Raw genomic sequence first — 522,107 nt, forward strand, 5'->3', positions numbered from 1 at the left:
AGTACATGGAGGCAGATTTCCGCGGCAGGCGCATTAGCCCACTCAGCTACAGTCTCGTAGTAGCTGATCATCACCCTGCGGGATGCGAGATGCTGCTTGTCAGCAGGAAAGACGTCCCATTTCCAGAGGGATTTCAGCACCTGCCAGCTTCGCCCTCACTGTGGGAGTTTACCAGGAAGACCTCGGCTTATAAAGAGATCTACAAATGTCAACAGATGTCACCTGATTTCTCCAGGACGTGGAGGGCACAGGCACAGCACCCCCCACTCCCCCCAACAGAGCTATTCATCCCTTTAGCCACCAATGGCCCTCAAGAAGAGGTAGGGTGACCAGACATTCTGAGTTTGCTGGGATTGTCCTGGAAATCGGTCCTCTCTCCTGCAGGTTTTTTTTTTAATTTAAAAGCCCTGACCCGTTTTTGGGGAAAGAGAGGGTGGCCACTGGCACAAACCTTGCTGGACTGCAGGCTGAGATTAAGGTCCCTATTCAGGGAATGTTTTTGTGGGGTTCAAAGGGACTTTGCAGTTTGCGCTGGCGACACAAACCCTGATCCATAGAACTGTGCATATTGTATGTTTACAGTGCAGTCATTTTTGCAGCATAAAATCACTTTGCACGGACTTTGCAAAAATACACGTTGCATAGTTCCATGATTCAAGGTTTGTGTCGGAAGTGCACAGTGACTTTTCACCAGTGCAAAGTCACCGTGAACCGTGCAAAAAATTCCATGAATCTTTACAATCCGCAACAATTCAACTTAACATTTATAAACCCAATAAGCATGATAACATTTTAATAATTTGACACTCTTACTTATGCCAGCCGTGCCACAGCTGGGATGTGCTCAAACACCCAATCTTTCGGGGAACAGACCGGTGCGTTGACTGATGGTGCCACAGAGAGTGCTTGGATAGCAGGTACAAAGCACGGCCCATTATAACAAGCAAAGGCAGATTATAAGCAGGAGCAGGGCTGGAAATGGAAATGGTTTACTGTGGGATCCCAACAGCGAAAGGGGGGAGTAGGCCAGTCCTATCTTTATGTTTGTTTCCAGTGCGTTTTTTTGTTGTTGAAAATCTCTCACCCCAGATAAGGGGATGTAATGCTATATATTTCATCCAGACTCAGTTCACAAGATGAGAAAAGACCGCCTGTGGGCAGACAGGACACCCCGAGGGCCCAAGAGACCCCTGATAATAGGGGAGTAAGAGTGTGATTTGAATAGGATGTACTAAAACAAAGAAGTGTCATCATTCTACTAAAATATTGCAGAGAGACTGAAGGCACAGTTGCCAGCAAAAGTGTAAAGCCACCTTACATGAGGACCATGGCAGATTTATTGTATATTTTTGTAGAATTTCAGAAATAAGGGCAGGGGAAGGTCCTTAAGAAGTGGGGGGACTCAAAACAAACCCGCCGTTGTGTTCTAGCACCTTTGGGCGTTTTTCTTATGCACAGGATGGGATTACCATAATAAATGATCTGGGAGTCAAATAACCGGACACACTCGAAGAATGTGGAAAAATACTACTTTGCTATCGGTTTAATGAAGTTGGGAAACCCGGCGAACAACAAATCATAGTCCCCCACGCTCTCAACTACATTCTCTCATACCTCAATGTGCTTCAGCTATGACATCATCCTACATGGCAAATAATAAAACCCATCGGACAGAGGGATTGGTTCGGGGCACATATCTACTTATAGTCCCTATAAGTGTTAGTAACATGATTGGCTGCTCCACATCTAGTAGGCATGGCTTCCCTCTAACTACCTATAATACAGGTTATAGCAGCATAACAGTAGCAAATTGACCTCTGCAACAATGTATGCTCACCATTGCATAGGCCCTCTCATTGGTTGGCAGTCTCTCCTAACCTTGGACATTCGGCTCGTTAGCAGCACATAAGCCAAACAAAACCCAGGTGTAGAGAACAACATCAGACTACTACCCACTTGCCCAATTAGTCTACCATCTCTCATCAACCAAGCCTTCTGCCAAGGCTTCTCCTTTGTACTTCACCTTGCATTATGTTCTCTTCCCGGGAACTTTAAAGGGAGTTAAGGTACATTGTTATCTTCACCTGGGGCTCATGAATAGGCCCTGTTTTCTGGTTTTACACCACATGTGAAGAGATCATGATTTTGTTCATATCGCCTTTCCATTTAATGCCATTTGATTTAATTATGTTCAGTGTCATTACCCTTTTCGGCCTCTGGAGACTTGGTTGCTCCATTTTACAGATGCTTTAGGCATCTTTGATCGTCAATACTTGGCCTTCACAAATGTTCATACATTACTTAATCTAAGAGAAACATGTCCTGCGTACATTGCTCATCCTCGTTGACTCCCTTTGTACCTTTCAGTTGCTTCTGGCTGTGGTATCATTGATCTGTAGCCAACAGCTATTCCTTGTTCATGTAAGAATTTTGTATTTTCAGCGTCAGCTCTGCAAGCCCTCGTCTCCGTCCTTCAAGCCTTTCCCTTAGTATTATTCAAAGCCAACCTCCATCTTTTCAACATGGATTCAAAGAAATACAGGGCCCCCGTGCCCTCTTTTCGGAAATGCATGGGGTTCCCTGTTTTCCTTGGTGGCTTGGACACCCTAGGCCCAAATCTGTAGGGTCTACGCAACCGCAGAATTCCTGACATTATGCTGTGCTGAAAGACTTGGGGTTAGCCGTGTTTAGGCTTTCCCCTTTGCGCCCAGGTAGGTGCACCCATACATGTGAGGTACCGTTTTCGTTTGGACACCTGTAGGTATGCGGGACGGTAGGCCATGTGTTGTTGTTAGCATATTTCTTTGGGTGAGCAGAGTGAAATGTGAGGAAATTGTGTCCCCGCCCAAATTTGGACTTTGCCGGGGTTCTGGGTAATAAATTCTGGGCTGATTTGCCAAGTCAGACCTCTGAGGATTCCCACAGGTGTCCTCCTTTCAGAAATGCATGGGGCTCCCAGTTTTCCTTGGTGGCTTGGACAACCTAGGTCAAAATCTGTATGGTAGTTGGGGTTACCCGTGTTTTCGGCTTCATCCTTTGCGCACCGGTAGGTGCACCTACACATGTAAGGTACTGTTTTCATCAGGACACCTGTGGGAACACAGGACGGTAGGCCATGTGTTGTTGGCGACTTGTTTCGGTAGGTGACCAGAGTAAAATGTGTGGAAATTGTGTTTTTTTTCCACCAAATTTGGACTTTGCCAGGGGTTCTGGGTAATAAATTCTGGGGCGATTTAGCCACCCACCGAAACACGCCGCCAACAACACATGGCCTACCTTCCCGCATCCCCACATGTGTCCCGATGAAAACGGTACCTCACATGTGTGGGTGCACCTACCTGGGCACAAAGGGGAAAGCCTAAAACACGGCTAACCCCAAGTCTTGTCCGACAGCTAAATTTCAGGATTTTTTCTGAAGCGCACACCATACTGATATGGGCCTAGGGTGTCCAAGCGACCAAGGAAAACAGGGAACCCAATGCACTTTTGAAAAGAAGACACCCGTGGGAATCTAAAGATGTCTGACTTGAGAAAATCTCTCCAGAATGTATAACCCACAAGCCCCGCCAAAGACCCACATGGGAGAAGGGTGCCCAAGACCAGGGACATTACCGCCAACTTTGCTGGAGCTCTGGCTGCCCTGCGTTACAGCTTCTCCCCACCAGGGAGTCCCAGCAGTGTGCCAATACCTCCCCGAAGGGAAAAGCTGTAATGCAGCCCAGACGCAACTTCAGGACGGTTGGAGGTGATGTCCCCGGCCTTGGACATCCATGTACCATGTGGGTGTACCGTCCCCTAAGCACAGCGGCAGCTCCAGGGCGCCCCGGCAGGATCTCCATTCCTCCCGTAGGTGACATCTGTAACGTAGCACAGCCAGAGGTGCAACCTGGGCTTGCAGATGGACAACCCACATGGGAGACATCTGCTCCCAGGGAAACACCAATGTTCTGCTGGCATGGGGGACAATTTGTGGCTTGCCCCTGCCCAGCCCACCAAAATATCTGCCCAGATGGCCTATTCCCACCCACACCACCAACAATCCAGCCCCAGTCTCACCCACCCCACTGATAGTGGATCTAACCATAGAAAAATAAAAAACAGTGCTCACATAAAGTTGCAGCTGCTCGCGTAGAAAAAGCTGTAAACGAAACAAAAAACATGTGTTAACTATGGTCACCCCAGCAAAAACAAATCTACATTTATACTTTCCAATCATGCCCCCCCTTGCAAGCCATCCCTGGTGGTCTACTAAACCTCACCCCCCCAGTGAAAATACATTTGCCCCTTCCTACGGGCAGAAATCTGCCCCCAGGGAGGGCTGCATGAGGTGCCCCCCCACACTCCATCTGGGGCAGGGGGAGAAGTCCACCCCAAAACATCAGAGAGGCCCCCTAATGGATGGGGCAGTAGGGTCTGGGCACCCTGGGGGCAGATGGGCAAACCAATGTGCCCATCTGTGCCAAGGGAAGTTTGGTAAACAAATACATTGAAAATGGTAGGCTGCACTTTAAGGGGGGGCTGAGGGACACCCTACACCTAGAGAATTTTGTAATGTAAAGGGGGTGCACCTCCCCCCACCCCAAATGGAGGGGGGGCATCTCATGTAGCCCTCCCTGGGGGCAGATAAAGGGGGGCCTGTCATGCACTCCTCCCTCGTGTCAGGTGTCCCTCCCTGGGGGCAGATATTTGCCCCCAGGGAGGGCTGCATGACATGACCCCCACTCCATTGTGGGTGGGAGGAGGGGGCCACCACCCCTTCCCATTAGAAAATTCCCCGGCGGTTTGGGGTGCCCCACAGCCCCCCCTAAAATGCTGTCTACCATTTTCACTTTTTTCCTTTGTTTACCCAACTCCCCTTGGCGCTGATGAGCACATTGGTGTGCCATTCTGCCCCAAGGGTGCCCAAAACCTACTGCCTCACCCATTTGGGGGCCTGTCCAACATTTTGTGGTGGTCTTCTCCCCCCTCATCCCAAATGGGTGGGGGGGCACTTCATGCAGGCCTCCCTGCGCCTCCTACGAATGGCTGCGTGAGATACACCCTCCTCCATATGGGGTGGGGGGAAGAGGACCACCAAAAAATGTCGGACAGGCCCCCCAGTGGGTGGGGCAGTAAGGTTTGGGCACCCTGGGGGCAGAATAGCACACTATTGTGCTCATCTGTGCCAAGGGGAGTTGGGTAAACAAAAGAAACATTGAAAATGGAAGCTGCACTTTAGGGGGGGCTGAGGCGCACCCTAAACCGCCGGGGAATTTTGTAATGTAAAGGGGGGTGCAGCTCTCCACCCTCCCAAAATGGAGGGGTGGGGCATCTCATGTAGCCCTCTCTGGGGCAGATAAGGGGGGGCTGTCATACACTCCTCCCTGGGGTCAGGTGCCCCTTCCTAGGAGCAGATAAGGTGTTAAGGGTCCAAATTGGCACCCTATTTAAAACAACTGTTTTGAATGATTTTGGCAATCAACCACACATTTCCAGGTAACCTGAGTGTAAATACTGTTAAAATTAATTGGAAAGAAGGGAGGAGAAAGTCTGATATGATATATGATATGATATGATGTGACATTTGGGCGGTGATTACCACAGCCACTTTAAACACAGATGTTGATGGCTTGTGTTTGGGTGGTGTTGGTAGGACCCCATTCTCTGTTTCTTGGGAGAGATCCCGGATATTTTTCTCAGTGGCTGGATCCCCGTGGTTGTGGAAGATCCCAGCCCGCACTTCAGGCCGTCGCGTTCACGATCACGCTCCCATGCCGGCAACCATATCATATGGAGAAGACGATCTAACCAGACGCAGTAAATCACAGGTCCTGATGAAGATGACAAACGTCAGAACGTCATTGAAATCAGTCGACCACCTGGATGGACGATATCCTAGAAGAGATATGTGATACGGGATACAACTAACATTGCTGTAGTGGAGAACGGACTTTCTCCTCCCTTCTTTCCAATTCATTTTAACAGTATTTATATCTTCTTTATCTTCCCCAACATCTCTTTTAGTTTGGACGCTTTGTTCAGAAATTTTAGAAAAAATATCACTCGTACCTTTATCAGGGATGGAAAGAGAGGTTTCATTGTCAGATACTTCATTTGAATTGTAAGACAATAGCTCACAAAATGGGAAGAGCATAAGAAAATAGAGACAATCCATAAGGCAAAATGTAGTTGTAAGAAGTATTGCCATAGTATTCAGATGTGATATCATCTCTTTTGGAGTAGCTGGTCTTCTTGTTAACAGTGTGTTTTTTATATAATGGAAAATTCAAAAATTTTATTTAATTATTCAATTTCAATTGTTTTTCAGAATTGCACTTTGTTACAATAGAAACAGAATTATAATGGCTATGATAACTCTGCGAATGATAGGACTGTTTTTAGGATTTCCCAAAAATGCAACAGCATCCACGTTTCATCGTACTACAGGTTGTCACAGTTTATTACACGGTCACACCCAACTGGGGGAGCTCCTTCCCCCACAGTGAATGTGACGCACAATGAAGCCCTTTGATTTATTTCAGGTTCTCTTTGATAAAGCCTCCAACCTGTCTCGCACACAACCCCAACAAATACCTGGTGCCACATGGACTTCCAACCAGGTCGGGGTGCATTAAGAATATATTTATTAATTAATTTATCTAGCCAAATATCACAAATAAATTACACCAGCCACCAATGTTGCGGCAACACGAAAACAAAACAACTTCTGTAAAGCCAACACAGAGATATACTGTCACCATGAATTCCTTTTAAATCACCGACCAATACAAGAAAAGAACAATTCAACACACTCAGTGATAGCAGATTTGGTTAAGCTTTCGCCCAGCAACCCTCACCCTCCAAACATCAATTAGGCTTGATTCCCTTGAATGGAAGGCAGTGGCAGGGAGTGGGAACACAATGGGAAAATCGGATGTGTGGTCTGACTCACAGAAACAAACAATATGAAAGGAAGAAAAGCAATGCAAATTCGTTTTGCCACACCTAAAAAAACCAGGCAGGGCTTTGGGATTTTAGTCAGTACACCATGGGAAAATCAGATTTTGGAAGATTTGATCACAGAACCAATAGGGCAGACAGAAAGGCAATGGGAAAAATGTATTTTGTTACACCTAACAATAACACACAGGGCTTTGGGTTTTTTATCAGAACAAAATGGGAAAATCGGTTTTGGATTGGAATCACAGATGCAATGTAAGAAAGAAAATGCAAATGGGAAAATTTGTTTTTTAGAGCACAATGGGAAAATCGATTTTGCAAGGTTTAGCACAGTTGCAATGTGAGAAAGAAAATGCAAATAGGATATTTGTTTTACAGAACACAATGGGTACACAGGGGCAATTTTGTTTTTGCACCTTGTATATGTACAGGCACTACTAGGCTTCCCACTTTAGGTTTAACATGAGGGGGATCAATGGGAAATTTTGTTTTTACCCCATGTACCCACAAGTGGAAGCAAGGTTTGGTATTCATTTTTTTGGCAGTTTTTTATGTCTATACTGGTTCAAAAAACACTGGGAAAAGATTGTTGGTTTCAAATGCCCACAATACAGATTCCTTGAATTCAATATGGGAAATAATTGATTTACTTTGATAAATATACTAGGGATCTACACAGACAAACAGGATATTTTCAATTGGGAACTAACTAAAACAATGCTGGAAGAATATGGGGCCTGCACAATATTGGCTTTGGGGTAGTTCTGTAGAGGACGTCCCAGACATGGCCTACACCCCAACACCACAGAGTGAGGTACCAGGATCATACTCGTCAAAGTATGTGCCGTATGAGGAACACATGAGCCAACAGAGAGCAGCTCTAGGACTCTGCCCAGTGCACATCTGAAGAGCAATACCTGTTGAAAGTGCCTATAACCAGACATCCTTGGGCAGCCCGGTACCCACTGAGACAACCCTACCAGCAGTTAGAACGCAATGAAGACTACTTACAGACTGTCCCCGAAGAGACCCAAATGGAAGGCAAATGGTGACGACATAAGAACCTGGACAGTCGTACAGATGAACATAAACGACAAACGAAAATTGACACACAAGGGTGAAACGTTAGGAATAAAGTTGTAATGGACGTGTAAGAGAAAAGACGTTAATATAAAGAAACGTAACCAATAAGTGAAATAAACAAACGTAACTGACTAAAGTGCCTGTAAATAGGCTCAGAACGCAAGAAGCTAAGAGAACGATACTGCTTGCAATGCTTAGTAGAAGAATAGAGCGGCATGCGCCAACTATATATCTACCTCAATAAAGCACACTATACAAGTGCGACTCCATTTTGTAAAAGCAGAAATAAGCCCAGGCTGCAAAGGGCTAGCAAGGCCAAGATTCATATTTCAGCCAAAGCCAAAGGGAAGAGCGGAATCCAAACCTAGTGAGAAGTAGCTCATGCTTGGGAATTCGGGGTCAACCTAGGGACGGGAGGAGAGCGGCAGCTCTGGAGAATCGAGACTTCAGAGCATAGCAGCCAGCCAGTGAAGGTCGAGATAAAGAGGCCCCAGGCAGGTGGCGAGGCTACGGGAGAATCAAATACACGAATACAAGGAAAACGAAGCAGATTCACGGTGAACAGACATGTGACCAGCCAAGGGTGAAGAGGTACCAACGTCTGATGTCACCCAGAACCCGAGGATGCCATAACTTTCCCAGATAAGAAGCTACAGTTTCAAGGCCATCCTACGCCAACTAATTGACACATAGCCCTAAAGTACTGATTGATGGAAGGGAGGCAGGGTGAATCTTGGGGCACAAGGCACCTGGGTGTCTATTCTGCATGCTGCTAATTAAAGTAGAGATTTATGCCTAGGGGTGTAACCCACCCAATCACAATGGACCGAATAATCTAGGGTCCTATAGCGGTAGAACCAATTAGACGTCTTGCTTGTAGTGACGTATATCACGAGTGATGTAGAGGGATGGCCGTAGACGCCCACCCACTAAGAGTTATCCAATTCCTACGCTTTGTTACCATAAATAGATATAGCACCTATACTTAAGTTACCTTTTCCAACCAATAGAATTGCATGATAAACTTATGAGTGTTACACGTCAATGATGATGATTTTTGGGTAAAACTATTGCTGTCTGAATGAAGAATTTTGAAGTTGAAGCGAGACAGGCGATCGCATCACTGTTGATTACCATTTGTTCCCCATTTTTTATACTTGTCATTAAACGGACTTCCCTTTGCCAAACCGTTGATCTGTCCTCAATGATTGGTGATGGAGTAAGTGAATCCCGCACCCCATCCTCTTCATGGTGCGGCTATCTTGTTTAAAGGTGCCGGGGGCAAGCTCTGAATCTCATGGGCCCCGTTCAGAGATCGCTTTGTCCTCCAGTACATTTGGTAGCGACGAGGATGGTTAGACCATCAACTATTGATTAATTATTACTAAGACACCTATTGACCCATTGACACGAAGTAACTCTAGGTCTTCGGCAATATCACATGTCCTTCGCCATTCGGCTGAGTAGACTGAGAAGCTTCCCATGGACAATGAAAGTATAAGTCCATAAAATCTGCAGTGGGTCTGAAGGAACCTGTCTTACAGAGCATAACCCTTCTCATTCCTACGGGCAGCCGATCGGACAAAAAGACCAGAGAGGCGGTAACGACGGAGGGGCTGGTGATCCCGAAGATCCAGAGAGGAACCATGCGAGTGGTGAGTGAACAAGAAGACTCCATACTTTGGCAAAAGTTTTGTAGACATTAGAACAAGTAAGGGAAAAGGTAACGGAGGGTGGCGGAAAATAAAATAATCAGAAGTAGAGAAGACTGTGTGTATATATATATATATATATATATATATATATATATATATATATATAAGGGGATAATGACTCTAGTATAATAGAGGAAAACAGTGGTTACCGGGAGGACACCCGAGAGAAAAAGTAGGTTACTGGGATAGACACCCGAGAGAAAACAGTGGTTACCAGGAGGACACCTGAGAGAAAACAGTGGTTACCGGGAGGACACCAGAGAGAAAAAGTAGGTTACCGGGAGGGCACCCGAGAGAAAAAAGTAAGAGGATTCACCTTGTTCCTGCACTTTAATGTAGTGGTCAGAAGAAACGTGAACTCAGAGCCCATATAATAGGAGACGATTAGGCTACTGTGACGATTAAAGACGTCACAAAAGGTGTTCGTTTAAACTCCATTTCGGGGTATTGATTAGAAGGCAGAGATATATGTGTCCAGCTGGTGTCTGTCTGGTCTGTCAAATATCTATTGTACGTGTCCTGTTATATGTCACATGCAAGAATTGTGTATCAGTCATTGTTTGATACAAAGTTTGGGTTTTACGCGATTCTGTAACTAAGAGGGAATCGCCAATGGATTGATGTTTTGAATAAATTGATGATATAGTATTTTGGCAGAAGAAGATTGGATTGGAGCTCACATATTTGGTGCTCGCTCATTTTTGTTGGGAGTATTGAAAGTGCATAAAAATATTGTTGAAAACAGAATTCAAGCATGGAAGAGATAACCCCACTCGCCCACTTATGCAAGCAATTGCCTAAACATGTACCCAAGCTTAACAAGTATAGTGCGGAGTGGGTTTAGGGTACCACCCACAAGATGTTTATGCCGTGGCCACAGAACGGGTCTTTGTCTAAAGCCGTCTTACAGCACATGACGACTTATTTACATGCCACATATACAGGTAAAAAACTAGAGAAACGTCTTGATGTTCTTGAACTTTGGAAAATGTTCGAGGAGCCGAAGGAGGAAGAGCCACCCGTAGACTGGATATTACATGTATGCACAGAGGGGGGTGAGACGCCTACCGCGCCACCGGCCCCGCCTTAGCCAGAGATCAAAGGAAGTAAGTCAGAGGGTCTCTACCCACTAAGAGAGCTAAAGGCAGCTGCGGGATATAGTAACCCTGCGTATGAGTCACCTACGTACAGTAGTGACAAAATCAAGGAGAAGGAGCAGGAAATTAATCTTACCTCCATAGTTCCGAGGGACAGGGAGAGACGCGATGATGAAAGGAAGGACCAGGCACAGATTAGTGCACATCTCGATAAAGAGAGAGAGAGAAAGAAATGGAAAGGAAGTGAAGACGGAACTGATGAGATAGCATACGCAAAGGACGAATGGATGGGAGGACAGATATTATTGAAACTCGATGGTAAAGGAAGTGATGATGTGAGACCGAGAGAGAGGTCTGATGAGGTACAGAGAAGGGATAAGGAGAAAGAAAAGAAAGTAAGGGACGAAAGAATAAAAAGAAAAGATAGGCTGAGGCGAGAACAGCTATATTGCGAAGAGCAAGAAAAACAGCTCGTTCGCAAACAGAAGGCAGCCTATGACCAGTACAGACAGAATCAGGGAAGTTTAGAAGAAGAGCAAAGAGTATGTGAAAAGAGAATAGGGAATCAGGAAGGTGAGGGAGTTAGAAGGGCAAGCAATCGTAGAAATGAAAGGAGAAGAGAAGACAAGACTAGAGAAGAAGCAAGAAAGCGCAAAGAAGCTGACGATGATGTCGAACGTAAGCGTAGACAGAGGGCACGCGATCTTGAATATTTGGAGCGGGAAGTTAAAAAACCCAATCCTGTTGTAGAATGGGGAGATATTGAAGAATTCTTTCCTGCGTAAGACTGAAGATGGCTTTGACACCAGAAGCATCGGAGAAACGATCAATAAGATATATGATGAGATGGGGTTAGAGCGAAAATCTCAAGGAGAGGGGGAAGACGAGCACTTGGAAAGCACTCAGCTGTATGACACAGAGGATATCACTTGAAGTAGCAGGAGCAGGAGACTGTCTTTGGACAGACTAGAAATCAGCAAAACTGATGATGACGCAAGAAGTTGCGTGAACTGGGAACAATCAGCGTCCGACTCCAGTGAGGAGACAAGAGGACGAGGCACACGAAGAAGGGAGACGGCGCGAGAAGCGGCTCCCATGGGACAAAGGGTTACGATGGTCAGGCGCCAGTGAGTCCGCATCTAGGGCATCAGAGTCTGCCGCGCAGCCTGACCGACATGAAGGAACACCCCACGGTCAGAGGGGGTGTCAGCACCTGCCTATGTAAACAGATTGAGGACATTGCCAGGTAGACGTCGATGCAGGAATGCTACTCCAGCAATTGACAGGAGAGCCATGGGGAAAGAGAAGGAGGACTGCGCATTCCAATTCCCGCCACTAGAAAAGGGGGGACTAAGACCACAATATATTCCATGGTCACACATGGACAGAGAAAACCTGAAAAACAAGCTTCCAATGCTGACATCGGGAGCCGGGAAGTGGATACACGAGTTAGAAAAAATGACAGGGGGTGTCACGTTAGCTATAGGGGACATTAAAGGCCTCCTGATCGCCATACTTGGTGAGAGAGCAGACGATGTATGGAAATGAGCTGGGTACCCTGGTGTAACCATAATTAACACTACCCATGACGGAGCACCATTCAATAATTGTAGAGCAGCGGTGTGGAAAGCGCTACGAGTATTGTACCCAGACACTTCCAATATGGGAGCCATAATGACTCGAAAAATGAAAGAGTCAGAGGATCCGTTGATTAATATCCAGAATTGACAAGATGCATGGGTGCTCGAAACGCATGAATCTTGGACGAAATCTATCCCTGTATTCTACCATATACTGTGCCAAGGGTTGCCGGAACCGGTACAAAAACAGCTCAAGAAATTGGTGGGAGTAGAAGCTAAACCTTGGGCCGAAATACAGTTGACAATTGCACATTACTGTAGATTGCTGCAAGAAAAGAATCGGAAAAAGGAGGCAACTGTAAGGGTGAGGAAGCGAAGCTGTTGCAAAAGAAGCTCTCAAAGTATGCTCTTGAAGGAGCTATGCTGACCAGCCCAGCTGAATCGAACGTACAATACGCGACTAACCTATCGCAGAATCACCAGGTAACGGGCGATTTTACCCCAGGGGAAGGGGATTCATAAGAAGAGGATGGCAGAGTAATCAGGGAGGTTTCCAGAATAATCAAGGAGGCTTTCAAAACGTACAGATGGGCAATCCAGATATGCCACATGGACAGATAGCCCGACCACCGCCAGTATGTTGGCTATGTGGTATGACAGGGCATGTGGCATGCGCGTGCAGAAGCCGAGGCACGTGGCAAAATGGGCAAGGAATGGGAGCAGGCATGGTAAGTCCACCACACAGTGTCTCCACAACCATATTGTCAGCAACGGAAACATATTTGAATTAAAATAACACAATTTTGGATTGAGATATATCCAAAGCCACAGGCAACCAGAATCAAAAAATGGCCAAATCGTCAATTCAATGAGGGAGCAACATTGAGAATAAATGTCCTTAAGAAAGGCGGAAAGATGCTCACCATTCCTCCAAAAAGTCCTTTATGTTAGTGCATTTAGAGGTGACTGTGAGAACAGAGGGTTCAAATGGACGGTGAATACTGAAGTGGTTCAGCGTGAAGCGGATGTCCAATGGGCTGCAATAGATAATGTGAGTGATCTATTGTCAGTACAGTGTCACTGAGTGATAGCTCAGTTGGTCTAAATTAAGAGGACAAGATTTAAAATACAAGCACTCACCCTGGCGAGGTGAATGTCCGCCTACGGTCGTCTGAGTCTTGTAAAATGGGCGCCGTGGACGGCGTGTGATCATAAGTCGAGTGCTGGTTAGAGCACAGTGGCAGGACCTGTGGGGAACCCAATGGTGCTGCATGTTAGATTGTGAGCGAGCGCGTATATACAAAATAGTGAGTTGATCGTTAACACTGTAAGAGCAATGGAACTTACTATCAGTCCAGAAAAGTGCGATCTTCAAAGCATGCAACCTCTACCCGGCGTGCAGTTATCCCGTGTGTATCGCGCAGCTCGGTCGTGGGTGCGCGTTCGTTGGTGGAGATTGTTGCTAGGAGAGAGACGCTTCCCACGAAGCAGAAAGGACCCCCACACATGCATTAGGCAGTCCGTATAATGCGTGGCGCATCGAAATAGATGACGGATTTACGGTGGAGTTCATGTGAAGAACTTGTGCAACCCGGCACCACGTTTGAAAATATATCCCATACAGATAATAGGTAAAAGGTACAGGAGGAAATCTGAATTTGACAATATTCAATATAGATCAGATCACCTAATGAGAGAGATCCAAATATAGACCTTGGGTGCAGATCCCATGGTATCTCCCAGCAGAAATCTCACATGAGATGAACTCACCTACTTCCAGTTAGTGGTAATTTCAAATCCGTCACTCGTAGGGAGAGTCACCAGTGTCACAGACTTTATTCAAGATCCTGCCAAAAAAAAACCATATAATAATCTGTCAACTACTGACTGTCATCGCGGAAGCCTTCGCGGAATTACCCAAACACAGTGATAAGGACACAAATGCTTCCACCACAGGTAAACATTAATGAACTTACTTATACGCTTTTCTTTTGTATCATAGAGGAGTGCCCAGGACTGGTCAGGAGAACCACCGACACACTAACCTACATTAGAGACCCAAGAAACACTGAACATTTGAACCAACTGTGGACCAAGCTCAACTACGTAGTAGCAATCCACGCAGCAGGAAAGTGTAAAGACTGTTCACGTCAAAAGAAAGGCCTATGATCTCGAAACCAGCAAAGCAGGACAATGTCCCTGTCACCCGAGGACAGCAGGCTGGCCCACAATGTCCTATTCCGTCTAGTCACTGGCTATCCAGAAATGGTGGGGAGACCTGCCGAGGTTGACGTCATCACCTTCATCAGAGATCCAGCTAATGTTGCACACACAGGAACACTCCTTCATGGGATCATGCTCCAGGTGGAGCTGTCCAACTTTCAGCGAGAATATTTACGGAGATTGCAGTGAAACCTTCCACCGAGGGAGAGATCCAAGAAACAGAGACACAGTTCTTCATCATTCGCCGAGGGACAGACCGAGAAGAGCAGAGAAGAGAACTTCACCGTTGTGTTTTATTTTTTATTTTTTATTATTTTATTTTTTATTTTGTTTAATTTCGAGTGATGCCACCTTTACAATCTTTTCCGCATTGAACAGGTTCCAGCGTGTCCTCAGGACTAAAGCAGATTCGGGGAGTGTATTGGGAAGTTACCTATTTTGAATATGCATAATGAATGTGACTCACCAAAGGGGATAGTCTAATCTTTTTTCCACAGTCTAGCAAGGGAACTATATCCCGTAACCAGGGACAATCACCACCCTCGAGAGGGGGGACACTCATGAAGCACAAGGCACTTTATGTTGCAAACTTTCCGAGAGACAATAATGGAGTAAAGTGAAAGGAAGGAAACACTGACAGTGACATGATTGAGTTGGGGGCCCAGAACAGTAACCTGGTCCTCCCACAAACAGAGGGGCAACCCCACTTTCCTGGAAGAAAGTGCTGCCGAATTGTCATATCACACAGTTATTTGTATATGCATAGTGATTATTATTGTTTTTTCTGTCTCTAGCTATCAGAACTGCATTCCTTATTGGTGCACGAAGCATTCCAATTTCAGTGCACCCACCAGATAATGTATGCATGAAACCCACGAAATCACCCAGACCCTATATAGTCATTCGGGTTCCAAGAAAATCTGATGGTAAGGTAAACAAACTAAAATTGAATGTAATTAGCAGCGATTCATACACCCTTGAGGTAACGAATGAAGAGAAAAGCTGGAGACAGGGTCAGCACGGAATGAATGAAAATGTAGCACTGACCACTACACGCGCACATACACTGAATGCATATGAACAAGGGCAAGTGTCAATGGCTGCAGAACCTCGAACAATGGCAACAGAAATTACGAGACTGCCCACCAAACAACCAGTCCCTGAAAATAATAAGGGCGACCGAAAAGAAGAAAATGAAAGACCAACTAAAGAAGATATAAAAAAAACCTCGAGAAGACAGAAGCGGCTACGAGAGAATTCACTGCAGAGACACAAATGCTGACAGATCATTTATTCCCATTTATAGCTAAAGCAAAGAAACTACACGAGGAGCTGGAAAATAAAACTACAGAGACTAGAGTGACAAGTATGCCAGTTCCAACACAGGAAACAAGCACCAGGCCCAAGACGCAGTCATACGTCAGACAAATGATACACAGGTGGTTGAAGGAGACCCACGAAAGGACACAAGAGGAGAGGAAGAAAATTGCAAAACCGCCTCTTATCACAGCGATACAGCCAATGAAACCTGCTTCACCGACAAGCATGCCCAAGAGTCCTCCAGCAAGGAAAACCCACACCAACGCGTTTAGAGATGTAGTTATGGCAGACTACAGCAAGATACTAAGAATAAAGAGAAGCCCACATGAAGACAATAATGAATTGAACCATTACCTGGACAGCACAGCAAATCTAGGGAATAACCTTCGGTACCAACACATGAAAGAGGTCGGACGAAGAAAAGCTGAAGGAGAATGCTACGTCTGCGCACTCCGACCCTACAGCATGGGAAAAGCCAACATCTTCGTAGCTGTAGAAATTCATGTCCCGACAGCACACTGCTTGTCACACGTAGCAATGTACAACACCAGAGGACATTTCATGGGAAAAGATGCCTCACTGATATGGGCAACAGAAACAGCATATCCCGATGAAGATGACTATATCCAGGACATTAAGACAAGAAACAGAGCTCATACCAGGAATCACGTGATCAGGTATGCAAAGCCAGAAGCGAAAGGAGCAGGCACAAGATGGGAAATTAACCCGAGACAGAAACGTTCAAGGTAAAACTCCAGAAGAAGCCCGAAATTGGAAGAATAGCAGCCAAATGCAGATTTGGGGAACAGTGCTACCCTCAGATGGATGGGAAGCAGGAGTGGTGATATGCCGAGCGTGGATGGTCCTTGGAGCCTGCAAGGAAGCAACAGAGAACTCACAGAGATTATGCAAACCTCTATGGCCGAAATTGGTAAAGTTGTTGACATGGGTCGAAGACCGAGGAGGACCCTTGAAAATAGTACCACTGGAAAGCCCGAAATTGTGCTTCAGAAGCAATGGCACAAGGAAGATGGGAGAGAATCAAAACTGCGGACGAATCTTTGAAGCTCCCGTTATGACTCAGGAGACGACATTTATTATGGACCATTACTGGGCGTGCGGATCCAAAGCATACATAAGACTGTCAAGAGAATGGGGAGGCATATGCACACTAGTGAACGTCCACGTTCCTGCAATAGTGATCCCAAAAAGTGACCCGAGTATAGACAGTTTCCTGAAAGCAGATGCGCACCTAAGGAAAAGGAGGTCTTTGGAACTAATGTCCCAAATGAAGAGGGAAAATTACTTTTCTGCCAAATCAGAAGAAGCATTTTATGCAATCCCATATGAACACAGGCTGCTTAGCCTCACCTCAACAGTATTCACAACACTACTCTTGCCACACATCCAAGCAGGAGTAAATACGAAATGGTTGCAGATAATCGGATGGGAGTTATTGCAGACCATTAACACCACCATAAAAGGATTCAACGCAATCAAAGAAGAACTAAGAGCAATCCGACTGATGACCCTACAGAACAGATGTGTACTTGACATGATCACAGCGATGGATGGAGGTGTTTGCGCAAAAATCAGAGAATCATGCTGCACATTTATGCCTTCACATGATGAAGAAAATGGAACCTTAACAGAAGCCATAAGCATGCTAACAAACCTGCAGAACCAGATGACTGATGAAACTGATGGAGTAGATGACGACACCTGGTGGTTCAGAGCATTATTCTCTTGGGTCCCACAATGGATGGCGGACATACTCAAGCTTCTGGGAGCCCTGCTACTGATGATACGATTGGGATTTTGTGTTTTCAAAATAATCATCACAAAATGCCAGAAAACTGCCAAGGAAGCCATTGGGATGAAGGTCTTAGTCGATGTTGAACCAGGATGGAAGCCCAGAGACCTAACTGATGAAGAAATAAGAAACTTTGTGAAGGCCAGCGAATTTGCACCAGAAGGAACAAAGTTTGTGTATCCCAGAAAACAACAAAGGTACGAAGGAAAATGGATCTATTGCAGCCCAAATGGGCAATGTCAGTTTATGACCTGGAACAAAGACGAACATGTAAAAACAGCAGGAAGCCTAAAAGGAGTTATAAAGATATGGTCTCCAAAGATACACACGTTCACACCATCATGTACAAACCCAGATAACGATGATCAAGATACTGGAGAACCAAGTAAGACAAACCCAAAGGAGGTTGCAGAAGTGGTCGATGAACCGACCAGAGGGGCAGTGTAGAGGAGGTCCCAGACATGGCCTACACCCCAACCCACAGAGTGAGGTACCAGGATCATACTCGCCAAAGTATGTGACGTATGAGGAACAAATGAGCCAACAGAGAGCAGCTCTAGGACTCTGCCCAGTGCACATCATAAGAGCAATACCTGAAGTGCCTATAAAAAGACATCCTTGGGCAGCCCGGTACCCACTGAGACAACCGTACCAGCAGTTAACATGCAATGAAGACTACTTACAGACTGTCCCTGAAGAGACCCAAAGAGCCTTAATGGGAGGCAAATGGTGACAACATAAGAACCTGGACAGTCGTACAGATAAACATAAACGACGAATGAAAATTGACACACAAGGGTGAAACGTTAGGAATAAAGTTGTAATGGACGTGTAAGAGAAAAGACGTGAATATAAAGAAACGTAAACAATAAGTGAAATAAACACACGTAACTGACTAAAGTGCCTGTAAATAGGCTCAGAACGCAAGAAGCTAAGAGAACGATACTGCTTGCAATGCTTAGTAGAAGAATAGAGCGGCATGCACCAACTATATGTCTACCTCAATAAAGCACACTCCATTTTGTAAAAGCAGAATTAAGCCTAGGCTGCAAAGGGCTAGCAAGGCCAAGATTAATATTCCAGCAAAAGCCAAAGGGAAGAGCGGAATCGAAACTTAGTGAGAAGTAGCTCATGCTTGGGAATTCGGGGTCAACCTAAGGAAGGAAGGAGAGTGGCAGCTCCAGAGAATCGAGACTTCAGAGCATAGCAGCCAGCCAGTGAAGGTCGAGATAAAGAGGCCCCAGGCAGGTGGCGAGGCTACGGGAGACTCAAATACATGAATACAAGGAAAATGAAGCATATTCACGGTGAACAGACACGTGACCAGCCAGGGGCAAAGAGGTACCAATGTCTGATGTCACCCAGAACCCGAGGATGCCACAACTTTTCCAGATAAGAAGCTACAGTTTCGAGGCCATCCTCAGCCAACTAATTGACACATAGCCCTAAAGTACTGATTGATGGAAGGGAGGGAGGGTGAATCCTGCTGCACAAGGCACCTAGGTGTCTATTCTGCATGCTGCTAATTAAAGTAGAGATTTATGCCTAGGGGTGTAACCCACCCAATCACAATGGACCGAATAATCTAGGGTCCTATAGCTGTAGAACCAATTAGATGTCGTGCTTGTAGTGACGTCTATTTACGAGTGATGTAGAGGGATGGGCGTAATATACGTCACTACAAGCACGACGTCTAATTGGTTATGAGTGTTACACGTCAATGATGACGATTTTTGGGTATAACTATTGCTGTCTGAATGAAGAATTTGGAAGTTGAAGCGAGACAGGCGATCACATCCCTGTTGATTACCATTTGTTTTCCCGTTTTTTGTACTTGTCATTAAACAGACTTCCCTTTGCCAAACTGTTGATCTGTCCTCATTGATTGGTGATGGAGTAAGTGAATCCCGCACCCCATCCTCTTCATGGTGCGGCTATTTTGTTTAAAGGTGCCGGGGGGGCAAGCTCTGAATCTCATGGGCACGTTTAGAGATCACTTTGTCCCCCAGTATATTTCTATTTACAGGAGAGGTCTGGACTGGGCATCAGGGAGCATCAGAACACACTGCTGGGACAGCCAAGGGGTTCAGTCAAGGGTCTCCTCTCTCTACTCCAAGAGGCCCCAATCAGCTTCTTTGTCTTCTGGCTCCTGGCTCCACTGCAAGACTCAAGCCCCTCTGCTGGGATGTTTCTCCAGGCTACAGCAGAAGGTCACCTCTCGGAAGTATTGAAAGAAGTCGAGCTCTCATGCAAACTGGCTTAGTTATAGGACAAATGACATCACAAATGTGTCATGATTCTCGCGAAAGGGATTGGTTGATTACCACCACCCCCCCACCCACCTGTGTGCTGATGGGACAAGGGGATGGGGGAGTGTTTTGGGTTAGCAGTGGGAGAAGAGGGCTTCATCATCCCACTTTGACAGGTGGGCTCGGACTGCTATAAAACACAAAAATCTCACAACATGGCAAGTACCCTTAATTTTCAAATCTTTACATGTATGGACATATTTACCAAAAGTACATTTTAAAGCAAATCAGATGAGACTAGTCAGGAGTCTGCACATCCTTTCTGTGCAGAGATACAGTTTTTCTTCATTTACTCAGGAACCATATCAGTGAAAAATATGGCACTTTACGGGCGTCATATTAATTATTATTATCATGCTTCTATCAACTTTTTGCATCTCTGGGAATCACGGGAAGGCCCAAATCACATTTTCATTAATAACTTTAGTTGTGTTTGTCCCACCAAAATCATTTTAGCATGGTTAGAAGGGGTTGACGGTCACCTTTAATAAAAGCCTGGACTGACTGCTGTGCGATGTACGCTGTGATAAAATTAATTTCTCCCATTTAAATCAATGTGCAGTCTCAATCCTCATTTGCTGGACCCCCACCTTCACTTCTTCTCTTTAGGCACTTCTTCTCTTTAGGCACATGACGTCAGCAGAGAGATCTGTGTTTAGATTTTGTCTCCCCCTTCAAGGGCTAATGGCCACACTAATGCACTTTTTATGGGATTTGTGACCTGGAGGTCACACATGCTGCAGAACAGACCTGAGTTTATCTGGTCTTCACTGCATTTCTGATCTCAGAGGTATACCTGCTTGTATTGTTAAGGAAGGGCACTTGATGGCTGATGAAAACCAGGCCTGAATCTCCAGGACAACAGAGGGAGGGCCTGGAGTTTGGTTTCACATCTTAAGAAATGACCGTCCATGTCCCTTGCAGTAAACAGCCTGTAAACGCGTACATGAATGCATATTAAATGACCTCTCATAAGGTACACAGTTTCAAAGATCCATACGTGTTACTCTGAAATTGTCCATGTGGATGAGCTTGTGATCGGCAGAAACCATTTTCACATTTTGAAAGTCTGGCAAGCATTTTGCTGAGCATATTATTAATCTAGATGAGTGAAAAATGAAATGACATTCTGTTATTTATTTTACATGTAAACGGTTCTGTTTTACTGCAGCTGCTGGAAGTACATTCTGATATTTCATTTAAGATATGGTGCACTATGGTTTCTTGAATATCAGTGCAGCTCTCCATGGATTTGTCAACATAATTGCCACATGTCTTTCTTTCCCTTTCTGAAATGCATTGCGCACATTTTAGCATCTTGAAGTTGAGGCTCCCTTTCTTTCCTTTGTGATTTAGGTTCACTAGGCCTTATGTGGGGCATCATTTCTTCACTGGCATTTTATTTTGGGGCATGTACACCATTTACTCTTGGTTTCTGGCATCCAGGTGCTATTTCACCCCACAACTCCCCACTCTTGGCTCTTTGATTAACGAGACATAGAGAAGAGCAAGGAGAGAGTGGGATGTCCATTTCCTTGTGGCCTGGGTTCATTCCAGGGATCTCCTTTAGAGCATGTCTGCTCTTTTCCTGGTTCTAAGGGCGTGGCTCTCTGGTCTGCACACCACTCTTTTTGGATTTTGGGTTTTGGTCCTATTGACAACAAAATACACATGACTTTGCATAGCATCACATCCCGGATAATGACACTTACATTTAATAACTTCATAATCAGTATAAACTACTCCCTGTAAATGTGTGAGTTTCTCCATCCGGGTTCCCGTTCTTATCCTTTATTCTTTGTATAGTTCCTGGGCTCTACCCTCACTGGGTTCTTCAATCAGTTGCAAGTTCTGTCTGGTATGCCAGCGTTTCAACTCATTCATATGAACCCATTTCGCTTCCATCTGTTCTCCTTTGGGGAGTCGGATCTTATAGGTGACAGGTGAGATGTTATCTACAATTTCAAAGGCGCCGCGCCAGGAGGGGAGGAACCTCCGCTCTTTGGTCTGGTTCCTTTGGAAATTGTACAGGTAGACCCTGTCCCCTACTTGGTACTCTTTCTTGGTCGTCTTTAAGTCGTAGTGGGTTATCATCCCCTCTGCCGACTTTTCTAGATTTCGCTGAGCGTACGCAAACGCATGCTGAAGGTGTTTTCATAAATTCTCAATGTACTCCTGTGTCGTGGATGCGTTGATCAGGGTTCTGTAGAGCAGATGCTGAGAGCAAGAGACATCACTGCCAAAGTGACAAACAAAGATACAGTAGACATGAAGCAAATATGCACTCACCATGAAGAAACACAGACACTATGTCAAAAATGCACGTAGACATGAAGAATGTTACCTGCACCATATAGACAAGAGTAACATAACAATCATTGTGTACGCTGGAACACAAGAATGATATACATATCAAACACAACAGTAATGAATGGCCATTTTGAATAAAAGGGATGGCAAAGCCACGTTAGAATGAAAGTGAAGCCTCAAAGAAGCCTTGAAGCTGCAGGGAGATTCGACTTGCTGAAATTAGCTAAAATACAGACCTGTGCAGGCCAGACCATGGTTACACAGCCCTCTCCAAGGTTACTGCGAAAAGGGAGGTTTGGATGGCTGTGAAGTAGAAAAGAAGATAATAATTCCCAAGCATTAGGCATATGTCTCTTAGATTAAGTAGAAAACAAACAACCTTTGAAGGTCAGGTGCCCATTAATTAGAAGCTTAATACTGCACGAGGAATAGTTCGACCAGGTCTCCAGTGGTCAGAGAGAAAATTAGCACCAAAATTAATATGAGCTAAAAGCCTAATAAAAGTCACCTAGGAAATGAGGAATGGTGTCTTATTTAATTAAAAGAAGCAGCTCATTGATATCACTCCCCCTACCACTGTTTCAGCTCATGTGCTGATGACCTGCTAAGTGTCCATGGTTGGCAAGACCAAAGCCAACAGATCACAGTTCTCAAAATGATGCCACTATTTAATTGTTGCATTAGCCAATTTCCTGTTGATAAGATGATGCCTTTCTTACTTGTATCAATTTAGGGGTGGTCGGAGGTGGAGCCATCAGATACTTATATCAAATAAAAAGTCTAACACCTATGTATCCTATATGTAGATAATTCCCACAACCAATCCCTCCGAACCGTAGGTTTTTGTAACCAAGATTGAACTGTGACACCAGTTGTGACTTGTTTTTCTCTAATAATCCACTGTCTTGCATTGTAAGGAGAGAGAGCTGTGGAGACTTGAGTGCTTACTGCTGTCCCTCTTTTATGTGGATTGTTAATCAAACAGGCCTTTTCCATTTACTTTGACTATTTCCGCCATTGGGTGCAGGATTTCCCAAAATGTCTGTTCTGCTAGCGATCAGAGTTTCCATGGCTCTTGTACATATGGTAGCAGTAGGGATGGTTCAGTCCAGACCCTCGGATTGTCGATTACCCTCACTACAAGACTGAGGACAGCAGGGTGACCGGTGGAGAACAGTTAATTACGTGTGAACTGAGACGGTTGCCAGGAGACCCCTTGGAGAAGATCCTGCCTGGTCCCTAAGGGCATCCCGCAGGCCGAGGGAGAGTGGCCGATTGTGGGAGGATCGATACCGAAGACCTTGGCTGATCTACGGATGCAAGCATAAAGCTTCGAATTGGCAAACAAAGGAAGGAGGGATTGGCCTGTATAGATTGAGGAATTGTGAGATGATTTTTGAGAGCATATCCGTAACAAGGGTTATGGAAGGTGACGTCACACATTAAAGAGATACAAGGATACCTTGTCAAGAGGGCAGGGAGATGGATGTGGGTTTGGGGATGTGTTGTGTCATTTCTGAAGGTGCGCCTGTATATGTAGTGATTGAGTGCACCAGTGCTTGCCTAGACTCATGCCGCTTGGACTAGCGCCCCTAGTCACATCCGAGGTGAGAGCTTATTGAGACGCACTCTATCATAATGACATGTAAATGCTCGACACTTACTCCCTTTCAAAATCGACGTGTATGGGATTTCCTTCACTCCACCAAGGAGAGTAATGTAACTCGAACATTGTCATTAATCCAGAGACTAGATAACTGTGATTTGTCGCATCTTACCCTTGTGCACATACATTGAACGATCAAGCCGATTGTTTCCTATGTGTTATTTTCAAACGTGTTTGCAACTGTTGTTATTATCAAATTCTACGTACTGCCGAACGATGCCATGTCTAGCCTATTCAAACCAATGAGCACTAGTTAACACGTGTATCTCTCTATTAGAACCGTAGGCGCTCCGATCTCTCATTGCACGTGGTCGGAAACCCACGTGCTACGCAGCGCTAGCTATAATGTATCCCACATATCTTTGCACACAGCAGGGCTGTCAGAAGATGTGGTGAGGCCCGGGGCAAAACATTTGGTGAGGCCCCCTTACAATTTTTTGCACTCGGCCAGCGGCGGCATATCCGCACACAGGAGACTTGAGAAATCTACCCTTGAGTTTGTGTGCAGGATCCCAAATATGGTTTATTACTACTTTCTCTACTGAAGAAAGGTTCATGCCAGACTAACTTTTTTATTATATGAATAAATATATATAAGATGGCTTGAGCTCTCCACTGCGCCACCTCCAATTCTCTGAGGGTCAATCACTTTTCCAAGCAAAGAGTTGAGGGCAGATCTCTTTCTTCGGCTGGGGCCTCCCTCTGGAAACAGCTCCCTGCCTCGCTGAAACTTGAGGAGAACCATCTCAAGACTTGTCTCTTTGCTTCTGCCTTCCCTCTTCCTCTCCGTTGCTGATCACCTGCCTGATCCATGCACTGGTCACCTGGTCAAGCTCTGAATTCGGGCCCAGGTCCCTGCCTGTCCTGTTGCAATCCCGCACTGCCTCTTGGCTCCCCTGCACTTGTGGTCTGTATCTGTAACCCCTACAGTCCCTGCTATTGCTCTTATTCTCCACCCGTTGGCTGCAGTTATGAGTACTCACACTTGCCACCAGTTGGCTGCACTCTTGTTTCTCCTTTGTTCCTGCACTTCTGCATCCTACCCCACCCTCGGCACTTCTTCCCTCCCCCATTCCATGCTCTTGCACGATCTGAATGACACAAGGCCTAGTAAGATCTGTGTTTTGTCCTACTCTTTTGTTTCTCCCTCCTTGCCTTGTCGCGCCTAGAAACACTTGCGTACAGGCACGTTATAAATGCCATATCATATCATTAAGGAGCACATCATACACAGTGACAAATGATGTACAGTGGAGGCCGGTACATTTCTGAACTTAAGAGGCTTAAATGTTTGTTCCAATTAGCCAAGATCAACAGAGCACAGTGAGGGAGCCCAAACCAAACAAGGGTGGCTTGGGGGGGGGGGTTCTCACTCCCAAGAAAATGTTTGAAACATTGGGTTAAAAGTATGCATTTTACAGCACTTTCTTTGCAAAATTGGGTAGAAATCCACGCAGTTTGCAATTGGTTTTGTATGGAAGCACATGGAAATTCCCAATAGTTGCAAATCACAAATTGTGCATAGGAACATTTTCCAATACATTTCATGCCGCCTTTCCACGCGAGATATGCTAGTATAAACATATATTCATGCTGGCTGTTCTAATTATGTTGATGCAGGCTGCATCAATATTTGCCATTATTACCATATACGGATTCCCAACCAGTAAAAATGCCATGCCACAGAAAGTATATCCAGGCTGACTGTGTACCATAAGTGTTATTACTGGCTAGATTGGCCTACATTCAAAGTGGGCCAATTTAGCCAGGTAGTATGTTTGTTTTAACCTTGATGCATAGTCCTGTGCATCAAGGGTAAAGCAAAAAGAGCACTGGCAATGGTAACAGTTTGGGCATTCGTGTAGGCATGGGAAAGGCACTTCTGTATTGGTATTAGCTGGCCATTGATAGTGCCAGTGCAAAATGGTTTGAGTACCTGAGCAGCTAATAGCAGTGCCTCGTAAATGCCTAATACTTATACACAAGCCAAAACTGTTGGCATTGCCAATGCTTATTTTTAAAAGAATTTCAGCGAAAGACATGCAGGGTGTTTTTAAATTGAGTGGCTAAAGGCAGACCTGATTAAGACATTTTTATTACACCAGTTACGTGTTTACAACTCCAATGAAGTCAGGAACTCTCAGAGGACTCCTTTGAGGAACACTTGCAGGCACATTGAGGGCTAGGTTTGATGGCAAGGCATGTTTAAAACTAGCTGTGTTCCAGTGAGGAGGTGTTTTGGGTGGGGAGGGCAGGAACTGGGTGAGAATTGCCATAGGGATTAGCATGGCCATGAGAAGTCACTTCACTGTTAGCACCTGCATTCCTATCCATACATTTTTAGGTAATTGAAATCGTGATGTGGGGTTAGCACTTGCATGCTAGGGGAGTGATTAGAAGGGAAGTGGTGACATGAGACATCTCATTCTCACAGCAGTCCTTAAGTGTGATGTTTCAGAAATGAAGGCAAGAGGTAGCTGCTTGTAACATTGAAGCTTCACCAGAATAGTCTCATTTGAAAAGTGGAAAGATTTTAGGTGCCCCCACACAAGGAAGTTTGCCCCTTCCTCACAGCTACTGACTTTAGCACATCTCCCAACATTTGAAGTATTAGTCCCCTTTGCCCCCTGACATTTTAGCCTAGGTGCACCTCTGATGCCATGAACCCACCCCTTAATGAAGTGGACCCAGGGCGGCTACATTTAGGGGTGGTGCTGAACACACACTCACAAAAAACACTTTCACCCATGCATTCAACCACCAGTTACACAACTCCATACATGCATGTATACATAAAACCAAACACAGCATTGACACACACCTCAACATGCACGCATGCATTCATACATACACATATACATACTAATTTAATTTAAGTACACATATACACTTTTAATTTAAAATAGAAAACACTTACCTTACCTCCATGCACCCTTAAAAAGCATCCATGCAGCCGACACGTAGACATGCTGCCTGACAAGAGAGAACTCCTCTCCCATCAGTCAGCGTGGTCTCGCTGAGCAACGTGAACACACTGATTGACAAGCGAGGAGTCCTCTCTAATCAACATGAACACACTGAGTGACAGGAGAACTCCTCTCCTGTCAGTCAGCGTGGCCATGCTGATCAACGTGAACATACTGACTGACAAGAGAGAACTCCTCTCCAATCAGTCAGCATGATCATGCTAACATGAACACACTGACTGACAGGAGAGGAGTCCTCTCCCATCAGTCAGTGTGGTCACACTGACAACATGAACACACTGACCTACAAGAGAGAACTCCTCTCCCATCAGTCCGCGTGGTCACACTGACAACATGAACACACTGACTGACAAGAGAGAACTCCTCTCCTGTCAGTCAGCGTGGTCATGTTGAGCAACGTGAACACACTGACTGACAAGAGAGAACTCCTCTCCAATCCGTCAGCGTGGTCATGCTGAGCAACGTGAACACACTGACTGACAAGAGAGAACTCCTCTCCCATCAATCAGCGTGGTCACACTGACAACATGAACACACTGACTGACAGGAGAGGTTTCCTCTCCTGTCAGTCAGCGTGGTTATGCTGAGCAACGTGAACAGACTGACTGACAAGAGAGAACTCCTCTCCCATCAGTCAGAGTGGTCACACTGATAACATGAACACACTGACTGACAAGAGAGAACTCCTCTCCTGTCAGTCAGCATGGTCACACTGATAACATGAACACACTGACTGACGATAGAGAACTCCTAACTCATCAGTCAGTGTGGTCACACTGACAACATGAACACACTGACTGACAAGAGAGAACTCCTCTCCTGTCAGTCAGCATGATCACGCTGACATGACCACACTGACTGACAGGAGAGGAGTCCTCTCCCATCAGTCAGTGTGGTCACACTGACAACATGAACACACTGACTGACAAGAGAGAACTCCTCTCCCATCAGTCAGCATGATCACGCTGACATGACCACACTGACTGACAGGAGAGGAGTCCTCTCCCATCAGTCAGTGTGGTCACACTGACAACATGAACACACTGACTGACAAGAGAGAACTCCTCTCTCATCAGTCAGCGTGGTCACACTGACAACCTGAACACACTGACTGACAAGAGAGAACTCCTCTCCTGTCAGTCAGTGTGGTCACGCTGAGCAACGTGAACACACTGACTGACAGGAGAGGAGTCCTCTCTTGTCATTCAGCATGTCCACGTTTTCAGCTGAATGACGGGAGGCAGCAGAGCTCACTTCTGAGCCCTGATGTCTCCCATTATTTTGCTGTTTGTTGCGGAGCCAAACGGCTTCACAAGAAATAGCAAAATCATTGCAGGGGCAGCACAGTCCCCCGTGTGAATAAAGGACACGGGAAACTGTGCTGCCTTCCACTTAGGAGGGGGCCGCGAGGCCCCCAGCAAGCGCGAGGCCCGGGGCAGTTTGCCCCCCCTGAACCCCCCTCGTGACGGCCCTGGCACACAGCCTATAGCAAGCCCAAGGCCTATAGCAAGCCCACATATCCTTGCCTCACTCCTCAGTGTGCACCTCGGGGCCCTCCCAACACGGCCTATAGCAAGCCCACATATCCTTGCCTCACTCCTCAGTGTGCACCTCAGGGCCCTCCCAACACGGCCTATAGCAAGCCCACATATCCTTGCCTCACTCCTCAGTGTGCACCTCAGGGCCCTCCCAACACGGCCTATAGCAAGCCCACATATCCTTGCCTCACTCCTCAGTGTGCACCTCAGGGCCCTCCCAACACGGCCTATAGCAAGCCCAACGATCGTAAGCTAAACACTTGGTTAACTCGTGCTACCTATGAGATATCTATGCCTGACTGCAATGCATAGCCTGCTATAAACTGCATAGTCTACAGTGGCGGCCGCTTTAATAGGGCGGAGGGGCGCCGCCCCCCCACCCATAGCCCCCACAACACCAAGGAAGTGTGCAGAAGAAGAGAACAGTGTTCACACAAGTTCTCTGATCTTCGCCTTCTGCTCTGCATAATTTTTGCACAGCGTGGCAGCAAATTAAATGATTAAATAATGAATCTGCCAGCCGGTCTAATGTTGATGTGCTGTCTTCATGGCTGCTGGGCCTGCCACACTGACAGAGCAGGGGCGCGTCCCATTTTCCGCAGCTTTTTTCAATGTAAAATGCGTGGAGCTCGTAGCGCCACGTATTTTACGTAGCTTCATGGAATATAAGATGCTGGCGGGGCGCTAGAGAGGTGGCCCCGCCAGTATTGATCTGTGCGCAAACAGCGCACCACTGTCAGGATCTGACACCCACTGTAACTTGGCATAGCAACAAGGAATTTATTGGAATGTCATTGGCTGTTTGTCAGCCAATGACATTCATGTTTGTGGGTGGGATGATGGGCGCACGCTTGTATCCGGGGCCCCCTTCTCAGTTCCTGCCGAGTTGTTGTTGACTGTAGAAGTAGAAGACTTCTGAGCTGCACAGAGAACAGCAGAGGGCCCCCATCTCGTACACAGCCAGGCTGGTAAGCGTGTGTGTGTTAGTGAGAAGGACACTTCCGTACGGTGCTCCCAGGACTGTCCAAGCCATGCACTGGGAATGCAGGGCCTAGTTGTGATGTTAAGTGTGTCACCGATGCTGGTAAGGCCAGGTAGGCCCTGCATCAACGCTCGGCTCTCACTGCCAGCGCGACAGATGTGGCATACGGTTTGGCACAGTGTGCCCAGTCTGTACTGTAGTGCCTCTAATTTTTGGCAAAGTTTATACGCGCGCACTTTGAAAATGTGGCATTTTTAAAGTCAGCAAGTAAAAAGTATATTTATGAGCGCTCGCATTACGAGCACATTAATTTTTGGCAAAATTTGTGCTTAATGAGCAAGGCACCTCAGCTAGCATCATGTAGTTAGCATATACGCACGTATTTATTGAGGGGAAACAGTAAAGCACGCTTTTGTCTTTATTCCCCAAGCATTGAAGTCACATACCTAATTACATTCGCCTCCAATTTGTGGCACTTGTCAAAATCAATAATACACAGGCGGTATTTTTTATACAATCTGTTTATAAACAGTTGACGCGCATTTTTCAATGTTCCACTTTTCTTGAGACTGCTCACTTATTAATATTAGCAAATGGAGACATGTGAATTTGGAAAGGAAACGAATGATCAAAGATTCACTGCACTTAATTCAAATGTATGTTCTATTCAGGGATCTAACCCGGTTAATACTTTTGCAACAAACCGCGTTAAATCAGACAAGGGTAACATACAACACAGGTAAAACCATTTTTAAAAATTCTTTCATGTTGTATTGCAAAATTTGCAAAAATTGCATTGTTTATGGAAGGTCAAGCAGAGAGTTAGCAGGCTTCAAAAGGAGCATGTTTATAGCAACACTTAGCATGCCACACACTACGCATTGCACGCTAAGATCACTGCTCTGCTGCTGGTTTAAGGATATGATAATCCGCCTCACTGATGTATTTGCCCCTCATCTCATTTCTCACTTTTACTTCCCTTTTTTTGCACGCATGCTGTGTATGGCCATCTTATCACCTTTCAGGCCTCCTGCCACCAAGTCCCCTTTAATGGTCAGCCCACACCCAACTGCAGCTGCGCAGTGCCTCTTGCCACCCGCTGGATTCTGCCTTTATAAGTTATGGGTTAAGTTACGAAGGTGCAAAGCACAGCAATCCGTAAGGAATGGCAACTACTGTGCCTAGATACCACTTAATGAATGCCACAGATGAACCTGCTCTAGTAAGAGGGTAAAGAGGGTAAAGAGTTAACCCTGTATTTTGACCCTGACCTCTCTTCCTTCCATTATTATTGCATTTAAGAGTGGTAGTTGTCTGTATATTATTGGGTGATGGGGTTTTCTGCCTTTAAGGAGCTGTAATGCATCCCCTCCCACCAACGTATTGTGGTTAAACCACTGTAAAATAGCTATTGGGGGACTTTTGGTTCTGGTCACATGCAATGTATTTTAGACACTGATGGGGGCTGGGGGTGTTTTTATAGTATTTTTTAATTGTTAAGACGAGCTGCCCGCCCTTCAGAATTACCTCACGTTTTATTCTGTTACATAATTTATGCAACTTCTAATTTTTCCTCATTTAATGCACACTTCCAAACATGGCCAGACCTTTGGGGTTTTGCTAATTTACCACGGTTACTGGAGTGGAAATCCATTGAAAACACAATTTCACTCTCCCGGAATATGCTTCCCGTGCATGTATGCTCATTGAGGGTAAATCACTGACCCATTCTGGAGGGAACACTGGTCACCTGCTGGGTTTATCACAGCTGTGTTAAACCGAAGCAGCCAATTTCAAGTGTTAGACCCCCCGCCCCCACACGATAGCAGTAACAAGGGGACACACTGGTGCTTTGGATGAAGCCCAGTACCTCAAGGATGAATGACACCTCCTTGTCCCACTGGGGCCTAACATGTCGAGGACAGCAAGCCATGGGACCAGGCTGGTCATTGGTCATTAGTCAAGGTGAGAAAACCCTCCTACAAACAGGACAGACAACACCAGATGCTGAGAATATTCTGCAGCCCAGGCCTCCTTCCTGCATCCTGTAGTGCTTTAATTGGGCTGTTTTACCTAATTGCATTTCAACATCAAAGGCAGTTTTATTTTAAACCTCACCACTTTTGTCATTTGACACTGGGAGGCATGGTGGAACAGAACAGCCTTTGGTAACAGGGACTATGTTTTTTTTTTAATATATAAGGCAACACATTTCGGTGGGCAGGGGGCTAATACTTCAAATGTAGGGAGAGGAGGTAACTTCAGAGAGTTTGGGAGAAGGGCAAACTTACTTGTGTGGGAGCATCTAACTTCTTTATACACTCTAATGAGACTATTCTGGTGCACCTTCAATGTTACAAGCAGTTAACTCTCTCCTTCACGTCTGAAACCATACACTTAAGGACTGCTGTGAGAATTAACTGTCTCCTGTTCCCCAACATTTCAAGGTGGGGACACTAAAGCCCAATCTGCCCAATGGTCGCTACACCACTGTGTAGGGAGGGGGGGGGGGGGTTATCTGTGTCTTAGTATGGCCCTGATGAAAAATCTGTGTTCTCAATATAAGACATTAGAGAATTAAGTTTGGCCAGCACAGCAGATCTGGATGAAGGCATATGAATGCCAGTAAAAGCATGACAAAATTATATTTTTCCATCATTACTGGATATCTATATAATGAATGTCTTTATACATACACCATAGTACCAGGTATTCTCAATGCAAACTGCTGTAAAATACACCATCACACCTGCACACGAAAGAATAATGTACCACCATTAGTATATAAAACCTAATGATTTTATGTCATATTTCTGTGGGTTTGGATAGTAAATTGCACACTTTAGAAGCCAATTTACATTGATGTGGGTTGGCCTCGCTCGCTCACTTCAAAATTCTCCCGGAGAAATGTACGCCCCACCAGCTTTCAAAGTCACCAGCCGCCACTGATAGTCTATATTGATTGTAATTACTATGAAGCTGACTTGTCTAGGGGTTAAATGCCCGTGTTCTGCTGTATAAATGATACTGTGAAGTCATCTCATTTTGACTATTCCACATACAGTACAATGCATAATATATACACTATCATAATTGCTATTGCATCGGCACATGGCCTACAGCGACTACTAGCAGTTTTGCTGTTTTGACGGAGCCTGATGCAGACTGTAGATAGCCATTTTCATCAGCCTGTAGCGCACACACAATCTATTCAGTCCATTAGGGACCCAGTTTTACAAGCATCCCTACAGCGCATGGCAGAGTATCCAGCTGGGTCACAGGTTGCTGCTCTTCCAATGCATAGTTGCCCTTTTCCTCCTATACTATGCATGCCACCAACCACCGTACAGTTATACTTCTCTTCACTTTAGCAGCAACCTGCTACTGTGCCATAGAGGTTGACTCTTATCAGCCAAAGCTTAAACACTCAACAATGACTGACTTCCTCTACGCTACTGGGGATCAAACCCACTAAATTCCTCTCACATCTGAAGTATAGCCTCATACAAACATTAGACCGCTGCGTATAGGTGGGAATATGAGGGCCAACAGGTGTCACACTCAGACAGAACTACAAATGTTAGCATGGTAAAGGTCAGGTTACCCACTAACCAATATAAGCTCAAACTCTGCATACTTATCTCACTCAAAAAACTCACAACCATCTCTTGCACATTAAGCCGCACGCACTTCACAACACTGCAACAACACATAAGCCGGAACAACAGCACACGCGGACTGACTCCAATCCGATAGCCGCACCAAAGCTCAGCACCCGGTGTATATGGAGTTGAAGCTGCCAACAGAACACCACTCCTCTCACTATCCTACTCCCTTCTTCACTTTACTAACCCATCCCACCTTTATCGCTTACAGATCCGCCTAAGCGCCTGGGGACCAATTCCGTTGGTGACGGTGCGCGGTACAAATACCTTTAACATTTACATTCCTACCAAATTTAAATCTAGGTATTAAGCTCCACAATTTAAATCTAGCTAGCCCGACCGACTCAGCAGATACTATAACTCCTAGTCAATGGATTAACCTTTATGCCACGAAACCAACACCTAACCAGCCTTGCTCCATTGGAGTCAGAAACGGCAGGCTTGGCTCTAGACTTGCCAGATACATCTACTTACAGACTAAACCGTTAGCTAAACCTAGTCCTCTCCTAGTGCCAAACAACCACACACCTAACACTAACTATACTAAAAAAAACAAGAGGCAACCAAAGGAAGTACTGCCCTAACCCCTCTCTCATTACTAGCCCTCACCTCAAAGATGCCTTAATAGATGCCAGATCTATGGTTGCACATGCCATAGATATAGCCGACTTAATTAATACTGGAGAACTAAACTTCCTAGCCATCTCCGAGACATGGCTGCAAGCCGTGGCAGGACTGGCTCTGCTACTGGCCATACCTGACAAGTATACTATTGTGAGAGCAGACAGAGTTACCTCAAAAGGAGGCGGCATTGCTTTCATTGCGAAGTCGAGCCTAGGGCTCAGAGTATCCACCTCTCCCATCGTTAAGTCATATGAATTACTCACGGTCAAACTAACCACAACTGACTCAAGCACTCTCTATCCACCTAGTTTACAGACCTCCTGGTCCCATTGGATCCTTTGAAGAAGACATCACTACAATACTGTTAGCTAATATCAAACTTACCTCCCAAATATCACTGTTATGTGACTTCAACCTGGGTTTCCATGATCCTAACGACCAACACGCAAAGGCATTAAACTGGGTAGCAGATTTCAATTGCAAGACTATAATAACATCGGTCAAACCCCAGACGTGGACCGACCATCATTTAGTATCTTTCACCACAACCGCCAAGCGATTGATAAGTAAGACTAACCTGATTGCTCCGTCTCTACCCACCAGGAACAAACGGAACATCACAGCAGATAATCTTCTGCCCCTCCTGATTCCCACCTTGAACTCATCACCAGAGTCCTCGGACCCAGCCGCACTAGTAGACCTATATAACTCTACTATGACACAAGCTCTAGACACTATCGCCCCAGTCAAAATGTGTAAACATAAACCTAGAGCACACCTTAACTCATGGTTCACACCTCAGCTAAAAGACTTGCAGGCAGAGAAAAGAAAATTGGAAGTCCTGTGGAAAAATATCCCTTCCAAAGAAAAAAAACACAATTTGACCGAAATGTCTACCAAATACAAAGCGAAACCTACAACGCCAGGATCAACAAAGCCAGTTCCAGTACTAAGGAACTCTTTGTGATCTTGAGGGAATTGGAATCCCCTATCCCACCTGAGGATTTGTGCACTAAGGATAAAGTATCGTGTACTAACATACTAGGCCATATTGAAACCTGGCTGAAGGAACAGATGGTTCTTTCTGACATTCATTTTGGCTTCTGCCCGGGAGTAGGCACTATGGAGCAGAGCCTTAATTTGTATCTTCTGGTGGCAAACTCAGTCTTTTGTAGGGGAGAGGTGGTATATTTAGCCTTTATGGACCTGAGCACGGCATTTGACAAGATAGACAGGCCAAAGCTTTGGGCAGTGCTCAGGTCCATGGGCTGCCCTGGGGCCATGCTGAAGGTTTTGATGGAAATCCACAACAATAATGAGGCTTGTGTTTGCAGTGGTCTAGGGGATCACTGCACAGCGTGCTTTAGGGTCGGCTGTGGAGTGAGGCAGGGCTGTGTTCTAGCCCAAATCTGTTTTTGCCTCTATATTAATGACCTCTCGAAGGATTTGTTGACTATTTTGGCAGATTTTTTGGTATTGGGGGTGGTCGGGCATTTCCTGTGCTAGCTTACGCGGATGACACTGTATTGCTAGCCAGGCCCCCGAGAGCATTGCAGACCTTGATTAATGCGTATGCAGCATTTATGAGCAATTTGTGGTTAAAAATGAACTCTAAAAAATCAGCTGTGATGGCATGCGTGGGCAGAAAACGGCCAGCTGCAGTGCGACCCATGATTTGTGCTGGAGAAGTTATCCCCAAGGTGAAGGTCTTTGATTACCTGGGGATTAGATTCTTGGAAGCCATCACGGGGAATGCACACCTAACTAAGCAGTCCGCTAAAATGAGCCAACAAATAGGGTATAGTTTTCGCTTCATGTCCCGTTGTGAGGGTCAACCGTTAGATGCAGTATCTAAGATTTATGTCACACAAGCAAAGGCAGTTACATCATCTGGGGCTCAATTGTGGGGTTTCCAGAAGGCTGGTGAGTTACAAGTCAAGGAGATTATATTTTTGAGGAGGTTATTGGACTCCATAACTCTTCAGCATGCACTGCTATTCATAGAGAATTGGGCATGGAATTTTGGGAGGATCAGTGGGCATTGGCCCCTATACGGTTCGGCTATGGGCGAATGCTCATGCCTCTCTTTCACTTCCTCATTAGTTCTGTTTTGGAGAGGACAGGGTGGCAACAAATTCCTTGGCTGGACTATATAGCAAAAGCCTTAGGAGAGGCCAATTTAAGTTTTCTTTTTCCTCTAGCAGCTCTCCTATCCAAACCAATGGCGAATGGGTATTAACTTGTTCTGGGTGAAGCGTTTGCCAAGCAGAGAATACTTCTGGAGTATGACCATAATCCTGCCAAATTGCATGTAAAGATTAGCTGGCCCTTTGTGATTCAACTGTATTTAATCTTGGGTGTCCATAAAAAAGACCGTTGGTTAATCACTCAGGCAAGGTTCGACGGTCTCCTCTTACGAGGGAACACCGTGAACTGGAAAGGTTATCCAGATTCTGCTGCCTGCCCGGTGTGTGGGTATAGTACTGGGAATTTGCCACATCTGTTAATATTCTGCCAGTCTACCTATCTGAAAAGAGTGATGTATTTTAGAAAGGGGATACTAAGGATTCAGGGTGAGGAATGCCATTGATCCCTATGTTGAGTGGTTTTGAATAGGGCATATTGTTTTTATATATGTTCTAAAATGTATCAGTATTGGAAGTATATATTGTATTTTTTATGTTTTTATTTTTAACCTTGTGACTGTTTAATTTTTTTTTTTAATTTACAATGTGCTTCTTGTGGATGCTCTTAAAGGATGGGTTTTATCATTGTCTGTATTATGTTGGCTTTATGTGTTTTATGGATTTTTGGAATCCGAAATACACATTTTGGACTTTGACTAACATCCAAAATGCACTCTCCAATAAAATTGTTACCCTCCAAAATAAAATGTCTGCAAAAAGGCTTATCCTTACCAAATCAGAGACCCACTATAGACCCCAAGAACACCCTCCTAAACCCCTCCAGGGATTCAAATTCTCTGAAGTCACGATCTGGAGAGGTGGAAAAGATTATTGCCTCGCTTAAGCCAGCAAGATGCCAGGGTGATATCTGCCCAGCCCAAATAATCAAAGAAGCCGCCACAGACCTGGCTCCATTTATCACTAAACTAATAAACGCACCGTTTCACACCTGCAATGTCCCTACAAATCTAAAGGATGCGTGGGTTCTACCATTGCTAAAGAAATCATCATTGGACCCAACCATTCCAACTAACTATAGGCCCATCACAACTGTCCCCTCCATACTTAAAATACTAGACAAAGCTGCATATCTCCAGATTCTGCTGTATCTAGAGACTAACAACCTTCTAGGACTAAGACAATCGGGTTTCAGAACTCTTCATGGCACAGAAAACGCCTTGATAGATTTGACAATGCAAATTGACCAACTTAATGATAACAGGCAATGTGTCTACTCCTATTAGACTTATCAGCAGCTTTTGATTTGGTGGATCACAAAGTGCTTTGTAAACACTTGTCCAATGCTGCCAATTTCCCCCAAGAAGCCACAGACTGGATTCAATTAAACCTTTCTTAATAACAGGTCCATGAGAGTCTTTTCACCTTTGGTCACTGCCGATCCGTCTCCCATCACATGTGCTGTACCGCAAGGCTCTTGTGTTTCACCTACCATGTATAATATATTTACAAAGCCTTTATTTGATGACTTGGATCATCTGGGTGTCACCTACATGAAATATGCAGATGACACCCACTCTTACCCCTCTCTGGTGATTATGATACAGACTTGGCCCTAGTCAATGAAATATATCTAATCATTCAGGCATGGATGGCAGCCCATGGCCTGTGCCTGAATGATGACAAGACGGAGATTCTGATCCTAGGAGCCCCGGTCAACCTCAATAAACTTGGTAGCCAATAGTCATCTTTCAATATTGATGGTATTGTCATTAAAGACGCAGAGGAGACAAAAACTTTAGGTTTTTACCTGGATTTAGCCTTGAACCTGGGCAAACATGTTAATGCTACGGCCTCTGCAACAGTGTACATGTGCAAACTGATACATGCGTGTAAGCCTTTTTTATCTACTAAGAGCTGTATCACACTAGCGAGAGTTTTAATTCTTTCTAAACTCGATTACTGCAACGCCCTATGTGTAGGAGCTAGCAAACACATCACAAACAAACATCAAATATTACAAAATAATACACTTAGAACAGCATTAAGCATTCCAAGGAAGCAACACATCTCTGAGGCCAGGAGAATGCACAAATGGCTTTCTATCAAGGATAGGATGATACAGTTTAAAATTGTTTCCATCACCCATAAATGCCTAAATAATGCTGCTCCGCAGTACTTAAGAGAAAAAATAGTGAAAAATCCTCTTCACACCCCACAAGGACAGTAAACTCTTGCTGCATCGCAGTTCCTAGATTTAATGTGAAAAGGGATGTGGAGGCATTTGTTTCCCTGTTCAGGCTGACCAATACTGGAACTCCCTCCCCCTTCATCTGCGAACTGACCAGACCTTCAAAAGCTTTAGGAAAAACACTGAAAACTGGCTAGCTATGAATGACATTTCACCTCAATCAAGTCATACTACCGCTTGAACACTTACCTGCTTTATTGTAATGTACCTTCCTCTGTTTTGTAGAATATGTCACCTGCTCTATGTCTATATAATGTTTGGTAACTTCTTTGTATGTGCAACTGTAATCTGAAATTTCATGCTACACGCCCAGATACCTACGGGTTTGGTGCGCTATACAAATCAAGAAACAAACAAACAAACAGTGGAAGGGTGAAAAGTGGGTTGAACTTTGAAAAACAATGTTCTGCGGATGTTGGTTTACATCGTAGAGCACATGGAGCTGTGGTTTGTACCCAAAGGGCGTGGTTCTGAGAAAGCGTGGCATTTATGGTACGTGCCCAAATAGTTTCTATAGCCGAGAAGGTTGAGAAGAGATGTAGAAAGTGTTGGAAATAGAGGAAAGTATTATTGACAGGAGATTGTGAAGGAGGAACAGAAGAGGTAGAACGTTTGAAGGTTTGTTAAGGTCCAGTAAATATCTGCAGTTAAGAGTGTGACATGCCAACATGGAAGACACTCCCCTTATGCATTTATGCAAGTCACTGCCTAGATATAAGACCAAAATACACAAGTACTGAATGGGTTTGAGGCACAGCAGGCAAAATGTTTATGCCCTGGCCCCAGGAGGGGACGTTCTCGCAATCAGTGCTGCAACACTTGACAACATATTTGCACGTTGTGTATAAAGGATTGAAACTACAAAAACGATTAGCTATTCAAGAGCTATGGAAGATGTTTGGGGAATGAGACGAAGCAGAGGATTGACTCGTGAGAGAGTGGATGCTTAATCAGCACCAAGGGGAGGGAACAGCACCCTCAACTCCTCCTCCTCCTCCCCAGAGCATCAATCCATCCAATGAAGGGCAGGGATTCTACTCATTGAAAGAATTGAAAGCAACAGCAGGATACACTAAGCCTGCATATGCGCCCCCTGCTTACAGTAGTGAGGATGCTATTAATGGAGCTCAATTAAACAAACAAAAACCACTGTAAATGTGCGATGAGTATAACGATTGCTGCGAACTGTAGGCAGAGCTAACAGAGGCTTGAGCAAGAGATTCAAAGACAGAAAGGGAGACAGCGAAATAAGGAAGAAACAGAGACCACTCCGAATGAGTCAGTGAGAGGACAGATATTGCTTAAATTAGAGGGAAGGAACATGAACGATGCTAAAGAAAAAGGGAAGTTAAGGAGAGACAGGAAAGAGGCGAAGAAGAAGAGGAAAGAAAACAGGAAGAAACAGCATGGCAGAGAAGGAAGCAGGAGGAAGAAGAAAGAATTAGACAGAATAATTGATGAAGAAAAGGAAAGAGAAAAGAAACGTTAAGTTTAGAGAGAAAGAAAGGAAGCAAAAGGAAGAGGAGAAAGGGGAGCTAGAGGAAAGAGAAAATGAACAAGCTACAGAGAAGAAAGGGAAAGAGCGGGAACACTAAAGGAAGGAAGAGAAAGGCAAAGAGAAGTGGAGAAAGTGAGAGCGAGGAAGAAAAAGGGAGGCAGATAGAGCAAGAGATGGATCGAAGCCAAGAGAGACAGTGAAAAGAAGCTGAGAAGATTGTCAGGAAATGCATGTTTTGAGAAAAGGAGAAAAGCAAGGAACATGACCAGGAAAGAGAAAGGAGTTTAGAAAGATGCATTAGGGAGATGGATGTGATAATCAAAAATTGTATTCTCCCAGATGACGATGAGGGAGCAGCAATACGAAGGAGGAGTGGTCATTTGTACAGAAGCAGGAGGGACAGTGGAGTTGTCCGTAATATAAACAGGAGTGTAATAGGGTCTCCCACAAAGAGAAGAGAGCGTATTGGAAAAAGCAATGAAGGGATTGCACAGAATGAGCTCCTTAAAAAGATTAGATTTTGAGGACAAAGAAGATGAAGGAAGTTGGGGGTCAATGAGGAGAGATATGAAAGTGAAAATGAGGATGGAGAAGAGGCCACGCAAAGCCTCTCTACAGGCTTATGCCCAGGGAAAGTGATAGCATGGTCTGATCTGGAAGAACCAGAAGAGGAAAGGTCAGAACCTGTACCATACCCCAAACGTCCAAAAGGGTGATCGCATTGTTTGGGGGAGACAACCCCATAAGTAGATAGGTTGAGTACATTATCATCATCAAAAGGAAGGTTGTAGCTGGATGTGAACGAGGGGTGAGATGGACGCAATTTCCACTGTCAGAAAAAGGGGGACGACGCCCGGAATATATGCCATGGGTGCAACTGGATAACTATAATTTGAGGCACAAATGACCATCTCTGACATCGGGAGCAGGTAAATGGACAAGACTTGGCTTTGTTTTCATATAGAAATCAGGAGTGAAAACACACTTGTTAACCCCAAGGGTACTGGGTGTCCACGTCAATCTTTAACAGGATCTTCAGATGTACCTAGGGAAAATACACCTCAACAGTGAAGTGGTCCAGTACATAGATGACATTCTGGTGTGCAGCGAAACAGAAGAGTAGTGCAGAAAAGGCTCAATACAGATGATGACCATCTTGGCAGAGAAGGGGTACAAAGTAGAAAAGGAGAAATTACAATATTGCCAGGAAGAGGTCTTGTAATCAGGACAGTTGATATCTCAAGAGGGAAAAACATGACCCTTGAAAGAGCAGAAGCAATCATGAAAACTGCCAAACCATGAACAGTGAGGGGGATGCAACAATCTCTGGCCCTTTGTAATTACTGCAGGGATTGGTCTTTGATTACAGTACATGCATTAGACCTTATTCTAAAAGGACTCAAGGAAACTCAGAAAGATGGCAGTGACATAGCTTGGATAGGTGAGATGATAGATGATAGATGCATTCAATGAGTTAAAAAGGCAATATGTACAGCACCCATTCTAGGGATTCCTGATTACAATGCAGATTGTTCCTATTCTCTCATTCAAATTGACTGGCAATGTCCACCCTAGGACACAAACCACTAGCATATTTAAGTGGGATCTTAGATCCAGTGATAAGAGGTGTGAAGGCATCATGAACCAAGACACAGACAACAGATTCAAAGTTCAAACAAAGAATGTTTATGAACTCAAATGTCAGGATGGTATAAGGCCTAACTTGTCTTATGCTAAGGTAGGATTTCCTGACCTGATTGAAACTAAGGAAAATCTGATTCAAAGAGTTCAAGTCTGTCTGTGTCCAAAACCTATCCTTGCCCTCACAACTAAATCTAAACAATGTGCAGGAATGTCAATGATGAAAGAAATGGTGATCAACACAATGTTCCGACCTTCTTCCAGATCTCAGCTTACTCTTCAGCTCCACTTCCCCAAGTTCAAGAAAGTTCCACAAAGGTGACAAAAGTATCTTTTCCCAGTTCAAGGCAATACAGTTCCACATAATCCTCGGGTTCCCTTCTCAAGTTCAATACAACATAGTTCACACAAAAAAGGGGTTTTGAGGATCCATCCTCAAGACAGAATTTGCTGTTCATCAAATCTCAGGGTTCCCTTTCCCAAGATTTCAACGTAACAATTTGCATGGATTTAAATCTTTCAAAGTCCAACATACAACTAGGTCCACTTGACACTCCTTCTAGTTTGCTTTATCAGTTCACTCACAGTACTCGTTCTTGGTTTATTTCACAGTGGCTTTGACTTTCACCATTTAGGGCTCACTAGTCTAGGCGCAGTTGTCAGATCCCCTACTTGTTTCTCTTGGCCGGCCTCTTGGTTCTGTGTGAACTTTCACACCCTGTTGGTTTCTCCTGGTTAGCCTCTTGTCTTTGCCATGTGTTGCACACTTTGTGTCAGTCTTTGGCCTTGCCGCACTGTATTCATTCATAAAATGGTGGTCTTTCTCACGCCCAACCTTTCTATTGTATTTCTTGCAATTACTTGCACTCTTTTCAGTAATTTGCTTACAAATGGGCACTTTCCCTTTTGGTTGTCATCCAATGTTAGCTTTGCCCATAAGGTTTTATTCAGCTCTGTATGTATTAAGCTTACTTTAGCTCATTTTGAAGGTTTTCATTCAGTTTGATATTCAATATACGTGATTCATCTTTGTTTCAAAGTTTCACTCAGTTCGGCATTCAATAAACGTCAATACACATCATTCAGCTGTGTTTACAAAGTTTTGTTTAGTTCGGCATTCAATAACCATAATTTAGCCTTGGTTTAGTGTTTTGTTGAGTTCGATATTTAATAAATGCATGTGGCACTTGACAGCCTAGGTATAGCCCACTAGGAACGCCCCAATGCTGTGTGACCTGCCCCGACACTCACCGGTCTCGGCGTCCTCTACTCCTCTGGACGCAGAGGTTGCCACATGTGGCGGCTCAACAGCCCAACTTGCCCTTGCTTCCACAGGTCTCTGGGACATCGGCCGGCATCCTGTCTTCCTGTCAAGTCCCACCACGGCTACCTCCTCACAACACGGACCCCCTGTTGGTCTCTGCCACACAGGCTTCCCTGTTACTTTCTATGCTGCACTTTTTATTTCCCTTTATACATCTGCAAACCTTTGACAGGTTGCAGGTGTGGACTTTCAATTGGGCTTGCCTGACCATAATTAAAAGGACATGCCTGACCTTTAAAGTATTCTACAGACATGTTCTTCATCCCAGAACTAGAGTGGTGAAATGGTGAAATGAGGTGTTAGTGTTTATCACTCTTAGTCAGCCCTTCTTCATCCCAGTACTGTCAAAGATAAAAGGTGGGGAACAAAGGAGGGAGATTTTACAAAAGCCCATAAAGAGTGGAATAGGGCTAGGTTGGTCTCTGATAGGGAAAGTGGAATACCATGCCTCGTCTGTTACGCCTCTCTTCCTTATCCTCATTCTGGTACACTTAGAGTCGTAACACCGTGGGCCCGTGGGAAAGGAATAGCAATATCCCATAACTGCCTCTGGGACAGAGGATTCTTCCTGAAAGGGGAATGCAGAATACTGTATTTTGCCTGAGGTTGCCTCATTCCCAATCCCCAAAGAACCTCCTCCTAGATGATCCTCCCTCACTTCCACACCCCCAGGGTTGGGATCCAAGAGCGACGGCCTTTCCCTGGCCACCTGAGAAGAGGACCCAGGGAAGTATATGTGGGGCCGCCCTCAGGTTTCTCACAGAGGCCATTATCCCTGTGAACAGTCTGAAGAGGAAGTGCCAAGCAAGATTCGCACTCCAGCCACCCCTTTCGAAGTACCAGCAACGTTCACGCCGAAATGTGACGTATGATGAGCAAATAAACCAGCAGTGAGCCGCAGTTGGGCTCTGTCCAGTACCTATTAGAATAACAGCACCTATTGAAGTACCGACACCTAAGAAAATCTGGACAGTAAGGTACCCATTGAGGAAACCATATCGACAAGTGGGACAGAATGACGATTGTCAGAATGTAATCCCCGAAGAAGCTAAAAAGATACTGAAGGAAGATGAATGGTGATGTCATAAGAACCCAGACTGACTCACATATTGAAGATATAATGACCTGACAAAAATGACTAAAAGAGACTAAATAACATGGATAAGCGACGTCTTGAGCCTAAAGTGCAACAATTGATGTCAAGATGTCAGAAGCGTATGCCATATGCACGATGAAGATATTCAGTTAGTTTAAACGTGTACAGATGCAAGAAACTGTAAGAAGCCAAGAAATCGTGAGGCTTGCTTATGCTTAGTAGCAAAATAGATTGTGGCAAGTGCCACCTATACATATATCTACCTCAAAAAGCACTTTATATAAGTATAGTTCCACTATGCACAAGAGCAGAATCAACTATAGGTTACTAAAGGTCTCAAGTGGAGAGTTTCACAGCAAACAAATCGAGAATTAAAGACGGAAAGAAACTCAGCCAAAGGTAACCATGCCAAGAAGCCAAGGTCATAACAGCTTCAAAAAAGGCCAACAGTGGATACAATTAAAGAGAAAGAAGAACAGATTATCCTGTTCAGAAAGGTCAAGATAAGCCACAGATGGCAGACGACTGGCAGAATTAAATCAAATACACGAAATTGCATGATGGAAAGGCCGATTTCACGGTGTCGGAATCACGTGACCAGGCAAGCAGAACGGGATGAAACTTTCTCACCTATGCATGGACTTTTGCCATATCCAGACGCCTTAACTTTCCCAGACCAAGAAGCAGACTCGAGGCCAATTACAAAGAAATAATTGACACATGACCACTGAGGTGATGATTGATTGTAACAATAATTGGAGGGAAGCCAGGGTGCAGATGAACTCCCTGCACCTGGCTTGCTATTCTGCACACTGCTAAGCGCAAGTGGAAAAGTATGAGTGGGGTTGATGCCAACCCAATCATAGTGGACCATGTAATCTAGGGTCCTGCAGTTAGGAGAACCAATGAGAGGTAGTACTTTTAGTGACATTTACAGTGGCCATTGTGAAGGGAGGGCTTAGGTGCCCCCCCAGACATTGTGTATCCAATCCCCTCTCCCAGCTACCATATACAGACATAGTACCTATATTAAAGTTACCTTCCTAGAACCAATCAAGTTGCATGCTAAGTTTTAAGAGTTACACGTCCGTGGTGATGAGTTTTTGGTATAAATCTTATGTTTTTTCTGAAATTAATTGGAGTTGAAGCGAGAAGGCAGATCGAGCAATTGCTGATATTCATTGAACTCCCCGTTTTTTGTACTTGTCATTAAACGGACTCCCCTTGCCAAACTATTGAGTTGTCACTATTAATTTGGTGCAAGAGTACGAATCTGCATCCCAATGCATCTCAAGGGTGCAGCTGGTCATCTTAAAGTGCTGTTTGGAAACCCCCAGTCCTATCGGCCGGCTCAGGTCCATACTGCACACTCGGTAGCAGAGGATGGATCAATTAGAATCGATTAGATAAGACACCCATTGGCTGTCGACATAAGTAGCTCCAGTTCCTCGGCAATATCACAAGTCCTTTGCCATCGGGATGAGTAGAACGAGAAGCTCCCCGTAGATAGTGGTTAGCCTAAGTAAAAGCCTTGCAGGTTAGGTCTGAAGGAACCTTTGAATTCACCCAAGAATCCCTTCCCACTTCTATGAGCACCCGATCGGACGAGCAGCATGGAAAGGCGGGAGAGGAAATAAATGCGAACGGTGAGTGAAAAAGACTAAATGCTTTGGCAAAAAATGTTATGCCTTAAACAAGCAAGGGAAGGTAAAGGAGGGAGGAGGGATTACAATAACGACAGAGTAAGAGTATAATGTATGTATAAGGGGAAAATATTGACTCAAGGGTGGCCGAGCAATAGAGAGAGATACCGGGAGAATAACACGAGAGAGGAGTATACGCCCAGATACCTAGGTTTTAAAAGAGCGCTAGAAGAAGCCTTCATTTAAGGTCCTGGATGTATTGGACGATATAGGAGACCAGAATCTGTTAAAGACGTTGTGAAAGAAATGGGCTTATATTCCATGTTGGAATAACAAATAGGGGTAGAATGCATTTGAGGAAGCAGGTGGCATGAGATTTATGTAGCCGGCCGGAGTCTGTCTTGTCTGTTTTGTGTTCTTTTTCTTTTTAACGTCAAGAGGTAAGAACATTTTTGGGGGAAAATAGCATGAAAACTGTGCGATTGAATAGAAAAATGTTGTATGATATGGATTGATGGTTGTTGTTTGAGAAAATAAGAGTAACATATTTTTAAAAAAAGCGGGATTGGAGCTTGCGACGATTGGTGCTCGCTCATATTGTTGACTTTGTTTGTGAAACGTAAAACATAATAAAGTGTTTATATAAGGAGAGGATAAACAGGTTTAAGCATGGAAGAAGTTACCCCATTGGTACACTTGTGCAAACAGTTGTCAAACATGCACCTAAGCTGAAACAGTACAGTGCAGAGTGGGTTAAATGGACCGCAAGGAAAATGTTTATGACATTGCCCCAAGGTGGCTCGCAAGAGGAAAAGGATGAGGAGCCGCCGGTAAATTGGATACTTGCAGTGACAAAAGCCCAGAGAAAAACAGAGAAAGAGATATTGCCTCCAAAGTCCCAAAGGACAAGGAGAGACGTGATAAGGAGAAAGGAGATCAAGCACCGGCAAGTACATCTCTAGATACGGGTAGAGAAGAAAATAGATGGAAAGGAGATGAGGACAGGACTGATGAGGTGGCATTCACACAGAGCGAATGGATGGGAGGTCAGATTTTATTGAAACTCGATGGTAAAGGAATTGAGGACATGAGACAAAAGGGAGAGCCAGATGAATTAAAAAGGAAAGAGAAGGAAAAGGAAAACCGATTGAGAGACGAAGGAAATAAGAAAAAAGATAGACGGAAACAAGAGCAGTTATATTGTAAGGAGCAAGAAAGGAAACGTCATCATAAGTAGAGAACAGCTGATGGTCAGGACAGGCAGGAACAAAGGAGAATAGAAGAAGAAGAACAAAAAATACGGGAGAAGAGAGTAAAAAGACGAAGAGAGTAGGAAATACAAAGGGCAAATGAACAAAGAGATGCGAGTAAACAAGAAGAAGATGTGGTTAGAGAGGAAGCAAGGAAGCGCAGAGAGTTCGATGATGACATAGAATGCAAACGAAGACAGAGAGCAGGGGATCTTGAATATCTGGAAAGGGAGGTTAAAAAACCTGATCCAGTAGTAGACTCGGAAAACATAGAAGAATATTTTCCTGAGTATGATTCAGTACCAGGCACGTCTAGGGCAAATATGGAAGATGACTTCGACACCAGAAGTATCAGAGAAATGATCGATAGAATATATGATGAAATGGGGCTGGAACAGGTACCGAAGGGAAAGGAGAGGACGAGCGTCATGAGAGCACTCAGTTGTACTACACAGGATGTCTCCCGACGTAGCAGAAATAGAGAGCTGTCCCTAGATAGGTTGACACTAACCAGAAATGAGGAGGATGAGAGAAGTTGCACGAGTTGGGCACAGACAATATCGGACGCAGAAAGAGAAGAATATGAAGAAAGAGAAGACGAGAGAAGGTGCTAAAAACGCTTCTCTAGAGGAAAGGGAATAAGATGGTCAGATGCTAGTCAATCTGCACCAAAGACATCAGAGTCAGCCACACAATCAGACTGACACAAAGGAGTATCTTACGGTCAGAGGGGGGGGGGTGCCTCCACCACCCTATGTGAGCAGAATAAGGACATTGTCAGGTAGACGGCGATGCAGGAATATTACCCCTGCAGTGGATAGAAAGAGGATGAGAGAGGAAAAGGAGTGCCATGTGTCACAATTCCCGTTACTCAAAAAAGGAGGAACTAAGCCACAATATATACCTTGGCCATACATGGGTTGAGAAAATCTGAAAAATAAGCTTCCAATGTTGACATCGGGAGGGAACACGTTAGCTATCGGGGATGTTAAGGGTCTTTTAATCGCTTACTTAGTGATAGAGCTGACGATGTGTGAACACGTGCAGGTTACCCTGGAGTTATTACAGTTAATACTGCACATGACTGAGCGCCGTTTAACAATTGCAGAACCACAGTATGGAAAGCATTACGAGTGCTATACCCGGATATGTCAGACATGGCAGATATAATGACATGTAAAATGAAGGAGTCAGATGATTCTTTGCTTTACATTCAGAATTTTCAAGACGCCTGGGTGCTGGAAACTCATGAATCTTGGGGGAAATCTATACCCGTGTTTTACCATACATTATGCCAAGGGCTGCCAGAACAGATACAGAAGCTGCTCAAGAAATCGATAGGAATTGAGGCCAAACTGTGGTCTGAGATACAGTTGACCATAGCGCACTATTGCAGACTGCTGCAAGAGAAAAATCGCAAAAAAGATGCTGAACGAAAAGGTGAAGAGGCCAAACCAGTGCAGAAGAAATTGTCAAAATATACCATTGAGGGGGCAATGATCACTAACACAGACGGATCAAATATGCAGCAGATCAATAATCAAAGGCAGTTTGATCAAGGCAATAACGGGTTTTACCCAAGAGGAAGAGGCTTTCGAGGAAGAGGATTGCAGAGTAATCAGGGAGGTTTCCAAAATAATCAGGCAGGTTTCCAAAAAAAGGAAAACAGCAATCAGGATATGTCAAACGGGCAAATAATCAGACCACCGCCAATATGTTGGACGTGTGGGATGACAGGGCATACAGTACGCACATGCAGAAGTCAAGGCATGGTGAAAAACAACCAAAGAACAAGAATAGGGATGGTGAATCCACCTGCCTTTTCACAGCAGGGTGGAAATTGAGTTGCACAAAATCACATGGTGCAGCAGCAAGCGTCGGGAGCACAGCAAAGTTTGGAACCTCAGAATATGACAATTTTCAGCAAGGACAGTCTCAACAGTCGCCGATGCAACTGTTACAAACAACAAGTACAGGGCAGGAACTGAATTCTGGAATTAGAAATACACTGGTGATGGAGGAAGTCCATTCACTCAAAATGGGACAAAGTTATATATGGACTAGGACAGCTCACTGGGAAACCTGATGTGTTCTATCCTATCAGTGACACCGAACCCTCACGAGGAACCAATGGTAGATGTCATTATAGGGGATAAAGAGTATTCTTTCTTAGTTGACAGGGGTGCAACACGCTTGTGTATACGTGAAGGCAAGTTTTCTTTCTCTGGCTATGCCATAAATACTCAGGGCTTCACATGAGCAACAAGTTGTGTTCCTTATACAAAATAACTTCCAGTTTCCATAGGAGAATGTGACATGAATGTGCCACTGTTGTATTCAAGGCAAACCTCAGTAAATATGTTGGGACGAGACCTAATGACGAAGTTAAAAAAGACAATCTCGTTCATGGAGAAGGGCATAGTATGTTCAACTCCAGGAATGCATTATTTGAACGTATGCAAAATGATTAGAGCATACGCAGGACAAACGGCTATGAGAGCTGTTCCATTGGAACCAGAAATATTTGCGTATGGAGTGCGAATATTAATGTCATGGCTAGCAGGCCTTGCAGACAAACCAATGAGAACCCCAGATGAGTTTCTATTTAGGCCACGGATAACTATGCAAGAGGAAAAGGGACATTTGTTTCCCTTGGTAATACAAACAGCCATAGTGCAAGGAAAAATGGCGTTGATCGATTGTTGTGATGACAAAGGCAGACAATGGTGCACAGTAATCGCCATTGGGGAAGGATATAGATTGACTGACGTCACTGATGACGATCTGTTTGAAGAGCAAACAGGTGTAGATGAAATGAAAGTTGAGGTTAATCTCATTCATTTGTTGAAAATGATTAAAAGAGAAGTGCCCCAGAGAATGATGCTGGCACAAAAAAGTCCTGAATATTTTGCCGACGACATGGCAAAAGTGCCTGTCTCAGTGTGGACAGGCCCTTATGACGTAGGTTTTTTGAAAGGAGTCGGAGAATTGAAGATTAAATTGAAACCAGGAAACATTTTACCAAAAGCACGACAATATCCCATGTCTAGGGAAGCAGATGAATGGATTTTCAAAACAATTTCTGCCATGATGGAACAGGGCATTTTAGTGATGTCAGAGTCGTCATGCAACACTGCAGTTTACCGTATTTAAAAATCAAAGGGAGGGTCTTGGTGTTTAATCCAGGATTTAAGACCAATAAATTATATTGTAGAGACAGAGTTCCCTCTAGTCCCAAACCCGTCCACAATCCTATGTAATATACCCATTGAGGCAAGGTATTTCACAGTGATTGACTTGAAAAATGCATTTTTCTCAATCCAATTGCACAAAGACTCACAAGATTTGACATCATTCACGTTCAGACAAGTTTGTCTGGAAAGTACCAATTTTCAACAGAGTCCTACAGACGGACTTAAGCAATACTGCATTAGAGAGTCTTGTCTTGCAATCTCAATTTGCAGCACGACAGAGGAAACGTGCAGACACAATTCTATTAAGCCATTGACTATATTGTCTGAGAAAGGATATAAAGTTGACAAAGAGAAGTTACAGTATTGTCAACAAGAAGTGCTGTACATAAGCCAGCTAATCTAACATGAGGGGAAAAAGGTTACCCCTGAAAGGGCTGAATCCATCTTAAAAACAGCCAAGCCACAGACAATAAAACAAATGCAGAGTTTTCTAGGATTATGCAATTATGACAGGGCATGGGTCTTTGACTACAGTTCATATATCAAGACCAAGCCCTTGTTACAAGGCCTAAAGAAGGCACAGGTGATGAAAGAAAAAAATGTGTGAACTGAGATCACGGAAGAAGGGTTTGTTTAACTTAAAAAGGCCATTTGCACGGCACCAGTTTTAGGGATTCCCAATTATGCAGAGGAATTCTACCTGTTTTCACACACAAATGGCAATGTTTTGACAGCAGTACTCACACAAAGAACAACGCTGGGGTACAAGCACCTGTCATACTACAGTGGTAATTTAGATCCAGTGATAAGAGGTCACTTCCTGTGTGAACAAAGTTTAGCTGCCACAGCGTTTGCCATAGAGAAGGCTACAACCATTGTGATGGGATGCTCAATGACGTTGCTCGTCGAGCACGCATTATTTGCCATTTTAGAGAAACCAAAAGGCACATTGACAACTCGGAGAGGTTCGGCCTATGAAGTGATCATATCAAATCCATTGATTAAAAAAATTGGATGCAAAATAGTGAACCCAGCTATGTTTATAGCAGAGCCAGTCGCTGAAGGAGAGCCAATACATGTTTGCCCGTATTATGAAGAATTTTACGATTAGATTTCCAGAGTGAAGGAAAATGCATTGGCAGAAGGAGAAATCGTCTTCGTTGACGGTTCTTTGAGGATTGATCAAAATGATGGACAGGGATATAGAGGCACCGCTGTGATGAAGCACACGGCAAATGGAGAATTTCAAGTACTCATTAGTGCATGATTACCATCACATTATTCAGCACAAGCTGCAGAATTATTGGCGTTGATACTCGCACTCGAAAGTCTCGCAGACCAGGAAGTGACGGTGTACATTGACTCCACCTATGTGACATTGACAGTGCACGCAGGCCCAGCGCACATGAAAAGGAGGGGCTACCTCCGAGCGGTCAGCACGCCAATACAGCACGCAACCTTATTGGACAGGCTCATTGAGGCGCTCCAACTCCCAGTGGGCATAGCGGTCATGAAATGCGCCACCCACACGAAAGCGACAGATTTTATCTCAAGTAAAAATCAAGCAGCAGACAATGAAGCCAAGCGTGTGTCAACCAAAGACGAAATAATAATGAATGTGGAAACAACTGATGTGCATGAGAGAATGATTGTTGCATGAAGTGAACCTGAAGGTTATAGTAATATGGAGAAAACCCAGGTAATGGAGCTCCAAGGGGAGGCACCACAGGAAGAGAACCACCTCTGGAAGTGACAAGGGTGTTCTTTAAACCCCTCCGAGAGCTTGTGGTGACAAGACAGCACTGGTAAACCGGTGATGCCTATAGCCTTATTGAAAATAGCACTGGAACAGTTACACTATCCAGCACACATGACAAAGGAGAATCTAGCAGTGACAATTGGCGAAGACTGGTTTATACCGAACTTGGCAGAACACATTGCATTTTTTATGGTGAACTGTATAATTTGCCAACAGTTCATGATAATGGACCTGTTCAACACTTGCATATTGATTATGTCGATATGATTCAAGTATGTAACGGGTACAGGTATCTAATTGTTTAGGTGTGTCCATTCTCTAGGTGGATAGAAGCAGGTCCATGTACACACCCAGACTCTACCTGTGCAGCCAAATTTCTGGTGAGGGAGGTATTTCCCAGATGGGGAGTGTGTGAAGTTATGAGGTCAGATAATGGTCCTCATTTTGTTAACACAGTATTTGAACATATCAGCTTGTTGCTTGGTACAAAGCACAAGTTTTCATTGCGTATCATCTTCAAGGGACTCGGATATGCAAGAAGCTCAATGGCTTGTTAAAGGAAAGGATGGCCAAGTTGAAGCTTACTCTAAAGAAGGGATGGCTACACTGTCTTCCACTGGCACTGTATGCACTCAGAAACCAGCCTGGTTCTGACCACCATCTGACACAGCATGAAATCATGATGGGCAGAAGGATGCACAGGCCATTAACACTCCGAGATAGAGCTAGATGTGATGCTCAGCCAACTGGGGGAGGGTTAGGATCAGAAATGCAATATTACCAGAATTTTATGACATCTTGTCATACTGTAATTTCAGGACAGCTGCAGCGAGGACAAGAAGGGTGCAGGGCAGCACAGAACACAGAAGGAGATATCGAAACAAACCAAGTTCAGGGTTTATGTGTACCACAAATGTTCCCTGGGGACACGGTCCTGGTGAGAAATCACACAAGGAAAAAGTGGGACGAGCCAGGGTTCAACGGTCCCTTCAGAGTGGATGACGCCACTCCCTCTGCAGTCAAGTTACAGGGAAGAATCTTTTTGGGTGACATCAAGCCGTACATCGAAGACCCTCTGGCCTCACACGACCGTGAAGAGACTACAGACAACTGGGAAGAACCACAGCCCGTGCAGACGAGATCCATGATGAGGAAGAAGGACACATGACCAGCAAAGCAAAGGCAAAGAACCTTTGTGCAAAGTTGTGGCTTAATTTTGGACATTTCCTGTGAGCAAAATAAGGGGATAAGGACATAAAAACACAGACACTCTGTGCATCCTAGTTGCAGGGTGAAGAAGAAAATTGCACGTAGAAGCCACAACATAGCTTGTTGACTTTGAACTTTGGACTGAGGCACACTGAAGCCCTGATAAGAAAAGATGTCAAATTTTGATCGAGGATACATACATTGGAGGAGAATACAGTATCCTGACTCTTTTGACACAGAAGCCTTATTTGGACTCACTTATGGTGTCATGCACTAAGGACGTTTTGAGCTATTTCGAGTTAGTATTGAGCTCATACACATCATTAGTGGGAAGAATCACAAACATAACAGACTTTCTTCAAGATCCTGAAAACGAAAAGACAATAAGGAGGCTGCTCACAGTAATTACAGAGCAGTTCCTTTTGCTTCCAGAGTACAGAGAAGACGAGACAAATGTCCCTGTTACTAGAAGATAGCCAACTAGCAAGCAATGTGTTTTTTCGCCTAATTGAGGACTTTCCAGAGATTGTGGGGAGACCTGCCAGTGTTGATGTCTTCACTTTCATCAGAGACCCAGCAAACTCTACACAGATGAGCATGCTCCTGCATGGTATTATAACGCCGGTCGAACTTTCTAATCATCATCAGAAATACCGGAGAAGATTGCAAACTTTCCGTCGAGGGACAGATCGCGAAAGTATTGCCAGAGGACTTCCCTCCTGTTAATGCTGATAAGGAAACGACATGTCGTCTGGAGTGAAACAGATAAGAGGCATTGACTGGGAGCTTGTTTATTTTGAGCACGCAAATTAAAGACTTGCTGAACTTATTACCTTATTTGAAATTTTCATGTATGGAAAAGAGAACTGGTCCCAGAGACATGAGGCAAAGAGGATAATTGTTCCAGTATCTATGACCTGCAAGCAGAGACAGCAGAACCCGGATAGAACGACAATACCTAGAATGTATTAAAGAGTTAGTCTTATAAATAGTAATTTTGTCCTCCCTCAGGAGGAGAGACGCGCATATCGGCCCAGAAATAAGTGCTGTAAATTGACCTAGAGTGGAATTATTTACCTATGCATAGTGTTCATTATTGTACTACTGTCACTGACAATTCAAACTGGATTTTCTATTGGTGCACAAAGCGTTCAGATTCCAGTGCACCCACCTAATGATGTGCGCATGAAACCCCAAAAAGTGCCCAGACCTTAAATAGTCATTCCAGTCCCTAGAAGGTCTGATAGAGGAGTGAGTGAACTTGAAATGGATGTGATTTGCAATGACACACACACACTTGTGGTAACAAATGAATTGAACCACCGGAGACAGGGTTGGAAAAGTAAAAGTGAGAAGGGGTTAATGAAAGATACACATACACAAATGATGAGTGCACATACAACTGGTCTAGTGTCAATACCTGCAGAACCACATTCCAGAGAATGGGTGACGTTTGGACAACCAACAATGAGAATTTCTACACCAAGAGAAATTGAAAGACCAATGGAGAAAGTTGAACTGTTAAAGAAACAAAAGGAGTTAGAGAATAAATGAAAAGAGACAGCATTGACAAGCACTCCTAAACCAGCGATGAAAGGGTCGAGCACGAGTCCTGCAAAACTATCTTGTGCAGAGATGATAGTAGAATCAATATGGCCGTTCATAGCCAGAGACAGGAAGAGACAAAGAGATAAAGAAGGACTAACCAAGCTTTCTACTACTCGGGTAACCCGGATGGAAGTTCCTTTAAATCAACTAGCCAGAAGAAGCTATACAGATGTGTTTAAGGATGTGGTTATAGCAAACTACAGAAAAACCTTAAGAATCAGAAGAAGCACACAAGAAGACAATAACAAACTAAACGACTACCTGAACAGCACAGTACACTTGGGAAATAACATATGGTACCAACATATGAAGGAAGTTGGAAGACGAACGCCGGAGGTGCACTCTTACCATACAGAATGGGGATGTCGAAAACCTTTGTAGCTGTGGAAATAGAGGTCACGACAGCGCACTCTCTATCACACATAGCAAAGTGCAAGACCAAAGGCCAGTTCATGGGAAGTGATGCTTCACTCAAATGGGCAACTGATCTAAATGATGACGATTACGTCTAGGACATAAAGATGAGAAACAACGGAAAAACAAAGAACATTGTGATCAGATATGATATGCCTGGAGTTAAAGGAGCAGAGATCAGAAGGGAGACAAACAAAATACTGAACATCCAAGGGAAAATTACAGAAGAAGCTCGAAGATGGAAAGAGGCCAAATGAAAATTTGGGGGAACAGTGCTTTCTCCAGACAGATGGGAGAAAGGACTAGTGATTTGTAGAGCATGGATAATCATTGGCTCCTACAAAGAAACCATTGAAAATGCACAAAGGATATGCAAGCCATTATGGCAGAGACTTGCAAGACTACTAACACGGGTCGAAGACAGAGGAGGACCCTTACAGATAGTGCCATTGGAGAATTCCTAATTGTGCTTCAGAAACAATGGTACAAGAAAAATGGGAAAAATATCAGAACTGTGGACGCATCTTTGATGCTGTAAACAGCAGTAATCATGGATCATTATATGGCGTGTCGATCCAAAGCATGTATCAGACTACCGAAGAATTGGGGAGGTACATGTACATTAGTGGACGTCCATGTTCCAGCATTGGCGATTCCAAAAAGTTATCTAAATATTGACAGTTTCCCGAAAGCATATGCTCACCTGAGGAAGAAGAAATCTGTTGAACTGATGAGCCAAAAGAGAGAGAATTACTTTTCTGCCAAATCATAAGAAGCCTTTCATGCGATCCCATATGAACACAGGTTGTTCAGCCTAACCTCATCAGTGTTCACAACAATTCTGATGCCAAGGATTCAAATTGGAGCAAATACTAAATGGTTGCAGATAACCAGATGGGAGTTACTGCAGATCATCAACACGACCATAAAAGGATTCAATGCAATCATGAATGCAATCAAAGAAGAGTTAAGTGCGATTCGACTATTGACTCTCCAGAACAGATATGTCCTTGACATGATCACAGCTATGGATGGAGGAGTTTGTGCAAAAATTGGAGAATCATATTGCACATTTATTCCTTCTCACGATGACGAGAATGGAACTTTAACAGAAGCCATAGGTATGCTGACAAACCTACAGAATCAGATGATAGATGAAGTTGACGAAGTTGATGATGACAGTTGGTTTAGATCACTGTTCACATGGGTTCCACAATGGATGGCAGATGCATTCAAATTCCTAGCAGCCCTGCTAGTGATGATATTGCTTGGATTCTGTGTTATCAAGATAATAATATCTCCTGCCACAAAACTGCAAAAAGAGACCATAGGGATGACCATCATGACTGATGTCGAGTCAGGATGGAATCCCAAGGACCTGACTGATGAAGAAATAAGAGACTTTGTAAAAGTCAGAATTTATGTACCAGAAGGAACAAAGTTTTGGTATCCAAGGAAACACAGAGAATATGTGGGAAGATCGATCTATTGCAATCCAAGTGGAGAATGTCAATTAATGACAATAGAATAAAGATGAGCATGTTAGAAAAGCAGGATGCTTGAAGGGAGCCATAAAGATATGGACCCCAAAGAGACATTTCTTCAGACCTCTATGTCTGGATCCAGAGGACGAAATAAAGCTAGATACAAAGGAAGAAGTGAGAGTGGTCGATGAATCGTCCAGAGGGGGCAGTGAAGAGGAAGTGCCAAGCACGATTCACACTCTAGCCGCCCCTTTCGAAGTACCAGGAACGTTCACGAGGAAATATGTGACGTATGATGAGCAAATAAACCAGCAGAGAGCTGCAGTTGGGCTCTGTTCAGTGCCTATTCGAATAACAGCACCTATTGAAGTACCGACACCTAAGAAAATCTGGACAGTAAGGTACTCATTGAGTAAACCATATTGACAAGTGAGACAGAATGACGATTGTCAGATTGTAATACCTGAAGAAGCTAAAAAGATACTGAAGGAAGACAAATGGTGACTTCATAAGAACCCAGACTGACTCACATATAGAAGATATAATGACCTGAGAAGAATGACGAAAAGAGACGAAATACCACAGATAAGTGACATCCTGAGCCTAAAGTGAAACAATTGATGTCAAGATGTCAGAAATGTATGCCATATGCATGATGAAGATATTCAGTTAGTTTAAACATGTACAGAAGCAAGAAACCGCAAGAAGCCAAGAAATTGTGACTAAATAACATGGATAAGCGACATCCTGAGCCTAAAGTGCAACAATTGATGTCAAGATGTCAGAAGCGTATGCCGTATGCACGATGAAGATATTCAGTTAGTTTAAACGTGTACAGATGCAAGAAACTGCAAGAAGCCAAGAAATCGTGAGGCTTGCTTATGGTTAGTAGCTAAATAGATTGCGGCTAGCACCACCTATACATATATCTGCCTCAAAAAGCACTTGAGATAAGTATACCTCCGCTACGCACAAGAGCAGAATCAACTATAGGTTACTAAAGGTCTCAAGAGGAGAGTTTCGCAGCAAACAAATTGAGAATTAAAGACGGAAAGAAACTCAGCCGAAGGTAACCATGCCAAGAAGCCAGGGTTGTATCAGCTGAAATAGGCCAACAGTGGATACAATTAAAGAGAAAGAAGAACAGAGTATCCTGTTCAGAAAGGTCAAGATAAGCCACAGATGGCAGACGACTGGCAGAATTAAATCAAATACACCAAATTGCATGAAGGAAAGGCCAATTTCACAGTGTCAGAATCACGTGACCAGGCAAGCAGAAAGGGATGAAACTTTCACACCTACGCATGGACCTTTGCCATACCTAGACGTCTTAACTTTCCCAGAGCAAGAAGCAGACTCAAGGCCAACTACAAAGAAATAATTGACACATGACCACTAAGGTGATGATTGATTGTAACAATAATTGGAGAGAAGCTGGGGTGCAGACGACCTCCCTGCACCTGGCTGGCTATTCTGCATGCTGCTAAATGCAAGTGGAAAAGTGTGAGTGGGGGTGATGCCAACCCAATCATAGTGGACCATGTAATCTAGGGTCCTATAGTTAGTAGAACCAATGAGACGTCATACTTTTAGTGACGTTTAAAGTGGCCATTTTGAAGGGAAGGATTAGTTGCCCCACCTGACATTGTTTATCCAATCCCCTCTGCCCGTTACCATATACAGATATAGTACCTATATTAAAGTTACCTTCCTAGAACCAATCAAGTTGCACGCTAGGTTTTAAGAGTTACACGTCGGTGGTGATGAGTTTTTGGTATAAATGTTATGTTTGTTCTGAAATTAATTGGAGTTGAAGCGAGAAGGAAGATCGAGCGATTGCTGATATTCATTGAACTCCCCGTTTTTTGTACTCGTCATTAAACAGACTCCCTTTGCCAAACTATTGAGTTGTCATTATTAATTTAGTGCAAGAGTACGAATCTGCATCCCCATCTATCTCAAGGGTGCAGCTGCTCATCTTAAAGTGCTGTTTGGAAACCCCCAGTCCTATGAGCCGGCTGGGGTCCATCCTGCACAAGCCGATGGTGGCAGCACCCTGTGCACTTGAGAAGTCTGCCAGTATTACAATGGGCTGTTCCGTTACATTATATGTGGTGCATGCCCTGTTCATCATTCTTAAGAAACCCAAAAGCACACTGACCACACAAAGAGCAGATGGGTATGAGGTAATCATCTCAAACCCAGCAATAGAAGTTGTCAGATGCAGAATAGCGAATCAAGCAACATTCATAGCTAAGTCAGTGGAGGAAGGAGACAATGTGCATGATTGCACCAAGTACACTGAATATTAATAAATATACCCCATGTTAGAAAAAATGACCTAGGAGGGTGGGGGGAGAACTCATTGATGGTTCCTCATCGGTTGACCAGAGCACAGGGGAAAGGCACATGGACACAGCAGTGGTAAAAGTAAAAAAGACTTTGAGACAGTGGCAAGTGCAAGATTGCCTTTACATTTTTCAGCCCAAGTGGCAGAATTAATAGCTCTTATTGCGGCACTTGATGCACATGAGGATGAGGAAGTAAGTGTATTCTGACACTGCATATTTGACGTCAACAGTACACTCATGATTTTCACGTTTGAACAGGCAGGGCTTCCTACACACAAATGGCACACCAGTGCAGCATGCCCCATTATTGGACAGGCTAATAGACACACTACAACTACTATCAGCCATCACCTTGGTGAAGTGTGCAGCCCACATTAAAGGGGCAGATTTAATTTCCAGCAGCAACAAAGCTGCCGACAGAGGCCAAAAAAGCAGCATGCCTTCCTGAAATATCTGAATCTGACACAGCACATATACGCGAGCATGCCACATGGTAAGCAAAGAAGGCTTTAAGAGCTTGCCCAGACCCTAGATCACTGAATTACAGGGACACGCTCCATCAGAAGAACACGATTTATGGAAGTATAGGGTGTGCTCATTGTCCCCCCCACAGTGCAATGTGACAGCAGGACAGTACTGGCAAACCAATCATGCCCATTTGATTACTTGAAGTAGCATGAGACCAACTGCACTATCCAGCACACACAACATGGGAGAGTCTTACAGCCCTGATATCGGAAGTCTGGTTGGTGCCAACCTATTCTCTAGCGCTTTGAAGCATCTTCTTTGTGCTAGATGGGATTACTAATAATTATCACAGACCAAATAATCGGACAGAACCAGGGATGATGGTAAAATACTGCTTTAATCTCAATGAAAGAAAGCGGGGAGAAATACATCAAAATAGATGCTCGATATTCACACCAAAGTTTGCTTGCACAGAGTTTATATACTTTTATATATATTATTCATGACGTCATCCTACGTGGCATTTTATAAAAACCTAAAGCTGGGAGTGATTGGTTTAGGGGAACATATCTTCTTATAGAATAATATAGAAGTTAATATCTCATTGGCTGCCCGCCCATTCTCTGTAGGACACGCCCTGAGCTACTTCTATGCAAGTCACATGCTGATTATAGCAAGAAATATAGCAGCAGGTTAATAACTGCAACATTGTATATGAAAGTGCATGGCAGGCCTTTTGACTGGTTGGCAACCCTATCCAACCTTGGACCTCCGGCTCATTTAGCAGCATGTGAACAAAGTGAAACCTAGGTGTTCAAGCTGCGTCAACTTGTTCTTTGTTTTCCCGATTAGTCCATTGTATGTCATCGACCTGATTCTTAGCCAAGGTCAATCGTTTGTAGTTCACCTCATGGTCTACTCACTGTTCTGGGGCATTCGAGGGAATGTGAGCATACCACTATCTTAACTCGAAGCTTTAATGAACAGCCTTTGTTAGGAGTTCTTCATCGTGTGTCAGGAGACCACGATTTTGTCCATTTATGCCTTTCAATTTCTGCTATTTGATTTAATTAACCAGGGTGCCATTACCTTCTCTGGCCTTTAGAGACTTGCTCTCTCCATCTACATAGGCTGTTCAATACTTCATCAGCAAATATCATTGCCCTCCTAATCTTAGCAGCAATATGTCTCATGCACATAGTCTATTCATTTGACCCTCTCTGTGCCTTGCGCCCATCTCTTGAAGTAGCCTCCTTGACTTCATGCCAACGTACTCCCTTATTCTGCACATGAAAACAGGCTCTTCATCAATTCATCAAATTTGCAATCCTAGGCTTGTTTTTGAGGTAGCTGGGTTTATTCTTTAACACAAGCCGTTGTCTATTTTATTCCACTGGCCATCCTAAACGTTATATATACCTCTTTTTTAGCAAGCTTCTATTTGCTTCTTCTACCTTGCGTTACAGCGTATTTACAGTTATTGGTCAGCACGTTACTTCTTATTTTCACAATATCTTCATCTTTTGGGACATGTGTCTCTTAGTGCTTCTGTTATATCGTCAGGCTTAAGTATTTTCTTATTGTTTCGACTTAGGCTTATATGTCTTGTTTATGACATTGCTGTCATCAGGCTTTTGTTTATCATTCTTCCATGATTCTCAGAGCCACTTCCTGGAATTTAGGCAATTGACATCCTTCTTGGTAACTTCCCTCCATTGTCTCAACGTGATGATATCTTCTGAATGGCTGTTTGGATTCATATTATCTTTTGTACACTCAATGCAGTATGGACATGCCACATAGTGCATGAATCCCCAATGGTAGCCCTAAATATGCTACTCCTATAGGACGGTGGTGAAGGGGCTCGGACTAAACCAGAGGCCGACACATGCTCCTCTACATTCCCCCCTCTGGTTGAAAATTCGACCATGCTCTTCTTTTCCTCTCCTTCCACAATTCCTGCTTCATCTTCTTCCACCTCTCATCATATGTTCTCTCAGGGGGATGAGAACCAATCATCTCCTGTTGTCTCATCAGCTTTGCCTTCCATTTTTGTATGGAGGGTCGTTATCATTATTAATGCCTGTCAGGGATCCATTTTCTCCATCATGAGATGGTATAAATGTACAGCAAGAAGGCCCGACCTTGGCAAAAACGCCTCCTTCCATTGCTATTTTAATGTGTTGAATCCTTTTATTGTTACATTGATCGTCTGCAGCAATTCCCACCTAGTGATCTGCAACTACTTGGCATTTACTGCAGCTTGGCGTCCTGGTCTGAATATAGATGTAATTATCATGGTGGTCTTGCTGAATAGCTTATGTTCATCAGGAATGTCTTCATAAGCCTTTATTGATTTTGATGAGAAATAATTCTCCCTTTTCAGTCGGCGAAGATGAAATGATCTCTTCCTTCTGTTATAGTCATTAATTTTTGGGAACTCTTCGATATGGATGTCTCCTTTGGGGAATCACTAGTGCTGGGATGTGTACATTTATAAAGGAGCACACTCCTCTCCAATCTTTAGGCAACTGCATGTAGACTCTGGATCTAGACCTTGACATCAATCTTGAAGCAGGGTGTTGCATTCTTCAATTGTAGTATATGCACTGGTCGGTTACATGTCTTTATAACAAATTATTTTATAACAAATTATTGTATAACAAAAAGTGTATAATGAAAAACCATAATGATTTTTTTTGTGGGGCTCCCCCTAAAACCACCATTTTCTACAACTAAAAACATACCCCAACAATTTCCCCCACAAGATTTAACCCTTTACCCCACCCCACATAAATTTTCGTTATTTGTGTTGTTTTATTTTTAAAGTAATTTATTGGCATATTCTTCATTTACATTTGCACAATAGTCGGTTAGCAAACTTTTGTCGATAAGGGGAAGGGGAAGGGGGAGAATACAAACTCAAACAACAAACAAGTTAATTAAACAACTAGTCTTCTTGCCACGTCATTAAGAGTTCTCCAGGTGTCAGACTGGCAGTGGAGTACCAGGTTCAATGGTTCAGGGGGTGTTGTCATTGGACGTTTGGTTGTAAATGCAGTTCCAGGTTGTCTTGTTGGTCAGAGGGTAATTCAGGGGGGTTTGTCATCTGACGGGTGAAACATATCTTGTATTAGTGCTTTCCAGGCTTCGTAGGTTGGGCTAGCCTCTCCTCCCGCTCTGTCCATTCTCTCTCCCCATACCTTTGTTTCGGCCCCGTCCAATGTTCTAGCTTTCTGTACCATTACTCAAAGTGCGGGCCCTTGGGAGACTTCCATGTCATGGCTATGGCTCTTTTGGCCAGTACACATGTCATGTCCGTAAGTTTTTTGTTATTTTTGTTGTTATATAATTTTCGCTGTAAAGTCATTCTTTATTACATTTTCGTTGTAAAGACGGTATGCCGCACTGGTCCTGCTTTGTTGTCAACCCAGGTTAGTAGTTTTGCATACTTGGCCCATGATTCCAGGCATTCATCGTTAACCTTTTGCACTCTGTGGACTGAGTCTTTCTTCAAATGATGTTCAGGGCATGATAATAGTCCATCTTCCCATCCATTTCCGGTTGCTAAACGCCCATACACCACCAGCTGTGCACTCTCCCAGCATCATGGCTCTCCAGATTTTTCAGTCATGTCTGAGCAATTAATTCTCTTCCTATAAACATTTTGTATCTTCTCTCCAAATTGGGATGGATACATATGTTTTTTGTTTGTCCACACCAATTCACTCTCCATTCATTTGTCTTAAAATATGTATCTTCGTACGGAAAGGTCTGTCTTGATCACCATCTTAAAGTGGCCCATTTCCCTTCAAATTGTCATCTCATGGTGCATGCTGCAAGATGACTGAGACATTTTGCATCATGTGGGGACATATTTCTTGCATAAATGTTCTTGCTGCATTCGTGGCATACAGTATTAATGAGCACACCTAACAACTCTCTTCCGATGTTCTCTCTCCCACCTCTTTCATGTGCTGATACCATACATTATTTGCTAAATGAGCCGATTTATCTAAGTAGGTGTTTATACTTTCATTATCTTCCTCAGCATCTCTCTTTACTTGGGAAAAAGGTCTTTTAATATCAGAACACAATGGGGTTTTGGGGATTTTAATAACAGGAATAATATGAATAGTAGGGATGTCTTACTTTCTTGCTCCTCGCTGCTTATAGCATCTGTAAGTCCCAATGTCATAAGGAGAACAATTCAAATTTAAATACCACAGAAAGCTCCAATATTTATCCTTCAATTGGTACATCATTTCCGTGGACCTACAGTTCTTACCCCTTGGAATATCTCCATTTCTTTAATTATGTCTGACATACACCAAATGTATCAATGTATTGCTTATTAATAACTTTATAGCAAAAACTGTAAAACAATCGCCAATATAATTCTCAGAACTATCGTATTATGTTTAGGGTTTCAAAGAAATGTTACTATATCGGTATGCCTTCGTATTAATGCTGGGTAAGACTGTAATATGTACGAAAATACTGCAAGCAAGAATGCATGTACAATGTGTAGCATAAGAAAAATAAAATAATCTTTTCTTCTGAATTCTACTGCTTCTGTCCCATTGTCTCTTGTACCACGTTTAGCGGAAGTGTTCCAGGATCACTATAAATCCATTAGTTGTTAAGAAACCCTAATCTAAAAATGTGTTTTTCTTCCTTTGTCTCGTCTTGGTTTTGTGTTCGGGATCTGGTTTGTATTCAATGAGGTTCTTCACATGCTTCAGTAGGGGTAGCTGCAGGAGAGGTCAGGGTTTTTCCTTTAAGGTTTAACATCATGAAGGTGTATCTACGCTCGGCTGCCTTGTAATTTAACAGCGGTAGGGCTCACTTCATGCACTTCATCAGGGCTATAAATATGAGGGGTGCACCAGGTATGCACAAACTTACACACCAGCACCTGGTCCCCTGGGTACAAGCTTAGCAGTTTTGGCATCTCTTCCAAATCAATAGGCTGAATTTCTTTCTGGTTCTCCCTTGACCCATTCCATCGATTAAGGAGCTGTTGGGACATAAAAGAAACACTTTCAGTCATCGTTTTTGGATAATCATGCATTTCTTCGCCTAGAGACCTTGCTACACTGTGGACATCTGTATTTCCCCTTGTTGGGGGAGTGAAAGGAGTTCTCATGCAGCCTCCAGTCACCAATTCATGACGAGTCAGATGATGATCTGAGCGAGGCTGGTTCCGCAGCACATACAGCGCAAGGGGTAGGCAATGAAGCCATCCCTTCGTTAAAGTGGTTTTCATATTTGCTATTCTTTCTTTCAAAAGGCCATTGAGTTTCTCATAAAAATTCTGTTTGCTTGCAGATGATAAGCAAAAGCAGAAGGAAATGTTTGCCTAATGCCTAACAGCAGAACTATATTGAGCTAATTCACGAACTGTGGTCCATTATGAGATTGCGAAACTTCGCACACATCCCATCTTGGAAACACTTCACACGAAAGAAGCTTGGCGGCACATGCGTCAGCAGGGTGCATGCATGGACCCGCCACAATTCATCATGAAAAGGGACACACTACAACTAACATCTACCTATATCCATTGCAAGTCTGCAACATATCTACATAATATATGTGCAGATGCTGGAATGGTCTGCTTGGTCTGGGAATTACTCCTCTCACTGTTCACAGAGTATGACTAGTAGTACATTTCTGGGACACAATATAGTTTATAATGACCTGTGCCACATGTTCATATAGGTTTGGTATGATTCATTCAGCTATAGTAGCAGCTGGACTCTCTCGAGTCACATCCGCTGGGTAGTGAAGCTGTTCCAATGCTACCATCAATAGTGCTGGAAGCATTACTGGCTTTCCAGTGCTACCCTGTCTCCAAATTGCCTTAGTAGAAGACAGAAAACATCACTGTTTTTTTCATAACTTTCTCTTCTGGCGATGCTTGTCCTTGTATTTCAATTAACTGTCCAATGAATGTCATATTGAATACGTCCTTAACCAGCATGCATCTCCCTGTTGGCTGCCTTATATATTTTATCTCACTCCAATATATAGTTGGATAATAGGCTGCTTTTTTGGCATCTAAATCTGCAGCTTTGTTTCAGCAAGAGATTAAGTCTGTTCTCTTTGAGTGGGCTGTGCATTTCATGATCGCTATGGTCTCTGGGAAACTCCACGCTTCAATAAGCTTTTCTAATAATACTGCATGTTGCAACGGAGTGCCGTCTGCATGGAGGAAACCCCTCCTTTTCCAATGTGACAAGCCTGTCAGAGGAGTCAAAGCACACTGTCACTTCCTCATAGCTTTGCAGCACATCAATAAGCACAGTTGATTCTGCAGCCTGTTCTGAGTGATTTGGGGACAATCTTCTACTGATCATTACCTCAAATTTACCCTCTTGGTTCAGTTTTAACACTGCCGATCCAGTATGTATCATCCCACTCTTTTGGTCAATTCCCAATGACCTGTCGATGAAAACCACTTCCCCTCTCCCTACAGCATTCTCTCTAACATGGGGAATATCATGATAGCACTCGATATACGTTGTACAATCATGCATATCATCATCTCCCATTGGTTCAGCTATAAACATTGCTGGATTCACTACACTATACCTAACAATTTGAATAGTGGCGTTTGAGATAATTACCTTGTTAAGGATTTCAATCAGGTGACACACACTTGGGTCTTGGCCTAGTATTTAGCACACAACTAAAATTACTAAGAAAAGAAAAACACAAAAGTGAAGCCACCTGGAGGCTATCACCATCAGAGATGAACATAGCTAACCTCATTAGCATTTCAACTAAATACAAAGTTGAAATACGGTGAGCAAAAAAAGAAAGCTTTGATAACAGGATACTGCAAGCCAATTCAGGTACTAAGGAACTTTTCACAATACTAAAGGAGATAGAGAACCCCATCCCTGTTCATTATGACTGTGTTAAGAATAAAACCTGATGTTCTGATATATAAAAAGCACTCACGGATAACATCGCCACTCTTCAAGTGAAAATTGCCAAAAAAAGACTCAACGTACCAACAACAACCCACAAAGGTGGTAACCCACCCACACCAACTAAACCAGCATGTTGTTTCAACTTCACTAAAGTCTCTATATTAGAGGTCAAAAAAAAATAATACTCTCGATCAAACCCTCTAATTGTGGAGGAGATAAATGTCCAGCCCAAATTATAAAAGACGTGGCTAGAAAGCTATCCCTGTTTATCTACAAGCTCATCAATGCATCGTTCACGACAGGCACCATCCCAAAAAATCTCAAGGAATCATGGGTCCTCCCCCTATTGAATAAAGAAACGCTGGACCCTGCCATACCCACGAAATATAGGCCAATTACCATGGTGCCAGTCCTCTTAAAGATACTAGACAGGGTAGCATACCTTCAGATTCAGAATTTCTTGGAAAAAAACAACTCCTCAGCACCCGGCAATCAGGCTTTAGACCTCAGCACGGGACTGAAACAGCACTCATAGACCTTAAGGCCCTAATTGACAAGTGAGGGACCAGGGAAAATGTGCCTTACTACTCCTCCTCGACCTCTCAGCAACATTTGACCTGGTAGATCATAATATCCTCTGCAACCACCTAGAGTCAGCAGTGCACGTCTCGCAACAAGCTGTAGCTTGTTGCGAGTGAAAGATCCATGAGAGTCTTCCCTAAATCAGAAGCAGCTGATCCCATTCCCATCACACGTGGTTTCCCAGAGGGATCTTGCATCTCCCCCACTATGTATAACATATTCACCAAGCCCCTCTTTGACGATCTGGATTGTCTCTGTGTCAGCTACACTAACTATGCAGATGACACCCAGATTCTCATCCCACTTACGGAGGACTACAATCAGGATTTGGCCTTGGTGAATAGGATATACCTCATCATCCAGGCATGGATGGCACTCCACGGTTTACGCCTGAATGATGACAAAATAGAGCTCATCCTCCTGGGGACCACACCTAAAATGAACAAACTCAGCCACCTCTATACCTCATTTGATATAGATGGTAATACGAACAAGGTTGCTAAGGAGATAAAAACCCTAGGATTTTACCTTGATGCCAGCCTCTCTCTGACTAAACAGGTGAACACAATGGCAGCATCTGCTGCCTACACCTACAAATTGATCAGGTCTGCGAAAACCCTTCCTCTCAACAAGTAGCAGTACCACATTGGCTAGAGCACTCGTGCTGTCTAAGCTAGACTACTGCAATGCATTATATATCGGATCTAACAAACACATTACTAACAAAATTCAAATACTCCAAAATAACACCCTGAGAACAGCGCTAGGAATAACCAAAAGATACCACATATCCACAGTAAGGAGACAATCTAATTGGCTATCTGCTACTGATGGAATTAGACTCAAAACTGCCTCACTAACCTTCAAATGCTTCAATAACGCAGCACCCAGCTACCTAACACTGTCTAACAGTCCCCTTCTTCAAACGATTGACAATTGGCGGCAACAGCTTTCCTGTGAAAGCTGCCCAACTTTGGAACTCCCTACCACCCCTCCTTAGGGCAGACCAAACTTACCCACACTTTAGACGAAACATCATCAACTGGTTTAAAACCAACGATATCTAACTCCAAATGGGCTACATCTGATCTCAGCCTCTTCACTATGTAGCACCTACTGAGCAATGTGTCTCACCTATGAATATTTATGTAAAATCTTCTCTGCATAACTGTGTAACATGCCTGCAGAACTTTTTTGCAATCCTTGTAATTTATGTTATACTTCTATTTTCTGTACCTCATAACCATGTAAGCTGAAAATGTCCTTGTCCTCGCGCCCTGATACCCTGGGGTCTGGTGCGCGTTACAAATAAAGAAATGAAAACTGAGATGCTTTTCTCCTTATTTTATGCAGATTCAATTTGAGATGGTACACAACTCGATTTACACCGCCTTTTCAAATAACCCGGGTCACAATGGACCATGAACCAGGCTGGTTGGCAAAATGCAATATTTGTTTATTTATTTTAAAATTCAAAATAAATCAAACCATTTTTAATATGGGGCAGCAATCACCAATGTGGTGATGGTTAAAATCAAAATGTAAGCAACGCACTTGGTTTAACCTTCTAGTGGAACATATACAAAACAGGGAACAGGAGCACTTTTTGATTTGGGAAAGATAGCACCCAAGTTAGGAATTCCCCCTGCAATGTGCCCTCCACCCACAAACAATAGAATTCTGAATGGATAGAAAGAAGCAGCAGGTAATCAGGAGTAAGAGGAAAGAAACGGAACCAAAATCTGACGCTCCCTTACCAAATAAGAGAAAAACCCCTTGCAATGTTATGAAATGACACTCGGAAATGGACAAATAAATAATGAATGTGCGTTAAAAACCTTGAAATAAATGCAATTCCTCATTAAAGCAACAATGCAACAACACTAACAATCACAAGCAATGGATTACCAAGAGAACATAATTCGAAAATGAGTGGAAAGTTTAAAACGGATTGCAGCCAAATGACATGTGTAAAAGTTGCATTTCCTTTCAATTTCCGTGTAAATTTACCCAAACGGTTTCTTTAAAAAACGGGTGAAATATTGCAAATTGTGATGAGGTTTTTAGTCTGAGGGACAGAGGTACATCGCATGGATATTACAGAAGTGAAAGAATGGGGCTAGCTGCAGTTTTGAATTAGATTTTCAGGTTGAAATGGGGTTCAGTTTATGAAAAATAAAGCGGTCAAAATGAAAACCTCAGTTTAGAAAGAATGGCAAATGTTACTTGAAATGAATTATCTAGACTATATTGTTGAAGAGGAACACAGTAAGCACCAAGGTTGAATCACGAGGTCAACCTTACCACCGCAGTGGTCAACCCCAACAATAAAATATATGGAAAGTAGTTGGAATTCTCTAAATATAACTAAGGGCTTACAGTTTACACCAGACAAAAATGAAAAGAGAGATGGCGCTAGCACTAGAAATCAAAGGCAGGGTTGCACGGATAATTCTGACAGGTTTAACAAGTTACCAGGATAAGGATAGGCTGGCTTAGAGAGTGGGATAAGGACAAATGCAAGACAAGGTAGACTATGGATTTCTATGGGGTAGGGATTATACTTACAGTCTACTTTTAGTTTGGGATTTTTGGACCGTAAACAGATTCTGGTCACCACACGGCAGTGCGCCTGGCAAAGGACAATTGGGAAAAAGACAGCTGGGCAAGGTCGGGCACCGGATGGTAATTCTGGTCACTGGATGGCACAGGTACCTCTGGATGCAGTTAGTGGGCAGCAATTGGTGGGCTAGTCTCAGGATGCTTCCCAAAAAAATACCACAGCTTTCTCTCTTTGGTTATTTTGGATTTTAGAATTGAGGCCTTGCTGGAAGGGTCAGCAATGTTTAGGCCTTGTAGTTGGGATCTGGACTCAGCAGGATGAATGGAACAGGAACGCTTGCACAGGAAAATCATGAAGAGTGTGTGTCTGGAGTCTTGTCAGGGACTCTTATTTATAATGCATAGTGACATCATCAAAGTATATGGTGGGGCAGGCTTAACGAAGCACACCTCTAACTGATGGGATTGGTCAGGGGTGCTAGTCTCTGCCTCGCTATTAGCTGGTTGGATTTCAGGATGGCATGTCGGATTTATGATGTGAGTTTTACAATGTTCAAAAACCTCCCACAGTTACTTTAGCTAAAATCCGATTTTGCCACAAAAGGTACATTTATACTGTTGATGTCTCTTAGCAACTTGCATAAACAGGTTACATATGTTATGTAGAGCATAGCACTCCAACTCTGCAATCTCTGAGACGTTGTTTTGTTAGTTTAATACCTTTTAGTTATTTTGAGTATGACAGATTCGGCCTAAAATTCCATAACTTTATAACTATGCGTGGATCATCATAAGGTATGCAAGCATAAAAATGTGCATTTGAAGTTTGGATACTTTCCTCATAATCCCAAATTATTTATAATTTCTGTCCCCAAGGTGACAGTGAATTCTACCATGTCTTAAATGAAAGCCCATAAAATCACTTTTAAACTGCGAAATGTTTACATTTTTACAAAGTCCTGCTGCATATATGAAAGTCTTTGCATTTTTATTCATAAATAGTCTTTGGAAACAAATGGCAGACCTTTGTGCCCCATATTTGGGAATAGCTTCCAAGCTAGTCCCCTGAAGGGCAGAAGGGGTCATGGAGATCTCCTCTGAAGCCTCTACACACACGTCTGACTTTCCTTTCACATATCCTTGTCCTGGAAATTCCATTGTCAGTGGGTTCAGCCTAGACTAGATTCTGTCCAACCTAAGAATTATCACTGGGGTGTTGGTATCCACCGAGAGAGTTAATGGTAGTTCCCTTTCTTTGGGAGAAGCCTTAGCTCTGCCAGCTGGAATAACCTGTTTTTGAGAGCTTGCAAAATCCAGCCAAGGCGGTTTAAAACCGTTATTTTCTCATATTAGGTCCTGAATTAAAACAAGCCTGTTGCATAAAATAGCCCATGTGTGTATTTTCACCAGCAACACACCCCTTCATATTGCTAGATAATGGCAGTTTGATTCAACAGTTTACCTTTTAAAAGAGGCATTTTTATCCTTTAGTCTGCAAAGCCCATTTTTACATGTAAAATTGCATTTGTTAATAGTTTAAATCAGCACTGTTGCAGCCTGACACGTGTTTCAAGCATCCCGCTCTTCCACTGAGGCTTAGTCGTGGCTTCTCGTTAAGTTGGATTCCAAGACTTTTATGTAACTGAATTCAAAGGATGAAATATAGTCGTGGGCTCCACATTTACGTGCAGTTGCTGGACCAATTAGTTGTGTAAATTATTATTTGGACAGCGTGTACGCTGCTGTGTGTGAAACAGGAGCTGGCTACTGAGCCCACGACTATATTTCATCCTTTCAATTCAGTTACATTACATTTTTGGAATCCAGCTTAACGAGAAGCCACGACTAAGCCTCAGTGGATGAGCGGGATGCTCGAAACACCTGTCAGGCTGCAACAGTGCTGATTTAAACTATTAACAAATGCAATTTTGCTTGATAATTAGTTTGTGTGTGCAGTGTGAGAGCAAAACCCCATTCTCATTGTAGTCCATTTCCTTTGAGGGTAATCAGGCAGATTCCCACTACCGCTCTGACCCGCAGCACATTCAAACCCAGGAAAAGCTTTGTCCTTGCGTTGCATCTCACGGGGCCCTTTCTGCCACGTTCTCTTTAACCATTTTTACATGTGTGGTGAAAAGCTGGCATTTCTTTCTTTTTTTAATTCGGTTTTGCATCTCCATCAGATTCCCACACTGTTTTGCAGCCATAGTTATTCTCTAGAATGCACGAGTTTTGTTTGGAGGCACAATAGGATACACTGGGAATGGCAGGACCTTATTTATCACAGTGGTTTGAGGAAGAATAGATGAACTAGCGTCAGGGCAGCATTATTTTAAAGGTGAAAGAGTTTCCTTTTTAATGGGATTTTGGGCTTGCAGCAAGGCAACGCTGCTTTTCCACTCTATTCCATTTGTATGTATCAGAACACACTGGCACGCTCCCTCAGTGTGTCCTTGTTCTATCCTGCCCAACGTGTGCTTGGAAAGACGGTGCAGCCATCTTTTTGTTGCTGCAAAATGCAGTTTTAAGGCCATGGTGCTCACAGGAGCCAGCACAACAATTTTGCTGTTTCTGTGCAAATGCAGCTTGATGAAGTGGGGAAATACTGTTGAGTTGGTCAATATATCTCACATATCCTCCCGACTCTTCTGAGATTCCAAGTCGAGGGAGAATCGGGCAAGTGGGATTTGTTCCTGGGGCAAAGCAGGATCCATTAGGTATGAGTCCTTCTTCCATCAGGGAGCGGTACGCCACGATCCTCTTGCTATCTCTCGTTGGAACATGGAACGACACCCAAAGATTTCTCTCAGGCCTTCCTTTATGGTATTGAGCGACACCCCCGGATTTCCTTGGGTTTCTCCTTTCCAGGTCCCCGAGGAGGTCCTCCTTGGTAGTGAAGGTGCAACCATTACAAATCAATGAAAGAAAACACAAACCGGTTTCCACAATTTCCCACTAACTGCCCTCCAATTGGGTTGACAGCAGTGGGATATGCAGGCATTCAATGACAATTGATATATTCTCATGCTTCAGATGTCCCCTCTACTTGATTTTCTCTGGGGTCCTCAATTTGTTGCAAAGTATGCCCAGGGTGACAACTCTTCAACTGATTAATATGGACCCATTTTTCTTCTGCGATTCACCTTTGGGGATGCAGATTCTGTAGGTGACAGGTGAAATTTTATCTACAATTTCAAAAGGACCTCGCCAACTTGGTAAAAATGTACGCTCTTTGGTCTGGTTCCTTTGGAAATTATACAAGTAGACCCAGTCTCCTACTTGGTATTCCTTTTTGGTTGTGTTTTGATCATATTGAGTCTTTGTATCCTCTGCAGATCTTTCCATATTCCACTCAGCATACACAAAACCATGTTGAAGGTGTTTTCTTAGATTCTCAACATGCTCATGAGTTGAGGAGGCATTTATCAGTGTCTGCTCTTGTGTTCTATAGAGCAGATGATGAGGTATCACCATCCTTCACCCAGTCATCAGCTCAAATGGAGACATCTTAGTTGCAGAAGAAGGTGTAGATCTGATGGCCATCAGTACAAGCGGTAATCGGATGCCCCAACTTGGCCCACAATCTGCCACAAACTTTTTTAGAATGCTCACAATGGTTTTATTGTACGTCTCAACTCCACCACTAGAGGACTGGTGGTATGCCATGTGAAGTTTCCTTTTTACCCCAAGTATCTCCCACATCTTTGTCATCACTTCGCTGGTGAAGTGACTACCTCAGTCTGACTCTATCCTTTGGGATAGGCCAAAACGCGAGACGATGTGATTATCAGGGCAGCTCCTGTTTCTGCCTTGCAATTTGGGGTCGGGAAATATTCCACCCATTTGGGAAACAAGCATGTTACGGCTAACATGTACTTGTTTCCCCTAGAGGAGCGAATCACGGGCCTGATGAAATCTACTTATAAATCTGACCAAGGCAGTGTCATCCCCTCTTCTGGAGGGGAGCTCGGTGTGTGCGTTATGTTGGCTGAAATTGTGCACACACAAGACACCCCTTAAAGTATTGGTCGAGGTTCTGCCCCATGTGTGGCCAGTATGGAACCTCTCGCAAGATTTCTAAAGTAGTGTGAAACCCCTGATGACCGGCTGTGCCAGATCATGAGTGTGATTAAGCATCAGGTTTCGGAATGAGGTAGGGACCAACCACTGGTCACAGCCAGATATGGATCTCCTTAGCAACAAACCGTCTTGGATTCGGAACATTTTTGGACATTTCGTCAGCTCTGAGGTCCCCTTTCCCAATGTAATCGGTATCCGTCAGGGGAAAGTTCTCAGCATCCTCAATGTGTTGATAAAATTTACCAATGTTTGGATCCCCTTTTTGTGCCATGATTAAATCAGCATCTGGGGTCTCCTTACTCCACTGGGCAGTTGAGAGTTCATTGTGAGCATTTGTCTGGGACCCAGTGATAGCATTGACCTGGATTTTCCTCAACAGGGACTCAATCTCAAGGAGATCCCCCTGGGTGGCTTCAGTTTTGGCCAGTTGATGAGCTAGGTCGTTTCCAGTTTTGTCTGGTCCCTCTATTCTGGAATGACCCTTGATCTTCTTCCAATAGATGGTCATCCCACTAAAGGTGACCAGATCATCAATATTTTGGATGAGCTTGCCATGTTTAAGTGGTTTGTTGTTAGCACATAGCATGCCTCTGGTTTTCCAATTAACCAGGTGCTCCACGAACCCGTTCCGGACATAATCTGAATCAGTGATTATGACCAGTCCGTTGAGTTGGTGTTGGACGGCAGTGAGGATGGCTTTATGCGAGGGGACTCTTCTTGTTTTGGCCATATCTGACCTCCACAGGAAAGCCTTGCATTGACAGAATCCAGGAAGTAAGTCTGGAATTACTCACATTTCCGGCCCAGATTCTGTCACTTTGGAGGTATTGCAAAGGCTGGTGTGGAGTCTCCGCTATGATGTGTTCCCCCTGGATGAACTGGCAGTGATTCGTCAATGCCCACATCGTTGCAAGAAGTGCCTTCTCACAATCATTGAATTTTACCTCCACAGAGGATAAAGTCTTACTTGCATAGGAGATGACTTTATTGACCTTGTCATGCTTTTAATATAATACTGCTGTCAGGCATGTATTCAAGAACTATGTCTCCAAGAAGAACCTCTTTCTTTGACAGGGTAAGCTAGGCAAGGTGCTTGTGAGAGGCTTCTTTTGAGTTGCTTTACTGCTTTAGCTTGTTCTGGACCCCACTCCCACTTGATCCCCCCTTCAACAGATGGATCAGGGGTCTTGTGATCTCTGCGTAATCCTCAATGAACTTCCTACTGTAATTAGTCAGTCCAAGGAGGCTTCTTGGTTCGTGCAGAGTTGTGGGGTCTTTTAGTTTTAGCAGTGCTCTACTTTCTTTTCCTAGGGACAGAGACCGTCAGGAGTTATCTCATGCCCCAATAAGTTGACACAGGTTCTGCACCACTGTGCCTTTTGGAAGGATAGTTTTGCTCCGGCAACCTTCAACTGTGTCAGAACATAACGGATTTCCACCATGTGTTCCTCTACAGTTGAGTTTTTTATCAGGACATCATCCACATAGGCCAGGTTACCCCTTTAACCCAAGTCGGGCATGGCCTTATGTAGTAATATGTTGAATTTGTTGCCGGAGTTGATGTATCCAAAGGGAGTCTGGGTGCAGGTTTACTGCTGCCCCCTGAAGGTAAAGGCCAGCTTGTATTGGTCCTCCCTACTGACCGGCATGGTCCAGTACCCATTGATCAGGTCAATGGCATTCTATACCTTTGACCCCTGGATCTGGGCCAGCCCCTGGCCAATGTAGGGGAGAGGCCATCGGGACACTGTACCCATTTATTTAGCTCTCTAAGGTCAGCACAGAGTCTCCACTGGCCGTTCAGTTTTAAAATCCCTAGCACCGGATTATTAAAGGTGCTGCGGACTGGACAGATTATCCCACGGGACTGAAGGTTTTTGATTATTTCTGTCAGGGACTCCATGGATGCGAGAGGCAAGCGATATTGCTTCACAAACACTGGAGTCATTCCAGGGTCCGTGGGAATTGTTGTTTTATGGATTCCGGTGCGACCACAGTCATACGAGTCCACCGCAAAGAGATCTTGAAAATCTAAGAACACCTGCTTGAACTTTTGCTTTTGCTCCAGAGTCTCACAGGCATCAGCTAGGTTGACCTGCTCTTGAACCATTTTCCGGAAGCCTAGAAAGACTTCCGGTCTTGCCATCTCAGCGGCCTCCTCCAGCTGGGTGGAGAGTTCCCTGGTTAGAGTATTGACTTGGACAGAGGGTTTCATATAGGAGAGGCTGTCATTGTGGACCTGGAAGATCACCTCATCCTGCCTAATGTCACAGGACAAGGGCAGGAAGCGTACACCAGGATATTCCCCCCTTGCCGGGTGAAGATCCTGTCTAGTTGTGAGTCATTGTCACTATCACTGTCAAAACAGTCATTTGGGATTGGTCCTATCAGTTCATTACCTAGATCCATGGAATAATGTCAGTCATCAACCGCCATTCCAATAATGGTGCCTGCGCCCAGAGTGATACTCCTAAGGTCGCTGTTATCCATCAATATTGTAATGGGGTTGTGTTCTACATTGACTAATGGTGTTGGGTTTAACCCCAACCCTTGCTGTTGGAGATGGGCATTGAGGTGTACATACGCGTCAGGATTTTGCATTCTGTCCTCTTTTAATTTTTAATTCAAGTGGGAATAGTCATGTCTGTCCTAGGATGGTGACCTCCTCTCTAATTTGAACTTCAACTGCATACGGCAGCAATTGGGCTGACCAAAAATGCTTTTTTCTGAATCATCAAAGACCATGGGATTACCCCCTAGTCCGGACCAGGCTTTGTAATTTATCACGTCCACATTAATGGCAAAACGATTGAGAATGTCACTGCCTAAATAGAATGCAGCAGGGACATCTCGCACAACCATGCAATTGTGTTCTATGCTTTTGTTACCTATAGAAATTTTGAGCATACACCTGCTAGGCAGGTGATGTTTGGAATTGGGAGTTTCCAGGCTCATTTCCCACTTATCAATTTAAATGTGGGAATGGCTGGATATTTTGGGAGATTTCGGAACATGGCTTCGCTGATGAAGCTCTTACCGTTATTCACACACACCTGGGCGAGAACAGATTCCTTCCCCTCATTTAATGCAATAGGGATGAATAACTGTTCTCTAATTTTCTGAATATCAGCTAAACTTTGAGCTGGTTTCTCATCTCTTTTTGTTATAGAATTGAAATTTTCAGATTGTGAATTGATATAAAATGTCGAAGTATTTCCTTCCAGTGTGGAATGCCACTTGAAACTGGAAGCAAGGTTGATTTTCAGGAATAGAGAGGAGTTCCCATCACCAGTTTGTTGTCATACAGCAATTACTGCCAGGTCAGGTATTTGAATGTTCTGGAAATGAAACTCAATATGATCAGTTTTTTGTTCAACCATGTGATATGTGCCATTTAAACTAACATGGTTGACACTCTGTTTCAATTTTATTGGCTGCTTAGTCTGAGTCCAGAGGACCTTGTTCACACAGTCTATTAGGGGGGACAACCTATGCAGGATGTCATTCCCTAGTAAACAGGGTATGCCCTCTGGAGTCACAACTATTTCCGGGTGTTTCACTTTGTGTCGCCCAATTTTTATTTCCAAATCCGCAGTCCTCTCAACAGGAATTTTATTCCCATCGAAGTTCTGGAGTTGTCCAGGAAGAGGGGTGAGAGGGATTTGGTATCTCTCCCCCTTCATGAATTTAGCTGCTCAAAGGCCCTTTTTGACTGAAGAGTGGCTTGGGATCCAGTGTCCACCAGCGCCGGAAGTGTACATTGCCCTTGCACCTGGACCGGGGCATAACCTCTACCCTCCTTCTCCTCAAGTGGGCAAAGGTAATGTGCATTTTGGGCAAACTGGGTGGTCAATTTCTTTATTTTTGACTCTGACACATGGGTAGTTTGGGCATAATTCTGTGTTGGTGTTTGGGAATCTGAAAGAAAAAGTTCACATTCCGATATTTGGGGAGTTTCGGGCTCCTTCTTTTCTGATTCTGGATCGCTCCCCCCACCCCCTTTTGGAGGCAGTCACCAAAATCGGTTTGTGAGGTTTGGGATCCCTCTGTTAATATTGGGTTTCCTGGATGCTCATTCTGGGGTTCCAGGATGGGCGATTCTGAATCAGTCCCCACATCCACCCAGTCTTCATTTAGATCTCTTGGGACCCATTTTTCTTTGGGAGGAGTTCCCCTGTCCCTGAAGGAGAAGATCTTTTTCACAGAATCCTATAAGGATTCTTGCCCTTCAAACTGAAGGACATTAACTTCCTCTACAAAATGGGCCTTTTTGAGTTCTTTATTTCTCCTACCCCACCCTCTGTTCCCTGGGTTGCAGATTTTCTGGGGCATGAGATTTTGGTTCCGTTTCCAGGGGCTTTTCACGGGTGAGGAAGGAAGCTTCCTCTGGGGCTTTACACCTACCTTCCCCCGGTGCCTCTTCCCCCGGAATCTGTGAGTTGTCAGGGTTCTCTCCCTGTCATTGTCCTGGGGTACCAGACCCTTGGTTTGTGGGGTTCTGAGCCGCCATCTTTATTTGAGGGTTCTGTTGAGCCCTCAACATGCGACCCAGATCCTGGGTAAGGTTTTGGACCTGGCGCTCCAGTTGGGACACCCGTTCCGGCTGGTACGGGGGTCTCTGGTCAACTCTAGGTGGATCACGGGAAGGGTGACTATCCCTTCTCCCGTAGTACCCTGGATATTGTGAATATTGGTAACCCTCCACCCTTGGCCTCCCCTCTCCCGGATTGGGTTGTCTGGGCTCCTGAAAGCGGGGAATGAACGGAGGGTTGTCCTGCAGGTTGGGGTTTTGTGGGTGCCGGGGAAAGAAACTTAACCCAGCATTTGGGGAATTACCGCCCTCCTGGGGGAAGTTAGGAGGGGAGTTTCCTGGGGCGGTACTTACCAATTGGACTCCCCCCTGGAGCTGGGGGAGTCTATACATACCCCAAGATTGGTTGGTTGCCCTTGTATCTGGGACTGATATAATCAGGGGAGTTAGGGGTCCCATTGGTGGGATTACCTCCCTGACTGCCACCTGTTCATGATTGGCCTGAAGGCCTTCTAGGTCTCTGATTTTGCTGATTTTGTGTAGGTACATTTTTAGGCTCCCCCCATCTCTAGTTTTAAAATGGGGGCAACCTTCCCATCCGCCACCTTAGCAGAATCAGGGGTGTTGGTTGGTTTGGGGTTCTTGGCCAGAATTTTATTTTCTACAGGTTTTTGGACCTCATAAATGCGGGTCGCCTGCTCTATGACCCAGTCCAGAGATCTTTTGTCATGGAAATCCCTCACCAGCTGGGTCATGATATACTTGAGGAGTGCATGAAAGAAAGTGGTTATAAACTCTCTGCTATCTGTGCGCACCCTCCTAGTGATTTGTGCAAATGTGCGTTTGAGGCGCGTTTGAGCTCCTGCACAAATTCTCGTGGGTCCTGATCTTCCCCACACTGCAGAGTATAGGCCGCTTTGCAAGCCACTTGGGGGTTTCTGTGGGCGGAAAAGTGTTTCAAGATGGCCGCCCTGTAGGTAGACCATCATGAATGGTTCTGGTCCTCCAATCCAGCAAAGAAGCTAGAATACTCAGGGGAGAAGGTGCATTTTACACACTCTATGCAGTTCTGGTTGTCTTTCAGATGAAGTGTCCATCATCTGCTCATAGAGTTCCAAGTGTCCCAAACAGAATATTTTGCATTTTTATGGAATGGGGTTATGATACTCCTAATGGCCTTAATCTGCCTAATGGGGTCTTTTGTCATAACTCTCTTGAGTTTATTTGCCTCCTTTGGCTGAGTCACCCGAGTCCACTCGCCCTCAGACTCTGAGACGCTACTACTTGAGGTCCCCTCATGTTCATCTAGGCGCTCCTGATTCTGTGAGCTTGAGAGGGGCTTGCAGAATGGTGAGGCCTAGTTTCTCCACTCCTGTGGTGCTTGGAAGGTAGTATTTCTGTGGATCTAATTCCCTGACTCTCCCCTCATAGGAGACTTCCTTGTCAGAGACATCAGCCTTAATGTTTGGGTATCTATAGAGGGACGCCTGTACATCAATTTCTTGCAGGGGTGCTGACCTGTCAGTTTCATCATGCTTGGCCTATTAAATTCTGATGGCCTCATGATTTCCGATGAACCGGTAGCCATGAAGTCCGCAGTGCACAAAGTGTTAAATGGGTTTGAGTCCCTTAGTACAGAGGTCCTTATACTATGATCAGGGGTTACCCTGTCCCTCTCTACCTGTTCAGGGTCCCTCCAGTTAGTATTAAGTCTAGCACCCGCTTTCTCCAACCTCGCTAGTTTCTCCTTCTCAGCCCCTACTTTTTGATGATAAGCAGAGATCTGAGCCTTTTGCTCAGCTATCAAGGCTTTACTCGCCTCTTTGACCCGCTCTTGCGCTGCCACTTGTTTGTGGAGCCCATCATTTTTTTCACAGAGGGCCTAATTGTCTGTCTGTGCTTCCTGTATGGTTTGGGAATAATGAGAATTTCTGTTGCAAGAGACTCACCTCCTGAGTTTGTGCCTCTTTGGTTTGGGTGCTCTCTTCTAGAGCACCTTCTACCCATCTGGCGTTCTCCAGTAGATTCCCATACCTTGTTTTGAGTTAATTTAGTTTCTGGAGGGCTAACTCACTTCGCTGTAACTCTGTTTTTAACTTGCTTATTTCCTGGCCTATGGCGTCTTTCTCCTGACTTACGGTGCTCCTGTGTTCAGCCAGATCATCCCTTTATTTCTTGATGGATTTGATTTCTGGCACTCTTGATCAAATTCTGCTTGAGAGTGGAGGTCTCTCATAATTAATTTATTATTTTCCTCTTTCAATTTCTCTATCTGATCTTGTAGGGTAACTATCTGCTCTGCGCAGGCTCGATTAAAATGTATTTGTTGATTTAACTTCTGTTGACACTCTTGACGAGAGTGGTGTGCAGTCAAAATATTGAAAAAGAAATTTCGAAAGACAAAAAAGTAAAAAAAAAATTCAAAAAAAAACAAATCTGAATAATTTATTTTTTATTTATATTTATTTTTTGGCTCTCGTATGTAAAAAAAATAAAACAAAAGGGGGGGTTAAGGGGGAACCCCCGCATTTTGGATAAAAAACGTTATTAATAAAAAAGCGACTTTTTTAAAACCTTTTCTTTCGATATTTTGACTTTCGACCTTTTGTTTTTCGATGTTTTGACTATGAACCGACGAGAGTCAACCTTTTCCTTACACTCCTCTTTCAATGCCTTTAATTGGTTCTCTTCATCTGCATTATTCCACTGTTTGAGAGCCAAATCCTCTTTTAATGTTATGACATAATTTCCAGATTCTACCTCCAACTCTTGGCTCTTCTGTAATTTTTGTACTGCTAAATTTAAATCAGTCTGGATTTTATTTAATAGTTCAACTTGATTCTGCGCAAGAGTTGTGTTTTCCTCATGCCTTTCCTGCATCACTCCCATGTGGAGATACATGTAGGCAGCGATTCTAACAATTTTAATTTTCTCCTCTTTAATTTTTGGCATCATATATAGCTCACTCAAAGCTTGGTGTAATAGGCCACTGTCCTGCCATTTGTCTAGGTTCATGGCATTGACCTGTTGTGTTATTTCTTGTAGCCAGACTTTTTCATCCTGTTCTGGCCATTCACCTCTGAAAAATAGCTTGTACAGAAGGTGCTCCCTAGCCATATTGATTTCTACTGTGGTCATTTTGGACATGTTCTTTCTTTATTAATTTATTTATTTATATAGGGGTAACCTGTATTCTGTTGCTTCCTGTCTATTTTGGGGTTGATTTAGTTTTACTTTTAGACACAGGCCTGGTACTTAGAGGATTTGTTTTGGGGAGGCCCTTGTGCAGTGTAACCCAGTATTTGCACCACACAAAGTATCATTACCTTGCAGTTTAGTCTGCTGTGTTAGACTGTCATGGGTGGCAACCTAAACCCAAATCCTGGCGACAAGCCCCCACATTTGTTAAAGATTTCAATCAAGCGACACACACTTTGGTCTTGGCCTAGTATGTAGAGCACAACTGAGATGCTTTTCTCCTTATTTTATGCAGATTCAAGGTGAGATGGTACACAACTCATATCACACCCCCTTCGCAAATACCCCGGGTCACAATGGACCATAAACCAGGCTGGTTGGTAAAATGCAATATTTATTTATTTTAAAATTAAAAATAAATCATAATAATTTTAATATGGGGCAGCAATCACCAATGGGGTGATAGTTACAATGAGAATGTAAGCAATGCACTTGGTTTAACCTTCTAGTGGAACATATACAAAACACCAGGGAATAGGAGCACTTTTTGGTTAATGAAAGATAGCACCCAAATTAGGATTTCCCCCTGCAATGTTCCTTCCACCCACAAATAATTGAATTTTGAATGGATAGAAAGAAGCAGCAGGTAATCACGAGTAAGAGGCAAGAAACAGAACCAAAATCTGACCCTCCCTCACCAAATAAGAGAGAAAAACGGACTATAAACCCCTTACAATGTTATGAAATGACACTCGGAAATGGACAAATAAATAATTAATGTGTGTTAAAAACCTTGAAACAAATACAATTCCTCACTAAAGCAACAATGCAAAGGCACTAACAATCACAAGCAATGGATTACCAAGAGCAAATATTCAAAAATGAGTGGAAAGTTTAAAACGGATTCCAGCCAAATGACACATGTAAAAGTTGCATTTCCTTTCAATTTCCGTGTAAATTCACCCAAACGGCATCTTTGAAAAACAGGTGAAATATTGCAAATCATGATGAGGTTTTTAGTCTGAGTGACAGAGGTACATCACAGGGATATCACAGAAGTAAAAGAATGGGGGTAGATGCAGTTTTGAGTGAGATTTTCAGGTTGAAATGAAAGCTTCAGTTTAGAAAGAATGGCAAATGTTACTTGAAATGAATTATCTATACTATATTGTTGAAGAGGAACACAGTTAGCACCAAGGTTGATTCGCGAGGTCAACCTTACCACCCCAGTGGTCAACCCCAACAATAAAATATATGGAATTTGTTGGATTTCTCAAAATATAACTAAGGGCTTACAGTTTCCACCAGACACAAATGAAAAGAGAGATGGCGCTAGCACTAGAAATCAAGGGCAGGGTTGCATGGATAATTCTGGCAGTTTTAACAAGTTACCAGGATAAGGATAGGATTGCTTAGAGAGTGGGATATGGACAAATGCAAGACAAGGTAGACTATGGATTTCTATGGGGTAGGGATTATACTTACAGTCCACTTTTAGTTTGGGATTTTTGGACCGTCAACAGGTTGTGGTCGCCACACAGCAGCGCGCCTGGCAAAGGACAGCTGGGCAAAAGACAGCTGGGCAAGGTCGGGTCACCGGATGGTAATTTTGGTCACTGTATGGCACAGGTACCTCTGGATGCAGTTAGTGGGCAGCAGTTCGTGGGCAGCAATTGATGGGCAGCAATTGGTGGGCTGGTCTCAGGATGCTTCCCAAAAAAACACAGCTTTATCCATTTGGGTATTTTGGATTTTAGAATTGAGGCCTTGCTGGAAGGGTCAGCAATGCCTAGGCCTTGTAGTTGGGATCTGGACTCAGCAGGATGAATGGAACAGGAACGCTGGTGCAGGAAAATCAGGAAGAGTGTGTGTTTGGAGTCTTGTCAGGTACTCTTATTTATAATGCATAGTGACATCATCAAAGTATATGGTGGGGCAGGCTTAACTAAGCACACCTCTAACTGACAGGATTGGTCAGGGTTGCTAGTCTCCGCCTCGCTCTTAGCTGGTTGGATTTCAGGATAGCATGTCAGATTTATGATGTGAGTTTTACAATGTTCAAAAACCTCTCACCGTTACATTAGCTAAAATACAATTTTGCCACAAATGGTACATTTATACAGTTGACGTCTCTTAGCAACTTACATAAACAGCTTACATATTTGATGTAGAGCATAGCACTCCAACTCTGTAATCTGTGAGACATTGTTTTGTCTGTTTAATACTTTTTAGTAATTTTGAGTATGAAAGATTCTGCCTAAAATTCCCTAACTTTATACATATGTGTGGGTCATCATAAGGGATGCAAGTATAAACATTTGCATTGGCATTGTGGATTCTTTCCTTATAATCCCCAATTCTTTATCATTTCTGCCCCCAAGGTGTCAGTGAATTCTACCATGTCTTAAATGAAAGCCCATAAAATCACTTTTAAACTGCAAAGGTTTTACATTTTTACAAAGTCCTGCTGCAGAGATAAAAGCCTTTACATTTTGATTGATAAATGGTCTTTGCAAACAAATGGCAGACCTTTGTCCCCCATATTTGGAAATAGCTTCCAAGCTAGCCCCCTGAAGGGCAGAGGGGTCATGGCGATCTCCTCTGAAGCCTCCTGTAGAAATCACAAAGACGTGTGACTTTCCTTTCACATATCCTTTTCTTGGAAATTCCATTGTCAGTGGGTTCAGCCTAGACTAGATTCTGTCTAACCTAATAATTATCACTGGGGTGTTAGTATCCACTGATCGAGTTTATGGTGGTTCCCTTTCTTTGGGTGAAGCCTTTTCTATGCCAGCTGGAATAACCTGTTTTTGAGAGCTTGCAAAATCCAGCCAAGGTGGTTTAAAACCTTTATTTTCTCATATTAGTTCCTGAATTAAAACAAGCCTGCTGCATAAAATAGCCCATGTGTGTATTTTCACGAGCAACAAACCCCTTCATAATGCTAGGTAATGGCAGGCTTTGATTCAACAGTTTACTTTTTAAAACGGGCATTTTTCTCCTTTAGTCTGCAAAGCCCATTTTTACATGTGTGGGGAAAAGCTGGCATTTCTTTTTTCAAATTTGGTTTTGCATTTCCATCAGATTCGAACACTGTTTTGCAGTCATAGTTATTCTCTAGGATGCAGGCGTTTAGTTTGAAGCACAATGGGATATACTGGGCATGGCAGGGCCTTATTTATCACAGTGGTTTGAGGAAGAACAGATGAAATAGTATCAGAGCAGCATTATTTTAAAGGTGAAAATGTTTGCTTTTTAATGGAGATTCTGGGCTTGCAGCAAGGCAACGCTGCTTTTACACTCTATTCCATTTGTATATATCAGAACACACTGGCACACTCCCTCAGTGTGTCCCATTGTTCCATCCTGTCCAATGTGTGCTTGGCAAGACGGTGCAGCCATTTTTTTGTTGCTGCAAAATGCAGTTTTAAGGCCATGGTGCTCACAGGAGCCAGCGAAACGATTTTGCTGCTTCTGCGCAAATGCAGCTTGGTGAAGTAGGGAAATACTGTTAAGTGGGTCAACATATCCGACAACCTCATTTCCTGATGCTTTTTGTGTAGTCAATGTACTTTTAGATTTTTCCAAAATTACAAACTATGCATGTTATATGAACAACATTACTGCACATCCCATGGTCACACTTGAAGCCTTTTCAATTGCAAAGGCAGCTGTGCCAAAATTGCTCACACAGATAATGTCCTTTCATGGCTGGATCTCATATCCCGCTGTAATAAGCCAATGGTTTGTGACCATGTTATAATGATATTTTCTGCATGAGGGCTGCAGACATTACTTCTCCAATTGAATGAGAGAAAAAGTAAAATTCTTCACTATAATTTGGAATCCCTTGCTCAGGGGCTGTACTGATCACCTTTTTTAATTCCTTCATTCATATCTTCTGTCCATATCAGTTTATTTTTGTCCATCTGTGCTTCCTGGACTCCTTTTAAAAGCGGTCAAATATATGTACTGCAATCGAAAACCCAGGCCCTGCAATAGTTGCATAGGCCTAAGAATTGTTGCATTTGGCTCAATGTTCTTGGCTGCTCAATCCTTATAATGGCCTCTGCCCTTTCTGCCGTCACTTTTCTTCCTTCATGTGAAATCAACTGCCCTATACCTAGTACTTCTTCTTGGCAATATTGTTGTTTTTCCTTATCCACTTTGTACCCTTTCTATGTCAATGTAGCCATAGGTTTGACAGAGTCATCTCTGCACCCTTCTTCTCTCTCACTGCACACTAAAGCGTCATCAACATATTGAATTATGGTACTTTCAAGTTGAACATTTCCCAAGTCCATCTGAACTACTCTGTTAAAAATGGAGGGGTACTCACAGTACCCCTGAGGCAGACGAGTATGTTTCAGACAAATTGTTCTATATGAAAAGGAAGTTAGATTGTGTGAGTCTTCATGAAGTGGAATTCAGAAAAATGCATATTTTAAATCTACAACATTGAAATAGCTTGCTTTTGGTGGGATATTACACAATATTGTTGCAGGGTACGGAACTAAAGGACATTCTGCTTCAACTATATTATTTAGGGGTCTCAGTTCCTGTATGAATTGCTATGACCCCACCTTTGATTTTTTGACAGAGTACACAGACGTGTTACACAGAGAATCCGATGGTACCAAAATGCATCCGAAGATACCTTCAATCGCTTCTCTAGACATGGGATACTGCTCTGCACGTGGCAAAATTGCTCCTGGTTTGAGCTTAATTTTCACTGCTCCTACTCCTTTCAATAGACCCATGTCATATGGACTTGTAGTCCATAACATATTTGGCACCTTCCCCAAGTCTTCCAGAAAAAATGGCAGTTTCTTTTTCACCATTGCCATTCTCTGTGGTATTTCTAAATTCTCTACCTTAATCCAATAAGTAAGGTTTATAAAAATGACTGTCTTCTCACTTGAACTGTGATCCCTAAATAGTTCCTCGTCAGTCAAATCTGTCAACCTGCATCCTTCATTGAGGGCTATCACCGTTTCTCCATCCTCTTCCCTCATCATCTGTCCCATGAAACCTCACCCTTTCTTCCATCAATATTGCTGCTTTTGGTTCTAAAGGGAACACTTGCCCTTCCTCATCATTCATCAGGAATCTCATGCCTGAACAAAAATGATGTATCAGGTATTCTCAACATTTTGTCTATCAATCTATGCAATCATGATAAAGCTTTCTTTCCTGTAAATGCTAGTATGTACTCTCTCACATATACATAGTGTATTCCTGGAGTAGAACACACTACTCCTTCGTCAGTGAAAGATATCTTCATGTTCAGTTTCGTCAAAAAGTCACATCCTAGTATGTTTACCTGTGTTTGTTTAGAATATATCAATGGCATACAAATGTTGTGTTCACCTATAGAAATAAGTAATTTATCTGTAAATAAAACTACATGTGTTGCCCCAGAAAATCCCTGCTCACTCAGGACAACACCTGACATTAAATATTTTCCCTCATGGACAAAGGAGTCAGTTGCCCCAGTATCCACAAGAAATGAAAACGTCTTGCCTCCTATCATAACCTTGACCATTGGCTCCTCTCTGGGGTCTGGTGTTACAGATAGCACTGAACATATAAGGTCCTTCTGTGGGTTGTCCTATCGTGGATATAAATTCATACCCATTCCAGTGAAAGGGCTTCCTCCCACCGCAGTCATACTCCCCAATTTGGGTGTAGCCACTTGTGTGGCTCCCATATCCATGGTCCATTCTGATATACCTGTCTGTTGCATTGGAATACATTGCACAGGTACCTGTTGCATCTGCATAGGCACTTGATGTCGCTGCCCCTGTGGCATCTGCATCTGCACTGGAACTTGTTGCATTTGCTGGGCTTATGTCTGAATTTGGGTGTGATCATGGGCATATTACCTTTGTGAATCTGTATTATACTGTGGAGCATATCCCATCCCCCTCTCAGAGATTGCCAATTCTGTTGCTGGATGCCTACCCTACTTCTGCATACTCTAGCTAAATGCCCTAATTTATCGCAGCTCCAACATTGCGGTGGCTGTCAGCCATTAAATCCTCCACTTCTTTGAAGGTTTTGAAATCCACATCATCGTCCTCCCCGAGGCCCATTCCCTCTGCCTCTCGGCATAAAATTATACATGTTCTGATCCATTACATATGCCGCTTTATTCTGTTTTGGCAACTGCACTGATTGTGCCGTCGCTCCCTAATTATTTGTCAATAACACTCCTTCTATGGTGATTTTTTCTGCACCAACTTCCTGTTTTCTTCCCTCTGCTTTCTTTTTGTCTTTCTCCCTTAAGATTTTACAATAGGGTGCAATTGCCAATTGTATCTCTGGCTATGGCTTCACTTCCATTCCTACCCGTTTCTTTAGTTGGCGTTGCACCGGTTCTGGCAGCCCTTGACAGAAGATATGGTAAAATAATGCTACTGTCTTAACCCATGAGTCATGCATTTCCAATTTCCATCTGTCCTGAATCGCCTGAATAAAGGCAATGGGGTCTTCAGTCTCCCCTAGTTTCCTAGTTATTATTGCCCCAATATCTAATGTATCAGGGTATTGCACTCTAAGTGATCGCCATACATCCGCTCTGCAATTATTAAATGGTGCTCCATCGTTGCACCATGTTTTGTGCAGTGACTTTAGGGTACCCAGCTCTCTTCCACATGTCAGCTCTCTCCCCTAGCATGGCTGATAATAGGCCTTTAATATCACCTATAGCTAATGTCGCTCCTGGCGTTCTTTTCTCTAGTTCAGAAATCCATTTTCCCGGCCTGAAGTTAAACTTGGGAGCGTACACTTTAAATTCTATTTATCCATCTGGGGCCATGGTGTATATTGTGGTCAACCCCACCCACCCCCCGCCCTCTAATAGTGGTAATTGCGACAATCTTGGTTCATAACCATACCCAACCATGCTCCTTGTTTTCCAAGTAGCGTTGCCCTCGCCGGTTTGTCTCTGTCCTGGCAATGCCGTTAATCTGCTTATATAAGGTGGAGCTATATCCCCTGTACTACATGACCATGCATGTGGTCGTTCAACATATGAATGCTGATTCTGGTGTTTTTATAATGGGGTCTTTTAAATCTAACCATTTTACCCCTTTATCTATGCTTGATTCCCTTGGAAATCCACATGCACGCTCTTTATGCGCCCTCTCATTCTCCTCTCTTTCTTCATCTGACATCATTGTGCCCCAGCTCGTATGGCTGTTATCTTCATCTATATCGTCAAGATCTAACCTACTTAGTGACATTGTTCTATGGTCATCTGTTAGAGCGCCCCTTGATTTACCTTCAGTTCCCTTTTGTCGGGATTTTTGAATGTTCTCTTGAGTCTTATATCTTACTCTGTCCCTCATCTGCCTATATAATTTCCCAAACCTCTGCTCTATATCCTGCCCTGTATTCTGCCCACCAGCCCATGCTTATCACGGCATTCCTTGCAATTCCCTTCAGGGCTGTTGTGACCATCTTTCTTCTTCCAATTGTTCTTGTGCTTCTATGGTCGCTATACTTCTGTGGCAGAAATATTCTACTCAGTGATCTCTTAATCCCCTACTCATGTCCATTTCTTCCTTTCTTCTCCTTAATTCCCTTAACTTCTTTTCCTCTCGCCTTTGTTGCAACCTACATCCTTTCAATCTTTGGGCTTCTGCCTCTTTTTGTTTCTCCTCTTCTAATCTCTCCTTCTCTTTTCTTATCTCACACCGTTTTTTTTCCACCCATTGCTTACATTCTTTGTCCCCTTTTTCTTTGCACATTCTCTGTTCTTTCTCTTTTTCTCTTTTCTCTTGCTCCTCCCTTTCCCGTACTACGTCAATGCCCTTATTGTCTATTTTGAGCAATATTTGTCCGCCCATCCATTCATTCTGTACTATTGTCATGCCTATAGCTGTATCCTTTGTTCCCGTCTGTTTTTCTGCCTTTTCCTCCATCTGTGTTTGTCTTGCCTTTCTTTTCTCTCATCACACTGTTTATTTTCATCACCTGTTAATATACTTTGTTGTTCTCTATTCCCACTCTCTTCTGAGGTGTCTTCACTGTTTTAAGCAAAGGGCTCATATATTGGATTAACATACCCCACTTCTGCCTTTAATTCCTTCAAAGGATAAAATCCCTTTTCTTTAACTTTATCATCTTGCTTTTCAGGAGGTAAAATAGGAGCCAAAGGTATTACACCTTCTCATTTATTCTGATCAAGCATCCACTCTCTCTGAACTGTATCATCTTTCTCAGTCTGATACATTTTCCAGAGTTCTAAAAATGCCAACCTTTTGTCTAATTTATTTACTTTCTGAGTGGCATGTAAGTATGTCGTTGTGACGCAATATCGATTTCGATAATGAACTCTCATGAGGCCATGACATAAGTGCTTTGTTAGTTGTGCCCTTCATCCATTCAGAATGGTATTTTCTAATTTTGTCTGTCTGTCTCTGCAATGTTCTGCATAGGTGTGAAACTGGTGTGTCTTCCATGGTGACAAGTGAATTCAGACAGTCAATACTTACCCAGTCTATTATTCTCCTTCCTAGATTTACTAAATATGTTGTTTTAATCTTTTTGAGCAAGCAGCACCAATCGTCACTCATAATCCATGAATCAAAATATTTGGAAAACATTTTACACCACTACTTTTCTCGTTCCTTCGTTTATACTTTCTATCAATTATTTTTTATATCGTTCTTGGTCTTTTAATATCTCAGGGTTCTTTGCTTTATTTATATATTGCTTTCATCTAGTTTTGACATTCTGATTGATGTCAATCCTTTATTTAAAAAGTGTACAAAAAATCACTTATTTATTTTTGCTTTAATTTGACATTTATCAGTTTAAGTATGCAAACATTTTATAAAAACATATTATTCCTTACACATGTGCACTTTAATTCGTTCCCCTATGTATGTCTTCTTTTACTGTCCTTAGTAAATGTATCTAATCTTTTATTGACTATGTCTCAGAGCTTAATACACATCCTTCTTATTGGATTTACGCCTCAGGAATCCCTTTTTTATTTATTTGGCATTTATAAAGCATGCATAGCCCAGAGGCATCTAGACGCTAAAACATAAGAGATTGGTTACAAAGCAGTGGGGTTACGCTTCAACATACACGTTACATAATACAAATACATTCAGCAGAACAGATATACAATAAAGTCATTACATCTCTGTTGTGGCGTAATTAAACACAGTGAAGGTGCTATGGGTGCTATAGGTGCTAGTTGCTAGAGGTGGTGGACTTGGATAACTAGTTTCACTATAAAGGTTGGACGATAAGGAGTAGGCTATCTAGCCGAGATTTAGTATCTCATTGTTGGGAGTCTAGGCTGAATAGTCTAGTTTGAGAGCTTTTTCGGAATAACCACAGGGATGGTTCATTTCTTAATTGTAGTGGCAACGTGTTCCACAGTTTGGCGGCTACTACCGGGAAACTGGACCCACCTGCTTTCACTCTCTTAAATCTTGGTGGGGCGATGAGGTTAGTGTAAGAAGTTCGGGTGGGTCTGTTGGATTGAGTTCTGATAATTTGGTTACTCAGATAGGCTGGTGCATTGTTGGCAAGGCATTTGTAGGTAAGAGTGAGAATTTTAAATTTGATCTTGTCATGGACCGGAAACCAGTGGATGTGTTGTCTGGTCGATGAGATGTGCTCGTTCTTAGGTATATTCAGCACAGCTCTGATAGCGTTATTTTGTACTACCTGGAGTTTTTTTGTATTTCTGATACTGGTACCTGCAAATATTGAGTTGCAGTAATCTATCCTCGAGAGGATCAGTGCTCTTGCTAATGTGATGCTATTGTCTGTTGAGAAGAAGGCTCTGCTAGATCTAATAAGTATGGATGTGTAGGCTGCAGACGAGACATTGGCATTGACCTGTCTGGTAAGGGTGAGGGAGGAGTCGATGTAGACCCCTAGTGTTTCTATTTCTTTGGCAACATTGATTGTGTTGCCATCAATGTTGAAGGATTTGTATTGTTTTGGCAGATTATCTAACTTGGATTTGTTTCCTATTAGGATCAACTCTGTCTTGTCATCATTGAGGCATAATTCATTTTGGGCCATCCAAGCCTGGATGGCAAGGTAGATTTTGTTGAGGTTGTAGGTGTCAGTTTCATGACAGCCTTATATAGGTATTAGTATTTGCGTATCACCCGCATAATTGGTATATGTGATACCCATGTTGTCTAGTTTGTCGAATAAGAGCTTTGTGAAGGCGTTGTACCGTGTACTGGGACTGGGGAGGCGGCTGAAGAGAACGAAAAGACTCATTGTACACTTGTAAAGAAAAGATGGGATCCATTTGATAGCTTCAGGGGAGAAGTGGACTGCAGTTTTGAGGTGGTGGCATAAGATTTTATGGTTGACCAGATCAAAAGCTGCAGAGAGGTCTAGTAGGAGAAGGATGCAAAGGTTTCCTCTGTCCTTGAATTGGTCATTTGTATTTTTAAGTCCAGTAAAGCTGTCTCTGTTCCATGGCCGTGTCTGAACCCAAATTGGCTTAGTCCTAGAAGTTAGTTAGTTTCCAGGAATAGTTGGATCTGCAGGTAAGCTGCACGGTCGAAGATTTTTAATAAGAATGGGACTGTGGTAATAGGTATAAAATGAGTTGGGATATTAGGGTCCAAGGTCATTTTTTTTATAGCAACGGTAGTACCCAGGCTTCTTTTAGGTCATGGGTATGGAGCTGGAGGCGAATTAACTGTTGATAATAGTGGTGATGAGTGGAGCTAGTTCGTATGCACATTCTTTTATCAGTGTGGCAGGACAAATGTCACCTTTGCATCTTGACAGTTTTAGCCCTTAAATAATATTGATGGTTTCTGCTGTGGTTACTGCCCTAAGCGTACATTTGTTAGTCGCGGCTGGTTCTAGAGTCGAGGGTATAGTCTGGTAGGCAGGGCCAGGTTGAGTTTGGTGTTTTTAATTTCGATTTTGCTTTGCAGAAGGGTGATTTTGTCTGCTAGCGCTTTTTACACATTAGTGCACCATAGCTGGTCTTTGATGGAGTGGTCCGGGGCTGGAGCAGGTGATTCCAGCTCACAAAGTATGGCGAATAATTCCCTAGGGCTTGATTGAGCATTCTGGATTCTGATATTATATAGGTTACTTTTAGCTTTGGTGATGCTTCCTTATAGCCATTAGCTAGAGTCTGGAAGAGGGTTTTGTTTGTCAGTGTTGGTGAATCTCGCCGGCTGCATTCGGCAGACCTTTTGGTTCCTCCCAACGTTTGTAGGTCTGAGGTGAACCATGCATTGGCATGAACTTTAGGTTTTGCTTTTTTGGATTTCAGGGGAGCAACTTTATCCACGGCTGTTAGCATAGTTTTATTGTACAGATTGACTAGTAAGGATGGATCATCATCCAGGTAGGTGGAGTTTGCTAGGGGCGCTAGGAGGGGGTGCATGTTGTCGCGATTCATATTTTTTAAGCTTCTAGATGGTCACGTGGGTGTGAATGTGGGAAGTTTAGCAGGTTTGGTTATAATGGTGGTGGAGAAAATTATGGTGTTATGGTCGTACCATGGTGATGGTGTGTTAGAAACAAATAATTGACACAACAGGTAAAGGCTTTAATGCCATAAAGAAAGCGCTAGGAGAAAAAGGCCTCATGATTCTTCAAAATAGGTATGTCCTCGATTTAACAACAACCATGGAGGGTGGCGTATGGGTAAAAATAGTACTGTCTTACTGTACATACACACCTACCCAACATGAGGAAAATGGGACCCTCACAGAGGCCATAACATTGTTAACAGCTCTCCACACTAAGATGGTAGAGGGGGGTGGAAGAAGTACTGGATGACAAATAGTTCTCATATTTATTTCCTGGATCCCCTCCTGACTGGCTAATGCATTCAAAATACCAATAGCCATACTAGTGTTAGCGCTATTGGGATGCTGGATCCTGAGAATAGCCATAAACCAATGCAAGAAGACAGCTAAAAAGGCAGTAGGGATGAAAATAGTGATAAACTTGGATGCTCATGTCATGAATGCACACACACTACACTGATGAATGGACACAGGGGATCAGAGGGCACTGCAACTGCATAGCCCTATTGAGGACCCACACTTGTACACACCACATATTACTGGTAATTTTAGCATACCAGAATGTATGAGAGGGCAAGGGATATGTGCCACAGGCAATCAAAACAGAGGGGGTAGGATTGGGTACTACCACTAACCAACCCTACTAAAATAAACTCATGCTTCTGCATAAACCTCTAAAACTCTGAAATAAACACAACCATACCCCTACAGTATAAGAAACCGCATGCACTTCACTACAGCACAACAACAAAATAAAACCCACATGGTGGCTACCAACCGAAAAACACACCTAGGTTCAGTGAATGGTGTAAACCAAACTGAAGCTGCCAACAGCACATCAGAGCTCTCTTGCTCTTTTCCTCTACTCGGTCCTACTAACCTATCCCACCTCCTGCCCCCCTGCTTTGCAGAACAGCCACAGTGCCAAGAAACCATGCAGGTGGCAACAGTGTGTGATATAAGAACCTTTAACATAACACAGCATAACACCTACCTCTTTTGGATATAATACAAAGTCCTATCATCCCTCTAGGATCGAAATGTTGTCCCCGAGATCCTCGTAATCACGTAGCATGTTGGCTATTCTGCAAACCAGATTGGGAGTGCTGCTATATGAACTGGAGTGGGGATGAGCATATAAAATATTCAGCTGATACGAGATGGTGATATAAGATATAGGGCCTCATTACGAGTTGGGCGCAAAGGGATACCAGCCACCGTTATGGACACTGGTGCCGGTAATCCCTTTGTGGCCTTTTCCGAGTTCCCTTAGCGGGTCCCTTCCTTAACGCCTGGTTTTACCAGGCGTTAAGGACGGGACCCGTTAAGGGACTTTAGAGCTAATAACGGTACCGCAATTTGCGGTACCGTTATTAGCGCCTTCCCCTTCCCATTGAGCCCTATGGGGGCTCAAATGGGAATGGGGAATGGCTTTTTCAATGGGGACTTACCGGTCCCGCAAAGGTTGGAATAGACCGGTAAGTCCTCATTGAACGAGGGCGGACTCGGTACCAGTATTGGAGGTAGTCATGGCACTAATAGCGCCATGATTACCTCCAAACTCGGAATGAGAGCCCATAGACTCCCAAGGTATCTTACTGCGGGGAGGGCACAAGAAGAGATGTGGTCGAGGACTTGACCATAAGGGGGACTGTCAATAGGCAGATGAATACATCATTCTTCACATCTACCTCTCCCCTGCCTCCATATCGTAGAAATGAGAGGACTACTTCATTTATGGCATCAGCCTCTCCCCTACGTCTATACCACAAGTAAAGAGAAACGCTATTCACTAAGACAAACCTACCAACCTCATCCAGGAACAATATATGAAGAGATGAATCTGCAAAGTCAAGAAGAAATTAACATGCTGTAATTGAAGATCATGAGAGCAAGTGCCAAACTGACACACAAAGATACAGTGGACATTAAGCAAATATACATTCACCATGAAGAAGCAAAGACACGAGGTCAAACGTGCATTTAGACATGAAGAATGTTAACTGCAAAATATAGATATGAGTGAAATAACAATCAATATATACGCTGAAACGCAAGATGAACAATATACACATAAAACTTGCTAAACGTAGAAATGCAACAGTAACGAGTGGTCAGTTTGCATAAAATGGACGGTGAAGCCACGTTAGAGTGAATGGGGAGCCTTGAAGAAGCCTCGAAGCTGGAAGCTCCAGGGAGATTCGACTTGCTGAAATTAGCTAAACTACAGACCTTTGCAGGCCAGAACGTGGTTGCACAGCCCCCTCCAAGGTTACTACGAAAAGGGAGGTTTGGATGGTTCCGAAGAACAACAGAAGATAATAATTCCCAAGTGTTAGGCAGATCTCTAGAGAACAAACATTTGATGTCCAGGTGCCCATTAATTAGAATCTTAATACTGCATGAGGACTAGCTCGACCAAGTCTCAAGTGGTCAGAGAGAATACAAGTTAAAATCCTACTAAAAGTCAAGTAGACTATACGTGTCCTATAGTTGGAAGACAGTGGGCCTCATTACGAGTATGGAGGTAGCCATGCCTTAATGAGGACATGGCTGCCTCCATACCGGGTTCCAGGTCCTGGTCCGCGAAAGGGGACTTACCGGGCCATTCTGACCTTGGAGGGCCCGGTAAATCCCTTTTGCGGGACCCGGACCCGTTACTTCCCCATTCCCATTTCAGCCCCCATAGGGCTCAATGGGAATGGGGAGGGTGCTAACATCGGGCCCGTTGATAACGGCCCATTGTTAGTACGCTCTACAGCTAGCGGGTCCCGCTAAGGACGTCTGGTCAGACCAGACATCCTTAGCGGGTCCCGCTGCAGACCTCGGAATAGGGCAGCCCGTAATGAACGGTGCCGGTCCCGTACCAGCATCGTTCATTACGGGACCGCCAGGGTCCTAATGAGGCCCAGTGTCTATTCATTAACTCCAGACACTGATAGGCACCTGCCCTCAGTCCCCACAGATTCCCAGAACAATCGACGCTGGACAAGGCCAAGTACAAAGCTAGATGCCCTGGCTCGATGCCCTGGACATGAGGGATGGTGTCTTATTCAGTTGAAAGAAGCAGTTCTTTGATATCAGTCCCCCTACCATTATTTTTGCTAATGTACTGCTGACCTGCCAAGTGCCCAAGGTTGGCAAGACCAAAGCAAACCAATCACAGTTCTCAAAATGATGCTGCCATTTAATTGTTGGAGTAGCCAATTATCTGTTGTTAAGATGATATCTTCCTTACTTGTATCAATTTAGGGGTGGTCCAAGGTGGGGCCATCAGATAGTTATATTCAATCAAAAGTTGAAAGCGCATGTTTCCTATATGTAGTTCATTCTCCTACCAATCCCTCTGACCTGTAGGTTTTTGTAACCAAGGTTGAACAGTGACGCCAGTTGTGACTTATTTTTGTTTTATAATCCACTATTTTGCATTGTAAGGAGAGAGAGCTGTGGAGACTTGAGTGCTTACTGCTGTCCCCGTTTTATGTGGATTGTTAATCAAACAGGCCTTTGCCATTTACTTTTGACTATTTCCGTCATTGGGTGCATGATTTCTTGGCCCGTCTGTTCCACTAGCGCTGGGACTTTCCAGGGCTCTTGTACAATTTCACAATTATGTCAAGCTTACCCAACCCTGCCATTATCATGTTGTTAGCTACTGGAGCTCTGTCCAGAGATAACAATCAATTGTGTTTCTGTGAGGTCATTTTGAAGGTTAGCCCCAGGACTAGCAGCGTCTAAGAATCTGCCTTCCACTGTCATAAACATGCCACTCTTGGTACACTCCTTTATAGCCACATATTACTGCATAACATAAATTCACACCACAACCTCCCTCTGCTCTATCATCCCCTGTAGTACTTTATACCGCAAACCAAGACTGAAGCTGCCTGCTTTACTACCCTTCTTGCCCTCTCTCCAATTCACGCAATCACCTTCCTAAATTAATTAAGTGAAAAGCAGGACCAGGATTCAAACCTGCTCTGTGTTGTCCTGCTTTCAAGACAAACACATTGCCCTGAGCTATCCTTCCTTGCCTCTTACTCATCCTCCATAGCCTTTGGAGTAATGATTTGGCTATAAAGCTTCCAGTTTGTTTTTCCTCCACTCTAAGCACATGTTATAACTTTGTTTTTTGTTTTGTTATACTACATTTTAATCGCTATATATGGACAAATGTGTTTCGCAATTTACGACTTGGGTACAAGTTTCCAACTTTTATTGGAGGGGGAAGGGGGCAGTGGATCCCTCCCAAACCGTCCTTAGTTTGGTTGTTCTTGCTACGTTTTCTTGCACAGTATGACATGGGGCTACTTTGAGAAAGTGTTCTAGAGCCTTTTTGAATCTCAGACTGGGGTCAAGGGGGCAATCAGAGGTGACATGATGGGGCAGGGTAAAGAGAGATGCAAACCAAGTAGACATTTTCATTGGACAAAGAAAGCAATATATAGGTATATATTAATTACAGGACCTGTGGCAGCGGCCCTGTAGTTGTGGTTAAGTTGCTCAACTCATACTAAGAGCACTTTTTTGGTGGCTTATAACTTTGTTCCCCCTTGACAAATCCTTACCAAACTTTGCAAAAAAAGTATATGGCCCATCTGAATTTTGGTGAGGTTTCATCAAGGGGAGGGCAAAGTTATAGGCGGGGTCCCAAAATGTCTGTTTTTTCCATAGATGCAATGGGGAAAAAAAATGTTGCTCGTGTCTGCAGCCCAAACCGCTGGATGGATCGTCACCGGATTTGCGGCAGGAGCAGCGACTTGGTCCCAAAAGCGTGATTTTGTAAATCCATCCAGTGTTTTTTTTTTTAAACGGGCCAAAAGTAGATAAGAAAGAAGTTGTGATATCTGGGTTCGGTCCAGGGACTCACTTCCCTGTTCGGCCCGTGGACAGGAATTCGATTGGCCTAGAGGGCAACGTGATGTCCGTGGACATCGGACGCGCCCACTGATTGGATGGTAAAAAGCAAGAAGTGTGTCAGGTTTTTGGAAAAGCCCACCATGTTGGATTCACGGACAACCTCTCATGTCCACAGACATCGTGGTAAAAACATTAAAAAAACCCAACATTGCCCTTGTCACACTTCTCAAACAATCTCTTGGGAGGTGAGGGGCGATGAGGATGGGTTATGGCCGCAAGAAGCCAAAATACAGGTGTTTTCATCCCTGAAGTCCGCAAACAGTCCGCATGTTCAGGTACAGTCCTGTGGTGTTCGCAAACACTTCAGATGTTGAGGGACATCTCTGCCTATTTCTGCACTAAAGGGTTGGTGAAAAGCAGTTCTTGGATGGCTTATAACTTTGGCACCAATCAATGAAACTGCATGAACGTTTGGAGGTCATTCTACACCTGGTTATGAATGGTTTTGGAAAGTGTGGAGCTGTTTTGTCAATAGGGATCAAAATTAGATGGGGGGTCCCAAAATGTTGTGAAGGCTTATAAATGTGTTGCCATTTGCCGAATCTACACAAAGGTTTGCAAAAAGATTTGAGATCTAGGTATACATTTTTTGTAAAGTTTGGTGGGATTTTGCCAAGACAGGGCTAAATTATAGGGGGGGGGTCTCAATACTTTTAGATCGCTTATAACTTTGTTGCGGTTTGATGGATATGGACAAACGTTTTCAGAAGGATTATAGACCCAACCTTGAACGTTTGTGTAAAGTCTGAATGGACTTGTCAAGTGTGGGCCAGGGCGGATTTCCTGCAAACTCGTGTAACGACCAATAGCAAGGTCCTTAAAGCATGGTTTTACAAATGTGCCTCTGTTTTATTTTTTGACAAGTGTCATTCTTAAGTAGTAGTACATTCGTTAATAGATTAAGTAGTTTGTGCGAGCACTCCCGATCTCCCCTGACATCTTGAGACCAACGTTATAAACACAACCCCTTGTAGCGACTTCTCATCAAAATAATTTCACATGTGATGTCTGATGTCATCAATGATATTTGTGGTGTCATCTTTGATGCGCGCTTGCTGCTACCGAACATGCAGTTAAGCTAGTTTAGCGAGTTAAGTGCTCTTTCCAAGATCTCTGTGCAGCCTGCCCTCATAGCTTCGAATCGCTCCATTGGCCCGCCCATCCATACACTGAGTACCGTTGACTTGGGTGAAAACGACAGCTGTCATTCTAGTGCTTAAAAACGAGGACGCTTTAGCCCAAATCGTTTCAATTGACAGTGTCCGTTTTCCTATCCTTGCTTCTGCTTTTCCCTTCGCTATAGACCAAAGTTTGGTTACCCCGGACAGGGATGCAATATGCCATTTTCCAGACAAGCCCAGTGCCGCAAGACCACTATGGCGACGATAAGCACCGAATTAAAGCTTATTAACATAACATATGAAAGTTTATGGTACGGTCTGAAAATTAATTTAAGAAGCAGCCCGTAAGTCTCTCTATGCGGCCGCCTCGAGAGTCCAGTTGTGCTTTTGGGATCCTTCTGAAAACATCAATAAACTGACTGGAAGGATTGATGCGCCCCAATAACTCAGAAGTTCATTATTGCGAGGGAGGTCAGTGCTTGCAGTTTTGATTTTGATCTTTGTGCATGCCTGTGTAACTACAGTCCGAGAAGTAGGCAATCTGCGTTGAACATACATAGAGCAGGCTCAGATTATACAGTTCTTGACACCTGTCCCCATCTTAACCTACTTAGCAACCATCAGTTGCCATCACTGGAGGGCTTCAATTGCATAAGGGATATCAAATCAAAAATCACACCTGCGCTCAGCAAACGGTAAAAACCGAACTGAAGCTGGCAAGAGCACATCACAGCTCCCTTGCTCGTTTACCGCTGAACCCTACTAATCTGCCCCTCGCCCCCTTTGCATTACAGATCCACAAGAGCGCCAAGAGACCACGGAGGTGGCAACAGTGCCCAGTATAAGAACCTTTAACATATAAACTGTTACCCCCTTAAGATGAAGGGGGGCGAGGCAAAGCAAAACCACACGAGGAAGAAGTCTGATTGTCCTCACTCACTTACAATGGGGTTGCAGGAGTTGCACTCAAAGATCCCTGCACCCTCTCTGCATCGTGACGCATCTGTGTCCCACTCCTCTGCACCCAGAGGCAAGTGCAGGGGAGTTAAACAGCACCTTGGTGCTGCTGGTAGTGTGCTGCCACATTCATCAGGACCCTACTCCTTTCGGTTAGCAACTGTGTCACACGGAGCGGCACCCTCCTATATTCAGCAGCGCCATGGCATAATGAGCAGCACTGTTGGCAAATTAAGGAGAAGCTATGGCACAATTATCTTCTTGCCCGTCCTATTGATCAGCACCCTGCCACTTTAAGGAGCTTCCCTGGCATATTGAGCAGCACCCTGCCATTTTAAGGCGCTTCCCTGGCATATTGAGCAGCACCCTGCCACTTTAAGGAGCTTCCCAGGCATATTGAGCAGCACCCTGACACTTTGAGGAGCTTCCCTGGCATATTGAGAAGCACCCTACCACTTTAAGGAGCTTCCCTGGCATAGTGAGCAGCACCCTGGCAGGTTACTGTGTGCCCCAGGCATATTGGGCAGCACCCTGCCACTTTAAAGATTATCTGTGAGGACCTGCTTTCGAACCTTGATTCTAACATTCCTTGTGTTCTCATTTTGCTTGATCTCTCTTCTGCCTTTGATACTGTCAACCATACCATCCTGCTCAACCGTCTCCGTGATAACCTGGGTATCACTGGTCAGGCTCTGGCGTGGCTGACCTCTTTCCTCTCCAATCGACCCTCCCAGGTCCAACTTGGGTCTTTCCTTTCTGACATCTTTTTCTCTACCTGTGGTATCCCCCAGGGCTCTAACCTCTCCCCCTGGCTTTTCAACCAGTATCTGGCACTTCTCGCCCACCGCATCGCCGCTCTCTGCCCCTACTTTCAGTGCTATGCGGATGATACCCAGCTCATTTTCAGGCTACCCTCGGCCTCTTCTTCTCTTTCCCTCATCTCTGACTGTCTTTCTGCTATCCAGGACTGGTGCACCGCCAATGACCTCTGCCTTAATGCCAGTAAGACTGAGATTCTACTCATCGGCACACCCACTCCCTCCTTCCCTGCAGGTCTCTGGCCAGCCTCTCTTGGCCCTCTTCCTGCTCCTACCTGCAAGGCAAAAAACCTCGGGGTCATCTTCGACTCCACACTCTCCTTCTCTCCTCACATATCAGACGTCTCTAAGAAGTCACACTACCAGCTACACCTCCTCAGAGGTATCCTTCCTTTCCTCTCCTTCCCCCAGAAGCTCACTGTCTCTAGAGCCCTGGTTCTCTCGAAGCTTGACTACTGTAAAAGCCTCTATCAAAATCTGCCTGCCTCTACTCTCCTCCCTTTGCAACTCATCCAGAACAGGACTGCAAGACTTGTCCTTGGCCTCAAGCCCAGGGACCGTATCTCTCCAGGACTGAAATCACTACACTGGCTCCCAGTGACTGCAAGGATCAAGTTCAAAACCCTCTGCATTGTCCACAAGGCCTTTTGGGGCCTTGGGCCAAAATATCTTCAACTCTCTCTTCCTAAATATCTTCCTTCTCGAGCTCTTCGCTCATCCGCCTCCAACTCCCTCAGGGTCAGCCGCTTCTCCAAACAACGAGTTGGTGGCAGATCTCTCGCCGTTGCAGGGGCCTCCCTCTGGAACAGTCTTCCTGCCTCCCTGAAACTTGAGGAGAACCATCTCCGGTTCCGGAAGCACCTCAAAACCTTCCTTTTCGCCTCCTCTTTCTCTCCCCCTCTCCCCTGCTAAAGTTATTGAAACTGCACTGAATCTGCAACTGGGCCACTCGCCGTTCTCGGTCCTTGGCCCAGCCACTCTCCCCTGCACTGCCTCCCTGGCACCCCCTGCACTACGGGACTGTGTCTGTATCCCACAGCCCCCCCATCCCAGCACTTATCTGCACTTACTCGCACTGCCACTAGTTGGCCCTTGTTTTTTTTCTTCCTATATGCTATTAACCCTGTAATGCACTTCCCCTCTCCCTTCCCCCCACTGCACTTCTCCCTTTCCCCTCTACCCTTGCACTTGCACGATCTGAATGACACCTGGCCTAGTAGGATCGTTGTCTGTCTCCCCTTGTTTTCCCCCCTTGCCTCGTCGCGCCTTGAAACACTTGTGTATAGGCGCGTTACAAATGCCATATCATATCATATCATATCCCCTGGCATATTGAGCAGCACCCTGCCACATTAAGGAGCTCCCCAGGCATATTGAGCAGCACCCTGCCACTTTAAGGAGCTCCCCTGGCATATTGAGCAGCACTGGTACCAGCGCATTTACCAGCACTCCATCATATTGCAGTTCCTGGATCATACTGAGTAGCATCCAGGTGTATAAAGCAGAATGCTGGCATACCACGCAGTACAAGGGCATATTGGGCATCTGCAACACCATGGCAACATTAACAGGCAGCTGCTGTGGCTGGCATTATTTTGGCATCCCTAGAAAAACTCAGACATTTCTGCCCGTAACCAGCATTAGTGAGTAGACGTTGGCAGATGGAAGAGAATTCTGGCATATTGGGCAGCAACCATGTCAGATTGAACAGCACTGCGACCCACTGGTAAACAGCATGGCACATTGAGATGAAACATTTTCCTGGGAGCATCCTGATATGTGCAATACCCCCGGGAATATAGAAGGAGCTTATATTTATGGGTTTCCGTCTGGCATTAACATGGCAGCAACTATGTGGGTATTTTGAGTTCTGGCACTGGAAATAGGAGAGCACTATATTCCCTGGCACAGTCAATGAAACAAGTGAAATCTTTCCTGGCACAGGATGGATGATGGCCATTTGTCTGTGGGGCAGATTACACTAAGCTTTGTTTCTTTCTGGGAGGGTCCCAGGTCTGCGGGGCATCGAATCTGTCAACTGGTGCCAGAATTTACAAATGGATATATATTTATATATATATATATATATATTCAAGGAACACACTTTAGTTTTAGGGAAGTTAAGGTGAGAACCTAATGCAAAAACAAACCTGGAAATTCAGCTAAAGCCACCTTAACTTCGCGCCCTGTTGCGCAAACTATGTACACGGTATACAATGATGACATCACAGATCACATCGCTGATGACATCACTCATTATATGTTGTATGGGAACACTGATTATTTTACAAATCACATCACTGATTGCATTGTATATAACTGATTACATCAATAATGGAGTTAGGCATAAAACCATTTATAAGTTAGCTCATGAAATCTTTGATTACCATAATAACAATTTAGGCCGTGGACTTGGCCATGACAAAGGCTGGGGTCACTGGCCAGCACCAAAGGCCATAGCTAGTGGTCAGTTAGTGTTAAAAAATCCCAATGTGCATGGTTGAAAGCCATGCCTAGTAGCCAGTCACTGTTTTAAAATATACAGTGGGCAACGTTGAAAGCTGTAGTCAGTGGTCATGGCTAAAGGCCATAGCTAGTGCCCATCAATATGTCTGAATATACAGTCGGCACAGCCAAAGGCTGTGGCCACTGGCTAGTATTGTGTTGAAAACCATGGCTAGCGGCCGATTAGTGTATATAATATACAGTAGGCATGGTGGAAGGGCATAGCTAGTGGCTGGTTAGTGTTGTATAATACACAGTGGGCATGGCCGAAGCCCATCGCTTATTGCATTTTATTATTTTAAAATGTACAGTGGACATGGCCAAAAGATGTACAAACTGAACAAGGTCAAAGGCCATGGGCAATGGCCCATTTATTTGTTAGAATATATAGTGGGCACAGTCAAAGATTGTGGCCACTGGCCAGTATTGTGCTAAAATCCATGACTAGTGCCTGTTCAGTGTATATAATATACAGTGGACACTGTTGAAAGCTGCATCCCCTGGTAAAGGCCAGAATCTATGGTTGGTGGCATGTTAGTGTTTTAAAATATTCAGTGCACTTGGGTAAAAGTTGTGGCCATAGTCCATAACTGAAGGCCATGACTAGTACCCATTCATGTGTTAAAATGTATTTGGCCATGCACGCTGACCATGGCTGAAGTCCATGCTTAATGCCAGATACTGTTGTAATGTAATTAGTGATGTCATCAGTGATGTGATCTGTGATCTGTGATGTCATCATTGTGGTCCTAGTCTGTGCAACAGGGGGCAATAAGTTAAGGTGGCTTTAGTTGAAATTCCAGGGTTTGGTTGCATTAAGTTCTCACCTTAACATCCCGGCAACTAATGTTTTTTCCTTGAATTTCAAGGGTTTTGTTATTCCATAGATTTCACTGTCCATTTTAAAACGCTACCAGACCACGAGCCACAGCCTTTGGATTGCAGGCTTTGAGAACTCACAATGTTTTCAGGCAATGCGCAGTGAGATAACATTATTTGCCATGGAGCACACACTTTGGTTAAGCAGTGTTCTCCAAGCGGTACACCCCTTTTTGGCACCATCATTATGGCACGGGCAGATTTGGCATGCCCATTCCACAGCACTGCTGATTTTGGCACACCCTTTTCGGCGTGAAAGCCATTCCGGCACCGTTATTTTGGTGCAAGGGATGTTTGGACGTGGCTGACATTGCAGCCACGTCTAAATGCTCTCATGCCAAAGAAGATTGCAGGGCTGCATTGCAACAAACCTCGCCACCTCCCACTTGCGTTGCTTTTCTTTTAATTAGATTAAATTAGTTAAATAAAAAATACATACAGCCTTGAAACCTGGTCTGTCAGAGCGCAAATCCCAGCATTTGACCACAAGGTCAATGATAAAAGGCTACGTGTGTAACTTGTGAAAATCCAAACAATAACATCATTGTAGCATAATGGTTCAGTGCTGCGTCTTGAACTCAGTATAAATGTGATTTTTTAAATTTCATTTTTTCACTTTTTTTAAGGTTGCCCAGAAACGTGCCCTTTTTGAATACATGTGTAGTGTAAGGGGGAATGTGTGGTGTGAGCGTGTGCATGTCATCTGAGAGGGTGTGCATGCAATGTGAGTGTGTTTGATGTGAGGGTGTGTGTGTGTGTGTGTGTGTGTGTGTGTGTATATGGTGTGAAGTTGGTTGTGAGGGATAGTTGAATGCAGTTTATAATGTTGCAGTAAATAAACGTGTTTCATGTTTAATACGGGTTTGATTCTGTAACGACAGTATAATACATGTTGCATCCTGTTTTATAATGTTGCAGTAAATAAATCATTTTCACATTTAATCCATATTACAAAATTCAACGTGCCTGCAGGTTCATGCCAATTGCGACCTCTCACGCCAAAACATCCTTGTGCCGAGAGGTCTCTGCCCCAACTGGCTGCGTCTAACTGGGCGCGCCCACACAGAACCTGCAGCAAAAAAGTCACACTGTAACGGCATGCACCTAACTGGCCATGCCAAAATGTCCTGTCCCATGCTCCAAGCCCCTTCTTTTATGGCCGGTCTCTTGGGGACTGCTGTGATACATCACACAACCGCAACTAACCACATTTAAGCAGAACGAAAACAGGAAAAATGACCGGCTGCAAGAATACCATATGCCCAGGTACTTTCTGCACCCATAGCGAAAATCAAAAGCTGACACCCATGAATATACGCACAGTACTGCTTAGCTTCAAAGTGAGGAAGGGGCCAGCCCACTCAAGCCATGTTTCTCTAAGTGGTCTTGTAAATCTGCCTAATTTATTAGGCACCATGGCCTGAGGGGGCTGACCATTTCCTCAGTTTGAAGCTAAGCAGGGTCAGTCCTGGTTACTGCATGGATGGGAGACCTGGTTCACCAGTGATTTTTCTCCCTCGATGTCACTGAAGCCGTAAAAATATCTATTTTTTATTATGTATAAAACATTGCAGGCATTGAGAACTCCCAATGTTTTTAGTTAATGCCCTGTCGGGTACAATTATTTGCCGAGGATCACACACTTTGGTTAAGCAGCGCGCTACAAGCCCCTTGTTTTATGGCCGGTCTCTTGGTGACCATTGTGATACATTGCACGACCCCTCCTACCTGCAATTAAGCGGCACAGAAAAGGGTAAAAAATGATCAGCTGCATGAATACCATATGCCCAGGTACTTGTGCCCCCATAGCAAAAATCAAAAGCTGGCACCCATGAATATATGCACAGTAAGTAGCCACATATTTTAAAGTGAAATATACAAATGTAGTTCAATTGACCTTCTCCTTAGAAGAAATTGCGCAAGACAAAACAGCATTGGAAATTTATAAAAGGTAATCAACACCAGAAAAATCACTTGAGTTAAGTGCTGCGTCTCAAACTCCTTAAGGCCAGGGTTCTCTGATAGCAGTGTTCAGCATAAATGTGATTTTCTTAAATTTCATTTTTTTTGTTTTATAAAAGTGTGGTTGCTGTGTGTTATGAGAAATTTAAAACTAAGAAAACATACAGCATTCAGAATCGTGGACTGTCTGCCATCCATGCAGTAACCGGGAGTGACCCTGCTTAGTTTCAAAGTGAGGAAGGATCCAGCCCCCTTAGGCTATGTTTCTCTAAGTGTTCTTTTAAGTGGGATGAATATATTAGGCCAGATGGCCTTAGTGGGCTCCCCCTTCCTCACTTTGAAGCTAATCAGAGTTTGTCCAAGTAACTGCAGGGATGGGAAACCCACAGTTGCTGTAAAAATACCTATTTTTTAATATTGACTGGGAGACTACAATTACCAGAATGCAATTCAGCAAAAGGCAAAAGGCAACAAAATGTCTCTAAGTGCACAAACTTCAAGGACTGAAAGTAGCACGGTTTTAAAAAAAGTAAATAATTCATATGCCCATTCGGTCGACCATCCATGCAGTAACTGGAAGTGACCACCCTCTACTCCTTAGCTCTCTCTCTTCATTTGGCCTTAAAGACTCTGTGCTCAATTGGTTCTCCTCTTATCTTTCTAGTCTCTTGGGATGGCTGCACCTCTCCTACCTATCCTCTCAACCACGGTGTTCCTCAACGCTCTGTCTTTGGCCCCTTTCTCTTCTCACTCTACACTTCCTTCTTAGCTCCTATTATCTCCTGCTTTGGTGTCTCACACCATTTCTATGCTGATGATACCCAGCTCTTCCTCTCCTTCTCCTCCTTCTCTCATGACATCCACCATAAGCATTTTTCTTGCCTCTCTGCTATTAAATCTTGGATGTCTTCTCACTCCCTTACTCTAAATGCAGATAAAACCGAAGTCCTATTCTTCCCTGCCAACACACTGCCTCCTCCCTCCCCTCCTCCTTTCATTTTCTTTCCGCCTTCCCAACTCCCCTTCTCTCCTCACGCCCGCAACCTTAGTCTTCACAATGACCCCACCTCTCTCTTCCTCACCACATTTCTCTCACTGCCAGATCTTGCCGCTTTCACCACTACCACATCTGTAAAATTCGACCCTTCCTAAACTTTCAAGCTAAAAAACTCTTAATCACCTCCCTCATCTTCTCCAGGCTCTTCTACTCAACTCACTAGGTTGGCTCTCATTTCACTCCCAGATCAAAATTAATTTCCTCTGTCTGGTCTTCAAATCCCTCTATGGTCTTGCCCCTCCCTACCTATCCTCCCTTCTGACCTTCTATACTCCTTCTCGTTCACTGCATTCTGCTGATCTTTTCCTTCTCTCTCCTCCTTCTCCACCCTGTGCCCCTTCTCGCTTCCGCTCCTTTCAACTTCTCGCTCCTTTCCATTGGAACTGCCTTCCTCTCCCCATCCTCTCTACGACCTCCTACCCTTCATTCTGCACTTCTCTAAAATCTTATCTCTTCCATTCACCCCTAGCATCTTTTTGCTTCCTCTCTTACTTCTGATTCTACCTCTACCCACTCCTCCTACTCCCTCTCTCACTTTGCTCCCTCTCCAATAGTGCCTAACCTCATCAATATTGCAAATTGTTCGTTGTACTGTTTTCTGGTTTTGATTCAATTGTTATGTAATGCTTATTGTATTTTGCTTGTTCCTCTTGGAAAGCGCTTTGGCTTAAAGAGCTTTATAAATTAAAATAAATACAAATACCCTCCTTAGCTTCAAAGCAAGAAAAGGGACGGCCCATTCCTCTAACTGGCCTTGTAAGATTGGCTCATTTATCAGGCAACATGGCCTGAGGAGGCTGGCCCCTTTCTCACTTTGAAGCTAAGAAGAGTCTGTGCTGGTTACTGCATGACGTTTTGTCACCCCAAACGTCACTATAAAATGTAACTGCGGGTACTTAACTACACATACCGCGGTTATCTATAGTCCTTTGTAACCTCAGATATAGAGGCAGTATCAGCAAAACAGCTGGAAACAAATGCTTCCCTGCCCCCCCAGGCCATCACCAAGTGCCCCCCTCACCTGTTCCAGTTTCCCGCACTCCCCAGAAGACCTCCTCATCTCCCCTGTCCTCTCCCTTTCACCCCAGAGCACACGCTGCTTCTGTGATGCAGTTTGCTTTCAGATGTCAGCTATTCGCGGCTATATCCGAGGCTACAGAAAGCATTGTGTTGCAGACTCGGTCCCTGGACCCTTCCAACTCCACATTTCACTCCGTGCTTTCTAGCCATGCCCCCAACTCACCCCTGATGTCATTTGTATGTTTTTTGACCTGCAAAAAGCGTTTTACTGCGTTTCATTTTCCCATAACCTCGGTTATAGCTGTGAATATCTCTTGCATCGAAAAAAATAAGATGGCGGTCGTTTCAATTCTGAAAACCATGATCCTGCAATGCACCATGGGAGCTATAACTATCATTTCTCAGGGAGGAGGCACCCCATTCTCCATCAAATTTTAAAATAACTATGGCACGGATCAACTCCAAACCATGCATGGATCGCGAGTCAACGCTTTGTGCCCAAGTTGTTTTGGACTTGGTTGAAATCCGTCCAGTGGTTTAGGCTGTGTGCATTGGCAAAAATTGACCTTTTCTGTCTATGGTAAAATGAATGGGAAGTAGGCTGCAAATTTGGAGAAACCTTTTTATGCTTAATAACCTTTTTATTTGTTAACAAATCTTTATGAAACTTTGCAGTATGGGGTTGGGGGCAGACTTTTAATCACTTTCAAAATTTCGGGCCAATTGGTTACTCGAATCAAAGGTTATATATTACAGGGCCTGCGGTAGCGGCTCTGTAGTTATGGTTAAGTTGCTCAACCCAAACAAAGAACACTTTTTGGGTGGCTTATAACTTCGCCCCCCATTAACAAGCCCTCACAAAACTTTGTAGAAAAAGTATATGGCCCCATCAGATCGATTCTGCAGAGTTTTGTGAGGTTTTGTTAAGGGGGCAAAGTTATAAGGGGGTCCCAAATTTAGTGTTTATCCCAAAGACGCAATGAAAAAAGGGTTTGCTCACACCTGCAGCCCAAACCGCTGGATAGATTTTCACCAAATTTACAGAAGCAGCAGCGGCTTGCTCCCGAAAGCGTGCTTTTGTAAATTTGGTGCAAATCCGTCCAGTAGTATTTTTTAAAACGACCAAAAAGTAGGTACAAAATAATTCGTGATATCTGGGTTCTGATTCGCATGCTGATTGGATGGTGAAAAATGTGAGGTGCATTCAATTTTTGGAAACCTCGCCATTTCAGATTTGCAGACAGCCGCCTGTGTCCGCGAACATCACAGTAAAAACATATTAAAAAAATATTTCACTTGTCAAACTAATGGAATTATGTTTGGGGAGGTGAAGGGTGATGGGGATGGGATGGGATATGATTCAAACAGACAAATGAACAGGGTCAATGAACCCGGTGCACACTCTTCTATAATGATTTTCGCACAATGGTCAACATTACCAGAACTTAAGCATGAACCAAATTTGTCTTTTTTTTCAATGCTTTAATACTTGACAAAAAATGTGTTTGAGCTAAAACATATATACAGGACATTCATCAATTCGAAAAACAGTATCTGCCCATGATACATTGGTGTTAACCCAAGATGATTAGCTTGGATCACAGTACAAAACATATCTACCCTTCAGTGAGGGATAACATTGAGACAAATGAAAAATTCCACAAAGTGTGGTTAATTACACAGATTTTACAGTGTGTGTGTTGGACATTGGGAAAAGGAGTCGAGACGACTGTGTTTCGTCCATTTCTAGCTACACTGTGTAGCTGCGAATTGGTAAGCCTTCATCAGGATGAGAAAAAAATTTGTAGTGTGAGGGTTCTGTTCGCTCTCTCAAGAAATGGACAGAGACATGTGTGTTAGAAGTGTGTGCTGGGTTCTGGGGGGTATTTCTTTTTTTTTAACCATGTTTATTTTAAACCACACACAGGTGACAACATTGTACAGATCAAGAAAACATTGCATATATACATAACCCCCCGTTATTTTCCCCACCCGTATACTGAGCTCCAATAGAGAGTTTCATCAGTCTGTGCCCTCTGCTTCAGCCCTGTACCCCTGACCCCCAATACGGCCTCCCCACCTTCCTGTCCCGGGCCTTCCGCCCTCAGGGGGACTTCCTCGGTGCCAAAAACCATCCTAACCTCTGGGGGTTTATAAGTTAGGGCCGGGAAGTGTTGATCATATTCCAAGAAAGGAGCCCAAATGTTCAGGAAGCGATGCAGGAACCCTGCCCTGGCTGCCAACATTTTTTCCGCAATCAGAATATCCCACATTTTCCCCCACCAAAGAGGCATAAAAGGTCCTTCAGTTGTTTTCCAGGTGCGGGCGACTGCGATTCTCCCAGCTAAAAGACACTGGGCCAGCAACTTGGCTCTCCTTCCAGATCTCAGGTAGACCCCCAGAACCGGGGCCCCCAAGAGAACAGGTTCTGGCTCCTATGGAATCGCTACTTGGGTAATGTTTTCGATGTGGCTAGGCATTGTCTCCAGATGATTTTTACCTTTGGGCATGACCACCAGATGTGGAAGAAGGAGCCCAGCTGTCCGCAAAGTCACCAACAGGAGCAGTCCCGGGCTCGGTTCATACGGTGAAGCCTAAGAGGGGGGGTAGTACCAGCACAAGAGGATTTTATAAGCACATTCCCTGTTGGTAATGCAAAAGGATGAAGAATGCGTCCATGTCCATATGTCCACCCATGCCTGATCCTCCGGGCGGTGTGCCACGTCTGCCTCCCACTGTGCCATATAAGGGGCCCTTGTAGAAAGAAAGTCTCCCTGTAGATGTTTATATAGGGTGGAGATCTTCCCCCGTGACGGGGGAGTCATGTAGGATCAATTCCAGGGAAGTGGGGGTGTGTGCCGCGGCTAGCCGAGTTAGAGGGTGGGAGCACCAATGGTGGAGTTAAATGGAGGGTAATCTATCCATTTCCCTGAGTTGAAAGGCCGCCTTACATTACTCAAAGTTGCGTGGTTGGCCCCCCTCGAAACGTCCCAGAGTTTCACGACCCCTCTGCAATCCAGTCTTTAAAGTTTTGGGGTTGGGTCCCAGTGGAGAATGCCGGGTTACCGAAGATTGGGGAGGATGGACTCTGGCCCATCGGTATACCCTTGCGTTTCAAGGCTCAGTCCCATGTGCACAGGGTATGTTTGGTGGAGGATAGCAATTTCTCCCATCGCGGCGCAAGATGTGTGGGAGGAAGCATAAGGGGAGAGATAAGCAAGATTGTTCTGCCTCCACCCATCTTGGACGCTCTGAGGCCATAAACCAAGCATGGGTGTGGGCTAACTGTGCTAACTGTGCTGCCACCTGGTACCCCCGCAGGTCGGGGACCCCCAGCCCTCCTAATTTGCCATTGCCCATCATTGTTTTCTGGGAAATCCTACCCTTCTTACCCCTCCAGATAAACCGAAGCACCTTCCTTTGCAGGCGGCGGAGTGCAGGGAGTGGGATTGCAACGCAGGGACGAGCAGGCATATAGGAACCTCGGAAGGAGGTTCATTTTACAGGCTGTAATGCACCCCATCAGTGAAATCTCTTGTGATGACCAGCGATCCAGGTCCCTCTCGAGTTCTTTAAAGAGTGGTGGACGTTTACACGGTACACCTCCCTCGGGCTCGCAGGAATATTAACCCCCAGGTAGGGAATCATCTTATCTTCCCAATGATTAGGGCTAAGAGAGTCGAGGGTTTCCCGTCCAACAAGCAGTTAATGCATTTCTTAATTTATAAAAACAAGGATCTCGCTACTACTAGGGGGAGATCAAAACAAGGTCTTACCGTGTTCGTAAGATGCCGCAGCGTAGCTCTATGGCATCTGGACAGGATGGCAGACCAAAAAACGATGGCTGGCAATAGGCAATTATTCTTGCGCACCACATGAATCTGTTAGTGAGAAACAGATGGGTATTTGGATTTACGGGTTGAGAATCTAACCCCCTTCAGACTACAGTGTGTGTCACCCTTAGAAAGTTATGTCTTACTCTATTTTGCAACTTAGCTGGAGGCAGATCCTAAGTGTTTTCGGCTTATGAGGACGGATGATGTAGGGCGCTGTCAGGTAGGTATCTGCAGCCCAGTTTGTGGATAAGATATTAGCCCATCAGTATCTAATTAATATGCCACATTTACATATATATCCATAATCCTGCTGTCAAGATTAAAGAGATGGCTATTCTTGAATCCCCTCTATAGCTACAGTCAATGCTGTTACAAAATGTGGAACCTGCTAACTGATCCGATACATCAGGGGGCACTTCATCCAACCCAAACTTGACATATGCAGACAAGTATAAAGCTACAGTCAATGCTGTTACAAAATGTGGGCCCTGCTATCCGATCTGATACATCAGCGGGTGCTTCATCAAACCCACACTTGCCGTATGCGGACAAGTAAAAACGCTTACCTAAACAGAACACATCCTCAAGAAACCCTGAGCGTGTCAGGCGAAACTGAAGGGCCTCGGGCTGCACGTTTCAGAACATTGTATGCTCGTTTCCATGGCCACCGATGCTTTTTGTATTGGCAGCCATCTTGCTGACGTGGCAGTACCTGCTGTGTTATTTTGATCCAATTTAAGATTGAATCTAACTATGTATTTTAATTGTAAACATCAGGGTGGGCTAATCAATAAGAAAAGCAAATAAGTTTCTAATTTTGACACATGGGTGCCCTCATTATACCCTGATGTTAAAGACAGTCAGTACTGGGAAACTAAGTTTCCCTTAGTCCTTTCCAATGTTGTAACTTTTCTGCAACATGTTGCAAGTGCACAATGTACCTTACAGTACAGTGCACTTGGGTCTTCCTTTCATTTCTAAAGGTCCTAGACAGTCTCGAAGATTTTTTTAAGAGAAGTGCAGATGCGCCTTGGACAGGGCTGGTGGCAGTTTATCTTTTCATATATTTGTAACTTTTTCCTGCCATGCAAACCGCATTTACTGTGTGTGGCACAGAAAGGTGGCCTGGCATAACATGGCCATGCCACGAGGTTCTTTGTCCTGTCTTTTGGCCATCTTGCCCCTTCAACTTCCCCAGGTCGGGCTTCTGCATGTCTTGTGTGTGTGTCCCCAGGATGTGGAGTGGACTGTCTAGTTGCAATCCACATCCTGGGTGCAAGAGAGTCTGGTGTACTGTGAATGACTGGGACCACCGTGATTGGTCCACATATGGTATGCCTGTATGTGAGCAGATCTCCCATTGGGTCCTCTTTGTTTTGGCGCGAAGGAGATTCTGGATAAGAGAAGGCTCCAAACCCCCCTAACATGTCGAACTTCTAAGGTCCTACAGAACGAAGGATAGGAGCCAAGTCGAGGAACCACTGGTGACCCGCTGGAAGGTTTGGCACCCTGAGGCCACTGTTCCGTTGGACGCCTCTGGATCTGATCAAACTAGAAGGTCTGCGAAGACACTTTGACCCATTGGAATAGTAGGACTAACTATTCTCTGCACCTTCATCAAACCCTGCAAGTATTCCTTCTCAGAAGTGTCCCTGGGCCGACCAGTGGGCTGACCAGCTTGCGCAGGACCTTTGTTCTGACACCGCCGTCGTTTCGAGGAGACCCTTGAAACTTGGTACATCGCAAGCTCTGTGTTCATGGCACTTTCACACCGAATTTCGTACACTTGCCATTCCCAGGTCTGGAGTAAAGAGAGAGGGCCCGAACTGGAGTACACGTGGTTACTGTGTCGCCCAGCCGTGGATACGAACTTCGCAGGTGCCTTGCTGCTGTGCCCCTCTGTGCCCTGAAGCCTACTGAAGTGAAACTGGCCTGATCCATCCACCAGGAGCAGAGAAATCGCCACTGTCCATTGAGGAATCATCGCTGTATCTTTGCAACTGAATGCCGCAGAGCTGCACAATTGTTGAACCTCCAACCGAAATGGACTCGACTGCCGAAGTTTGGTCCGGAGTGCACCGGGGTTGCTGTGTAGTTGCAACCCTTACCGGTGGCCCCTAGCGCATCCATCCATTTTTACGCACAAGTGTTCCCTGAGTGCCACTCTCCTTTCCTCTTATAGCCTGAGCTATCGAACCATTCTCAACTCTTGGAACCTGCCCTGCCCTGCCCTTTTGGGGAGACCCTCCATGAATAGTGGGAACTTATTCTGCATCACCTTACCCACCTTCCTGAACTGCTACAGACCCTACAAAGAGACCCCGTTTTCGCCCATCTGCACTACCGTGGGCACCAGCATTGCAAGTACATTTGAGTAATAGGCTCCTTTCTTCTTAGGGAGTGGACTGCCTTTCAGTTAGGATTGTGATTACTGCCAAACTGCCTAAAGATAATTCACAATGCTTGTTTCCTTCCCTTGCAGGTTGTGTACCTATTCTGTGCGTTTAACCCTTTAGGCCCTTGGTCTTGTATATATGTATTTTAGTAGGACTGTGTTGGTTTAAAAGTATTACTGTTGATTATTACTGTGCGTTGAACTTCAAAAGCCTTGATAAATATACTTATATTTTTTAATATAGATACACCTGCCTGGGAGTCATTTTAGTGTCCTTTACTCTGTGTGCTCATTGAGCTCTTTCAGTCACCCTCACCCTTCCTGAGACCTAGTCTTGATCGCCACCAATGCTACCTTGATTGGTCTGGCTTGTCCAGAAGGTTACGCTGTTCCAAGAAACTAGGTCAGAGTTCAGAAATCCATCTTAACAGCATATATGTTTATTTGTGCTTTACAGCTTTGGTTAAAAGCTGTTTTTGGATGGTTTATAACTTTGGCGCCACTCAATTAAACTGCATAACATTTTGAAATGTTGGAATTTCATTCTAGACCTGATACTGAATGGTTTTGCAAAGTGTGGTGCTGTTTTGTCAAGAGGCAACAAAATTAGAGGGGGGTCCCAAAATATTGCAAAGGCTTATAAATAGGGTGCCAATTGACGAATCTCCACAAATGTATGTACGGACATTTTGACACTTTTGAAAAAAGAAACCATGGGCGCATTTCCAGCAAACTTGTGTAAGGAGAATTGGCAAGGACCTGAAAGTATGGTTTTGCAACTGTGCCCATGTGTTATTTTTTGACAAGTGTCAATGTAGGTACAGAAAATAGTGATATACCTTTGGTGACTGAGGTATAGCCTGTGGCCATGGGCAGTAGCCAGATTGTTTGGGTCATGTTATGACCAAGACGGACCAGCAATGGATTTTGGAGACTAGCCACGGTTGCAAACCATGAGCACTGGCCATTGGTTACAATAATATGGTATAGTGGACACTGAACTAGGCTGCAGGGTAGGTGTAGTGAATAGGGGTGGTTTGGTTCAGCTGGGGTCATGATCACTGCTGATAACAACAGACATAAGTATGTGTTGCACAAAATATGTTTCTTAAAGGAGCTTTATAGTTCTTTCATATATGTGAAAAGGAGAATTATTAATAACTTATACACAGTGATGTAACACCATGAATGATTTCACTTATAAAAATCTATTAAATTGACAGAAAAAACATTGTTAAAGGGATGTCATGGTTAAGATGCAGCCCACCCTTGGGACTCCTCTGCTGCAGTAGTTACCAAGTGGCGTCCCACCTTGGCATACCGTGGCATTTCCCTCCTGTGTTCTCATGAGCACTTGCCCATCTCTACTGACCCTTTTATTTATGCACTTCTCTCACTGCATAATGCATATGTCCATTTATGTAAGCATTGCATATAATTCTTTTGGATAAGTAAGGGAAATGTAGATGGGAAAGATTTGTAAAAGATTGTTACGTGGCAGTTGGTGTGTGGAAGCTTAATATGGTCATGGGGTTCTCTTTTCGCCTTCTGCAGGCTGCCCTGGAAAGAGAAAAGGGACTCTGTATGGTGCTCTGCCTTCCCTTCCCATGGGGGCCATCTTCGAAAAGAATTTTCCTTCCTACAGCGGGACACCATGCGCATCCTGCTGTAGAAAGGAAACTCCTTTTCTTTTAGCACCGTGGGTTAGCGCTTTGGCAACCCGGAGTGCTAATGGCCGACATTCCCAGTTGCAGGGGCTTGAACAGGAGACAACTGTCTGGAGCCCTCGTTATCTGCCGTTGGTCGCTTGGGCCGATAACTTGGACTGCCGGGCCTTTATTCCCCATTCCAGTCCATGGAATGGAGGATGAAAGCCACATTATTTCCATTAGCATACCACAAAATGCTAATGGAAATGTTGGAAAATCTTACTGAGTGTATGTACTTTACTGAGAAATGTAAAGTAGATGGAGTCTATAAGATTATTTTTTTTAGTTCTATTTTTAAACTGTGTGGTTCCTAAAGAAACCTTTTTTTGTTTGTTTTTGCAGGAGAGGTTTGAAGGTAAGGTGGGGGAGGGAAATGAGGGAAGACACACCAAGCCCTAATATGGAGGGGCAGGTGAAGATGTTGCGGGTGTGTTACATCAAAGGTATGAGGCAGTGATTCTCATGCTCCTTTATTAGAGCTTCAAAAGCACTTCAAAATTGCTTCCCCCTGTAGAGTGGTGTGTTGCACTATATACGGAGGACCGTTGTCTTTGAAAGATATGGATCAACAGCCTCTTTTATTGCTTGCAAGGTAGCTGGTGGGATTTTGTGTCCCACAGAAGGAGGCTGTGTGGTTACAGTAATGGTTGACGGAGATAAGGTGGAGGGAAACAGCCTACTACTTGCTAAGAGCATTGCAGTGGTTGGATTGGGTGTGGCGGCACATGGAGGTGGTCCCATAGGAGTACTGTCCAGGTAGTCTGCGGCTGAATGCAACGTTGAACCCAGTGCATTTCACTTTGGTAGCTTTAGCCTTTGCTACATTTCCAACAGTGGTAAAGAGCTGCCACAGCCATGATTCTCTCTGGGTGCAAGAGGTAGGCACTTCCTCTACGTCATCTTCTTGGTCCTCTTCATTGTCTTTGGAAGTACTTTGCTTTTTTTGTTGTGTAGGTCCTCCAGCTGGTGTTGGTAGTGGTGGTGGCTCTTGAGGAGGATATATGGCAATAGATGATGCCATTTTTAAAATAAATAGCAGTTTTGCTAACCTTCTTCCAAGTATGCGCTCTGTACTAGATTGTTAATGGATAATGAGTAAGAATAAGTGTAGGAGCTGTGCAAGGGTACATATTGAGCTTGAAAGTTGCTAGATCAGCAGGAAATGCAATTCTGAACTGTTCGCGAAGCACGGACCCAATTGCGAAGTGCAGACACGTTTGCAAACACGTCCTCATGCCATGTACACGCGAGGTCACGTGAGATTGTCGGGAACGTCCACGATGACGTCAGATGGTTGTGGACGTCAACTGATGCAATAACAGTGGAAAAGGTTACTGAAAGTGTTAAAAATGACGCCAAAAGGTGGAAATTTGCAGATGTTTAAGGTGAAACCTTCTAAATTGGACAATAATGTTGCTACATTGGGGTAAGAATGATATTATTAAGTTGTAGGAAATGAGCATGCACTGGTAAAAACCCATAAAATATACTGAAAAAACTTTTTTGAAAGGACATTATGGTTAAGTTTCACTAATAAAAACCTATTCACCAGTTATGGTAAGCTAAGCAACCATAACTCGGGCCACCACTGTGCACTGCTAAGACTAACACCCAGGTCCTCAAAGTTGCCATCACAAATATCATTCACCTGAACTATAGGGCGGTGACCGCCTTCGCCCTATAATATATTTGACACTGAACAACAAAAAGCAACTTAAAAGTAAATCCTTAACTTCCTCAAACCATTGGTTGTTCTTAAACAAATCACTGTCACCCAGATCTTATTTTACGTGCAATTACTATGTGTGAAAACCGCATGTAGCTGTGTCTGGTTGACAAAGCTAACCTTTCACTCTTCACAGTCAACATACTACAATTGAAAGCCTCACTCAATAGTTTTCTAAATAATACAGCAGGCAACAGTTTAATTTGACTCTTAAAGGCCTGCACCCTCAATTAAAGACTCAAATAACATGCGTGTGCTGATCTCTTAATGAGACAAATGAATGTATGTACAAGTACAAGCTTGCACACAAACATCACAGTCATAACACCAAAGACAGACATTTGGCCTGAAAAACCCTGCAACACTTTCAAGTAATCTTGGCCCCAACCTTATAATGACACTACAGTAATCCACCCACAGGCTACTCGGACAAATTAGAAATACAGGATATGCAGGGGATTCTAAATGCCATTTTACTGGGAATGTAATTCCCAGGTATTCATAAGAACGTACGGGTTGCAAAATCCACTTCAAGCAAAATAGAAAGCCAACAAGCCAAAGAATAACACTGCTGAATCCCACATTTTACCTCAAACTGTGATGACAACTTGACCTGCCATTTCTAAAAAGTGTTCCGGTTTCATCGTCGTTATCAATTTTTGTAGACCATGATTGATCCCCCTCCAGCTTATATAAATAACTAAATATTACGCTATGCTATATTTGTATAGCGCTTAGCTGTCTTTGCCATATCGTTGAAGCATTTTAGGTTATCTAGGAGTTCCGCAGAACATAGTCTTAATACACATGATAAATAGTGCATTGCTTTACAGAAGAAGGATTTTATTTGATACTATACATTTGCTATTGGGTGCAAATTTGCGATTTTTGGCAGAGGTCACTAGTACTGTAGCGTTGCATTCATCAGTTTTGTGTGCTGGGTGCAGGGTGCTGTGTGATTTGCCATGTCAGTGAATATGAGGTTGCTAGCATGGACTGCATTTGGAGTGGGTGAGAGCCAAATAAAATGAGGATACTGCACTGATGGTGGAGCGAGCAATGTGTATAAACATGACTATCTAACCTTAGAGCAACTGACTGTAGTTGAGGGCTCTTCAGCACATTACATGCGCATAAAAGCTCACTACATGCACTTTAGGTGAGCATTACATGCACATTTGGTCAACATGCCAAGTTTAGACAGTATGTTCCTGCATGCATTTTGGCACAGACTGAAGCCCAGTTATGTAGATATCTTTAAGACAAAACCATCCCTCTACCTTCTTCCCTTTAGCCTTTTTTGACCAGCTTAACCTACATATTGGAACAAAAGGCAATCGCTCTTAATGTTTATCAAGCAAAATTTGGACAGTAATCTGACCACTCACTTGATACAACCAAAACTATTTGGATGAATGCTAACATCTTCAAAAATAATTCACTATAACAAACCGGGTGAGTTAAGCAAAATATTTATTTTTGTTAGATTATAAAAGTATCAAATAGCAGCAAAACCTATTGAATATCTTTACGTTTTGTAACAAACATAATTTGGGTTTTTTCCTTTTAGAAAACATTTCCTAGCCTCAATGGGGAAACACGTGTCGAGAGAGACATAAAAACATAGGAAAGAAATAAAGAAAAAAGAAAAAACACAAAGATATATATTTCAAATTACTAAGGATCAGTGCATATTACTTGATGTGTAACCGTAAAAAAGGTGTGGAGCAAACACCTTACACCAACTTGATTTAAGGCTCTGATCTTGGTATTTGTTGTGGAAACTACAAGAGATCTGTGCATGGTAAATTTTGTGGAAATTGTAAGGTGTGAAGAAAACACCTAACAGAAAACTATTATTATTTGTTTGTCCATTCTCAAACATATTGTGAAGAATAAAAGTAAAACTTTTACACTAATGTTGAATTAGAAATTCTTCTTTCCAGAAAAAGCAACTGGAGCTTATTTTGTCAAAAATGTGTTTGACTCACCTCTGAACCAATATTTTGTCTAAATTTCTATGCTTGGCGCATGTGAGTAATTTTTCCAAAACCCCTTTTTTTCTACATTGCATCTGTGTAGCAGCCACACAGTCTTGGGGGAACACTCATGCAGACAACCCAGCGCATCTATCTAAGATTGCTCATTATTTTTCTGTTTCAAAATATACAATAGCGGTCGCCAAAGGAGCATTTCTTTTTTTGGCCGCAAGGTGTTTTCACTTCAAATTATTTAAGAAGCCCCCAGGCAGACGCTTAACCTAATAACCAACTAAAACAATGGAAGAAGCATTTAATCTCAGAGAAGCACCAGCAAATGAACTTTTTTTAGGTCATCGTCAAACTAGCATCTCCTCCTCAGTACAGAAAAATAAATACTCATTAAGGCATTTGCTTGAACAATTAGAAAGTTTGAGCAAACAAGAACTAAATAAATGGTGGGAAATTAAAACTCTAAATATGTACTTGGAGGTTAATCGGATCCCCAGAGGCCTCTGGATCTGTATTTTTCCATCCTTTGAAGATGAAGATATAACAGCTTTAAATGATTGAGTAGATTTACTCCACAATTCTTCCAAAGAAATGATGATACTGCTAATAAATCAAGCAGCCTTAACACATGAAAGAATCATGAAAGATATAGAAGATACAAAAGATGCAATTACGGAACTACAATGTCCAGAGATTACTTTTAAAAATTACCAGATTTTGGATGATTTTCTAGGCAACTATGAGTAAGAACTAAAAATTAAGAAACAAAGAACCTTTATCAGAGATGATAATGATTACATTAACAACAGAACATTTACCTTTCAAAGAAAATACTAGCACAAAACAACAATCTTAAAGGAGTAAAACACCCTCCTCAAGCAATCTCTCTACGCCATCCACCTCGGATGTAGAAACATCTAGTGAGAAAGAAGTACCTACAGCGAAATCTACCTCAGTAACATCCATTCCAACAATTGACCTCACACCAGAGAGCAACCAAGTCTCCAAAACAAAGGTATGTCTTTTTTTGGAGGAAGTACAGAGACACAGGAAAAATTCATGAATAAGCAATCCAATATATCGTGCATCACCAAAACAACAAAGATCTCATAATACCTCTCACCAAAACACCATAGAGGTAGTCGAGGAGGAAGTAAAACACGGAGAAACAAACCAAGGAGTAGAAACAAGAGCACAAAGACAAGGGAAGAGAAGGTGAACCTCATAATTAACCTATCAGACTATGTAGTCACACCAGCACTAAGCACAGCTCTCAGTAAAGGGCTCTCTTTCAGTCTCACGTACAAAGGAGACTACTTTCAGCTACAACTGAACTTGTATACATTTTGTAGAAAACTTAAGCTAAAAAAGCCCTTTGAAGAAACAATTCTTAAAAAACAAAGTCTCAACCACTCATTCCATTACAACTCACCATCCGAACATTTGTTTTCGACGAGCACCAACTATTAAGAATCTGATTAGTCCAAGCTTTCTCAGCCCGATACCAAGCGAAAGAAAAATCTTCTTCCAAACGGCAAACAAAGGAACTTATAAATGTGGACACTGCAAATTATGCACATTTATGCAACAAGGCAAAAAGGATATTCTCCTCCCAAATGGAAAAATCAAATACATCAATCAGATGATTAACTGCAACTCAGCCTATGTCATTTATGGGATTGAATGTATTTGTGGAAAACTATACATTGGGAGCACCATAAGAAAATTAAAGGTGAGAATATTTGAACATATAAGAGCCATCCGAAACAAAGACTTGAGATCCTCCATCTCGGTTCATATGATTACAAACCATCCAGTTTTTGATATCTCTAACCTAAAGATTTTTGGCCTGGAGAAAGTGACTATACCGCCTCGGGGAGGGAAGTAAGGAGGAACTGTTACGTAAAAATGAATGTAAATGGATTTGTATTATGGACACTTGTGTTACAGGTTTAAATTGTGATACGGAAATGTATAATTGGCTTTGACTATCCTCTTTATTACTTATATATGAAAAAGCAAATCACATTGAATTCTGTTCTTTCTTTTTTTCATATATTCTTTGGCTGGCAGGTAACCAATGATCCCTGGGAAACCAAAACGTAGGTGGTTTGAAATATATCTTTATAACATAAAAGTAGGCTATATTTATTTTTTCTGCAAAAAAACATTCTAATTTTAAATTTGGACTTTAGCCTCTTCTGTTAAGGAAATGATATGAGGGTAAATGTACCAACTAGGATCATTTGCAACAAAATAACAATAAAAGATATCAACATAGGTTAACAAAATTTAAAAACTTTAAAAGTTTGTCTACCGTTACCAAATCATATTAGAGACTTCTTAATTGGTTAGCAAAATTTTAATAAACCTCACTATTATATTTGAGTATCTTAAATAATGAAAATTTAAAAATAAATGTTCATTCAATATACATCAGCAAAAAAGAGTAATTACAGGCTTAACTGCAAGTCTAAACAAAGAGTATTATCAGAAACCATTGAAAAGCATAGTGAATCCGATTTACAACAGCTGGATCCGTGCAATGTGATGACTTTCCCGATTCAAAATGGCCGCCGGAACAAAAAACGTGCGTGATGACGTCATCGCGTCATGTTAGATCACGTGGACGCGGTGTGGTGATGTCATTGCGGCACGAATACAATATAAAAAGTGCACGAAAGCAAAATAATGTCATCCACTTGTTCGGGAAATCCCTCATTCAGATTATCATGGCATTGAAGGACCATAGAACTTATGAACAAAAGATGAAATAAGGTAAGCAATTTAGCTCTGCAATGTTTGGAACAATGAAGGAATAGAAAATTGCAAACTAAACCTGCATCCTTTCTCCAAGCATTTAAAGACAATACCACCTCTCTACCTTCTTCCCTTTAGCCTTTTTTGACCAGTTTAACCTACATATTGGAACAAAAGGCAATCCCTCGTAATGTTTATCAAGCAAAATTTGGACAATAATCTGACCACTCACTTGATACAACCAAAACTATTTGGATGAATGCTAACATCTTCAAAAATAATTATCTATAACAAACCGGGTGAGTTAAGCAAAATATTTATTTTTGTTAGATTATAAAAGTATCAAATAGCAGCAAATCCTATTGAATATCTTTACGTTTTGTAACAAACATAATTTGGGTTTTTTCTTTTTAGAAAACATTTCCTCTCCTGATGAACCATTGTTAGCCTCAATGGGGAAACACGTGTCGAGAGAGACATAAAAACATACGAAAGAAATAAAGAAAAAAAGAAAAAATACAAAGATATATATTTCAAATTACTAAGGATCAGTGCATATTACTTGATGTGTAACCGTAAAAAAGGCGTGGATCAAACACCTTACAACAACTTGATTTAAGGATCTGATCTTGGTATTTGTTGTGGAAACTACAAGAGATCTGTGCATGGTACATTTTGTGGAAATTATAAGGTGTGAAGAAAACACCTAACAGAAAACTATTATTATTTGTTTGTCCATTCTCAAACATATTGTGAAGAATAAAAGTAAAACTTTTACACTAATATTGAATTAGAAATTCTTCTTTCCAGAAAAAGCAACTGGAGCTTATTCTGTCAAAAATGTGTTTGACTCACCTCTGAACCAATATTTTGACTAAATTTCTATGGTTGGCACATGTGAGTAATTTTTCCAAAACGCCTTTTTTTCTACATTGCATCTGTGTAGCAGCCACACAGTCTTGGAGGAACACAGATGCGCTCGGTTATCTGCATGAATCTAAGATTGCTCATTATTTTTCTCTTTCAAAATATACAATAGCGGTCGCCAAGGAAGCATTTCTTTTTTGGCCGCAAGGTTTTTTTCACTTGAGCCCAGTTATACAATAACAGGAAAAATGATTTGTTAAACTTAGAAGACATGTGAAAGTGTAACCCTGTGTCTGCGGGTGCGTAAGATTAATGGGCCTTATGCTAGACTTTGAAGTACTGTTTATGTCCATTTTTGTATAGTGTGTCGAAGTGCTCAGGTCTGATAATGGACCACATTTTGTAAAGTAAATCATTTGGGTATTAAGCACACATTCTCTTTCTTCCACTTACCACCCACTAGTGAATGCTATTTGTGAGCAGCTTAATGGCCTCCTCAAGGAACATGTTACCAAATTGAAAGTGACCCTGAAAAAAAGGGTGGCTCCATTGCCTACGCTTAGCCCTATTTGCATTATGTAATCAGCCCAGCTCAGACCATCACCTGACGCCTCATTAGCTGGTGATAACAACGATGTATACATGTACTACCTGCTCCTCCCACTTGAGTGCAAACTGATGCCCATAGTGTTTTAAATGTATTGGGAACCGAAATGCATGATTATATGACTGCTTTGACGGCGAGTGTTACTTTTATGTCTCGATAGCTTCATGCACGGCAGGGGAGGTTGAAGAAGACTGATGAAGACAACAAAGAAATTGACATTACAACAGTTTTGAAATTGCTTGCCTTATACCAAGGAGACAAAATACTTTGCATGAATTTTTTCCAGTGCTGGCATATACCGCGCTTTGAAGGTCCTCTCATTGTGGAAGAAGGGACACCAACAACTATAAAGGTGCAAGGAAGACAGGCACGGCTGCACCTCAGTGACGTCAAACCCTACCAGGTAAAGACTCCCCTGCCGCAATGCCCTAAATCTGAAGATGAAGAGATGAGACAAATACAGACAAGATCCTTAACAAAAGCAAACTAGCTACCAGAACTATAAAGAGATTGTTTCTTTTTGGTCATATACAGCAACAGAGAAACGCGGAAGATTTAGTGAACAATTCTCCCAACTATATCTGCATGAGACGAGGAGTAGCATATACACTAAATGCTTCCCCTAACAATTATATTTCTTATGGCTTTATCCTATTTAGTGAATTTGTATCCTGCTTTAGGAGAAATATAACCCTTGCTGTTCTTCTAGTAAACCTCAAGACATTTTATTTTTGAAAGGATTTTTCCTGCTGTATTAACACAATTTTTCCTGTGAACGCTGACATTTTGAAGAAATATAAAGAACCTTTTTGGGAGAGGAAACATTTGACTTTCATTTTATAAGATATAATGCACCTGGTTATTTGCAAAGAGTTGACACATTGGCAATAATGCTCATAGCAACTTTTTTAAAAAACATTTTGCAGCCTCTATTTTTATTATTCTAATTGCATTGAGAGTTGGTCCTTTATAATGTATCCAAACCACTATACAGCAATATAACCCCCATCACCATGACAAATGAAATGATCACCAAAGAAGTCTAATGGATGACATTGAGTACATTAACTTATATATGACCCATTACACTCAAGTCACTAATAATTTGTGGTATCAGCATATTAACAGAGTGGGGAAAGAGACATCTGATGAGAGCTGTTATGTAGGCTCTCTTATCCCCTATGAAATGAGCACATCCAGAGTTTTTATTGCAACAGAAATACCCGTGCACAGAGCACACTGCCTAATCCACATAGCACTTTGCAGAACTAGGGGACCATTTCAAGGGCACCGGGCTACCCTGCGATGGATGTCAAAAGAGACATTCCTGCATGAAGATACTTACATAAAAACAAATGCAGTGATGAAAGTCCCCCAGAGGAAAAATAAGGTAATATAATATGTATTAAAAGGCCAAGGAGAAGTTAGAGAAACAGACCATAAACTATTTTAGTGCCCAAATACCACAGAAAAAGAGAGCTCTGGGAGACCTAGGTGCTATGAAATACTCAAATTCCAGATATATATAGACATGTATTTACCTCAGAACGTTGGATTGAAAGAATAATGGAGTGCAAAGCACAAACACTCCTGAACGTACCAGCAGAGGTGGTGCAGAATGCAAAGGATCTATGCTGTGCCTGAAACACTGGACTGAATGTACCAAATTACTCACATGGGTAGAGGACGTAACAAGCCTCCTAACGATAATACCTGTAAAAAAGGCTACGTTATGCTTTTAGAATACTGGTCCAGTAGAGGCGGGAGAAAATAGGGGGTGCAAACATATTTTCGAAGTGCCAGGCAAGAAAATAGTCACTGCTGTGTTAATGGACTACTATTGGGATTGGAATCTGTAGTTTAGTTCAAACTATGTCCATTTTTCAATTCTGAGTTTCTTTCTATATTGGCATTCCCATTACAATTCATCCTTTTCAGTAAATCTCAATTCATGTTCTGAAGTTCTCATGCTCTAAGAAGGCCATTGGAAGACTTAACTAAAAAAGAATTGAGGTTTACTGAAAAGGATGAATTGTAATGTGAATGCCAATATAGAAAGAAACTCAGAATTGAAAAATTGACAGAGCTTGAACAGAACAACACATTCCACAGAACATACCGATTGCACAAGCAAAAATACTCAACAACTAATGTGAATGGATGAAAATGGACAAAATTGAAACATTTCCTTTCTGTAGTTAACCACCTATTTCTTATGAATGTGAACTAGCCTAGACAAAGCCTCTATAGGTGAAACATTTGCACGTGCACCAGTTGAAACAAGGCTGAAACAAGTGTCCGGGGTTGCTGTCGGTACTTTTGTTCAAAGGAGGTTTGCCTGGCATTTCGGAGCTGGACTGCCCTTGTGGGCGGGACAAAGACTGATATGCAAATGAATATTCCTTCTTTGCGAAAAGTATAGTGAGCAAAAAGCGATGGCTGCAGACTCTCAAAGTGGGGAAAAAACATAGAACAGGTTTATCATGCCATGTTCTTTCTACAGAGGGGCGCCTGCTACCTATTTTGTATTTTTGCAAGGAACCTGGGGTTGGTGACCCTAAGTTACCTAGGGGAACCTAGACGTGGACTCCCTGCTCACTGTGCTCAGAGAGGCACAGCTCCACCTCACTGATGAGGCCCAACAAGGCTAAAACATCTGTCTGGGTTTGCTGTTGGTACTTTTGTTCAAAGGAGGTTTGCCTGGCATTTCGGAGCTGGACTGCCCTTTTGGGCGGGACAAAGACTGATATGCAAATGAATATTCCTTCTTTGCGAAAAGTATAGTGAGCAAAAACCGATGGCTGCGGACTCTCAAAGTGGGGAAAAAACACAGAACAGGTTATCATGCCATGTTCTTTCTAGAGAGGGGCGCCTGCTACCTTTTTTGTATATATGTTTGTCCATTAAATTTATTTAAACTAATATGTTCAATTGTAAGGGAAATCTTTGAACAGTTCACAGCGCACCAGTACTAGATACTAGTTAAAGTACTTTTGTAGATACTGTTGTTCTACTATGGGGCAATATTAGCAGATGTGTGAAATCCCCATCTGGCCACTGGAAAGATCCTGGGCTGGTGCACATGTATAGCATAGCTGGCAGAGCCAGGGAACTCAAAAGGAATAGTCGAGCTACGGGGGTCTGGCCTGACTCTGGCAGACCCAGGAAAACGGCCTGGTGAAATAGGGGCACGTGCCAGTGATTTTACTGCATTACTGCGCAGGCAGAGGCGGGGCTTCCAGAGAAAAGGGGATGGTGGCACTAGGAGAGAAACCAAGTAGGGATAACACAGTGTTTTTTTGGATAGCACTTGCACGATCTGAATGACACAAGGCCTAGTAAGATCGTTTGTCTTGTCCTCCCTCTGTCTCCCCCTCCCCCTTTGTCTTGTCTCGATTAGAAACACTTGTGTACAGGCCCGTTATGAATAACTTATCTTATCATATCATAGCAGGGGAGGGGAACTTGGGGAGGAAAAGTCGAATTGTGGTGTTGGGAGGCATAGGGACAGCACGGATGGATGGCATGGGGGATGGGGAGCTGGGGAAAAGAAAGAGGGATAGCCGCACTGAGGGGATGGTCATTTGGGACAGCCCCAGTGTTTTTTTGGATGTCGTGGGGAAAGGGGCTAGGTAAGAGAAAAGGGAATGGTGTTGCTGGTGTGGAAAAGGACTATGGCAGATGGCGCGTTGAAGGAGGGGAGGGGTGGGACGGCAGAGCCAGAGAAGAAAACAGTGGCAGTTAGCTTGTGAAGCAGTAATCATGCTTAAAATTCTACGCCAGTCTGCTCTTCGCGTTCTGCTCTACGCCGATCCCCACACCATACAGGAAGAGAAGTGTTCCTGTGCTGCCCCAGCCAATCAATGATTGGCAGAGCGAAGGACAGGAAGTCAGGCATCCGTGCTTCCGTGTGTGCGGCCAATTCCAGGAGAGCATTTTCTTTCTTTAAAACAAAATCTGGGACAGGTGGGTGGTTGGCTCGTTGTCGGATCCTTTTGACCCGAAAGGAGGGTCAGGTCAAAGCCCCGACTTTGACCTGGTCCAGCTCAAGTCATGCTGGCCTCTCCCATTTCTAATTTAGAGTGTGAGAGTGTACATGTTGTCAATAACCGATTCTAAAGGCCCTCAGACTGAAGTTAAAAACACTTACAGGGTAATTCATAGAATTTCGCAGAAAAGTGTCGCAAGCGGCTGGCGCAGAGTGTCCGCGTGCGATTGTCTGCGCCAGGCACGTGCGCTAAAACCGATTTCCGCGCACAGCGTATTCATGGATTTTAGGCTCCCAAACCAGCCGTGGCGCAGAGTATCGCAGCGACCCTGCAGCAGCGCCAGTAACGCCCCCAAGAACGCCCTCGCGCAAGGAAAAGCCATCAAAATCGCTAAATCATCGCAAAGGGCTGCGCTAACCCTGGACCAGTTTACAGGGCTGCCAAACAAGGAACGCAAAGCGGGTAACGTGCATATCAGGGGTACGCGTGAAGTTATACACGTGATTAGCCAGGGTACGTGTATTTCAGGGGTGCGCAGGAAGTTCCACACGCGAATAGCCTGGGCGCGTGTATTTCAGGGGTGCGCGGGAAGTTCCACACGCGAATAGCCTGGGCGCGTGTATTTCAGGGGTGCGCGGGAAGCTCCACACGCGAATAGCCTGGGCGCGTGTATTTCAGGGGTGCGCGGGAAGTTCCACACGCGAATAGCCTGGGCGCGTGTATTTCAGGGGTACGCGGGAATTATCACACGCGATTTGGCTGGGTACGTGTATTACAGGGGTACACGGGAAGTTTTACACGCGATTCGGCTGGGTACATGTATTACAGGGGTGCGCGGGAATTCTCACATGCGATTTGGCCAGGTACGTGTATTACAGGGGTGCGCGGGAATTATCACACGCGATTTGGCTTGGTACGTGTATTACAGGGGTGTGTGGGAAGTTACACACACGATTAGGCTGGGTGGGTCCTCACAGGTGTTCCCTGTACACCCTCGACGGCCCCTGCAGGCAGCCCACGAAACAGGGGACTACCCTGCACACCTGCTCATGTCCTCCTGCACTCCCACCCCCCAGCAGTGCAGGGGCAGCCTCCACCAGGCCCCCACCCATGTCTCCCACCACCCCCACCCCCCAGCAGTGCAGGGGCACCCTCCACCAGGCCCCCACTCATGTCTCCCACCACCCCCACCCCCCAGCATCCAGGGGCACTCTCCACCAGGCCCCCACTCATGTCTCCCACCACCCCCACCCCCCAGCAGTGCAGGGGCACCCTCCACCAGGCCCCCACTCATGTCTCCCACCACCCCCACCCCCCAGCAGTGCAGGGGCAGCCTCCACCAGGCCCCCACTCATGTCTACCACCACCCCACCCCCCAGCCACCAGGGGCACCCTCCACCAGGCCCCCACCCATGTCTCCCACCACCCCCACCCCCCAGCCACCATGGGCACCCTCCACCAGGCCCCCACCCATGTCTCCCACCACCCCCACCCCCCAGCCACCATGGGCACCCTCCACCAGGCCCCCACCCATGTCTCCCACCACCCCCACCCCCCAGCAGTGCAGGGGCAGCCTCCACCAGGCCCCCACTCATGTCCCCTATCACCCCCACCCCCCCGCCACCAGGGGCAGCCTCCACCAGGCCCCCACCCATGTCTCCCACCACCCCCACCCCCAGCCACCAGGGGCACCCTCCACCAGGCCCCCACCCATGTCACCCACCACCCCCACCCCCCAGCCACCAGGGGCACCCTCCACCAGGCCCCCACCCATGTCTCCCACCACCCCCACCCCCCAGCCACCAGGGGCACCCTCCACCAGGCCCCCACTCATGTCTCCCACCACCCCCACCCCCCAGCCACCATGGGCACCCTCCACCAGGCCCCCACCCATGTCTCCCACCACCCCCACACCCCAGCCACCATGGGCACCCTCCACCAGGCCCCCACCCATGTCTCCCACCACCCCCACCCCCCAGAAGTGCAGGGGCAGCCTCCACCAGGCCTCCACTCATGTCCCCTATCACCCCCACCCCCCCGCCACCAGGGGCAGCCTCCACCAGGCCCCCACCCATGTCTCCCACACCCCCCAGCCACCAGGGGCACCCTCCACCAGGCCCCCACCCATGTCTCCCACCACCCCCACCCCCCAGCCACCAGGGGCACCCTCCACCAGGCCCCCACCCATGTCTCCCACCACCCCCACCCCCCAGCCACCAGGGGCACCCTCCACCAGGCCCCCACTCATGTCTCCCACCACCCCCACCCCCCAGCCACCATGGGCACCCTCCACCAGGCCCCCTCCCATGTCTCCCACCACCCCCACCCCCCAGCCACCATGGGCACCCTCCACCAGGCCCCCACCCATGTCTCCCACCACCCCCACCCACCAGCAGTGCAGGGGCAGCCTCCACCAGGCCCCCACTCATGTCCCCTATCACCCCCACCCCCCCGCCACCAGGGGCAGCCTCCACCAGGCCCCCATCCATGTGTCCCACCACCCCCACCCCCCAGCAGTGCAGGGGCAGCCTCCACCAGGCCCCCACCCATGTCTCCCACCACCCCCACCCCCCAGCCACCAGGGGCACCCTCCACCAGGCCCCCACTCATGTCTCCCACCACCCCCACCCCCCAGCAGTGCAGGGGCAGCCCCCACCAGGCCCCCACTCATGTCTCCCACCACCCCCACCCCCCAGCCACCATGGGCACCCTCCACCAGGCCCCCACCCATGTCTCCCACCACCCCACCCCCCAGCAGTGCAGGGGCAGCCTCCACCAGGCCCCCACTCATGTCCCCTCTCACCCCCACCCCCCCGCCACCAGGGGCACCCTCCACCAGGCCCCCATCCATGTCTCCCACCACCCCCACCCCCCAGCAGTGCAGGGGCAGCCTCCACCAGGCCCCCACTCATGTCCCCTATCACCCCCACCCCCTGCCACCAGGGGCAGCCTCCACCAGGCCCCCACCCATGTCTCCCATCACCCCCACCGCCCCAGTCACCAGGGGCACCCTCCACCAGGCCCCCACTCATGTCTCCCCCCACCCCCACCCCCACCATCCAGGGGCACCCTCCGCCAGGCCCCCACTCATGTCTCCCACCACCCCCACCCCCCAGCAGTGCAGGGGCAGCCCCCACCAGGCCCCCACTCATGTCTCCCACCACCCCCACCCCCCCAGCCACCAGGGGCACCCTCCACCAGGCCCCCACCCATGTCTCCCACCACCCCCACCCCCCACCCCCCAGTCACCAGGGGCACCCTCCACCAGGCCCCCACTCATGTCTCCCAGCGTGCTACGTGTATTTCAGGGGTGCGCGGGAAGTTCCACACGCGAATAGCCTGGGCGCGTGTATATCAGGGGTGCGCGGGAAGTTCCACACGCGAATAGCCTGGGCGCGTGTATTTCAGTGGTGCGCGGGAAGTTCCACACGCCAATAGCCTGGGCGCGTGTATTTCAGGGGTGCGCGGGAAGTTCCACACGCGAATAGCCTGGGCGCGTGTATTTCAGGGGTGCGCGGGAAGTTCCACACGCGAATAGCCTGGGCGCGTGTATTTCAGGGGTGCGCGGGAAGTTGCACACGCGAATAGCCTGGGCGCGTGTATTTCAGGGGTGCGCAGGAAGTTCCACACGCGAATAGCCTGGGCGCGTGTATTTCAGGGGTGCGCGGGAAGTTCCACACGCGAATAGCCTGGGCGCGTGTATTTCAGGGGTGCGCGGGAAGTTCCACACGCGAATAGCCTGGGGGCGTGTATTTCAGGGGTGCGCGGGAAGTTCCACACGCGAATAGCCTGGGCGCGTGTATTTCAGGGGTGCGCGGGAAGTTCCACACGCGAATAGCCTGGGCGCGTGTATTTCAGGGGTGCGCTGGAAGTTGCACACGCGAATAGCCTGGGCGCGTGTATTTCAGGGGTGCGCGGGAAGTTCCACACGCGAATAGCCTGGGCGCTTGTATTTCAGGGGTGCGCGGGAAGTTCCACACGCGAATAGCCTGGGCGCGTGTATTTCAGGGGTGCGCGGGAAGTTCCACACGCGAATAGCCTGGGCGCGTGTATTTCAGGGGTGCGCGGGAAGTTCCACACGCGAATAGCCTGGGCGCCTGTATTTCAGGGGTGCGCGGGAAGTTCCACACGCGAATAGCCTGGGCGCATGTATTTCAGGGGTGCGCGGGAATTATCACACGCGATTTGGCTGGGTACGTGTATTACAGGGGTACACGGGAAGTTTTACACGCGATTCGGCTGGGTACGTGTATTACAGGGGTGCGCGGGAATTATCACACGCGATTTGGCTTGGTACGTGTATTACAGGGGTGCGCGGGAAGTTCCACACGCGATTAGGCTGGGTGGGTCCTCACAGGTGTTCCCTGTACACCCTCGACGGCCCCTGCAGGCAGCCCACAAAATAGGGGACTACCCTGCACACCTGCTCATGTCCCCCTGCACCCCCACCCCCCAGCAGTGCAGGGGCAGCCTCCACCAGGCCCCCACCCATGTCTCCCACCACCCCCACCCCCCAGCCACCAGGGGCACCCTCCACCAGGCCCCCACTCATGTCTCCCACCACCCCCACCCCCCAGCAGTGCAGGGGCAGCCTCCACCAGGCCCCCACTCATGTCTACCACCACCCCCACCCCCCAGCAGTGCAGGGGCAGCAGGCAGTCAGGCAGCAGCAGATGGCACGTGGGAGCGTGCTCGGGGCTCTGGGGGGCAGTAGTTCGGCCTTCCGGGCAGGAGCGTGGTATTCCGTGTGCTTACACGTGGCCAGCTTGGTACGGAGTGATTTGGCACGTGAAAATCCTGCACGTCAGCGTGAAAACCGAGGAAAGGCCCTTAGCGCGTAAGCGCGTCAGCAGGCATACGCGATTCTATTGGACCAAAGGCCCTCAGCGCGTAAGCGCGTCTGTGACGTGACCCGCACGGGTGTTTCCCACACAGCACGTGATGACAGAGCACACGTGGAAAGACTGCACGTCAGAGTGTAATCGCGTGTGATTGGTGGAAATGGCCCTACACGCAGAAGTGACAAAGCGTGTAATTGGTGGAAATGGCCCTAGCGCATACACGCCGCGTAAGTGACGCTGGACGTGTGGGCCTGTATAAAAGGTACGTGTAGAACACCATTTCCTTGTACGTGCTTTTCGTGGAGAGCGAGTGGGTGAATTCTGTACTTCTTGTCGTTTCACACGCGATTTACTTCACGGCGTTTCAAGTTCGTATTCCCTGTTACCTCTGACAGCTTTTTCTCTCTTTTCTCTTTTACTGGTTTACCTGGGCCTGTTCCCTCAAACAGTGTTCCCTTCTACTGTTGTCCTGTTTCCTCAGACAGCGTACAAATCTTCTTTTGGCGGGGGTGTTGCCAACCAAATGCGCTCCTTTTTCACGCTCTTTTACCTGGCAGACGGTGAGTCACGCATGTATCTAACATCTGTGCTTGCCCCGTGTGTAGCCTACCCCTTCAGAGGTCATTCTAGGCTGCGTGTGACACGCATACGTTCATTCTTGTGTTACTGGGTGCCACAGCGTAGTGCAGGTTTTTCTTTCTGCACACGTGGTCTAGGAGGGGTTGCGTGCACGTCATCTCCCTTTTTTGGGGCTCCTGTGCGTAGCGTGACCCGTCATCTTTCCCCAGGGGTTACAATCAGCCTTGCAAGAGCACTAGGGTACAATTACCATCTGGTACCCAACCCCTTTGACCCCCAATTGCCCAGGACAATATTTTACAGCCACTCCCATACGCACATTAACATCAGTGCCATGGCTGGGAGGCGAGGATTCCGTAAGGGTGGCAAAGGTGGAAGAGCCACAAGTGGTGGCCGTGGTGGATCCGGTAGGGGACGTGGTTGTTACTTGCAGGGTGAGCCTGTCCCCCCATGTGTGGAGGACCAGTCAAGGGCACCCATAATCCCCCCCCCTCCTGTTGAGGCTGATGTGGCTGACACCACCAATGCTCAGCCCTTGTTGGACCAGCCCATTGTGGCACCAGACCTGGCTGACTCCATGGCTGACTTCCAGGTCAGCAGGCCTATGACACGTGCGCTGGTGCACGTTGATGTCACCATGCCACGTGCATCTGGGGCAGCAAGGTCATCTGCTGCACCAAGTAGGCAGGGCGGAGAGGCTGCAGGGGCAGCTGCGGCTCCATCCACCACAGCCCTCACACACCCAGCCCGGACAGTGTCGGTCCTAGTCCATGCTGCTGACATTCCCCCTGACACCATCACACTAGAGCCAATGCCTGCACCAACTCCCATGCTGAGTGTGCAATCCCACACTCCTGATACAGAGTCCACCAGGGCTCCTGCCCCTAGTGTCCAGAGCGGCGCAGGACACTCAGGATCACCACCACCTTCCAAGCGGAAGAGGAAGAGTGCTCGTCCGGCACAGGCTGATGCCCCAGACACGGCTACACAGTCCGGCCCATCCAGGAAGCCCAGCTTCACGGATGACGAACTGAATGCACTTGTCGAGTATGTGTCCGCACATGACAACGAGATGGTCATTGTTGCAGGATCCAAGACCACACCTGCACAACGCCAGGCACACTGGCAGACCGTTGCGGACATCGTAAGTGCCCTTGGAATCGTGAGGCGCACAGCCAATGATTGCTATAAGCGTTGGAATGACCTAAAGCGCAGGGCAAAGAGTAAACTGGCCTCAAGTCATGCCGCAACTCTAGTGACTGGAGGTGGGTCTCCAGTAGTAGACATGGAACTCACTCCACATGAGTCAGTCGCTGGGACCTACGTCACGGAGGAACAGATCCAAGGCGTGGGAGATCTGGCTGATTACGAGGCATTGTCCGGTGAGTGCACATGCATGTGTGTGTCATCCATGTGCATGGTGTGTGTGAGGGCTTCTGTTTGTGTGACAGGTGAGAGTGTGTGCGCATGAGTCGTATGGGTCAGCCATGTGCTTCATGCAATACATCCTGCGCAGCTGCATTTGGCCATAGCAGTATCCCTTCTGCCAACAGTAGACATCTAGCCCAACTGCACGCCAGTTGCCCTTGAAGTGTCACCTTGCCACAACATTGTTGCTTGATTTTTCACTGTTCATTTAGTCAGATTGTTTGCATTCCACCACTATTACTAGGCATGTCGCAGTCCTCTAGTCACATGTCTGACATAGCTATGGTAAAGTGGAGTGACTTTGTTACCTGGATATCATTTGTACAAACATGTCCCTGTGCAATTGCACCATTTCGGACTGGCAGCTCCAGGTGAAGAATCTGACCTGTTTGAATTAGAAAAGCTATTACATGCGGGAACTGGACTGAATGAATAGGTGCTGCCCTCCTCTCCATCTTCACTCAATAGCAATGGTACATGCCATCTGTGTGATGGCATGTGTGTTTGACCTGCCAATCACAGGCCAATGTGTGATGCCACTGCCAGGCAGCATGCAGAAAATGTGTTCATCTTCCATCTTGGTGTCATCAGTGTGTGCCATTTGCCTGCCCTTCATACGCAGTGAGTGTACATGCATGGGAGGGTTTTAGTCATGTGGGACATGTGTCAAACAAGTACTGGTTCTCTTGCTTCTCAGCCCTCATTGTGTGCCATGGTGCTAATGCCTGTTTCCATTTCTTTGTTTTTATGTCTTTGCAGGGGAAGACGCACCTGATACTGCTGGGGTTGTGGAGATGGTGCAGACCCAGGAGGGGTCCGAGGGCCGACCAACCACCAGTGAGGGACGTGGTGTGGTGGTGGGTGAGAACCCACAAGTGCTGCAGGTCCTGCTCTCAAGGGGTGTCTCTGGCTGCACCTCCCCCGAGCTGTACTCAGGTGTTGATTCGGATGAGACCTACGTGCCGTCGCAGGTGAGTGTTCCAGAGAGGGATTCTGTTCTGTCTCACCCACCTGCACCAGGGTCAGAACCCTCAATGGGGATGTCAGTGTTGGCAGCTACGCCTTTGGTGGTTACGGATGCAGGGTCACACTCCGCGACATCTGATCCTGTTCCTGGGCCAGCAGATCAGAGGGGGAATGCAGTCCTGCAGCCTCAGGCAGTGCCGGCACAGCAAGGTGCAGTTCGCCTTGCCCCAGACAGGTGTGGTGCCCGCCGACGTGGTGGCCGTACGCCACCTGGCAATACCGCATGGGAGCAATCCATTTACGGTATGGCAACCCAACAGGCAGCATCATCCGAGATGATGGCTCAGGCCATGGATAGGGTGGCCACTTCCATTGTCCCCCCTGAAAGGCTGATGGAGCAACTAGAGCAGGCAACGACTCCATCTGCCAGTCACACAGGGAGGACATGTTGGGGTCCAACAGGGACAGGCGGGCGGCACTGGCGACTCTGCAGGAGGCCATCTCCATTGAGTCCCAGGGCCACAGGGAAGCCCTGAGGCAGGAGCTCCTTCACCTCAGGACGACTCTTGTTGAGCTTGAGGCTTCAACACACCAAAGGACAGAACAGCAGCTGGACCGTCTCACCCGTACGCTCTCAGCTGAGATGCAGGCAACGAGGGCGGAGGTCCGGGCATCCCGTGAGTTGTTGCATGGGGACCTCCGCACACTCATCCTCGAGAACCAGACCTACCACACCCGTATGCTTGCAGCCATGGAGGAGCAGACTAGGGCCTTGCGTGGGCTGCCTCCCATAGTGCAACCACCTCCGGATGCAGTTGCACAGGGTGATAATAGCGACAGCAGTGATACTCCCACAATAGGGTAGCCTTGTGGGCCATGAGCCCATGGAGGTGTTTTTTTTTCTCAGGATCCACGCAGGTGGGTTCTGGTGTGCATCCTGTCCTCGGACCTCCTGGGTGGCCTCCCCAACACCCCCGGGCCCTTCAATGGCCATTTTTTATTTTTTTTTATTTTTATTTTTATTTTTATTTATTTTATTCCCTATTTTTTTGGGACGATTTGTTGGCTTCCGTGGTTCCTGTGGGCATACGCTGCATTGTGGCTGGGCACATGCAGGCTTGTAATGTATTTGGTTCAGATGCTTGGGTTTGAGTCACACACACCCCTCCTGCTTCCCGTTGCCATGGGCTTGCAAAGGGTGTGCCCAAGTGACAGTGAATTACACAGTGACGTTGGACTCCCATGAGCTGTGTGGGCAGTCTGTAGTCAATACTGTGTATACATTCCTAGTGCATATTGCTGTTGTGTTGTACACTGCATGTTGCATTGATGTGTAACTCATCTTCTGTGTCTACCTCCCAATTTTCAGGTCCCTTCCTCATGTCTACACAAGGACCTCTAGTCTGGAGATGTGGTCCATGTTGGCAGCAGTGCACCTACAACTCTACATGGCGCCAACACTGCACAGTTGGTAGTGGTGGGAGTGCAGGCATTTCCAGGTGGTGAGACTACTAATATTTAACATTAGTGATGTCATGTTAATGGTAGTACGTGCTCAAGTTTGTTGTTGGTCCGGCATTACTGTGAGCATTTCAGGTGTTGCAAGTATCGATAGGGACACTGTACATTGTGACACTAGTGTCATGTTGTGTGGATTACTTTGTTTACCTGCAAATAGCATGACATGGCACGGTGTGTGGTGTGGCGGTGCTGGGGTTGGGTTGGCTGACATGGCACTGTCCTCTTGTTGCATTTTGCAAGTGGGCATTCATTTTAGCTGCTTGAATGTGCAACTTCACAAAACTGCATTGGTGGTGTCTGTGTGGGTAGGGATGCACACATTGTGACACTTCCAGGTGAACAATCTCAGGCTGATATGGTTTTCACGGTTCTTTCTCCAGACATTCAGGGTCAGTGTCAGGTTGAGTCATCATTGATTGTCCGATGGAATGTGGCAGGGCAGTGTGCACTCCACAGGGGTGTGATTTCTATGTGAAGTAATTAGCCACTAGCTGTGTACGGGCTGCCCCCCCCGTGCCCTTTCCCCTCCCATGCGCAGCGGCTGTGCATGTGGTTGGGGATGGGGGGGCACCACCATGTCCACGGCCAGGCCCCGGCGTGTTGCAACGTTGTGCAGGACACATGCTGCCACTATGATCCTGCACACTACTGGGGGAGCGTACAACAGCTGCCCGCCAGAACGGTCAAGGGAGCAAAAGCGTGACTTCAGCACTCTGAATGTGCGCTCCACTATGCCCCGGGTTTGAATGTGGCCTGCGTTATATCTTACCTGGGGTGGCGTGGTGGGGTTCCGAATTGGCGTCATCATGTGGGGGCTGAGAGGGTAGGCACTGTCCCCTGTGGAGGTGGTGATTGGTATCATTGGTGGGGTTGTGACCTTGCTCAGTATCTGACATGCATGCATGTGCAGTGGCATTCATACTCACCAAGCAGCCATGTATCGCCATGACGCCCAGCTTCTAGGTCCCGGCTTAGGGTGGACATTCGGTAAATGAAGCTGTCGTGGGTGGACCCGGGATAGTTGGCATATACTGAGGTGATGATTCCCTTGGCATTACATACTACCTGCACGTTGATGGAATGCCAGTGCTTGCGGTTCCTATAGATGTGCTCAGATGCCCTGGGGGGACGTAGAGCCACATGGGTGCAGTCGATGGCACCTAGCACTTTGGGGAATCGGCCACAGCGTAGAAATCCAGGGCGGCAGCATGCCTTTCTGCAGGGGTTCTGGGCAGTTATATGTGCCTGCGGACTGATGGGCGTGCAGTGATGATGTTCAAGACCTGGTGTGGGCAGCATGACTGGGTGGCCTGTGATACACCACCCACAATGGCACTTGTCCGCTGAAATGATCCAGTGGCTAAGAAGTGCAGTACATTGAGGACCTTCTCCAGGGGGCTGAGTGCTTGGGAGCACAGGGTGGGTGATGTGAGGTCATCCTCCCACTCACTCACCAGGTTCAGTATGATGTGTGATGGAAACCTGTACCTCCCATGCACCTGGTCATCAGGCATCCCGAAAAGGCTGGTTCTGGGTGTGAATATTCTGGCCCTGACTATCCTCCTCCTCCTCCTCCTTTGGTAGGCCACGCCCACTGCTGCTAGGAACGGTATGTTCATCCTGGGTCTGAGCTTGTTATTTTTTTAGCGCGCAAATTAATGCGTTGCGCGTGTTGTAGTGTTGTAGGCGAGCGTGTGACCCGCGCACCCCTGAAATCCAGTACCCAGTCCAATAGCGTGTGGAAATTCCCGCGCACACCGGGATACAGGTGCGCTGACGTACTTCCGTGTGTAAGTGTCCGCGCACACCTGATATACACGTACATAGGCCAATCGCGTGTACGTGCACTTTTGTCCAATTACACGCGATGACACCCTGACGTGCTGTCCAATTACACGCAATGAGACTCTGCCGTGCTGTCCAATTACACGCGATGACACTCTGACGTGCAGTCTTTCCACGTGTGCTCTGTCATCACGTGCTGTGTGGGAAACACCCGTGCGGGTCACGTCACAGACGCGCTTACGCGCTGAGGGCCTTTGGTCCAATAGATTCGCGTATGCGTGCTGACGCACTTATGCGCTAAGGGCCTTTCCTCGGTTTTCACGCTGACGTGCAGGATTTTCACGTGCCAAATCACTCCGTACCAAGCTGGCCACGCGTAAGCACACGGAAGACCACGCTCCTGCCCAGAAGGCCAGACTACTGCCCCCCAGAGCCCCGAGCACGCTCCCACCTGCCATCTGCTGCTGCCTGACTGCCTGCTGCCCACGTGCACTGCCATTTGCTGCCTGCACATCAGCCAGGGGTGCTGTTGCTGTGACCACCCCTGCTGGAACCGAAGACTCCCGACTGGAATTCCATCGCTCCACAGCCCAGCCCCAGGACCCAGTTGCCCACCCACTCCTGCCTTTGGGGTTGTCATGTCGGGGCAAACACCATCTGTGACCACTGACAACCCCCAGCCAGAGAGGCAGAGGGGCACCAGCTTCAGTGCCACCGAAGTTGGTGTCCTGGTGGAGCAAGTCATGGGGCAGTATGATGCCCTCTTCGGAAGTTCCCGCGGCGACAAGGAAGGACGGACTCGGATCTGGACTGACATCGTGACTGCCATCAACGCGGAGGGGGTGGCAGTCCGGGACTTACAACATGTCAGGAAGCGCTGGGAGGACTTCAGGTCCAGGACCCTGAACAAGGCCCGGCGCCTCTTGAAGGCAGCGGATGCTAAGGGGCGCCGGGGCCACTTGTCGGAAGAACAGATGGGGGTCCTGGAACGCATATCCCCAGCGCTCCACTAGAGAAGCAGACCCGTCTGGAGTCGAGCGGTGAGTGTACATGCATCCTGATTGTGAGCAGTGCGTGTGGTGATTATTCGGCATTGTGCCGGTTGCACATCTGTTTGTATGGGGTCGAGTATGGGTGGGGGTGTACAGGGCCGTGGGTCTGACACATGCGAGGGCTGTAATGTGTGAGACATGGATGGTGCTTGTGTGTGTGGGCTTGCATGGCAAATGCAGTTGTGCGTGCACACATGTTTGGATGAATGTGTATGTAAGTAGACATGTCCGTGATGTCAGGCATATATGTTGTTTTCGGCTGCATGTATGAGCACTGTGTACATGTGCATGTGTGTGTATTTGTCAAGGGTGCAACAGTGATGCAACATGGATGCATGTGACAGCGATATGTGGAAGCCTGATTGGCAGATGTGACATGGATGCCCGTCTGAACAGTGCAACACTTGGCAGAGGTGTAGACATGCATGCAAGTGTGGTGCTGTGTGTACATGTGTGGTGCACTTCCTGTGTTGCATGTGATGTCTGGCTCCCCTTTGGCTGCTGATGCTGTTGTATGTGTAGGGATGGTGGTGGCAGTTGCGATATGGCTGTGGTATGGCTCATGTGTGTGAGTTGCAATGACATGTGTGTTGGGGATTGTGATGACATGTCTGAGGTTTGCCAATGCCACTCATGTGCAACTGTCATGCGTGTATGTGTCCATTGTACAGTGCCCTGATGCCTGTGTTTTGTTTCTCCCTGTCTGCAGCGTCAACTGATGAAGAGGGCGGAGAAGGTGCTGTGGAGCACAGCGTCGGGGATCCGACCGCCAGCCGGAGACGCAAGGCCCGGCTCCCCTCCCGTGTTGTCATCTCGTCGGGGAGTGAGGAGTCCGGTGCCGCGTCCCAGGCCGCAGCTGCCGGGAGGAGGTCCAAGAGGCGGAGGTTGCAGATGGACTCCTCGGCAGCAGAAGGGGCAGCTGGGACCCCACAGGGCCCAACAGGGGAAGATGGCACGGAGTCATCCAGGTTGGTGGGGGGTTTGGTGGAGGAGGGGGCCGTGCAAGCACCAGAGACGGGGTCTGGAGGTGGGGATCCCACTGGTGCTAGTGGTGCAGTGCAGGACCAGGGACAGGAGGCAGCACAGGCGGCCGCGGGGGTGCCTGTGTGCAATCCTGTCCCCGATCCTGTCCCTGCATCATCTTGCACCAGCAAGGATGCCTACGTCCAGACCCGTTTTCAGGCAGGGGATGAGCTGACGTCAACTGGCCTTCCTCTGCCTGCGGATGTGGCCATCCAGGTCCGGGTTGAGCCTGTCCTGGCTGGTGTGGCGTTGCGTCAACGGGCCATGCGAGGTGACCTGCAGTCTTTTCATGGAGAGACTGCACGTCATCTCGAATGGCTCGTTGACCACGTCAGCCTGCTGGGACAGGTCACCCAGGCCGGATTCCTCCATCTGATGGGGCTTGCTCCGACCCCCTCCTCTACTGGACCCCCTACGCGCCTGTCGTCCTCTGTGCCATCTTCCCACCCATCAGTCACCTGGGTGCCCTGTGGAGCTGCCTCTGACGGTGCGGCCAGGCTGGTGGAGAAGGCATCCCTGCCACAGTCGGGAGTCGGAGGTCCAGCAGGGGTGGCCACATCAACAACTGCACCCCAGTCGGCGGAGAATGTGCAGGCAGCAGGAGGCAGTGCACGGGCAGAGGCAGAGCAGCAGCAACATGTTGGGAGACATGAAGGGGCTTTCGACATCGGAGGGGCAGGCATCGGCCGGAGGGCAGGGGGACCCAGGACAGAGAGTGTCTTCCGTGTGGCAGCGGTTGGGCCACGCCTTAGGTGCGGAGCGGCGGCGGGCGGAAGAGGCGCGGCTCACAATGGTCAGGGCGGAGAACTCCATGCGGAGGGCCATGAGGCGGGCCGAGTGCCTCGAGGCAATCCGCAGGGGGTTTGAGGAGGACACGGCGTCGTCCCTGCAGACCCTCGGGGCCATGGAACTGGACCGCCTCCGGGACATCGAACAGGTGTTCGATGATGCCCTGGCCCGGGACACCACGGAGTGAGCCGCTGGACTTGCCCGCCGCCTTTGTATATAGTTCTTTAGTTTTAGGTTTCCTTTCTTTCTTATTATGATTTGGAGTCGACGGACACTGCTCACCTTTTTGTATATAGTTGATTTTTAGGTAGGTTTTTTAGTAGGTTTCCTTTGTTCAGTTGGGCTCATGGACCCTTGGTAGTTTTTTACATAGTTCTTTATTGCATGGAGATTTTTTTACTTTTGACTTTGGCCAAATATTTTTTGGATTCTGATTTGCAGTTTTGTGTTTTTATACGGACATGCAGCTTTTTTTTTCTCATTCACATTGTAGTTTGTTTTCTTTCTTTAGCATTCTTTATTTTTTTCAATACAATTTTGTTTCCATACTTCACTGTGTGGTATCATCTCATTGGTTTCATGCATGTCATGTTGTGTGTTTTCCCATTCAATTGCAACCATTGTGTGTGACGGACATGGGTTCATTAGCTTAATGAACATTGGGGGTGTAACATGTGATTTCCATTTCCATGTGGGTGAATGGGTTACTTGGTAGGGCTTTTTGGCTGTGGAGGCTGTCCATTACGCACATGATTGGGGATTGTGAGGACCTGGTGGGGGCTGCCCATGGTGGCTGGGGGTTGGGGGTGGTGGTAGACATGAGTGGGGGCCTGGTGGAGGCTGCCCATGGTGGCTGGGGGGTGGGGGTGGTGGGAGACATGGGTGGGGGCCTGGTGGAGGGTGCCCCTGGTGGCGGGGGGGTGGGGGTGATAGGGGACATGAGTGGGGGCCTGGTGGAGGCTGCCCCTGCACTGCTGGGGGGTGGGGGTGGTGGGAGACATGAGTGGGGGCCTGGTGGAGGGTGCCCCTGCACTGCTGGGGGGTGGGGGTGGTGGTAGACATGAGTGGAGGCCTGGTGGAGGCTGCCCCTGCACTGCTGGGGGGTGGGGGTGGTGGGAGACATGAGTGGGGGCCTGGTGGAGGCTGCACCTGGTGGCTGGGGGGTGGGGGTGGTGGGAGACATGGGTGGGGGGCCTGGTGGAGGGTGCCCATGGTGGCTGGGGGTTGGGGGTGGTGGGAGACATGGGTGGGGGCCTGGTGGAGGCTGCCCCTGGTGGCGGGGGGGTGGGGGTGATAGGGGACATGAGTGGGGGCCTGGTGGAGGCTGCCCCTGCACTGCTGGGGGGTGGGGGTGGTGGGAGACATGGGTGGGGGCCGGGTGGAGGGTGCCCCTGGTGGCTGGGGGGTGGGGGTGGTGGGAGACATGAGTGGGGGCCTGGTGGAGGGTGCCCCTGCACTGCTGGGGGGTGGGGGTGGTGGTAGACATGAGTGGGGGCCTGGTGGAGGCTGCCCCTGCACTGCTGGGGGGTGGGGGTGGTGGGAGACTTGAGTGGGGGCCTGGTGGAGGCTGCCCCTGGTGGCTGGGGGGTGGGGGTGGTGGGAGACATGAGTGGGGGCCTGGTGGAGGGTGCCCCTGGTGGCTGGGGGGTGGGGGTGGTGGGAGACATGGGTGGGGGCCTGGTGGAGGGTGCCCCTGGTGGCTGGGGGGTGGGGGTGGTGGGAGACATGGGTGGGGGCCTGGTGGAGGGTGCCCCTGGTGGCAGGGGGGTGGGGGTGGTGGGAGACATGAGTGGGGGCCTGGTGGAGGGTGACCCTGGATGCTGGGGGGTGGGGGTGATGGTAGACATGAGTGGGGGCCTGGTGGAAGCTGCCCCTGCACTGCTGGGGGGTGGGGGTGGTGGGAGACATGGGTGGGGGCCTGGTGGAGGGTGCCCATGGTGGCTGGGGGGTGGGGGTGGTGGGAGACATGAGTGGGGGCCTGGTGGGGGCTGCCCCTGCACTGCTGGGGGGTGGGGGTGGTGGGAGACATGAGTGGGGGCCTGGTGGAGGGTGCCCCTGGTGGCGGGGGGGTGAAATACACGTACCCTGCTGAAATCGCGTGTGGAAATTCCCGCGCACCCCTGAAATACACGTACCCTGCTCGCACTGGGCCAATCGCGTGTGGAACTTCCCGCGCACCCCTGAAATACACGTACCCTGATGAAATCGCGTGTGGAACTTCCCGCGCACCCCTGAAATACACGTACCCTGATGAAATCGCGTGTGGAACTTCCCGCGCACCCCTGAAATACACGTACCCTGCTGAAATCGCGTGTGGAACTTCCCGCGCACCCCTGAAATACACGTACCCTGCTGAAATCGCGTGTGGAAATTCCCGCGCACCCCTGAAATACACGTACCCTGCTCGCACTGGGCCAATCGCGTGTGGAACTTCCCGCGCACCCCTGAAATACACGTACCCTGCTGAAATCGCGTGTGGAACTTCCCGCGCACCCCTGAAATCCACGTACCCGGCCAAATCGCGTGTGAGACTTCCCGCGCACTCCGGTATACACGCACACGTATTTTTTGTCAGCGGGTGTCCGTGTTTGTGGGTACCCCTTTGCACGTCATTTGTCCTGGAGGGCCACAGTATAGGACATTCATCATGGCAGTATATAGGTGCTATTTATTGGCGCACCTTTTGGCGCACATTTCTTACAGCCGCAGAGAGGCTACCGCCTGCTTTCTTGTGGCGGTCGTGTTTGTGCCTGTGCGCTGGTTTGAGCTTGCGCTTTTTTGCCCTATTCTATTCCATGAATACGTGTTGTAGGCGAGCGTGTGGGCGTTCCGCGCACTTGTGCCCTGTACTTCCCCCGTGACGCCCACGTTTTGGCAAGTTGTTCCCAATTCCGAGTGTTACGCCCGTGTTCCGCCTACTTTTGTTGCGTGCGCCGCGCTATGTGCGAATTTCGCTGTGACCTGTGCGATTTTCGCTGTGACCTGGCGCACGCTGTTAGATGGCCTGTGCGCCAACGTGCGCCGTGCACTTTTTTATCGCACATCCGCTGGTTTTCTCGCGCACGGACTTCCATGAATCGACCTGCGCTGCTTTTCGTGCGATTTTCGCACTTGCACTGCGATTTTCGCTATTCCACTGCGATTCGCACGTTTTTGCCCACTTGCGCCGCGCTAATTATTCCATGAATCGGCCTGTTATTGTGCAACAAATTGTGAAGAGGGACTTGGAACCCAATAGTAAAATGACAAGTGCTCTGCCACCTCCTCTTCCCCCTCCAACATGCGCAGTGTTTAGCAGTGTTGTAGTTCAGTGCCTTTGAGCTGTTCCGAGGAATTGTTGCCATTACTGTCGTTTTTTTCTTCGTTATCTTTGGGACGAATGTTAGTCCTAAAATATCCTTGTTCAGAGCTTCACCTTTTCCCTTTGGGCCTGATTCACAGAACGTTTTCCTATTCCTTTATAAAAACACTTCCATGATGTGGACCTTTGAAGAATAAAGAGTGAAGCCTGCATTCTGTGGCACGCCTGTCCTTCCTATTGATACCGGTGCAATGGACTGCACACACGTGTATCTAGTCCTGATGTGTGTCACTGGGCAGGTGCTTCCAAATAGGAAATGTCCCTACTTCATTCGTGTGCAGATCGTATTTCCTGCTAGCGTCATTTCAGGAGCGTCAACGCCAGGCTTCCAGGCTGGGCACATGACTCATTCCACCTTCTGAATGGTAGCTTCCTGGTTTCATGTTTGGTCTTCCACATGAAAGGATCTGGCTGCTCAGTACATTTGTGAGAATGAACACCTGTATTTTCCAATACATCATTTCATTCTGCTTTTTCATGGTTAATCAACACTTAAACAAGGTAGGGCGGAGCCAACACAGTTTCCATGCAATATTAGAGACGCAGTCCTTTTGTTTGTATATGATAATATTCAAGCATGATTTACAAGGAAGTATGTTTGTATGCCACAAAGGGTTTTAATGCTTTTCCAAACTCGTTATAGCTGTTTAGGTGGCAGTGTACCCCCTCTGCAGCTGTGTCTTCATGTGCTTGACAGGAATTGCGTTATTCACCTACAAACAAGCCTGTATATTCCCCATATGTTTTTTATGCTGCATCTGGCACAACATAGCAAGCCACCACAAAATGCAATTGTCAGAGGGCATACAGGAACCTAGGCACAACGTGACATAGACTTGGAGAACGTGACGGGCCGCGGTGCAAGAAGGGGCTGTTATGTTATGTTAAAGGTACTTATATAGCGCACCATCACCAACGGAATTGTTCGCCAGGCGCTCTGGCGGATCTGTAAACAGGAGTAGGGCGGGTAGGGCTAGTCGGGAGGAGGAGAGTGGGAGAGGTGGTGTGCTGTTGGCAGCTTCAGCTCGGTATACACTGAGTGCTGGGCTTTGGTGCAAGTATCGGATCGGGCGAGGCCTCGTGTGCTGTAGGTGCTGTCTATGTGTTGCTGATGCGGTGTGGTGAAGTGCGTGCGGATTGCTGGGAGAGAAATGGTTGTACGAGTTTTGAGTAAGAAGGTGCAGTTGGTCCCCGTGAGGCACAACCGTGTTTAGAGCATGCCGCCGAAGAATTGAACCAACATCCATGCCAGAACTGATCAATGTACCCTACAAACCTGCCAACTACGGTGACAGTTTTACTTTGAACAGCATTCCTTTATGTCGACTTCTAGTGAGCGCGACCGACGTGAAGCGTTGTGTATCACAGAAACTCTTGACTCTATAGCATGGACTCCGCGCCATATAATTCTTGGCTCTGTCTGCAATACTGCTGTAAAACACAGTATTTAATGTAAGTACCATCCTGATGAATGTCCTAAAGCATCAAGGAAAGAAACATGTCAAGACATCATTCACAATGGAAAGGTGGCATCATTGACCACTAAGTATCAATTTCAGAGAGTTGTATTCCATGTCATAACGATTGTCTGATAGTGTCCACTTGAGAAATGTCTTTTGGGATATAGCTCTTAAAGCACATTTACAAGTAAACATGCATACACGCTGATTATGGCTTCCTACCACAGGGACCAACCTGCAAAGTCACTAATCAAATCTAGTGTTTCTGTTTGATAACATACTAAACGCTATACAGAGTTTTTAAAAGGCGTTCAAATCACTGAATAGAAAAAACATGTTGCAAGCCTTAAAACTGGTATTTTCGTCTAAAATCTTGTTTGTCGTTGCCACAATAATAGTGACTACACCAGAAGGAGGCACCCAGTACCATTTCCCTAAGGGTACCTTATGAGTTATGATGCCTTGCATTGAAAGGAGCAGTGTGTGGGCTGAGACTGAGCACAGCTTTTTTCACCTAAGAGGTAATGTGAAGGGTCATGTGTGCACAGCATATGCATTTCCAATGTGGAGTTGTCTTGGCATGACTATTTTGACTGAAGCACAACTGTGGAAGTTTAAATCATATGCGTGACGTTCCATTCACGTGTACTGTTCTGTGTTAATGCATGTCATTAGTTGCAACCCCCTCCCTGGCAAACTGAAACTCACACACCTGGGTGAGGTGGCAACCCATTTGTTCTGTTTGAAGTGGTACTTTCCGGACCTCTGAGTTTATGAGTGCATGTGGAATGCCTGGGACTAATCGCAAAGTGAAACAGAAGCAAACACGCGATCTTACACAATTGGAGGATACTATTACAGGTTGTATAGCTGTGAATGGGAACGTAGAAGATTAGGCGAATGGCAATTTGTGCCAATAGCCCAGAACAAAAATGAGTGTTCTATATCAGAAAGGCGAATTTAGAAAAAAACATTTTAAAACAAGCATTGCCAATGCCAACAGTTTTGACTTTTGTGTAAGTGTTAACTTTCAGAAGACTGCTTTAAAAAACACTGGCAGGCACTTCCGGCACACAGTTTGATGGTAAGGTTTGTTACAGTTAACATAAAGAGATCCTAGCTTTGTGTCCCTCCTCATATACCATTTCTCGCTAGTGCAATATTTTCGGCTTATAGTTGGGGCTTTAGCGCCACCCAATATTGAAAACTAAAAAGAGGCAATTTCAAAGAATGGAAATATGGAAACAGCAGGGACAACTGATTTGCTGTTTTATTTAAGCTCCATACATTTTTAACCACAGCGCAGTTATTTACTTGTAACTTTGGCTTTCATTTTAGAGTATGGTATAGTTAGTATTTTTATTTTTTACGTGGGGGCCGCCAGCCCTGCGCAAATTACTTTTTCCTCCAATTTTCCCCTCTGCATATTTTTATAAGGTATTCAGCTTCATAATTAGGTGATATTTACCAATTGCGGTAGTCACGGTTTTTTCCCCGCATGGATGGGAGTGGTGCGCTCATATCCTGGGTGGGACGGCTGGTTGTGTTTTTGCGATTTCTTGACTAAAAAAATACTCGACGAAGCATGGGCATGACATAATATTCACCATTTGCAAAATATGCAACTCATTTGAGCCGTGGCTGTGTCTGTAAAACCATATCATTTGTTTCCCATTTAAATAAATGTAATTTAATACACGTGTATTCAGGAGGTGACATTGGGCTGGAGCAAGAAGGATCTGGGCTCCTGCAAAAATTGTCGTGCCGCAGTAGTGCCATTTCGTCGAGTCTCAAACCCCCCACCCACCAAGTTGAGGATCGAAATGCCTGTTGATTGAGGCCTGTGCAGGGTGATTAGGTATTGAGGTCTATGCAGGGTAATTAGGTATTGAGGTCTGTGCAGGGTGATTAGGTATTGAGGTATGTGCAGAGTGATTAGGTGTGCTTTAGGTCTTTTCTGATGCCAAGCTCCTGTGTCATTCACTAGTCAGGTTTTCAGCAGTGGTGGAAATGGAAAACAATTGGTGGGGATACCCCAAGGGCCAGGGTTGGGGCGAAGTTTGGGCGGGCGGTGCCGAGAAGGCAGGGTTTAGCGGGGCGGAGCTTGCAGCTGACCTCCCATCAAAAGAAATTTCCAAAATAATAGTTTTAAGCGGCGCTATTTCTTTCATGCTGCTTCCTTTTCAAACTATATATCAATTCCACTTTAAACCTCTTCCAAGGCACTTCACTGTGCGGATAATAGTTTTGACCAGTGTTGCTGAGTAAATATTCTTTAAAATGCACAATTTGCATCCCATTTTATAAAAAAAACCTCCCCTGTGGGTACTATTTAAACAGGGTGATTTCTGTTCACCATAAGCAATGCTTTCTATTACTTTAACCACACCTGGCACAGCTCCTGCAGCTCCCCTCTGAAAGCAGTTCGTTGGCTACATCTTGTGGGATAGTTGCAATGTTAATAGGGGTATTTATTCATGCAATGTTTGTCGGACGCCTGTATAGTTATTTATTCATGCATTGTTTGTTGAATACAAGTATCCGACAAACATTGCATAAATAAATATTCCGGGTCCATGTATCTGACAAACATTGCATAAATAAATAAACAGGGTCGTGGCTGAGGACTGTAACTTCCTCTTGTGACACCTTGGATGGGTCACCAGAGGAACAGTTACAGTTTGCTCGCGGGTGCCTTCTATTTTTTTTTGTTTTTTCCCCCCAGCGCCGACTCTGTCCGGATCCCGAGATCCGGCTACACATCTGGTGCTAGATCTCTGATCCGGTGAGAGCCGGCCCAATCGCCAGTGCTGCTTTTCAGGGTTTGATTTAATGGTAGGTGGTTTTGCTAACTGTGCAAATCGATCCAGAGTTTGGTTGAGAGAAAAGAGAAGGACGCTCCCCCGTGGCATTGCTGATAGAAACTTGGCATTGCTACTAAGGGTGCATTGCAGGATCAAGGCACTTTGGTTGGCTCGTAGTGGAGGAATTTCCTCATTTTGCTGTCTGAGCCTGTGAAGTTCAACGGGGGCTGCCCTGGACTTAGGATGCTGCACTGCTTCTCAGGCAATAATGGTGCGGGCACCGGTTATATGCACAGCCTTCTTTATTGACTACCAGCTTCTTACTAACCCTTTCCCTGTATTTACATCGCGTCACTTCCCACCCCACACCCTAGGTCCCGCCCGACCTGTGACTACACTTCCCACCTTTTCCCGATGCTACAACTCCTCCCCCCCAATTTAAATGTCAACCGTCACTCGTTACTCCATTTCTTCAATAAGTCTACAGGATCTTATTCTTGCCCTTTGAGGTCGATCATATCTCACCTCAGAATGTCCAGCTCTAGGCACCACATTGTGCACAGCGCCATCAGAGTCCTCACCATCACACTGATAGGGCTGATACGAGGGGTAGATCAGCTCACGTTCATGAGGTCTGCTCCTCCATGACTGTTCGGTCACTGACACCTTTTTGAAGTGTGATGAGTTCTGCATCACCTGATGCTGGTCTCCTTCAGCGGTGAAAATGGAACCCCACATTTCTGTGATGACCAATGGATCCTCATGAAACATGGCAGTGTGTTTGCTGGTTCTGTGCTTCACAACTACCTATCTACAGGCGTCAGTGAGGAGTCCTTAGCCCTCCTCCTGATTTCAGCATAATATTTAATCTTCTTAGCAGCCAGGTCCTTTGCTCTTGTGGCACCATCCAACACATGTTTCTCAGACTCTGTATTACGTTGTGGCAGCCAAGTGCGAATGCTGCGACCAAACATTCCCTCTGCAGGGCATTTCCCTGTAGAGCTGTGGGGTGTGCTCCAGTAATCTCACAGCAATTGATGTAGCACCTGTTCATATGGCTGCCCTGTTAGATGAGATATTTGTCGTGCTCTCTTTAAGTTGGCCATAAAAGGCTCAACCGTCCCGTCGGCTTGTGGCTATAACAGAGTTATCTTTCTCTGACTGAACCCTATATATTCAGCGAATGTCTTGAAGTCTTGGCTTGTGAATGGGGGTCCATTGTCCAATGTCACCTGTCTCGGAATATCATATGCTGTGAATATGCAGTCCAGTACTGGAATAACCTGGTGGATAGCCGTGGAAGTTGTCAAAAGAGAAATTATATCGTGCCTCCTATTGCAATAAATATATGTATATTGGCCTACGCCAAGCTGCTCGAAAGTCGCTTGCGAGAGAATCCGTGTTGCAAGGTCCTGACCTAAAATCAATGTAAGCCGCCATTTTAGGCCAATCCACCATTTTAGGATTCGCTTTGTAAAAGTCACCCTGTGAGTTAAAATGGTGGACAATGTCATTCCAAAATACAACATGGCCGTCTTGACCTCTGTACTTAGCTAATATGTAACTTGCCTGCAGGTCACTTGTTGAGGTTGTGAACTGAGACCTTGTCCTTCGTTGACCTGTGTGCAAAAGGATTACTCGTGCAACAAAACTAATCCACGAGCATATGTTGAAACAATGTATTCAAATACTGAACGTAGAACACTTGTTTTACTACATTGTATTAATGTTTGAGAAGGCCTACATGGAAAAATCTTAGAATACACAGTTATTGCATAGGCTTATTGATACATGTATTAAAGGCAAACCAGTTATATGCGGTTGTTCGAGACTTGGCACGAACCCTAGATCGGTGATGTATTACATGGAATATTAACCCGAAGTGGGGCTGGACATCGTGCCACCAAGTGTATAAAAAGCGAATGCATTCTAATGTACAACGTCTGTCACTGAACACACTGAGCCACGCTGGAGTTCGTTGTGTTGTACTGAGGGCCGGTAGCTATCTGATTTTGCTCTGTTTTTGTAACTGAATTCAGTATAAAATAAAGTATTTTGTATGTTCCTTTGTAACCCGTGTTCGGTGTATTTCCTTTTGGGGTACTCAGCCTCAATATTTTGATTCTGTTTTCACAAAGTGACCATCTGTGCTTCGGGGAACCATGAATATTCATCCACGACTGCTAGCACATATTCCCCCCGCTTCAATTGGTCCAAAGAAATCGACGACCACTTCCTCCCACACCCCCTTTGGAAGGTCAGACTTTCTTAGTGGTTCAGGGAGCCTTGTGGGTGTGATCAAGCAACATGTGGGGCACACTTTCAGTGGGTCTTCAACCATTGAGTCTAGTCATGGGAACCATACCTTCTGCCTCGACACTCTTTTGGTTCATACAAAGCCCTGATGCCCTTCATGTGCCAATTCCGCCATCTGCTTTCTCAGTGGCGTAGGTACCACATCTTATTACCCTTTGGCAGTAACCCTTCATCCGAAACAGCCAGTACTTCCTTCACTTGCAAGAAGCTGTCCACATCTCTCATCACTTCTTCATGCTCAAGCCAGCCTTTTTCCTTGGCTCTCCTCCACTTCCCTGACTGGAGTCCTTCTATGATGATATGAATGGGTGTGTCACTGTCCGCCTCCTGTGTTAGCCTCACTGGATCCACTTCTTGTGGAATTGCTAGTTGGGCCAAGTATCTGATGCAACAATCAGCCACAGACACTTCCGGCACATTCTCTGATCTTGTGTTACGCTCACATGGTCTCTGCGGAGGCGTTGGGGCACAGTTGCAGCCCTCCCAGGGGTGAGGTTGCTCGGGTCTGACTTCAGCTTCTGCGCTTATGTGGTGACTGGTGGTAATAGGTGATTCTGCTTGGGACTGCTCCTGCATGGAGAATAGGGGGTGTGAGTATGCCAGCTTGTGCACCTGATCCCCTTCCAGACCCCTTCTCCCAAACCCTGGTACCCGTGGGATGCACTGTTACTGGAAAGCTCACCTGTTGATTAGTTTTGGCGAGCACTCCGTACTGCTGCTTCTGGCAGGGGCACTTGTATGATCTGGACCAAGTTCCTTAACTGGTCCTTTGCACGTGGTAGTCCAGTCCTGCTGCGACTAAGCCATTATACTTCAGGTAAGTGTTCCTGTTTGCCTTTGTCTTTCTTCATCTGTTTTTGTAGTATTGTAAAGTTTGTTGTCTTGTATTGCTGTCTGTTCCACTTTTGATGTTTGCTCTTTTGCTTTCTTCCCTTGCAGGTGATGTTGCCAGCCCAGCAGAAGCTGCAGAGCTCGAGGCGGCAGCCGGAGGGAATAAGGAACGAAGGTGCAGCGGTATAGTAGCTGTTAAGTTGTTAACTAGAGGGCGCGTGTGGTTCTAATGCGGCGCAGCCCTAGGACAGATGTCCTAACCTTGTCTTTCATCTTCTTCACAGTGTCCGAGTTCGTGGATGCAGAGTGCGATGCTGCGGTGTTGGGATCAAGATCACTGGATGTCAGGAGAGGACTTGCAGATGAAGCGATGAAGCACCGGTTTCCTGTAGGTGAGTATGCAGGAGAACGCTTGGTTTCAAAGGTAAGTAAACTGGTCTAAGCGGCGGTGAGCATCACGTTGCACGCGAGTGCACAGTAGCGCGAAGCACCGGCCTTAAGGATAGAGCATCTTATATAACTGAGCTTCTGAAGCCACGCCCACCAGGTTCAGCCTGCCTGCCACACCCTGCCACACCCGATGAGTCAGCACATGAAGACCAAGCCTAGGGAGCCACACCCGATGAGTCAGCACATGAGGATGTTCTCTGGAATAAAGGCTTTCAACTCCTGGAAAGTTCTTGTAAAATAAAAGCACTCCTGCACTGAAATAAAGTAAAAGCACTCCTGCACTGAAATAAAGTGCTCCTGCTCACATCTCGACATGAGCCTGGCTCCAAAGGCGCCAGGACTGAGTCCAGCCAGGGCCCCTGTGTTTATGGGTCCCAAACGGACATAAGTGAGTCAAGTGACCCATTGCCCCCATCACTAGATGGTGTGGTTTTTGTGTTCTGGGGCCTGTGGCCATGACATCTTGGATGATGAGATAGAAAATCAGCCGGATTGCCCTCCTGATGAATTATGTTAAATGTGTAATCTTGCAACTGCAGGCCCCAACAAGCAATTTGAGGAGGCATTTTCATCTGGGGGTTCTCATACAGAAACAAAAGGGCCTGGTGATCTGTGACCATCGAAAATCGCTTCCCATCGAGAAATAGATGGAAATGTTCACAGGTCCAGACAGCAGCCAGGCTATCTTTTTCTGCCTGTGAATATGCTTGTTCAGTTTTCGACAGAGTCCTGCTGACATGTGAAATGATATGGTGCTGTTGAGAGTTGTCTGGCGCCTTTTGGACCAACATGGCACCCAGTACCGCAGGGTATCTAGGGTCAGCCCAGTCTCTCTCTCTCTCTCTCTCTGCATCAAAATATGCCATATTCTCAGCCTCTGCTATCCAGGCACGAATGGTTGTAAATGCCATCAGGCATGCTGTCAACCAGTGAAATGATACTTGCTAAATATTTTATATATCTTGTGCAATAACATGCCAGCCCTAGAAATAAAAGAAGCTCAGACATTTGTTGGACGTGGCGTTTCATTTAGAGCGACAACCTTCTTAGGTTCTGGGGTCTGAGAAGATGCGCCAGAAGAAACAGAGGGTTCCTTTCCGAAACTCACATTTTCAATGCCATGCATACTCTTGAGAGGGTATCATCATGTGTTTCTACAATTGTACCAAATACTAGAATGTCATCACTGTAATTGAAGCAATTTGGAAAGTGTTTTATTACATTGTGCATTTCTGCCTGGAATATTTCTGCTGCCGACAAAACCACAAAGCTCAGGCGCTTGTACCTATAGAACCCAAGATGCATACCAAACGTGGTAATAAAGCGGCATTCCGGGCTGTGGACCTGCTGGCAATAGCCCTTATTCAGGTCTAGTTTGGAAAATACCCTCGCGCCATTAAAAAGTGTACTATGTTTGTGATGCGAGGGGCCAGATGTTATTCCCTTTTGATGGCCTGATTAGGCCATCTCATGTTCACACACAGCCGGATAGCTTCAGAGCCTTTCTTTGGTATGGGCACGATGGGTAACACCCAAGACGTGGGGCCCACCGCTGGTTCTATAATGTCTTATTCCAGTGATTCGTAGCGTTCTTCCTCTACCTGCTGTTTTATATCGAAAGGAATCCCCCTGTAGTGCTTTGCCACTGTCTGAATGTCCTCAATGTGAAGCTTGATCTGTCTGTTGCACAGTTTTCCTAGGCCTTTGAAGAGTGTTGGAAATAACTGGTCTATCTTATCCAGAGTGTTAATGTATTTGTTGACCATTCATCTGTACATGACATGAATCAGACCCATGTTGACAGCGGATTTAAGGCTTAGGATGCACCCACATTCCGTTGACATGGAGATCACATGTACCGGAACCCACCTTTCTTGCGCCTTATATAGGCATCTTGCCTCAAATTGCCAGAGGCACTTGAATGGGGTTTTGGATCCATATGGGTATATATCCACTGAAGATGGGAAAAGTCTGGGTGCTTGTGGAAGATTCTGGTGTAGATGTTCACTTATGACATTCACCGTAGCACCAGTGTCTATCTAGAACTCCGTCTGCCGCTCGTTTAAGTGCATGAGCAGCACCAGGCTGTGTTCCGTGGCTTGTTTGTGGCCTAAAGCGTGTAGATATTCTTTCTTCCGTTGCTCTCCCTCTGAGGAGTGCACTTTAGTTTCAGATGGTGACTGTTCAACCAAACATCGTACATGGCGTGTTGATCGTCTCTCTGGTATTGAGGACGGGAATCTGTATCTCCTCCATTCTGTCATTTACCTGTCCTCCCTCCGATATCTTCCAGATTTTTCGTCTCCTGAGTCACGGTCTCACTGACCCCCTTCTCTGTGTCCTCCATGTATTTGGGTTTCAATTTGGGAGGTCTGCAAAGCTGAGGTTGGCACCCCTTCTCTATGAGCCTGGTTGTGCTGCCACCTTCATTTTCCCCTTTTGCCAGACTTCTGGACATCCAACACACTGATTTGAAGTAGTTCTGCCCCTCACATGCTGAGCACCTCTGTCCTATCACCGGACGTGTGCCGTCATGGGGAAATTCGTACCCACATCTGTAGCAGAACGGCTCACCTTCGGTCCTTTACGCCCCCATCAGTTTTTGAATTGTCTCTGGGTGCACTTGTGAGCCTTTACAATTTCCCATGGCTTCCACTTGTGATTCCGCCTCTAGCTCCGCTCTCGCCAAAATCAGCATTTCATCTTTGCGTCCTGGATTTCTGCAGTCGTTTTCTCCTGAAGTTTTGAGATTCACACCCTGTAATTTTCTGAGATCGCAAGGCCACCGTGTTGGAATAATTATTAGTCACAGTACTTAAACTTGATGAGCAGTCTCATCACAAAGGCATCCATAGTTTCACCTTTCTGCTGTTTGGTAGCGTGAAATACATGTCTCCCATAGTCTACATTAGTATGTGGCATAAAATAAGTGGCCAGAGCAGTTTTTAAGCCTTGAATAGTGTATATGGAGTCAGCTGGCAGTTCATCCATAATGTCCATGGTGGCTGGCCCTAGCGCCAGCTTCAATAGGCACTATTGTCTGTTGTCTTCCATGGGCCCCATGGCACGCACAGGTCAAAATCCCTGATCCAACTGGTCCATATGGGCCCCATGTTGCTGGTGTTGGTAAAATCGAACACCCCAGGCAGCTGCACCACCAAGGATTCCTGGTCCCTCTGTACAAGGATGGTGGCCGAAATGTCCTGACCAAACATTGTTAGAACAGATGATCACCCTTGGTAGACGTCACCGGGGTGAGTAGTCAAGATGATGGCAGATTAAGTGGATAACGTGCTGCTTTTAAGGAGAATTGGAAGATGTGGGGGTCTTAAAACAAACTGGTTCACAGGTGGGGCAATCTGCAGCGCCCCTGTGCCAACGAGTTGTTCTGTTAGACAGCTTCTTGTCCCCCACGCTCACCTTATGTGCCAGAGAGCTGGTGCACCCTCCAAAATGGTGGCCGCTTATCGGGCATGCGCACTGCAAGTCCACTGTGTGCATAGTTTGCCTCCAAATATTAAAAATAATGCAGCAGCACCGGGCTTCAACAAACACGCCGCTGTGACACTGGGCCAGAGTAAAGCGTGCCCGCCGGCCACTTGCAGGCCACACTAATCACTGCCACGCCCAGGTGCACCTAAACATGAACAGCGACTCACCGCGGGCTGCAGCCATCATCTGCCAGGCAGTTTTCCCCTTCATCGCCAGTGTGAAGTCCATCCGGGTCTCGGGGCTGCCCGGGACTTAGGCAGGGGCGCCTCCAAAGGGTGGCCAAGGGGGGGCCACGGCCACCTTTACAAAAGCACGCGCCCCCCACCGGTCCATTCATTTATGTATGTTTGTTTTGGTGTGCCACCCCAAGAATTCAAGTGTGGCCACCCCTATGAAAAATGTCTGGGGGCGCCACGGACGCTGCACGTCATCTCAGGCAAAAATGACGCGGACAACGGTAATATGCACAACCTTCTTTAATGACTACCAGCTTCTGACTGACCCTTTCCCTGTGTTTCAGACGTGTCACTTCCCACCCCGCTGCCTAGGTCCTGCCCCCACCCGTGACTCCACTCCCCAGCTTTCCCCGATGCTACAAATCCCCTGACAATTTAAATGTAGCTGTCTCTCGTTACCCTGACGTGGAAGGCACAGTGGGGAAACACAGGGTTTTTAAATGTATCCTTTGTTTAATCAGAAACCAGTGGACCTTGTGGAGTGCCTGGTTGATGTGTTTGCATCTTTGGGGTCTCAGAAGAAGCGTAGTCTCCCTATTTTGGTCCCCGTGTCTGTTCAGTAAGAATTCAGGAGCCGCAAGGACAGACTGTCGGTGCATTCTAGTCTGGGTAGTACTCGGGCAACGACTGCCATGGTTCTGTGTGGGTATATCCGGTGAGGCCTAAACACCAGAGAGACTGGAATCAAAAGAAGCGAACCCTTGCAATGGCTTTTATCTGCAGTTCAAGAGCCAGGGGGCTGTCCACCCAGAGTGCGGGGTGTCGGCCCACTGCCGTCAGGTGAGGGTAGGTACTCATTTCTTCAGGTGAAGGGATTGGCCTGGGGGTGAGGTTGTGGTGCCACAAATCACCAATGCAGTTTGGGCTGGGTTTCAGCCTAGGTAATGTGCTAGGATGCAGATGATCTGCTACCGAGTTGTTTGTAGGATTGTGTATGGTGTGGGTAGTTTGTATACCTTGAACATATGAGGTTTGGGGAGATCTTCCATTCATGCTTCAGCCCCCAAAAGCATAAAGGTCGCAGTGTAGTTGGCATTACCCCTGCTCTCTTCTATCAAAACAAAGGCAAAGGATGTCACCTCTCTCCTGTCCAGTCCATCTAAGCTGCTTAAAAAGTAATCAACAGAAAAGTGCCACTGCTTTCAGCATTGCAGGGAGAGTGCTGACCAAGCTGCACAACATATGTGCCAAAACGCTTGGTACAGCACGAAGAGAATGGTGCTAACAACCCCAAAGAAAACAGTAACACTATCAGGGCAGCAGGAATAGCTAGGTGCTAACAGCGCAAAATAAACGTGCCACTGCTCTCAGGACACATGCAGGCACTGCACTGACACCAGGAAAAGTGCCACCAAACCCGCAACAGGAGGAAGAGCATGGGGGCAGTGAACAAAACACAAGAAATGTGAAACTCCACTCAGGACAGCGAGAAGAGCACAGTTCTAACAACAAACTCAACATAAAAGTGCCTTAGCCACCAAGACAGCAGAAAGAGAGCTGCACAAACACCAAAGGAAAGTGCCACTGCCCACATGACTGATAGAAGGGCACTCTGCTGACAGCACAGAAGGAAAGTGCCACTGCCCACAGGACTGGTAGAAGGGCACTCTGCTGACAACACACAAGGAAAGTGCCACTGCCCACAGGACTGGTAGAAGGGCACTCTGCTGACAACACACAAGGAAAGTGCCACTGCCCACAGGATAGCATGAACAGCACTGCACTAACACATACGAGGAAAGTGCCACTGTCCCACGGGCAACTGGAAGAGTCCTATGCTAAGAGCTCAAAAGAAGAATACTGCTTTCTGGACGTCAGGGAAAGCGTTGTACAAGCACCACAAAAGAAAAGTGCAACTGCTGGCACGACAGTGGTAAGATCACACTGCTAACAATGCAATAAAAAGGTTCTTCTGCCCTCCGGACAGCTGGACGAGCACTGCGCAGACAAAACAAGAGAAAAGTGCCACTACTGGCAGAACAGATGGCATTACACTGCCCTAACAACATAAGTGATAAGTGCCACTGCTCCCAGGAAAGCAGGAAGGTCACTGGATTTCCAACGTGGAAGAGTGTCACAGCCTTCAGGACAGCTGGAAGAGCACAGACCAACAGCAAAAAAGTGCCACTGCTGTTAGGACAGCAAAGTGTACACTGTGCTAACAACACACCAGAAATGTTCCACTGCTATCTGGACAGCAGGGATAGCTCTGTGCTACCATCACAACAAAACAGTGCCACTACCCTAACTACAGCTTCTAGAGCCCGGAGTCTACAACACACATGAAAAGCTCCATTGCGCTCAAGACAACAGGGAGAGCACAGTGCTTATAATGCAACAGAAAAGTGCCACCGCCCTTAGAGCAGCAGGGAGAGCACTGTGCTCACAATGCAACAGAAAAGTGCCACCGCCCTTAGAGCAGCAGGGAGAGCACTGTGCTCACAATGCAACAGAAAAGTGCCACCGCCCTTAGAGAAGCAGGGAGAGCACTGTGCTCACAGTGCAACAGAAAAGTGCCACCGCCCTTAGGGCAGCAGGGAGAGCACTGTGCTCACAGTGCAACAGAAAAGTGCCACCGCCCTTAGAGCAGCAGGAAGAGCACTGTGCTCACACTGCAACAGAAAAGTGCCACCGCCCTTAGAGCAGCAGGGAAAGCACTGTGCTCACAATGCAACAGAAAAGTGCCACCGCCCTTAGAGCAGCAGGGAGGACACTGTGCTCACAATGCAACAGAAAAGTGCCACCGCCCTTAGAGCAGCAGGGAGAGCACTGTGCTCACAATGCAACAGAAAAGTGCCACCGCCCTTAGAGAAGCAGGGAGAGCACTGTGCTCACAATGCAACAGAAAAGTGCCACCGCCCTTAGGGCAGCAGGGAGAGCACTGTGCTCACAATGCAACAGAAAAGTGCCACTGCCCTTAGGGCAGCAGGGAGAACACTTTTATCACAGCACAAATGAAAAGCCATATTGGTCTAAGGACAACAGGGAGAGCACAGTGCTTACAATGCAACAGAAACGTGCCACAACACAGATGAAACTTACCACAACTTGCAGGCCAGCTAGAAAAGCATGGTTATGAAAATGCAACAGAAAAGTTACAACACTCAGGATTTGAAGAAGAGTGCTACACTAAAAGGGCAACGCGTTTGTCTTGGAAGCAAGACAAGGCAGCACAACACAGGATCGAATCCCGATCCGGAGCTTAGAAACCACTCGTTTGTATATTAAGCAACTGAAGAATGCACAATTATAAAAGCACATAAGAAAAGTGCCACTGTTCTCAGGACAGCAGGGAGAGTACTGTGCTATCAACACAAAAGAAAAGTGGCACTGCCCTCGGGGCAGCTAGCAGAGCAATTTGGTAAGGCAAAAGAGAAGTGCCACAGCTGTACTACTAACAACACAAAAGGAAAGTGGCCCTGCTCTCAGGACAGCAGGGCAACCAGAAGGAAAGTGATACTGCTCTCAGGACATCAGTGAAAGCACTGTGCTAGCAACACACAAGAAAAGTGGCACTGCTCTCGGAATTTCAGGGAGATCACTGTACTAACAACACACAAGGAAGTGCCACTGCTCTCTGGACAGATGGAAGAACACTACTAGCAACACACAAGGAAAATGGCACTGCTCTCAGGACAGCAAGGAGAGCACTGTGCTAGCAACACACAAGGAAAGTGCTACTGCTCTCAGGACAGACGGAAGAGCACTTTACTAGCAACACAAAATGAAAGTGTCACTGCTCTCAGGACAGAGGGAAGAGCACTGTACTAGCAATACAAAAGGAAAGTGGCACTGCTCTCAGGACAGCAGTGAGAGCACTTTGCTAGCTCGGGACAGCAGAGAGAGCACTGTACTAGCAACACAAAAGGAAAGTGGCCCTGCTCTCAGGACAGCAGGGAGAGCACTGTGCTAGCTCGGGACAGCAGGGAGCGCACTGTGCTAGCAACACACAGGGAAAGTGGCACTGCTCTTGGAACAGCAGGGAGAGCGCTGTGCTAGCAACACACAAGGAGCGTGGCACTGCTCTCAGGACAGCAGGGAGAGCACTGTGCTAGCTCGGGACAGCAGGGAGAGCACTGTGCTAGCAACACACAGGGAAAGTGGCACTGCTCTCAGGACAGCAGGGAGAGCACTGTGCAAGCAACACACAAGGAAAGTGGCACTGCTCTCAGGACAGCATGGAGAGCACTGTGCGAGCAACACACAAGGAAAGTGGCACGGCTCTCAGGGCAGCAGGGAGAGCACTGTGCTAGCAACACACAAGGAAAGTGGCACTGCTCTCAGGACAGCAGGGAGAGCACTATGCTAGCAACACACAAGGAAAGTGCCACTGCTCTCCGGACAGCAGGGAGAGCACTGCGCTAGCAACACACAAGGAAAGTGGTACTGCTCTCAGGACAGCAGAGAGAGCACTGCGCTAGCAACACGCAAGGAAAGTGTCACTGCTCTCAGGACAGACGGAAGAGCACTTTACTAGCAACACAAAAGGAAAGTGCCACTGCTCTCAGGACAGCAGGGAGAGCACTGCGCTAGCAACACACAAGGAAAGTGCCACTGCTCTCAGGACAGCAGGGAGAGCACTGCGCTAGCAACACACAAAGAAAGTGCCACTGCTCTCAGGACAGCAGGGAGAGCACTGCACTAGCAACACACAAGGAAAGTGCCACTGCTCTCAGGACAGCAGGGAGAGCACTGCACTAGCAACACGCAAGGAAAGTGTCACTGCTCTCAGGACAGACGGAAGAGCACTTTACTAGCAACACAAAAGGAAAGTGCCACTGCTCTCAGGACAGCAGGGAGAGCACTGCGCTAGCAACACACAAGGAAAGTGCCACTGCTCTCAGGACAGCAGGGAGAGCACTGCGCTAGCAACACACAAAGAAAGTGCCACTGCTCTCAGGACAGCAGGGAGAGCACTGCGCTAGCAACACACAAGGAAAGTGCCACTGCTCTCAGGACAGCAGGGAGAGCACTGCGCTAGCAACACACAAGGAAAGTGCCACTGCTCTCAGGACAGCAGGGAGAGCACTGCGCTAGCAACACACAAGGAAAGTGCCACTGCTCTCAGGACAGCAGGGAGAGCACTGCGCTAGCAACACACAAGGAAAGTGCCACTGCTCTCAGGACAGCAGGGAGATCACTGTGCTAGCAACACAAAGGATTCACATCAATCAGAGGTGTCTGTCCGTATATAGACCGCCCCAGGGGTGCCACTCAATTCCTAAAGGAGTATTTGCGCATACGTGTGGATGGGCCCGGCGGTGCATGTGTGGTAAAACATTTCTGTTTCATTCTCACTTTCTTTATATTGATTAATTGGGATCTCTAGCATTTGGCCAAATCAATGGGTTAAGGTGTCTGTGGTAACACTTATGGAACAGTTTATTTTCTTCAATGTATTTGTTATTGCATCTATATAATCAAGACACATTAGAAAACATGAAAACCCCTTCGGCCTGAAACGAGAGAGTAGAATAAGGCTTTTGAGCTACCCAGCAGCCACCTCTGGACATGTATTGCATTGAGGTTATGCAAATTAGCACAAATGCATGCCTTTGCTGTAGAAACGTGTCCTTGTCTCATAGGGCAGTCATTTACATGTGTTTTGTCTTCATTAGAGCAGTACATCTCAAGATCCTTGAGATTGGAGGCTCGGGTATATTTATAAACTCAATCAATGTTAGGGTGGCTTTCAAAAGTGTGAAAAAAAACCATTTGACCTGGAATTCAAGAGTAGAATAGGCCCCATCAGCCCTTACAGGGCAGGGCTACTTAATAGACAGCTTCACCCACCCATGACATTGAATGTTTCCATTTGATGTAGGTTCAAGGCGCAGAGAAGCCCTTTTCAGGGAACTATCTACTTTAGCACGAGCATTGTGCTACACAGAGTACAATTCACAGTTTGGTTGAGACCTGATTGAGGAAAGCAGCATGTGAGGGTCAAGCAAGATGGCGGCAGCGTACAATTGGTGCAATAGTCTATATAGATATCCTACCATAGTGTTGGTTTTTACTTTACAATCATTGGGCTGAATATTTACATTTTAGGTACAGAGAGATAAAGTCATTTGCTGAGAATCACTTGATTTCGCAGAAAAACTAGGATTAGAAGTTCTTTCTTCAGTACCCAATGTCGGCCTTTAAACCACTGGCCCACATCTACTTGTACTGGGCTCTAAGACCCGGTGATTGCTTCACGTTCAGGACCAATGTGGAGTCTAAGCATCTCCAACCTCCTGTGTTGTGATAGCTCTGATATAAGGCTGTTCTGGAGTCCCCCAAACCTTTGATTCTTCTAGTGCCCATACAATGAGGACCATTGTGGGGACATCATGTAGCAAGATGCGGCCCCTGACAAACCCCTTGCAACTACTGGCACTCTCTTTCTGATACTTGGCTGCGGAAGCAGTGCCACTGTCAACACTGGCTCTAGCAAGGGACACTTCCACCAGGAGGGGGTAAACATGGCTTCTATAGATCTGTGTTTACCTTCTTGGGTGCCCCCCCAACCTTTTTTGAACCAGTTCTCTTTTGCCACTGAAGGTCTATGGGTGGTGCATGGGTTGGTCACATTTACCCCCTCTGCAACATCACCAGAAAGTGGCAGAGGGAAGCAACCAAGAAACCAACTGCCGCCCCTTAATGTCTCTGTGTTGGGGCAAAGAAACATGGGGGCAGTCCCCACCAACTTCCATGCCTCCCATGTAGTCCCCACCAACTTCCCTGCCTCTCATGTAGCACGTGCAGCGAGATGAGAGGTGCTATATTTCTGAAAGCACCTGTGACGGATTGCCATCTGTCAGGGGTGTGAAAGCCCTTGTTTTTATTTTTTATTTTATTGAATGATAATATGATGCTGGCAATTCTGTCTCAGAAAGGGTGGTCTGCTAATCAGACCCTCTTTTCATGTAGCTCCATGACAAAAGCATAGTGTGCACATGAGCCATGCTACATCAGTCTCCTGACATGGGCAGCAGCTGCTCGTGAGTGGCACAGGGCAGGTTCAAATGCCACCTGTGCATTTCTGACAGCTGCTCTGACCCAACATCACTGCAGACAGACTACATTTAACTTCTGCACCCCCAATACAAATTACCGTAATTGAGACCATATCAGTCTGGTTTCGGGGAAACTCTAAAAATGTGCGATACCTGTTTTTAGTATGGTGACTGATAAGATCCCACAATTATTAAAGCCACACACCATTTGATGTTTAAGGGGCAATAGAAAGCTTTCTCTTATCATGAAAATGTACCAACAATGGCTTGCACGACTCGGGCAACCTACTGCCCCTTAAATAACCAATAAAACAAGCACCACGAAAACCTAACTGTGCGGAGCAGGGTTTGCTTGAGCCTACACCCTGGCATTACCCTATTTTATGACAACAATCAAACCCAGCACCTCTAAAGCCAGGGTTCCAACCCCAGCTATGTTTAGTTTAGTTTAATGGTTTTATATATAGAGCAACTATCACCGTAGGGATCTTAACTCTTTATCAGAAGTAGAACTGCCAAGAATAAATGGATCTTGCTAACTGTCAAGCACCAAACAACCGGTTTTTGCCTTTTTCTTGCCAAAGACTTTCACAACTTTGCTGCTTGAACTGCAAATCAACTGCCACCATTAGTTGTTTTATTAGTTACGGTCTGAATTTCATGACGAGTCAAACAAAGAACAAGGCTATCCACAATCTTTGATGGGGAAACAAAATACAGAGCAAGGCATTTGTCTCTTTTTCAGACACTAATGCAAGTTCTAGTGCAAGTGATCCCGATGAGAAAAGTATCGACTCAGGACCTTCCCCATCACCGACTCAGAACATGCAACCCCCATCGTTTTTTCAGGGAAGGGGGAGACGATGCAGAGACAGAAGGTTCCTTCAGGAGTGCTGAGAATGGAATGAGAATGAGACAAGGGATAGACTTCACCGGGAACAACAGTGGTGACACCAATTTTCAATCTTTCAAAACATGTACTGCCCAATGACCAGATCAATTTATCGAACAAAGTCCTGAGCTCGGTTCCAGTTAAAAGGGCTGGCCTTTTTGAGACATAAATTGAGTTATGCCGGCTTTTTCACACAATCAGACTTAAGGATTTTTTTAATGGGAAGGTTTTTAAACAAAAAGAAAATTTGACAGGTCGGAGTGTTCCATCCACCTTACAACCACCCACCCATAATCATAACATCTCATGAGGGCCATCTAGGTGCAACTCTCACAAAAAGAAGAGCATGTTACACATAGTGGTGGCCCAGTATGGACACCGACATGAAACATGCAATCCACAGGAGTGTCAGATGCTCAAACAGTGACAAGAGCTTGCATACCAGCCATGCCATCTTCACAACGTGGAATGCTCCGAGGCAGCTTGGCAGAAAGTGGGCATGGCCCTTTAAAGAACATGCCCATTGAAGCCAAGTACAGCATCGGTTTGGTGCACTATTGGTCAAAATGATGGATAGAGTTGCATATTGTGCCAGGTATTTCTACAGAGATCACCATCAACGGAATTTTAAAAATTGTTCAGGATGGAAGGAATCCCTGCTGATCTTGTGACTTACAATAGCGTGCAGGTGATTAAAGACAGGAATCAGATGTACTGCAATCAACAAATCATGAACACACCATGGCAGCCCTTTATCATCCTCAAGCCAATGGGGATACCGAGAGAGCAAACTGATTTTAAAAAAGGGGCACTACAACGTGCAGCTGCATGAAGAGAAGATGGCCAGAAAGCAGCTCAAACAGCTGTAGCAGCACTCTGCCTCACCTAATTCTGCCACAGAGGTAACCCTGTTTCAGTTAATGAGAACACGCAAGACCCATATTTTGGGAGGCTTCAAACCCAACTTAAGAAGCCCCTACTCCTACTCTCACTTGAAGCATCAGCCCGCGCCCACTTCACCATTATCCTTCCCAAATGATCTACAGTACCCCCAACCCTAAATAGTGTACATTGTTCATTCAGCTAGTCTCACATTTTATCTCCTACCCGTCCGTCTGTGATGTCCCCTTCCAATGTTCAAAACCCCTTCCTCGCCACCAGCTGGTTTCTGTATCATACATTATACCTCTCTACCGCTTTGTAAAGCGCCCACCAATGGGACTGCTACTGTTGCCAATAGGACCCATTTGGAGAGTGTTTCTGATTGAAGCAATTCACTGTGAATGCAAATACAAGCCACATTACAACACACCTGCCTCCCTTATAAGACGGACAGAGAACTGTAACAGGTGAAAGAGTGACTTGCTTGACAGACAGATATGGGAAGCACTCTGCATAATAACTATGCATGCGATGAGCTCCAGCCCAACCTATAAGAGCACTGGCGAATAAGGATGCAGGCATCACGCAGGCCCTAGAAAACGGGTAGATGCCTACATTACACCCCTGAAACAACAAGAATGAAAACGTACAAGCGACCCGCTAAATGTAGCATAGACACGCACATCCAAGCCTGGCAACCTGCAACATAGTTGGCAAACTGAAAAGTGCGTAACAACAAGAATGAAAACGTACAAGCGACCCGCTAAATGCAGCATAGACACGCACATCCAAGCCTGGCAACCTGCAACATAGTTGGCAAACTGAAAAGTGCGTAACAACAAGAATGAAAACGTACAAGCGACCCGCTAAATGCAGCATAGACACGCACATCCAAGCCTGGCAACCTGCAACATAGTTGGCAAACTGAAAAGTGCGTAACAACAAGAATGAAAACGTACAAGCGACCCGCTAAATGCAGCATAGACACGCACATCCAAGCCTGGCAACCTGCAACATAGTTGGCAAACTGAAAAGTGCGTAACAAAAAGAATGAAAACGTACAAGCGACCCGCTAAATGCAGCATAGACACGCACATCCAAGCCTGGCAACCTGCAACATAGTTGGCAAACTGAAAAGTGCGTATGCACACAAAACGGTGGATGCCCAGCAAAAAACAAATTTGGCTACCCTTCACAAGAGGACATCTGCAAAAGGTCCATGCCTGGCATCAAGAAAGAACTTGCTGAATGAGAATGTACAGACAAGTAAGTATGCATGCCAGTCAACTAACCCATCAAATAATTGCACATTCTGACAGGGCGATGCATTATGTAACCTTGAAGATTTGAGCCGGTGAGACAAACTGCAGCATGCACCCACTACTTGTGTGCCATAGTGATTCTTTGATGTGCTCTAGAAGCTCCTACTACATGTATGGACATGCAGCACATGCTACAGGTTTCATCGTCCATGCCTTGCTCTCCCTTCTGCTCCAGCAGATCAATCGCTGGAACGCTGGAGGACCGCCCCAATGATCAGACTTTCAGGTAGACCAAACCACAAGCCACAAATGTCCACCAGGCTGGAGGAACATCAGACATCTGAAGCGGAATCAGATGTCCAGCCGCCATTTGCTATGTGGCTCTCGCCGGGCCCTCAAAGATTTCAGCCGTGCCAATCTGGTGCCATTGTCTGTGTGATCATCTGTGGCATGGCAGCTAGAGTCTTCTCCTCTGACCCATGCTGCCTCTTCGGCTGAGAGCATCAGTGTCCGTTGCCATCATGACGGACTTCACCAATACCAGTGACATTGCGTCGGCCATGCACACCATCAGCTCTACCACAGATCAGGTGCCCATTTCCAAGTAGTCTGTGGCTATTTCGCTGCGGCTGCCTGAGCCGGCGCAGAAATCCTGATAAGAGAAGTAACTGGGCGCTTGCTACAATCAGTCCGCGGCCTACGTAAGGCACCTGCCCCACATTCAAGGTAGCAGCTAATTCTCTTTATGGTTTTGCTTTAGTGTAGATGACTGGTAGGGATGCCATTTTAAACAATTGGTGGGCTTTGGATCTCCTAAGCAGCCCCCTTACTCAGCATACACTTTTACCTTGCCAAATGTTACATTCAAGTAGCACTCAGGAGCTTCTTGTAGAAAATAATTAAGCTGCATTCTTCACTACAGTATATATTTTTTGAGGTAAGTGGAAGAATGGAGAGCCTCCAGCAGACCAACCAATTATCAATGAGACAGATGTTTACTGTCATTCACAGAAAAGGCACTCACTGCATCCACTCCAGGTTCCATCCAGCAGAACACGCAGGGAACCGTGCCTCGATCGCCCTCACATGCAAACATTCAAGTCACATTAGAATTACAGAGACCTTTAATCCAAATGACTACACAGTGGTAGTACACAAAGCCGTCTCACCCAACTTCAAGATCACCTACACCGCCTGCAAATATAAGAGAACAGGGGGAATTGCCCCCATCCACAAGAAACGCATTCCTACCCAAGTCTCGCCATGAACCCTGGCCTCGGACGTCAAGCATCTCGTAGTCCGTTGCAATTTCACCCCCTCAGCAACTTTGTCCAGTCTTCAAATTGACTGCCCATATCATCATACATCCCTACGTTTGCAGGCGGATTCTCGGATGTGAACCGGAAGCAGCTTATACTACACGGGGACCCAAACATTTGGTTTGAACAAAGCACCAACCTTTCGACTAAGTTGCTGAAGGCTTATGCCTACAGCCAACTCCTGGATCATGTGAAAACTAAGAACATCCTGGATCAGGAAGTAATGGTCTTCAGGCCACACTGAAGATTCGAATCAGCTCTACCATCAATATGGTATGACCTGAAAATCAGCTTGGATGCTGAAGTACAGTGCACCCTCATACTACACATATACTACTGGACATCACACAAGCATCCTCGGCAGCCACAAAATCCTCAACGAAAAAGTAAACGAAACCAAGCGGCGCTACACTGGATGATGACACGCCTCGCTGAAAGAACAGAAATCATTTCCAATCAGCCCCATGTAACATCACCAAAGGGTACCCTAAGGATCAAGCCTATCGCTGCATGGCCACACTAATGTGGGTCATCCAAGACCATGGCCTCACATGCTATAGCTACGCATAGGATGCTCGGACTGTCTTCAAAGTCACCACTGACAACAAGGAAACCTAACCTTGCCCCGCCAGATGCCTCAACCAAGCAAACTCATGAATGATGGTCAAGAGCAGGCTGAATCCTAACCTCAACAAAACAGAAAACATGCTAAGTCCCACTAATTAGCCCTCCCACCTCATCCCGCACATCAATCGCTTGACCATTGGTAATGAGAACATGTCTGCAAAGGTCCAGCGTGGTCAGGAGCCTTGGACTGATAGCAAATAGTCCACTAAGCCTGCCAACTCAAACACTGGATAGGAAATGCTTTTTCTCCTGCGATGAATCTGAGCTCTTGCATGTCCACAGAGAGCCTTGGCTGGCAGTCACTTCTCCGCTTCTATCAAGGCGGTATTAAATTAATAGCCTCTATCTGTACGCCCAGCGGCATCCTCTGAAGAATCTACAGAGAAGGCAGAACGGAGGGTTATAGGTCAAAGGTTCGAATCAAAAGGTTCGAAAACAATAGGGTCGAATCAAAAGGACTGAAAACAAAAGGTTTGAAATACAATAGGGTCGAATCAAAAGGACTGAAAACAAAAGGTTCGAAAAAAATGTATTTATTTTTTTAAATATTTTTTATTTTTTGGGGGGGTCCCCCCCAACCCCTGTTTTTGTGGTAAAAAACACTTTTTTTTACCTAAACAGAAACCCCAAAAAATATATATAATTAGAAAAAAAACTTCAAAACTTTTGTTTTCGGTCCTATTGACCGGATCCTATTGCATTTGTACCATTTTTATTTGCACCTTTAACTGGACACCAGAACGGAGACACGTGACTGCCACTAAGACTGGACATATGAGATCAAAGCACCAGAGCTCTGACTTAGCTGCTTTTCAGGCGAATAATGCATGTCAAAGCCATCTGCGTCAATCCCCAGGTGCTACTTGGCAAGGAGCCAGAAAACATTTCAAAGAAAACCTCACCCTTCAATCTGGCAAGACCATTGAGTTGCAGCAAAACGGTGACTCAGTACAGCAGGAGACGCACATCGTGTGTTGCCATGACCACTAGACTTTGGAACCTGATGCCCAAAGAGCTCAGCACCTTGCCGGACCATCTTACCTGCAAGAAAGCACTCCAGACCTCCCTGATAAAGTCGTGCATCCTAGGGAAATATAGTCAGCAAAATACACACATCCAGGCTCCTTCCAAAACCTTTTGGGGAAACATTGTGATTCCTGAACAAGCTTAGATGCACTCGGGCAGGCACCTAATAGATCAGAAACAGGCAACAGGCTGATCATTTCACCCAATCAGCTGACCGCGAAGGAACAATCGAACATGACCATGAAGGAACAATCGAACCAATCAGCTGACTGTGAAGGAACAATCGAACCAATCAGCTGAACGAGAAGCACCAGACAACAATAAACATGACCCGCGCAAAAGAGGCAATGCACAGGACTTCCTGCAGGACCATCAACACACCAGCAGTCTTATCATGGACCCAATACATCAAAGCCCCCCCATTGCACAACCGCACCCAGACTCAATGCTAACTGCCAACTAACCTTGAAGCCTCCCACCGTAGTTTGTACCACATCCCCCCACAACACCATAACACTGAATCCTTCATAGCCAAGCGCCCTTGACCACAACTGAACGAACATGGCATGCATGCATACACCCAATTTAGTCACCACACAAACTCATATCAAACATATACACCCAAGGCTGTGACACACTCGACGCTTCACTTCTGTAGTAGGTCTATTGTTTGACCAAAAACTGCTCACATTTATTTTGCTCCTATTTTTTGCCTAATTTTATCACCAAAATGTTGATGGTGGGTTGGAGTGAGGTAGTATTGGTTGCGGTGGGATTGGAGGGTTGATGGATTGTGCAGGGTCTCCCCCACCCCCCCCGAATTCTGTGGTAAGTAATTCAAGCAAAAAAAAACGAGCAAGAAATGTTAGCAGGTTTTTTCGACCAAATACATCCTTCACCTCGTCAGTTGCTCATGATATGGCGCCTGCTCCATGATTTCTCCCAAAACAGTTATTATGGTTGTGTTTCGGGCTGAAAAAACTTTTCTCCCAATTAAAACCAATACAAATGCCAATAAATGCTTGCAAATACTGCCTAGGCCCTCATTATGAGAAGTGCAGTAACAGTAAAAACAGCCAATATTTTCAATAGCACCTGTTTTTACTGACTACCATATTATGGCCTGTGCAGTATTTACTTTATGTTGCATTCAACTGGAATATCAGAGGAAATACACACTGTCTGGCTATGAGGTGAAATACCTCATATATTTTACTCTCATTTTGAATCAATGTCATGGGGTGGAATGACCAGAAATGACTTTCCCCACTAGGCTTATGTTACCTTTGTAGATCATCCATTTCTTATACTTTATTGTTTCTTTGTTTTGGTCCCTGGTCTAAGTTCTCTTTGTTCACACCCTATAAACTGGCTCAGCACTTATTCTCATCTTTGTGCTACCGTACAGGTACCATCCCGCGGAATGCCTCGACCATCTGTAGGCGTGTTATTTCATTTCAGACCAAAATTGCTATCCCTGTTCTTCAAATAAATAAAAACGCAAACAACGAGAAGTGCGCCTACACACACACACAGGGCCTCATTACGGGTCCGGCGGTAACACTGATGGCGCTACCGGCGGATGGCTGCCGGAACTGTAATATTTTACCGGCACCTGACTTCCCGGTGCCACGTGCTTATTACGAGTCCGGAGGCCCAGGAAGTTAGGTGCTGGCAAATTGTAAGTCCCCATTCCCACAGAGTCCTGTGCGGCACTGTTAGCAATGGGGCCGCTTGTCGATCCGGATACAAGGTTGTCGGTGAGCTTATTGGCAACCGTTTTTCTGGACCAGCAAACTTAGAATGAGGTCCAGGGTCTGGTTTCTGGGCACGTGAACTCTGCAGCAACAGAAACAATACTCCTTTGCTTTTTGCTCGTCTTAAACTAAGTTCTCACCCTCAAGTTTTTACCTTTGCTTTAGAATGAAACAATGCAGTCGACCAAAGGAGACATTCTGATTCTTCAAGTCACAAGAGTGTCAATGAAATCATGTCAGCTAATAGTGGTCTGCAGGAAGATTTCTCTGCACCCACATCCTTGGTTTGACAGGTACAGGTTAGGGACATTTGACTGTCGCATTTAATGGGGCATGCAAAAACCCTTGCAGCTTACTAAAGTTTGCAAAGTTTTGCTGTAAATGTCACAAGGGTGCGAGTGCACGAAGACAGCATCTCATAACCCATCCCTGGCAGGTCACCAGGGACCATGAAAGTGGCAGCTGCTGCACCGCAGAAGTCCCATTCACCCAACGTCACATAACCAAAGTCCCTCTAGGATACCCTTGCAATAACTCGGCCAAAGAGCTAAAAGGCTGCATTGCAAAAGTCAATGTATGGAGGAAGGCCTGGTGCCCCCTGCAGGCCCCTGCCCTTGCTCCACTCACAAAAGATTCCTCGGGCATACTAGCGAGGTGCCTCTTGAGCACCTCATTGCACACCACCCATTTGCCTCACACCTTATGGGCATTTACAATGCGCTCTTCAATGGGATTGCACCATTTAAACCGCTTTTGTAAGTCATGTCCTATATATAAATATTAGCGCTGCCCTATAGTTACGGTGAGTAGGACTCCCATAGGAAACCCCAAAAAATCAATTGCTAATAGCTTTTGACTCGTGCAATAGATTTGGTAAAAATCCTGAAGATAACTAGGTAGGCCGGGCCCCCCCAGACTGCAAATTTTGGGAATCATTTGATTAAAAAAAATAAAAATGTAATTAAAAAAAAGAAGAAGATGACGACGTTGTGGCCTAGTCCCCATTCATTTTCCCCTGGTCCAAAACAGTACATTTTTGCTTCAACACACAGCCCACACTGCTGGACAGATTTTAACCAAGTGCGAAACATCTTGGGCACACAGTGTTGAATTGAGTTCTTTTTGTGGTTTGGGTTTATTCTGTCGAGTAGATTTTTTAAATATTCGATGGAGGAGGGGGTGCCCCATTCTCCATAATAGATAGCTATATCTCAGGTAAATTGCCAAGAAACCAGCTGTTTATAAATGAAAGCTGCCATCTTTTTTGTTCTCAATGTGAGAGATAGCACGGCTATAGCTGAGGATATCATAAAATGAAAGGCAGGAAAAAAGCCATTTGTAGGTCAAAATACATGCAAATGCCATCAAGTTAGAGGTGGGGGGGAGGGGACAGCCAAGAGGACACCAAGTGAAATTTGGGAGATGGAGGTGGGTTAGGGACTGAGTTTGCAACACAAAGCTTTTCTGTAACCTCGTCTATAGCCACAGATAGCTAACATCTCAAAGCAAACTGTGTTACAGAAACACTGTTTGTTTGCGGGGAGAGGGGAGATGTGGAGGTCATCTGGGGAGTGAGGGGAACTTGCACAGATAAGGGGAACACTTGGTGAGGTCCTGGGGAGTCAAAAAAACATTTGTTTTCAATAGTTTTTCTGATGTTCACAGCTACAAAGCCTCAGCCATCTGTAGTTCATACAGTGGAAATTGGCATCCAGGTTATGATATGGTATGATATTGAATTTATAACGTGCCAGTACACAAGTGTTTCTATGTGCCACAAGACAAGAGAGGGAAGAATTAGGTAAGACAAGACAAATGATCCTACTAGGCCTTGTGTCATTCTTATCATGCAAGTGCGACAACAGAAGTTCAAGGGGAGGGAGAGGGCGGAAGTTCAAGGGAGAGGAGAGGGGGATGTGCAATCACAGTGGCATGGTTCTGAAAAGTGCAACTAGGCAGCGCAGCTTAGGTAAGTGCCAGGAGGCAGTGGTCTGTAGGGGGTAACATTCACAGACCCTAAGAGCGAGGTAAGCAAGGAGGCAGTGCAAAGAAGGACTGGTCGTGGAGGAGCGTGGTACCCAGTGAGACTCTGAGGGAACCAAGCAATCAGTTGATGCAGCAGACAGGTATGTTAGCAAGGAAGTTAGAGAGTGAAGGCAAAGGAGAAAAGGAAGATCTTGAGCTGCTTTTGGAACTTAAGGTGGTCCAGCTCACGTCTGAGAGGGGCAGGGAGGCTGTTCCAGAGGGAGGCTCCTGCAGAGGAGAGAGATCTACCCCCTCTCTCTGCTTGGACAAGCATCTGACCCTCAGAGAGTTGGAGGTAGCTGAGCGAAGGGCTCTAGAAGGAAGGATTTCGGAAGAGAAAGCTGGATGTAGTGCGAGCCCCAACCCCAGAAAGCAATGTGGATGATGCAGAGGGTCTTGAACTTGGTCCTTGCAGCCCCCGGGAGCCAGTGGAGAGATTTCAGGGCTGGAGCAATACGGTCCCTGGGTTTGAGGCCAAGAATCGGTCTCGCAGTCCTGTTCTGGATTAGTTGCAGGGGGTGAAGAGTAGAGGTAGGCAGATTGAGAAAGAGGCTGTTGCGGTAGTCCAGCCTGGAGAGAACCAGGGCTCTGGAGAAGGTGAGCTTCTGGGGGAAAGTAAGAAAGGGTAGAATACCTTTGAAGAGGTGCAGCTGAAAGTGGGCCTTTTTTGGCAGGGTCTGTGATGTGAGGAGAGAAGGAGAGGGCGGTTGCGAAGATGATGCAAAGGTTTTTTGCCTAATAGAAAGGCAAAGGTAGAAGGCCTAAGGAGGGCAGCTAGAGTGTGAGAGGGAACGCGAGAACAGGGGTCCCAATGAAAAGGATCTCCATATTACTGGCATTAAGGCAAAGATCGTTGAAAACACTTCAATCCTGAATTGTGGATAGACAGTCAGGAATGAGCAAAGGAGGAGAGGAAGGAGACTGAGGGAAGCCTGAAAGAGAGCTGAGTGTCATCTGCGTAACAGTGAAAGTTAGAAGAGATGGTGGATATCAGGAGGGCCAGAGGGGCTGGATAGACATTTAAGAGCCAGGGTGAGAAGATAAAGCCCTGGGGGACACCACATGTGGAGAGAGAGGTGGTGGAGAGAAAGAACCCAAGTTGAACCTGGGAATGACGGTCTAGGAGGAAGGAGTTCAGCCATGCCAGAGCCTGATCCATGATGCCCAGGTTCACGTGGAGTTGAATGATCGTGATGGCGTGATTGACTTTGTCGGAATTAGTGGAAAGGTCAAGGGGGATGAGGACAGAGGGAGAGCTGGAATCGAGTTTAGAGAGCAAATCTTCACTGGTGTTCAGGAGAGCAGTTTCCATGCCCCTGGCTTCTCTGAAGCCAGACTGCTGGTCATGGAAGCAGCCAACAGATTCAGTGTGAAGGGTAAGCTGGGAGATGGCCAGCTTTTCCAAGAGTTAGCCTAGGAAAGGAGTGATAGAAATTGGGCAATAGTTTGCCAGACATGTAGGATCAGCAGAAGGCTTTTTTAGGAGGGGGTGCACAAGGGAGTGTTTGAGGAGAGAGAACAAAGTTCCAGTGGCGAAGAAGTCATTACAGAATTCGGGCAAGGCGGTAGCAAGGGTGGCAATGTTGTTTAGATGATACTTTCATAGATCAGACTAGTCTAGAGACATCATCATGTGTAGTCAGAGCGAAGGAGGAAAAAGGAAGAGGAGAGGGAGAGGCAGCCAAAGGAGGCCTGAGACAGAGGTAGCGGGAGATGAAGAGGAGAGTGACAACAGGATGTCCTGAGATTTAGTGGTAAAATGAGAGGCCAGAGCTGTACAGAGGGCCTGGGAGGGAACAGGAGAGATGGAGACTGCAATAGGATTGGCCAGCTCCTTGTAGATTTTAAAGAGTTTGGCCGTGTTGTTAGAGGCCACAGAGATGCAGGCTTGGATGTGGACCCTCTTCTTGGAGAGGACAGAGAGTATGTATTTCCTTTGGAGCAGGTGGCAAGCCACTTTGTCAGAGGATGTGCCCGAAGCCCTCCACTTCCTCTCAGCCACCCTGCACTTGCATTTCAGGGTGGCGAGGTTGGGGTCGTACCAAGAGTTGCACTTGGTGGTAGGCTTCAGATGAATTTGTATGAGAGGGACAAGGATGTCGAGAGTTTTGGAGATAAAAAGGTGCAGGTTAGAAATGGCTGTGTCAGAGTGCGAGTCAACTGCAGGAATAGGAGGAGCAGAGAAAGTAGAGGCAAAGGTGCCCACTGACACTTGCTTCATGGGCTGAATGACTGCGAAGGAAGGTGGCAGTGCTGGGGTAGACTTTGCTTTCAGGGGCAAGAGGTTTCAAGTGAGAGGAGAGCAGAAAGTGGTCAGTCCAAGAGAGAGGAGTGGTGAGAGGGTTAGAGAGGGTGATGTTTGAAGAGATGACAACCAGCAGAGTGGGTCAGACCAGAGGGTAGGTTGGAAAGGGAAAGAGTCGCATAGGTTGTGGAAGGGATTGGAAGCATCCAGATGGTTGTTGAGGTCTCGGCTCCGAGGAGAAGAAGTTGAGAGGTCGAGGCAAGGAGAGAAGAAGAGAGGTCCGTCCATTCTGAGAGGAAGAGGGTGGCCTGGCCAGGTGGCCTGTAGATGGTGGCCACAGTCAGAGGGAGACCAGGAGAGATAGAGAGCCTGAGATTAGACATTCAAAGGAGGATTAGGCCTGCGTAGGAATGACCTAAAGAGGGAAGCATTCTGGAATGATCAGGGCCACTCCACCTCTGGGCCGGTTGGTTCTGGGCTCAGAGAGGATCCTGTAGCCCTCAGATAGGAGAGTATCAAAGCTCGGGACAGAGCTGGCCGTGTGCCATGTCTCGTGAGAACAAGGACATCCAGATCAAGGTCTTTGAGGAGGTGGCAGATGTCAGAGGAGTGTTTGACAGCAGAGCGAGAGTAGCTATGTGGAGCAGGTTTATACAGTTGAAAGAGTTTCGGGTTGGTGTGTAGGAGTGAGGTACACCCAGCGGAGGTGGTAAAAGGTCCCGAGAGTGGGCAGAGACAGTAAGTGGAGGTGGCATAGGATCCAGAGCGCAGGAGGAGGAGGGTGCCAGACAGGTGGTGGAGGAGGAAGGAGGTGGCAGAGGGGCCAGAGAGGTGTTGAAAGGAGTGGCAGGAGAAGGGAGGAAATTGATGAGATGCAGGAGATGCCTATGAAGAATTGATTAATTAATATTTTATTTCTATTGCACTCGTACACAAGTGTTTCAGAGCGCGACAAGGCAAGGGAGGGGAACAGGGGAGAACAAAACAGCGATCTTACTAGGCCCAGTGACATTGAGAACGCACAAGTGCATGGGAGAGGGGAAGGGGAAAGTGCATGGAAGGAGGGAGAAGTGGAAAGTGCAAAGCAGAGGAGTAACAGATAAATAACAATAAATAAATAATAAAGGCAACAAACAGTGGTAATGCAGCCAGCAATTTGCAAGTGCTAAGTTTTAGGCAGCAGACAGGGTAGGTCTGATAAGTGCAGGAAGAAAAAGGTGGGGGCTGTATGGGTACAGATACAGACCCCTTTGCAAGGGGTGGCCCGGAGGAAGTACGGGAGGGTGGCAGGGTGAGCAGTCCCTGACGAACATAATATCATCAGATCTGATAGAAAAACTAAGAGGGGAGGTGGGGTAGCCATCATTGCCAAAAATACCCTGGCCATCAGAGAAGATGACAGCACCTCTTTCCCCTCTGGAGAACTCCTCTCTGTGAAACTCCCTCTATCGTCAGAGCGGACACTCCTTATCCACACCCTATACAGAACACCAGGCCCATGATCCTCCTTTGAGGAAGACATAACTGGCTTCCTCTCTCAGAACACAAAACCTAGTTCACAAATCCTGCTCCTAGGTGACCTGAACCTTGGCCTCTATGACAACTCAGACGCTAATGCCTTAGCCATCCAAAATACCATCTCAGAATTAGGCTTATCTTTGCAGATATCCAACCCTACACTCTGCAAAATCAGAATTCTAGACTGGATAGCAGACTTTAACTGCAATACTAAAATCCTTGCTAACACGCCATGTGCTTGGTCAGACCACAATGTCATCTCCTTTGAAATCAACAACCTCAATCAATCATCACCCAAGGATCTCCAAGCCCCTCCTGCTTTAACTAGGAACAATTGACTAATCTTTTTAGAAAGCATACTCCCCTTACTTCAAGCCATCACCCATCAACAGCTGCCCCCTGACTCAGACCCTTCCATAATGGTAGAACTATATAATCAGAATCTACTGAAGGCCCTTGACCAACTAGCACCACTTAAATTAAGGAAAGCCAAACCCCTAGCACACCTTAATAAATGGTTCACTTCGAACTAAAAACATGACACAAAGCTAAAAGAGACACAGAAGCGTCCTGGAGAAAAAAAAACTTCTATGCAGAATAAGGATACATTTATAACCGCCTCTACTACGTACAAAACTGCCATCCTAGAAACAAAAAGGAAAAACTACAACATCAGAATTTCCAATACCAAATCCAGCACCAAGGAGTTCTTTACCACCCTCAAAGAATTGGAATCTCCCAGCACCCCTGGGCGTGGGAAGAGGGGATGGAAAGGGTGGGGGAGTGAAAAGTGGTTCATATGATATATTTGTTTAGGTGGAAGAAGATGGTGGTGTGCGCGCTGTGTCCGCGAGCACTGCAACAATTCACGGGTAGCTCCTCAGGTGACTAGCTTCTGTGGTGACTACAGGCAGGCTGAATTGGGGTTGGGGAGTAGATTGCAGCTGATATGAGGATATTTGCTTTGGGTGTACTATGCAGTGTTGTATGTGGTAAGGCTCTAGCGCCTTGGGTGCATGGCCGGAGGCCTTGCACCGAAGAGTATGCCCACTGGTTGCAAGCAGGTTTCACATTGCTGGCTTGTGTGTGTGGTTTGTGCACAGAGTACACATTGTTGATTGCATGGTTGTGGTGATTGCTAGCATGTCCTACAGTTTTGGGTGCATGGTTGGAGGTGATGGAGTCAATAGTAATGGACTGTGTCCACAGGGTGAAGTGTTGGAATACTGTGTATATAGAAGTGGATAGTGTTCAAGTGGATGGTTTATGTGTTTTGGTTATGCCCATTGGCCAGATGAGCGAGTACTTTACTTTATCATGATGTATTGGTTGTCAGTAGTTAATACAGTCTTGGGTGCAGGGGCAATGTTCTGAAGATTTTGTGGTTTGGTTGTAAGTAGTATAATAGTATGTGAATGGAAGTGGGTAGGGGTGCCGGAGGCTCTGTCATGTTTGTGGGTTCTGGTAACTGACTAGATGTTTGCATGCATAGCTGTATTATGTTGTGGGGGTTGGGTAGGGGTGCCAGTGGCTGTGTTACATTTGTGGGTTGTGGTAACTGGCCACATGTTCGCATGCATGGCTGCATTGCGTTGTGGTGGTTGTGGCCAAGGCCTAGTCTCTTGGGTGCATGGCCGGAGGTCGTAGGCCTCTGCATGCACCAAAGAGGCTAGGCTTTGGCCACACCCACTGCAACGTAGTGCAGCCATGCATGCGAACACTGTGATACTGGTACATGGATTCCACAAATATGTTTATGGAGTGCAATTTCTTTTGGTTCACTTGTTTGGGTAAGTTGTTATAACCATACATTGCTCCATCGTACACACGTTTAAATATGCATCTCTCCTAGGGTGGTCACCTTTACAGAATGGTTGTGGAGGACATTTTAGACTTGGTAGAGCACCAGAGGTGAGCTGAAATGCATGCACTTCCTTATGGTGTACTTCATTAGACTTGTTGCCCATTACAGAGTGATGTGGTGTATGTGTTTGGGTTGTGCCCATTGGCCAGATGACTGAGTACTTTACTGTACTATGATGTATTGGTTGTCAGTAGTTAATACAGTCTTGGGTGCAGGGGCAATGTTCTGAATATTTTGTGGTTTGGTTGGAAGTAGTATAATAGTATGTGAACAGAAGTAGGTAAGGGTGCCGGTGGCTGTGTTATGTTTGTGCTTTCTAGCAACTGGCTAGATGTTTGCATGCATGGCTGTAGTATGTTGTGGGGGTTGGGTAGGAATGCTGATGGCTGTGTTACATTTGTGGGTTGTGGTAACTGGCCACATGTTTGCATGCATGGCTGCATTGTGTTGTGGTGGTTGTGGCCAAGGTCTTTCCTCTTCATAGAATGTTCACAAGAAAGTGTAAGCTGCCTGAAACTACCGCTTTTTTCATTTTGCTTGTAAATTCCAGCATATAATGCCATCTGTGCTTTTCTGTTCTTCTTTTGTCATCTGGCAAGGTAGCAAAAAGATTCATTTATGGTCCTTGGTGGTTTGTGTGGGAGAACTCGCATTTTTTTGGGAAGTTAGGAAAGGTGACAGTTGTTGTCTCGGTGATGACTTGCATCATAATCGTTTGCGTGTTGCTTCTTATTGCAGGAAATGCAAATGGACATACAGGGCCATAGCAGTCTTCCCAGATAGCGATGAACGAAAACACACCACTTATGGTAAACCTGTTATGATTGTTCCACATTCCGTCTGTTGGCAAGTGGAAGGAGTGACACGGGCAGTAAGGTACAAGGTATCTGCGAACAAAGAGGAATAAGAATACATTTAAGTAGCCGTTATCAGTGGCAGGGTAGAGGACAAGGGCTCTGAGGGACAGATGTCACAAAGGGCCCTAGGTGGCTGGGTCATGGACCTTTGGGTGAGATACTGTGTGTTATTGAGTAGCGTCGGATGTTCACCCACTGGCTTGCTATCTGTTTTGTAGGTGCCACTCTCCTTCCACGGCTACACACATGTGAGTCGCCTTTCAAATGTTGCCAACACACCCTCCTTTCATCTGTTTGCTTTTTACAAAAGATGTCAGTGCCAGTGAGTCAGACCCATGGCACATTCTGTGTGTGTGTGCCCAAACAAACATAAAAAAATAAAATCCACCCGGGAAACCGCTACGATTGCAGGACAATGCAGGAGCAGGAGCTGTTTGCCAAAACATCTAACAGTAAAATATTACCTGTCGAGGTTTGTGTGCCGGCCGAGTGGTATATGGGCCTGTGGCCGTTATTAATGGTAATAGATTGAAGGCGCATACAACTCTTAAGTGCTTGAAAGGTCATTATAAGGACAATACAGCCAATCTTTCAGCACACGATTGAACATATTGTGTGCTGTTTCAGTGCACAAGTTGCATTCACTTTCAGTGTTGTGCTCTATTTATACGTTTGAATGGGTTGGAGAACCATCCCAACAAAACCAACATCAATCATAAATGTGTTCCGTTTAGTGGGGTTATGGATTAACATCTTAGAGTTCTCTGTGCCCTCTTTAATTCATTAGGTTTTAAGTTGTGTCGCACGCGCGTGAAAGTATATGGAGAAACGATTCCCCTTCTCCGTGAAAATGTATCAAGACTACATCTTTCACTCAAATGCTGCGCCACTGTTGTAAAACACATACATTTTGTTCTCAGGTTTGTTGTTCTTAGAGGTTTTAATACATTTTTTTTTAGATTGGCCCTCTGTGAGAAACGTGTTTCGTCACAACAAGTGACTTCTTCAAATCAGGGCAATATCTGTTCCAATATATGTTAAATTATCACATATAATCTAGTCAAAGAAATAATCAGTGAACAACAAAAATTAAAAACACATATTATGTCAATGCATCAGAAAATCATACATTGCAGTAAATAATAAAAATAGAGATAAAAAGAATAAATAAAAACACAGAGATGGAAGGATGGGGAATGGGTAGGAGGTTGGATGGTCAGTTGAAAAAAATCAGGCAAAGGAAAATAGAGTGAGGTATAAATGCCTCTTAAATTAAACATATGTAAACACATCAACCAACCCCACACATTTTAAATTTCATCTTGTTGTTTGGAGAGTGACTTTCCTATTATAAATATATTCCACTCTTGTAGTCTTAAGGTTAGATGGTACTATTGTGTTCTTAAATTCAGTCATCTCTTATCTTGTAAGATTTTGTGATTATAACCTCACAGGGATTTGTTGGAGTGAAATTATGGTGCCTCCGGGGAAATAAAATAAAACCCTGTATCCGTGTTGATCTAATAAAGGTTTGGATTGATTAGTCTCATCTTATCCTTTGTCTTCTTCCTTGCATGTTTCCATAGGATCTCGAGTTTTTTGTAAACTGTATCTAACCTTAAGAATACAAGAGGGGCATATTGTCAATGCACACATCTATTTTTTTTGGTTTTTAAGCAAGGTTGCATTCTGTGAAGTGTTCAAGGTAAGTGTCAGGCACCCTGTTGTTATATATGCAATGTATGTACTTAGTTTTGTTTGGTAGGATACATTCAGTGATCCTTTTCTGTGAGAATTTTTTACGAATTTCATAGGAGGTGCGTTAATGGGGGGGAAAGGTCGTAAAATTGACAGAAGGAAAGAAGAGAGTAACTGTTTGCATATTAGAATGGCTGACATGGTTAAATGCAAACTTTGAAAGCACGTACCACTGTAGCTGGCATTTGATGGTAGGTGATGGGAGAAATGACAGTATGCTTTTTGAGTATTGTACTTCGAGTGTTTAACGGCAACTATGGAGTGTTGAACAGAGATGCTAGAATTAGATGCAGAGGTCTTGGATGTGATTGGTGGATGTGTGTGTGACTGTTTAACAGAACCCAATGAGGGAGTGCTGGAAAAACAGTAGTGGAAAGGAAAGAACAACAGCCCCTTCTTTACTGGGGCACGGCCCTTGCAGTAGTTTGGGAAGTGCACAAGCCACATGCTGTCCTTCTTAGTATGCTTGGCATGAAAACGGGACTGTGGATTATCCAATCAGGTGTTGAGGGTGTGCTTAACAGGAAGGGGTAGTAACTTATTTTTATTGCTGTGTACCGTGATGATGGCAGAGATGCAGAGAGTGAGAGTGCTCATCGTGGGTGATTCGTTTGTGGGAGAACTTCAGAGATATGCCCAGGGTAGCGGCGTTCATAACAGTTTTGGTCTGAAAGGAGTGCACGCTTTGGTGCGCATTGTGGCTCTGCTGAGTTTGCAAGCTGCGATTGCAGAGTGCAGAGATGTGGCCACTTGGAGTACTGTTGATGTACTAGTGCTGCATTGTGGAGCACTGCATGTGGCTTTTAGCACTGCTGCAAGTTTGCTCTGTGAACTGAAGGAGTTAATGAAAGCACTGATGCACCTTTTTCCCACTACAACGGTGATGTTCTCATGCATACCACCTAGACCAGTCTGGAACAATCCCGATGTACTTTCTTCTGAGGTAGAGAAGGACAGGTGTTTTGTAAATGGAGGAATGTCTGCTTTTTTGTTCGATGCTGGGATGTTCTTCTGTGCCCATGAGAACCTTAGTGCTTCTAATGTGAGGTGTTTCAGTGGAGGTCCCCGATTGAACATGCTCTTGTGTTCCACAATCTAAAAGTTATTTTGGAGAAGCTCGTGTAATAATGTAAGGAGGAGAAGAAGAGAACAATCCACAAAAAATACAAAAAAAGGTATTTGTTTAGAAGCACCTTTAAAAAATAAATTAAAAAATATATATAACACTTTTCAGAGCTACCAATTAAGAGGGGACACTCTACCCTGGTTGAAATGTGTTCCGGCACCCGCACACAAAGGACAATATGCCCACAGACACTGCAGCATTTGTTGGAGCGCATGTGCCACATGCAGGTCTTTTGAGGGTGGCAGGCATGGAAATCAGACTGTGGAGGGGTGGGGGTTGGTCAATAAGATTTCCTGGGTGGGGTGTGTATGGAGAGATTGTGGCAGAAGGCGTGTTTGCAAATAGGAGTACAGATGACTATGGTTATGGCTCTGCCATTCAGGAAGCAAAATGTACAGCTTTTGGGCAACTCCTGGATACATTGGTTGAAAGTGCATGCAGAACACTGTGGAGTGGGCTGCACACCTTGGGTTCCATCATGTGGATTTCCACTGGTATGGAGTACATGGGATGAAGTGGCTGCATGTGGTTCCTCTTTACGCTACTTTGGTGATGCTCGATCATCCAGACATTATTATTATTCATTGTGGAGGGAACAGTTTAGGACATATTACCGGAATCTCAATGCAGTTTGCGATGAAGGAGAAACTTCGGCAAGTCATGGACATGTTTCCAAAGTCTCCAGTAATTTTTTCTTGCATTGCCCAGAGACAGATGTGACTGCATTCTTCCTCATTTGGTCTGCAAATGACGAAAGTGAGGCGCAATGTGAACAAGGCTGTTTGAGCCTTTTTGCGAGATGTTGGCATGTTCTCATTCCACAATGAAAACATTACGTATCGTAGTATCATCATTTTTCGTAGAGATGGAGTCCATTTTACTGATGCTGGCAATCAACTGTGTCTGTGTAATATGCAAAATGCAGTACAGCACTTTTTGTAAGAATAGCAATCATTTCCCTAGTAGGTGTTGACCACTTAAAACCTTCCTAACAGTACAAAAAGGCTCTTTTCAGAGCCACCACTTCCTTTTGGGAATGAGTGCAATGTTTTTGACAGAGCTACCCTTCGCATTATTTACTGCGCTGTCCACTGAGCTTATAGGCTGCACGGCGGCCTGCATCCTTTCATTGGAATTCGATTTTTGAACTGTGAAAAGGTGGATCTGAAAAGAGCGTTTTATTTAAAAAAAAATGTTTTTTTTTTCTTCTTCTTGTTCTCGTAACACGCGACATAGATGGAAAGGAAGGTTAGGGAAAGGGAACCAACCACAGGGATAAAAAAGGGCAAGTGGAGAGAGGAAGATTTTGGGTGGCCCTTAGGTACGGGTCAGTCCTTCTCATGCTCCCAGACCGAAGCCTCAAAAACACTTTAAAGTTGCCCCCCCAGAGTACCGCATCATAGTACATGCACAATACAGTGACCTTTGAAAGGTAAGGGTCTGCTGCGGTGCATATGGCCTGCAAGTCTGGTTTAGGGATCCACTGCCCCACAGGAGTGTCCCTAGTGGTGGCAGGAGCAGATGCAGAGGATGTTGTAGAGGAAATTAAGCTACTGCCTTGTTCGAAGGGGACAAACCTCTGAACTGCTGCTTTGTGGTTTGATTTGAGGTGTTGCCGCATGGAGGTGGTGCCGTAGCTGTACAAGCCAGTTTTTCCGCGACTGAGTACTATATTCCACTCAGTGCATCTCACCTGGTTAGCACGAGATTTGGGCATGTCTCCTACAGTGGTAAATAGTTTCCACACCCAGGTCTCAGGCTGGCTGCAGGCAATGGGGAATTGCTTTACTGCATCCTCGTTCTCCTCTTGATCTATAGCTACATTACCACGAATGTTCCCTTGTCCAGGCCCTTTGGAAAGAGGTGGTGGTGGTGAGGGTGTGGCTACTGCTGTATTATGGTTGCCATAAGTTGCAATAGTAATATAGCACAACAAAATTGATCACAAAGCAATTCCAGCACGAAGCAATGTGCACCGCTGCTCTGTCCGGAAAGCCAAAAACAGAATGCGAGCAGCCCTGGGTGTGGCTTTTTATAGGGCTGCTGTGGAGCACTTGGAACCGGAAAAGCTAGACTAAATCGTTCCCAAAAATAGTTAGATGTACAGGGACATAGTGTAGGACCTCTGTAAGGGTGCACTTTCACTGTAACACTCCATACATTGCAGAAAACAGTACTTTGTCGATGTCCGGAGGCCTGGATCGTGTCCGGCAAGTAAGGGCCCATGTGCAGCATTGGTGCGCTCACATGGTGACATCGCAAATGTTCTCGAATGGGATGGCGCAGGATGCGTATTGGGCGTAATATTTTGTGCGCATGTGCATAGGTGTCCTATGGACAAGGTCGGGATCCCCAGACTAATTAAAAGTGTGACACACATGCCGTGAACTTTTTTGAACCAGCTGGGTATTTGTAGGGTTCAGCAGGTTGGATGTTCATGTGCACAGCTATCCGTAGGAAGTGGGTGGGAGCCTCAAATTACTAAAAGTCTGTCAAAATTTCTTTTGAACATGCTGGACAGGGGCGGTGTTACCAGAACACAGAGGAAGAGCTACACATGCACATAGTTGTGTAACGGACAAACATGCGCTCCGACAACTAATTAAAGGTCCATCACAAGATGCGGACATGCGGCCACTAGTGGCGTCCTACAGATACCTCCATTCTGATAGCGGGTAGGCCGGGCAGGTGCGGTGTCCATAGGACACCTCCATTTTGATTAATTGTGGTCATCCCGAACAGTACTGTGCGCTGCAGATTCATAACGGGATTTTTTTTTAAAAAAGGAAAAGCCACACACACACACTCAGCAACAATTTACATATAAAGCCTTATTTTCACACATACATAGAAACTATTATGAAAGGTAAGGGGTAGCAGAAATGGATACATATACAGGGGAGTTAGGGAACTGTACAAGTTGGTCGTGATGGGAGGAAGGGATTGAGGTCTCATCGTAACATCTCTGATCACAGGGAATTTGCGGGGATGGTGGGCTGGGAAATGGGGAGGGGGTGCAGGTGGAGCAGTGGTATTTTATTTTTTCCATAATATGTCCTTGTACAAAATATTTTTAGGTCGCAAAATTGTTTAGCAAATGCTCCATTTTGGAGTCCAGGTTGTCTAGTTTGTTATTTACAGAGTTTCTTTCACTTCCTGTGGCCATATGCTGGTGTGGAAGAGGTGCCACTTGTGGTGCAGTCCCTTCATTTCCAGTATGTTCTGTTAAAGAAACAAATATCTGTTAGATGTATATGAAGAAAATGTATTAACTGTTTTACTTTTCAGACTGATGTGCGTACCAATGGGGTTACTATCGTTACTCATTTCATCATGAGCGAAATACTCTTCCAGCCATTCTAGGGTGCTTGCCATTGCTGCGTGAAAAAAGAAACTTGCTTTTCTAGTACTGTACACTGCACAAACTGTGCAATTATAGGATAAACTTTAGTGTACTTACCACGTTGTAGTGACGTTCTGCTCCCAGTACTTTGCAGTCCTTACTCTGCCAGTTCGTTCTTCGTTCCTATGTAAGGCAGCAGTGCGGTAACATTGTTGAAGGCAGACGTTACGTTGCTTGTTGGTGCATTCCATTATGCTGCATACCCTATGCTTTTGGTCTGTTTGTTTCATAAGTACAGAGTTTGCAGACCTACTCTATTTTCCCTTGCAATTGACGTACATGCTGCTGCTTGCATATGTTCCTTGTCTTTGTTGAATGGTACCACTATGTAAGAGAACACCTGCCTTTTTCAGCAGGTTGGAAGCTACCCTATATCCGCAAACAGATGTACAGTCCACGGTTACTGTGCCCATTGGCATGGAGCCATCAATTTGGTATGTTGTATGGTACATCTATGCGAACTAAGGGTATCCTGGTAAAAACCTATGAAATTCAGCGAAAAAACATTGTTAAAGGGACATTATGGTTAAGTTGCGCTACTAAAAACCTATTAAATTCAGTGAAAAAAACGTTGTTAAAGGAACATTATGATTAAGCTCTGATAATAAAAACCTCTGAAATTCAGTGAAAAAACATTGTTAAAGGGACGTTAAGGTTCAGTTTTCCTAAGAAAAACCTATCAAATTCAGTGCAAAAACTTAAAGGGACATTATAGTTACTTTTCACTAATAACAACATATCCATATTATGGTTACAAGTAAAACCAAAAAAACCCAGAAATTTGCCAGTTATGGTAAGCTAAGCAACCATAACTTGCACCACCACTGTGCACTGCTAAGACTAACACTCATGACATCACAAATGTTTAACCATAGTGTTCTTTTAACAAAGTCTTTTCACTGAATATGTATATACGATGCCCTAGTATGGTTTAAAGATCTTCTATGTTCCCACTGCTCTCTGATAGACCACTTGTTTGCCTTTTGCTGAATTGCATTCTGGTATTTGCAGTCTCCCAGTCAAGATGGGGGGATATAATGCCACCATTGTACACTTTTTGCCTAACATAGTTCTAGAAGGATTTATATATTTGAGTGAAACTATGGTATGTGTACTTTTCAAGTTATCTTTATAAAGCAGAGTATTGTAGAAAGTCGGACATTGGGGTGAGGAAGAGAAATTATGAGAGGACCAGTAAGTCATGAGTATTTGTGCACGATGAGGCAAGAGAGTTTGCAATCCTGGACAGTGGTGCAGCTATTTTCCCCTGACTGTGGCTGTTTTTCTGGGCACAAGTAAAGGACACATGTGGGTGGACATAGTCATTTGTTTTTGAGGGCGGACGCAACCCCTTGGTTTTTCTTTTAGGTTGGCAAGCTTCCTCAAGTATTGTTCTGGTAGTGTTCTAAAATATACAGTGGGCACAGGCATGGAAAATATCTATGGAATAACAAAACCTTTGAAATTCAATGAAAAAAGCTTTGCAGGGACGTTAAGGTGAGAACTTAATGCAACAAAACCCCTAAAATTGAGCTAAAGCCACCTTAACCTCATGCCCCCTGTTGCGCAGCCTATGACCGGTGATGACATCACAATTGACATCCCCGGTGACATCACTGATGACATCACTGGTGGCATCACTAATTACATCATCCATGGCATCACAGATGACCTCACTAATGGAATCACTGATTACATTATAACACTAAACGGCCATGAGCAGTGGGCACGATGTTTGACGGTGCCCACAATATATTTTAACACATTAAGGGGCCACTAGCCATGGCCTTCAGCCATGGCCTTTGGCAGTGCCCAATGTATATTTTACAAAAGTAACCCGACACTAGCCATGTCCTTCGGCTATGCCTACTGTATTTTTAATACACTAACCAGCCTTTTGCCCTGGTCAGTGGCTGCTCACTTCAGATATCTCCCATACTGGTGCCATCACTGGTGACCTCACTTATTGCCTCATCTATGACATCATTGCTTAAATCACTGTTGAATCACTGATGATATGAAAACACTAACTGTACATTTTAACACATTAAGCAGCGTGCTCCAAGCTGTACACCCCTTTTCGGCACCATAATTTTGGCATGGGCCGATTTTGCACGGCAATTCCGCTGCAGCGCCCATTTCGGTGTGCCCTTTTCGGCACGGAAGACATTCCGGCCCTGTTATTTTGGCACGAGGGATGTTTGGAAGTGGCTGACTTCGCCAGCTGACAGACCATCAGTCTGGCTTCAGATCTGGCAAAAGCACGGAAACTGCTCTCCTGAACATCTGTGAAGATCTGCTTTCCAACCTTGACTCTAGCATTCTCTCTGTTCTCATCCTACTTGATCTCTCCTCTACCTACGACACGGTCAACCATACCATCCTGCTCAACCGTCTCTGGGATAACCTGGGCATCACCGATCAGGCTCTGGCCTGGCTGACCGCTTTCCTCTCTGATCGACCCTCCCAGGTCCAACTTGGGTCCTTCCTATCATCTATCTTCCTCTCCACCTGTGGTGTTCCCCAGGGGTCTAACCTCTCGCCCTGGCTTTTCAACCAATACCTGGCAACTCTCATCCGCTGTATTGCCATTTTCTGCTCAACCTTGCAGTGCTACGCAGACGACACTCAACTCATTTCAGGCTGCCCTCGGCCACCTCCTCCACCTCTCTCATCACTGATTGCCTAACTGCCATTCAAGATTGGTGTGCGCCCAATGATCTTTGTCCTAATGCCAGCAAGACAGAGATCCTACTCATTGGCAGACCATCACCTTCCTTCCCCCTCACTCTCTAGCCGGCCTCCCTTGGCCCTCCTCCTATCCCCACCTGCAAGGCCAAGAACCTTGGTGTCACCTTTGATTCCACACTCTCCTTCACCGCCCACATCGCCGATCAAAAAAGTCAAACAACCTACTGCACCTCCTCAGAGGTATTCTTCCTTTCCTCTCATTCCCGCTGAAGCTCACTGTCTCCCAAGCTCTGGTTCTCTCTAAGTTGGACTATTGCAACAGCCTATTTCTTAATCTACCTGCCTCTACTCTCTGCCCTTTACAACTTATCCAGAACAGGACTGCAAGACTTCTCCTTGGCCTCAAGCCCTGGGATCGTATCTCTCCAGCTCTGAAACCTCTCCATTGGCTCCCAGTGGATGCAAGGATTATTCAAAACCCTCTGCATTGTCCACAAGGCTTTCTGGGGCCTGGGTCCAACATACCTTCAGCTATCCCTTTGCAAATACCTCCCATCTCGAGCACTCCACTCCTCTACCTCTAACTCCCTCAGGGTCAGTCGTTTCTCAAAGAAACGAGCTGGGAGTAGAGCTCTGTCTTCGGCTGGGGCCTCCCTCTGGAGCAGCCTCCCTGCCACTCTAAAACTTGAGGAGGCCCATCTCCGGTTCCGGAAGCACCTCAAAACCTTCCTCTTTGCTTCTGCCTCCGGGCCACCCCCTGCACTGGGGTCTGTATCTGTACCCATACAGCCCTCCCCTTTTCTTCCTGCACTTTCAGACCTACATGGCCTGCTGCCATAAACCCAGCACTTGCCACTTGCTGGCTGCACTCCCATTGTTTGTTGCCTTTTTATTTATTATTTTATTATTATTTTTGTTTTTTCCTTCTCGCTCCGCACTCTCCTTTTGTTCCCCCTTCCATTAACTTATCCCCTTTCCCCCTCTACCCTGCACTTGCACATTCTCAATGTCACTGGGCCTAGTAAGATCGTTGTTTTTGTTCTCACCTGTTCCCCTTCCCCTGCCTTGTCGCGTTCTGAAACACTGGTGTTTGAGCGCGATAGAAATAAAATATCAATATCAATATAGCAGCCACATCTAAACGCCCTCATGCTAAATAAGATCACAGAACTGCACTGCAACAAACCTCACCACCTCCCAGTTGTGTTGCTTTTCTTTACTTTTAATTTAATTAAATTAGTTAAATTAATAAAAAAAACATAAAGCCTTGAACCCTGGTCTGCCAGAGTTTAAGGCCTAGAATTTAACCAGTAGCCCACAACGGCTTGGTTTTTCATGGGGCATAAAATTCATACTTGGCCTATAATTTCATATGTTCAATGATAAATGAATGGTAAGTGCTCTGTCTCCTTCAGGTCAGGGTTCTCCAATTTCAGCATGACATTTTTTCTTTCTTTTTTTTGTTTTATAATGTTGGCCAGAGACGGTTTAGTCCTCTTTTTGAATATATGAGCAGTCTACAGGGGAATGTGTGGTGTGAGGCTTTGCATGTCATCTGAGAGGGTGTGCATGCAATGTAATGTGTGTGTGTTTGATGTGTGTGTGTGTGTGTGTGTATACATAGTCTGAAATAGTTTGTGAGGGATTGTGCGTGCAGTGTGCATTTGCTCCGTGAACGTCGAGTGCACGCCTGTGCACCCGTGTATGTATATGAGCATTGTGACACGTCGATTGTGAGTTTTCATTGTCCGTGTGTGTGTGTGTGGGGGGAGTGTATGTGTGTGCATCTCTCCGTGTCATTCGGAAGATGCCCATCCAGTTCTTGTTTTTCTTGGTTGGATTTTGTGACTTGTAGTTTTGTTTTGTCCATCAAGTGTCCTGTACTACAAGTCCCAAAATGCAAAGTGAAAAGGAAATCTGAATGATCATTTTACAAATAGCAAGGGACGTGTAGCATATAACTATATACAAGACATGTAACTCGACTGTATTCATGATTTCTCCTGAACCTCTATTTGGGTTGAATGGCAGTAGGGGATCTGTAAGTTATTGAAGGAGGAGGTATGTAGTTTAGAATCAAAGGAGGGAGAGAAAGAAGTAAAATACGTTTTTCTCAGCTGGGGAAAGTGAGAATAAGGGCCTTGAGAGGAGTGATGTCTACTTGCACCTGCGGTTTTCAAAGTCTAAAAGTATTGCAATATATTAAGGGAATAATGGGACTGTGTGGCAAGCCCCTCCTTTGAGCTGCAAAGAAAGTCTTGTTTGCGCTGGCTCACGTACAATGGAAGACGCGCACCTATTATTAATCCATTGGTAGTGCAGCTCAAAAGACCGTCTTAAAATCATGCAGTGACTGGGTGAACGTTTCCATGATGGAGGCCACATGGATACAAGGCATGCCTGTTAGACTACATAGTCCAGAATACAGAGTGTTTACCAAAATATACTTTTTAAATAAAAAAAATAAAAAGTCTTGTTCTCTGTTCTGCCAGAGTTCAAGGACCAGCATTCAACCACTACGCCACAATAGCTAAGTGCTTCAAGGTGCATACATTTCATACTTAGCCTTTTAAAATTGGACAAATTAAATTCTAATCTAAGTATGAAACTTGTGATAATTCAAGCAAGAATGTCACTGAAGCATAATGGTTAAGTTCTGCGTCTTGATCTCCTGCAGGAAAGAGTTCTCAAAGGCAACGTCCAGCAAAAATGTGTTTTATTTTCTTTTTTTAGTTTTGTAATGTTGCCCAGGGACGTTGTAATACATGTTCCATTCCGTGTTATAATGTTGCAATAAATAAAAGTGTTTCATGTTTAATACGTGTTCATTTCTGCAACAACGGTGTAATACATGTCCAATTCTGTTTATAATGTTGCAGTAAATAAATGTTTTTCACATTTAATCCATATTAGGAAATGCAAAGTGCCTGAAGGTTCATGCCAATTGCGACCTCTTGCGGCAAAACATCCTTGCGCTTAGAGGTACAAAATGCAAAGTGCCTGCAGGTTCATGCTGCGCTAATTGCAACCTCTCATGCCACAACTTCCTTGTGCCGAGAAGTCCCTACACCAAACTGGCTGCGTCTAACTGGGCTTGCCCAAACGGAACCTGCGGCAAAATGGTTGGGCCATAAAGGCATGCGCCTAACTGGCTATGCCGAAATGTCCTGCCCCGTGCTACAAGCCCCTTGGTTTATGGCCGGTCTCTTGGTGACTGTTGTGATAAATCACACGACCGCAACTAACCAGATTTAATAAGCACATAAATTGGAAAAAAATAGACCGGCTGCAAGAATAACATACGCCCACTTACTTTCTACACCCATAGCGAAAATCAAAAGCTGGCACCCATGTATTTACCCTTTCGCAAACGGGTAAAAACCCACATCTTCAAATAAACTGCCTCACTGCCCAAACCTCAGTCAGTTTAAATCTATGTGATTGTCCCGTCCGCTCTGTCTAATCACCGTCTGTCTGTTTTCGTGTCCTTGTTTCTGCGCCCCGAGGCTTGCGAGCTACCGGCGCAATATACATATTAAAATAAATAAATAAATAAAAATACACACAGTACTGCTTAGCTTCAAGGTGAGGAAGGGTCCAGCCCCCTCAGGCCATGTTGCTCTAAGTGGTCCTGTAACTTTGCCTTACTTATCAGGCATCAGGGCATGAGGGGGCTGACCTTTTCCTCACTTTGAACCTAGGCAGGGTCGGTCCTTGTTACTGCATGGATGGTAGACCCAGGTCAACAGTGATTTCTCACTCTCGATGTCACTGTAGCTGTAAACATATCTATTTGTTTTATTATTATTGACTGGGAAACTACAAATACCAGAATGCAATTCAACAAAAGGCAAAAAATGGTCTTCGAGTGCAAAACTTTCAAGGACTGACAGCATGGTTTGGAAAAAAAAGAAATCAGATGCCCATCCATACAGTAACCGGGACTGACCCTGCTTAGCTTCAAAGCTGGGCTGACTCTGCTTTGCTTCAAAGCAAGAAAAGGGTCGTCCCATTCCTCTAAGTGATCTTGTAAGTCTGCCTCATTTACCTGACACCGTGGCCTGAGGAGACTGACCCCATCCTCGATATGAAGCTACCCTGAGTCTGTCCTGGTTACTGCATGGATGGAAAACCTGGATGGCAATAGAGTCACAGGCCATGATTTTTCACCGCTGGCGTCACTATAGCTGTAAGAATATATTTTAAAAAAACAAAACAAAATGTAACAGCGGGTGCTGACCTACACATGCTGGTTATCCGTAGTCCTCGGATATAGCCGTGAATAATGGCAAAACAGCTGGAAATAAAATGCTTCCCAGGCCATCACCAAGTGCCCCCACATCTATGCCAGCTTCCCCCACTCCTCAGACAGCCTCCTCACATCCCCAACCCTCTCCCTTTCACCCCAGAACACACGCTGCATCTTTGATGAAGTTCGCTTTGAGATGGTGGCTATAGACGAGGCTAGCAAAAGCTTTGTGTTGCACACTTGGTCCCTGAACCCCCTCCAACTCCCAAATTCCACTCAGTGCCCTCTAGCCACCCCTTTGCCTCTACCCTGGTGGCATTTGTATGTTTTTTTGAGCTGCACCTATCATTTTCCTGCATTTCATTTTCACATAATCATGTCTATAGTCGCTAATATCTCTTGCATTGAGAGAAAAACATGATGGCGATCGTTTCATTTCTGAAAACCATGTTGGGGGAAAGGGGGCACCCCCTTCTCCATCAAATATTTAAATAACTACTGCACAGAATAACCCCAAACCAAGCAAAGCACTCTTTTGAACGCTCCGTGCGTTTCAGACCTGGTCCAAATCCATCCAGCGGTTTGGGCTGTGCGCTTTTTCTATGGGAAAATGAATGGGAAGTAGGGTGCACTTTTGGGCAAAAAAATTGTTTTGACGCTTAATAACGTTCATATTTTTAAATTAATCTTCACAAAACTTTGCAGTCTGGAGGGGCCCTCAGACTTTTAATCACTTTCAAAATTTCAGTCAAACCCTTTACTCGACCCAAACGTTATTAACAATAGCCTTTTGAGAGGTTCCTATGCGTGTTCTACTCACCTTAACTATAGGGCGCCGGGCTACTATCAACCATAATATATACAGATCAGGTGCAAGGCACAGTTCTGACCAAGCGGTGGCGCCACTCAGGCTTGGCAAGCTACTACATCCGCTCCCACCGTGTTTTTGAATTTCTAACTAGCTTTCTGTCTATTTGGTCTTGTGAGACGTGCAGTAAAGGTCAAAGGTAATCCGGTAAACCTCTTCACTCAAAATGAGAGCACCTAACAATACTTGAGAAGCGTTCCTACGTTCCAGTCACGTGGAACCCAAAGCCCACAGAAATAGTTGTGTTTTTTTTTCTATTTAGAACAACACACGTGCTTTACATCAATCTTTGTGTGTGCCAACGGATTATGAAATCTTTTTGTTCGGGTCGCACCTAAACAGAGAGGAATGAGGAAAGGCTGTGTGACAGAGTTCTCACACACCCTAGTTTAGAAGGTTTGCTCTTTCTTACATACTTTTCAAAAAATGAACTATCTTCAAAATGTCATCTTAAAAAAAGCATACCCAGGCCAGTAAGCGAATGAAAAGCTGCCTTTGTACACATAAAACCTGCTCTTCCACAGCTGATCACAATGCTGTAAGTACAGTTCATTCTGCGCTTATTTTGTGGGCGGTGCACCCCCGCCCCATTCCCCCCCAGAGAGGCAAGAAACAGCAAAAATAACAAATATGACCTGATTATTTTTGGCAAAGTAGTTCTCCAAAGGCATTGCGGCAGATTCACAAAGAAACACGGGCACCATCGCAAATGATTCGCTTGACGCCCCTGTTGCAAACACGAGGGTCCGACTGTCATGCGATTCCGTCGCTGCGGTAACATAGGCTGCAACAAACCACGCATGTTCTGGGTCACATTACCCGATGACCTTCGTGCAATATAAACACTTTAAGAAACAAAGCAAAACAGAAGACAGCATTGTTGATCCCTTATGACAGATAGAAAATACATTTCGACAGTGACGGTTGATGAGGTTGCTGCCACTGTAAAAACAAATGCACAGCAGGGTCAGACATGACCTTTCCAGGCATTGCACACCCCCCTGCGCCTGTTTCAACCCGTTGCATTACGATCCTTTCCATTTCTGGGCATTTTAAATCACATTCCGTTTTGAAATGCATAGAAACACTCTGATGCTCCTCTTGTTTGTGCAGTCGCCTAGCTCGTGGGGGTCTGAGAGGGGGGGGGGGGCATCCGAATTCGCCCATTCCGTGAAAAACACATTCGGATTCCCTTTGTGTAGGGGGGCGGGGGGGGGCTTTTCCTGATCCAAGTGAAGCATCAGAGGCTCTCCCGCATTCCGCTTCATAAAGGTCTGAAAATGTTCAGTCATTCAGCCCTAAAAGTTACCAGAACGAGCCACATTTTGCACTTCCTAAATACTGGAACATGTACAATTGTTTCAAAATAACAGCTGCACGGCGCACTAAGGCCGGGGTCGGCCCTGATGTTTTGGACAACAACTCCCATCACCCCTAACCAGCATAGTCAATAGCCAGATTTCACGGGAATTGTAGTTCGAAACATCTGGAGAGACCAAGGTTGCAGACCCCTGCACTGAGGCGTTCATGTGGCGCACATTGCCCTATTGGGCAGCCCGAGTCTGCATTTGGACGCAATCATAACATTCTAGACAAATCCCCTTTCTCCAACTGCGCCCAAATTGTTAATGTGCAGAGTATGAGTGTGCAACACACTGGGCAGTGTGGTTGCTCAGTTGCATGCTCCCCAACCAGCCATGCACTTACAACCTGGGGCTAGGCTACTGTATGTGCACTGGCGCGTATGCAATTGCATATGTGCAAAAGATAATTATGCATGAGGAGGTGTGTGGTAACCCAGGCTCTGGGTTCTCTGGTCCTTCCAGCCTCAGCCAGAGGTGTTGATGCCCCTGCAATATACACTGTCTGTTAGGTGCATCGCTTCACCTCTGACCTATATTTGCTCTGTATCAATTAGCTAACACAGAATGAAAAGCTGAGATCACTTGTTTAAGCAAAACAAAAGAGGGGAGGGATGGAAGGTTTGAATCTTAACCTCTGGCGTTGCTCTGGGCAACCCTCCAGACCATCATTCTTCGCCTGCCAAGCCATTACAGAAAGGGGAAAGATCATTTGCAAATCAAGCTTCGTCCCACCCCAAAAGGAGTATATTTGGGACAAAAGCCTGATTTGCATATGTTCTTACCCTTTCTGTAATGGCTTGGCAGGATGAAGAACGATGGCCCGGAGGGCTGCCCAGAGCAATGCCAGAGGTTAGGATTCATTACAAACCTTCCAGCCATGCCCTGTTTTGTTTTGCACAAGTCACACTGAGTGGGACGGGTATGCCCAGACGTGGGTCCCGAGCCTGCTGGGCCTAGAGACCCAAGCTAACTCTCACTGATGAGGACCACCAACAAGGCTGAAACATGTCTGGGGATGGTTGTGGTCTTGTGCAGAAGGGATGTGACCTAGAAGTTCGGGCTGGACTGCCCTTTTGGGGTGGGACCAGGCCTGATTTGCATATGGTCTTACCCTTTCTGTAATGGCTTGGCAGGATGAAGAACGATGGCCCCGAGGGCTGGCCAGACTGATGCCAGAGGTTAGGATTAATTCCAAATGTCCCAGCAATCACCTCTTTGTTTTTCATCACTTGTTTAAGCACAGTACATTTCCAGTGCATCACTCATTTCTTCTTCCCAAATGATTTGGGGATTCTGCACAATAAGCTCTCCCACCCTTTCGCATTCCTTAGAAACCCCTGGGCCTTGCATTGTATCTGCTGATCTTCTTCATGCTGTTGCAGGCTTTTTAAACCTCTTTTATATTCTGGTGGCGAAGGATAAAACATGTTTACATATCTGTAACATAGTTCAGTTAGCCCATCCCTGGCAGTCAAATATTCAATTCGTTTCTTTTGATTAGTGCAAATAACTTATATTTCTTTTCTTTGTGATATGGTTTAGATTCGAACCTTTCACCATTCAGGGCAATAAAACAAATACAAATGTCCATCATGTCATTTGCATTGTCACATAATGAAATATTTGCTTTACCTTACAAAGGATATACAGATATATACAAATAAAACCAGAAGGAAAAACATTATTCTAAATTCTGTACATGCGTACAATTATTATTATTATTTTTTCTTCATTTACAAAGCGTTCTAAACCCAAGGGCAACGAGGAGCTGTTACAAAACCAGTTACTCAAGTCAATAAGTCGGTCCATTTTGGGGAGCACTGGCTCAGTGATTAAGCAAACCGTCAAGTTTTAAGGGCTTTCCGGAAGGCCCAGTAAGAGTTTTTGGCTCTCAAGGCGGGCAAAGAGAGTTGTATTGTTTTGCTGGAATATTCGGGAAACTGGAGCCATCAGCCTTTTACATTTAAAAAAAGCTCAGACCAATTCTAAGAAGAATCAGGAAAAATATCCATAAGAAATAAGCCAGAAATTATTTTAATTGCACTGGAAAATTGTCTGAAAATAACTCTAGGTAAAATGAAGACATAATAACAAAAACATAGCATTAATTAAAAAGAAATCAAATGAATTTGGAAAAAATGTACCACTTTCAGTAGCAACAATTCAAAAAGAACATGGTAATTCCGGATGAGCCTTTGATGGCGGCAAGTAAAGCTAGCATGATACCCAGGTCAGGCTCCAGATCTCGGTTCGATTCCCGTAATTCGCTTAATGCTTTTCTGAAAGGCGCGGGAACGCGGGCGCGTTGATCTCAGGCACATGCAGTCAGAGATCAGTAATGGCGGCCACCATTAAAATAAATATGGCCGCCCTCGGTGCTAATGGATTTCCAGAGACTATCTTCTCCTCTTTTCTGTCAGTAAAAACTCGGGCAGCGGCCAAAGGAAAGCAGGCTCTCTGCCGCTCTCCCATCCTTCAGGGTTCTGCAGCCTGAAGCTCTCCCGATGTTTTGGACTTTGACTCCCATAATCCCTCACCATTGACTTTGCTGGCTAGGGTTGTTGGGAGTTGTAGTCCCCGTCTTATGGTGCTGGTCATACGGTGCTGGAAAACCAATGAGGAAACTCTGGCTTGCACTTTCACCGCTGTGTTCGTGCTCCATGTAGGGATGATGAGAACAATGCGGCAGATGAGTTGAAAACCAATAAGATACCTTTTGGGGTTTTCACCCGCATCCTGCTCTCCAAGAGTGATGGTGGAAGCAATGCAAATTACTGAAAATGTAACTCATGAATTAAGAAACAAGTGAAATAATTAACAAAAAAACTCCTACAGTAAAATAATGATGTGTACAACAAAAGCTGGTAACCGTCTACTGTGCGCATCTCATTTATTTAACACATCGCTTTGTTCTCCTTTATGTGCACACATTTTCACAACTAAAATCCCAAAGAAATCCTTGCAATTTATTTATTAATGCATTTGTGTAGCGCCCAAACCCAGAGGTACCACGGCGCTTGTACATGGTATAAGGGTGTGAAGATCAAGTCAGACAGGTCAACATAATTCCAGGTTAGTCATATTTGTCAGATGACCAGGTTTTCAGGAGTTGTCTGAAGGCGAGGTGTGACGGTTCATTCCTGAGGTTGGTGGGGAAGAGCGTTCCACAGCCTAGGGGCAGTGACGCAGAAGCTGGAGCCCCCAGCTCGTTTTCCGATTGAATCCGGGCGTTTGAAGAGTGAGGCTAGAGGAGGAGCAGGCGTACATCGATTTTAAGTGAAATGCGAGGGCTCAGGTAAGAGGGGGCGTTCTCGTGCAAACAGCGGTACGTGAGTTTTGAATTCTCTTTGATGGGTAGCCATTGCCTCGTCTTGAGGCACAGATGTGGTCAGAATGTTTTAGGCCCAGTGCTGCCCTTAGGGCTTTGTTTTGCAAAAATTGTAGCTTCGAAAGGTTCTTAGAGAAAGTGCCAGATATAAGCACTTTGCAGTAGACTAGTTTGCTGCATATAATAGCACGTGCGTGAGGCAGGCAGCTCGCTGGGGAAAATAATTTTCTGCTCAGAGCGATGCGTTTAGCCATATAGGCTGTAGAAGAGGCCAGCGCATTTACATGGTTACATGTTGAGTTTAGCGTCGATGTAGACGCTGAGCGTCTTGACTAACTTGAAAACCTGGAAGGTGTTGCCATCAATGGGAAAGGAGGAGTTGGAGGGTTCCAGGGAGCTTAAGCATCGAGGGGATCCTACAATGAGCAGATCAGTTTTCTCATCATTGAGGCATAGGTTGTGGAAGGCCATACAATTCTGGGTGCTGCTATGAGCTTGATTGATAGAGTCAACATCTTGGTTCCATGTGCTAGGGAGCAGGATATGGGTGTTCTTGGCAAAGTTGGTTTAGGAGATGCAGAGGGCATTAAGGTGGTCAAAAAGGGGTTCTGTGTAGGTGTTATAAATGGCCGCAGAGAGGCAAGAGCCCTGAGAGACCCCGAATGGGACTGGGATGGGATCTGCAGTCGCGTCACCAATGAAAACCCTGGAGGTGCGATCGATTAAAAAGCATTTGATCCATAGTGATGCCTCATTTGATCTGAGGTGTTGGCAAAGGATATTGTGATCAATAAGGACAAAGGCGGCTGAAACGTCAAGGAGGAACAGGATATCGATGTTGCCCGAATCACGGAAACTGTCAAGTTGGATTTTGAGATCAAGGAGGGCAGCTTCTGTGCTATGCATAGGGCGGAAGCCAGATTGTCTGGATCCGAGTAACTGGTGTTGTTCGAAGGGGGTTTGGATCTGAGAATAGGCTATGCGGTCCAGAACTTTGAGGAGGAAGGGTTCTGTGGTGATGGGCCGGTAGTTGGTGGGGAGGGAAGGATCTAGGGTGGGTTTCTTGGTGAGGGAGGAAGCCAAAGCTGCTTTTAGGCAGGTCGGGATAGTGGTGGAGGCAAAGGAGGCCTTGGGGAAGATGCACAAGTGCCTGCCCATAGTTTGACTAAATGGGCTGGGAATTCATCTCCTTTTTTGAGGGTTTGAGGTGTTGGGTCGTTTTGACGATCTCTTCCGGTGTAAATGGAGGGAATTTGAACTGGGCAGGTGAAGGATATTGGGTGCCAGGGGGTGCGAGGTCTAGAGGCGGCAGATTTGGCCAAGAGCTGCAGTTTTTTTGCTGAGATTTTGTCTCTCAGTTTGTCAATTTTTCTACAGAGGGTTGATTGGATGGTCGAACACCAAGATTTGTCAATATGGCCCGGGGAGGTGGTGGGGAGGGTTTTTTCCAACTCTTTGTGGATGGCAAAGAGTTCCATTTAACTAGAGCTAGCCTCAGGGATCCTGGTGTTGAAAGAGTTAGCTTTGGTGGTTATTAATGCGTTTTTGAAGATTTCAGATGCAGAGTAAAAGGCATCTATATTTGAGGGAGCAGGGGCTTTTCTCCAGGTATGTTCCCTGGCTTGGTTGAGGCAACAGAGTGTGATCAGTTATTCAGTGAACCAGCTGTTTGATCGTGAGCCTGGTTTGGGGCTTTTTGACTTCAAAGGGGCATGTTGGACGATGGTACATATGAGGGCATGGAGGATTGGAGAGGCATGAGCCTGCAGGTCGTGTGGAGTAGGTATATGGTGGGAGAGGTGCTTAAGCAAGGTTGGGGTGAGGCTTTCTTCAGTGAGCCTACTCATGTTGCGAGAGAGGAAAGGCGATGGTGGTGTAACAGGGCCAGTTTAAGAGTGGGAATGAGAGAGTTGGAACTCTATAAGAGAATGGTCGGACCTGGGCACCAGGCTGATGGCAGTGATAGTGACTGTGGTTATAAGCGTCAGGAACCAGTCAAGGATGCGTCCTTTGGAGTGCGTTGTGGTGGAAATTAGTTGGGCGAAGTTCATCGCAGTGAGCGTCTTGGTAAGATCGTTAAAGATCGTTAGCTCTGGTATCTAAGGCATCACTGAAGCCTAGGTTGAAGTCCCCTAAAAGAATGAACTTCGTAGCCGGTTTGATGAATGGGAAGAGGAATAGGGGGATGTCCAGCTCTGCGAAATGCTGATATTTGAGTTGGTGATAAATAAGTAAAGCATTAATGGTGGTTTGAGGGTTAAGCAGCACTTGTTAAGTAGCAATTCGTAGCCTGGCTGTGGGCGATAGGGATCTCTCTAATGGAAAGAAAGGTCTTGGCGATGAGTGCTAACCCGCCTCCTGGTTTGTCGGATCAATCTGTTCTAAAGATTGAGTAGCCGGGTGGAATGGCGACTAAGAGGGCCGGTCCAGCTGCACTATGGAGCCAAGACTCAGTGACTGCCATGAGATTAAGTGGTACTTGACAATATGGTTACGGATGTGGGTGGCATTTTCGCACAGGGAGTGGGCATTGATCAGGGCACCTTTGAGTTGTATGCAGTTGTCCCATTTAGTGTCACTCTTGTGCGAGCTGAGGGACGCAGGGGGGCAGGGTGTGTGGGTGTCACTGCCGCCGGCGACTGGTGTTTGTGGCGAAGGTGGAAACAAGGACGCCATTGAAGTGTTCCGTTACGTTCCTTCTCGCCTACCAGACTCGGTCTAGTTGTTTTCAAGATGGCCGCCGCCGTTCGTATATCTCACTCGGCTGCCGGCGGCTCGGCGCGTTGCAACTGAGTTTCTTTCCTCGCCTTGTTGCTTGCGCTAGTATCCCTCCTGACTGTTCTGCCTTACTATTACGCCTTCCGTACACTTCTGGTCTTTCTCCTCCTCCCGTTTCGTATGGGCTCTTCCCCCCTTCTCTGGTTCCCGCTTGCCTTCTCCTGTGTTTTTGTTCCCGTGCTGATTTTCTGCTGCAATTTATTCGCTCTAGGACTCTCATATTCCCGGACTCTCCAGTTCACACTTGTCCTTCACCCCGAGGTTACCTACCTGTTAACCGCCCTATCAAATCTTCTCGAGCTGCTGAGACACGCCGACCTTACCATTTCCTGGGTTCTTGGCGGAGGACCCATTCAACCTCCTACAGTGCAGACGACTTCCACAGCCTTCACGACTACCTTGGATCCAGGGGTTTTTTGCCATTCCAGTGGCTTTTTCCCCTCTGGCTATCGCGGAGGGGAGTCACCGCGGGTTTTCTCTGTCTGGGAGTCACGGTGGCTTCCTTCCGAGGTAGACCATATCTTCCAAAAAAGAAGAAGCCTTACATTGGACTTACCCGCCGGAAGAAACTGGACTACTCAGGTGAGGAGGAAGTGATTGGGGAGAGTTATCAATCGAGTGAAGACGAAGACATAGCTGATTACTTAGCAAGTCCCGTAGCCCATAGCGCCAGTCCTGATAGTGGGGGGAATGGGCCGGGGAAGAGGGGTAAGGAACAGGAGGAGAGGCAGTTGAGTCTTATACCACCAGTAACAGGGATTGGCAAAGTACCCAGGTGGAGACTCAGGGGCTATCATCCGAGCACGCAGAGAAGCTGTTTATGTTTATTGAGTTTATATAGCTCTTTACGCCAAAGCGCTTTACATTATAACAACAAGGATACAATAAAAACAGTAGAAGCAATTACAAAATATAAATCAAACCAGTAATACAGCACGTAGAACAATCTGCCAGTGAAGATAAACAAGGGAAGAGGGGATGGAGAAGGGTAAGGAAGTGGAAAACAGGAAGTGAAATAATCTGAGGGCGAGAGAGGAGGAGAGGGGACTTAAGAGGAACGGAGCAGGGAGAGAGAGGTAAGAGGAGGAGGGTAAAAATGGGGGAAAGGGGAAGGTCGAAGGAGGGGATACGAGTATCAAGGGGTGAGTGGAGAAGAAGAGATTTCAAGGAGACACGAAAGGAGGAATAGGTGGGGATGGAACGGATAGAGAGAGGAAGGGAGTTCCAGTGGAGGGGGGCAAGGAGCTGAAAGGAGCAAAAACGAGAGTAGGCACATGGGAACGGGGGAACAGAGAGAAGGGCGAGGTCTGCAGATCAGAGAGAGTGGGAGGGAGTGTAGAATGAGATGTGAGAGGTTTACAGACAAGAAAGAGGAAGTGGAATTTGAGTTGGGAATGAAAGGAAAGCCAGCCAAGATGAGAGAGCGAGGAGGAGATGGAGTCGTGAGGAGAGAGGACACCTTGCATGGCCGAGATTGACATGTGCTTGCAGTAGGCATTGGTGTGGTGGAATGTCCAGTTGTGGGAGAAAGGGGGTGGGGTTTAGTAAAGAGTGAGAGAGGACCAGGTGGGGGTGGCAGGTGAAGAGGAATCAGTGATATGGAGTAGATGGGGTTGGAATGGGGTGAGTTTAGGGAGGGGTAGCAATGTCTTGGCTAGCTTCGATGTAGTGAGGGAGAGGTGACTGCCGATATTGGTATAAGAGGGGGGGAGGAGGAAAGAGGGGGTTTTTCCGACATGTGGCTGATCCATCTCTTGGTGTAAGTGCTCCAGACGTCTCTCATGGTGGCTGGCGGTGGCTGGCGGGGGCGCAGTTGTGAGAGGTGCTTGAAGAAGTGAGGAGAGGGGAGGCAATGTAGGGAGTAGGAGTAGGCTAGAGAGGAGAAAACTGGGGGATGGCCGGATTGCTGCACATGTACGGACAGGCACAGACAGGCTTAGGCCTTTCTTGTGGGCCTTCATTGCTGAACTGTGCCGGCAAAGCCTGCCAGCTCTGCGCTGCTTCCTGTAGTTGGCTGCAAGGCAGCCAGTCCGGTGCAAGTGTGGGCAGGGCATTGAGAGGGACATTGGGAGTCTGCTGAAGTGGGTGGATGGCGGCGGTCATCTTTGTAAGGAGCGCTGTCTCCTTAATCAGAGTGCAGGACCCACTGCGGCAGCCCTCGCTCTTAACATGTAGCGGGATGTCCATTGGGATAAATGGGAGCCTAAGATGGTAAGAACTGTGCTCCGTTCCTTGCAAGGACAGTGTTTCTTCCTTGGTTACAATCCTAATATATATCTTCCTGCCAACATGTGTTTTACCACATAGGTCACATAAATTCATAAGACCCATGGTCAATGTTCCCTCTAATTATTTTCTTCTATGTGCGGAACTGGTTGGCTGTTGTGCGCAAATTATTTTGATGTGCGCAACTGACTAATGAGGTAAGCCACTTTGTGAGCATGCATATTTAGTGAACTACCGTCGCAGAAGAGAGTTTGGAAAGGAATGTCTTCTCCCCAGCCACTGCAATTCTTTACAAATCTTAAGACACTTTTTTCCAGACACATAGGCTTAAATAGGATATGTCATATGTGATTATACAGAAAACTCATCAACCAGTCCAAGACTTTTACATCTGCCGAAGTACCTTGCAAAAGTACTTCTATGCAGAGAAATATTTATGTTTTATGCCACTGGAAAATCACTCATGTCACGTGTATTCCAAAACACAATATCTCGTGTCGTAACTGATGGGGCCGTCAAGAAATTCAGAAAGAATACAACATTTGCAGATGGATGAATGGCAATTAAAAGCAATGCGTCAAAAAACATGCTGATTGGAGTTCAAGTGCCACTTAAATGAAGTAATTCAAGGGCCAGGACAACATGCTCCTAATAATGTGTACGGATGATAATTGCATCAAAATAACTTCACCTCAGAATATGATGATCAAAAATTCCTGTGCCTTTGCCTACTATCCACATTACATTGTTTTGTGGGAAGTGATAACACCAGCCTTACAGCTAAGAGACATATGCACCATCCATTTTTACTCCCTAACCAAATGTGCCTAACAAAAAAGAGAAACAATGAACATATTGTAGTGGCCTAGCATCTGGCAGGATGAGCTGTGCGTATTTGTGTAAGTGGAGTGGAGGTTGGAATGTGGTGAGGGGTCTAGAACCTAGGTGGCACCTAAGTTCCAGGGATAACGGTTGGTGGGGAAAGAGATAGAGATCCAGAGGGAGTGGAAGCTTTTTACCTGCTCTCCTTACTCACCTTCCCCCTGTAACAATAAAGCAAGCTTACCTTGTGTACATATCTGGCACTGGGCTGGGTCCTGCTTACTACCTGATAATCCGTGCCACCCAAGATACTACACACATCATTGCTTCAACCACAAAACTCCACTGATATTTTATTGAATTTGTGACCACAAGGAACTCTAATAATATTAATGCCCGATCTCAGGAGGAATTTTAAGGGGAAAGAACATCTTTTAATACACAGAAAGTATCCCTTTAGGCAAAGCTAATTACTTTTTTACTCCCTCAAAAATCATTTGACTCCAGGTAGGGAGCAAATTCTGATTAGAGCCCTGCTTCTACCCCTGACATAGGGAGTGAAATTACAGGGCACATAATAAAGTAATTCGGTTTGCCCACACTTCTGCACCACAGCCTAGATCAAATGTAAACAAGAGCCTTACTGGGGTTTATTATAGAGCCCTGTTGAAGAAAATCTCATATATATGCGTTTTAAGTTGATAGCATCAATTCATCAGAGATACAACTGATTGAGTGCATTCTTCTGTAATTATGGATCCCTCTTCTGTAATTCTTTGTTATCAGTTAAATAAGATGCAGGGAGGTGCTGTAGACGATACACACAGAACACATGGTTATATTGAAAGCCCTCAGCAGCTGAGCATGGAAAGAAAAAGAAGGTGCTGTTGTCTATACAGTGTTAAGTGAAAAATATATTTTTACACAGAGCGGTCTTTCTAAATCCAACTGTCATGCCCCTGCTGCACACAAGTGCATGCAGGGGCTGACATGCATGGTGAGACCCAGAGGAGCCGCTGCAGGCGTGTCCGGTCAGGTGAGCGTCTGTCTGTCTCTGTGTGTGTGTCTGTGTACATATGTGTGGGGAGTAAGTGTGCGTTATGCTGGGAAGGGGGTGGTGAAATGGTGTATTCGTGGGGTTAAAACCCCTGATTAGCAAGACAACCCGCGGGTGAGGGTGGGTGTGAGGAAGGGATCAACTTGCAGGGGAAGTATGTGATATTTTTGCATTTTAAAGCCAACACAAAAAGGGCCAGAAAAAATCTGTGTTTTTGTGTTCGGTCTTTCAAATGTGGAAATATCACATAGAACCATCTTGAAGGGTACTAGAATTTTGTATTCTTTAGAAAACAAGCAACACATTTCTTTCAGAGTACTGCTGAAATGTCTGCCTTGGTTTTTTAAATGTGCTGCTTTGTTTATCACATGCAAGTAAGTGAGGGACTGTAGGATTGTAGTAGTAAACATCCACTTGAAATGTGGAGACCCACAATACTTTGCAAGCAAGGCATATTTAAGGCCTCATCATATTATGTGAATTTTTAAGAATGTCATAACTCTGCATATATACAATTATTTTGTAGTGCATACAAGATTGTTTGCAACATACCCCACCCTTATATCATTGTGTAGGATTACACAAGTGCTCATTGAAACCATTTTTGTATTGCACTGAGTTACCATGTAATGTGTGAAGATCTATGACCAAGGGAACTATGAAGACTTGGAAAAGATGCAGATTGTGTGAAAAGTATTCTCCTGTCTTAATATCCAGTGCCCTGATACTATAGACGAGTAATTCCAGTCATAGTCCATACCCATTATCCCTTGTAGGCAAAGTAAATGGTATTGCAATGCTGCTCTCCACTTATAGGGTAATGATAGCAATGCTAAAGTAGGAGATGATGAGGATCACATTCGTCTTCACAAAATCCTTAAAGGGCAAATTCATATTTCAGGGTTATAATGTGTTAACTTGGAAGGGGGGCATTTCAAAGCACTTGTGTGACATATGTACAAAGAATAGGAAGTATGGGATAAGGTTACACATCCGAGTAGCCTGCTTACTTACAGTCAGTATCTGATATTTGATCTGGTAGTTCGATTTATATATTGTGGGTGACGATTTTGGTGAGGCACAATGAGTAACAGAAATTCTGGCGCGTGAACGTTATTCATATTACAACAAACATAAAGCAAGTGGATATAGCTGCATGTCTGCTAACCTTTCGCAGAGCCAAAAGAGGAAGCATCAAGGTTGTCCACGAGTATCTTAATGTGTTCTGGGGCAGAAGTTAGAGTCATAAGGTGAAAGTGTTGTAGTCATGTTTAGGAGTCATGGGTGGGGAGGGAACATTATTTGGTTAATGTGTGCAGGCATATCTTGGTTAGATTCTTCTGCTCATGGAGCCAGTTTTTCACATTCATTTTTAACTTCTTGTGTGTTTATTTTGCTGTTAGGGATTTTAAGTGTTTAGGGTCACCCTCGCAAATGCAAATGAGCAGAATATCAAGACTAGTTGCTTATTGTAAGAGAAAGAACATTTCAGGTAATTGCTGTGGCTTGTGCCTTATTAAATCTTATTGAATAGGTGATTATTGTCTGTGTGCGCTCCTAAAATTCTTCTGAGCGGCACCCAGAAGGAAGCTGGGCAAGCACACATGCGCACAGCTTAGAGGGAACATTGCCCATGGTGATCTTCTTCAAGACTTCTAGGTGTTCTTGATCACCACAATCAATAACAGTTATATATTATCCATACGTGTACCTAATTAACAAAAACCCATTGTAATCCATATCATTGTTTACAAACGAGTTCCAAAGGAAAAGAAAAGGGGAAAAAACCCAGTTAGTTATTGCTTTCATAATAGTAACAACTAAACAACTCTTAACACTGCATTAGTGTTTATACGGCTAATCTATTAAACGTGAATACAATAATGTAGATTTACTCCTAATGCAGACATGGCATAGGTCGACTTTCCAGTGAACTGGATTGCCGAGCCCTTTAAGATGAGTAGCAATACCCCGTAGATGGATGGGGATGCATATTTTATTCATACATCAATAATCAAAACGACTCAGGTAGTTTGGCAAAAGGGGAGTCTGTTTTATTAACAAGTATATAAAACAAGGAGTACAACGAACAACAGCATTTGTTCGATCCTCTTACTCAACGCATCTTAGTAGAAACTGAGGTTATAGTTCATAAAATCGTCATCATTGGCATTGACCTACGTCACTCCCTACGTGGCAAACTACAAAAACCTATCGAGGAAAGGGATAGGCTCTAAGTTAATAGCTAAGTATAAGTTCCATATCAGTATAGCACCGTGAAAGAAAGTGATAGTGTGCTTAACATCAGGTGGGGCAACTAAGTCCTCCCCTCAAAATGGCCACTACGATCGTCACCAAATACACGACATTCCATTGGCTACACAAACAATAGGACCCTTAATTACGCGGTCCTCTATTATTTGTTAGCTTCTAACTCCCATCAGTACTTTTCCGCCTACGTTTAGCAGCACGCAGACTGAACATCCAGGTGTTAGTGGGCTCATCTAGAAACTAGCTTCCCACCAATTATTATATCAATCCATCATCACCTCAATGGTCCAGTGTCAATTTATGCTTTGAAGTTTTGCCTTGAGTTTGTACTGAACTCTGAGAAATTTTAAGTAGTGAAGGCACAGCCTGACCTCGTGCGTAGGTGTGACCACCTCGATCGTCCAATTGCTTCCTTCCACATGACTGGACACCATGAAAATCGAGCTTTTTTTGTATTTGATATTATTTGTTAATAGTCCTCTGACGTGTTTTGTTTTGCTCAAGCCTTCTGAACAGGAGCCTCTTGTTCCTTCACACAATTTGTATCCAATGTCAGCCAATTCCTGCTTGATAAGACTTTGGCTTCTTGGCTCATCCAACTCCTTCTGCTGATATTCATTTGTAATTAAAATTGCTTTTGACTGCAACACACTGAAGTGAGGCCTTTTTGTTCATGTTCAGCACTGCTTTATAACCTAAGGTGGAAACATCCATCTTTTATTTGTCCATTTGCATCTATATATATATATATATATATATATATATATATACACGCTTGCCGCAATCTATCTACTATAAAGCTTGAAGCTAGCTTTCAGGATTACTCTGCTGCTTGTGTTTATGTACATCTGTACACATATGAACTAGCTTAATGTCTTCATCTGTGCCTGTGGAATAAGCTTCTTCACCTTGACCCCAAGATATCACTTATCCTTGGTACTTTCTTGATGTCTTATAGAATATCTGCATTCTCTGGTCTCTGCATCTCTTCTGTGTGCGTCATCTCTTTATATGTGACATCCCCATTCATCCTTGCCTTTCATCTGCTCTGCTTCTTCAGGAATCTCATTCAAATGGCCATCATATTGTCTGGCATGCACGGTTTTCTCAATGGGTACCTTGCCTCCCAGATTCTCTTAGCTACTGGTACCCTTATGGGTACTGCACAGAGTCCACGCTCTGCTTTTTGTTGGTTGAACTGCTCCGCATACGTCACATACTTTGGTTCCCATTCTATAGGTAATAAGAGTGGGGCAGTTGGAGGGGGGTACTTGGCTCCTTCTCTACACTCCCCCCTTTGGACGATTCATCAACCACTTTCTCATCCTCCTTCACCTCTAGACATCCTGGTCTGAAGTAATGTTTTTTGGGGATCCATATCATTATGACTCCTTTCCGACATTCTGCTGATTTCACACGCTCAACCTTGTTGCATGTCATGAGCATGCACTGTCCACTTGTACTGCAATAGATCTATCTTCCCACATATTTCTTATGGTTCTTTGGGTACAGGAACTTTGTTCCCTCAGGTGCATGGATACTGGCCATCACAAAGTGCCTGATTTCTTCATCATTTAGATCTTTGGGCTTCCATCCTGGTTCAACATCAATCATAATTTTCATCCCGATGGCTTACTTTGCTGTCTTTTTGCACTGTGAGATTATTATCTTGATCACACAAAATCCAAGCAATACCAACACGATCAGGGCTCTAAGAAACTTGAACATGTCTGCTATCCATTGTGGAACCCAAGAGAAGAGCGATCCAAACCAGCTGTCATCAGCAATGTCTTCTACTTCCTCTATCATCTGGCCATGGAGTTTTGTCAGCATATCTATGGCCTATGTCAAGGTTCCATTCACGTCATCATGAGAAGGTATGAATGTGCAAAATGATTCTCCAATTTTTGCACAAACACCTCCATCCATTACTGTGATCATGACCAAGACGTATCTATTCTGGAGAGTCATTAGTTTTATTGCTCTCATCTCTTCTTTGATTGAATTGGATCCCTTTATAGTAGTGTTAATCGTTTGCAGCAATTCCCATCTGGTTATCTTAATCCACTTGGTATTTGCTCCAACTTGAATTCTTGGCATAAAAATCATCGGGAACACTGAAGAAGTTTGGCTGAACAGTCTGTGTTCATATGGGATAGAGCCAAAGGCTTCTATTGATTTGGCTGAAAAGTAGTTCTCTCTTTTCATTCTCTTTTTCAGCTCCACAGATCTCTTCTTCCTCAGGTGAGCATCTGCTTTTGGGAAACTGTCATGATTTAGATCACTCTTTGGAATCACTAATGCCGGAACATGGACATTCACCAGTGTGCATATTCCTCCCCAGTCTTTAGGTAGCCTTATGTAGGCCTTGGATCCACAAGCCCATTAATGATCTGGAAAGGAGAAGTGAAACGAAAAGTGTTCATCAATGTTTGGAGCGAGGATTGTCGGCTGCTGTGCCTTTACGCAGCATTCCCAGTGTGTAACCAGTGTGTTCTGCTACCTCTAAACGCTCTCAGTGTGGCGGAAGCAAAACGGAAAGGAGAAATGAAAGGAAAAGTGTTCACCGGTGTTTCACAGTGATACGCGGTCGTGCTCGTGTAACTACCCCACAACCTAGTAATCAGCTTTGTCAACGGATACCGCTGGAAGAAATCTTTGCAACACTTGGAGTTGAAAGTAAGTGACTGCGGTGCACGGGGGTGGGTGTGCTGGTCGTGAAATGGAACTACGGAAAATAGTGAGCTGCCAACTTAAAATAAACAAGGATATTTTAGATGACTTTGTTCATTGCACACATCATACTGACTAATATTGATTGTCGGCCGTTCTGCCACATTATGATTGGCACTCTTTCAGAACTCAGACCCCCCTACCCCCTCTGCCCCAGACCTCCTAATGTCTTTGGTGTACTAGAGTCCCTGTGCACAAGCACCTTGAAAAATAGTACAAGAACACAGGGTCACAAGAAATAAGGGGCGAGGAGTAAGCACCGCAGAGACTGTTGGCCATTGACCCTTTGATCTGCGGCGCATTGGTTGGTTCTAGTGCTCCTGCAATTCATGTTGTGTTGTTTCTTCGCTCCACAAAAAATAAAATTTTATGGAAAGGGACCAGGAGACTGAGATGGAAAACAGCACGCTAAATGAATTACAGCGTGCCCTGGAAGACTGGGATGATGATAATAATGACACTGCAATTCGTTCATCCGCTGACAATAACGAACAGGAAAAGGCATTTTTGGTAAAAGGATGCCCTCTGAATCCAACAGTAGAAGTAACAAGCAACACTGCTCCCATAGAAATATTCTGCAGACAGAGTCTGGACTAGTCGCTCACAAAGCAATTGCTGCTGAAACTATTACAGAGTGGAGCATTGACCTTACAACATCGCCGAGTAAAATAATGAGCGAGAATACAGGAGACACCACAGGAGTGGAGGATGGGCTCACACAGGGGGATGTTATACACCACGTAACGTCTTTACCGTCAAAGACTCTTACTAACAAGGTAGCAGTTGATCCTAGTGAAGGACCAAGACACATTAAACTAACAGAGGCTGGGAAATATCAGAGAGTGACTCAGGAGGAAAACTGTAAAGACGATCCCCACTCCACCTACATGTTTGGAACAAATGTAAAAATAAACTCTGAACAATCAACATGCACACAATAATCCAAAGTGCATGGAAACCGAGGGGCATAACGCCAGTGCTATTAAATGGGAATCAACGGTTCCATTACAACAGAAAAGATGAAAGTCAAGGGCGGGAATGGGAAACCGCCAAGAGAGGAGGAAATATCAAGAACACGGCGCCCCAGCCTAAAGACTAATGGTCCAAGAAGACAACAGGAAGTGAGAAACAGAGAAGGGTCTTTGGGGACTGGTCAAAGTCAAGAGATCCTACACGAAGTTCCTAACAAAATTACAGACCAGGCAAATCATTGTCTTGGCTTAAAAGGCGGGGCTGCAACAGGAAAGTATGCATAGACAAAGATTGCTGAAGATATGCAATCATGGGCTGACACCAGAGTCGCTGGAAAAAAAACAACCAGCTCAACCAGCAACTTCTACTGCGAGTAAATGGTGCATAAACGATCCTGTGGTATCAACGTGGATGACTCTCCAAAACAAACGTCAAAGGGTTAAGACAGAGGAAGCCAGATCCCACTCACCTGATGAGGACTTGCTAATTGATTTAATAGCATCTCAGGTGGAAAAACGTAAGGACGAAACCAACTGCCTCAGCACATTTGATCCAAAATTAATAACAGCATAACAATGGCTCCATTTATGAAGCTAATTGAAAATCAAAACGAACAAATTCAAAATGAAACAACAGTGATTGCCATGTTGCAGACTAAAATGATTTATGTAGAAGGGTTCATCACTGCCCTGCAAAACAACATGGACAAAAATGAAGAGCAAATCACCAATATCTTGAAGAGCATATTGGAGCCTATAATCTTGGACAAAGAGAGAAGAAGATCGGAAAGATTCTTTCCCAACACACATTTAAAAAATCCCCAACCATGGATGAACAAGAGTAAAGAGGGCTCCAAACAGTTGGGGACAACGATGGGGGAAACTGAAGGCATCAACAAAGCACAAGAGGCTCAAAACAGTGGTTCAAAGACACCAAACACTGACGGAATTGTACCTGTGGACAATGAAGTAGACAGGGAGGAGGGGACTAGACCGACCTCTGTATTGACACAGCACGAAGTAATCAAAGTATTAGGCAAAACACTGCACTTGGAGCATAAGGAAATACAACAACCGTCATTCACTCCCCTCCCAAGACCTTTCACATCTTCAGCAAACTGGGAGGGGGGATAAAGAACTAACGAAAAGCACAGATTCCCCACAGACAAAAAGACTAGCATTTAGGAAAAAACTACAATCAGCAAAAAATACTTGGGGGGAAAAAAACACAGGCTAAGACACAGTCGGAAAAAGATAAATTGGGGGCACTAGCAGTTTCTATTAAAAAAGGGACAAAAACAAAATCAGGCACTATCATCCAAAACATAAAACGGTCAGAAGAATCAGAGATCTTTGAAAGACCTTCAGAAAAAGAGTACAGAAAATTTAAGTACAGACAAATTACAAAGTGCAGTAGATCAACACCTCACTAAAACTCAGGTAGAAGATCTAGAAAAGGTCCAAGAAAGTGACATCGATGAGGCCTTACTAAATATATCGACCTACTCTGATGATATAGAAGTGGCTAGTCCCAATTAGTCAAAGTGGAGACTGGAACGCAAATCAGCAAAATGAGGAGGATGGTGTCTCGCTCTCTGAATCAGAAGGGGAGGTTGAGCCAGCTAAGGAACAAGAATCTATAATAAAAAACCCATTGACAGTAAGACTTACAGACAAGGAGAGGACTGTAGAAATAGAAGATTCATTAAGAGAAAGGAAATCAAGAAGTGTGAGAACAATATGTGTGCAAATTTTGAACGTGATAAAATCAAAGATCCTGGCAACTGGAAGCCATCCTTTGGATCAGCTGGCGTTGCGTCATCTTTTATCCAACTACATTCATACTCCGTTTTATTTTGTTTAACATGTATTTATTTATATTTGTTGGTGTAGTTGTTAACTATTCTTGTGCCAAGGAATAAATTGCTGCTTTGAAACCAAAACAAAATTCAAAAAAGAGAAAGGAAATCGAGAGTACACTCAACATTGACAGGGAGTTCACAAGCACTAGGAAAGGAGAAAAATGACTCAGAACAAATTGCAATTGATCAATAAAAAATATGGGAGCATAAAAGAAAAGGGGAATTAGAAAGGAAGGAAGTTCCTCTAAAACCAGGATGGAGACAAGTAACAAAGGTAAACGACAATCTCAAAATTACAAGGAAGATTGACAAAAATGACACCAGAACCATCTCAAGTTTCATTTTAGAGAGGGCACTGAAAATCAACAACAACTTTATCCTAATTAGAGCCAATGTGATGAGACTCATTGGCACTGTGGCTGAACTTAGGATCATACAATCAAGAGATCTGCACTTAATAGAATTTCCAAAGGAAAATCGCCTGGACAGAGTAATGATTCATTCCTCAGATCGTAGAACAAAGGGTATCTTAAGTAAAGAAGGTCACAGACTTCTAACTATGGGATTCTGGCTCAAAGAAAAGGAGACAATTAAACCCACAATGAAAAGTGTACAGGAATAGGACAATTATCAGTCTAAAAACCAGGGGAAAGAGGATTCATTGAAAACGAAAAACACAAGAGGTAAAGAATACCTCCTAGATGAAACTACGGGATTTGAGACAAAAGGATGGAGAACTACTCCCCCAAGGCGGGTCATGCAAGATGACCTGCAAGCAAGACAAACTTCCAATAAAGAAACAGGATATGCTCGCCATGATTTTCAAAAGGAAGATTGGAGCTGGCTAGCAGGCACACTATCCACCAAGTCATAACGACCACAGTACACTGATGCAATCCTCTTTCAACAACTAGTAATTGGCTCATGGAACACTAGAGGCTTTGCGCACCTTTTGGGGCAAGGAGATTTGGCATTTGATAAATATGATGTGTTGTGGAGACTTGGCTAAGTGAGGAACCTACCCTGGAGGGCTAAGAAATCTTCCTAAACACGGCTACAAAAGGGGAGATGGGAAGACCGATGGCGGCGTTGATCACAACCACTAAGAGAACTAATAGATGGTCAATGCACACTTAGCAGAATCCCTCGCCACTCATTCAGTTCATGGTACTAAAAAAAGATTATAATCTACATCATAAATTGTACCTTCTAATCTGTAATCTTTATTGGAACCCAGCATCCCCTTTGGCGGTAAACTTCTCTGATATTGTCATGGGCTATATTGACAAGATATAGATATCCTGGTGTGTGGCAACTTAAATAGAATGCTTCAGTTCCAGACAGGAGCTGATAATTGATGCACCAAAAAACATCAACTCAAAGATATTAAGAGGACTCCGATGGAGAGAAGAGCTAAAAAAAAGAAACATCAACCTAATGAATGGGCACATGAGGGGTGACACTCCACCTAATGCCACCTGGAAGAGGGGAAATCAGACCCAAATCCTTGATTATGTATTTGCCTCCGAGACCCTATTGGGACAGATGGGATACTTGGAGGTAATAAACTGTGCAAACAGTGATCACAACCTGTTAGAGATAATGTGGAATCAAAGGGCAGAATGATGCCAGTTCTGCTAACACAGAAAATGCCTAGTATCGAGGTTACATCTGGTCTTAATCAGTTAAGAATCTCCAACACAGCAGTGAAGGGATTGACTGAGTCCTTGAAAATCGGCAAAAGTAAAGACGACTCCGGGAGAACAATACCACTTAACCAATACCCCCTGGCACTGAAGGCCTTCCAGGTAAAAAAAGGTGCTGGATTAAAAAGAGTGTATATTAAGAAACACGCATTTAGCCAGTAAGTAGCTGACAGGAAAAAAGCTCTAAAAAAAACTATCTTGCCACTATAGCAAAGCGAGGACACCGGAACTATGGGAGGCTATAAGAGTTGAAAAACAATCACTTAAAAATTGGCTAAAAACTTACAAACACCGTCTTTTGCAAATGAACGGGGAGAGAATGTTAAGTCTGATAGCCAATAAAAACACAGTTGAGATCTGGAAGTTGCTCAATGCTTCAACAGCTCCTCAAGATGCTATCCTTGACAACTCAGTACCATCTACCACGTGGGAGAAACACTTTGCAGGCTTGTTCTCTAGCACAGTGAGCGTAAATCCAAGGACAACAGTATCATCTAACTCAGTATGGTCACTCAAATTCGACAAGGAGGAAATGTGGTCCCTGATTTAAAAAAAAGCAAGTTCGGGGGTTCCGGACTTGAGGGCCTATAGTGTGGCAGCTCAACTAGCACAGACTCAGGCATGGCAAACTATAACAAACCGCCCCAGGTGGGTAGAGCTGGAACAATCACAAGTACCTCTACCCTTGCGATTTCTGCCACACATTCCGCCCCCCCTCAAAACACACTGGGGAGACCTCCTTCTATCAACTAAAAACACCCTTAGCTCCTGGGACTGGGCACTAAAGCAAAAGGGAGTGCCAAGAGGACTGAGCCCACGCTCCCCGGTCTTCCATAACCCATCCTTCTCACCCGGAGCGGACCCCCGCAATTTCCGGAACTGGATAAAGGGCGGGCTGGAGACCATAGACCAGCTATATATGGGAGGGACACCCCTCACCTTCGCCCAATGTAAGGAGAAGTTCCAACTCCAGGAAAGGGACAGATTCACTTATATCCAGCTATGCCACTGGTGCTCGCACCCCCAAACTCTGCAGACAGCAGCACGCCCACCCACCGCCCTGGAACTGACACTGGGGGACCTTCCAACCCGGGGCAGGGTATCCACCCTATATAGGCGCTTCTTAAGGGGCTTCCTGTCCACAAAGACCCGCTGCATGGCTCAATGGGAGGCGGACCTAGGTCATCCGGTCGAGGACCAAACCTGGGTGGACATATGGACCAGAACACATACCTCCTCCACCTGCGTTACCAATAGGGAATGTGCGTACAAGGTGCTCCTCCGGTGGTATTACCCGCCCCTTCGACTTCACCACATGAAGCCACAAGTGGATCATGCCTGCTGGAGAGGATGTGGTCACCCAGGCTCCTTCTTCCATATGTGGTGGGCTTGCCCAAAGATACGACAGTTCTGGAGGACATGCCTAGAGACCATCACACAAATTACGGGAACGGCAATTCCTCTGGAACCTGAACCAGTTTTGCTGGGAGCTCCGATCCCCACGATCTACCCGCGCTCCGGGACCAGGTCTAAACTATTGACACACTGCCTTCTGGCGGGGAAAACGGTGTTGGCCAGGGCCTGGAAATCCCCAGAAGGCCCTCAGATAGCTCAATGGTGGTCTAAACTCTGGGACATCCTGATCGCGGAGAAGGTGACGGCAGCACAGGCTGGAACGCTCCATCGCTTTCAGAATGTTTGGAGCCCAGTGCTGGAATACGACCAGCGCTTCCCCGCCCAGACCTACAAACCGACCAGGGCCCGATGGATCCTGAAACACCAAGAGAACCCTGAAGAAGACACATAGACGCTAAGCTGCGAACTGGATAACCCAGGAGGGAAAAGTCCGCCTCCAAACCTGAGGGGTGGAGAGGCCGGAGGGAGGAAGCCTGGTGGGGGAAACGAGGACTGGGGATCAAAAAACCTGAATAAGCATTTCTTGTAATATGTCGTGATTTGTATATTTGCCATCCTGCCTTGATTTAAAATAAACAAAGTAAAAAAAAAAAAAAGCAAGTTCCTCCAGGGCAGCTGGCCCTTACGGCCTTACCAACGCCATACTAAAAAGAAATCCGGAACATTGGCCGAACATTATGCTGAACTTATTCGAGGAGATCAAACCGACAAAAACAATACCAAAATCATGTTCGAAATCGATAGTGGTACCGATCTACAAGAAGGGCGATAGGTCTGATCCCACCAATTGCAGACCTATCGCCCTTTTAGATGTGGTTGAAAAATGGTTCTTGGCAATACTCTTGAAACATCTCAATAAATTGTCTCTGACAAGTAATCATCAAGATCGGTGGCAGTCGGGCTTCAAAAAAGGAACAGGAACGGCATTGAACTTGGTCTTGAGAAACATGTTCAAATGCAGGGCAAAAGCCACCAAGCACAATATGATCTATATTGAATCAATAGACTTAGCTCACGCATTTCACTCTATAGACAGGAAGATACTTTGGTAGAAACTGAAAACCTGGGGATGCCCGACTGACCTGAGAGAAGCCCTGGAGCTATTACACTCTGGAACATCAATAAGAGTGCGGCTGGACAGGTCAGGAACACTGTCGAACGTAATTTGGACTACTAAAGGGATAAAACAAGGCTGTAGACTGGCGCCAGCTATATTTAATTTATACATTTCCGACGTAGAGGAGGCCTTTGAAGATGTAAAATGCTTTCCACCTAGCACTGCAGAAACAACAGTGGGAAGACTCCTCCACGTGGACGACCTCCCCTTACTCAACCAAACTGAGGTGGGGCTACAGCGGCAATTAAATGCGCTGTCAGCATTTCCCGCAGGAGAAGGTGGATTTGAGGTACTGAAAAGGCACTGAAAATAAACAGTGAAAGGTCCCTCAACGAATGGAGGAATACATGTATGGAAATTCTAAAATCTTTAGTGCTAAGTGAAGAAATGCTACTTGTAAATCCTGAGATGTCAAGAAAAAACTATTTGATCTGGACTGTATATCTACAGGAGAACGGATCCGAACTATGAAAAGTGGGGGAAGAATAAGCAAAGATAATAGGAAATGAGGAGAAACTCCTAGATACTTGAACAAATTCCCCTTGCCAATTCTGAGACAAAAATACATGAGATTTTGTTTCAACCTTTACCCGACAAGGGAGGTGATGGAGAGACGGAAACCAGCGAGTATCCGTAACTAAACATGCAGATTTTGTCCTGAAACTTTAGCACACCTAATGACCGAATGCCTGGTATTGAAAGATTGAAGAACAAAATACCTGGGTTCACTTCTTCAACATTCAACGATATTGACCCCTAATGAACTTTGGGATCACCCCAACCAATGGAGGAGAACAACTGAAATTCTAGCATTATTGGCATTTGTTAAGGATGCATTTGGAAAAATTATTGAGAAAGAAAAGATCCCTACATAACGGACTGGAGCACAGAAAAGTAATTTTTTAAACTGTATAAAAAAATCTAAAAAAGTGATTTTTATAGAAATTTAAATTGGAAAACGTACATTTTTTTGTTTCATTATGTTATGAAGTAATAAGTAAACATTATTTATTTTGAAAACTAAAGCATAAAAAAGGTTTAAAATGTTACCTGATAATATGCTTAATCAACAAAAAAAATGATCCATGATTACTGCTGTTCCATGCACCATCCCTGATGTATCATAGATACGATCACACATCTGATTTTCTCCAACTTTTCTTGTACCATTCCCTCTGAAACACAGCTTTGAGCTCTCCAAAGGTACTATTTTCAGGGGTCCTCCGCTATCTTCGACTCATGTCAGTAGTTTAGAAAGTCTTTGCCACAACGGTTTGCACCCCTCTTGTACATTCAAAATAGTGGATTCAGGACGATTAGTTACCATCCAGGCTCTGCAGATCACCACTTCTTTTTCCCATCCATCTGGTGATAACACTGATCCCCAGATCTGCATCTGAGCTCTGTTCTTCCAAATTCGAATATCGTCTGCAGATTTTCCTGCGGGCTCCAGTTTTTTATTCACTTCCCTTCTGATTTCACCTCCTTTTACTCTAGGTTTTTCATATCTGATCACGCTACTCCTTGTTTTTGCATTGTTTCTTGTCTTTATATCTTGAATATAATCGTCTTCATCTGGATCTGTCCCTTCAGTTGCCCATTTGAGAGAAGCACAATTCAAACAAACTGGCCTCTGGTCTTGCAAAGTGCTATGTGCGAAAGGCAATGTGCTGTGTGCACATCTATTTCAACAGCTATGAAGATCTTTGACTTCCCCGTGCTGTATGGCAGGAGTGCACATACAAAACAACTTCCTTCATGTGTTGGTACCATATGGTATTTCCCAAGTGTGTTGTGCTGTCCAGGTAATCATTTAATTCATAAATATCTTCCTGTGTGCTTCTTTTAGGTCTCATTCTTTTCATATGAGCTTCCATAATCATAGCATGAAGTGTACCAATATATCTTCTTCTGACTGAATTAATCCAAGGAACATCTGTCCAGGTTCCCTGTGTAGGAGAAAGTTCAGAACATCTCATCTGTTCAGCAGCCCATTTGAGCATGAAAATGTCTCATAATCTCAATCTGGGATCTTCTTTTTGAAACTGCTTTTGGCTCAATTGACACTGGACCAGGTGTATTTGCATGTGTTACTTGTGTAGGCTCACCTTTTATCAACCCTTTGCCTTGCCTGTTTGGTCTTGCCTGTTTCTGGTGTCCAAAAATAAGTTCTGCCACACTCTTTACTTGTGAACGATTATTAGTGACATCCATCTCAAGCTCAGGCAATTTGCCATCTTTCTTTGGAACAGGAATAACTACATAGGGTGTAGGCTACCTAGTCGTTGCCACGCGTACATGTTCCCTCTGTTCAGAAATATGCACAGAAGTGTTAGCTCCATGTGCACCAATATAGAATGCTATTCTCACAGTCAAGGAAAGCAGTAAGATTATGAACAAAATGCAAGTGTAGATTACACATGATACGTTAACCTACAACATCTACTTCTTGGACAACGTGAGTGCCTTTCTTCATGTGGTAGAATGATATTGCTGCTTAAGGTTCCCATCTTGACTACCTAAGGAAGGAAAAACGTGCAACCTTTAATACATCAGCATTGTGAACTGCTTCTTGAAGCTGCTGTCTCGACTCAGCAACTCATCCTTTATCAGTTGTCTGCTTACTGGATGACAAAAACTATTTTCTCTGTGTCTCTGGAATCAGTCTTTCACCAGTCGAAATGTAAACGCCTCTTTAGTATGAAGAAAAAAGACCTCAGTTAGTCTAAACCATCTGAATGACATAGATATCACCCAATCTATGCCTCGAATCTGCCTCAGCCCAGACGACATGTTGAATTTCTTTCAGCAGGAACCAAGTCTTTCTCTGTCAGCAACTTCTGATCTGTCCCTCGAAGAAATGTTTCTAAACCGACCTGTGATTTTGCTCATAATAGATGCTCACTTAGATGATGATACCTTCCAGGATCACATTCAGATTGGCAGTGTTTCTTGGCTCCCTTAGGAAGGTGCGCACATCGGTGTGTCTCCCAACATGGTGCGGATACTCTTCAATAAGACGAAAGAACACCACACTGACTAGTCTATGGGCTGCTTTGTTTGATAGGGGCATTTGTACTCTCCTCACTGTATTCAGGGAGCTGCAAGAATTGTTCAGTGATGACTATGAGTAATCTTTTTATAACTTCTTAATTCTTAGGATTTTGTACAAAAGCTGGAATGCGAGTGGTTCTCCCCACCACCGAAGGGTAAGCATGCAGCACCAACTCGAAATAAGTAAGTATATGTCTAGAAAGGTCACTACTGTGTGACACCATAAGTAAATCCAAACAGGAACTCAGTGGCAAACGACACTTGGTATTGTACCCTTTTGCAATTGCTGTGTCCACGATCAAAATCTGGCATAATCTGCTTCTTATCAAGGCTTAAGAATGCCTCAGTCCAAAGTCAATTAGCTACTGTTGCTTTAAAAACTAAAGATCTTCTTTCACCCTGAGATGGCAGCACAGAGTGTTCGAACCAGTATTTGTTGATCCTTTTATAAATTACTTAAAAAGGAGTGTCCCGAATCAAGCCACAGTCCAATTAATTCTTTGTCTTTCTACTTGTCAGCTTCTGGGTCCTTCTTCCTCATCATAGATCTCATCTGCACGTGCTGTGGTTCTTCCCTGATGCTTGTACTTGCTTTGTCGTGTAGTGGTGCAGGCAGAGGAGTCTCTCCAGCAAAGATTTTAACGTCCCGCAAACATATCCAAGCATGCCTACCATGCATTTTGACAGCAGACGGCGTGATGTCTTCCACAATGAACGGACCACAAAAAGGGGGTTCGTCCCACTTGTTCCTTACGTGGTTGTGGATTAAAACTGCATCTCCTCGGAATAGTTTAGGAACACAAAGTTCCTTAGTTTGGTCTGTTGAAGCATCTCCTTCTGTGTTCAGTACTGCTCTACACCCTCGTCTCTGCAGCTGTCCTGAAATGACAGAAATACTGGAAGTCACACAGTTTAACACACAATCTAGCTACCCAGAATATATCTACCCAGCCGTGTATATGGTCAGATCATTTTAAAGTTCTCTTTGAGATCTGTGTACCAGTCGCACCTAGCCACAAACATAGCCCTCATATTAATACTATGAGCAGAAACTTTAAAGGTATAGTCCCAGAACAGCTAGAGCCCCGTCTCCGCCAAATTGGTGAATGTTTCCAAACCGGGGACACCTGTGAGCAACTACTACAAACCTATACTAACTACATTTCAGAGATGGTAAATCAGTACGCCCCCCTCAAATCCAAAATGGTTAGAAAAACCTGTAACCACCAAAGCTGGTTCACTAGTACACTCCGGAACCTTAAGATTGAAAAACAACGTTTAGAAAGAATCTGGCGAAAAGATCTTTCCCCTGATTCCAAGGAGCAATGGAATCAGGCGAACGTCAAGTATAGACACTGCATCACAACCGCGAAAGCGGAATATTTTAACAAGCAGATTGAGGCCGCACCAAACGCAGCCAGCAAACTCTTTGATATCCTCAAATCATATGAGAAACCTAAATCCATGTCTCCCCCATACACTCCCACAGAGGAAGACTGTGAAAATGTAAAAAAAGCCTTGGAAAATAAAACCCAAAAAGCTAGAGAAGCCATCATCCTGGCCAGAGAAACTGCTAAAGAATCCCTTCCTTCGATAGCAGCTAACTCTCAGCCCTATGAACTGGAAAACTTTGATTTCCAACCAATCTCAGAGGCCGAGATGGTGAAAGTGTTGGCTAAAATGAAACCATCTATCTGCGCGGAAAATCTAATCCCCCCCAAAATCATCGTGGAAAATAAAGAGCTGTTCGCACCAGTGTTAACCAAGATAATTAACGCATATTTCCACGATGGTAATATCCCTAAAGCTATAAAAAAGGTGACCATCACACCGTTGTTAAAAAAAACAGGTTTGGATCCCAAAGATCCTACTAACATGCGCCCTATCACTAACACCAACTTTGTATTGAAAATTATGGACAAAATTGCCACAGGACAATTACAGGTACATGTGGAAGCCAACAATATTCTGCACGAGCAACAGTCGGGTTTTCATGCGGCTCACAGCACGGAAACTGCTATGCTGGACCTCCAAACACGTATGCATTCCATAATAGATAAGGGCACACCAGGGATCCTAATGCTCTTAGATCTAAGCGCTGCTTTCGATCTCGTCGACCATACACTTTTACAACAAGTTTTGGAGAAAACAGCGGGGTGCTCTAAGGCAGCCTTGGCATGGCTAACATCGTTCTCACAGACCATGTAGCCAGAATTCACTGGGAAGAGAAGTTCTCTACATCCTCTGCCATAAGTGCAGGTGTTCCGCAGGGAGCTAGCATCTCTCCCCTCCTTTTCAACCTATTCATGAAATATCTATGTGTACTGCTAGAATCTATTGGTGTTCACTTCACCAACTAACCAATGATACACAGCTGGTGATAGAGCTGGAAGGAGATTATCAAATAGAGAAGTAAAATATTACAACCATATACAACCTGATAGATAGATGGATGGAAGACAACTGGATGTGCTTGAATAGTAAAAAAAACGAACTCATGATTTTCGGCTCCAGTCAAGCAAGGGGCAAGCTTGGTAAAGAGTTTGAAGAATTCACTATCAAAGACTCAAGCATCAAGGTGGTCCCTGATGTGAAAACACTTGGGATGATGCTGGAGGCGTCCCTGGGATCTGAATCCCATACAAATTATCTCCATAAAAATAACGCATATTACATCAGGTTACTGAGAGCCATACGCCCACTACTAACAGAAGAAAATACGGCCACAATTGACAGGCCATTATACTGGCACGTCTTGACTACGGCAACTCATTGCTCCTGGCAGCACCTAAAAAGTGCATAAGCAAATGCCAGATAATGGAGAACAACGCAGTCCGGATCATAAAAAAGATTGATAGAAGAAGCCATGTGACAGAGGCCAGAAGATCCCTCCACTGGCTCAGAGTAGAGGATAGAATCCTTTTTAAATCTATGACGCTGGTTCACAGGTGCTTATATGGAGTGGCTCCATCCTATCTTAGAGCCAAATTTACCCGATATATCCCTAACAGGGCTCTAAGATCCCAAACACAAGGCAGGCTACAGATACCCCAGGCACTCCGAACAACTGGTGCTGGGAAATCATTCCCGTTCCGTGCTGCCCAGCAGTGGAACAACCTACCAGTCTCGCTGAGAGCAGAGCCAAATCTGCTAATTTTCAGAAAAAATCTAAAGACCCATCTTTTTAAATAATGTTCCACCTCTTAGCTTCTCTCCTACCCACGACTTAACATGAATCTATCTCTCTGCGCCCTGATGCCTGCGGGCTACCGACGCACTATAAACATACAAACATACAAATCAAATCAAAGAAAACTTGTGATTTATACCAAGCAACAAGCTGATCTGTTCAAATACCTGGTTCACAGAGTGAGGATCATTATCTGATCTCATAACTTCACACACTCATCTAGGAAATACTTCCGACACTAAAAATGTTGCTGCACAGGTGAAATCTGGGTGCGTACATGGAACTGCTTCTCTCAACCTTGAGAAAGGACACACTACTACGATCAAATATCTATATATATTACATACTTGTATCATATCGACATAGTCGATATGCAAGTGCTGAAAAGGGCCATTAGGTCTAGGAATGGTTCCCCTAACCGTGCACAGTGTATGCCCAGCTGTGAATTGTTGACACACAATACAGTTCACTATAAAAAATGCAACATGCGCCATTAAATTTGGCACAAACCATTCCTCAGCAATAGTTACAGCGATATTCTCCCTAGTTCTATGCGCAGGGTAGTGTAGCTGTTCCAGTGCCACCTTTAATAAGGCTACATACATCACCGGTTTACCAGTGCTGTCCTGTCGCCACAATGCTTAAGAGGGGTTTAAAGAACACCCTCTTCGCGTCCACACATTTTTTTCCTCTTGAGGTGCTTCCCCCTGGACCTCTGCTAATTGCGTTTTTGACAAGTGGTTGTACCCTTCAGATAAAGTCATCACAGTAATCATTTTTTCATTCACATCACAAGTCTCAACATTCATCATTTCTTTATCTATAATCGGTATGTGCTTGACCTCAGCGTCTGCTGCTTGATTTCCGCGTGAGATCAAATCTGACCCTTTAGTATGGGCTGCGCCTTTAATGACTGCAATGCCTACTGGTAGTTGTAGTGCTTTAATGAGCATATCCAATAAGGCAGCGTGTTACACTGGCGTGCCATCTGCTCAGAGGTAGCCCCTCCTTTTCCAACATACTAGCCCTGCGTGCACTGTTGACGTCACATAGGCGGAGTCGTTGTACACTGTTACTTCCTTGTCTGCATGACTCTCCATCGCGAGTATCAATGCCAATAATTCTGCACCCTGTGCTGAATAATGAGACGGCAATTTAGTACTAATAAGCACCTGACAATCCCCATTAGCCATGTGCTTTACCACAGCGGCACCTATATATCTCTGTCAGTCACTTTGATTGATCCTTGAGGAACCGTCAATAAAAACAATCTCTCCTCCTGCTAATGCATTCTCCTTTATTCTGGGGAGCCCCTTGCAGAACTCTTCATAGTTCGCACAATCGTGTACAGGCTACCCCTCTGTCATTGGCTCAGCTATAAACATGGCAGGATTCACTATTTTACATCGAACTATTTTAATCGCTGGATTTGATATGACTACCTCATAGGCAGAAGCCCTTTGAGAAGTAAATGTGCTTTTGGTTTTTTGTAAAATGGCAAATAGTGCGTGCTCAACAAATAACATCATGGAACATCCCATTACTTCTCTATGGCGAACGCAGCGGCTGCTAAACTATGTTCGCACAGAAAATGACCTCTCTTTACTGGGTCTAAGATTCCACTGTAAAATGCGAGGGCTTGTACCCCAACATGTTCTCTGTGTAAGGACTGCTGTCATAACAGTGCCATCTGTACGTGATAACAGGAAGAATTCCTCAGCATAATTGGGAATCCCTAAAACTGGAGCCATGCAAATTGCTTTTTTCAATTTGTCAAACCCTTCTTCCATTTCCTCAGTCCACATGATTTTTTCTTGCGTTGCCTATGCATTCTTCAGGGCCTGTAATAAGGGACTTATATATGAACTGTAGTCGAAGATCCATGCTCTGACGTAGTTCCATAATCCCAAAAATCTCTGCATGTGTTTTATCGTGTGTGGCTTGGCTGTTTTGAAATAGCCTCAGGTCTTTCAGGAGTAACCCTTTTCCCTTCATGCAAAATCAATTAGCCTATGTACAACACTTCTTGTTGACAATATTGTAACTGTTCTTTGTCAACTTTATATCCTTTGTCAGTGTGTATAATCATCAGCTGGACAGAATCACGTCTGCACTCTTCCTCTGAGGTGCTGCAAACAAAAATGTCATCGACGTATTGCAAGACAACACTTTCCAAAGCGAGATTGCTTAAGTCCATCTGAAGGACTCTATTGAAAATCAATGGGAACTCGCAGTACCCCTGGGGTAACCAAGTGCTTTTAAGGTGAGTTTGTCTGAACGTAAATGACGTCAGATCCTGCGAGGCTTCATGCAATGGGATTGAGAAAAATGCATTTTTCAAATCAATCACTGTGATATATCATGCGTCAACAGGTATATTACATAGGAACGTAGATGTGTTAGGAACTAGAGGGAAGTTGGCCTCTACAATTTGGTTTATTGAGCGAAGGTCCTGTATTAGCCTCCAAGACCCCCCCCCGTTAGATTTTTTAATAGCATACACCACAGTATTACTGGGTGATTCTGACGTCTCTAAGATACCCTGTTCCATCATGGCAGAAATTGTCTTAAAATTTCCTTCATCTGCCTCTTGAGATATGGGATATTGTCGTGCTTGAGGTAAAATTGCTCCTGGTTTCAATTTAATCTTCACATCTCCAACCCCCTTTAGTAAGCATACATCATAGAGGCCGGTGTTCCATAATGAAATTGGCACTTCGCTATATCTTCATCAAAATACTCGGGACATTTTTGTGCTATAATCATTTTCTGAGGAACTTCTCTTTTAATTACTCTTACTCAATAAGTAATACACATCCCGAATATGACATCGTCATCAGATGGATGATCTCCAAACAGATCTTCATCAGTGACGTCAGTTAATCTGTAACCCTCCATGATGCTGATTACTTCGCGCAATTGTTTTCCTTCATCATCATGTCCATCAAGCAAAGCCATTTCCCGTCCTATTATGTCTGCTTATATCTTAAAGGGAAAAACTCGCCCCTTTTCTTCGAGCATATGTATTCTTGGTCTAAACAAAATTTCATCTGGAGTTCTCATTGGTCTGCCTGTTAGGCCTGGTAACCCTGACAACAGGATGCATACCCCATATTCAAACACCTGTGGTTCTAATGGAATTGCTCTCTTAGCTAATTGTCCTGAATATGCCATAATCATTTCGCACACGTTTACATAATGCATTCCTGGCGTTGAACACAGTATACCTTCATCAGTGAACGAGATTGTCATATTCAACGTAGTCATTAAATCTCGTCCCAATATATTGACAGGTGCTTGCCTCGAATATAGCAGTGGCACCTTCATGTCACAATCTCCTATAGAAACTGGTAATTCTTCAGTGAAAGGAACTCTGATTGTGGCTCCTGTGGGTCCTGAGTATTCATGGCATTGCCAGACATTGAACATTTTCCCTCTCATATACATGAGCGCGTTACACCCGTGTCTACTAAAAATGAAAAACGTTAGCCTCCTATAATGACGTCCGCCCCTGGTTCCTCAAGAGGGTTTGGAGTCACGGATAGTATTGAACACATCAGGTCTCCCAGTGAGCTGTTCTATTGCGGGTACAGCCTCATCCCATTACTTGTGAATGGGTTCCCTCCATTGGTAGTGACATCCTCTATCCCAGGAGTCATTAACTGACCTGTGTTCGTGGTTTGCTGAAGCTGCATAGGCGAATGCTGTGACTGTCCTTGTGGCAGATTAACTGCTTCCTGCTGTGGTTGCAAGCCTTGCTGCACTCTCAGCGCTTGCTGCTGCATTGTGTGATTATGTGCAATTTCATCTCCATTCTGCTGCGAATATGCAGGTGGATTTGACATCCACCCTCTTGAAAACTGGCCATTTTGCACCATTCCTTGGCTTCTACATGTGCGAAAAAAGTGCCCTGTCATTCCACACATCCAGCATATAGGCACTGGTCTCCCAACCTGCCCATTTTGCATACTCCGATTATCATTCTGCATATTTTTAAACCCACCTTGGTTATTCTGAAAGCTTCCCTGATTACGCTGCCAATTCCCTTGATAACCTTGCAAACCTCGTCCTCGAAATCCCCTTCCTCGTGGAGTATATCCACTATTGATTTGATCAAACTGCCTTTGATTATTCACCTGCGGCATGTTCACTGTCTGCTGTGAGTTCAATCCATCTGCGCTTGTCAATATTGCCCCTTCAATGGTGTATTCGGATAGTTTTTTGTGCACTACCTTTGCCTCCTTGCCTTTGTGATTCTTTTCTTGCAAGAGTCTGCAGTAATGTGCAATGGTGAGCTGAAATTCCGACCACGGTTTAGCCTCTATCCTCACTAACTTCTTGAGCTGCTTCTGTACTGGCTCTGGCAGCCCTTGGCATAATATATGATAGAACACTGGTATAGATTTTCACCAAGATTCACGAGTTTCCAAAGCCCAGGATTCCTGAAAATGTTGAATGTAAACCAACGGATCATCTCCTTCCTTCATCTTTTTCGTCAGTATAGCTCCCATATTGGATGTGTCCGGATACAGTACTCGAAGCGCTTTCCAGACTGCCGCTCTACAGTTATTTAACGGTGCTCCATTGTGAGCAGTGTTGACTGTAGTCCCACCAGCATATCTTGCCCTTGTCCACACGTCATCAGCTCTCTCACCAAGTATGGCGATTAAAAGACCCTTAATGTCACCTACAGCCAACATGTTCCCTCCTGTCATTTTATCAAATTATCCTTGTCCATTTGGGGCCATGGTATATACTGTGGTCTGGCCCCTCCTTTTTCTAACAAGGGAAACTGAGACGCCTCAAACTCATTCTCGTCTCTCATCATTTGTCTGTCCACTGCAGGGACAATATTACCACATCATCGTCTACCTGGCAACAATCTTAATCTGCTTACATAAGGCAGCGACTCCCTCCTCTGACCGTGGAGTTGCCCCCTAGGATGGTCTGATTGTGCCAATGGCTCTGGCGCTTTAGACACAGGCACATTTACATCTGACCATCTTACTTCCTTATCCATAGAAAGGCATCCCTCAGAACCACATACGTCATCCCTTTCTTCCCCACTTCGTCTGACATTTCTTGTGCCCAACTCGTGCAACTTCTCTCTTCGTCATCTCTATTTAGAGTCAGTCTCTCTAAAGAAAGCTCCTTATGTCTGGCACTACATGAGGCTTCCCTGTGTCATACAACTGAGTGCTCTCGAGACAGTAATGTTTTCCCTTACCCCTTGGCTCTTTCTGATCATGGTATACTTTATCGATAGCTTCCCCAATTCTCCTCGAGTCAAATTCGTCTTCTAGATTTGCTCTAGACTGGCCTGGTAATGACTCGTATTCTGGGAAGAATTCCTCTATATCTTCCCATGCTACTTTAGGATCAGGATTTATTACTTCTTATTCCAAGTAATCAAGAATGCGTGCTCTCTGCCTTATTTTAAGTTCCATAGCATCGTCAAATTCTCTTCGCTTTATAGCTTCCTCTGTCTTCCTCTTTCTTTTTCATATCCCTTCTTTCATTTGCCCTTCGTATCTCCTCATCCCTTCGTCTTTGCATTCTTTTATCCCTTAACTTTTGTTCCTCTTCTTCTATTCTTTTTCTTTCTAGCCTCTCTTGTTCATCAACTGTTCTTTGTTTATTGTCACGTCTTCTTTGCTCTTCTGCTCTCTCTTGTCTTTTAGCTTGCTCGTCTTGATAAAACTGCTCTCGTCTTTGTCTATCTTTCCTTTTCGCTCCCGTCCTTTAATCATTCTTCCCTTTCTTTGTCTTTTTTATCTTGCTCGTCTTGATCTCCCCTTTGTCTTACATCCTCAATGCCTTTACCATCGAGTTTAAGCAAAATCTGACCTCCCATCCATTGATTCTGTAAGAGCGCTATCTCATCGGTTTTATCTCTTTCTCCCTTCCATCTCTTTATTTCTCTTCCTATATCTAGAGATGTACTTGATCGATCGCTTCTTTCCTTATCGCGTCTCTCCTTGTCTCTTGGGACTTTTAGAGATTACATCTTTCTCAATATTTTTCTCTGGGCCCTCGTCACTACTTTGTGTAGGTGACTCATAAGCCGGGTTGCTATTCCCTGCTGCTGCTTTAAGTTCCCTTAATGGGTATAACCCATCGTCTTTCTTACTCTCGTCTTCTATTTCAGACGGGGCGGGTGGAGCAGAGGGCTCTTCACCCCCCTCTTTGCATACATTAAGTATCCAGTCTATAGGAGGCAGCTCATCTCGCTCCTCCTGGTACATTTTCCAAAGCTCTAGGCTCGCTAGGAGCTTGTCTAGCTTCTTCCCAGTATACACTTCATGCAGATATGTCGTTATATGCTGCAAGACTGTCTTTGATAGTGATCCGCCTTGTGGTCACGGCATAAACATTTGGTCTGCGGTTCCTTTAACCCATTCTGTGCTGTACTGTCTAAGTTTAAGTGCATTTTTTGGCAACTGCTTGCAGAGATGCACTAATGGGGTAACATCCTTCATTCTCAATTTGTCTATTCTTAACTTATTTAATGCTCATTTGCTTTTAATCACAGGTTTAAAGCACGTTTCAAAAGAACAATACCATATGAGCGAGTACCACTCGTCACAAGCTCAAATCCTGTTTACTCACAATTTTTACTTTATTCTTGCTAAAAACAACCATCAAATACAATAAAAATCAATCACTTTCTTTTCCTCAACTTCGCACTTCTCTTATTTATCATACATTTTTTCTTTAGCTATGACATCATCATGCTTTCAAAACCACAGAAAACAAACAGACAAACTTGACCGGTCACATGAAATCTCCTACAATCTTTTTCTTTAAGACTTGCCTTACCCTCTAAAAATGCTCCTCACGGAACTTAAATCTATCTCTTTAGGTCCGTCCTAAATTGGACCTGTTTTCTACGTCAACCACAAACGGGATTTTAGATAAGATTTCTTCTAACGTTCTTTAAAACTTAGTTATATGGCATATCCTCTTTATAGTGGCTTCTCACACGATATTATATTGCTCGGCCACACTCAAGTCAATATGTCATTTCCCATATATATATATTACACGGCCACTGTAGCAAATAAAGTGTAGCATAGCAATGAAACGATGGTGGAAATATCTTGAAACATTAACAGGATCTAGAGAGCAAAGTTCTCCAGGTGTTAGTATATCTATTTTTGTTTTGTTTTTGTTTGATATGCATAGGAAACCATGTAAATCTTCCCACGCATATTCTACACAACTTAATATAACAAACTAAGTGGGTGGTCCAAGGTTTCTGATCATACAACGTACATCTCTGTGACGTCTGAACCAGTATTCTTTCGTACCACGCATGTTTGCAAACAGATTTGTAATGCTTGATTGTAAAACCTCATCTTTCTCTTGCACTTTTTGTATTAATTGCGTAGCTGACATATTTCGAAAGTGGATTCCCGATTTCAATATGTGTGCAACTCCGTAACATAGAGTTGCTAGTCCACTTTCAAAGAGTAGGTAGAATATGTATTCCACATTTTGTCTAAATCTGGGATCTTAAGAATACATTCATAATAAGCGGTATTCTGATGCTGTTATCGAGTGGGCCTATCATTGTACCTTCCTCCTTTGCCAGTAGGAAATAGTAGAGGAAAAGTACGTGCTTCTATACTTTTTTCCCATATGCTCATTGGTGATCCCTTGGCTTGTCGCATTTGGTACTTTTCTAGTGCATCATCTATGCTGTCATTAGAGTGCAATGGATGAATTGTATAATGGCCTAAAATATTGGATACTGCAGCAGGATCCAGAAGTTCAAATTGACCAGTTTCTGGTGACTCTTGAATCATTTCAGTTGTTTCCCTTAAGTTTTCTTCAATATTTATTTCTTTGTAGTATTCATTATTGTCTTTTAGACATTGCAAGGCTTGTCTAACTTTATGTAAGTCCACAAGTTGTTGTCATTTTTTCTGTCTTTTGTTTGTACACCATTTACTAAGACAATTAAAGAATGCTCTATTGGACGTTGCACTCCTAGAGTGTGCACATTTTCTGTCAGATCTAATGGTAAATAAACTACTTTGCCACAAATGCCTTTTACCAATTCAGAGGGAGGTAATTTTGCTGTTTTTGGTTGAAGGCGTATTATTGCTTGAAATGGGTGTACTGTTTGAATTATGATGCTCTCATATAAATTGAGTTGTTGCAGGGGTTTTGGTAGTGGGAATAATTCCAGGTTATTTGTGATAGCACGTGAAAGAGTTTGGTTGTTGTCAAGTTTTGTAGTGCAGTAACTGCAAAGTATTAAGGGGTCACTTATTTCGTTTTTGTTTTCTGCTAAAAGGTAGAGAGCTAATTCAAACCATTTGGAATCTTCATTGTCTTCTATTTTGTATGTTACGTCCATAGTTTTTGTGTTACTTTTGTAAAAAGTTCTGCGGCAACACACACACACATGGTTTGGTACTTCAGCGGATGTACTTGTACATTTTAGTATTTCTTTTTTGTATGTCTGTAGTAGAAGGTTGCCATGAGCAGAATTGTTGCTAGTCTGTTCTAAAGCTATTGCATTTTGTAAGTGGCTTTCACTTCCAAAATATTTTCTCTGGATACGGTCAATTTCTTCTTGTAGGTCTTTGGGTGTACCATGTAGAAAAGTGTTGTTTAAATTGGCTAGTTCTAAGGCAGGACTTTTAGCATAGTACAGTTTATAGACTAGATTTCTCACAGTTGAATGTGATGTTGGTGGCGCGAGTTATGATTGCTTAGCTTACCATAACTGGCGAATTTCAAGGGTTTTTCGGTTTTACTTGGAACAATAACATCCCTTTAACAAAGATTTTTTTACTGAATTTCATAGGTTTGTAGTAGCGCAACTTAACCATAACGTCCCTTTAACAATGTTTTTTTACTATATATATTTACACTCTTACTCTTACATTATGTGTATCCCGCCTCCCTCTGTTACTCTCCTTTATTTTACTACGCATGCATCAATTTGCCACACTCCTCAGTTTCTACTCACCATTCGCATATTTTTCTTCTTCGGATCCTCGGGATCGCCGCCTCCGTTATCGTCTCTTCAAACTGTGATCCATTCTGCTCGTCGTAGAAGTGGGAGGGGATTCTTATACAAACAAAGGGGGCCCATCACACCCTCCTTGCAAGGAATTTTCTGTCATTTACACTTACCACTATCTACGGGGAGCTTCACGTCCTGTCAGCCGAATGGCAAAGGTCATGCAATATTAGAGACAGTAAAGTTTACTTCTATCGATGGTCGATGGACTTTTTAAAGAACCATCCTCTGCTACCAAGTGAACTGGATTGCCCAGCCCTTTAAGATGGGTAGCAATACCCTGGAGATGGATGAGGATGCTGATTTTATTCATGCATCAATAATCAAAACGACTCAAGTAGTTTGGTAAAAGGGGAGTCTGTTTTATTAACAAGTATATAAAACAGGGAGTACAATGAACATCAGCATTCGTTCGATCCTCTTACTCAACGCATCTTAGTAGAAACTGAGGTTATATTGCATAAAATCGTCATCATTGACATTGAACTACGTCACTCCCTACGTGGCAAACTACAAAAAACCTATCGAGGAAAGGGATAGGCTCTAAGTTAATAGCTAAGTATAAGTTCCATATCGGTATAGAACCGTGAAAGAAAGTGATAGTGTGCTTAACATCAGGTGGGGCAGCTAAGCCCTCCCCTCAAAATGGCCACTACGAACATCACTAAATACACGACGTTCCATTGGTTACACAAACAATAGGACCCTTAATTACGCAGTCCTCTATAATTTGTTGGCTTCTAACCCCCATCAGTACTTTTCCACCTACGTTTAGCAGCACGCAGACTGAACATCCAGGTGTTAGTGGGCTCATCTAGAAACTAGCTTCCCACCAATTATTATATCAATCCATCATCACCTCAATGGTCCAGTGTCAATCAGTGCTTTGAAGTTTGGCCTTGAGTTTGTACTGTGCTCTGAGAAATTTTAAGGAGTGAAGGCACAGCCTGCCCTCGTGCCTAGGTGTGACCACCTCGATCGTCCAATTTCTTCCTTCAATGTGACTGGACACCATGAAATCGAGCCTTGTCGTGTATTTGATATTATTTTTTAATAGTCCTCTGAGATATTTTGTTTTGCTCAAGCCTTCTGAACAGGAGCCTCTTGTTCCTTCACACAATTTGTATCCAATGTCAGCCAATTCCTGTTTGATAAGACTTCCTTCTTGAAGGGGTCAAGTCCTAAAAATAAAAGTGGGGGGACTCATCAACAAATGCAGTAGGTTGTGTCGTTTCCAGAAATTAGCATATCAAGGTGAAATCAAAATGGCTTTGCATAACCAGCCTATTTGCACAGGACAAATGGAATTTGCCTTTCAGAAAATCAACACACACACAAAACCAAAAGAGGAGATTTTCTTCTAATAGTATTTTTTTAAACGTTAAAAGGTGTTCAAACTCCAATAACCAATGCTAATGTTTTCCCTGGAACTTGCAGTACCGAAATGGGACATTTCACCTTTACTTGTTTGTTATTTTTCATCAGGTTATATAGGGCAATGGTGAGGTGTCTGGCCTGCAAACCTGACGACTGCGGTCTGATTCCTGAGGTCGGCTTTAATTCATACATTCAAAGAAGACTTGCAATGTTTCTTATTTTAGCTGGGGGGGACTGAGTCCACCCTTTGAAAAAAGTGGGTGGACTCCGTCCACCCGCGTGTACCCTCGACTTGAGCCCTGGCTTCTTGGCTCATCCAACTCCTCCTGCTGAGATTCATTTGTAATTAAAATTGCTTTTAACTGTGACACACTGAAGTGAGGCCTTTTTGTTCATGTTCAGTACTGCTTTATAACGTGTAGTGGAAAGATCCATATTTTATTTGTCCATATGCATCTATATACATATATATTGGTGCTTGCCGCAATCTATCTACTATAAAGCTTGAAGCTAGCTTTCAGGATTACTTTGCTGCTTGCGTTTCTGTGCATCTGTACATGTATAAACTAGCTTAATGTCTTAATCGGTGTCTGTGGCATAAGCTTCTTAACCTTGATCCCAAGATGTCACTTATCCTTGGTACCTTCTTGATGCCTTATAGAATATCTGCATTCTCTCGTCTCTGCATCTCCTTTGTGTGTGTCATCTCTTTCTATGTGACGTCACCATTTATCCTTGCCTTTCATCTGCTCTGCTTCTTCAGAAATCTTATTAAAATGGCCATAATATTGTCTTGCATGCAGGTACGATTTTCTCAATGGGTACCTTGCCTCCCAGATTCTCTTAGGTACTTGTACTCTTATGGGTACTGCACAGAGTTCACGCTCTGCTCTTTTTTGGTTCAACTGCCCACATACGTCACATACTTTGGTTCGCATTGTATAGGTAATAAGAGCAGGGCAGTTGGAGGGGGGTACTTGGCTCCTTCTCTACACCTTTATATTTAAAGCAAGTCTCCTCTAAGTAGCTGAGGCAGCCAGCTGGTGAAACGATGTCTCGCAAATAGGTATATGGTAGAATATTCCATGTTTATTCTCAATTAATCTTTTAGTTTGCTGCTGATGGAAACATTAATGGATAAAGTATGATACATTCCTATCAGTCCAAAAGTAATGGTGTCATCTTCTAATTCACCATTCTATACTGGACTTCAATCTCAGTTTCTATTTTAGTCCTTTCCTTTATAAGGTTAAAGTTATTTGTTGTCTTCCATAATTGACCCAGTGAATGAATTCAAACCTAATAAAGGTTTAGAAAGGTGGTCATTCTGAACTTTTCTATACAGGACTTTAAACATAGAGGATAGACAAGTCAATTCTCTCTTTAAATGCCATACAGTCGCCATCTTTAAAGGATTCTTATCATAGTCTTTTCTTATGAATCTATCTTTAGAATAAGATGATTTTGATTTTACAAAGCATCTCCTTTTTTGAGTATGTGTCAGTTTGCTTCTGTCAACATGTACTGAACTATACCTTCTTGATATTCTTATTTATGGAGTCCAGTGACATGATAACCGTGTATTTGTTTATGCAATGCTTTAAACATGAAAGAGGGACTAGTCCTTTCTCTTTTAATATAGCATCTAAGGATTCTATTTTATACCATTATATTTAGATGTAAATTATCTTTCAAATGCAATGGTTTCTATATTCAGATCATCTGCAGGTTAATTTGTCAGTTTACTTCTGTCCCTTAAAACGCGGCCTGGTAACCATGTTCTCTGACCCCACGTTCTAGTGTGCTGCAAACACTTTTCCGAAAGGTTAAAAAAACGATTATTTTCCCCCTCTCTATCTTTTCCCTATGTTTGCTATTGGGCTAGTACTACACATCTGAACTCTCATGTATGTCACATATTTTAAGGGTTTTCATACTTATTTAGGCAAGAACCCATATTCCAATGTGCAAGATTGCATTGATAACCGCGTGTAATCGATGCATTCATGTAAATTAGAAATATGGGTTCCGAGGCAACACAAGTGGGTTAAGCCTCTCCTTAATTACATGAGCCACATGAAATTAAAAGGTACCTCCGCTGCTATATTTGGGATTCTGAGGCTGCTCCTGACACGTTTTAGTGATGCCAAATATGGCTCTGTGATAGTTTCTATCTAGAGCCCACCTTCAGCCTCACCCCACTCAATGCACTGGATCCTTGCAGCTCATTTCATAGCATAGTGCATAGACTGTCAAAATGACCAGTCCCTAAATATTTCAAAACTGACAGTCCTTAAGAGAGGTGTAGTTCTCAGGAAACACTCAAACTTCACCCATGACTTAAAGGGCCCTCTTCATCATTGTTTGTCCTCTTGTTTATGTTTATATTTATTTTTGCATTTCCTTTGTTTAAATCCCCAAAAAATGAAATTCTCTTTTTTCCAGCATCTGATTCTCTTTGCTCCACTGAAGCCAGTTCTTTCGTTCAGCTCCTCATTTTCAATTGCCTAGTGGTCTAGTATCCCCAAGAGTCACCATCCACACTCATCGGCACACCCGCTCCCTGCTTTCCTGTCACTCTCTAGCTGGCCTCTCTTGGCCCTCTTCCTACTCCCACCTATGAGGCTAAAAACCTCGGGGTCATCTTCGACTCCATTCTCTCCTTCTCTCCTCACATCTCTGACGTCTCTAAGACGTCACACTATCAGCTGACCCTCCTCAGAGGTATCCTTCCTTTCCTCTCCTTCCCCCAGAAGCTCACTGTCTCCAGAGCTCTGGTTCTCTCTAGGATGGACTTCTGCAACAGCCTCTTTATACATCTGCCTGCTTCTACTCTCCCCCATCTGCAAATCATCCAGAACAGGACTGCGAGACTTGTCCTTGGCCTCAAGCCCAGGGATCGTATCTCTCCAGGACTGAAATCTCTGCACTGGCTCCCAGTGGCTGCGACGATTAAGTTAAAAACCCTCTGCATTGTCCGCAAGGCCTTCTGAGGTCTGGGGCCTCAATAACTCCAACTCTCTTTCTAAATCTCTTCCTTCTCGAGCTCTTCGCTCATCCTCCTCCAACTCCCGCAGGGTCAGTCGCTTCTCCAAGCAACGAGTTGGTGGTAGATCTCTTTCTTCGGCTGGGGCCTCCCTCTGGAACAGCCTCCCTGCCTACCTGAAACTTGAGGAGAACCATCTCCGGTTCCGGAAGCACCTCAAAACCTTCCTCTTTGCTTCAGCTTACTCTCCTCTCCCCTGCTGAACTCCTGGCTGAAACAAACTGCACTGGGCACCTGGCTATCCTCTGTTCTCGAGCCCAGGTCCCCTCCCCTGCCAGTTGCACGCCTGCACTGCCTCCATGGCATTTCCTGCACTTGGGGACTGTTTTCTGTATCCCTACAGCCCCCTACCAGCACTTGACACCTGATGTCTGCACTTACCCTTGCACCTACCACCAGCTGGCCGCACTTTTACTTTGCTTTATTTATCCATTTATTTTTTACTTTCGTTCCCATGTACTGCACTGCCCCTTCCCGCTTCTCCCCTGCCGTTTTCCCCTTTCCCCTTCCCACTTCCCCTGCACTTGCGCAATCTCAAGGTCTCCTCGCCTAGTAAGATCTTTGTCTTTGTCTTCCCTCTGTTCCCCTCCCTTGCCTCGTTACGCTTTGAAACACTTGTGCATAGGCGCATTATAAATGCCATATCATATCATGTTCTTAGCCTGCACTGCAACTAAACTATTATTCAAAACTATGGTTCATGCATTGGTTCTTGGCTATCTCTATGATTTATTTCTCTTAACCAACCTACTCGACTACGTTCTTCTGCTTCTCAGTTTCTTCTTTTCCTTCCCACCATCCCTCCCTTCTGCCTGTTCTCGCTTTTGGGCTTTTCATCATTTGGCTGCTAAATTCTGGGATTCCCTCCGTACCAGTGGATATTCCCCCTTCTCCTGCTTTATACCTGGTTAAAAACCTTTAAAAAAACATGTGCTACTTGCTGGTTCTCCTAACTGATATTTTAGGCCTGTAAGTTAAGAATGTATTTGCAGATCCTCTTTTTTCAGTCTGGTCATACTGTCCTTTCTGGTGTTTATTATGGTAACTTGTCATTGATATTGTAAGGCTTGCATTTGCTTATGTAAAGCACTTTGGGTGAAGATGCTAAATAGAGGAAGCACAGAACCTGTGTTGTTTCATATATATATATATATATAGTCATAGCAACCACTGATACATTGCACAATACAAAATTTGGGGTACTGCTCACTTGGAAACCATGGCCCTCTTCCTCTAATCCTTATGTTCTGATACATGCTCCTTCCTGATGACCTGCTATTTCTAACTTGTTGCTTCCAGACTGTCTCCTGTATCCAGGCTTCAGCAATTGTACATTCTGTGAGTCTGCCAATCTGTGTTATGTGTGTTTGCTGGGTTATCTGCATGTTGTTATAGGACAACTGATCTGCGCCCTGAACATATATTTCAGCCCATATGCCTTCATCTGGCTGCTACTGTAGAGGCGCCTTACACATAGGCTACAACAAAAGTACCCTCATCCTGGATTGCTATGCCACTTGTTTAATATGCATATTCCAGCAATAGTGAAGTGGGTGAGGAGAACATGCTTATTTTGACCGCTGTAGGGGCAGCCTATGAAGCAATGGAAGATGACCCTTAACAAAAGGGGGTAGGCATGACCAGAGAGTCTTGGATCCTTTGGTTTCATGGGTGGAGGCACAAATGTTTGTGAGCCCCAAACCCCAACACTTTTTGATAGGCATGTTTTTATATGTGCATTGCCCCTAAAAACACCATCTTGTGTACAGGCATGTTATAAATGCCATATCATATTATCTTTGAAGGGTCTTTCCGTCCTCATAAGGAGCTTCAACTGGGCTGAGAGCAACAACGAGCTCAGTACAACATAGCCAGAGGCACTCATTCCAGCTGCCTTAGGCTGTCTACAAAGGTCCTGCAAGAACAATTGAGGGTCAATCTATGGGCTCATCACGTGACCCCTATCAAGCTTGATTGACAAACTCACCTAGAGGACTCCTGCCCTGGTGTGTCCAGCTAACAGTGGAAAATAGTATAAACCGATCCCCTGCTTAAGGGTGTCCTTTTAATGCCTCAATGTCCCCTTGCAGTCCTCCATCCAGCTCCTTGCCAGCATCCTGCGATCCTGCAGCTGGTGCTTTTGCTTTCAAAAGAGGACTAGCTTCCTGTTTCCTGTTTATATCTCTTTCCTGCTTTTCGGTTACTTTGGGAAGTTACTCCATTTCCTTAGGGTGTCCACTCGCCCGTGCATCCAGAACAAAAGGTTGACAGAGCAAAGGGCTCTTGCTTTTATCTTTTCCATTTTCACATTCTTTGTCCACTGTTAGCCTGTATTTGCCGCTACCATCCGCAATGCAGATAACACATAAATACACTTCCAAATATCATCCCGCTCACACCTCCGCTTCCTAAAAAGCTGTCTCTCCATCATCACCACCTGGAGGGCCACCCACCTCCACAAGCTCAACCCTTCCAAAACGTAATACCTCCTCTGCCCCCTCCCAGCCCATCACCCAAACACAAACACAAACTCACTACCTGGATCAATGAATCCAACATGTACACCCCACACATATCCCTCTCCAAACTTGTCAAATCCCTTAACTTCATCATCAACCCAGTGCTTGCCGGCACACACCACATAGCTAGTGTCCCCAATACATGGAATCTACAACTACCACCTTCTACAAAAGATTGGACACATCCTTCCTCGTGATGGCTTCTGCACTGCAGTTCAAACACTGGTGCTGCCCAAACTGGACTACTCCAATGCCACCCTCACCAGACTCCCCAGCAGCACCATTGCCCCCTGCAAGCTATAAAAAACACATAGCCAGACTCTCCACCTAACAAAACATTCACACATCACCCCGGCTTCACCCAGCTCCACTTGCTCCCTGTGCACTAAAGAAATAGTCTTCAAAGGACTCTGCATTGTTTTCAAAGCCATACACCACAAACCCCATCTACTCTTCATGACAAACTGAAAGCCATCACTCACACAAACACCAGACGAGCAAGCCAGAATCTCCCACACATTCCACTCTGCAAACTAACATGCACACAAAAGCAAGCATTTACCCACCGTGCAGCCGTGGCATGGAGACCCTGCCTCTTCTCATAGGCATGGCACCCTCTAGCACCACTTTCAGAAAAAGCCTCAAAACATACCTGCTTCCCCACACATGAACCGCCCCTCCATCTCCCCTGCTATCATTTATCCATCCTATTTTGAAAACAATGTGTAACTTCTGTATCACCTCCCACCTTTTTAGCCTTTGATAAAGTCACTCAGAGGCTCTCTGGATAGAGCCAGCGCTGAAAACGAATAAAAAATAAATTAAAATACAATTCTAAACAATCACTACCAACGGGTGAGTCTCTGGAGTATACACAAGCTTGTGTAAGGTGAGAGCTTTTCCCTGTTCGATATCTCCCCAAATGCACCCCTTTAATCTCTATGTCCAGTTTGGGACATTGACAAACCTGACTGGCTGCCCGGCATTCCATTGTGTTCCCAGGATTTCAAAATGGAAGGCAATGTGAGACCCTAGAGCCACCAGGGCCATCCTGGAATCTCTTCACTGGGAAACACAGGCATGGCAACTATTTCTACACAAACATAGAGGTGGGGAATACACCCACAACAACAAGTACTCAAAGCAGCTAGTCCAAAGTCATTACGACTACAACGGTAGCCATGCCAGTAAAACCTGCACGGCTGCCGCCGGAGTTGTTTTTTTACCGGCGCCCGGGAATGGACAATTACCGGGTCATTACGGCCCTGCCGGACCCGGTAATTGCCCATTCCCGGGCCCCGGTAGAAAATGCTCCCCATTCCCATTCGAGCCCCATAGGGCTCAATGGGAATGGAGAGGCCGATGCACCGGCACCATTCAGAATGGTGCCGGTGCAGCCGGCATGCTCTGCTCGCGGGTGCCGGTACCCCGACAGGTCAGATCTGGTGGGCATTCAGTCACCCGCAAGCACAACTCGTAGTTTGCCAGTACGGTAACAACGTTTGCATAGCAAGGGGCCATGCTGGCCCCCATAGACGTTCCAGTTGTTTTTAGAAAGAAAGCATCCTTAAAACGAAAACACATTTTTTATTAAGGACAGGTTTCAGTAATGGCAATACAAAAGTCGTGTCTGCTCCCACATTGTTCAGAGGAGAATTGCCTAGCATTTCGGTGCTGGACTGCCCCAGGGCAGGACAAAGACTGATATGTTTGGGATATTTCTTCTCTGTGAAAGATAGTGAGCTAAAGACTCTGGGCAAGTCTCTCGTAACCAGGACTAATGTCTGGCAGAGGGACTCCCAGGACCCCCCTTGTTAATTTGCATTTTTAAGTAACTTTGGGTCTCACCCTAAGTTACTAGGGGAATCCAGACGTGGACCCCTTGCTCACTACTCTTAGAGAGGCACAGATCCACCCTACTGATGAGGTCCAACCAGACCGAAACACGTGTCTGGGGTTTCTGTTGGTACTCTTGTTCAGAGGAGAATTGCCTAGCATTTCGGTGCTGGACTGCCCCAGGGCAGGACAAAGACTGATATGTTTGGGATATTTCTTCTCTGTGAAAGATAGTGAGCTAAAGACTCTGGGCAAGTCTCTCGTAACCAGGACTAATGTCTGGCAGAGGGACTCCCAGGACCCCCCTTGTTAATTTGGAGTAAAAACCACTCCATGGCCATTATGCAGTATTGACGTATAGAGGCTGGCGACGTCACATGATGCTAGTTATTCTTGAACCTCTGGTTCCCCCTCCGAGTGTGAAGCTGGGTTCTAGGCAGTTCTCGTTTTAGACATTTTACTGCTATTTCTACACAGCCAGTTGGTAGCCACCTAACCCCGCCCAATCCCACTCCCACTTTTGAAGTCAGGCCACCGGTGCAAAGCCAGTGGCCCAACATGTATGCATGATGAAGGGGGCAGCTCCACTGTCCGGGAGCGGCCCACAGCCACGCAAGGCTGCCGAGGGACTTTGCTCCCTGGCGGCCTCAAAAATGTCATGATCCCCGCAGCCCCTCTCCAACACACAGTGAGGCTGTGGGGGTGTTCTGCACCACTGCAGCCTCACCATTTATTATAAATGTCCCCCCGCCCACTCCCACTTTTGAACTCAGGCCACCGGTGCAAGCAAAGCGGGTGGCCTAACAGCCTCAACCTTCCTCTAATCTCGTTCCTGCCCCCCCCCACCCCATTTGTTCTGGGGCTAAACATTTTCTTGACACCAATGAAAAAGACGCCCACAGGTGCGAATGTCAATTAATTCCTTTTTTGACACTGTTGATAATGAAATACTGCATAAGGGAGAGGTTTTTGAAAAAATGGAGGCAAATTGTTCAACTTAATATTTATTCAGCAATAATGCTCAAAATGACTAGCCGCATAGTGAAGTAAATCGTCAAACTGGCAACATTGACTAAAAAAGTGGGCCACTGTGACCCAAAAAACTGGCAACGCTCGCATTTTGCATTTTTAGTTCAGGCATTGCCCTATTACCCTCCCCGAGCCTGGATCTGAGACCATCAGCTTTGCCCCAATATTGCAGCAGCCAGGGGGCATTAGGACTTGCATGCCAGATGGGAGCGATTTGCAGTGTGTGCGAGGGGAGTGCCAGGTATATAGTGAAGGATTGACTCAAAAGCTACCCCTGTTACCCATGCAATAAAGGTAGGTATGCAAAACAGCAGGCTACGTTTAGCAAATACCAGCTGATAGAGGGCACATACAAGGCTAGGGAGTTGGAGGAGTCAAATTTTAATCAAATCAAAATAATTAAGGCACACATCTAAAAGTTGTAGGTCTAGGTACACAGAATTAGACCTTAAAAACGCAAAAATGCCCAAGGGGGCTACAGGTTCGAAAGGTTACACTTCACATTCAAGTGAGGGTTAATAGACAAATGTTGCTACGGATTCCTATACTACTTTGCATTAGTAGTACGCTGTTGTTGTCGACACATGAAAAGGATTGGTGTTTCTGGTTCGGGATGTTGGTGGCGTTCAGAGGGTGCTAAATAATAGCAAGTGTATTGAAGGGTCCGAACTGTCATCAGGACGTGGTCACTGGGGGACCAGGCGATGTCAAGACCTAGAAAACAGATGACAAATGTGTGTGTCGGGGGTGGGAGACTGTATAATGTGAATAAGCGCCTCGGCGCTACAGAGCAAAAAAGCCTACCTTTATAATGTCGTTTGGTTGAACCCAAGTCAATGGATAAGACCTGTTCTTTGTACTGTGGACCTGGCCACGCATTCCTCCCATGCCTTGGTTTCCGCCAGCACGCCTGCTCAGGTCCACAATACTACTAAAGCAGCAGTGATCCCAATCATGCCGGTGAAATAGGCAGTGCCCGACGGGTACACCTCGTTCATCCCTTTTGGTAACATGGGCCGAAGACAGGCTCAACTCTTCTGTAGGGGTGTGAGATAGAACAGAAGCAGTCCAAATAACAGCACGACTGCAGTACCAAAATAAAGGAATACCCAAGCAAGTTCCTATACAAATAGGATAATTAAACTAACACTGCAAACACATTAATCCAAAAAACTAACCCACTCTTATAAAAGAAGACACATAATATGCAGACTTTGTAGGGAAAGGGGGCCTCTGGGTCTGAAGACAGGGGTGCCCAGGCAATTATTTCAGCAGCAATGTTAATTCACTGAAGATGTCTTTTAGAAATTTAGAGGGTGGGGTTGTAATGGTCACAAAAGCCCTCTAACGAGGCCCGGGGGGGATATAACCACTTTAAATACCTTTAAATGCTCGTTATTGGGCTCTGCAGTGTTGAGCCAGGCTTCAAGGCACTTTTTAATGGATTGAGTCAGTGTCGAGTTAGTGGCTGCCACTGGATCACAAGTGTCGGGTCAGTCGAGTCGGTTCAATATGGTCCAGCAATGCAGAGTGGCCCTTTAGCAGTGATTGGCTAAAATCAAGGCAGGGGATAGTTCGAGTTGGCATCTCGAATTAGCCAAGTTGACTTGAACAGGTCCAATAATGAAAGGCTGTTCATCAGTGGCAACTGACTTGAACACACTGGAGCGCAGGGAGGTGATGGTTCAAGTCAGCAGATCTACGGCTCAATAGCAGATTGAAAAGTGGGGATGGTCAAAGGCAACTCTTTTGCCTTTTTCTGTGGCTGAAACCATATGGATTGTTTTGGGTGAAATTCACTTTCAGACAGTGGCTCACAGAAGCCCCTGACCAGGAAGGTCACAAGTAATGAAGCTGATAATAAAGTGTCATCAATAGATTTTTGGCAATATAATTGTGAAGTCCCAGACACCACCATGTCAAAAGCAGACATGGCTTATGTCTTGATCAGTCATCTGCCACTAGATACTGGTGCCCACATGAACATAATTTAATTTAAAGCTAGGATTGCACAAGGTTAAAATCAGATCCTGACTGCTGGACTTATTGTTCGAATTACGGATAGTCCCTTCTCCTTTTCCATGGCAGCCAGTCGGCGGAATGTTGAAGGACACTGCAGCAGGTAAGGCTTTGTCGGGCTGGTAAAGACCCAGCAAGGGCCAATCAGATCGTTTGTAACAATCTGATTGTCCCTCGCCGATTACTAACGTTCATTAATCCTAGTCCTGCTCTTTCTTATCCCATTACCTAGGTTACACCCACCCGCCCTGACTTGAGGCACATCTGGTGCTTGGTACAGTAGGATGTGATGTTGGATGCTACCCAGTTTAAGGGAAAGGGGAGCAAATGGTGGGGCCTTCATCAAAATGTTGACTTTTGTTTGAATAAGGCTGGTCTTTCGTAGAGTAATGGAAGTATTGGGACGAGGAAGAGCAGGACTAAGAGTAATGCCGATTATCGGTAAGTAATCTGGGCGTTGCAGAGCACTCAGTTGACCTGTAACCTCTGGCAAACTCAATCCTGATTAGAATTCTTTACTAACGCATTCGGTGTGGTGGGTAGCGAGCACTAGCACAGTTACAAACAAACCCAAAAAAGCACATAAACCAATTTTAGGTCAAGTTTAAGAACCTAATAATTGTTTGAAACGTGCACTGCTTTTACATCTGAGCAAATGCGCACACGCCCTTCTGGGCATACAATTATCGCCCTCTCGGTTTCAATAGAAGGCCTGGTTTCACTCACAAACCCAACAGCAGGATGTTTCTTTTACAACATACACTGTGAATCAGTTCAAATCAGTTCAAAGACCAAAAAAAGACCTACCCGGGCTCAAGCATGCATGATTAAAAAGGGCCCTGCATCTTCTGTTTAGGACAAGAGGTGCCTATGGAAGTAGGTTAACGCGCTTAAAAGTGCTTGGAATTCATGTGTTTGAAAATCGCCAAATCATGTGATGAGTATTAAGACCAGGCCGCAGATAAAAAGGTTTAAGGCCGGGGACCAACACATTACTGCAAAGCCCTTACAAAAACCAACTGATCCTAATGGGCCCAGAGCCACCATACCAAAACCACACACCTATTTATTTAGTGCGTGTGCAGTGCTGGTCATCGGAATATGATATGATATGAAATATGTCATTTATAACTCTCCTGTGCACGAGTGTTTCTAGGCGCTAAATCACCAGCCCCAAGCTACATGTGGAAGGATTTTTGGGTAGAGCTCCAGCTGTGCGGCTTCCAGCTTTTAGGACACGCATTATCTGTCGAGGAGGGGCCATAAGGAAGTAAGAGGTGAAGAGCACAAAGGGGCATGGCAGGGGGTCTGGGCAGGGGCCTCCTGTTTGATGGCGCGAGGTCGTCAGACATGGGGGTTTCGGCTGTCTGCAGGGTGGGCCGGAAGGATAGGATGCAACACGGACGGTGGGAGTGAGGGAATAGCGAGCGAGCAAAGATTCCCACGAATTAAGTTGCGAAGCTGGAGAAATCCTGGCACTCAATGTTGACAAAAAAAAGGAGAGCCCGGAACCGGTTTGGACCGGCCCATTGAAAGCACTGAGGGTATTAATAAATAGAAACTCCACATTCAAACTTCCTGCCGTGTCTTTTTATCAGTTAATGCTACGGCCCAATAACCTTAATTGGGTGAAAAAATGATTGCCTTTCCGTTTTTTTTTAACAGGATTTTTCTGTCCTGCCAGGCATGTGACCCAGGGCTCGAGTCCTAAAAGAAAAACGCGCCTATTTGGGAGTGATATCCTGGGAAGTCAACATTTCGGTGAGCAAAATATGTACTTTCATTCAACTTGTCTTTCACAGTAAACAGGTCCCATACACATTTGCCAAAAGAATATATTTTCCCATTGCGGTACACCCTTAACTCGATGGCACTTTCAGAGCGCTTGGGTGGGAGCAGTTATGCTACGAAGTGTGAGCGCGTGAATAGCCACAGCCTCAGCTTGTGTCTTGATTCTGTCCCAAAATCCTGGACATCAGGGTCGGACTGGAACAAGAAATAGACCCAGTCACCCAAAAAAAGTGGCCCACCCATCGCCTCAAAAAAGTGGCCAAACCCTCGCCTCATGACCCTTGACCTCTGATGACATCACTGGAAGTGATGTCATTTGACCCCACCCCAAAGTGACATCCCGGTACGCGATGAAACACGACCTTTCACCCCTTCATAAAACAGGAAGTGGCATCAAATAGCACTGTTTCTAAGTACACTAAATTACTGGGAATCCAAGCAGACGCCCAAAGCCAAATGATAATATGTTATTGTATAGTACTCACGCTTAAGCTCTTTTTTATAGAACAAATATGCATACAATATCACCCAACCTGTGTTGGTACTCATTTATCGACCTAAGAAGGATGAAAGGCTTTTTGAAAAAAACAAAAAGAAATTGAAAAAGGAAATGTTTTTGTTCAATTTTTTTTTTCCAAACCGGCCCAGGCATAGCCAGAAACCAGCCCCCATGCCTCCGGGATGATGTCGGCACGGCCACGTGCCGAAAGGCCGAGGGGACAATCCGATCCTGCTGGACATAGCAATGCAGGATGCATGAGGCGTGCACATTATCAAGAAACATGTTTATCATTCTCTACAAACGCAAGTGTGGCAGAACTATTAAGGTGGGGTTTGCAGAGTGTTCCCCGATCATTTAAAAAAATATGATAATGATAGGTTAAAATCATCGTGCATTTTACGGCACCATTTTCGGAAAAGAGGGTAAGGGAAGACATGCAATTTATAATTGGTTCTGTAGGAAAGAAATGGAACAATCCACCATTGTCAGTGCACTATACCCACAGCAAAAGGGAAGATTTGGGAACGTATTTTCAGGCTGCCTGCATCCAAAGAAAAACCAGAAGGCTTGCCTCAACAGTATATTCCATCATTGCCCATTAAACACTTTAACTCCGCCAAAACCCAACAATGTATTGCTAACAGGCCATTGTAAGAAATCATTCATGCTAGCTGCCCAGTGTGCAAGAGAAAACCAGTGTAACAATCATTCAACATGGCTGTGCTTAATATATACCAGTGTGTCACTGCAAGAAAGCATTTCCATACTAGGTGTGGCTAACAAATGGAAGCTTGCCAATGTAGTCACACTTCCTGCTGGCCCTGCCAAATACCTACTAGCATGCCACTGCAATTTCTCTTCATGCTGGCTGTGCCCAATATATGCCCCCACACCACCACATGAGCACATTACTATAGGTTTGGCCCACAATATGCCATCATTGCCTCTGTAAAAACCCATTTATGCTGCCTCTGCCCAATATGTGCCAACATGCCATTGCAAGAATACATTTATATTTTTGCATGCACCCAATATATGATAATATGCCACTGTAAGAACACACATTCAATCTGGCCGTGCCCAATTGTATACAGTTAGAATCACACATTAAAAGAAATGTAATATAATGTTCAATTGAACAAAAATGCAACTCTGAAATGGAAAAATTTCCTGGTGTAAAGACATAGTTTACACTGTTTCAGTTCAGTTTTAAAATCATGAAACATGCAGGTAAAAATTATAGCATTTAGTTCTGTCATTTGTGAAGGTGTAAGGAACATATATCACAGACTGGCAACTGGGTAGAGGCATCTGTTTACTTAGCATGAGCCAAGAGACAGGAAACAGCTTAAATACAAATTGATGACTAATGTCACTTCATAAAATGTGGCCATAATGGCAGAATATTTGGGGGTTAGAGGGGTTCCCCCAAGCAGTATACTAATGCCATATTCTTTGGCAATTCGTTGTTTGAGGTACAGCATTGGTGTTCTGGGGTTACGGGTTGTCCGCCTATTTTAACTTGTCTGCTTAAATTGGATATATGTATTCACTTTCTTAAAACATAATACCATGCACAGAAAATGTCTTTTTAATTGAAGTTTTAGGATTATTTAAATATGTTTGCGTTCTTTATTTGAACATGCTTCATTATTATTAATTACATTACTTTGAATGCAAAATTCGTTTTTTACCTCATCATTTTATCTCTTTGATTATAATATGGGGAGTTTCTCATGGAATACTTTCACACAGAACCGTGCTTGATATATGCCAGCATGCTACAGTAAAACACATGTTCATACTGGTAACAAACGCCCATTATATGCCAGCATTGCAACAGTAAATCATTTTCATGTTCCCTGTGCATTCCAGCATTACCAAAGTAAGTCATAGTCATAATGACTGTGCCCATAATATATGCCAACATTGTCTTGATAATATATTCTAATGATGTCCCACTTTCCGGTGCTAAACGTGATGCCAACATTGCTCTGTAATTATGATGCATACCTCTTAGCAATCCTCAAACATTCACACAAACACACAGATGAGCCCACTCTACAGTGCATGCATACCCACATTCAGATAGGTGCACCCGATCTCGCATACACCCATCCACTGTTAAATTAATAGCACCTGCTCTCCAATGCATGCCTCCGCACTCACTCATATACATGCACCAGGTCTCATGTACATGGACCCGTTCTCACATACATACACTGTCTGCCACCAACACATGCTAATACCTAAAAGTGCCTAGAGCACACCTATTTCAGGTTACTATTAATGGTTTAGGATAATTAGTGGGGTGCAGGGGAGAAAACCAACCCTGACACTAGGTTGTATCTAACAATGTGAAAACAGCAGGTGTCCACAAACTTGTGCAACATTCCCGCCCCCTGCACATCCTATGTTGATTGTGAATACAAACAAAATATTTCTAATGTATATGATATAAATAATTTTCAAATGAACATTTTTCAAACAAAAAGTCATCTGGGTAGATCTTTATATAAAAAGGACATATAGGTACACATGACAGTTGGGACCTTTCCAGTTAGCAGGCTTTACCTCCCTTTTAATTTATCAAAGGGCACGTTAGATCTAAATAGTTTGAATTTGACTACCAGCTTGATATTCTAAAATTAACTCATTTAAAAATTTGATTGAGTTTACACAGCAAACTAGACAAGCATTTTACTCAGGTAATTTGAATTTTGTTGCCCTTCCTGTATTCTCGAAAAGGATTTATTAAAGAAGCTATGACTGACTTCAGTCACCTAGATACTTAGCCACCCTTATTTCAATGTACTGCGGTCATTTCCTTTGGGTTTTTACACGCAATCAAGATCTAAAATGTACTGGATATTGTGACCAGATATAAGGTGTCTGAACCTTATATCATATACATTAGAAATATTTTGTTTGTATTCACAATCAACATAGGGTGTGCAGGGGACGCGAGTGTTCCACAAGTTTGTGGACACCTGCTGTCACAAACACATGCCCGCTCTCACATATACGTTTGTCTGTGTGCATCATCAGAAGTCCTCTCCTGCTCCAGCTCTCCTCTGGGGGTGCCCTCTGCATCCATAGACAGCATGGCAAACACATTGGTGGCCCCTGGACTTCAGGCAGCAGAGACACACTGTGATCGGTCTCAGCTCTTCTGGGAAGGTCTAGAATACCAACCCTACCCGGAAGGGGAGTGACCTAGCAAAGTGTGCCTGCCTTCGTGAAGGGTCTTAATACAGCAATGTGGTGTGGAGGTTTGCTTTACAGGCCTGGGACAAACTTTCACTGCACATGTGCAATTGTGGATGGCTCAGCCAGTCCGCCTCAGTACACATCCACAGTGGCGACAGACAACAGTAATGTGTAAAGGAGTCCAAGTTAGTTTGCCTGTCAATCATGGATATTGTCTCTTTAGCAGTCTCTTTAGCAGTGGTGGCTGAAAGGTGGAGGGGCATTAGCCCCTCCTCCCTAATGGGCCATCAGCCACTGGGGGAATAAGGCATAGTCTGGCAAACATTGGTACTGAAGCAACCCATGCCAAATCAAAACGAATTCCCCAGTTCTCCTCGATTCATGCCTCAGGCCCCCATAACCATTTATATTGTTCTAGTGACACTTCTACTGTTGTAAGTTCTGTCAAAGTCAAGAAGGCCCCATAGTTGAAATAGTTGAAATGCCCTGACGGTGCCCTTGGAGACTTGGGGCCCGGTTCATGGAATTATCTGCACTGAAAATAGGGACTTTGCACACCAAAATTCGTGAAAAATCCTGTTTGTCGATTCATGGAATGGAACGTGCTGCACTTTTATGTACTTTGTGGGGACTTCTCGTAGGATCGGCACATCACTGCGAGAGGCCGAGTACCTTGCTTGCACGAGACACCACGCAGAGTGTGGCTTGCACAGAGGTCAGGGAAGGAGGCAAAACTCGAAAAATGAGGAAGAACAAGGGAAAATGTGGCCGTTACGAGGGACGTATTCATGGATGCGACCGCGCAACCTCTCGGCGGGGGAAATGGCCACACAAAGCCCTCATACTATCCACCAACCGAAGTGAAGTGCAGGAACAGTTTACGGGCGTTTGCACGCAGAATTTCCGAGTTTTAACTGAAACATCGTATATATGTAGGCGCAGGGTCCCTGAGATGCAGGCTTGCATGCGGGACACCCCACGCACTGTTTGAAAGGTGTATCTATTTGTGCCCTGGAAAGCATGCAAAAGTGGCTGTCATGGCTGTTTTTGCTTTGCGTTGGGGCGTGTAGGGGGCATTCCAGCCGCGACTTGCGTATACGGTTACTTTGCTCAAACAATTCCATGAATATGTAGAGCCCACATTTTTTATTCTGCGCACATTCTCATGCAGTGTCATTCTCGGTCCGCAGCCCTTTCGGGATAAATGCACACTTTTCCATGAATCGGGCCCATAACGGTTATTCGGGGAAGGTCATAGGTTTGGTTCTCTGCCACAACCTCTGAGGCTTTGGAAGCAAGAGCATTCAGCCCCTTCACCCTCCCATGTGAGGTCTGCCCCTCACTTTGAAGGCCCTTGAACGTGGCCCATTTATATGTAGCTATTAATGAAGCCACTTAGTGTTCATTTGTACCAATAGTTCACACAAAAGTAACACATTTGTGATTGCTGAAGTTTGGGTATCTTCACTGGTGGTGGGACTATCACTGTCTTCTTGGGTGCCCTGGGCTTCTATGAGCTGCAATACGAATTAAATAATAAACTCTGTATCCCACCCCCTGTCGTAAATAACACACCACTGCCCATCTAGATAACTGCTGTCCACCACCAACACACATTAGTTCTCTGGGCAGCAGCAGAGCAGTGAAGCAGGTCCCACATGCACACTGTGGTGGTCAACCAGGATTGAGAGAAGCATGACTTTCTGGCCTTTGAGTCTGAAGAAGTGCCCAATTTATAAGTGTGATTTAGAAGCAAATGGCCGCAGATGGCTCTAGCACAGAGTGCATGCATCGCTATATTTGTTTGAATATATTTGGCCGAATTGTACATTTGAATGAATTTGGCCTGTACCATTCGACCGAATATATTCGAACAAATTGACTAATACAGACCGAATGTGTGGAGCAGGGGCTGCCGGGGTGTCCCCCGTCCCCATGATTGGTGGGTATTGGTCTTGAGGAGTTGCAGGGGTGTTCCCCGTTTCCTCGATATTGGAGGTGGGGGGCAAATCTGACACCGCAGGGCAGAAGTGGACCAAGTGGTGAGGTAACAGGTAAGTGAGGGGGTAAGTGGGGAGTGAGGAGTGGGGAATGTATCTTTTTTTTTTATTCCTGCAAAGCTGCCCACATGCCACACTATATGATATGATGTTGCATGCAGTCTGTTTTTTTCGGTCTATTTTTTACGACCGATTTCTTTTCGGTGAAATCTCTCGAAACGTATGGATCAGGATCCCTGAGGGGGTGTCCGGCGAAGACTGAGATGAAGGTTACGTGGTCCGGCAGTATTAGCTGTAACCAACTTAACATGTATGGCAGAGATGAAGGGCGAACACAACTTGCGTTTCTCCCACCTTCCTTCATCTCCGCCATACAAATGATCCAGCACTTTCTACAGCATTTATTTTCATGCCAGCACAAATGCTGGAGATCCCTATGGGTTGTGCCAGCTTTATGCACCTGCGTAAAGCATGAAGACCGCATAGTGATCCATTGTACATGTGGCCTGCCATACTCGCATGCTAGGCAGCATGTACAATTATAATTAAACGCTGTCTGAAATGCACGCGTGTCGGGCAGCGTTTGATTGTAATTGTGAATGTTGCTTACCATACGTTCATGGTAAGCAACGTTCACAATTAAATACAAAAGTAGCCAGGCATGAAAGCATTGCAGGCAGCGTTGAATCATTTGCACGGTGGAGTGCAAATGTGCAGGGCAAAAGTAGCGTACAGCGCACTCAGCCATGCAAATGATGAAAATGTAGTGGCAGGGACCTGGCTACGCCTGGGGGCAAACGTACGAGGTCAGACATAAGAAATTCAATAAAATGAGCTGCAACGTATCCTAGTGCGACAGTCAGGAAATGGCCAGTCATCAAATGTTCCTTAATGAAGACATTGCTCTGAACTCTAAATTCCAAAGCAATCTTCCACTGGTTACAGTTTGTAATGTCCTAATGCAGTGGTGGGCAACCTGTTTCTCCAAGCGTTTAGACGTACAACTCCCACCAGCACTACCCAGTATAGTCAATGGTGAAGGACATGGGAGCTGTAGGCCAATAATATCTGGAGGCCAATAGGTTGCCTACCACTGGCCTGTTGCCTCCAGTCCTGGCACATACAGGGGCCTGTAGAGGGCCTAGGGCCCAATCCCATTAAACCAGCCTGTTCAATACGTACAGTTGCCCTTGACTCATGGACCCAACAGAACCTGACAAATCCACCGATCTGCAAGCCTCACTCGAATGTGTGGTCAAGCCCATACGGTAGAGGTCAGTGCAATGGAGAAGAGTGGACTAAGGGAGCTCTTCCCAGTGCAGGTGGTCTATCTCTCCAGGACTCCAGGGAGAATGGCATGTTGAGAGCTGTGCATCACAGGTCCTCTGTGCTCCTGCCCCAGGGATGCTCTGCAAGCGGGCATCATTCATAACCCCTCGGAAGCAACTGCAACATGATTCCAATGGTAACAAGCCATATATTTAAATGGCTTGAAGAATAACAAAGCGTATTGGAATAAGCGATTACTCTGCATTTGCAAGATAAGCCAATCAGCAGTCCTGATTTAAGAATAGAACATGCATGACAAAGCTGTTTGCTTGTTGCTGATCAAAAGGATCAGTCTCCCAGATAGCGAGTGATGCATGGTGGTCCCCAAACTGGCGATTCCCCATCTACATTGCACCTACCCTGTCACTTTCTATAATCCCTGGTTTATGTTCTACCGCACTTACAAGAACCTTGGACTTCCTCGCCACCCCAGTCCAGAAGATAATGAAGCAGGCCGCCCGCACCTACCCGCCTCCTTAGTCAACTAGTTCGATTCTGGAGTCGGAGCATTAAGCAGAAGGAACACAGCATTCAAAGGCCACTAGCGTAAATTCCATAAACCTGAAGATAAAAGGGCCTGCGTACATCCCCAGAAAGGCTACCATGCTGCTGTCAGAAGAAAGCCTCTATTCATGACTCTGTCATACCTGGCACTTCTTGCCCACCACATTGCCGCTCTGTGCTCCAACTTTCAGTGCTATCCGGATGACACGCCACTCATTTTCAGGCTCCCCTCTGCCACCTCCTCACCTTCTCTCATGTCTGACTGTCTGTCTGCTATCCAGGAGTGGTATGCTGCCAATGATATCTGCCTTAATGCCAGTAGGACCAAGATTCTCCTCATCGGCACACCTGCTCCCTCCTTTCCTGTCACTCTCTGGCCGGCCTACCTTGGCCCTCTTCCTGCTCCCACCTGTGAGACTAAAAACCTCGGGTTCATCTTTGACTCCACACTTTCCTTCTCTTCATATCTTTGATGTCTCTAAGAAGTCACACTACCAGCTGCACCTCCTCAGAGGTATTCTTCCTTTCCTCTCCTTCCCCCAGAAGCTCACTGTCTCCAGAGCTCTGGTTCTCTAGGCTGCAACAGCCTCTTTCTAAATCTGCCTGCCTCTGCTCTCCGCCCTCTGCAACTCATCCAAAACAGGACTGCGAGACTCGGCCTTGGCCTCAAGCCCAGGGATCGTATCTCTCCAGGACAGAAATCTCTGCACTGGCTCCCAGTGGCTTTGAGGATTACGTTCAAAACTCTCTGCATTATCCACAAGGTCTTCAGGGGTCTGGGGCCTCAATACCTTCAACTCTCTCTTCCTAAATATCTTCCTTCTCAAGCTCTTCGCTCATCCGCCTCCAACTCCTTCAGGGTCAGTCGCTTCTCCAAGCAATGAATTGGTGGTAGATCTCTTTCTTCTGTTAGAGCCTCCCTCTGGAACAGCCTCCCTGCCTTTCTGAAACTTGAGGAGAACCATCTCCGGTTCCGGAAGCACCTCAAGACCTTTCTCTTTGCTTCTGCTTTCTCTCCTCCTCTCCCCTGCTGATCTTCTGACTGAAACTGCACTGGTTACCTGGCTGTCCTATTATCTCGGGCCCAGGTCCCGTCCCCGCCAGTTGCACACCTACACTGCCCCCCTGGCAACCGTTGCACTCGGGCACTGCCTCTGTATCCCTACAGCCCCCACCTGTACTTGACACCTGATGTCTGCACTTACTCTTGCACTTGCCGCCAGCTAGCCGCACCTTTTATTTATTTATTGTCTTTCTTTGTTGTCTTATTTATTATACTGTTTATCCTATGTACTGCACTGCGCCACTTCCTTTCCCCCTGCACTTTTCCCCTTCCCCCTTCCCCTGCACTTGCGCAATCTCAATGTCACCTGGCCTAGTAAGATCGTTGTCTCGGTCTTCCCTCTGTTCCCCTCTCCCTTGCCTCGTCACGCCTTGAAACACTTGTGTATACGCGCGTTATAAATGCCATATCATATCACATCAGCGTCAAATCCTTCTGTAGAATTGCTCCAGATATAGAAAGTACTTAGATCTCCCACAGAGAGCCCTTCGCCAATGTAGCCTCCCAAGCATGTGTGTGTATTCATCGAAGAGATTAAAGCTATCAATCTGCCAATCACAACCCCAACAAGGATCTTCAGAGCTACTTATTCCCAACCTCTTTATCCACTTTCACTGGTATTTGCCATTCAGAGCTTGTGCTGCTGGTTAACAATAGGAATTCCTCTGCTGAACAGGTTGAACCTGTCCAGATAAGAATATAAAGGACAATGTTCTCACCCTCTACCAACCTTAACAACCTCTCTGAATAGTCTCTTAAAAACCGGTATCTTCCCTCAGCCTCTAAACAAACTCGTATACCTTCCTTCCTTAAGAAAAGCAGTGCCGGCCAAGATATCTTTGCCACTATCTAAAATCTTTCTCTATTCTTGTTCTCCAGGCAAGTGAAGCCAAACTAAACTGACCATCTAACGCTGCCCCTTCTAGAGGCTTGAGCGGAGAAAATGATTAAATCCGCTCCTCTTGGGAAATACGATCATATCCTGGGCAGATCCTATGTGTCAATGAATTGGCGCTGACAAGCCATCGTCCCTATATAGCATAGCTGAATATACCAAAATGGCACTTATAGTAAGGTCTGAATTACAACAATGATACAGGAAACCCACAAATGCATTTGTTTTATAGTCAGTGTTTTAAGATCAAATGATTGCAATCGTTGTGATTGAACAACTGTCCACCACAGAGGTTTGATATTGGGTGATCAAGAGAATGTACATTTAGTAATTATTTTTATATCCGTAGACTGTAGTTGTGCCATTTTTGGTATAAAGGTGGTTTGTATATATATATATATATATATATATATATATATTACATGGACGTGGTAGCGTCCATGTAGTTATGGTTAAGTTGGTGTTTCCATAGGAAGAGCACTTTTTGGGTGGCTTATAACTTCGCTCCCCCTGGACGAATCCTCACCAAACTTTGCAAAAAAAAAGTATATGGCCCACTCTGAATGCTTTTGCAAGTTTTGGTGAGGATTTGTCCAGGGGGGGAAAAGTTATAGGGAGGGTCCCAAAACTTTCGTTTTTTCCCATAGACTGAATGGGAAAAAACTTTGCGCACGGCTACAGTCTGAACCGCTGGACGGATTTACACCAAATCCGTCCAGTAGTTTTTAAAAAAATGACCAAAATGTAAGGCAAAAAAATTAGTGATATCTGTGTTTGCTTCGCGGACGGACTTCCCTGTTCGCTCCGCAGACAGCACCCCTATTGGCCCAGCGGCTTGCGTCATGTCCGCGGACATGCGACGTGCTGCTGATTGGGCGGCGTGGTGCGTGATGCGCGTCAGATTTTCTGTCAGGGCCGCCATCTTGCATTTGCGGACGTCCGCGGACAGCGCGGTGAAAGTTTGTTCAAAATGTGTATTTAGTAGTGTGTTGGTGTGTAGAAGTCTTTGGGGAGGATGGGGCAGTATGAGATAGGTTCAAAGTTGTATTTTATTTATGTGCTAGGCGCTTTTGTTGTGTTCGATTTGTCTGCGACAACATGGCTGTTCTGGAATGTTCGTAAATAAACAGAATGCATTCGGTGTCAACTTGAAAGTGTTCTAAGAACACTCGTGGGGTCTTGGAATGTTTGCAGGGGGTGTCCTGGAGACGTTGTCTGTATTGTTCGTTGGCAAGGTGAAAATGTTTTAAGAACAATCGCGGTGTCCTGAAATGTTCGTACATAAAGAAAATGGGGGTGTCCTGAGGACGCTGTTTGTATTGTCCTCTGGCAAGTTGAATGTGTCCTAGGACCTTCCCTCTGTCCGCGGACATAGAAATGGTTGCAATGCTTGTATCTATGGGTGTGATATGCTGCGGTGGTTGTGGCCAGGGTATAGAATGTTGGCACCCAAGAGTGTATGCCCTGGCCACAACCACCGCAGCATATCACACCCATAGTGGCTTTTAACTTTGGGTCAAAAACTAATTTATAAGGAACAATGTTATAAGCTTGTATGGGTGTGATATGCTGCGATGGTTGTATTTATCTTGTTATACGTACTATTTGGTTTAGTAACGGGAGTCCATGTTGTTCATTTCTGTAATAAAAGAAAATAGCATGTTAGTATTAGTATTTTATAATGACTTATTACATTGTACAATCAACATTTCCTTCTTTTTATTGACCCTCATATTTAATAGATTACAAACCAGAGTACTGTGCAATTTGAAAAGTTTCTGTGTTTGTTGCTAAAATCATTGGGTCTGTGAGAGAAAAAAAATCCATGTTGGATTAAAAAAAAAACCTTTTTCTGTTATGCTACAGTTGATTTATTTGTTTGTTTTCCGCGTTTACTTGTTCTTTCTGCCTAATGCTTTATGCATTGGATTGTTCCAGTTTTTGTGAGCAGTAAGATATTAGGTATTTGTTTGGATATTGTAAAATTTTGGCCCAGTTAGATACCAGTAGGCGTATTCTAACTGTTTACGTTTTGATATATTTTCGTGGTATTGATTTATCTGTTTGCATATTTGTAAATTTTGGGACAGTTAGATACCAATTGGCATATTCTAACTGTCTATTTTTTGCTCTATTTGAGTGGTATTAATTTATCTGATTAGTTGTTGTAGAATCTTTGGGCAGTTAGATAGGTTTTGAAATATTGTGACAGTTTATATTTTTTTACTACAATTGTACTTAAGGTTTAAGTACAGTTCAGTTATCAAATTTTGGTTTTAAGAACATTAAATACGCGTTTGTAAGATTAGCTGGTAATCTATGCTTTAGAGTAACGGTACTATCATTACATTCAAACCATCCACATTTTTTTTTTCATATATGCAGTGCAGTGCCCTAAGTTGGTTGTGGCTCCTGCGTGGTAGATTGTACCTATTGTTGTGAAGGTTTTCCTACCAAGTGATATTTGACCATGTGTGAATCCAGTCAGCTTTCAGTTGTTTTTCGTACCATCTGCATTGTAACGAAGAAGCATTAGTATTACGTATTTACTATGTTTTTGTATTAGTAATGTGGAGCGATTATCCGAATTGCAGGTAGAACATAATCTACCGTGGTTTGCATTTTGTACAAGTTGCTGAAATGGAACGGATTCACAATTAGATATTGATATATAGACAAAGCGCTCATTGGGGATTTGTTCTTGTGTCACATTGTTGCAGAGAGTGGATGTATGTTTCCACATGTATGAAATCTAGAAGATTTTATTTATAGGTATGTTTTTGTTTTCCAGTACTAATAGTAAGTACATTAGAAATTCTTGTGGATCTTCCTGTGAGTTTATAGTGAATTTCACCATTCCAGCACAGTAGTCCAATTGTTGTTTTATTCCAAAAACACTATACGTGTTGTCAGGATTGTTTGCTGCATTTCTGTGAAGTACTAACATTTGCAAACACAATGGGTCTGTACTGTGTAAGTAAATGTTGTCAACAATTGGTGGTAATTGAAATAGAATATTCATTGCTACATTTGCGTAGCAACTTACACCAACTATATTTGAGAATTTAAAGGGTCCAGGTAGTTCTGTATCTAACTGCTTTTTTTGGAGTTTGTCTTCCTTCTTTAAAGAAGTACCTGGTTTACTTTCCCTAATTGATTCTTTTTTGCTTGTGGTACTTGATGAAGTTTGAGTTTCTTTTAGTCTCTTTGGAGGATTTGCAGTGACATCCTGTTGCATTTCTGTTTGATTTAGTTTTCTTTTAGAACATTTTCCTTTTTGTGGAACAGGATATGTTTGTAGATGGGGGGTGTATAGTGAACGAAGTCTATTGTATTCTAAAATGCAAGGAATATCAGCGTTTGCATCAAAGTTTATTAGAAATAGACCGTCAATTGTGCGTAGGCGTGACAGTGCTCGAAGCTCATGCCTTCTTTAAAGACTGTGTTACCAATGTCTATCATTGCTTTGTCTAGAGTAAGACCTTGTGATTTATGAATGGTGACTGTGTATGCAAGAGCTAGAGAAAATTGTTCTCTGCGTACATACATGTCTTTGAAGAGAAGGAATCGAGCTGTTCAGCGTTGTATTCTTTTTACTTCTGAAAGTTTGTCAAAGGGAATATTGACAAACTGAATTTTGTTGTCACGTGGGTATGTTTGAAAGCCAACAACTGTACCCAGTGCTCCATTAACTAGTCCTTGGTCCACGTCAAGGTTACGTTTAAGCATTACTCTGCAATTTAAGGATAATATTAATATCTTTTCCAAGCCTGCTGTGTTTGAGATTGATTTTTCTAAACTATTTAGTCTTGTTGTGGATTGGTCACACATGGGTAGTGTCATTCCATGTACATCTAGTTTGTCTGTGGCGCTAATTTCCATAATTGGTTGCATTTCTTTGCTTAACATTATTTCATTGAATTTGAAACAGCTTGCAAGAGTTGGCATTAAGGCCATACAATTGGCATTTTTGTGGGCTAATTGTTCCATAACATCTGTAGCACATGCATTATCACCATAAAGTGCATGAATGTGCCGGGTTTTCAATATTGCTTCTGCTTCTCTAGAAAGTATACGAACTCTGATACTTTTTAAGATGTTGCCATAAGTGAGATCTGCAGATTGGCGCATGTTTTCTGTTAATTCTCTGTATTGGAAATGTTACCAAAGGTTGACATTTCCAATGCTGCCAACAGTTTTACGGCAGAGTTTGTGTCCTAATGTTTTAAAATAGCCTCACCTTTTACAGGTGTCAATTGATGAAGATCTCCGAAAGCAATGATGGGTTTTCCTGCAAAGAGCTCTTCATAGTTTGTTTTGAGTACTTCTTGTAATCTGAGGTGAATCAAAGCTAACATTAGGTTGGACACCATGCTCCCTTCATCTATTAGTAGCATTTTCATTTGTTTCAATACTCTGCGTACTTCCATTGCAGCTTCTGCAGAAAGTTTGTAATAATCTAACTTGTTTTGGTGTTCTACTGGCAGGAGTAGTAATCGGTGTAAAGTGACACCACCTATGTTGTAGGCAGCTAAACCTGTGGGGGCAGTGAGAACAGCTGACAGTTTGTTGTTTGTCAATTGTTGAAGGAACTTACTGATGATTTTGATTAGGAATGTTTTGCCAGAACCAGCTTCACCACTGACATACAATAGTATAGGTTTGTAATTTTGGCAGGTGTATTCTTTGTTTTCATGTTGCACACCATGTGCAATTTCTTTTGTTATTTCTTGAAAAATGCTACGTTGCTCTTTGTTTAGTTTTGATTGTAGTGTAGTTAAGTCTTCTTTATCTTCATAGTGACACATGGTGTTTTCTACTTCTATCATAGCTAATTCTGCCTCATTTGTTATTAGTGGTTCTCCAAGTGGTTCTTGGCTTCCTGTGACAGAAGGTTGATTACTGTCAGGAGTGTCCTTATCTAGTTGGGCCTGGAGTTCCTCTTCGTGTTGCTGTTCATTGTGCAACATTGTTTTGTACTGTGCAAAGTTTACATCAGTTATACTGCTTTCATTGGCTTTGAAAGCGTCTTCATATGAGTCATAGGTATCTAGTATTTCTTCTTCTTTTCTCCATGGTTTGAAGAGTTGTAGCAGGGACATGTAATATATTTCTTTATGTTGAGGAGTCTTTAATGACAATTTGATATGATTAATTAAATTTGGTTTGGTGAGTTTTACTAAGCTGCCATCACAGTTTGTCATTTTGTTTTTACGGTTTTGCTCATCAGGTTTTATATTATTTTTTTATGTGTAGTTTTGGACTATGTGGTATAGACACATGGTTTCCAAAGTGGTACTCCTGTTTGGGTAGTATGTGTCCAATAAATTGTTTTTTAAAATGTCTTGGCTGTTGGGATCATATTTGGCTATTGTTTCTATATCTTCGTATGATTTTAGAACTCTTTTTCTAGATTTAGCTGGACCAAGACTTAGCCATACTATATTTGCAGATTTACCATACAATGCAGTACCAGTTAATCGATCAGCTGCTTCATAGGATCCACATTCTCTATGAGACAGCATTTTTATGCCCAAGCTGTATAATTTCTGAGACACTGTTTTATCTGATGACAGGTCATTCCAGAGGTCTTGGAGCTCTGTCTTTTCTGATTTGGTTAAGTATGCTGTGACATATCGTGCAACTGCAGTAGAAGTGTCTGCAATGTACTGCACATCTATGTTTGCATTCCACAAGTGGGCAATGATTGCATTGTAATCATTGATATATTTTTCTTCTTCTTTTCTTTTTATGCAATATGTATTTTTAGGTGACTTACCTTTAACACTATGGGCCTCATTACATGGACGGCGGTAAGGGCTAACGGTCACCGTTAATGGCAACGGTGACCGTTAACCCTTACCGCCGTACTACGAGGTCCCTTTGCGGGTTGGAGGATTTAACGCCTGCTTCTTGCAGGCGTTAAAATCCAACCCGCTAAGGGACCTCGGAGCTAATTACGGCACCGCAAAATTGCGGTGGCGTAATTAGCGCCTTCCCCAGTCCCATAGAGCCCTATGGGGCAGAAATGGGAATGGGGAAGGGCAATGGCGGAAAGGGGATTTACCGCCCCTCCAACCTTGGAATGGGGCGGTAAATCCCCTTTCCGCCAAGGCGGTGCCGGTATTTTACCGGCATGAGCCATGGCGCTAATAGCGCCATGGCTCACCGCCTACCGTGTAATGAGGCCCTATGTCTAACTGAAGACATGAGGTTGTTCACTTGACCTGTATTTGTAACTGGTCTAGGGAAACCAAATCGGCATTTGGTGTAGTATTTCCCTTTGTTTTTGTATTTGCGACGACAATATTTGCCACATTTGTGTCTTTGGAATTGTAAGATTTTTGCATGAAGATCACTATTTGTGGATTCTGACGGAATTTCACAAGTGACATATTTTTCAATAAACTGTAAAACAGTGGCATCACTGTCTTGACCAAATTTAGGAGCATCTTTAATCCATAAAAGCATGTGGACATGTGGCGCTCCTCTGGCTTGGTATTCTTTTCTCCAAAAGAAGTGTTGCACTTCTCCAAGGGGAGGAACAGTTTTATTACAAATAAAATGTAGCATAGCAATGAAGCGATGGTGAAAATATCTAGAAACATTAACAGGATCCTGAGAACAAAGTTCTCCAGGTGTTAGTATATCTATGTTTGTTTTGTTTTCGTTTGATATGTGTAGGAAAGCATGTAAATGTTCCCATGCATATTCTGCGCAACTTAATGTAACAAACCAAGTGGGTGGGCCAAGGTTTCTGATCATACAACGTACATCTCCATGGCGTCGAAAACAGTACTCTTTAGTACCTCGCATATTTGCTAATAGATTTGTAAGATTTGCCTGTAAAACCTCATCTTTTTGTTGAACTTTTTGTAATAATTGTGTGGCTGTCATATTTTGAAAGTGTGATCCTGATTTTAATATGTGTGCAACTCCGTAACATAAAGTTGCTAGTTCACTTTCAAAGAGTAGGTGGAATATGTATTCCACATTTTGTCAAAATCTGGGATTTTCAGAATACATTCGTAATGAGCGATATTCTGATGCTGATATTTGAACAGGTCTATCATCGTATCTTCCTCCTTTGCCAGTAGGAAAGAGTAGAGGAAAAGCACGTGCTTCTATACTTTTTTCCCATATGCTGATTGGTGATCCTTTTGTTTGACGCATTTGGTACGTTTCCAGTGCATCTTCTATGGTGTCATGAGAGTGCAATGGGTGAATTGTATAATGGTCTAAAGTGTTTGCTATTGTAGCAGGATCTAGGAGCTCAAATTGACCAGTTTCTTGTGTCTCTTGAATTATTTCAGTTGTATCTTTCAAGTTTTCTTCGATATTAATTTCTTTGTAATAATCATTATTCTCTTTGAGATATTGCAGGGCTTCTCTAACTTTTTGTAAATCTACCAGTTGTTGCAAATTTCTTTTGTCTTTTGTAGGTTCTCCATTTACCAAGATAATTAAAGATTGTTGCATTGGACGTTGCACTCCTAGAGTGTGCACATTTTCTTTTAGATCTAATGGTAAATACACTACTTTTCCACAAATATCTTTCACTAATTCAGAGGGAGGTAATTTTGCAGTTTTTGGTTGAAGGCGTATTATTGCTTGAAATGGATGAACTGTTTGAATTATGATGCTCTCATATAAATTAAGTTGTTGAAGGAGTTTTGGTAGTGGATGTAATTCCAAGTTATTTGTGATAGCACGTGAAGGAGTTTGGTTGTTGTCAAGTTTGGTAGTGCAGTCACTGCAAAGTATTATTGGGTCAGTTATTTCATATTTGTTTTCTGCTATAAGGTAGAGAGCTAATTCAAACCATTTAGAATCTTCATTGTCTTCTATTTTGTATGAAAGGTCTATAGTTTTTGTGTTACTTTTATAACACGTTCTGCGGCAACATACACACACGTGGTTTGGTACTTCAGCTGAAGTGCTTTGAAATTTTAGTATTTCTTTTTTGTATGTGTGTAGTGAAAGGTTGCCATGTGCAGATTTGTTACGAAGTTGGTTGACAGCTAATTCATCTTGTAAGTGGGTTTCATTTCCAAAATATTTTTTCTGTATATACCCGATTTCTTCTAGTAGGTCTTTTGGTGTACCATGTAGAAGAATGTTATTTAAATTGGCTAGTGCTAAAGCAGGACTTTTTGCATAATACAGTTTATAAACTAGATTTCTTATACTTGCATGATGTGTTGATATCCTTTTGATATCATGGAAGCTTGTTTTGCAAGTAGGCCCTGATATGCAGGCCAACGAATGTCCTTGCAGTCCTGTGTGCTTGCGTACTGGACAAGCATCCATATTTTGCAGTATTTTAATTTTGATTTTGTCTTTGCTTTTCACATATTGATTGAGGAATAGGTGTAAAGATTTGAACATTTTTTTGGGAATGTTACACATTGACGTGCATGGCCATGTGTAAATTAGATGTTCTGATTCAGTCGAATGGAGGGGTAAATCTAAGTTTTCAGGGCGTATTTTTGTAAGGAGTACTTCTTTACTTCTTGTTCCATTATGGTATTATTAACTTTTTCATAACCTCGACCACTGCTATGTATGGCAATTGTATTCGTTTGCTTTTGTTTGTACGCTTCTTCATTAAAATATGGTTCTGTGCTTGTAGTGTGATTCCATTCACCTCCACAGATATTTAAGAAGTTATTTCTGTTCACATTTCGTTTATTGAGAAGTCTTTTTTGTAATTTAGTTATTAGTTTTGCTAGTGGTTTAATTCTGTTTAACACAACAATAAATACGTTTCTTTTGAGAAGAATTACACTGTCTATCAACGCTTCTAAGATTACTTTCCTACGGTAGGTTTGAAGTGTTGAACCTGGTTTCTCTCCTGTTTTTATCAGATTTTGAAGGACTTTGTGACGGAACTTTTTGGCTAATATACTTTCTTGGTATGCTTACTTTGTACTATATCAAGATTTATAGAAGACGTTTTATTTGTAGTGATAGTTGATTTTCTGTTAATAGTTTTTTGGGTCGTTTTACTTTGTGATAGAGGAGGCAAAGTTTTTGCACTGGAAACTTCTTCTGTTTCACAACATGACTGTATTAGCTGTTGTGTTTCAACGTTTTTTTACAAATTCTGCTATAGATGGGTGTTTATGTTGGAGACTTTTCTTTTCATTTGCTCTACTTCTGCGTCCCTTTCTACAGAGTTGCTTTTTGGTGGGCATTCTTTAGCGTCTGTTGAAAAAAACACAGAAGGTATGGGTTGGGGTATTCTGCAATGCATGTGTGTTGTGTGCATGATTGTTTGCGTAAGATGATAAAGATGTATGTAATGGTGTGTGATTGTGAATTGGAAGTTGAACTACTAGGGATGGGTATTCTTCAATTAATGTGTTACTAAACTGGGGTTCAGATGACAGAAAAACGTAAGCCGGTGGTGTGGAGAAGAATAAATATTATAGGTAAAGCTATACAATTAAAACAGCTGTTTGTTCTACAACATCTACATTCTAGCGGCTGAGTTGGGTAATTTGTGTGCCGAAAAATAGGAATTTGAGGGCCATTCTGACAGGAGATCACTGTTTAAGACGGGGGGGATTTTTGGTCAGAATGGTGCAGAATCTCTATTTTTAGGCACAGAAATACCATGAATGCACCGTACAGTGCATGTGAGTTATAAATCAAATATTATGGTAACAATCTACTTACTTTTTTTTCAAAAATGAGTAGTTTGCTTCTTAGTTGTTCTTTGTAAATCAAAATCGGCTGCTTCTATTCAGGAGAATGGGCTTCACTGCAATTGTAAAAGAAAGAAATTAGTAATTTGGTTGCTATATAGCACTGTTTTCATTTTAGACATAGATTTTTTTTAATTGAAATGCTCAGCGCCTTCCTGAAAACCATTTAAACTATATTATGACTAAGAGTAGGAAAGAAAATATCTTTAGTATGGTTTGTGGAATTCATAATCTACCAACGTATACCACCATTCTTGTAACTAAGCTTTTCCACGTAATAGTGAGTCATTGTCATCATAGCTCTCAACCATGTGTGTCGCAAAGGCAGGTGAAATCACCTGATTTTGTTTTTGGCGGGTGAGACGCCCATTGGAATGAATGGGCATGCAGGAGGCTTGGCGGGTGAGTCAATCCTTTACAAGGCGGGTGACAACCGCCAAAAGCGTGTGAGTTGAGAGCTATGTGTCATAGCCTGCTTTTGCACGTAACAGTGAGTGAATGTCATAGTCTGCTTGTGCTATATAAATGTATGTAAGTACTTATATAAACGAAAAAAATTAAAACCAATTATGTGTTTGTACAAATATTATTTTTTGAGATTTGATCATAGAGTGTGTATGTTATATTGTGTGATTATATGTCGTGTATATATTTTATTTCAAAAATGTTAGTTTAATAGTATTTGCATGTGTGTGTGTGTATGAAGAAATTAAACGATATAAAGGTTTGTAAGTGACAGGTCATTTTAGGACAATAAAACAATGATCGTCCATTCATTTTTCAGATTATAGAAGGTAAAAGTCGGTTAGAAAATGTGTTCATGTACTGTGTAGAAAATATGCATACCTGTACTTTCTGTTCATGTATATGGATATGGACCAAGCTGCAAGTAGAAATATTGGAGATTTGTATAGTATTTCTCGTAGATCGTGGTTGTCAATGGTATGAGACTTGTACTCCGAGAGATACACCGTACATTTGTAGTGCTGCTCTATGATGATGCAGTTACATGTAGAGTTATTGGATTTGATTGGTGGATGGTCATGTGATTGCTTAGCTACATCCAATGAGGGAATGGCACAGAGAGTGAAATCGAAATGGTAGAAGGGCTGTACATGTTATGATACGTTCGCGGACATGGCGGTAGTTCTAGGACACCACGTATTACATCCGGGGAATTTGGGGAGGGGAGGTATGGAAATGAGATTGGATGAAGCAAGGGATTGGTCAGTAAAGTTTAGTGAGTGTTTTGTGCTAGGAGAGGTTTTCTCAGATATTGTTTTTGCAGAGAGAAGAACAGATAGCTATGGCTTAGTGTTTCAAAACACAGATTGTATGGATTTTGGGAGACTCGTGGATTCATTGGTTGAAGGTGCATGCAGAAAGCTGTGGAGTATCTATAGATCTTGGATTCCCACATGTGGAAGTGCACTGGCATGGAGTGCGTGGAATGAAGTGGTTGGGCTTGCTACCTCTCTGTGCAACTTTGAAGATAGAGGAACATCCAGACATAATTGTAATTCATTGTGGAGGGAACAGTTTAGGACATGTGTCTGGAATTTCTTTGCAATTTTCAATGAAAGAAGGACTTCAGAAGATAATGGACATGTTTCCAAACTCTAAAATATTTTTTTCACGCATTGCGCAGAGACAAGTGTGGCTTCGTTCTTTCTCATGTGGTCCACAAATGGAGAAAGCAAGGCGTAATGTTAATAAGGCTGTTTGTGCCTTCCTAAGAGATTTTGGCATGTCCTCTTTTAACAATGAAAATATTTTGTTTCGTAGTACATACATTTTTCGCAAAGATGGAGTCCATCTTACTTATGCTGGCAATCAGATTTTTCTGAGAAATGTACAAAATGCATTGCAACCTTTTTTAGAAATACAGCATTCGTTTTGAAGTACGTCTTACGTAGTTAAAATGTTTTACATTCAAACACCTCCCAAAGGCTCTTTTCAGAGCCACCACTTCCTGTTAGAGAAAAATGCATTGGTTTCAATAGGGTAGCAATGCAATTGTTTTTATGTTCGCAGACCGTCCGCGGACTTTCACGAAATGGAAATGGCTATGCTTTATGTATCTTCACTTCTATTTTTTAACTGTGAAAGGCGGCTCTGAAAAGAGCCTTATTTTTTTGGGGATTTTTGTTATTTTGTATTTTTTTTGTTCTTTTTTATACACAACACACTAGGAGAGGAGGGAAAGGAGGGTAAAGGGGGGGGCACCAACCAAAGGGATAAGAAAGGGCGAGCTGAGAGAGGAAGATGTAGAGTGGGTTTTATTTGGGTAGTGAGCAGGTCTTCTGGTGCTCTGAGATGATCGTCTCAAAAGCACTCCGAAGTCGCTCCCCCCTGCAGAGTACTGTGTCACAGTACACACATACAACTGTGACCCTCGAAAGGTAAGGGTCATCAGAATTCTGTATGGCCTGTGAGGCAGCTTGAGGAAGACGCTGTCCCACAGAGGTGTTCCTTGTGGTGACAGGATCAGAAACGGAGGATGAAGTAGAGGCAATCAACCTACTACGCTTCTCGCAAGGTACAACCTTGCGAATGGCCCCAGTGTGGAATGAGCGCAGGTGTCGCTTCATGGTAGTGGTCCCAAAGCTATACGAACCATGCTTCCCGCGACTGAGTACCATTTTGCACTCATTACAGGTGACACGGTTCGCATGAGACTTAGGACCGTTTCCATGAACAGTAAACAACCACCACACCCAAGATTCACGCCGACGGCGGGTAGTAGGGATTTCCTCTACCTCATTCTCGTCATCCTCTTCTTCCTCCTCTGTATCCTCACTCCTGTTCCCCTCTTCAGGCCCTTGGGGAAATGGTGGTGGTGGAGGGGGTGGGGGTGGTGCTGAGGCAGATGTAGCACCATGTGGTAATAGTCGAGCCATGGATGTCATAGGCTTGGAGATGGAAATCTCAAAATCTGCAAAGTATGCAGCAAAATGCAGTGTGCTCTGTGGAATAGTCAGAAACACAATGAGAATGCGCTCTAGGGCGTGGTCTTATATAGGGGTGCTTGTGCGCGGGTCGCGGAAATGCGCGCCGTCCGCAAGACAGATAGAGCATCAAAAAAGGTTCAAAAAGTCACAAAAACTATGTGGAAAGTTAGGATTAGTATGTGGGATTTGTGGTATGGTGATATTTTAATGAGAAATATTGTGGATTACTTGGAAAAGTACTTTTAAACTGGTCGGGGACACGAACAGTGTCCGCATTTAGAGCACGAGATGAGCGTGGGCGCGGTCACATGATTGTTTTGTGCGCATGTTCGCTAAGGTAATGGTCGTCCGCAGGACACCCAATGTACGGACATTGTTTTGCGCATGCGTGTTGATGTTCTACGGACAGTGTTCGGGTCCTGAACTAATTAAAAGTGCGTCACATGTAAAACGAACAGTTATGGAAAGCCGTTTGTTCTTAGCACAGTTTAATTTATTTGCTAACAATACGGACAGACATAGCATTTCAAGCACACCTCCATTTTCATTTATTTACGAACAATTCAGGACACCACGAGTGTTCTTAGAACAGTTTCTGCTTGCTATCGAACACTACGAATAGGCATAGTGTTCTTAAGGACACCTCCATTTTCGTTTATTTACGAACAATTCAGGACACTACGAGTGTTCTTAGAACATTTTCAACTTGCATGAGAACATTACGGACAGATGTAGTGTCCTCAGGACAGTTACATTTTCGTTTCTTTACGAAAATTTCCGAACAACCGCGGTGTCCGTGGACACCTAAATTGGTTTTATCACAAGGAACTGAAAGTAATTACAACACAATATAAGAAAAGTAACTTTATTTCATATATATATACAATTATGACTGGGAAGGTGGGGCAGAAACGGAAACAAAAACAGGAGAATTAGGGATTTCTAGATAACTGGGATCAGGTGAAGAAGGGAAGGAAATCTCATTGAAACGCTTTGGTCCATAGACAGGGTATGGAGTTAACTGCGTGGGATAGGGTGAGGGGGGACAAGTGCAGGTTGGACAATGGTGTGCTGTTGGGGGTTTCACATAATTTTCCACAAAGTTTTTCAAATCCATAAAATTTTGCATAAGGTCGTCCATTTTTTGATTAATCTGCTGTAGAGTGATATCCTCTGATTGTTGTTGTGAGATGCTTGGAATTTTTGTATGGTCTGTAATACATAAAATGTATATGTTAAATGTATACAAAATAATATTTATTAATTGGTTTATATAGTAAAGTGTGTACCATTAGGTGGACTATTTTCTAACATTTCCTCTCGTGGGAAATGCTCCTCTAGCCAGTCGAGAGTACTACACATTTCTGTGAGAAAACAAAAAAGTAATATGTTTTTTTTTCTAATATAGAAAGTTTATAAATATATGAGTAAAAAGAAGTGCACTTACTATGTCTGGTGAGATATGTAATCAGTAGTGTATACGTCTGGTCTTGCTGTTGGTTGTGGAGCGTCTGTGAGGTAATTATGGTGGAAGCCACTTTATCTTCTTTTGGTATATTCCATTTTAAAACATATTGTATTTACATGAATGGTTAGTGTGTTACATATATGGGTAACATTTTTTAAGTATTACTACATATACATTGTATGTGTGATGCTTTGTGAAATGTTCCTATGTTATGATATAACTATTACACATACCCCCCCAGAGTTTTTAGGTGCTGGTACTGTTGTCCAAACATGTCTCCGGACCGTCAAATTGAGTAGAAAGGGTTCAGTATGTTCCATATTATATGTACATAAAGTCAAAGTTATTATTGTTAAGTTGTGCTACTAAAAAACTATGAAATTCAGTAAAAAAACTTTGTTAAAGGGACGTTATGGTTAAGTTGCGCTACTAAAAACCTATGAAATTCAGTAAAAAAACTTTGTTAAAGGGACGTTATGGTTCAAAGTAAAACCGAAAAACCCCTGAAATTCGGCAGTTATGGTAAGATAAGCAACCATAACTCGCGCCGCCACCGTGCACTGCTAACACTAACACCAAGGACATCAAAGATGACATCACAAATGTCATTGATGACATCACTGATGACATCACATGTGCATTTACCTTTCATGAAAAGTCTGTACAAGGGATTCTTAGTGTAATGTTAATAAAAAAAAGTGTGAAAGATTATTGGAATAAATATCAAGTGCTAATCAGTGCATTAAGCTATGCATTGATATAAATAGCATTCTATTATTAACTTCAATCCAGTATACTAAGGTACTCATGTAGAAACATAGGCATTGTGTTGGTGGAGGTGCAATATTCATAAGCTTGCCATGTTGAATATTGAAATGGTAACTGTTTTCATATTAGAGTTTTGCGTACAGTGAAACTTGTGATAAGTAGGTAATAAAACCCACTTACTACATAATTGCATTATTATACACAAATCACAAAGAGACAACACCACATACAAATATGAATATATACAAGGGAATTGAAGTAGGAAAAAGAAACAGCAATAGTAGCAGAAAGTGTTCATAACCTAACTGATTACCTTTATGCAGAGAAATGATTGCTCTGTTTCAAAGCTGTTACTTACCCTATCTACATATATCACATGATGTGTCTGGACCCTAAGGAAAATAGTGTGAGTACAACATATAAAAATATGAGTATATACAGGGAAAGTACAGTAATAAAAAAAACATCAAAAGTATCAGAAAGTGCTGATAAATCTACTGATAATTTTAATGCACAAAAAGGATTGCTGTCTTTCAAGGTTGTGACTTCTCCTATGTATATGTTTCAAATGATATGACTGGACCATAAGGGAATTATTCTAAGAACATACTTCAAGGATAAGTCTACGAATATAGTAATTTACCATTTTTAGTTCCTGACTGTTACTGAAGAAAATCATGTGGCCTAAATATGTCAGGAAAGGAAAAAAGGGGGAGTCAGACATGTGATGTCATCAGTGATGTCATCAATGACATTTGTGATGTCATCTTTGATGTCCTGGGTGTTAGTGTTAGCAGTGCACGGTGGCGGCGCGAGTTATGGTTGCTTATCTTACCATAACTGCCGAATTTCAGGGGTTTTTCGGTTTTACTTTGAACCATAACATCCCTTTAACAACGTTTTTCCACTGAATTTCATAGGTTTTTAGTAGCGCAACTTAACCATAACGTCCCTTTAACAAAGTTTTTTTACTGAATATATATATATATATATATTCAGTGAAACAACTTTGTTAAAGGGACATTATGGTTACAAGTAAAACCGAAAACCCTCAGAAATTCACCAGTTATGGTAAACTAAGCAACCATAACTTGCGCCACCACCGTGCACTGCTAAGACTAACATCCAGGACATCAAAGATGACATCACAAATGTTATGGATGACATCACTGATGGCATCACATACCTGGGCCATTTGTTTTTGTTCACTGACATGTCTAGGGCAGGCGGTTTTGTTCACTGACAGTCAGAATATGAAAATTGAAAATGTGTTATATATCTAGACGTTAACCATCTTGTATGTTCTTAAAGTTCTTTCCTTAGGGTTTGGTCTCAGCTTATGGTGCAGATATATGGGGCAATAAGCAGGACTCAAACACACAATTAATGTGTATACATTATGATGAAATTTAATGTTATTGTAATTTTCTGGTGATGTTGTTTCGTTCTTCCTTACTTTAGTTTCCCTGTATGTGCCTCTGATAACTATGCATTGTGGGTCTTCATATGTATTGTTTGTACTAACACAAGTATGTAGTAAATCTTGAATTATTAGCTATTTATTCCATGTCTAACATTACTCAAAGCTCTGAGCATTCATTATTTACAATCCAAAACTACCAGATTATAAATACTGTACTGCTATGATGCATGCTGCAGCCATTGCCTATGTGTATGTATGACTAGGTTCCTGTATTAACAACACTCCAATATAATGTTTTCTTTAGATGGGAACATTCTTTAATACATTAAGTAGTTCAGGATAGGTCTCCCGATCACCCCTGACATCTTGTTACCAACATTATAAACACAACCCTGTGTAGGGACTTTTCATCAAAATGTATTTCATATGTGATGTCATCAATGATATTTGTGATGTTATCTTTGATGTCCTGGGTGTTAGCCTTAGCAGTGCACAGTGGGGTGCAGGTTATGGCTGCTTAGCTTACCATAACTGGTGAATTTCTGGGGATGTTCAGTCTTAATTGTAACCATATTGTCCCTTTAACAAAGTTTTTTTCACTGAATATGTATATAAATAAACAACATTTATGCCAATTAAAATTGAATTTCATAGGCTTTTATTAGTGCAACTTAACAATAACGCCCCTTTATCTACGTTTTTTCACTGAATTTCATAGGTTTTTATGAGTGAAAATGTTTCATGATGTTATATCACTGTATATAAGGTATTAATAATTCCTCTTATAACATATATGAAAGAACTGTAAACCTCCTCTAACAAACATATTTTTTGCAACACATACTTGAATAACAACATACATGGTTGAATTGCCTAGGGCATGAGGTTCGACCATGTCCCAAGTCCCATCAAACCAGCCCTGTTATACACTACACCTACGCTGCATCCTAGTTCAGTGTCCGCTACACCCCCATAATGTAACCATTATGGCCAGTGCTCATTGCTTTCATGGCCAGTCTCCACAATCCATGGGGCATGGGCTTTGGCCATGCCGTATTCCCCAATAGGCAAATCAGAGTAGACATTTGACCTTGTCGAGGGACAAGCAGCAAAGCTTTATTACTATTTTTTGTACTTACTTTTTGACACTTTCAAAATAGTTAAACACAGAACAGATTTGCAAAAGCATGTTTTCAGGTCCTTGCTGATGCTCCTCGCGCAAGTTTGCTGCAATCCCATCCAGCACTCTGGGCTGCAGCCGCAAGCAGAATTTGTTTTCCCATTTAAACCTAGAGCTTCGGCCATGTCACATGCCCCAATAAGTAAATCAGGGTAGGCATTCGTCATTGCCGAAGGACAGGTCCACTGTCCACGCACCGAAGTTATATCACTATTTTTTTTACCTACATTTGGACACTTTGCTAAATAAAACACAAGACAGATTTGCAAAAGCATGCTTTCAGGTCCTTGCTGATGTTCCTCGCGCAGCTTTGTTGTAATCCAGTCCAGCACTTCATGCTGTAGCCGCAAGCAGAATATTTTTTACCATTCAAACCTGGGGCTCTGCCCATGCTGCTTGCCCCAATAAGCAAATCACAGTACAGGTAGAATGGGTAGATCACTGCACTTGATCTAGTACTTTAATCAGATTACCCTGCTGCTGGTGGTTGGGTCCTTTTGTGAAGGTATCCTCCCTTCTTCAAGATTTAGGTTTCAAATATGAGAGTGAGCCCTGTTCACCTCAGCGCTGGGTTATTCAATAAGTAACTGTTGTCGTAATAAAGCACTCTTGAAAACCATTGTTGGTGCTTTATTTGTTAGAAGTCAGCTGATACGTGTTTCGACCCTCTAGTATCTTTCTCAAGGTGTGTGGATTGTGGGCTAGTCATTGCTGCAAATTTGGTGAAATTAGTCTGGGATGCAATCCCAATATCTTGACCCGGTATGGTCGCAAATAAGGATGGCTGATGATTCAGAGGGGTGGCCTGGTCACCACGTGGGCGCCTGGTTCGGCCTGCTTAGTAATTATCTGCTGATTAGCATTGTGTCAGAGCACAATGCTATTGGGGCATTGGGGCTTGGAGTGTTTGCAGCGGTAGCCACGGCGATCTGTTGATGCAATCTTGTCCAGCACTTTGGGCTGTAGCCACAGGCAGAATTTGTTTTCCCATTCAAAACTATCCCGATTTCGAAAAACTTTACCACATAGCAGGTCCGTGGTAGGCAGGCCCACTTTAACCCCATTGCCGGTCTCTTTTGGTCACGGCCAGTGGCCAGATTGTCCGATTCATTGCCTTGGGCCATGACCTGCACAATCTGGGCACTGGCCATGGCCACAGGCAATACCTCAGTCACCAAAGGTATACCACTATTTTTTGTACCTATTTTCACACTTTAAAAAAAATAAAACACGGACACATTTGCAAAACCATGCTTTAAGGTCTTTGCAAATGCTCCTTGCACAAGTTTGCTGAAAATCCGTCCATGTTGTACTTTTTGAAAAGTGTCTAAATGTACATACATAAAGTAGTCATAACAATTAGCCCCCACTTGAAAACATCCCTTCAGACTTTGCCCAAACATTCAAGGTGGGCTCTATAATCTTTCTGAAATCTTTTGTGTACATTTGTCAAATGGCAACAAAGTTATAAGCCATCCAAAAATTATGAGACCCACCTCTAATTTTGCCCCCTCTTGACAAACTCCCACCAGACTTTACAAAACGATTCAAATCTGGGTCTAAAATCTTTTTGCAAACCTTTGTGAAGATTCGTCAAAGGGCACCAAATGCATAAGCCTTTCAAAAAATGTTGAGACCGCTCCTCTAATTTTGCTCCCTCTTGGCGAAACAGTATCAAACTTTGCAGAATTCAGTGTCAGGTCCAACATGAGATTGCAAAATTTCATGCAGTTTCATTGAGTGGCACCAAAGTTACAAGCCATCTAAAAACTGCTTTTCACCAGCCCTGTAATGCAGAAATATGTATGGATTCCTGCGAACATCTGAGATGTTTGTGAACATCACAGGGCTGTCCTCAAACATCCGGATTGTGCGTGGATTTCGGAGATAAAAACACCAGTTTTGGCACTTTTTATGGTCATATCCCATCTTCATCACCTCTCACGTCCCCAGAGATTGTTTCATTAGTTTGACAAATGCAATGCTGTTTTTTAATATGTTTTTACCGCAATGTGCACGGACAATGGTGGCTGTCCGCGAATCCAACATGGCAAGCATTTCAAAATATCTGACACAGCTCACGTTTTTCATGTTTTCACCATCCAAACAGCAGGCATTTCCAATGTCCACGGACATCACACCAGGCCCTGATTGATCCAGAGGGGTGTCCGCGGACCGATTAGGGAAGTGAGCATGTGTACCGGACCAAGATATCACTACATTTTTTACTTACTTTTGGCTGTTTTTAAAAAAAACTACTGGATGGATTTACACCAAATTTACAAAAGCGCGCTTTCGAGACCAAACCGCCGCTGCTGGCACAAATTTGGTGAAAATACATCCAGCAGTTTGGGCTGTAGGCTTGAGCAGAACGTTTTTTCAATTGTGTCTATGAGGATTTCCACAAATGTTGGAGCCCCCCATTAACTTTGCCCCCCCTTGGACGAAACCGCACCAAATTTCGCAGAATCATTCCGAGGGCGCCATATACTTGTTTTTTTTTAATTTGGTGGGGATTTGTCCAGTGGGGGGCAAAGTTATAAGCCACCCAAAAAGTGTTCTTTCCATGAGTCGAGCAACTTAACCATAACTACAGGGCCGCTACCGCAGGCCCTGTATCAATGTTCATGGAGAAATCCAAATAAACTTGGTAAAGAAACTGACCATCCTTTTCCGGCCTATCGCATTCCTGTCCCTAACGAAAACACTCCCACAAATAATGACTTTGATTGTGAACTTCAAGATATGCTTCCTTAAGAAACAAATAACAGTATTTTCTTTCCTCAATCATTTTACAGGTCAAACTATTAATTCTCCGTAGTATGCTTCTTGTCCAGTCAGGTTCACCAATAACGGTTTCCCTCGAACTTTCAAAGAACACCTCCTGGTGATCATTCCATGTAGTGTTGGACCAACAATCTCTGTCTGATACCTTCATATCATCAAGTCACAAAACATCATCTTCAGGGTCTTCAGGCGGGATGTTGAGCAGCCTGTTAGCTTTCTTGAAGACGCAAGAGTTCCTTGTGATGGAGAAACCACCACATCTTGTGTTGACATGGGCTCCTCTGATATCAGTGATTGTTAGAGGTTGTGGGTTGAACGCGGTGTTGCTTTGGTTGTTTCACTAAAACATAATCACCCTTATTTAGCTGTGAGGGTCTGACTGTGTATTCTTTTCATGCTGGATTGAGTCGCAGCATCTCCTCCTTGAAGCTCTGCCAAAGCCTCTGACTTGTCTGTTGTACACATTGTATGAGGAATACGAAGTGTGCGTATGATTCGACTGAACATTACTGCTAAAGGACGTTGTCATGTGATTCTGCACAGAGTGCTCCAGTAGTCTCTCAGCGGTTGACATAGGGCTTGCTATAAAGCTCCATTGGTGATGTGATAAAAAGTGAAGATTCCTTTTTAAATTCCCCTTGAAACACTGCAAAAATGGAAACACAATGGGATTACTTATCTATGTTGTAACCCAAGATATTCAGCAAATATTTTGAATCAGAGGGATTCTGTCTATTTTTTCTGCTTTGGGAATGCCGTAGGCTACTATATACCGACTGGGATTCATTTATTGCGCTTTTATGTGCAGGATCGTGATTGGAACTTTTGTTGCTCTGTGTTGTCTTGCTTCCAAGGCAAGCGCGTTGCCCCTGATCTCTCTTCCCGGCTGAGAACAATATTGTGTCCAAAGCTGAGAAGACTGACGCGGTGGAAATTGATGACATGATTTGCAGTTCTAGATACTGCAACAGCTCGAGTGCCACCATTCAAATGACAGGGTCTATGCCGCAGAGTTACTTTTTTCTCGTCTGTCTGCATTTCATCAAGTGATACAAGATGTGAGTGAGCCCCATTTGAATGGCAGACTTGATACTAAGGATATGCACCACTCAACCCCTGCGAGGTCCGCGCGAACCACATATTGATGAATCATGGCAACGTGATCTCTTTGTTTGCGCGTGACCAAGGTCATGCTCATACATGGAAGGTCCTAGGTGGACCCATACGGATAGATACCCATGGAGGACATTGTATTTTAGGGACTTTAAACAGTGAGGTATTTCCCTTGTGCTTCTCATGCTCTCTGTTGCTGCAGTGTCTATAATAAACTCAAGCAAGTCTCCATGTATTTGTCTATTTTCCGAGTGTCTTAAAGAAAAAAAAAGGTATTTTTGTCGTTCACCACTGGAAGAGGAGTCTACATCACTGTGTGGTGTTTGTTTGCACCCAGGTATCAGGCTTTTTGATGTGGTCTGTGTTGGTCTTGTGGTCAGTAGATTAGCAGACATATTCTGGTGAATATGTGCAACGCTCTGGAGAATATCTGCATTGTCTCCATGGGACGTATCACAAATCCGGTGGCAAACGTCTTTCATGTGCAGGTGGGCGATCTGATTTTGACGCTCTGCATACAGGTTTGAAGTGATTTTCTCGACTGCATGCACCACATTGCTGTCCTATTGTGGGACAGTACGTTCATGAAGGAAGTAGTTCTTAATCACATCTGAAGCACGTCTTACACATCACATTAGTGGATTTCGGTGGACCCATACTCACCTTATACACAAGCGTTTGAGAAGTTTGGGACACTACGTGTTTCTATAGTTTGTGTTTGAGCATCAATTGACATTGATGTTCTAGCCAGCATCAACATTTCATCTAGTATGAAAGTAACTCTTTTTTAGCAGAAGGAAGAGGACTCGCAACCTGCGATGGCTTGGAAGGAGCATGACAAAGTTGCTTGTGGTTTCTCGTTTTGCGTGTAGAAGATGTGTCGTTCATAGTCAACATTGTAATGAGGCACACAGTAAGTGTGGAGGCTGTGTTCTAATCCTTTGAAAGCGTCTGTATCATCTTCTGGTAGTTGGTTGATGATATTATGTTGATTTCTACTACACACCGCTGCCATTTTCAAGGTCTCCAGGCTGGATAGCCCGGCCGGCCCGCCGCATACATGAGCAGTCCGCTTGCACGCCTCTCATCTTGCATGCCGATCACTGCAAGAAGCACGTCAAAGTCTCTTAGAAATCTGGTCCATCATGGACCTAGGCTACTCGAGTCAGCGAGGTGCAAGTGAAAATGGGCTTGCGGCTGTAAACATCTCTATGAGGCCCACCTGATCGAGAAGAGGATTCAGCAGGCGTGGACACAAGACGCCATCATCAGACATGGTAATCAGTACACAGATATGTACAAAGGGAATGCTGCCCGTGGGACGCAGACGGTAAAGGAGCAATGTGAGTTGTCTGAAGGCATAGGCAACTGCCAGCAAAGGGAAACTCCCTCCTTACATTTCTGACTCGCGTTAGTTTGGCTATGAGAGAATTAAGTGTCCAAATTCTAGGGCACTCCCGTCCCATGCACACCTTTTGGACTTTGGAGAACCTCAGTCAAGATCTTATAGGATAAATTAATTTGCTATTCCATCTAAATTGAATGGAAAGGGTCAACTTATTTCAAACTAATAGTGATGCTGAACTACCTCAGTTTATTCATTATTAAGTACAGTAATCAATTCATCAATGCAACTGTAAACAAACACAATTTCAAACACATTACACAAGTAAGGAAAAGTAAAGGATCAAAGGATGAGCTCCACGCATTTCGGGACACAAGTCCTTTCATCAGGAGCTAGATTCACTTGTTTTCAAATTCTTTCAGTTCAGTGTAGTTCAATTCTACGATAAATATATAGAGGTGTCAGAATCTATTGTGTGCTTTCATGATTTATCATGTTAAGATAAGGTATCATGCCGTCATACTTCACCTATTGCTATTCAGTTAGACGCCTAAGGTCTTGATAGCTTTCCCCTCAAATGGACGACTGGGTGGTATCCCATGGTGGTCCTAAAAATGAAAAATATGATCACACTAATGGAATTTCTCTTAACTGTGCATGTAGCTAGTTCTAAAGTTAGGAAGAGTTCGGACATTGGCATACTCACCTAATGTATGCGTTGACACAGGGTGGATGCCAGGTTTGCCCAGTTATTTCACTTGTTCAGGACCCTGATTAAGATAGTATTATGTCAAAATCCAGTGCTGTTTTCAATTGTTAGAAGATAAGAATAAAACCTAGTGTACTCACACTTAGATGGTTTAGTGCCCCTGTTCGAATGGTTTGTAGTTGAGGATGTCTCTATAACGTACGTGCTTCACTTCTGTGTTGATGGACCGAAGTGAATTCAAGTTGCTCGCTAATCTGTGCGGACCCCACTCAGTCTAACACCTGTCTAATTGAGTAATAGAAATTATGGTCGGGATGTTACTTTCAATATGTAACCTCATGTCTATGAAATATCCATCAAGTGAACAATTTACTCACAGCTTGCTACAAGTCCGGGTGTGTACTTGAACAGGATCAACCTGTCTCTCTGGAGCTTGATTCTATTCATGTCCATCTCATGTACGAGTTAACATTATGACCGTAACGCAAGGAGCCGCAGGGACTTGTGGTTCTCAACGTGAATCAAGTTGATGATTTTGCAGATAAGATCGGAAGTTAGTGAGTCATGTGAAGTTATAACACAACTTTTAAGTGATATGTACACAGAATTGTGTTAAGATAATCATGTCAAAACTCCATGTTACAATATTTTATTTAAATGAATCATTGCAAACAATATAGTCCTACCCAGACTATTACATTTTCTCGTAAACATCCCGTATGCGATCCCCAAAAGCTTTTTCGTTAAACTCCATAGCTTGTGCAGGGGTTTCTTATGGCACAACTCCAGGAACAGGGTGGCCCTTTGCAAACTACAAAACTCGTGTGACAGCGTGGGTATAAACCTGCCGAACTTTGAGTTATATTACTTGGCGGGACAGCTGCAATATGTGGCCAGGTGGTTGTCCGAAGAAGAATCGGCCGAAGCCAGGCTATTGTATAAGGACCCTGCCCCCTTCTTCCGTAGAGAGGCAGTGTGGCTGCCGAAACCAAAGGTGCTAGGAATGGCGAGACTGCTGGTGCTAGGCTGGGAAATGTGGCGCAGGGCATGGCAGGCGGTAGGAAATCCAGCCCCATTCCACCTGCAGGTGCCGTTAGTTGCGCTATGCGGGGAGGACCCTCAAATTATAAAAGGGATCTGCAGATACTGGGAACCGGTGGGCTTGGCGACCCTTGGGGATATATGGCAGGAGGGGGTGGCACTGGACTTTCAGAATCTAGTAAAGGACACCGGGGTGCATAATGGCCAACACATTACTTATACCAGAATTATTAAACGGGTGCGAGAATGCTGGCCTGAAGCGGTGCTCACGGAACAACCGGATGCAACCATCGAGACGATGGATGATATTTCAGAGGGGGGGCATGAAATAGCTCATCTATATGAGCTATTGGGGACTAGTGTGGGAAAGGAGCCTCTTCAACTGAGGCGAGACTGGGAGGAGGAAATAGGAGAACAGAGCCCAAAGGTATCATAAGAAGGTGTCCCGAAATGTGAGGCTTCAGCAGATTCAATTGTATGTCACTCATAGGGCATACATGACCCCCAGTAAAATTGCTAGGTTTGGAGGCCCGACAGTACAGAAATACCCACGATGCGGGGAGGAGGAAGCGGGAATGCTACATATGTTTTGGGCTTGCCCGGAGGTGGGGAGGTTTTGGATAGAGCTGAAGATACGCCTTGCGGAAAAAGGAATTACTTTGGAGGTGGAGTCAGCTTGGCCATGCATACTGGGGAGTTTCACTAGACCACGTAACTTGAAGCACATCAGTAAAATGAAATACCTGGCCTACATTCTGGCCAAACGGAGAATTGCAATGGGCTGGAAGGCAGCCCAACGGCCTAGAATTGAGATGTGGTGGGGGGACATCATGAAATGGGCAGAGGCAGAAATGGCTGATTGGAACGAAGCAGTCAGCAGGGGGGGAGGAGGTGGGACCCCTGATAGCATGGAGACAACTGGTGGCCTCAATGATCGGTTGGACCCTCCCGGGTCGACCATAGTGAAGATGATATGGAAGATATAATTGAAGTAGACACGCCTGGAGATAGGTAGGACACTGACACGTACACAAGGGCTCGAGTTAAGGGGACAGGAGGGGGAGGACCGAAATGTTTAACTTGTGATATAGTGATGCAAAGCATATATGCGGATGTCTTTATAGTTTGTAATGTTTGAAGTTTTGTTGATAAAATAATAAAAATTGTTTTAAAAAAAAGAAATCATTGCAAACAGTATATCATAGTTGTTGTACATCTTGGTGCTTCCTTATTCTAATCCTAAGAATGACAACTGCATAATATGTTATGAATTAACGTGTTCTGCAATATATGTACATAGTAGCATATTTCTACAACCAGATTTTGAAGCAAGCTTGTGATATGTCAAATTCATAGCTAACAATATTACAACATATATAGCGTTTCTTCTGAAGCAAAACTAGTTCTAAAAGTAACACAGGGGGCCTCATTACGAGTCCGGCTGTAACCGAGGTGGTAAAACCACCTGGTTACCGCCGGACTCGTATTACCATTCCGCCTCCGTGATTCCCGGAATTACCGGGGCATTACAACCCCGGTTTTCCGGGAATCACGGAGGCGGAATGGTGTTAATCCCCATTCCCATTGAGTCCTAGAGGACTCAATGGGAATGGGGATCATGGAAACACCGGCAGCATCTTGTAATGCTGCCAGTGTTTCCTCGTCCGCCTGCAGGCGGGCAGTGTTAAACCCGCCAGGTCAGACCTGGCGGGAACATCACCTCCCGCCTGCAGGAGTTGTGATCGCCCGGCATGGAAACAACGGTGGCGGCGGGTTTACCGCCACCGTTTTTTCCATACCGGGCGATTTGTAATAAGGCCCAGTGTCTTGTTGATATCTTTTCAGCTCCCATGGTGCGATATTACTCCAGTATTTATTTTATCACAATCTTTGTTACTCGACAGTGGGTTGTGCCATTCTTCAAGTCACTATGATGGTTTTCTATCAGATAATACATACATTTCTGTCATGCTTGCGCCACGGGCGCATCCATTTACGCTCTATATGGACTATTTGCTTATCATTTATTAACAACAGACTCCAACAAACTACGTATACCACAATGCACCTGGCTACAAACATCGATTCCCGGCTGTTCCTATTTGTCATCAAAGGAACTACACCCCCCAGAAGCCCTAGGGACTTGCCCTGCTTCCACCAGCCTAGGAACAGAAAGGGAGGTGGCCGATTGCCTGCAGGTGCGCTTAGCCAGGTGCTACCAATTAGCCTGCCTCTGTGCTGGGCTAGGCAGTATATAAGGCTGCTGTCTGCAGTGGCTCAGCCTCTTGCATTGAGAGTCCTTCCTCCACCTTTCGCGTCTGTCTTCGGATCCTTGTATGCTGTTTACCCTCACTCCTGCTTGGACCCTGCCTTGCAGCTTGTTACACCCCGCTGCCTACAGCCCTAGCCTTTTGGGCTCCCTGCCTTATTGCTTGCTCCACCCTGCTGCCTCCAGCCATAGCCTTCCAGGCTCCCTGCCTCTCAGCCCTGCTCCTCTGGGCTCTCCACACTGCAGCTGATCACGCTCTGCTGCCTTCCAGTCTCCGCCCTTGCCCTGCCGGGCTCTCCACATTGCAGCGGATCACGCTCTGCTGCCTTCCAGCCTTCGCCCTTGCCCTGCCGGGCTCTCCACATTGCAGCGGATCACGCTCTGCTGCCTTCCAGCCTTCGCCCTTGCCCTGCCGGGCTCTCCACATTGCAGCGGATCACGCTCTGTTGCCTTCCAGCCTTCGCCCTTGCCCTGCCGGGCTCTCCACATTGCAGCCGATCACGCTCTGCTGCCTTCCAGCCTCCGCCCTTCCCCTGCCGGGCTCTCCACATTGCAGCCGATCACGTTCTGCTGCCTTCCAGTCTCCGCCCTTGCCCTGCTGGGCTCTCCACATTGCAGCTGATCACGCTCTGCTGCTTTCCAGCCTCAGCCCTTGTCTTCTGGGCTCCCTGCTCTGCAGCCTGCCTCACTCCGGCTGCCTTAGCCCTTGTCCTCTGGGCTCCCTGCTCTACAGCCTGCCTCTCTCCGGCTGCCTTTGCCCTTGTCCTCTGGGCTCCCTGCTCTACAGCCTACCTTTCTCCGGCTGCCTACAGCCCTTGTCCTCTGGGCTTCCTACTTGCAGCTTATCACGCTCCGCTGCCTACCCCCTACCTTTTTCCCGCTGGGTCCTCGGCCTAGCAGCCCTCTACAGTCCTCTGCAACCTTCTACGTTCAGCGGCCCTGCCCCACAGGGTTCACTCCTTACTGCCCGGCCCTTCTGGGATCCTTGCCGTGCAGTCTGCTTTACTCTGTTGCCCTAAGCCCTTTTCCTCTGGGATTTCTACCTTACAGTCCCACTCCTGTGGGCTTACTCATTGCCTTCCTGCTCCTCTGAGCTCTCTTCCTACCCTTCTGTCCTCTGCCATCCTATCCTGTTACTCGATTTTCCCTTCATATCCTTCTGCTAGTTTGCTATCATCTCCTTTCCTGGATTTGTCTGTTGCATCTTCTCTTGTACTGTTTGTAGACCCTTTTGTACAGAGCTTGTCTGCTGGTTCCCATCAGTCAACCTCTGCCCCTTCCCTTGTCTCGTTTCTACATCACAGACACCCATAGCTGCTGTTCCTAGTCATGAGCAAATAGCGTGGGCCTCTGTTATAGCAAACTGTGCAGAAGGCTAGAGTATTTCCAAGGTTCGTGGAATACTCTTTTCCTATATCTGCATACACCCCAAGAGGGTATTCATTCTGTATCCTTTCCCTTGCTACTCTTGCCTACTCTTCGCTCCCTTTCCTTTCCGCTGTGTGTGTTCCTATCTGTCCACTTTATTTGGCACAACCACCCAAACCCTTTCTGGGTGTCCTGTGCCGCTCTTAATAGAGTGCCATCCTTGATAGAATGCAAGAGCCAAAAATGTCTTATTCCATTGGCCGGAAGGGCACACACAGACCAAAGATGCTTTCCTTTCGAGTTAAGAAACCTTTGCATAAACCTATGGTTTCCCTAAGGACAGCAAACAAGAAACTTAGTCTAAAGGACAGTCTCGCCTTAGAAAACAAAGATTTACAAGCACGGTACTATACTCACTGGCTAGCTGACCCTTCTTCCATGTACAATTATTATGACATTTGCGACTATGATCCGCAGTCCTTATCTGTTGCAGAGCTACAGCAAGATAATGAATTCTTACAGATCTTGTTAGACCAAACAGTGAAAAACTCTCCTGCGTCTTCTGACAAGCCTTCTAACACCGCAACAGCTAAGGACATATCACTCATTGTGAGAGAATCTAAACCAGAATACGCTGTTGCCAGTGTGATATGCGCAAGATCAGCTTGGCAAGCTCCCCAGAATGCTGGAAAACCTTATTCGACAGGACAAGGCAGTCATTATCCTGAGGTTTGTGCATCTGGTTCTGGGTACAAAAGACCTATACTAACCATCGGTTGTCTTAATACTTCCACAGTATCTACTAACCACAATAACCCTAAGGTCAGTCTTCCCATTGCTACAACCAAATATTCTGCCACACCAGCTTCTGAAGCTTTAGTTCAAACTAATGATACTTACCTGCTACACAAACAACTCCTACGACTTAAACGAAAGACCGAAGACCTCTATGATGACTTTGTTTATTTGTATCATAAGAATCTTATGAAGGGACACAAGTCACCAGACCTTCTGACACTATGTCCAACACCTGACATCTTATCTTTTGAGATCGACATGATAAGGCCTGGAATTGCCATACAGAAAAGTATACAGACTTTTACCAAGCAGATGGAAGACCTACATATAGCATATGTATCCCTTCTAGAGATTGACACAGCTCTTTCACCTTCCAGTCGCAGAAACTCAGGTTGTTGTACTGACAGAAAAGAATTAACTCCTCCGGTGGGTCAAATCACGCACACAGCCATTACACCACAAAACAAGGATGGTTCCACCCTCACTCTTGCCTTTCGTCCAGTACTCACACTTACAACTTCTTCTGAAATGACAATGGCAGCTGAAGAGACTGGCGCAGTTCACACCGAGCATACTGAAGTGGCAAGCAGGGCTTGCCCAAGTGTGGCGGTGCTATCAGACAACACTCTCGAGCAATTAACATCTTCCGTTTCTTCGATACCCCTTGAATCGCCACTGGTTGTGGTACCCGATCTACCAGTAGTTGCAACACCTGAACTGTCTGTAGCCGCTACAGCACCCGAACCTCCAACTGCAATTCATGATCTTCCTGCTGCGGTGGTTCTTAAACTCCCTGTCACATTTGAGACTCCTGAAGTCCCTGCTGCAAATCTTGAGGTTGCTATAGCCACTGTGACTCCTGAACTCTCTGCGGCTAACCCTAACGTTGTCATTGCGGCTCCGGATGTCTTGGAAATCCTTCCTAAAGCTACCAGCTCTGCTGTACCTATGGCTCCACTTTCCAGCATCATACTGTTGCCCGTCAGAGTAAAATCTATCATGGAGCCTGCAGCAGTTTTTCGCAGTTCCTCTCTTCATGCACACACAGTTGGCGTTTGTGATCCAAGGACTTCGTCTTTTCTGATTTCAACATCTAAAGTTCAGAACATTGGTACTGTCTCCGTCATTCAAGACTCTCACCTTGTAACCCGTTTCTGGTGCTTGATGATGTGCTTTTTCGGATTAAGACTCTGGTACGATGTGACAGACATTCTTCCTCTAGGTTGGTCTTCAGGGAGCCTGGAGAGGGGCCTGGAGAGGGGCATACTGTCATGCTTGCGCCATGGGCGCATCCATTTACGCTCTATATGGACTATTTGCTTATCATTTATTAACAACAGACTCCAACAAACTACGTATACCACAATGCACCTGGCTACAAACATCGATTCCTGGCTGTTCCTATTTGTCATCAAAGGAACTACACCCCCCAGAAGCCCTAGGGACTTGCCCTGCTTCCACCAGCCTAGGAACAGAAAGGGAGGTGGCCGATTGCCTGCAGGTGCGCTTAGCCAGGTGCTACCAATTAGCCTGCCTCTGTGCTGGGCTAGGCAGTATATAAGGCTGCTGTCTGCAGTGGCTCAGCCTCTTGCATTGAGAGTCCTTCCTCCACCTTTCGCGTCTGTCTTCGGATCCTTGTATGCTGTTTACCCTCACTCCTGCTTGGACCCTGCCTTGCAGCTTGTTACACCCCGCTGCCTACAGCCCTAGCCTTTTGGGCTCCCTGCCTTGTTGCTTGCTCCACCCTGCTGCCTCCAGCCATAGCCTTCCAGGCTCCCTGCCTCTCAGCCCTGCTCCTCTGGGCTCTCCACACTGCAGCTGATCACGCTCTGCTGCCTTCCAGTCTCCGCCCTTGCCCTGCCGGGCTCTCCACATTGCAGCGGATCACGCTCTGCTGCCTTCCAGCCTTCGCCCTTGTCCTGCCGGGCTCTCCACATTGCAGCGGATCACGCTCTGCTGCCTTCCAGCCTTCGCCCTTGCCCTGCCGGGCTCTCCACATTGCAGCCGATCACGCTCTGCTGCCTTCCAGCCTTCGCCCTTGCCCTGCCGGGCTCTCCACATTGCAGCCGATCACGCTCTGCTGCCTTCCAGCCTCCGCCCTTGCCCTGCTGGGCTCTCCACATTGCAGCCGATCACGTTCTGCTGCCTTCCAGCCTCCGCCCTTGCCCTGCCGGGCTCTCCACATTGCAGCTGATCACGCTCTGCTGCTTTCCAGCCTCAGCCCTTGTCTTCTGGGCTCCCTGCTCTGCAGCCTGCCTCACTCCGGCTGCCTTAGCCCTTGTCCTCTGGGCTCCCTGCTCTACAGCCTGCCTCTCTCCGGCTGCCTTTGCCCTTGTCCTCTGGGCTCCCTGCTCTACAGCCTACCTTTCTCCGGCTGCCTACAGCCCTTGTCCTCTGGGCTTCCTACTTGCAGCTTATCACGCTCCGCTGCCTACCCCCTACCTTTTTCCCGCTGGGTCCTCGGCCTAGCAGCCCTCTACAGTCCTCTGCAACCTTCTACATTCAGCGGCCCTGCCCCACAGGGTTCACTCCTTACTGCCCGGCCCTTCTGGGATCCTTGCCGTGCAGTCTGCTTTACTCTGTTGCCCTAAGCCCTTTTCCTCTGGGATTTCTACCTTACAGTCCCACTCCTGTGGGCTTACTCATTGCCTTCCTGCTCCTCTGAGCTCTCTTCCTACCCTTCTGTCCTCTGCCATCCTATCCTGTTACTCGACTTTCCCTTCATATCCTTCTGCTAGTTTGCTATCATCTCCTTTCCTGGATTTGTCTGTTGTATCTTCTCTTGTACTGTTTGTAGACCCTTTTGTACAGAGCTTGTCTGCTGGTTCCCATCAGTCAACCTCTGCCCCTTCCCTTGTCTCGTTTCTACATCACAGACACCCATAGCTGCTGTTCCTAGTCATGAGCAAATAGCGTGGGCCTCTGTTATAGCAAACTGTGCAGAAGGCTAGAGTATTTCCAAGGTTCGTGGAATACTCTTTTCCTATATCTGCATACACCCCAAGAGGGTATTCATTCTGTATCCTTTCCCTTGCTACTCTTGCCTACTCTTCGCTCCCTTTCCTTTCCGCTGTGTGTGTTCCTATCTGTCCACTTTATTTGGCACAACCACCCAAACCCTTTCTGGGTGTCCTGTGCCGCTCTTAATAGAGTGCCATCCTTGATAATTTCTGACTCTTGTTACATAGTCTATGGTAGACTGTTTAAGTACAAATGGTGTATAAGTGCTCAGGAGTATGGGGTTGATTTCTCACTCTTGTTACACAGTATGTGCAGTATATCCACAAATCCTATGTTGGTGGTGAATGGTGCTCTAAGATGCTATCACCTGATGATAATTTAATGTCCCCTGCATACATTGATATCCATGTCATTCGGCCATGTGGGTTGTACATTTTTGTTAATATTCCTGTAAATGATTGGTACATCATGGCTGACTGAATATGTGCTGGGACCTATTTAAAGAGATTTGTGTAATGACTCCAAAGGTTTTGGTATTTGGGCAAAGGAAGTGGAAAAGGTTATTGTTTATGGATCAATTTGTACAAGAATGGTGCCAAGGAGAATTCTTCTTTCATTCCTAGTGGTTCCAATGAGTCTAATTTGTGGATCCAGAACATTTCTCTTTGTTAGATTAATTCTGCCAGGTTGCCTCCTCTTGGTGGTTTTGTGATGGTCTCTAAATTTACAAATCTGAGTTGTGCTATTGTGTGTTTGCTTGATTCGAAAATGTCAGAATACTGGTGATTTTAAATTTTGTGTTCTAATGTTTGATTTATGCTCTGATATTCCTTCTTTAATTTTTCTAGTGGTTTGGCCCACATAAATTTACCACAGGGTCCAATCAACCCATAGACAACACATTTTGTATCACATGTGACATAATGATGACATTGAATTTATTTGTCCTGTTCGTGGGTGTCTAATCTGGTCACTCTTTTGTACATTGCTGCAATGTCAGCAATTGAGACAGGGAAAGGTGCCACATTTTGGTTTGTTCAAAAAGAGTTGCTTACGATTGTCGGTTCTTTCTGCTTTAACTAAGTTGTCTGTAATGTAATGTTGCGTCCTCTCGTGTATGCAATCAGTGGGGCTTTCGGAAACAGTTTGCAAAGTTGGCGATCAAGTCTAGTGATCTTCCAGTTCTTTTTAAGCACCTGATTGATCTGCATACTTTGTTTCGAATGAGAGAGCCTCTGTTTTTGATTTTTTCTTCAGTAGTTATCCTCTATCTTGTGAGGTACTTTTAGTTATTGCAACGTGTAGAACTGTATCTGGGAAGCCTCTCTTTTCTAAATGTTTCTGTCGGTTCAGCAACAGCTTCACCATATTCAATATCTTCTGAGATGATTTTTCTTAGTCTTAATAGTTGACTCAATGGAAGGTTATTCTTTAAGTGTTGTGAATGGAAATTGGTGTAGTGAAGAGTGTTATTTACATCTGTCGGTTTGCGATAGATTGAGGTGTTGAGGGTATTGTTGATTGGCATGATGTTGACATTTAGGAAATGGACATGGGGGTTCCAATTTCTAATGTAAATTGAATTCTGGGATTGCAGTCGATATTTAAGAAATTCAAACAATTCTTCTCTTGGACCTATCCGGATGCCAAATATATCATCAATAAACCTTTTCCTTATTGCTAGCTTTGTAGACCAATAAGGGTGTGTCAATATATGTTCTGATTCAAATGCAAACATAAATATGTTGGCATAAGCTGGAGCCATGGCTGAACCCATTGAAGTTCCCGAAATCTGAAGATAAAACTTGTATCTAAAGAAGTTACTGTATAAGATCATCTTTGTCAGTTGTATTGCACACACTTTGTTCGATTGATGTTATTCTTCCTGTAGTAGGAGCCATTCGACTGCCCCTAGTCCCTCTCCATGCGGTATTGAGGTGTATAGACTCTAAACATCGAGAGTCAATAGTGTCCAATGTTCTTCAAAAACTTCTAGTTCTTCTAGTATATTCAGAAAGTGGCTGGTGTCTCGCATGTATGTGGACGTTTTTTGAAGTAATGGTTGTAATAGTCTGTCTAAGTATTTTACTAACGGGCCAAAGATGCTTTCAGTAGCTGCAACTATTGGTCTGAATGGTGGGTTTGTTTGGTTTTATGGATTTTTGGTAGGCCATAAAACACTGGTGTAATTGGAAATGTATTCGTCAAAAACCCTAAGCAATCCAGTTCTATGTGAGCGCCTTATTAAGGACTTGATCTATCATATGTTGAATGTTGCTAGTAGAATTGTTTTCCAATATTATTATATAAGTATTCTGATCATTCAATAGGTATAGACAACCTTTCTGATGGAAATCTGAGTGCATAATGATTTTGGCTCCTCAATTATCAGCCGGTTTGATTTCAATAGTCCTGTCTTCTGATAGTTGTTTCAATAGTCTCAATTGTTGTTTAGGCATGTTGTGACCGCGTATATCAAAAAATGTGATGCATTTAAGGTCTTTCCAAATTTTAGTTTTGAAGAATTCTATTGCTGGATTCCGAATGTTAGGATTGGATTTACTTTTTGGTCTTATTTCAAGTTAGTCAAAGCTTATGGACCTCTCTTCTATTGGAGGAATGGAATCAAAGAAGAGTTTTAATCTCATTTTTCTCGTCAACTTAGCTAGATTGATCTCTTCATCGAATAGGCTGGAGTTGTTTGTAGGTACAAATGAAAAATCCAGGTTGAGCAGGTCCATTTCTTGTTTAGAGAATGTTTTTGTTGAGATATTGATCACCAGGATGCTGTTTTTTTCTTTCCTCTCGACTTTATTATTTCCTCACTTGACGTTCCTACTTCTAAAAAAGTGTGTCTTTTTCTGTTGTGTTTGTCTGTTGGTTGAGGAACTGCGATATTAGGGATAGGTACCGCTTCAAGATTCACTCTTGTTGGAATAGGTTCTTGGCCACTGCTTGAACTGTCACTCTTTAAAGTTGTTCGACTACTGCAGTTAGAAGAATGAGCTGACACTTGTGTTCATCAATGCCGGCATGCAGCAAGAAATGGATTTGATGGAGCCTGGTGCACAGTGGGCATAGTCAAGTCCTTCTGTGGTGCACAAAGATCAGCAGGCTGGGAGGGCAGGAGCCGGAATGCAGGAAGAATGAGGGGCAGTCCCATAGGGTGAAATACCGCAGCACACTTTGGGAGCACGGAATGCGGGTTTCCGCGCATCGCCAGGGAGATCACATGAAGCAGGAGGAGAGCACGTAACCTCTTCCTTTATTCTTGTTCTCGACAAAACCTAAACCAAACCAGACTGGCCTTCCCTTTCCTGTCACGATTAATCAGGTGATCACTCTCAACTCAGGAAATTGCTTCCCCCCCCAAGCAAAGTGCTTATACAGATTCAACTTTAGTGAGGCCTCCAACCCGTCTCGCACCACCCCAACAACACCCTCTGTACCACCAATGGACTAGGAACCTGGCTGGTTTATAGTAAGAATATATATATTTAGTTAAAGTGTGACAAAATTTAATAACGACCAAACATCTGCCACCAATGCTCTGACACTACTCCATATCACAACTCCAAATTACTTTCCGTTATTAAAACAACACAGGTAGAAATTTTAAATGTGCAGTCACAAATTGCATCAGTTTAATTGCAAATTAACCAATAGAAAACATTCACAATACACAGTGATAACTTAGTGTGTCCCAATACACTTTACTCCCAGCAACGCCCAACCTTCAGGCATCAATTGGATATGACTCCTCTGATTTGAAGGCAAGGTCCAGGGAGTAGCAACACAATGGAAAGATCGTTGTTGGCTTTATTTTGAGAACGGCAATGTTTGAGAAAGAAACTCAATTGGAAAATTGTTTTGGCTTTATTTTTAGAAAGGCAATGCTTGAGAAAGAAACTCAATGGGAAAATTACATTGGGCTTTTATTTGAAAAGCAAGGTTTGGAAAAAGTACTCAAATGGGCAAATATTTATTTAGGCTTTTATTCAAAAGGAAAGGTTGGGAAAAGGAACTCAATGGGAAAATCGTTTTTTAACACACATTCAAAGGGCATGCAGTGCTTTGGGATTCTGATTTGGGATGCAAGGGAATTAATGGGAAATTTCATTTTACCCCCTCCCCATTCACTTGAAAGGTTGCGTTTTAGGATTACTTCTTTTGGGATTCCAGACCCCCCCTTCTGGACATTAGTCAGGGGTTTCAGAAGGATAGTCACCCAAGTCTTTATTGTATATACCGGCTCTAACCCACTGGGCATGAATTTTGTTAGTCTTGAACTCTAACAACACTAATCCCGTGATTTTTCTATATGGGAATTGATTTATTCATTTTAATTACAGGTGCTAAGGATATACACGCTCTCACCCCTCCCCTCACAATTTAAGGATTAAGGCAGGCAGTTCCCCACACACTTCGATTTCCACAGAGAGGGTGGTTTTCTATGGGGAAATCATTTGAGTGAAATTTAATAAAAGGTGAGAGGGGCCTACCCAGTTTTGCCCCCCTACCCATTAATGGAAAGGGATAAAGGCAAGTAGCTTCCCACACAATTGATGGCTTTTGGATTGTCTACTTACATGAGAGGCCTTGATTACGGGGGCATCCAGGGAAAAACAACAGAGTTTGGAAGCTGAGGTTGGAAGCAGTCTGTGGCAGTCTGCTCTCTATCTTTACTGTGCTGTGCTAGTGGGAGGACCCACTCTACAAAACCCACCTCAGTCCGCGAAGTGGACGCGGAGTTTGGAAGCTGAGGTTGGAAGCAGTCTGTGGCAGTCCGTGGAGGCACGGGGAGCGGAGGCTGCCCTTGACTTCCTGGACACCTTCCTGGACCCCATGGAGGAGTCGTGGCGGACCCTGCGAAGCAGTCGATCGAGCCGCGAGCACTCAGTGTTGGACCTGAGGAGCCCTCTGAAGAAACCTATTCGCCAACGGCGTCCGGCCCCAACGCCCTCCACAACAGCGGCGATACCACAGGAACTTCAAGGTAGGAGCCTGCGGGACCCTAAATGTTCAAATATGACTCTTAATGCCGAGAGCACTCGTTTGAGGACGTTGCCCCCCTCCCAATTATCTCCCCCGCAAAAACATTGGGAGGTTCTCGATAAAGAGAAACACTCTGATTCCCCCACCTTTGGACAAGTACCACCATGCCCCCCGCACTCGCCGCAATAGTGAAACATCGTATGGCTTACCTGTTGGACAGGGCTGCGGAGGAGGAGGGGGCTCAAAGCGGAACTTTGGCTGAGTCTGTGGCGTCGCAGCCCTCGCATCTCCGTCTGGGCGGAGAAGCGGAAGGGAAGACCACAGGAGAGGGAGTGGAGGAGGAGGGGGAAAGTGAAAGGGAAACAGACATGGAAGCCACGGAGAAGGTCACGAGAGCAGCAGATGAGGGAGAGGTGTTCGCGCTGAGGGAGAGGCTTGCGAAACACTGTGCCGACGCCGGAGGGAGAGAAGTCATCCGGCCCGCCTCCGGTGTTACAGCTGACTCGCCGGTGAATGGGGGTCTAGTAGGAGGGGAGGAGTCCGGGGAAGCCTGCCAGGGAGAGCAACGGACCAAAATTGCGAACGTGAGCACAAACTCCTGAATTGACATCGTCATAGAGATCCACTCGCCGAGGTCATGCTCTGACCTGAAGAGTCCGGACACTTTGACGACAACGGATGATTTGTTTTTAGAAGAAAGTGTGAACACAAGGGAGATTTCAGTAACGGAAACGCTGACTGTAGAATTGAGGGAGGACTCGGGTGACAGTCACGCCCAAAACTATGTTCCCCCACCTACATGTAATGAGGGAAAAAAAACAACAGACGACTCGAAAAGTACAAGCACAATTACCATTTGCGACGAAGCTGTCTCAGAAATAAATACCCAACAAGAGCCACATAAGGAGGACTCAGTGAACAAAGAAAAGGAAGTCCCCCTAAGTGACAATAATTCCGAGAATATTGGTTTACTGCAAGTACATAACGTACCCAACGAGAGTGAGGAGGGTACAACACCAAGGAAACCTTCATCAAACAATATTTCAAAAAAATCAGTTCAAAAACAAAGAGGAAGCAAATCAAAATCATCAATAGAGAAGGGGAAACCATCTCAGGAAAACACTTTAGGGTCACAACCTAAAAGAACGGTGTGGAAAGCCAAATTCAGATTAAAAGCAAACAAGCACTCTGTAAACTCAGTAGCCAGATTTTTCAAAAAAACATTGATGGAATCACATGGCCAAAGGGAGGAACTATCAGATGCTGAGTTACTGGAGGGAGATATTTCCCAAACAAAAGACAGTATGCAAGAGCCAAGGTTTGTATGGTCAGGGATGAGAACAGCCTCCCCTTGAGCCGCCTTAAAACCAGGAATTCGATACTGCAAAGATCCAGAATTTCAGGGGGTGTCGCCCGCTATGAACCTGCCATGCCAAAATAACATACAAATTGAGAAAACACATGAAGATCTGAGCGATTGTTCTACGGTGAAACAGAAACTACCGGCTAAAGGGAGCTCCTGTAGATCTAAGGGAGTCATCGCACTCAACAGTATTAATGAGATGTACCAACACACACTGAAGGAGCCCAGTATGGGGATAATAGACGAAATTGCCCCGAGGGGGAGTGAGATCCTCATAAGGGATCCACCACAGGAGACCCCAGCTGCCGAAAAGGTTGTTTCAACTTCAACGAAAGACAAAATCATACCTCAAGTGAGAATTAACCCAAGGGATCTGTCATTGGAGGGTGGATCTGGGAGGGAAAAACAAGATAATATTTTAGAAAAAATAACAACTACAGAAGAGGAACTCCAAAGGGAAAAATCTGTAAGGGCTAACGATTTTGTCCATAGTTCCACTCCAGGCCCTCACACAAGACCCCCCCCACAAAATAGAAGATCTTTGAACTGGACAGAGAACAATGAGAATAGTACACCAACGTGAAATAGAAGATCCTCAACAATGACCACCGACAATGAGAAGGAACCAACAATAAAAAAAACTGACATTTTTGCTATAATGTCAGCAATACATATCGCAATTAACCCATTTTGTAAATTGTATGAGTCCATACATGATACTCTAATGGACCAACTAACCTTGGTAGCAATGCTCCACACGAAGATGACCTATGTTGAAGGTTTTATTACGGCTATGGAATTAAGGGGGGGAAAACCTCATGCTCCCAATAACGTAATAAACAGAGATTCTGAACAACAAATTAACATAGAACCATTGCGGTGCAACCTGAAAAACAACTCAATCGCTACTCAGACGGAGGTCACACTAAAAGAAGTCAGAAATGAACTGGATCGAGATCCAGGAGACCAGCCGGGTGAACCACAAATGACAAAAGAGAGCGACATCCCCCTTCGAAATCTCAGAGAAGAACTCAAGAAAGTCCCCCAAACTAAAGTACGAAACCAACAAGGGGGAAAACTGAAGGGACCAATAAAGAAACAGCCTGCAAATGGGTGTGTCGTTTTGACCTTGGAAAAAGATGGGCTAAGTACAACATCAGCAGAGGATGTAGGAAGAAGAGAGCCTCAAACCGAGGCGCAAAAACATAAATCACAAAATGAGAACTCTGAGCCAGAACATCTTAAATTACAAACAAGGGAACAATTAACTTATCCGCTTTTTGAAAATGGAAAAATAAACGGAAACAAAGCTGGACAAAGGGAGGTTACGTTAGAAAGAAACCAAGTTCACACCAAAACAACAAAGGAAGTTTGTAATCCCCAAGAAAAAGAAACGCAGTCAAATGAACAAATGAAAAAGAGATCAGTGTTTTTTCGCGAAGTACAACTCCCAACTGGGGAAAAATCAGTTCAAGTCGCACCGTTAACTATATGCCAGCAGGACACTGAAAACCATGAAGAAAGCATTGACATTATGGACTTGTCGGTTTATTCCGACGAAAGCGGGGATATAGACCCCAATCTAGAGATGTACCAATTGGAACGTGAGATAATAGAACGTGAAGTTAAAAATAGTGAAATGGTAGAAACAGACAAAAACAGCTCTTTTCTCACCCTAGAAGAACAGCATGAAATAGTCGCTGGGGTTCAAGCGACCAGCGTAAGGGATGCAACGCCAATGAGAGAAAGAAATAAAGGAGGATCGCCATTTAGAGAGAAAGAATATAATTCAAGGGATAGGAACTATAGAAGCAGATCAAGAAGCCCAAAAAGAACCTCGAAAAACCAGACACGGGAGGAAGTTAAATCTGGTAATAAGATAAAGACAGAATATATTCGAAAAAGAAACCAAAGAGACTCCAGTCCTGAGAGAAAACTAAGAAACAAAAGAAATAACAACTCAGAAAACGAGAAAGAGGTTTATATCCCATATAGCAAAAAAATTGGAAGTGAAAGGTCCTTCAAAGTGGAACGTGTGGGTGACTCACGAGATAAATTGATATTGAACAGGAAGAACACACTGGCCCTCACGAAATGTATACCAAATCTGAGACAGATTAACTCTGGTGATATCAGATTTGTGGAATTCAGTACGTCGGGTAAAAGAGACTGTGTTTATTTACACATTCCATCTCCAATAATTAGGACCATGATATCAGCGGAACAGGAAAGTTTTCAAATGTTGGGATACGATCTGTGTGAGTACCACGCAAGAAATAAACATCGGGACCATGAAAAGAACAAATGGGAAACACAAGAAAGTGCACAACTTAAACTGGAGAAAGTGCAGGCACGCTCAAAAGGTCCCTTACGGAGATGTAAGAAAAGGGAGACACAGAAAGATGCTAAGCTCTCGAAATCATTACAGCTCCACACAGAGGAGAAGACGACCCAAAGAGGAAACCGGACAATTGCAGAAACAGTGAAAACTCCTTATTTGGACCCTTTAAATAATGGAAGACACCCCAAGGGCCCCTCTCGGAGCCTGACAATAACATTTCCACAAGAAGATCTACCAAGGGAAAACGGATCAACAGCTACGAACACCCCTCAGGATGAAGAAGAAGATGTGGTCGCGAGATGGTCATGGATCTCGAAAGCACTAAGTAAGAAGAGTTAGCCATTCAGAGAAGTTAGGGAGCCCACGGACCAAGTGCTGGGAGGAGGGACGGAAGATGAGACTGATACCATTGTAATGGGAAGTTGGAACACCAGAGGCTTCACCCACCTCCTGGCCGAAAGTGACGTCAATCTTGGGGAGTTTGATATCTTATGTCTCCAAGAGACATGGCTAACCCATAAACCCTTTTTGGAGGGATATGAAACCTTCCTAGCCCCAGCAACCTTTTCCGGCAAGAGTAGACCAGCATCAGGTTTAATGACGGCCATTAGATCAGGTGTGGGAATCCAACATATAAAAACAGAAGTCTCCAATGCCCACTACCAAGTATCCGTTTTAAGATGGACAAAAACATCGGTAGACATCAACAATCAAAAAAGCACAAAATACGAAATAATTGTCTTGATAAATACCTACTGGAATCCTGCGGCAATTAAGAACGAAGACTTTCTGAAAACAGGAAACAGCATATTAGAAAAAACACACTTAGAATGGGCCCTGAAATGTATTATTCTTTGTGGGGACCTGAATGCGGTCTGCCCTAAAACAAAAGTTGTTAAGGGAACTATGAAAAAAATTCCCCTAGACATGGTCCGAGGCCACCTATGGAAGGGGATGATGTCAGCATGGGACCTCCACAGTCTAGAAACAACGATGCTTAGTGATGGCCCACCAAATCCGACGTGGGAAAGAAACAACCAGAAGGCCAATTTAGATCACATATTTGTCTCTAATGAAATGCTGAGGATTATGATCGATTTTGAGGTGGTAAAAACATCTAATAGTGATCACAATTTATTAAAGGCAAAATGGACACATATAAGGACTCTCAGGCCAACAATGACTGCTGAGATTGAGGAGTGCAAAGGAGGCACAAGACTAAGAATGTCAGAAAAGGCAGTGGAAGAATTAACAACTACATATACTGCCATATGCAAATTAAATCAACAAAGTGGATCGATAATGGAAAAAGACAATATTGACTATCGTCCACTATTAAAAATCTATGGGAAAAAAAAGTGTGGCCCAATCGTGAGATAAAAAAACCATATACACGAATTTAACAAATGCATTGTGGAGGAGAGAAAAAAACCTAAGAGAACTTAAACGTCTTGCAAGAAAAATAAATACCCCTGAAATGAAGAACCAAGTAAAAGAGGCGGAAAGGTCTTATAAGAGCTGGTTATGGCTTCATAGAGCAAGAATTGCGCAGGCAGACGCTGCCACAATGTTGAGGACGATATGTAGCAGGAAATCCAGAGATTTGTGGACCTTGATAAGAACAACTTCGGGGACCCGAGCAAACGCAATAAATAATTTTGTCGGAGAAGAGGCCTGGACGAAACATTTTAGTAATTTATTCCAGAAAGTTGGATGGCATAATACAACAACATCTGCTCCCTCAAACATCTCCTGGGCGACAACATGGGAGCGGGACGACATCATGAGAAAACTAGTTCATTTAAACAACTCGAGAGCCCCTGGCCCAGACGGCATCACAAACGCTGATTTAAAAGAAAATAAAGAAGAATGGGTGGAATTTATCCATGAAGTGATAAAGAAGTGTACATCCCATAGATCCATACCCACCTCATGGACTATGGCAACTATCGTGCCGATATACAAACACGGCCTAGAGAGGAACCTAAGAACTATCGCCCAATAGCTCTCCTCGATGTGGTTGGAAAAATCTTTGGCTCACTACTCCTGGAAAGTTTTCAAAACTGGGCAAGAACCTCGGGCAATGAAGATCCACTTCAATCTGGGTTTGTGAAGGATGCAGGGACAGCTGTAAACATCCTGCTGTTAAGCATCTTAAAAAGAAAGATCCAGGAAGGAAGCCCAAAAATACACCTGGCATTTGTTGACCTGGTCCGGGCTTTCGACCAGGTCAACCGGGAAATCCTATGGGGAAAATTAAGAACAAAAAGCTGCCTGGAAGGGATCTTGGAACCCATTAGAGCTCTTCATCAAAATACCTCTATTAGAATACGTCTAAACCAAGCAGGGTGCCTTTCAGAACAAATCACCACGGCCAGAGGAGTAAAGCAAGGGTGCCCTCTTGCCCCGATGCTATTTAATTCATACCTCTGGGATATTAAAGATGGAGAACTAGAGATCTGCTCATTTCCACCCACAATAGGAAGATCTAAGATCTCCAGATTACTCTACGCAGACAATCTTATTTTATTGGATTTCACACCTATCGGACTTCAGCGCCAACTAAACGAGTTGGCAGTTTATATAAAGAAGAACAATTTGGAAATCAATAAAACTAAATCCAAAGTCATGATCATGGAAAAACATAACCCACGCACTGATAACTTCAGTTGGACTTTGGAAGGGGAGAAGATCGAACAGGTGAAAGAATTTAAGTACATAGGGGTAATCCTTAGCAACAACAAACAAGAGTGCCCAATGCAAGAACATCTCTTGGAAAAAACAAAGAAGTTGGCCACTCAGGCTAAAATAATAGACGGAAGATTCTGTAAATTTACAATAATTCCCTTGATACAATTCTATAAGGGAAAAGTGGTACCATCCCTAACATACAGAGCAGATGCAATGGTGATGATCCCGCGAAAAATTCTGGAAGCGTATTGAAGGGCTCTTTTGGCGAAGCACATTGAAGCTACCAGCATCGACGCCTGTTTCAACTATACGCCAAGAATTGGGACTACAATCATTAGAGTCGATGGTGGTAAGAAATACAATAATGCTATACAGAAAGATTAAAATCAGCAAATGTCCAAATGTAGCTACTATTATCTGTGCTGAACTTGAAGATCATAGAAGTAACCGTCTGACGAACTGGGAGATAGAAAATCACAAAACTTTGGGCGAGATAGATAGCTCGGAGGAAGAACTGATACAAAATCCAGATAAAGTTAAACAAAAACTGTGGGAACGAGACTGGATTCAGACGAAATCTCCGGAAAACCGAAGCAAATGAATAAACCACCAGCCGCCTACAACAAGGGGCATGAATGATATGCCAAACTATCTAAAAAAGTTCCCAAACAGACGTCTAAGAAATACGTTTATGCGCTTCCGAATGAACCTTTTGTTAACAAATGAAATCAGAGTGATAAGAAAAATTTCATTGGAAAACAGCTGTCGTTACTGTAACAAAACAGATCAAATTGAGACACTGAGACATCTATTATTGGCATGTACAAATTTGACGGATCTGAGAAGTAGACACCTTGGCCACATATTCAAGGAGTCGACTATATGTGGAGAAGAGGACTGGTGGAATAAACTAATAGAGGGAGATAACACCTCTCATGTGATTGCGGTCTCACAATTTTTCATGAACTTGAAAACTTGAAATCTAGGAATGAGACCAGTCCGAGACCCTTTCCTATCCTATCTACACTCAGACGGGAAGGGCGACGGACCATTCCATCGTTAGGTCACCCACGACCATAACCAGTCTGGTGTCAAGGAATCTCTCTTTTTTTTTTTTTTTCCGCTCATTGCTGATTTTTATCCTTGGGTTGGAACATACAATTTAAAGTAGGGAAGGAGGGAAAATGTCTATTTTTTTGTAAATTGAATCAAGTAAAATAAAAAATGTTTTAAAAAAAACAGCAGGGCTCCTCTGTGGACAGCACTGGTCATGGGCTTCAGTCAAGGATTTTCTACTGCACCTAGACTTCCTCTGATTCCCCTGATGGGGGTGCCAGCTAGCTTCTAGATTTCCCTGTCACTGTCTCCAATGCATTGAGGCCACTCTGCTAGTTGTTCCTCACAATAGTCCAGCAGTAGACTACCTCCAGGAATAAAGTGGAAAATCCTTTTCTGATGCACAATTGACCTCTTATAGGACTGATGACCTTCATACATTATCATAATTCCCACAGTAAGGATTGGCTAGCACTCTCCCATCACCTCCCACCAAGACACCCACTGGCTGCTGATAGGACCAGGAGTTGGGAGGTATGGGTTATGGAAGCTGAAGGAGGAGGAAAAATATATCATTTCAAAATGACAGGTGGGTTTTACCTTTTTGGGTTATGAAAATCTAGTGCAAAGTCAGTACAAAGTAATTTTTTCAGTACACAATGATTTTGCACTGACTTTACACTGCAAAAATACACTTTGCACAGTTCCATGAATCAGGGTCTGTGTCGGCAGTGCAAGTCACTTTTCAGGAGTGCAAAGTCACTTTGAACTAGTGCTTTAAATGGGCCGGTACTATCTGGCTCTCAGGGCGGGCACCTCTAATTTTTGTTCGCTATGGAGTACTGTGACTTCTCCAAACTAAAGAAGCGTATTGGTACTCAAGTATATGGTGCAAAAAAATGAAAGCATTTTGTAAAGTGTTAGGAATGCTCCTGCAGCCTTTGCCGTGGGAAGTAATGCTCGCTGCCCCTCCACTCCCCATCCCATCCTGACACCTTTCAGCCCTACTCTGCAGATAGTAGGCTCCCTTGACAGATAATTTGTCAGAAAAACTGTAAATAGCACAGCTGCAAAGTAAACGTAGGCTAGACAGCCCAATTTAACAGATCAGCCAGACGTGACCTGATGCAAGTTGTTTGTGAACGTGCTCATTGTTTTGTTAATGGATGCATAAACAACCAGCACATTAGATCGGTTTGTGGTTTGCTCTCCCTTAAGAAGTAAATCCAGCTTCATTTCGATCAGTTGATTTCAGGGAGGGCCGACCCAATAAAATATGTGTCCTTTCCTTCTTTGTATTTGAGTTGTATTAATGCTCCCCTGGCAATAATGTGCACTTTTCTGTGGATTTTCAATTACATTAATGCCATGCACTTTTCTTTGAGTTCGCTCTACAGTAAGAGCATCTCGCCCTAAACAAAAGTTGGAAGACTGTTTTAAATCATTATTGGTTGACCCTGGGTAGGTCTCCTTTTGGAAGTGCTAATGGCTTGCTGTAGAAACAAGCTGATTTGCAGTGTAGGTGGTACAACAAAAACATACAGCCTGCTGTTGTATTTGTGAGTTAAACAATGCTTTATATTGGAAGCTAGCTAGAAGTGCATATACCTAATGCACTCACAGGCCAAACAGTACATGTTTAATGCAATGTATAGTGCTTATAATTGAGCTCAATTGTATTTTGTGTTTTTTTCTGTTTCGTTTGTAACTGTCTCAATGCTCTCTACCCGCCCGCAGAACGCAATGCTCAGGGACGACATCAAGGTCTTTCAACAATTTCAGTTGAAAAGTGCCCGAGCCTCAGCGGTGGTCTGGGAACAGGAAGGCGGAGATGAGACTGAGCACACGTTGGTCTGGGAACAGGAAGGAGGAAACGAGACTGAGCACAGGGTGGTCTGGGAACAGGAAAAAGGAGACGAGACTGAGCACAAGGTGGTCTGGGAACAGGAGGGAGGAAACTAGACTGAGCACAAGGTGGTCTAGGAACAGGAGGGAGGAAACGAGACTGAGCAGAAGGAGGTCTGCAAACAGGAAGGAGGAGACGAGACTGAGCACAAGGTGGTCTGGGAACAGGAAGGAGGAGACGAGACTGAGCACAAGGCTGTCTGGGAACAGGAACTCAGCACAAGGTGGTCTGGGAACAGGAAGGAGGAGACGAGACTGAGCACATGGTGGTCTGGGAACAGGAGGGAGGAGATGAGACTGAGCCCAAGGTGGTCTGGGAACAGGAAGGAGCAGACAAGACTGAGCACAATGAGGTCTGCAAACAGGAAGGGAGAGAAGAAACTGAGCACATGGTGGTCTGGGAACAGGAAGGAGGAGACGAGACTGAGCACAAGGTGGTCTGGGAACAGGAAGGAGGAAACAAGCTGTCACACAAGGAGGTCTGCGAACTGGAAGGAAGAAACGAGACTGAGCACAGGTGGTCTGGGAACAGGAGGGAGGAAATGAGACTGAGCACAATGTGGTCTGGGAACAGGAAGGAGGAAACGAGACTGAGCACAAGGTGATCTGGGAACAGGAAGGAGGAGACGAGACTGACCACAAAGTGGTCTGGGAACAGGAAGGAGGAGACAAGACTGAGCACAAGGTGGTCTGGGAACAGGAAGGAGGAAACGAGCTTGCACACAAGGAGGACTGGGAACAGGAAAGAGAAACAAGACTGAGCACAAGGTGGTCTGGGAACAGGAAGGAGGAGATGAGACTGACCACAAAGTGGTCTGGGAACAGGAAGGAGGAGACGAGACTGAGCACAAGGTGTTCTGGGAACAGGAAGGAGGGGACGAGACTGAGCACAAGGTGGTCTGGGAACAGGAAGGAGGAGACAAGCTTGCACACAAGGAGGTCTGAGAACAGGAAGGAGGAAATGAGATTGGGAAGGAACGGGGCAAGAATGAGTGTAGATAAAAATGAGAGGAAAGATATGGAGGAATTAATGGACTTAAAGACAATACAAAGGAAATGAAACAGTAGTCGAGAATCAAAGCTGAGTTTTTATATTACTATCACCCTGCGTTGCAGTAGCACTTGGTTGACTCGAAGCTTGGCCATGCATGCAAGTCGGCCCAGGCCACTGACAGACATTTAGGCACCAGGCTCCAGAAGAACTGCATCAAGGCTAAGAAAACATGTGCCTTCAGGTTCTAGGCCAAACACCAGCTGACCCAACGGACGAGGAGAGGGCACAGATGTCACATTGCACAGGAACCCACCCCGCGTGTTATTCTGGAAGGAGAAAGTTGGTGAGCTTGCTGCAGAGGGTGCACCAGAGTGGTCTCTCGCTATATCACGGTTACTCACCCGTTGCACAGATGCAACAGACTCAAACTTCTGTCCCATTATAAAGGCGCTGAACCTACAAACCCTGGTCCTAGGAACGTCTGCCACTCACAGCTGCCTCAGCAGTAGATTGAACCGCCCATGACTAGGGTCAGGCTCAATGAGCCACAGAATCGCGAAATCCAGGCAGGTTTTAGCCGTACAGTCTAGCGCTTCTGGTGGACACTCATTTCAGGGAATACAATGAAGGCTCTCATATGGGATTTCAAATCTCTGGGATTGATCCTAAAGAAACATCTGTCAGAGCTGGGAAACATGGAATGTTAATAAAGAGCTCCTGGATTCTACAAGTGATCTGCAAACATCTACAGGGCTTAAATACTGACATGGAGTGTTTTCATTTTTTCAGAATCAAAGGTTATCTGTAAACATTGTGAACGAGATATGCTCCACAAATGTGCTGGCCATATATGGGTCGGCGAAATACATCACAGATTCCAGAAGCTCATATTTAACTGCACTTTATGCACTTGGTTTTCATGTATATCCCCTACACTTTTTTTGTGGGTCAGGGAATGTTCATTTAAATAAAAAATAAAAAATGAATGTTCACTCCACACTGTGGTTTTATTTGTATTTATTTATTTTAAATTCAAATTTGTATTATGGCGATTACAATTAAGACCTTTATTACATACATCACAATAGAAATGTATGCAAAAGGAAAGGAGCAGAAAACAAGCCGCTCTGCCTATGCCCCAAAACTGTGGAACCTCTCCCCCATCAGCATCAGACTTGCCCCCACGCTCCTACAATTAAGATAAGAACTCAAGACGCACCTCTTCAAGGTATCTCTCCTCCTCAATACCTAGGTCATCACTTTGCCCCTCGTGCCACCTAACTCGCTAGACGCCGCCTGCCCCGCTCCTCCCCACCACCTGGTGCAGCTGTACCTCTCCTCTGTGCCCCTTTGTATCCTAGCCCCGCTGTATATCTGTTCTGTTGTTACCTCTGAAAATCTCTCTGTTATGCATCTGTACTCTTGTATACCTTTGTAAAGCGCTCTGTTGCTTCTCGAAGCTAGGTCCGTGCTCAGTATATACCACAATAATAATAATAATAAAATCTCCTGATTCAATACAGCGCATACCAATTCATTCAGTCTCCATTAAAAACATGAGGCTTCATAACGAGTCCGGCCGTAACCCTGCCGGCGGCTTACTGCTCTCGTAATAATTACTGGTGCCTGACTTCTGGGTGCCACCGGCTCATTACAAGTCCGGCGGCCGGGAAGTCAGGCGCCGGTAAATTGTAAGTTCCCATTCCCACTTTATGGTAGTAGGGACACGGAAGCACCGGCACCGTTGCTAACCTTGCCGGTGCTTCCATGAAGTGTTTGCCGACCGTGGCGGCTGCGCTCGGCAGGGTCAGACCTGTTGGGCACAGCGGCCACGCAGGCAAACACGTAGTTTGCCAGTCCGGAAACAAGGGTGCTGGTGAGTTTACCGACACCCTTGTTTCCAGACCGGCAAACTCATAATGAGGACCAGGTTTTATTAATCCACGAGGGAAAAGGGATCAGCTGCGCACAGCCACACTATCAAGGGGGATAAGGAAAGTTTCTTGAATGATTGTTGTTGTAGGGCCAACCCAGCTGTGAAGAGGGGTTGCCTCATAACTCCCCATAACTCCTCCTAAATCCAAATGAAAAAATACCTAGCTGACGCTCTGGCTTCCTATCTCATTTTTATTCATTTTATTTCTTTTATTTGAATTGTTGTTCAGCGCTGGGCATACCCAGTGTGTCTCAGAGTACCTTACGAGGTTCAAAGGTTAAAAAGGTGGGAGGTGAAGCAGACGTTTCAAAATGTTTTCAGCGCAGCATTGAAACATTAGTATAGCAATTCTCCCTCTACCCCCTCCCCCTTGCACTTAACACTGCACAGTCGGATTGTGACAAGGCCAATTTAACCGTTTTTGTTCTACTTTTGTAATTCCAATGTCTTTCACAATCCATCTTGTCTTGTGGCACCTGGAAACACCTGTGTATTGACACCATACAACTGTCCAATAAATAAATAAATACATAAATAGACAGATGGTGGCAGGGGTGACGGAGGGCAGAGTTATTTCCTACATTTTCTCAAAACAGACTTGAAAAGATTAATTTGTGCTTAGAAAGTGATTTCTTTGCAACAAAATCAACTGACACGTGTTTCGCAACACATGGCACTTTCTCAAGGCTTAATGTTCGGTTCCGGAAGCTGGTTTGTTAAGAAATATGTATAGTTTCTTCAGGCCTTTATTGGCCAGACATTTCTTTTTTTTCAGAATAGAATGATGCATGCTCATGCCTTCTGTCCGGGCTTTAGTTAGTTGCTTTTGGTTGACAGGTGTGACCACCTATCGTGTGGAGGTAACAAGAGTTTGCAAAGATATTTCTTAGGCTATCCATGATGATACACATAGGAAAAATTTACATATAATGTATTTCAATGGTCAGTACTGGAAATTACACAAGATGGCGACTTTCTGCAGCACCTCAGGAGATTCCTAACCACGTGGGTTGTGCACTGTGATATGTATCTTGCGCCTTCTCCTCTGTCTCAACCAATCATCAACTGAGCACCTCGGATGGTGGCAATATGGCGGCACCAATTTCTTCATGTTTCACTTGCCATTTGCACTCTTAGCATGCAAAAAAATCTCCTTCAGCAACTACTCAAGAGTCTAGGTGCCAGTGTCTCATTTCTATGTCCAGTTTGCGTTGGGCATGGACAGACACATAATTTCAATGATGAAATGGATGTCTGTGCAAAATGTGGTCACATGTGGTCTGCTTTCTGTGTCTATGATCTGAAAAAAACCCGGGACCGGCCACTGACATAGAAGTAGGACTACAGCTTCAGCTGTGAAACTAATCCTACTTCTATGTGGGGGGCCTGTCCCGTATCATGTTGGTCGCCTGAGAAGAGCGTGTGGGGTCCTGAGGCAGTTTTAAGTTTTAAAAACCCATCTGGGATTTGCTGACCGGGAGGATATCATCCCGTTTTTTGGCCAAACCGATGGAAAAATCATGACACTGGGCCAAAAACCCGGATAGTATCCAACCGATCACCAAATCCCAGGACAGGGTTTTTAAAGTCTCGGGATCCAGGGATGGAGGCGCACATACCCGGACAGTCCCGGAAAAATCAGGATGTCTGGTCACCTTAGATGAGTGCAATGTTAATGTTAAATGTTAAAGGTAACTTGTACCATGCACTATCACCACCGGAGTGGTCCCCTGGCGCTCTAATGCAAAGACTGTCCTTTCTCACCCCGCTGTGGCCTGTGGGTTGTAATGTGAGTAATAATAGTATAGTAAGTATCTGCGGTTAAAGAAAGGCAAACATTCAGAGTTTACCTTCCTGTCAGTGTTTGTTCTGGCGTCATATATGTTTAGCAGGCCGGGCTTCTTCCCAATCCCCAAACATACGCACACAGAGCGGAAATGTTTTCTGCTGTGTGCCTTCCATTTTGTGGCATATCCGGTTTCAAAGATCAGAGGTGGGCTGGTTGATTGTTTGCACATGCCTAATCTGTGCTGTGTGTCTTCCACACGAGCCTGACAGATTGCCCACAGCCGACGTGTGCAATCGACGTCACGTGCCGGATGCTAGCAGGTGATGGGGCAATACAGAGGAGACCTGTTGCACACCTCGCAGGGAAGCCTCCCAACTATTCAGTGCTCCATGTAACTTTTCAACCTGCAACCTGAAATTCACAAAACAAATCATTTACCAACAGCTGCTCGTTCTACAGTTATTATTCTTCCATGCATAAACAACAAACATTCAATTGTGTTCAACAAAAAGAATGAAGTGTGCATAACAGACTTTTTACGGTTCTATGTTCGTTCACCAAGTGTTTTTTCGATGGGTTTTTGCCGAAATCTGAATCTGAAAAAACTCATCGGAAATGTTTAATTTTATTTTTGTGGGTTTACCCTCCCCCAATCACTCCCCTCCGCTATAAAAAAAATTTCGATGGATTTTTGCCGAAATCAGAATCTGAAAAAACGTATTGAAAATGTTTAATTTTATTTTAGTGGGTTTCCTCTCCCAACCCTCCCCCCTCCCCCAATCACCCCTCTCTGCTGTTAATTTTTTTCGATGGGTTTTTGCTGAAATCTGAATCTGAAAAAACTCATCGAAAATTTTTAATTTTATTTTTATGGGTTTACCCTCCCCCAATCATCCCCTCTGCTATAAAAAAAATGTCGATGGGTTTTTGCCGAAATCAGAATCTGAAAAAACTCATTGAAAATGTTTAATTTTATTTTTGTGGGTTTCCTCTACCAACCCTCCTCCCAATCACCCCCTCTGCTATTAATTTTACACTATTCCCGAACCCCTCCACACCCCTTATATACCCTTACCCACAAGCCCCTAGATTTTTCGGAAAATAATTTTTGGCAAAATAACCATTAAAAAACACGGCCGATGAATGAACGTCGTACCCTTTTTAACATTCAAATTTGATACATAGTTGTATTTTCATTCGACATGAGCAACTAACACTTAAATGTTTTAAAATTCACATAACAGTGTGTAGTTCACAAAAGATTCAGAAGACATCAATTCTCTTCATAATCTTCCCAACGTGTTTCGGATATATACAAATATCCTTCATCAGAGCCAGTCAAACTGTCTTCCTGCAAACAATATTGTAAAACCACAATTTGTCAACTAACCACCACATTGGCCAGGGTTGCACGCAGACCTGACAGATTGAACACAATTGACATAACGTGCCAGGCGTTTCCAGCAGGCACATGATTTTAATGTTGCTTCGGTGGGAGGCAGGCGGGAGGCCAAACTGCCGTTTCCATGTTGCAGTAAAATCGGAGGGAACTGGAGGTGGGGTACTAGGAAATTACCCTGGGTGATCCTCAGACCACTAGGCAGGCCAGGAAGATAAGTTTAGCTGTCTCCCCACAACCAAACCACACCACCCAATGTGTTCTCCTAGCGTGTGCATACCCATTTGCCATGCGTAAGACATTCACATAGGTGGCACTGGGTCATTGTTGACTGCAGAGCTTTTAAGTAAAGCAAGTTATTGCCCCTAACCTGTTTTATGGGTCAGTACCACAGTCAATGGCGCATAAGGAGGAATGGAACGTTATCTGTAGTTATTGACTGCATTTAAGGTCAAGCTCATGGAGTTGTTACTACTAATAACCATTCCCCCTAAATCAGTTGCCTGCTGTGATAGTTTTAGCTGTGGGCCTCTACTGTGGCGTTCATCCCCCTTTCCAGGGGCTCCGTACAGAGCCCCTCTTTCCTTTCCATGGCGACCTGCGGGAGGCAAAGGGAAGGAGTGGATGAAATAAGTAGGGGGAGATTGGGGGAGAAAAAAAGAAAAACAATGGACAGAGGGTGGGGGAAGATGGCGGCGGGGGAGGCGGTCGTCAGGCGACTTGGAACGTGTGCTTGTACTGGCGGTTCACGCCCACTTTCATAGCCATCTAATTGGCTGGCTTCCCGCGCCCGGGTGCTAATGGTCATTACAAACTGTGTTCTAAGCAACTTGATTGGCTGACCCTTTTGAACATTCCAATGAACATGCTCCGTTGATCCAAGTCAGTGTCCCTGCAATGATGCAATACACTCAGTCATGCAGCCATCCCCAGCAACTGACCCATCCCTCTTCACAGCATGTGCAGCCCTGCTCATCAAAACCCACAGCGTTTATATATCAGCTCGCACACAATCCAGCCACGGGGGGCCCGTCGTTAACAAGTCTTTACTACGTTAGTTCAAGCTTGCCTCTGTATCTCTGACGTGCATTGGATGCACTTTTCTTGTCTGCTATTATATGCAGTGACCGACTTGCAGCAACACAGGGCTGTGCACCACTGCACCACTGAGACACAGTGCTTGGAAACCATACAAATAGCAAAGCAGCACTTTGTGAATACCAAATAACAAGGGAATTGCCAGACCAGCTATGCCTAGAAACGTACATGATCAATGCATTTTTAGTTTCACATATTGTTTTTGAGATTTCATGAACTTAATTGATAACAAAATACATGCGAGCGCTGCATCTTCGAGTAAACATACTTCTAGGGACTATATTTGGGCTAGACATGCCTTACCAGCCTCATCAGAATGGCAGGCGGTGGGGAAGGTAATATCTCTACCTCCATTTTCCCACATACGCCTCCCTAAAGTCCCCTCAAGCAGAGGTGTTGCTAGGAAGTGTCTGAGGCGGCTATAGCTCAGGGTCTTTTGGCTGTAGCCCCAGATAGAAGCTGAGGGGCTACAACTAGAAGGCTAGCTAGCCCCGAGTCCCGACAGTCCGGACATTAGCGTAGCCTCAGATCTTTTCCAGGCCTAGCAACATCCCTGCCCTCAAGACCTCAACAGAATGTTCAAATAACTGCTCAAAGATTCTACTGCGCCAATTCAGTCCTTTAAGTAACTAAACAGGACCCGCATTGTCTCATTTCCAATTGGCTGCTGATTGAGCGCGCTCAGGAGATCTGGCGGTCAAAGGTCTCGGTTTATTTTCAGACCGGTGCGCAGTTAGCAGCTACCTTGTTTCGATGAACCAACCTGCATCCTTGGATTAATCACGTGTGCAGAGTGGCCTAGTGTCATTGATAGGGGCCCTGATGTATTCCACTGTGTTGAGACAGTCATGCCAATTGAGGCCTTTGCCACAGCATGGCGCTATGGAGTTCTGCTCATTACCCAGAGTCCCTAGAGGGATGTTAGGCACAAAGAGCCGCCTGACCCATTGTACATCTGCGGCTTTGACAAAAAAATGTCTCTTCAAAAATTCAGGATTTTGTGACACGTCCACCAAACAAATGTGAGGCAGCATCGATCCATCGCCACACACATCTAATTGTTTAAAGCGTTAAAAAAAAACTCTACTGAAAGGGAGTAACAAAACTATACAGAAAAAACACTTAACCACCAGAAAACTCAAAACATATTCAGTTACACAGACTCAAAAACAACAAACACTGCACAGACAAATCTCTATAACACCATGAAACTCAAGACATAGTCAATTACACAGGAAAACCCAAGTATAAACAGTGGGTCTTCTTTACTTTTATTTTCACATTTCTAAAGCACACAAAGCAGCCCTCGGGCATCGTGGCAGCAGCCCTCGGGCATCGTGGCGCTGTCCTTAGTTACAGGAGGCAGAAGGAAAGACAGCCTGGCCGTGGTTCGTGGTTACATTGAACCGAATACCAGACAGGTAGCGGTTTAACGTGCATTGTTACAGAGGTTGGGGGGCTCTACGGTTCAAAGGTTATAGGAGAACCGGATACAACTAATACCTTCATTGGCAGAGCTATCGCAGGGGAGAGCCTAGGGGTGTAGTGTGAACTAGCTGAAGAGCCTCGTTTTGAGGGCTTTGCAGAAGGACAGGTGCAAAGTCTCATTCCTTAGGGTATTTGGGAGGGCATTCCTTTGTTTTGGAGCTATGAATGGGAAGCTGGTGCCGCCCGCTTTGGCCCGTTTGATGGAGGGTATGTTCAGTTGGTTGGAATAGTGTGATTGGTTGGGTCTGGAAGAACTGGCTCTGACTACTTTCTCTGAAAGATAAGAGGGGGCTGTGAAAGAGATGCATTTGTGGGTTGTGGCTAGGGTCTTGAATATGATGCGTTCTTTGACGGGGAGCCAGCGTGCAGCGTGCCCAGCATAGAAGACATGCTCCCTCTTGGGAATTTTCAGGGCTGCTCGCAGCTCATTATTTTGAAATATTAGCAGTCTGTTGAGATTTTGTTACTCTGTGTCCTTAACAGGCACAATGCAGGCGTGCAACTCAGGTCATGGGTGTGTGCATGCCAAGCCTCCATAACTGCACCCACGAAGGCACTATCCCACCCATCTTCAGATAAAATGCCCAGAGCGCAGTGAGCCGCACCCCCTCGGAGCACCTATGGTTTGGTGTAATCTCTCCGCCCCACAATTTGTGACTACGGATAAGTTAGTCCAACTCGCTGCAGCTTTGAAGGCATTAATGGGGAGAAGTTTACAGGAAACTGAGATCGGGCAGAACGGGGGTAATATGCTCAAAGCACGAAGCGCGTCGCAGCTTTCGGGAAGCAGTAATATGAAGTGCCATGGTATATATGCCTTAATCAACTTGGCATCAAGGTAACCCGTAGTGGGTTGCCTTGTTTGGCTACTTAGGCCTTAACTAGTAGCGGGGCAGAGTCAGACTCAAAATGTTTGCAGGGTGGACGGGACCGACTGCAGAGTGATGCCTTCTGCCTCAAAGTGGAAGGGTTTAAGCCCTGCCAAGACCGATGCTGGCACCGCCCGTGACTGGTAGGTGACCATTCGTTTACGGTTGGGGCTCTGAAGCTTTACAGATGACAGATGAGATTAGTCCTTTGTGAGAGATGATCTCAGAGGTTTATTTTTCAAACTCCACAAGCCGCCTGTGGCTCCCTCCTTTATGTGCTTTTTCATAAGACAGTCCTTACCTTGGAAGGACGTTGGTCTATGAAGTGCAGAGAGCTCAAAGCCAGCTTCTGAATCGATTGTATGTTGCCTTCCCAGAACATGTCCACTTCCTTTGAGCAAGCCTGGCTTCTCCAATTTCCAATATCTTTGGCCCATCGCTGTATTATTTCTCGTTCATTGCTTGGAGCGACAATCAATCAATAAACAATGCTCTCTTATACATTCTGGGCATTTATGATAAAGCAAGCATGTAAAGTGTTAGTACATGGCTAAACTGGCACATTGGTGTAGCCAGTCCAGCTATTTCTTACCACGGTATGGCATTTTATTCTGGGCATTTATGTCATGTTATTCAATATATGTACTACGCCCATCACTGCCATAGTGGTCCTATGGTGCCTGGCCTTGTCTGAAAGGTGGCATATTGTGATCCTGCCAGGGTGTTGCCAGATCGTAGTCTGTGGAAAGGAAGGGAGTTTGGGGACGAGGTGATAGGAAAGAGAAACTAGACAACAGAATGACCAAAAACCGAGAGAAAAAACAATTGGGATGAGTGAGAGGGGACATGGTTGTCGAATTATGGATGCGTGTTTCTCAGAAATGATAAGTCATTGGTAAACATGAATGTAGGACTCAGGAGGGTACAGCTCGGTTTAGAGCAGAGTGTTATTATGATGCCAATATCTAGAACCGCCAAAGTATGGTACTAGATGTAGTTAGATGGCAAGCGGGTGCATGAGAGACTTGAGGGGTCTCATGTGAGCCCTCGCAAGGCGGAGGCTTTCACCAGATTAGTTTATGAGAAACAATCCCTTGTTTGAAACAAACACTTGTGTATAGGCGCATTTTAAATACCATATCATATCATCATATATCAAGGGAGAGCACTGGGTTTACCAAGCCAGCTAACAAGATTGTTGGCACTAAGAGTTGGATGTGTGTAGCAGTATGCTTGGGGAGAACATGGGGTAAGTGTTGGGGAGGGAAAGAGGAGACATGATGGACTTGTGGCCAGTAATATTAGGTTCTGTAAGCTATGAGCTGGGTATTATTCACTGTAACATAATGAAATGACACAGATATCAAAATAACTCAAGTGACCTGCTGTTCAAGTTAGGAAGACACTTTCAGTCCTAAACAGAACCTTTATAGCTTCTTATCGGATAATACCCAACACACACTAGACATAAAGCAGCACCATTCTTCCGATCAGACCAAAAGCAGCCGCAGGGCGAGTTGCCTTCTCATTAATGCTGATTCCGTGTGGCAGCACAAGTTTAGTCTTTAGCCAATTAATTTAGTCAACCTCACCAGCAGGAGTAGGGGGAAGAATCGCACTCATAGTCAAGATTACCTCGACAATGACATTACACTCCACCAGTATACCGATAAAGAATCCCAGATGCATTTTAAGTCATAGTTACTAGAAGGATTTTATACTTGACCAGACCCAGGGTTTGTGCTTCTGTACAAAGTGCTTAAGGACTCAAAGCCTGTCTTTAGCTCGCTAGTAATCATACTTGTGGGCCTTCCACAATGTCATGGTGAGCCTGAGCAAGCTAAAACCATGCCCAAGAAAACATAGATGGCAAAGCCCTTCTACCTATTCCCTGAGGTCCCCAGTAACATTTGGGAGGATTTGTACAGAAATCTGAAACTGCCAAGTTTGCAAACTCTCCCTGAAAAAGTGAGCAAAACAACCTCCATGTATTTGTTTCTTTGGCTCAGCAATGGCCAGGCTTGTGAGCCTTCCACAGTGTCATGGTGAGCTGAGGTATGTTGAAACCATGCCCAAGAAGCACAGTGGGCAAAGCCCTTCTACTTACTCTCCTAAGCCGCCACCACTCCCCTTACACCCCACCCGCCAGGTTCTATAGATGGGAAAGCTTGAAGGAAACATGGGCACATTTGACTGAGGGTGGGATTTCAGCCACAGCTTCCCACGGAACAGCAGGGTATCAGGTAATATTATGTCCATATATATGGTCGCCGTATATAATATCGCCGGGAAAAGGTTGTGGCGATATTATATGGGTGACCATATATATAGGGACAGGGGCAGAAAAAAAAATAAAAAAAAGTTTTAAAAAAGGGTTTGGGAGTTGCAGGGGTGTTCCCGCATGTTCCATGCAATATTGTCCCCACAAAAAACGGCCATTTTTCAGCGCTATTTTTGCATGGCAATATTTTTGAGGGAACATTATTACATGGAACCAACAGAAGCCCCAGTCTCGGCTTCTTCGAGGTTCCTGAGTGCTGCTAGGACCTTTATGGGAAGGGTGACAGTGGTGTTTGCGGCAGACATCTTCTTAGGCTGAGGCTGGGGGTTTATGGAAGTGGATTTACATAATCCAGCCTTTGAGTAGCCGCCTCAATCTGGGCTGCAGTTACTGTGCTCTGCCAATAGAGGGCATCATGCACATGTTAGTTCAAAACAGGTGTGCGGGGTCTAGCTATCATATTAAATTTCCAGACGTACATTCCGCTACTGTTTTGTGATTGTTTTCTGCTTTTTTTATTTGTGTGTTGCTGCCTTATGGCTGCATCAAGGTGCTTGAAAATGAGACATTTAAAGCAGAACATTATAATGAAACCCCAACATAATGTAATTTGACCTAGCCAGCTGGAATGAAGGAAACCATCATCATGTTCTCCTCCCCCTCAGTCCATAAAAAGGAGTGAACAAATACATAAAAATGCAAGTACAAAATGAAAACCCCAGCAACAACCAGGTAGGTTCTAGTTAACCTGCAGTTAGCTTTGGGAAAAGAACACATTGATCCCAACAGAACAAATGACACAACATGTTTCTACACCTTAAAAACATAACACAGTGTAGCAAAGCAAACCTAACTGAGTGCCGCATTTCAAAACCGGGCGCAGCATAATAGACTATGATAAAAGTAGCATCTATGATAAATTAATTAAGCATGATACGCGTTATTACATGGCTATGCTGGCATTTTGGTGCAGTCTGTCTGGCTTTTTGCTACTGTGGGATGGCATTTTTTACTGGGCATCAAGGGTAAAGCCAACAAGTGTTATTATGTGTCTAGACTGTCCTACATTGCGCAGCCATTTTGGACATGTTTTATGATTGTGGCACTGCATTTTTAATCAGTATGTTCTTGCGAGGCAAGACTGCCATATATTGGCAGAGACCATCTTGGACATGTTTCCTTATAGTATAATTAATAGCATTTGTGATGATTCATGGGATAGCGTCACTTGCCCCCAGGAGTGAGCCCTTCCCTGTGAGGCTAGGGGCATGAGACAGCTACCCGATAACCCCCCTAAGGGTGGTAAAAAGCGGGAGGACCTCACAAGGAAATTTCCCTCACAGGGATGAAGTTCTCTCCTTCCATGATGGAACTCCCTAACCTGTGTTTCCTTGAGACCTTGAAATCTCCACAAACCCCAGCCAACCAACCTGGGAGTACTAGTGTTCTGAATTGTAGTACTCCCTCTTGTACTCAGTTAGAGACTGATGAAAACATGACCAGGAAAATACAAGGGCATGTGCATACCTTTTCTCAAAGTACTGAGAAGAAAATTGATGGAGTGATGCTGATTGTTCCCTCTTTAAAGCAAGACAGTACTGAGAAGAGGAGGCCCCACAGAGACATGAAGATCACCATATGGACATCAGAGAAAGACTTTGACAGCCTACTGGGGAGGTATCAGCTTCAGAATATGAAAAGAGAGAAAGGAATATGCAAGAAGAGAAGCAGACATAAATGCTGGAAATCCCAGGAAGTTAAAACCTCGGAGGTGAGACACAAGCTGCAGAGGTCGGTCCTTGATGGAGAGGACACCAAATCCAGGCAGGAGTGTTGAGGTAACCAGCAGCTGATAGAAGGTTGTCAGTGGCATGACCTCGCTGAGGTAGACGGTTCGGTCTGACCTGCACCGAAACAGAAAGACCAAGGAAGCCAAAGGACCAGTACAGAGCGGCGGGGAGTGGAGAACAGCGGAGAAGGAATGACCAAGCATAGCGGCCGAACCCAAGACCCGAAGAAGAACCAGTGATGTGGTTGCTCCAGCAAGAAAGTATCAGGGCCAAAGTAGAGCCGTAAGGGATTGTGGAGGATTGAAGATTGTATTGGGAGACATTTCCCTCATCACAGTAGCCACCTCAAGTCTATTGATCCCGAAGAGTGTTTTGGGAGTCATTTCCCTCGTCACAGTAGCCACCCTAAAGCTACTGACCCTAAATAGTGCATCAGCAGTCATCGCAGCCGTCACAATTGTCACCCTACATCTTCTGACCCTGAGGAGTCCAGCAGGAGTCATCTCTCTTGTCACACTAGACACCATAAATCTACTGATACTGAAGAGTGCATCAGGAGTCATCTCCCTTGTCACAGTATTTATAAGGAAGAGTGCATAGGGAGTGATCTCCCTCATTTCAGTGGTTACCAGATAAGCAAGACTGATCAAGAGAGAACTAAATGATAGAGTGGAAAGCCTTGGGAGAAATCTCCCTGCCTCTTGAACCCTTATGGTCCTTTTAATTAAGGTAAAACATGGTATGATGGATGGGATGGAGAATAACTCTCACATCAAATAAGAAGACAGACTCAGGAAGTTGGCAAAAGGTCTGTTTTATTCTCAATTATCTAAAATAGGGAGTACAACGGACATCAACGGATGTCGCACAGCATGCTCTCAAAGTATTTCATTAAAAAAACATTATGTTTATAACAAAAACACGTCATACATGAAGTCATACTACGTGGCAAACTACAAAAACCTATGTGGGATTCTGATAGGACTAAGGGGAGTGTCTAAGTATACGTTATATAAGGGATCAGATTGTGATTGGGTTTCTATAGTCAGGTGGGCAACTCATGCCCTCCCTTAGTGCAAGTCATTTTCAACAGCAATTAGAAACACGATACATCATTGGCTCTCAAACTATAAGGCCCTTCGTTATATGGCCCTCTACAATTGGTTGGCACGCTTGTACCCTTCTGGAGCATTTGATTCTCTAGCAGCACATAGGCTTGTACCCCAGGTACTGGTGGGTGGACTTGACCATACCTCCCCACCCAATTAGCCCAACATCTCTCATCGGTCATGCCTTCTGCCATTCAGATTGTCTTTAAACTTGGCCTTGTAGTTGGTTCTCTTCTTTGGGAATATAAGGGAGTGTGAGCACGTTCCTATCAAGACCCAGGTCTGCATGCCCACTTCTATTTCCATCCTGCACTCATGTGACAGGAGACCATGAATCAGCCTATTTTATAGCATTTAATTGTCTCGAATAAAGAAACTTGGCACTCATGGTGTTCTCTCTTTGCAACTTAACAAGAGATGCCTCAGCGTCTCACATTCATTGTTCTTCAAGGACTGATAACCAGTTTTGGCTGCCTTAGCCTTTGACACTAGGCCAAGCAGCCTTCCATTGGTCCATCGTCGAGCCTCGGCTTATTTCATTGCTGCGACACAAACACAGCTATCAATCCTTCTTTCTCCACGGGTTGAGCTTACTAAAATAGTGACATTGAATGTCCAGATTCTATATTTATATTGGTGGCACCACCTGCAGTCTATTCACTACGTATAGCCAGCCTTTACGATTACTTAGTCTACTTGCTTTACAGCATCTGTACAGTTATAAAACGGCTTGCATTTTCTGCAGTGCTTTTTCACACGTGCAATCTTCATTCCGCACATGAAAGTCTTTGCGATTCTTTACTTCGCCATCAGATTCTATAGGGTCTATGCATTCTCTTCCTTGGTCATCCTTCTCAGTGCGCCACGCTCATTTCTTGTGACGTCACCATCCTCTCGTTTTCTCATCTTCACACTTCTTCAGGGATCTCCCTCAGGAGACCGTCATCTCTTCAGGGATACATCACATAGGGTTTTCTCGGTAGATACCTTGTCTCAAAGGCTTTTCATGGTATAGGTACCATTACTGGGGTTGTACATGTCGCAATTTCCGGTTTCCAACATATAGGCAGAATAGGGGTGGGACTTGCTACAGAGGCACTCAGCTGCTCCTCTACACTCTGGTGACTCTAATGTTTGCAATACAAGTACCTGGTGGAGAGCTTGGAAGGAGTTGCAGGAACTCTTAGGAAAAGTCAAAAGGACTGTGTAAAACATTTATGACACCAGGAGAAGGGAGCCATTCTCCTTGTTGGTAAATCAGACTCAAGCTCATCAGACTAACAGGTTAAGCCCAAAAAGGAGCCCATTTGTTATTCTGGAACTGTCAACACTGCTGAAGGCTGGTGATATCAGAAGGGAGCCATTCTTCTGGTTCGCTTTGAACTTATGCTTTTGGGTCACAAGGCTGTGACTGATTCATATAACAAACTGAGAGGAAGTCTTCCTCCTGGATAATATTAGTTGGTTACGTTTTAATGGTTGGGCGAGAGCGGAGAAGAATTTCGAACAGAGGATGGTTATTTTGTGTTGGACAAGTATCCTGACGATGTGCACCCGAGTTTCCTTAGTTAGGTTAGGTTTTTTCCTTATTATTTAATAAAAGTGCATAGCCAAAATGCCACCTCTCTGTCCGACTCATATAACGAACTGAGAGGGAGTCTTCCTCCTGGATAACATTAGTTGGATATGTTTTAATGGTTGGGCTAGAGCAGAGAAGAATTTCGAACAGAGGATGGTTGTTTTGTGTTGGACAAATTCCCGCCCCATGCAGCCTTGCATGCCCCCCGTGGGCAGGCGGCATACTTGCCAACATTCTGTGACCAAAAAGTCTAAGATGTACGATTTTTCAAGTTTCAAAAATAATACTTAGCATAAAAATGACATCACTGGAAATTACAAACCATACATTGTTGGCACCACTGGAGCATTCTAAAATGCACAACCCATCAAACAGCACAACATGGAGAGATGTTGAAATGTTTACAATGTATGATTTTGAATGGTAAATTTACACTAAATTTAATTACCCACCTTCACAGAAGGTAATTACACAGAGCTGGTAGGCAAGGTTTGCCATTCCTCTGTAACATCAGCCCGGGTAGTACATATTTATTACTGAAGTGGAGGTTGAACACTGAACAACATGGAGACTGATACCCTCCTCAGTCTGATAGGCAGATGCTCTGTGATGGTGGTACGCTCTGCCACTTGCCTTCACTGGTGGTTCACCTAAGGTCTGTCCCGGCAAGAGTGCAGGGCAGAGTCATGTAGCTGTCAGGTCAGTGGATTGATCTGAGCCCATCACTCAAATGTATCACTTATCCACCCACCGCACAGACAGATTAATTGCCTTTGAGTCACATAAATTATGTGCCACTATAAAAAGCAATACGATCTGTCACCCAAATCTGTAGGCAGTAGGGCTGCTTAAAAAGCAGTAGCCCGCCTATTGCCTAAATTAGTAGGGTTGGCAAGTATGAGGTGGTACGCAGGCCCAAAACTGCTGTCAGTCTGGGGCGATGCTAGTTGCGCAAAAGTTGAGACCTCTTATACCCTGTCGGCCTCCAAAGAACAAACCTATGCTATCTTTGTCTTGCCCTTTAGGCACTGTTCAGAAAAGCAAATATGTTTTTGCGCAGGACCTGCCCCTACACGACCCCACGAGCATTGCGCTGCAATCATCTGCATCTCGCGAGCTGCATGTGCGTGACTGTCTCTGGTTGTGGCATTACTGCGCTTCTTGCTAGGAACGTTGTGAGTTTTGAATTTGAATCCAAACTTATATCTCTTTACAAGGGGGCAGTGTCTTTGCCCCCAGACGCACAGCCACCACTGTTACATCTATACATGGAGACATGGGCATACAAGCTCCTTCACAACACCACCCCAACCTTCCTCCCCCTGCACCACCCCCAGGGAAGAACATCTTTCTTTCCAATACAACAATGTCAACCTAATAATGTGCACCCAACAAGTATTAACCCCCACACACTCAAAAATAAATACTAGCAAATATTGTAATTTTAAACTGAGGTCCCAAAAATAGGCTGCACACACGTTAAACCAGAACATTGTATTCAAACTGTGTGTATTAAAGGGTATCACCCCATCACTGCGCACCCCAAAATGTTGAATTTCCACAGCCCCATTTCACTGCATGTATATATGGGGGGGGAGTTAATGATAAATGTGAGCGGTTATGGGGGGGCTGCACAGGGTCTCTTCTGCATATATATGCAGTGAAATGGGGTAAAACAAAGACATCTGCATTTTGGTGATGCACAGTAAAAAATGCGTATTGATCACAAAGTTAAGGACGTAATTAGAAAGTTCTGGTTGAATGCACCACTTTGTTGATAACTTTTAAGTTACTTAACTCCATGCACTGTGTCTAATACATCAAATATATTTCAAAAAATATTCTTGAACCACACATTTGTGTCCCAACAAATGTCATTGTACTACAGTTAGTCTTTTAGGGACACATTTTAAGTAACTCAAAAGTTATCAATAAAGCGGTGCATTCAGCCTGGAATTTCCACTTACATACATGGATAATGCACCCAATGTGATACATTAAAGGAAATGCTGTGCAGTTTGAATGTTACACTTATGTCCAGCAATTATCAGTAGTACTACAGTGCTAATAGTAACAAGGGAGACAGTGACCGTGACCTGGCCAGTATGAGCAGCAACTACCCGTGCCTTCTCTCTCATGAGTGGGGTATTATTTCACCCACTGTGGTCAGATAAGGGTCAGCATTGATGGGCAACTGTAGTTTGTTACCCTACTACACCAACTTATGCGTGGTGAGTCGCTTGGTGACTCAGGTGAACTTTAATCTAATTTCTGTTGTTCATGCCTTTTCATTAAGTCAATTACTTTTCCAACAGTGCAGCCCTTCTCAGCTTCTAGCCCACTATGCAGGTGCATTGAATCACGAAAGGCCTAATCAGGGGTATTATGTTGCAGAGCCCATTTGGTTGACTCTTATTCTGCTGACGCTTCATATTGGTGCTTTCCTGTCCTGTGTCACGTTCGTATGCCTCAATTCTTTCAGCAATAGCAATCCAGTGAACCCTATCCCCCTTTCCTAGGCAGGTTGCGGACGGTTCCCTGTTTATAATGAAAGTGCAGGTGCCAAGACCTTACGGGGAGGTAGGAGTTTGTGCTACCTCTGTGCAAGACACACAGGAGATCCTGACAGCAAGGCTCTCATCATCTCACCCATAGAATAAGGCAACATATTCCTCTCTGCTCCTTTCTACCCCCTTTAAAAGGACTTTATGTGGCAGTTTACGTAATCACACGCTCTTCTCAATACAATCACACTCACAGTGATGCCACACGGGTCGTTTTTCACAGGCTTTCAGTCCCAACTCGCCTTCTCTACTCAATGTTCTACATCATAATTAAGGCCCTCCTCATCAAGAAGACATCGCCAGTAGCCTAACAGTCTAACTGCGCCAGGAGGCTACCATTCCACTGAAAGCTATGCCCAAATCAGGCTGCAAATCCCTAGGTGTAAGAAAGAGAAGACACGCAAAGCCTGTCTTAACTGTACGACCAGGGATTTAGCGTGCTCTCCCCAGTTCCGTCAGACAGTGGGAGTGCAAAGTGAAAAAAGGGTAGAAAGGGTGCAGAGGACCGAAAAAGAGAAGAGGAAGGGAGGGGAGAGATGGGAACAAGAACGGAGTGCAGATGAAAGATAGGGATGGTTTGCAGCACGGGGTGACCAGTGTGTGCAGGGGAGAGAGGGGCGCAGGAAAGACCAGAACACAGAACAAGCCAGGAACACCCACTCTTTTTGGGACGAGCTATGCTCAGGCCATGAACGCCTTTTGACCTGAGACGTGGTAACATTTTTACGTGAACTGAGCCTTCTGAAGTGAGACGCCAAATTGAAGGATTTTGTACTCTGAACTGCTTTTCTTTTTCTTAATTTTCTTCTGTTTTCTTTCCTTCTTTTCTCTTGTTTTATACAGTGATGATATATGTGATTTAATACGTACTGCTATTTCAAATTTGGAGGAAAATCGAGTTCTTTGACTAAAATACAATAAATAAATAAAAAAGCAAAGTCCCAAGGTGTCCCCTGACCCCCCCAGATTTTATGGCTCTCCTTCACCCCTGGACAAATATCCTGATGATGAGCACCCGAGTTTCCTTAGTTAGGTAGGGAATACTCTTTTAAGAATAGGGAGAGTTAGGATTTTTTTCCTTATTATTTAATAAAAGTGTGCAGCCAAAATGCCATCACTGTGTCCGACTCACATAACAAACTAAGAGGGAGTCTTCGTCCTGGATAACATTAGTTGGTTACATTTTAATGGTTGGGCGAGAGCGGAGAAGAATTTCGAACAGAGGATGGTTATTTTGTGTTGGACAAGTATCCTGACGATGAGCCCCCAAGTTTCCTTAGTTAGGTAGGGAATACTCTTTTAAGAATAGGCAGGGTTAGGATTTTTTTCCTTATTATTTAATAAAAGTGTATAGCCAAATGCCACCTCTATGTCCGACTCCTTCCTCCAGCATGCCACAAATATGCCCAGAGCAAACATCAATATGCTCCTCTATAGGAATACTGGCATGTATTGGTGCTGCAGCATGATACGGTGTGGGCACAGCCAGTATAGAAATGTTTTATACTGGCATATATTGTGGGCAAAGGCATCATGAAAATGCGTTGGGAAAATGCTCCTGTGCACTGGTGGTAACTTGCATCTATTGCATTTTTGACTGGACTTACCCTACACTACCAATTGCAAACTTTACCCAATTTTTCACTGAAAGTGAGCTGCATAAGGCATTATTTTAATCCAATATTCAAAATCATTTTGCCGAGGGAAAATCCCACCCTCTGGTTGTTTCGGGCTACATTGCTAGGCCCCGTCACTCTGCCACATGTGTGGGACATATATACACCCAGAACTAATTACACATTATAAAATGCGCCAGCGGCCATTGACTCTGTGCAAAGTTCCGTAATAACAGTTTGAAACCCATTATCAACTACAAACCCCTTGCATCAGCACTTGATAAATTAGGATGAAAACAGAGCTGATAAGGAAGGCTGTGTGTTACCACAAGCATTATGACGTATCGAGCATGCGCGAGACACTGCAAGCCAAGCGACAAGGCCAACAGGGGCAGATAGTGACTTCCTTGTTCCTCATAGTACCTGTTAATAATATACCAGGCATCATGCAGTCAGGGCATGCAGGGAAGTGTGGGAGGTTCCGGCGCACTGCTCCCTGGACTGGGTGGGCCTGAGAGATGTTGGTGGACACGATCAGCATTCCATCTGTTCTCAGTAAGCCATCTTCCTCTCAGTCGCCTGCCTCACTTTTACTGTTCGCAAGCTTGCCACATACCTCCATCAGGGGCAGACTGGGGCATAACATTGGCCCGGACACCAAAGAAAATGGGGCTCACATTTGCAGATAGCAAATCATTCCTATTCTGACAAACTAACCAGGAACCAATGGAGAGTTGTTGGGTCAAACCTGTGGAAAATTCTGCATTTTAAAGAATATCTGTTCAGTAACACTGTTCAAAACTACTAGCCACATGGTGAATTAACTAATGGAACTGGTCCATTTTGACCAAATAAACTGTCCCACACTAGCATGTTGGGCAGGCAATTCCGGCATTGCCCCATAGTCAAGTCCCAACCTGGTCTCTGTCATCCTTTGGGAACAGAGAGAGAGATAGGGGCACCAGCAAGGAGATTTATAAGAGAGAGCATCTCCCCCACTACCCGCATGGAGAATGCCCCCCACGCAGGCTGTCGTGCCGGCGCTCTGCCGCGCCTGGGAGGAGACCGCAACCACTACTGCCATGCTTCTCTTCCCTTAGCTGGCTCTCCCCTTGCTCTGTCTCACAGGGGAGGGAGGGGCTGCTTCCGGTAGGGGGACTCGATCACTCCTCTTCCGCTGCTGCTGCGGTTCCCATACAGGTATTCCCGAGCCTCAACCTTCTGGCCTCCCCAGCCCACCTGGGGCAGACGGAGGGCATTAACACTCACCCAGCCAGCTTACTCTCGACCTCCACTGCCCTCCTAACCATGCCCGGAGGGTAGGGGATCTCCACCCTCCATGCCCCTCACAGCCCAGCAGGAAGGGCACCTGTCAAAGTCAAAGGAAATGGCGACCAGTAGGCCATCCCAGAACCTCTGAACGAAAGGCAGAAATTAAACAGCAAGCGCTGTGGTAAATGCCCCCATTTAAAGTAGGCGGGGCCTAAAGAAATAAAGGTAACTTCATGGGTACCGACTGGGGCGAGGAACATTGAATTGAAATTGATTATTTATAACACATAGGTTTCTAAGTGCAGACCCGGGAATCGAACCGATGGTGCTCTGTGTCGTCTTGCTTCCAAGGTGAGCACGTTGCCCCGGAGCTATCCTTTCCAGAGACAGACATGGTGCTAATGATGCAGCATAAGTACAGATTAGCTTCAAGTCAATGGTCCAACTTGTTGTAGATACGCCACTTGGAATATCTCTCATAGAACTGTGCTTCTACACTGGGCACGTGTGCAGACCTAGCCACAGAACCGAACACGCCCACTTTCCTAACGCTGCTTCACTCCATGTGATAGAATGACCATGCCCTGCTTCCATGTTGTTTGCGTCCTCTTAGACCTTCCTTCACGTGTGCTAATTCCTTCATCTGTCCCCACCACCTTTGCACCCTCATCCACGCCTCTCTCTACAGCATTGCTGTTCAAAACCTTTTATACTGAGCCCCCCTTGAGTAAAAATGTTGTTTTGGGGGCCCCCATCGGCAATCACTGCTTCTATCCACTACCAGAAGCAGTCACCGTAATCCCCTTATAAAAGGCCTTGCGCCCCACCTGGACATCCTTCAGGCCCAACTAAGAAGGCCAGCGGAAACTGTTAGAAGAAACACTGCTCTACAGCATCACACCTGTGCTCAGCTCCACATCCTTACACACACTGGCACACTAGCCGGTAAGATAGCTCAGCAGGTTGATTGCTCGCTGCTGCGATCTGAGCATGATCTGCAGGTCGCAGGTTCGAATCCCGGCAAGGCCAACTCAGCATTTCATCCTTCTGATGTCGATAAATGAGTACCAATTTCGGTTGGGTGATATTGTATGTAAATGTGTGCTCTGTAAAGCACTTTGGATAAAGGTGCCATATAAATAAAACATCATTATCTTTCTCACACTCCCACTGTGTGTTTCTACGATTGTCCACCTGTCTTCCACACAGGGGTGCAACATTCTTGGGCGAACTCGCCGCCAGTCCCTTGCTCCCCCTAAAAGTCTGGGCCCTTTCTGAAGGGATGTTCAAAGCCATCATGAGCAGGACACACTGCCGATGACCAACAGGTCTGCGTATTAAGTATTCTTTCGAATGAATTTTTAGGCAATTGGAATTGCGATGGGGCATTTCCAGCTGAAAAACCCCACACAGCTCCACTTAACTAACACACCTGTGTTTGCTTCCAAGACAATTAAAGTGAGTAACACAATAGAGCTCCCTTTTAAAGATTACTTTATATCCGTGACACCTGGACATGAAAAAAAGGGTTTGCTTTTATGTTTATCAGGGGCCCGATTCATGAAATATTTTGCACGGTTCAAAGTGACTTTGCACTGCTGAAAAGTGACCTTGTACTGCCGACACAAACCCTGATTCATGGAACTGTGCAGTCTATTTTTGTCATGCGGTCAGTGCAAAGTTCATTTTGCACTGCAAAAATACACTTTGCACAGTTCCATGAATCAGGATTTGTGTCGGCTGGTCAAAGTCACTTTTTAGCAGTGCAAAGTCACTTTGAACCATGCAACAAAATCCATGAATCGGGCCCCAAATGTTGTTAACATCATGGACACTAACTAGCTGGAATTTTGTGACAAGCAACCTCAATACCAGGTGTCTTTTCTTTATGTGTTTTCTTTTCTAGTGGGTATCATGTTTACTATGGCGTAACATAGAAAGCATGTGCTAAATGTGTTTGTAACACTTTTAGGCACGGTTTTTACGCGGTGCCATGTTTTCATTCATGTGTGTGGAGGAGAGGGCATGGAACAGAATTGCCACTGAAGCCGCCCTCATCCTCTGAATCGTACAAAGACACAAGCATTTACCCCAACATAAAACTTTCAGGCTGGCACAAATGTGTTGGATTCTTATAGAACCTGGCTCCTTTTTTCACCAGATATAGGCAGGTGGATTCCAGAGGGACACGTTGCAAACACTCCCTGCCCTGCCTAGATGGCTGGCAACATGTGGCAGGCAACATGGGTTCCCCCCCAGTGCCAAGGCCTTTTTTGGTGATTTCGGTATTTCGCCATTCAATGCCTTCTAACGTTTTCTGTTTCACTAAAATTGAAAAAATGAAGGCTTAAAGCCAGTCATCCCTGCCCTTGCACCATTCATTTGCATTTCAAAATGCAAATTACTAAATTTGCACACAGGAGACCTGATTGCAGTTCAGTGCAAAGGTACCAGGAACCCCCATATGCAATGTAAGCTTTTAAAAAAAGAGATCCTTGTATTTCTTAAAGTGCTGAAAGAGCATTGCTGTGCAATAGAAGATTGTTCAGGCTATCGTTATTTTGTATTCTTATACATATTTGTTTATTATTTATTTATTTATTTGTGTAAAAGTTCTGCTGCATTCACAACAAAGAGTGAGTGCCACTCTTCAGCGTCACTGCGTTGTCTCCAAACCAGGAATCAGAGTCCTAAAAAGTTGCAAGTAACATTTTAATCGTGCATCATGAACAGTTTGAAATCCAAAAGCATATGGAGGTCCCACAGGCAAAAACATTTATTTATTTACTTATATGTTTCCATTTAGTTATAGAGAAAAACATCAGACGAATCATATTCTTTTGGCTTAATATATCTCTATAAGTATTTATTTACATGTTATCAGGTTACTTTACTTCCAGGTTTGTGTATTTGTAAAGTAAACACTAGGAGACAGTATCATTGTAGCCCTGAAAGCTAAAACCTAAATATTTGTACCCAGTAAATATGAAGTCAAGCGCCTAAACTGCAGCGTGGGTTAAAATCTCATGTTTACTGCTTATCAAAAGTGTGTAATCGAGGGTTAATTATTTATTCTCACTGTGACTTGCAAAAAGTAGAGAAGTGATTAATTAAATGTACTCTATTGGAAAAAGATTGCTTTGCAATGGGACCGATTTAATGATTTCAAAATGGTGTCTCCTTGCAATCCCCCGTTAGTGGCCCCCCGAGTTCGTACCCTAGAATTGTGGTATTATTGCAGTGAGAATCCCTCAGTTTCCTCATCTCTTGATTTGACAGGCAGCTATGTAGTCTCGCCAGCCAGCGAGTGTACCAGAGATTAGAGCATAGCCTGCTAACTTTCATTGCCTGCCCTGCTGCTGGCGGACCCCAAAGTTGCCCGGGAGGTTGTGAGTATTACCCCAAAAGATAATGAGTGAAACTCTTTGCAATGCCCAGTTATACTATGTTATTGAATCTTGCATAGCACACCTGCTCTCTTTTCGCGGTTCCTTGGCGTTTCAGGATCTGTAAGTGGTCAGCTAGGGAACTAACACAGTAACAGGGCATGGAGGTTTTGTTTCATTGTTGAGGTGTCCTGATCTGAGAAGACAAGGCTGTCTGTAGTGTCTAAACCTTAAGGCCCTGATTCATGGAATTATTTGCGTGTAAAACGGGGATTTCCGTGCTATTCTGCCCGAGAATCCCTTTTGAAGAATAGGGATTCGCAGGCAGAATGGCATTCAAATCCCCGTTTTACATGCAAATAATTCCATGAATCAGGGCCTAACTATTTTGTAACTCGTCTAGAGCAGGGGTTAATCTGCATTTCTGTTTGCTAACGAAAATGGTTTGGTTGGTTGTCTGTGATGTCTGTCAAAGTGGTGTTTAAGGAGTGTAGAAAAGTACATGTGGGTATCTGTGATAGGTTAGTGTGGTGTTTAGGGATATTTAGCATAGACATTTGTCTTCGGGTGGTGTATGCGCTATTGTGTCATCTGTGTGGTTTTACTGCTGGAGATGGTTCGGCTAGGGGAAGCCATTTCAGGTGACCCTACGCCGTGGCACAAATTCAGCGTGGACAGTATCTAGCTACTTTCCTGAGACCTCCCTTTCGACTGACCACTGACACCTCAAAGACACTTTAACTGAAGCACCAATCAGCCTTATGGTTCCATGTGTTAATACAAAATGCAATAATAACGAAAACCTTTCAAACAAATTTTAAATAACGAACACATTTTGAAATGTTTTTTCTTTTTTAATTTGGGGGGGTCCCCACCAACCCCCCATTTCCCTAGCTTTATTACACCCCCAAACCCCCTGCCCCCCTTTTTTATCCCTTACTCCACCCCCATATATCCTTTTAACAATAAATTAGACATGTTTTCATTATTTATTTTTCGTTATTAAAGTTATTTGTTATTTGCATTTCGTTATAATCACTGTATACCAGTCTTATATGGGATTGTGGAACGTTGCAGCTAGATATGCCCTATGAACTACCAACTCACGAACACAATCACACGCACTACATCGCAACCGCAGCACTACCATGCTGGCAGGTACCATCAAAATGTGCATTTTGCATTTAAAGTTTTGATATTGTCACTGGCCCAATAGACATTAAACTGCACCATTGGCTGCTAATTGGACAATAGTTCCCGCAAACATTCCTTTGCGTCAACATGCACGTATATTTGTCCCACCTGCACAAAGTCTGTGCAGGTGGTCCTTCTCTTAATATTGGACGCGCCACCGTCTACCTTCCTGAAGTGTTGGTCTGGTTGCGTCCCTGCTTCCACAAACACAGCTACAAGTAAGCAAAAGCTTTACCTGCATTTGTGTGTGAGAGAGGGAATTTTGTACAAGATTCTATGTTGGACGGGCAGTCAATGGAGTGATCTTCTGGCCTCAGTGATATGATCCGTCCTGCCCAAACCATACACTGCTCTCACAGCACCATTTTGAGATGGTGCCAGCCAGTAGAATGTTGCAATAGTCAGTTTTAGAGTTCACCAAGGCACAGGACACGGCCGACAGATTGGTCACAGACATCCGGATAATCTGCCTAAGCAATTTGGTTATATAGGCACATGTTTCTTCATGGTTAAGTTTGAGTCCACATAGACTCCCAAAGTCTTAACAGATGACACAATTGGAATAAGGCAGTCAGCAGTCGCAAACTGTCCATGTTTCTCTTTGTTGAGCTGAGCCCAAAATGAACAACTGTGTTTTCCCCTCATTGAGTGACAGAGAGTTCATGGCCATCCAGGCTTGAATGCGCACATGCATTTGATTCATGTTGGAGGCATCAAGCGCATGACTCCCTGTCAACTCAAAGATGATCGAAAATGTCATCTGCATGATTTGTGTATTTTTCTCCAGCACTATCCAAAAGACGAAAAAGTAGACGAGCATAAACATGAAAGAGTGTAAGAGATAGGCAGGAGACCAATCACCACTTGAGGCCCTTGAGGATTGAGGGCCCAAAAAGGACCCAATCCTGGCCGTAGGGGTCTCAGAACAATTGACAATCTCGACCAGCCTCCCAAGCCATAGGGAGAGATCAACAAGGTCAATTGTTGCCGTGAGGTCGAGCAACATGAGATCTCTCAACAATCTCTGCAAGGTTGGCACTTAAGTCAAGCACAGCCGATTCGGTTCCGTGCATGGCACGGAACTCAGACTGACGACCTCTGAGCAGATGATACAATCAATGTGCGCCTGAAGCTGAAGGCAGGCAGCCCTGTCCATGATCTTTACCAGAAAAACGATGTTCGTGACAGGGCGGTTATTACTCATGGCCTCACAATCCAAGATCTCCTTTTGAAGCAGAGGGGTTACCCAGACGTCCTTTTATCATAATGGGACATTTGTAGTCAGAAAAGACGAGTTGATAATATTGGCGGTAAGTGGCGCAATTATGCAAGAATCCCCCTTGCAGAAAGTTGGTTTCAGTCCAGACACAATCTTTAAAATGTCTTCTTCTGTGACTTGTTGAAAATAAACTTAGGTGGTGATGGACTGACACTATTGGTGGTACTGTGCTCCAGTAACTTAAATAGAGAGTGGAAGTACCCCCTAGGCCAGCCTGGCGGGCCTTAAGGGAAGCTTGATGTTGTTCAATTTTCCTAGAGAATTCTTTTTGAATATTTAGACACCAGGTATCACTCTTTTTTTCATTGGTACCGCAACACTTTTTTCCCTTCAAGCCCTGTAAGAATTGAAAAAAGTTCCTACTCTTATAGTCATCCCGTTTTGCTAACAAGATCACCTTTTTATAACTTGCTGCTGCATGGCAATATGCATTTAGAGTCACCGGGCAGGGATCTTTCCTCCGGTTCTTTTCGCACTGTCGCTTATTTATTTATTTGTCATTTTTATAGCGCACACAACCCGGAGGCTTCTAGGCCCTTTTTACTCAAGAGGGTTGGTTACAGTAGCTGCTTGCAAAGGTAGTAAGTTACAGACATTACATTATTTGCTTACATGGTTGATAGGCTACAGACATTGCTTACATATGATCTTAATGTTCTTGAATGACCCTAAGCTGTGAAGGCGTGGAACATTGACCCAGAGGTCATATTTTACGTGTCCTGTTAGCTGCACAAACTGTGTATGGTGGTTTCCAGCAGTAACAGCTGCGGGCCCTGGCGACTTTTCTGTTACCCGGGGCTCCACCTTTGCAACCGCTGGTCACAGAAGCATTGCCAGCCTCGGGAGTTGTTGCCTGCTCTTGCACGAATAGCCATCGGCATCAAAGGGACAGGGTTTCTGGCTATCTGAGAGCAGTCTTTTTTTTATTTTTAACCTATATATATTTACACGAGAGGCAAAGAGACCAGTGTGGGCAGCACTCAGGTCTCATACTTGCCAACCCTACTCATTTAGGCAGTAGGCTGCTGCTTTTTAAGCAGCCCTACCACCTACAGAGTTGGGTGACAGATCCTACTGCTTTTTCCAGGGCAGGTAATTGATGTGACTCTAAGGCAATTAATCTGTCTGTGCGGTGGGCGGGTAATTGATTACTTTGAGTGATGGGCTCAGATCTATCCACTGACCTGACAGCTACGTGACTGTGCCCTGCACTCTTGCGGGGACAGACCTTCCGTGAAGACAAGTGGCAGAGAGTAGCACCATAACACAGCATCTACCTATCAGACAGAGGAGGGTATAATTCTGTAGTTCAGTAATCAAATTGCACTGAAGGAATACATATGTACTGCCTGGGCTGCTGCTACAGAGCAGTGGCAAATGTTGCCTAGTAGCTCTGTGTGATTATCTTCTGTAAAGTTAGGTAATTGAATTTGGTGTTAACCTACTATTCAGAAGTATCCATTCTAAACATTTGTACGTCTTTCAATGTTGTGTTATTTGAAGGGTTGTTTCTTTTAGAATGCTCCAGGGGTGCCAACATGGTATGTTTTGTATTTTCCTGTGATGTCAGCATTATTTTTGAAACTTGAAAAATCCTACATCTTTTTGGTCACAGAATGTTGGCAAGTATGGTGTGAATGTGTCTGAAGGTTCGCTAGAATCAGCTTCAACATGTGGGGGTCATGTGATAGAAAGGTAGAAGCAGAAAGTTTGCGACATATCACCCCCTTGCCCCCACCTTACTGTATCAAGAAGAGAAGAGTCGACGGTGCAACTGTGGGGTTCTACGAACTGAGAGAGAAGTAGGGTAGACGGGAGCAAGAAGGGGGGTACAGGATTTGTAGGGGAGTGATGAAAAGAGGGCCTCAGTTGAGAAAATGGCTCTTTACATGTTTGGACTACAGCTCCTGTTAGCCCCAGCAAGAGTAGTCAATGGTGAGGGATCATGGGAGTAGTAGTCTGAAACATCTGGAGAGAGGCGGCTTGCAGACCCATGAAAGCAGCACCCGTTCAGATTAGTATGGGTGAAAGAGGGAGAAGGGCACTTAACATGAACGTTGAGAGCGAGCGGGGAAAAAGCCGAAAAGGGAGGAGAATAGAACGTGTTTTCTTTACTTTGGCAAAGCCCCTAGGGTTGACCGGCCTGGGGTGTGAGAGCAAAAACATTTCACGACTGACTGCAATGTCAATAACAAGGAGCACAAGACTGGGCAGAGAGTGTCAAAAAATAATAATGTTATTTGTTGTTTGTTGATTTCTGGCAATCAAGCAAGTGGGTTGCTAGATTGCCAGAAAACACTTCAGATAAATCACTTTGTTTGGACAAGTTAAGTAATGTTTGTGTATGCCGTTTTTGTATTTTGCCTGTGCAAGATGGAAGCCAGCAACCAGCACCACAGGCAACGGTGGCAAAAAACACAACCTGAATCCATGGAAAAAGGAAACGTAAGATTATCACAATGGCACCTGCCGTGAACGTGAACGCGTGTAAGGGACTTTCAGTCTGCATATGCATGTAAGCGTGACACCTGTATGCTGCGTGGTGCATTTCAGAAATTACCCTCTTTTTGTACAGTTTGTAGGAAGGACTGGCCACGTCTCAGTGAGTTAAGAGCGTGTTGCTACTATCTGGTGAATGAGACCTTTTCCACCGGTCTCATACCGAGCTTGCGGAAAGACGCGTGCATCGTGTCTATCATCAACAAGGATCCATTTGACCCAGGAAACTACCAGCCCCTTACTAATGCCACCTTCCTTTTAAAAATCCTGGACAAAGTTGCTTATCTACAAATACAGCACTTGCTCGCCACTCACAATCTACTGGGTACTTACCAAATGGGCCTTTGCGCTGTGCATAGCACAAAAACATCTACGTTGGATATTCAGTCAAGTATACTTGACATATTGGATGAAGGTAAGGTCGGTGTGCTGAGGTTTTTAGATCCCTCGACCGCCTTCGATGTTCTATATGTTATGTTATTTTATTTGTAAGGCGTCAAAGCCCGAGGGCATCCAGGCACCATGAAAGAAGGAAAAAGGACCCTATCTTATAAAACCAGAAAGCTTTGAATCTTTTGGAGACTTTGCAGATCTACCTTCTTTGCTCCTCCTAAAAGAGCGTTGCAGTAATCCACTCAAGGCAATATTACAGCCCGGACTTATTTCTTACGGTTTTCCTCTGAAACCAACGGGCCACTTGACGAAGCACTTTCAGATGGTAATTAGTGCTTTTTATGATTGCGTCAACATGGGCCTTGTTGTCTACACTGGCCTCCAAATAGGTGCCCAAGGTCTTAACTTTGAGTACCACTGGTATCTGACATCCATCAACTAAGAAACTGTTATGCTGGGAACCCAGCTTCTCTCTAGCATGCTTGGGGCCATATAACATTAGCTCCGTCTTGGTGGCGTTAAGGCAGAGCCAAATAGTTGTCATCCAGCTTTTCACCATTTGATAGACCTGGTCTAGAGTTTGTTGGTCTTTACTGTGGTCTCCACCAACCTCCAGTGCCAACTGAAAGTCATCTGCATAATTGCAGAAAAAGAGGTCTGAATTATCAAGATCCCAACATAAAGGGATGAAATAAATGTTAAAAAGCAGGTGGGAGAAATAAGCCCCCTGAGGGACTCCACAGATGGTAATCTCAGCATCGGAGTCACTCTCACCCCAATGTACTCGGGAGCTACGCCCCTCAAGGAATGTTTTGAGCCAAGTTATTGCCTCCTCTGAGAGACCTGAAACAGTAGACATTCGATCCAGGAGAATTCGGTGATCTAGCAATTGAAAGGCTGCCGATAAGTCGAGCAGCATCAGCAGCCCTGACTTGCCAGATTCCAACCCGGATAGTATATGCGTCTGCAAATCCAACAAGGCACTCTCAGTGCCATGGAAGCTGCGGAACCCTGATTGTTTTTTTTATGAAGGATGTTTCTCTCTGCAACATGTGCCTGCAATTGTAACGTGGCTACTTTATCCACAAGCTTTAAGAAAAAAAGAGTGTTAGTAATTGGCCTAAGATTAGTGGCATCGTTAGGGTCTAGGTCAGACTTTTTTACCAGTGGAGTAACTACTACATGTTTTATAGAAGAGGGAATATGACTAGCACGAAAGGAAGAATTTACAAAACGACAGAGAAAAGGGGCAAACATGTCTTTGGGCCTCATTACGACCCTGGCGCTAATGGGTTAACGGTGCCGTAAAAGGCTGAGGTGCAGTTAACCCATTGGCACCTGATTACGAGGTCCCTTTGCGGGACCCGACCTTAACGGCTGGTCTAGACCAGCTGTTAAAGTAGGGACCCGCAAAGGGACCTTGGTGCTAAGTACAGTACCCCAATTTGCGGTACCATATTTAGCGCCTTCCCCATTCCCATTGAGCACTATGGCCCAAAAATGGAAATGGGGAAGGGCCATGGAGGAAGGGGGAATTACCGCCCCGCCAACCTTGGAATGGGGTGGTAATTCCCCCTTTCTCCATGGCGGAGTCGGTGGGCCTCATTACGACCCAGGCGGAGGACCATGGTGCTAATAGCACCATGGTCCATGCCGGTGTCCGCCATGGCAGAATGGGGAATTACCACCCCATTCCGAGGTTGGTGGGGCGGTAATTCCCCATGCCGCCATGGCCCTTTCCCATTCCCATTTTTACCCCATAGGGCTCAATGGGAATGGGGAAGGCGGCAATTACGGTACCGCAAATTGCGGTACCGTTATTAGCACCAAAGTCCCTTTGCGGGTCCCTACTTTAACGGCTGGAAAAACCAGCCGTTAAGGTCGGGTCCCGCAAAGGGACCTTCTAATCAGGCGTTAAGGGTTTAACGGCGCCAACACCTTTTACAGCGCCGTTAAACCCTTAACGCCAGGGTCGTAATGAGGCCCGGTAAGTTACCGGCATGGACCATCGTGCTATTAGCACCATGGTTTTCCGGTATGGTCGTAATGAGGCCCTTTGTGTTCTAATATGATTTTTGCTGGTAGAAGTTCGCCTGGGCAACTTGTAGGATGCATGGCCCACATAATATTACAAATATCTGTCATCGTATGTTCTTTGAAACTAAACTTAGCTTGGGATTGTTGGGGAGATTGCCCTCCTTTAGTAGAGGATTTAGAGGTAATTTTAGGTTTAAGCTGTGCCTCCTCGCTGCTGTCATGATTGGGTTCTCTAAGCGATAAGGTTTTTATTGGCTAATTCTTGGAGGATTTTCTTTTGAGCCATTTTTAGTTTGTCGGCGAAGGCTTTTGGTACCTTTTTACAATCGTCACTTGTGGGTTTAATGATTGGGTTTATACTAGCAGGCTTTTCCCAAGACCTCAAGAGACCAGAAAGCTCTTTGGTTTGGTTCCCAGCATTGGTGATTTCACCGTTGTTGTAGCTTCTACAATTTGCGTCTTATATTCCTTAGCCTTAATTTTCCAGATTTGTCGTATTTTGGGGATGTAAGACATGTAATGAATGCAGCCTAATGCCTTCCAAATGAACATGTGTTGTGTCCCTCACTGTCCCTGCCGCCTTCATCCCCCCATCCACCCCCCGCCCCCCGCCGCCCAAGGATGACTTGCGACTTCTTGGATGGCGGCTCCGCATCGCTGTACTTTAAAGGAACGGTGTCCTGCTTTTATCGTTGATTTAAACAGCTGTGCAATTTGTTAGTATGCACGATGTGAACAAAATATGCAGCGCCTGCACAAAAGCGAGCTTTTTTTGCTTGTGATTCAAGTCAACAGATTTGTACATTTTAAAAAGTGTGTAGTTGACATGTACTTACCCAGTGAAGAGCAGGTGACCGCCACACCTTCACTTCCGGGTGACTCAGGCATGCCCGTGTGCACTTAGACCGCCAGCCTTATTAACCTTTGCCACCATTTGAAACTATATCCCCATTCTTCCAAGACTTTGGCAGTCATTAGCGTTTGCTTCCTGGAGGGTGTGATTGACAGGCATGCCGTCAGGTAAGCGCCGCACAGCTGCAATTAGTTCAAGGTAAATGGGTTGAAGGGCCAAGTTCATCTTCAAGGACCCTGTCATGCGCAGAATGGCAATTCTCCAGGAAGTGATCATCCTGGGCCTGCTTGTTACTACAGCAGACTGTGTTGCCATCCCAAGCTGTGCCCGTGGCACGTGAGCATAGGACAGCCAGTCCCCCATCCCTTCCTTCTATGCTGTCACTTGCAACTGCACGTGCATACATGAAAAGCAAACATGCAGGTTAGCTCATCATGGAGGCTAGTTGGCTATTCTCACCTGGGTGCTCTGGATCAATGGCTGCATGTGGAGCCTTTCAGATCGAAACCATGAATCAGAGTGTTGCACACACCATCACATCAGTGGCACTGTGCGCTGTGCCCTGCTGGGTAAATAATGCAGGCAACTCAAGCTGTCCAATGTCGCATGTGAGTAGTACACCCAGTCCGGACTGTGTGCATATGTTGCACTTCGGTACCTTTTGTCCTGAACTCACAGGGGAAAATGCACACTGTACGGGTACAGCCATGAAAGGAACAAACCAGGCTGGGGCAGGAGGTAGGGACATCCATACATGTCCCATGTTCCTAAGCACCTTATACAGGAAGTGACTACAAGTCAGAGAATGCAGACTGCTCCTGACTGAAGATCCAAAGGCTGGGTGGGGGTGTCAACCATGCCATGGAGGTCGCGGGGGGGGGGAGTACCTACCTTTAATTAAAGCTTTTGCTTGGATGCAGTCAGCCCCCTCCCACCCTCTTGAAATACCAAGGCTGATGTGGAACACATTTATTTTGCTTTGGCGAGTGAGAGCCCGTTGATGTCTATGGAGACATGTTGTGCTTGCCAGGAGTGCCATTGCTGGTCTTGGCATGTTAAAGAGAACTCTTTTACAGATATGTTTTGTGACTGTATCTATATTAAAGTATTCTGGTCGCACGTATGGAATCTTCTAAATTACTCTTTAATTTTTTATTCACTTTTTATTTGCAATTTCGTTATCGTAATTGCAAGTCGCATGACAGCCTCCAATTGGAAAGACTTAAAAAAAATGACGATTACAGGATGGTGGAGTAACATGTACAGTATCCATGGAATTGACAAATATATTGCAAACAGTCCTCGTTTATTTACTAAATACGAATTGAAATGGCACTCAGTCACCAATTATTCATCTCATAATTAGACCTATACACATTAATTATAAACATAGGGCCTCATTACAGCCCTGGCGCTAATGGGTTAACGGCGCTGTAAAAGGCTGCGGCGCCGTTAACCCATTAGCGCCTGATTAGGAGGTCCCTTTGCGGGACCCGACCTTAACGGCTGGTCTACACCAGCCATTAAAGTAGGGTCCCGCAAAGGGACCTTGGTGCTAAGTACGGTACCGCAATTTGCGGTACCGTACTTAGCGCCTTCCCCATTCTCATTGAGCCCTATGGGGCAAAAATGGGAATGGAGAAGGGCCCTGGAGGAAGGGGGAATTACCGCCCCGCCAACCTTGTAATGGGGGGGGTAATTCCCCCTTTCTCCATGGCGGAGTCGGTAAGTTACCGGCATGGACCATGGTTTTCCGCCTGGGTCGTGATGAGGCCCTTTGTGTTCTAATATGATTTTTGATGGTAGAAGTTCACCTGGGCAACTTGTAGGATGCATGCCCACATAATATTACAAATATCTGTCGTAGTATATTCTTTGAAACTAAACTTAGCTTGGGATTGTTGGGAAGATTGCCCTCCTTTAGTAGAGGATTTAGAGGTAATTTTAGGTTTAAGCTGTGCCTCCTCGCTACTGTCATGATTGGGTTCTCTAAGCGATAAGGTTTTTATTGGCTAATTCTTGGACGATTTTTGTACCTTTTTACAATCGTCACTTGTGGGTTTAATGATTGGGTTTATACTAGCAGGCTTTTCCCAAGACCTCAAGAGACCAGAAAGCTCTTTGGTTTGGTTCCCAGCATTGGTGATTTCACCGTTGTAGTAGCTTCTACAATTTGAGTCTTATATTCCTTAGCCTTAATTTTCCAGATTTGTCGTATTTTGGGGATGTAAGAGATGTAATGAATGCAGCCTATTGCCTTCCAAATGAACATGTGTTGTGTCCCTCACTGTCCCTGCCGCCTTCACCCCCCTCCCCCCGCCCAAGGATGACTTGCGACTTCTTGGATGGCGGCTCAGCATCGCTGTACTTTAAAGGAACAGTGTCCTGCTTTTATCATTGATTTAAACAGCTGTGCAATTTGTTAGTATGCACGATGTGAACAAAATATGCAGCGCCTGCACAAAAACGAGCTTTTTTTGCTTGTGATTCAAGCCAACAGATTTGTACATTTTAAAAAGTGTGTAGTTGACCTGTTCTTACCCAGTGAAGAGCAGGTGAACGCCACACCTTCACTTCCGGGTGACTCAGGCATGCCCGCGTGCACTTAGACCGTCAGCCTTATTAACCTTTGCCACCATTTGAAACTATATCCCCATTCTTCCAAGACTTTGGCAGTCAGTAGCGTTTGCTTCCTGGAGGCTGTGATTGACAGGCATGCCGTCAGGTAAGCGCCGCACAGCTGCAATTAGTTCAAGGTAAATGGGTTGAAGGGCCAAGTTCATCTTCAATGGCCCTGTCATGCGCAGAATGACAATTCTCCAGGAAGTGATCATCCTGGGCCTGTTACTACAGCAGACTGTGTTGCCATCCCAAGCTGTGCCCGTGGCACGTGAGCATAGGACAGCCAGTCCCCCATCCCTTCCTTCTATGCTGTCACTTGCAACTGCACGTGCATACATGAAAAGCAAACATGCAGGTTAGCTCATCATGGAGGCTAGTTGGCTATTCTCACCTGGTCGCTGGGTGCTCTGGATCAATGGCTGCATGTGGAGCCTTTCAGATCAAAACCATGAATCAGAGCGTTGCACACACCATCACATCAGTGGAACTGTGCGCTGTGCCCTGCTGGGTAAATAATGCAGGCAACTCAAGCTATCCAATGTCGCATGTGAGTAGTACACCCAGTCTGGACTGTGTGCATATGTTGCACTTCGGTACCTTTTGTCCTGAACTCACAGGGGAAAATGCACACTGTACGGGTACAGCCATGAAAGGAACAAACCAGGCTGGGGCAGGAGGTAGGGACATCCATACATGTCCCATGTTCCTAAGCACCTTATACAGGAAGTGACTACAAGTCAGAGAATGCAGACTGCTCCTGACTGAAGATCCAAAGGCTGGGTGGGGGTGTCAACCATGCCATGGAGGTCGCGGGGGGGGGGAGTACCTACCTATAATTAAAGCTTTTGCTGGGATGCAGTCAGTCCTCTCCCACCCTTTTGAAATACCAAGGCTGATGTGGAACACATTTATTTTGCTTTGACGTGTGAGAGCCCGTTGATGTCTATGGAGACATGTTGTGCTTGCCAGGAGTGCCATTGCTGGTCTTGGCATGTTAAAGAGAACTCTTTTACAGATATGTTTTGTGACTGTATCTATATTAAAATATTCTGGTCGCACGATTGGAATCTTCTAAATTACTCTTTAATTTTTTATTCACTTTTTATTTGCAATTTCGTTATCGTAATTGCAAGTCGCATGACAGCCTCCAATTGGAAAGACTTAAAAAAAAAATGACGATTACAGGATGGTGGAGTAACATGTACAGTATCCATGGAATTGACAAATATATTGCAAACAGTCCTCGTTTATTTACTAAATACGAATTGAAATGGCACTCAGTCACCAATTATTCATCTTATAATTAGACCTATACACATTAATTATAAACATAGGGCCTCATTACAGCCCTGGCGCTAATGGGTTAACGGCGCTGTAAAAGGCTGCGGCGCCGTTAACCCATTAGCTCCTGATTACGAGGTCCCTTTGCGGGACCCGACCTTAACGGCTGGTCTACACCAGCCATTAAAGTAGGGTCCCGCAAAGGGACCTTGGTGCTAAGTACGGTACCGCAATTTGCGGTACCGTACTTAGCGCCTTCCCCATTCTCATTGAGCCCTATGGGGCAAAAATGGGAATGGAGAAGGGCCCTGGAGGAAGGGGGAATTACCGCCCCGCCAACCTTGTAATGGGGGGGTAATTCCCCCTTTCTCCATGGCAGAGTCGGTAAGTTACCGGCATGGACCATGGTTTTCCGCCTGGGTCGTGATGAGGCCCTTTGTGTTCTAATATGATTTTTGATGGTAGAAGTTCACCTGGGCAACTTGTAGGATGCATGCCCACATAATATTACAAATATCTGTCGTAGTATATTCTTTGAAACTAAACCTAGCTTGGGATTGTTGGGAAGATTGCCCTCCTTTAGTAGAGGATTCAGAGGTAATTCTAGGTTTAAGCTGTGCCTCCTCGCTGATTGGGTTCTCTAAGCGATAAGGTTTTTATTGGCTAATTCTTGGAGGATTTTCTTTTGAGCCATTTTTAGTTTGTCGGCGAAGGATTTTTGTACCTTTTTACAATCGTCACTTGTGGGTTTAATGTTTGGGTTTATACTAGCAGGCTTTTCCCAAGACCTCAAGAGACCAGAAAGCTCTTTGGTTTGGTTCCCAGCATTGGTGATTTCACTATTGTAGAAGTTATGCTTAGCTTCTACAATTTGCGACTTATATTCCTTAGCCTTAATTTTACAGATTTCTAAGTTTTCTGGGGTATTATCTTTTTGCCAGATATGTTCCTCCTGTCTTTTAGCTGTTTTCAATTTTGCCAGTGCTGGGGTAAACAATCCATGGTGGTTTGGGGCATCTCTAACCTTTCTAACTTTCAGAGGGGCAACCTGATCCAGCATTCTTGAAATTTCAGCATTATAAGTGCTAATAGCTATTTACGGGCTATCTGAGTTCTTAGTAGTATTCATTATAGTCTCCAAGCATGCTGAAAGGATAGGAGGAGTAACCGCCTTCATGTTCCTATCGAGCACTTCATGCTTAGGTTCGTGTTTCCTAGGATGAGTGGTTGCGAGTGTCAGTTGGAAATGGATGGTAAAATGATATCACTGCATCCTAATGATGTGTCTTGCCTCAGACCTTAACCTCGGTCAATTAACCTTTAATTGACTCCATTCGTTTCTGCGAGGCAGGACCGCCTCGGTAGTGATAGGCCAGCCTTCATGTAAAGCTTATCCAATCACGCGAGGAGTTCCCCAGGGTGCCAGTTTGCCACCCCCATTACTATTTAATCTTTACATTTGACCTCTCCATGATCTGCGGCATGAAAGAAAAATTATATTCCAAAACTATGCCGATGACACCCAACTGCCGTTTCACGCTGCCTAGTGATGTGGCCTTAGACACCTGCATGGTCGCTGGCACCTTTAAGGCGGTCAGCAGCTGGATGGGACTGGCTCTGTTGAAATGACCAGAAAACTGAGCTGCTATTGCAGGCCGCTCAAAACACGACCAAGAAACTGGGAAATGCCTATGACTGTGCAACTGGGTTCCTATTCATCCCATTAACGAGGAAGGCTACGTCATTCGGCCTTTTCCTGAATTCGGATACGAGCATGAACGGCCATTTCTCTGCTACGGTCAGTGCTTGCCACTATTAAGGATGCTGCCATCGCTAGAGCTATTATCGGAAGCAAGCTAGACTATGGAAATGCCCTGTTGGTGGGCGCATCAGCCTATGGAGTTGCTAGACTTCAGGTGGTGCAGAACTCGGCTGCCAGGATTGATGCCAATGTTGCCTGGCGCTCTCATATATCACTCACTCACTTAAAAAAAAAAGACTTCACCGGCTGCACATTGCAAAGCGGATAAAATGTAAGGCCTTAACCATCCCCTACAAATGCCTGTATGGGGAAGCAGCAGCCTATATTAAAGCTCGCTTACAGTGGTATAAGCCCCACCGATGCTGGCACCGCCCGTGACTGGTAGGTGACCATTCGTTCATGGTTGGGGCTCTGAAGCTTTACAGATGACAGATGAGATTAATCCTTTGTGAGAGATGATCTCAGAGGTTTATTTTTCAAACTCCACAAGCCGCCTGTGGCTCCCTACTTCATGTGCTTTTTCATAAGCCAGTCCTTACCTTGGAAGGACGTTGGTCTACGAAGTGCAGAGAGCTCAAAGCCAGCTTCTGGATCGATTGTATGTTGCCTTCCCAGAACATGTCCACTTCCTTTGAGCAAGCCTGGCTTCTCCAATTTCCAATATCTTTGGCCCATCGCTGTATTATTTCTCGTTCATTGCTTGGAGCGACAATCGATCAATAAACAATGCTCTCTTATACATTCTGGGCATTTATGATAAAGCAAGCATGTGAAGTGTTAGTACATGGCTAAACTGGCACATTGGTGTAGCCAGTCCAGCTATTTCTTACCACGGTATGGCATTTTATTCTGGGCATTTATGTCATGTTATTCAATATATGTACTACGCCCATCGCTGCCATAGTGGTCCTATGGTGTCTGGCCTTGTCTGAAAGGTGGCATATTGTGATCCTGCCAGGGTGTTGCCAGATCGTAGTCTGTGGAAAGGAAGGGAGTTTGGGGACGAGGTGATAGGAAAGAGAAACTAGACAACAGAAAGACCAAAAACCGAGAGAAAAAACAATTGGGATGAGTGAGAGGGGACATGGTTGTCGAATTATGGATGCGTGTTTCTCAGAAATGATAAGTCATTGGTAAACATGAATGTAGGACTCAGGAGGGTACAGCTGGGTTTAGAGCAGAGTGTTATTATGATGCCAATATCTAGAACCGCCAAAGTATGGTACTAGATGTAGTTAGATGGCAAGCGGGTGCATGAGAGACTTGAGGGGTCTCATGTGAGCCCTCGCAGGGAGGAGGCTTTCACCAGATTAGTTTATGAGAAACAATCCCTTGTTTGAAACAAACACTTGTGTATAGGCGCATTATAAATACCATATCATATCATCATATATCAAGGGAGAGCACTGGGCTTGCCAAGCCAGCTGACAGGAGTGTTGGCACTAAGAGTTGGATGTGTGTAGCAGTATGCTTGGGGAGAACATGGGGTAAGTGTTGGGGAGGGAAAGAGGAGACACGATGGACTTGTGGCCAGTAATATTAGGTTCTGTAAGCTATGAGCTGGGTATTATTCACTGTAACATAATGAAATGACACAGATATCAAAATAACTCAAGTGACCTGCTGTTCAAGTTAGGAAGACACTTTCAGTCCTAAACAGAACCTTTATAGCTTCTTATCGGATAATACCCAACACACACTAGACATAAAGCAGCACCATTCTTCCGATCAGACCAAAAGCAGCCGCAGGGCGAGTTGCCTTCTCATTAATGCTGATTCCGTGTGGCAGCACCAGTTTACTCTTTAGCCAATTAATTTAGTCAACCTCACCAGCAGGAGTATGGGGAAGAATCGCACTCATAGTCAAGATTACCTCGACAATGACATTACACTCCACCAGTATACCGATAAAGAATCCCAGATGCATTTTAAGTCATAGTTACTAGAAGGATTTTATACTTGACCAGACCCAGGGTTTGTGCTTCTGTACAAAGTGCTTAAGGACTCAAAGCCTGTCTTTAGCTCGCTGGTAATCATACTTGTGGGCCTTCCACAATGTCATGGTGAGCCTGAGCAAGCTAAAACCATGCCCAAGAAAACATAGATGGCAAAGCCCTTCTACCTATTCCCTGAGGTCCCCAGTAACATTTGGGAGGATTTGTACAGAAATCTGAAACTGCCAAGTTTGCAAACTCTCCCTGAAAAAGTGAGCAAAACAACCTCCATGTATTTGTTTCTTTGGCTCAGCAAAGGCCAGGCTTGTGAGCCTTCCACAGTGTCATGGTGAGCTGAGGTATGTTGAAACCATGCCCAAGAAGCACAGTGGGCAAAGCCCTTCTACTTACTCTCCTAAGCCGCCACCACTCCCCTTACAGCCCACCCGCCAGGCTCTATAGATGGGAAAGCTTGAAGGAAACATGGGCACATTTGACTGAGGGTGGGATTTCAAGCACTGCTTCCCACGGAACAGCAGGGTATCAGGTAATATTATGTCCATATATATGGTCGCCGTATATAATATTGCCGGGAAAAGGTTGTGGCGATATTATATGGGTGACCACATATATAGGGACAGGGGCAGAGAAAAAAATAAAAAAAAGTTTTAAAAAAGGATTTGGGGGTTCCAGGGGTGTTCCCGCATGTTCCATGCAATATTGTCCCCACAAAAAACGGCCATTTTTCTGCGATATTTTTGCATGGCGATATTTTTGAGGGAACATTATTACATGGAACCAACAGAAGCCCCAGTCTCGGCTTCTTCGAGGTTCCTGACTGCTGCTAGGACCTTTATGGGAAGGGTGACAGTGGTGTTTGCGGCAGACATCTTCTTAGGCTGAGGCTGGGGGTTTATGGAAGTGGATTTACATAATCCAGCCTTTGAGTAGCCGCCTCAATCTGGGCTGCAGTTACTGTGCTCTGCCAATAGAGGGCATCATGCACATGTTAGTTCAAAACAGGTGTGCGGGGTCTAGCTATCATATTAAATTTCCAGACGTACATTCCGCTACTCTTTTGTGATTGTTTTCTGCTTTTTTTATTTGTGTGTTGCTGCCTTATGGCTGCATCAAGGTGCTTGAAAATGAGACATTTAAAGCAAAACATTAAAATTAAACCCCAACATAATGTAATTTGACCTAGCCAGCTGGTATGAAGGAAACCATCATCATGTTCTCCTCCCCCTCAGTCCATAAAAAGGAGTGAACAAATACATAAAAATGCAAGTACAAAATGAAAACCCCAGCAACAACCAGGTAGGTTCTAGTTAACCTGCAGTTAGCTTTGGGAAAAGAACACATTGATCCCAACAGAACAAATGACACAACATGTTTCTACACCTTAAAAACATGGTGTAGCATAACATAACACAGTGTAGCAAAGCAAACCTAACTGAGTGCCGCATTTCAAAACCGGGCGCAGCATAATAGACTATGATTAAAGTAGCATCTATGATAAATTAAGCATGATAAGCGTTATTACATGGCTATGCTGGCATTTTGGTGCAGTCTGTCTGGCTTTTTGCTACTGTGGGATGGCATTTTTTACTGGGCATCAAGGGTAAAGCCAACAAGTGTTATTACGTGTCTAGACTGTCCTACATTGCGCAGCCATTTTGGACATGTTTTATGATTGTGGCACTGCATTTTTAATCAGTATGTTCTTGCGAGGCAAGACTGCCATATATTGGCAGAGCCATCTTGGACATGTTTCCTTATAGTATAATTAATAGCATTTATGATGATTCATGGGATAGCGTCACTTGCCCCCAGGAGTGAGCCCTTCCCTGTGAGGCTAGGGGCATGAGACAGCTACCCGATAACCCCCCTAAGGGTGGTAAAAAGCGGGAGGACCTCACGAGGAAATTTCCCTCACAGGGATGAAGTTCTCTCCTTCCATGATGGAACTCCCTAACCTGTGTTTCCTTGAGACCTTGAAATCTCCACAAACCCCAGCCAACCAACCTGGGAGTACTAGTGTTCTGTATTGTAGTACTCCCTCTTGTACTCAGTTAGAGACTGATGAAAACATGACCAGGAAAATACAAGGGCATGTGCATACCTTTTCTCAAAGTACTGAGAAGAAAATTGATGGAGTGATGCTGATTGTTCCCTCTTTAAAGCAAGACAGTACTGAGAAGAGGAGGCCCCACAGAGACATGAAGATCACCATATGGACATCAGAGAAATACTTTGACAGCCTGCTGGGGAGGGATCAGCTTCAGAATATGAAAAGAGACAAAGGAATATGCAAGAAGAGAAGCAGACATAAATGCTGGAAATCCCAGGAAGTTAAAACCTCGGAGGTGAGACACAAGCTGCAGAGGTCGGTCCTTGATGGAGAGGACACCAAATCCAGGCAGGAGTGTTGAGGTAACCAGCAGCTGGTAGAAGGTTGTCAGTGGCATGACCTCGCTGAGGTAGACCGTTCGGTCTGACCTGCACCGAAACAGAAAGACCAAGGAAGCCAAAGGACCAGTACAGAGCGGCGGGGAGTGGAGAACAGCAAAGAAGGAATGACCAAGCATAGCGGCCGAACCCAAGACCCCAAGAAGAACCAGTGATGTGGTTGCTCCAGCAAGAAAGTATCAGGGCCAAAGTAGAGCCGTAAGGGATTGGGGAGGATTGAAGATTGTATTGGGAGACATTTCCCTCATCACAGTAGCCACCTCAAGTCTACTGATCCTGAAGAGTGTTTTGGGAGTCATTTCCCTCGTCACAGTAGCCACCCTAAAGCTACTGACCCTAAATAGTGCATCAGCAGTCATCGCAGCCGTCACAATTGTCACCCTACATCTTCTGACCCTGAGGAGTCCAGCAGGAGTCATCTCTCTTGTCACACTAGACACCCTAAATCTACTGATACTGAAGAGTGCATCAGGAGTCATCTCCCTTGTCACAGTATTTATAAGGAAGAGTGCATAGGGAGTGATCTCCCTCATTTCTCCCTGCCTCTTGAACCCTTATGATCCTTTTAATTAAGGTAACACATGGTATGATGGATGGGATGGAGAATAACTCTCACATCAAATAAGAAGACAGACTCAGGAAGTTGGCAAAAGGTCTGTTTTATTCTCAATTATCTAAAATAGGGAGTACAACGGACATCAACGGATGTCGCACAGCATGCTCTCAAAGTATTTAATTAAAAAAACATTATGTTTATAACAAAAACACGTCATACATGAAGTCATACTACGTGGCAAACTACAAAAACCTATGTGGGATTCTGATAGGACTAAGGGGAGTGTCTAAGTATACGTTATATAAGGGATCAGATTGTGATTGGGTTTCTATAGTCAGGTGGGCAACTCATGCCCTCCCTTAGTGCAAGTCATTTTCAACAGCAATTAGAAACACGATACATCATTGGCTCTCAAACTATAAGGCCCTTCGTTATATGGCCCTCTACAATTGGTTGGCACGCTTGTACGCTTCTGGAGCATTCGATTCTCTAGAAGCACATAGGCTTGTACCCCAGGTACTGGTGGGTGGACTTGACCATACCTCCCCACCCAATTAGCCCAACATCTCTCATCGGTCATGCCTTCTGCCATTCAGATTGTCTTTAAACTTGGCCTTGTAGTTGCTTCTCTTCTTTGGGAATATAAGGGAGTGTGAGCACGTTCCTATCAAGACCCAGGTCTGCATGCCCACTTCTATTTCCATCCTGCACTCATGTGACAGGAGACCATGAATCAGCCTATTTTATAGCATTTAATTGTCTCGAATAAAGAAACTTGGCACTCATGGTGTTCTCTCTTTGCAACTTAACAAGAGATGCCTCAGCGTCTCACATTCACTGTTCTTCAAGGACTGATAACCAGTTTTGGCTGCCTTAGCCTTTGACACTAGGCCAAGCAGCCTTCCATTGGTCCATCGTCGAGCCTCGGCTTATTTCATTGCTGCGACACAAACACAGCTATCAATCCTTCTTTCTCCACGGGTTGAGCTTACTAAAATAGTGACATTGAATGTCCAGATTCTATATTTATATTGGTGGCACCACCTGCAGTCTATTCACTACGTATAGCCAGCCTTTAAGATTACTTAGTCTACTTGCTTTACAGCATCTGTACAGTTATAAACGGCTTGCATTTTCTGCAGTGCTTTTTCACACGTGCAATCTTCATTCCGCACATGAGAGTCTTCGCAATTTTTTACTTCGCCATCAGATTCTATAGGGTCTATGCATTCTCTTCCTTGGTCATCCTTCTCAGTGCGCCACGCTCATTTCTTGTGACGTCACCATCCTCTCGTTTTCTCATCTTCACACTTCTTCAGGGATCTCCCTCAGGAGACCGTCATCTCTCCGGGGATACATCATAGGGTTTTCTCGGTAGATACCTTGTCTCAAAGGCTTTTCATGGTGTAGGTACCATTACTGGGGTTGTACATGTCGCAATTTCCGGTTTCCAACATATAGGCAGAATAGGGGTGGGACTTGCTACAGAGGCACTCAGCTGCTCCTCTACACTCTGGTGACTCTAATGTTTGCAATACAAGTACCTGGTGGAGAGCTTGGAAGGAGTTGCAGGAACTCTTAGGAAAAGTCAAAAGGACTGTGTAAAACATTTATGACACCAGGAGAAGGGAGCCATTCTCCTTGTTGGTAAATCAGACTCAAGCTCATCAGACTAACAGGCTAAGCCCAAAAGGGGGCCCATTTGTTATCCTGGAACTGTCAACACTGCTGAAGGCTGGTGATATCAGAAGGGAGCCATTCTTCTGGTTCGCTTTGAATTTATGCTTTTGGGTCACAAGGCTGTGACTGATTCATATAACAAACTGAGAGGAAGTCTTCCTCCTGGATAATATTAGTTGGTTACGTTTTAATGGTTGGGCGAGAGCAGAGAAGAATTTCGAACAGAGGATGGTTATTTTGTGTTGGACAAGTATCCTGACGATGTGCACCGAGTTTCCTTAGTTAGATTAGGTTTTTTCCTTATTATTTAATAAAAGTGCATAGCCAAAATGCCACCTCTGTGTCCGACTCATATAACGAACTGAGAGGGAGTCTTCCTCCTGGATAACATTAGTTGGATATGTTTTAATGGTTGGGCTAGAGCAGAGAAGAATTTCGAACAGAGGATGGTTGTTTTGTGTTGGACAAATTCCCGCCCCATGCAGCCTTGCATGCCCCCCGTGGGCAGGCGGCATACTTGCCAACATTCTGTGACCAAAAAGTCTAAGATGTACGATTTTTCAAGTTTCAAAAATAATACTTAGCATAAAAATTACATCACTGGAAATTACATACATTGTTGGCACCACTGGAGCATTCTAAAATGCACAACCCATCAAACAGCACAACATGGAGAGATGTTGAAATGTTTACAATGTATGATTTTGAATGGTATGTTTACACTAAATTTAATTACCCACCTTCACAGAAGGTAATTACACAGAGCCGGTAGGCAAGGTTTGCCACTCCTCTGTAACATCAGCCCGGGTAGTACATATTTATTACTGCAGTGGAGGTTGAACACTGAACAACATGGAGGCTGATACCCTCCTCAGTCTGATAGGCAGATGCTCTGTGATGGTGGTACGCTCTGCCACTTGCCTTCACTGGTGGTTCACCTAAGGTCTGTCCCGGCAAGAGTGCAGAGCAGAGTCATGTAGCTGTTAGGTCAGTGGATTGATCTGAGCCCATCACTCAAATGTATCACTTATCCACCCACCGCACAGACAGATTAATTGCCTTTGAGTCACATAAATTATGTGCCACTATAAAAAGCAATACGATCTGTCACCCAAATCTGTAGGCGGTAGGGCAGTAGGGCTGCTTAAAAAGCAGTAGCCCGCCTATTGCCTAAAATAGTAGGGTTGGCAAGTATGAGGTGGTGCACAGGCCCAAAACTGCTGTCAGTCTGGGGCGATGCTGGTTGCGCAAAAGTTGAGGGGCAGCCATTCCAGACCTCTTATACCCTGTCGGCCTCCAAAGAACAAACCTATGCTATCTTTGTCTTGCCCTTTAGGCACTGTTCAGAAAAGCAAATATGTTTTTGCGCAGGACCAGCCCCTACACGACCCCACGAGCATTGCGCTGCAATCATCTGCATCTCGCGAGCTGCATGTGCGTGACTGTCTCTGGTTGTGGCATTACTGCGCTTCTTGCTAGGAACGTTGTGAGTTTTGAATTTCAATCCAAACTTATATCTCTTTACAAGGGGGCAGTGCCTTTGCCCCCAGACGCACAGCCACCACTGTTACATCTATACATGGAGACATGGGCATACAAGCTCCTTCACAACACCACCCCAACATTCCTCCCGCTGCACCACCCCCAGGGAAGAACATCTTTCTTTCCAATACAACAATGTCAACCTAATAATGTGCACCCAACAAGTATTAACCCCCACACACTCAAAAATAAATACTAGCAAATATTGTAATTTTAAACTGAGGTCCCAAAAATAGGCTGCACACACATTAAACCAGAACATTGTATTCAAACTGTGTGTATTAAAAGGTATCACCCCATCACTGCGCACCCCAAAATGTTGAATTTCCACAGCCCCATTTCACTGCATGTATATATGGGGGGGGAGTTAATGATAAATGTGAGCGGTTATGGGGGGGGGGAGCTGCACAGGGTCTCTTCTGCATATATATGCAGTGAAATGGGGTAAAACAAAGACATCTGCATTTTGGTGATGCACAGTAAAAAATGCGTATTGATCACAAAGTTAAGGACGTAATTAGAAAGTTCTGGTTGAATGCACCACTTTGTTGATAACTTTTAAGTTACTTAACTCCATGCACTGTGTCTAATACATCAAATATATTTCAAAACATATTCTTGAACCACACATTTGTGTCCCAACAAATGTCATGTACTACAGTTAGTCTTTTAGGGACATATTTTAAGTAACTCCAAAGTTATCAAGAAAGCGGTGCATTCAGCCTGGAATTTCCACTTACATACATGGATAATGCACCCAATGTGATACATTAAAGGAAATGCTGTGCAGTTTGAATGTTACACTTATGTCCAGCAATTATCAGTAGTACTACAGTGCTAATAGTAACAAGGGAGACAGTGACGGTGACCTGGCCAGTATGAGCAGCAACTACCCGTGCCTTCTCTCTCATGAGTGGGGTATTATTTCACCCTCTGTGGTCAGATAAGGGTCAGCATTGATGGGCAACTGTAGTTTGTTACCCTACTACACCAACTTATGCGTGGTGAGTCGCTTGGTGACTCAGGTGAACTTTAATCTAATTTCTGTTGTTCATGCCTTTTCATTAAGTCAATTACTTTTCCAACAGTGCAGCCCTTCTCAGCTTCTAGCCCACTATGCAGGTGCATTGAATCACGAAAGGCCTAATCAGGGGTATTATGTTGCAGAGCCCATTTGGTTGACTCTTATTCTGCTGACGCTTCATATTGGTGCTTTCCTGTCCTGTGTCACGTTCGTATGCCTCAATTCTTTCAGCAATAGCAATCCAGTGAACCCTAACCCTCTTTCCTAGGCAGGTTGCGGACGGTTCCCTGTTTATAATGAAAGTGCAGGTGCCAAGACCTTACGGGGAGGTAGGAGTTTGTGCTACCTCTGTGCAAGACACACAGGAGATCCTGACAGCAAGGCTCTCATCATCTCACCCATAGAATAAGGCAACATATTCCTCTCTGCTCCTTTCTACCCCCTTTAAAAGGACTTTATGTGGCAGTTTACGTAATCACACGCTCTTCTCAATACAATCACACTCACAGTGATGCCACACTGGTCGTTTTTCACAGGCTTTCAGTCCCAACTCGCCTTCTCTACTCAATGTTCTACATCATAATTAAGGCCCTCCTCATCAAGAAGACATCGCCAGTAGCCTAACAGTCTAACTGCGCCAGGAGGCTACCATTCCACTGAAAGCTATGCCCAAATCAGGCTGCAAATCCCTAGGTGTAAGAAAGAGAAGACACGCAAAGCCTGTCTTAACTGTACGACCAGGGATTTAGCGTACTCTCCCCAGTTCCGTCAGACAGTGGGAGTGCAAAGTGAAAAAAGGGTAGAAAGGGTGCAGAGGACCGAAAAAGAGAAGAGCAAGGGAGGGGAGAGATGGGAACAAGAACGGAGTGCAGATGAAAGATAGGGATGGTTTGCAGCACGGGGTGACCAGTGTGTGCAGGGGAGAGAGGGGCGCAGGAAAGACCAGAACACAGAACAAGCCAGCAATGGTGGTTGGACACCAACTCTTTTTGGGACGAGCTATGCTCAGGCTATGAACGCCTTTTGACCTGGGAAGTGGTAACATTTTTACGTGAACTGAGCCTTCTGAAGTGAGACGCCAAATTGAAGGATTTTGTACTCTGAACTGCTTTTCTTTTTCTTAATTTTCTTCTGTTTTCTTTCCTTCTTTTCTCTTGTTTTATACAGTGATGATATATGTGATTTAATACGTACTGCTATTTCAAATTTGGAGGAAAATCGAGTTCTTTGACTAAAATACAATAAATAAATAAAAAAGCAAAGTCCCAAGGTGTCCCCTGTCCCCCCCAGATTTTATGGCTCTCCTTCACCCCTGGACAAATATCCTGAAGATGAGCACCCGAGTTTCCTTAGTTAGGTAGGGAATACTCTTTTAAGAATAGGGAGGGTTAGGATTTTTTTCCTTATTATTTAATAAAAGTGTGCAGCCAAAATGCCATCACTGTGTCCGACTCACATAACAAACTAAGAGGGAGTCTTCGTCCTGGATAACATTAGTTGGTTACATTTTAATGGTTGGGCGAGAGCGGAGAAGAATTTGGAACAGAGGATGGTTATTTTGTGTTGGACAAGTATCCTGACGATGTGCACCCGAGTTTCCTTAGTTAGGTAGGGAATACTCTTTTAAGAATAGGGAGGGTTAGGATTTTTTTCCTTATTATTTAATAAAAGTGTATAGCCAAATGCCACCTCTATGTCCGACTCCTTCCTCCAGCATGCCACAAATATGCCCAGAGCAAACATCAATATGCTCCTCTATAGGAATACTGGCATGTATTGGTGCTGCAGCATGATACGGTGTGGGCACAGCCAGTATGGAAATGTTTTATACTGGCATATATTGTGGGCAAAGGCATCATGAAAATGCGTTGGGAAAATGCTCCTGTGCACTGTTGGTAACTTGCATCTATTGCATTTTTGACTGGACTTACCCTACACTACCAATTGCAAACTTTACCCAATTTTTCTCTGAAAGTGTGCTGCATAAGGCATTATTTTAATCCAATATTCAAAATCATTTTGCCGAGGGAAAATCCCACCCTCTGGTTGTTTCGGGCTACATTGCTAGGCCCCGTCACTCTGCCACATGTGTGGGACATATATACACGCAGAACTAATTACACATTATAAAATGCGCCATTGACTCTGTGCAAAGTTCCGTAATAACAGTTTGAAACTCATTATCAACTACAAACCCCTTGCATCAGCACTTGATAAATTAGGATGAAAACAGAGCTGATAAGGAAGGCTGTGTGTTACCACAAGCATTATGACGTATCGAGCATGCGCGAGACACTGCAAGCCAAGCGACAAGGCCAACAGGGGCAGATAGTGACTTCCTTGTTCCTCATAGTACCTGTTAATAATATACCAGGCATCATGCAGTCAGGGCATGCAGGGAAGTGTGGGAGGTTCCGGCGCACTGCTCCCTGGACTGGGTGGGCCTGAGAGATGTTGGTGGACACGATCAGCATTCCATCTGTTCTCAGTAAGCCATCTTCCTCTCAGTTGCCTGCCTCACTTTCACCGTTCGCAAGCTTGCCACATATCTCCATCAGGGGCAGACTGGGGCATAACATTGGCCCGGACACCAAAGAAAATGGGGCTCACATTTGCAGATAGCAAATCATTCCTATTCTGACAAACTGACCAGGAACCAATGGAGAGTTGTTGGGTCAAACCTGTGGAAAATTCTGCATTTTTAAGAATATCTGTTCAGTGACACTGTTCAGAACTACTAGCCACATGGTGAAGTAACTAATGGAACTGGTCCATTTTGACCAAATAAACTGTCCCACACTAGCATGTTGGGCAGGCAATTCCGGCATTGCCCCATAGTCAAGTCCCAGCCTGGTCTCTGTCATCCTTTGGGAACAGAGAGAGAGATAGGGGCACCAGCAAGGAGATTTATAAGAGAGAGCATCTCCCCCTCTACCCGCATGGAGAATGCCCCCCACGCAGGCTGTCGTGCCGGCGCTCTGCCGCGCCTGGGAGGAGACCGCAACCACTACTGCCATGCTTCTCTTCCCTTAGCTGGCTCTCCCCTTGCTCTGTCTCACAGGGGGGAGGGGCTGCTTCCGTTAGGGGGACTCGATCACTCCTCTTCCGCTGCTGCTGCGGTTCCCATACAGGTATTCCCGAGCCTCAACCTTCTGGCCTCCCCAGCCCACCTGGGGCAGACGGAGGGCATTAACACTCACCCAGCCAGCTTACTCTCGACCTCCACTGCCCTCCTAACCATGCCCGGAGGGTAGGGGATCTCCACCCTCCATGCCCCTCACAGCCCAGCAGGAAGGGCACCTGTCAAAGTCAAAGGAAATGGCGACCAGTAGGCCATCCCAGAACCTCTGAACGAAAGGCAGAAATTAAACAGCAAGCGCTGTGGTAAATGCCCCCATTTAAAGTAGGCGGGGCCTAAAGAAATAAAGGTAACTTCATGGGTACCGACTGGGGCGAGGAACATTGAATTGAAATTGATTATTTATAACACGCTTAATACCCATAGGTTTCTAAGTGCAGACCCGGGAATCGAACCGATGGTGCTCTGTGTCGTCTTGCTTCCAAGGTGAGCACGTTACCCCGGAGCTATCCTTTCCAGAGACAGACATGGTGCTAATGATGCAGCATAAGTACAGATTAGCTTCAAGTCAATGGTCCAACTTGTTGTAGATACGCCACTTGGAATATCTCTCATAGAACTGTGCTTCTACACTGGGCACGTGTGCAGACCTAGCCACAGAACCGAACACGCCCACTTTCCTAACGCTGCTTCACTCCATGTGATAGAATGACCATGCCCTGCTTCCATGTTGTTTGCGTCCTCTTAGACCTTCCTTCACGTGTGCTAATTCCTTCATCTGTCCCCACCACCTTTGCACCCTCATCCACGCCTCTCTCTACAGCATTGCTGTTCAAAACCTTTTATACTGAGCCCCCCTTGAGTAAAAATGTTGTTTCGGGGGCCCCCATCGGCAATCACTGCTTCTATCCACTACCAGAAGCAGTCACCGTAATCCCCTTATAAAAGGCCTTGCGCCCCACCTGGACATCCTTCAGGCCCAACTAAGAAGGCCAGCGGAAACTGTTAGAAGAAACACTGCTCTACAGCATCACACCTGTGCTCAGCTCCACATCCTTACACACACCGGCAAGATAGCTCAGCAGGTTCATTGCTCGCTGCTGCGATCTGAGCATGATCTGCAGGTCGCAGGTTCGAATCCCGGCAAGGCCAACTCAGCCTTTCATCCTTCTGATGTCGATACATGAGTACCAATTTCGGTTGGGTGATATTGTATGTAAATATGTGCTCTGTAAAGCACTTTGGATAAAGGTGCCATATAAATAACACATCATTATCTTTCTCACACTCCCACTGTGTGTTTCTACGATTGTCCACCTGTCTTCCACACAGGGGTGCAACATTCTTGGGCGAACTCGCCGCCAGTCCCTTGCTCCCCCTAAAAGTCTGGGCCCTTTCTGAAGGGATGTTCAAAGCCATCATGAGCAGGACACACTGCCGATGACCAACAGGTCTGCGTATTAAGTATTCTTTCGAATGAATTTTTAGACAATTGGAATTGCGATGGGGCATTTCCAGCTGAAAAACCCCACACAGCTCCACTTAACTAACACACCTGTGTTTGCTTCCAAGACAATTAAAGTGAGTAACACAATAGAGCTCCCTTTTAAAGATTACTTTATATCCGTGACACCTGGACATGAAAAAAAGGGTTTGCTTTTATGTTTATCAGGGGCCCGATTCATGAAATATTTTGCACGGTTCAAAGTGACTTTGCACTGCTGAAAAGTGACCTTGTACTGCCGACACAAACCCTGATTCATGGAACTGTGCAGTCTATTTTTGTCATGCGGTCAGTGCAAAGTTCATTTTGCACTGCAAAAATACACTTTGCACAGTTCCATGAATCAGGATTTGTGTCGGCTGGTCAAAGTCACTTTTTACCAGTGCAAAGTCACTTTGAACCATGCAACAAAATCCATGAATCGGGCCCCAAATGTTGTTAACATCATGGACACTAACTAGCTGGAATTTTGTGACAAGCAACCTCAATACCAGGTGTCTTTTCTTTATGTGTTTTCTTTTCTAGTGGGTATCATGTTTACTATGGCGTAACATAGAAAGCATGTGCTAAATGTGTTTGTAACACTTTTAGGCACGGTTTTTACGCGGTGCCATGTTTTCATTCATGTGTGTGGAGGAGAGGGCATGGAACAGAATTGCCACTGAAGCCGCCCTCATCCTCTGAATCGTACAAAGACACAAGCATTTACCCCAACATAAAACTTTCAGGCTGGCACAAATGTGTTGGATTCTTATAGAACCTGGCTCCTTTTTTCACCAGATATAGGCAGGTGGATTCCAGAGGGACACGTTGCAAACACTCCCTGCCCTGCCTAGATGGCTGGCAACATGTGGCAGGCAACATGGGTTCCCCCCCAGTGCCAAGGCCTTTTTTGGTGATTTCGGTATTTCGCCATTCAATGCCTTCTAACGTTTTCTGTTTCACTAAAATTGAAAAAATGAAGGCTTAAAGCCAGTCATCCCTGCCCTTGCACCATTCATTTGCATTTCAAAATGCAAATTACTAAATTTGCACACAGGAGACCTGATTGCAGTTCAGTGCAAAGGTACCAGGAACCCCCATATGCAATGTAAGCTTTTAAAAAAAGAGATCCTTGTATTTCTTAAAGTGCTGAAAGAGCATTTCTGTGCAATAGAAGATTGTTCAGGCTATCGTTATTTTGTATTCTTATACATATTTGTTTATTATTTATTTATTTATTTGTGTAAAAGTTCTGCTGCATTCACAACAAAGAGTGAGTGCCACTCTTCAGCGTCACTGCGTTGTCTCCAAACCAGGAATCAGAGTCCTAAAAAGTTGCAAGTAACATTTTAATCGTGCATCATGAACAGTTTGAAATCCAAAAGCATATGGAGGTCCCACAGGCAAAAACATTTATTTATTTACTTATATGTTTCCATTTAGTTATAGAGAAAAACATCAGACGAATCATATTCTTTTGGCTTAATATATCTCTATAAGTATTTATTTACATGTTATCAGGTTACTTTACTTCCAGGTTTGTGTATTTGTAAAGTAAACACTAGGAGACAGTATCATTGTAGCCCTGAAAGCTAAAACCTAAATATTTGTACCCAGTAAATATGAAGTCAAGCGCCTAAACTGCAGCGTGGGTTAAAATCTCATGTTTACTGCTTATCAAAAGTGTGTAATCGAGGGCAAATTATTTATTCTCACTGTGACTTGCAAAAAGTAGAGAAGTGATTAATTAAATGTACTCTATTGGAAAAAGATTGCTTTGCAATGGGACCGATTTAATGATTTCAAAATGGTGTATCCTTGCAATCCCCCGCTAGTGGCCCCCCGAGTTCGTACCCTAGAATTGTGGTATTATTGCAGTGAGAATCCCTCAGTTTCCTCATCTCTTGATTTGACAGGCAGCTATGTAGTCTCGCCAGCCAGCGAGTGTACCAGAGATTAGAGCATAGCCTGCTGGCTTTCATTGCCTGCCCTGCTGCTGGCGGACCCCAAAGTTGCCCGGGAGGTTGTGAGTATTACCCCAAAAGATAATGAGTGAAACTCTTTGCAATGCCCAGTTATACTATGTTATTGAATCTTGCATAGCACACCTGCTCTCTTTTCGCGGTTCCTTGGAGTTTCAGGATCTGTAAGTGGTCAGCTAGGGAACTAACACAGTAACAGGGCATGGAGGTTTTGTTTCATTGTTGAGGTGTCCTGATCTGAGAAGACAAGGCTGTCTGTAGTGTCTAAACCTTAAGGCCCTGATTCATGGAATTATTTGCGTGTAAAACGGGGATTTCCGTGCTATTCTGCCCGAGAATCCCTTTTGAAGAATAGGGATTCGCAGGCAGAATGGCATTCAAATCCCCGTTTTACATGCAAATAATTCCATGAATCAGGGCCTAACTATTTTGTGACTCGTCTAGAGCAGGGGTTAATCTGCATTTCTGTTTGCTAACGAAAATGGTTTGGTTGGTTGTCTGTGATGTCTGTCAAAGTGGTGTTTAAGGAGTGTAGAAAAGTACATGTGGGTATCTGTGATAGGTTAGTGTGGTGTTTAGGGATATTTAGCATAGACATTTGTCTTCGGGTGGTGTATGCGCTATTGTGTCATCTGTGTGGTTTTACTGCTGGAGATGGTTCGGCTAGGGGAAGCCATTTCAGGTGACCCTACGCCGTGGCACAAATTCAGCGTGGACAGTATCTAGCTACTTTCCTGAGACCTCCCTTTTGACTGACCACTGACACCTCAAAGACACTTTAACTGAAGCACCAATCAGCCTTATGGTTCCATGTGTTAATACAAAATGCAATAATAACGAAAACCTTTCAAACGAATTTTAAATAACGAACACATTTTGAAATGTTTTTTCTTTTTTAATTTGGGGGGGTCCCCACCAACCCCCCATTTCCCTGGCTTTATTACACCCCCAATCCCCCTGCCCCACTTTTTTATCCCTTACCCCACCCCCATATATCCTTTCAACAATAAATTAGACATGTTTTCATTATTTATTTTTCGTTATTAAAGTTATTTGTTATTTGCATTTCGTTATAATCACTGTATACCAGTCTTATATGGGATTGTGAAACGTTGCAGCTAGATATGCCCTATGACCTACCAACTCACGAACACAATCACACGCACTACATCGCAACCGCAGCACTAACATGCTGGCAGGTACCATCAAAATGTGCATTTTGCATTTAAAGTTTTGATATTGTCACTGGCCCAATATACATTAAACTGCACCATTGGCTGCTAATTGGACAATAGTTCCCGCAAACATTCCTTTGCGTCAACATGCACGTATATTTGTCCCACCTGCACAAAGTCTGTGCAGGTGGTCCTTCTCTTAATATTTGACGCGCCACCGTCTATCTTCCTGAAGTGTCGGTCTGGTTGCGTCCCTGCTTCCACAAACACAGCTAGTGTTGTGAATAAGAGCACAATTTCCAAGCAAAGCTTCTTTGAATACAGGTTTCAGCACAGCCTTCACTCTAGTCATGAAACCTTTTCTGGACACGTGCAGTCTCCAGCTAGTTTTCATTCTAACCTGCACCGTCTCCTCGCCACAGACTCTGACCAAAAGCAGATGACATCCCCGCTCTTTTATTCCTTTTCTCCAGGTGTCTGGAAATAAGGAGGACATGAGGGTCGCTCCTCCGTCCTTGACGTTTACCAAATTATCTATAGTAATGAAGGATAACAGCTCCTGTGGTTTGACAAGTTGGGTTAAAACTTGTGAATCCTTGTTACAAGATATTGATCGATCGATTGAGACACGGGAGTCGCTGCCGCATAAAATAAAGAAATCTCTGTGGGAGAGAGACTAGATAAGGACTAGAGAAATTAATGGACAATATTCCTTATACCTTAAGAGAAGAATCTGTGTTTGAATGCGAGCCGTATATCAAAAATTCCCTGTGCCCACACTGGGGTAAAACATTTCTTTGATTTCGATTTAACCTGCTAGCGAACAATAAGGTTTTGGGGTCTAGGATGGGAGAGGAGCATCTCGAAAGGGCTTGTAGGTATTGTAAGAAGGAGGGTGCTATAGAAACTCTAAAACATCTTCTAGCGGTTTGTCTCCAGACCTTAACTATAAGGTATAATTATCTTAATATGTTTTTTATGTAATTCTAGGTGGCATAATGAAGACTACCTCTGGAATGAGATTTTACTTGGTAAGCATGTTTCCCCATCCTTGGCAGCTATTGGAGGCACCGAGGAAATCCTGTCTGAAGTCTAATTTATCTGGGATCTTTGTTTTATTAGGATTGATATGATGAATTATTTTTTAGTAATGTATATGTCTTTTATGTCTACTTTGTATGTGTGTTGTATTTATTATTATTATTGTTATTATTTTGAATGCGCAACCCTCCCATAGACCTCAGTGCGCACACAAAACAGAACAGCTAAAGTTGATAAAGATAGCACCAGTCAAAATCCAGGAAGATCAGGAGAAGTTCATATATTAATCCAAATTTAAAAAATGAGGTTGTATAGCCTTTTTAAAATTTGGAAGACAATAGTTTGCTCGTACAGCAGGAAGAAGGGCATTCCAGAGGCTTGGAGCACACACATCGAAGCTTGGTCCTCCAACGTTTTTTCAATTTAAAACGGGGGCGGTTTATGATTAGCATTAGATCGTAAGGACCTAATGGCGGGGGAGTCATGTAGTCGCCCCAACAAGTAAGCAAAAGCTTTACCTGCATTTGTGTGTGAGAGAGGGAATTTTGTACAAGATTCTATGTTGGACGGGCAGTCAATGGAGTGATCTTCTGGCCTGAGTGATATGATCCGTCCTGCCCAAACCATACACTGCTCTCACAGCACCATTTTGAGATGGTGCCAGCCAGTAGAATGTTGCAATAGTCAGTTTTAGAGTTCACCAAAGCACAGGACACGGCCGACAGATTGGTCACAGACATCCGGATAATCTGCCTAAGCAATTTGGTTATATAGGCACATGTTTCTTCATGGTTAAGTTTGAGTCCAAATAGACTCCCAAAGTCTTAACAGATGACACAATTGGAATAAGGCAGTCAGCAGTCGCAAACTGTCCATGTTTCTCTTTGTTGAGCTGAGCCCAAAATGAACAACTGTGTTTTCCCCTCATTGAGTGACAGAGAGTTCATGGCCATCCAGGCTTGAATGCGCACATGCATTTGATTCATGTTGGAGGCATCAAGCGCATGACTCCCTGTCAACTCAAAGATGATCGAAAATGTCATAAACATGAAAGAGTGTAAGAGATAGGCAGGAGACCAATCACCACTTGAGGCCCTTGAGGATTGAGGGCCCAAAAAGGACCCAATCCTGGCCCTAGGGGTCTCAGAACAGTTGACAATCTCGACCAGCCTCCCAAGCAATAGGGAGAGATCAACAAGGTCAATTGTTGCCGTGAGGTCGAGCAACATGAGCTCTCTCAACAATCTCTGCAGGGTTGGCACTTAAGTCAAGCACAGCCGATTCGGTTCCGTGCATGGCACGGAACTCAGACTGACGACCTCTCAGCAGATGATACAATCAATGTGCGCCTGAAGCTGAAGGCAGGCAGCCCTGTCCATGATCTTTACCAGAAAAACGATGTTCGTAACAGGGCGGTTATTACTCGTGGCCTCACAATCCAAGATCTCCTTTTGAAGCAGAGGGGTTACCCAGACGTCCTTTTATCATAATGGGACATTTGTAGTCAGAAAAGACGAGTTGATAATACTGGCGGTAAGTGGCGCAATTATGCAAGAATCCCCCTTGCAGAAAGTTGGTTTCAGTCCAGACACAATCTTTAAAATGTCTTCTTCTGTGACTTGTTGAAAATAAACTTAGGTGGTGATGGACTGACACTATTGGTGGTACTGTGCTCCAGTAACTTAAATAGAGAGTGGAAGTACCGCCTAGGCCAGCCTGGCGGGCCTTAAGGGAAGCTTGATGTTGTTCAATTTTCCTAGAGAATTCTTTTTGAATATTTAGACACCAGGTATCACTCTTTTTATCATTGGTACCGCAACACTTTTTCCCTTCAAGTCCTGTAAGAATTGAAAAAAGTTCCTACTCTTATAGTCATCCTGTTTTGCTAACAAGATCACCTTTTTATAACTTGCTGCTGCATGGCAATATGCATTTAGTGTCACCGGGCAGGGATCTTTCCTCCGGTTCTTTTCGCACTGTCGCTTATTTATTTATTTGTCATCTTTATAGCGCACACAACCCGGAGGCTTTTAGGCCCTTTTTACTCAAGAGGGTTGGTTACAGTAGCTGCTTGCAAAGGTAGTAAGTTACAGACATTACATTATTTGCTTACATGGTTGATAGGCTACAGACATTGCTTACATATGATCTTAATGTTCTTGAATGACCCTAAGCTATGAAGGCGTGGAACATTGACCCAGAGGTCATATTTTACGTGTCCTGTTAGCTGCACAAACTGTGTATGGTGGTTTCCAGCAGTAACAGCTACAGGCCCTGGCGACTCCCGGGGCTCCACCTTTGCAACCGCTGGTCACAGAAGCATTGCCAGCCTCGGGAGTTGTTGCCTGCTCTTGCACGAGTAGCCGTCGGCATCAAAGGGACAGGGTTTCTGGCTATCTGAGAGCAGTCTTTTTTTTATTTTTAACCTATATATATTTACATGAGAGGCAAAGAGACCAGTGTGGGCAGCACTCAGGTCTCATACTTGCCAACCCTACTCATTTAGGCAGTAGGCTGCTGCTTTTTAAGCAGCCCTACCACCTACAGAGTTGGGTGACAGATCCTACTGCTTTTTCCAGGGGCACGTAATTGATGTGACTCTAAGGCAATTAATCTGTCTGTGCGGTGGGCGGGTAATTGATTACTTTGAGTGATGGGCTCAGATCTATCCACTGACCTGACAGCTACGTGACTGTGCCCTGCACTCTTGCCCCTGGAGCATTCTAAAAGAAACAACCTTTCAAATAACACAACATTTGCACTCTTGCCAGGACAGACCTTCCGTGAAGACAAGTGGCAGAGAGTACCACTATAACACAGCATCTACCTATCAGACAGAGGAGGGTATAATTCTGTGGTTCAGTAATCAAATTGCACTGAAGGAATAAATATGTACTGCCTGGGCTGCTGCTACAGAGCAGTGGCAAATGTTGCCTACCAGCTGTGTGTGATTATCTTCTGTAAAGTTAGGTAATTGAATTTGGTGTTAACTTACTATTCAGAAGTATCCATTTTAAACATTTGTACGTCTTTCAATGTTGTGTTATTTGAAGGGTTGTTTCTTTTAGAATGCACCAGGGAGGAGAATAGAACGTGTTTTCTTTACTTTGGCAAAGCCCCTAGGGTTGACCGGCCTGGGGTGTGAGAGCAAAAACATTTCACGACTGACTGCAATGTCAATAACAAGGAGCACAAGACTGGGCAGAGAGTGTCAAAAAATAATAATGTTATTTGTTGTTTGTTGATTTCTGGCAATCAAGCAAGTGGGTTGCTAGATTGCCAGAAAACACTTCAGATAAATCACTTTGTTTGGACAAGTTAAGTAATGTTTGTGTATGCCGTTTTTGTATTTTGCCTGTGCAAGATGGAAGCCAGCAACCAGCACCACAGGCAACGGTGGCAAAAAACACAACCTGAATCCATGGAAAAAGGAAACGTAAGATTATCACAATGGCACCTGCCGTGAACGTGAACGCGTGTAAGGGACTTTCAGTCTGCATATGCATGTAAGCGTGACACCTGTATGCTGCGTGGTGCATTTCAGAAATTACCCTCTTTTTGTACAGTTTGTAGGAAGGACTGGCCACGTCTCAGTGAGTTAAGAGCGTGTTGCTACTATCTGGTGAATGAGACCTTTTCCACCGGTCTCATACCGAGCTTGCGGAAAGACGCGTGCATCGTGTCTATCATCAACAAGGATCCATTTGACCCAGGCAACTACCAGCCCCTTACTAATGCCACCTTCCTTTTAAAAATGTTGGACAAAGTTGCTTATCTACAAATACAGCACTTGCTCGCCACTCACAATCTACTGGGTACTTACCAAATGGGCCTTCGCGCTGTGCATAGCACAAAAACATCTACGTTGGATATTCAGTCAAGTATACTTGACATATTGGATGAAGGTAAGGTCGGTGTGCTGAGGTTTTTAGATCCCTCGACCGCCTTCGATGTTCTATATGTTATGTTATTTTATTTGTAAGGCGTCAAAGCCCGAGGGCATCCAGGCACCATGAAAGAAGGAAAAAGGACCCTATCTTATACAACCAGAAAGCTGGGTCAAATCATTATGAGAAAAGGAGAGTCTTCAGCTGTTTCCGGATGATCAGAAGATTTGTTGTATTACGTAGAGGAGACGGAAGGGCATTCCAGGCCTGTGCAGCCTGCTCATGAAAAGCGCGGCCATTACCACAAGCTCTGTTAACTCGATCTACTTGTAGGGAGCAGGTCTTAGCTGAGCGAACAGATCTACTAGGCGTGTATAGTTTCAGCCTGTTCTTAAGATAGATAGGGGCGTCACCATAGACACATTTGTGGCAAGTTTTCAGAAGCTTGAACTGTATTCTGGCTGAGACTGGCAGCCAGTGGAGACTCCTCCTGGCTGCAGATGTGGGCTCTAGACTCTTCATCTGAAAGACGATGCGCACTGAGGCGTTTTGAATCTTTTGGAGTCTTTGCAGATCTACCTTCTTCGCTCCTCCTAAAAGAGCGTTGCAGTAATCCACTCAAGGTAATATTACAGCCCGGACTTATTTCTTACGGTTTTCCTCTGAAACCAACGGGCCACTTGACGAAGCACTTTCAGATGGTAATTAGTGCTTTTTATGATTGCGTCAACATGGGCCTTGTTGTCTACACTGGCCTCCAAATAGGTGCCCAAGGTCTTAACTTTGAGTACCACTGGTATCTGACATCCATCAACTAAGAAACTGTTATTCTGGGAACCCAGCTTCTCTCTAGCATGTTTGGGGCCATATAACATTAGCTCCATCTTGGTGGCGTTAAGGCAGAGCCAAATAGTTGTCATCCAGCTTTTCACCATTTGATAGACCTGGTCTAGAGTTTGTTGGTCTTTACTGTGGTCTCCACCAACCTCCAGTGCCAACTGAAAGTCATCTGCATAATTGCAGAAAAAGAGGTCTGAATTATCAAGATCCCAACATAAAGGGATGATGTAAATGTTAAAAAGCAGGGGGGGGAAATAAGCCCCCTGAGGGACTCCACAGATGGTAATCTCAGCATCGGAGTCACTCTCACCCCAATGTACTCGGGAGCTACGCCCCTCAAGGAATGATTTGAGCCAAGTTATTGCCTCCTCTGAGAAACCTCAGACAGTAGACATTCGATCCAGGAGAATTTGGTGATCTAGCAAATGAAAGGCTGCCGATAAGTCGAGCAGCATCAGCAGCCCTGACTTGCCAGATTCCAACCCGGATAGTATATGCCTCTGCAAATCCAACAAGGCACTCTCAGTGCCATGGAAGCTGCGTAACCCTGATTGTTTTTTTTATGAAGGATGTTTCTCTCTGCCACATGTGCCTGCAATTGTAACGTGGCTACTTTATCCACAAGCTTTAAGAAAAAAAGAGTGTTAGTAATTGTCCTAAGATTAGTGGCATCGTTAGGGTCTAGGCCAGACTTTTTTACCAGTGGAGTAACTACTACATGTTTTATAGAAGAGGGAATATGACTAGCACGAAAGGAAGAATTTACAAAACGACAGAGAAAAGGGGCAAACATGTCTTTGGGCCTCATTACGACCCTGGCGCTAATGGGTTAACGGTGCCGTAAAAGGCTGAGGTGCAGTTAACCCATTAGCACCTGATTACGAGGTCCCTTTGCGGGACCCGACCTTAACGGCTGGTCTAGACCAGCTGTTAAAGTAGGGACCCGCAAAGGGACCTTGGTGCTAAGTACAGTTCCGCAATTTGCGGTACCATATTTAGCGCCTTCCCCATTCCCATTGAGCACTATGGCCCAAAAATGGAAATGGGGAAGGGCCATGGAGGAAGGGGGAATTACCGCCCCGCCAACCTTGGAATGGGGTGGTAATTCCCCCTTTCTCCATGGCGGAGTCGGTGGGCCTCATTACGACCCAGGCGGAGGACCATGGTGCTAATAGCACCATGGTCCATGCCGGTGTCCGCCATGGCAGAATGGGGAATTACCACCCCATTCCGAGGTTGATGGGGCGGTAATTCCCCATGCCGCCATGGCCCTTTCCCATTCCCATTTTTACCCCATAGGGCTCAATGGGAATGGGGAAGGTGGCAATTACGGTACCGTTATTAGCACCAAAGTCCCTTTGCGGGTCCCTACTTTAACGGCTGGAAAAACCAGCCGTTAAGGTCGGGTCCCGCAAAGGGACCTCGTAATCAGGCGTTAAGGGTTTAACGGCGCCGACACCTTTTACAGCGCCGTTAAACCCTTAACGTCAGGGTCGTAATGAGGCCCGGTAAGTTACCGGCATGGACCATCGTGCTATTAGCACCATGGTTTTCCGGCATGGTCGTAATGAGGCCCTTTGTGTTCTAATATGATTTTTGATGGTAGAAGTTCGCCTGGGCAACTTGTAGGATGCATGGCCCACATAATATTACAAATATCTGTCATAGTATGTTCTTTGAAACTAAACTTAGCTTGGGATTGTTGAGGAGATTGCCCTCCTTTAGGAGAGGATTTAGAGGTAATTTTAGGTTTAAGCTGTGCCTCCTCGCTGCTGTCATGATTGGGTTCTCTAAGCGATAAGGTTTTTATTGGCTAATTCTTGGAGGATTTTCTTTTGAGCCATTTTTAGTTTGTCGGCGAAGGCTTTTGGTACCTTTTTACAATGGTCACTTGTGGGTTTAATGATTGGGTTTATACTAGCAGGCTTTTCCCAAGACCTCAAGAGACCAGAAAGCTCTTTGGTTTGGTTCCCAGCATTGGTGATTTCACTGTTGTAGTAGCTTCTACAATTTGCGTCTTATATTCCTTAGCCTTAATTTTCCAGATTTGTCGTATTTTGGAGATGTAAGACATGTTATGAATGCAGCCTATTGCCTTCCAAATGAACATGTGTTGTGTTCCTCACTGTCCCTGCCGCCTTCACCCCCCCCCACCACCCCCCCCCCCGACCAAGGATGACTTGCGACTTCTTGGATGGCGGCTCCGCATCGCTGTACTTTAAAGGAACGGTGTCCTGCTTTTATCATTGATTTAAACAGCTGTGCAATTTGTTAGTATGCACGATGTGAACAAAATATGCAGCGCCTGCACAAAAGCGAGCTTTTTTTTGCTTGTGATTCAAGCCAACAGATTTGTACATTTTAAAAAGTGTGTAGTTGACCTGTTCTTACCCAGTGAAGAGCAGGTGACCGCCACACCTTCACTTCCGGGTGACTCAGGCATGCCCGTGTGCACTTAGACCGCCAGCCTTATTAACCTTTGCCACCATTTGAAACTATATCCCCATTCTTCCAAGACTTTGGCAGTCATTAGCGTTTGCTTCCTGGAGGGTGTGATTGACAGGCATGCCGTCAGGTAAGCGCCGCACAGCTGCAATTAGTTCAAGGTAAATGGGTTGAAGGGCCAAGTTCATCTTCAAGGACCCTGTCATGCGCAGAATGACAATTCTCCAGGAAGTGATCATCCTGGACCTGCTTGTTACTACAGCAGACTGTGTTGCCATCCCAAGCTGTGCCCGTGGCACGTGAGCATAGGACAGCCAGTCCCCCATCCCTTTCTTCTATGCTGTCACTTGCAACTGCACGTGCATACATGAAAAGCAAACATGCAGGTTAGCTCATCATGGAGGCTAGTTGGCTATTCTCACCTGGGTGCTCTGGATCAATGGCTGCATGTGGAGCCTTTCAGATCGAAACCATGAATCAGAGTGTTGCACACACCATCACATCAGTGGCACTGTGCGCTGTGCCCTGCTGGGTAAATAATGCAGGCAACTCAAGCTGTCCAATGTCGCATGTGAGTAGTACACCCAGTCCGGACTGTGTGCATATGTTGCACTTCGGTACCTTTTGTCCTGAACTCACAGGGGAAAATGCACACTGTACGGGTACAGCCATGAAAGGAACAAACCAGGCTGGGGCAGGAGGTAGGGACATCCATACATGTCCCATGTTCCTAAGCACCTTATACAGGAAGTGACTACAAGTCAGAGAATGCAGACTGCTCCTGACTGAAGATCCAAAGGCTGGGTGGGGGTGTCAACCATGCCATGGAGGTCGCGGGGGGGAGTACCTACCTATAATTAAAGCTTTTGCTGGGATGCAGTCAGTCCTCTCCCACCCTCTTGAAATACCAAGGCTGATGTGGAACACATTTATTTTGCTTTGGCGTGCGAGAGCCCGTTGATGTCTATGGAGACATGTTGTGCTTGCCAGGAGTGCCATTGCTGGTCTTGGCATGTTAAAGAGAACTCTTTTACAGATATGTTTTGTGACTGTATCTATATTGAAATATTCTGGTCGCACGATTGGAATCTTCTAAATTACTCTTTAATTTTTTATTCACTTTTTATTTGCAATTTCGTTATCGTAATTGCAAGTCGCATGACAGCCTCCAATTGGAAAGACTTAAAAAAAAATGACGATTACAGGATGGTGGAGTAACATGTACAGTGTCCATGGAATTGACAACTATATTGCAAACAGTCCTCGTTTATTTACTAAATACGAATTGAAATGGCACTCAGTCACCAATTATTCATCTCATAATTAGACCTATACACATTAATTATAAACATAGGGCCTCATTACAGCCCTGGCGCTAATGGGTTAACGGCGCTGTAAAACGCTGCGGCGCCGTTAACCCATTAGCGCCTGATTACGAGGTCCCTTTGCGGGACCCGACCTTAACGGCTGGTCTACACCAGCCATTAAAGTAGGGTCCCGCAAAGGGACCTTGGTGCTAAGTACGGTACCGCAATTTGCGGTACCGTACTTAGCGCCTTCCCCATTCTCATTGAGCCCTATGGGGCAAAAATGGGAATGGAGAAGGGCCCTGGAGGAAGGGGGAATTACCGCCCCGCCAACCTTGTAATGGGGGGGTAATTCCCCCTTTCTCCATGGCGGAGTCGGTAAGTTACCGGCATGGACCATGGTTTTCCGCCTGGGTCGTGATGAGGCCCTTTGTGTTCTAATATGATTTTTGATGGTAGAAGTTCACCTGGGCAACTTGTAGGATGCATGCCCACATAATATTACAAATATCTGTCGTAGTATATTCTTTGAAACTAAACTTAGCTTGGGATTGTTGGGAAGATTGCCCTCCTTTAGTAGAGGATTCAGAGGTAATTCTAGGTTTAAGCTGTGCCTCCTCGCTGATTGGGTTCTCTAAGCGATAAGGTTTTTATTGGCTAATTCTTGGAGGATTTTCTTTTGAGCCATTTTTAGTTTGTCGGCGAAGGATTTTTGTACCTTTTTACAATCGTCACTTGTGGGTTTAATGATTGGGTTTATACTAGCAGGCTTTTCCCAAGACCTCAAGAGACCAGAAAGCTCTTTGGTTTGGTTCCCAGCATTGGTGATTTCACTATTGTAGAAGTTATGCTTAGCTTCTACAATTTGCGACTTATATTCCTTAGCCTTAATTTTACAGATTTCTAAGTTTTCTGGGGTATTATCTTTTTGCCAGATATGTTCCTCCTGTCTTTTAGCTGTTTTCAATTTTGCCAGTGCTGGGGTAAACCATCCATGGTGGTTTGGGGCATCTCTAACCTTTCTAACTTTCAGAGGGGCAACCTGATCCAGCATTCTTGAAATTTCAGCATTATAAGTGCTAATAGCTATTTACGGGCTATCTGAGTTCTTAGTAGTATTCATTATAGTCTCCAAGCATGCTGAAAGGATAGGGGGAGTAACCGCCTTCATGTTCCTATCGAGCACTTCATGCTTAGGTTCGTGTTTCCTAGGATGAGTGGTTGGGAGTGTCAGTTGGAAATGGATGGAAAAATGATATCACAGCATCCTAATGATGCGTCTTGCCTCAGACCTTAACCTCGGTCAATTAACCTTTAATTGACTCCATTCGTTTCTGCGAGGCAGGACCGCCTCGGTAGTGATAGGCCAGCCTTCATGTAAAGCTTATCCAATCACGCGAGGAGTTCCCCAGGGTGCCAGTTTGCCACCCCTATTACTATTTAATCTTTACATTTGACCTCTCCATGATCTGCGGCATGAAAGAAAAATTATATTCCAAAACTATGCCGATGACACCCAACTGCCGTTTCACGCTGCCTAGTGATGTGGCCTTAGACACCTGCATGGTCGCTGGCACCTTTAAGGCGGTCAGCAGCTGGATGGGACTGGCTCTGTTGAAATGACCAGAAAACTGAGCTGCTATTGCAGGCCGCTCAAAACACGACCAAGAAACTGGGAAATGCCTATGACTGTGCAACTGGGTTCCTATTCATCCCATTAACGAGGAAGGCTACGTCATTCGGCCTTTTCCTGAATTCGGATACGAGCATGAACGGCCATTTCTCTGCTACGGTCAGTGCTTGCCACTATTAAGGATGCTGCCATCGCTAGAGCTATTATCGGAAGCAAGCTAGACTATGGAAATGCCCTGTTGGTGGGCGCATCAGCCTATGGAGTTGCTAGACTTCAGGTGGTGCAGAACTCGGCTGCCAGGATTGATGCCAATGTTGCCTGGCGCTCTCATATATCACTCACTCACTTAAAAAAAAAAGACTTCACTGGCTGCACATTGCAAAGCGGATAAAATGTAAGGCCTTAACCATCCCCTACAAATGCCTGTATGGGGAAGCAGCAGCCTATATTAAAGCTCGCTTACAGTGGTATAAGCCCCACCGCGCCTTGCGTTCCAGCTCGTGGCAAGCACTAACAAACGCACCATGCCTACCCGCGCAGGTGGCAGAGCGTTTAAGTTTCTTGCGCCTGCTCGACGGAATACGCTACCTTTGGGTGTTAAGTATGAGCCCATCCTCTCATCTTTCAGGAAAAGTCCGAAAGCGTTACTTCATGACATTAGACTCTACTAATGCACCCACTGGCTAGCTGATCCCCACTGGACTGAGTCTTTGGGGTACAATGTCCTTTCATCGCCGTATATTTCAAAGCCTGGCATTCAAACGTGCACATTATAATGAAAATGTCCATCGAATCTTTTAGGGGTGGGGGAGGGCAGATAAGGGTTTGGGTGGGTAGTGAATAGGTAAACATAGGTGGAGGAAAGGGGGATATAGAGGGAAGCCCCGGTCAAAGAAAATTAGTAATAATTTGATGAACATATTTGTTATAATGCCTACGTTTAAGTGCCAGGCGTTGAAATATACAGTGATGAAATGACATAGAACCAATTTTTTGTTGTTGTTTGTCTTTGTCTATTTCTATGTTTCAACACTTTGATGCCCATGGGCTTTAACGCAATACAAATAAATAAAAAATCGGTTCATCCTGCGTGACAACTATTTAAAACACACCTCTGTGTGGTCTGGTAAATTTCAGAAATGGCCACCTGTTTAAAATGCGTAGGAAGGGGTGGGCCTGTCTCAGTGAGTGAAGTACATGAAACCTAAAAACACTTGTGTACAGGCATGTTTTAAATGCCATATCATATCATATCATGATGCTGTTATCTGTTCATCCATCTTATTTGAATCCCAGGGGGGAGGGCATGGCCTCTCCCCTTTCTAATGGCAAGTTATGTAAGCTTAGTAACAAAATATTTGTTAGCAAGCTCTGTAGGGAAAGCAAATTATTAATATTCGTGTCTTGTGCCTTCAAAAATAGCTTTCTCGGATATCAGTAGAGAGGTCACCAGCCTTATGAGACAAAGATAAGGGATTAAGCACCCGAGGACTGACATCGATCCGATACTCGCACCAAAGCTCAGCGCACGGTGTTAACCGAACTGAAGCTGCCAACAGCAGTCTCACAGACGCATCACTTCTCTCACTATCATACTCACTCTTCACCTAACTAACCCAACCCACCTTCTCGTTTACAGATCCGTATGAGCGTCTTGGGACCAACTATGTTGGTGACGGTGCGCGGTACAAATACCTTGAACATTTACTAATTTCTGGCCCATTCAGATTATCTGTCCATCGGACAGCAATTGAGGCAGTTCTCATTGCCTGTACGTCAATGTGCCTCCATGTTAACTCTGGCTTGTTACACAATCCCTGTGACATGAGCAGGGCCAATACTTGGTGACAAAGCTCCTATCATATGTCCTCAGCTGTCAGCGTATTTACATAGAGGCGTAGCAAGTGACAGCTGACCCGAACTCTATGCAGTGCTCCGCTGATGAGCCCCTCTGCCCCTCCAACAGCTCTGTTCTCCCAGCATGGTTTATTAATATGTGGCCCGGCAGATGTTTTGGACTACAACTCCCATGATCCGTAGCCAGCATAGTCAACCGCGAAGGATTGTGGGAGTTGTAGTCAAACACATCTGCAGGGCCACATCATGAGTGACCGAGAAATTTCACAGATTTTCCACATTTTGCTTGATAGCAGTTCTTTGGATAATTGCACACATTTTTATAATGTTATAGTCATTACCTCTATTTATATGCGTTGGTATGATCCAGCTGACTTCATTTGTCAACTCCTCGAATAAATATTATGGTACATCAGTGGAGCTTGCCATTGCTTGCCTTTGTAATATTTCTTTGAAGGAAGAACTCCACACACGTATTTGTTCTGTTTTGCTCTTTCCCCTTTCCAGAGTAAATCCTACGTGTTCTACCTCCCGTTCCTATAAAGCTTGTGTCCATTGTGTCAGTTTCATTTATCATGTGATTTGCTACTTTTCAAGGTAGCATTGCCGAACACAGCCCATTTTGGGGGTTTTGCAACTTATGGCTCTCCAGATGTTTTGGACTACAGCTCCCATCGTCCCTAGCTGGCATAGGCAAATGACTCAAATGTATATTTTTCCCGAAAGTCAAACTTGCCATCACCTAGGTGTGATCAAAAAATTGAAACATGTTCCTTAAATAACAATATTATTGCATCAAATAGAAACCAAACACCACACATCCAACACTCAACACAATCAACTAGCAAACTTCCACATTCTGCCAACCTTTCTATGTTTGACTTGGGGGATCTACTGCTGCGTGAGGTGTAGGAGTGTGTTTGGAGGGGGCAAAGCTGTTCAGGACATGCCAGGCGGTCCAACGCTGCACCAGAGAAAATGAGGCTGTGGTCATACGAGTAATATCATCTATTTATGAGGCCTTATCTGGCTTGAGATGTCAGTAAATGGGCATTTGAGGCTGGACTCGGCATGCAATGGAAATGCTCGGGCCTGTATTGTATTGTATTGTATTGAGATTTATAGAGCGCCAAGACCAAGACCAAGCGGCATCAAGGAGCTAAAAGGAGAGAGTGTGGCTGCATGTCAGGAGCTAGAATAGAAACGTTTGTAACTGCTTACAGGAGAAAATAAGATCGGGAATACTGCGAGTCTGGGGAGGAAGGGCATTCCACAGCGATAGGGCAAGCACAGAGAAGGATCTTCCTCCAGCTCGAGCCCGCTGGAATCGAGGAACGACCAGCAAAGACGGATTGGCTGATCGAAGAGGCCTGTTTGGTTGGTAGCGTATGAGCCTGTGAGACTGCAACGTACATATCATGACTATAGCTGTCATTTCAAGCGTTACTTGGCATATGATAGACCACGTATGTGAATGAGTCTACAAATGACCTATAACAAATGCGCTTCGCATGTCAGGCTGTACCTTTCAAATGACAACTGTACGTGGCATGTGAGACTAAACCTGGCATAAAATGGCAGTAGTTGCACATATGTACCACTGCTCTCGTCTTATTAGGGCCGTGCCCTGGTGGGATGCTTTATTTTGCATATTACAGTCTGACTTTCCCTGACAAGTAACGCTAAAACTGGCATAGCATGGCAATACCTGGTCATAAAAGGCTTCACAGGCACATAATGGTAGCAGCCCTAATCTACAGAAGCTCTGCTGGGCGTGCCGGGGCATTTAATGTCTGTCCGCATAGCATATGGTTCCAGCACCCTAGTTAATGCATGGTTGGCTGGCAACTAAAACAGCCTTTTGTTTGCTTTAGGTTGTTTTACTTTATTAATTTTAAGCTTCTTGCAGGGTTTGTTTACATCAGTGATGCCACTTCCTATGGTAGGATCAGGGCCAAAGATCACGTGATATCCCTTCCTGAGATGTAAAGGTGTCAAAGCACATTTTTTGCCACTTCCTGGGAATTCATTCGGAGTGTGATGTCACTTTCACTATCCAGTGTTTTGTTGAATTGACATCCCCTGAAAGGCCTAGTCAATAAATGTGTGCATTGATGCTTGCATGAATGTCTTGGAGCGGTTAACTGCCAAAACCACATATAAAGCTCTAGTTGGCATAACTGTGCGCAGATGCCTGCATAAAGCCAGAATTTGAATGGTGGCTATCTTCAAGTAGTGTCATGTAATGTCATTCAATGTAATGTAAGGCAAATGTGTAAAGCGCACATTCACCAGCAAGGGAATCATGGCGCTAACAGTTCCAGGACCAACCAGAGAGAGCAGCAGTTAGACTGTAAAAAGATAGGTCTTCAGAGCACGGCAGAAAGAGAGGTGATCCTCAAGTGCCCAGAGAGACAGAGGAGCAGAGTTCCACAGAGAAGCCGCCACCACGGAAAAGGCGCAGCGGCCTACATGAGTCAGCCTGCACTGGGGAATGGCCACTCTCGGGGAAGAGACTGAGCGGAGGTTCCTCGTTGGTATATAGGGGCGAAATTTCACTTGCAAGAAGTCAGGGCCTTGCCCGTAGAAGGCACAGTGGACCACGCACAAAACCTTACATTTAAAAGCACTTTGCCCCCGGGAGCTAATGCAGTTTTCCCAGAATCGCCGTGATAGAGCAGAACCGGGAGGTACCCACTGCCAGTTGAGCTGCTGAATTTTGTAGCACTAGCAGCTGTTGAAGAAGGTACGCTGGATGAGCTAGATAAAGAGCATTACAGTAGTCTAAAGAACCAGCAGTAAGAGAGGATACAACCAAAGGACAAAGATGAAAAGGAATATTCTGAAGAATACAGAGTTTGAAGTGAACTGACAGACAGACAGCACTCATCTAGCGCTGCATAGATAGAGACTCTGAGAGCTTAACTCCCAGGCTCTTCACCACCAAGGAGGGCGTGGGCAAAGGACTGAGTTCAGATGGCCAGAATGCCGGAGACGACCCTGCAGACAACCGAGATGGACCTACGACTAGAACCTCCAACTTTTCCCCATTAAGGTGAAGTCCGTTTTGACCCATCCAAAGATGGATTGCCAGCAGGCAGGAGCAGCAACGTTCCACTGAGGCTGGGTGGGATAGGTCTAGTCTCACCAGGATCTTTGTGTCATCAGCATAAGCGAAACACCAAAACTCAAAAGAGTGAATCAGTTCGACAAGTGGTTGAATATATAAATTGAAAAGAAGAATGGAGAGAGCAGAACCATGAGGCACCCCGCAGGTGAAGGGCTTAGCCACTGCAACAAATGGAGGCAGAGAAAGGGACTGGGAATGACCAGGTAGAAAAGACATGAACCAATCCAGGACTGATCAGGAGACCCCCAACACTGCCAACCGTTCCAGCAAAATACCATGGTCGACCGTGTCGAAGGCAGCGGATAAATCCAGCAGGATCAGGCCGGTGGTACCACCCTGATCCGTGCTAGGTCATCCAGCACTGCCACCAGAACAGACCCGGTTCCACGCCCGGGGCCAAAACCCAGACTGGAAGGGATCCAGACAGCCAAACTCCTGAAGAAAGGAGCAGAGAAGGAAGGTAACTAGAATTTCCAAGAGTTTCATGGGAAAGGAGAGAATTGAAATCGGACGAAAGTTGGTCAAGAAAGAAAAATCAAAGTTCAGCTTCTTAAGAAGAGGGTGAATGAGAGCATGCTTAATAGGACCAGGAATGTAGGCAGAAGAAAAAGAATCATTAACCGCAGCGGTGAACGGTTGCGAAATGTCAGGGCAAATATGCTTCAGAATGGCAAGAGGGATAGGGATAGGATTAGCTGCAGAAGCGGATTTGAGACCAAGCACCGCTGACAAAACAGGAAAAGTGGACCAGACCCGAGGGGGAGCACAAGGAAGGCAGGGGCTCCTCTTAGCCGTCAGGCACTAGCAGAGGCTAGAATTTGCTGACGAATAGTGGCCATTTTATCGTCAAAAAGAGTAGACAGAGAAACAGGAGGCTCTGAGAAGGAGCCACACTGTGTGCATGAAGAAGGCGAGGAAAGTGAGCGAACAACCCTAAACAGGTCCTTAGAAGAATTGGTAGTGGCATTAACCTTGTTGGCAAAAAACGTGCACTTAGTTTGCGTAATCATCACCTGGCAAAGGGCGATGCGAGATTGAGCTCAGTACGACACACGACATTTGCGCTCAGCTTGTCTATGAGCCAGGCGGAGAACCGCCAGGTCAGTAGAGAACTAGGGTTCCGAAGGGTGGGTTCAAGGTCTGGAGGCTTTGAGGGGTGCCAAGTAATCAGCAACGTCAGTCACCATTGAGGCAAGAGTCTGGAAATTGCAAAGACCGTTGACTGGCTGAAGCAGAGTAATGGCCAAGGCAACATCAGCGTGTTTACCTTTCCCTTAGAGCCTACTGGGAGAACGGGGCACTACCAAAGAGCAAAGCATGGAGGGGGAGACCACCGTAAAAGGAAGAATCATGTGGTCACGAGCGGATAGCATAACAATGGTCGCAGGGGCAAAGATGAGATCAAGAGTGTTCCCCCGGCCGATGAGTAGGACCAGCCACCAGCTGAACAAGACCCAGATCCGAAAAGGCTGAGATAGGGCGAGCTGCCTGTAAGTCAGCAGGATTATTGAGATGGAAGTTCAAATCCCCTTAGACCAGCAGAACTCCAAACTGAAGGCTAAGGTCGGCCACCGGTTGGGTCATCGCATTACAATAAAGTGGGTCAGGGCCAGGTGTCCAATAAATCAGTAAACAATGGAGAGTGCCAGAAGGGGAGATTTCGACACAGAGTAGCAGAGCTTCCATGTTATCCGATGCTCCAAAGGCAGGACCTGACAATGGAAACCGGAATGATGAATCAGAGCAATCCCACCTCCAGACTTAGGGGGGGTCCTGTCCAGATTGAGGATCCGAAGTCGGAGGGCAGGGCATGAACCAAGAAGGGTGAAGATGATTCCTTGAGTCAGGTCTCAGTTATAAAAACCAGATCAGGAGAATGATCCTGTAGCAAGGTCAAACAGTCTGCAGCATGCGCAATGAGTGATCGTGCATTAAAAAGGAGGCACTTCACCATACCCTGAGACGAGTTAGTACAGATCACCTCTTAGAAGTGGCCGCACCCCACCTTCAGGGGGAACCTAGTGTTGGAAGGTGCCAAACTAGTCGATCTTGACCGTGAGTAACAATGAAAGTCATTTAAGGCAATTACCCACAACCCGTCTGCGGCGCGGACGGGCGCAGATGGGCCCGACTTTGGCCGGACTTCAACCAGGCATTGGTGCTTTCGCTGCGCCCGTCCACTGTGCTTCCGGGTGATGAGCGAGTTACATTTTCACATATCAATTGGCAGGAGCCGATCCGGCCTTTGCGAGCCAAGTGGGAGGGAGGGGAACTGCCACCCAAAGCGTGCGTGAGGAAAAGAAATGAAAGATAGACTCAACACTGGAGCGAGCCCCGGACCCAAGTACTGTTTTCTCATGGACCCAAGTACTGTTTTCTCTGAATTATCCCCTAACCGCTAGATGATAATTAGTTATATGAGTTGCAGAGGGGATTCAGGAAATATAAAGAATCACAAAGTGGTAAAACTCAAGAGATATCAAAGGGGAGCAGATATGTGGTTGGGTGCAGCCCAGGAGCAAAACCACATGTAAATACAGTGTTGATCAACCCAGGACTAAAATACATTGGTACAGAACCCAGGGGTAGGATCACAATGGGCACCACCCAGTACCAAGAACCCAGAAAGACACAACCCATGACCAAGACCTCGCTGGTGCAAGGCCAGCGAGGTCTGGATTTTGCTGACTGCAAAGGGCGCAATCCATGCGCAAGCTCACAACGCAGGCATGAGGTCATAATGGTGAGCACACAGTGACACAGCACCCAGAAGCAAGGCCAATATGCCACCGGTGGATATCAGGTATGATGTAGCCGATTCAGGTGAGGACGCCTGAACTGGAGGCTGTCCATGAAGGCCAATGCATAATACACCGATGCCAGAGATCAGAAAAGCAATGGATGCCTTTCACGTCCATAAAGACATCTCTCGCATCTCAGGGTAGGAGCGCCTTGCTGACTCACGGACATTGACAAGCCGCTGCTTGCTTACAAGCCTGGCCAGGCTCGGATTGGGACAAGAAATAGGCCCGGTAACCCAAAGCGGCCCACCCCTCTCATCAAAAAAGTGGCTCATCCCTCGCCTCACGACCCTTGACCTCTGATGACATCACCGGAAGTGACCCCACCCCAAAGTGATATCATGGGAAGCGATGCACATGACCTTTCACCCCTTGACAAAACAGGAAGTGGCATTGAATAACATTGTACCTAAGTACACTAAATTACTGTGAATCGAAGCAGACGTCCAAGGCCAAATTATAATGTTATTGTATAGCACTTACGCTTAAGCTCTTTTTTATAGAACAAATATTCATACAATATCACCCAACCTGTGTTGGTACTCATTTATCGACCTAAGAAGGATGAAAGGGGAAAAAAATGTGGAAAAACATTATATTTTTTTTCAGTTTTTTTTTCTTCCGAACCGGCCCAGGCATGGCCAGAAACCGGCCCCCACTCCCCAGGGACGATTTCGGCCCAGCCACGTGCCGAAAGGCCAAGGGGCCAATCCGACCCTGAGCCTGGCCCACCACCTTCTTTGCTGCAATGAGGTGGCAACTGGCTTTATAGAAAAAGGGAAAAAAAGAGAGAGAGAGAGAGAGAGAGAGAGAGATAGAGAGAGAAAAAGCGGGATTCACACGCAAGTGTGAAATAATACAAGGCCACTGTGTCGTATATCCATCCCTCACAGTTAGACCGCTATTCTGCCATGTTTTAGTATCTGTTTTTAGCTTAATATAGCACCATAATGGAACGGTAGCTGATAGCTGATAGTGTTTGGATACTTGTGAAAAGATATTCCCCTCTGTTGAAAGGAGCCTTTATCATCTCACAGCCCACGACAAATTCTACACGTTGCAGAAATTCCAACCTGTTCAGAGCACATTGTTGTGTACAGACAGCACCTGTGTGGAATGGAGCGCTGTGGTGCATCCAGACCTGCCAAAAAGGCACAGACCGGTTCAGGTCTCCATGTTGGCTGGTGCACGATAATGGAATAACAGAAAGTGAAATATTGGGCCTCATTATAAGTTGGGGGGTGTGTTAAAGATTTGGCGGAATGATGGTCTGGGGGGTTGCCATGACCAATGCCAGAGGTTAAGATTAATTCATCACCTCTGTTGTTTTGCTGCAGAATCTTCGGAGCCTTTATTTCTCCGCTCGGTCACGCCACGGCAGAGCTGGGATCTGCAGAGGAGGTTGCTATGATGTACCAGGATACACCGTTTAAGGCAATGGAAGATGTGGCCCCATTGAAGTTGTGATCTCTGTCCTGTACCAAAAATGAACATGTGGTATACAACAGAGCTACATAAACTCAAAATACTAACAGGGAAATGCTTTAATAAGTGGGCAAAATCCGGCACTAGTAAGGATACAGAGGCATATCAGTATCCAGGGTAAAAAGTGCCAGAGCAGGGGGCTCCAGCTTCCCGTACCACGCTGCCTTACACTGGAACACCCTTCCTACCTCCCTGCGCTCTGAACCCTCACTGACTGCTTTTCGTAAAGCCATGAAAACTACCCTATTCACCTAACCAACACCATATGTCCAAGCCCTCATGAATATCATGTATGATGTACTAGGTTGTATACCACCGATAGCTGATCACAGGTCACCGCCTCATTGTAACCCAAGGCACAACCTGTACCCATTGTAACTAAGTCTCCTTACAAGTAACAGTACCACAATGCCCCTGGGCTGCCTGTGCGCTATATAAATGTAATAAATAAATAAATAAATATTCCGTAGTGGGCAAGGACTACAAACTAGCTATCATAAAGGCTAAGACGTTTGACTATAATTCCAGGATCGGGAATGCACGGTCAGATGCTCAAGAGCTTTTCAAGAGCTTGAAAGAGTTGGAAAATTCTGGCTCAAGAGACGTCATCAACATTAAAAAGGATGCTATGATTAGCAAACTGTATGGGATTAAGGAGAACATAGAGAAGGAACAGATGAGGGTTGGAGCTGTAGACTATGTAGAACAGAGGTGGCTCAGGGGTGGGAGCCACAGAACAGGTCAGTAGTCCATCAAACTCTTTTTGAGTTTAAGCCAGTCTCTGAGACAGAAATGACCAGGATTATTTCTGATCTGAAACCTACAAATTGCAAGGGCGATAGTTGTCCTGCAATGGTGGTCAAGGATTGCCTACTGGATCTCATCTCAGTGATCACGAATGATGGTAATAGATCATATGCTGAGAGCAAGGTCCCAGACTGTGCGAAGCATGCTTGGATCCTGCCACTATTGAAGAAGCCTGGGTTAGATCCTCTGAAGCCCGCCAACTACAGACCAATACAAATGTTCTGTTCCTACTAAAGGCTAAAAGTTTTGGACTGGGTTGCCTGCCTGCAAGTGTTGGATCACTTAAATAAGACTAAGATCCTAAGCAGTAGGCACTCGGGTTCCGTCCCCTCATGGAACAGAAGCTGCCCTTTTTTATATCCGGAGGCTTATGCATAAGGGTCAGTTGGCAGTATTTATGCTTTTGGACCTCTCTGTTGCATTCAGTTTAGTAGATCATCTTATTTTGACTAAGAGACTCCAACAAGTCGCTTTTTTCTCCACCACCACAGGAGAGTGGGTCAGGTCCTTCCTGGTCAATCATCAGGCCAGGGTCTGTAGTCAAGAAGCAATGGCAGACCCAATTGAGATTCAGTTTGGTGTCCCGCAGCGGTCTTGGTTGTCCCAGTCTTTGTGTACTATTTTTACTCTTCCTTTGTTCCAGTTTCTTGAGAACAGGGGGATAGTTTTTACCAACTATGCAGATGATACTCAATGTCTGATCCCCCGGTCCGGGGAGTATGATAAAGACTTGAAGGGGATTAATCGGGTATGCTCCTTGTTTCAGGTGTGGAGGGTTGAGAATGGGTTAGCACTCGATTGATGAGAAAACGGAGCTCGAGATTGTGGGTACAGCGAGTCGATTGTGCAAGCTAGGGCATGAATTTCCATCCTTTATCTTCCATGGTTGTAAGTTCATAGTCTCTACTTAAGGTCAAGATGCAGGGTGTTCACCTGGATCATACTACCATCATGAGCGTCATCATCTTATTATATCCAATTGCTGACCCAGTTGCTCCCGTTTCTGACCAAAAAGAGTTGTGCCACATTGGCCAGAGCCATTGTGGGCACCAAATTGGATTACTGTAATATCCTTCTCTACGATATTAGAGAACGAGATTGTGCTAGGATTCTGAATAGTGCCCTTAGGGCGGTGAAAGCACTCAGTAGGCGAAATCGTGTATCCCAAGCCAGGAAGGAGCTACATTGGCTCACCACTGAAGCTAGGATTGTGCAGCGGACATTGACGATCACACATAAATGTCTTTCCGGCACAGGTCCCATATACCTGACGAAGTGCTTTAAAATCTAATGACACAAACCTGCTCTGGGTTCCTAGGACTAAGCTAGCTATGGTGAGTAAGGGAGATTTCTATGCAGCAGCGCCTATGCTGTGGAATACATTGCCACCGGACCTGAGAGGTACAAAGTCCCGGGAGATATTTAAGTGGGCATTGACAACTCCTTTTTCATTAACTGCCCCTTAAGTTATATCTTCTGGTGCTTTTTTAGCTTGCCCTTATTCTCTGTCGAATTCTGTGTGTTTGTTTAGGTTTAGTGCTAATGCCCCTATTCCTGCAGCCCTGTGCTGCCGGCCTTTTACAAATAATAAATAAATAAATAAATAAATAAATAAAAAGGGTTTCTTGTTCATAGATTGGGGACACCCTTCTTAGTTGCAGGGGAAACTCCCACAGTGCTCTGGTAACGAAATTAAAGATTTCATAAGATGACCTAGCCCGCACTGCTCTCTGTGTTTCTTTTACCCGACAGTGTGATCCTCAACCCTTTTTAATAGGCAGACTCTATATTTGTGTGGTAGATAGCTGAGGTGACCATAGATTGACTGGCAGTCAGTACCGTATACATTTCCCTACAGTGTCTCTGTGGGAAACCAGGTTCCGTTCGTTATGACTGCGAGGAATACGCAGGTCTCTTAAAGGAGGCGCTAATATCTGGCATGGGTGGGATCTGTGATAGCCTAAAAGAAAACTGATTATTTCTAATGCAGAACCCAAGGGCACACAAATGACAACAAAGCCTTTAAATAATTAAGCTAAATTCAAAAAAACATTCTTTTCATTGAATATGTTTGTTATGTAAACTGAATATTCTTCATAATGCATTTTATCCAACACAATAGTATTTATATTGTCATCGTAAGAAATCATCAAAACATCGTATCATTCCAACATTGCGTACATGTTTCAAATCGACAGACCTTTTGTGGGAAACCAAATTTTCATCCATCACCTAGTCCCCTCTTCCAACGTGTTTCGGATCTTCCCTATCCTTCATCAGGGTACAATCAAACTGTCTTCCTTTATTGCAGATCATTTACTGTTTGAAGCTCCCATGCGCCCCATGCACTGGGACTAGTTCTCTGCAGATGAGGAGCGGGTGCAAGTGGATCTAGGTCACCTGGCCTAAGCCCCGCCCACCTGGTGCCTTCCTGCCTGCCACTCTGTTTCACCACTTAGCAAGCCCCACCCACCTGGGGCCTTCCTGCCTGCCACTCTGTTTCACCACTTAGCAAGCCCCACCCACCTGGTGCCTTCCTGCCTGCCGCTCTTTTTCACCACTTAGCAAGCCCCACCCACCTGGTGCCTTCCTGCTTGCCACTCTGTTTCCCTACTTAAGGAGCCCTCCAGCCTCTTTTCCTTTGCAGATGGGGATCAGGTGCTTCTCCACTCTTTTTGACTGCTTACTCTCTCTTCTCTCCTCCTTTCCCTCCTCCCTTTTCCTATCTCCTCCCCTTACTTTCTTCTATGCACTTACTCTATCAGAATTGTCCCTGTACCTAATATGATAGCAACCTCGTCTGTTTTCTCCACCCTCCCATTACTGTTTTTTCCTCCCCACCCCCTCCAGCACTATCTGAAATGTCTTCAGGCCTAGTATGATAGTCGCTTGTTTTGTTCCTCCCCTCCCTTTCTGCACCCCTCTCCCTGCCCTCTTGTTTTTCTCCGGCTCTACCAGAAATGTCATCAGGCCTAGTACGGTAGTCGCCTGTCTTTTTCCATTTCCTTACCACTCTCCCCCTCCCTTCCTTATCTATGTCTTAGCTCTTGCACTATCTGAAATGTCGTCAGGCCGAGTACGATAGTTAATTTCACATCCTTACTGTTCATGGCCTGTAAGAATGTCATTGTAATTTCCCTTGTTCCCTCCCTTGCCTTGAAGCGCTTTGAAACACATTGTGTATAGGCGCTATATATATAAACTATCATATCAAACTATCATATCATATCATATCATCAGACGGGACTCCATAACAAAGCTAATCTCCAGCCCAATCTCTCTTCCAGGCTGTCCACCAAACCTGGTCTCCACCACTATTCTCGATTGGCAAGGCAGCAACTGGAAAATCCAACAGAATGTTCCATACAGTGTCTCACAGCAAGACGAGGTTCCATTCGTTATGACTGTGAGGAATAGGCAAGTCTCTTAACAGAGACGTTAGTATCTGGCATGGGTCTGATCTGCGGCTGGTCAAAGTTTCACGATCCGATACAGAGTACGAGATGCAGGTATTCCGAGTTCTAGGACATTCAATGAGAATCGCGGAATGCGCTACGTAATGTGACCACAATGGACCACATTTTATGCTTTTTGCAACATATCAACAACCGGGCAGTCGCAACACTTAAGTGCATGGGAACGATCAGACACTTTTTTGTCTCTGGATTGTCCTCTTCTAGGTCCTTTTCCAGTTTTAAAACATCACAAAACGACACATAACCTTTATGGCTTCTTCTCTCTGCTTCCCTACAGTGCCCACTGATAGTGGTTGTCCAACTCCAGGCCTCGAGGGCTGGGATCCTGATGGGTTTTCAGTATATCCCTCATTAATAATCAATAGGAAAAATGTGCATCCATTTAGAATGCTTGTATGAAAATGTATCTCATGAATATTAACAAGGGGTATCCTGAAAACCCGACATGGATCCGGCCCTTGAAGCCTTGAGTTAGACCACCCTCAGCAAGGGATATGCAGCCATTGGCTCTTCAGATGTTTTGGACTCAAACTCCCATCAGCCCCAGCAAGCAGAGTGAGTACTCAGGGACCATGGGAGTAGCAGTCCAACACATCTGTAATGCCACTGCTTGAAGACCCTTGACCTAGAGCGATTGCTGATCTTCTTTGCACCACGGCTCTAGTTTTTGCTGATGATGCCTTTCAAATGAGATGAGTGCCCCCTCCTCCCGCACTACTCTTGACACTGTACAGCAGGGTACACTTTTTTCCTCCCCATTAAGCCAGATCTTTGCGTGGGATAAGAAGTTGAGGACGTCCCCTTATCGCAAAACAATGTTTGGTTTCAGGACCTAAGAAAAGTCTGGTGCGGTTTATGCCTCGCAAGTAGCTAAGCAACCTTTAAAAGGCATGTGGCCAGTGTAACAGGAGTCTGTGTAGGAGTGAGACAACTGGTGCAGTGTTTTGTTTATGCCTGGCATGAAAGTGCACTCTCTTTTGATAGGTATGTTAAATATAATCTAATTGATCAGCAGTTACAAATAAAATATTGAAATCTAAAAACTAAATCCAAATGCGAGTTAATCCAGGTTCCAATCCCTCAGGTCATCTGAAGGCAATCCATGATACGTATGTAAGTATTCATTTTATGAAATGATTTTAATGACAAACACATTGCAAAAATCAATGAATGTATTCTCTATATTACATTTTGCCTTCTTCTGAGTATAACAAAACAAATAATCTATCTCTCAAATGCCTGAAACTGATGATGTGATTCTAAACATGGGGAATAGTGACCTCTAGTGGCTAAGAACAGTTTTGTCAGTCATCACCATTCCGTTAACTTCTTGCACAGGGGAATCGGACCTGGAAGCCCCAGTAGAGCCCCGGTTCAAGGGCAACGTTAGGAGCATGCCTGGCCCACTTGAAGCACTGCAGTCAGCTAAAACCTGCGTGTGCGGACCACAGACCGAGCACCGTGCACCAGCCAAACACGGTTTCCCTGAAACGTCTAGACTCTAGACAAAGCAAACTGGAGACTTCTTCATGTTTGATGTTCACCCCGTGAGTAACTGCAGACATGCATCTGCATGTACGCGTACCAAGCACATGCAATAGAGACACGCCAAACACTGGCAGCAGTCTTTGGCTGTAGAACTTGCATAGGAGATGTGTGTGCCATGGACAGGCAACGGCCTGTGATTGCCTTCTGTGTGTACCACTCAAATAACCCCAAAACATCCAGCAGCCTCAAACACAGTCTGTAGCACCAAGATGCATCAAAAGAGCAATCAACCAAGGGGACACAAAGTGCATTACTTGCTCAGGTGCACTGTGCAGATGTATACTAATTGACCTTTTCACAATTGACCTCGGGAGAACTGACCTCGGGAGAACTGACCTAGGGAGAATTGACTTAATTTAAAAGGTCAATTAGGACATATATGCAGGGGGGAAACCCCTGAAACCTCCCAACCAATCCAAAAAAAACCTGCAACCCCCCACCCAATCCCCTTATATCATTTAGAATCCAAAACCAACCCAATGCATATATAAAATAACTGAAATAATATAAAGGTTAATTGTGCAGAAGGTCAATTAGGACCACTATAATTAGGTCAATTAGGACAAAAGGTCAATTGTAAAAGGTCAATTTGGGTAATACCCACTGTGCAACCCTCAGATGAGCGCAAGAAACTTCACAGCCTTTAGATAGAGAGCAGGGTTATTGTATTATTGCATGTGCACAGTAACAGGATATGCACCATTCGGATACACTGAAGAGGGCCAGCTGCCTGCCTCGGATCATATCCACTGCTTGTGTAAGCTGTTTAATCTGCATAGCTGTGCCTCGGGCTCAGAAACACCAGGCACAGTCAGCAGTCATTGAGCTGCAGATCAGCTTTCTCACTCTATTGGCGTCACTTTAAAGCAGGCATACGTGTGGCTAAACGTGTGGATACGACGTGAGATTTTCCACAGTGACTGCGCTGAGAATCTGGCCTGCCACAGTGGTTGAAGCCGGGCAGAGTATCCGTGCAGTTCCATCAACGATTTACAGTGGGTTGTACACATAGTTATTTCATACAGTAAAACCACATGCCGGAGGGATGGGCCATGCAGAAAGGATGCCTTGCGCTGGAAACACCCTCTGAAATTAGCACCCGCTCAAATCAGCTGAAAATCAGGGGTCGGAAACCAGAATGCAGCACAAGAATAATGAAAGGAGTCAGAAATAGCCAACACCTGAAATCATGCAGAAGTCAGGGTGTGGGATCAAGGGTACAAAAACGGACACATTCACGTCCACACAGCACATGAACTTACACTGCTAAATGCTGCCACCCCGGAGGAGCAGAAGCAGGAAGCTCTGTAGGCAGCCAATCAGCCTGTCAGCAACCCCAAACAATCCCCTGCAGGCAGCCCATCATCCCACCAGCAACTCCGGTCAGGCATCCCTTCTGCTTGCCCAAAAGCTCCTCAGCAGGCGGCCCATCAACCCCTTAGCAGGCAGTCCATTAACCTGCTCAGCATCCCCAAACAATCCCCTGCAGGCAGCCCAACATCCATCAGCATCCCCCTGGCAGGCATCCCTTCTGCCTGCCCAAAAACTCCCCAGCAGGCAGCCCATCAACCCCTTACCAGGCGGTCCATCAACCTGCTCAGCAACCCCAAACAATCCCCTGCAGGCAGCCCAACATCCCATGAGCATCCCCCTGGCAGGCATCCCTTCTGCCTGCCCAAAAACTCCCCAGCAGGCAGCCCATCAACCCCTTACCAGGCGGTCCATCAACCTGCTCAGCAACCCCAAACAATCCCCTGCAAGCAGCCCAACATCCCCCCGGCAGGCATCCCTTCTGCCTGCACAAAAGCTCCCCAGCAGGCAGCCCATCAACCCCTTAGCAGGCAGTCCATCAACCTACTCAGCAACCCCAAACAATCCCCTGCAGGCAGCCCAACATCCCATGAGCATCCCCCCGGCAGGCATCCCTTCTGCCTGCACAAAAGCTCCCCAGCAGGCAGCCCATCAACCCCTTACCAGGCAGTCCATCAACCTGCTCAGCATCCTCAAACAATCCCCTGCAAGCAGCCCAACATCCCATCAGCAACCCCATGGCAGGCATCCCTCTGCCTGCCCAAAATCTCCCCAGCAGGCAGCCCATCAACCCCTTAGCAGACAGGCCATCAACCTGCTCAGCATCACCAAACAATCCCCTGCAGGCAGCCCAACATCCCATCAGCATCCCCCCGGCAGGCATCCCTTCTGTCTCCACAAAAGCTCCCCAGCAGGCAGCCCATCAACCCCTTACCAGGCAGTCCATCAACCTGCTCAGCAACCCCAAATAATCCCCTGCAGGCAGCCCAACATCCCATCAGCATCCCCCCGGCAGGCATCCCTTCTGCCTCCACAAAAGCTCCCCAGCAGGCGGCCCATCAACCCCTTACCAGGCAGTCCATCAACCTGCTCAGCATCCCCAAACAATCCCCTGCAAGCAGCCCAACATCCCATCAGCAACCCCCTGGCAGGCATCCCTTCTGCCTGCCAAAAAGCTCCCCAGCAGGCAGCCCATCAACCCCTTAGCAGGCAGTCCATAAACCTGCTCAGCATCCCCGCTAGCAGGTTTATCGTCTTTCCATTGATGGTAATGCATTGAAATGCAAATCCATCGATTGAAATGCTATCTTTTACATTTAAAAGTGCATTTCCATAGAAACCAGTCCATCGAACATATAAATGGACAAGTTTAGATGGAAATGCACTTTAAAATGTTAAAAATAGCATTTCAATGTATTTATTTGTAACTTTAAACGTTAAATGGAGCTGTCCAGTGCTGAAATTCCGGAACTGGCCAGCTCCTTGTAACGTTTTAAAGTTTATTGTATATGGGGGGGGGGGTTCCCCAGCCTCCCCAGCCGCCACGCACCCCCCAACCCTAACTATAAACCTAACTCTTAATCTAACCCTTTAACCCTAAATCTAACCCTAGCACCAGCCCAAAAGTGGGGGGACTCATTAACAAACACAATGGGATGTGACACGCCAGAAACTTGCATATCAAGGTGAAATATGCACATTTCATTAAATTATCTTTGTATAACCACCCAAATTGCACAGGACGAATGCATTTGCCTTTCATAAAATCAAAACCAAGACACGATACTTTCTTCTAATATTGTTTTTGAAAACGTTAAAAGATGTTCATGTTTGAAACTCTAAGAACCAATACAAATGTCCCTGGAACATGAAATACCGAAATGGGACATTGCACCTTTAATTGTTTGTTATTTTTCATCAGGTTATATAGGGCAGTGGTGAAGTGTCCAGCCTGCAAACCTGACGACTGTGGTTCCAGAGGGCGGCTTCAATTTATAAATTCAAAGAAGACATTCAATGTTTCTCATTTTAGCTGAAAAAAGTGAGTGGACTCCGTCCACCCACGTGTACCCTCAACTTGAGCGCTGAATCTTGTTTTAAAGATAGGCTGTGCTGCTTCCATGTACGAGGCTCGCTTTTCTGTTTGTCATATTGAGGCCACAGTATCACCTCCCAACCCCCTGTCACCTTCTATAGACAAATACCTCCTCCCAGCAGTCCATCAGAAGATGCAGGCTCTATAATTACTGCCTGTCACTTTCTTACTCCTAACAGAGCTTGTGAAGTGGAAGTGATTTACAAATGATGGCTAATTTAAGAGACCATTGTTTTGGACAAAACATTTTTAACGTTTCTGGGCGTATTTATTCTAAAAGCGCACGCAATGCACCAGTTAGCTTACCCTCCTCCAGGCCAATTAAAATATATGACACAAAAACGTTTTAATTTAACTGCATTATTTTCAGATGTTTATTTGGGCCTGTGTTAAAATGCTAAATTCCGAAAAAGCTTGAGGTTCAAAATCGCGGAGCCAACTTGCTCGCATTTTGAGCACTCGAGCTCTTTGCATTCTGCCATTTTGTCCCCCGCTTCCAGTTTAATGTATGTGAGGGACACCCCCGTAACCTCCTAAGCCCATAATGCAGAACTAGGTGAGTGGGGGACACCCCCGCAAACCCCGCTCACCTGGTTCAGCGTTTTGGTTCTCATCATGCTGTATCAAGCCGAACGCGCAAATAAAAGCGCATTCAACATTTCATTTACGTTCTTTTCGTGCAATAGCGTTTATTTGAGGGTTTACTGGCCATGGAGTGGTTTCTACTTCAACCTGAGGGTTTTGGAGTGGATAGAACCTTTCTGTTGACACGGTTAAAACTCATCCTAAATATCAATAATTTTTGCTTTAGGGATGATTTCGTTTTACAGATAACCGGGACGGCTATGGGGGACAGTAAAGCCCCATGCTATGCCAGTAGCTTTATGTACCATCTGGAGCAACACAAGATATTGACTACCGATGCATCAAGATCTCATTGGGTGTCTTACAAGTGCTATATCAATGTCATCTTTGGAGTGTCGACTGGTACCGAGCCAGAGCTTCTGATGTTCTAAATGGTCTGAATTTGATACACGATCGAATTAAGTTCACGTGGAATATTGACCGGCTGTCTATACAGAATGGAGAATTCGTAACATCCTTGTTTACTAAACCTACGGATAGGAATAGTTGCTTACACGCGAAAAGGTTTCACCTGTTGAGTACTACTAGGAGGGGTCTCCCCCACAGCCAACTGATTTGATTACAATGCATTATATCAGACCCTGTGGAGTATAACAGACCATGCGCGGTTGTGCTTGATCGGTTCCATACCAGAGGGTATGTATGATGCTACAGTCTTAGAGGCAGCTGAAGAAAAATCAGCAGCTTTAGAATGCACTACATTGCTGCAGGAGCGCCCCAAACCCCCACAGACGATTGTGGTATATCCCACCGACTATCTTGGTATATATATACACTCATTCGCGTCAGAGCAGTAGCGTGAAGAGAATCGTTTCTAAACACTGGAATATATTGCAACATGAGAGTGTTAAAGTGGATCTGTTCTCCAGTCTACCTACACTTGCATAAAGGAGCAAATCACCTCTGAGGAATAGTCTAGCATGTGCGGAATGTGATAGCACAGTAAAGTTTAAATCCCCTGAGGATGGCACATTCCTGTGCTATGCCTGTCAATGCTGTGATAATGTGCTTAAAGGCGCTACTATCAATCACCCATATTCGGGGAAGAAAATCAGCGTTATTTATTTATTTATTTGTACATTTATAGCAGGGTGCATAGCCCATGGGCATCTAGGCACTAGTTTCAGTATAATATTTGTGGTGCAGTGGTAAACAAAAAAAAAAGTGGGGGAGAATGTCAGTTGAATAGAAAAGCCTTGAGCTGCTTTCTGAAGGTGTTGTTAGAGGGTTTGTCTCTCAGGTGGGGGGTAACTTGCTCCACAGTGTTGGTGCATGGACCGGGAAGCTGGAGTCACCTGCTCTGGACTGCTTGAACCTAGGCATGATTAGGCAATGTTTGTAGGTGGATCTTGTAGGCCTTGCTGGGGCATGTTTTTTTTGTTTATCCGCTAGGTAGTGTGGTGCATTATTCGAAAGACATTGGCGGGTGAGGGACAGAATCTTAAAGGTGATCTGTCCTTGACTGGGAGCCGGTGGGCAGCTTTTCTAGCCTCCGAGATATGGTCCCGTTTACCAATGTCGAGTGCAGCCATGAGGGCACTGTTTTGGGTTGCTTATAGTTTGTGCAGATTCTTTTCGGAGGTGCCGAAAAGCAAGGAGTCACAGTAGTCTAGTTCTGACCCTACAAGTGCCCGGGTCACTTCAAGCCGGTTTGCGGTAGTGAGGATGCGTTTGCTGGCGCGTGATGAGCTTGATAGAATAGCCCAATGAGGAGGCAATGTGGTTGTCCTGGTGGGACATGGTCAGTGAAGAGTCGAGGTACACGCTGAGGGTCTTGACGGAAATAGTGACAGCAATGTTGCGGCCGACATTGATGAAAGATTCATACACCTGAGGTAGTCTGTTCAGGCGGGCAGGGGGCCCCTGAGGAAAAGTTCTGTTTTTTAGTCATTGATGGCTGTGTGAGGCCATCCAGAAGTGGATGGCTTTGTAGATCGCATTGATTCTGAGGGTGTCCTTAGGGTGGTCGCCAGTGAGGGGGATGAGTATCGTCTGTGTAGTTTGTGTTGTTTGTTGAACAACAAATTCAGCCTACAAAACATAATATGCTAAATCTAAGGGTATCCAGTCAAAATATCTAAAACATTACGGGGTGTTAAATTTCAGAGTGGACCATAACACCGAAAAACACAGCAAACATTAATTAAATCAATAAAGTGTACGGGGATAAGGGGTTTGAATGGGTCGGGATGCGGTTGGGGTTTGTCGTTTTAAGGGTTAAAAATCTGGGGGCTTGAGGAGGGGTGCCCCAAGTAAAATAAAAAATAATCTGTACTTTGTCCGCGATTAAATTTACCACTCGGTACTTGTGGTCGGTAAGATCACATATAAGCCATCTAACAAAGTCTTCGCAGCGTAAGAGCATATGTCCCTTCCCAAGAGAACAGACCAAAGTGCAAAAATGTAACCCCATCAACCTCACCTGCATCCAATCGCATCACATAACACTCCTTTCATGGCCATACATAGAAAGGTAGCTACAAACAGAAAACGTAATCAAACTCATGGGTCCAAGAAATCCCCACGTGTGCAGTTAATATTGAAAGAAAAATATCCTGCGCCATTAGTTCTGTGCCAGAAGCCTGTGCCAGTTAAACATTTTGGGACAATGTACAGGTATTGCTGGTTCAATAAAAGGATCTCCTTAATGAATCAAAAGTCCAAAATCTGATACTGTTTTCTGTCGACTCGAGTTTCGGCTCTGTACAGTCTCAAGAAAAACGGGGACCAGCTATCATCAGGACAATGCAGATGGAGTCGATAGGGTTCATGTCTCCTTTAATTAGGCATGACTTGATTGTCAAGCGTAATGCTGGGAAATTGGCACATGGCCCGCATCTGAAAATATGATGCCCAAAAGGCATGAAAAGCGCTGTCTACCATGAGGGGCATGTACACGCCTAGATTGTGCCATCCAACTGGAAAACTGGGTGCAGAGCGTTATCTGTTAACTGCTGAGCAGAACCCGGTCAAGGACCCGATGGGAAAGTCTCCCTGCGCGTCACGCAGCTTACACAGCATGCAACCCAACACTGGTTGTCATAGTAATGTGCATGTCTTTTCACGTATCCTTGGTTCCAGCGTTATTCAAACATAGCGTACAACTTTGGACATACTAGATGCTCTCTGTCTCGCGTACATGGTGGGTATGTCATAGCTGGGCGACCACCCCTACCATTAGGGACCGGTGCCCGGCACTTCTGTTGCCAACGACTGCAAGATGAGCTTGCTATTGAACTTACCTTCCAGACACGCTAAGAGTCCTTGTGATAGCGGGAGTGACGCTACTCAAATTGGCATGCTTTCTTTGTTTTTTCTCTATTTGGTTTTAGTTTTCTCATCACCCGTTGATTCCAATGGGTCTTTGTCTCAGTTTAAAGTCCCAGTCAGGTAAATTAGGGCATTAACTAGGGCACGATGGGTGTGCTTGGGGTTGTTCAGCTTTACAGTGTATCTTGCAACAGTGTTTTCCTCTCTGTGTTATCCAGATTATTGACAGTTCACTTTTCCCTCAGAGATTTGTGACTGTGCTTTCACGCTTTGTGCTTATGACACTAATTTGGAAAATGATTCGCTCGGTTGTTCAATGCAGGTTGGGACTCCTGAGAACTGCTTCCTTAATATTGTATAATGTGTAGACCTACTAGTTAATTTGTCCCACTTTGATGGTATTTTTTTTATTTGTGTTTTTACTATAGGAAAAGAATGAGGATTCATCCGAGAAGACGCGGCCTATGTCCTGGAACGCGTAGGATATCTTGATCTCAACCCTAACCTGTTATGTGGTGAACTGTTTAACCACAATACATTTCCTTGTATATAAAATTAACCTTATTTTGCTGGACTTTATTGAGGCTAAATTTAGTTTATGTGTTTTACAAATGTTCCTTGATGTACATGATTTCAGTTTTGTTGCTTGTATTCCTTTGAGGTCTGATTACCAATGGTCTGATTCAACCAATACCTGGCAACTCTCGCCCACTGCATTGCCATTCTATGCTCGAATTGTCAGTGCTACGCTGATGACACTCAACTAATTTTCTGGCTGCCCTTGGCCACCTCTTCTCCCTCCCTCCTCTCTGATTGCCCAACTGCCATATAACGGAACGAATAACCAGAAGATCCTCCACCTGTCCCTCCAGAGCGGCCAACTCCCTACAAGTACCTAGATTCAAGTAAAAAAATACTGGTGGGAATAGCTTCCCGGTAAAAGCTGATCAGTACTGGTAAGACTGGTGTGCCGCCAATGATCTTTGTCTGAATGCCAAGAGATGGAGATCCTCCTCATCGGCAACCCTTCTCCATCCTTTCCCCTCTCTCTCTGGCTGGACTCGGTTGGCCCTCCTGCTATCCCCACCTGTAAGGCTAAGAACCTCGGGGTCATCTTTGACTCCACACTTTCCTTCTCCGCCCACATCTCTGAGGTCTCTAAATAGTCAAACTTCCCACTGCATCTCCTAAGAGCTACTCTGCCCTTACTCTCCTTCCCCCAGAAGCTCACTGTCTCCCAAGCTCTGGTTCTCTCCAGGTTGGACTATTGTACCAGCCTCTTTCTAAGTCTGCCTGCCTCCACTCTCTGCCCTTTACAACTAATCCAGAACAGGACTGTAAAACTTGTCCTTGGCCTCAAGACCTAGGATCGTATCTCTCCAGCTCTGAAATCTCTCCATTGGCTCCCAGTGGATGCAAGGATTACATTTAAAACCCTCTGAATTGTCCACAAGGCTTTCTGGGGCCTGGGTCCAAAATACCTTCAGCTATCCCTCCGCAAATACCTCCCCTCTCAAGCTCTTCGCTCCTCTACCGCTAAGTCCCTCAGTGTCAGTCGTTTCTCAAAGAAACGAGCTGGGGGTAGATCTCTGTCTTTGGCTGAGGCCTCCCTCTGGAACAGCCTCCCTGCCACTCTAAAACTTGAGGAGAACCATCTTCAGTTCCAGAAGCACCTCAAGACCTTCCTCTTTGCATCTGCCTTTTCTCCCCCTCTCCCCAGCTCATCTGCTCTCTCTTGGCACTGTGCACCTGGCCACCCTCTGTCCCCTTGGCCCAGGTACCTACTCAACCTGCCACCCTTCTGCACTGGCTCCTGGCCACCCCTCGCACTGGGGACTGGACTGTATCTGTACCAATATAGTTCCCCATCCCCCATTTTCTTCCTTTGTATGCACTTATCAGACTTACCCAGTTCTGCTGGCGTAAAAACAGCACTTGCCACTTGCTGGCTGCACTACCCCTGCTTATTGCTCCAGTATCTATTTTATTTGTATTTACTATTATTTATCTGTTTCTCCTCTGTTCCGCACTTTCCACCTCTCCCCCCTTACATACACTTTCCCACTTTTCCCTTTCCCATGCACTTGCACGTTCTCAATGTCACTGAGCCTAGTAAGATCGCTGTTTTGTTCTCCCATGTTCCCCTCCCTTGCCTTTTCGCGCTCTGAAATACTTGTGTATGAGCGCGATACAAATAAAATATCATATCATATCCATCCGTTTATTAAACTGATAATGTTTTTTGAAATATGCATGATGTATTGAAACTTACATGTTAAGTTGCATAAATATTAGAACCGCGCAGTTCTTATCTGAGTGTGCAGCTGGGTTTTAGACAGTTTCTGTCTGGACCTTCGATGAGTGGTTTCTTTAGGGTTCATTGTGGGCCGAGTTCTGTGTCCCCTCGTCGATGGGTGATAGTTTAGTGGGTTTTTTTCCGAGTATTTTTTACCGAACAAACTCATCGAAATTGATTTATTTTTATTTTTGGGGGATTCCCCGCCAAACCCTGCATCCACTATTCTTTTTACCGATTCCCGAACACCCTGACCCCTTATATATACTTTTCCAACCCCCCTATATATTTCGATGAGTTTTTTTCAGTAACATGTACTCAGAAAAAAAAAACATCGAAATATCACCCATCGATGAAAGAACGCTATACCGGAGACCAACCCCCTGTGCCGGCAAGCAGATCCATCAATGTACTCGCTTATATTAGCTTACTTACTAAGCTTAGGAATGTTTATACTGTGAGTGCAGCCCCATCCCCATTTCTTCTAATGAGTATCAAATTACATCTCGTCAGAACAAATTCTTCCAGTATCTAAATAAATAGTTACAATATTGGTAAGCAATTCATTGAACTATACTTATTAAAGTTCAGCTAGAGTTTGAGGAGCAATGCTACTGCGAATCAATATGAATGGCCTGTAGGTGGATAGCACTGCATCGGGAAGCATAGACACAATACACTATACAACCATATCAAAGAACAGGGAAGGACAACAACACAAGGGACAAGAAGACAAAAGAGGGGGGGGACAGGCATATGGGAATTAATAATAATAAGAAAAGTACAGCATATCATGAGACGCATAAGACATCACTTAATGGCATAAAGACACACACATTATTTGATGTAATGTCTATTAGAGGCTATGTTTATAATTAATGTGTATAAGTCTAATTATGAGATGAATAATTGGTGAATGAGTGCCATTTCAATTCGTATTTAGTAAATACACGAGGACTGTTTGCAATATATTTTTCAATTCCATGGACACTGTACATGTTACTCCATCATCCTGTAATCGCCATTTTTTTAAAGTCTTTCCAATTGGAGGCTGTCATGCGACTTGCAATTACGATAAACAAATTGCAAATAAAAAGTGAATAATAAATTAGAGAGTATCAGGTGAAATGTTAGCAAAGAGGAACATTGACATTAAATATATAATTTAAAAGATTCCATATTTGCGACCAGAATATTTTAATATAGATGCAGTCACAAAACATATCTGTAAAAGAGTTCTCTTTAAAATGCCAATACCAGCAATGGCACTCCTGGCAAGCACAACATGTCTCCATAGACATCAACGGGCTCTCACTCGCCAAAGCAAAATAAATGTGTTTCATCAGCCTTGGTATTTCAAGAGGGTGGGAGGGGACTGACTGCATCCCAGCAAAAGCTTTAATTATAAGTAGGTATTCCCCCCCCCCCCCCCCGACCTCCATGGCATGGTTGACACCCCCACCCAGCCTTTGGATCTTCAGTCAGGAGCAGTCTGCATTCTCTGACTTGTAGTCACTTCCTGTATAAGGTGCTTAGGAACATGGGACATGTATGGATGTCCCTACCTCCTGCCCCAGCCTGGTTTGTTGCTTTCATGGCTGTACCCGTACAGTGTGCATTTTCCCCTGTGAGTTCAGGACAAAAGGTACCGAAGTGCACACAGTCCGGACTGGGTGTACTACTCACATGCGACATTGGACAGCTTGAGTTGCCTGCATTATTTACCCAGCAGGGCACAGCGCACAGTGCCACTGATGTGATGGTGTGTGCAACACTCTGATTCATGGTTTTGATCTGAAAGGCTCCACATGCAGCCATTGATCCAGAGCACCCAGCGACCAGGTGAGAATAGCCAACTAGCCTCCATGATGAGTGTGAGCGGTGCACCCCATGCTGTGTGCTAACCTGCATGTTTGCTTTTCATGTATGCACGTGCAGTTGCAAGTGACAGCATATAAGAAAGGGAGGGAGGACTGGATGTCCTATGCGCACGTGCCACGGGCACAGCTTGGGATGGCAACACAGTCTGCTGTAGTAACAAGCAGGCCCAGGATGATCACTTCCTGGAGAATTGCCATTCTGCGCATGACAGGGTCCTTGAACATGAACTTGGCCCTTCAACCCATTTACCTTGAACTAATTGCAGCTGTGCAGCGCTTACCTGACGGCATGCTCGTCAATCACAGCCTCCAGGAAGCAAACGCTAATGACTGCCAAAGTCTTGGAAGAATGGGGATATAGTTTCAAATGGTGGCAAAGGTTAATAAGGCTGACGGTCTAAGTGCACGCGGGCATGCCTGAGTCACCCGGAAGTGAAGGTGTGGCTTCACCTGCTCTTCACTGGAAAAGAACGGGTCAATTAAACACTTTTTAAAATGTACAAAACTGTTGGCTTGAATCACAAGCAAAGAAAGTTTACTTTTTTGCCGGTGCTGCATATTTTGTTCACATCATGCATACTGACAATTTGCACAGCTGTTTAAATCAATGATAAAAGCAAGTCACTGGGCCTCATTACGAGTATGGAGGTAGCCATGGTGCTATTAGCGCCATGGCTGCCTCCAAACCGGGCTCCAAAACCGGGTTCCTTCAATGGGGAATAACCGGGTCATTCCAACATTGGAGGACCCAGTAATTCCTCCTTCAAGGAACCATTCCCCATTCCCATTTGAGCCCCCATTGGGGTCAATGGGAATGGTAAGGGAGGTAATAACGGGCACATTACAAATGGCCTGTTATTAGCTCCCTCTTCCCCTCGCAGGACCCGGAAAGGACATCTGGTTTTACCAGACGTCTGTTCCGGGTCCCGCAAAGGGAACCTCGTAATAGGCGCTCCCGTAATGAAGGGTGCCGGTCCCGTACCGGCACCCTTCATTACGGGAGCGCCAGTGTCGTAATGAGGCCTACTGTTCCTTGAAAATACAGCCATGCAGAGCCATCCAAGACATCACAAGTCATCCTTGGGGAACGCAGGCGGCAGGGACAGTGAGGGACACAACACATGTTCATTTGGAAGGCAATAGGCTACATTTATTACATGTCTTACATCCCCAAAATGCGACAAAGGCCATACATGAATAACGTCATCCAATGGTTACTTCATTGTGACGTCATAACAGCCTCATCATTACATCCTCTAGCGTGGGGGGAGTGGCCAAGTGCCATGCTCCCCACACACCGAGCCGGGCCTGAGGGAAATATGTGACCCCCCAAACCACCAACCAGATCCGCACACACCATGTACGGACTGGTTTGGACTGCTCGAAGAGCCCCTGGCCTGCCACCTCACGGTTCCGCGCCGAACCTAGGACCCTTACGTAAATCATCAATCAATCTCCCGTCCAGTGACCAAAAAAGGTTAAGCACCTTACTCAATACAATGCAATGTGCTCCAACCTACCGCCACAGTGACCCTGGTCTACGGGCCAGGAGCCCTCCCCACCACTGCCTGCCACAGGTCCCCTGGTCTACCGGCCAGCGGCACTCCCCACCACTGCCTGCCACAGGTCCCCTGGTCTACCGGCCAGGGGCACTCCCCACCACTGCCTGCCACAGGTCCCCTGGTCTATCGACCAGGGGCCCTCCCCACCACTGCCTGCCACAGGTCCCCTGGTCTACCGGCCAGGGGCCCTCCCCACCACTGCCTGCCACAGGTCCCCATGTCTACCGGCCAGCGGCACTCCCCACCACTGCCTGCCACAGGTCCCCTGGTCTACCGGCCAGGGCCACTCCCCACCACTGCCTGCCACTGGTCCCCTGCACTCCCCACCACTGCCTGCCACAGGTCCCCTGATCTACCGGCCAGGGCCACTCCCACCACTGCCTGCCACATGTCCTCTGATGTACCGGCCAGGAGCCCTCCCCACCACTGCCTGCCACAGGTCCCCTGGTGTACCGGCCAGGGGCACTTCCCACCACTGCCTGCCACTGGTCCCCTGATCTACCGGCCAGGGGCAATCCCCACCACTGCCTGCCACAGGTCCCCTGATCTACCGGCCAGGGGCACTCCCACCACTGCCTGCCACAGGTCCCCTGATGTACCGGCCAGGGGCACTCCCCACCACTGCCTGCCATTACTTAGGCCGCCACATAGGACCGGATATGGCCAGACATCATCTCCTCGGACTCCACTGGACCCCGGTCACCCCCAGAAAAAAACACCTCATTTAAATGCTGTTGCGCCCGCCCCATCACTGCACGCCCCCTGCAAATGATACCTCACTTTGACATGCAACCCTTCAATCATACATATATGTAGAAAAACATTTGTCGGGGGCGTGGCTAGGCAGCACACGATGAGGACGTGTCTGCTGTGAGCTCCGCTAACGGGCCCCCTAAGTAAGGCAATCTTAGCACTTTTGCATCCACGTTATAAGTACAAATGTACAAGAACGCAGGCTGAACCTGGACCAATCCTTCGGCTCGCAGTCCCGACGGAAATCGGTGCACAGTTGATGCAGAAATCGCCGGGTCAAGCTGGAGCCCTCCGGGACCGTTGCGACCAACATGATGGTGCACGCCATTTTGCCTGGCGGTCATCGGGGATCTCATCAGCCTGTGTGGTAGTCCCTGGCTCCAGCCTGAGGGGAAGCAGATCTGAGAGCGGAGGATTCCCCCTGCCCCTTGGAGAAGAGAACGGCTAAGGTGTGCCTGCGCTGATAAAGGTGAGCGCTGCTGGAACGAAGGAGCTGGCGCTCCGAGAGCTTGAGGGAGCGCCACCCGCCCGCCTGTGTGTCTCTGTGGGTGGAGGACCCTCCCTGCCCTGCGGCCATCGTGGAGAGGGAGTCGGAGGCGGTTCTGCAGTGGACTGGGGGCGTGCGGCCGGTGCGGAGAGGCTGGCGGCTTGGAGGACCAGGAGTGAGTCGCCTGTCTACACGGAGGGGGGACGGGCCGCGTCTGCTGCTTCAGGTGCAGCCGCCTGGAGGCTCGTGACCGGGCTGCTGGTGTCCGACTGGGAGCCGCTTGTTGGGGCCTGGAGGCGGGGGTGGCCCCACACGAACGCGGGGCCTGCTGTGCCCATCCCGTAGCAGAGGATCGGGATGGCTCGGTCCTGCCCCCCCCGCTTGCCTACGCTCCGGCGAATGCTGGGGTTGGATCCTTCTCTGTGTGGGCTTGGGGCCATCGCTGTCCACATCTTCCCCACAAGCTTGCTCTGAACCTGGACAGGCAACGTCAATAGGAGCCAGTGGCCCTCATAGGATCCCCGGGGCACCCACCCGCACCTAGTGGATGACTCTAGTGATCTCCTGCACTGCGCACCCTACAAGCTTTGTGTCACTAATGGGATATTATAGCCTGGAGTCTTCCTTCCCCCGGCGATGCCCAAAGTAGGAGCAAAAAAGAAAGAAAAGGCACAGAATATAAAGGCTTTCCTGGTGCCCCAGGCGACACCTGCTCCCCAGAGCCATATAGTGTCAGTGGACATCCATCCGACCCCTGCTACAGACCCCATTTCGGACATGGCATTTTCTAGGTCTTTGAGGATCTGCTGAAAGCTTTCAAACAAGAGATCACTCATGAGATCAAGGCGGAGATAAACACCTCTAAAGGCTCATTGGCCAGATCTCTGGCAGAGCTAACCTCCCACCTGGGTGGTCTCGAAGCTAGAGTGAACGATCCAGAGAATGTAACTTGTGAGCAAACGCATGATACTGAGGTGCTCACAGAACGGGTGCGGATGATCGAAGACCATCTAGAAGAGATCTGGACTAAACGGGCAGACCTTGAAAACAGGTCTAGGCGCAACAATGTGCGCCTTCGGGGTATTCCTCAGCAAGTCTCGGACCAAGAACTAGCCAGTTATGTCAGCGAACTGTTCTGAAGTCTTCTGAGCCTCCCTCTGAAACCTTGACTCTGGATAGGACGCACTGTGTATACTCCTCTGCTCAGCAGAGGAGAAATCTTCTCCCAGATGTTCTTACCAGAGTCCACTATTTTTATCAGAAAGGGAAATCATGACAGCTGCCAGGAAATCAGAAGCTGTACAATTTCGTGGAGCGTCTATTCGCCTATTTCAAGATCTCTCCCCGTACACCTTAGCATGCCGACGCCGTCTACAGAAGGTGTCTGCATGGCTGCAAACCCGGAAGATTCGCTATCGTTGGGGGTTCCCCTGCAAATTGATTTTTGATTTTCACAATCAACATTATGTGATCTCTTCAGAGGCAGAAGCGAGAGAACTAATGGCTGAGGGAACTGCTATCCCCGCGCCAGACCGAGACTCCCAACTAGAGGTGGACTATTCCGATGGACAGAAGAAGAAAACCAGAGGTTGGTGGCGAGTGGGCGGCCCTGCTCACCGAGAGGAGCAAGCTACGGTGGAGGTCACGCTCACCTCTTGCTGGACAGCCCAAATGGCCACTGTCAGCTGGTACCCCACGGTCCGGTGACGCGCCTGCCTAACATAAAGAGAAGAGAGTGGGAAAAGAAGGCACAAGGAGCAAACCCTGAAATTTCTAATGCGGGGAGTGCATGCGCAAGACTTTTCATACGAATGGAATTTTGTCAAATGTTTTAAAAGCCTGGCATGGAAAGAAGCACTAGATGGCCCACCTTTCGGTGAACGAGACACGCCCCTGCCGGGAACTCCATGTCGTCGGCTACACAGACTCAAGCAAGCCTGTTGGTCGGTCCTGTGGCTCTATGTGGTCATGGTATAGATCCCCTGGGTCAGAACTATATGGATTGCAAAAATGACACAAGATTTCAAAGTGGGGTGCCCAAGTCGGATTGCGCCCGTTTCTGTTGAAGGTTTGTTGATGTTAGCTTGGAAGTTGAAGCTCACGAAAGCTTTTCACAACTTGTTTCTTATCATTCTGCAAGTTATTATATCTCATTGTTCAACAGTGCACATTTTTGTTTTTCTGTTTTGTATTGCTTTTATTATTTTCCCCCCTCTAGGGAATTCTAGTATTGGGTCTGACTCGAAAGGAAACTGGCGACAGCAAAACAACTCGCATAATGCTTATGTCATTGCTGAAATAGTATCAATTTACTCCATGGTTTGGGTCATCTGGAATGAGTTAAGTGCTTTATTGAAGGTTAAATTCCGAGCCCTTAATGCCTGGGGTGGGATTGTGATGGCTGGTGATTGTAACGTAGTATACCATGTGATTTGCCAACTATGTCAAGTGGGTGTAGAACCTAAGCGAATACTGAAATGACAAACCCAAATGTAATTTGTCTCACCCTCAATGTTCAGGGTCTGAATTCCCCACTAAAACGGAGAGCTTTATTTCAGCGATTGGCGACATACAACCCCACAATATTATTTTTACAGGAAACTCACCTTTTGTCAACTGATCAATTTCGTTTGAATGATAAGCTTTATCCAATCAAATTTTGTGCATCCTCGGGGACGAAACGATGTGGTGTGGCTATTCTGGTCCGGTTCATAGGACCCTACTAGATACGGGAGGGAGATATGCTCTAGTGGTGGCCACGCTATATGGGAAGAAGGTGACCCTGTTTTTGATATATGCACCCAATGTCAATCAGGACTTGTTTTTTGCCTCTAGATCCAGAATATTAAGCAAGCAGGCTGAGGGAGACCTCGTAATTGGAGGGGACTTTAATGCTGCAATTAATCCGCTGGAGGATAAATCCCTCCCCCCGACCCCATCTGATAAGAAACATTTTGTAGCACTCACTTCTCTTCTCCGGGAACACTCGCTGATAGAGGGGTGGCGTTTTTTTCACCAAGGGGAACGGGATTATACTTTTTACTCTGCTGTGCACAGGGGGTTTTCTAGGGTGGATATGTTCCTTCTCTCGGACACTCTTATCCCCCACACCACAGATATAGAGATTCTCCCGAAGGCCTTATCTGACCATGCTCCGGTGCTAGTGTCCATGTCTCCATTTAGTGAATCCCCAGAGCCCCCTCGGGTCTGGCGCCTGAACGAGCTCATTCTGCTGGACCCTCAGGCCCGCTCCTGTATCTCAAACTGCATTAACCAATATTTTATAGATAATGATACCGAGGAGTTGGAATACGCAGTGGTGTGGGATGCGGCGAAGGCTGTCATCAGGGGTCAGGTCATAACTCAAACAACAGAGCGAAGAAAAGTCCACAGGCAGGCTCAGGCTCAACTGGAAATGAGACTTCATGAGGCAGAAGAGGCACATAGGAAGAAAGCTTCTAGGCGCGCCCTTAGGGAGGTTCGTATAGCACAAAAAGCGCTTGAAGCTTACCACATGGGCCAGGCAGCCTACGGAATAATGTGCACTAAACAGTACTATTACTCTAAGGGGAACAAGGCGAATCGGTTTCTGGCAGCTAAACTTAAGCAACAGGCAAATCGTAATCGCATAGATTCTCTAAAAGAAGTAGATGGGAGGCACATTTTCACTGAATCTGGGAAGCTCCAGATTGTGGAAAGGTTTTTTAGAAGCCATTCATCCCCTCACATATCAGACCCACAGTTGGCCAGAGACTTTATTCAGAGGGCAGACAGATATCTCCTGAATTTCGTGAGTGTTTAGAGGTCCCGATAACTGCGGAGGAGACAGAAACTGCAATTCACTCCCTCCCGCTGGGTAAGGCTCTGGGGCCAGATGGCTTTACTAACAAATTTTATAAGACTTTCTGGGCAGAACTAACCCCTCATCTAACGAACCTTTTCAATTTGGTGTGGAAGGCGGGAGTAGTGACGAAATCAATGGCGGAATCAGCCACAACATTGGTGTTGAAACCTGGGAAGGATCCCACGGATTGCGCCTCTTATAGGCCAATTGCATTACTAAATACAGATACTAAATTGCTGGGGAAAATAATAGCAAGTCGCCTGAGCACAACCCTTCCGTCCCTGATAAATAACGATCAAACAGGGTTCATATACAACCGGTCTACTGACTATGTGCGCTGCGCCGTGCTATTAACCTAATTGCTCTTTCCCCGAAGATCCCAGGTAGATGATCCGTGCTTTCCCTAGATGCCCATAGGGCATTTTATTGTATGTCTTGGGGATACCTAGAAATGGTACTGGAGTGGTTTGGATTCTGCCCGGAGTTCTCTAGATTGATACTCTCAAATTTTCAAATTCCCTCGACCAAAGTCAAGGTAAATAAAAATTGGACTCCTCTAATCAGGTTAGCCAAAGGCACTAGACAAGGCTGTCATTTGTTGCCTTTAATTTTTGCTGTGCTTTCTTCACTTGGAAAACACAAATTGAATGAAATTTCCATATTTAACTTTAGGATATGTAACTTGCTGTGATGTCACTTCCTATTACGTGCATCAGAGTTCCCTACTTTTTGGTTTTGGCAAATTTTTGTGGCACATGGGCCAAAAATTGCTGAAACCATTGTTGCAGAAAAGAGAGGGAATGGGGGTTCTTAACTGAAAATATCTGGTTGGCATAGCAACTGGCAATGCCATGGCATGAAAATGTCAAATCTCTAAACTGTTTTTTTTCCAAACTCCTCCAACATACCACCCAATGAGAAGTTCCCTAACAATATTTGCTCCAATCAGCACCTTTGTAAGAAGCAAGTCGGGTACCAGGCTTTCCATTTCCCAGCTATGCAGTGATTTCCTAATGGACTATTGTGGGCTATTTTTGCAAACAATTGGGCAGCTTCTGGGCTACTTTTGACAGCAGATCTGTGTTTTGTCCTCCTGCGGCTGCCTTTCTACACCTACCCACTCACCCAACACCAACACTCTTTAGCCCCCACCCCACTCTCTCTACTCCCACCCACCCTACCCCCATTAAGTGTGCTGCTGGGCTTTCTTTGGGCTATTGTGGGCTACATCTGACAAGTCCTCTTGAGGATGCTTTGTTCTTCATGTTTTCTGCCCCTAACCAATTACCAACACTCATCCACCCCACCCCTACTCTTTCTAACCCCGTCCACTCACCCACCCCTACCCTCTTACCCCTCCACTTACTTTCTACCCCCACACACCCAATCCCCACCCTCTCTACCCTCACCCACTCAATCCCCACTCTCTACCCTCACACACCAATCCCTGCTCTATCTACCTCCACCCACCCTAATCACACCTTGTCTACCACCAATCACCCACCCACCCTACCCCTACCCTCTCTACCCTCACCCTCTCTAACCCACCCAGCCAACCTACCCCCACCCTATCCCAACACTCTCTGTACACCACCCATCCATCTTACCTGCACTGTCTATCCCCACCCATCCACACTACCCCAACTCTCACTACCACCACCCCCACCCTCTCTCTCTATCCCCACCCACCCTACCCTCACTCTCCCTACACCCACCCACCCATTTTACCTCCAATACTACCCCCAATCTCTCCACCCCAACCACCCACCCTACCTTTGCTCTCCATACCCCCATCCACCCACCCTACCACCAATCCCTCTACCCCATCCACCCGTCCCCCATGCTCTCTACCCCCACCCACTCTACCTCCACAGTCTCTACCTCCACCCACCAAACCTCGCCACTCTCTCTACCCTCACACACCAACCCTACTCCCACTTCTCTCTGCCCCACCCACCTCTCTCTACTTCCATTTAACTACCTTACACCCACTTTCTACCCGCACCCACCCAACTCTCTTCAACACACCCTGCCCCCACGCTCTACCCCCTCCCTTCCTCTGACTCTTGTGCTTTATTTCTTACCCTCTCACAACCTTTCTCGCTCATATTTCCTCTTGCTCATAATCGATGGCACCCTCTCTCCATTATTTCCTCCCTTGCTCCATTCGCCTTCCTTCTCATTCTCTTGCACACCGGCACTCCTTATCGCATCCTCCTTTGAAACTTTGCACTGTCCTCTTCCTAGCGCCTATAATGTAAAGAACAGCAGTAAACACCAAAACTACTGGCTTTGCCAATGATTTTTTTAGGACTTGAGCCCTTATCCTTGCCACCGTTTCCTTTTAGTAGTGTAACAAAAGATTTGGGGGCCCCCTTGCAAGCCATGCCGAGGGCCCCCCCACTCGGCAACAAATCACCGGTTGCACCACACCTCTGGCACAGCCTAGATGATCACGCTTGCGCAATACGCATGAACGTGCTGCTGAATGGGTACGCTGCACACTGCACTAGGAGAAAGATGTAACTATGGGGTCGATTCATGGAAATAATGTGCGCCAAAAATTCCCGCGCAGAGGTGCCAAAACGTGCGATTTGCAGTAAAAGTGCGAAAATCGCAGTGCAAGTGCGAAAATCGCAGGGAAACCAGCGCACATTGATTCATGGAAGTCCGTGCGCGAGAAAAACATCGGATGTGCGCTGAAAATGTGCGCCGCGCACGCCGGCGCACAGGTCATCCAACAGCGTGCACCACGGCCACTGCGAAATCGCACATAGCGCGGCGCACATCACAAAAGTAGGCGGAACACGGGGCGTAACACTCGGAATGGGGAACAACGTGTGAAAATATGGGCATCACGGGGGAAGTACAGGAGGCAAGTGCGCGGAACGCCCACACGCTCGCCTACAACACGTATTCATGGAATCGAATGGGGCAAACCAGCGCACGGTGAAAGACGCGCACAGGGCCAAACAAGTACGCCACAAGAAAGCAGGCGGTAGCGTCCCTGCGCCTGAAAAAAATGTGCGTCAAAATGTGCAATAACAAAAAGCACCCATATACAGCCAAGATGAATGGTCCATACAGTGGCCCTCTAGGACAAATGAGGTGCAAAGGGGTACCGACAAACACGGACACACGCTGTGTGAAAAATAGCGTGTGCGGGAGTTCCTGGGTGCGCGGGAAGTTCCACACGCGACTGGCCTGGGTACGTGTACTACGGGGTGCACGGGAAGTTCCACACGCGATTAGCCTGGGTACGTGTGTTTCGGGGTGCGCGGGAAGTTCCACACGCGATTGGCCTGGGTACGTGTGTTTCGGGGTGCGCGGGAGGTTCCACACGCGATTGGCCTGGGTACGTGTGCTTCGGGATGCGCGGGAAGTACCACACGCGATTGGCCTGGGTACGTGTACTTCGGGTGCGCAGGAAGTTCCACACACGATTGGCCTGGGTACATGTATTCTGAGGTGCGCTGGAAGATTCACACGCGATTTCAGCAGGGTACATGTATTTCGGTGGTGCCAGGGAATGCTACACGTGATCTGGCCGTGTGGGTCCTCCCAGGTGTTCCCTCTACACCCTCCACGGCCCCTGCAGGCAGCCCACACCACAGGGGACTACCCTGCACCCCTGCTCATGTCCCACAGGCAACCCATCCACCATGGCCAAGCCCCCCAGCCAACCCACATGTCACCTTGCAATACTGATCACAAACACATGTCTCCCAGCACCCCCACCCCCCAGCATCTAGGGGCACCCTCCACCAGGCCCCCACTCATGTCTCCCACCACCCCCACCCCCCAGCATCCAGGGGCACCCTCCACCAGGCCCCCACTCATGTCTCCCAGCACCCCCACCCCCCAGCATCCAGGGGCACCCTCCACCAGGCCCCCACTCATGTCTCCCACCACCCCCACCCCCCAGCCACCAGGGGCACCCTCCACCAGGCCCCCACTCATGTCTCCCACCACCCCCACCCCCCAGCCACCAGGGGCAGCCTCCACCAGGCCCCCACACATGTCCCCCTGCACCCACAGCCACCAGGTGCACCCTCCACCAGGCCCACACTCATGTCCCCCTGCACCCCCACCCCCCAGCAGTGCAGGGGCAGCCTCCACCAGGCCCCCATCCATGTCTCCCACCACCCCCAGCCCCCAGTCACCAGGGGCAGCCTCCACCAGGCCCCCACACATGTCCCCCTGCACCCACACCCCCCAGCCACCAGGGGCACCCTCCACCAGGCCCACACTCATGTCTCCCACCAGCCCCACCCCCGAGCAGTGCAGGGGCACCCTCCACCAGGCCCCCACTCATGTCTCCCACCACTCCCACCCCCCAGCAGTGCAGGGGCAGCCTCCACCAGGCCCCCACACATGTCCCCCTGCACCCCCACCCCCCAGCCACCAGGGGCAGCCTCCACCAGGCCCCCACTCATGTCTCCCATCACCCCCACCCCCCAGCAGTGCAGGGGCAGCCTCCACCAGGCCCCCACCCATGTCTCCCACCACCCCCACCCCCCAGCCACCAGGGCTGCCTCCACCAGGCCCCCACACATTTCCCCCTGCACCCACACCCCCTAGCCACCAGGGGCACCCTCCACCAGGCCCACACTCATGTCTCCCACCACCCCCACACCCCAGCAGTGCAGGGGCACCCTCCACCAGGCCCCCACTCATGCCTCCCACCACCCCCACCCCCCAGCAGTGCAGGGGCAGCCTCCACCAGGCCCCACACATGTCCCCCGGCACCCCCACCCCCCAGCCACCAGGGGCAGCCTCCACCAGGCCCCCACTCATGTCTCCCATCACCCCCACCACCCAGCAGTGCAGGGGCAGCCTCCACCAGGCCCCCACTCATGTCTCCCACCACCCCCACCCCCAGCCACCAGGGGCAGCCTCCACCAGGCCCCCACTCATGTCTCCCACCACCCCCACCCCCCAGCAGTGCAGGGGCAGCCTCCACCAGGCCCCACACATGTCCCCCGGCACCCCCACCCCCCAGCCACCAGGGGCAGCCTCCACCAGGCCCCCACTCATGTCTCCCATCACCCCCACCACCCAGCAGTGCAGGGGCAGCCTCCACCAGGCCCCCACTCATGTCTCCCACCACCCCCACCCCCAGCCACCAGGGGCAGCCTCCACCAGGCCCCCACACATGTCCCCCTGCACCCCCACCCCCCAGCCACTAGGGGCAGCCTCCACCAGGCCCCCACTCATGTCTCCCATCACCCCCACCCCCCAGCAGTGCAGGGGCAGCCTCCACCAGGCCCCCACTCATGGCCAACTCATGTCTCCCACCACCCCCACCCCCAGCCACCAGGGGCAGCCTCCACCAGGCCCCTACCCATGTCTCCCATCACCCCCACCCCCCAGCAGTGCAGGGGCATCCTCTACCAGGCCCCCACTCATGTCTCCCACCACCCCCACCCCCCAGCATCCAGGGGCACCCTCCACCAGGACCCCACTCATGTCTCCCACCACCCCAACCCCCCAGCCACCAGGGGCACCCTCCACCAGGCCCCCACTCATGTCTACCATCACCCCACCCCCCAGCAGTGCAGGGGCAGCCTCCACCAGGCCCCCACTCGTGTCCAACTCATGTCTCCCTGCACCCCCACCCCCCAGCCACCAGGGGCAGCCTCCACCAGGCCCACACTCATGTCTCCCACCACCCTCACCCCCCAGCCACCAGGGGCAGCCTCCACCAGGCCCCCACACATGTCCCCCTGCACCCCCAGCCACCAGGGGCACCCTCCACCAGGCCCACACTCATGTCCCCCTGCACCCCCACCCCCCAGCAGTGCAGGGGCAGCCTCCACCAGGCCCCCACCCATGTCTCCCACCACCCCCACCCCCAGCCACCAGGGGCAGCCTCCACCAGGCCCCCACACATGTCCCCCTGCATCCCCACCCCCCAGCCACCAGGGGCACCCTCCACCAGGCCCACACTCATGTCTCCTACCACCCCCCCCCCAGCAGTGCAGGGGCACCCTCCACCAGGCTCCCACTCATGTCTCCCACCACCCCCCAGCAGTGCAGGGGCAGCCTCCACCAGGCCCCCACTCATGTCCCCCTGCACCCCCACCCCCCAGCCACCAGGGGCACCCTCCACCAGGCCCGCACTCATGTCTCCTACCACCCCCCCCCAGCAGTGCAGGGGCACCCTCCACCAGACTCCCACTCATGTGTCCCACCACCCCCACCCCCCAGCAGTGCAGGGGCAGCCTCCACCAGGCCCCCACTCATGTCCAACTCATGTCTCCCACCACCCCCACCCCCCAGCCACCAGGGGCAGCCTCCACCAGGCCCCCACCCATGTCTCCCATCACCCCCACCCCCCAGCAGTGCAGGGGCAGCCTCCACCAGGCCCCACTCATGTCTCCCACCACCCCCACCCCCCAGCCACCAGGGGCAGCCTCCACCAGGCCCCCACTCATGTCTCCCACCACCCCCACGCCCCAGCATCCAGGGGCAACCTCCACCAGGCCCCCACTCATGTCTCCCGCCACCCCCAGCCCCAGCATCCAGGGGCACCCTCCACCAGGCCCACACTCATGTCTCCCACCCCCCCACCCCCCAGCATCCAGGGGCACCCTCCACCAGGCCCCCACTCATGTCTCCCACCACCCCCACCCCCCAGCAGTGCAGGGGCACCCTCCACCAGGTCCCCACTCATGTCTCCCACCACCCCACCCCCCAGCAGTGCAGGGGAACCCTCCACCAGGCCCCCACTCATGTCTACTACCACCCCCACCCCCCAGCAGTGCAGGGGCAGCCTCCACCAGGCCCCCACTCATGTCCCCTGCACCACCACCCCCCAGCATCCAGGGGAACCCTCCACCAGGCCCCCACTCATGTCTCCCACCACCACCACCCCCCAGCAGTGTAGGGGCAGCCTCCACCAGGCCCCCACTCATGTCTACCACCACCCCCACCCCCCAGCAGTGCAGGGGCAGCCTCCACCAGGCCCCCACTCATGTCCCTCTGCACCCCCACCCCCCAGCATCCAGGGGAACACTCCAACAGGCCCCCACCCATGTCTCCCATCACCCCCACCCCCATCAGTGCAGGGGCAGCCTCCACCAGGCCCCCACTCATGTCCTCCTGCACCCCCACCCCCCAGCATCCAGGGGAACCCTCCACCAGGCCCCCACCCATGTCTCCCATCACCCCCACCCCCCAGCAGTGCAGGGGCAGCCTCCACCAGGCACCCACACATGTCTACCATTACCCCCACCCCCCAGCAGTGCGATTTGCCTGGGTACGTGTATTCCTGGGGTGCGCGGGTAGTCTCCCATGCGATACCATCAGGGTACGTGTATTATGGGTCCGCGTGAACTTCCACACGCGATACCAGCAGGCTACGTGTTTTACGGTGTCCGTGTGAACTTCCACACGCGATACCAGCAGGCTACGTGTTTTACGGGGTTCGCGGGAAGTTCCACACGCGATTGGCCTGGGTACGTGTACCTCGGGTTTGCGAGAAGTTCCACACGCGATTGCCCTGGGTATGTGTATTTCGGGGTGCGCATGAACTTCCACACGCGACTGGGCCTGTGAGAGTGGGGTACGTGTATTACAGGGGTGGGCGGGAATATTTACTCGCGAATGGGCCTGGGAGAGCGTGTTACATGTATTCCTGGGGTGGGCGGGAAGATTCACACGTTCGCCTACGACGCGCCGAAAAATAAATGGTCCAATCCTGAAACAAGTACGCCAGCATGAAGCAGGCGTACGTCGACCCGCGCAGCATATAAGTGCGCGCAAACAACAAACAAGCTCAGACGCCAGGATGAATATACCGTTCCTAGCAGCAGTGGCCGTGGGTTACCAAAGGAGGAGGAGGAGGATAGTGAGGGCCCAAATTTTCAGTCCCAGAACCAGCCTTTTTGGGATGCCTGATGACCATGTGTATGGGAGGTACAGGTTTCCACCACACATAATAATGGACCTGGCCAGTGAGTGGGAAGATGACCTCACATCACCCACCCTGTGCTCCCAAGCACTCAGCCCCCTGGAGAAGGTCCTCAATGTACTGCACTTCTTGGCCGCAGGATCATTTCAGCGGACAAGTGCCATAGTGGGCGGGGTGTCACAGGCCACGCAGTCACGCTGCCTACACCAGGTCTTGAACATCATCACTGCACGCCCAACAGTCCGTAGGCACATATACCTGCCCAGGACACCTGCAGAAAGGCAGGCTGCCGCCCTCGATTTCTACGGTGTGGCACAATTCCCCAAAGTGCTAGGTGCCATTGACTGCACCCATGTGGCACTACGTCCCCCCAGGGCATCTGAGCACATCTGTAGGAACCGCAAGCACTGGCATTCCATCAACGTGCAGGTAGTATGTAATGCCACGGGAATCATCACCTCAGTATATGCCAACTATCCAGGGTCCACCCACGACAGCTTCATTTACCGAATGTCTACCCTAAGCTGGGACCTAGAAGCTGGGCGGCATGGCGATACATGGCTTCTTGGTGAGTATGAATGCCACTGCACATGCATGCATGTCAGATGCAGAGTTATGTCACTACCCCACTAATGATACCCATCACCTCCTCACCAGGGGACAGTGCCTACCCTCTGAGCACCCACATGATGACGCCAATTCGGAACCCCATCACGCCTCCAGAGGTAAGATACAACACAGCCCATATTGCAACCCGGGGCATAGTGGAGCGCACATTCGGAGTGCTCAAGTCACGCTTTCGCTCCCTTGACCGTTCTGGCGGTCAGCTGTTATATGCGCCCCCAGTAGTGTGCAGGATCATAGTGGCAGCATGTGTCCTGCACAATGTTGCAACACGCCGGGGCCTGGCTGTGGACATGGTGGTGTCCCCACATCCCCAACCACATGCACGCCCGCTGCGCATGGGAGGGGAGAGGGCACGGGGTGAGGCAGCCCGTACGCAGCTGGTGACTAATTACTTCACATAGAAATCACACCCCTCTGGAGTGCACACAGCCCTGGCACATACCATCTGATAAGCAATGATGACTCGACCTGACAATTATGACGAACAAAGGGACAGTCAACTGTCAGAACCATAGCAGCCTGAGATTGTTCATGTGGAAGTGTCACAATGTGTGCATCCCTACCTACACAAACACCACCAATACAGTGTCATCAAAAGACACACTTCCATGCTGCAGAAATGAATACCCACTTGCAAAATACTACATGAAAACAGTGCCATGTCACCCAAAACCCCCCGGCACGGCCACACAACACACCATGGCATGTCATGCAATGTGAGAGCAAACAAATGAATCCCCACAACATGCCCTAAGTGTCACCAGCTACAGTGTCCCTAATGGAAACATGGCCACACATGAAATGCCCACAGTAATGCAGGACCTACAACACACATTACCAAATACTTACCAAGAATACCAATCACCTACACAACCTCCAACCTACCTTACACATGACATTACAGACTTAGAAATTTGCTAGCCTCACTACCTGATGATGCCAGCACTTCAAACACTTGCAAGTATACAGTGTTAGCGCCACGCAAGAGTGTAGGTGCACTGCTTACAACAGGGACTCCAGTTCCAAGGTGGACTGCCTTGTGAAGACATGAGAAATGGACCTGCAAATTAGGAGAATGAGATGGATGCAGAGGTACATATCAATACACCATGCAGTGTACAGTACAACAACAATATGCACTATGAATGTATACACAGTATTGACTACAGACTGCCCACACATCGAATGGGGGTCCAATGTCACCATGTACGTCAATGTCACTTGGGCACACCCTTTGCAAGCCCATGGAAACGGGAAGCAGGAGGGGTGTGTGTCACAAAAACCCAAGCATCTGAACCAAATGCATGACAAGCCTGCATGTGCCCAGCCACAATGCAGCGTATGCCCACGGGAGCCACACAAGGCAACACACTGTCCCAAAAAAAAAATAATAATAAAAAATATATATATATCTAAAATGGCCATTAATGGGCCCAGGGGGGTGGGGGAGGCCACCCAGGAGGTCCGAGGACAGGGTGCACACCAAAACCCACCTGTGTGGATCTTGCGAAAAAAAAACACCTCCATGGGCTCATGACCTACACGGCTACCCTATTGTGGGAGAATCACTGCTGTCGCTCTCCTCACCCTCTGCAGCTGCATCAGGAGGTGGTGGCACTATGGGAGGCAGCCCACGCAAAGCCATAGTCTGTTCCTCCATGGCTGCAAGCATGCGGGTGTGGTAGGTCTCGTTCTGGAGGATAATTGTGCGGAGGTCCCCATGCAACAACTCACGGGATGCCCGGACCTCCGCCCTAGTTGCCTGCATCTCAGCTGAGAGCGTACGTGTGAGATGCTCCAAGTGCTGTTCTGTCCTTCTGTTTGTTGAAGCCTCAAGCTCAACAAGAGTCGTCCGGAGGTGAAGGAGTTCCACCCTCAGGGCTTCCCTGTGGCCCTGGGACTCTATGGAAATGGCTTGCTGCAGAATCGCCAGTGCCGCCCGCCTGTCCCTGTCGGACGCCAACATGTCCTCCCTGTGTGACTGGCAGATGGAGTCTGTTGCCTGTTGTAGTCGCTCCATCAGCCTTTCGAGGGGGACAATGGAAGTGGCCACCCTATCCATGGCCTGAGCCATCATCTCTGATGATGCTGCCTGTTGGGTTGCCATACCGTATATGGATTGCTCCCATGCGGTATTGCCAGGTGGCTGACGGCCACCACGTCGGCTGGCACCACACCTGTCTGGGGCAAGGCGAACTGCGCCTTGCTGTGCCGGCACTGCCTGAGGCTTCAGGACTGCATTCCCCCTCTGATCTGCTGGCCCAGGAACAGGATCAGATGTCGCGGAGTGTGACCCTGCATCCGTAACCACCAAAGGCGTACCTGCCAACACTGACATCCCCATTGAGGGTTCTAACCCTGGTGAAGGTGGGTCGGACAGAACAGAATCCCTCCCAGGAACACTCACCTGCGACGGCACATAGGTCTCATCATCCGAATCGACAACTGAATACAGCTCGGGGGAGGTGCAGCCAGAGACACCCCTTGAGAGCACGACCTGCAACAGTTGTGGGTTCTCACCCACCACCACACCACGTCCCTCACTGGTGGTCGGTCGGCCCTCGGACCCCTCCTGGGTCTGCACCATCTCCACAACCCCAGCAGTATCAAGTGTGTCATCCCCTGCAAAGACATAAAAGAAAACAAATGGAAACAGGCATTAGCACTATGGCACACAATTAGGGCTGAGAGGCTACAGAAACAGTACTTGATTGACACATGTCCCACATGACTAAAACCCTCCCATGCATGCACCGTCACTGCGTGTGAAGGGTAGGCAGATGGCACACATTGATGACACCAAGATGGAAGATGAACACATTTGATGCATGCTGCCTAGCAGTGGCATCACACATTGGCCAGTGATTGGCAGGTCAAATACACATGCCATCACACAGATGGCATGTACCCTAGCCATGAAGTGAAGAGGAGGTCACCAATTGTTCATTCAGTCCAGTTTGCTAATGAAATTGATTTTTTCATTGAAATGGTTCAAATGTTTAACCTGGAGCTGGCAGTCCAAAATGGTCCTATAGCACAGGGACATGTCTAAACAAATCATGTCCAGGAAACAAAGCCAGTCCACTGTACCATAGCCATGTCAGACATGTGACAATAGGACTGAGAAATCCTGAGTAAAAGTGGTGGTATGCAAACAATCTGCCTGAATAAACAAAGGTAAATAAGCAACAATATTGTGGCAAGATGACACTCCAAGGGCAACTGGCGTGGTGTTGGGCTGGATGTCTAATGTTGGCAGAAGGGATGCTGCTATACCCGAATGCTGGTGCGCAGAATGTATAGGAAGAGGCACATGGGTGACCCAAACCACTCAGGCACACACCCCCCCCCCTGGCACCCAAACAGTAGCCCTCCCACACACACCATGCACATGGTTGACACACACATGCATGTGCACTCACCAGACAATGCCTCGTAATCTGCTAGTTCTCCCACGCCTTGGATCTGTTCCTCCGTGAAGTAGGTCCCAGCAACCTGCTCATGTGGAGTGAGTTCTATGTCGTCTGCTGGAGACCCACCTCCAGTCACTAGAGTTGCGGCATGACTTGAGGCCAGCTTATTCTTTGCCCTGCGCTTCAGGTCATTCCAGCGCTTGTAGCATTCAGTAGCTGTGTGCCTCACGATTCCAAGGGCACTTATGATGTCTGCAATGGTCTGCCAGTGTGCCTGACGTTGTGCAGGTGTGGTTTTGGATCCTGCAACAATCACCATTTCGCGGTCATGTGCGGACACATACTCTACAAGTGCATTCAGTTCGGCCTCATTGAAGCTGGGCTTCCTTGAGGGGCCGGACTGTGTAGCCGTGTCTGGGGCATCAGCCTCTACTGGACGAGCACTCTTCCTCTTCCGCTTGGAAGGTGGTGGGGATCATGTGTGTCCTACGCCGCTCTGGACACTAGGGGCAGGAGCCCCGGTGGACTCAGTACTAGGAGTGTGGGATTGCACACTCAGCATGGGAGTTGGTGCAGGCATTAGCTCAAGTGTGATGGTATCAGGGGGAATGTCAGCATGATGGACTTGGACCGACACTGTCCTGGCTGGGTGTGTGAGAGGTGGGGTGGATTGAGCCGCAGCTGCCCCTGCAGCCTCCCCAGCCTGCCTACGCGGGGCAGCAGATGACCTAGTTGCCCTTGATCCACGTGGCCTGATGACACCAACGTTCACCGGCGCATGTGGCCTTGACCTGCTGACCTGGAAGTCAGCCATGGAGTCACCCTGTGCCAAGTCTGGTTCCACAGTGGGCTGGTCCAACAAGGGCTGAGCATGGATGGTGTCAGCCAGCCACGTTAACCTCAACGAGGGGGGGGCATGGGTGTCCCTGACTGCTCTTCCACGCATGGGGGGCTAGGGGCACCCTGCAAGTCACGGCCAAGTCCCCTATCGGATCCACCACGGCCACCACTTGGGGCTCGGCCACCTTTGCCACCCTTAGGGCTTGTTCGCCTCCCAGCCATGGCACTGATGTTATTGTGCGTATGGGAGTCGATGTGAACTATTGTCCTGGGCAATTGGGGGTCAAAGGGGTTGGGTACCAGATGGTAATCGTACCCTAGTGCTCTAGCAAGGCTGTATGTCACCCCTGGGGAACGATGACGGGTCACGCAACGCACAGGCACCCCAAAAAAGGGAAGTATGGTGCACGCAACCCCTCCTAGACCACGTGCGTGGAAAAATAAACCTGCACTACGCTGTGGCACCCAGAAACACAAGAATGAACGTATGCATGTCACACGCAGCCTAGAATGACCTCTGAAGGGGTACGCGACACACGGGGCAAGCACAGATGTTAAATACGTGCGCGACTCACCGTCTGCCAGGAACAAAAGCGTGAAAAATATGCGCGTGTGCGCGTTGGCAACACCCCCGCCAAAAGAAGAATTGTACGCTGTCTGAGGAGACAGGACAACAGTAGAAGGGAACGCTGTTTGAGGAAACAGGCCCAGGAAAAAGAGGAAAAGAGAAAAAGCTGTCAGAGGTAACAGGGAGTACGAACTGGAAACGCTGTGAAGTAAATTGCGTGTGAACCGACAAGAAGTATAGATTTCACCCACTCGCTCTCCACGAAAAGCACGTACAAGGAAATGGCGTTCTACACGTACCTTTTCTACACACGTCACAGACGCGCATACGCGATGAGGCCATTTCCACCAATTACACGCTTTGACACTCGGACGTGTATCTCTTTTTTTTACATGTGCCATTCTCAACGGCCATGCGCGTGATGTCACAGCTGCGCGCATGGGGGCCTTTGGCCCAATGAAATTGCGTATGCATGCAGATGCGCTTACGCGCTAAGGGCCTTTCCTCGAATTACACGCAGACGTGCAGGATTTTCACATGCCAAATCACTCCGTATCAAGCTGGCTACGCGTAAGCACAGGGAAGACCACGCTCCTGCCCAGAAAGCCGATTTACTGCCCCCCAGATCCCTGAGCACGCTCCCACCTGCCATCTGCTGCTGCCTGACTGCCTGCTGTCCATGTGCCCTGCCATTTGCTGCCTGCACATCAGCCAGGGGTGCTGTTGCTGTGACCACCCCTGCTGGAACCGAAGACTCCCGACTGGGATTCCATCACTCCACAGCCCAGCCCCAGGATCCAGTTGCCCACCCACTCCTGCCTCTGGGGTTGTCATGTCGGGCACTGCAACATCTGGCACCACTGACAACCCCCGGCTAGAGAGGCAGAGGGGCACCAGCTTCAGTGCCAGGGAAGTTGGTGTCCTGGTGGAGCAAGTCCTGGGGCAGTATGATGCCCTCTACGGAAGTGTGCGCGCCGACAAGGAAGGACGGACTCGGATCTGGACGGACATCGTGACTGCCATCAACGCGGAGGGGGTGGCAGTCCACGACTTCCAACATGTCACGAAGCGATGGGAGGACTTCAGGTCCAGGACCCTAAACAAGGCCCGGCGCCTCTTGAAGGCAGTGGATGCTAAGGGGTGCCGGGGCCACTTGTCGGAAGATCAGATGAGGGTCCTGGAACGCATATCCCCAGCGCTCCACGTCCAGGTCCTTGAGTGGCAGACCCGTCTGGAGTCGAGCGGTAAATGTACATGCATCATAATTGTAAGCTGTGCGTGTGGTGATGTGCCAGTAGTGTGCCGTTTGCACATCTGTTTGTATGGGGCCGAGTATGGGTGGGAGTGTACAGGACCGTGAGGCTGACACATGCGAGCGCTGTCATGTGTGAGACATGGATGGTGCTTGTGTGTGTAGGCTTGCATGCCAAATGCAGTTGTGTGGGCACACATGTTTGTATGAATGTGTATGTAAGTAGGCATTTTCGTGATGTCACGCATGTATGTTGTTTTCAGCTGCATGTATCAGCACTGTGTACATGTGCATGTGTGTGTATTTGACAAGGGTGCAACAGTGATGCAACGTGGATGCATGTGACAGCGGGATGTGGAAGCCTGATTGGCAAATGTGACATGGATGCCCATCGGAACACTGCGCCAGTTGGCTGAGGTGTACACATGCATGCAAGTGTGGTGGTGTGCGTGCATGTGTAGTGCACTCCCTGTGTTGCATGTGATGTCTGGCTCAACTTTGCCTGCTCATGCTGTTGTATGTGTATGGATGGTGCTGGCAGTTGCGATGTGGCTGTGGTATGGCTCATGTGTGCATTTAGAAATGACATGTGTGTTGCCAATTGTGATGCCATATCTGAGGTTTGCCAATGCCACTCATGTGCAACTGTCATGTGTGTATGTGTCCATTGTACAGTGCCCTGATGCCTGTGTTTTATTTCTCCCTGTCTGCAGCGTCAACTGATGAAGAGGGCGGAGAAGGTGCTGTGGAGCACAGCGTCTGGGATCGCACCGCCAGCCGGAGACGCAAGGCCCGGCTCCCCTCCCAGGTTGTGATCTCGTCGGGGAGTGCGGAGTCCAGTGCCGCATCCCAGGCCCCAGCTGCCGGGGGGAGGTCCAAGAGGCGGAGGTCAGAGTTGGACTCCTCGGCAGCAGAAGGGGCAGCTGGGACCCCACAGGGCCCAACGGGGGAAGATGGCACGGAGTCATCCAGGTTGGTGGGGGGTTTGGTGGAGGAGGAGGCCGTGCAAGCAACAGAGACGGGGTCTGGAGGTGGGGATTCCACTGTTGCTAGTGGTGCAGTGCAGGACCACGGACAGGAGGCAGCACAGGTCTCCGAGGAGGTGCCTGTGTGCAATCCTGTCCCTGATCCTGTCACTGCATCATCTTGCACCAGCAGGGATGAATACGTCCAGACCCGTTTTCAGGCAGGGGATGAGCTCACGACAACTGGCCTTCCTCTGCCTGTGGACGTGGCTATCCGGGTCCGGGTTGAGCCTGTCCTGACAGGTGTGGCGTTGCGTCAATGGGCCATGCGAGGTGACCTGCAGTCTTTTCATGAGGAGACTGCACGTCATCTCGAATGGCTCGTTGACCGCGTCGGCCTACTGGGACAGGTCACCCAGGCCGGATTCCTCCGTTTGATGGGGCTTGCTCAGACCCCCTCCTCAACTGAACCCCCTATGTGCCAGTCGTCCTCCGTGCCATCTTCCCACCCATCAGTCACCTGGGTGCCCTGTGGAGCTGCCTCTGACGGTGCGGCCAGGCTGGTGGAGGAGGCATCCCTGCCACAGTCGGGAGTCGGACGTCCAGCAGGGGTGGCCACATCAACGACTGCACCCGAGCCAGCGGAGGATGTGCAGGCAGCAGGAGGCAGTGCACGGGCAGAAGCGCAGCAGCAACGTGGTGGGAGCCATGATGGCTCGGGGCCTTCGACATCGGAGGGGCAGGCATCGGCCGGAGGGCAGGAGGACCCAGAACGGGAAGTGTCTTCCGTGTGGCAGCGGTTGGGCCACGCCATAGATGCGGAGCGGCAGCGGGCGGAAGAGGCACGGCTCACGATGGTCAGGGCGGAGAACTCCATGCGGAGGGCCCTGAGGCGGGCCGAGTGCCTCGAGGCAATCCGCAGGGAGTTTGGGGGGGAACATGTAGACGGCCCTGCGGACCCTCGGGGCCATGGAGGAGGAACGCCTCCGGGACATTGAGCGGGAGTTCGATGATGCCCTGGCCCGGAACATCCCGAGGTGAGCCGTCGGACTAGCCCGCTGCCCTTGTAAATAGTTCTGTAGTTAGTGTTAGGTTTCCTTTGGTTTAGCATTTTTTTTGGACCTTTTGGACAATGGGCCAGATTTTTGTATACAGTTCTTTTTTTTTAGGTAGTGTTATTCGATAGGTTTCATTTCTTCGTTTGGGATCATGGACCCTGGATTGTTTATTTGTATATAGTTGACTTTTGGATTTTCATTTATTTTGATGATTTCACCATGGAGCAATGGTTTTCGATTTTAATTTTCCATTGGATTTACTTTTGTGGACTGTGACTTTGGACACCTTTCATTTGCATTATGATTTGTGGTTTTGCATTATTTCACGTACCTGCTGTTTTTTTAAAAAAAAATTCCATTATTGTTTGTTTATTTTTTATTCAATTTATGTTGCGTTTAATACATACTTTTTCTTCAAACTTCAATGTGTAGTATCATCTCATTGGTTTCATGCATATCATGATATGAGTTTTGACATTCACTGACACCCATGGTGTATGTGAGGGACATGTGTTAATTTCCAAACTTGCAATTGGGGTTCTATCATGTTTTTGCCATTTCTAAGTGGGTGGATGCAATACAAAGGTGGGTGTTTGGCATTTGGAGGCTGCCCATAAGGGCCAGGGATCTAGATTGTGGTGCCATGTTGGCTGGGGGACATGAGTGGGGGCCTGGTGGAGGCTGCCCCTGCAAAGCTGGGGGGTGGGGGTGCAGGGGGACATGAGTGGGGGCCTGGTGGAGGCTGCCCCTGGTGGCAGTGGGGTGGGGGTGATGGGAGACATGTGTGGGGGCCTGGTGGAGGCTGCCCCTGCAATGCCGGGGGGTGGGGGTGATGGGAGACATGAGTGGGGGCCTGGTGGAGGGTGCCCCTGGTGGCAGTGGGGTGGGGGTGATGGGAGACATGGGTGGGGGCCTGGTGGGGGCTGCCCCTGCACTGCTGGGGGGTGGGGGTGATAGGGGGCATGAGTGGGGGCCTGGTGGAGGCTGCCCCTGCACTGCTGGGGGGTGGGGGTGCAGGGGGACATGTGTGGGGTCCTGGTGGAGGGTGCCCCTGCACTGCTGGGGGGTGGGGGTGATGGGAGACATGAGTGGGGGCCTGGTGGAGGCTGCCCCTGGTGGCAGTGGGGTGGGGGTGATGGGAGACATAAGTGGGGGCCTGGTGGAGGCTGCCCCTGGTGGCAGTGGGGTGGGGGTGGTGGGAGACATGAGTGGGGGCCTGGTGGAGGCTGCCCCTGCACTGCTGGGGGGTGGGGGTGATAGGAGACATGGGTGGGGGCCTGGTGGAGGCTGCCCCTGCACTGCTGGGGGGTGGGGGTGGTGGGAGACATGAGTGGGGGCCTGGTGGAGGCTGCCCCTGGTGGCTGGGGGGTGGGGGTGGTGGGAGACATGAGTGGGGGCCTGGTGGAGGCTGCCCCTGCACTGCTGGGCGGTGGGGGTGGTGGGAGACATGAGTGGGGGCCTGGTGGAGGCTGCCCCTGCACTGCTGGGGGGTGGGGTTGATAGGGGACCTGAGTGGGGGCCTGGTGGAGGCTGCCCCTGGTGGCTGGGGGGTGGGGGTAGTGGGAGACATGAGTGAGGGCCTGGTGGAGGCTTCCCCTGCACTGCTGGGGGGTGGGGGTGGTGGGAGACATGAGTGGGGGCCTGGTGGAGGCTGCCCCTGGTGGCAGTGGGGTGGGGGTGGTGGGAGACATGAGTGGGGGCCTGGTGGAGGCTGCCCCTGCACTGCTGGGGGTGGGGGTGATAGGGGACATGAGTGGGGGCCTGGTGGAGGCTGCCCCTGCAATGCTGGGGGTGGGGGTGATGGGAGACATGAGTGGGGGCCTGATGGAGGCTGCCCCTGGTGGCAGTGGGGTGGGGGTGATAGGGGACATGAGTGGGGGCCTGGTGGAGGCTGCCCCTGCACTGCTGGGGGGTGGGGGTGATGGGAGACATGAGTGGGGGCCTGGTGGAGGCTGCCCCTGCACTGCTGGGGGGTGGGGTTGATAGGGGACATGAGTGGGGGCCTGGTGGAGGGTGCCCCTGCAATGCTGGGGGGTGGGGGTGATGCGAGACATGAGTGGGGGCCTGGTGGAGACTGCCCCTGGTGGCTGGGGGGTGGGGGTGGTGGGAGACATGAGTGGGGGCCTGGTGGAGGCTGCCCCTGCACTGCTGGGGGGTGGGGGTGATATGGGACATGAGTGGGGGCCTGGTGGAGGCTGCCCCTGCAGTGCTGGGAGGTGGGGGTGATGGGAGACATGAGTGGGGGCCTGGTGGAGGCTGCCCCTGCACTGCTGGGGTGTGGGGGTGATAGGGGACATGAGTGGGGGCCTGGTGGAGGCTGCCCCTGGTGGCTGGTGGGTGGGGGTGGTGGGAGACATGAGTGGGGGCCTGGTGGAGGCTGCCCCTGCACTGCTGCGGGGTGGGGGTGGTGGGAGACATGGATGGGGGCCTGGTGGAGGCTGCCCCTGGTGGCAATGGGGTGGGGGTGGTGGGAGACATGAGTGGGGGCCTGGTGGAGGCTGCCCCTGCACTGCTGGGGGGTGGGGGTGATGGGGGACATGAGTGGGGGCCTGGTGGATGCTGCCCCTGCAATGCTGGGGGGTGGGGGTGATGGGAGACATGAGTGGGGGCCTGGTGGAGGCTGCCCCTGGTGGCTGGGGGGTGGGGGTTGTGGGAGACATGAGTGGGGGCCTGGTGGAGGCTGCCCCTGCACTGCTGGGGGGTGGGGGTGGTGGGAGACATGAGTGGGGGCCTGGTGGAGGCTGCCCCTGCACTGCTGGGGGGTGGGGGCGATAGGGGACATGAGTGGGGGCCTGGTGGAGGCTGCCCCTGGTGGCTGGGGGTGCAGGGGGACATGCGTTGGTGGGCAGTAGTGCAAGTTGACATGTGGGTTGGCTGCGGGGCATGGCCATGGTGGATGGGGTGCCTGCAGGACATGTGCAGGGTAGGCCCCTGTGGTGTGGGCCACCTGCAGGGGCCGTGGAGGGTGTAGAGGGAACACCTGGGAGGACCCACACGCACCCCTGTAATACACGTACCCTGATGGAATCGCGTGTGATATTTCCTGCGCACCCCTGAAATACACGTACCCTGCTGTTTTTGCATGTGATACTTCCCGCGCACCCCTGGAATATACGTACCCTGATGGAATCGCGTGTGATACTTCCCGCGCACACCTGAAATACACGTACCCTGCTGTTTTTGCGTGTGTTACTTCCCACGCACCCCTGATGTACATGTACACAGGACAATTGCGTGTGGAACTTCCCGCGAACCACTGAAATACACGTTCCCCGCTTGGCGTTTGCTGTTTGCCAGCCCTGTGAACTGGTCCAGGGTTAGCGCAGCCGTTTGCGATGATTTGGGGATTTTGAAGGCTTTTCCTTGCGGGAGGGCGTTCTTGGGGGCGTAACTGGCGCTGCTGCAGGGTCGCTGCGCCACTCTGCGCCACAGCTGGTTTCGGAGGGTAAAATCCATGAATACGCTGTACGATGAAAAGGATTTTTTCGCACGCGGCTGGCGCAGTGTATCGCACGGGGACACTGTGCGCCAGCATTTTTGTGCAAATTTCTATGAATTACCCTGTATGTGTTTTAATGCATTATACAGCACACTTTCTGAGAAGAAATTGGCTAAAACACCAGAGAGTTTGTCATTGTTTTGTGGGGCAACACCAATCTAGTAAGCCAGTGCATGCAAGTCACCAACAGTGCACAGGAACATTAATGTTTTAATTAATATAATGCTCTGCTATTAAAAATGCCTTCCACAATGAAAACATGTCCAACTGACTCCACAATGTAGACCAGTCTAGACACGTAATAACATATTAGAGTAAAGCATGCCAGGCCACATTTAGACATACTTCAACTGGTTACACCAAAATGCCAGTTGAAGCAATAAGTCTTATCATGGTTATTTTACCATAGATGCCCAGAAAAATATACAATGATGCAGTAAGAAATGGCTAGACTGGCAGCACCCAAATGCCAGTCTAGCCAGGTAATAACACTTAGCAAGACTGCTTTATCAGAGATGCCCAGTTTTAAAAAAGTCAAACCAAACTAAGAAATAACTAGAGTGACTGCACCAAAATGCCTCTCTGGCCACTAATACCACATATCATGCCTGCTTAGCCTGGACATGGATGACCATTATGATTTATCGCACAATCCCTGTTACCACACCACCCTCTCACTCCTGCACCAACACAAAAAATCAGCTTCTCATCCCAGAATAACCTCCACATCCGTTTTCCTTGTCCCGGTGCTTACGTATGAGACTCCTTGCCTCATAGGTAAGTACTGGGTTGAGGAAGAATGGGATTAGGAGTAATAAAGATTACAGGTAACTAAGCCAGGCATTACCTCCATGTCCCTCTACCTCATTCCAGTACTTGTGTATGAGTCAAAGTGCCTCATACATAAGTACTGGGACGAGGAAGAATTGGGCAATGAGTAATGAAGATTACCAATAAGTAACCAAGGGATTAAACACACGTAGTGACTCAACACCATTAAGCTGACTGGGCTTCAGCCCTCCCCACAACCTCCCCCTTGAAATGTAGGGCTATGTTGACTCGACCTGGCTGATTTACAGAGCAGTTGCCGGACAGAACAGGACACTTATGTTAAACGGCACCTGGGTTTCGCTGATAACAAAGTCCCAGCAATTACTGACATAAAGCATTTCACTGTTAGTACCTGCATTCAAATGCATAATTCTTTAGGCAATTGAAATCTTGATGTGGGTTTAGTACTTGCATGCCAGGGAAATGATTGGAAGAGTAGAGATAAGACAGGAGATCGTGTATTCTCACAGCAGACCATATATGGGTGCTTTCAGACTTAAAGGAGAGAGTTAACTACTTTAACATTGAATCTGGACTAGAATAGTCTCATTAGAATGCATAAAGAAGTTAGATGTACCACACAAATAAGTTTGCCCTTCCCCCACTGCCTGTGAAGTTAGCACTTGTCCCAACATTTGAAGGGTTAGCGCCCCCTCCTCCTGAAATGTAGGTTTTGTTGCGTCCCTGAACACAAGCACACATACCATTCACCATACACACACATGCACACAAAGCCACCCATACATTTAAGTGTGCACTCTTTCACCATTCACTCAACACACACACCCAGCCACCTATACATTTAATTATGCACCCTTTCACCATACAGACACACCCAGGCAGCTACCCATACATTTAAATGTGCACCCTTTCACCATACACTCGAAACACACACCCAGCCACCCATACATTTAATTGTGCACCCTTTCATTATACACTCACACATGCACAAGTCATGGCTTTGAGGGGAGCCCTATTACTTCAAAAATAAATGGTTTCCTTTTGAAGTCACTCCAACTTCATAAAGAAATTATTTCCGTTAAGGACCGAATGATAATGGAAATAATTTCAGTCATAGACCTCCCCCACCCCACGAAATGGAGGCCTCCATGCTAGAGGTATCCATGTCATGGGGTTGGGGGAGCCCTTGGATTTCAAAAATAAATAGTTTCTTTTTGTAGTCACTCTGCCATCAACAGAAATAATGTCTTTATGAAGGCAGAGGGACTAAAAAAAGAAAGAAAAAATTTTTTTGTTTGTTTTTTAGTCCAAGGGCTCCTCAGGACATGTGGTGGCAGGGCCCGCACCACAGGGAGTGTGGGGGCCCGCGTTATGCCAGTGTGGAGAGACATCTAAATATTGCCATTCTAGGCAAACATTCCTGTTGCAAAGCATTCATCCCCACCCACACTTTTTTCGTTCGACACCCAAGACCGTGCCATCCATCACTCGCACGAAATTACTGAAAACAAAGCACCATCCCATAGAAAAAAACACATGTTTTGTGCACCTGCCTGAAGCAATTGCTCACAGAGCAGGTGTATAAATGCGCATGCTAAGAGCGTGTACCCCCAGAAACAACTTGCCTTCGAGCCAACACATGACCAATAATTATTACTGTGCACATAGAGATATCATTAGTTCTTACGAATATAAATGACTGCAAACAAACCACACAGCAAATGCTTGCCCGGTAGTTGTAGGATCCATGCAAAATTCATACAATGACTTTCAATGTTTTATTACCCCACGTGTAACCAGAGGCGTAGCCAGGATTGTTCAACAAGTGGGGCCTGAAGCCTATGTAGCTGGGCACACCCCAAGGAAAGCTCCTCACAGATGGAAAGGGATTTGTCCCTCCCCCGGCCCAGAGATCTTGTAGGAACAATTATGCATTTTAGTGCAAATTGTAGCTAGAACAAGAATTGTAAGTAGACAATTTCTTTAAATCATCGGACTGTGATTCTGTTTTTCCTGGGCAACTCAAATTGTTACGTCCATATGCCCTGACAAGAGCAGCATTTACATTTAAAGGGATGGTCTAGTAAAAAATGTTATTTAAAAAATAGATAGGCAACATAAAAAAAAAATACTAGCATTCTCCGTTTTAAAACTTCCTATGTAAAATTATGAGCTATTCAAGCTCAAAATTCACAAAAGCAAGCACATGGGCGCATCCATTTTGTAAATGGAGGCCCTCCTGTGCTGGCTTTTGCTTTTGCGGCACTAATGAAGGAAAAGCCAGCCAGCTGTAGTAAACAAAGGCTACCGCTGGGTGGCTTTCCCTTCATTAGTGCTGTAGGCGGAGGACGGGGACCGGAGACCAGAGCAGGAAAGCTGCAGCTGAATCTCGGTAAGTGCTATTTTTTTTTTTTAAAATAAGCACTAGCTGCGTTTTTTTTTCTAAGTTTTCCGGGCTGGAGGAGCCCGAAAAACTTAGAAATAAAACCGCAGCTTTAAAAACGTTGTATTTATGTTTGCAGGCGCTTTTGAAGAGACCGCAAACATAAATACAACGTTATGGTGTTGGAAAACGCTGCGGTTTTTCTTTCCATGTTTCTTAGGCTCCTCTGCCTCGGAGGAGCCTGAGAAACTTGGAAAGAAAAACCGCAGCGTTTTCCAACACAACCGCGTTGTTTCTGCCTGAATCTGCTTTACCATTTGGGGCTCTCGGGCTCCCCACGGGGAGCCTGAGAGCCCCAAATGGTAAAGCAGATTCAGGCAGAAACAATGCGGCATTGCGGAAAACAACCGCGTTGTTTCTGCCTGAATCTGCTTTCCCATTTGGGGCTCTCGGGCTCCCCGTGGGGAGCCCGAGAGCCCCAAATGGTAAAGCAGATTCAGGCAGAAACAACGCGGCATTGCGGAAAACAACCGCGTTGTTTCTGCCTGAATCTGCTTTGCCATTTGGTGCTCTCGGGCTCCCCAGGGGGAGCCCGAGAGCCCCAAATGGGAAGGCAGATTTAGGCAGACAACGCAGCATTTAGTATTTCCCATTTGGGTCTCTCGGGCTCCCCACGGGGAGCCCAAGAGCCCCAAATGGGAAATCGGCTGCAGGTAGAAACACTACGCGGCATGTAAACATAACATAACATAAACAAAGTGATAGCCACAGTAGGCAGAAACACACGCGGTTGTGTTGGAAAACGCTGCGGTTTTTCTTTCCAAGTTTCTCAGGCTCCTCTGAGCCAGAGGAGCCTAGAAACTTGGAAAGAAAAACTGCAGCGTTTTCCAACACAATAACGTTGTATTTATGTTTGCGGTCGCTTCAAAAGCGACCGCAAACATAAATACAACGTTTTTAAAGCTGCAGTTTTATTTCTAAGTTTTCCGGGCTCCTCCAGCCTGGAAAACTTAGAAAAAAACCGCAGCTTTAAAAACGTTGTATTTATGTTTGCAGGCGCTTTTGAAGCGACCGCAAACATAAATACAACGTTATGGTGTTGGAAAACGCTGCGGTTTTTCTTTCCATGTTTCTTAGGCTCCTCTGCCTCGGAGGAGCCTGAGAAACTTGGAAAGAAAAACCGCAGCGTTTTCCAACACAACCGCGTTGTTTCTGCCTGAATCTGCTTTACCATTTGGGGCTCTCGGGCTCCCCACGGGGAGCCTGAGAGCCCCAAATGGTAAAGCAGATTCAGGCAGAAACAATGCGGCATTGCGGAAAACAACCGCGTTGTTTCTGCCTGAATCTGCTTTCCCATTTGGGGCTCTCGGGCTCCCCGTGGGGAGCCCGAGAGCCCCAAATGGTAAAGCAGATTCAGGCAGAAACAACGCGGCATTGCGGAAAACAACCGCGTTGTTTCTGCCTGAATCTGCTTTGCCATTTGGTGCTCTCGGGCTCCCCAGGGGGAGCCCGAGAGCCCCAAATGGGAAGGCAGATTTAGGCAGACAACGCAGCATTTAGTATTTCCCATTTGGGTCTCTCGGGCTCCCCACGGGGAGCCCGAGAGCCCCAAATGGGAAATCGGCTGCAGGTAGAAACACTACGCGGCATGTAAACATAACATAACATAAACAAAGTGATAGCCACAGTAGGCAGAAACACACGCGGTTGTGTTGGAAAACGCTGCGGTTTTTCTTTCCAAGTTTCTCAGGCTCCTCTGAGCCAGAGGAGCCTAGAAACTTGGAAAGAAAAACCGCAGCGTTTTCCAACACAATAACGTTGTATTTATGTTTGCGGTCGCTTCAAAAGCGACCGCAAACATAAATACAACGTTTTTAAAGCTGCAGTTTTATTTCTAAGTTTTCCGGGCTCCTCCAGCCTGGAAAACTTAGAAAAAAACCACAGCTAGTGCTTATTTTAAAAAAAAAAAAAAAATAGCACTTACCGAGATTCAGCTGCAGCTTTCCTGCTCTGGTCTCCGGTCCCCGTCCTCCGCCTACAGCACTAATGAAGGGGAAGCCACCCAGCGGTAGCTGTTGTTTACTACAGCTGGCTGGCTTTTCCTTCATTAGTGCCGCAAAAGCAAAAGCCAGCAGAGGAGGGCCTCCATTTCACAAAATGGATGCGCCCATGTGCTTGCTTTTGCGAATTTTGAGCTTGAATAGCTCAAAATTTTACATAGGAAGTTTTAAAACGGAGAATGCTACTATTTTTTTTTATGTTGCCTATCTATTTTTTAAATAAAAATTTTTACTAGACCATCCCTTTAACACACACAACTGCCAGAAGGATCTGCGGCCCTTTACTGTATTTTGGAAATATATCTTGCATTGGGCACTGCAATGTAAGTGTCTACGTAAATGATAGGCTAGTTATATTAAGATGTTGCTTTCATAAGGAAAACACGGATGATATGTGCATTTGGACACAGGTATTTATTACATACAGTTCTGTATTATAGCTGTATCAGGATACTGCCTTTTGTGAAGGTTGCAAACGTGTAATAGAAAACATGTACATTATTTTTAGCTAAATTTTTTTATTGTCTTAAAAAAGTCACAAACATGGTCTATTCTACATTTTTCACTTGAATAGCTTTCCATCCAAATGTTCATTTTCCATTTATCATGTTAATTTCTTTCGTTCTATGACAGTACCCGAATTTATAACAATTCCTGTCATTTTCCCACTACCTCAAACTCTATTATAGCATTCTGGGCCTCATTACGAATATGGAGGCAGCCATGCCCTTAATAAGGGCATGGCTGCCTCCATACCGGGTTCCAGTACTGGGTTCTGTGAATGAGGAATTACCGGGTCATTCCAACCTTGGAAGACCTGGTAATTCCTCATGCACAAAACCAATCCCCATTCCCATTGGAGCCCCCATAGGGCTCAATGGGAATGGGGATGGAGCTAATAACGGGCCAGTTAATAACGGGCCCGTTATTAGCTTCTTGGCCCCTCGCGGGACCCGGAAAGGACATCTGGTTTTACCAGACGTCTCTTCCGGGTCCCGCTAGGTGACCTCGTAATCAGGCATCCCGTAATGAACGGTGCCGGTCCCGTACCGGCACCCTTCATTACGGGAGCGCAGGCCTCGTAATGAGGCCCTCTGTATTTAATGTACAACTTGAAAAACATCTGTGCAATGACTCTATTCATCCTTCAATTCTCTGTATACATTATGTTTTCTTCCCACACTACATCCTCCAACCACATTTTAATATTCTCTGTCTTGCTTTGCTACATACTGTAACCCCCATTTCACATTTCTTCCTTCACTGTATCCTGAAATCCTCTCCAGGTCCTTACTTCACTATATCCTCTAACCCTTTGAAAGCATTTTCCATCCTTCAACCCACTAAACACACTCTTTCCCTCACTGCATCCTTCAACCCTCTGTCCACATTCTGTCCTTCCTTCACTCGACCTTCAGCCCCCTTTTCACATTGCCTTTCCTTCCTTCACTACATCCTCCAAACCCCTTTTTCCATTGCCTTTCATTCCTTCACTACATCCTCAAACTCCCTTTTCATTCCCTTTTCTTCCTTCACTACATTCTGCAACCCTCTTTTGACAGTCTTCTTTCTTCCTTCACTACATCCCCCAACTCTCTGCTCAGTCACATTCTCTTTTCTTCTTTCACTACACCCCACAACCAACCCTCTCACACTCTGTGCTTCCTTCACTATTCCCCAGCCCTCAGAAACCTTTGCTGTTCTTCATTCACTCTATTCAACCCTTTACAAATCGATGTTTCTCTTTTCTGCTTTGAAGGTGTCAACAATTGAATCAACGTTAATTAGTGAAGACAATTTCCTCTGAACAGACAGGATGCATAATGAGGACAGTCTGTTTTCTTTCATCCTTGTTCTTGACCTTGGTTTTACTTATTTCAATATACTCAAAGTACGTTCGCATGATACCAATGTAACTGAAAATGGGCGGGCCACTCTAAGCATTTTACATACATTTAGAAATGCTGCTTCTAGACCATGCAACATTTCTAGAGAAACCGAAACATCTAGGGTACTTCTAGGTTCCTTTTGCAAATTCTGCAAAATCACCTGCTAAGCCTGTGTCAGTTCCACCTCACTTGGCAGAAATCCTAACACAGACTTGTATGTGTTGAGTGAAGACCTAAGTCTAATGACATCAAGAAATGTGAGACTGGCAGTGGAACATGCTTCCACAGCCCCAAACAATTCACAATTTAAACAAGGAAATCTCCTTTCTTGCTCATCAAGAATAATTTGGCAAGTTCAAGAGACAAGAGATTCTACTAATGCCCAAAGGCTTACATTCTGTTTCACAACTCTTGAACTTCCCAAAGTAGATGTAAAAAGTAAGTCTTGAAGCTTTTTTGGAACAGTGCCATAACTGCGTGGTTGTGCATCTACCTGTAGCTCTGACATGTTTATAGATGCCGCCATGTCCTTGGCTGCAGTAATGATACCAACCCTATTAGATTTACAGTTCCACAGATCCGATTTGACTTCATCAGAAAGAGCAACACAGCGAGACAGGTCAAGAGCTTTTGCCTGTAGCTGATCAGATAGACATCTCGTTATACAACACATCTTTCTGCATACTACTAATGCACTACCAAAATGTAAGCGGGTTACTTGAAATAACAACCCTCTAGCAATGACAGCCTGTATCTTATTTTTGCCCTCAGCAATGTAATGCAGAGTAGATATAACAGGTGTCAGCTTGTCATGAACAGCAATTATTTGCTTTGTTGGGTATACTCTCCTTTGGTTCTCAAGGAAAAGGACATGAACAGGTGTTTGTAACATGACAACATACAAACTCTGGAGAACAGCAATGAAATCATGTAATGTGGTAATTGTTTTGCAGCATTCTACAAATGCCAAATTAAGACGGTATGCACAGCAGTGAATATAAAGGTCAATAGGGTACTTTTTGTGTAGTTATGCCTGTACCCCAGAGCATTTGCCACTCATTACACTTGCTCCGTCATAACATTGGCAGATACACTTATTTAGACCCACCTTATTTACAATTATGTTTTCAATGCAAGTCCCCAAATTGTTGGCATCCTGATTGGTAGCTTGGGTGAACCTTACAAATCCATCACAAAGTCCACCACATGTATACAATGAACAACGTATTCTGAACATATGGCGATTTGTATTTAGCATGTTTTGGCTGCTGTGGCACAATTGATCTAAAGTCAGAATTTAAATCTTGTGCAAAAGAATGCCATGGCAAAACAGACTAATATCAACATTAGATGCATTACTGTTCCCTTCAAGACCATCGCTGCCTTCGTTAGGTTTACTTACACTATCAGTTTATGGTGAAAGGGTCGGATGCAATTGTTTCGGATGCAATAGATTTGAAACAAAAGGACCGGAAAAAAAAAATCGAATGCCTGTTTTTATTATTATATTTTTTTTTGGGGGGGTCCTCCCCCAAACTCCTGTTATTGGGGTAAAAAACAGGTTTTTTATCGAATACGAAAGCCACAAAAATAAATACATTTAAAAAAAGGCATTCAACTTTTTTTCCAGTCCTTTTGTTTTAAAACTATTGAATTTCGAAACAATGTATTCGACCCTTTGACTGGACACCAAACTTTCCAGGCAGGTACCTTCTGAGATGAAGATCCTGCTGTGCACAGAGCAAAAGGATTTTGAAGGCCACCTTCACTAAGTGCAATTCTTTTGCTTGACTTGTGCAGACACCTGACAAAAAATCTAAAAAGAAAAATCCATCACTTCTGAGGCTATCTGCCAAAGATACATACACTGGTTTGGTGCAGTACAGAAACACAAATGTCTTGAAGATCAGGATTTAGATGCTTAATTCCTTTCGTATAAATGACTATTGTAGGTTCCATAGCGTAATTTTTCTGGGCTGGTACACTGGGGACAATTACAAAATATACAGTATAACTGAATTTTTATTTTTTACTCAGGCAGAAATGAATTGTTTTTACTGAAAGAATGCAGGAAACTGCTAATACACAGGGTAGTACAAGTCCTGGGTAAAGAATTCACCAAGACATTATTATTAAGCACCACAACTGTGGATGCTAGTTTAGAAATGTCCACTGCATCTGTATATAGGAACTGCTTCTAGGCGCTTATCTACCCATCTCAGTGTTGAAAGCAAGAGACATAGATTTCTATGATTTGAAGAGCAAGTTTTGAGGAATTTTCTGAAGGGCCTCTGCGTGCATTGTGTGTGTAGTGAGTTTCAGAGCATGATTCCCACATGGACGAGGGGAACAGCTTCCCACTGGGATGAAGAATTTTCTATTCTGGGGTGGGGTGGGAGTTGGGCTGTCACAGCTGTTAGATACAATTACCGCTTATACCATTTCCCCTTATGTACCTCTGGCTTTGCATAGGGGCATAACTCAAGAGAGTTCCGATATCAATTGTTACAGCCATTTGAATGCTACATTCTGGTTTCAGCGAAGTACATTTCTTCTCATGGTTGTTGATGTACAGATTAAAGAATAAAACAAGTAAACAAAAAAGTCCCTACTTTTTCTATGAGGTCATCAATCCCAGTCCTCTATGTGTGGCTGCCGCGGTAGTCTTTCCACCGGGTCATTGAAAGTATGTGTGCTGAACTGTTGGCATGTCTGTGAAATCCACCACTGGGACCACTTGCGTGTTTCCAGGCACACTGGCAGCGGTTGGAATATGAAAAGATACCAAAAGACATGATTCCCTTCTATCCACCCCATCCGGGCTTCTATTGTCAGTGCACTGCATGGAGCCGCAGTCTAAGATCTGTAGATCTTGCACGACAATTCAACACGCCTCACAGCATTATTCCTGGACCATAAGTAAAGCAATGATAATGATAAAGAGCAAATAGGATTCACTATTTATTCTTTACGTTGATCTCACTCTTTAATTTTAATATTATTTACAGCACAGCAATTAACTGCAAGTGATCCATATATTCAGTTACCTCTGCATGACTGCTGACTTAATTGTAAAAATTCAGCGTGTAAAGTAATTGAATGCACTTTACTAGAAATCTAAAAATTCTCAACTTTCCCCTTTAAAAGCTCCTTGTAGACCAGACACCGACGGGCTATCTCAGACAGTATGAGGTTATTTTCTCCATGAATTTTAGTAACATTCGCCCATCCAACAAAGGTTGTCATAACTCACAAAGCAGGTATAGTTTCTTATTACAGTAACTATTCCAATGTGTTACTGTTCATAAGATATAAACAAACTCACCAGCATGAATGAAAAGTTGTATGTTGCATCAGCAAAAATATTATTGCCAAAATGACGGCAGGAAAAGCAATAAGCAGAGTCCGTTTTCTTAGAGTAATCCAACCATTTACTATTGCACCATGCTTCTTGGAAGGACCTGGACTTTCCACCTATCACCGTAATTGGAAACATTGTCCGTGGTTGAAATGGTTGCTCAAATATGGATCCCAAATCATCAGGAAACTCTCTAACTGCTTCTGCGCTTCCTATCACACATGAACTTCTAATAACTTCACAGTCTGCATCTGATGGAACTAGTGAACATTCAGCCAGTTCTGTGCTGCAGCTAGGTCTATCAGGTTGATTAGTACTGTGGTGATCGTCACTAGAAACAGACGACTGCAGATCTCCAGCATCTTTGATGGAAACTGAACTACAGCTTGGTCTAGTAAAGAAATCAGGGAGCTGCCTCTGTCATTTCATGTCTGAAACCTAATCACTAACGGAGTAACACAAATAAATAATTAATGACATAATTAGAATGTATATAAAAATGGACCGATAGTAATAGTAGAAAGTCACTTTACAAGCCCATTTCATTCCAGTGTAAACACAAATATTATATTGCACTATGGTATTATATAACACATAAATATGGTGTGAAACATTCTCTTAAGTTGTGCCAGGAAATATATTTTCAGTGCCAGTGTTTTGCCCACAATTAGGACAGTCCTAGAGAGCTAACATACAGGATTTCAAATCTGTGCATTTTTATGATCCCAACCAAAATGTTGTTTGATTGTATGCAAAGTAGCAATTAGCTTACATTGGTGCTAATTGTTCCCTGCTTTCTTGCAGGTCCTCTCATGAGTAATTTCAGGGCATGGTGGACACCCATTCCCCCATATCTTCTCCCCAGGGCAACTGTTCGGTTTATAGTTAATAGTGGAGATGCTTCCTAATGCAAACTGCAATGGGGGATTTCTCTGGGATTATCATTGAGGGTGCGTAACATGCGGCTCACCTCTTTATCCCCAAGCCTACTCTCTACCCCACACTAATAATAATAATAATAATAATAATAATAATAATAATAACACTAAAGAATAGTGTAAAACATGTTGTGGATAAGTGAACATCCTGAGGTCCATCGTTGTCCAGCAAAATCACATTTAAAGTGACACAGCCTTTACAGTGTCTTTACTGAGATCAGCATCTTATTTTTATTTATTTATTTATTTTGACATTTGTAAAGCGCGCCAAAGCCCCGGGGGCACTGCTTCTGCCAATGACAGAGCTTTGACCTCCTGTGAGCTCCTAATGTTTGCAGATTTCACAGACCAGAGGTGTGTGTATATATAGCCTTGTCAGATCTCTGGAGAAAAATAAACTGAAAAAACAAAGTCAGGGCTCTGGAGGGGCTCTGATGCACGCATTGGGGCATGACATCACACCAACTGGACAAATCCTAAAATTTAATTAAATATGTTAATTATATTCAAATTCTTTTTCATAATTGAAGAAATTGCATAGACCAAATATTATATAGTGACCTCTCACGTCCCAGGATATATGGTGACTATTTAAACAGGACAAGCTGATTTGTCGCTTCGTTCATTGAATAATAGATGTTCTTGTACCCTAGCTTATTGGCAAGCCTTGTAATGTCCGCTGAAAGGTGGAATGGTGTGCCGGGGCTGCTAGGGTTCTTCTGGTCTGTGAGGTGTATGTTTGATACTCATTTCTTCGGCATGTAAATCCATTCTTTGACATAACTATGGAAATCTGAACTATTAATGCTATAATAGTAATAATACTATTCAAGACAGTAGCACAATAACAAACCCCTGCTAAGTCATAACATCTATGTGTCAGCCGTGCATTATCATTGTGTAGGCTCCCGCTGCTGGGCATCGGTGCTATAGAGTACCATGGGGAACAGATCCAAAGTGATCTATACCAGGACAGCTGCCCAACTTTGACAGCCATCTATAGTCAAGTCCAGAGAGGGAGTCCTTGGGACCCGCAAGGGGCAGTCATATGTAGCCTCAGTTGCGAACGCTGAAAGTGGCCTCCAAAGGCCACAACGTACAATAGATCTGAGGGAATGTTTCACTTTGGGACACAACATTATGTACATTAATATTACATTTTGGCCCTTTAGTCCTTCGTGTAGGGTGCCCAATGAGTCAGTGCTTTAGAATTTTGTTACATAAACTGAGGCCACAACAAATAAGCGACCCCACCTGCACCCTAACCCTCACATTTTGTATGCACAGCAAAGATTTCACCTCTGTAGCCATTTTGGCAAGTTCGACCCATGCACATAGGCGGTGCTGTATGGAGCAGAGGAAGCAGGGGGGTAAACTGTCTCCCCTCATGGCTCTTGTAAGAGCCAGACTGGGCTATTGTCAGTGGGACACCTCTCTGGTTTGGCTCCTCAGTGAGGGTGCCCAACGGGAAAGGTGTCCCGCTGGCAGGACAGTGTGTGCTGAGCAATTCCTGCAGGTCATTGTCCTGGCAGCAGGACACCTTACCCTTTCCAAACGGGAGAGGTATCCCGCTACCCGGACAATGTCCCAAGGAGCTCCAGGCAGCAGAGGGGCTCTCCCGTTGCTTTGTGTCAACAGAGCATTACAATATGAGCCATCAGGCATTGAGAGGAGGAAGGGGGGAGGAAGGGGGGACTATTAGCAGGGACTTTTGTACCTTTAGAAATGGGAATGGGAGGGAGTGATCAGAAGTGAGAAGGGTGCATAAGGTTGCATGCTTTATGAAGTAATCACTATGGCTTAAAAGCCCATGGGGTGGTTGTTAGGCTCACATTAATAGTATTATTTAAGCACATGAAATGCAAAGCAAAACCTTGATCAATAACCATATCAACTAAACCCGGAAAGATGTGCTCAGTTGTGTAAATTGTCCACATCCCAGTTTCACCATTTAACCAAGGTGTGTGACCCTGGGCAAATCATTTAATTGCACTGTTTCTTACCTGTGGCTGCATAAGTGATTCTGATTAACTTAATAGCTTATGTTAATATATCATGCTATTATAGGGAAAAAAACAAACTACAATAGAGTTTCTGCACATATAATAAAAGCGAAATTTAGGTATGTTGCACCACAAAGTAATTTGGCACTTGGCTTATTTATGACAATTTATTCTAAAGTCACTTCCATGGTGCCTCCTAGTATCAAGGACTGATGGTGTCCTTTTCTGTGAACTCACTTCTGTTGGCACAATCTATATGCAAATTAGGAGGTTTGCATATATTTAGCCTCACAGCACCTGGACAGAGCTCTGATAGATGAGTTTCCTGCATCTGTAATGATTCTGCAGTTTTATTTTTTGTTATGTGTTAAAATGCCATCTGCCACTAATGTTACCACAGAAGTAGATTGGGGCAGGGGTGGGCAGTTTAGGGGCACAAATGAGACTGTATGGAATTGTGTGCGCTGCATTTGTGGGGACATGTAGCAGCAGAACCTTTTTATGGATCTCCCCCAGCAATGCTGGATGCTCCCCATTTTACAGGTTTGTGTTGCAGACATAGCAGCTTTTAGATATTGGATAAGGCTGGCCATATGGCCCAGTGGAAGTAATCAATACCAGTTCTGTTTATCTACACCCGCATCATCAGCAAAGCCAATGATACTGATACCAGAATGCCCCTTTCTCTGATCACTGTGTTACTTTGGTTGGTGTTGCCAGACCTTAAGGTGCTGTGAAGCAGGACTCTTTTTATCCTGGAGCTATCATAACAGTTTTGGCTGCTGAGGGGCTGTGCGGGCCAGGGTCTTCTTGTGTTTGGCCAGCAGCATTTGGTGCTGAAGGACCCTCGGAGGATAGGGTCTTCTTTTTCGGCTTGAAAGGTTTTGGCTGGTGGTGTTGGTCACCCAGAGACTGTGCAGGCCCGGGTTTTCCCGTTTCCTCAATGATCGCTTTGGAATGCCGGTTTTGGCTACTGGGGTGCTGTTGGCATTTGTGGGTGCTGCACATGCCAAGGTCATTCTGCCTCCATTCTGCTGTCAGCTTCCAAGAAGGCAATGGACAGGAATGGAGCTCGCGCTGAATGCTGAGCAGGGCGAGGCAGGAGGCGAGGCCTCTTAGCCTCCGCCTCCCGCCCGAAATGCTTGGCTAATTACTGCACACCTGGTTGGCCTCTATGCAGTTTCTATCCTTACTGCAGTAGTAACGATTGACATTGCATAGAGGCCTACTTTATTCAATGAGTCACCCCCTACAGACACGCTTGCACACACACTACATTAACTCTCTGCCAACAACATACAGTCTCACACACGCAAACCGCAGCAGCTACAGTCCCTTAGTCACTCACTCAACGTTTACATAGATATATCAGACACTCCACACAGGCTCGCAACGTCATTGAGCTGACCGGCCTGAAGACCCCTGTCCCCCGAAATGTGAGCTAAGGGGCGGGGCTTCCGCTTGCAGCCTTTAACAGTTCAAAGGACCAGGAACATGCTCCTGTTGGTGCATTTTGTTTCTTCCGATGCAAATCTACAATCTGCTCGGGCACTGCCCGTTTCCCAGAGTCACAGCCTCCCTCCCCCCCACCCCCCCGAGACACGCAGACTGCGTCCCTGGCTCTGCAGCCAGTGCCCTAATGAACTCGACAACATGTTTCTTTTGTTATCAGCAGCAGATCCTTTCTTATGCATGGTGGTGAATTTCCAACTGAAAGACCACCAGTCACCTTGCAAATCTGTGACAGCTAAAGCGAGCAACACAATAAAGCACCCTCTGAAAATGTGTTCATTCCCATAACGTCTAATAGCTTGATATGCTAAAAACTAACGTTTGCTTTGATGTCCTTAGTTGAAGGTTCTTAAAACCATACATAACAACACGCTGGAGGTTTGTGACTAATCTCCCAACCTAAGTGTCTTTATTGCATAACCTATTTTATTGTGTGTCTTAAAGCACTGAAAATAAAGTGGGTAAATAGATACTTTGCCTTTTGCATCTTATAGTGTTTCATTCAGGATGTGGAAAATAAAGGAACACTGATATCATTTTGGCTCATCACGCTGCTGTAAGGATTTACATGTCGTCATGATGCTTTACTGTGCAATTTGTGTATTTTGCAAGTAAACTCTATAGGACAGTGTTAATGTAGGCCTTGACACCACTTAAATATTTGTTCCAAGTAAAGCGTGGAAGAAGGCTGTGCCACAATTGCAGAGTGGGTTAAAATCCCTGCTCCGCTGTATAGTGTAAGTGTGTGATCCCGGGCAAATAAGGTAATCTTACCCTGACTTCAACTGCAAAAATTGGAGTGCTTATAAGTGATTATGTTTAAACACTTTTAAAATAGGACGGTTTTAATAAGTGTAGGGACACATTGGTGTACCCTTTGCTCCTCTGCTAGTGGCTCCAATACTGTCACATAGAATTGCATTACTGCTGCACTGGCCCTCCCCTAGTCTCGTATCACTTGATTTGACAGATAGACATAGCCTCACCAGCCAGTCCGTGCACCAGAGATTCTAGTAGAGCGGACTAACTGTGGCAGAACCAACATTACATTTTCTCCCCTGTTGCTCCCAGCCACTGAAGTTGCTTGGGTCGTCCAGAGTACTGCCCCGCACTCTGCTATGTCCTGTTATGCTATGATATTGAATCTTTCATTGCACAACATCTGCCATTTTCACACTTTCTAGGACCTTCAGGATCTGCAAGAAGTGGGTGTTTTCAGACTTAAAGGAGAGAGTTAACTGGTTGTAACATTTAGGCTGCACTAGAATAGTCTCATTACAATGAGTAATGAAGTTAGATGCTGCCCCTACACAAGTAAGTTTGCCACTCCTCCACCGTCTCCGAAGTCAGCTCCTCTCACAGAATTTGAAGGGTTAGCCCCTGCCTAGATTTTAGCCTAGGTGCACGCCTGGATGTGTGCACTTGCATTTTGTTAGGCAGAGGGTTAGGGAAGTATTTCCCCGAAAATGTGGGTGTTAATGTCTTACTGTGTTTGTTCTGAAAAATGGCCTTGAACACAGTAAAACTTTGAAGCTGCTACTTTCAAGAAAGGCTTCCATCGCCTCTGCATATTGCACTTTAAAATACACCAGACCATGGGGCGGGGCTAGAATAGTGGGGGCGGAGCCACCAAGTTTGCCCCACCTATTTTCTGAAGTGGCCCCTCCCATCGCCTCTGCATATTGCACTTTAAAATACACTATTTGATAGTTGGTCCGCACACCAGACCATGGGGCGGGGCTAGAATAGCGGGGGCGGAGCCACCAAGTTTGCCCCACCTATTTTCTGAAGTGGCCCCTCCCATCGCCTCTTAGCCCCCCCACAAATGTAGGCTTTGTTGCGCCCCTAAATCCACACATAACATAACCTACAAACATGCATGCACCAGCATTCCTGACACGCAGGGATATACTCATGTTGGAATGTATGTATAAAACTGATATATACATGGCACTAATGCTTGGCTCGCTGTGCTGCAGCACTTACCTTCAGAAGAAGAGTTTTCTTCTTCGGTAGGTCGGCACAGTGGTGCAGCAGCAGCCTGGACTGCAGCTGTGAGCACAGAGAGAGTAGCTGCAGGGCCAGAAGCTGAAGCAGACAGGCACGTGCGGCCACAATCTGGAGACTCGTTCTCTTCCGAGGGAAAGCTAGGTCCCTGTGCACCCCGAAAGGGGTGGGCTGGCGCGTCTGTACAGCTATGGTTGGCTGGCCGTGGCGGGATAATGTGTCCCGCCGTGGTGCGGTGGGATCGGGGGGTCCCCGGCAGGGCCCCCTCTCAGTTCCAATTTTTGGAGACTGAATGGGCACGGCCCAAGCTGGCCCTGGCCCACTTAAAGCAATGGCTCTGGGAGACTTCAAACTGTACTTCTCTCAGTCAGGCATTTATACCAGTCTTCCTCACTATCCTTTGTTGATACACAACCTGGGATAGTCTGTACAGTAGTGCTGGGACATAGCCAGCCATAAGTCAGGTCCACACTATATGTGACTGACACTGCGCCAGCCCTCCAATTCCCTATGCAGCACCAACATCTTATGGAATATAGCGCCTTTGATTAATGAAAGCACCCATGCAGAGCTCTAGGTTTAGCTCGAGACCGCAGGCATCATCTGGAAATGTGTGCTAACATACCATCCTTTTCTCAGCAGGGGGTCCTGCATTAGGTTGCAGAGCACAGTGACTTTCTGCAGCACTGCTTTAATGTGATTGTTAATACTTCTTTGTTCGCTTAAAATGACACACCAGTAACTTCATAGCATTGTAAATCACTTCTCAGAAGAGTGATTGAATGGCTACATTTAGACAGTGTGCTCAATACGCAATGCAACATGCAGTGCTTAAAGTGGGCCGGGTCTGCCGGGGCCGGGCACCTTCAGTCTCCAAAAAGTGGGACTGAGCCGGGGCCCTGCCGGGGCCCCCGTCCTACCACAACATTGGCGGGATGCATTATCCTGTCGCAGCCGCAGCTGCGACGGGAGATGCGCCTACAATGAAGTCAGGCAAGCTGACAAAAGTGGCAGCCAGCCACAGCGACGCTGTGACTGGCTGCCACTTCCGTCAGTCATAGTAACTGCATCTGGTGACCCCTCGAGCGAGAGGTCACCAGAGGCAGTTACTGACTGTCCCTTTGTTTCTGCAGGTCGCCGAGGCGTCTTTAACCCTCGGCGAACCTGGGGATTCCTCAACATATTTCGAGGTTTATAAAAGATGGCTTTGAAAGTACACATTTCAAGCCATCTTTTATAAAGCTTTGCCGACGGACAATTTTGTCCGTAGTCAAAGCTTTATAAAAGACGGCTTGAATTGTGTACTTACAAAGCCATCTTTTATAAACCTGAAATGTTTAAAAAAGATGGCCTGAAAACTAGGCAAACCGCAGGGTATACACACACATATATAAATGTTATATATTTGTGTGCGTACCTTACTATGGTTTGTGTACTTTGCAAGCCATCTTTTATAAACGTAGAAATATGTTACATAGTACACAAACCATAGTAAGGTACGCACACAAATATATAACATTTATATATATTTGTGTGAATACCCTACGATTTGCGTACTTTTTAGGCCACGCCCCTCCCACAAGCCACGCCCCCAAATGAGGGCCCCCCCCCTCGATTTCTTACCCCACTTAAAGCCCTGGCAACATGTAAAGTGTCCAGGCCTCATCCTACACATGAGACAAGTGGCCATGACAGCACAGAGGGCAACTATGAAAGGGTAACAGGAGAAATCCGAAATTAAGCCCTGGACATGTGATGTTGAAGGCTTTTTATAAAAAGCAAATGGCTGATCCCAGCTCAACAGCAGGTTATTCCATCGTGAAGGGCTGTTTACCAAGTCTTTCTCTGACCAATGAAACAATAGAAACCAAAGGGGAGGCGGGGCGCATTACTAGCTGGGTAATGCCGCTTGGACGATAGTTAGCAGCTCGAGCAAGGCAAGGGCTTTAACATAGCCCTGGGGCATTACCTGACCCGTAACGCATCCCCCGCTCTGAGGGTTCTACTGCTATTAGTACCATGACACGTTGTACTGGGGTACTATAGCAATTTTTCTGGAGTTTTTTAGAAACAGAGTTGCAACCGTTTCTCAATTTGAGAAAAAAAAAGAAAAATAATGCCCATCAGGAAGAAGGGACTACGTGTAGTCCCTTTTCCCTTTCCATGGCGGACATTAAAAAGATATGGACATTAAAAAGATATGGGAAATAAATCAAACAAACAAAATGGCCACCATGGAACAGGGAGAAGGGACTACACGTATTCCCTTCTCCCTTACCATGGCAGCCAGGGAAGAAAGGGAAGGAACTCAGGGACTCGATGCTCTGAACGGAGTGCTTCAGGTAAGTCTTATCCGGCCAGGTAACGACCCGGCGGGGGCTAATCAGATCGTTTGTAACAGTGATTGTCCCTCGCCGGGTACTGATATCGGGATAGTACATTATTCCTAGTATGTAAGAAGCTCTCAGGTGGCAGTTTTCATTCGATCCAGTCAGACCCATCATGCTATCCTGGACCAAGGAGACTGGAATCCAAGATGGAATGTCCATAGTGTACCTGGTATGAGGGAACCAAGCCAGCAAAGGGCCAAGCAGCTACTGAACACTGGCACTTACAACAGTCAGGAGAGACAGATGCTACGTCTGCCACATATAAAGCCTCTGAGCGGTGAAGGCGTGGCAGCAGGTAGTCACCCCCGAGATGGCAGGCCTCAGGGCACTGTCCCATGGATCCTGCCAAAGTCTCTGCATACTCTCCCCAAGTCTGAAAGCGGGATGAAGCAGATTTTTTATGTTTTTATTTATTTGAATTTATAGAGCGCACTGGCAGCCCAGCGGCTTCGATGAAGCCCAGGTGAAGGGTCGCTGGGTGGAATTAGAGCTTCTTAGCTATGAGGCTCGCTGGCACCCCGGATTTTCAGGGCTAAGATCGTGGTTAGCCTAAAGTGGGCCGAAATGGCCAGGTTCAGTAATGTATTTCTCAACAGTCCTTCTGCACTGTTTATGGGGCAGTACCTGTACTTCTCACAACTGCTCTATTTGGGTGGAAAAAGTGCCAACACTTCTTACCCTTAAAGCACTTAATGAATGGGCATAATGTCTCCTCTGCCATCTTAAACCCTGGAGAAGGAAGGATGTGCACTGGTGAGAGGGTGCATTGTGGCGTGGTATTTAAAGCCGCAGTGCTCTTAACATGGCATCTTTAATGAGCTCCCCTTTCTCGCGCCTGACAGGTGACCGATGCTGGCGTTTCTGTGTTACTTAGCGGTTTATAAACCCTATTTCCACATAGCACAATATATTTAGATGCAGTAGAAAAGCATGTCCTAAATCGAGTACGCCTTCCATGTGCCTGTCACTATTCTTGCCATATGAATTTCTGAGAGGCACTGGCATATTAAGAAATATAGCTCAGCTGGTAGAAACACCTGCTGCATTGATTCGTTTGTACCCAGCATGCACCTGATTTCGATATCATTGCTATCGCTTGCTTCGTCATTGTGCTGGCTGGAGGTGTGGGCGCGCGGGCGCGCGCGCCTGTATGTGTGTGTGTGTTAACCTTTCACTTCTCATGCAAGATAAAGTTGTCTTATTTGGGAATATAGTCCAGTTTGTATACTATAGTCTGAAAGTCTCTTTAGAGTGCTGAAAAGGCCATAGTTGTATTGGAGCAACAGTAGCTCTTGCTAGTCAAGCTAATATGCTTATAGCATGACTGCATAGAACTTCTCAGGATAGCTGCTATACTGAGCAGGGCTCTTATACTTTAATGGGGCAGTACAGCCTCATAACAGCAATGCTGATAGACCTTTAGTGGAACTGTACGCCACTTATCAGCATGGCAACTATGCTGTCAATGAGACAATGGTGACATCTCTGTGCGACTGCACAGAGTCTGAACTCCCTCCTGTGGCTCCTAAGAAGGTACTGCACACAGCGGTAAGGGGTACGGGTACACATGGCACATTTCAAAATCTCTCCTTCTGCCATGTCTGACATTTTACAGTTTAAGGCAGCCATTTTCTTTTTCTTGTGATGGATCTGTGCACAGAAGGAGAGATGTATGGTTTCTCCTCTATGATGGATGAACATTCTAGCCACTGGCGGAGCTAGTGGAGGGGGGGGGACAGGGGAGGCAGCCTCCGCCCCCCCCCCTCACTCTCGGTTCTTCCCTGGTGCCCGTCCCCAGTGAGCCCTCCTTCCTCCCTGTGGCGCCCCCGACGCCCCCGCCCTCTCCCCATCAGCACCAAAAGCTGCCTCCGCCACTGATTCCAGCCTGATGTTCCTTCTGGAACCGCATCTCAATATTCCTAAAACACAGAGCAAGGACTACACTTTTATGTTTCCAAGATGGCCACCCACAGACTTCCGTACCACCGACCGGCATTAATTAAGGGCAGCAAACACCTTACACGGCATTGACATTTTCTTCTACCACGATCTACAGTCTGTACTGCCTGGCACGAGCAGACTTCTGAGCCGACGCATGTCGGTGTTGCCATGAGCACAACCCTCTGAGCTTTTCTGGATGTGACAGGCAACATGGAAGCATTACTGTGACCCACGAGGCAATCAGCAGATCATTATGAATATGGCTTTCCTCTGCTGCACAACGTCCTGGCACCATGTTCTGTGGGCATGGGTCTGGTCCAGTGTTCAGATATGCACGGTTCGGGATGGGAAGCTAACAATTCCATCGCTGGATTTTCCCCATCGTGGGAGTATTCATGGAATGTTGTCCCTCGCATTTTGGCGCAAATGTATGTGGGGAGGGGGGGTCAGGGTAATAATAAAGGTAGGGGTGATTTGGGGGACCTGCGTGGGGGGAGGGCAGGGGGACCGCCCGCATACATTTGCGGAAAAATGTCCTATTAGGAAAAAAACATTTCTCCCACAGTGTAAAATTCCCGATGGAATCACATTGAAGCCGTTGCTCTGCGGCTCAGTTTTCAGGGCCGTTTTTGCACTACTTTCACAGCCCTACTCTGGGAATGTGAGGCAGCGTGAAGTCTCGAACCTTTGCACAGTGCAGCCAGTTACTGGGACCCTCGTGCACCCTGCCACGAACCGTACGCAATAGTCGCAATGAGTGGACCCACTTGTTTCCCTTGGCATCCCCTAGAAAATGACTTGTAATAATGTGCCGCTACTCTTCGTTCATGTGGCAGAGAATGGCACATTTATTGTAGGTCTTGTATTGTCCCCATTTCTATTTGAGATCATTTTTGAAAGAAGGATCCATTTGGCATTGTGACCTGGCGTGAAGACCGTTTGACCTCACTTCTTACGGCTCATTGGCTGAGGCCCGTGCCCTGCAGTTCCCACTATTGGGGGTCATGGTCATCCACTATGTCCATTGGCACTCACTCCTTAACTCCATTTAGGTTTATGACCTGCCATTGTGTCCATTTCAATCTCTGACCTACAGTCCCATCCGTTGGCGGTCATGTGACCTAGGCCTATACATCTGGGCTTAGGATTTGCTGCTATTTCCATTTGAGATCAAGTGCTACAGAGAAACCCATCCTAATCCTGAAGTCCCATCCTTTGGGGTTCATGACCTAAAGTCCAACTTAACCGTCCCCGGGTAATATGCTTCACACCTTTTATTCCTGATCTGTTCATTGGCGTTCACGGCCTTCCTCCTCATCTCTTGGCGTTGAGGACCTCCCCTCCGTTCTCTGAGTGGCATAACCGATGCCCTGTTTATTGGGGGGCGTGAACTGCCCTCCACTTCATTGAGGTTCAGGGCGTGATGTCTTATTTATTGGGATTCTTGACTTTCTGCCCTGCCCATTAGGCCTCTCGTTCCATTGACAATGGTGACCACCTCAATGGACCATGCTCTTCCTCCCTACCCACCGGCCTCTGTGACCTGACATCCTTTTCATTGGGGTCCCTGACCCAAAACCCTTTGCACTGAGCTTCACAAAGTTACTAACTCATCCGTTGTTTGTGACACTTAGACATTCTTACCATTATTTTACATGTTAGTTACCAGATTGTGTGTGTGTGGGTGTGCGCGTGTGTGCATGTGTGTGGGTGTGTGGGTGTGCACGTGTGTGCGTGTGTGTTCGTGTTTGTTTGCGTGCTTGTGTACGTGTTTGTGGGTGTGTGTGATCCTTTTTTTGCTGTGGGCCCTTAACCCAGTATCTCAAGGTTGATCTGATTCCTATCTAACATCAGATTTTTAAATGTAGCGCTTAATGTCAAATTTCTATTGCATCTAGATGCTGGACCAATAAGTGTTATTTTTACATAACTAAGTGGTGCTCAATTCAGTTACCTTTAGAAGGACCTGCTGGGATTCAGCGCTATGCATGCAGGTCATACAGAAGTGCCAGAAGCAACTATTTCTCCCGCTAAACTACTCCACCAGAATCAGCTCTCCGCCCTGATGGAGGTGCCTGGGTACCCACCCTCTCTTCACAAGGCGTGGGATGAGTGATTGCATCTACATGTCTGATCTCTGAATACGTGTGCAATTGTAATGTAATACTTTACACAACTAATACTTCAGGTCATGACACACCAAGCCTAAAAATGGGCGTGCCATTGCATGCTTTTGGAAATGGAAATGCGTCCATGCTTTGGGAGCCCATGGAATCCAGGACAGTCCATTAATGTTTGGCTAGAACAAAGACACGGGGAATTCTCGTACGTTCTGTGATCCAGGTCTCAGGAGTCAGACATAAGTCCACGAAGCAATTGTATTTTAAAAAGGCCCACATGTTGGACACAGTGACTGCAGGCTGGGGCTGTGCGAGGCGAAAGGATACTATAGATGCCATCAGTGTTTAAGAACCCCTCAAAGGTCTGTAAAGCGCTCCGATGCTTCTGGAAGACAGGTCCGCGCTCAATAAATACCCGAGTAATAATAATAATAGCAATAAAAATCCTCCACAGCTGGAAGTCACATTTTAAACAGGGTGCAACCTCTCACTTTGTGATTTATTGGGAAGCTTGGGGATTTTTCTAGCAAGAGTTTTAAAACATTCCTTAAAATAAGATGTGTCCTTGTTAGTCAGTATTAGGTCGTTATATTGCTTCCTAGTTTCCTACTAGTTTTTCACAAGTTATAACAAGCTGCACGTTTGTAACACCCTGCGGCATTAAACGACCAGAACCGGTCTAACCCCTTTGTCCCTGCACGTCAGTACCAGTCCCCGCCCCGCCCCCACACGACCTCGGCTCACCTATCCTGTACTGTATTGTGTAATATTATGAGGGCCACCAAGATGCAAGGACAGAGGGCGCTGCGGTCGTTGCGACACGTCAGATTTGCCACGCCTTTTCCCCACCCTTTCACAATACATTCCATCATTTTGAAGTTTATAATTACTACCCTGTCTGAAATGATCCTCTACACGCTGGTAAGGCTTGTGACTTATTTATTGTGATAAGGCTGGATCACATGAACGCCCCACCAGCACAGACGTCATTTCACCAAAAGGCCAGGGGTAGCGGAAGTGACCTCACCTGCCCCTTGACCTCTGATGACATCACAGGAAGTGATGTCATTTGATCCACCCCGAAGTGATATCACTGGAAGCGAAGGAACACAACCTTTCACCCCTTGACAAAACAGGAAATGGCTTCACATAGCATTGCTCTGACGTACACTATGAACAATAAGGTTATGATATCACTGTAATGTGATAGACTTTTCATTCAAGAATGGGTCGCCATATGTATCGTTAATATCAGTGTGTATACGCCAATATTATCAAATTACTGTGAATGCAAGCAGACTTCTAAGGCCAAATGATAATGATGGGTTATTATATAGCACTTACGCTTAAGCGCTTTATAGAGAACAAATATACATACAATATCACAAAATGTGTGTTGGTACTCATTTGTGGACCTCAGAAGGATGAAAGGCTGAGTTGACCTTGCCAGAATTCGAGGGTGACACACATTGCAGCAGCGAGTGCTCAGAACACACTGTGCTAGCTTACCGGCTACAGCTATTGTACCGGCTATAGTAAAATGAGCAATTGCATGTCAGAATGTCCTCAAAGTCAGAAAGCAAATAACACTCTGTAGTGGATACCATTAAACTGGTAACTGAGATTTAACAGAAGGCCAGTTCATCTGCAGGTCTGGTGCAAAGTTGGCCACATGTCAAGTCTATGTGGATCTACTTTTCAGGTTTCAGAGGTTGGCAAAATACATACCATTGGGAGGGTTCATAACTGTCTATTAAAGAATTTAGAGTAGCGCTGGGAAAGCAGCGCACTCACACGGCATCCTGTACTCTGGGCACTCCTTACTTCATACATGCAAACAAACATCCTGAACAGCATGCCAGGGAGGAAAGATAGACACATTACAACAAAGCATTCATTGTGGCACAATGAAATCAAGGCCCACTTTATGTGCTATAGTCAAACATTTCTACACTGTACACAAGTTTAAAGGCACAAGGATTTTGTCAAGTGACTGAGGACACAGAGATGGAATGTCTTGTGATGATCGTAACAGAGACAATGGCAGAAAAAAACATGCTATAACTGCAACTTGCGAAAAGCCAAATACATAGTCCGAAATGGATGCTTATTCTACTTTAAATGCTTTTTGGAAATTGTCTGCATTGTAAATTTGAGGTGTTTAAGAACAGACTAAATCAGTGACTCACACCCCTGAAGTGTGCCTGAAACTAACCTCTAATGAGTCTAGCAATTATTGTGTAGAATTACAGACACATTATTTGTTATCCCTATCCTTTCTTATTTAGCGCCACTGCTCAATGTGTTACACTTGTGGAAGAGGCCTGAACAAGAAAGCCAGGCACTCCAGAAACAAAGAGCCACACGGTGCTGGCCACAGCCTAGGATCTTCCATTACAAAAAATAACTTTTTCTTTTTACATTACATTTTTTAGGGGAATCAAGGGAGACCACAGGGGTAGCAGGCGACCCCTGGGAACCCCCAAATGATGTCCCATCCCCTGGTTTTGTCCAAAGCTCCTTTTAAATGACCTGGAGCCCTAATCACATTCTCATTCCAAATTGTACACTCTATATTCCACACATGCATTCTAAATAAGCAGAATGCTACACATCTCCCTTTTCTCCATAAAGCAACACAATTATATAGGGCACAAGATCCGGGTGAGCAGATGGGTCCCTATATAACAGGTAACACAAAACATCTTAGAAGTAAACATGCTCTAATTAACTTATAGTAACAATTGAAGTAACTGTAACAATATTCATAACACCAGAGGATGAATGTAACACAAACTGGAAGATATATCACAGTATTATTACACCAAACATGAAATCTGAAAATAAGACATGAACATGTAAGCATGAAATTTGGATGTAGAGTAAAGCTACACCATTTTACAGAAAGATTATTCAACATAATCGTTTAAATAGTATGGTCTCCCATAGTGCCTAATTAAAAGTTCCCTTGTAATGGGAAGTTCCCTTTTATGAATCTTACATGTTTTCTTGCTCATAACTCGATCATTCACTACTCCTCTCTTCTGCAATTCTCGAGACTTCTTTAGGAATCTCCATACTCTATTAACGTTACACACTCATGCATCTGACACTTTCACAGCACTATGTAATCTCTTAATGACCCTCATAGGTTCCGACCACTTCAAACCCCCTTCTACCCTATCAATGGGAAATGTTATATGCACCCAATCTCCTTTTTTAACTATTCATTGTTTGGTCGCCTTATGTTAAAATTTGATTTGTTGCTCATTTGTCTGTTTCTTATTCTCTCTTTGATGGTATCAATATCAGTAGTTTTCTGACATGTTCTACCCAACCACCCTGGGCAAACTCTTGTGTTGGGTTTCCTTTCCCTTAACATTTCGAATGGAAATATATCCGTTGTCACATGAGGGGTGAATCTGTACGGTACTACAGCATCCTCTGCAGTCTGTTTCCAATCACCTCCTACTGAAATATCAACTCTTATACTGTCCTTGATTACTCTATTAAATCTTTCAACTAATCCATTGGTTTGTGGGTGATAAATGGCACTGACCTTATGTTCAATCCCATTAATCTTCAGATATTCCTTCATTTCATCTGCCACAAATTGTAAGCCATTATCAGTTGTGATGAAGGTGGGATATCCCTCACTCTTAAAAACTCTATCAAGAAATGTGATTACATCCTTGGCACACACATGTTGAACCCATAACAATTCCACCCAATGAGAAAGCATTTGAACCAAAACTATACCATATCTACTTATCCTTTGAAACCTGACTGGTCCTACTATGTCCAAACCTACTCTTCACCAATTGGACAGATGGAATAGAAATAAGTGTCATGGGCTCTACTCTGGTGATGCAACCTTTGGCAGCACCCTCCATGTGGCACATTCCCTGATAATTCTTTCTATCTACAAGTCTATTCCTGGTCACCAATAATCTTGACTAACCAATTGTTTTGTTTTGGTCATTCCCTGGGGACCTTCATGTGCAACTTCGGGAATCTTTCTCCGTACACCTGTTGGAGGAAGTATTTTATCACCCCTTAAAATCATGTCATCTTTCACCAAATGTTCATCAAAGACATTCTTAATGGGATCAAATATAATCCCTTTACTAATTTCAGAGCTGTTCATACCACACTCCAATCTTTCTTTGACATCAATGAGAACAGAGTATACCAACATGGCTTCACACCATTTATTCTGTGTCACTACTGCTTGATCTATACTGAGGATTTGTTCATCTTTGTCCTCATCATTGATTTCATCCTCCACTACATTGGTTAGTCTGGATAAACAGTCCGCTGCCTTATTCTTAACCCCTGGTAGATATTCAATTTCCCAGTTGTAATCTTGTAAACTGACTACCCACTTGCGGATTCTGGATGACACTTTATCTAGTCCCTTTTTTGTGAGAATCTCTCTCAAAGGTTTATGATCGGATCTAATGGTAAGCTTTACACCCCAAAGAAAAGGGTGACATTTCTCTATTGCCCATTTGATAGCTAGTTGTTCTTTCTCTATCGTGGAGTAATCCTTCTCTGCGGTTCTCAAAACTTTAGCGGCAAATGCAATCATGTATTCCTCTCTCTCACCCTTCTGTGATAAAACCGCACCCAACAGATGGTTGCTGGCATCAGTGGTAATTATTGTGCTTCTTCTAGGGTCAAAATGTGTTAATGTGGGAGCCTTTGTCAGAGCTAATTTAATCTCTTGGAATTCCCCTTCACACTGCTCACTCCAATGGATTCTCATGCCTTTCTTGACCAGGTTTCTCATGTGAACGGATTTACTTGCTAAACTTGGCACAAATTTGGAATAGTATTCCGCCATGCCTAGAAAAGATACTATTTTCTCTTTGTCAGAGGGACTGGGAAAACTCACAATATTGTCAACTAAATCAGCTTTTGGTTCAATATCCCGTTCAGATATAGTGTGTCCCAAATATTGGATGGAGGTTTTACTGAATTTACATTTGTCTTTGCTCAATGTTAAGCCTGATTCCATAAAGACGTTCAATACTTCCCTCAATCTCTTATCATGTTCTTCGTGATATTTCCCATATACTAACACATCATCTTGGAAGCACAGAGCACCCTCCATGTCATGAAAAAGCTGATACATAATACATTTGAAAACCGCAGCAGCTCATGTTAGACCAAATGGCATGCGTTTGCATTGGAACAAACCTTCTGGCGTAATAAACGCTGTTATATTCCTCGAAGACGGGTGAAGTACAGTCTGGTGAGAAGCAGATTTTAAATCGAAAATGCTCATAACTTTAGCTTCATTAATGGTACCTAACATTTCGGTAATATTGGGTAAGGGGTGTCTGTCCTGTATTACACATCAATTTACAGACCATAAGTCAATACAACGCGTGGGTTTCCCATTGGGCTTATGTAACACAACTAAAGGAGAGACCCATTCAGCTTCTACTATTCTTTCAATAACATCATGCTTTTCCATGGCTAACAGTTCTTCTTTTACTGCATCCCTGATGGCTAATGGCACACTATTAGGTTGTTGTACAACTGGAATAGAATCTGGTTTTATTCTAATTTTGTGCATAAAGTCTTTGAGACTGCTGAATTCATCTCGAAATACCGCATGGTGTGATAATGCATTAGTACCATCTATAGCATATACAGTTTATTCAATATTGGGATCTAGTGTTATCTTAACCCTTTTTTGATGTGACCAACTTAGTAGTGGATTGCTCCCTTTCTTAGAAACATTTACTTTGCCTTTAGCTGACCTGTCCTTGAATTTCAAAACAGCCCAGAACCATCCGTCTAAATCAATTCTCTTTCCTCCATAGGTAACTGGTTGGATGTCGATTGCATTAAGAGGATCAGACCCTTGCAATTTTTCCTCGAAAATATGTTTGGGCAACAAAGTGTATTTTGCCCCTGAGTCTATCATCGAGTTTCATTCCTACAAGCTCGATGGTGGACATGGGTTTCTCAGTGTCAGCATCATCATCCTGAACAGTGGCAACTTCATCAGAGGTAAAGTCAATGAGACAAGTTCAGTCTTCCATGTCCTCACATAGTTCATCTAAACAGGCTATGTATTCACTTTTGGTACTGCAACATGAGGTGAAATGCCCACGTCTGTTGCATCTTTTGCACAGAGCTTTGATTGCCGGGCATTTGTCACTGCTTGCAAAATGAGAAGGACTGTCACAACGAAAACATCTTTTCTTATCGGATTCATCCCTTGTACCTCTGTTTTTATGTACTTCTTCCCATTTTACTCCCTAAAATTCTCTATCTTGTTGTCATATTTCTTTATCTGTACAGTAGCTATCTCCATAACTTGTTCTTCTTCTGGTGTCTTCTCATCTTGTTTCATCCTTTTCTCCAATTCCTTGACACATTTGGGTGTATGTTCTACTTCCTTTGCTACCCTTATAATTTTGTCAATGGTGGATTGCTTTTGGCCCATAGTGCTTCTCTTACTTTTTCATTGCAACACTCAAGCATAAATTGATCTCGTAGCCTCTCATTTAACGTACAGCCAAATTCGCATGAAGCTGCTAGTCCTCTCAATGCAGTGATATACTGTTCCACAGAGTCATCCTTTGCCTGTTTTCTTTTTCCAAAGTGAAATCTTTCCAAGATGATGCTTATGCACGGTTCGTAGTGTTTATCTAGCATCTTGATGCATTTCTCATACTCTGATAGGCCACCAGATTCCTCTTCAGATAGTGGAGGTAGATTTTCAAATTGTTCTTGGCCGTAATTCACAAGACAGTGCATAAGAAGACATTTCTTCCTCTCTCCAGAAATGTGTACACCATGCATAGCCAATACATAATGATCAAACCGCTTCTTCCACCTCTTCCAGGCTATGCTTTATGATATGATATGAGAGGTTATTTATAACGCACTTAATACCCAGAGGTTTCTAAGCGCGGACCCGGGGATCGAACCTGTGGTGCTCCGTGTCGTCTTGCTTCCAAAGCGAGCATGTTGCTGCTGAGCTGTCCTCCCTGCTTGGTTCCCCTTGTACTTCCAAAAAGTAATTCAATGGTGGTACACCTCATATGGCCATTTGTGATTGCAGGGATCATTTTATTCTAGTGTTTGTTCAAAAACCAATAAAAATGGTTGCAGGTGGTATATTCAGTACAATAATTTGTATTTGGAGATGAGAGTTTATTAGAGGCTTCAGTGTGTCTTTGTTGACATTTCTTCTTGCTTAAGTCACAGTATTTCTTTAATGTACACTTGTAATGTTTTGCACTGTCTTGATGTAAATCTGCAGTGCACTGTACAGTTATGGGTGATAAGCATAGAGTACTCTGATTGTTGCATAAGGTTTTCTGCTTAATACTGGTGTTCACACTGTTACACATTCATTCGGGTATCTGGCTGAAGACCCTTGCTTGGATACATTAATTCTGTGCAATGCAGTGTTACGTGTATTGGATTGCAATAACTGTTACACATACATTCAGGTATCTGGCTGAAAAGCCTTGCTTTGATGTTTTGATTCTACGAGGTGCAGCGTTGAAATGCAATAAAATGCTCTCCTTCCATATTCTGTTCTTGTAAGGGGGCTGGCTTAAAGAGAACTGGTGCCGTTGCAGTTTGTTATGTGGGTTGCCTTAGCAACCAAGATGGCGTCACGTAGTCTGATTTTGCTATGTGCTTTCCTCTAGCAGGTCGGGTAACTGAAGAAGCTGCCTAGAGCGTCACATGTCGTGATCTTTGTTCTTTCCTTTAAACACGCATGATGTCTTTCTTTGAGACAGTTGCCAGGGTAAGCATGCAATGCGCTCGTGCAGGGCCTTCTCGATGACCTAACAGCAGCACTCGCGCTTAGTTTTAGGCGCAGGGAATCTCTGCTTCCTGTAAACAGCACAAAGGAGGATACTAATCTAAAATTTAGACTGCAGCAGCAGGAAAGGCGCTCTGACCTGTTTGACTGTTTGCTTGCTGGGCCGTCTGACAGCGCTTGGTCCGACGCCACAGTTACTCGGTGGGGCCACTGCGGTGTGAAATCCTCGTCGCCAGTGAAATGATCCTCTACACACTGGTAAGGTGTGTGACTTATTTATTGTGATAAGGCTGGATCACATGTACGCCCCACCGGTCTTGTCCAAAGCTCGTTCTAACTGACCTGGGGCACTACTCACATTCTCATTCTAAATTGTACACCCTACATTGCACATATGCATTCTAAATAAGCAGAATGCTACACTGTCCTCTCCCTGGGAGACTTTGCACACCTGTGCCTAAGGCAGGAGCATCGGTACTCCCCAGCGGTAGGGGGTGTCAGGGCTTAAAGGGCACATGCCCTCACCTTGGCAAACTTGAAAGGTTCCCTATATGGTTATCTGATTCAAAGAAGTGTGTGCCCTTTTTTTAATACAAAACATAAATAACGCATGTCCTGAGCCTCTATGGTGTGCTGCTGAGGGTCTGAGTCTGTGTGTTCCGATCTGAATAATGACTCCAACAATATGTTCTGGTTTTACTGAAGCACAAAATACAACAAATAAAATAAAAACAAAAGTAGACCTTATGTATTCTATACAAAGATTATTTTTATTTAATAGACTCAAAAGTGTAAAATTCTGAATCACTTTGTTTTGACGTTTCTAAAGAGATGCTTTCTATGTTCATTACCAATGTCCAAAAACCCCACAATTGGAACCCATTACATTAAAATGTCTGCCAAAAATCAGTGCTCTCTCTCACCACACTCACATCCTTCCTTCTCGCCTAAAGTGCAACCTACTATAATACAAACAATACTATATTGATTTTTTATAAAACATTTTTTTCATAATTTCAGAAAAGACAACACCCTTTATTAACTTATTGCAGGGGTTCAATATCGGAACTTTGTTACACGCTTGCCCTACATGTTGCGTTAGACGACAAGAAAATCATCATAGAGATGTAATGCACATATATATACACTTATTGTTCTATAGAACAGGGAAAGCTACACATCTACCTCAAACAAATAACAAGGAGATAGAGATCCAAACAAAAGGTCCGATATATTATACAAACAGGTAAAAAATCACTTTTAATAATTCATATTTCAAATAAGACAACCTATTAAATCACAAAGACAACAAATGTACACAAAACCCTAAATACAGAACTGAATTACATAATTATAACAAAACACAAATAGTCATATATTGATTGGTGCATATCAATACATTTTAACATTCAGATAAAGCCAGTCACAATGGACATGACACAGTAAGGGTAGAAATACACCTATTTTTCATATATGTCAAAATTGGCCGGACTTATATAAGTTTGTGTCCCGTAAAGCTGACACTAGCTGGACATTCCTCAGGAGCAACGAGTGAAACCACAAATTGTGTCTTGTAGGTTGCGGATGAAACTCCTTCTAGTCATTCCTTATCTCATAACTCAACACAACCCTGCTAATATCTGGATCTAATTGATCAGACACTCAAACCATTTAGATCCAGATATTAGCAGGGAATGTCCAGCTAGTGTCAGCTTTACACTATTTGTGTTTTGTTATAATTATGTGATTCAGTTCTGTATTTAGGGTTTTTTGTACATTTGTTGTCCTAGTGATTTAATAGGTCTTATTTGAAATATGAATTATTAAATGTGATTTTTTACCTGCTTGTATAATATATCAGACCTTTTGATTGGATCTCTATCTCCTTGTTATATGTTTTGAGGTAGATGTGTAGCTTTCCCTGTTCTATAGAACAATATGTGGATACATATGTGCATTACATCTCTATGATGATTTTCTTTTTGTTTAACGACATTTATCATATTCCCACTTAGCAGGAAAATCGTTCACCCTGCAGTGGGACATACCCGATTAGAATATTGTTCGTTCGACGTGAAACCACTATAACAATTGTTATGTCCTTCTTCTGGGGGTATCCAGAAAATAACATTTCAGAGATTATCCTGCGATAAGAAATGCCATATATTTTTTTAAAATGCACTTATTTCACATATATATGTGGGGATGGGTAATGCTAAGTATTTATATTATGAGGATTGTTGGTGGGGTGCAGGGGTCTCCCCCTGCATTTATATGGGAGTCCTATACTTTCACAATCCATAAGTCACACTGTTGAACCCAAACCTCTCTGGTAATTGCTTATGTGACCCCCAACCTCCCGTTATCAAGGATTGTCTGGTGTTGTACTCATTCTCACTACAGACTGATTAGACATTCTATTCTATGGGCCTCATTGCGAGTTGGGTGGTAAGGGGTTAACGGCGCCGGTAAAGGTGCCAGAGCCATTAACCCCTTACAACCCTATTACGAGGGCCGCTCGCGGGACCCGCTCTGGACGTCTGGTTTTACCAGACGTCCTTAGTGGGTCCTGCGAGCGGCCCAGCATGCTAACAACGGGCCTGCCATTAACAGGCCCATTGTTAGTATGTTCCCCATTCCCATTTGAGCCCTATAGTGGCTCAAATGGGAATGGGGATGGTCCGAGTCCGGGTTCCCTGAATGGGAAAATACCGGGCCCTCCAAGGTCAGAATGGGCCGGTATTTCCCCATTAAGGGACCACGGACCCAGACCCGAGTTTGGAGGCAGCCATGCCCCCCTGCTTGGTTGACTCACCGGTCGGAGCTCACACTGTCTTCCCAAGACCTCCTGCCACCACAAACCTTTTCTTGTGTGGCGCCTCATTCAGCCATCAAGTGGCTCTGTGGCTTCGCTCACTAAGCAATGCTTCTCCTGCAGCCTGGCCTTATGCGACCGCTTTTCATGGTCACGCCAGTGCTCCTCTGGTGTTCAGCCACCAGCCCCCAGCGTCTTTCAGCTTTGCTTCCCACTGCATACACTCTGCATTCTTCAAAGGGTCTTGAGCACTCCAATTGCCATGCCGCGATCCCGGAGGGGTCTGCTTTTGCCAAACAGTCCGCAGCCCTCCTTCCACAGCTGACTGCATTTGCACAATACTTTGGGCTTTTAAAGTTCCCGCCATTATAATTGATCCAAAAAGGACTAGACTGCTGACTGTTGAAACGAGAGTCCTTCATTACTCTTGTTAGCCTCCTCCTCATCCCAGTACACGACTGATGTCTCTATGTGTGTGTTAATAAAGTGGGTAACACCCAATTAGATTGAAAAAACAGACCATATGGCTGTTTTGATCTAATTGGGTGTTGACGTTTTGGTCTAATACAAAAATACTAAACACGAGGAGCGGGGGCTGTAGGAGTGTCTCTCACTCCCCATGTTCGGTATTTGGTGGGTTCGGGGCTCCTTACAATTTGTGGCGGGGGATAGAAACTGCTCCGGCCCCAATTTTAATGAACGCTCAAAACAGGGGCCCAAGCAGTTTCACTGCGGGCAGTCCATCCACGAACAAAACGTTAGCCGGCAGACAACCGTATTCCATAAAGTGAGGATGTCTTTCTCTAGTGGGTCTTTGCCTTGCAATCACCTCTAGAACATGGGTACATAATATTAGATTTTCAGCATTAATAGTTTCTGCGCAATTAGTCCTTTTTCATAACTTCAGTTACTTACGCAGTAAGAAATCCTACCTAGTCTTCATAAGTCTATCATAAATTCAAATTTCGATGTATGTATTTTTCATTCCTTTACTTATGTTTGCTGCCAAGTTAAATGTCATGAAGTTCTGTGGAAAAATAAGCAATTTAATCCCAAAATCACAGGTCCATTTTTTTTTCTTACTTCCCAAGTGTGAGCAAATGGCCAGTCCTTTGAAGTTCAATGAGAAGCCTCTACCATCATCCTGCCCCTCCTCTGGATGGATAAGTGTCCAAGCCTTCTATTGCCTTTGCTTGAGGCAAAGACGAATGTCTAATGAAGCGCATTGTCATGAGTATGCAAGGCCTCCCAGCAGCAATTAGGCCTTCCTGCCAGCAATGAAGTGTCAACCTGCAGTGTCAACCTTTTCCAGGCTGAGGACTGTCAAGCAGAATTGTTTTTTTTAAATAGTGAATTAACTCCAAGCTGGGTTACTTTAAGCTTCACCTACATCTTTCATTAAAACATATCAAATGAACAAAGTTTATAGGTGGATATTTACATTAGCAATCCTTTGACATTTCTTAAAGAATTAAGCCTTTCAACAAAAACATGCTTTTAAAACAGGCGATTTTGCACTTTCTTCATGGAAAAACACATTAAACTGAGTTCTTTTAAATCCGATTTTCCTATGCAGCATATACACATTGGATTCAGCATTAGGTCTTCCCTTGAATGTTGGGATTGTTTGCAGTCTGGATAAATGTACCATGCCTTTGTTTAAAGTTTCTGTCTGCACAGATGATTCTGATACATGTTGCAATTTTAGCCGCGTTCCCCCCCCCCGCCCCCGTGGAATTAAAAAGAAATGTTTCTGGACTGCCTTTTCCTTAGGTACATTTTATAAATGCTGTCAGTCAATGAAGCCTGGTTCCTCTGAGCCACACTGGATGAGCCTGACATTTCAATACCCTTTTAATCTCAATGATTCACTGGAAATGAATTGATCTAGCACCAAAAACAGCACTTTTTCAGGTTGCAAAGCTAACATTTTAAAAGGTATTTTCGGTTTTCAGTACAATTCTGCTGCTTTGCTCCATGTTGAATGTAACAGAGCCCACTGGCATGCTCCTGCAGTGATAACTCTGCTTTCACCCCCCCTTGACTGTGTGTGGCAGGGTGTGCAGGCTTTTCTTGGTTGTGACCCAAACGCAGTTTTGCAGATTTTGGCGCGCACAGGAGTTAGCGCATCCATTTTGGGCTGTTTCTTTCACCATTTGTAAAGTAATGCAGTGGGGCACATTGGAATGGGTCAAAATATCCCACAGAAGCCCCCCCCCCCGACTTCAGCTTGACTTCCAGTCGTGGGGAAGTCAGGCACGTGGGATTTTTCTTTCTTCTCATGAAGAACACACGTTTCTTCCGGTGTAGGTTCTTCTTCCCTCAGCGAATGGTGCGACATGCTCTCCTCGCCGGCTCTGGTTGTATTAGAAACGATACCACTGTCTTCTCTCATGCTTTCTTTTCCGGTGTGGGACGACACTGTGGATTTCTTTGGTTTTTCCTCCCGGGTCCCCGAGATGGTCCTCCTTGGTTGTTAGGTATGATTTGTGCAAGTATAAAACGGAACAGGGATGACAGCCATGGGATATACATATGCATTCAGTGAAAAGTTACAATATTCCCGGCATGTATACACTGACGATGAAAAATTTTCCTAGGTTTCATCATTCTCTCCCTCTGGGTTTTCTGTAGGCTCTTCTATTTGCCGCAAAGTATGCCTGGGGTGGCAACTCTTTAGCTGATTGATATGGACCCACTTGTTCTCTTCTGTCAAGTCGCCCTTGGGGATGTGGATTCTGTAGGCGACTGGTGAGATTTTGTCCACAATTTCAAAAGGTCCCCGCCAGCTGGGCAAAAATGTGCGCTCCTTGGCTTGGTTCCTTTGGAAATTGTACAAATAGACCCTGTCTCCTACTTGATATTCCTTTTTGGTTGTCTTAAGGTCATAGTGGGTCTTCATACTGTCTGCAGATCTTTCTAGATTCCGCTGAGAATACGCAAAAGCATGTTGAAGGTGTTTTCTCAGATTCTCAACATACTCATGAGTTGTGGAGGCATTTATCAATGTGTGCTCTTGGGTTCTATAGAGCAGATGCTGGGGTAGCACCATCCTTTGTCCAGTCATCAGCTCAAAGGGAGACATTTTAGTTGCAGAAGAAGGGGTAGATCTGATGGCCATCAGGAAAAGGGGTAATCGAATATCCCAACTTGGCCCAGAGTCTGCCACACATTTTTTTAATATGCTCACAATGGTTTTATTGTACCTCTCAACTTCACCACTAGAGGACTGCGGTATGCAATGTGTAGTTTCCTTTTTACCCCAAGTATCTCCTACATCTTTGTCATCACTTCGCTGGTGAAGTGACTACCTTGGTCTGACTCAATCCTTTGGGGTAGTCCAAAACTCGAGAAGATGCGATTCAACACCAGGACAGCTGCTGTTTCTGCCTTGCAATTTGGGGCCGGGAGACATTCCACCCATTTAGTAAACAAGCATGTTACGGTTAAAATGTACTTGTTCCCCCTAGAGGAGCGAATCACACGCCCGATGAAATATACTTGTAAATCTGACCAAGCCAGTGTCATCCCCCTCTTTTGGAGGGGAGCATGGTGTGTGAGTGATGTTGGCTGAAATTGTGCACACACAAGACCCCCTTCAAGTATTGGTCAACGTCTTTCCCCATGTGTGGCCAGTATGCAACCTCTCACAAGATTTCTAATGTAGTATGAAACACCCAATGACCGGCTGTGGCCGCATCATGGGCGTGACTTAGCATCAGGCTTTGGAATGAGGTAGGGACCACCCACTGGTCACAGACAGATATGGATCTCCTCACCAACAAACCGTCTTGGATTCTGAACATTTTTGGACATTTCATCAACACTCTGAGGTCCTCTTTCCCTATGCAATCAGTATCCGTCAGGGGAAAGTTCTCAGGGTCCTCAATGTGTTGATAAAACTTACCAATGATTATATCCCCTTTTTGAGCCATGATTAAATCAGCATCTGGGGTCTCCTTACTCCACTGGGCAGTTGAGAGTTCATTGTGAGCATTTGTCTGGGACCTAGTGATAGCAGTGACCTGGATTTCCCCCAACAGGGACTCAATCTCAAGGAGATCCCCTTGGATGGCTCTGGTTTTGGCCAGTTGATCAGCTAGGTCATTTCCAGTTTTGTCTGGTCCCTCTACTTTGGAATAACCCTTGATCTTTTTCCAGTAGATGGTCATCCCACTAGAGGTGACCAGATCATCAATATTTTGTATTAGCTTGCCATGTTTGAGTGGTTTGTTGTTAGCACAGAGCATGCCTCTGGTTTTCCTCTTAACGAGGTGTTCCAAGAACCTGTTCCGGACATAATCTGAATAATTGATTATGACTGGTTTGTGGAGTTGGTGTTGGACAGAAGTGAGGATGGCTTGATGAACTGTCATCAGCTCTGCCACCTGACTACTACGGGGACCGATTTTGTACCCAGCAGAGAGTTCCAGGGCATTGTTCACCCAGGCATTCCCCATGCCGGCCAGTAGTTCCTTTTCCCCGTTGTTGTCAACATGGTAGGAGCACCCATCCACATAGACAGTGGGCATTCCCTCACACTTGTCTTCTTCATAGACCTTGTGCGGGGAATTCAGGTACGCCTCCATGTTGTCCTGGATTTTAAGACTTTCGTCCTCAAGACTGTTTTCTCTGGCACAATCATGCAATTCAGCCAGACCATGCGCAAGGGGACACTTCTTGTTTTGGCCATATCTGACCTCCAAAAGAAAGCCTTGCATTGACAGAATCCAGGAAGTAATTATGGAATTACTCACATTTCCGGCCCAGATTCTGTCACTTTGAAGATATTGCAGAGGCTGGTGTGGAGTCTCCACTATGATGTGTTCCCCCTGGATGAACAGGTGGTAATTCTTAAATTCCCACACCATTGCCAGGATTGCCTTCTCACAATCGTTGAATTTCTCCTCCACAGAGGATAAGGTCTTGCTTGCATAGGAGATGATGTTATTGACCTTGTCATGCTTTTGGTATAATACTGCAGTCAAGCATGTATTTGAGAACCCTGTCTCCAAGAAGAACTCCTTGTTTTTGAAAGGGTAAGCTAGACAAGGCACTTGTGAGAGGCATCTTTTGAGTTGCTTTACTGCCTCTGCTTGTTCTGGACTCCACTCCCACTTGACCCCCCCTTCAACAGATGGATCAGGGGTCTTGTGATCTCTGTGTAATCCTCAATGAAATTTCTACTGTAATTAGTCAGTCCAAGGAGGCTCTTTAGCTCACGCAGAGTTGTGGGGTCTTTTAGTTTCAGGAGTGCTTCCACCTTCTTTTCCTGGGTACAGAGACCCTCAGGAGTTATCTCATGTCCCAAGAAATTGACACGGTACCTGCACCACTGTGCCTTTTAGAAAGATCGTTTTGACCCGGCGACCCTCAACTTTGTCAGAACATAACGGATCTCCGCTATGTGTTCGTCCACAGTTGAGCTTTTGATCAAAACATCATCTACATAGGCCAGGTTACCCCTTTCACCCAAGTCGGGCATGGCCTTGTGTAAAAAGATATTAAATTAATTGCCGGAGTTGATGTATCCGAAGGGACTCCGGGTCCATGTGTACTGCTGCCCCCCAAAGGTAAAGACCAGCTTGTATTGGTCCTCCCTGCTGACAGGTACAGTTCAGTACCCATTGGTTAGGTCAATGGCAGTGTATACCTTTGATCCCTGGATCTGGGCCAGCCCTTGGTCAATGTAGGGAAGAGGCCTTTGAGACGTGTGGACCCGTTTGTTTCGCTCCCTTAGATCAGCAGAGAGTCTCCACTGGCCGTTCGGTTTTAAAATCCCCAGCACCAGATTATTAAAGGTGCTGTGGACTAGACAAATTATCCCAATGGACTCAAGTTTTTGAATTATTTCTGTGAGGGACTCCATGGATGTGAGAGGCAAGCAATATTGCTTCACAAACACTGGAGTCATGCCAGGGTCTGTGGGAATTGTTGTTGTATGGATTTCGATGCAACCACAGTCATATGAGTCCACATCAAAGAGATCCTGAAAATCTAAGAAAACCTGTTTCAACTTTTGCTTTTGCTCCAGTCTCACAGGCATCAGCTATGTTGACTCTCTCTTCAACCATTTGCCTGAAACCCGGAAAGACTTCTGGTTTGGCTTTCTCAGCGGCCTCCTCCAGCTGGGTGGAGAAGTCCCTGGTTAAAGTATTGACCTGGACAGAGGGTTTCAGGCAGGGAAGGCAGTCCTTGTGGACTTGGAAGATCACCTCATCCCTCCTGAAGTCACAGGTCACCTCTTCCTTACCATAAGGGCAGGAAGAGTACACCAGGAAATTCCCGCCATGCCAGGTGAAGATCCTGTCTGGTGTTGTGCCATTGTCGCTATCAATGTCAAAACAGTCATTGGGGATGGGTCCGATCAGTTCATTACCTAAATCTATGGAAAAATGTCAGTCATCAACCACCATTCCAATAATGGTGCCTGCGCCCAGAGTGATACTCCTAAGGTCGCTGTTATCCAGCAATATTGGAATGGTGTGTGTTCTTTATTGACTAATGACGTTGGGTTTAACCCCAACCCTTGCTGTTAGAGATGGGCATTTAGGTGAACATATGCATCATGATTTTGCAGTTTCTGTCCTCTTTGAATTTTTACCTCAAGTGGGACTAGTCGTGTCCGTCCTGGGATGGAGACTTCCTCTCCAATTTGAACTTCAACTGCATAAGGCAGCAATTGAGCTGACCAAAATGCTTTTTCTGAATCATCAAAGTCCATGGGATTACCCCCTAATCGGGACCAGGCTTTCAAGTTTATCAGGTCCAAACTAATAGCAAAGCGATTGAGAATGTCACTGCCTAAATAAAATGCAGCAGGGACGTCTCGCACGAACCAACAATTATGTACTATGCTTCTGTTACCTATAGAAATTTTGAGCATACACCTGCTAGGCAGGAGATGTTTGGAATTGGGAGTTTCCAGATCAATTTCCCATTTGTATATCAATTTAAATGTGGGAATGGCTGGATCTTTTGGATGTTTTCGGAACATGGCTTCACTGATGAAGCTCTTACCGTTGTTCACGCACACTTGGCCGAGAACAGAGTCCTTCTTCTCATTTAACTGAATTGGGATGTACAACTGTTCTTTAATCTTCTGAATGTCAGCTAAGCTTTGAGCTGGTTTCTCATCATTTTGGACTATGGAAGCAGGATTTTCTGATTGTGAATTAGTATAGAATTTCAGAGTATTTCCTTCCAGTGTGGAATGCCACTTGAAACTGGAAGGAAGGTTGATTTTCAGAAATAGAGAGAAATTTCCATCACCAGTTTGTTGTCCTACTGCAATTACTGTCACGTCAGGGATTTGGTTGTTTTGAAAATGAAACTCAATATGATCCTGTTTTTCTTCAACCATGTGGCATGTGCCATTTAAACTAACATGGTTGGCACTGTGTTTTAATTTTATTGGTCGGTTAGTCTGGGTCCAGAGGACCTTGTTTACACAGTCTATTAGGGGAGACAATCTGCGCAGGATGTCATTCCCCAGTAAACATGGTGTGCCCTCCGGAGTCACGACTACGACCGGGTGTTTCACCTTGTGTCGCCCAATTTAATTTCCAAATCCGCAGTCCCCTTGACAGGAATTTCATTCCCATTGAACCCAACTTCAGAAGTTCAATGGGAATGAAATTCTGAAGTTGTCCAGGAAGAGGGGTGAGAGGGATCTGGCACCCCTCCCCCCTTCCTGAATTCAGCTGATCAAAGGCTCTCTTTGACAGAAGAGTGGCTTGGGTTCCAGTGTCCACCAGTGCCAAAAATGAACATTGCCCTTGTACTCGGGAGGATAGCTCAGCGGCAATGTGCTCACCTTGGAAGCATGATGACACGGAGCAACACAGGTTCGATCCCCGGGTCCGCGCTTAGAAACCTCTGGGTATTAAGCGTGTTATAAATAACCTATCATATCATATCATATCATACTTGGACCAGGGCATAAAATCTTCCCTCCTTCTCCTCAGGGCGGCAAAGATAATGTGCATTTTGGGCCAGTTGGTGGGTTAGTGTCTTGATTCTTCATTCCGACACAGGGGTAATTTGTGCAGGATTCTGCCCTCATAGGATTCCTGATCTGAGACGTTAGCCCTAACATTTGGGGATCTGTACAGAGATGGCCATCCCTCCATTTCTGGGAGGCGCTGATCTGTCAGTCTCATTTTACCAATTCTGTTGAAGTCTACCTTCCCCATGACCCCTGGTTCATATGCGCCAGTGGACATGAAGGTGGCAGAGTTCATGGTACTGAAGGGGTCAGAATCTCTGATTTCAGGGTCCTGATGTTATGCTCAAGGGTTTCTCTGTCCCTCCCTACCTCTTTTCTTTCAGCCCCTATTCCCTGTGATATGCCAAAATCGGACACTTTTGTTCCTCTATAAGGGCCTTACTGGACTCAATAATTCGCTCTTGCATTGCTATCTGTTTGTGCAGCACATCATTGTTTTCACAGAGAGCCTCATTGTCTATCTGCGCTTCCTGCCTGGTCTGAAGATACTGGGCCAATTTATGCTGTAGGAGACTCACCTCCTGAGTTTTAGCATCATTGGTCTGGATGATCTTTTCCGGAGCATCCTCCACCTACCTTGTGTGCTCTAGTAGCTTCTCATATTCAGTTTTTACTTCATTGAGCTCCTGGAGGGCCAGCTTTCTTTCCTCTAGCTTGGTTTTTAATTGGCTTACTTCCTGGCCTAAGGCGTCCCTCTCCTGACTTAGAGTGCCCCTCTGTTCAGCCAAGTCATCCCTTTGTTTTTAAATGTACTGGATTTCTGGCGCTCCTCATCAAACTCCTCTTGAGATTGGAGGTCTTTAATCATTAATTTATTGTTTCCCTCTTTTAATTTGTGTATCTGGTCTTGTAGGACAAGCATCTGTACTGTGCAGACTCTATTAAAATGTAATTGTTGCGCCAGTTTCTGTTGACTCTGTTGTAAAGAGTCAACCCTTTCCTGACACTCCTCTTTCAGTGCCTGTAATTGGGTGTTTGCTCTGCATTCTCTTGCTGTGGAAGGGCCAGATCTTCTTTTAGTTTTGTGACATACTGCCTAGCTTCTGTCTCTAATTCTTTGCTCTTCAGTAGCCTTTGCTCTGTAGAGTCTAGATCAGCCTGGATTCTTTCTAGTGTTTCCACTTGATTCTTTGCTAGAATTATGGTCTCAGCATGCTTTTCCTGCATTACTCCTATGTGGAGGTATAGGTGGGCCGCTATTTTGGCCATTTTACTCTGCTCCGCTTTCGCTTTTAGGGCCATGTACAGTTCACTAAGAGCTTGGTTTAATGGGCCCTTGTCCTGCCATGTATCCATGTCCATGGCAGTGACCTGTTCTTTGATTTCCTGCAGCCTGACCTGTTCATTCTGTTCTGGCCACTTGCCCCTGACAAACAGTTTGTGGATGAGGTATTCCCTAACCATATTGATTTCTACTGTGATGGCCATTTTGGAAATATCAATTTCTTTATGAATTAATTTAGGGTTAATTTACTTTTGCTTTTACAAACAGGACTGATTTTGGAGTTTTTATTTTGAGAGGTGCTTGTACAGTGTAGCACAGTACACCAACCACACAAAGTGTCTGTACACTGCAGGTTAGTCTGCTGTGTTAGACTGTCATGGGTGGTAACTCAAACTCAAAATCACGGCACAAGCCCCCAAATCTGTTAAGGATTTCAATCAGGCAATACACCCGGGTCTCAGCCTAGCATGAAATGCACACATGACATACTTATTTATTATGTCTATAGGTTCAATATTCTGAGTGATATACCACTCATATCACACCTCTTCTCAAAACACCCCCAGGTCACAACGTACCAGGAATCAGGCTGGTTGGTAAAGGTAATATTTATTTATTTATTTAAAATTCAAATCAAACATATGTTTTAATATATATGGGGCAGCAATCACCAATGTGGTGACAATACAAATCAGAAAGCAGGTAAGGCAGTTGAATTCACTTATAGCAACACAGAATATAAAACACAGGGAAAAGACAGTTTTGGCTTGTTGAAAAGATAGCGCTTAGGTTAAGTTCCCCCTGCAAATTTCTCTACTCACAAAGAAGCAATTTGACACAAATGTAAGAAACCAGCTGGCATTTAGGAATAAGAATAGTGTACAGGGTTTGAATACAATCTTCCCTCCCCAAAAAAGAGAGAAAAACGTTTGGAAATTTTACACTTTTAAAATAACATTAGAAAATGGCTGCGTGAAACAATGAAAAGTGTGCAACATCCTTAAATTGATATAAATCTCTATGGGAGCAACACTGAAAAGATCCTAACAAACACAAGCTATAATATGAGCAACGGTGCACACTTTGAATCAGAATGGAAGTTTGGAAATACTTTGAATGGGAAAACACACATGTAAAACATTTGCAAAATTTCAATATTGGTTTTTAGGTGTGGGTGTATCTAAAGGTCTTAGGTTTAAGTCAGATATTTATTTATTTATTTAAAATTCAAATCAAACATATGTTTTAATATATATGGGGCAGCAATCACCAATGTGGTGACAATACAAATCAGAAAGCAGGTAAGGCAGTTGAATTCACTTATAGCAACACAGAATATAAAACACAGGGAAAAGACAGTTTTGGCTTGTTGAAAAGATAGCGCTTAGGTTAAGTTTCCCCCTGCAAATTTCTCTACTCACAAAGAAGCAATTTGACACAAATGTAAGAAACCAGCTGGCATTTAGGAATAAGAATAGTGTACAGGGTTTGAATACAATCTTCCCTCCCCAAAAAAGAGAGAAAAACATTTGGAAATTTTACACTTTTAAAATAACATTAGAAAATGGCTGTGTGAAACAATGAAAAGTGTGCAACATCCTTAAATTGATATAAATCTCTATGGGAGCAACACTGAAAAGATCCTAACAAACACAAGCTATAATATGAGCAACAGTGCACACTTTGAATCAGAATGGAAGTTTGGAAATACTTTGAATGGGAAAACACACATGTAAAACATTTGCAAAATTTCAATATTGGTTTTTAGGTGTGGGTGTATCTAAAGGTCTTAGGTTTAAGTCAGATATTTATTTATTTATTTAAAATTCAAATCAAACATATGTTTTAATATATATGGGGCAGCAATCACCAATGTGGTGACAATACAAATCAGAAAGCAGGTAAGGCAGTTGAATTCACTTATAGCAACACAGAATATAAAACACAGGGAAAAGACAGTTTTGGCTTGTTGAAAAGATAGTGCTTAGGTTAAGTTTCCCCCTGCAAATTTCTCTACTCACAAAGAAGCAATTCGACACAAATGTAAGAAATCAGCAGGCATTTAGGAATAAGAATAGTGTACAGGGTTTGAATACAATCTTCCCTCCCCAAAAAAGAGAGAAAAACGTTTGGAAATTTTACACTTTTAAAATAACATTAGAAAATGGCTGTGTGAAACAATGAAAAGTGTGCAAAATCCATAAATTGATATAAATCTCTATGGGAGCAACACTGAAAAGATCCTAACAAACATAAGCTATAATATGAGCAACAGTGCACACTTTGAATCAGAATGGAAGTTTGGAAATACTTTGAATGGGAAAACACACATGTAAAACATTTGCAAAATTTCAATATTGGTTTTTAGGTGTGGGTGTATCTAAAGGTCTTAGGTTTAAGTCAGAGTTGAAATGAAGTCTCTAGCTATTAAATCGAGGAAGTTATGCAAGTTTGAATGAGAGGCATTTTTAGAAAAATAGAACAGAGAAAAAAAGAAAATCAGGTTTTAAAATGACAGATTGATTTTACTTATAGTATATTAATGCTAAGAAAAAGAGAATATTGCCTGTGAATCTCCACAGCTACGCACGGCCGCTTGTAACCCTTCACGTGTTGGATACCCCATTTTTTATGGGAATTCATTTAGTTACTCAAAATCACTAATGGCTTGTGGTCTGGTAAAACAAAATGAGATAAGGTTGGTGCTAACGCTAAGAATTACAGACAGAGTTGCAAGAATGGTTCTGACAATATCACAGGTTCTTAAGTTAAAGATGGGCTAGGTTATAGATAGGGATAGGGCAAGGCAATATAGGCCATAGTTTACTATGATTCCTATTGATACTTAGAGGCCACTTTATTTTAAGGTTTTGGACCGTCAGATTCTGGTCATCACGGATTGGGTCTACAGACAGCAGGGCACTTCTGGCAGGATAGGTTAGCTGGGTGGTTCTGGTCAATTAGACTGGCACCTCAGACTGGATTGGATTGGCCCTTCTGGTTACTGGACACTGTAAATCAGCGGGATGGCACGTTTCAGCAGGCAAGCATGAATGGTAGCAAGCCAGACTGGATCAGAATTATTTCCCTTAAGTTTTGGGATGGTTTCAGTATTTGGGCCTAGCTGAAGAAGAGTTCAGCAATGCTGAGGCCTTGGCTTGGTAAAGAAATCTGGAATCAGGAACAAGATGAAGAATTCAGAAACAGGGCGCCACGCGGATATCAGGATGGAGTCAGGAATCAGTGTCTGTTTGTGTGTTCTGAGGTTCCCTTATTTATCCTGCCAAATGACATCACTAACGTTATGGTAGGGGCAGACTTACAACCCAACCCACAAGGTTATGATTGGTCCAAGGCACAGTTTCCGCCTTGCTTTTTGCTGGTTTGATGACAGAAAGGGTTGTCATATTTTATGATGTGACTTGGGAACCTCCCATAGTTATTAGGACCAACATTTAGCTTTCTCAACAATACATATTTATATAATTATGCCATCTAATAAAACTGGACACATACATTACATATTTTGTGGGTTACATTTACATCCAACTCCCAAGTCGGTGGGACCTGGCTCTGTCTTTCTGTGGAACTTTGTCAATTTTAATTATAAAGGTTTGGCGAAAAATTTCCTAATTCGGTACATATGTGTGCAATCAGTTCTAGAATATGGGTACACAATATTAGATTTGCAGCATTAATAGTTTCTGCGCAATTACTCCTTTTACATAACTTCAGTTCCTTACGCAGTAAGAAATCCTAGCAAGTCTTCATATGTCTATCATAAATTAAGATGTCAATGTATATACTTTTCATTCCTTTACTTATTTCCGCTGCCAAGTTAAATGTCATGAAGTTCTGTGGCAAAATAAGCAATTTAATCCCAAAATCACAGGTCAGTTTTTTTTTCTTACTTCCCAAGTGTGAGCAAATGGCCAGTCCTTTGAAGTTCAATGAGAAGCCTCTCTCAGCATCCTGCCCCTTCTCAGGAAGGATAAGTGTCCAAGCCTTCTATTGTCTTTGCCTAAGGCAAAGACAAATGTCTAATGATGCGCGTTGTCATGAGTATGCAAGCCCTGCCAACAGCAATTAGGCCTTCCTGCCAGCAGTGAAGTGCCAATCTGAAGAGTCAACCTTTCCCAGGCTGAGGATTGTCAAGCAGAATTGTTTTTTTAAAATAGTGATTTAACTCCAAGCTGGGTTACTTTAAGCTTCACCCACATTTTTCATTGAAACATATAAAATGAACACAGTTTATAGGTGGATCTTTACATTAGCAATTCTTTGACATTTCTTAAAGAATTAAGCCTTTCAACAAAAACATGCTTGTAAAACAGGTGATTTTGCACTTTCTTCATGGAAAAACAAATTAAACTGAGTTCTTTTAAATCCAATTTTCCTATACAGTAAATACACATTATATTCAGCATTAGGTCTTCCCTTGAGTGTTGGGATTGTTTTCAGTCTGGATACATGTATCCTGCCTTTGTTTAAAGTTTCTGTCTGCACAGATGATTCTGTTACATGTTGCAATTTTAGCCACATTTTCCTGTGGAACTGAAAACAAATGTTCCTGGGCTGCCTTTTCCTTAGATACATTTCATAACTGCTGTCAGTCAATGAGGCCCGGTTCCACTGAGCCACACTGAATCATCCTGACATTTCAGTAACCTTTAATCTCAATGAATCACTATAAATGAATGGATCTAGCGCCAAAAACAGCACTTTTTCAGGTTGCAAAGCTAACATTTTAAAAGGTTTAAAAGGTGATTTTTCAGCACAATTCTGCTGCTTTGCTCCATGTTGAATGTAACAGAGCCCACTGGCATGCTCCTGCAGTGATAACTGTGTATTCACCCCCCCTTGACTGTGTGTGGCAGGGTGTGCAGCCTTTTCTTGGTTGTGACCCAAATGCAGTTTTGCAGATTTTGGCACACACAGGAGTCAGCACATCCATTTAGGGCTGTTTCTTTCACCATTTGTAAAGTGATGCAGTGGAGCACATTGGAATGGGTCAAAATATCCCACAAGCCTCAGCCTGGCTTGCAGGGGGAAGATACATCCCCCAGAAGCTTGGCTAGCAGCTGCTCATTCTGTCTAGACAGTTGCACCCATTATGGGAAAGTATGTGAGTTTCCATATCAGTTTGCTTAGGGTTGAGACCTCCCTGGCCCCCTAGCCATTCATCTTAAATGTGAGCATCCTTTCCTAATACCAATAGACGCAAAGTGGAGAGTATGCATGTGTTATTTCGATGGAAAGCAATGCACTTCTGTGTTACCTGCCCAGTCACACATAGTGATTGAAAATTACCTCTTGTACCTTTAAAACCAACATACTTCCAATTATAGACCTATATTCAGGTACTTAATCCATACGTATTTGCAGGCTAACCCTCGCAGCAACTACAAAGGTCTCCTTGTCTCCTGTTGTGCCCATCGTTATCTCCCGACTTTGCCCAGGTGGAGGCACGCTCATCTACATGCACTCCACTTCAAGGGACATAGGAAACTAGGACATTCCCTACAAGTTGGGCGTATTCCCTAGCGGAGTACCACGTGCAGGAGTAACCCATGTGGAATAGGGTATTCTGAGCAGTGGGTATGAGTTATGAGTTTACTAACACTTGAGTAGAAAAGTCATGCCACACATACAACATTTCTACAACACTACAAGTTTTAATGTATGTATTATATGAGCATTTCAAATGCATTTCCATTCCTGTTTCGGAGATGGAGAAACATGTAGAATCCATTGCTTTCCAGTGAAGAGAAATGTACAGACGGGTCAATAATGACCTTTGCATTGTATCACACACTGAGGGGGTGAGAATGTTGCCATTTTATCATAGTTAATTATATGGACATGTGTAGAGAGAGAGACAGGCAAAACAGTGACATATTACCAGGTTTCCCAAAACGTTTCACTAGATAAAACACGAAGAAATGTCTGGTAAATGTCCACCAACATGTTTCAACTCCATCTGAAATATGAGATGCTGCTATTTGATCATGATATTGATCTTTGAGTCAAGTAGCTGCAAACCTATCTTGGGCTTCATCAATTTCAAATTATTGAATTCCGTCCAGTTTTGTTTAAAACTGAAATTGAAGGTTATTTACATTGGCAGCTGTTGCAGTGGTCAGGAAAGGTCTCCATGATTGCGAGGGGTTCATGAAGAGTGCACTGCATGACTAACTGGGGCTGGCGGGGAGCTGGCCGTCATGTTGCAATTTCATAGGTATCAAAGTGTTGCTAATTATAGATGGGATATATTTCTTTAGTGGTCCTGTTGGTCTAGAAATTGATACATATTAGGGGGAATTCATGAATCTCACAAATGAATCAGGAACACAGTAGTTCAGACCCCTTTTGCAAAATGTGCTTTGACTTTTAAACTAACCTTACCAGGTTTTCAGAACGCAGGTGAATGAGTAACTTCAACCTTTGCATTCGGTACAGCTGTAGAAAAAAGCCATGAGTTTTAATGGTCTGATAAGTATCGTAGAAAGCAGTTGTGATCTCCTGATGCCTGAGAGGATGACAGAAATGTTGTGTTATTTATTTTGGTCAGTAGTAAAATGTGAGGGAAGCCAGTGCCTAAAGCTATCCAGGGGTTTCAATTGTGTGACGAAGTGGGAGTTTTTGCAAATTGGACATTTCAATGGAACAGTGACCTAGGGAACGAGATAGCATCACTAACAAAGAGAAATCATTCACCTAGCCTATCTCAAATCACGGGGAATATTCATGCGAACCATGTGCAAATCAAGAGTTACAGTTTAAAAGGCTTAGGCCAGTTATTGCTATTAATTAATTATGTTTCAGTACCAATGTTTAACCATGTGGTGACGTCATGACCTACTATGGATGAATACTAAGAAGAGGTGTGTTATGAAAATGATGACTATTACCATAAAACGGGTCAATGAAAATGTAGGAATTGCGAAAAGATGACATTTCTTTAAAGAGGGTTTTGTCCAATCATGTTTGTTGGGTGGCTTGCAAAAAATAAAATTGGGAGTGTTTTAACTGTTGAAAAACTGTATCAAAGATGTGAACGGATGTGGTTTGTAGAGACTTGGCTTAGTATGCTCCTGCAAAACCATCCATCTGCTCCCCGAAGAATTGTACAATAAACTTGCTTTATGTACAACCGTGTACTGTGAAGAATCCTACGGATCCCTCACTGAAACCTTGACTAGAGTCTCCTCTCAGGTGGCACGGGAAAGGCAGATGCTTCCTGATCCTGACCCTTGGGAGTGGTGTACTGCGGGAGGATCAGCTGGGAGGAGACAGGGCCCAGGGTGGTGAGGAGATCCCGGGCATGAGACACAACATTTGTCCTCTGGGGGTGCTGTTATGGGTTGCCAAAACATGTGAAGGCATATTGAACATTTAATATCCCTAATCCACGAGGAAGATATGTGACCCGGGGTACAAGTTATGTTAAATCTGAGCAAGCCATGTAATAGAGAGATATTTCAAAGTACCTCAAGACAAACACCCTCCTTACTCCCAAAGGTATAATGTAAATCTAAAGGAAATGCAGTAAAATCAATGTCTTCCTCTATAACAACTAATTCTAATAGTCCATCTTTTAATAAGTTAACTCAATTGTTGAAAGAAACATCTTTGTTGAAGAGGACTACAAGTCCCAGCATCCCAACAGTACTGGGATATGTAGTACAAGGAAGAGGGCTGAAGAGGCAAAAGTGCAATTTAGGTATGTTGCACCACAAAGTAATTTGGCACTTGGCTTATTTATGACAATTTAATCTAAAGTCACTTCCATGGTGCCTCCTACTATCAAGGACTGATGGTGTCCTTTTCTGTGAACTCACTTCTGTTGGCACAATCTATATGCAAATTAGGAGGTTTGCATATATTTAGCCTCACAGCACCTGGACAGAGCTCTGATAGATGAGTTCCCTGCATCTGTAATGATTCTGCAGTTTTATTTTTTGTTATGTGTTAAAATGCCATCTGCCACTAATGTTACCACAGAAGTAGATTGGGGCAGGGGTGGGCAGTTTAGGGGCACAAACGAGACCGTATGGAATTGTGTGCGCTGCATTTGTGGGGACATGTAGCAGCAGAACCTTTTTATGGATCTCCCCCAGCACTCTTGCAATGCTGGATGCTCCCCATTTTACAGGTTTGTGTTGCAGACATAGCAGCTTTTAGATATTGGATAAGGCTGGCCATATGGCCCAGTGGAAGTAATCAATACCAGTTCTGTTTATCTACACCCGCATCATCAGCAATGCCAATGATACTGATACCAGAATGCCCCTTTCTCTGATCACAGTGTTACTTTGGTTGGTTTTGCCAGACCTTAAGGTGCTGTGAAGCAGGACTCTTTTTATCCTGGAGCTATCATAACAATTTTGGCAGCTGAGGGGCCAGGGTCTTCCTGTGTTTGGCCAGCAGCATTTGGTGCTGAAGGACCCTCGGAGGATAGGGTCTTCTTTTTCGGCTTGAAAGGTTTTGGCTGGTGGTGTTGGTCACCCAGAGACTGTGCAGGCCCGGGTTTTCCCGTTTCCTCAATGATCGCTTTGGAATGCCAGTTTTGGCTACTGGGGTGCTGTTGGCATTTGTGGGTGCTGCACATGCCAAGGTCATTCTGCCTCCATTCTGCTGTCAGCTTCCAAGAAGGCAATGGACAGGAATGGAGCTCGCGCTGAATGCTGAGCAGGGCGAGGCAGGAGGCGAGGCCTCTTAGCCTCCGCCTCCCGCCCGAAATGCTTGGCTAATTACTGCACACCTGGTTGGCCTCTATGCAGTATCTATCCTTACTGCAGTAGTAACGATTGACATTGCATAGAGGCCTACTTTATTCAATGAGTCACCCCCTACAGACACGCTTGCACACACTACATTAACTCTCTGCTAACAACATACAGTCTCACACACGCAAACCGCAGCAGCTACAGTCCCTTAGTCACTCACTCAACGTTTACATAGACATATCAGACACTCCACACAGGCTCGCAAAGTCATTGAGCTGACCGGCCTGAAGACCCCCGTCCCCCGAAATGTGAGCTAAGGGGCGGGGCTTCCGCTCGCAGCCTTTAACAGTTCAAAGGACCAGGAACATGCTCCTGTTGGTGCATTTTGTTTCTTCCGATGCAAATCTACAATCTGCTCGGCCACTGCCCGTTTCCCAGAGTCACAGCCCCCCCCCCTGAGACACGCAGACTGCGTCCCTGGCTCTGCAGCCAGTGCCCTAATGAACTCAACAACATGTTTCTTTTGTTATCAGCAGCAGATCCTTTCTTATGCATGGTGGTGAATTTCCAACTGAAAGACCACCAGTCACCTTGCAAATCTGTGACAGCTAAAGCGAGCAACACAATAAAGCACCCTCTGAAAATGTGTTCATTCCCATAACGTCTAATAGCTTGATATGCTAAAAACTAATGTTTGCTTTGATGTCCTTAGTTGAATGTTCTTAAAACCATACATAACAACACGCTGGAGGTTTGTGACGAATCTCCCAACCTAAGTGAGTTTATTGCATAACCTATTTTATTGTGTGTCTTAAAGCACTGAAAATAAAGCGGGTAAATAGATAGTTTGCCTTTTGCATCTTATAGTGTTTTATTCAGGATGTGGAAAATAAAGGGACACTGATATTATTTTGGCCCATCACGCTGCTGTAAGGATTTACATGTTGTCATGATGCTTTACTGTGCAATTTGTGTATTTTTCAAGTAAACTCTATAGGACAGTGTTAATGTAGGCCTTGACACCACTTAAATATTTGTTCCAAGTAAAGCGTGGAAGAAGGTGGCTGTGCCACAATTGCAGAGTGGGTTAAAATCCCTGCTCCTCTGTATAGTGTAAGTGTGTGATCCCGGGCAAATAAGGTAATCTTACCCTGACTTCAACTGCAAAAATTGGAGTGCTTATAAGTGATTATGTTTAAACACTTTTAAAATAGGACGGTTTTAATAAGTGTAGGGACACATTGGTGTACCCTTTTGCTCCTCTGCTAGTGGCTCCAATACTGTCACATAGAATTGCATTACTGCTGCACTGGCCCTCCCCTAATCTCGTATCACTTGACTTGACATGCAGACATAGCCTCACCAGCCAGTCAGTGCACCAGAGATTCCCCTGTTGCTCCCAGCCACTGAAGTTGCTTGGGTCGTCCAGAGTACTGCCCCACACTCTGCTATGTCCTGTTATGTTATGATATTGAATCTTTCATTGCACAACTTCTGCCATTTTCACACTTTCTAGGACCTTCAGGATCTGCAAGAAGTGGGTGTTTTCAGACTTAAAGGAGAGAATTAACTGGTTGTAACATTTAAGCTGCACTAGAATAGTCTCATTACAATGAGTAATGAAGTTAGATGCTGCCCCTACACAAGTAAGTTTGCCACTCCTCCACCGTCTCCGAAGTCAGCTCCTCTCACAGAATTTGAAGGGTTAGCCCCTGCCTAGATTTTAGCCTAGGTGTACGCCTGGATGTGTGCACTTGCATTTTGTTAGGCAGAGAGTTAGGGAAGTATTTCCCCGAAAATGTGGGTGTTAATGTCTTACTGTGTTTGTTCTGAAAAATGGCCTTGAACACAGTAAAACTTTGAAGCGGCTACTTTCAAGAAAGGCTTCCATCGCCTCTGCATGTTGCGCTTTAAAATACACCAGACCATGGGGCGGGGCTAGAATAGTGGGGGCGGAGCCACCAAGTTTGCCCCACCTATTTTCTGAAGTGGCCCCTCCCATCGCCTCTGCATATTGCTCTTTAAAATACACTATTTGATAGTTGGTCCGCACACCAGACCATGGGGCGGGGCTAGAATAGTGGGGGCGGAGCCACCAAGTTTGCCCCACCTATTTTCTGAAGTGGCCCCTCCCATCGCCTCTTAGCCCCCCCACAAATGTAGGCTTTGTTGCGCCCCTAAATCCACACATAACATAACCTACAAACATGCATGCACCAGCATTCCTGACACGCAGGGATATACTCATGTTGGAATGTATGTATAAAACTGATATATACATGGCACTAATGCTCGGCTCGCTGTGCTGCAGCACTTACCTTCAGAAGAAGAGTTTTCTTCTTCGGTAGGTCGGCACAGTGGTGCAGCAGCAGCCTGGACTGCAGCTGTGAGCACAGAGAGAGTAGCTGCAAGGCCAGAAGCTGAAGCAGACAGGCACGTGCGGCCACAATCTGGAGACTCGTTCTCTTCCGAGGGAAAGCTAGGTCCCTGTGCACCCCGAAAGGGGTGGGCTGGCGCGTCTGTACAGCTATGGTTGGCTGGTCGTGGCGGGATATTGTGTCCCGCCGTTGTGCGGTGGGATCGGGGGGTCCCCGGCAGGGCCCCCTCTCAGTTCCAATTTTTGGAGACTGAATGGGCACGGCCCAAGCTGGCCCTGGCCCACTTAAAGCAATGGCTCTGGGAGACTTCAAACTGTACTTCTCTCAGTCGGGCATTTATACCAGTCTTCCTCACTATCCTTTGTTGATACACAACCTGGGATAGTCTATACAGTAGTGCTGGGACATAGCCAGCCATAAGTCAGGTCCACACTATATGTGACTGACACTGCGCCAGCTCTCCAATTCCCTATGCAGCACCAACATCTTATGGAATATAGCGCCTTTGATTAATGAAAGCACCCATGCAGAGCTCTAGGTTTAGCTCGAGACCGCAGGCATCATCTGGAAATGTGTGCTAACATAGCCATCCTTTTCTCAGCACGTTGTCCTGCATTAGGTTGCAGAGCCCAGTGACTTTCTGCAGGACTGCTTTAATGTGATTGTTAATACTTCTTTGTTCGCTTAAAATGACACACCAGTAACTTCATAGCATTGTAAATCACTTCTCAGAAGACTGATTGAATGGCTACATTTAGACAGTGTGCTCAATACGCAATGCAACATGCAGTGCTTAAAGTGGGCCGGGGTCTGCCGGGGCCGGGCACCGGCAGTCTCCAAAAAGTGGGACTGAGCCGGGGCCCTGCCGGGGCCCCCGTCCTACCACAACATTGGCGGGATGCATTATCCCGTCGCAGCCGCAGCTGCGACGGGAGATGCGCCTGCAATGAAGTCAGGCAAGCTGACAAAAGTGGCAGCCAGCCACAGCGACGATGTGACTAGCTGCCACTTCCGTCAGTCATAGTAACTGCATCTGGTGACCCCTCGCGCGAGAGGTCACCAGAGGCAGTTACTGACTGTCCCTTTGTTTCCCCAGGTCGCCGAGGCGTCTGTAACCCTCGGCGAACCTGGGGATTCCTCGACATATTTCGAGGTTTATAAAAGATGGCTTTGAAAGTACACATTTCAAGCCATCCGTAGTCAAAGCTTTATAAAAGACGACTTGAATTGTGTACTTTCAAAGCCATCTTTTATAAACCTGAAATGTTAGAAAAGATGGCCTGAAAACTAGGCAAACCGTAGGGTATGCACACAAATGTATATAAATGTTATATATTTGTGTGCGTACCTTACTATGGTTTGTGTACTTTGCAAGCCATGTTTTATAAACGTAGAAATATGTTACATAGTACACAAACCATAGTAAGGTACGCACACAAATAAATAACATTTATATATATTTGTGTGAATACCCTACGATTTGCGTACTTTTTAGGCCACGCCCCTCCCACAAGCCACGCCCCCAAATGAGCCCCCCCTCCCCTCGATTTCTTACCCCACTTAAAGCCCTGGCAACATGTAAAGTGTCCAGGCCTCATCCTACACATGAGACAAGTGGCCATGACAGCACAAAGGGCAACTATGAAAGGGTAACAGGAGAAATCCGAAATTAAGCCCTGGACATGTGATGTTGAAGGCTTTTTATAAAAAGCAAATGGCTGATCCCAGCTCAACAGCAGGTTATTCCATCGTGAAGGGCTGTTTACCAAGTCTTTCTCTGACCAATGAAACAATAGAAACCAAAGGGGGGGCGCATTACTAGGTGGGTATCGCCCTTGGACGATAGCAGCGCGAGCAAGGCAAGGGCTTTAACATAGCCCTGGGGCATTACCTGACCCGTAACGCATCCCCCGCTCTGAGGGTTCTACTGCTATTAGTACCATGACACGTTGTACTGGGGTACTATAGCAATTTTTCTGGAGTTTTTTAGAAACAGAGTTGCAACCGTTTCTCAACTTGAGAAAAAAAAAGAAAAATAATGCCCACCAGGAAGAAGGGACTACGTGTAGTCCCTTTTCCCTTTCCATGGCGGACATTAAAAAGATATGGACATTAAAAAGATATGGGAAATAAATCAAACAAACAAAATGGCCACCATGGAACAGGGAGAAGGGACTACACGTATTCCCTTCTCCCTTACCATGGCAGCCAGGGAAGAAAGGGAAGGAACTCAGGGACTCGATGCTCTGAACGGAGTGCTTCAGGTAAGTCTTATCCGGCCAGGTAACGACCCGGCGGGGGCTAATCAGATCGTTTGTAACAGTGATTGTCCCTCGCCGGGTACTGATATCGGGATAGTACATTATTCCTAGTATGTAAGAAGCTCTCAGGTGGCAGTTTTCATTCGATCCAGTCAGACCCATCATGCTATCCTGGACCAAGGAGACTGGAATCCAAGATGGAATGTCCATAGAGTACCTGGTATGAGGGAACCAAGCCAGCAAAGGGCCAAGCAGCTACTGAACACCTGCACTTACAACAGTCAGGAGAGACAGATGCTACGTCTGCCACATATAAAGCCTCTGAGCGGTGAAGGCGTGGCAGCAGGTAGTCACCCCCGAGATGGCAGGCCTCAGGGCACTGTCCCATGGATCCTGCCAAAGTCTCTGCATACTCTCCCCAAGTCTGAAAGCGGGATGAAGCAGATTTTTTATGTTTTTATTTATTTGAATTTATAGAGCGCACTGGCAGCCCAGCGGCATCAATGAAGCCCAGGTGAAGGGTCGCTGGGTGGAATTAGAGCTTCTTAGCTATGAGGCTCGCTGGCACCCTGGATTTTCAGGGCTAAGATCGTGGTTAGCCTAAAGTGGGCCGAAATGGCCAGGTTCAGTAATGTATTTCTCAATAGTCCTTCTGTACTGTTTATGGGGCAGTACCTGTACTTCTCACAACTGCTCTATTTGGGTGGCAAAAGTGCCAACACTTCTTACCCTTAAAGCACTTAATGAATGGGCATAATGTCTCCTCTGCCATCTTTAAACCTGGAGAAGGAAGGATGTGCACTGGTGAGAGGGTGCATTGTGGCGGGGTATTTAAAGCCGCAGTGCTCTTAACATGGCATCTTTCATGAACTCCCCTTTCTCGCGCCTGACAAGTGACCGATGCTGGCGTTTCTGTGTTACGTAGCGGTTTATAAACCCTATTTCCACATAGCACAATATATTTAGATGCAGTAGAAAAGCATGTCCTAAATCGAGTACGCCTTCCATGTGCCTGTCACTATTCTTGCCATATGAATTTCTGAGAGGCACTGGCATATTAAGAAATATAGCTCAGCTGGTAGAAACACCTGCTGCATTGATTCATTTGTACCCAGCATGCACCTGATTTCGATATCATTGCTATCGCTTGCTTCGTCATTGTGCTGGCTGGAGGTGTGGGCGCGCGGGCGCGCGCGCCTGTATGTGTGTGTGTTAACCTTTCACTTCTCATGCAAGATAAAGTTGTCTTATTTGGGAATATAGTCCAGTTTGTATAATATAGTCTGAAAGTCTCTTTAGAGTGCTGAAAAGGCCATAGTTGTATTGGAGCAACAGTAGCTCTTGCTAGTCAAGCTAATATGCTTATAGCATGACTGCATAGAACTTCTCAGGATAGCTGCTATACTGAGCAGGGCTCTTATACTTTAATGGGGCAGTACAGCCTCATAACAGCAATGCTGATAGACCTTTAGTGGAACTGTACGCCACTTATCAGCATGGCACCTATGCTGTCAATGAGACAATGGTGACATCTCTGTGCGACTGCACAGAGTCTGAACTCCCTCCTGCGGCTCCTAAGAAGGTACTGCACACAGCGGTAAGGGGTACGGGTACACATGGCACATTTCAAAATCTCTCCTTCTGCCATGTCTGACATTTTACAGTTTAAGGCAGCCATTTTCTTTTTCTTGTGATGGATCTGTGCACAGAAGGAGAGATGTATGGTTTCTCCTCTATGATGGATGAACATTCTAGCCACTGGCGGAGCTAGTGGGGGGGGGGGCAGGGGAGGCAGCCGCCGCCCCCCCTCACTCTCGGTTCTTCCCTGGTGCCCGTCCCCAGTGAGCCCTCCTTCCTCCCTGTGGCGCCCCCGACGCCCCCGCCCTCTCCCCATCAGCACCAAAAGCTGCCTCCGCCACTGATTCCAGCCTGATGTTCCTTCTGGAACCGCATCTCAATATTCCTAAAACACAGAGCAAGGACTACACGTTTATGTTTCCAAGATGGCCACCCACAGACTTCCGTACCACCGACCGGCATTAATTAAGGGCAGCAAACACCTTACACGGCATTGACATTTTCTTCTACCACGATCTACAGTCTGTACTGCCTGGCCCGAGCAGACTTCTGAGCCGACGCATGTCGGTGTTGGCATGAGCCCAACCCTCTGAGCTTTTCTGGATGTTACAGGCAACATGGAAGCATTACTGTGACCCACGAGGCAATCAGCAGATCATTATGAATATGGCTTTCCTCTGCTGCACAATGCCCTGGCACCATGTTCTGTGGGCATGGGTGTGGTCCAGTGTTCAGATATGCACGGTTCGGGATGGGAAGCTAACAATTCCATCGCTGGATATTCCCCATCGTGGGAGTATTCATGGAATGTTGTCCCTCGCATTTTGGCGCAAATGTATGTGCGGAGGGGGGGTCAGGGTAATAATAAAGGTAGGGGTGATTTGGGGGACCTGCGTGGGGGGAGGGCAGGGGGACCGCCCGCATACATTTGCGGAAACATGTCCTATTAGGAAAAAAACATTTCTCCCACAGTGTAAAATTCCCGATGGAATCACATTGAAGCCGTTGCTCTGCGGCTCAGTTTTCAGGGCCGTTTTTGCACTACTTTCACAGCCCTACTCTGGGAATGTGAGGCAGCGTGAAGTCTCGAACCTTTGCACAGTGCAGCCAGTTACTGGGACCCTCGTGCACCCTGCCACGAACCGTACGCAATAGTCGCAATGAGTGGACCCACTTGTTTCCCTTGGCATCCCCTAGAAAATGACTTGTAATAATGTGCCGCTACTCTTCGTTCATGTGGCAGAGAATGGCACATTTATTGTAGGTCTTGTATTGTCCCCATTTCTATTTGAGATCATTTTTGAAAGAAGGATCCATTTGGCATTGTGGCCTGGCGTGAAGACCATTTGACCTCACTACTTACGGCTCATTGGCTGAGGCCCGTGCCCTGCAGTTCCCTCTATTGGGGGTCATGGTCATCCACTATGTCCATTGGCACTCACTCCTTAACTCCATTTAGGTTTATGACCTGCCGTTGTGTCCATTTCAATCTCTGACCTACAGTCCCATCCGTTGGCGGTCATGTGACCTAGGCCTATACACCTGGGCTTAGGATTTGCTGCTATTTCCATTTGAGATCAAGTGCTACAGAGAAACCCATCCTAATCCTGAAGTCCCATCCTTTGGGGTTCATGACCTAAAGTCCAACTTAACCGTCCCCGGGTAATATCCTTCACACCTTTTATTCCTGATCTGTCCATTGGCGTTCACGGCCTTCCTCCTCATCTCTTGGCGTTGAGGACCTCCCCTCCGTTCTCTGAGTGGCATAACCGACGCCCTGTTTATTGGGGTGCGTGAACTGCCCTCCACTTCATTGAGGTTCAGGGCGTGATGTCTTATTTATTGGGATTCTTGACTTTCTGCCCTGCCCATTAGGCCTCTCATTCCATTGACAATGGTGACCACCTCAATGGACCATACTCTTCCTCCCTACCCACCGGCCTCTGTGACCTGACATCCTTTTCATTGGGGTCCCTGACCCAAAACACTTTGCACTGAGCTTCACAAAGTTACTAACTCATCCGTTGTTTGTGACACTTAGACATTCTTACCATTATTTTACATGTTAGTTACCAGATTGTGTGTGTGTGGGTGTGCGCGTGTGTGCATGTGTGTGGGTGTGCGCGTGTTTGTTTGCGTGCTTGTGTACGTGTTTGTGGGTGTGTGTGATCCTTTTTTTGCTGTGGACCCTTAACCCAGTATCTCAAGGTTGATCTGATTCCTGTCTAACATCAGATTTTTAAATGTAGCGCTTAATGTCAAATTTCTATTGCATCTAGGTGCTGGACCAATAAGTGTTATTTTTACATAACTAAGTGGTGCTCAATTCAGTTACCTTTAGAAGGACCTGCTGGGATTCAGCGCTATGCATGCAGGTCATACAGAAGTGCCAGAAGCAAGTATTTCTCCCGCTAAACTACTCCACCAGAATCAGCTCTCCGGGGTGGGTCTCAGCCCTGATGGAGGTGCCTGGGTACCCACCCTCTCTTCACAAGGCGTGGGATGAGTGATTGCATCTACATGTCTGATCTCTGAATACGTGTGCAATTGTAATGTAATACTTTACACAACTAATACTTCAGGTCATGACACACCAAGCCTAAAAATGGGCGTGCCATTGCATGCTTTTGGAAATGGAAATGCGTCCATGCTTTGGGAGCCCATGGAATCCAGGACAGTCCATTAATGTTTGGCTAAAACAAAGACACGGGGAATTCTCGTACGTTCTGTGATCCAGGTCTCAGGAGTCAGACATAAGTCCACGAAGCAATTGTATTTTAAAAAGGCCCACATGTTGGACACAGTGACTGCAGGCTGGGGCTGTGCGAGGCGAAAGGATACTATAGATGCCATCAGTGTTTAAGAACCCCTCAAAGGTCTGTAAAGCGCTCCGCTGCTTCTGGAAGACAGGTCCGCGCTCAATAAATACCCGAGTAATAATAATAATAGCAATAAAAATCCTCCACAGCTGGAAGTCACATTTTAAACAGGGTGCAACCTCTCACTTTGTGATTTATTGGGAAGCTTGGGGATTTTTCTAGCAAGAGTTTTAAAACATTCCTTAAAATAAGATGTGTCCTTGTTAGTCAGTATTAGGTCGTTATATTGCTTCCTAGTTTCCTACTAGTTTTTCACAAGTTATAACAAGCTGCACGTTTGTAACACCCTGCGGCATTAAACGACCAGAACCGGTTTAACCCCTTTGTCCCTGCACGTCAGTACCAGCCCCCGCCCCGCCCCCACACGACCTCGGCTCACCTATCCTGTACTGTATTGTGTAATATTATGAGGGCCACCAAGATGCAAGGACAGAGGGCGCTGCGGTCGTTGCGACACGTCAGATTTGCCACGCCTTTTCCCCACTCTTTCACAATATATTCCATCATTTTGAAGTTTATAATTACTACCCTGTCTGAAATTATCCTGTACACGCTGGTAAGGCTTGTGACTTATTTATTGTGATAAGGCTGGATCACATGAACGCCCCACCAGCACAGAGGTCATTTCACCAAAAGGCCAGGGGTAGCGGAAGTGACCTCACATGCCCCTTGACCTCTGATGACATCACAGGAAGTGATGTCATTTGATCCACCCCGAAGTGATATCACTGGAAGCGAAGGAACACAACCTTTCACCCCTTGACAAAACAGGAAATGGCTTCACATAGCATTGCTCTGAAGTACACTATGAAAAATAAGGTTATGAAATCACTGTAATGTGATAGACTTTTCTTTCAAGAATGGGTCGCCATATGTATCGTTAATATCAGTGTGTATACGCCGATATTATCAAATTACTGTGAATGCAAGCAGACTTCTAAGGCCAAATGATAATGATGGGTTATTATATAGCACTTACGCTTAAGCGCTTTATACAGAACAAATATACATATAATATCACAAAATGTGTGTTGGTACTCATTTGTGGACCTCAGAAGGATGAAAGGCTGGGTTGACCTTGCCAGGATTCGAGGGTGACACACATTGCAGCAGCGAGTGCTCAGAACACACTGTGCTAGCTTACCGGCTACAGCTATTGTACCAGCTATAGTAAAATGAGCAATTGCATGTCAGAATGTCCTCAAAGTCAGAAAGCAAATAACACTCTGTAGTGGATACCATTAAACTGGTAACTGAGATTTAACAGGAGGCCAGTTCATCTGCAGGTCTGGTGCAAAGTTGGCCACATGTCAAGTCTATGTGGATCTACTTTTCAGGTTTCAGAGGTTGGCAAAATACATACCATTGGGAGGGTTCATAACTGTCTATTAAAGAATTTAGAGTTGCGCTGGGAAAGCAGCGCACTCACACGGCATCCTGTACTCTGGGCACTCCTTACTTCATACATGCAAACAAACATCCTGAACAGCATGCCAGGGAGGAAAGATAGACACATTACAACAAAGCATTCATTGTGGCACAATGAAATCAAGGCCCACTTTATGTGCTATAGTCAAACATTTCTACACTGTACACAAGTTTAAAGGCACAAGGATTTTGTCAAGTGACTGAGGACACCGAGATGGAATGTCTTGTGATGATCGTAACAGAGACAATGGCAGAAAAAAACATGCTATAGCTGCAACTTGCAAAAAGCCAAATACATAGTCCGAAATGGATGCTTATTCTACTTTAAATGCTTTTTGGAAATTGTCTGCATTGTAAATTTGAGGTGTTTAAGAACAGACTAAATCAGTGACTCACACCCCTGAAATGTGCCTGAAACTAACCTCTAATGAGTCTAGCAATTATTGTGTAGAATTACAGACACATTATTTGTTATCCCTATCCTTTCTTATTTAGCGCCACTGCTCAATGTGTTACACTTGTGGAAGAGGCCTGAACAAGAAAGCCAGGCACTCCAGAAACAAAGAGCCACACGGTGCTGGCCACAGCCTAGGATCTTCCATTACAAAAAATAACTTTTTCTTTTTACATTAAATTTTTTAGGGGAATCAAGGGAGACCACAGGGGTAGCAGGCGACCCCTGGCAACCCCCAAATGATGTCCCATCCCGAGGTTTTGTCCAAAGCTCCTTTTAAATGACCTGGAGCCCTAATCACATTCTCATTCCAAATTGTACACTCTATATTCCACACATGCATTCTAAATAAGCAGAATGCTACACATCTCCCTTTTCTCCATAAAGCAACACAATTATATAGGGCACAAGATCCGGGTGACCAGATGGGTCCCTATATAACAGGTAGCACAAAACATCTTAGAAGTAAACATGCTCTAATTAACTTATAGTAACAATTGAAGTAACTGTAACAATATTCATAACACCAGAGGATGAATGTAACACAAACTGGAAGATATATCACAGTATTATTACACCAAACATGAAATCTGAAAATAAGACATGAACATGTAAGCATGAAATTTGGATGTAGAGTACAGCTACACCATTTTACAGAAAGATTATTCAACATAATCGTTTAAATAGTATGGTCTCCCATAGTTCCTAATTAAAGGTTCCCTTGTAATGGGAAGTTCCCTTTTATGAATCTTACATGTTTTCTTGCTCATAACTCGATCATTCACTACTCCTCTCTTCTGCAATTCTCGAGACTTCTTTAGGAATCTCCATACTCTATTAACGTTACACACTCATGCATCTGACACTTTCACAGCACTATGTAATCTCTTAATGACCCTCATAGGTTCCGACCACTTCAAACCTCCTTCTACCCTATCATTGGGAAACGTTATATGCACCCAATCTCCTTTTTTAACTATTCATTGTTTGGTCGCCTTATGTTAAAATTTGATTTGTTGCTCATTTGTCTGTTTCTTATTCTCTCTTTGATGGTATCAATATCAGTAGTTTTCTGACATGTTCTACCCAACCACCCTGGGCAAACTCTTGTGTTGGGTTTCCTTTCCCTTAACATTTCGAATGGAAATATATCCGTTGTCACATGAGGGGTGAATCTGTACGCTCCTACAGTATCCTCTGCAGTCTGTTTCCAATCACCTCCTACTGAAATATCAACTCTTATACTGTCCTTGATTACTCTATTAAATCTTTCAACTATTCCATTGGTTTGTGGGTGATAAATGGCACTGACCTTTGTGGGTGATAAATGGCACTGACCTTATGTTCAATCCTATTCATCTTCAGATATTCCTTCATTTCATCTGCCACAAATTGTAAGCCATTATCAGTTGTGATGAAGGTGGGATATCCCTCACTCTTAAAAACTCTATCAAGAAATGTGATTACATCCTTGGCACACACATGTTGAACCCATAACAATTCCTCCCAATGAGAAAGCATTTGAACTAAAACTATACCATATCTACTTATCCTTTGAAACCTCACTGGTCCTACTATGTCCAAACCTACTCTTCCCCAATTGGACAGATGGAATAGAAATAAGTGTCATGGGCTCTACTCTGGTGATGCAACCTTTGGCAGCACCCTCCATGTGGCACATTCCCTGATAATTCTTTCTATCTACAAGTCTATTCCTGGTCACCAATAATCTTGACTAACCAATTGTTTTGTTTTGGTCATTCCCTGGGGACCTTCATGTGCAACTTCGGGAATCTTTCTCCGTACACCTGTTGGAGGAAGTATTTTATCACCCCTTAAAATCATGTCATCTTTCACCAAATGTTCATCAAAGACATTCTTAATGGGATCAAATATAATCCCATTCCTAATTTCAGAGCTTTTCATACCACACTCCAATCTTTCTTTGACATCAATGAGAACAGAGTATACCAACATGGCTTCACACCATTTATTCTGTGTCACTACTGCTTGATCTATACTGAGGATTTGTTCATCTTTGTCCTCATCATTGATTTCATCCTCCACTACATTGGTTAGTCTGGATAAACAGTCCGCTGCCTTATTCTTAACCCCTGGTAGATATTCAATTTCCCAGTTGTAATCTTGTAAACTGACTACCCACTTGCGGATTCCGGATGACACTTTTTCTAGTCCCTTTTTTGTGAGAATCTCTCTCAAATGTTTATGATCGGATCTAATGGTAAGCTTTACACCCCAAAGAAAAGGGTGACATTTCTCTATTGCCCATTTGATAGCTAGTTGTTCTTTCTCTATCGTGGAGTAATCCTTCTCTGCGGTTCTCAAACTTTAGAGGCAAATGCAATGGTGTATTCCTCTCTCTCACCCTTCTGTGATAAAACCGCACCCAACAGATGGTTGCTGGCATCAGTGGTAATTATTGTGCTTCTTCTAGGGTCAAAATTTGTTAATGTGGGAGCCTTTGTCAGAGCTAATTTAATCTCTTGGAATTCCCCTTCACACTGCTCACTCCAATGGATTCTCACGCCTTTCTTGACCAGGTTTCTCATGTGAACGGATTTACTTGCTAAACTTGGCACAAATTTGGAATAGTATTCCGCCATACCTAGAAAAGATACTATTTTCTCTTTGTCAGAGGGACTGGGAAAACTCACAATATTGTCAACTAAATCAGCTTTTGGTTCAATATCCCGTTCAGATATAGTGTGTCCCAAATATTGGATGGAGGTTTTACTGAATTTACATTTGTCTTTGTTCAATGTTAAGCCTGATTCCATAAAGACGTTCAATACTTCCCTCAATCTCTTATCATGTTCTTCGTGATATTTCCCATATACTAACACATCATCTTGGAAGCACAGAGCACCCTCCATGTCATGAAAAAGCTGATACACAATACATTTGAAAACCGCAGCAGCTCATGTTAGACCAAATGGCATGCGTTTGCATTGGAACAAACCTTCTGGCGTAATAAACGCTGTTATATTCCTCGAAGACGGGTGAAGTACAGTCTGGTGAGAAGCAGATTTTAAATCGAAAATGCTCATAACTTTAGCTTCATTAATGGTACCTAACATTTCGGTAATATTGGGTAAGGGGTGTCTGTCCTGTATTACACATCAATTTACAGACCATAAATCAATACAACGCGTGGGTTTCCCACTGGGCTTATGTAACACAACTAAAGGAGAGACCCATTCAGCTTCTACTGTTCTTTCAATAACATCATGCTTTTCCATGGCTAACAGTTCTTCTTTTACTGCATCCCTGATGGCTAATGGCACACTATTAGGTTGTTGTACAACTTGAATAGAATCTGGTTTTATTCTAATTTTGTGCATAAGGTCTTTGATACTGCTGAATTCATCTCGAAATACTGCATGGTGTGATAATGCATTAGTACCATCTCTAGCATATACAGTTTATTCAATTTTGGGATCTAGTGTTATCATAACTCTTTTTTGATGTGACCAACTTAGTAGTGGATTGCTCCCTTTCTTAGAAACATTTATTTTGCCTTTAGCTGACCTGTCCTTGAATTTCAAAACAGCCCAGAACCATCCGTCTAAATCAATTCTCTTTCCTCCATAGGTAACTGGTTTGATGTCGATTGCATTAAGAGAAACAGACCCTTGCAATTTTTCCTCGAAAATATGTTTGGGCAACAAAGTGTATTTTGCCCCTGAGTCGATCATCGAGTTTCATTCCTACAAGCTCGATGGTGGACATGGGTTTCTCAGTATAAGCATCATCATCCTGAACAGTGGCAACTTCATCAGAGGTAAAGTCAATGAGACAAGTTCAGTCTTCCATGTCCTCACATAGTTCATCTAAACAGGCTATGTATTCACTTTTGGTACTGCAACATGAAGTGAAATGCCCACGTCTGTTGCATCTTTTGCACAGAGCTTTGATTGCCGGGCATTTGTCACTGCTTGCAAAGTGAGAAGGACTGTCACAACGAAAACATCTTTTCTTATCGGATTCATCCCTTGTACCTCTGTTTTTATGTACTTCTTCCCATTTTACTCCCTAAAATTCTGTATCTTGTTGTCATATTTCTTTGTCTGTACAGTAGCTATCTCCATAACTTGTTCTTCTTCTGGTGTCTTCTCATCTTGTTTCATCCTTTTCTCCAATTCCTTGACACATTTGGGTGTATGTTGTACTTCCTTTGCTACCCTTATAACTTTGTCAATGGTGGATTGCTTTTGGCCCATAGTGCTTCTCTTACTTTTTCATTGCAACACTCAAGCATAAATTGATCTCGTAGCCTCTCATTTAAGGTACAGCCAAATTCGCATGAAGCTGCTAGTCCTCTCAATGCAGTGACATACTGTTCCACAGAGTCATCCTTTGCCTGTTTTCTTTTTCCAAAGTGAAATCTTTCCAAGATGATGCTTATGCACGGTTCGTAGTGTTTATCTAGCATCTTGATGCATTTCTCATACTCTGATAGGCCACCAGATTCCTCTTCAGATAGTGGAGGTAGATTTTCAAATTGTTCTTGGCCGTAATTCACAAGACAGTGCATAAGAAGACATTTCTTCCTCTCTCCAGAAATGTGTACACCATGCATAGCCAATACATAATGATCGAACCTCTTCTTCCACCCCTTCCAGGCTATGCTTTATGATATGATATGAGAGGTTATTTATAACGCGCTTAATACCCAGAGGTTTCTAAGCGCGGACCCGGGGATCGAACCTGTGGTGCTCCGTGTCGTCTTGCTTCCAAGGCGAGCATGTTGCTGCTGAGCTGTCCTCCCTGCTTGGTTCCCCTTGTACTTCCAAAAAGTAATTCAACGGTGGTACACCTCATATGGCCATTTGTGATTGCAGGGATAATTTTATTCTAGTGTTTGTTCAAAAACCAATAGAAATGGTTGCAGGTGGTATATTCAGTACAATAATTTGTATTTGGAGATGAGAGTTTATTAGAGGCTTCAGTGTGTCTTTGTTGACATTTCTTCTTGCTTAAGTCACAGTATTTCTTTAATGTACACTTGTAATGTTTTGCACTGTCTTGATGTAAATCTGCAGTGCACTGTACAGTTATGGGTGATAAGCATAGAGTACTCTGATTGTTGCATAAGGTTTTCTGCTTAATACTGGTGTTCACACTGTTACACATTCATTCGGGTATCTGGCTGAAGACCCTTGCTTGGATACATTAATTATGTGCAATGCAGTGTTACGTGTATTGGATTGCAATAACTGTTACACATACATTCAGGTATCTGGCTGAAAAGCCTTGCTTTGATGTTTTGATTCTACGAGGTGCAGCGTTGAAATGCAATAAAATGCTCTCCTTCCATATTCTGTTCTTGTAAGGGGGCTGGCTTAAAGAGAACTGGTGCCGTTGCAGTTTGTTATGTGGGTTGCCTTAGCAGCCAAGATGGCGTCACGTAGTCTGATTTTGCTATGTGCTTTCCTCTAGCAGGTCGGGTAACTGAAGAAGCTGCCTAGAGCGTCACATGTCGTGATCTTTGTTCTTTCCTTTAAACACGCATGATGTCTTTCTTTGAGACAGTTGCCAGGGTAAGCATGCAATGCGCTCGTGCAGGGCCTTCTCGATGGCCTAACAGCAGCACTCGCGCTTAGTTTTAGGCGCAGGGAATCTCTGCTTCCTGTAAACAGCACAAAGGAGGATACTAATCTAAAATTTAGACTGCAGCAGCAGGAAAGGCGCTCTGACCTGTTTGGCTGTTTGCTTGCTGGGCCGTATGACAGAGCTTGGTCCGACGCCACAGTAACTCGGTGGGGCCACTGCGGTGTGAAATCCTCGTCGCCAGTGAAATGATCCTCTACACACTGGTAAGGTGTGTGACTTATTTATTGTGATAAGGCTGGATCACATGTACGCCCCACCGGTCTTGTCCAAAGCTCGTTCTAACTGACCTGGGGCACTACTCACATTCTCATTCAAAATTGTACACCCTACATTGCACATATGCATTCTAAATAAGCAGAATGCTACACTGTCCTCTCCCTGGGAGACTTTGCACACCTGTGCCTAAGGCAGGAGCACATCGGTACTCCCCAGCGGTAGGGGGTGTCAGGGCTTAAAGGGCACATGCCCTCACCTTGGCAAACTTGAAAGGTTCCCTATATGGTTATCTGAATCAAAGAAGTGGGTGCCCTTTTTTTAATACAAAACATAAATAACGCATGTCCTGAGCCTCTATGGTGTGCTGCTGAGGGTCTGAGTCTGTGTGTTCCGATCTGAATAATGACTCCAACAATATGTTCTGGTTTTACTGAAGCACAAAATACAACAAATAAAATAAAAACAAAAGTAGACCTTATGTAATCTATACAAAGATTATTTTTATTTAATAGACTCAAAAGTGTAAAATTCTGAATCACTTTGTTTTGACGTTTCTAAAGAGATGCTTTCTATGTTCATTACCAATGTCCAAAAAACCCACAATTGGAACCCATTACATTAAAATGTCTGCCAAAAATCAGTGCTCTCTCTCACCACACTCACATCCTCCCTTCTCGCCTAAAGTGCAACCTACTATAATACAAACAATACTATATTGATTTTTTATAAAACATTTTTTTCATAATTTCAGAAAAGACAACACCCTTTAATAACTTATTGCAGGGGTTCAATATCGGAACTTTGTTACACGCTTGCCCTACATGTTGCGTTAGACGACAAGAAAATCATCATAGAGATGTAATGCACATATATATCCACATATTGTTCTATAGAACAGGGAAAGCTACACATCTACCTCAAACAAATAACAAGGAGATAGAGATCCAAACAAAATGTCCGATATACTATACAAAGAGGTAAAAAATCACTTTTAATAATTCATATTTCAAATAAGACCACCTATTAAATCACAAAGACAACAAATGTACACAAAACCCTAAATACAGAACTGAATTACATAATTATAACAAAACACAAATAGTCATATATTGATTGGTGCATATCAATACATTTTAACATTCAGATAAAGCCAGTCACAATGGACATGACACAGTAAGGGTAGAAATACACCTATTTTTCATATATGTCAAAATTGGCCGGACTTATATAAGTTTGTGTCCCGTAAAGCTGACACTAGCTGGACATTCCTCAGGAGCAACGAGTGAAACCACAAATTGTGTCTTGTAGGTTGCGGATGAAACTCCTTCTAGTCATTCCTTATCTCAGAACTCAACACAACCCTGCTAATATCTGGATCTAATTGATCAGACACTCAAACCATTTAGGTCCAGATATTAGCAGGGAATGTCCAGCTAGTGTCAGCTTTACACTATTTGTGTTTTGTTATAATTATGTAATTCATTTCTGTATTTAGGGTTTTTTGTACATTTGTTGTCCTAGTGATTTAATAGGTGGTCTTATTTGAAATATGAATTATTAAATGTGATTTTTTACCTGTTTGTATAATATATCGGACCTTTTGATTGGATCTCTATCTCCTTGTTATATGTTTTGAGGTAGATGTGTAGCTTTCCCTGTTCTATAGAACAATATGTGGATACTTATGTGCATTACATCTCTATGATGATTTTCTTTTTGTTTAACGACATTTATCATATTCCCACTTAGCAGGAAAATCGTTCACCCTGCAGTGGGACATACCCGATTAGAATATTGTTCGTTCGACGTGAAACCACTATAACAATTCTTATGTCCTTCTTCTGGGGGTATCCAGAAAATAACATTGCAGAGATTATCCTGCGATAAGAAATGCCATATTTTTTTTAAAAATGCACTTATTTCACATATATATGTGGGGATGGGTAATGCTAAGTATTTATATTATGAGGATTGTTGGTGGGGTGCGGGGGTCTCCCCCTGCATTTATATGGGAGTCCTATACTTTCACAATCCATAAGTCACACTGTTGAACCCAAACCTCTCTGGTAATTGCTTATGTGACCCCCAACCTCCCGTTATCAAGGATTGTCTGGTGTTGTACTCATTCTCACTACAGACTGATTAGACATTCTATTCTATGGGCCTCATTGCGAGTTGGGTGGTAAGGGGTTAACGGCGCCGGTAAAGGTGCCAGAGCCATTAACCCCTTACAACCCTATTACGAGGGCCGCTCGCGGGACCCGCTCTGGACGTCTGGTTTTACCAGACGTCCTTAGTGGGTCCTGCGAGCGGCCCAGCATGCTAACAACGGGCCTGCCATTAACAGGCCCATTGTTAGTATGTTCCCCATTCCTATTTGAGCCCTATAGTGGCTCAAATGGGAATGGGGATTGTCCGAGTCCGGGTTCCCTGAATGGGGAAATACCGGGCCCTCCAAGGTCAGAATGGGCCGGTATTTCCCCATTAAGGGACCACGGACCCAGACCCGAGTTTGGAGGCAGCCATGCCCCCCTGCTTGGTTGACTCACCGGTCGGAGCTCACACTGTCTTCCCAAGACCTCCTGCCACCACAAACCTTTTCTTGTGTGGCGCCTCATTCAGCCATCAAGTGGCTCTGTGGCTTCGCTCACTAAGCGATGCTTCTCCTGCAGCCTGGCCTTATGCGACCGCTTTTCATGGTCACGCCAGTGCTCCTCTGGTGTTCAGCCACCAGCCTCCAGCGTCTTTCATCTTTGCTTCCCACTGCATACACTCTGCATTCTTCAAAGGGTCTTGAGCACTCCACTTGCCATCCCGCGATCCCGGAGGGGTCTGCTTTTGCCGAACAGTCCGCAGCCCTCCTTCCACAGCTGACTGCATTTGCACAATACTTTGGGCTTTTAAAGTTCCCGCCATTATAATTGATCCAAAAAGGACTAGACTGCTGACTGTTGAAACGAGAGTCCTTCATTACTCTTGTTAGCCTCCTCCTCATCCCAGTACACGACTGATGTCTCTATGTGTGTGTTAATAAAGTGGGTAACACCCAATTAGATTGAAAAAACAGACCATATGGCTGTTTTGATCTAATTGGGTGTTGACGTTTTGGTCTAATACAAAAATACTAAACACGAGGAGCGGGGGCTGTAGGAGTGTCTCTCACTCCCCATGTTCGGTATTTGGTGGGTTCGGGGCTCCTTACAATTTGTGGCGGGGGATAGAAACTGCTCCGGCCCCAATTTTAATGAACGCTCAAAACAGGGGCCCAAGCAGTTTCACTGCGGGCAGTCCATCCACGAACAAAACGTTAGCCGGCAGACAACCGTATTCCATAAAGTGAGGATGTCTTTCTCTAGTGGGTCTTTGCCTTGCAATCACCTCTAGAACATGGGTACATAATATTAGATTTTCAGCATTAATAGTTTCTGCGCAATTAGTCCTTTTTCATAACTTCAGTTACTTACGCAGTAAGAAATCCTACCTAGTCTTCATAAGTCTATCATAAATTCAAATTTCGATGTATTTACTTTTCATTCCTTTACTTATGTTTGCTGCCAAGTTAAATGTCATGAAGTTCTGTGGAAAAATAAGCAATTTAATCCCAAAATCACAGGTCCATTTTTTTTTCTTACTTCCCAAGTGTGAGCAAATGGCCAGTCCTTTGAAGTTCAATGAGAAGCCTCTACCATCATCCTGCCCCTCCTCTGGATGGATAAGTGTCCAAGCCTTCTATTGCCTTTGCTTGAGGCAAAGACGAATGTCTAGTGAAGCGCATTGTCATGAGTATGCAAGGCCTCCCAGCAGCAATTAGGCCTTTCTGCCAGCAATGAAGTGTCAACCTGCAGTGTCAACCTTTTCCAGGCTGAGGACTGTCAAGCAGAATTGTTTTTTTTAAATAGTGAATTAACTCCAAGCTGGGTGTCTTTAAGCTTCACCTACATCTTTCATTAAAACATATCAAATGAACAAAGTTTATAGGTGGATATTTACATTAGCAATCCTTTGACATTTCTTAAAGAATTAAGCCTTTCAACAAAAACATGCTTTTAAAACAGGCGCTTTTGCACTTTCTTCATGGAAAAACACATTAAACTGAGTTCTTTTAAATCCGATTTTCCTATGCAGCATATACACATTGGATTCAGCATTAGGTCTTCCCTTGAATGTTGGGATTGTTTGCAGTCTGGATAAATGTACCATGCCTTTGTTTAAAGTTTCTGTCTGCACAGATGATTCTGATACATGTTGCAATTTTAGCCGCGTTTTCCCCCCGTGGAATTAAAAAGAAATGTTTCTGGACTGCCTTTTCCTTAGATACATTTTATAACTGCTGTCAGTCAATGAAGCCTGGTTCCTCTGAGCCACACTGGATGAGCCTGACATTTCAATACCCTTTTAATCTCAATGATTCACTGGAAATGAATTGATCTAGCACCAAAAACAGCACTTTTTCAGGTTGCAAAGCTAACATTTTAAAAGGTATTTTCGGTTTTCAGTACAATTCTGCTGCTTTGCTCCATGTTGAATGTAACAGAGCCCACTGGCATGCTCCTGCAGTGATAACTCTGCTTTCACCCCCCCTTGACTGTGTGTGGCAGGGTGTGCAGGCTTTTCTTGGTTGTGACCCAAACGCAGTTTTGCAGATTTTGGCGCGCACAGGAGTTAGCGCATCCATTTTGGGCTGTTTCTTTCACCATTTGTAAAGTAATGCAGTGGGGCACATTGGAATGGGTCAAAATATCCCACAGAAGCCCCCCCCCCGACTTCAGCTTGACTTCCAGTCGTGGGGAAGTCAGGCACGTGGGATTTTTCTTTCTTCTCATGGAGAACACACGTTTCTTCCGGTGTAGGTTCTTCTTCCCTCAGCGAATGGTGCGACATGCTCTCCTCGCCGGCTCTGGTTGTATTAGAAACGATACCACTGTCTTCTCTCATGCTTTCTTTTCCGGTGTGGGACGACACTGTGGATTTCTTTGGTTTTTCCTCCCGGGTCCCCGAGATGGTCCTCCTTGGTTGTTAGGTATGATTTGTGCAAGTATAAAACGGAACACAACCAAGTTATGAACATTTTCCCACTTCTGCCTCCAATAGGGATGACAGCCATGGGATATACATATGCATTCAGTGAAAAGTTACAATATTCCCGGCATGTATTCACTGACGATGAAAAATGTTCCTAGGTTTCATCATTCTCTCCCTCTGGGTTTTCTGTAGGCTCTTCTATTTGCCGCAAAGTATGCCTGGGGTGGCAACTCTTTAGCTGATTGATATGGACCCACTTGTTCTCTTCTGTCAAGTCGCCCTTGGGGATGTGGATTCTGTAGGCGACTGGTGAGGTTTTGTCCACAATTTCAAAAGGTCCCCGCCAGCTGGGCAAAAATGTGCGCTCCTTGGCTTGGTTCCTTTCGAAATTGTACAAATAGACCCTGTCCCCTATTGATATTCCTTTTTGGTTGTCTTAAGGTCATAGTGGGTCTTCATACTGTCTGCAGATCTTTCTAGATTCCGCTGAGAATACGCAAAAGCATGTTGAAGGTGTTTTCTCAGATTCTCAACATACACATGAGTTGTGGAGGCATTTATCAATGTGTGCTCTTGGGTTCTATAGAGCAGATGCTGGGGTAGCACCATCCTTTGTCCAGTCATCAGCTCAAAGGGAGACATTTTAGTTGCAGAAGAAGGGGTAGATCTGATGGCCATCAGGAAAAGGGGTAATCGAATATCCCAACTTGGCCCAGAGTCTGCCACACATTTTTTTAATATGCTCACAATGGTTTTATTGTACCTCTCAACTTCACCACTAGAGGACAGCGGTATGCAATGTGTAGTTTCCTTTTTACCCCAAGTATCTCCTACATCTTTGTCATCACTTCGCTGGTGAAGTGACTACCTTGGTCTGACTCAATCCTTTGGGGTAGTCCAAAACTCGAGAAGATGCGATTGATCACCAGGGCAGCTGCTGTTTCTGCCTTGCAATTTGGGGCCGGGAGACATTCCACCCATTTAGTAAACAAGTATGTTACGGTTAAAATGTACTTGTTCCCCCTAGAGGAGCGAATCACACGCCCGATGAAATATACTTGTAAATCTGACCAAGCCAGTGTCATCCCCCTCTTTTGGAGGGGAGCATGGTGTGTGAGTGATGTTGGCTGAAATTGTGCACACACAAGACCCCCTTCAAGTATTGGTCAACGTCTTTCCCCATGTGTGGCCAGTATGCAACCTCTCACAAGATTTCTAATGTAGTATGAAACACCCAATGACCGGCTGTGGCCGCATCATGGGCGTGACTTAGCATCAGGCTTTGGAATGAGGTAGGGACCACCCACTGGTCACAGACAGATATGGATCTCCTCACCAACAAACCGTCTTGGATTCGGAACATTTTTGGACATTTCATCAACACTCTGAGGTCCTCTTTCCCTATGCAATCAGTATCCGTCAGGGGAAAGTTCTCAGGGTCCTCAATGTGTTGATAAAACTTACCAATGATTGTATCCCCTTTTTGAGCCGTGATTAAATCAGCATCTGGGGTCTCCTTACTCCACTGGGCAGTTGAGAGTTCATTGTGAGCATTTGTCTGGAACTTAGTGATAGCAGTGACCTGGATTTCCCCCAACAGGGACTCGATCTCAAGGAGATCCCCTTGGATGGCTCTGGTTTTGGCCAGTTGATCAGCTAGGTCATTTCCAGTTTTGTCTGGTCCCTCTACTTTGGAATAACCCTTGATCTTTTTCCAGTAGATGGTCATCCCACTAGAGGTGACCAGATCATCAATATTTTGTATTAGCTTGCCATGTTTGAGTGGTTTGTTATTAGCACAGAGCATGCCTCTGGTTTTCCTCTTAACGAGGTGTTCCAAGAACCTGTTCCGGACATAATCTGAATAATTGATTATGACTGGTTCGTGGAGTTGGTGTTGGACAGAAGTGAGAATGGCTTGATGAACTGTCATCAGCTCTGCCACCTGACTACTACGGGGACCGATTTTGTACCCAGCCGAGAGTTCCAGGGCATTGTTCACCCAGGCATTCCCCATGCTGGCCAGTAGTTCCTTTTCCCCGTTGTTGTCAACATGGTAGGAGCACCCATCCACATAGACAGTGGGCATTCCCTCACACTTGTCTTCTTCATAGACTTTGTGCGGGGAATTCAGGTACGCCTCCATGTTTTCCTGGATTTTAAGACTTTCGTCCTCAAGACTGTTTTCTCTGGCACAATCATGCAATTCAGCCAGACCTTGCGCGAGGGGACTCTTCTTGTTTTGGCCATATCTGACCTCCACAGGAAAGCCTTGCATTGACAGAATCCAGGAAGTAATTATGGAATTACTCACATTTCCGGCCCAGATTCTGTCACTTTGAAGATATTGCAGAGGCTGGTGTGGAGTCTCCACTATGATGTGTTCCCCCTGGATGAACAGGTGGTAATTCTTAAATTCCCACACCATTGCCAGGATTGCCTTCTCACAATCGTTGAATTTCTCAACCACAGAGGATAAGGTCTTGCTTGCATAGGAGATGACGTTATTGACCTTGTCATGCTTTTGGTATAATACTGCGGTCAAGCATGTATTTGAGAACCCTGTCTCCAAGAAGAACTCCTTGTTTTTGAAAGGGTAAGCTAGACAAGGCACTTGTGAGAGGCATCTTTTGAGTTGCTTTACTGCCTCTGCTTGTTCTGGACTCCACTCCCACTTGACCCCCCCTTCAACAGATGGATCAGGGGTCTTGTGATCTCTGTGTAATCCTCAATGAACTTTCTACTGTAATTAGTCAGTCCAAGGAGGCTCTTTAGCTCACGCAGAGTTGTGGGGTCTTTTAGTTTCAGGAGTGCTTCCACCTTCTTTTCCTGGGGACAGAGACCCTCAGGAGTTATCTCATGTCCCAAGAAATTGACACGGGACCTGCACCCCTGTGCCTTTTAGAAAGATAGTTTTGACCCGGCGACCCTCAAATGTGTCAGAACATAACGGATCTCCGCTATGTGTTCGTCCACAGTTGAGCTTTTGATCAAGACATCATCTACATAGGCCAGGTTACCCCTTTCACCCAAGTCGGACATGGCCTTGTGTAAAAAGATATTAAATTAATTGCCGGAGTTGATGTATCCGAAGGGACTCCGGGTCCATGTGTACTGCTGCCCCCCAAAGGTAAAGACCAGCTTGTATTGGTCCTCCCTGCTGACAGGTACAGTTCAGTACCCATTGGTTAGGTCAATGGCAGTGTATACCTTTGATCCCTGGATCTGGGCCAGCCCTTGGTCAATGTAGGGAAGAGGCCTTCGGGACGTGTGGACCCGTTTGTTTAGCTCCCTTAGATCAGCACAGAGTCTCCACTGGCCGTTCGGTTTTAAAATCCCCAGCACCAGATTATTAAAGGTGCTGTGGACTGGACAAATTATCCCAATGGACTCAAGTTTTTGAATTATTTCTGTGAGGGACTCCATGGATGTGAGAGGCAAGCAATATTGCTTCACAAACACTGGAGTCATGCCAGGGTCTGTGGGAATTGTTGTTGTATGGATTTCGATGCAACCACAGTCATATGAGTCCACATCAAAGAGATCCTGAAAATCTAAGAAAACCTGTTTCAACTTTTGCTTTTGCTCCAGTCTCACAGGCATCAGCTATGTTGACTCTCTCTTCAACCATTTGCCTGAAACCCGGAAAGACTTCTGGTTTGGCTTACTCAGCGGCCTCCTCCAGCTGGGTGGAGAAGTCCCTGGTTAAAGTATTGACCTGGACAGAGGGTTTCAGGCAGGGAAGGCAGTCCCTGTGGACTTGGAAGATTACCTCATCCCTCCTGAAGTCTCAGGTCACCTCTTCCTTACCATAAGGGCAGGAAGAGTACACCAGGAAATTCCCGCCATGCCAGGTGAAGATCCTGTCTGGTGTTGTGTCATTGTCGCTATCAATGTCAAAACAGTCATTGGGGATGGGTCCGATCAGTTCATTACCTAAATCTATGGAAAAATGTCAGTCATCAACCACCATTCCAATAATGGTGCCTGCACCCAGAGTGATACTCCTAAGGTCGCTGTTATCCAGCAATATTGGAATGGTGTGTGTTCTTTATTGACTAATGACGTTGGGTTTAACCCCAACCCTTGCTGTTAGAGATGGGCATTTAGGTGAACATATGCATCAGGATTTTGCAGTTTCTGTCCTCTTTGAATTTTTACCTCAAGTGGGACTAGTCGTGTCCGTCCTGGGATGGAGACTTCCTCTCCAATTTGAACTTCAACTGCATAAGGCAGCAATTGAGCTGACCAAAATGCTTTTTCTGAATCATCAAAGTCCATGGGATTACCCCCTAATCGGGACCAGGCTTTCAAGTTTATCAGGTCCAAACTAATAGCAAAGCGATTGAGAATGTCACTGCCTAAATAAAATGCAGCAGGGACGTCTCGCACGAACCAACAATTATGTACTATGCTTTTGTTACCTATAGAAATTTTGAGCATACACCTGCTAGGCAGGAGATGTTTGGAATTGGGAGTTCCAGATCAATTTCCCATTTGTATATCAATTTAAATGTGGGAATGGCTGGATCTTTTGGATGTTTTCGGAACATGGCTTCACTGATGAAGCTCTTACCGTTGTTCACGCACACTTGGCCGAGAACAGAGTCCTTCCTCTCATTTAACTGAATTGGGATGTACAACTGTTCTTTAATCTTCTGAATGTCAGCTAAGCTTTGAGCTGGTTTCTCATCATTTTGGACTATGGAAGCAGGATTTTCTGATTGTGAATTAGTATAGAATTTCAGAGTATTTCCTTCCAGTGTGGAATGCCACTTGAAACTGGAAGGAAGGTTGATTTTCAGAAATAGAGAGAAATTTCCATCACCAGTTTGTTGTCCTACTACAATTACTGTCACGTCAGGGATTTGGTTGTTTTGAAAATGAAACTCAATATGATCCTGTTTTTCTTCAACCATGTGGCATGTGCCATTTAAACTAACATGGTTGGCACTGTGTTTTAATTTTATTGGTCGGTTAGTCTGGGTCCAGAGGACCTTGTTTACACAGTCTATTAGGGGAGGCAATCTGCGCAGGATGTCATTCCCCAGTAAACATGGTGTGCCCTCCGGAGTCACGACTACGACCGGGTGTTTCACCTTGTGTCGCCCAATTTAATTTCCAAATCCGCAGTCCCCTTGACAGGAATTTCATTCCCATTGAACCCAACTTCAGAAGTTCAATGGGAATGAAATTCTGAAGTTGTCCAGGAAGAGGGGTGAGAGGGATCTGGCACCCCTCCCCCCTTCCTGAATTCAGCTGATCAAAGGCTCTCTTTGACAGAAGAGTGGCTTGGGTTCCAGTGTCCACCAGTGCCAAAAATGAACATTGCCCTTGTACTCGGGAGGATAGCTCAGCGGCAATGTGCTCGCCTTGGAAGCATGATGACACGGAGCAACGCAGGTTCGATCCCCGGGTCCGCGCTTAGAAACCTCTGTGTATTAAGCGTGTTATAAATAACCTATCATATCGTATCATATCATACTTGGACCAGGGCATAAAATCTTCCCTCCTTCTCCTCAGGGCGGCAAAGATAATGTGCATTTTGGGCCAGTTGGTGGGTTAGTGTCTTGATTCTTCATTCCGACACAGGGGTAATTTGTGCAGGATTCTGCCCTCATAGGATTCCTGATCTGAGACGTTAGCCCTAACATTTGGGGATCTGTACAGAGATGGCCATCCCTCCATTTCTGGGAGGCGCTGATCTGTCAGTCTCATTTTACCAATTCTGTTGAAGTCTACCATCCCCATGACCTCTGGTTCATATGCGCCAGTGGACATGAAGGTGGCAGAGTTCATGGTACTGAAGGGGTCAGAATCTCTGATTTCAGGGTCCTGATGTTATGCTCAAGGGTTTCTCTGTCCCTCCCTACCTCTTTTCTTTCGGCCTCTATTCCCTGTGATATGCCAAAATAGGACACTTTTGTTCCTCTATAAGGGCCTTACTGGACTCAATAATTCGCTCTTGCATTGCTATCTGTTTGTGCAGCACATCATTGTTTTCACAGAGAGCCTCATTGTCTCTCTGCGCTTCCTGCCTGGTCTGAAGATACTGGGCCAATTTATGCTGTAGGAGACTCACCTCCTGAGTTTTAGCATCATTGGTCTGGATGATCTTTTCCAGAGCATCCTCCACCTACCTTGTGTGCTCTAGTAGCTTCTCATATTCAGTTTTTACTTCATTGAGCTCCTGGAGGGCCAGCTTTCTTTCCTCTAGCTTGGTTTTTAATTGGCTTACTTCCTGGCCTAAGGCGTCCCTCTCCTGACTTAGAGTGCCCCTCTGTTCAGCCAAGTCATCCCTTTGTTTTTAAATGTACTGGATTTCTGGCGCTCCTCATCAAACTCCTCTTGAGATTGGAGGTCTTTAATCATTAATTTATTGTTTCCCTCTTTTAATTTGTGTATCTGGTCTTGTAGGACAAGCATCTGTACTGTGCAGACTCTATTAAAATGTAATTGTTGCGCCAGTTTCTGTTGACTCTGTTGTAAAGAGTCAACCCTTTCCTGACACTCCTCTTTCAGTGCCTGTAATTGGGTGTTTGCTCTGCATTCTCTTGCTGTGGAAGGGCCAGATCTTCTTTTAGTTTTGTGACATACTGCCTAGCTTCTGTCTCTAATTCTTTGCTCTTCAGTAGCCTTTGCTCTGTAGAGTCTAGATCAGCCTTGATTCTTTCTAGTGTTTCCACTTGATTCTTTGCTAGAATTATGGTCTCAGCATGCTTTTCCTGCATTACTCCTATGTGGAGGTATAGGTGGGCCGCTATTTTGGCAATTTTACTCTGCTCCGCTTTCGCTTTTAGGGCCATGTACAGTTCACTAAGAGCTTGGTGTAATGGGCCCTTGTCCTGCCATGTATCCAGGTCCATGGCAGTGACCTGTTCTTTGATTTCCTGCAGCCTGACCTGTTCATTCTGTTCTGGCCACTTGCCCCTGACAAACAGTTTGTGCATGAGGTATTCCCTAACCATATTGATTTCTACTGTGATGGCCATTTTGGAAATATCAATTTCTTTATGAATTAATTTAGGGTTAATTTACTTTTGCTTTTACAAACAGGACTGATTTTGGAGTTTTTATTTTGAGAGGTGCTTGTACAGTGTAGCACAGTACACCAACCACACAAAGTGTCTGTACACTGCAGGTTAGTCTGCTGTGTTAGACTGTCATGGGTGGTAACTCAAACTCAAAATCACGGCACAAGCCCCCAAATCTGTTAAGGATTTCAATCAGGCAATACACCCGGGTCTCAGCCTAGCATGAAATGCACACATGACATACTTATTTATTATGTCTATAGGTTCAATATTCTGAGTGATATACCACTCATATCACACCTCTTCTCAAAACACCCCCAGGTCACAACGTACCAGGAATCAGGCTGGTTGGTAAAGGTAATATTTATTTATTTATTTAAAATTCAAATCAAACATATGTTTTAATATATATGGGGCAGCAATCACCAATGTGGTGACAATACAAATCAGAAAGCAGGTAAGGCAGTTGAATTCACTTATAGCAACACAGAATATAAAACACAGGGAAAAGACAGTTTTGGCTTGTTGAAAAGATAGCGCTTAGGTTAAGTTTCCCCCTGCAAATTTCTCTACTCACAAAGAAGCAATTCGACACAAATGTAGGAAAGCAGCTGGCATTTAGGAATAAGAATAGTGTACAGGGTTTGAATACAATCTTCCCTCCCCAAAAAAGAGAGAAAAACGTTTGGAAATTTTACACTTTTAAAATAACATTAGAAAATGGCTGTGTGAAACAATGAAAAGTGTGCAAAATCCTTAAATTGATATAAAACTCCATGGGAGCAACACTGAAAAGATCCTAACAAACATAAGCTATAATATGAGCAACAGTGCACACTTTGAATCAGAATGGAAGTTTGGAAATACTTTGAATGGGAAAACACACATGTAAAACATTTGCAAAATTTCAATATTGGTTTTTAGGTGTGGGTGTATCTAAAGGTCTTAGGTTTAAGTCAGATATTTATTTATTTATTTAAAATTCAAATCAAACTATGTTTTAATATATATGGGGCAGCAATCACCAATGTGGTGACAATACAAATCAGAAAGCAGGTAAGGCAGTTGAATTCACTTATAGCAACACAGAATATAAAACACAGGGAAAAGACAGTTTTGGCTTGTTGAAAAGATAGCGCTTAGGTTAAGTTTCCCCCTGCAAATTTCTCTACTCACAAAGAAGCAATTCGACACAAATGTAAGAAAGCAGCTGGCATTTAGGAATAAGAATAGTGTACAGGGTTTGAATACAATCTTCCCTCCCCAAAAAAGAGAGAAAAACGTTTGGAAATTTTACACTTTTAAAATAACATTAGAAAATGGCTGTGTGAAACAATGAAAAGTGTGCAAAATCCATAAATTGATATAAATCTCTATGGGAGCAACACTGAAAAGATCCTAACAAACATAAGCTATAATATGAGCAACAGTGCACACTTTGAATCAGAATGGAAGTTTGGAAATACTTTGAATGGGAAAACACACATGTAAAACATTTGCAAAATTTCAATATTGGTTTTTAGGTGTGGGTGTATCTAAAGGTCTTAGGTTTAAGTCAGAGTTGAAATGAAGTCTCTAGCTATTAAATCGAGGAAGTTATGCAAGTTTGAATGAGAGGCATTTTTAGAAAAATAGAACAGAGAAAAACAGAAAATCAGGTTTTAAAATGACAGATTGATTTTACTTAGAGTATATTAATGCTAAGAAAAAGAGAATATTGCCTGTGAATCTCCACAGCTACGCACGGCCGCTTGTAACCCTTCACGTGTTGGATACCCCATTTTTTATGGGAATTCATTTAGTTACTCAAAATCACTAATGGCTTGTGGTCTGGTAAAACAAAATGAGATAAGGTCGGTGCTAACGCTAAGAATTACAGACAGAGTTGCAAGAATGGTTCTGACAATATCACAGGTTCTTAAGTTAAAGATGGGCTAGGTTATAGATAGGGATAGGGCAAGGCAATATAGGCTATAGTTTACTATGATTCCTATTGATACTTAGAGGCCACTTTATTTTAAGGTTTGGACCGTCAGATTCTGGTCATCACGGATCGGGTCTACAGACAGCAGGGCACTTCTAGCAGGATAGGTCAGCTGGGTGGTTCTGGTCAATTAGACTGGCACCTCAGACTGGATTGGATTGGCCCTTCTGGTTACTGGACACTGTAAATCAGCGGGATGGCAAGTTTCAGCAGGCAAGCATGAATGGTAGCAAGCCAGACTGGATCAGAATTATTTCCCTTAAGTTTTGGGATGGTTTCAGTATTTGGGCCTAGCTGAAGAAGAGTTCAGCAATGCTGAGGCCTTGGCTTGGTAAAGAAATCTGGAATCAGGAACAAGATGAAGAATTCAGAAACAGGGCGCCACGCGGATATCAGGATGGAGTCAGGAATCAGTGTCTGTTTGTGTGTTCTGAGGTTCCCTTATTTATCCTGCCAAATGACATCACTAACTTTATGGTAGGGGCAGACTTACAACCCAACCCACAAGGCTATGATTGGTCCAAGGCACAGTTTCCGCCTTGCTTTTTGCTGGTTGGATGACAGAAAGGGTTGTCATATTTTATGATGTGACTTGGGAACCTCCCATAGTTATTAGGACCAACATTTAGCTTTCTCAACAATACATATTTATATAATTATGCCATCTAATAAAACTGGACACATACATTACATATTTTGTGGGTTACATTTACATCCAACTCCCAAGTCGGTGGGACCTGGCTCTGTCTTTCTGTGGAACTTTGTCAATTTTAATTATAAAGGTTTGGCCTAAAATTTCCTAATTCGGTACATATGTGTGCAATCAGTTCTAGAATATGGGTACACAATATTAGATTTGCAGCATTAATAGTTTCTGCGCAATTAGTCCTTTTACATAACTTCAGTTCCTTACGCAGTAAGAAATCCTAGCAAGTCTTCATATGTCTATCATAAATTAAGATTTCAATGTATATACTTTTCATTCCTTTACTTATTTCCGCTGCCAAGTTAAATGTCATGAAGTTCTGTGGCAAAATAAGCAATTTAATCCCAAAATCACAGGTCAGTTTTTTTTTCTTACTTCCCAAGTGTGAGCAAATGGCCAGTCCTTTGAAGTTCAATGAGAAGCCTCTCTCAGCATCCTGCCCCTTCTCAGGAAGGATAAGTGTCCAAGCCTTCTATTGTCTTTGCCTGAGGCAAAGACAAATGTCTAATGATGCGCATTGTCATGAGTATGCAAGCCCTGCCAACAGCAATTAGGCCTTCCTGCCAGCAGTGAAGTGCCAATCTGAAGAGTCAACCTTTCCCAGGCTGAGGATTGTCAAGCAGAATTGTTTTTTTAAAATAGTGATTTAACTCCAAGCTGGGTTACTTTAAGCTTCACCCACAGTTTTCATTGAAACATATAAAATGAACACAGTTTATAGGTGGATCTTTACATTAGCAATTCTTTGACATTTCTTAAAAAATTAAGCCTTTGAACAAAAACACGCTTGTAAAACAGGTGATTTTGCACTTTCTTCATGGAAAAACAAATTAAACTGAGTTCTTTTAAATCCAATTTTCCTATACAGTACATACACATTTTATTCAGCATTAGGTCTTCCCTTGAGTGTTGGGATTGTTTTCAGTCTGGATACATGTATCCTGCCTTTGTTTAAAGTTTCTGTCTGCACAGATGATTCTGTTACATGTTGCAATTTTAGCCACATTTTCCTGTGGAACTGAAAACAAATGTTCCTGGGCTGCCTTTTCCTTAGATACATTTCATAACTGCTGTCAGTCAATGAGGCCCGGTTCCACTGAGCCACACTGAATCATCCTGACATTTCAGTAACCTTTAATCTCAATGAATCACTATAAATGAATGGATCTAGCGCCAAAAACAGCACTTTTTCAGGTTGCAAAGCTAACATTTTAAAAGGTTTAAAAGGTGATTTTTCAGCACAATTCTGCTGCTTTGCTCCATGTTGAATGTAACAGAGCCCACTGGCATGCTCCTGCAGTGATAACTGTGTATTCACCCCCCCTTGACTGTGTGTGGCAGGGTGTGCAGCCTTTTCTTGGTTGTGACCCAAATGCAGTTTTGCAGATTTTGGCACACACAGGAGTCAGCACATCCATTTGGGGCTGTTTCTTTCACCATTTGTAAAGTGATGCAGTGGAGCACATTGGAATGGGTCAAAATATTCCACAAGCTTCAGCCTGGCTTGCAGGGGGAAGATACATCCCCCAGAAGCTTGGCTAGCAGCTGCTCATTCTGTCTAGACAGTTGCACCCATTATGGGAAAGTATGTGAGTTTCCATATCAGTTCGCTTAGGGTCGAGACCTCCCTGGCCCCCTAGCCATTCATCTTAAATGTGAGCATCCTTTCCTAATACCAATAGACGCAAAGTGGAGAGTATGCATGTGTTATTTCGATGGAAAGCAATGCACTTCTGTGTTACCTGCCCAGTCACACATAGTGATTGAAAATTACCTCTTGTACCTTTAAAACCAACATACTTCCAATTATAGACCTATATTCAGGTACTTAATCCATACGTATTTGTAGGCTAACCCTCGCAGCAACTACAAAGGTCTCCTTGTCTCCTGTTGTGCCCATCGTTATCTCCCGACTTTGCCCAGGTGGAGGCACGCTCATCTACATGCACTCCACTTCAAGGGACATAGGAAACTAGGACATTCCCTACAAGTTGGGCGTATTCCCTAGCGGAGTACCACGTGCAGGAGTAACCCATGTGGAATAGGGTATTCTGAGCAGTGGGTATGAGTTATGAGTTTACTAACACTTGAGTAGAAAAGTCATGCCACACATACAACATTTCTACAACACTACAAGTTTTAATGTATGTATTATATGAGCATTTCAAATGCATTTCCATTCCTGTTTCGGAGATGGAGAAACATGTAGAATCCATTGCTTTCCAGTGAAGAGAAATGTACAGACGGGTCAATAATGACCTTTGCATTGTATCACACACTGAGGGGGTGAGAATGTTGCCATTTTATCATAGTTAATTATATGGACATGTGTAGAGAGAGAGACAGGCAAAACAGTGACATATTACCAGGTTTCCCAAAACGTTTCACTAGATAAAACACGAAGAAATGTCTGGTAAATGTCCACCAACATGTTTCAACTCCATCTGAAATATGGGATGCTGCTATTTTATCATGATATTGTAATGATACATCTTCTTTGAGTCAAGTAGCTGCAAACCTATCTTGGGCTTCATCAATTTCAAATTATTGAGTTCCGTCCAGTTTTGTTTAAAACTGAAATTGAAGGTTATTTACATTGGCAGCTGTTGCAGTGGTCAGGAAAGGTCTCCATGATTGCGAGGGGTTCATGTTGAGTGCACTGCATGACTGGGCTGGCGGGGAGCTGGCCGTCATGTTGCAATTTCATAGGTATCAAAGTGTTGCTAATTATAGATGGGATATGTTTCTTTAGTGGTCCTGTTGGTCTAGAAATTGATACATATTAGGGGGAATTCATGAATCTCACAAATGAATCAGGAACACAGTAGTTCAGACCCCTTTTGCAAAATGTGCTTTGACTTTTAAACTAACCTTACCAGGTTTTCAGAACGCAGGTGAATGAGTAACTTCAACCTTTGCATTCGGTACAGCTGTAGAAAAAAGCCATGAGTTTTAATGGTCTGATAAGTATCGTAGAAAGCAGTTGTGATCTCCTGATGCCTGAGAGCATGACAGAAATGTTGTGTTATTTATTTTGGTCAGTAGTAAAATGTGAGGGAAGCCAGTGCCTAAAGCTATCCAGGGATTTCAATTGTGTGATTAAGTGGGAGTTTTTGCAGATTGGACATTTCAATGGAACAGTGACCTAGGGAACGAGATAGCATCACTGACAAAGAGAAATCATTCACCTAGCCTATCTCAAATCACGGGGAATATTCATGCGAACCATGTGCAAATCAAGAGTTACAGTTTAAAAGGCTTAGGCCAGTTATTGCTATTAATTAATTATGTTTCAGTACCAATGTTTAACCATGTGGTGACGTCATGACCTACTATGGATGAATACTAAGAAGAGGTGTGTTATGAAAATGATGACTATTACCATAAAACTGGTCAATGAAAATGTAGGAATTGCGAAAAGATGACATTTCTTTAAAGAGGGTTTTGTCCAATCATGTTTGTTGGGTGGGTTGCAAAAAATAAAATTGGGAGTGTTTTAACTGTTGAAAAACTGTATCAAAGATGTGAACGGATGTGGTTTGTAGAGACTTGGCTTAGTATGCTCCTGCAAAACCATCCATCTGCTCCCCGAAGAATTGTACAATAAACTTGCTTTATGTACAACCGTGTACTGTGAAGAATCCTACGGATCCCTCACTGAAACCTTGACTAGAGTCTCCTCTCAGGTGGCACGGGAATGGCAGATGCTTCCTGATCCTGACCCTTGGGAGTGGTGTACTGCGGGAGGATCAGCTGGGAGGAGACAGGGCCCAGGGTGGTGAGTAGATCCCGGGCATGAGACACAACATTTGTCCTCTGGGGGTGCTGTTATGGGTTGCCAAAACATGTGAAGGCATATTGAAAATTTAATATCCCTAATCCATGAGGAAGATATGTGAGCCGGGGTACAAGTTATGTTAAATCTGAGCAAGCCATGTAATGGAGAGATATTTCAAAGTACCTCAAGACAAACACCCTCCTTACTCCCAAAGGTATAATGTAAATCTAAAGGAAATGCAGTAAAATCAATGTCTTCCTCTATAACAACTAATTCTAATAGTCCATCTTTTAATAAGTTAACTCAATTGTTGAAAGAAACATCTTTGTTGAAGAGGACTACAAGTCCCAGCATCCCAACAGTACTGGGATATGTAGTACAAGGAAGAGGGCTGAAGAGGCAAAAGTGCAATTTAGGTATGTTGCACCACAAAGTAATTTGGCACTTGGCTTATTTATGACAATTTAATCTAAAGTCACTTCCATGGTGCCTCCTAGTATCAAGGACTGATGGTGTCCTTTTCTGTGAACTCACTTCTGTTGGCACAATCTATATGCAAATTAGGAGGTTTGCATATATTTAGCCTCACAGCACCTGGACAGAGCTCTGATAGATGAGTTTCCTGCATCTGTAATGATTCTGCAGTTTTATTTTTTGTTATGTGTTAAAATGCCATCTGCCACTAATGTTACCACAGAAGTAGATTGGGGCAGGGGTGGGCAGTTTAGGGGCACAAACGAGACCGTATGGAATTGTGTGCGCTGCATTTGTGGGGACATGTAGCAGCAGAACCTTTTTATGGATCTCCCCCAGCACTCTTGCAATGCTGGATGCTCCCCATTTTACAGGTTTGTGTTGCAGACATAGCAGCTTTTAGATATTGGATAAGGCTGGCCATATGGCCCAGTGGAAGTAATCAATACCAGTTCTGTTTATCTACACCCGCATCATCAGCAATGCCAATGATATTGATACCAGAATGCCCCTTTCTCTGATCACTGTGTTACTTTGGTTGGTGTTGCCAGACCTTAAGGTGCTGTGAAGCAGGACTCTTTTTATCCTGGAGCTATCATAACAGTTTTGGCTGCTGAGGGGCTGTGCGGGCCAGGGTCTTCCTGTGTTTGGCCAGCAGCATTTGGTGCTGAAGGACCCTCGGAGGATAGGGTCTTCTTTTTCGGCTTGAAAGGTTTTGGCTGGTGGTGTTGGTCACCCAGAGACTGTGCAGGCCCGGGTTTTCCCGTTTCCTCAATGATCGCTTTGGAATGCCGGTTTTGGCTACTGGGGTGCTGTTGGCATTTGTGGGTGCTGCACATGCCAAGGTCATTCTGCCTCCATTCTGCTGTCAGCTTCCAAGAAGGCAATGGACAGGAATGGAGCTCGCGCTGAATGCTGAGCAGGGCGAGGCAGGAGGCGAGGCCTCTTAGCCTCCGCCTCCCGCCCGAAATGCTTGGCTAATTACTGCACACCTGGTTGGCCTCTATGCAGTATCTATCCTTACTGCAGAAGTAACGATTGACATTGCATAGAGGCCTACTTTATTCAATGAGTCACCCCCTACAGACACGCTTGCACACACACTACATTGACTCTCTGCTAACAACATACAGTCTCACACACGCAAACCGCAGCAGCTACAGTCCCTTAGTCACTCACTCAACGTTTACATAGACATATCATACACTCCACACAGGCTCGCAAAGTCATTGAGCTGACCGGCCTGAAGACCCCCGTCCCCCGAAATGTGAGCTAAGGGGCGGGGCTTCCGCTCGCAGCCTTTAACAGTTCAAAGGACCAGGAACATGCTCCTGTTGGTGCATTTTGTTTCTTCCGATGCAAATCTACAATCTGCTCGGCCACTGCCCGTTTCCCAGAGTCACAGCCCCCCCCCCTGAGACACGCAGACTGCGTCCCTGGCTCTGCAGCCAGTGCCCTAATGAACTCGACAACATGTTTCTTTTGTTATCAGCAGCAGATCCTTTCTTATGCATGGTGGTGAATTTCCAACTGAAAGACCACCAGTCACCTTGCAAATCTGTGACAGCTAAAGCGAGCAACACAATAAAGCACCCTCTGAAAATGTGTTCATTCCCATAACGTCTAATAGCTTGATATGCTAAAAACTAACATTTGCTTTGATGTCCTTAGTTGAATATTCTTAAAACCATACATAACAACACGCTGGAGGTTTGTGACGAATCTCCCAACCTAAGTGAGTTTATTGCATAACCTATTTTATTGTGTGTCTTAAAGCACTGAAAATAAAGTGGGTAAATAGATACTTTGCCTTTTGCATCTTATAGTGTTTCATTCAGGATGTGGAAAATAAAGGAACACTGATATCATTTTGGCCCATCACGCTGCTGTAAGGATTTACATGTTGTCATGATGCTTTACTGTGCAATTTGTGTATTTTGCAAGTAAACTCTATAGGACAGTGTTAATGTAGGCCTTGACACCACTTAAATATTTGTTCCAAGTAAAGCGTGGAAGAAGGCTGTGCCACAATTGCAGAGTGGGTTAAAATCCCTGCTCCGCTGTATAGTGTAAGTGTGTGATCCCGGGCAAATAAGGTAATCTTACCCTGACTTCAACTGCAAAAATTGGAGTGATTATGTTTAAACACTTTTAAAATAGGACGGTTTTAATAACTGTAGGGACACATTGGTGTACCCTTTTGCTCCTCTGCTAGCGGCTCCAATACTGTCACATAGAATTGCATTACTGCTGCACTGGCCCTCCCCTAATCTCGCATCACCTGATTTGACAGGCAGACATAGCCTCACCAGCCAGTCAGTGCACCAGAGATTCTAGTAGAGCGGACTAACTGTGGCAGAACCAACATTACATTTTCTCCCCTGTTGCTCCCAGCCACTGAAGTTGCTTTGGCTGTCCAGAGTACTGCCCCGCACTCTGCTATGTCCTGTTATGCTATGATATTGAATCTTTCATTGCACAACATCTGCCATTTTCACACTTTCTAGGACCTTCAGGATCTGCAAGAAGTGGGTGTTTTCAGACTTAAAGGCGAGAGTTAACTGGTTGTAACATTTAGGCTGCACTAGAATAGTCTCATTACAATGAGTAATGAAGTTAGATGCTGCCCCTACAGAAGTAAGTTTGCCACTCCTCCACCGTCTCCGAAGTCAGCTCCTCTCACAGAATTTGAAGGGTTAGCCCCTGCCTAGATTTTAGCCTAGGTGTACGCCTGGATGTGTGCACTTGCATTTTGTTAGGCAGAGGGTTAGGGAAGTATTTCCCCGAAAATGTGGGTGTTAATGTCTTACTGTGTTTGTTCTGGAAAATGGCCTTGAACGCAGTAAAACTTTGAAGCTGCTACTTTCAAGAAAGGCTTCCATCGCCTCTGCATGTTGCGCTTTAAAATACACCAGACCATGGGGCGGGGCTAGAATAGTGGGGGCGGAGCCACCAAGTTTGCCCCACCTATTTTCTGAAGTGGCCCCTCCCATCGCCTCTTAGCCCCCCCACAAATGTAGGCTTTGTTGCGCCCCTAAATCCACACATAACATAACCTACAAACATGCATGCACCAGCATTCCTGACACGCAGGGATATACTCATGTTGGAATGTATGTATAAAACTGATATATACATGACACTAATGCTCGGCTCGCTGTGCTGCAGCACTTACCTTCAGAAGAAGAGTTTTCTTCTTCGGTAGGTCGGCACAGTGGTGCAGCAGCAGCCTGGACTGCAGCTGTGAGCACAGAGAGAGTAGCTGCAGGGCCAGAAGCTGAAGCAGACAGGCACGTGCGGCCACAATCTGGAGACTCGTTCTCTTCCGAGGGAAAGCTAGGTCCCTGTGCACCCCGAAAGGGGTGGGCTGGCGCGTCTGTACAGCTATGGTTGGCTGGCCGTGGCGGGATAATGTGTCCCGCCGTGGTGCGGTGGGATCGGGGGGTCCCCGGCAGGGCCCCCTCTCAGTTCCAATTTTTGGAGACTGAATGGGCACGGCCCAAGCTGGCCCTGGCCCACTTAAAGCAATGGCTCTGGGAGACTTCAAACTGTACTTCTCTCAGTTAGGCTTTTATACCAGTCTTCCTCACTATCCTTTGTTGATACACAACCTGGGATAGTCTGTACAGTAGTGCTGGGACATAGCTAGCCATAAGTCAGGTCCACACTATATGTGACTGACACTGCGCCAGCCCTCCAATTCCCTATGCAGCACCAACATCTTATGGAATATAGCGCCTTTGATTAATGAAAGCACCCATGCAGAGCTCTAGGTTTAGCTCGAGACCGCAGGCATCATCTGGAAATGTGTGCTAACATAGCCATCCTTTTCTCAGCAGGGGGTCCTGCATTAGGTTGCAGAGCATAGTGACTTTCTGCAGGACTGCTTTAATGTGATTGTTAATACTTCTTTGTTCGCTTAAAATGACACACCAGTAACTTCATAGCATTGTAAATCACTTCTCAGAAGAGTGGTTGAATGGCTACATTTATACAGTGTGCTCAATACGCAATGCAACATGCAGTGCTTAAAGTGGGCCGGGGTCTGCCGGGGCCGGGCACCGGCAGTCTCCAAAAAGTGGGACTGAGCCGGGGCCCTGCCGGGGCCCCCGTCCTACCACAACATTGGCGGGATGCATTATCCCGTCGCAGCCGCAGCTGCGACGGGAGATGCGCCTGCAATGAAGTCAGGCAAGCTGACAAAAGTGGCAGCCAGCCACAGCGACGCTGTGACTTGCTGCCACTTCCGTCAGTCATAGTAACTGCATCTGGTGACCCCTCGCGCGAGAGGTCACCAGAGGCAGTTACTGACTGTCCCTTTGTTTCCCCAGGTCGAGGCGTCTATAACCCTCGGCGAACCTGGGGATTCCTCGACATATTTCGAGGTTTATAAAAGATGGCTTTGAAAGTACACATTTCAAGCCATCTTTTATAAAGCTTTGCTGACGGACAATTTTGTCCGTAGTCAAAGCTTTATAAAAGACGACTTGAATTGTGTACTTTCAAAGCCATCTTTTATAAACCTGAAATGTTAGAAAAGATGGCCTGAAAACTAGGCAAACCGTAACTTTGCAAGCCATCTTTTATAAACGTAGAAATATGTTACACAAACCATAGTAAGGTACGCACACAAATATATAACATTTATATATATTTGTGTGAATACCCTACGATTTGCGTACTTTTTAGGCCACGCCCCTCCCACGAGCCACGCCCCCAAATGAGGGCCCCCCCTCGATTTCTTACCCCACTTAAAGCCCTGGCAACATGTAAAGTGTCCAGGCCTCATCCTACACATGAGACAAGTGGCCATGACAGCACAGAGGGCAACTATGAAAGGGTAACAGGAGAAATCCGAAATTAAGCCTTGGACATGTGATGTTGAAGGCTTTTTATAAAAAGCAAATGGCTGATCCCAGCTCAACAGCAGGTTATTCCATCGTGAAGGGCTGTTTACCAAGTCTTTCTCTGACCAATGAAACAATAGAAACCAAAGGGGGGGGGCGCATTACTAGCTGGGTAATGCCGCTTGGACGATAGTTAGCAGCTCGAGCAAGGCAAGGGCTTTAACATAGCCCTGGGGCATTACCTGACCCGTAACGCATCCCCCGCTCTGAGGGTTCTACTGCTATTAGTACCATGACACGTTGTACTGGGGTACTATAGCAATTTTTCTGGAGTTTTTTAGAAACAGAGTTGCAACCGTTTCTCAACTTGAGAAACAAAAAGAAAAATAATGCCCACCAGGAAGAAGGGACTACGTGTAGTCCCTTTTCCCTTTCAATGGCGGACATTAAAAAGATATGGACATTAAAAAGATATGGGAAATAAATCAAACAAACAAAATGGCCACCATGGAACAGGGAGAAGGGACTACACGTATTCCCTTCTCCCTTACCATGGCAGCCAGGGAAGAAAGGGAAGGAACTCAGGGACTCGATGCTCTGAACGGAGTGCTTCAGGTAAGTCTTATTCGGCCAGGTAACGACCCGGCGGGGGCTAATCAGATCGTTTGTAACAGTGATTGTCCCTCGCCGGGTACTGATATTGGGATAGTACATTATTCCTAGTATGTAAGAAGCTCTCAGGTGGCAGTTTTCATTCGATCCAGTCAGACCCATCATGCTATCCTGGACCAAGGAGACTGGAATCCAAGATGGAATGTCCATAGTGTACCTGGTATGAGGGAACCAAGCCAGCAAAGGGCCAAGCAGCTACTGAACACTGGCACTTACAACAGTCAGGAGAGACAGATGCTAAGTCTGCCACATATATGGCAGCAGGTAGTCACCCCCGAGATGGCAGGCCTCAGGGCACTGTCCCATGGATCCTGCCAAAGTCTCTGCATCCTCTCCCCAAGTCTGAAAGCGGGATGAAGCAGATTTTTTATGTTTTTATTTATTTGAATTTATAGAGCGCACTGGCAGCCCAGCGGCATCGATGAAGCCCAGGTGAAGGGTCGCTGGGTGGAATTAGAGCTTCTTAGCTATGAGGCTCGCTGGCACCCTGGATTTTCAGGGCTAAGATCGTGGTTAGCCTAAAGTGGGCCGAAATGGCCAGGTTCAGTAATGTATTTCTCAATAGTCCTTCTGTACTGTTTATGGGGCAGTACCTGTACTTCTCACAACTGCTCTATTTGGGTGGCAAAAGTGCCAACACTTCTTAGCCTTAAAGCACTTAATGAATGGGCATAATGTCTCCTCTGCCATCTTAAACCCTGGAGAAGGAAGGATGTGCACTGGTGAGAGGGTGCATTGTGGCGGGGTATTTAAAGCCGCAGTGCTCTTAACATGGCATCTTTCATGAACTCCCCTTTCTCGTGCCTGACAGGTGACCGATGCTGGCGTTTCTGTGTTACGTAGCGGTTTATAAACCCTATTTCCACATAGCACAATATATTTAGATGCAGTAGAAAAGCATGTCCTAAATCGAGTACGCCTTGCCTTCCATGTGCCTGTCACTATTCTTGCCATATGAATTTCTGAGAGGCACTGGCATATTAAGAAATATAGCTCAGCTGGTAGAAACACCTGCTGCATTGATTCATTTGTACCCAGCATGCACCTGATTTCGATATCATTGCTATCGCTTGCTTCGTCATTGTGCTGGCTGGAGGTGTGGGCGCGCGGGCGCGCGCGCCTGTATGTGTGTGTGTGTGTGTGTGTGTTAACCTTTCACTTCTCATGCAAGATAAAGTTGTCTTATTTGGGAATATAGTCCAGTTTGTATAATATAGTCTGAAAGTCTCTTTAGAGTGCTGAAAAGGCCATAGTTGTATTGGAGCAACAGTAGCTCTTGCTAGTCAAGCTAATATGCTTATAGCATGACTGCATAGAACTTCTCAGGATAGCTGCTATACTGAGCAGGGCTCTTATACTTTAATGGGGCAGTACAGCCTCATAACAGCAATGCTGATAGACCTTTAGTGGAACTGTACGCCACTTATCAGCATGGCAACTATGCTGTCAATGAGACAATGGTGACATCTCTGTGCGACTGCACAGAGTCTGAACTCCCTCCTGCGGCTCCTAAGAAGGTACTGCACACAGCGGTAAGGGGTACGGGTACACATGGCACATTTCAAAATCTCTCCTTCTGCCATGTCTGACATTTTACAGTTTAAGGCAGCCATTTTCTTTTTCTTGTGATGGATCTGTACACAGAAGGAGAGATGTATGGTTTCTCCTTTATGATGGATGAACATTCTAGCCACTGGCGGAGCTAGTGGGGGGGGGCAGGGGAGGCAGCCGCCGCCCCCCCCCTCACTCTCGGTTCTTCCCTGGTGCCCGTCCCCAGTGAGCCCTCCTTCCTCCCTGTGGCGCCCCCGACGCCCCCGCCCTCTCCCCATCAGCACCAAAAGCTGCCTCCGCCACTGATTCCAGCCTGATGTTCCTTCTGGAACCGCATCTCAATATTCCTAAAACACAGAGCAAGGACTACACTTTTATATTTCCAAGATGGCCACCCACAGACTTCCGTACCACCGACCGGCATTAATTAAGGGCAGCAAACACCTTACACAGCATTGACATTTTCTTCTACCACGATCTACAGTCTGTACTGCCTGGCCCGAGCAGACTTCTGAGCCGACGCATGTCGGTGTTGCCATGAGCCCCAACCCTCTGAGCTTTTCTGTATGTTACAGGCAACATGGAAGCATTACTGTGACCCACGAGGCAATCAGCAGATCATTATGAATATGGCTTTCCTCTGCTGCACAACGTCCTGGCACCATGTTCTGTGGTCATGGGTCTGGTCCAGTGTTCAGATATGCACGGTTCGGGATGGGAAGCTAACAATTCCATCGCTGGATTTTCCCCATCGTGGGAGTATTCATGGAATGTTGTCCCTCGCATTTTGGCGCAAATGTATGTGGGGAAGGGGGGTCAGGGTAATAATAAAGGTAGGGGTGATTTGGGGGACCTGCGTGGGGGGAGGGCAGGGGGACCGCCCGTATACATTTGCGGAAAAATGTCCTATTAGGAAAAAAAAATTTCTCCCACAGTGTAAAATTCCCGATGGAATCACATTGAAGCCGTTGCTCCGCGGCTCAGTTTTCAGGGCCGTTTTTGCACTGCTTTCACAGCCCTACTCTGGGAATGTGAGGCAGCGTGAAGTCTCGAACCTTTGCACAGTGCAGCCAGTTACTGGGACCCTCGTGCACCCTGTCACGAACCGTACGCAATACTCGCAATGAGTGGACCCACTTGTTTCCCTTGGCATCCCCTAGAAAATGACTTGTAATAATGTGCCGCTACTCTTCGTTCATGTGGCAGAGAATGGCACATTTATTGTAGGTCTTGTATTGTCCCCATTTCTATTTGAGATCATTTTTAAAAGAAGGATCCATTTGGCATTGTGACCTGGCGTGAAACCATTTGACCTCACTTCTTACGGCTCATTGGTTGAGGCCCGTGCCCTGCAGTTCCCTCTATTGGGGGTCATGGTCATCCACTATGTCCATTGGCACTCACTCCTTAACTCCATTTAGGTTTATGACCTGCCGTTATGTCCATTTCATTCTCTGACCTACAGTCCCATCCGTTGGCGGTCATGTGACCTAGGCCTATACACCTGGGCTTAGGATTTGCTGCTATTTCCATTTGAGATCAAGTGCTACAGAGAAACCCATCCTAATCCTGAAGTCCCATCCTTTGGGGTTCATGACCTAAAGTCCAACTTAACCGTCCCCGGGTAATATCCTTCACACCTTTTATTCCTGATCTGTCCATTGGCGTTCACGGCCTTCCTCCTCATCTCTTGGCGTTGAGGACCTCCCCTCCGTTCTCTGAGTGGCATAACCGATGCCCTGTTTATTGGGGTGCGTGAACTGCCCTCCACTTCATTGAGGTTCAGGGCGTGATGCCTTATTTATTGGGATTCTTGACTTTCTGCCCTGCCCATTAGGCCTCTCGTTCCATTGACAATGGTGACCAGCTCAATGGACCATGCTCTTCCTCCCTACCCACCGGCCTCTGTGACCTGACATCCTTTTCATTGGGGTCCCTGACCCAAAACCCTTTGCACTGAGCTTCACAAAGTTACTAACTCATCCGTTGTTTGTGACACTTAGACATTCTTACCATTATTTTACATGTTAGTTACCAGATTGTGTGTGTGTGGGTGTGCGCGTGTGTGCATGTGTGTGGGTGTGTGGGTGTGCACGTGTGTGCGTGTGTGTTCGTGTTTGTTTGCGTGCTTGTGTACGTGTTTGTGGGTGTGTGTGATCCTTTTTTTGCTGTGGGCCCTTAACCCAGTATCTCAAGGTTGATCTGATTCCTATCTAACATCAGATTTTTAAATGTAGCGCTTAATGTCAAATTTCTATTGCATCTAGGTGCTGGACCAATAAGTGTTATTTTTACATAACTAAGTGGTGCTCAATTCAGTTACCTTTAGAAGGACCTGCTGGGATTCAGCGCTATGCATGCAGGTCATACAGAAGTGCCAGAAGCAACTATTTCTCCCGCTAAACTACTCCACCAGAATCAGCTCTCCGGGGTGGGTCTCAGCGCTGATGGAGGTGCCTGGGTACCCACCCTCTCTTCACAAGGCGTGGGATGAGTGATTGCATCTACATGTCTGATCTCTGAATACGTGTGCAATTGTAATGTAATACTTTACACAACTAATACTTCAGGTCATGACACACCAAGCCTAAAAATGGGCGTGCCATTGCATGCTTTTGGAAATGGAAATGCGTCCATGCTTTGGGAGCCCATGGAATCCAGGACAGTCCATTAATGTTTGGCTAAAACAAAGACACGGGGAATTCTCGTACGTTCTGTGATCCAGGTCTCAGGAGTCAGACATAAGTCCACGAAGCAATTGTATTTTAAAAAGGCCCACATGTTGGACACAGTGACTGCAGGCTGGGGCTGTGCGAGGCGAAAGGATACTATAGATGCCATCAGTGTTTAAGAACCCCTCAAAGGTCTGTAAAGCGCTCCGCTGCTTCTGGAAGACAGGTCCGCGCTCAATAAATACCCGAGTAATAATAATAATAGCAATAAAAATCCTCCACAGCTGGAAGTCACATTTTAAACAGGGTGCAACCTCTCACTTTGTGATTTATTGGGAAGCTTGGGGATTTTTCTAGCAAGAGTTTTAAAACATTCCTTAAAATAAGATGTGTCCTTGTTAGTCAGTATTAGGTCGTTATATTGCTTCCTAGTTTCCTACTAGTTTTTCACAAGTTATAACAAGCTGCACGTTTGTAACACCCTGCGGCATTAAAAGACCAGAACCGGTTTAACCCCTTTGTCCCTGCACGTCAGTACCAGCCCCCGCCCCGCCCCCACACGACCTCGGCTCACCTATCCTGTACTGTATTGTGTAATATTATGAGGGCCACCAAGATGCGAGGACAGAGGGCGCTGCGGTCGTTGCGACACGTCAGATTTGCCACGCCTTTTCCCCACTCTTTCACAATACATTCCATCATTTTGAAGTTTATAACTACTACCCTGTCAGAAATGATCCTCTACACGCTGGTAAGGCTTGTGACTTATTTATTGTGATAAGGCTGGATCACATGAACGCCCCACCAGCACAGACGTCATTTCACCAAAAGGCCAGGGGTAGCGGAAGTGACCTCACATGCCCCTTGACCTCTGATGACATCACAGGAAGTGATGTCATTTGATCCACCCCGAAGTGATATCACTGGAAGCGAAGGAACACAACCTTTCACCCCTTGACAAAACAGGAAATGGCTTCACATAGCATTGCTCTGACGTACACTATGAACAATAAGGTTATGATATCACTGTAATGTGATAGACTTTTCATTCAAGAATGGGTCGCCATATGTATCGTTAATATCAGTGTGTATACGCCGATATTATCAAATTACTGTGAATGCAAGCAGACTTCTAAGGCCAAATGATAATGATGGGTTATTATATAGCACTTACGCTTAAGCGCTTTATAGAGAACAAATATACATACAATATCACAAAATGTGTGTTGGTACTCATTTGTGGACCTCAGAAGGATGAAAGGCTGAGTTGACCTTGCCAGGATTCGAGGTGACACACATTGCAGCAGCGAGTGCTCAGAACACACTGTGCTAGCTTACCGGCTACAGCTATTGTACCCGCTATAGTAAAATGAGCAATTGCATGTCAGAATGTCCTCAAAGTCAGAAAGCAAATAACACTCTGTAGTGGATACCATTAAACTGGTAACTGAGATTTAACAGAAGGCCAGTTCATCTGCAGGTCTGGTGCAAAGTTGGCCACATGTCAAGTCTATGTGGATCTACTTTTCAGGTTTCAGAGGTTGGCAAAATACATACCATTGGGAGGGTTCATAACTGTCTATTAAAGAATTTAGAGTAGCGCTGGGAAAGCAGCGCACTCACACGGCATCCTGTACTCTGGGCACTCCTTACTTCATACATGCAAACAAAC

The 522,107-nt window shown here is 45.3% G+C and overlaps 1 long non-coding RNA gene across 1 annotated transcript; it reads left to right on the plus strand.

Moving 5' to 3' along the window:
* The first annotated feature begins 29,468 nt into the window (after positions 1-29,468).
* LOC138493129 (uncharacterized) lies at positions 29,469-394,091 on the plus strand. The gene is made up of 3 exons (XR_011276272.1): positions 29,469-29,548; positions 246,472-246,567; positions 392,366-394,091. It is a non-coding gene; the product is annotated as an uncharacterized lncRNA (long non-coding RNA).
* The last annotated feature ends 128,016 nt before the right edge of the window (positions 394,092-522,107 follow it).

The sequence above is a fragment of the Ambystoma mexicanum genome, chromosome 10, assembly GCF_040938575.1.
Source record: "Ambystoma mexicanum isolate Mex_15411 chromosome 10, UKY_AmexF1_1, whole genome shotgun sequence".
NCBI classification, from domain to species: domain Eukaryota; kingdom Metazoa; phylum Chordata; class Amphibia; order Caudata; family Ambystomatidae; genus Ambystoma; species Ambystoma mexicanum.